The sequence below is a fragment of the Macrosteles quadrilineatus genome, unplaced genomic scaffold (genome assembly GCF_028750875.1).
Source record: "Macrosteles quadrilineatus isolate MER2022 unplaced genomic scaffold, UCM_ALF_1.0 Scaffold_5__1_contigs__length_97177068, whole genome shotgun sequence".
Lineage (NCBI taxonomy): Eukaryota > Metazoa > Arthropoda > Insecta > Hemiptera > Cicadellidae > Macrosteles > Macrosteles quadrilineatus.
Window position 1 is genome coordinate 34,945,710 of NW_026542598.1, and position 576,716 is coordinate 35,522,425.

At 32.9% G+C, this 576,716-nt stretch overlaps 6 protein-coding genes across 6 annotated transcripts; 3 read left to right on the plus strand and 3 right to left on the minus strand.

The window, feature by feature from the left end:
- Positions 1-41,639: 41,639 nt before the first annotated feature.
- LOC128995864 (uncharacterized) lies at positions 41,640-277,845 on the plus strand. The gene is made up of 13 exons (XM_054420889.1): positions 41,640-41,871; positions 107,007-107,098; positions 265,545-265,686; positions 266,128-266,195; positions 266,780-266,939; positions 267,587-267,681; positions 268,021-268,254; positions 269,354-269,594; positions 271,328-271,395; positions 273,113-273,193; positions 274,604-274,798; positions 275,556-275,789; positions 276,804-277,845. Exons 2-13 carry the CDS (start codon positions 107,020-107,022, stop codon positions 276,902-276,904), a joined length of 1,698 nt encoding a protein of 565 aa, XP_054276864.1. The 5' UTR covers positions 41,640-41,871; positions 107,007-107,019; the 3' UTR covers positions 276,905-277,845.
- A 21,763-nt stretch (positions 277,846-299,608) lies between these two features.
- Positions 299,609-323,952, minus strand: LOC128995174 (leukocyte elastase inhibitor-like). Its single transcript, XM_054420097.1, has 9 exons — positions 323,871-323,952; positions 322,425-322,513; positions 322,100-322,182; positions 320,984-321,166; positions 319,977-320,145; positions 319,158-319,366; positions 318,266-318,460; positions 317,392-317,530; positions 299,609-299,899 (listed from the first exon to the last, which is right to left on the minus strand). The coding sequence occupies exons 2-9, from the start codon at positions 322,450-322,452 to the stop codon at positions 299,667-299,669; spliced, it is 1,239 nt and encodes a 412-aa protein (XP_054276072.1). The 5' UTR covers positions 322,453-322,513; positions 323,871-323,952; the 3' UTR covers positions 299,609-299,666.
- Positions 300,815-301,886, plus strand: LOC128995175 (uncharacterized). Its single transcript, XM_054420098.1, has 2 exons — positions 300,815-300,969; positions 301,494-301,886. Exons 1-2 carry the CDS (start codon positions 300,841-300,843, stop codon positions 301,680-301,682), a joined length of 318 nt encoding a protein of 105 aa, XP_054276073.1. The 5' UTR covers positions 300,815-300,840; the 3' UTR covers positions 301,683-301,886.
- Positions 323,953-512,645: 188,693 nt separating the features above from the next.
- Positions 512,646-513,968, minus strand: LOC128995516 (uncharacterized protein F54H12.2-like). Its single transcript, XM_054420534.1, has one exon. The coding sequence runs from the start codon at positions 513,966-513,968 to the stop codon at positions 512,646-512,648; it is 1,323 nt and encodes a 440-aa protein (XP_054276509.1).
- A 1,788-nt stretch (positions 513,969-515,756) lies between these two features.
- On the minus strand, positions 515,757-516,893 carry LOC128995517 (uncharacterized). The gene has a single exon (XM_054420536.1). It carries the CDS (start codon positions 516,891-516,893, stop codon positions 515,757-515,759), a length of 1,137 nt encoding a protein of 378 aa, XP_054276511.1.
- A 71-nt stretch (positions 516,894-516,964) lies between these two features.
- On the plus strand, positions 516,965-520,244 carry LOC128995518 (uncharacterized protein F54H12.2-like). Its single transcript, XM_054420537.1, has 2 exons — positions 516,965-517,114; positions 518,997-520,244. The coding sequence occupies exons 1-2, from the start codon at positions 516,965-516,967 to the stop codon at positions 520,242-520,244; spliced, it is 1,398 nt and encodes a 465-aa protein (XP_054276512.1).
- The last annotated feature ends 56,472 nt before the right edge of the window (positions 520,245-576,716 follow it).

Consider the following 576,716-nt stretch of genomic DNA (forward strand, 5'->3'; position numbering starts at 1 on the left):
ACCTTGTATAATATATGGCCAAACAGACCAATAGGTAATTGATTCAATACATTATAATATAGAACATTTTCAAATAACCTTATTTCATGTAAATATATAATAACCTATAACTTTTTGTAACAAAGTTGCTTCAATTTCAATATAATTTTACTTAAATAACTTGTCAAAATTCAAATTTAGCTCTATGGCAAATGAAAATCGTTATAATATATGTGTGAACAGTGGCCTACAATTTTCCGTGATAAAGTCAGCATTGACATATGTGAATGCAACAATGCATCAAACCTTCCTCACTTCTAAGAGTGCTGAGCTAGTATGAAGATATAAATTGTAAACTGCATATTTGAATATAATTTTTTTTTTTTAAGTGCATATATTTGGAATAAATTAGTGAAATTTGATTAAAGAGGATCCGTCCTTGTTACAAACATTAATAACTACACAACATCAAGAAATTTAACTGTGAAGAAGACATCAATTTTGGTGAGATCACTCCAGTAGACATTTTCTTTCCTTGGATCGAAGCCATTACAACACTTTTAAGCCTAACTTTTGAACTTTTGTTTAAGAATTTAAAAGTCAAGAAACTAATAGAAGCTTATATAGAACATAAATTAATTAACCTTTCAGAAAATAATTCGAACATAATTTATATTTCAAAACAAAATGTAATTAGGCTATATATAATCACAAGATTAAATTCAAACGCCGCTCGATCACCCCACCTGAGATAAAGATCCATGAAATATAACCCCTCAACCTAATTTAGAACTATTGTAATAGGCCTAGCCTAAAGCTTAATTTAGTAAATTCATTTGCCACCCTTTGTAAACTTTTATTGTGAACCCTTAGTTTCTTTTCTTTTACCATCAATTTTGTATTGTAATGAAATAAATTTAAGTTTAGATACTGTACATGGAGTTTCCATTGTATTCCTAGCTTGTATTTGTAGCCTTGTTACACTGCATAATTTAAGAGTAAAAGCTCTTTCTAAAAATGTATAGTTAAATGTAGTTGAAATCGAAATTTCCTGAGTAATTTACGTCAGAATGTGAAATGTTAACATTTTTTTACGAAAACATAATTTTATGACCTTTTCAAAACTACATAAAATTTTTATAACCAACCTCAGATTCGGAGATGTATAAATTGTAGGGAATTTATTGCAGTTTCAGATGGTGATGGAAACGATCCACCACCAAAATATATTTTGAACTCTCTTCTTTTACAAACTATATTTCCCGCTACATAATGGTCGCTCAATACTATTTTATATATATATGAAAATGAATCCTCAGAATCTCCATCTTTCTAAAAGTATAATATAAGTCTCAGCTTGAACTGTATTCCCCATTAAAAGTTACGGCAGCAGGAACAATGACTGCGACGCGTTTTGCGCCTTTGTTTGTGTTATGTTTATTGGATCTGAGGATTGTATAGCTGTTAAGTTATGTACCGCAATAGTTTCATTATACAGAAGTACTATTTACCTATTGTGTACTACTCTCAAAAGTTGTCAATTAAAAAATTAGTGGTTCTAAACAACAACAAAAACCATTATATTCCTGATTATTCTTATCGTAAATTTAAAAAATATAATTTTTAGTAACTTCTTGTCAATTTCCGTGAAACTACTACATAATCCATTTGTAGAATGCATTTTTCTGCACAGTTTGACATGTCTAACGTATTCATATGACTTTTGGTTCTCGAGATATAAGCTATTTTGTGCGCGGCGGCCCCCCGGGCGGCCCCCCAACTTCACCCCCTCCCCCCATGTTATTAACCACCTAGAAATGCGACAACATCAATTTTCTTCATCTACTAGGTACCCATAGCAACAATCAAAAGTCAAATTTCGTTACACTTTTATGCATGCTCAAACCCCCTCAGCGCCTGGACTACGTGGTCTTCTTTTAATTTTTTTCAACTTTAGATTGTTTTTTATAAGACCCATAGAAGAGCAAATTTTTACAAAAAACTACCGAAATAGTTTTGATTAAATGGGTGTTATTAAAGTTCTGTAAACTCAAACAAAATAGTACAACATACTAAGGTAAATGCACCAGTAGCTGACAGTGCTCCAGAAGCTGACAGTTTGAGTTTCTTAACATTGTAATGTGGTCTCTTAAAAATATTTACACATGATTGCATTGTTAGAAGAACATATGTTTATCCTTGATTTGTTTACAAAAAAATCAGTGAAATTTAGCCCATACTCGCGGAATGGTGGTGGTTTGAAAGCGACCCTGTCTGTACACATCACATTTAGTCGATTCCCTTAATGAAATTGTTAAGAAAGTAAGTTTGGTTTTTTGTCATTTCGCTAAATTTCTTAAATAGTATTAATGATTAGGCTCATTATTTTTATCAATTATACCTTTGTTGACAATTTCATGAAAAATTGGGGTGTTAGGGGTTTCGGATTTAAAATTATATCAATGTCAGGCTTTGGTACACAAAAGCCATACAAGTTCCACTAGCTGACAGGGGATATTTGCTACTTGCACAATATTAAATTGGTTTTACCCATCGACATTTGCATGTTATTTATAATTTATGTGATCTCACATTTTTATAAAATGATTTTACTTTTTTAATTTATAAGCCAAATTATCTTAAAAAATGTATATTTTTTTAAATATATATAAAATATATAGGTATATATTTTTTAATGTAAATATTTTTTATTTTAAAATATGTAAAATAAATTTTTTTAATAACGTTTTACATTATTTTATAATTTAATTATTAAGTTAGATTGTATTCGTCTTATAAATTATAATACCCTTAGGTTTAGCAGCTAGTACATTTATAGTGCCAGTGTCAGCTACTGGGACAATTGACAGTCAGCTACTGGTACAAGCACTTTTTTCACTGTCAGCCACTGGAACACGTACAAAGGTTGAATTAAGTTTAAAAATTTTATAAAATATATTTAAAAACCCCTTTTTGTATGACAAATTTGAAAACTACACTAAATTTAGAATCACATGAAATCCGTAATATCTCTTTAGTTCATATTTATTCAAAACCACGGATTATTAAGTGCTAATAGTTTCTTATACTGTCAGCTACTGGTGCGTTTACCTTATGCTGTGGAAATTAGGATTCAAAAACAATAGACCTTTTTTACTTTTCCCCATTAAATATTACAAATTTTACTTTTGTTAAATTACTAATGTTACTCCAACTGATTACCCTTAATTGTTTCTGACAGGATAAATGTGCTGTTTCAGCTGCTATGTGACAATTGATCTTTGTGATTTGCCACTGATTCTTACCGGATGTAATTCGAGTACAAGCCTCAACGATCGGAGGTTGGAGGGATGTGTTGCCAAGCGGATATTGTGAACCTGTTCATCTTCGAAATACAGCAAGTAGACTGTTGTTCTGCTAGAATAAGCAAAATACGAGTGACTTTAGAATACGAGTACAAGTAACTTTTTACTTAAGATTTCATATTAATATACATTTTTTCAGAAATTTGTTCCAACAGCATCCTTAATTGTACATCAAAGTCTTTTTGTGAGTAAGATTAAGTGTGTTGGAGATCATATTGTTAAATATTTGCAAAAGCTTAGGAGGGCTATAAATAAAATTAAAGATTTGTTTACACTCATTACCCCCTACTACGTTTTTGAAAAAGTATATGTTCATGTTTATTATTGTAGTTATTATTATTGACTAACAAATCTTTTTTACCCATATTACAATTATCTTTGAAGATCAATAGTTCGTATGCAATGAACTATAATTATTAAATAAAAAATTACAATTCATTTCGAAATTTTGCATAACAAATATTTATTCCCCATCTCTAAACACCAAAGAAGAAGTACATTTTGTCCTGTAAGTAAAACTTTATAAGACATTCCTATATCAAAAATGAAACTTAACTGCAGATATCAAACAAAGCAACAGTGTGTTAGGGCATATTCAAACAATCAATAAAAAAATATGTTTTAATTCCGAAGTCAAAATGCTCACATTTTGTGATATGTATTTACATACATGTTAAAGCTACACTTACGTATACTCTGCAAACAGATTTTCCATTAAATATTTGTTATTTGTTTATTTATTATTTATTCAATATTTTTTTTAGCTAATAATAACATCTCAGGCATATAGCATATATAATATTGTATAACCAGAAGGCTATAATGCATTACAAATTATAACATACCTTTGCTGCAAGCATGTAAGTAAATATTATTTCCTAAAACCGTCAAAGTAACCCCCCCCCCCCCCCCCCGGGGATGCAGGTTTTTACCCCTCTGATCCGGTAGTAAAGCTGTCCACAGATACACCAGATTGTATTCAAACTGTCCAAGCGTGGTCAGACTTCCGTAAAAACCACTGAAACGGAACTGATACGGAGTTTGGGTGAAAATATCCGTGGGAAATTTCTTTGATCCAAACGCGGAGGTATCATAACATCTGTTATTTTTAATTTTATATGATTTCGTCATTATCATTTGTGTAATATCTAAACTATGACATATTACACGTGGTTCCTTATGTTTAGGATACATAAATGCCGAAACGACGTAATTCTACCATTTTCCCCTTAATGGGCTCAAGAGGTGTAAGACTGATGTAAGATTTTTATTAGGTAATCATTTTCACGGGGTTTTGTATTATTAATTTGTAATATTTTTTGTGTGCAGTTTAAAGTTTTTTCTCATTCCCACAACATTTTTCCATAGTAAACTATCTACAAATATTTAGTTTTTTTTTGGATTATCACCAACGATTTATTTAAAAAAACAAAATCGTAACAGAATAAATGCTAATAATGTTATTTATTCTAAATCATGTACTGTAAATAGTTTGATTTACGTTACAAGCAATTACCATCCAGTCAAGCCCTATGCTATAAATCACTGTTCAATTACGGGTTACAACTTACAACTGAGGGTTTCTGATTGAATTAGCCAAGGTCACAGAGCCCCTATGGCTTCTGATGTAAATCAACGCTGGAGGAGATGACTTTAATGTGACGAAAAACAAATTGTGTTAAAAACATGTAGACGTTCGTGTGATTCTAATCAGCATAGTATGGTTGTAAATTTGTATATAGATGTTGTATTGCTTTTTGAGCCTTGTATTTCCTACTTACAGTTATTTAGTATAAGTGTTTATAAATGTATTTTGTTTCACTGTTTTTTAATATTTTTATTTCAGTTGCTCCTATTTTATTTTTACCTAATTTTCGTAAAGTATGTTTCTGGTTATTTGTTTAGTAAGCCTAGGATGATAATGTTTTCACTAGGTAACTAGTGTTACTAGTCTAAATTTTACTTATAGGTTTTCTTCCTATTTTTGCGCTTTAGTATTGACACCCTAAATTATTATTAGATTACCTAAGCTAATTTATTTAGAGATTTGTATATTGCAAATTGACGCTTCAAGATTTTCATTGTTTTGTATTGCGGAATGTGTTTATTTACATATTCTGGCAAAACATATAAATTTATAGTTCCCAAACTATAAATATATTGCTATGAAACGATAAAAAATAAAACGAAAAAAATAACGATAAAAAAGCTTCAAAATAGAAAACTAAATCAACACTTTTTATCTATATTAACATTCCCTTTTGCTATATAAACAGTGTAAATTAATGTACTGTGTAAACACATATTTTGAAACACTTTTGAATCTCATGATCATGATAAGAAAGCCAACTTATTATGTCCAATGTTAACAGATTCAGTCCCATCCGTCACACTCCTCTGTATGTAAGGTCTATCCCCACACGGAAGTGAGTGTGTTTAAAAAAAAATTAAAAAAATACATATAATAAGCATACGTTCTTAAATCATCAATTTACCATGGTTAAATAAATTTGTGTAAAAATAGCATGATATAAGTAAAAGATATTTACGTTTTTATCTAACTAAACATCTAATGAGGCACACGTTTGGCAACTATTGGTTAGAATAATCCCACAATCACTTTAAATTCGTAAGCCAGCAACGCACGTTTATATTTTCGGTAAAAATACGAATAACTTCAATCAAAATATTAATAAATAATAATTATTTAAGACAAAATAATCAGCTAATCTTATCACACACAAAAAATAAATATTTCGTTCATTTTACGACCACTTTTTTAATTAGAGCAAGCTGTTTAATATAGTGTTAAATAATCTACTTGTGCCTGTGAATCTCTGTGAGCACAAGGATGTTTTAATGTTTACTGAGATGAATAAAACAACAGCTGTGAGACGCCCAGGCGGGAATTGGTAACTCTACCTTGTAGTCAAAGGGTACACCAGTCTGTGTGTAGGGCTAACGTTCTTAGTGTTTTGTGCATATGTTTGAATCTGGAAACACTAGCCAATATACATTGATACATTGGAAATACATTTATTCTAAAACTTTAAAGGTTAAATTTATATTAACTTTTTGATATTAAGTTGAAACTTTCTAAAAACAATCGATTAAATTAAAGGAGGGACAGAGAGATGAAAGAGGATGGAAAGAGGGAAAGAGGGATGGAGGGAGGGAGTTAAAAGGGGATAAAGGGAGGGAGAAAGGGATGGAAAGGGGGGAAAGTTATGGAAGGAGGGAAAAAAGAGAAGGAATGGGAAGGTAAAAGGGAAAAAAGGTATAGAGAGGGAAATGTTGTGAAGTGTGAAGTGTGAAGTGTGAAGTGTGAAAGTGTGAAAGTGTGAAAGTGTAACAGTGTAAAAGTATCAAAGTGTATGTGAGGTGTAAATGTGTAAAGGTGTAACGATGTAAAGGTGTAAAGGTGTAAAGATGTAAAGGTGTAAAGGTGTAAAGGTGTAAAGGTGTAAAGGTGTAAAGGTGAGAAAAGTGTAAAGGTGTAAAGTTGAGAAAAGTGTAAAGGTGAGAAAGGTGTAGAGGTGTAAATGTGTAAAGGGGTAATGCGTAAGGGTGTAAAGGCGTAAAGGCGTAAAGGCGTAAAGGCGTAAAGGCGTTATGGCGTAAAGGGGAAAAGGTGAAAAGGTGTTAAGTTGTAAAGGTGTAAAGGTGTAAAAGTGCAAAAGTGCAAAAGTGCAAAAGTGTAAAGGTGTCAAAGTGTAAAAGTGCAAAAGTGTAAAGGTATAAAAGTGTAAAAGTGCAAAAGTGTAAAGGTGTAAAAGTGTAAAAGTGCAAAAGTTTAAAGTGCAAAAATGTTAACGTGTCAACGTGTAAAAGCGTAAAAGCGTAAGGGTAAAAGTGGAAAGTGGAAGGGAGGCAGTGGTAAACGAAGACGAAAATGAAAATCTTTTTTTTAGAATGTATTTTTTCATGTGATTTGAATAAAGCAATTTCCAAATACCAAAAAACTTTTTGTTTAGTCTTTTTAGCGAATTTTCCATACAAGGAATGAGCTATTAGCATAGGTCTCATGGTAAGATCTGCTACCAGGACCGATTTACTTTTTCATTTTGAGGTCCCCAGAGGCCATTAAATTTGGTAATTTCTTTTCCAACCATTTTGCAGAGCTCAAAAAATGAAATAATTAGTATATTGAAGCATTGTTTATAATAGTTACGGATAAAATTAAAGAAAGTATAAATTTAAAATTCTCATGTTATTCTTATGGAGAAAATGAAAAGTGTTGTAGAGTACCTGTTTATGGATGGCAAATTTATGTTGATAAAATATGGCAAATTTATTTATATAATCCTATACTATTGACAATGGTTCAAAACACCTTTTACCTTCCCCGTAGCAGCAAACCTAAGCACTTGTTAAATCTAATGTTACAGTATTAAAATTGGGAATACATATGTCTTATTTATGGAAATATTTTAATAAAAATGTAATCAGACAAGTTGAAATTCGCTTAGTCTGCAGTTTTGCTGCGGCGGGGGTGTTTTTAAATGTCTATTAGGATCCTTAGTCACGTTCAAGTGCTATGTGTTCCTTTTACTCTTAGGTATTTTTTATAGTCAGTCCAATATACCTTACTTAAATGGTTTGCTACTTTTAATCGTCTAAATTATTGTATCGTCTAAATAAAGTACTCTACAGGATGAGTGTTTTAACCGTTTCCTTACGAAACTGTAAAAGTGACAAAGTAGTCAAATAATAACAACAAATCAGAAACAATGAGACGAAATATGTTTTTACTCAATAAAATCATAAAAACTAGTATGAAATCTTAGATTTTGTAAAAAAAAACGTTGCTCCGTTTCCCTATTGATGTCCCAAGTCGACATTAAATTACATAAAAGCACGAAGTGTGTTTTTTAGTTTAGAAATGCAGCGGGATGAAGACTGAAGACATCATACATTATTCTGTTTCGCAGCACTTCCTCACTAGAGGATGCGAGTGTTAATAGTTTATTTTAGTGAATAAAACAGTCAAGAGTCTTGGAAACCACTCTCGGCTCAAGACTAGCTTTAATAACAATTAGGTAACGTGATAAACTTTTGAAGAACAATAAGAGTTTTTATCTCCCACCTTCACATCCTAGGATGGTAGAGATGGTATCCTACCTATGGTGTTTGGTATGATTTGAACCCGAGGCCTCGGACTCCGAATCCCTGTGCTCTACTAAGAGACCAGCTCGCTCCCCGGAGAACAATATGAGTAGAGGAACTAAATTTTGTAGTCAATACCATACTGACCAATTTAATCATAATTAATTGTCTTCTGGCAAAGGTTCTCTGTTTAGATTTAGTTAATCGAGTTGCAGGGTTGATTCAAAACAAAAATTTTTTTCTGATAGTTTAATGTAAGAGACTGGTTGGATTGGCTAGAAAATTAATGGGTGAGATTATTCTATCGCTTGTCTGGATAAGATGAAAAATATATTGATTTTTAATCGTGATTAATCTATAGGTTATTGACTTGATTAAGACCTGTATAAAAATGTTTAGTAAAAAAATACTAATCCATTTCATCCCATTATTATACCACCAAAGCTTGTGCTTATCGTTCCTCTCCTTAACTTAAATTTGGCTTTGTGATCCTCACATATTTAAATAAATGTACATTAATATTTTGCAAATGGAATGCAAGGGTGGAGGACTTCGGTCCTCAAGGTCCCAGAGTCGAATCCCACCAATCACCATGAACTTTATCTAAGTGCTAATTTGTTAACCCTCAAGCCTGGGGATTGGGTAGAACGGTTCTGGGGTAGAGCTTACTCCTAGAATGCTAAGGTAGGGTATACAAAATAAATTATCTACAAAAATAGTATTAGACAATTAATGTTTGACATTTTCAGGATCTTGACGCCACATAAATACTTGTTAGTGGTCCCTGAGAAGATTTTATAAGTCACCAAGAATATGTCAGAATAATTTTTGACTATAATAATGGTACAATACCTCGTCAAGTAGTCCAAATGATGATTGAGGTTAGCAGCCTACATGTTTCGCCGTAAATACGGCATCGTCAGGGTTACAAAAACGAAGACATCGATGTCACACGCACACAATAAATACACGGATACGAACATTTAATTACGGAAATACAAAGTAAACATTTAATTGACGTTGATAGGCCTATCACACGCACACGACACGGACGGTCCCGGCGCAGGTAGTAGGCTGCAGTGTCAGACTCCTTCCTCGTTGTTGTCCATGTTAACAGTAGGTCAAAGGTCAGGTATGTTTATTTGTGGCCGGTTATTTGTGTGAATTAGCACATTGAAAATAGACATGGACAACAACGAGGAAGGAGTCTGACACTGCAGTCTACTACCTGCGCCGGGACCGTCCGTGTCGTGTGCGTGTGATAGGCCTATCAATGTCAATTAAATGTTTACTTTGTATTTCCGTAATTAAATGTTCGTATCCGTGTATTTATTGTGTGCGTGTGACATCGATGTCTTCGTTTTTGTAACCCTGACGATGCCGTATTTACGGCGAAACATGTAGGTTGCTAACCTCAATCATCATTTGGACTACTTGACGAGGTATTGTACCATTATTATAGTCATATAAAGTAATCCAGGGGCCATAACATGGAATTTAATAATTTTTGGTCTCAGGTAAGTTTCATTTAGGCTTTGTATTTTGTTGCTACAATTTAACTATACTACAAACTTCACACCTTTTTATGCCTTTAAAGAAACTTCAACTTTTATGTCATATTTTATTTATTTTGGGTAAACAAAGATAACTGATCTCCCACAATTTAGTTTGTTTGTAAATCTTCAATAGTTTAACCGGAATCAACACATTCACTATTAAAATCCTGAGTAATACAACAGCTAACACTGCACGGCTCACACTTGGCTGTTGTATTATTTATCTCAGTAAACATTTACCATTTCTCTGTCACACGTGATTTTAAAAGAAACGCTGAATAATGCTAAACTCGTTCCGTGTCTTCTTTGTGGAACTCTGTAGAACTAGTCAAACCAATCTTGTGATTTATCAAATATTTCGCTCCCATCTTGACTTTCCATGCCCGTTTTCTCTGTGATATGGTAATAAAGAGATTTTATTATAAAGTTGCTTTAGTTTAGAGTGTATTATTCATTGGTGTCGGTGATCCGATCTTTTGAGCTGTTTTATATACGTAATAGAACATCCCAAACACAGGTCTTCGACTTAGGGATGAATTGTTTCATCGTTGAATAGTTCACCTGTGTAAGTTAGGTAATGAAAGTTAGTCTTAGTTTACTCTGTGTGTAAGCTTTGTAGATCAATATATGAAAATATAAAGACTTTCTGATTTCTGATTTAAACATTATCTTTTTATGACCATAAGGTGCTTGTTGCGTTTATGCAGGTGTTTGTTGCTTTATGCGTTGTTATCCGTTGCTCCAAATTGAATCTTATAACATATACCATAACTTGTAATAGCATCTTACGGTTTTGTATTTTAACCCCAAAACAGCCCCTTCACCACATTTGACGAATACCGAAGTGAAACAAATTTTATGTTCATGTTTGTGGACGATCAAAGAAATTTCGCACGGATATTTTCACCCAAACTCCGTATCAGTTCCGTTTCAGTGGTTTTTACGGAAGTCTGACCACGCTTGGACAGTTTGAATACAATCTGGTGTATCTGTGGACAGCTTTACTACCGGATCAGAGGGGTAAAAACCTGCATCCCAGGGGGGGGGGAGAGGTGGTGTTACTTTTGTGGCTAAAGGAAATGGGTTGGTTTGGCTATACGCTTCTTGAGCATTTATCTCCACACATTAGTGAACCAATGTTCAAACGTGGATATCTATTGGTACACTCAATATGTTTCACAAAATAATAATATCTTAAACTTCCTGCAAACAATTGAGAAGTATAATAGCCAGTTTACCACAGCAAAATAGGTATCCATTCAATAGTCTTTATCCTGGGCAAAGGGTATATTTACGAAATGTTAAATCCTCAATTAAATACCGGTAATGAAAAGTACAGACTAATCTTTCTGAAGCTAACTGACATATTTATTGATATTTACGTTGCCCTTAAAATGGCAGTAAGATATTTCTACAATTTTCAGGTACGTGTAAAAAATACTCAATGGTAAAAGATAAATAGGAACTCTAGTAACCAGAAAATCCGCTCATTAAGCACTAAGAAAATCACTAGTTTGTACACCAGCTATATACAAACTTCAAAATTATTTAACAAGTTTGATTTCATAAGAGGTCAAATTTCGTTCAAATTTGTTCATAACGCTCCCGTGTCTTTTTGTTTTCCCAATTTCTGTAATTAGGGGTTTTTACATCAAATTACACACCGTGGCTGAATATTATGACACCTTAGCTCATCGTTGTTATAATCTGATTTGTGCTGGGAGGTTTTTAGAAACAAATGTTTAGGAACTTGAAATGCGTTATAAAATAAATCGCATACAGATTTTTAATGCGCGTTAAAATGGTTGGTGGTATATTTTAATCGGTGGTTTTTGCAGTAAAATCAGTCCTTAGGTCTTTCCCTGAAACCTTTGAACCAACACATCTATAATACAATATACAATACATGTTTACAGTCATATTTTCATTTTTTTTAATTTATAAGGTGAAGATATTACCTAAAGACTGTATGATGAAAAAAACTGTCGATCAATAGTTATACCTTATGGCTTTACAATGAAACCTAGAATGATACAAAACTTTATGATACTACGAATAAAGATAATACTCTTTGAGCAGCTTTGTTTGATATACGTGGGTTCTCCATTATCATAATTGATTTAACGTTCTGGGGCTGAGCGGGGTAACACATTTAGAGCAGGATGTTTATGACAAGGATTTGCCTTGGGCCACACGGATAGTACGGGGGTTCTATTTTTAATCATAAATAATGAATGCATAAAAATATAATACTCAAACTAAGGTTTAAACAATGTTAACACTACTATGCAGGTGATATGTATGTGATGAAAATATACCTTATAAAAATTAAACTGTGACAATTTGATTTTGTTCTTTAAAAACAAAATCCTTGTATTTTACATAAAATAACAATTTAGATATTTTACAGATATTTTACGGTAGGGTAGATTTGAGTTTATCTAGCACATAAGGTATTTTAATTGCGCTAAATAACACATTTTTTCATGTCAAACCCATGTTTTTTAGGATCGAAAAACCTGAAACCTTTAATATCTTATCTGGATACCATATAGTTTGTAAGATGGAACTTGTCTCTTTGTCCTCCGTCTAAATGGAGGGGACTGGCCCATTTTTTTTTAGGATCGGACCTCTTCCAGGTAGAAGGATGTGACGGTACGTTTTCCTCTTGGAAAACCTACTGTCACTTTGGGTGACGTAGCTCAGGAATGAAACTCAGCACTCGCTTACAAAACCCAACTTTATTAATTACTCAAAACAACCCTCCTATTACAAGGACAAAAAAAACATTATAATTGAATCAAAAGCTTACCACACACACTTATTACTTCAATTATTTTTTTCTAACTTTCAATCAAAACAAACGTTGTTAAAAGTAATTTTATTATAATCGAAACACGATTGAAAATTAGTTAAGTTAATCAAAATACAGTTTACCTAACGTAAATTAGCAAAATGAGTCCGCTAAAAAAATCAACGTATTTAATCCCTTCTCCACAGAAAAAGGCTAAAGTTTGTTAATTCCAAATCCCGGCTTGGTGCCTCGAGGTATCATTTCGATCCTGGGAGCTTTCTTATAAAGTTCATTAGCCTGAATAAAAGAAAAGTAATAACTGGCATTTGGTTAAAATAGGTGTTCTCATCAAGACACGGATAGAATAACTCACTATCATTGTGTGTATTAATAGTTCGATGTTTTTGTAAATCTAACAGTAATCTATTCTTAGGTTTAGGCAATTAAAAATTGGGTCACTTTCCATCATAAACGACATTTCTATCAAAACATTATTGGTAATTGTTCCAAATTTAAGAGGCTATGTGAGAGAATTATTAAAACAGAAGCAAAGACTTATATTTTTTCAAATTGTCCCAGGTCACATAACAATCTTGGTACTTTCTCGTAGAATTTACTTTTCACTAACAGAAATGACCAATTGAGTCAAATGTCTGTTAAATACGGCAAAACTACTAAGGAATGTAACATTAATAAAACTTTCCTAATTTGCTTGATTATATTGAGCCTTGGAAAATCACATTTCTTTTGTTTTTGAGTGTTTTGAGCTAAGCCAATAACTAAACTGTGTCTCAATTGGTAGTTTACGCATTAAATGTTCTGTACACATTTTAGAGGTAAACACGTAAGAGGTTAACTTAACAGCAACGTTAAAACTATTAGATCTGCTAAAACCAGCATTGTAATGTACTACTGTAACGTATGTAGGGCCTACTATAATGTACTAGCGCTACTTAAACCAAACTTTTGAAGGTTTGTATATTGACTATGTTCTTGTTTTAGTGTAAATTATATTTTTTTTTCTGTAAAATACCATTTTTTTATCTTTAAGAAAGAGACTGACGAAATATTTGAATCCCAATGATGTAATGGGCTGAAACTGATACTTGCAGGTCTCTTCAGTTCTTTTGTAATTGGAAATGAAAACGAAGATTATAAAAAAAAGTTCGAACGACTACACAAGATTCTTGTAATAGAACCCCGTCAATCACCAATGAATTTTGATTTATGATATATAGCGTTATTAGGATCATTAAATTCTATAAAATAAAACCAAGCAAGTCTACATCTGGAGGATAACAGTCTATATTTAGTACTAAAAGTATTTTCTCTGGTAAAATCCAATTTATTGTTTTCTCCAAAGACATTCCTAAGGACATAAAGTAGCTTTAATTAGTCAAAGTCGTCCGTGCGTTTACTGTGTACGTGCCGCCGAGATTGCTAACAAAAATCGAAAACTTGGGTTCTTTGTGTTGTTTATGGCCCCATGTTTATGTACCCAATCTAATAGGTTAAATTAACAGTAAATCTAACCAACCAGGGTTTTAGTACCAATAAATATATAGAGGATAAGGTTAGAATGGAATTTAATTTATAAAACACTTATTTGTATATGCTCACAGACATACAATTTGAATTATATCTCAAATAAATCTTGGTTGAATATAATATAGATTTCAATTTGTTTGTTCGGTAAAACTCTTGATTAAGCAAACCGTAATTCATGAGCAGGTGCCTGTAATGGTGTATTAGTTGTTATCTCTAATAGCTAGAGTAAATTTATGACTTTCTTGTTCATTTTTGTTACTTAATGGGACTATGACTGCCTATTTTATATAATGTCAACTATATGCTACACATATCTAGAGAACTATTTGAGGTAAAGCTTAAACTTTTTTTATTTTAAAGATGAAATGTTTATTTAGTTCCTGATGTGAGATAAAACAAATGTATTTACTCTAAGTGACATTTTTGAAGTTTTAAAAAATGTACCATTTTTTCCATAGAAAATTTTTATTTAAATTTGTTTCATAAAAAATTGTTGGTTGAATAAATCTAAATCTTTTAGGTAGGAACTAGTATGTTATGTATAAAATATGTGTTAACACTTAAACACTCTTAGTCTAAAGATAGGTGCGAAAAGTAACATCAAAGTTATGAAATACTAACGTTTGTAGCGAATGATTTAAAGAAGCAGACGAACTGCTAACCCACAAGTAGTTCGTTGAATCAGACCTCCTCTACAGAAATCTTAAATAACACCACCGAAAGGTGAGCTCCGGCCAGACTGTTTGGTGGCAATAAGTCCCATTTTGGAGGCAATTCCAACAGTGTTACCCAATTAAGCAGCACATCTTGCTTCCTCTGACAGATATTAGTGGCTTTCTACACGTGGGGCTGTCAACGCCTAGTTAGGGTGGTGTCTATTAGACGGTTTTTGTTCCACCAAACCCGTTGTGACTACCACACCACTTAGAATAAATCATCAAACTCATTTGGTTTCTTTACAAACCTCAATATATTAGGACTTTTTTAACTTTTTACCTGGTAACGTAGCCATACATTTTTTTCATTTTAGTGAGTAAAAGAAAGTTTTATGTATTTTTATTGCATATACATTTTTTTGCATTATCTCAAAAATAATATATGATAACAATGTTAAAAGGTAGTTTTAACTTTTTTACATTTTAAAATTGGTTAGATGGAGAATGGTTGTAGGTATAAAAAATATTCTCAGTTATTCTTTGTCCAAACTAAGGGTTAAGCGTTATAAAATATCGTCGGAATCTGCATACAATATACAAAGTTTTATATTTATTGCAGCTCTTTGTCAAAACTAATGGTTTTTTTTTTAATTGCGTATCAAATATTTAACACAACCTCCTTTTGAAAAACGGTTAAGGAATTTTGATTCATATGTAGCACAAATATAGCAACTAAAAAGATAAAAAAATTATAGAATTTCAACGCTGTAGCTAACTTCTCTGATGAGTTATGTATGATTTTGTAAAAAACACTCATACTGACAGACAGACGCTAAATGGAACGAGAAAGGACATATGTTTATTACATATAGAAAGGTTACATAGTTGTTAGGTACATATAGACAATTAAAAAACGAACAACTAACAGCTAGAGATCGAATCTGTGCTGAAATTTCCTTTGTCATTGGGCTGCCAGCTAACGGTGTATTTCAACTGGTTGATTTGGATGGTTACTAGACCATAGTTAGGACTGTTTCTTAAATAACTCTAAAATGTCAATGGATTTAAATCGGTAGAACCCTGCAACGTTAAATAGGATTACAATTTTATAGAATTAAGTAAATTCTTCCTACTTTCGATATTTAATGGAATTTAAATAAAACTGATAGAATTACTAAGGAATTCCGGGATATATTTTAGTTTTTTTTTAATATATAAATATCAATAATTTTAATTGGCATCAAATTAAAAATTTCCGTCGAACTGTATGTTTCTGCTAATTATTAATCCGTTAAGTATTCCAAAAAGGGTGTACCTAGTCAAATTAGGAAAATCCCTTTCTGTAAGTTGGAAATTACAAACATTTAGGTTTGCTGCCACAAATACCACAACTGCACTAAGTAGAAACTGTGCGGTGTCTGTTTATAGTCATTACTAAAATAGCTCTGCGTTAACATCAGTGGATGGAGAGGTTTTAACTCTAGAAAGGTTCGATCCGGGAGCTGAATGATTAGTACAATCAACTTCTAGTAATATATGTATATTTAGAGGATAATATCATGCGGTAAAGGATAGAGTTTATCCTGTATTTTCTGAATAAATACAGTCTTACGTATATTCAAAATAAATTTTACTTGAAAATAATACAATTTGCAATTTGTTTGTTCGGTTAAACTGTTGATTAAGCAACCCATAATTCACGAGCAGAGAATTGTGTATTAATTGTTAGCACTAGGAGCTGGAGTGGATTTATGACTTTCTTGTGCATTATTGCTACTAATCCACGAAACCTAAGCTGTTGGTTTTATCGTGAATTTCTAACCACGTTTTTCTAAGTTTTGCATAGCAAAGCGAGTCCTCTAAAAATCTTTTTCTAATGCAGTAATACATTAAAAACCTAATTTTTTAGTATATCATTTCTTCATTTCTCTTTTCCATTGCTATAAAATTTCAAATTGGTATCGATGCAAGTACTTACGCTGTGCAGCATATTTTTTTCCTAAGATATAAAGGCAGAAGTAATCAAATAAATTTATTCATTTCAAACCAAGTTTTGTTAGCATATAGCTATCTTTAAAAAGCTCCGGTGAAATTTAATATTACTTATAATTAATATTTATGATAATTTTAGCTTTTAAGCTCTTTCTATTGAACAACTCCCAGTCACAAGATTTTAACCTTAGACTCATTGGTGAATATATGTATGTATATTAATTTAAACATATTAAAGTGATTTAAACATATGCTTAAACCTGGTGAAAGAAACTAGATTGTTGGGACGTATAATTGAATTAACATTTCCGTTTGTTAACCTAAAAGTTAAAATGGCCCCAATTTAAATTCTGTGTATTATAAACCAATGTAGCTAAGATTTTGAATAAAATTTCAATCACTAGTTTACTTTCTCTATACAATTTGTTAGAAAATGTAACATCAGACAAGTTGTATAGCAAAATGTATGTTACGTGTTCATTAACCACCTATGTTTTTTTCTTATGTTTGAAATCTTTAAACACCAAGCAAACACATAAAATGTACAATATAAACGCACACAAACACATTACAGTTATATGCTTACTTAATTCGGTACTTTCCTGTTAATGGGAACATTCATTATTATCGATCTGATTTCTTTCGGTATATCGATATTTTTGTTTTCCTTTACGGTCCATGCCTTCCGTTTTAATATTTTCAAACACATTTAAATTAAAAATAGACAACTGATCTAGTTTAGGCAAAACATAACCTAACATAACCAACCAAACTTGCTGGGTTTGCTGTATCATTTCAAAATTTCGTTTGATAACAGAAAAGGCATGTGAGTATATGAAACAGGATTTGGAAATTTTACAGCAAGTTTGATTGGTTAGGTAAGGTTAGCTTAGAACATTTTCATTTCAATAAATAATATTTGATAATCTTTTTAAATTGTTTGTTGATACTGAACAATATTTACTTATCGTAGTTGTCAGCTGACATCTTGTTCATTATCGGATCAAAAATAGAATATCGATGTATCGGAAAGAAATCATCGATAATAATGAATGTTCCCTTTAGCAGGAAAGTAACCAAACAAACATTATACATACACACGATTTCGAAACAACCTATACAAACATGCAACTGCGATGTTAGAAGACCATGTCATTAAGGATGAGAACAATGTTTTGTTTTGGGCTAACAAGTCCATAGTAATGGTTAATTAGATTATAAATAATAAAACGGTATGAAGGCCTAAGCCATTTTGGGTAGGGAGAAAGCCAGTAGCTAATAGTTCAAGAATGCTTTAGCAGCTGGGAAGGTTTAGTGTTGAACAGAATGACGGATTAATATGCATTTTGAACGATGCTCCATCCTTAAGCCTCTTATGTGCCAAAGTAGCCACTATTGGAAACTTTAAATTTAAAAACGGCAACGTATTGGAGCAAGGTATTACTGTAAATGGTATTTCATAATGAAAATTAGTAAAATTAGTTTTGTTAGTACTAAATTGTGTGTCAAATTGATTACTGGTAACTTTGTTATAAGTTTGATAAGAATTACATTCTTAAATTCTTGTAGTTGATCAAAAGATCAAACTGTATCTGCAGAACTACACGAATAAAAATAAACTGTATCAACAATCTGACATATACTTCCTCCCATTAGCTTGTCAACAACTTTTATAATGGGTAAGCGATGGGAGGGTACCTATGATATTTAATAGGTATAATCACAAAAGTTGCATTATATTTTGAACCCTAATTTTTACAGGAATAGTTTTCTTTTTTCAAAAATTCTACTTTCTCTAATTTTTTTTATTATTTTTTTGTAAACGGAAAAATAACATAAGTTACAGGAATGGGAGTTCTACTATTTCCTTCAAGATGTTAAGGGCTACAACATACTAAAATTTTATTAAAATCGTTCAGAGTCATTTTTGAGAAAATTCGATTTTTCGTTATTTTATCCGGGTTTTAAGGGGAAATCGCCATTAAAAACAAAATTTCAAACAAATTTAAAAACACCTGGAGAAACCATGGATTAGTACCTACATAACAAATTTAATCAAAATCGGACTACAGGTGTGGTCTGTAGCTCTGTACACATCTACACACACATACACACACACAGACATCACTTCAAAAACCACTTTTTTGGGTTTAGGGGAACCAAAATCGGATATATCCACTCAAAATTCAAACTGAAAATGTTGACAAAATCAATACGTTCTCTATATACTATGTATAGGGGGCCTAAAGTAATAAGAGGTTGAAAAGAAAAAAAAACAGATCTTTATTTAAAAAATTTTACACTTTTCGTATAATACTTAAACAAAAATACACAAACAATGGTTGAAAAGTGATCAAGGGACCTGGGTTAATATGGAGTGCCTCGAGATAAATAAAGTGATCCTAAGCAAAAACCTAGAAACAAGTTTGTCAATATTTACTCTGCATCCACCTCTAATGTCTTTGGTCATTGAGTTATTTACTAACTGTTCTGACTAATTGGTCAGCTGGTGTTTGTCGGTAAACTGCTACACTTGGCGCTGTTCAGTTTCTCCTTAACTCACTTAGTAAATCACTGACGTTTAAAAAATAATTACTGAAAATTCGTATGAAAAGGTTATATAAAATTGAATCTATGACACGAATATTTGAATGTGCTGGTCTTAGCCAAATTGATTAGTAGCAAACCCAGGTACACTAGCAACAGACAGTACTAGCAAGCTACACCACTCTGCCTACTTTTCCTTGAAGATATAACTGATGGAAGAAATGTGTTTTATTTTCCTGATTTTCCAGGAGACATTATCTTTACAGAGAAATGTATTCTTGACAAGTGGAAATGACACTTACAATTTAATAAATTGATCAGCGATTTGCTTTTAGCGAATTTCCCTATAGGGAATTAGCTATTTTACCATGTGATTATGTTTACGATATATCATAATAGATTTTACTAAGTACATTAATTAACAAAGTCCTATTGCCAAAAAACTTACTAACAAGAGTTATCATAAATATACAAAAATCTATTTTCCCAAGAAAGTTCAATTAATTTTTTTTAAACATGCTACGTGATACTTAAAAAAAACACTTTAAATACCCTTTTTGCACTAAAGTTCTTAAAAACTCTATAAACTTGTCATGCTCTTAAACAATTTAAATTCCCAACTAACGATGTCAACGAATATAACTAGAGTGTCAATTTATGCTTCACGCGTGAATTACATAAAGAGATATGAGTTAATAATTACAAAGTTTCAACTCTCCTTGGAGACCAAGTAAGACTGAGTCTTAACCAAACCTAACTCCGCTTACTTTGCCGTAAGCTGCAATCTCTGTGGACCAAACTTTCGACCTCACCCTTCTGAGAGTGATTTTGTCTTATTTATTTTAATAATTCTATTCTATTTGTTTTCATCCGATTTTATTCTTTTCTTTCTTTTATTTGTAAAAAAATACTCTCATAAAACAGAATCAATGCCAAAACAGGAACACATCTGCTGGTGTAAAGATAGACCGATATATATTAAATTCTTTGTGTTTTTGTAACCGATTTTATGTGAGTGTTTATCAACAAAACGTTGCGCAATGGTTATTAAGAAGTTAATAAGTGTGTCCATGTATAGGAATATTTATATGGCTTCAAATTCAAAATATTCAGCTCTCTCGGACAAATCAGGGTAGACTTCCGTATCTGTTGGTACAAACAACGGAATGAAAATATTGATAATTCGATTGTTTCACTCGATATATCGTTTGGTTAGTTAGGTTAGGTTAATGTTACCTAACTAACCAAACGGTATATCGATCGATCTTTTCATTCGGTTGTTTGTGCCAACAGATACGGAAGTCTACCCCAAATCGAGTATGATTATGTTATGAGCAGCATATCTTCTGGTTATATAGTAGAAAACCGTTGTTCCTAGTAAAATAAAAGCTTAAGTTATAAGTGATCGCATAATATGTTCAAATAAAACCCTCTGCAGAACGGGGTGCATTGCCCGACAAACTAATGTAACATATGGCATAGCTATATATAAGGAAAACAAGAAGAAGTATAATGTACTGAATGTAGGACAAGAAAACAGGCAACAAGAACTGTCTATACTCTTTTATGGGACAGGGGTTAAGATATTGTTCTAAGACGTTTATCAAAGAAAGAAATCTTATTTATGGAATTGTGCTTATTTTTTATACTATCAATTTATTTCCACAAAATTGTTATAACAATATAAAATTGTAACAAGAAACAATAAATCAATATTTTAGAATGCATAACAAACGAACGTTTATTTTTACATAAGGTAAAACCCTTTTTAAGCTAGTCGCCATATTGGAAATTGGTGGTAATTTTTTAAATAGTTAAATTCACATTTTTATGCCATAAAACAAGTTGAAGTTCTATTTTAACATGTTATATAAATTTAATAGTTTCTAAGGTACGAATGGTGGTCCAGTTTTAATTTGTTAGTTGTTTGTATAAAAATAAGTTAATATTTTTCATTATCTGTGTACTTTCATCGTGTTGAAAAATAATTATTGGTAGAGCCCCATAGAGTTTAAACCTAGTTCTTTCAATGCTCATGTAACTTTTTACTTTACTCCTCAGTCAGACGAATTGCAAATACATCTTATGTTAAATTAATTAAATCAAAAGAGTTGGGGGAACCCATAATTAATGTGCAATGTTGTTTTCTAAATCACTCAACAAATTTCCTACTAGTAGCAGATTAATTGGGGTCAAACACAAAAATATCTGATTTGATCAAACGGAGTGCAAATTGAATAACAAAGAAAACATCGTGAAAAGTACTCAGTTTATTGTCGTAGATTTCTAATTGTTTTCCATATTGGACAAGTCTGATAAATCTTCCATCTATAGAATTTTATTCCATTTAATTGATAATAATCAGTATTTTTAGTAATAATTTTCCCAAACCACCTATTATAGCCTACTACAAACCAATTAGCGTACTGCTGTCTACAAAGTCTACAGAAAGCGATCAATTAGATGTATACACACTTTGTATTTAGTGATGTGAGTTAAATAATTCCTATCGCAGTGAAATAACCTGCTGGTGAAAACATCTTAATGTTAGTACTGTATGAGGTATTTACTTAAGGTTCCATATTGATTAAAAGGGTAGAACTTTTTAATAATTGGCATAGTGGCGGCAGAAATACTTACTGATTTGTTGCACCCTCTTATGGCTGACTCGATAACATCCGCAATTTGTATAATGATCTGCTAACTATATCATTATTCCTGAATTTCAAGAACCTTCATAATCACTTCAAAGTCAGTTTATCCGTAAAACATCCGGAATTTATGTCATCAGGATTGGCCAACGTTGGAATCAGTTTGTGCTTTAGCAGTTTACTCAATCTTCTTCTATGCAATACTACTTCCGGAGTAGTTCTACTTCCTAATTGCCCAACCCTCGCCTACAGACAGTCTGATGGAGAGATCAATCACCTGCGCCTACCCCCCCCCCCCCCCGCTGTCACCACTCCCCCTAGCACCTGGCGGGAGATATCTGCTTAGTATCTCCTAGAAATAGCACCTTTATATGAAATATGCATTGGAAGACCCGTCGAGTCAATGTCTTGAGGAATAATTCCTACAGATATTTTTGATGCAATGAACTCCAATCAACAAATTGGCCGTACCTATAAAACACATATTTTGTGAAACCTTTGGTAGGAACACTTTTTGTCACACTTCTTGAGTAATAATTTCTAAAAGTACTCGTCTATGGAAATTTCCCGTATGTGATCTATGTTATGTGATGTGTGTATTATGTGTGTGTGTGTGTGTTATGTTGTGGTAGTGCAGTTTTTGTAATTTTTGTTATCATGGAATAAATTATGTTTGATTTGATTGATTTGATTTGAGCTGGAAAGGTTATTCAAGGTACACGGGAGAACTTTCATACTTAAGATAAACCCATATTTTAGCTTGTCCAGAATATTGGTTCTAATCCCTCCAATAACATTGGTTTTAGCTCCAATATTTATACACACTTATCTTATGAATAATCTTTTAGGCAGGGAAAAATCTACTAAAACTCAAACAATAAATATAACTGTCAGTCAAACTTATAGCGTCTAGGACGATTCATTTGGGAGGTTTAAAATACTTCGATTAAAATATAGTTTTTAAACAATAAGGCTGAATAAAAACCCGAAAAACTAGATACAAAATTGCAATAACAATAGAATCTAATGAAAGTGAATCCTACTAACCTATTAAGACCGGTGTTTATTTACAGCTTCAAGACCATTTAACACAAAAAGGTGATGCAAAATATCATGTTTGTCTTAAACTAGTAATTTTGGCTTGCTATCTTAACAATTTAAGTGTTTATATCCAAATTGAAATTTTGCTAGTTCAAACGTAAATATAATCACTTTTTCGCTATATCTCCACTAAAAGAAATTTATTAATGATTGTTAATTATTCAAATTTCCCAGGGGGATTATTTTGTTATTGTTGTAATTGAACTGTGATCAATCAACAATTGATTAATCAACGTCAACATGAATTATATTCCCCATTAAAGAAAGCTTTATTTTTTATTTTATCTGGATTAAAATACAAACGTTGACCAATGAAATAAATTTATAAATACCTTAAGTTGATGTGTTGACGATTCAAGTTTGCACTTTCCGGATTGGACTCATAACAGTAAGTATGAAATATAAAAATATGTAATCAGGGCTCATAATCTACGGTTGGCTGTTATTAAAATAACATAGGTATGTACTTATGATATTTTATTAGTTTACTAATGTAATTTAATTGTTTATAAACACCCACTGCGGTTTCAAATAACAAACACGAGTTGAAGATATGTATGTGTAGAACAAAGTGTGATAATGGGTACTTTAATTTGTTTGTAAAATATACCATAGATAATTGTTGAATGGATATAAAATATGACATGTATGATTAAAAAGATTCAGTGTTTTAAAAAGGGTATATTTTGTATCTATGTAATACACCCGTTTCTTTTAGGTTATTAATACAAGCCAAGATAAAAATAATACATAAATATACTAAATTTTTAATGTAATGACCTAAATATGTAATGTACAGCCTTCTCTATTTTCACCCCACACTGTGAATAACACATGTGATTGGAGTTTCTTTCAATTGTTTTGATTTTCTGTTAATATTTCGTTGCTATTTTGTCACCAGCATGGCAACCCATAAGATGCATGTTAATTATTCAGAATTTTAAATTTATTTTTTGTGTTTATTTTTGTGCCTATTTTAATTTATAAAGGGATTCTGCACTTTTACAGGAAAATATCTTTCCAACAGTATGCATAGATTTTCCCTGCGATGCACACGAGCTGAGAAAAAAGGTTTTTAAGAAACTTGCTTGCCTATTAATATATATTATAAATATAAAATAGAATACACAATTTAACACATTATTTACACAAAATCAATACTTTTTTGATAAAACGAAAACAAAATGCTGCTTTTTAAAACGCAATCAAAATATTTATGATGTATGGGTACGGTAAAAGTGAACAATATAATATAATAAACCTAATCGAGCCGAATCAAAGAACTAATCTATTCCATAACTCAATCACTCACGTGACCTTTAACCTTACCACATGCTGCATGACACAGCAGCTCTCCTTCACAATACGGTTAGTTATGACAGGGAATTGCCCAAGATTAATGGAGAGCGACTCATTGGAGCGGAGTGACTCGTGGGAAGTGTTTACGGGATAATGCCAAACCTCGGTATTTTTATAGAGCCAACGACTATTTATCATTGGTAGTTAGAACAGCTGCAGGGGGTTGGTAGTGAGAGGGGGTGCCGCTTTCAGTCCTATGGCTTTATAAACTGCTGATGTGACAGCTAGTCACTATATGGGCTCCGGTGAAAAATACCCGCTAATTTTTCATAGGGGTTGTTAATTTCTAAAGGGTTGACAGTTGGGAATGGTTTAGGGAAAAGTACAAAAATCTTGTTTGTAAAGGTTTTACGCTATGTACAATCTTTGTGGAAATATCGATTTAAATGTCAATATTTAAATTATTTTTTTTATATATTTATTATGATATATAAAACAAAATAGACCCGAAATAAAATGTTTGTAAGGTTTACAGGAGAAAAGCGAAATTAAACGTTTATTTCAATTTATGTAAAACGAAATACAATTAAAATTGTTGAGGTGAAGACAAAATGTTTTTATGTAACTTATTTTTAGTTTTTTTATGTGGGGGGGGGGGGGTAGAATTTAGTAGGGAATATGTTATTACACTTAGTTTACCAATAATATGATACAAGCAGATACCTAAAATATCAAAATAACCTAAATTACTATTCCAATTACGTAATGTTTGTATGTCTCATATGTAACAGAACGTCAATACATTAGTTTTCACAAATAATTAATAATCATCACAAACATAAACTTAAGTGAGATTTATTCCTAAAATTTCTTCAAATTTGAGATAATGGCAAGTGTCTATCAACCTATTTGGTAAAATTTAAATTTGATTCTTAACAGCTTAGAAACCAAAAGTAAAGTTTGAGGAAATGTTTAACCAACCACTAAAGGATCTTTGATGAAAAGAATAGGAAATATTAGTTACAGCTAATTCAATAAGCCTCACACACATAGATTCATCACAACCTCAAGACAACAAATAACAGAATCTTTTGAGGGAAGATAATTCGGTTTAAAATCACAACACGAGATAAGAAATTAACAGGTGGCTCACAAAAGGCCTCTGTGAGACGTGTAAAGTAGGCAAGTTTGGACTCCTTGCGGTATACTTGAGCTAAGTGTCTCAGGTACCCCCCCCCCCTCCAACCCTCCCCCCACTCTGACAACCACTCATCTCAACCCCTTCAACCACTCAGATGCTCATGTCGTCATCCACATCACTTACCTTGCTGCAGGCTAAACGGTGAAAACTTTGTGAATTTAGTGTAGTCTTAAGAAAACATGTTATTCTTTATGAGTTTTTTTAATAAGAATCTTTTTCAACTATGTTCTAGCCACTAGACTAATTTATGAATTTGGGACCGATCAAGAAAATGAAAATGAGACTGAAAAATTGGAAAAGACTTTAACTAAAAGTATTAAATAGATATAATAAATATAGAGAAATAGAGTATGTGTAACTAGTGGGTGAAGCAGCAAATTTGTAACTAGAGAGAAATGTTTACGCACGAGCTGTAGAACGAGTGTGGAAAGTTTCTCGAGTGCAGCAAAGACAGTTTGTACTCATGTTACACATTATATTTGTCCTTCAGTTACTATAAAGAATATAAATAATTAGTCTTTCAAACACCGTACAACACGTTTTTAGGTAAGGTTAATCCAAACATTGAACGAAATGGGAAACGCTGCACCAGCATCTTAAGGTGTTGCCAGCTTATTTTCAAGCGTACACAGATTACATGCATAATAAAATCACGCTGTTTTGTGTTGTTTTGTTGGGTCACTGGTGAACCATGCCCTCGCGCCTGCACCCAGACTAACGAAAAGGAAGCGTGATCCATGCGCAGGCCCGAGGAGCGGCTCACAAAACTTTACATAAAATGAGAACCATGGATGGAGGCTCAAGAACAACACGCCATTTGAGAGAAACGAGCTGTAATTAACCATTTAAAAAAATAACACAACAATAACATCAACAACAATAATTAACAATAATACATGAATTAAATACTCTCAATTAAACTTTAAAAATTTTGATACCCGTTTACCCTACTAACTTACAATTATTTCATTAATCATTTTCAAATAGGCTAAATTTCAAAAATAAATCTTACTAGCTTTTACCTTTCAAAAAACTTTAAATTAACAAATTACAACATGATATATATAATGACTCTTTTAATAAATTCATTTCATCTGGTAACTATAGAAACTTTAGGGGCCCCAAATTAGAATACAATAGAATATTTAATAAAATTATAAAATTTAAAAAAGATCAACAAGTAGCCTAGGCTAAAGAATTTAAAATTTAAAAAGAAAAACAATTAATAAATCTCTGTGCACAAATTAACAAATAGGTAACGAAATCTCCAAGTCCAGGACGGTGGTTAGCAATAATTAATTAGGCCTAAAACTTGCGGAATTTGCGGTACTAGTTCATGTTTCTGGGCGAGCAGCACCGGAGGGGAAGCAGGCATGACGGAAGAGGGGGGCCAAGATCCAGGGGTGGCCAAGAGTTGTAATTCCCACTCCGCCAAGGCTGATGCAGACTACCGGTACTCCATGTTCCTCCTCACGGGCCCCATCAAGCGCGCTGGGCGCTCTTAATTTACTGCATAGTAGAGAATATCTTCACACAAGTAAGGAAAAGGCAAAAATACAACGCAAACATACTACAAAATTAAGATGAAAGACGATGCAAAATTTATGCCGATGCAGCGCTAACGAAAGTCTCGGAGCCTCTGAATCGTCGGCGGTGGGAGTAATAAGAACAAAACCCACAGCCTTGTTCGGGGTCGTGGAGTGAGAAACACTGAACTAGCCTACTATAAAAAAAAACACTTGAACCATTGATCATGAGTCGTGACATTCGCCCGGTGGAATTAGTCACGGCTCAACCTCCCTCCCCAAAAGAGGACACTCCTCTCCAAAAGGGACAAACAAACAAGCCTCTCCCCTACTTCCTGAAAAGAGATTGACCTGAAAGACAACTCAAGTGTCTGTGGTGGGGAACGCCAAGGGACTTCCAAACTGAGGGGAAAACTCACCCCCAGGGTTTGCTCTGGCCAGAGCTGGCAAATTTTGTGAGGGAAATTCCTTCGCAGAACACAGGGGACAGGAGAAGTGATCAGGTTCTCTGGCCCAGTGCACTTCCCACCCAGACACAAGAGGAAAGAAAATTGCCTACGGAAGAGTTCCGCGGAAGGGCTTGAGATGAGAAATGTGCGCCCTCCGGAAAACTTTTCCAGTCCGCGGATCTCCAAGCTCCGCCGTGACAGGCGTCAAAAACCTCAGGATGCGGTGGGGACCTGACCACCGATGACACAACTTTGCAGCTCTCTTGTCCACAGCCGAACTGGCTGGATGAGCTTTACAAAACACCAAATCCCCCACCTGGAAAGGGTTGTCTACTCTACCACGATTGTGCTTCCTCCGGACCAATTCCCTAGCTCTGATCAAGTTTCTCCTGGCCGCTTGCCAAGTTGCCTTGACATCAGCCGCACCAGGAGGTGGCAGAAGGTCGCCAATTCCCCACACATTCGCTAACGGGTTGTTAGGCGGATAGCCTAGAAACAGCTCGAAAGGGACCGCCTTGTGACTCTCATGGTGAGCAGTATTGAAAGCAAACTGAAGCCAAGGGAGTTCCTGATCCCAGGTGGTCTGCTTGTCAGCATGGAAAGCTATGAGAGCGGAGCGAAGATTGCGATTGAACCTTTCAGCATGAGAAGGCTGTGGATAGTAAGGGGAAGTAGTCACATGGCGGATTCCGTGCCCAAAGCACATTCTTTTGAACAGATGGGAAACAAACTGTGTTCCGTTGTCGGAAACAATGGTGGCGGGTATTCCAAAATGTTGGAAAAGGTGAGTTCGAAGTACCTGCACGGTGAGCTGTGCAGTGGCATTCCTTAAGGGGAAAAGCCAACAAAACTTGGAGAAGGCATCCACACAAACAAGTAGGAACTTATTTCCTGACTTGCTACGCGGGAGAGGCCCTACATAGTCAATGAAAACCTTCTCCAAAGGTCTTTCCGCCACCTCAGATGACAACAAACCAAACTTAGAGTTTTGAGCGGGCTTGCTCAGTGAGCACGTTTGACAAGAACGCACCCTAGCAGCAAGATCCCGATCCATACCCTTCCAGATGAACATTTCCCTAACCTTCGCAATGGTCTTGTGGATACCTAGATGCCCACCCACAGGAGACGAATGAAAATACTCAAAGACCATAGGGATTAGAAGACTAGGCAGCACAACTTTAGGTTTACCTCGCTGCCGAGCGCGACAGCAAAGGGCACCCTGGGACAGAAAATATGGGGGGTGGGCTCCCCCATTTTGAAGCTCACCAATGATCTTTGCCAGCTCAGGATCCTTCAGCTGATGGGGAATGAAATCAGAAAAGGCGAGTGGAAACTCCAAGAGCACGGCACAACCCGGTTGCTCTTGGTCAGAAGGAGGATCGTCGGGTGAATGGTACATCCTAGATAGTGTGTCCGCAATCACATTCTGAGTGCCTCGAACGTGTTGCACTTGGAACTTAAGGGACGATATTTGGACAACCCAACGACCAATTTTCCCAAGCTGGCGTGGATGTGCAAGAAGCCACGAGAGTGCCTGGTTGTCGGTTTCCAATAAAAACTCCTTGTGCTCCAAAAAGCGTCTGAATTTATTGACTCCAAACACGACAGCCAAACACTCGAGTTCATACACCGAAGAGCTTTTCTTTTCGCAGGGACTCAAAGTGCGTGAGGCGTACGCAATTGGCTGCCTAACACCATCCACCTCTTGTGACAACACAGCCGCAATTGCGACGGAGGAAGCATCTGTTTGCAAGACAAAGTTTTGATTGAAATCCGGCATCGCCAAAACAGGGGGCTGCATGATAGCCTCCTTGAGAAGATCAAAAGACGTCTGCTGCGCTTCACCCCAGACAAACTTGGCGCCCTTCTTCCGAAGCTCATTGAGAGGAGCCGCCAATTCAGCAACATTGGGTATGAAGCGTCGGTAAAAACCTACCATGCCGATGAACCTAGCAATACCCTTGACATCTCTGGGAGGAGGAAACTCCCTGATAGCCTGGGTTCTAGCGGGGTCGATGCAGACGCCTCTATGAGAGATAAGATGACCAAGGAACGAAATTTCCGGCTTTGCAAAACTAACCTTGTCAGGATTCACGGTAAGGCCAGCCCTATTCAATCTACTCATGACTTCTTCAAGATGAATCAGGTGATCTTCGAAGCTCTCACTGTACACCAAGAGATCGTCGAGGTAATTGAACACAAACTTGAACTTGACATCATGAAAGATGGAATCAAGGAGTCTGGTGAGAGTCTGGGCCCCCACAGCAAGACCCATCGGAACTCTTGTGAACTGATACAAATTCCACGGAACGCAGAAAGCAGTGAGAGGTCGAGACTCAGGTTTCAAAGGAATCTGATGATAGGCCTGATTCAGATCAAAAACAGAAAAATACTTGGCCTTACCGAACCAATCAAACGCAGAATGCAAATCGGGGAGAGGCACAGAGTCGATTTCAATTTGCGCATTCAATTTGCGATAGTCCAAAACCATTCGGGACTTGCCATTGGGTTTTGGGACGAGAAAGGCTGGACTAGCGTAGCTCGAACGGGAAGGTTCAATGACACCATTTTCCAGAAGTTCGTCAATGATTTTTCTGAGAGTTTCCATTTTGGGTGGAGCTAATTTGTATGGGTGAGAGCGAACGGGACGGGTATCTGTTAGACGAATCTCGTACTCCAACAGGTTAGTGACTCCAAGCTTTGGCGTCAGCACATCTGGGAAACGAGAACACAAGGTTCTGATGGCTTCAGCCTCGCAAGTAGTCAGATGCCCTAACGGATCAATTGTTGGCTTGCTGGGTATCTCAGGCTCGACTACCGCAGCACCACCACCAATTTCATCAGCAAAAGATATTAATACCCGCCTCGCAAATCGGAAAAAACACTGACCTCTGCCTAAATCCAAAATTAGGCCAGTGTGCTTGATAAAATCCGCTCCTAAAATGACAGGGAAACAAAGGTCCTTAGCCACCCAAAAACTCCAAACCCAAGAAAAATGTTCAATTTTGAACTTGAAACGGGCTTCATAGATGATGGGAAGGGGTGAATTTGACGCAGTCCAGCAGATAGGGGTTTTTCGCTCAACTTGCTTGATAAGCCCAGACGATTCAAGGTTTTCAAAAAGGGACAAGGAAATGAGGCAACGGGCTGACCCAGAATCCACTAGGGCCTTCTGCACCGTGGAACCTATGAAGATGTTGAGACGTGGGCAAGTTGAGCGCGCCGCTTTCACGCCCATGGTAGCAAGGCCCGCAATCCCCCGCAGCAGAGGCTCGGTCACAGGCACAACACTCCCAGAAGGGGAGGCAACAGAAACATTAACTGACTTTAACTTAGACTTTGACTTACTTGAAAAAACATTCAAATTATTGCCCTTTACATTATCACCAACAACCTCACAGGAAGGATTGGGCAATTTTTCCTCCTGTGAGCAAACTAGTTTTTTGGACCACGTCCAAAATTTCCACCTTGACGGCAATGCCGCCGAATGTGACCTGGTTGCTCACAACCAAAACAAACAACAGGTTGCCTCTGCCACTGCGGCGGTTCAGGACCCAACACTCCCACGGGTGCTACGACAGCATGATGACCAGCTAGGGGAAGATGCCCCGCCGCTTGGTCTCTCTGAAAATCAGCGTCCTGGACAGATCTCGAAAGGATGGAAAGTCTGTCCAGATCCGCAAAAGAAGAAGGCCGTGGTGCAAAAACCAGACGGGAGCGTTCCTCAGGCTTCAACCCCTGAAGCACAATGTCAATGAGCTCAAGCTCACTGATCCCCAAACGCAAGACCCTTTCCACCGTGCGAATGTCCCCCACGTACTGGCTGAGAGACTCGGCTGGCTGCTGAGGACGAAAAACTCTCTCAACTTTCAGCTTCTCCATGACCCGACGGGGCATGAAAAGCTCCAAAACTTCTTTATGGAAAACATCAAAGGTGACGCCTCTGCGCAAACAATCAAGCAATCTGTCCCCCAACGGTTTCAGACAGTATGGAGCAATGAGTTCCATCAAAGTTGCGTCTGACATGCCAGGGTATTCACGCATGCGCAAAACACTCTCCAGAAAAAAACAAAGACCATTCACATCTAACCCGTCCACCGGCCGGAAACCACTCAGGACAGAGGCAAGGGGATGGGGAAGTTTGCCAAAGGAGTTAGAGATGGAAGGGGAACTATGAACTTGAGAAGGAAAGGGAGATGGGGACTGGACATTCAGTGTAGCCGCAGCCAAGGTGGACGTGTGAGAGGGGGACGGTGTGACATTTGCATTTGACATTTGAACATTTGCAGGCAACCGGAGCAGTGTACTTGGCGTAGGCGGAGCCTGGGGGGTACCCACTGGAGCCACAACTTCAACAACAGACTTTGGCACTTCGTTTGAAGTTTCCGAAGAACGGTTGTCTTCAAAAATTTCAACTTTCTCCTTGACAGACTTTCCTGCCTTAATACTCTCCAAAATTCCTTCCAGCTCAAGAATTCTGGCTTCCACCCAGCTCTTGTCCTCATCTTGGATTTCAGGTTGCCCTGAAACCAAGAGCAGACGCTTACGCCAGTGCGTCAGCTGTGTGATAGCCGAACTCTTAGCTGAGCCCATAGGCAAACTACTCCAACTATCAATTTCCCCACTTAGCTCTTCCATCCTCTCTTTACATGCCTCCAGTTCCTCATCCAAACTGAGCGACTCAACCCAAGCTTGAGGCATGCTAGCAATTTGTCTGAACTGTGTACGCAAAGTGCGTACATCAGTTCCAGGAGTTTCCCCCCGGGACCGCACCTCGTACACCAGCTCCGGCTTCCTCAAATATTCCGGCACAATTGACGCCATACCGAGTCTCAACCAGCACTTGACTCAAAATAACAGCCAACAAAATTTTTTCACAAAACAAACACAGAAATTTAATTCCTAAGGCTTCTGGACGTTGATGCCTACGCACCTGATGGGGCCCAAAAGAAGAACCTGCCCATTCATACCGCAAGTACCGCAAGAAAAAACAACAACAAATGACCCACGAACGTACACACACACAAACATACACCGATACATACACTAGACAACACCTAACACTTGTGTGATGGGGGGTACACACAAACCTTTTTTTTTTTTTTTTTTTTTTTTTTTTTTACACATGACCATGCTTTTGACACTCTTGCTCCCGAAGGATGCAAGTCATTACCACCGATTCCACCCGGTGCCTCGGCCAAAGGGCGAGCTCCTAATAAAAATGTGTTTACGCCCCACCACAACAACAACAAGACCTTTTTCCAAAACTGCCAGGCCAGAACATTTCCAAGAAACCAATCCATCCACGGCTCTTCAAAACAAAACAAAAAACAGAACGCGGACAGTGATCGCATCTCTAAGTATCCGAGTCGTGAAACCAAGTTTCACGACAAGGCACCCAGGACGCAACCCACTAACCACGCTCTGCTACCAGATGAACCATGCCCTCGCGCCTGCACCCAGACTAACGAAAAGGAAGCGTGATCCATGCGCAGGCCCGAGGAGCGGCTCACAAAACTTTACATAAAATGAGAACCATGGATGGAGGCTCAAGAACAACACGCCATTTGAGAGAAACGAGCTGTAATTAACCATTTAAAAAAATAACACAACAATAACATCAACAACAATAATTAACAATAATACATGAATTAAATACTCTCAATTAAACTTTAAAAATTTTGATACCCGTTTACCCTACTAACTTACAATTATTTCATTAATCATTTTCAAATAGGCTAAATTTCAAAAATAAATCTTACTAGCTTTTACCTTTCAAAAAACTTTAAATTAACAAATTACAACATGATATATATAATGACTCTTTTAATAAATTCATTTCATCTGGTAACTATAGAAACTTTAGGGGCCCCAAATTAGAATACAATAGAATATTTAATAAAATTATAAAATTTAAAAAAGATCAACAAGTAGCCTAGGCTAAAGAATTTAAAATTTAAAAAGAAAAACAATTAATAAATCTCTGTGCACAAATTAACAAATAGGTAACGAAATCTCCAAGTCCAGGACGGTGGTTAGCAATAATTAATTAGGCCTAAAACTTGCGGAATTTGCGGTACTAGTTCATGTTTCTGGGCGAGCAGCACCGGAGGGGAAGCAGGCATGACGGAAGAGGGGGGCCAAGATCCAGGGGTGGCCAAGAGTTGTAATTCCCACTCCGCCAAGGCTGATGCAGACTACCGGTACTCCATGTTCCTCCTCACGGGCCCCATCAAGCGCGCTGGGCGCTCTTAATTTACTGCATAGTAGAGAATATCTTCACACAAGTAAGGAAAAGGCAAAAATACAACGCAAACATACTACAAAATTAAGATGAAAGACGATGCAAAATTTATGCCGATGCAGCGCTAACGAAAGTCTCGGAGCCTCTGAATCGTCGGCGGTGGGAGTAATAAGAACAAAACCCACAGCCTTGTTCGGGGTCGTGGAGTGAGAAACACTGAACTAGCCTACTATAAAAAAAACACTTGAACCATTGATCATGAGTCGTGACATTCGCCCGGTGGAATTAGTCACGGCTCAACCTCCCTCCCCAAAAGAGGACACTCCTCTCCAAAAGGGACAAACAAACAAGCCTCTCCCCTACTTCCTGAAAAGAGATTGACCTGAAAGACAACTCAAGTGTCTGTGGTGGGGAACGCCAAGGGACTTCCAAACTGAGGGGAAAACTCACCCCCAGGGTTTGCTCTGGCCAGAGCTGGCAAATTTTGTGAGGGAAATTCCTTCGCAGAACACAGGGGACAGGAGAAGTGATCAGGTTCTCTGGCCCAGTGCACTTCCCACCCAGACACAAGAGGAAAGAAAATTGCCTACGGAAGAGTTCCGCGGAAGGGCTTGAGATGAGAAATGTGCGCCCTCCGGAAAACTTTTCCAGTCCGCGGATCTCCAAGCTCCGCCGTGACAGGCGTCAAAAACCTCAGGATGCGGTGGGGACCTGACCACCGATGACACAACTTTGCAGCTCTCTTGTCCACAGCCGAACTGGCTGGATGAGCTTTACAAAACACCAAATCCCCCACCTGGAAAGGGTTGTCTACTCTACCACGATTGTGCTTCCTCCGGACCAATTCCCTAGCTCTGATCAAGTTTCTCCTGGCCGCTTGCCAAGTTGCCTTGACATCAGCCGCACCAGGAGGTGGCAGAAGGTCGCCAATTCCCCACACATTCGCTAACGGGTTGTTAGGCGGATAGCCTAGAAACAGCTCGAAAGGGACCGCCTTGTGACTCTCATGGTGAGCAGTATTGAAAGCAAACTGAAGCCAAGGGAGTTCCTGATCCCAGGTGGTCTGCTTGTCAGCATGGAAAGCTATGAGAGCGGAGCGAAGATTGCGATTGAACCTTTCAGCATGAGAAGGCTGTGGATAGTAAGGGGAAGTAGTCACATGGCGGATTCCGTGCCCAAAGCACATTCTTTTGAACAGATGGGAAACAAACTGTGTTCCGTTGTCGGAAACAATGGTGGCGGGTATTCCAAAATGTTGGAAAAGGTGAGTTCGAAGTACCTGCACGGTGAGCTGTGCAGTGGCATTCCTTAAGGGGAAAAGCCAACAAAACTTGGAGAAGGCATCCACACAAACAAGTAGGAACTTATTTCCTGACTTGCTACGCGGGAGAGGCCCTACATAGTCAATGAAAACCTTCTCCAAAGGTCTTTCCGCCACCTCAGATGACAACAAACCAAACTTAGAGTTTTGAGCGGGCTTGCTCAGTGAGCACATTTGACAAGAACGCACCCTAGCAGCAAGATCCCGATCCATACCCTTCCAGATGAACATTTCCCTAACCTTCGCAATGGTCTTGTGGATACCTAGATGCCCACCCACAGGAGACGAATGAAAATACTCAAAGACCATAGGGATTAGAAGACTAGGCAGCACAACTTTAGGTTTACCTCGCTGCCGAGCGCGACAGCAAAGGGCACCCTGGGACAGAAAATATGGGGGGTGGGCTCCCCCATTTTGAAGCTCACCAATGATCTTTGCCAGCTCAGGATCCTTCAGCTGATGGGGAATGAAATCAGAAAAGGCGAGTGGAAACTCCAAGAGCACGGCACAACCCGGTTGCTCTTGGTCAGAAGGAGGATCGTCGGGTGAATGGTACATCCTAGATAGTGTGTCCGCAATCACATTCTGAGTGCCTCGAACGTGTTGCACTTGGAACTTAAGGGACGATATTTGGACAACCCAACGACCAATTTTCCCAAGCTGGCGTGGATGTGCAAGAAGCCACGAGAGTGCCTGGTTGTCGGTTTCCAATAAAAACTCCTTGTGCTCCAAAAAGCGTCTGAATTTATTGACTCCAAACACGACAGCCAAACACTCGAGTTCATACACCGAAGAGCTTTTCTTTTCGCAGGGACTCAAAGTGCGTGAGGCGTACGCAATTGGCTGCCTAACACCATCCACCTCTTGTGACAACACAGCCGCAATTGCGACGGAGGAAGCATCTGTTTGCAAGACAAAGTTTTGATTGAAATCCGGCATCGCCAAAACAGGGGGCTGCATGATAGCCTCCTTGAGAAGATCAAAAGACGTCTGCTGCGCTTCACCCCAGACAAACTTGGCGCCCTTCTTCCGAAGCTCATTGAGAGGAGCCGCCAATTCAGCAACATTGGGTATGAAGCGTCGGTAAAAACCTACCATGCCGATGAACCTAGCAATACCCTTGACATCTCTGGGAGGAGGAAACTCCCTGATAGCCTGGGTTCTAGCGGGGTCGATGCAGACGCCTCTATGAGAGATAAGATGACCAAGGAACGAAATTTCCGGCTTTGCAAAACTAACCTTGTCAGGATTCACGGTAAGGCCAGCCCTATTCAATCTACTCATGACTTCTTCAAGATGAATCAGGTGATCTTCGAAGCTCTCACTGTACACCAAGAGATCGTCGAGGTAATTGAACACAAACTTGAACTTGACATCATGAAAGATGGAATCAAGGAGTCTGGTGAGAGTCTGGGCCCCCACAGCAAGACCCATCGGAACTCTTGTGAACTGATACAAATTCCACGGAACGCAGAAAGCAGTGAGAGGTCGAGACTCAGGTTTCAAAGGAATCTGATGATAGGCCTGATTCAGATCAAAAACAGAAAAATACTTGGCCTTACCGAACCAATCAAACGCAGAATGCAAATCGGGGAGAGGCACAGAGTCGATTTCAATTTGCGCATTCAATTTGCGATAGTCCAAAACCATTCGGGACTTGCCATTGGGTTTTGGGACGAGAAAGGCTGGACTAGCGTAGCTCGAACGGGAAGGTTCAATGACACCATTTTCCAGAAGTTCGTCAATGATTTTTCTGAGAGTTTCCATTTTGGGTGGAGCTAATTTGTATGGGTGAGAGCGAACGGGACGGGTATCTGTTAGACGAATCTCGTACTCCAACAGGTTAGTGACTCCAAGCTTTGGCGTCAGCACATCTGGGAAACGAGAACACAAGGTTCTGATGGCTTCAGCCTCGCAAGTAGTCAGATGCCCTAACGGATCAATTGTTGGCTTGCTGGGTATCTCAGGCTCGACTACCGCAGCACCACCACCAATTTCATCAGCAAAAGATATTAATACCCGCCTCGCAAATCGGAAAAAACACTGACCTCTGCCTAAATCCAAAATTAGGCCAGTGTGCTTGATAAAATCCGCTCCTAAAATGACAGGGAAACAAAGGTCCTTAGCCACCCAAAAACTCCAAACCCAAGAAAAATGTTCAATTTTGAACTTGAAACGGGCTTCATAGATGATGGGAAGGGGTGAATTTGACGCAGTCCAGCAGATAGGGGTTTTTCGCTCAACTTGCTTGATAAGCCCAGACGATTCAAGGTTTTCAAAAAGGGACAAGGAAATGAGGCAACGGGCTGACCCAGAATCCACTAGGGCCTTCTGCACCGTGGAACCTATGAAGATGTTGAGACGTGGGCAAGTTGAGCGCGCCGCTTTCACGCCCATGGTAGCAAGGCCCGCAATCCCCCGCAGCAGAGGCTCGGTCACAGGCACAACACTCCCAGAAGGGGAGGCAACAGAAACATTAACTGACTTTAACTTAGACTTTGACTTACTTGAAAAAACATTCAAATTATTGCCCTTTACATTATCACCAACAACCTCACAGGAAGGATTGGGCAATTTTTCCTCCTGTGAGCAAACTAGTTTTTTGGACCACGTCCAAAATTTCCACCTTGACGGCAATGCCGCCGAATGTGACCTGGTTGCTCACAACCAAAACAAACAACAGGTTGCCTCTGCCACTGCGGCGGTTCAGGACCCAACACTCCCACGGGTGCTACGACAGCATGATGACCAGCTAGGGGAAGATGCCCCGCCGCTTGGTCTCTCTGAAAATCAGCGTCCTGGACAGATCTCGAAAGGATGGAAAGTCTGTCCAGATCCGCAAAAGAAGAAGGCCGTGGTGCAAAAACCAGACGGGAGCGTTCCTCAGGCTTCAACCCCTGAAGCACAATGTCAATGAGCTCAAGCTCACTGATCCCCAAACGCAAGACCCTTTCCACCGTGCGAATGTCCCCCACGTACTGGCTGAGAGACTCGGCTGGCTGCTGAGGACGAAAAACTCTCTCAACTTTCAGCTTCTCCATGACCCGACGGGGCATGAAAAGCTCCAAAACTTCTTTATGGAAAACATCAAAGGTGACGCCTCTGCGCAAACAATCAAGCAATCTGTCCCCCAACGGTTTCAGACAGTATGGAGCAATGAGTTCCATCAAAGTTGCGTCTGACATGCCAGGGTATTCACGCATGCGCAAAACACTCTCCAGAAAAAAACAAAGACCATTCACATCTAACCCGTCCACCGGCCGGAAACCACTCAGGACAGAGGCAAGGGGATGGGGAAGTTTGCCAAAGGAGTTAGAGATGGAAGGGGAACTATGAACTTGAGAAGGAAAGGGAGATGGGGACTGGACATTCAGTGTAGCCGCAGCCAAGGTGGACGTGTGAGAGGGGGACGGTGTGACATTTGCATTTGACATTTGAACATTTGCAGGCAACCGGAGCAGTGTACTTGGCGTAGGCGGAGCCTGGGGGGTACCCACTGGAGCCACAACTTCAACAACAGACTTTGGCACTTCGTTTGAAGTTTCCGAAGAACGGTTGTCTTCAAAAATTTCAACTTTCTCCTTGACAGACTTTCCTGCCTTAATACTCTCCAAAATTCCTTCCAGCTCAAGAATTCTGGCTTCCACCCAGCTCTTGTCCTCATCTTGGATTTCAGGTTGCCCTGAAACCAAGAGCAGACGCTTACGCCAGTGCGTCAGCTGTGTGATAGCCGAACTCTTAGCTGAGCCCATAGGCAAACTACTCCAACTATCAATTTCCCCACTTAGCTCTTCCATCCTCTCTTTACATGCCTCCAGTTCCTCATCCAAACTGAGCGACTCAACCCAAGCTTGAGGCATGCTAGCAATTTGTCTGAACTGTGTACGCAAAGTGCGTACATCAGTTCCAGGAGTTTCCCCCCGGGACCGCACCTCGTACACCAGCTCCGGCTTCCTCAAATATTCCGGCACAATTGACGCCATACCGAGTCTCAACCAGCACTTGACTCAAAATAACAGCCAACAAAATTTTTTCACAAAACAAACACAGAAATTTAATTCCTAAGGCTTCTGGACGTTGATGCCTACGCACCTGATGGGGCCCAAAAGAAGAACCTGCCCATTCATACCGCAAGTACCGCAAGAAAAAACAACAACAAATGACCCACGAACGTACACACACACAAACATACACCGATACATACACTAGACAACACCTAACACTTGTGTGATGGGGGGTACACACAAACCTTTTTTTTTTTTTTTTTTTTTTTTTTTTTTTTTTTTTTTTTTTTACACATGACCATGCTTTTGACACTCTTGCTCCCGAAGGATGCAAGTCATTACCACCGATTCCACCCGGTGCCTCGGCCAAAGGGCGAGCTCCTAATAAAAATGTGTTTACGCCCCACCACAACAACAACAAGACCTTTTTCCAAAACTGCCAGGCCAGAACATTTCCAAGAAACCAATCCATCCACGGCTCTTCAAAACAAAACAAAAAACAGAACGCGGACAGTGATCGCATCTCTAAGTATCCGAGTCGTGAAACCAAGTTTCACGACAAGGCACCCAGGACGCAACCCACTAACCACGCTCTGCTACCAGATGAACCATGCCCTCGCGCCTGCACCCAGACTAACGAAAAGGAAGCGTGATCCATGCGCAGGCCCGAGGAGCGGCTCACAAAACTTTACATAAAATGAGAACCATGGATGGAGGCTCAAGAACAACACGCCATTTGAGAGAAACGAGCTGTAATTAACCATTTAAAAAAATAACACAACAATAACATCAACAACAATAATTAACAATAATACATGAATTAAATACTCTCAATTAAACTTTAAAAATTTTGATACCCGTTTACCCTACTAACTTACAATTATTTCATTAATCATTTTCAAATAGGCTAAATTTCAAAAATAAATCTTACTAGCTTTTACCTTTCAAAAAACTTTAAATTAACAAATTACAACATGATATATATAATGACTCTTTTAATAAATTCATTTCATCTGGTAACTATAGAAACTTTAGGGGCCCCAAATTAGAATACAATAGAATATTTAATAAAATTATAAAATTTAAAAAAGATCAACAAGTAGCCTAGGCTAAAGAATTTAAAATTTAAAAAGAAAAACAATTAATAAATCTCTGTGCACAAATTAACAAATAGGTAACGAAATCTCCAAGTCCAGGACGGTGGTTAGCAATAATTAATTAGGCCTAAAACTTGCGGAATTTGCGGTACTAGTTCATGTTTCTGGGCGAGCAGCACCGGAGGGGAAGCAGGCATGACGGAAGAGGGGGGCCAAGATCCAGGGGTGGCCAAGAGTTGTAATTCCCACTCCGCCAAGGCTGATGCAGACTACCGGTACTCCATGTTCCTCCTCACGGGCCCCATCAAGCGCGCTGGGCGCTCTTAATTTACTGCATAGTAGAGAATATCTTCACACAAGTAAGGAAAAGGCAAAAATACAACGCAAACATACTACAAAATTAAGATGAAAGACGATGCAAAATTTATGCCGATGCAGCGCTAACGAAAGTCTCGGAGCCTCTGAATCGTCGGCGGTGGGAGTAATAAGAACAAAACCCACAGCCTTGTTCGGGGTCGTGGAGTGAGAAACACTGAACTAGCCTACTATAAAAAAAACACTTGAACCATTGATCATGAGTCGTGACATTCGCCCGGTGGAATTAGTCACGGCTCACTGGTGTGCGCCAAAGTAAAAATTGCACTCCAAAGTAAAAACAGGGCGCCAAAGTAAGGCTTTCTGTACCATAAGCTGTGCAAGGAAGCCCACTTTGTCGGGTGACTGTAGGAAAATATATATATTTTTTTTAATGGAATTTTATTTTTAATAAAATTCCCAGAATTAACTACTTATATTTGCAAAATACAAAAGAAATTATCACAAATGTCAGTATACTAATTCTGATTTCCCAACCCCAAAACATATTACTATCGTGATCCTGCAACAGATTTTAAACACACCCATTGTACCCACCACAAAACATGTTGATAAAACGATAAAAACTACAAAAACAAAACAGTTTCCAGCACATTTATTAACACCTGATCCCAGATAACCCCCGTTAATACCGCAATAAAACAAGCAACCGTCTAATTGAATAGTTAAATCGCCATGTTGTTTATCGTCGGTGAAACCCATTGTAGACTGTGACGGTGTTTTTACGTTATTAGTTTTTTTTCGCAGGGTATTTTCGCGTCGGGGGGTGGCAGCAGTGGAGCTCCCACCGCCCACTATATCACTGTCGTTGTCAGTTGAGTCGGGAAGTGTGCGGAGTGAGGGTTTCGTTCTCCCCTCGCCGTTTCATCGACCGGTGTATTTCCCCGCTTTGGCGTTGCCTGTTGTATCCTCTATAGTGAGTGCGAACCTATTGAAGTGATAAACGTTATCACTCAGTGTAGGTCAGTGTCGTTAACAATGAAACTACAGTGTTAGTGCTGAACAAGTGTATAAAGACTGGAACTTTTTAATTAGATGGATATTCTATCTACCCCTGGAGGTAAGATTTTAAATGTTTATCGTTAGGGTAATGCTTTAAAAAGCTGAAATATATTCTCGGAAGATTTAATGGGCTTGTTATTGCGATTTTGATCGTCTCTGCCGTATTTTCGTTCATCTCGTTACGACGTTGTTAAATCTTTTGCTTTGGGAAGATGTTTCTTTATTAGGAAAAAGGATTTGTATTGTGAGAGTCGGGTATTTATGATTGGATTAGAAAAGAAATACATCGTGGGGTTGGTCTGCATTGCATTTACTTTTCCTAACGATGATTGTAAATAAAAATAAAAAAAATTAAGTAACTTCATGAAGCAGTATCAACATTCAATGGCTTGAACAAATTTAGAAAAATATTTTCATTTATTTAATTATCACAGTACTTTATGTTTATCTCTGAGAATCTACATCTACAGTGAATAGAAATCTATAAAATTAGATTTTGCTGCTTTTCGAAAACTTACAATCTACCAGTACTTAGATTTTAACAATCATAATCTAATTCCATACAACATAATCAAACAAAAGTCAGCTGAGTTAAAATAATCCTATTTTTTACAACATAAATTTAGTACCTAACATTATTACTTTGTGGCAATGCATTTAAGTCCATTTATTCTTATATAACAAAACTAAGATGTATTTTTCAAACATGTGTAGGCTACATTTTCTTATATTCGTAAAAGATTATTTTTACTGATTCCTCGTAAAGTATAACGTCAAATCATAATTACGATACTTTTTTTGTCGTAGGACGATAGGCACGAGCCTGGGATTGTTTTTCACATTACTTCAGGCTAGACCTAGGGGTTGCGGCATTATCACTTGGTAATCCATTTGTAATTTGGCGGGATTTCACCAATGGATTTTATCTGATAATGCCGCAACCCTTAAGTCTAGCAAGAAGTAATGTGAAAAAACAATCCCGAGCTCGAAACAACAAAACTAAAACGAAACCGTGATGATAAGTGGGTTAGGGTAAATCAATTAGGTTAGTTGACGAAACTAGTCCAAACTCCAAATAGTTGCTGGACCATTAGTCTTCATTTTATAATCATTAGGGCAATAAGTGCCATGAAGAAACATCTCCCATAGTGTGACGTCGGCTCATAATCAAGTGAAATATTATGAACTAACTAGTTGAGGTGTTGAGTGTTTCTAATAAATTAAAATTTCTAATTAAAGAAAATTCTGCTCCAACACTTACAGATAATGATAGACTTTGAGAACACTATATTTTTCAGGTACCGGTATTTATATATTTTTAATTTCACTATAAAATATGGTGTTGGGTGTTGTAGATACCTCAGGTTAAACCTTTAAACTAAAATGCTTTTGTAACAAACTATCTGAAAACTTGGGCGAGGGGGTATGTAACCAACACATCTAGTTTTGGGGTGTTTACAAAAATAACAGAAAAACTTCCCTCTATTTATTTCGCCGGGAGACTAAAAATGTATTACAGTAACCTAAGCCTTTGCAACTTTGAAAACCCGTTTTCTCCAACGCAATCATATAGTGAATAAACTAATCCAAGTAGAGTATTAGCTTTGACTTATAATACAAATAGACATTCCATCCCCATGTTTAATTTGTAGACAGATTTTCTTATCAAAATCGTCGTAGTTGATGTGAGCCGCCGATTGCGCTGACCTAAATTACTAATTTCTGTCGAATACACAAACTTTTTTACCAAGTAAAACTTAGGGAATGACTTATGGTGAGCTATAGCAACTGTTATGAACCATCAACTTGGTCAGCAACCAATAATAAGGTATAAAATATAAATTGAAACACTAATACATTCTCTGACTGGCTCACACAACTACGCCGCTCTTTTTTTAATAAAAAAGCATTTTGTGACAGCTGGTCTATATAGATGGGATGTCTACCTCAGTATCCAATAGTCAATGGTAATAGGTTGGACGTAACAAATGGATGGTTATAAAACTATCGATAATGTTATTTCTAACTATTCTCATGTGAACTAATCAATAAAAAATTCTAATAAGACTACTCGTATTGCAAGGTAAACCTTACTTCTATCCTTTAAAGCTCTGGGGAAATCTTTAAGGTATTTTATGATTGGGTATGATACACAGACATTTGTGGGCATAAGCAGCATTACTTTCTAATAGTCTACTTCGACTTCTAAGTATTATTATTATCTATTGAGATGAGGACGCCCTCGAAGTGCACACTTTATCCCAAAAATGAGCGAAGGATGTGTATAGAATGGAATGAGATGCCTTGTGTAAGATCAGCTGTTTCATCAGTCAGGATCATTTATTTAAAGCCCAATGATCAGGAACAGCTGAATCCACTTTGAACAATCAAAAACCTACTGATTTTTCTAAGAATTCAACCGGCAACCTTTTGATTGTTAGGCGAGCACTATAACCAATCAGCTACCCAACCTGTTTTTAAATAAACAAAAAAAATATGTTTTGGCTGGAACTTTTTTATAAAAGTTTATAAATGTGGAGTAAAGGAGGGATTTTCCACTTGATATTGGAGGGAAACATGTAAAACGGGCCATCAACAACCCCCTACGCGGCTAGCCTCCGGAGAGAGGGACCCTAATTTAACACTGCCTCGTCCTTTATAGGATTGTCTTATTGTTAACGGCTGGGGGAGTTTTACTGGTGTTCTCTGTTTTAAATTCAATACGGCTCTTCTTTCCGGTCCTTTTTCTTTCATTCAATTTCGTACGTAAAGGCAGTACAGCCTGTTGAATTGTGTTTCGAGTGTTTTAAAGCGCGCTGGAGCAGTAAAAGGGGTTATAGCTTTAGGGGTTGGATAAAAATTAAAATTGGTATTAAAAAAAGTGTTGAGTTCGCAATGTTATATATTTTAATTTAGCTTACAAGTTTTGTCGATTTGTTATCGTTCTACCTCAAATCCTAGGACGCATGGCTCTTACCTAGAACATTATTATAGTTTACTTCAGGTTAAGCCTTGGTATCATCACACCCATATAACTGTATGACTGTATTTGAACCCGGTATCCCGGTAACCCAGTATAAACCTCTCACTCTACCACTAAAATAGCTTTGTTCCTCGTTTGTGCGGTATTTTAATCCAAGATTCAATGATCCATCGGGTGCCCAAAAAACATTGGTACAATTTCATCAATTTGAGCGATACTGGTACTTGTATTCTAGCGATACTGTACTGGATTATTTTATTGGCCTCGTGCTAAAGTTTAGTTTTATCATAATTGAATTGTTGAAACTTAAGCTCATCTTCATCCCATTGTGACCAACAATCGAAAAGGTAGAGACTAGTAAATACAATCGATGACTTCGGCCATGCTAGTTCTCACGCCATCGCTTCGTATGATTACTTCTTATAGGATAAATAAAGTACATTGTCTACCGAAAAAAATCAAGAGACAATATGTTAGTAGCCTTTCTCCAGGATTTAAGATATCAAAAATCTGAGTTTAGACCCGGAAACGTAATGAAAACTTTATATTTTACTATTTATGAAAAACAATTCCTGTACTCATCTGTTAATTAACTCTTAAGATTTTCGTCCTGGTTTATTTGCACTTAGTCTTTAGGATAATAAGGATCTATACACAGTAATACAAAATTCGTCTTATATGGTTTCAATATACTATTCAATATAGTATAAATGACGTGTAAAATTTAACTATTTTAATTTCATGATTCATACTTTTACTTTATTAAATTTTCTTACTGAGAATAGTTACGCAACAGTTTTAGTTTATGTTTGGGCTTTCCCAGAAATACTACGCTTAAGTTATTTTGAATTCAATTTTATTTTCAGAAAATAAGATTTATTTATAATAAGGTACTAACAGTTTCTGGTAGCCTGAATTCAATATTTTTTCAATAAGGTAGAATGATTACTCAACGAAGAATTTCCTCAATCTTTCCATTACATCACGGTAAGGAGTCAAAAGCACCAAATCCTAGAGTATCCTAATGCATTTCCCCAGCTCTATGTATATTTAAAGAGAAATAAGCTCCTTCAAAGTTCCGCCTAAACCTCTAGCGGATATCCGACCGGTCTAATCCGTTGGCTTAATTTCCAAGCTTAAATAGGCTTGCAGCGGTGTTCCTAATGAATGGCCGTAAACCACAGCTAAAAATATTCGTTTGTGTAAAATGGACTTTGTACCTTTAATTTAATTGTTTATTTTCCTTATTATATTTTTTCTATTTATTCTATTATTATTGTAATTGAATATTATGCAATTACTGCTATATCGCATTTGAAGAATATATATAAGAATCCTTGTCTCCCAAAAAGTGTTTAAAACTGTATGGTAAAGAATGGCATATTTACCCGTTTTAAAATAAATTGTTATCATGAATGTTGTATACTGCCATATACTACAGTTAAAATGGTAGGCCTATAATATGTTTCACATTAACATCCTAGGGCGCTAGTTGTATACATTACTACTGGCTGGGCGTTTGGATTGAACCTGGAACTTCGGGGACTTAAGTCCTGCGCTTTTTAAGAGAACTGCTCGTTTTTACATGGTATATACCACATATTCTTATATTCTACCTAATCTTATGTCATTATTATGTTGAAAAATATTTTGATCATCGTCTATATCAGTTTATGGAATACAGACGTAAATGTTTTGGGCTTTGACATAACTTTGTAAGACTAGATTACTTACGTCAATAGCTCATTGAATTTCATTTCATGTTTCAGTACATGTTTCGACACATTGTCATCCTCAGCTGAGTACTAGTGAAGTTTTTATTCACCATATGGTTTCGTCAATGTTCAATTAAATAAACACATTGAACATTGACGAAACCATATGGTGAATAAAAACTTCACTAGTACTCAGCTGAGGATGACAATGTGTCGAAACATGTACTGAAACATGAAATGAAATTCAATGAGCTATTGACGTAAGTAATCTAGTCTTACAATAATATCTACAGCTCAGGGGCTTAACAATGAATTTAAATTTGACATAACGTCCGAATCCATAACAGCCGAAGTTGGGCTGAGTGTTTCCCAGTTAATTTCATCTTTTACCTAAACCATTTAATATTAAATGGATGAACTTCTAAATAATTTATCAAAAAATCGTCAGAATCATTAACCGTTTTTCGGATGGTATATTTGTATTGTATGCTTTTGTAAAGTACAGGTAGTATTTATAAGCTAAAGGGGAGTAAGCTGGTCTAGTTGAGGGGTGCAGAGCGTTGTTCTCTGAGACGCTAGGTTCAGATTCCATTAAACTCAAATTCCTATAAGATATTAGTGTGGCCCTCTAGGTATAGTCCGGAGAAATGTTAGCATCCTAGAATGTGAAGGTCGTACAAAAATATACGGAAAGTAAATAAAGATACGTCTTATAACATTTAAAACATATATTTACGCTTATACTGTTACTCACAAGACGGTAAATATACAAAAGATGGTAAGTGGACCACCATGGTAAGATGGTAAGATGGTGGCGTAAATATATGTTTTAAGTGTTATAAGACGTATCTTTATTTACTTGCCGTAAATTTAATAACACGTACAATGCTGATCAAGAAGTTATTTACAAAAATATTTTACAAAAACTCTAAACACATAGGATTGTGAAACCTAACTTACATGATTATTTTGTTTAAATACCTCAAACAAAATTAACTTTAATTAAATATTTATATCTCTTCTAAATAGATGAAACTGAGAGGTTATAGTGCTGCCTGACAATCAAAAGGTTTCCGCATCGATACTGAGAGAAATCTGTAGCTTTTCGATGGTTCGAACCTGGACCCAGCTGTCCCTGATCATTGGGCTTTAAATAAATGATTCTGACTAACGAAACAGCTGATCTTAGTAACAAAACTACACAGATAGTCTAACTCCGTTTTAAATTTATCCTTACTCATTATTTGAGTTAAAATACACACCTAGGTGGCGTGCTCATCCCAATTGATGAAAATAATAAATGTACCCACATTATATAAGCTATGGTATGAGGTTAGTTAATATTTCACTTGAGGCATGTCCTCTTAAGGCGTCTGTTGATTGGTAAATTACTCTTAACAATGTCAACAATGCTGGTCTAACTATACATGACATGTGATGACAATCTTCCGTATGTGCTAACTACGTTGTGTAATAAAACAACCATATCGACAATACATTTTCTTTATATCGAAACGTCATCAAACGTATACAAATGTCTGCAATTATAATTTGTTATGTTGACCATAAAAAACTAAACAAAAATATAAATAACTACAGTATTATATTTATTTAATAGTATATACAGTTTGAGTATTTTATCTTACTAAAAGTCTAGAACACATATTATTTAAAGTTGTTTAATGTTTTTAATAATTTTACTTTTACTAGTTTTAGTTTCCTCATTATATTATTCGTTTGTAAACCACCCTACTGAAAAATAATTATTTGCTGTAATATTTTTGTAAACTTCATTATTCGTCTGGTTAATAAGTCACCTGGTAAGAATATTAGCAACAATAAATATAAATATTAAAATTAATATTTTAGTAACAAACAAATTTGCTTTCTAGAGCAACCAGCAATATTGTTTTTACTCTTAAATAAATGTTACAAAAATCTTATACATTTTGATTATGAATACTTATATCAATAAAATAATTATATAATAAGGTGAAACATAAAAACATTATTGCCATCCAAGCTAAAATTCTTGGAATTTAGAATGATTAAACATCTATAAACAGAACCGAGTCGCAAACTTTACTATGAATCACCTTCTTGCAACACGTCCATTGAAGATAAGGTTATCAGTTGAATTACAAGATTTGAGACGTGATTCAAGATGTAGTTTTGTGCAAGTTAATTATTCGCTAAAGATAACTTAGCGATTAAGAGACTAAGTAGGTCAAACTGGTACAGTACATGGAAAAGTTACATGTAATAGCTACACACATGTAACAAGTACACATGTAACACATGTTACATATAATAAGTTATGTAGGCCTAGGTAATTTATACATTAAAATACAACATAAAGCGGTCTTGGTTCTAATTTGAAATGTATTATTTGTTTCAAATAAATGCATCGTTTTCTTATCCATAACTTGCATGGCCCATTCTAAATACATGAAACTTTATAAGACTGTAGTTATATTTTCATACACAAATTTACCGACACATCTGATGATATTGCTATAGATTATTTGCAGTTTAGTGTTACCCTAATGGAATTCCATACTGCTACTATAGTCTATCCCGTTATTTTATACAAGCCTAGGATTTCAGCCATTGTGTGAATGTCGGTTACTTCAGTTTGTATAAAAGAGCTTCTTCTCTATCGTTTAGCCCATAATCCCGGGATCTTCGTGGTATTTAACATAAACGCTACGATAATGGCGAAACCGGATTATTTCGGGCGGAACGAGGGGGATTTCCTTTTATTTCTACCCATAACTTTGTAATATTGCCTACTTTATTTTTATGTTGTTTAAATATCGCTGAATATTTGCTTAAGAAGTCAATAAAAACAATAATAGTTTAATATTGTATTGTGAGTTGTAGTGTGATTATGGATTACTTTGGAGATGAAGGAATTATGGGTTTTTTATGTATTTTTTTACCTTGGATATTTAAAATGCAGTTTTTTATGTCCCACCTTCACATCCTAGGACGCTAGGTTCCAGCCCGGAAATACTGTACTTTGGGCTAGTCCTAGAGAGTTGCGGCATCATCACATAGATAAAATATATTGGTGATTGGCGGGATTTGAACCTGGGACCTCGGGCTGCAAAGCCCCTTTTTCTACCATTAGTCTAGCTCGCTCGCAATGACACAGTAAGCCTAAAAGTTGAATGGTCAACAACAACTTAATCATCTATCATTATTATTGTGTTTTATTATATTGTTACAGCATTGTTAACATGAAAATATGTGTGTCAAATTACAAACTGGTTTGATAAACTGGACACTCGCATCAAAACGATAAATTTGAAAGGTATGGACATTTTCTTTTGACGCCATTTAACTATCATCATTCAAAATGTCTCTGTCGATTTCATAAGAATACCCTAAAAACAATTCTTGATCCGTAGTTGTTACACTATTGATAAATTACCGTTTACAGACTATACTCTATGGTATTACACCCGATTACCAACCACACCTAATAACTTTAACCTAACCTAAGGGTGGACTATGTTCAGGTTAGGTTAGGAAGATTTTGTCATTTAAACTAAATTGCAATCTTATTTGGAAGTCAATTTATCGGTGTGGTTGGTATAATAGCCTACTACCAATTTAATTAAATAGAAGGTCTATTACGTCAACCTATTTAATATGCGGAGTTGACGTACCCTAAAACACGTATAACCAAATAAAATTGCAATTAATACCAACTCTTTGTATCTCAATTAAACATACTCAAACTTCCTCAAGTAAAACCAACATCAAAGGCGCCACAATGAAACGTAAAGCAGTTTCCAATAGAAAATGTAAGTTCTAACCACAGCAGAACTGTGTTTAACATAACAAGAACAATCAGGATTTTGTAAGCTTTGAGAGATTAATTATAATGGAGTTTGAAACACTTTGTAAACCTCAGCCTTTCAGAACCATTCAGGCGTTTAGAGTTGTTAAACACAGAGTCACTCGCATTGAAACTGCGCTCAACTTCGCTCTTCCACTTTTTGCCACCTCTCATCATGAAACCATCAACAGTGTCAGGGACAATGGTTGATGTTTGTAAGCATTCCGGTCGTTATGCAATGCTTACTTTTACTTTGTTTTCTATGGTTAAGGTTAAATGAACTGGATGAATATTGGGTATATTTATGTTAACACTGTGTATAGTTTGATGAATATGGAGGAATAAAATGACTATGCCTGTGGTGGGGTATAACAGCATACTAACCAACCCACCCACCTCTCACTAGACTCCTGATTCAATTGTTAAATTTTTCAGTTCATTTTCGTGTCTAGTTCAAGTTTGTGACACTGAGCGCTAGTGTCGAAAAATATTGTTTAAAATAATTTAGGGTTAATTTCATGATTTATGCTTAACTGTTTAGTTATATTATTAGGGGATGAGTTATTGTTTGTGATTAGATTCTTTTATTTGGTTAAGAGTTTTAAATAACTAAAATAAAAAGAACAAGTTGTAAATAAAAAATACTATCCTCGTGGTATCAATAAAATTGTAGCTGATCCATAGGGATGGCAAATCTACTAAGGGAAGGTTGATCTATGTAAATAGGTTGGAGGATACAGTTTACAGGTTTTTCCTTAGTCTCAAGCCCGGGATCGTTTTTCATATTAATTTAGGCTAGGAGAATGGGGTGAGATTTTATGCCTTAGATACAATCTTTGACTTTTATACAATTCATTGCTGATTTGGCAGGACACACTTTTTCCGCTGTCCATGTTGGGAAGTCCCCACCTGAGGCTCAATACAACATAGGACTGCTGTCGGTGGACACGGTCATACCGATGATGACGGAGGGTGAGGACGATTGGACCTGTGTGTCACATTTCGTCCAGGGTATTCTCCATGCGAAGAAGATTGACCTTGATCGAGATGCGGTCTAGGGTAAAAACTAACAGAATGCCAGAAACAGTGGGAGCCCTAGGTCACATGTTGGCCTGACTTGATGAAATGTGACAAACAATCCCAGGTCTGTGTCCAACAGAGTAGGGGGCTGTTTTAGTGAGGAGTATGATCTTCTCAGGAGTCTTATACTACGTTGGCCACCTGTGTGCGTAAATGCATTATCCCTCCTCTCCCTAAAAAAGGGCAATTGGCTGATCTGAAAAGAGTTAAGATAAATCTAACGCATTTTTTAAAATCCAATGGAACTCTAGTTTTGTGATAGTAATATATTTAATGGGCTCAAAATAAATCTAATCAGAACCAACTTTTCTAAGTCAATATTCAATGTGTAAATATACAATTTAGTCTCACTGACTTATTACGTGGCAATTGAGGAAGCAAGTTGGTCTCATGGTAGGGTTTGGAATTTCAGTCCCATAGGCTCGAGGTTTAACCCACTTTAATAACCAATAAACTTTTCCTAATGCACACCTGATTTAGACCTTCTACGGTAGATTTGACCTTCTACGCCTAGCCTGAAGTAATGTAAAACAGTTAGGCTTTCTGGAGTAGAAAAAATTACGAGAGTGTATTACATTGACAATATTGTTAGGAAATCGAGAGAACCATGTGCAGCCATCAGTGAGTACCACCTTGTATACAACATTTCCCGTCCACAATCCACGCGGGTGTGGTGAGGGGGGAGTTAAGAAGGGCGGATCAAAATCGGAATTACAAAAGCCTGTTTTCACCCTCAGCCCACCCAATGGTGCGATTGTCCCTAAGAATGTTTTTGTCCAGGACCAAACCAAAAATCGTCTTTGACAGGTGCTTACCTAATATTTTATGGGGCCTACATGTTAAACATATAGTTGGAAAAAAGTAGTGTGACTTGTATTTTATTTTAACTAAACAAATTCTGGATGAAAATGAAGAATAATGTTAGTTTCAGGGATATAATCTAAATTTTATTGTTTAGGTTAAGTAATTAATCTAAATCGAGTACACAGTGAATACGAAATATTTTAACTGATAAGGGTATAAGAAGAATGTAAAAAGAAACCATCATTTTTTTACTAAGTGTGCAGAATGTCATTGGCATCTGAATGTAAATAAAAAAATGGTTTTTGGGTAAAAAAAACATGTGTAACTTATAATAGCTATTAGGGCCGATAATTGATCAAGACTGTTGGATACCTAAATTAATAGGTCTTTGAACAATTATGTAACATTTATAAAGTATAATTAAAAAGAAATTCAGAAGAATTAACATTACATGTATATTAAAAATATTCCGAAATAAAACAACAATTCTGTGTTTTCTGAAGGGTTAAAATGTAATAATCTTTAAGATTTAAACATAATTCTTGTTTAAGCGAATTGATACAGCTCTTCTTGTTTTAATTTGTATGGGAAATAATATAGAATTCTATCTAATCGATACATAGTAGTTTCGATTACATAAGCTTTTCAAAAAACCTTTATGAAAGGATTGAATTTCTCTATATCCATTTCCCTCCGTAAATCCTCATCGGAGAAAAGATTTTAGTTGTTAAATTTATGACTGATTTAGACATGGTTTGAAGCTATATAAAAATACGGCATTACGTATTTTCCATTACATACATTCAGTGTATTACAACAAAAAATATAATAAATTGTTTTTAGACAATGTTTAGACAATATAATCTACTGTAATGGTTAATTTGAATGCAGGTTTTACACCAAAAGGTATCTTCTTCTAACTTGTATTATAAAAGTTATGACATTGTATTTGATTACTTATGACATTGTTTATGAATAAGTGTTGTACTCTACGTTTTCACATTAATGCGTGGCTAACAAGCAATACAACTGAAATACACTAGAGTAAATTATACATGGTAGGAAAATGAAAGCCTAATATTCAAGCAACAGTTTTAAAAAAATACAACAAAGATAATAATTAGGGTCGATATGGAAAAATGAGAACATAAAAAGGCATTCTTCATAACAAAAGTGATTTATTTAAATCGATTATGGAACACGGACTGATAACAGCATCGCTTTGTATATTTCTCCTTTAGGGCAACTTCTTTGTACGTTCTTCAACCATAATGGAAATGTAATATTAACAATCCGTTGCATACTGATCCTTTCGTATTCGTCAACCAATATATTTAAGTTAAATAGTATTCTACTTTCTTAAACAGTTTATATTGAACTACTCAGGTTTTACAACAAATACCGAGTAGTTTTCAGAACTATTACAAAGATGTCACAAAAGCTGTTAAAAGGAACTAACATAAATAATACAGTTTCAATTTGCAAAACCTTGTTCATCTTCGTCACTTATGCTTAGTTAGTAAATACTATCTGGAAAATAAATTACTTGAGGTAATAAGAAATGCAATTTTAACCTACTTTTGTTGTATAGCTTAATTGTGTTTAATGTTGAATCAAGTTCAAGGGAATAAGAATCAGTTGTACAATCTGGATGAAACCGGTAATTCACAGTTTTTTTTATTTACAACTAAACTGGATTCAATCATTTATTCAAATATTTTTTTAACTCTTGTTAAAGTGTTTTTCATTGAGATGTTGTTTATTAGAAACCATTCCTAAAATAAATGTTGGTAAAATGAGATTTAGCTTTCAATCACTAAATCTTTTACAAAAAAATTACGTTTACTAGTTCCAGTTATAAAAATTCATTGGCGGAGCGAGAGAATAATAATAGTACTAAATATCAATTAGGCAGTATATCATATTATATGTTTTATAAAAATTTTAGGCACTAACAAACCCTCGATAAAAATGAGTTTGGTTCGATTAATAAGACTTTAGGGTGATCCAGTTAAACAAATTTCTTTCCAGAATTAGGTTTGTCCGAAATAATAACTAAACTCGGGTAATAATTTACTCTGCGTTATGCAAACCTTTGATCAAGTTTTTTTTATTAATCCCACATTGCAAACGTTATTGTAAAATTATAAGTTTTATAAATAAAATATTCGTCACTTACTACCTAAAAATTTACTATATAACGATAATATAGCCTATTAATTATTGGGACATAAATGTTTAGCTAAAATATTAAAAAAATATATGTTTTTGTACATTCAGTGTATCTGAGCTTAACAGGGTTGAGTGCAACCTCCCCCTTACCCCTCATTATCCTACTTTCCCACCCCACATCCCCTGTTCATAAAGTATTTTCACGTTTATTCCCTCTCGTTTGTAAGGGTCATAGTAGTGGATAATCTGTATCATGTTATGTTGTAAATTCGCCGGAGCGTTAACGGGCTGTGTTATCTTTACAATGCAAATACCAAGCCCGATAAACTTTTAGCATTTGTGCCATCTTACTGGTAGAATGTCCCTGTATCATAAACTTTTACGTTAACCAAGTTTTAAAGGCCCACGAGTAGTATTTAAACGTATAATCGGCTAAAGCTATTTCTTGTACATGTTTGTATGCCTTTTATTAGCAGCTGTAAAAAAATTACATACATCTATCTATACTATTATAACATTTAGGTGGTCAGTCTGCCACGACTAAAATACAGAACCGATACAGCCCAAACTAAGCACAAAGATTATCCACATATCTAGGAATATCATGGAACTATTCACTTCACTGAGTTCCTCTCGGGCACCCTTGGATTTTCTAAGTTTTGAGGTGAGGTTTTCAAAAGTAAATATTAATGGAAGCATGAGAAAATTCACAATCTTTGTTTACCTTTGCGTTGACGTTTCAGACAGTCAGAATTGCTAAATGCTTACTTCACAATTTCAGACAGCTGATCCAAAGAAATAAATTAAAAATATTTTACACAACTATGTAGTAGCATAGACAGGCTTATTTATGACATCGATTATGGAAATATAGAAAGATTTTATAACCGTAAGTAATGAAAATTATGTTATTGATATATTTTAATGTAAACAGTAGGACAATTACAATGTAAGTCATTCTTATTTGTATAAATTGGGTGGTTCTTTGTTTATAAATTTGATCTACTTTACAAGTGTTTGGATTAGGCGGTATGGTACATCTTCCTGTTGTGAGACACGGGTACAGCAGCTAGTATTGTTTAATGCAAGGAGCAATATACCGATACAAAGTAAAAGATTTCTTTGAACAAAAATAATATAGCTTTGTTGAAGGATATTAAACATCAAACTTTTCCTGTGGAAAAACAATGCAATATTTTGTTGACCAGAGAAGGGGAAGCAAAATAGATGAAGAAATAGACGCATTAAGACTTCAATAAATTAAGGATAGTGTAAAAATGTTAAACGATAGTATCGTTTTTTAAAACAAACCCTATAGAGGACCTTATACAGTAGAACCACGGTGTTTTTCCTCCTCAGAATAATTTATTTTTGGTTACTCCACATTGTGATTTAGCTAAATATGATTTAGGTAAATGTGAAAAGTTTAAACAGAAAGTAACAGAGAGAAGTGACGTAAAACAGATATTTTAAACGTATTTGAAGATGCTATCAACTTGTGTCGGATCTGATACGACTTCAGTTACGTCAGTCCATCGGCATCAAATTTAACAACGTCACAAAACCATTCTATTTTAAGATTACCTTTTAATTTAAATACTATTTAAATTCCTCTTTTACTTCAGTTCCGCTGATACAACTACTCTCATCAATTCTATCCCATTGGTTCTAAAGAGTAAAGTGAGCTGGTGTAGTGGTTAGAGCGCAGGACTTCAGTCCCTGAGGTTCCGGGTTCAAATCCCGCCAACTCACCAATGGATTTTATCTAAGTGATAATGCCACAACCCAATGGTTGTATATGCATATAAGTGTATATAACATATACAAGTAATGTATAAATACTGTACAATATACACTTATAAGTACATTTGTTTTCAGAACTACTATCAAACAACATATTTAACAATAACAGTAAAATATATCCGAAAGCGTTCATCACAAAGTAACATTTGAGGCAAAAGGAGAACATAAAAGGACATTCTTCATCACAAAAAGTGATATATTGAAATCGATGATGAAATACCAAAGACCCGGGGGGCCAGTATTGTAATGTATTTCAACATTTGAGTCGCTTCTTCGGCCATACTTCTGCTACGATATTATGTTTTGTTCCACGTTTCTGAATGAAAACACAGTTGTTTCTCGATTAGTTTTTAACATATTTTTACTCATTATGACGTTGGTTGGATAATGTTTCCATATTTTCTTTTCAAAATGTTTTGTGTTATAACTGCACAACGTTTTATGGAGGTTGAGGGTATAGTGTAATAACAGAAATTCTTTTTTGATCAATTTTATACTTTTGAATTTAGTTAGAACTTTGTGTTTCATTACATACTTAATTTTTTACTGTTGTATTAATGTATCGTATGTTGTAAATAGTGGTTTCAATAAGTAGTTTAGTGTGTAGAATATCAATTTCGCTTAAAAAAGGATTGAGTTTATCCACCTCCAGAAAGAAACGTTGTGTTTTTTTTAAACACAAGAAACGTTGTAGAATTCACAAAAACAATAACTAGTAAAATATTTGTTTTATTTTATTCTAATAATAAAAATTATTGACCCTCCCATACATGTTTTTGGGATAAATGGTACAATGTTTTCATCATATGAATTCAGCTTTAACATTGCTACTTAAGTATACAAAAAGACCAATTCCAGGCATAATATTTTCTTTATTTGTATTTAAAGACTAAAATGGGTAATAGTAAATTATGATGAAACTGTTACACATTTAAATTACAGAAAATCTTTTAATGAGAAAATCTTTACGAAGGTGATAATGTTGTTTAGAAAAGTTTAAAGCTGGAACTAAAATGATTGTATGCACTTATTGTTGGCTAAAATATACTATCAATAAGGGAGGGTTCTTGAGTGTTGCAGAATACGTGAAAATACATAAATATTTTTATATAAATAAGTATCCACCTTCTAGAGGCAATAACAAACCAAACCATACAACATTCCCTTCTATTCTTTGAAACCACTTTGATGACCCTAAGAAAGAAAGTTCTAGATATATATAATTTTGACCCAAACGCTTCTACGTAAAAACACAAAGAGAAACAACAGAACAACGTAACATTGGAGTAAATAGTATTTCCCGCATATACACGCAATGTTTAATTAAATCACAACAAAGACATGATAGAGAGGTGCATTTCGAGACTAACTGAGAGGCACTGAACTATTAATCAAATTATGTTCTATTGTAGTTCTCTCAGCTGTGGGAGCCATTAATTCTAAAGTTTCTGAACAAACGTTTGTTTTGCTACTTGTTTCACTTTGCTGTGTTCGAACTCTGTCATCGCTGTGTATCAATTACCCTGGAAACTGTTCAACATAATTTCTTAGAAATATGTTTTCAGTGCTTATATCCACTACATTTTGAGCTGTACAATCATACGATCTTTAAGTTAGTTTTTATGTAGTTTGTATGTATGTATAGTACGTATCTTCAGTAGAGATGTATGTATTTAGTTTCTAAAGCGTTTTTCTAACGATAAGATATTTGTTAAGTAATTTAATACTTTCCGTTATGCGTCATTTCAAATAGCCGATGACTTTTGAGAGAGAATATTTTTTCCTAACTCAGCAAAATGTGAAAATATGTTAAAAATTACAGATACAACCAAATGTGTCTTAATACTTTAATACTTTGATTGAAATGGTGACCATACGAATGTAGGTATTTTAAGCCAAGTATGAATGGAGATGAGTGTAGGATGAGTGGCGCGATCTTGTAGCCTAGTCTTATCTTGTTAGTGACTAAGGCCAAAGACAAAAAGATTTTTCGTCTATGCTAAGGCCGACAGAATTGTGGATATTTATCGGCATGCACTGTGGATGCGATACTCCCTTGTGTGGATTAACGTCCGCACGGGTGAGTACTACGACTATCCGCAGTACTATCCTGATAATTAGACCAATTCGTAATTACCAAGGCAAAAATGTGGTTCGGATTCCACTATAAACTGTAGGTCCCTTAGTTGCCATTAGCTGTATGGGCTATTAATTAACAGCTGTGTCTAAGGAATGTCGGCCTTAGTCACTAACAAGACTACAAGATCGCGCCACTCATCCTACACTCATCTCCATTCATACTTGGCTTAAAATACCTACTTTGTATGGTCGCCATTTCATAGAACAGTATTAACAGTATTAACAGACATATTCCTTAGACACAGCTGTTAATTAATAGCCCATGCAGCCAATTGTCATATTTTGGGGCTATTTCAAGGAAGGCGTTTGAACATATCTTATTTTCAGTTTTCCTTCAGAAAAAAAATTGTGATTCCGTAATTTAACAGGCTACAAAAAGAAATACCAATCTGGTTTAACCATTTAGGGCCATTAAAACCTTAGATCCAATAATATAAGCATATAACTTGCATATCCTTTTGAAGATTTTGGATTTGTTCTACAGATTTTGACCTGATGGCGTTTGGGGTAAATCTTGGACATTTATATGGGGTTAGGTCCCAGTTTTTGTACTGTTGGAATAAAACCCAAAGGGTTTGTCGCGGTGAACAACTATTTTATTTTCTTGTTAGTTATACTCCATAGTCCATAGAAAACACCCTGTATGAAGGTATATTATCATTAAAATGATAGAATTGGATTTGTGTTAATATTACTGATTATTTTGTAAAGTATTTTGTACGTATACATTATTTTGCATGTAAGTCTTGTCTGACCACCTGGCTCTAAAAATAAATTATAGTACAACCCTCGAAAAAATTAATACTCAATGTATCCAATATACTTACAGAACTTTTCAAAAAATTGCTCCAATAAATAATCTATTCAAGCAATATGAACATTTGACTATTTTAGTAAGTGCCTTTAGATTCTAGCAAAGCGTACGGAAAACAATTAGTTTTCCTTTATGTACATTAAAAACTGTCAAAATGACCGGAAAAACAAAAAATTCAGCGAAAAAAGAAACATTGCATAACTGGAAAGAATGATAGACTTAAATGACAACTCGACTATGGTATTCATTGTTAAATCAATATCATATTAAAACAGAGAACATTAGTTTGCGTCAGTTTCACTACCAAACTCTAAAATGGTTAGACCAACAAAACTCTTTGGGGAGGGGGGGGGGTTAAGTGGAGCAGCTGGTATTCAATATTTGCTGAACAGATCGATGTAAATATGATTTCTCTTCCCTCACTTGGAATAATCTTCTCAGATTAAATTGGTTGGATAACTCAATGTCTGTTCACTGTGGCAATGTACGGTCTGTTGTGAATTGAGTGTGTCCTGTAACTAAGGTTTTGACAATTCGATGTTTTAAGTTCACCAAGGCGTTTCAGTTTTTTATTTAATCGGTTTTTTAACTGATTAATGGTAGATAGAAACTGTACAAGTAAACATTCATATTTTTGTTGTTGCTGTAACATAGATCTAACTATCTAATAACAAAAATTACTATTTGAAATGTATATTAGATCTGTTTTTTTAGAACTGTAGGTCAAAAGACTGTGAGGTACACAACAAGTTACACTTTTGAATCCTGGAGATTTAGTACTGTATTCAATTGATACATTTATGTAATTTATTTTAACTTTTCGTGCAACGTAAATTACATATTACACGTGTAATTTTATCTTAAACGGTTACTCGTCGAGTAAATTTAACAGAAACATTGAATGTTTTAAGCTCTAAGCGTTAATATTTGTCTCACAAGATTCATTTTCATACTCCCAGATGATAAAAATATTTTAAACTAGTGCAACAAATAACTAATCAAGAACTAAATCTTGCTCGTACAAATGGTATTATTTAATATTTATATATAACAGTTTATATGTAATATTCACAATTGAATGCCTAATTCCTTTTAATATAAATGTAAAAAGGGTATTCTAATTATTTTGGATTGGAATTTTTGTATTATATAAGTATCTCTGCAAAGAAACAGAATCAAAATGCAAGACTAATAAAATATAATTTATATTCTTTGTATTTTATAGGCTTTGCATTTATAATATAAATAAGATAGCAGCCTAGCCCAGCCCAGCTGGTTGTACTGTATTGTCTAAGTAGCTGTGGATCCCTTCTCTAAGTAGCCTATTGTTCTATTGTTCCATCCAAAGAAACCGGCCTGGTCAGGTGAAAGGACCCTAGTTTTTTGCAGTATACTTTATAAACATATTTTTTTACTTACTAAAAATACAGGATTGTCATATGATAAATTCCAGTGCAATCTTCTGCTTGTATGTTTAGCATTTTCTTTTTCATGTTTGTCAATTTCTAGTTGATCCAGAGAAAATTCAATGTTAACTGTAGTTGTGGGTGATGCTAAGATGTGATACCCTGTCATAATGAAAATATTTACCACTTTGCACTTTGTATAGGCCTCCTTTAAATGTTTTTTTTTTTTCATTATAGAGTATTATATATTAGTTACTTCTAAATTCAAATTATAAAAATTAAAGGGAGTTCCTAAATAAACAACGGATTGTTTACTTATTAGGTATAATAAATGTTCGATATTGCGTAACAATATTGAAAATCTTTTATTATTTTTAGGTAAAAAGGGGGAGAAATTGAAGTGTAAATGTGCAAAGAGTTGTTGGAAAACAAGTGAACTCGAAGAGTATGAATATCTAAGTAAGTGACTTAGCTTTACTTTGTTACAGGAAATTTCAGTAAAACTAAATTTCCTGGTTATAACATAACTTAAAAATATTTACAAGAATATTAGATAAACAGTATGGAATAAAGCTTTTTAATATGATGTCTGTAATGGACATGTAAGTAAAAGCTCATATTAATGCTCTTGACTATTTTTTTTTATAAGTTATAAGGGCGTAGTTGTTTAATGTGGGTATTCTAAATAATACACATACATATATAAGTACAAAAAGAGTCCAGTATTAATGTAAATATAATAAGAATAATTGAAATGGGGCATATAGTTCCACAATAATTAATTGTTCTCAGCTATAATAGATTATCCCTTTTTCTTGTATAATAGAGTTTGGTATTATGTACTTAAATTTCTGCATACTTCACACCTATAAATACAGTAAACACCCACCCAACGCAGATAACTGTGACCCAAATAATCTTCATGTGGCACTAAATGTGTTTTGGCAATGCCTATTTTTGGATGGCGGACTGCTGAAAAAATATTCACATCTTAGAGAAAATCGTTTAACACCCACAAAAATCAATAATTGAAATAATGTGTCCAAACATATTATTTAGTATCCAAAACCCCTGAGCGTCTTTCTATCCCCCATGGTAACGTACTTTATAAGAAAAGTAATAATGAAAAGGACAGCTGTGATATTTACAACGTTAAGAAAAGCTGTAAAAAGAGTCATAAAAGCTAGCCTGATCTGACGTGACTTTTATCTCCTCCTGGGGGAATTGAGCCGGCGACGTTGTATACAAAGGCCACCGCTACTCTTCTCAGAAATATCACGAGTAGAATATAATGTAAATAAACCTGAAAGTATATACATGCAGTTTTGTTATAATGTGAACTTTTTGTATAACAAATAATATTTTCTTTGACGGAGGCTCAAAGATATGTTTCATCATCGATTAACATTTAATAGAAACCACACGTAAATTATATCAGAAAATACTTTCGGCATATACAGTGTGTTTCGAAACTCTCTTCTGAAACATCAATAAAATAAGTTCTTAAGTTAAAACTACAAATTTGGGCAAATTTAATAAATTATGTATTACTTGTGTAACAAATTATTTTCTCCATTATTTGTGTTATGACGTTATAACAGTTTTTCATTTCTCTAAAATAAGTTAATTTGCATCTTTTTTTGTCATTTGTAGATTTTTTTAATCCTATGGTTTTTGAGTTATTAAGCTTTGAAAAATAAAATTGGTTAAAAAAATACAAAACCCAAACTTGCTCTGCGGAAAAAATTGTTTTTATTAGGCATTAAGTTTGAAGTTGGTACCTTTAAGTGGTTCCAAAGTTGTAGGAAGTTATGTAAGAAATACATATAAACTGACAGACGGAAAACGAAGCGAGATAGGGCATATGTTTATACCATATTTTTTGTTTGAATTGACGTAAGGATAATGCCCACGGAGTTTCGGGAGAGAGTTTTGAAACACCCTGTATAAGAGCATATATTAGAAAAATTTCATAAACTAAATACTACTTATTTACTTACCAATTAATTTATTGCTTAATTATCGAAGAAGGTTGTATTATCATTATATTTCAAGAAATTTATTCAGTTGGGAAGTAACTTAAAATAAGTTAATAAATTATAACTTTTTTATGTAGTCTTAATATAATCGTTTATTAAATAATAAAAATTTTCGTGAGTAGTTAACCATGGTATATAGTTATAGTGAGATATAGTACAGATATAGTAAATCTACTGTATATGGTATTGCAGTTTTTATGGGTAACGGATCTAATCTATAGTATTTACATAGTCGATGAAAGGTTTTCAAATATACAACTATACACTCGCACTATCTATAGAAATGGGAGAAAAGCAGATTCAGGCCTAACTTAGGTATTATTTCTTTGATTTATTAAAAAATAATAACGTATAGCTATGGAAACACATGTTTTTACATAACAAATAATAATACAATACTATAATGTGTAGGCTGTCAGATAAATATTCCGTAATTTACATAACATTGTTTTCTGCATGAGAAAAAAAAAACTATATGTTTACATTTTATATAATTTGCTTCAATATTAAACCACTAATAAGTTAAGTCTCCACAAAAACATAATGCTACATTTAAGGTTATATTTCATAAATAATAAAAATAAAATAAAAATGTAGTTGAAGTTATTTAATATACACTCTCAATTCCCAAAGATTAGTTGCAAGAATGTTTATCGTAAATGTTTTTAGTATTGATATTAGTATTTAATTTGAAGAAGAAATACACACAAGAGATGGGCAGTAACGCAGTGGAATCGATCTTGTCGCAACACGCAATGGGACTAGCGCACACTTTCCTGGGATTAATATTGAATAATTTAAATGTTCTGTGAATCCTGAAAACCAACAAACTTGTGCGGAATCGTTTTAAATGTTTTTATCGAAATGAAACATATTTCAAATGGTATGTAGTACATTCAGAGACTCTATCAAACTTTAGTTATCAAGAGAATTTTTAAACTAAATGTAATATTGTTTTTATATACTGCTCCTATATTATTTATTACACGATTTTTTTTAGAACACGTGATTTCTTTTGTCATAAGGATTGTAAAATAATAAACTAGTACGCATAAATACTGCTGTGTATGTATAGAAAACAATAATGAATGAACTATTTACTAACTCATCTAAAATTACAAGTATTTAATTTGTTATAGTGGTTTTGATAATAAATCCACCATTTTAGAGCAATTTAACCGATTTCAAAATTTAATTTGCTTACAAAACACAATTCAATTTTGGAGAAAGAACTTAAAAAATAATATTTTGGAAATGTTTTCGCTGAAGGTAGCATGTGGCCTGTGCAAATCCAGAGTACAATGTAGTGTATGGTATCAAAATAACAGTATATTTATTGTTATGACTAGATTCTAAATGAAAAGATTGAAATTAAAAGTTTGGAATCAAATAATTAGTAATTTTTTAATTGGACTAAAATGGCTTTTTATTTGTTAAACAATACCCCCTTGACATTCAACAACTCTTGGTGAAATAATATTTTAGATGAAATTCATTATTTCCCCTATTATATTGACGGAATGTATATTAAAATGTCTTATAACACTTGAAACGTACATTTACGCCCATTGTTAGCCCACAAGACGGTATATACATTATAAAAGATGGTAAGTGGTGATCGATTTCGACTGAACACTACAATCATCGTCAGATCCAACAAGCGTGTGCGAGTGTTATAAGTCGTATTTCTTTACTTTCTATCAATTTAATACCACTCACAATGCTGATCAAGAAGGTACTTATATTGACTAAAGGTTACAAGTACTGTAATCTAATTATCTTGATATTTGCTGTTCAAGAGATCACAAAATTTCTAACCAACCCTATATTATTTCTATTATTATTATGTAGCAAGACATGATGTATAAATAGACATGTTGCATTAAATTTACATAAAGCAATTTTACGATATAAGCAGTACATTTTTTACGATGGAATCATCAAAATCATTATTTACATTACGAATAAAGTACCTTTTGTTATATTGTGTAACATCCATGGAACATATAAGTCATTACCTCACAACAACAATATTCATATGCTATTATTCGCCACTAAATTGAGCTCGAATATGTTCCGGCGTTTTGCAGTACCACTTCGTTCTCAATGATAGTCATATTCATCATAATGCGGCAAACGGAATGCTGTACTGCCGTCTTTATAGCTAAGCATAAACTACAAGGAATAAAACTGTTTACCATAAAAGACTTGCAAAACAGTTTTATTATTTGAATACAAATTTTATTTTAAGATTCTAAACGTTTGATTTTTAAAAGGAGATAATATCGAGTCTTAGCTATTAAATACTAAACTAAACTGAAACTAATACTTGGACTATCCTTTTTTAGTATATCGTAGTGGACAATGACAGGACTAAAAGTATTTTTTCTGCAATCCTAGAACGGTTGTAGTCTGGCTAAACTAGAAGGTAAAATTTACAGCCAGGAGGGAGGTATGCTATAGGATTCTTAGGACACCACCCGTCACTTTTGCCTTTTACAATGGCCTACGGTGGTCTAGTGGTTAGTCTAGGAATTCTTTCTTTGGGACATGAGTTAAAAACCCACCAATAACAAATAGTGTGTAGCTAAGAGAGAACGGTGTTACCTAGTACAGTAGTACAAATATCACAGTCTATTTATTAAGTATTCGATTCATTAGGTACTGGAATAACACATGGAAACTTAATTTAAAACATTTCTTGGCATAAAACCAATAATTTACCTTTAAAGTATTCACTGATAAGCTTGGGGAAACACCATGTTGTGTCTTAATTACAATAATTTCCCAATTACACTAAACCGCATACATAATTGAACAACAGTTGTATATATCAGTTACTATATCAGTTACTATCAAGTAGTTATATATCAGTTGCTGATTGGCAATGAAAAAAAAACAGGGATACCAACATAAGCTTTTTCTGTCATTAAAATATTTCTGACCGTACTTTAATTTAGTTTTGGTAAAAAAAGCACTCTGTTAACCATTAAAACTTGTACTATATTACTGTCTTTATTTAAGATTCCAAATCCTTCTTTCCCAAATACTAGCCTGGGGTTAATTTTATTACGATTTTACTGGGCAAGTTTTAACACGAAAGTTTAACACCATAGCGTGAACGTTGGCTCCATTATCTGACCTTGTAAACCTGGCGAATCACCGATAAAAGTCACTTTAGGTTATGTTGTTGCTTTTATAATCCACTTTTACAGCCTTAATGTAATCATAAACAGTGGCTGCACTTATCTTCATTAATGGTGAGTACACAATAAAACAATCTTCCAAGTTTAACTTCAAAATGCGCCAATGTAATAAAATAAGTGTTCACTGCTTTGGTTGATTATATCTCTTTTACTATCTTCAAAAGTGAGTCATCTACAGATGAACGCTAAGATTTATTTTATTTCATGAATTGAAATGATCTTTAAAATTATATCTTAGCTAAAATGGAGAACTTACCAATTAGCCTATCTATTTATATAAAGAAATTTAAATTCAAAGGGTAATCTTGTCAAGTATGTGTCTCAAACCACAGTTGTTATCAACAATTTAGCTGGTCCTAATAAATTGACCACTTATTTAGCCTAGTATACACATCAAGCATTTATACTCAGTGGTTGTATTAATAAATTACTATTATTGTTTACATTATTACCTATCTAATTATATGATACTGTACAATAAATGTCTTATCAAATATTTTCATAGATTTCTCACAAAAAATTTCACCGTGCTATTTTACTTTTAAACTAAAAAAGTGCAAGTCACCCGCACACAAAACGCTCATACAGCATGAGTATTCATGGAAAATATATTTTGCCTTTAGTCTGTCTCCAAGATATAATATGATTTGACATTTAAATATTTTTGCCTTAAGACTGGCTCAAACACATTGTTTGGTTTTTTAGAATATTGACATGTGATTTTAATTGGTGGTTTGTTTATGTGTTTTAGTGTTCATTTTTAAAATGTATAATTGTTGTACCAAATCAATTTGCTCTTAGTTATTTTAGCATTTTTTCTCTTTCAAAATATTCAACATAGTTTTTCTTTCTTTTCTCTCTAATTATTCTTAATAACTCTACATTTCAAACCTCAAGACCCCCAAGATTAATTTAAAGAAGAAATTGATCAGCACTTTATTTAAATAATATTTAAAAGGTAAAACCTCTTTTTAAACACTAAACACATATCATTTTGTTGTTGTTCGAGCCAAATGCTGAATTATATTCCCAAAAACTCTTATTATTTCCCCAATAACCATTTCACAGCAATGGCCACAATTATCGAAACATAAACACGTAATAAGGTAAAAACCATTCTTAAAAAAAATTGCCAACATTGTTATCAAAATAAACTATATTTGAACGCAGCATCACATTTTGGTATCAATTTTCATTTCCAAGCACTGTGAAAAATGTTGTCTACATGCAATAGTATATTTTTGACATAGCCCAATGAAAGTTGAATAGTCAGGCAATAAAGGTTATCTTATTACTTGAAGCAGATCAATAAACACTAGTAAAGCCTCAGTGGTTGTAAAATTGTAGTGAGATAGTACTATAAACTTACCTCATGCAACACGCGAAATGGTAAGGGATGTTTTATTTTTGTACCTAATGTGACGGAGGTTTTTTCAGACTTACAGTTAGTAATATCTTAATTTATTTTTTTTAGAGAAAAGATTAAACATTCTTCTTCTTATTATATGTGCTCAAATTGTAGAAAATATATTGACTTAGCCAATGCATTAATTTAAATCTGGCCAAATAAATGACTTATGACTTATGACTTATCAGTTTAAAAATCCTATGACAAATGGGACCTGTTATCAGGAACAAATCGGCACTTTTTTGGATCGAACCAGCAAACCGAGCATTTATGTTTTGCTCTTTCCACTTAAATACAGCAATATAAAACACTAAATAAAAAAAATTAAATAAAAACACACAAACTCATCATTAGTTTCTGCGGTTTATTTTTTGGGATTGCGTTGGGGGAAACACAGTTAAACCATGGTTTAAGATTTACTTCTATTTATTTCTACTAGTGTTTAATGATGTATGGAAAATATGACTAAATAATTAAGTTCTTTAATGTAAATAGTGTACTATATAAAGTATTTCTTAACAATAACATTAATACAGGATGGTCGCAGCCATTTAATCAACAAACACAATATAAACAACAATGATGACGGCTTTAGGGAATTTAGTTTAAATTATCCCTTAGCAGACCTAAGTGAAAATAAATATATATTTAGTATTGCGTTATTAGATTTATTTAACTAACTGACAAAATAATTTACAAAGTGATTTATATTTAAAAATAAGCAAGGTACAGCGTTTCGCAAAAAGCATAATATCGGGAATTTTCTATTTTATAGGAAAGGCAACATAAATTAAACACAAATAAAGCTTTTGTGGAAAGCGGTCCAAAGAACCCATGTGTTGTAGATGTGCCGGGAATTGAACCCACCCTTTCCTCAGAGATGATAGCAACTAGACTAACAACACACCCCTTTTCTCTATTACTATAAAAATAAAAATTAATCTTAAATATAAATTAATTAAATTATTACTTAAATACTTGTATCCTTAGAGATGTGCATTCAAATGTTTAATCTTTAAATCAAACTGCAAAGAAGCACCTGACAATTTGTTATTTTATAGAGAAAATCCTAAAAGTAAGGGGACTTTGATAAAAGGCTATGACATCATTTTAGTTTATGACACTCTAGAAATCTGACCCTGCAAAGTTACTCTGTTGTCGATAAAAGTCATTTTAGATTACGTTCTTCCTTTTATAGTCAACTTTTATAACTTTGCAAGTAGTCATAAAACGTAGAGGGTAGTCTATATTATTAGAAGTCCGTTTTGAGCAATAAAAATGTACTTGAAGTTAAAGTATAATTAATGATGAAACTAAGTAGTATTCTTTACTTTTCGAAGAATTATTGATGAGTCACTGTTGCAAAAAAATATCGTAAAAATGGTTTTGACGTGGATTTATCCTTTTTTGTTTCATCGTACATTTTATTGGTGCACTCTTTGTACCAAGCAACGAATAAAAATAACAAAAATACATGTACCTATAAAGAAGTGGTCCTTTTGTGAAATTCTTCGTTTAAATATTGAGTTTGTATTATTTTTCAGTTTTATGGTAAAACAATAGTGTTGTCAATACGAATTGAAACACCATTGTAGTTTTTTAATAGCAGTGTTCAATGGCCGCTCTAAAAATAGACGAAATGTGTTTCCTTTGGCACTGTTATAACCATTGTTCTATCAAAAATATGAAAAAAGGATGAAATACAAATCTGCATCGGGGATTTAAAAAAAATTAACAAAAGATATAAATTGTATAAATATGAATTAATTTTTGAACGTTTTAATAAATAACGAAAGGGTTTTCAGATATTATAAAGTCAACTTTATTTTGTTACTACGACACTCATTATTTATTGCCATAAAAAACTAGGGTTTCCGGTTTAACTGATTACACTGTTAACACTGTTTGTACAATATGTTTCGAAATATTTACACTGCAGCATATTTCGTATTTATACATGTTCATAATGATGTGTTTGTTTTTTTCAGGTAAGTCCTTCTTACAGGATTAGGACGATAGTGGTAAGATTCGAACAGTTTTAAGTTGTAAACTTGTTTAACTCTAAAAACAATATTAAAGGCATGTGTTAAAAAAATCCACATTTTGTTACAATAAAAGATATTATAGTTTTTACCTATTCTAGCAGATCGAGCTTACAATTCAATACACTATACACTGAACACGTAATAAATCTTAAAATTGAACATTTGTTTTTCTTAAATTTAATCATTCACTAATTATGGAAATAAAGTGTCCTTGAATTAGTAAATGTTTTTAAAATCAAAATTTAATCCCTTTGTAATTTATTTGGATAACACTGGCGATAGACTCCACCATATTGTTTTCCAATGAAAGTAATTTTCTGGATTTAAATGCTTAAAACGAAAAGTTTATTTAATGAAATTTAGGGTAAAAAAGCTACAGTTCGAGGAAAATGAGACAATGCAGGTAATAAAAGGTCACATGACATTTCGTGCTCACCAAGCAAATGAACATGAATGATGACTCTCAATTGCCACACTGCACACTCTCGCACCTACGTACAAAACTATCTTAATTTGTTATTTCTTCCATGCGAAACGTGTATACTGAATATTGTGTTATCACACTGTTATTCCATTTATTGGTTCAGTTGGATTCCTGAAAATGTTTTGCTTTAGCTGTATTCAAAATGTATCATCACTATTGATGTACGTTTTTCATATGGCGTATTATCCATGATGCTTGTTATTATTGTGGTGTTAGCTGGAAAATTTTAGAAATTTCCCAATGCAAGCCGTAAATGTAAGGTATTACTGCATTTGAAACGCATGTTATTTAAGCGCATAATGCTTTTTCTTAAACAAATATTTGTAAGAAGAGGATTTTTGGAAATTTTTGGAAAGATGGGGGTATCGGTGTTTATTGATGGACAAAAAGAAAATGAAATACCGCAACTAATCTAATATTGAATAAAACCATTTTATAAACTTAAAATTTAAATTACATATAGGCTATTACTTTATTTTCGGAAAAATTACAGTGATTTTTTCAAAGTAACCATGATTGTTTTGGCTGTTTAAAAATTTTTTTAATTTATATGTGACTTTAGTTTTATGTATTAATAAATTAAATCTCTTGAATCTTGAACCCTTTATGACGTAAAAAATCAAGAGGACTGTACAAATAAGGTGGTCGTGATTGTGGCTAAAACTAGGACCTTAAGAACTAGTGTATTAAAATCTTCATTTTCATTAAACATTTTTTAGTAGATCGCTTCTATCAGTATGTGTCATTGATTGTAAAAATGATCAATATATGTAGTCTACGATTTACCAGTAACATGTAGTCCCTTGTGCAACTGACATTAGGGCTACATGCCCAGAGGCGAGCCTATTGAGGTTTTACTCTCGCCTGAAGCAGAACGAACAGCTGATCCTAATCCATTGTTGGTAGTGGGGGGGAGGGGGGGTGTAGTCATGATTCACGGAGATTCTCGATTTTAAGAATTCTATCAACCAAAACATGAAAGAGTTACTTATAAATCCTATTATATAATATGAGCAATGTCTGTTTGTCTGTTCTTCTGTAATATGCATCTCGAAATCAAGCAGAAGGATTTTGACTAAATTTTGGATTTAGGGACTTCCAGCCCTAAAAACGTGATTGGTGGCATCCATTGCCTCAGGAAAACTCGTATTTCGCTCATTTGAACTCATTTAAAAGAAAAAAAAAACATGACCTTATGGGTTGCTAAGTAACTATGTTGGTTGAACAAAATTACAAGGAAAAAGTAAACAAGAGACTTGGCTTATGTGTTTATAACAAGCATCCACAGTATATTAGCAAATTACAACATACAGTATAAAGGGAAACAAATCATTTGTAACTTTTGAGCAAAGATTACACTGGGGATTATTTGATCGATATAGGGGAAAATAGTAAATAGGGGAAAATAGTAATGATCAAATACTTATTATTTTACTTAGCCCTCTCCCATTAAAATCTAATCCCTGAAGTACTGAGGTATTGCAAGTAAACTAATTTCATCTGGGGGTTTTAATTGGAATAAAACTATTACCTAAATCCCATTGAAAAAAAATAGTCAGAATATAAATTTCTTTAGAAGTAGTAGCGAAAAGGAGAAAAATCTTTGTCACCAACCATTTTTACATAATTTTGTTCATATCAAAGTTTTATCTGATGTCATTTGTGAGCGTAAAAGTCGAAAAACTGGTTTCAATGACTAGAGGGGAGAAAAATTCTGTGCGAGTAGCTCAAACCATAAAAGTGTATTTTTTTACTTGCTTCATATTATACATTACAGAGTTGTTATTATTTCAGCGGTGTTTAAGTTTAAGGTTTGTAATAATTTTTTTTCATAAATGATAAAATGTTTGTTTACGATATTGTTTTAACTATTAAACCCAATTAATCACAACCGAGCGAGGCTCGGCCCCCGGTACTAATTATGTTATCACAGCTATAAAAAATCCCCAAAAATAAGTAGGTATTTGTTTATATCGTTATTATATAGATATGAAACGACGTTATTTCCAAACAAAACTACATATGATATTCATACAATATTACATGGCCAATAAATTGAGCTCAAGCGTGTGCTGTTTTGCGGCACCACTTCGTTCTCCATATAGTCATATTCATCATAATGCGGCAAACGGAATGCTTTCTTACCGACCTTATTGCAATGCATAAACCGCACTACAAGCATAAAACGGTTTACTCCAGGACTTAATCTGACAGAAAAATTTACTGTTATAAACATTTTCTTACATAAACCAGTAGAATTGTGTACCAGTAGAAGATCGATGATGTAATCCTTAAAAGGATGATATTTATGGTTATATTTGGCGGAAGCACGATAGTCAAATCTTAAAACAAAAAGACTAAGATACTTTGAATTGTTGAATATTTCATATGGTAATTAGTCACGTAGTTTTTCTTCAATACGTTATTGCAAGTTGAATCTAGGTAAAAATATTTGTGAACATTTTGTAAAATTTACCGTTGGAATACCCTAATTTTAATTGCAGTTAATGTTGTAATTGTTCCATACATTGCTCGTATTACTTCAGTATTATACTAGGGTCATATAATATGAAGAAAATAAACTTTTAATTAACTTAACAATTCGTTTACTGACATGACCGATGTTTTGCAAAGTCTTGAAAATTGCAAAAAAATATTTTACGCACCTACGACTACTCAAATTATCCTACCTTGTTGTTTTTCAAATGCACTTGGCCTTAAAGCCTGTTCGAAAGCATTTTTTAAGGGAGTGTCTAAAGCAAGATGTTTTGTTTCAAACCATGAGTTAACAAACCCCCCTCCCTCCAAATTTTGAATGACATCTTTTGTGATGACTTTGTGGCTTAGCACATGATTTAGTTGTATATTTACCTAAGTATAAACATTGGTGTTACTTATAGCATATTTAATTACCATGAAAGAGACGAGAATTGTTGAACAGGTTGTGTGTATTTTAACTTGTTCATGAATATTCGAATCAGCCATCTTAAGGCTGTCACGTTAGCCAAATCCCCTGACATCGAGGGGAGATCCCAAAGTGACACGTATAAGTGATTCGTCATCCTTATTACAGACCTCCGTTTGTCAATATACCACTTTGCAAGCTACGATCTCAGCTTTCGTTATTGGCGAACTGATGTAAAAGTCGTGGTGGTATTTCGATATTTTAAGGAAAATGTTGAGATCATGTTTTTTACTTATTACAAAAAAGTGCTTAACAAAACTTTTTTTATCTGAATTATTGTTAAGCTTTGAACGTTGTTCACAGAAATTTTAATTTGTAAAAGTTGTAGGATAAAATTTCATTAAATGCGTTATGATAACAAAATTGACGTTTAAAAATGGAAACGGTATTTTACAGTAGCACGATTATTTTAAAGAGGTTCTGCTAATCTTCAATTTATATTAACTGGAAAATGCGTGGTAATTTGCCTAACGTTTAGGTTAGGCATAAATATTTTAACACAAGACATTCCTAAAAAGCTTTCAACACATCAATTTATGAAGATCAGCTACAAATAAATTACCATTAAACATTTCTCTAGGAAAAATACAAAGAGCAACCTCGTATTTTGAAACCTGTGAAAATATAGTAAGGAGTGTCGCAATATTAACAACCGTCGAAAAAGTAGTAATAAGGCATTATCTAGCGTGATTTTATCCCTCGAAGAAGAAGTTTCCGGATCAGGTATTAGGGTTATGAGCTAAGCTTAGTACCTTTCCGCCTTTACATTTGCATAGTATCTTCAAATAACTGAATTAACCAACATTAAAACATTTAAATATTAAGATTGTTTTTTTAATAAGCTAGTTTACGTAGTGCAATGTTATTATTGCTTTACATAAAAATAAACACTCTTCCTGTATAAAAATGTATTACATAAATCTATTGACATTTTTGACACGAAATATGTACAAGTTCTCTTTGAGGCCTGTAGGTGATTAGAACTGACCGTCTATTAGGATGCTTACTTTTTTAAGTATCCTCCTTTTTTGGATAATATGATAAAAAAGTAAACATATAGGTACAGAACTAGTATATGTAAAGAAACGTTTTTCAATTAAAACAGGCTCTAGGAGATAAAATGCTAGTACGTGACAAGTATACTGTTGCCACAGCCGTTAGCGTAGCCTACTTTGATACGTGGCCGCGGCGTTGGTGTGTGGCAACGTCGCAACGGCCGGCCTATTTTGCATTAGGGAAACTGCTGTTTCAGTAGGCCGGAGCTGCGGCGTTGCCACGTCTCCCCATGGCGTTCGACTTGAGGAGGCCATATTGATCATCATCTCTCAATAGACTCTAGCTATCGTCCGTCGCCTCAAACACTATCAAACTTGATTGACACAAGTGAGGTATAATTTAGAGGAAAAGATAAATAAAATGTACTTCAGACACATTTTATAAATTTAAAACATAAATGCTACTGGAAAAGTTTTCTTGCTTTTATCAGTCGTACATTAATTAAATGTAAGATGTAATAGTATAAGTTTGACGTAATACTATTAATTAAATTCAAAAAAGCTAGCTAACGTAAACTTATATCCGTAGTGTAAGAGAGCAAGTATAATGCTGATTTATGTTAATTAGTCTAATAGGATTATTACAGTCCGTACAAATAGTGCTCTAATCCGCGAATGTGCATTCATTAGGTAAAATGTTTAATGTTGGAAATACAGAAGCATTATATTAATTAATGCTAACAGATATGAACACTGTGCAGCGACTTTGTTGAAATACGTAATTAACGATACAATGTTATATTCTGTAAAGTCGTAATGGTTATGTAAACCTAGTCCATAGCTTAAAATTCAACATAAATTCTAAGATTTGTATACCTCGAAGTTGGTCCTTGATAAGTTAGCTAAATCTGGACTTGAAGTGATTTATTTTCTTTTTGATTCATTTTCTAAGGTACTGTATATGCATTTATGGGCTTAGAGGGATAACCTTATATTTTTCTGTACCTTGGGATGTAATTGTTCTAACTATTTCATTCTTTTTGTCTATGCTATTAGGTAGTATTCGTGGTAAATATCCGGGTTAAAATCCTATGACAATTAGCTTTTAGCATTTCGATAATGCCATAACCTGGTGGTTTCCAAGCCAATTTAATACAGTCAGTTCACCTACCCAGAAAAAATAAGGAAATATCTCTTTGTGATAGAGAAATTTCCCTGTATTTGAGTACTACACCCTCATATTTTTTTAATTATAATCCCTTCCACAAGTATTTTATATTTAATTTCAGCTGATGATTTTCAAACCAACATGGTAAACAAATCTTCAATATCGTTCTTCATTTTAATGGCCTAACTGAAATATTGTTTAATTATAGATAAATTACATTGTTATGTTTATAAAACCTTTTACACTTTTGAAAACGTATTAGATAGGTTACCCGATGCTTACTTACAAAAACAAATAAATATTCTATAGTAATTTACTAGATAAAACAAAAACAGTTTTGTTAAAATTATCTTGTGTACCATAATACATTTTTTAAATACAACTATAATGAATTTTCCAAATATGAAACATTAAAAATATGTAAAAGAGTTACTCTCTAAAATTATGACAAAGATAAGTCCCAGCAATACATGCAGATCTGTGGCGGGCGCTCGCGTCATATCCGACTGAAATCCTCGCCAGTCACGGAATGTGTCATGACAAACTTTCCAGCCAAGTTTTGTGGGGAAGTTACCCGTCCTTGGTTTTATTGCTTGAAAATGTAAAACCGATTATTATATTGTTTAAGTTTCTAGAAAAGTCAAGTTGGACAAGCAATTTAATAATCATTATAATGTCCGTATTGATAGTCTGTTGGGTTGTTGGGTTGAAAATGCTTAGAAAATATGTTGTGAAAACTTTTGGTTGTTCTGAAACTAAAAGATACATATATGATATGGCAACTATGAAGCTAAAACTGAATGTTTTTTTGTAGGACCTAAAATTTGAACTTAATTAAAGGTCGGTTCTTGTCTGTTTCCAAAAAGAGCCAAATCAGAAATAGTGAGGACACATATTTTTGCCTGTTGTAGGTCCTACACTAAATATTTTTAGTTTAATTAAATACCAATACAAAACAGGAGGATTGTACAAATTCTACCTTATTAATATTTATACTTACACGTACTAAACACTAAGCACGATAGTTTAAGAGATAATAAAGTTATCAGAAAACGATGTAAAAATATTAGAAACATTTAAAAGAGTACTAGTGATCAATTACCTTTACAGGCTCATTTAAAAGGTTATCAGAGGATTTCTAAGTGTTAATGCGGTGCTCTTAGATCAATGTTGACTTTGAAAGCATTGAATGGTGTGAAGTACATCCAGGCTACACTGATTTCTTCTTTTTATCAGTTTGATTTGATCAACTGAAAATTCTATCAAAGTTAAAATAAAACCTTAACCAATAGTATATGAACTTTTATTTCCATGATGGCTTTTGCCAGCTATGCCATCCATCATCAGACATGACGAAAACCGAAGGAAATGTTTCTTAATAAAGATGAGGATTTTATTATTAACACTTCATCCATTACATGTCAAGTATGCACGCACAATGTCATGAATATCAACAATCCGTAAGAAATATACACGTTGTATGTTGAAATTGTCAAGATCAACGGCGTTTTGTCTGAAATACTGGTATGCAAGATTGAAAGCAAGTCAGAGGAACATTCATATTTTGAAAAATTGAATGTCAGCGCAATGGACCTTTTAAATCCATCGTGTTGAAACCTGGGTTTTGTTCTATGTTTATTTATGGGGCGTTAAATAGGCTCTTCATATTTTGTTCAACGTCATAAAGGAAAAATCTGTCTGAGATACCCCCTTCGTGGCAAACTTGCAGACTACTTTTACTTAAGTATTTCCACGAAGAAGACATATTATGACATTCCCCATTTAAATAATAGTTTATCGTGTGCTTAGGTTGGCTGCTACAGGTAGGATAAACAGTGTTATGAACATACATCCATAAACAAGTAGATTATAGCAGTTTTCTTTTTTCAATAAAAATAACATAACAATTAAGATGTAGAGATTTTTAAATTAATTTTCTCCGTTACTTGTAATTGTAATAAATCTTCATCATTTGAATAAGCAGATGACAGACAGTTTTCGACTAAGGCAATGTGTAGAAAGTCTAAAAACAGTGTAGTGTTGCGAAAAGTTGTTTAAGGAGGACTGAAGAAAAAAGGGTAGTTTCAGCGAAAACACCTATTTAGATAGACAGTAGCTGGATTAATATAAAGCTGAAATCTATCAATGGAATAATCGTTGTAACACGACACATGCAGCATTGAGCTGCTGACATCAGGATTAGACCACAGGCTATATGACGTCATCGAGGGGTCGGTGACGTAGTTTCCAGCCTGATTTGTATGTCACGATTTATTATATAAGGTATTTAACACATAAAACCATGCATACGCTTTGCAAAGGATTCACGGTAAATTATTCATAAAATTTATCTATATATTTATGAGCAAAAGGAACTGGGCGATTTGAAAATGAATACATTGCGTCAAAGAGTCCAAATTATTTAACGTAACTATCTACAGTCTTAATTCAAATGTTTTGTATTTAAAAATGTTCACAATTATAAATTGCTTTAAAAAAGTTTGTTCTTAAAAATTTAAGCGGCTTGATGGAAGGTCCCACCGATATTTTCTTAATGTATATAATGTAGCTGATTGGTGTTTTGGTAAATATAAGGGGTTAATCTATTTTTTAAAGGTAGGAATCAAGTGGAGGGGATAGCTTTCTTCCTCTAAACCCAATCCGTTCTTCCTGTGAACGGAATAGTTTTTTGTCCTAGAACGCTAAGCACAACCCGGGATTGTTTTTCACATTACTTCAGGCTAGACCTAAAAAAGGTTGCGGCATTATCACTTAGATAAAATCCATTGGTGATTTGGCGGGATTTGAACCCGAGACCTCAGGGACAGAAGTCCCGCGCTCTAACCACTTGCCCAGCTTGTTCCCCAAACGAAGTATGGTAGATCAATGTATATAATTAATCTAGTTGAACAATATACTATTTATGCACATAAGCCTAAAATACAGATTAAAACAAAATTACACAAAGTTTGTTTTCAAACCCAAACCTAACATTGTTTGACGGTTATTTTATAATTTCAGGAAGTAAATTCTCAATAAAACCCGTCGGTGTTGCAGCCATGGTTCGGTTGGCGGCTTAAACAATAAAATAAGCCCCGACCACGCTTGGAATGTCGCGAACAATCTACATTGTTTTGTTTTCGCTTTATTGTCTTTGTTTCCATTCACTCTGCAGTCGCTTTTCATATTTTATATTAACTGTTTGAGTGAATTGTCGAAGTGATAAACTTTATAAAGTTACTCAGTCCCAGTTTTTGAAACAACAGTTTTCGTTTACCTGACAATTGGAGCATATAAACCCACAATATAACCACCAGAGATTTTATCTAAGCTTTTACCTGATATTTAGTTAATGAATGCATTTCATTTTAAAATATTGTTTTTCATACTTTTGTACTTTTGTATGATTTTATAAATGGTTGACATTACAATTTAATGATAAAAGATAGTGGTTCAGAAATGGTCTACTCATAAAATCGCAGATCGTCTGTCCATAGCCCAGGCTCAAAAATAGCTCAGGTTCAATCCCTCAAACCACCGACGTTTTATGTACGATATTCATGATTCGGTTTTTACGATCTTAAAATTATTTAAGACCACAATGTCAACCACGAATACTAGAACAGACCCGGTATGGATCATAAACATAAACAAATGATGTTACAGGCACGAATGTAATAAGTCTAAACCATATGATAAAGTTATTAGTATAGGATTTGGGCCAGTTACGTCGTGTATTTATGTTTATGATCCATACCAGTCGGTTATTGTATTTGTGATATTCGAGAATCTAGTATTTGTGATTTTTGGCGAAAATCTATGATGCATCAAATAATATAGTAATATTTGTCCATTTTATTTTATTTTATTGAATCATTTTGTCGCCTAAACATTTTATTTTGAAAATGCATTTTTGAACATATTGCTAAACAGATCATTTATCTTTGGCAAACTTGAAGGTAAAGAATTTTCAAAAGTTAAAATTATTTATAAGAAGTCGAATAAAAAAAAAAATTATCAATGTGGCGTCCTCTATTCGTTACTCATTTATACAAAATTTCACAGAAAATCTCTAGCATCACTGAAGTACTTTATGATCAATAATCATTTAGCTACATACAAAAGCTCTATAGACTACCTACAAACCGAAATACGTGGTTAATTTTACATATTTTGTGTGAAGATTAATCTTAAATCCCAAGATAAGCTGTTAGAAAAAATAAAACTTTAGAATTTTTTATTCGGATAAAGATTTTTTCACATCATTAGGCAATTTTATCGTAAACGAATTTCCGTATATATACAGAACAGCTCCACGGTACCAAGCCTGTAGAGATGTTTGTAGATGTTATATCCAACTTCCTCTCAACCATTAAACTGGTTAGTGAAATTCCATCTGGTATGGGAAATGTTAACTGCACTTTGTATACAATATATGTAATGTTAGGAAGAGAAATAGTCAAAACCAGAAGACATATTCCACCGAAAGACGTTGAAAGCGTAGTAAAGTGCATGTTGAAGGAAAGTGGAAATATCACGTGATATCAAAGGCCTTCTCTTCTCTTGTCGACATTTCATTTGTTTTATCAAAAGTGAATTTATTTCCTTTCACATTATTGTTTGCAATTTAGGTAAAATCAGCTAGAAAAATATGTATTGACAAACTATCTACTGTACATTTAAAAAATGCTTAAAATTCTCAAATGTAATTTCGTTATTTTTTAACAAGACAAAAGTTTTTCCTAGAGTACAATAACTAAGAGTATTGTAGATCTAACTAAGGCGTTAATTGCTAACATTTTATTTTACATAAAATGTATCTTTTTGGCTAACGAGTAGAATAATAATATCAACATTCTCTACTCAATTTATTAAGGTACGAATAATTAGTTGTTCTTTAAGATGATACAAACGGCTTCCATTGTTTGATTTGCTTTGAGTGTAAAAAAATATTGTATTTTGGAGCATCTAGTGAAAAGAAAAAACAGTAAGATATTTCCTTTATTTTAAAAAGAAGAAGGTAAAAATGAGGTTTAGGTATTGATGTACTCAAATTGATATAACACTTTCTCTTCAAGTTTAAAGTGTTGATTAACATGTCTTAAGTCTATAAAGTACTAATTTTAAAGTTACAAAAAATTATAAAAATAAACGAATTCACGGTTTGAATGGTTGTTTCCTTAATTTAATTTACATTTCCATAAAACAAAGCCAATCACACTAACTGCTTTACAGAAGTCAGATCAATCCAGGTATTAGGACATTTAAATAATATCCTATCAAGGCCAGCATTTGTAAAAAAATGTTAAATAATATGAACTCCACTGGATACAAGTTGTGAATGTATATTATATTGTTGTAAGCAAAGCTACTTAAACTAAGCCTAAAAATAGTAAATATTACAAATTAAGTTTTCGGATAAAACATGGCGATAATAAAAAGTTTGGTAAAACACAACAGCTGTTATTCAAGCTTAGAGAATTACATGTATATTATGATATCAGGTGTCTAGAAGTGTTTTATATTCTATGTAAAAAAAGAAGTAAAACAAACCAGTACACGATCTGCCTCTGGAATAACGATTGTCACGGTAAACCTAGCGGAATAATCTAATAAGGATCCGTTGTTATTTATGTGTTACACATTCTGTTGTATTTTGTGGAATTTCAAACATGCTTTGTATCTCAACTGTTTTATTTATAATTTTTGTTACAAGTTTTTTCACTGTCCTAAAATTGTTTTCTAGTGCTACTTTGTTTTCATTTTTGGGATCCTTATTTCCCTGGTACATTGTTTATGACTTCAGCATAACGAACATGAGTTGTGCTACTCCAACAATTGTCAGTAAATTATGGTTAACTTTATGAAAACATCCGTAGCTTTTAGTTTGGATAAATGTTCTGTGTGTATTAATATGGATGGATTTTAATGAAAAAATCAAACGTTTTTGTTGTTTAACATTTTGTTAGAAATTATTTTGACGTTACCTTATGAAATATTGTGTCTTAAATGTTCAGGTATTACAATTGATTACAAATTCAATTTTTCTTTTTATTTGAGCAACTCTTTCAATACTAGCCCTCCTTTTTGTTTCTTGTTTCAAAATAAACAGTTTTAGGAACGTGTCTAACAAATTTAACCTTTACCCTCATGATTTCGGAAACTCACGTTTGGAGCTGAAAAAAACCTGAGAACTGAATATTATCACTTGTTTGATTTTTTCTGAATTTTTCAACTTCACTAACGTATTCCCTCCATTGAGTTTAGCTTACACTTTTTTATGCTTCCTAACCTAAAGTTAAACCTTTTCTACAGCTTTTATATATAATGTTATGAAACTGAGGATACCCATAAAGGTTTTATCGTACGGAATCAATTTGAAGGTATGAGACGCTCCGGCTTCACGGCACCATAACCCTTAGGCTTGGCCCATTGGATGTTACGAGAAGGGTACCATTTTGTCTTATTGTTTTACTCCAAGCTCTGCTTAATGCCAACGGTGTGACGAGGCTTGAAATCGTTATAGTTGCTTGATTATTATTACTTATTATATTTATTTGAGACGGTTATTTAGTTTTTATGTATGTATTTTAAGTGCTTAAAAATTAATTTATATTGCTATTTTGCACAACAAACTTGAACTTTCAAGAAAATTGGATAACGATATTTTAAAATTTAATAAAAAATAATGTTTAATGTATTTTAAACTTCATTTCTTATTATAAACAAATATTTTTAATAGTATACTGTGTAACAGGGGTTTTCAACAACTAAAATATATTGTTGTGTATCGATAATTTTAAGCTTTAAATGTTAAGCTCACAATATAGAAAGTGAAATGTTAAAATATTTTAATAGATAAGCATGCCTTCATAACACCGGATTTTACACAGAATACGTTTGTTTGCATCTACAAAACACACACATACTGTGAAATTATTCTAAATCAAATTACTAAAAATCGTATTTATATTCCCTTTAATCGTTAACCACGAACTCTGTCAAACATGATCTTACTGTTATCTAATATGATTTTAATTCGCACAAGATTTGAAATATTTAAATTCTAGCAAAAACCACCATAACGGGTTAAAAGTCTACATACATTTTAAGAATCACACATTACTTATGAAACGTTTAAAATGCAGTTTAATGCATACAATGTCACTCTTTCACCGTACAGCTCAATTTCAGCTGATGTACCGGTGAGTTTGGATGATTCACGCGGCCGTCATCCGATCCCCACGTATCTTGTGACATAGGTCCAACCACGACCGACATCCGGAACAAAAACTCCCCCTACGAGATGATACGGATACGAGCACAGGATCGTGGTCTAACGTAGGTAAACATATGAGACAAGCTTGTATACTGGATTGAGAATTTAGAGTGTGAAAAGAACATGTACTTATACTCACTTTATGTATACACCTAAAATAGCTCCTGGACAAACCACTTCTTAGAACGTTTAGGTTTAAGCTTCGTTACGATTAAAGGTACGATTAGGTTAATATCAGACAACAAACTAGTGTTTGTGATTTTCAATAACAATCCCATTAATCCATGCAATCGATCGAATTTTGTTCATTATTTTAGAAGACAATTTGATTTAAAACTCATATACGTCATAGGAGTCTACTATAGTCGTTCTACTAGGTTTTGTTAAGGTCTCATTTTTAATCGATCAATTAAGTTTGTGGGGAATATTGTTTATAACTTTATGCTATAAAGTTTTAAATACTTTATCTTATACCATTGACCTAAAACCCAGTATTTGTAAAAATAAATAGTATATTTCATCACTAGAGCCTAAAGAGACTCTTTTTGACCTGAGATTAAGTTTTGAGATCGATGCGAAGAAAAGGTCAGAAAATGAGCGAGTCGATAAGACACATTTTGCTCGAGTGATGAACTATATTTTTCGTAAAATTGCGCCATTATTAGAATAAACTGTGTTACTGAACTAAAGTAGTTTTTATTTGAAGGTAACCTTTAAAAACTACTTCGAACTTGTTTTCTATCATGATTGCAGAAGCTGTAATGAATTACGGTGTGAAGAATCGTTCAATAACGGGTTGCAGTTCCATTATCATAAAAACAAATTCAACCTTGTGAGTGCAAATTTAGGTTTTTAAACACACCTTTATCGATTAACTCAATAACATTAAGCGATTTCTACATAATGTAAATAATTGCATAAACATTCTCATTCAACTCATTAACCACAGTAAGCCAAATCTACAAGTAAACACTATAAATCAACCAAATTCGATTTGAAATATAAAAACTTCACAATGATCTTGTAAGTCTACGGATCACATCGGCTTACGATGAATCAGTTCTAGGCATTGCAGTGTTGACGAGATTATGTGATACAAAACTAGTTAGTCGCATCCCCGGAGTTAGGCGGGCTTTGCAGTTCATCCCCAGCCAGATTAAGCTGCGACACGTACACGTTCATGTCGACAGTGAAATGTCAATGCGATCTAGAAACAGATCTGAATACAAGGGTGTGTCGCAGTGGTGACGCACTTTTATACCCCTGTCACGGGAGACCTGCTTACTAAGTAATATTTATTGTTGGGCGGTTCCAGTAGGTGAAAGACTGACTTACGAACTGAATGTTCTAGGTAGAAGTGATGGTGTTTAATCACTACTCCCGATTTACTTAAAATTTAGACCAATGATAGCTAAAATCTTTTTCATGATCGGCCTGGCTTGAAATAGTAGGCGTAATATTTTAAGACAAGAACAGGAAACACAATTAGTAGGGAAAAACGAATTGCGCTTAGCACTTTTGAGGTCGTAATTATCAGAATGACAAAAACACGTAATGTTAAAAAATTGGTTGTTTAACTGATGGATGTTGAATGTTTAATTTGTTGTTTAAAATAGCTAAATAATAGTTCAAACACTTTTGAACGATGTTTACAATAGCAAACGTAACATTGAGGGTAACAAATCCGGAAATTGAAATGTGAGGTTTAATTAATGAAAAGTACAATAGTCACAAAAATGTTTCGCAAATGTTTAGGACCAAAGCTTAACGTACAAACCAAGTTTCACCTTTAAACAATTAAGTTTATTTACTTCGTTTTCTATTCATATATCTTAGTTTCCATTTTTTAAAGCAGTTATTAAACAGCGCATGGTGATTACTATTTGGCGATGAGTGGTTATAAACAAAAAGATAACCTCTCTTAGAGGTTATGACTAGAATCATATCAATCAACTCAATATATAGTAGTAAATTAACTGTTAAAGTATTGTTCGTACAATACTCGGAGAAAGAGAAACTGATTCTAACCGCTTCCCGTGCTATATCGGCATGTCTCAGTGGCTGTAGACATGTGAAATGTCGTGTTCAAGGAAAATAAAAGCACAGACATGTCATCAAAGAATATGTTGCCGTTTATATCTACCGACTTGTGTAGTCGGCACATGCCGGTTTCATGATTTGTTCTTTGCAGATATTATGCTGACCTAAATTTAAGTTTGTTTATCTGCAAATCGGCTTTGTCTGGAGGTTTAAAAAAATTAAATTCTACTGAGAAATGATTAGTTTTATATTTTAATTTAATACTAGTTTTGAGAAACAATTAAACTATGTAATATTGTGAACTTTATAAAAACAACTAACACAACTTGCTTACATGAACAACTAATAACATTAAGAGTTTGTAATATTTAACTCTTTAGGTAATATTCGATGGTATTCATTTACGTGTTTATAGCATATATGACTCTATGATACATATATGAAAATAATGAGAGAAAATTAACTTAATGAATGTATTTGCATTGATGGACGATAACACGTTCATAAAAAAATGTTGTAATGATTACAAAAGGTGTGCCATTCTATTTACTATTCGTAAAAATGCCAGTTTGTGTAAGTTTAAATTAAAACCCGAAATTGTCTACGTTAATTCTGTAAAAAAACATTTCTATACTATGTATTTCCTCGTCGTCTTTCTATCTTCATTATCATCAGTATATGGGCTACCATTAATTTAAATTTTAGTCCAATGACATTTAGAAAGGGCTATTTCAACCGATAATAGGGCATTCTTAATATTATGATCCATCCTTGTTCACTCTTTATCGAGAAATTTTAAGAAAGGTGTTTAAATACTTGAATATTTAATGTTATAAAAAGGATTACGTCACCATCGAAGCACAGTAGTTATATTTATAAGAATTTCACATGTGATTAATTAAACCCATGATCGTTTCAACCTAACTACATCCACCAATTGGAATCGTCCATTTTGTTTTACCAAATTACAGACTTGTCTTATTCTGAGACGAAAGACAAGACTTATCTTTGACCTTATATTACCGATGTAGCCCATTACAATGGCCCATAGAACGTTAGTCAAGTGGGTATTGTTTTAGTGATCTCGATGTTCCGGTGACGATACAATGCCCGACTGTATAACAAGGGTTTCCCGGGCTTTCAACCCTCGCCCATGACCCTTATCTTGTTCCCGCCAATACGTCAGTCACGGGTGCTAAATGGCGGGAGATATTTTTTGACGAGATCCAGCTTAGTTTAAGAAGAGAAAAATTGGCATTAACTTCGCCTCTAAATAAAACAATTTTGATTTCAATATAGTTTAATTTAAATACAGCCACCTCGAAAACAAAAAAGTTTAATTTAAATTCGATGTACTATTAAGTTTGTTTCAAGTCTTCCAATTTGAATTTTGGTCCAATTTACCAAACCAAAATCGTCCTGGAATTTCTAACGTTATTTAGAAGGAAGATGAATTCAAAAAGTTACAATTGCAAGCGAAGACTTTTTAATTTGCTTGTAAATTTGATCGTATAAAGGAATCTATCAAAGTATAAGATTTAGAATTCATACTTAGTGTTCCTATTTGCCTAAAGAGTATACTATCAACCTATGCATCTATTTAAGATTTTCTTCCAACTCCTTATGGTCCGTCCTCCTGAAGTGGTAACGGCTCAATGAAAAATGTTGTAGTAAAATAGTTTTTTATGCCCAGTAACCGTGTACCAACTTGTATAGCTCCATCGGTAACGGTAAAAAAAATATTAAGCCGTCCCGGGACTTTTCCCCGACCCTGTATGTATAATGCATAAATACCTTTACACGTTTATTAATAATGATAATACCATTTGCCAGCCATAATTAGTTTAATTGGAACCTACTTAGTTAAGTTAGTATTAAATGTACTTGAAACGTAAATACCGTTCATAACTTTGATCTCATTATGTTTGCAAACTTTTTAATAAGTATAATTAAATTCATGCACCATGTCCAACAAATATATGAATTAAAATGCACAACAAAGCATAGGATAAGAGTATTCGCATCGAAATTATTCAAGTTAAGTTTAATACGATTCTTTTATCTTCTGAAGGTTCATTTTTAAACGTATCACCAGTTTGAAATCACCACGTGCTCTTTGCCTGCTTGAAGCTCCCTTCGGTAACTCTACACCCAATTCAGTCAAGTGTGATGGACGAAGCAGAGGCTTCCTCATTGGATGAGAGTTATAGTGTTACCTTCTCTTGTACTTAGTTATATTGAAAAAGTACATGTAACGAAGAAAGTACTGTTGTAGTTGACGGTAAAAATATTTTGGTGCCGAGGAGAACTTTGTTTGTGATGTTTGAAGATAACTATTTTGACGTGCTGGTAAAACTAAGACAGAATTAATTCTGGTTTGTTATTATATCTTTGCAGGCACTCAACTACAATACGTACGCGATTATTTTAAATTTCAATATAAATTTATTTATAAATTACGTATTAAAAATTTAAAATGCTCCATAAGTAGCTTTTACGATTTTTATCGGATTTTGCAAATTCAGTTATTTAATTAAATACATGTTAGTACTCCTGTATATCTTTTAAGTTGCAATTTTTCAAATAATTACATTTTGCAAAACAACCAAAAGGTTTTTGATATAAGGCGGTTGTTAAATAATCATTTTGTTGCTTTGACTAATAAATAACAGGTATTTTATATTACGTTGTTTGGCAAAAGCACAATAATATATTTGGTCAATTTAAGAAAATGTTTTTAAAATCAGATTAAAGAGAAAAATCTAACTATTTGTAGTATTTTGTAAGTGTGATTTAGTTTGATAATGCGAAATATATGTGGATTAGTTTAGATGCATGGTGTTTTCGGCGGATTTAACATATCGGGAATAAGCTATTACCGTAGGTATTATTTTAAGACTTATACCCGGGATCGAATACATTTTTATTTTGAGGTGCCCAGTACCCAAATGCCATAACACCGTTAGTTCAAATTCATTATTTATGTTCGTTTAAAAGTAACTCGAGTGAAACTGATCCAATGTTTATTAAATTTAGTATAAACGTTTATGTGAACGAGTTTGCCAACTAGCATGATTGGACAATGAGAATGGGGTTTTATGGGGGGTTGAGGGGGCTAAAATGGGTTTTTATTTATTTTATTTTGATACTGTAAACTAAAAATATGTTTCGGAAAGAAATTAAACATAGTTTTTGGTTCGTTCAAAAACAAATAGTTTTATGCATTGAAGTGGTTTTGTATGCTTAATACTCAATTTTTTTACTTAGTACAGAGAAAAAAATACAAAAAAACTGTAAATGTAAAACTCTTATGTTATTCTTATAGAGAATAAGTAAATTTTTTTTTGTTTAAACGTTTTTGGCTCCATTTTAAACAAACTTGCAAAATGTATCAATTTCGTACCAAGCTATTACATTTCACAAAAAGGCTACAACTTAACTTACCAAACTGACCTTTCCTGTAGCAGCAACCCTAGAGACCTAAAAAATAGGGAATAAAATGTTACACGATTATTGTACGAGTAATATTCTAGTGAAAACTCAATCAATTGGAAATCCACTTAGTCCACAGGTTTGCCCTAGCGGGGGTATTACTGTATATGTTAAATGCAATAAAATTGCATTACAAACTAACCTGATGCATGTTCATTGAATTTTGCAAGTTGACAACAGCATTATTTAACAACAAATATTAGGTGCCAACTACAAAATACGATTAAAGGAATTGATGATGATTGTATTTGCAATTTCAAAGATAATTTTAATCTAATATCATCACAAAAGACTACCCTTAATATCTTTAGGCAGTAAAAGTAGCAATTAAGGAAATTTAATGTGGACCTTATAAACGACGCAATAAAAGGTAATAAAGTTGTTTATGGGCTCTAACATGGACTAATGCGATCAGAGCGATATCAACTCCGAAGAACGCTGGGTATTTAAGATATTTCACCCATCTAGCTATTTAATTGTTTATTGGTTACGGCAGTAAAAATAGTAATAAAAAATGTGTGGAGCTAAATTATATCATAATAATGGTCTAATTGGTAGACTTTATACTAAGCACGTTGTACTTATATCAAGCACGTAGTTTGTGTAAAGGACTTTTAATTATATTAAGGCAAACTATTGAGCTGTGGTAAATTTTCTACTTCTGTTAAAAAAATATTACGAAGCCTCTTCTGAAACTTTCCATACCACTATTGAACCCTCCCTTCAACCTACTTTCATAAAGAAAAGGATCCTTTCCTTCTTAATATAAAATATTTCACATTTATGTGTAAAGGTTAAACAAATCATCTTGGAAGTTTACAAAAGACAAGCATTCCAGGGAGATAATATTTCGAGCATATTAGGTCTCAGCAAACATATATCGAAGGTGACAGCCACTTAGGCATTCCAGACGATATTGTCTGCATCACCCTTTCATCACCTAACACCAGAGGATCAATAACACCACCTTGTAGACACTTGTCACATTCACATTCACAACATGTTCTCTATTTTACTTTCAAACATGTTCCGCCACAGTTATGGTAATAGCCGGTGTAGTATGCGTTGCACGCAAAGTGTATACGGTAAGTGCATTGAGGATATTCGATACCGATCTAACATGTTTGGCCATTTATCGTTGTTATATAGTCTTTAACGAAAATTTTTTTCTATGTTCATAATTTGTTTGCGGAATCACAAGGAAACTCTAAGAAACTCTTAGAAATCTAATTATTGGTCGTGGTATTTAGATGGTACCGTAACCTGTAGTTCTACCATATAGAAACCCAGGCTGCAACTTTTATTATATAAAAAAGCCTTTACTGTGATGCTCATAAGAGTTTTAAGGGTTCGTTGCCATGTAGATTAAAAGTAAAGGCGTCGTTGAACTTAGAGACCTACCAAACTTAAATGTTTTTTTTTTTATTAACAGTACTTGGGCATATTTTCATGATAAGTATCAAGATAATATGCCCAAGTACTGCCAATTTCAAAATAATTAAGTGAACAAGAACAGATCATAAACAATAAAGTTGATTGGTCATGATTATATTGTTGCATGTATAAGAATTATATAGTTTGCATGTCTTTATCTATACATAATGGTATTTACAAACTTAAGCCTATAGTGTGATTGACTTCAGGGGACATCAAAATTAAATGTAAATCAGTCCCGGGCCTATTTAATGCAGTGCCACCTACGGTAAAAGCTTCTTCCCTATAGGGAAATTCATTAAAGCAGCACTTAAAAACTCTACAGTAACTAAAACACTAAAGGTGTTGTCAAATATATAAAAATATAATAATTGTATAAAATCATTATGCGAATCGATTTAATCTCTAAGGATGATCTTACAAACATATACAGATGTTCAATAACAATATATATATACCATATATATATCATATATATATATCATATATATATCATATATATATATCATATATATATCATATATATATCATATATATATATATATACTTTATCTTTAACTGTGACTGTTGAGTTTAATGTAGAAGAAACGGGAGACACAGACTTATCAAATGACGTAGCCATAGTCTGGGGGGAAGAGATCATTTTGGCGCCTGCCGTTACTGAGTTGATGGCGTTGTTTCTATAAACAGCTTCTGTCGTTCAGTCAAAGCCCATAACGTGGCAGCTGTGACTTTCATAACCAGATAAGTTGATATTCAGATTAAGATGGCTGAGCTAGTTTTATGAGTTTTTTCCACATCACTTATTGGTTGTTTGGTAGTCTTTCTTGTTGGTTAGTAGTTAGCGTAATCGGTTTTCTCCCGGAGTACCTTTTGGAGGGAACTTTTTGGAATTATTTTGGGAATTTTTGGTGGAAATTTTTCTAAGTTATATGGCTTTAAATTAACTGCTCCGACTATGGAATTTGTTGGTTTTGGTTACATAATTATTTAATTCGTTTAACAACCTTATTTACCCATCTTTAATTCGAAGAATGTGCTATCTGGTCTAGTCATAGAGCGCGGGACTTCGGTACTAAGGTCCTGAATTTGAATCCCGCCGAAAATAAATTTTTGCGAAGTAATAATGTCGCAACTCTTAGTCGTAACAAAAACCTTGAAATATGTTGCCTTTGTATGGTTGGCGTTAAATCTTTCATTGAATCGTAAGTTGTTTTGGATTTGAAATGAGTTAACTAGAATATATATAATTTTGAGTACAGCATGACTTTACTCGGTTCATCTTTGAAATTGATCTCGAATATTATCTTTTTAAGAAGCATATTTTTGATTGTTGGAAAAGATTATTGTGATTTCAGTTAAGATTTTCTTCAAGTGGCGTAGGTAAACTGATTTATTTGTTTGACTTAGCCCATATGTTTTAAATGCGTAAAAATACAATTTTGTTATATTTATTTTTAAAAAAGGTTAGATATTTTCTAATATCGATTGAATTTTACTTGTTTAAAACAAAAAGAAATAACAGGCAAGTGAGCTGGGAAAGATTTTAATATACACACATTCTTTGCACCTTGTAATAAAATAAACAACATCAGTGAACTGACACACACATTTTCCCATTAGCTTGTCTACTTATTATTATTATTATGTGCTCGCTGGTCTACTCCTAATAATGGGTAAACGGTGGGGTTAGCTACGGCTATTTATATTTAAAATCATAAAACTTTAAAAAAACTTTTGACGCGTAATATTTACAGCTTGGGTGGGTTTACCATCATTTTAGTTTTAAAGTACCCTTACATACTAATTTTTTTAATCGTTTAAACCATTTTAGTAAAAATTTGAATTTCTTTTACTATAAGGGTTTTATGAGAAAATCACTAACAAGACAAACATTTTCAAAAAATAAAAAAAAACACACCTGGATATACCATGGATTTGTACCCGAATAATAAATTTTGTCAAAATTGAACCACAGGTTTAACCTGTAGCTTTGTACACGTACACGTCCAGCACATGCAGGCACACCGACATCACATCGAAATCCACTTTTGTCAGTTCAGGGGGGGCTCAAAACGGATATTTCCACACAAAACTCAAAATATTTCGAAGATGAAACTACCCGAACTTAGTCTGAAATTACTTCACAACAAAAACTTACCAACTCACAACCCTAAGATAGCTATCGTATACGTCTCGAAGTCAAATAGAACCATTATTAGAACCACATTAGTTTAGCATTGCACGGTCTATGTACAAACCAATAAACACTATGCAGGGTAGAGTAGAGATCGAGGACCAGAATCAACAGTGTGCAGTATTGATCCAGCACAATGTAGCGTACCTCTCCCCACTACGCTACGCCACTACTACGCCACTGGGGCGTATATTTGGCTTTTTACCCGATTAAACGTCAAGACTGTCACAACGTCAAGGGCAAGGGGAAGTCGCTATTTTATTAATACTTCTCAGTTACTCCCTTCGTCTCACTTTCGTAATTGTTCAACTGCAAACCCGAACAATAGGGATTCGGCGGAATCAATAGGAATTAGGTTTCTAGGGATTAGGGATTTTAATTTGTTAGGAGTAGATCTCTTTTGGAGAGTGTGATTTAATGGGTTAATGTGATATGGGTAAGAAGACAGGTATATATTAATACTTCTTAGTTACTCCCTTTTTCTCACTTTCGTAATTGTTCAATTGTAAACCCGAACAATAGGCATTCGGTGGAATTAGGTTTCTACTTTGGGATTAGGGGTTTCACTTTTTTGGGAGAAAAGAGGTCTTTTGGGTGATTAATTGGTTATTGTGACATGGGTAGACAGGTATATATATTTTTTAAATCGATGTATTTGGAGAGGAAACGTTGGTTAATAACATTTTGTAGATTAAAACTTGCGAATCAGCTTATTGACTGACCTATTTTTTACATTCATCACGAGAAAATTCAAAATGTAATGACTCACAAAAAAGCACCTTATGCAGGCCTATATTGTGTTAAAAATTGTTTTTTTTCTAGTATGCCGGTCCACATGAGCCACTAAGACCTGTGCGGGGAACGTATCCAGCAAAAGCAAGGGGTGAGCCAGTACAGTACAAGGGTGAACTGTACTGATTTAATTAGTCACTAATTATTTAATTAGGGTCACTGCATTGTCCCTAAGTCCGTGGCGTTACCAACTGAGTCGGCGACTTATAAACATAAACATATTCCGAAAATAAGTTTAAAAAATATACACTCCTACGTTGTCTCAATATATTTGCGTTTTTAACGATATAACAAATATAGACTTAGTTGTCCCAACCTCCTACCTTTATTTCTCATTCATAGTAAGGTTTTGGTCATTGTTACTAACTATCGAAACCTGCAAGACACGATAAAACAAGTTAATATATGCTTTGACGATTCGAGATAATTTTAATCCGTACTTTGAGTACTTAAGTTTTAGTTTTACTTAACAGTAGTAAAATTTGAGTTATTAGATTCTTTAGTTGAGGTCTAAAAGCAAATATTTATCAAAAAACGATGACATAGATATTTTTATGTAACTACCGGTCATAACATAAATTTTCTAAAAGATTGGTGTATAAAATGAAATTCCAGTTTAACAAGTTTAAGACTAGGAGATCAAAAGTTAATGTAAATAAACACAAGCATTCTGAAGACTAAAAATACGTTTACATTACAAGTGAGCAATCAATATGTCTAAATACTATACATAGCTGAAAAATAACACAAAAGAACGGTTTTAAATGATAACGTTTACACACACAATAACAGTCAGTAACATGACGTTTAAACAAAATTTACAAAAAATAATCTTACAAATAATCGCAAACAAATTTAATTATCAATTACCAAACTACCTTTATTTACAGTTACTGCTAAAACATCAACAATTCGAATTTACTTTTTTCGATAGCAAGAACATTACATTCACAAAAATTTTTTTTGGAATATTGTTTAAACATTTTTAAAACCCTCCGGGGATGATTGAAGGATTAAATAAATATCAACATGATTGATGAATATGTACGTTGCTTGGTCAGCAGAGATTGTATCCGATCCATATTGACCTGTGTGATTAACTTTCAATTAACAAAACATCGCCAGAGAACCAACACTAAGTTCAGCTCAGCGGTCAAATATATCGTATAGTTTGATTAGTGTTGTTTACGTATGAATTCCTAGTTGATTTATCGCTCAATCTCACATAGTGCAACTTGCAAAACAACTTGTTGAAGGTAATTCAATATTTAATTTGGGATAAAAAAGTATCTATAGGAGTTTTTCCTTAACTTTCATAAAATAACAGAACAAAATAGTGCAGCATAAAGTGCTCGAACTATTTTATTAGTATTTGTAAAAAATAGTATGGTATGGTTCTTTTTAATTCTTAACAAAATAATACAACCCAATGCTGTAACCCCTTTTTACAAGTTATTGCAACTTTTGTGATTTCCCCGTTAAATATCATAGTTAATTACCCTCATTAGCCGTTTAAAGTGTTGTTAACAAACTAATGGAAGAAAGTACGTGTCGGTTTGCTGATACCGTTTATTTCTAATGCAACAACGGTTACAGAATGCAAAAAGGCAAAAAAGGTAAAAAGAAATTATGAAAATAATATAATACAGGGTAAATCACGTAAGGTTTTCACTATTGATTACAGATAAACCGATGGTCTGTGAATTATTAAATTAAAGGGTCTTCCACTAAACCCTAAAAATAACTTGAACACATTTTAAAATTATTTTCAAATACAGGGTGTACCAAACCCCGTGGATCAGTTCAAACCTCACTATTGTCAAAAACAAAAATATGTCATTTTATACTGAAAATTTATCGTTGACAAATTTAATGACTAATTTTCATTATGAAGAAAAATAGGCATAGTCTATTTATTCAGATGTTTATAACTTAGTTGTGCTTACAGCTTATACAACAATTTTTATTTACTTTAAAACTATTTTCATTTCCTGGCATTGTTGATCAATATTGAAATACCAAGCATTTGTATCCGCATGTAGGTCAGTTGGTAGCGTTACGGACTTCGTGCCCAAGGCAGCGATGTCGTGGTTTCGGATCCTGGTCACTGCCGCAAACATGTTATCACTACGGATCGCCTTTGTACTGTACCAGCTCACACCTTGCTTTGCTGCAAACGATACATGCACGGGCAGTTAGTCTTATGCGGACGGGCAAATGCAAGGTTAAAAGAGGCCACCAACCTCTTAAACAAATAAATATGACATTCTATAAGGTGATAAAAATAAAATCCGCCCTCTTGAAAATGAGACACAAATGTGAGAGGGAACGTAAGGACCAACAATCAACTCCGTGTATCCATCAATATCGTTTTTTCCGGCTGTTTGCTGAATACGGTCCCCATGTGACTGAGTCACAGTTTTTGTCACCTTTCTTCGACATTTTGCGGCAAAAATACAATTCAAAATGGCAAAGCACTTTATTATATTGGTAGACCGTAAGAAAACTTGATTTAAATACTTTTGTTGTGATTTGTTATATCTGTTTTACGAAAATAACCTTCTTTGGTTAACAAAGGTGTTCTGGTTTAGTATTTAATCAATCCTTACATCTATACTTATTTAATACGCAAGCAGGTTTTTTGTGACAATTACTCCTCCGAAACTACTGAACCGATTGACATGTTTTTGGTGTCATTGGAAGAGCGTAACGTGAAGTTGTACAGGGAAATAATTAGAGAGTGAGGCCCTGGGGCCCTTTAAAGTTCCGTATATCTCTATAAGATTATTATGGGAAACAAAAATTGTTATGAAACCCCAGCTGTTGACAGAAATTACAAGTAAGAATGATAACATATGTTAATTGTAAACAGTTTAGTTTGCTACAAACATTTACAGGCTTGATTGAAATAAAATTTTTACTATTTGAATTTGGGTTAGCGTAAATATTACAATGGAAAAAAGCGAGAGAGCCTGGATAATTTTATATACTAAAAGAAAAACTGAATTAACACTGTGCTGCATTTCATAGTAATAATTTAAAGAGCCGATTTGCAAACTATGGAAACATAGGCAAGTCATAGAACAGCTAGTAGTAGCTAGTAATTACATTATGTGTTTTTGTAATAATATCTGTTCACAGCACATGTCTAAAAAAATCTGTAAACGATAAAATTTGCCCGCTTTATGAGTTGTATGTGTTTCATTCAAAGACCGGATAGTGGATGTTAAATCTTAAAATGAACCTACTTGGGATCAGTTTCCATTGTTTTTTGTTATTTAACTAACGATTGTTTGTCAACAAATGGCAATGTAATAATATGTAGGTTTTGAACAATTCATAAAAAATATATTTTAAGAAGCTAATAGTGCAAGTAGACATATAATTAAAATAACTTTAATAAAATTGGGTTCAAGTATAGTTAAATCTTTTAGTTTCTAAAGAAATCATTCACAGGCAGATAAACCATAAACATTATTTTCTACTATTATATTTTAAATTTGTATGGAAGGAAACTCTGTGGTTTTTTTTTCAATTTAAAATATGACACAATACTATCAAAATTATTGAAAATTAGATAACCTAATCCCACTCTAAACGCCCTTCTTTCCAAAAAAGCATTACTTTTAAAAATACGTTCTTTTATTTCAAGCCCATAATAAATGCACAATGAACTAACCAATTCCCTAAAATCGTTTGAATTTACTTGTTGAATCCCTTTTAATTATTCAAATAAATAATGTTACGATAAATGTAAACTGTTAAATAAAAACATTAATGTATTACAGAATATTTAAGAATCGTTCCACTACAAGCTAAACCACTTTTGAAAGTACCACTTGAGAAATGCGCCTCCGGGAGGAAACACATCCCTTCCCCTGATATTTCCCCTTCATCAGAACACTTGAGCCGAGGGCAATTGTGGGTTGAATGGTGATTTCGAACCGTGTTATCTACATCTATCCGCCTTTATGATGCAACGATGCATCGCGTTAATGCATCTGAATGGGCGCACCAATAGAAGGGTTGCTGCAATGGATCTACTTGTGTATACATTGATGACATGTAGGATAAACCTATATTCATGTGTTCAGAAGGTATTGTTATTTTGGTCCCTCGAGCCGGATTTATTTCACATTTCATAACTGTTGGGTAAACAATAAAATTGAAGCATTGTTTATTTTATACGATTGGAAAAATAATAATTCCCTTGAAAGTGCACATGTCGAGGTATTACACAAAAACATTTCTGTATTTGTTATTTAATATTGCTGTTTTCATTGCAGACGCTGTTAAAATCGTTTATTGACCGTTTTTATATTTTGGGTTTAAGTTGTTAAGCGATATCAATGATAAAAATAGTTTTTAGGAAAAGATCTTTGAAAACAAATGATGGATAGGAAATGTTTATTAATTATTTAATATGGATAGCAATTGTTAAGTTTCTTGTTTACACTAAAGGTTGAATAAAATTTGTATCGCTCAAAGTCCTCTTTATCAGAGTGCATGCAAATTTTGTCAATAATAAAAAGCTCTAGTCCTACACAACTGTAATAAATCCGTGCTTAAGAACTATGCTTGTTGATGAAAAAAGCAACTCGTTAAGCTACTTCACTCGTGTAAAAGTATAAAGCAGTTTACAATTACTGGTTGTACACAGCACGTAGGCAGGCACAACTGTGCTCGACCTGGCAGGCTTTGTGTACCTGACATGTAGCCTACACGTCCCCGGGCGTCGTCTGCTAAACAGAAACTTTCCTACCAGCTTTGGATGACGAGTACCTTATAATTGAATAACAAATTTAATCAGAATTTGGATTTTTATCTATTTTGTGATGCAAAAAATGAAATAGTGATATCAGTAAATCAGACTAAAATATAAGGCGTCCAGTTATTGGGGTGAAATTTAGGTGGTGCTCTGTTAGAGATACATTAAAAAAGGGGGAAAAATTTTGTTATAGTTAACCCCATTTTTGTCGAGATTTGAAACGTATGACTAAAGAACCAAGTAGCTTTGCTATTGTGAAATTAGAGACAAGCATGATACTAGATGCATTACTGGTTTACCTACTAATGAAACAGAGAAGCTTAGTCTAAAGAAAAGAGAAGATAATGATTCAATTACAATATTTAACCACATGACTCGTAATTCTATCAATTATAGTGGGATTTTAAGCAGCCAGAATGAAGTGTGGGGTAGGAAACGAGTAAGGGGAGGGTAGTGGGGGAGGCCGTTTGTTATTAGCGTCTGTCATTACCAACTTGATGGGCTAGCCATTGTCTGTATGGAACTGGCACCTTTATTTGTTCTCTTCAATAGCACTAGACGTATAAATCTAGAGTTATATTTAAAGTCTGTGATTTCGTTCATTTTTTAACCAAGCTATCATACATTTTTTATACTTAAAAATAAATTAAAGCTGCATGATGAATATATGTTGAGATTGTTCAAATAGTTATTCCTAAGGTCAATATAATAGTTTATTTCGTACTTAGGGTCAAAAATGAGAACTTAAAATGATCAAGAGCTGCATTTCTGTCCGTGGTACGAACGCTATCTTTCATCACACTATACCCTATTACCCTATACCCTATTCATATAACAATAATGCACACTGATTGTCAACACAACTACAACTTTAAGGTTATGTGAAGAAATAATTTGAGGAATCAGTGAAAATAATAATAAATAGTTGCCTGGCAGCGGTGACAAGAAAACAATTCTATTGTATTTTTAATATGCATTCGAGTATTAAGAAAGTAAGCGGGCAGGTGATTTTTCGGCCCTAGGGTTGTAAAAACCCACTCGGGCCCCAAATGACGATGACAGCTGGCATGGCCAGCAAAACGTAATTCTAAGCCACCAATTAAGGCATATAAACAGCTAAAAACATCATAATGTGGTGAACAACATTTTATAACCTCAAAGGCTTATTTTATGTGGGATTGTTTGTTTCTGTTCGGGTCAATGGCAATCAGTTTATCATTATATTGAAACGTGTTCAAAAAGGTACAGATTATTCAAAACAAGTTGACGTTAGGTAAGGAAAGTAAGAAGTATTGACTAGTTTTCTAGAATTCAAAAGAAGGATTCTGTCGATTGGGCTTAACCCCAATAAGTACATGAAACTACTGGTTGGATTAATTCTTGTAATAGACCGGATTCTTAAGTTAATTTCCACATGGGTCACATAGGTGGCAAAAAAAGTTTTCTTGGTTGATAACAACGAGATAACTGCAAAGTAGCCGTTTTTAAAATTGGTTTATTTTTAATTAACCGACACGGTAAACGTGTAAAAAAACATAATCACGTCCAAAATTACTTACCATAGATGAAGGAAATGTCTTTAACTTGGTCTACCGAACAATTACTAAAATCAATTTGGACCTTAAAAGCCAATTGGGAAGTAATTCAGTGAAAGTTTTGTAGCATGAAGTGTGCCTAGCATGTTGAAATACGATAAAGACTGCCATAATTGCTGGTGGTTTGCCATTAACCACACAACTGAAGGTCTTTGTGTAATTGACACTAGGCTTACGTATTGGTAGGAGTGAAGTACGAAAACTTACTCAACTATTTATTAATAAAATACCACCGCCTCAGGAAGCCTACAAACCGAGCTAATTTTTTGTTTGCTGGTTGGATTTTGGCTAAATTATTTCCTAATAAAGTGTCACATTTAATTTCCCTATGCAAATAAAGAATTAGGGTTAATCAGAACTTAGGTTGAAGGGACGGCCTAAAAGAAGGAAATAAAATGTATTTTCAGTGAAATGTTAATGGCTCACTATGATTTAAATAAACTAGCCAAAGTTGATTAAACAATTTCCATAATCAAGCAAACTACACCAGTCAGTGTAAAATGAGATTAACATGGTGTTCCGCTTCTAGGAAAACAGTAACATTAAATTGCCTAAGACAAGTGGAGTCCGCTCTCCGCGTTCCTCTCTCCGCTCGCCGATTCCGCGCCTAGGAAAACCCGGCTTAAGAATAACACGGGTATTTACAATTTAAAGTAAAAAAAAATATTTTTGGTAATCATTAAGAGTTATTCCGCTCAACAATAGTTTTTGAAAAGAAATTGAGATTAAAAATGTTTTGGTTTTAGGGTCAACAACATAAAAAAAATAAATGTCTACCACATAAAACTCCGTTCTTGTAGTCCGATCATGCTAGTTCATGAACTCGTTCAAATAACCGTTGATATAAGTTTGTATCCAATTTAAAAAAATCTTAACATTGATTACATTTTAACTAATATTGAGTCTTTCCCCCCTCTTAACTAAACCAACGACAAAAGTTTACACGTACAAAAACACTCAGATTTTATGTCAACGAACATTCCATTTAGTTCATGTATATAGTGTCCTTGAGAAAGAAAGATAAAATGTAAAATAGTTCATGAATAAGTAATACCTAGTTGTTGGAATGTCTCATTTTAACTGTGCTTCAATGCTAAGTGCCCTCAGCGAGTCCAGGGTTACATTGTGATGAGCCGGGATACTTTCCGACGATTTTGCGTTCTCCAGACGTTTTTGCTCAGATTACTTTCACAGAACTCAATTTTGACTTTGCCAGTTCGTAATGAAAATTCCAAATTTCATAAGCTTTTTATTTGTTTTAGTTTAAGTTACCACTTAACTATATATTAGTGATGTAGTATAACACTTATTGATTTATCGGATCTTTTCATTCATCGCCACAAAAGCAATTTTTGTAATGTCATAAGATTTTTCCTACTTCCATAATTAACTTGTTAGATGTACCCATATCAAAAGTAATTTAGGTTATGTTAGGCTTTTTAAAGTTATGTTATTTACTTACCGGTTGTCAACTAACGTATCGGATCCGTGGTGGTGGCAGGTGTAGAAATACCAACTGTAAAATCAGCTGATTAGGGAGCGGGAATGATACATTCCCGCTCTAGAGTTGTAGTGAGCTATTTTGCGTACTGTTTGCATGTATGGCAATGTGATCATTTCCATTCAGTTATAGGAAATATATGTTTTATGCACCGTATGTAACACTGCAGAATCTTAGTTTTAGGCTAATCCTTAGTTCTATCCTGACCCACCCGTTTACAGTACTGGAAGATACTTATGGCGTTTTAACTTGAAAAAATATGGGGGTAGAGAATTACCAAAAATAAATTTATCATGGGTATGTTGAAGTATGCCTAAATCAAGACGACGATTCAGTTTTTATTTAGCTTCCAAGTCCATCACTTCCTAGATAATTTCGTTGTGCTGTAATACCTAGTCATGCAACAACAATGACAAACCTCATAGAGCAAGTGAGTGGTGGATCAACATATAAACATTGAACATGAACAATGTGTGTTCAAGTGAAGTAGACGTGGAGCGTAGTCTGATCAATACTGCACCCTGTTGATCTAGAATATCTCCACTCTGATATTCCATTACTACTGTTCTGTTTGCCTTCAGTGGTCCACAAATATATTTTAGTTATTGTTATCAGACGTGGTCTAATACACCACAACACATGCTTCTCCTCTTTCCCTTAACAGCTTTTATATTGTCAAAAGTCAGAATGTCAGAAAATATCATCTTGGTTACCATAATACATATATTAAAGTGCAAACCAATAAAATGACTTTTGGAAACAATTTTTTATTCAAGTTGAGTTGTATGCAATGTGAAAAGAAGCACCTTCTTTTTCGCATATATTTTTGCATGATCATAATTTAAACGAGTTGTTACTGCCTGCTATTTTTCAACGTAAAACACATTTCTCTGCCAGTAATACTTAAAAAGCTTACAAAATATCTTTGTAAATTATTTGTTATCATTTACGCCGTAAACTCGCTCATTCCATTAGAGCGGATGGTTCACAAGGCACTTTGCTTAACATTAAAAGTTACGATTACTGACTCGCTGTTTCCAGATAAGCCTCTTTTACTTAATCCCTTGTCTTCGTAAATTGTAAATATAAATCTTAAAACCGGATTTTTTTCATTACAATTATATGAAAAGTATATTCACGTGACTTTTAGGTACTTATACATCAAATATAATAATATTTTTTAAAATGTTCCAAGTAATTAGATATCGACGTAGAGGTACTAATGTTATTAGACCGGGGAATGTTTTTACATTTTGATGTACACATAGGCCAAAATCATCGTCATCCGTAAAAAAACCATATATACATATATGATGACAATAGTGCACGCCATAACTTGAGTATTACTTACACTAAAATATTTCCAGAAACATGTCCAATATCTTTCCTATTTAAATCACATAAGGTTTATCGAGTATTTAGGTTTGCTGCAACAGGGGAGGTAATAAAGTCCGTTTTTTGTAATACTTTAGAAAGTTGGGATATAAATGAGGTAGACAAATTTATCAAAATAATATATCCTATAACAAGCAACCTACAATTTTACTTATCTATCTATACTATTATAAAATTGAGGTGGTGTCTGTTTGTCCGGCTGCAACGACTAAAATACTAAACCGACACAGCCCAAACATAGCACAAAGATTGTCCACATACCTAAGAATATCATAGACCTATTGACTTCCCTGAGATCATCTTGGGCCAAAGTCTTCAGGTGAGGTTTTCAAAAGTAAATATAAATTGGACTCCATGGAAACATGAGAAATTTCCCAATGTTTACCTTTGCATTGGCATTTAAATGTAAACAACCAGAACTGCCAAATGCTCATATTTCAAAATTTCAGACAGCTGATCCAAAGAAATTAATAGTAGTTTACGCAACGATTGCGTTAAGTGAGTCTTTACGACACGAGTAGAAAATTTAAGGCACGAGCCTTGGCGAGTGCCTTAAAAACTTCTACGAGTGTTGTAAAGACTATTAACGCGAGTTGCGTACACTACTTTACCTACGACCGTTTTTTAATTACTATCAATCTGGATTTAATTACTAACAATCACTACTGATAACTTTTTAGAGAGGTTATGTTTTCGTGTATTGTCATTGCCACTGAAAGTGATGCAACGACTTGTTGTATAATCAGCTGATTTCCTGTAATTACGTGTTTGTTAAACTTCGTTAAATATTACATTGCTAGCAGCATTCTTACCATAAATAATATTGTATCAGGTACAATTCGGCAAATATTTCATTTATTTTTGGACTTCCACCAACTTAATTAAGAATACGCGAGTATCAACATGAACAAGTCGGATCAACAATTAAATTGGTCAACTGATCAGCTGATCAGCTGATTAGTTGACGTTCGAAGCATTACAATTTTAATTCTTTTCTCTCAATACTTGAACCTCATTGGTCCGTTACCTGTGTGGATATGAGAAAACTATGCGGATATGAAATGAAACTATGCGGATATGAAAGTAAACAGCTGGAAAGTGAATCTTTTCAATTCTAAGAACTGGACTGAAATGGCTACTTTAAAAAACGGTCGTAGGTAAATATATTTTACATAACTATGTCGTAGGATTATTCATTCTTAAATTTAATGAAAGCAACCTACAATCATTACTTATTCTCTATAAGAATAACACTGTAGTGATTTAAATTGAAATGTTTTGGAATTTTCTCCCCGAACATTAATTAAGCTTACAGCAACGCCTCATTACGCCAAATTATCCATTGTTTTAACCTACAAAATGTTTCAAATGTAGTTTCAATATCGGGATATTAAAAAAAAATCTATACAATATTTCTGTTATATTAATGGCATATTTTATAGGAGTTACTTATTATCACAACCAAAATCTAGAAACTTTATACAAAATCAATGTTGAAACATATTTACATCTTGAAAATATAAGATGTTTTACTTTATAACAAATTAAACACTATTTAGTGGGAAAATGAGCTGGTTAATTGGTCATTTGAAAATATTGCACATTGATTGGAATGCCATTCATTGTGTTGAAACAATTTGAAAATAAATTCTCTCCCAAATTGTTTCGCAATAAAACTGTTGCATCTGATTGCACGGCCAACATTCTCTCAGAGGGTATTGAACGTTACGATTAATTTTCAATTAACAAAACTCGGCCTGTAAATTGAATGCAGTAACTGTTTAATTTTCTCGTTAATAAAAAGTATATTGCCTATCAATTTGATTGAAATGTTTTATTTTAAAACTAATTAAACTATGTATATCCTATTTTGGTGGTTTGCTAACCACATAAACTTAAAAATATAGTTTTTGTATTAATGATTATGTGTGTGAGGCTTAACAGAGTAATTACATCCAAATAGGACATTTAACGCCTAAAACGGGTGATTAGTAAGTAATACTTTAAGGAAGTCCTGTTATTTTAAATTCAAACAAGAATTGACAATTTTTAAATAGCTAAGCAGAATTTTAGTTACCAACCGTAGAAAAAGATATTAATGGAGTGTGCAAGTACTATATTTCAATTTATATTTCCACTTTTGTTTCAAATCAAATACTAAACGTGGCTCGTGTACATTAATTTTAAATATATTCATGTTATATAAAAGTATGGTTGGTACTTTTTCGCAAGTTCTGAATCCAGATTAATATTTATATTAAAACATATGTGCTGTGTCAAGTTTCTTTTTTAAAAGCGGTAGTAGGATCATGGCTGTAGAATAACAATATTGTATATGCTTTTATTGTTTTTACTTCGGCTAACCATATTATTACATTATTATAAAAACGGTAATACAACAGGTAATCTTTTTACTGGCTTGTGTACAGTCCTTTTAACTACTTATTTGGCTAGTTACAAAACAATTTTAGATTGATTACTACAGTATTAAAAACCCTAAAATAGTTTTAATGATTAAAAGTAATAATACTACGTGGGTTTCGGTGGGCACTCATCTAAATGTAGGCATACTTGAATAAATTAAAAAAAAGAATAACTGTGTCCTTCTTTTAAAATTGGAACACATGTCAAACATACGAATTCTGTTTTGCTCCATCAAATCATATAACCCATCTGTAACCATTGTAAAATAATGTTTACTTTTTTCATACTCTACAAAAACCATTATTTCATTCACAAATAACATTTCAACAAATTCTAAGCCCATACTCTTTGGCTTATCCTACAAAGTATTACATTAGAACCAGGAGATCGAGCTTTGCTCGGATTTGATTAAGTATTAAATTTATTCAATAAGTTATTTAGCTAAATAACTATTTATTATTTCCAGTAATCAATGCAGAAAAATTGTGGATGATACAAAAGAAACTTTTTAAGACACCTTTGTAAATTCATAGATTGCAATAAAAATTACCTGTATCAGCTGTTTAAAAAATGTATTGACGATAGCATGGACACTTGGGGCTGTAGGGTGAAAGCGGGATTTTTCCCAGCCTTGTGACCAAACCCAATCGATTTCTCGTGGCCAAATATCTCAGTCTAAACAAAATATTAAACATCCTTGAACGAAAATAAAAGTTTGTCTGTATACGCGCTTGTTTTAGACTATAGGATTTATTATAAGAAAATTTGTGATACAATATATTTTTAAGTAGCTCACTCTATGAAAGGTTAACGTAGTTAAGTTTTGTTTAATTTAAAAAATCCATCCATCTGTACATTATAATAAAAGTCAGTTTTCAAAATCACATATACACGTTGTGCTCTCACTCTGGAACTTAACGTTTTACAACTTGCAGTCAATATATTTTAGCACAACACATTAATCTTAATACATCACCATTTCACCAATTGAACTGTAACATTCTTTTTACCTATGGCCACTTATTTTCAAAAAAAATTTCCTGAACCTAAGTATTATTAAGTAACAATACTTTTAAGACAATTTTCGGCATTATGCCTTCCATATAGTGCGAACACGCTCATTTCCATGGCAGTAAAGCTTCTATCTCATACTATTGTGGTCAATGCACACGTATAAACGGACGGGTCGACAAAGCCAGGCTTCCGCTGCTATATTGGCCAGTGTGATTAACTTTCAATTAACAAAACAAGACCACTTCCCCCCCCCCCCTTCAATAGGGTTATTTACTCTCCTATAGATTTCGTTACATGCAGCCAACTCAGTTAGATAACGTGGACGTCATTAGTGCGTAAATAATTGATATCGTATTGTATTTTGGATTGTGTAGTTTAAAATTGGTAATTGATATTAAGCTACGTTAATATCAATTACCAAACACATTTCATAGGATAAGTGGCAAAGTGTCGTTGTCTGTTTTTGAATAGTGAAACGAAAATAACTCCTAACTCAACCTAACCTAGACTGAATCCAATCTTCAATTAAGTTTGCCCACCTTCTTCTTGACCTAACCTAACCCAACCTAACCTAGACTGAATCCAATCTTCAATTAAGTTTTCCTACCTTCTTCTGGATTAAGGGGTGAGTAAGCGAGGACAGCCGCCGATGAGTTTTTTTACCATTTCAAAATATTTTAACACCAGAGTAATCTATAATCTATTATATTATTTAAGTGATACAATCAAATTTTATGTAAATTGTTAAAGGCCATTTACCAAAAAGAAATATAGGCATATTGCATATCAAAATGAAGGTGAGAGTGTGTAGATTTGCCGAAAAGTATTGATATAGACGAACTCCCTAAGGACTCTGCCCCACAGGCTGATTTCCAAAGGGCTTTGCCTTGCATGTTTTGGAAGTTAAAGTTATTTGATTAATTTAGTGAACGCCAGCTGGCAAATGCAATTAACAATAGTTTGTTTATTTACATTTTTTTTACTTATTTTAGTATTTACTTTTATGTTCTTAAAAGAGGTGCGGTGAATGAACAGTGATATTTCTAGCTGTTTGATACAAGTGAGTGATTAAAGGTGTTCGAAACACGATGAATATGACATTAACAAACCATGTATGTTGTTCGTTCCAAGAGGTTGTCACGATCTTTAACAGGTCGTTATATCATTGAAAAGTATTTAAGTAAAGTATTAACGTGTTAAAGACGTTGTGAAAGAGAGCGGCGAGTTCAGGTACAACCGTACCCAACTCAGCCAAAAGGTTCCACTGCTTTTAACATCCTTTCAGATGACAATTTCTCGTACTTGACCGCTTTAAATGAAGTATAAAGTAAAAGTTGATTAAATTAATTTAATCTTGGCTTATGTACACCCGTGAATTCGCAGGTCGATCCTCTTGTTGTTATTTAAATAGCTAGTAAACTGTAGGGTTAAAAATTGTCTTTGTAGTTTTTTAATTGTTATACACCCCTGGTGACCTATTTTTGGTTGGAAACTATTATTGACATATTTCAAAACTAAAACCTTTATAGAATTTTGGAACTTTACTGGTTTTGTCATTTCTACATCATCTTGTTCAACCGTAAAATCACTTTCTTCATGTATTTTTTTTACTTAAATGATTGTGAGCGCATAATTACCTCCATAGCTCGTCGCCATTGTTGTGCACTCCAGCTGATAAACCTTTGTGACCAACGCAGCTGCACTCAACCTTCACAAAATGGAGCTTTTATTCAAATGTCTCTTTTTTAAATTCGGCATAATTTAAACGCTTTTGGTTAATTATGCACCCACATCATTCAGAATTAATGCGTTTGGTACGAAACGGTTTGGCTGAAACTGTATATTTCTTGTATTTTCGTGATTCCTAAAAAACTTACTCTCCTAATATATCTGAAAATTACCTTAATTTTTTTATATTTTGATTGGCGTGTATAGTTATTCAGTATGAACATCAAGGGATTTTTTCTAGCTGTCCCTGATCATTGGGACATACAAATCCTGGCCAATTCAATAGCTGATCTTAGACAGTAACAAAGCTACACAAAATATCTTCTCACACCATTCTGCACTCATCTTTCAATTTGGGTGGAAATACGCAACTAGGTGGCGTCCCCATCTCAATTAATTATATTTGATTGAATTAATGATTGTGGATGCAGTAAGATTAAACAAGTAAAAATATGTTTCAGGTTTCGCTGAAAGATGAACGGAATGGCGACTTCTATCACCGCATGTGTCGTCTGGCTTCTCATACAGTGCCTTGGATCAAGAGTAGCTAAAGGTAATATAAATATTTATGATGATAGTAGAAATAATAAACAATAATAAACTAGTACCTACCTATTATGGTCGTTATTTTCCGCAGTCGTGCGAAGCGAAAATGTGATGTATTATTTATATTTCACAATAATGATCCTTAAACTTATTTATATTTTGCTATTTACAATTGAGAAATCCTATAGAATTTTTGTTATTTTAAGCAGAAAATCTTGTTTAGCATGCCACTTTTTAAATTTGATGTTTAATTATTATAACGCTATTGTAAAAAAACGATAACACGAATTAGCTAGTGAGTCAGTGGCTCAGTCGGTAGCGACACTAACTTCGAGGACAATGCAGCGATGTCGTTGGTTCGAATCCTGGTTCCTGCCGTCAATACAGTTCACCTTCGTACTGTACCGACTCACCCCTTGCTTTGCTGGATACGTTCCACGCACAGATCTGTAGTTTATCTGGACGGACAAAGGAAAGACTAAACGTTATTGGTTTATTTTAAACTTTTTTTACATAAAAAAAACTGCGCTTACTGCTGCAAGATCCCCGTATATTAAACTCATTGTAATTAGTTTTCCATCTTTAAAAGCTTCCAAGAGACTAGTTGTTTCCATCTACCTAAAGATTACTTTTAAATAATATAATTAACTGTGATATTACTCCGTTGCTGTATATAAAAATAGTTATTTTCTGTGCCAAGGACAACGGGGGAAGTTTATGATTGGGATTTGCATGTCGCTTTGCAATTAATCTATAAATAAATACGTCTTTAAAGTTAGGCTACAAGGTTCTTATTAGAATGGCGTGAGAAATAAAACACGTTCTTTATGATTAAAATAAAATGCATAAGTAGGTATAAAGTAAAAAGTAAATATTGAATTTGGTATAATCTTTTTTCCGAGTAAATTAGTACCTATATCTAAAAATGGTATGTTTATGTGTTAGGATGTGCATTGATCAAAGAAAGTGTGTTCAATAAATCCTGATTGACTTGAAGACACGACCTAACCTTAGCTACCTAACCTTAACCTAATCTAACCTAACCTTATCTAACCTAACTCTTAGGAACACTTTGTGATTTGGTAAAAAACAATGTTAATGATATTTAACCTAACCTAAACTAACCTAACCTAAACTAAACTAACCTTACCTAACCTAACCAAGCTAATTATAATTTTTAACCAATATGTGAAATGGGTTTAAAGATATATTAATAAACCAACACTATAGTAAGATAATAATAAAAAAAACTGCGGAGAGAGAGCTGCATGTTGGTTTCGTTATACAGCATTTTGAGTGTTTTCATGAATAAACCGCATACTAACAATAATCGTTAAACTATAAATTCAAAATTATTCATGCATTTCATGCGGGAAAACGTTTGGACTAACTAAGAATTTTCAGATATTCCTGAACGAAAAAATAATACTTTAAGCTTTTTAAATGCAAACTTATTATAGTGACTAGACATTATAAAAATCTGTTTTTTGTTGCAGTGACAAAAAATACAAAATATTTTCTATTCCAAACACTCTTTTATTCATTCGTGTCCAAACGACAACTGCAGTTATTGATATTTGATTTCACTGCTTTGTTTGAAATATAAAAAGTCTGAACACAAATCAAAAATTGGTTCGATGATTTTCAATGCTCCGTTCCAAGAGTGGTATGTCAAAAACTGTGTTGTTTATTCAATTGTGCGACTCACGAGAGAATGGCGTTGTCAAAACAATATCGAGCATTCTCTAAAGCAAACCTCATTTTTGCTGTTTTAAATAAAACTCAAGTATTCAAAGTAAGTTTAGATTTTATTGTTACCTAAACATTTAAGAAATACTTCAATTTTAAAGTTGTTCATGTACTGGTGTTTTTATAACTATAATTTTAAATTGAATTTTTAAGTGTTTGTTAAAGTTATCATTTTTGCAGCTCTGATTTTTCCTAGAGAATTCTGTAATCTGTAGCACTAGACGTTTGTAGTTTGAACTTAAAAGTATGAAAATAGGAAAATAAGAGTTATGTGTACTTTAGTATGAAGGTAAAATGTATAACAATAAATGTTACATATGTTGTAATAAATAGGAAAAACCATTAGCTGACAAAAGATTGGTTGAAACTAAAAATTTATGTGTAATGTTTTTATTAGTATATTATATGATAATTTATCTAATTATCTTAAATATTGGTTGAAAAGTAAAAATAAATTTCGAAAACCTGTCGTAATCGAGCAAAATTTTTGAAACATCCTCATGAGAAGGTATGTTAATGTCCCTTTTGACATCATTACAATCGAAACATTGTCATAAGTTTGATCAATAAAATCAACAAACTTACAAGCAGTTGTTGAACCAAATAACACGCCATATTTAATGGTAGTATTTTGTTTGAAGGTACAAAGTTCTTGGCAATAATGTTCCGGTTTAAACTTATCTAGGCCAAGGATATTTCGTTGAAGTTCTTATCTGCCAATTGCATGCCTTCTTGCAATTATGAAATAAAATATTGTACCTTGGAACGGTATTTTATGCAACTAGTATATAAAGAACGGTAATCAGTAATATTTCTTTGCTGACGACATTTTGTATGAAGGATATTTATTTTTTATGGGAGGAAGGAAAAACATCGACAAATAATAAAGTATTCTTATTTTGATAATTATTTATTTTAACCTAATTAGTAAACAATTATTTTAAATATTTTTATTCACTTGCAATAAGTTTAACTTATACGTCTTGATCAAAACAGCCCTGTTGTATTTTGACAGTTTTCAAAATATACAGAAGCAAAAGTGTAATACGTGACGTGATTATAGGGATTATTGCTAATTTGTTACATAACAATAAAAAAGGTGATAGAAATTGTCTAAAATAATCTATTACGCAGATAAAGCGTAAGCAAAAGTAAACTTCAAATAAATTTATTGCTAATTAAAATTTTGAAAACTATATATTTTGGTGAGTCGGTGCTGACACGGACTTCAAATCCAAGGCTGTCGTGGGATCGAATCCCGTCACTGCCGTAAACATTATATCAGTAGGCTATAGTTCACCTCCGTGCTGTACTGGCTCATCCTTTGCCTTGCTGGATACTTTCCACTTACGTGCAATTAAAAACACGGGCAGTTAGTGTATGTGGACGGGCGAATGCAAGGTTAAAAGAAGCCACCATAGCATGAATTCTACAAGTACTTAAAGTATATTTTGACAAATTAAACATTTATTTAAAAAAACTGTTGACGATAGATATTAGTGAGGTGACCATTAAATATGTTAAACAAATACAACACACCAAACAACTATAACATTTTTTTCCTGCAAACGATGTTCAAATGTGTAAGGTTGAACATTATACACGGAACGAGCTGGTCTAGTGGTAGAACGCGGGCCTTCGGCACCTGAGGTCCAGGGTTCACATCCCGCCACCAATTGAGTTTTTAATGTGATAAAGCCACAACCATCTATAGTCAAGATGGTAAACCATTTAGTATAGTAAACCATTTAGTAGATAGTAAACCAAGTAATGTGTAAACCATTTCCGGGCTAGAACTAGCATCCTAGGATGTGAAGGTGGGACAAAAAAAATTATAAAAATATTGTTGGGATAAAGAAGATTATTTCCAACTAGATTCACCCGATTAGGTAAATGCAGTTTATATTATACCGAGGGAGATAAGGTTGAACATAGGTTTGCAACGTTGTGGTGTTTGGTCGACAAAAAGTAATGTATGCAAACTCAAGCTCACACGTAATCTCGGGTCGTTATAGCAGCCTGTCCGCCATAACCAAATATACCCCGTGTTAAATCTGATTCTTTAGGGTTCTCTAAGCTTCCTTGCTATATTTTTGCTGATAAATTATTCGAAGACTGAGATATTTCAAGTTTCAAATTAGCTATCGGCACCTGGATTTGTTTTACATAGTCTTGAATTTATTCCGATAAAAAAACAATAAGATTTTAATATAAAGAATAGTAAAAAAAGTTTTAAGTAAACAGAAATGTGTAAAATTTTAAGTATGAAAATGATAGTTTAGTAAACATGGTCAATTCGCGTATAATTCAATTATTTTCGTTCAATTTATTTACTAAAGGCTTTTTTAATTGATATTAATAGACATTATGATGAAATGAAAAAAGTATGAACAATGGTTAATGCAAATTACTTTTTATGAACTATTGATTGTATTGATTGTAAAATACAAATTTTTGAAATATTTGCTAGAAGCTCCTATGCGAGATGCAATATTTCAATATCATAAGATAAATTTTGCAAATCAGCTGTAGGTATTGTGTTAGGTTACTCATGGAAAGTCTGTTAGATCTCTCATCCTCTTTCATTTCTATTTATTTAAGTATTTCATCTAGTGACTCGAGTAATGACCGTAAAAAGATACAGTCATACTGTATGTCTCTCACATCCTTTGAAATTGTATTGTTGTATGCATATTCAATACTCTTGAATGTTTATTCGTGTACAAATGACTAGTTCGACAAGAGACGAGATTAAACCTTCTATGAGTCTATGAATCTAAATAGATAAAATTAGGTCAAGCCAGGACTGAAAGCTTCTGTCACCTAGGTTGTTTGTCGTTTCAAAGTCAATGTATGCAAACTTTGTTTCATCCAACAGTGCTAACCTACATACACAGCTTGTATGCAGCATAGCTATTTGTTTATCACTCTATTAATATACTCTAGCTTGGAAATAAAATTTCCGGACTTTAATTATTGTATATTAGATTAATAATTTTCAAATACTTGTTGAAAATTAATGTTTACAATAGTATATGACTTATTTTCAATAATTGTGTTAATAATTTATCGTTAAACATAAAACATATTATCTTTGCCAATACTATAGCAAATAATACATTATAGGGGAAACCCATATTCATAGTGTAGTAACTTTACTCAGTATGTTGTTGCTACAGTCTATTACATTAAACGATATTATACCATTGACTATGGTATACTCAATTAGACATCTACAGTATATGGACTAGCTGTTGCCAATTTTTATTAAAAACTTAGTTTTGTGAGCCAGTAACAGAATGCACTAGTGTCTAAAATTATATGTTCTACACCTTGTTTCGCGTCGCTGACAAAGTTGATGGGTCTTAACAGTTTCTAAGGCTCACAATTACTCATTCTGTCAGTTTGATTGGTAAAAATGTGTGTCGATTTGACAGAAATTAGTAATATAGGTCAGCCTAAACTATCGATCAACACACGAACTATGAAGACTTTTATTGAAAACATGCCGACAACTTAAACATGGGGATGGAATGTCTATTTGTATCAATAGACAAATATTATACGCCATAAATCGTTTTAAACATAGCATTAGTTTCATAGTATAAAAAATTTCTTACAATTATGCGTATGTTAAAAGTGGCCGCCTCAAAAATTAAATACATATAGTCGCACACTACATACATACAGCATAAATACATATAGTAGTAGTGGGTAGTCGCGTATGGTATATGCGTTATATTTAATTCCATTATTTCTTAAGGTATTAATGATATTGTTTGAATATGATCAGTTTTTCAAATTTTAATGGAACGTAAATAAACATCCCAGTATTTTACTGTTGAAAGCCAGTGCTTAGCTGTCGAAAGCAGAGTTATGGCAGTAGTTGGTCGCATAGAACACACAGGCCCTGCGATATATTAGTGTTCGGGTCAGTATGACTCATATATCTGGACACAGACAGCCCCATCTACCATAGCTTTTTAGTAAAGGATTAATATTGAAGGTTTACAAACTGCTTTACGAATAGCTTACTTTTTACGTTAACAGTTATACTGTGTCATTACAGGTATTTTTTTAAACGTTACTTAATTTTAGTGTATTTTTATTAGAATATTAGTGTAATTGAAGTTGTTTACGACTTATTTACAACTATACAATTACTTATACAACTTATATAATTATTTCAATACAAAAACTTAAATTCTACAGGAATGGTTTAGGTGTCCAAGGTTCCTTTATTATTGCATTTTAGTATTTTTTTTATTGTAGTATTTACGAAGTTTTAGGTCCAAAGTTTATCCGTTCAAAATATAAAACGTGATAAATTATATTAATTTTTTTTAATGGTTGTAGTGATAGAATTTCATATTAAATAGGAATAGGAAAGCCCAAATACACACTTGTGCTTCTAAAAGCATTCCTATCTAGAAAATAAAACGAGCCCAACTTAACAACAATGCATTACAAATTATACTGGAGAAAATGTTTTAGAAGAGAGAAATACTTTTACAAAACCCAAACAGATTTAGAGGAGGAATTAAATTGGGTCAAGCGTAAACTAAAAGCTTCTACATAGGGTTGTTTATCTTTCCTCAGCTAATGTATGCAAACTTTGCCGGACTTGATAACAGGACCCTGAATCCCATCCTGATTTAATAACTTATGCTATTATGAAAGCTTTCCCCTCATGCACATTCACATTTAGAAGTATGTAAAGGTATGACACAACGGTTACTTAATGATGTGTAATTCATAAAAACAAAGAAAGGTTTTCTGTACTTCGATACTTTTTCAGGTACCATAATTTATTACATTCATCGACCGATAATGAATGTTAATATAAATAGTGGTATTTACAGTAGTCCCCAATGCTAAAATAGATTTTTTTAAAGTTTGGAAACCTCTTTACAAAAGCTACTTTAATATTTCCCCGTCCACATGGTCCTTGGGCCTTTGTGTTGAATTCATAAGGCAAACTATAATTGACCCAGCACAACACAAGAGTGAATTGTAAATGATAAAATTTAGCAGTGAACACCATGATTGAACCCAAGACATCGCTGCCACAGATTCTCTAAGAAACCGGCTTCTATACTCTAGAATCTATCACTTAGTTTTATTTCATAAGTGTTTAAAAGCTTACGATGGAAGAAATAGCATTTCTAAATGTTTGAAGATACGTTTTTAAACAAGTAATCTACAAAGTTAGGTTATTATCTCTGACAAATATTAGACAAAATTATGTGTTGTAATTTCAAATTGATATCTCGGTAGGTTATTTATAATGTGATAATAGGTTGAAAACTATAACAACTAGAACAAATCCTTAAACATTATAAGAAGTAATTCTAACTATCATTTCGTAATAAAATTCAATACCTACTACTTTAAAAATAGCTCTTACACATCCTAATTACGGGATACTTAACGCCTTTATCAAATGGTTGGAGTAATTGCTTACAACGACTAATTAGATGAGTTATTAAAATTTTGAAATTGCTTTTACCATATACGTGTATGCATTACTGATGAGTATCGAGAACGGAAATGAATCGAGACATGCTATAAAATTAATACTTACCAGACAGTCCTTACAATAATACTTGCTACATAAAACTACTACACTTGACTTATGAATGTAGGAGGAAACTCTAAATAAAAACCGAAAAAAACCTCTAAATAAATTGTGAAACAAATACTTCAACAATATTTTGTATCTTGTATTTTATAAAACATATGAATTCAAATTAGTTACAAAAATAGTGAGGTAATGATTTTAAAATTTATTTAAACCAATATTAACAATACAATGAACGAAAAACCTTTAAATATTTTTAAGTAAGGAATCCCAGATCATATTTTACATCGTCAAACATGTCAATCCACTTTATATCAAAATCAAATACAAAAGCATTGACTGTAAACAGTAAATCTCTCTCAGTAATTACGGAGTTTAGTTGTTCAAATATAGAGATCAAATAACAGATATCGGGGGAGTTTTCAGCTCAATGGCATTGTGTACAGACCTGATCTGGTACCCTTAAGGCGTTTATCAGGAACAAAAAGAAAATATGGAGCAGATTCAAAACTTTCAACGTTAGAAAAATAAAGATCAATAAATGTGTAATCGTTTACAGTTTTTAAAATAATTTTTAAAAATAATAAAACACATTTTTATAATTCTCATTATAACAGGTCCTTTGTATCGATATTCTAAAAAAATAAACCGATTTCAGTTTGTAATTGTTTTGTATGCTCATTGTAGAACGGTTTTGTTTACGGTTTATTGCTTGAACCTATTTTTTCATGAATCAATGTACTTGTATGTTGAATTATAACTTGTAGAATTTTGGCTTAAAATTTAGTATTGTTTTGTACAATGAAAGATTTCCCCAGTTGTAAATTTCAAAGTCATCGAAGGAATAATAATAATACATTACATATATTAATAATATATTATAATATATTAATAATAATACATTACAAATTATACCGGAGAAAATGTTTTATAAGAGAGAAATACTTTTACAAAACCCAAACAGATTTAGAGGAGGAATTAAATTGGGTCAAGCGTAAACTAAAAGCTTCTACATAGGGTTGTTTATCCCTCCTCAGCTAATGTATGCAAACTTTGCCGGACTTGATAACAGGACCCTGAATCCCATCCTGATTTAATAACTTATGCTATTATGAAAGCTTTACCCTCATGCACATATTATACCATGTGTTTTGTCTAATACATTTAGAAGTATGTAAAGGTATGACACAACGGTTACTTAATTATAATTAAATCACAAAAACAAAAAAAGGTTTTCTGTACTTCGATACTTTTGCAGGTACTATAATTTTTTATTTACTCCGACAGATAATGAATGTTAATTTAAATAGTGGTTTTAAAAGTAGTTCCCACTGCTAATAATTTATTTTTGTAAAAAAATACAACCGACTTCAAACGCTCTAAAAAGAATGAAATAATTTCAATAAAGTAAACTTTTGTATTAGGAAAGCTCACGTATTTTAAGTCGGCGCGGCTCTATGATGATTTTTGATACAAAATTGAAAGAGGGTGTCCATATTGCAGGTGACTATCTATAACTAAAATTGTTAATCTGCATGTCTTTTTCATAGTTATGCGTTAAGTGTCATTTTATTACCGTAATCAGAGATCGGCATTATAGTGGTATTAACGAGCATCTTTAAAAAGATTATAACGCATTTAAATGATTCTAACATGGAAAAGTAACGTTTTAATACCAAACTAGCTTCTTTTCCCTATCATAATATCAAACTAAATTATTTTCCTATTCATATAGAACATTTGTGTGTGTTATTTTCATAATGCATTTATTCTGAAGTTAACATAAAATACAAGAAAATATTTCCTTTAATATATAAACAAAACAGTTCAGTATGTTTTATATATGTTTATGTTATCCAGCTGCAATTTATTGATTTTCAAAATACACACACAATATTTAATTTCAATCATATTTGCAGTTTGAGCCGCGCCGACTTGAAATACGTGATCTTGCCTAATACATAAGTTTACTTTATTGAAATTATTTCATTCTTTTTAGAGCGTTTGAAGTCGGTTGTATTTTTTTACAAAAATAAATTATTTCATGATTTTTAGTGACTGTATAATTTTTTATATATTAATTATTTGAGGTTTTTTGACAAGCAAAACTATTTGAAACAATCAAAAGTTCCACAGAACAATCTTTATTTTAAAACTGCTTGAGTCACCTGTTCAGGTTACAATCAATGGGTATGAAAATGAACATTTTTAGATATTCCTTAAGAAAGAAAGTGTTGTCCATTACATTAGGCCTAATGAAAAACTAATTGTCTTTTCTTGATACATTGAAATGTCAGACATCATCAATTCCTGAAATCGGTGTGCTTCTACATTATAAAAATAAATACAGTAACGTCTCAAGCGTTTTGAAACAATATGAAAGATATTCCTCAGCTACCAGCACTAAAAAATCTCTCAAAAGTGGAAAATTGGTTGATAACACGTATAGTACCTTTGGAAAATATTATATGAAAGATTGGTTCAGCTAAAAGTGGTGTAAGTCATGTAGGGGGTTTTGTTTGCTCAAGATATAGCCTAGTCGAAATTGCAAATCATCTTCCTCTAGGACTTTCCGAAGCAGGCATAATATTATTGATATGTTATAGTAACTGGGTAGAGAATATATTACTAATATTATCAGAAAAACATAAATATATAAATATAAATATATAAATAAATAAATAAAAATATAAATAATATTATCAGATCAAACGTTAAAATACATTTTTTATAGTAACCAAAACAAAATGCATGGCAAGAAATAGTTTATTGATCAATATGAAGAAACTGTTTCATGAAGAAATGTCTCTAGCTTCATTTAAATGGTTTCAACTAACAGCTGTAGGAATGTTATCATTATTTATTGCCTTCTCTTCACAAATGTAAACAATATGCACAAATGTAAACAAAATAAATGTTGAATATTTAAGGTTTTCAGAATTTTTCACCGAAACAAATATTATACTTAAACATAATATATAAGGTACCAAATAGAAATTCTCCTGGTTGTTTTGGTGGTGGAACCACACTGATCGGTAAAAGAATCACAGAGAAATTGGTGAACATACATAGAAAAAAAAAACATCGCCACAAACAAATTGAGAACCTCCTCCTTTTGTTGGTAGTGGGGAAGTCGGTTAAAAAAAGAGAAACGTCTTTATAAGTTCGGTGGTAACCTCTTTACAAAGGCTACTTTAATATTTTCCCGTCAACTTAGGCCTTGGGACTTTGTGTTGAATTCATAAGGCAAACAAGAAGTGGCCCAGTACAACACAAGAGTGAATTGTAAATGATAAAATTTAGCAGTGAACACCATGATTGAACCCAAGACATCGCTGCTACGTATTCTCTGAGAAACCGACTTCTGTAGTGTAGTGTTTCACTTAGTTTTATTTTATAAGTGTTAAAAAGCTTACGATGGAAGAAATAACATTTCTAAATGTTTGAAGATACGTTTTTTTAACAAGCAATGTACAAAGTTAAGTTATTATCTTAGAGAAATATTATGAGAACAAATGTTTTGTTTAGAGTCTTAAATTTATATCTTGATAGGTTATTTATAACGTGATAATAGGGAATTATAACGTAATTATGCAACTATCAATTTATATTATAATAAACTGTGGAATTAAAAAACAACAACCAGAACAAATCCTTAAACATTATAAGAAGTAAAGCTAGGTATTATTTTGTAATAAACTTCAATAACTACTACTTAAAAAATATCCCTGAAACATTCTACCTAGCTTACTTTACGCCTATCAAATGGTTGGAATAATTACTTACAACAATTAATTAGATGATTTTTTTAATTTTGCAATTGCTTTTACCACATAAAATAACATGTTCTACATTTCCTTATGAGCATTGAAAATGGAAATGAATCGAGAATTGCTATAAGATTAATACTTACCAGACAGTCCTTTCAATAATACTTGCTACATAAAACTACTAAACTTGACTTATGAATGTGGGACGTAACTCAAGATTTGTGTGTATTAAGGCCCCGTAAAATCTGAATAAAAACCTTTAAATAAATTGGTAAACAAATGCTTCACCAATATTGTGTAATTATAATTTTATAAAACACGAAAATGCAAATAAATTACAAAAATAGTGAGGTAATGATTTTAAAATTTATTTACACCAACATTAGCAATTTAATGAATGAAAAACCTTTAAGTATTTTAAAGTAAAGAATCCTAGATAATATTTTACATCAAACATGTCAATTCAGTTTATATCAAAATCAAACACAAAAGCATTGACTGTAAACAGTAAAAGTCTCTCAGTAATTACGGAGTTTAGTTGTTCAAATATAGAGATCAAATAACAGATATCGGGGGAGTTTTCAGCTCAATGGCATTGTGTACAGACCTGATCTGGTACCCTTAAGGCGTTTATCAGGAACAAAAAGGAAATCTGGAGCAGATTCAAAACATTCAACGTTATAAAAAATAAAGATTAATAAATATTCAATCGTTTATCGTTTTTTTAAAACAATAAAACATATTTTCAAAATTCTTATTATAACAGGTCCTTTGTATCGATAGAGTTTAAATGGAAAAAAACCATATCTCATTTGTAAAGTATATATATATATATCTTTTTCTAAAAAAAATAAACTAATTTCAGTTTGTAATTGTTTTGTATGTCCATTGTAAAATGGTCTTGTTTACGGTTTATTGCTTGAACCAATTTTTTTTTTTATCAATGTACTTTTATGTTGAATTATAACTTGCAGAACTTTGGCTTACAATTTAATACTTTTTTAATAAATGAAAGATTGTCACAGTTGTTCTTTGTGTAAGTCATCTAAGGACGCCTACTAAGCCATAAGGATGATTGGACTATATAGTTTTTTGTCCTAGGCACGAGCCTAGGATTGGTTTTCACATCACTTCAGGCTAGACATAGGGGTTGTGGCATTATCATATTATATCATTAGAAATTAATTATGTATATGTAGTCCCATAATGTCAGTAGATTCATTTAAAACCCGAATAAAGTTTACAGGTTATGAGAGGGTTTTCACATTTTATTGCTATGGCTGAAATACCAACTCTTTTGTGGAAACTGTTAAGTATTGACATTTGAAGTTCTTCAGCAGGAAAATTTGATATTCACAGCAATCGGGGACAATTTCAAAGTATTGCCCTTAACAATTGAGACCATTACAAAATCAACATAAAAATGCATTATAATTACTTTTAATATTGCGGTTTACCTTCGAATATACAATTCTAGATAAAACATACTCCCTTAGTAGATCTCATCCTAATGGACAGCTGATGCCAATGGTATTGTTGGTTCTGTTCGGTGCACTGTAGAGGTCGTGTTTTGTTTTACAATTTGTTTCTTGTCATTTCAGTAGTATAAAACCTCGTTTAACCAAATAACACGATCTAATCATAAACCATAATCCTAATTATATAGCCAAAGAGTAAATAAAAAATCATTAAATTAACCCTAAAATAATAGAAAAAAAACTTTGTCAAAACTAGCGATCAGTGTCACCGGACATGAACTAAACAAGTAAACGAGCTTCTCAGTGTGCAATGGGATGGGAAGTCTACTTGTGTTTACTAGGTTATGATACAACGAATACCTATTACAATTAAACTAAACGGAGTTTCAAACAATGAATATTCGTCACAATGATATTTTTCGGGTTTAAACAACATTGTGTATGTCGTCGCATGCTGGAAAATCCATACACTAACTCCACCAAATATAATTCAAGGAGAACATAATACTTTTAACTGAATTGTTTGTGTCACCCCCTTAGTAAATCTAATAACAACTCCAAAGCGCTTTTCGTTCAAACAAACAACAATGCTGAACAAACAATGCATACAAATTTGTTTTCTGACTTTCTCTTTAAAGTTTTCATATGCATCGGGACATAGGAATTAGTTTATCAAGTGAAGTGTAAGTATAAAGGTTAAAGAGGATTTCTAAAATTGTAAATATGTAATTTTTAAAATTTTTAAATGAAGACAATTTTAAAATTTTAAAGGTGACGTGGTGGATTTTTATACCTAAGGGGGTTTTAAGTATAATTTTTCCCGTTTGGCATAGTTATTCAATTATAATATTTGTGATTGGATCAGATCCAAGAACTACCTTGATTTAGAGTAACTTTAAACACAAGATGACAATTTATTATTGTTAAGAAATATTAATTTTACCCCAATCGTGCATACAGTAACATTATAAGTAACTCGATAAATATTGTATTTGTGATTGTTAATAGTAATTTAGTCATCTTTTGTGTCCATAAAGTGTGTACGGTTAGTAAATCTGCCTAAGGAACCGCTTGGTTCCTATATTTTACAAAAAAGGAATTTCCTCTTAGAAACCACGTAATAGAAGGATTCGAAGAGAAAAATTATATGACGATAAAGTAACTTTTGTCGTAATTGGAAGTTTTGCTATATTGGTATATAACTCTTTTTGACAGATTGTTATACAATTTATTAATCATTGTTCTGTAATAATTTGTCAATATTTTTCCCGTTGAGGTAAAGTGAGTCATGCCCTCCTAAGATATCGATTGACATTTTACTTAATAACATAACCTACAGACCCAAGCTCAAGCAGGGTTCTAAACCCATGATTCTTCGCGGTCATGGATTTTTTAGTTTGGATGAAAGGCGTCGAAATGGTCTATTGATGGAGCACGGGGGTTCGCCCCCAACGACACGGGTTCAAATTCTGGAAATCATCAATCGGACTAGGCATGAAATAATTATGTAACACCCTACGCTTAGCGTACAGTAGCGTTTTGAATGAATTCGGATTAAAAATATTTGGATTACAAAAAAAATCACTAATCAGATCTCTTAGTTTTAAGAAAGTGGAACCATAGCTAAATAGAATATAGACCGACACCAGTGCTGCGGTTAGCATTAGTTCTGGCGTCCAACGCTTGGAGAGTCGTGTAGTTACGGCGCACGCGCTACTTAACTACACGGCACTCTAAGCTGGTGGATGCCTTAACTTAAGCTATCCACAGCACTGCTGTCGGTCAATATTTAATTATATATGTCTATTTCGGAACTCAACCGAGCTATATGACGAATGGCCTGACCACCCAACCATTAAATAAGCTGTCATCATATGCATAACTTAACACACAGAGAGTGTTAGTTGAGACCGAGAGGGTGCTAAGAGGGTCTTATAGACAACAAGACAAGGAGAGTCTCCTTTTCACATTTGCAAGTATAGGGAACGCAGAAAAACTATTTTATCAAAACCAAAATCACAACGTTGCATTTCTCGCACCCACCATTTACTTATCTTTCACCTCTTAACAAGTTCTGTAACTAGTTCCACCTAAGCGACCAAAACGGATCTAACTGCGAATGATACCTATTACAAATCATAAACAGAGAAGGCAGTGTATTTGCTGAGTTCCAACACCGACCATTGTCCATTCTCACAACAACAGGGCAATTAAGAGCTAATTACCGTTGAGTGGTCTTTGTTTGCTCAGCTTTTCAGGTTACACATTAGCTCTAACCTTTCAGGCCTGCTTCAATTATACACAATATTGTTTTTCCAACATACTCCTTATTCGAAAAAAATACACAGTATATTTTTAATTTTGCTAAATCTTTGGGTTGTTATACTACAGGACATGAAAAAGCATTTACAAGCTATCCAGTCACAAAAAGATCAAACTTATGCCTTCTAGCAGTTTAAGTGATTTTCTTAAGGACTTAAACTTATTTTTGTAATTTTTATGTTTAATGTTTTTGATTTATGCAGTCCATAGAACACGAATTTAATATTTAAGGACATCTGCAGTATTGATATGATAAAACTGTCTGCTAATAGTTTAAAAAAATTGAAGCTTTGTTTATTTACCCAATGTAAAATTATATATAACGATTTCAGCCCAACATTTAGTTGGAGAAATACACGAGACCTACGGGATTTTTATATACGTATTAAACGTTTTCATCTCATACATAATGCTATGTTTGATGCCATAAACAACTATTAAACGTAGTAGAAAAAGTAGATTTTATTGCATAACGGTTAAAACCAAAAGTCATAAAAATATTTTTGGGATCTTTGTAATTACTGAAAATACAGTTTTTTGAAGTTACATTTTGTGTGGCTATATTTAATCTGTTTTATTTTATTCATACATGCACCAACGTATAACTTTTTACCAATATATTTCCATGATTACATTACTGCCTCATAAAATAAAGGTTTATTTGCAATCACATATTTTCCAACCATTGAACTAAACTTACAACATACAAAATTGGCATGTATCTATTCAAATATGCTAAATACATCTAATGTTGCAATATTATTAAGCAGGGTTAACATTATGTTAACAATGGCTTTTTTAGAACAATGGTTCCAAATTCTTACCTACTATACCAGCCTCTTATTTTCTACAAGAAATAAGTAATTGCTAAGCTAAAATAAATATTCCTTTAGCCACAATCATGCATTATCTACAACCGATTCAGCAAATCCTGCTGAAGCCTCAATAATCTGTTAAGTCTATGATCCAACCACGAAACTTCCGATAGCTAAACCTGTCACTACATAACCAATAAATCTCAATAAAATATAATTGTGAGTGGTGAGTCGGTGGCTCAGTCGGTAGCGTCGCGGACTTCGGGCCCAAGGCAGCAGTGTCGTGGGTTCGGATCCTGGTCACTGCCACTAACTTTTTCAGTACAGTTCACCTTTGTACTGTACCAGCTCACCCCTTGCTTTGCTGGATACGTTCCACGCACAGATCTGTAGTCTATGTGGACGGGCAAATGCAAGGTTAAAAGAGGCCGCCAACCTCTTAAAAAAAAAAAAAAAAAATACAACAAAATATTTTTTACAACTTGTTTTGCATTTTGGGACAGTTCTTACGGATCTTAAACTCCTTTATTTTATATTTCCGTACACAATATTTGAATTTAATACCTAAATTTTAAAACAGTTACATATTTGTTTTTCCACACACAAATCTTTCAAAAGTGGATGTTAAAAGTTATAAGTATGTTATTAAATAATTTAAAGTCAGTTTGAGTTGAATTAAGTTTTCCTTCTAACATATATGAAGTATATTATAAATTAATAATAAATTCTCTCTTGTTATTGGCCTAATACCTATTTCGTTTCACCACTTAGGTGTTTTAATTGATGTCATTCATACAACATATAGTGACGTTGGTTTTTTAAAGAGTTTGTTTGAAACTTGTTCAAATAACTTTAAGGCAAGTGACAATTTAACATTCTAAGTATTTATACAGGGTGAATAAAAAGTCAAGACCCCTCCTCTAATATTTTTCCAAGTAAATATACAGAGATATCCTTTTGGTGGTCGAGCAATCTTAGCAGGAAGTTCATTTTATCATTTTAAAATTGTTGAGTGTCCCCCCAAAAGGGGGGATTTGGGGGGCAACTCAAATATTTTAAATGTAAACCCCCTTCAAGTGACACCTCATTTTGAAGTGTTTACAAAAACTTAAAGAATGGTGAAAACTACAGGTCACTATCTCTTCTCTATCCAAAATGGTAGCCCGTCAAATGTTGTGGAAAATAAATGGTAAAATTGTTAATATTGGCTGCCATTTTGGATAGAGAAGAGATAGCGAGCTCTGGTTTTCACCATTCTTTAAGTTTTTTTTTTTTTAAACTTCAAAATGAGGTGTCACTTGATAGGGGTTTCTATTGAAACAGTTTTAGTTGTCCCCCGAATCCCCCCTTTTGGGGGACACTCAAACATTTTTAAAGTAAACCCCTTCAAGTGACACATCATTTTGAACTGTTTACAAAAAATTAAAGAATGGTGAAAACCAGAGCTCGCTATCTCTTCTCTTTCCAAAATTAACAATTTTACCGTTGATTTTCCACAACATTTGACGGGCTACCATTTTGGATAGAGAAGAGATAGCGACCTGTAGTTTTCACCATTCTTTAAGTTTTCGTAAACACTTCAAAATGAGGTGTCACTTGAAGGGTCTTTACATTTACAATATTTGAGTTGCCCCCCAAATCCCCCCTTTTTGGGGGACACTCAAAAATTTCAAAATGATAAAATGAAACTTTTTGCTAAGATTGCTCAACCACCAAAAGGATATCTATGTATATTTTCTTGGAAAAATAATAGAGGGGGGGTCTTGACTTTTTATTCACCCTGTATATTAAGAGCATTGCCACTTTAATTAGACTAATTATTTTAAAGTCAAACATGAATTATGTTTGTTCATCTATGTTTAAACTTTAGTAAACAATATACAGTATGTACTTAACTGAAAGAAACTGAAAGAAATAGATCTGTACCCTAATACACTGAAAGAAATATATTATAAAGCGAATAATTTGTTAGGGTAAATAGTTGTAAAGTTGAAATTAACATATATCAATAGAAAACATTATTATATGGTATGTTTATCGTAAAGGAAAATTAAGACTGTGATGAAATATATAAACTTATCTAATTTTGAAGGAATTGATGACGTTATGAATAAAATAGCTACAGAACAAATATTTAAAGATTTTGTATGAATGTGGTTACATTTTTAAAATTCTTTTAAACAACATCACTAATACTTTTGAATAGCACTTGTACCTGTCTTGTATTATTTTAAAATAATAACATTTAAAATGATATTGTTAGCTTTATAGATACTTATTTCAAGTGATTTACACTCTAACTATAAATAATCTACGTGTAACACTTGTAAATGGGGCCAATGTAGTACAAAGGGAATAAAGGTGATAAATTGGTCGTCCATTCTGGCGTTGAACCCATGTAACGGCTTCGGTCATTGAATTTTGTTATTACCACAAGACTTTAGCACGTCACAAAACCTGATATGGAACCAGTTATAACGAAATGCGATTAAACTTTATGTATTTTCACAATGGCATTTGATGGGAAAGGCTAGAGCAGCTACGACTATTTTGTCGGGCTTTCCTTTGTTTGAAATAAATATAAAAGGTGTCTTGCAACCACATGAACAAACTTTGTCACGTTATTCAGCATGTCAAAAGAAACAAAAAATGTAATTTATGTGTCCTATCGCATTCCGTATACATGTATGGTTTCGTGAGAAGAAACATTTTGATTGGTAAATTTGTATTTATTTATTTTATTTTTTTTTTTTAGGTTGGCGGCCCCTTTTAACCTTGCATTTGCCCGTCCACATGGACTAACCACCCGTGCGTGGATCGTATACAGTAAGAAGTGAGCCAGTACAGTACAAATAAAAGGTTGTCTGTACTGATCAAATATTTTCGGCAGTGACCAGGATCCGAACCCACGACATCGCTGCCTTGGGCCCGAAGTCCGTGACGCTACCGACTAACTTGCTGACTCAATGTTTTCAATTTAGTGTGAATAATTCCTCATCATTCCAAACTTGTCTTTACTCAAAGCTTAGAATGCTTAGCTACACTAAATCGAAAAACTACCATTGTTCTATACGGTATTGGTGGATTATAAGCTAGCTTAGGTGCATAATATAGTCATGAAAAGTTTAATTTGATCGATAAGTGACTTTATGACTAAATAAATCCAGACTGTACTGTAATAGTTAAGCTACTTACACAGAGTTTAATGCAACAACAGAAGATGCTTAACTGAGATTCACTATAAGACATGTTGAAGGGATTTGCCAAGGCGCTTACACCTCTCAAAGTCTTCAACTAGGCTTAACCATCGACCTGATCGTTGGGGCATTTGAGTTGTAAACGGCAAGATTGTGGTATTTATAATTTTTATAAAAGCTTGTTTAACAATCACCATTCAAAAATCTTGTTTTGTATTAATCAAATTATGCAATAAATCTCATTTATAAACTGATGAGTTGTTATGGAGTTTTAAGATTTAAGATAAGCAACCATTCCACTACAAAAGTTGAGCTAGACATAGTAGTTGGAGTTAGACAAGGTGGTGTTTTTATTACCATTATAGTTTCGAGATTGACCAATTTTATTTCAGATATATAATTGTCCTAATTAGGATTGGAAACTACCAATTTAACAGTTGGAAATTATTTCTTAACGCAAACAGTAATTTAGGCTATGTTTCAATTTAACCCTAATTGAAAACTTACCCATTTATTGAAACAGATAAAGTAATTGACAGGTACTTGATGGGTAGTTAATTTTAATTTAACTTCTCTGATGTAATGGTAAGATTTGTAAAGATAAGATTAAAATATAACAGGCTGTTACAAGTAATAAAATTTTAAATAGTTACTTACTTACGTAGTTTACTTACTTTTACGATTACATACAAAATATTCGTTTTACTATTTTAAAACTACAATAAACATAGTAAATCGTTTATTACAATCATACTCTCAAGTTACAAGACGCAGTGAGCAACTTTCCAACTTGGAAGTGACGTATTTAACGACAAGTATTACAACTGCCTCTGCAATCTTCAAAGGCGTTTCTTTCCTGAAGGAACAAAAGATTGGTACGCGAGAATGACCCGCTTTAGCTTGAAACTGTTCTTTTGTCTCATTCCATTCCGACGCAAGAACAGACTAAAAGCTAAGATATTAGGCATCATTGAACTTAACGATATCCTGTGATTACAGAATTAATTGTTTTTACGTACATAACTACATTTAAGGCGAACCTACTTCATAAGTCTATAACTAGATTTAAAACGAAGATTTGTCTTCTATATTATTTATTGGTTAAAATAAGTCCAAATTTGCTTTAAAACCTTGCTTTAAAACTTTAAAAGATTGCGTACACTAAATTAGGAACTTTTTTAACATTAAAATCAAACCAAAGATAGTGCGAAGTATTATTTTTCCTCATTGCTTATCAAATTTACTTGAAGTGAGCCTGGATAAATAGTAGGTGTTACATAGTAAAATGCCCCCGGAAGTGCCACAGAAAACCTGCAGACTAAGTGAATTTGCATTTTCGTGATTGGTTTTTACATAAATATTAACCTAGACCTGTCAAATGTATTTCGTATTCATATAGAATTTTTGTATGAGTTCTTAGATTTGCTGCTACAGGGAGGGCAAATAGTGTGTTTTTGTCAAACATCCTGAACCTACACGTTAGTAAGTTTTAGTAGGTTTCTTCTTAACTGCATATAATATTTACATTAACCATAAATATAAAGAGAAAATAAAAACCGAATGAAGCAAACAACAAGCTATGTATTATTTATTTATTTTTAAGGACAACGGTATTCGTAAAAGAATGTGTAAGGAAAAACAGGAAAGAAAAATATACTTGGAACGTTGTGAGAAACATTTTTGTTTACTTGAGAGACGGGCTGTGTCATTTCCATGATTATATTAAAATGAAATGTTCAGTTGTATTTTTCAAGCCGTACATAAATGAATTCTTAAGTAGCCAAAGCAAATTTCATCCGAGCCATTTTTCAATTTTTAATTTGGGATGGTAGTGATGTTCAAGGAATCTGTTTTGTTTTTTTGTGTGCAGAACTGATAAACACCTGCCGGTAGTTAATGGACACAAACAACTTTCAGTAAAATTAATTTAATTGCAATATATTAGTATTGCTCATTCTTTCATTAAGTCGTGTGGAAACTCGGATTTGATGTACGATTGTTTTTGTGGCTTTGTATAGGATTTAGTGAGTCATTGTGTATTTATTGTTCTATAGTGGATGTTAATTTTTATGAATTTTTTTGTTTATTATTCATTTTTGTGTTAATACGTCAGGCTCTAACACAGGATATTTTTTCACATTCTTTTGGCTAGATTTAGGGTTCTTAGCATTATCACTTAGATAAAATCCATCGGTGTTTTGGTGGGATTTAAACCCGGGACCTAAGGGACCGAAATCCCGCGCTCTTCCCCTAGACCATTTCTCTCCCAAATTGTTGAACCATTGGAAGTAAAAAAAGTAAGAAAAAACCTTCTACATTAGATGTTTATAATAAACAAATAAAATGTAACATTTACAAAAAAATTTTTATCTGCACGTTTTTAAAATTTAAAACACACCGAAATGTAAGTGATGATTGCATTAATTTTTAGTCTTCAAACACACTTCGCTTTTTCATAAAAGTATTTTTTTCTCTATTACAAGTATTTATTTCTGTAACGATGAGTCTAATGGCTGGGAGGGCGGGTCTTGATAGCATCATATCATATTACAACCGGACATAGAGACTGGGACAGTAGTTGTTATCATACACGATAACGTTCATGTAATGATAGTTGCCATAGTAACTAAATGCTAGTTCAAATTTATTAGCCTTAGAATTTAAAGTTGAAAATGTACTAGATATATATTTTAACTGTTTAGTACAGTACTGAATTTATTTACAGTACTATAATATTTTATATGTATGGTTTAGTTGAATGAAACACGGTTTTGGTTAAATTCCTGCACCCTAAGGTGTGTGCAAATGTATTGGGCTTAATATTTCAACTTTAAAATGACAATTAGTAGACTTTAGATTCGATTAGTAGACTTTCACCGCCCCACCTCTACATCTTTGGACGTTAGGCTTTTTAGGTTTATAATCGTTTTTCACATTCCTTCAGGCTAGGAATAGAGAATCGCGACATTATACTTGGATAAAACCAATTGATGATTGGTGGGATTAGTACCCGGGACCTCAAGGATAAAAGTCCTGCGCTTTACTTCTAGATCAGATCGCTCCCCCATTGGACTTAAGATTAAAAAAAGTTACTAATATAACTCTAAGAAAGAATGTTTGTGTTAAATTTACGACACTTAAGGTTTGTTATAAAAATCAATTTAGTCTAGAAAGTGCAATGATTCAATAAATATTAAATAGGATTTCAGTCAGCTTTTTATTAGCTACGTGAGAAAAATTTAAACACTAGAATATTATAGAAGTGAGTTATCAAATTTACTCATGGAAACTGAAAATATAAATGCAATTCAGTACTTAATAGTCCTGGCCATCCTTATTTATGTTTTAGCTTTTGTAATATTCTGCCAGAATAAATTACGATTTTTTTTTCTCCGATAAAACTAAAAATTAAGAATTCTATAAAATTTCAATATTGCAAAAAAATAAAAATGTTATTAGTGAATATTTTGAGAACCCATTATATAAATATATTTTTATGTTTTTTTCCTGAATTTATTAAATAACTTCTTGATCAACATTGTACATGTTTAAACTTACGCAAAGTAAATAAAATAAACGTCTTATAACACTTAAAACATACTTTTACAGTTACTTACAAGACGGTAAATATACATAAAATATGGTAAGTGGTGATCGTTTTCGATTCATCAACTTGAATCATCATCAGACCCAATAGGAGAATAGAACCACTCTACTAATAGACTAGCTCCCTTCCCAAATATTTTGGACCATGATGTAGTTGTCTATAGCTCTTAAACTATGAAAATATTAAAGGTTTATTGAAATAAAAAAACATAAATTTTCTAGTGGATAATCAATTAATAGTGCCTATATTTGTATTCCATTATAATGATAAAAGGCTAGTGCTGGGATTAAATTCAAGCCACTAGTTGTAAGGGGTTGTTTGGGGAACCCACCACAAGTGTTTTACAAACATGCAACTCCAAATTAGAGGGTCAATGTTGGGTCCTTCAACTCAATGTCTCCCAGTGTGAACAATTTTGTGTAAGTATTTCTGTAAACGTTGTGTGTTGTAATGTTTGCTGGATTTATTTTTAATTTGCTGGAAATTAGTCAACGTTATTTTTTTTATATTTGTATTATTAAAGTAAGTGAAAATGCATTAAGAACTATTATTTTCTTTAGTTAATTTTTCGACTAAATATATTGTTGTGCATACATTTTTGTGACTTTCCCTTAAACCGGATAGTAATTTTCAAATGAAATCAATTTAAATGATGCTTTATTGCCATAAAATGGTGTAATACAGTGTGGTATTTAAGGGCATAGAATTATTTTTCAGTTATCATAAACCACAAATAATAACGAACATGCACGATTTAAATAATATAGCTGTGCAGGAAAATTTTATCTTTAATACAAATATCAACTAATACACCTATTTTACAATGTAGTTTCTGTATTTATTTTATTTCGTTAAGCCATCAGAACATTGCATATACTTTTGGTTTACTTAATACATAACGATATACATTTTACCTCGACCGATAGTTTAACTGAAGCTATTCAACTTTCAAAATAGTATTATCAAAGCTCATGTATATTTTAAACTGAAAAGCAAGCTGAACTACAATAAATCATTCAGTTCTGTTTGTTGTATTTTCCACTTAAATCGATTTGCGTCTTTTATTCAATAAAACTTCGCGTCAGGGAGTGAAAGGGATGATTCTGTTAAAACGATCAAAGGAATCGAATCAAACCCTGCATTCGAGGGATTATAGTTTCACGTTTTACACGATAACTTTGAGAATCAAGTACAAAGGAGTTTATTCCTATCCTTAAGTGTTTTATGTATTCAGGTTCAATTTAATGGTACAGTTTAAATACGTTTACTTAGTCTATCCCTCATCATCTTTCACATACGTTGTTTAGTTGTGGGTTCGAGATAATTCCTTACACAACGATGAAGTAAGTTTACTTTGAATTTTTTTTATGAATGTTAGGCCTACTATCGAATTTCCCTGTCAGACTAGTAGGTAGCAAACTAGGTTGACCCGGGGCAGATTTAGCTTTTTAGTGTCCCATTGACCAAAAACAATGTTCTTTCACATTTACAAATTTATGTGTGTCCGTAAACACGATAACTCGAGTATTTTTAGTCTAGTATTGATGAATTTCAGCATATATGTTCAAAGCGTGTTTGTCTTTATTGTGTTCTCGAACCAACAAGATCGGGATGTGGAAACTGGTTGGTATGGAGATTAGATTTTTTCGAATTTCTTTTTTGATGATTATTTCTAAAACATAGAAATTCCTAATTTCAAGTACATCCATCATGTAGCCACAACCCTTAAGGTCTATCCTGAAGTATTTTGTAAGAACTGTTACGGGTGTCTAGCAGAAAACCCTCAATACCGCAACCGAAACCCCTAAATACAGTATCCTTTTTAGGCAAGCAAGACAGTTTATATCGTCGAAGTAAAATCTGTAGTTGTTAAAAATTTCTATGGCTATCTAATGGGTTCTACGATACTTAAAAGGTAAGTAAAGTTATCGCAAATAAATCCAACATAACAGCAATTATATAAGTTATATAAAATCCATAAATAATACTATCGTTCCTAATCCTGTTGAAAAACCTAGTAATTTACCCATTAAAAATGAATATTCGAAACAGTAATTTATGTATTAGTTAATTATCGCATATCAGTAACTCCGGTACCCTAGTACCATTACATAAACGTTATCATGCATGTACAGCCAGCGCCCCAGTTTCCGCTGTGTCCGGTTGTAATTTCATATAATGGCAACAAGCCCCACCCTTCCGCCCATTACACTCATTGTTTTGAAAAGATACTGTTTACAAATCAACTAAAAATATTTCGAGTGGTTTATTCAAAAATGGTAAACATTAAAGTAGCAACAGGATTGGGAATATAGGTGTGAATAGGAGAATATAGTTCGTTAATAGCGTCTCGGACTTCAGTACGGGCTCAACCATAGCTACCTCTAATACACATATGTGTACGTATTGTGTACGTTTGTGAACTTATGCGTACTTGAGAAGGCTGTGGTCCAATTCTGGTCACATCCAACACTCATGGGTTCTTAAGAAAGCTTTTAAGTACTACCTCCTGTAAAAATTCCTAAATTCGAATTTAAAAATTCGAATTATGTGTAAAAAAATGTATTTTGCAATCCAAACAAGTTCAAACAACTCAATTACAAATCTTATTGTAACTTGAACAGACAATTCTTTACGTGTATTATTTGATGTTAGGGCATAAGGAAATTTAAATTTAGGTACAGTATGTACTTTTTAACAAATGTCCCTATAGGGAAGTAGCTATTTTTCACTAAACTCAATAATTAGTAACGAGATAACTAAAATAAATACAATTTAAAATGTACAAGCTAGAGTAAATCTAGAAAGTTCTGACCTAAATTGTTAAAAGATGGTTCTAGATTCATTAAATCGTTCAGGGACGGTTAAACTATATTAGGCAGTGCCCCCTGCCAACAGCTGATCAATTATATACGGTAAGTGGTGAAATATATTTTAAAGTTTGAATCAGCAAATTTTAAGCAGCCTGCTTATGTGGTTTCAAGATCGAGATTTCACTTAGAGTTTATAAAGCCTCAAAATTATAGACCAATATGCGTTCTTTGATAAATAAATATATATAGGCTACATTTGATTTGATGACAGCTTATTTGTTATCTTCTTAATTAATTATGATTTTGCTTTAAATGTTTTGGTTCTATTTGGATGTTAAATGAGAAGAATTTAACAATTCTTACTATTGGCTCTGAGCAACAATTACATTAGAAGTTTCATTTATTTTGAATTATTTATTTTACCTAACTATGATTACTGAGATACAGCAACCACCTATTTTTTAAAAATAGTATAGATAAAGACGTTACGATATACTTATTTCAAGCCTTGTTCATTCCACCTTTCATTATGTGAAAGAAATTACTTTAGTAAATATTTAGTTTCAATAATCTCTGACAGCATGTTTATTAATAAGCAGCACTTTACACTATCTAAACTGTTAGTAGAATCTAAGATATTCTGTAAGTGTAATAACAACATTCAATGACCTAGGCCGTTAAAAGGGCCAATGGATTCTGTTCCCACAGTGTACGTCCAATTTGTCACGTTTTATTGTGTCTTGGTACATTGGTTTTACTTGTAAAGGCTTTTTATAACAAAAAATATTTTTGTAAGTTTTTTAAGGCAATTCATTATGTAAATAGCACAAAAAATTAAGAGTGCTCTTATTCTTCGAAACTTTTTTGGGGGAGCAGGTAAAAATGCATTTACGCACACTGAGATGCTCAATGGCCTTTCAGTGCCCGTACTCCCACGGGCTCAATGCTCAAAAAAAAAACCCTCATCTCGTAGGACACCAGCCCGGAACTGTTTAGCACATTACTTCAGGCTAGGACTTTTAAACTATGCTACTAGGGTTTTCCTTCTTTTTCGGACAATAAGAGCAACAAGCATAAAACAAAACAAAATTTACATTACAGAATTAATCGTATTTTTTAAAATTGTAGATAATGGATTGTTATAAATAACATATATATGCATGCCCTTGTAAAATCCCAAGAAGTAAATATTGTAAACATATTTTCAACTGACATGTACATATACAGGTGAAATTGAAAATGGTCGCACGATTAATATAAGCACGGATTCATTAACAAAAGAAATAACGAGAACTATTTCTAAAACATAATTTAAAAACTAAACTATACAAATTAACTAAGCTATAAAAATTAACTAAACCACATAAAATAGATGATTAGTAACTGCAAAACTTAAATGAATTACTCCACAAACTTATTTCCAGACTATGTTCCTAACATATGTAATATGAAGAAGTTTACTCCGTCTCTCAGGCCATTTGGCAGCTTTTGATCGCTGTACTTCGTCAGCTGGTGAACTCCCGCCAAAACTCCCGCCTCTAACCAGAGTTTGTGGGAATAGTATATTACTTGAATAAATTTATCATTGATTTCTTAGTTTAAATTGATTGTTTATATTGTGTTTTATGCACGAAAATTTATTATATTTAATATTTCCAAGCTATACAACACAAGTTCTATCGTTGATTAAATAGAATTAAGATACTTATAGCCATTGGTTAGGGAATTAATTATTACTCTGTAGTGCATTCATAAACACCTTCTGTACTTATCGATGCTAATGGGTTGGTAAACATAGACCACTCAGTTATAAATTACATTTACAGATAAATAAGTGAATACAATTTATTGATTTGATATAACTTTATACTATAAATCTTCATATACAGTGTTTATAAATGATTCATCAGGTTTTAAAAATGTGTATTGGCCTTAATACTGAACAAATAAATATTGATGAAAATTACATAAATAGAAAGAAAGTTTCACGTTTCTTAGATACCCTTACAAGTGCTCGATGTGACATCCATTACCCATCGAACAAGTTTCCAATCGATGTCTTTAATTGACACATACACCGGCTAATATTGAGGCTGGTTGAATCTATAGCGATACACATGCCTTCACGTAGCTTTTAAGATTTTGGGACATCGGTGGTACACTTTGTTCTTATTTTAGCCCCAGAGAAAAAACACCTGCGTGACACAGGCTGCAGATGTATCAATGATAAACTAGAGCCATAATTAAAAATACACAAAGCAAACCCAAGAAAATGGCAAGAATTAGTATTAAACAGCTGATTATAAACCTGTAAACATGCACTTTAATCATATGTTAAAATTATCAACGTGGGATAAGAAATGAGTGAGATACATGACATCAAAACCTAAAGAATCATTAGTGACCTTGTACTTTGTATCTATATTAAGAAATATAAGAAACTGTAAACAATTTCGTGTGAAGATGTTCAAAGATGTGTAAACCTTCTATGATACCGAAATATCATCAGGAATGCACCCCTAATACCACTAGAGTGGGGTAGGGGTGTTTTGAGTTTAGGAAGCAAGGGGTGGCCAGTCTCTGAGGATATTTGGGGTCTCTCACCCCTGGACACAAAAGAGTGGCCCAACGCCAAAATACAAGGCCTAAACGTCGTTTCCGCTATTTCATAACACCAATGGAACCTTATAAATATGTAAGGCCATATTAGGGCAAAATTCACTCTTTTGTGGAATTTCTTTGAATATTAATACATTTTTAAAACGACATTACTTTTTCAAGGGTAAATTGTTTTTTTATGCAATTTTTATATGTTGGTATGGTATATATTTTTCAAGTATTTTTGAATTCTTACATTGATTAATAAGATAAATTTGTTTAATCAGCACTTGCTTTAGAATCCATTATTAATAAATATTTTAACGTTATTATTGAACTAAATTTCCATGCTTAATTACATTATATTGAATCACCCAAGCGTTAAACAGAATTGCTTAAATAAAACTAATAATACACATGGGAAGTAGTGGTGAGTTTATTCAGTCATATAATTTAATCGTCCCAATTAGTTAAAATTAAACCATACCTAATATGGCTAGAGAAGAAGTGTTCTGAAATACCGAGAAAATGCTTTTCAGTTGTGGTTTCTATATTTACTTTATATGTGGACTCTAGCTAATCACATTATAATCTGGCAACTCTTGAATGGTAAGATTATAACCCAGGTTTACAGTACAGAAATCATGCACTATATAGTCTAGCTTACCTATTGTCACAGAAAATATACTACAGTCCAACCTCAGTATAACGAATCTGAAGGGACCGAACTGAATATTCGTTATATCAAGGATTTCGTTTAAACGAGGTTCGTTATATAGAGGTTATGTTTGCAGGAATTTCGTTAAGTGGAGGTTCAGAACCAGCGTCGGTCAATATAGGTCGGGGGATTAGACAAAACACAATTAAAGTAGCATATGCTACAATACTTTACAGCACAGTGTTTACATTGTACAGTAAACCCTAAATTATCCGGCATAAAAAAGGGGAGGGATCTTGAATATTGCGCAATCATGATAATGGCCCCTCTCAAATTGACCTTGGTACAGGTTAAAAACTGTAAGTTTAAAATCACAGCTTGTTCTAACCCTCTTAACACCTAGCCAAACACTGTATTCCGTAGTCATAAACCATGTAAAGAACAAAACAAAACAGTAGTAGAAAGTTTTGTAAGCTACTGCTCCGTGATAGGCCGGTAGGCTACTTACAGTACAGTACTGATTTATCACATCAGAGGAATCTCACTAATAATCATTAAATATAGCATTGGTGTTGCTAGTTGAAACAAATCGTATTGAAAACAATAAATTATTAGGTAAGTCATTATAAAAGTGTATAAGCATTACCAACTTAAAAATAATAAAAACACTCGAAAAAGGAATGTTATAATAACGATGTTGCTATTCTTTCTCTTTGTTTTGTTTTTATATTCTATCTTAGGTTTCTCTTTATCCAAAAATTGTACAATTCACCATAGTTACTTATCGCCCAATCACAGCTTACTAAACATTACGTCGTCATCAGTCCTCAGTGAATGAAATCAGTTCTCAGTTGCAGCATAGCGCGCGCAGCGACAGCAGACAGAGAGATGTGTAAAACGGAGCAGACGAATGTTAGCGCAAGCGATGACGTCACCTTTCATTTCATTTGATAAAGAAACAGATTTTTCAAAAACAATAATGGGTCGGGGTATTTGTTATATCGAGGGAAAGACGTAGACAATTCGTTATGCAGAGGTTAAATTCGCAATGTAGAGGTTCTGACAATGATAAATTCGCTATATTGAGGTGTCTTATTTTAGCCGAAATCACGAAAAATTCGTTAAATCAAGGTCGTTGTTATGGTTTGTTCGTTATGTAGAGGTAAAATATACATTGTGTCTTATGGAGAGTTCTAGGGGATTTAAAAAAAATCGTTATATCAAGGAATTCGTTGTATCGAGGTTCGTTATATCAAGGTTAGACTGTACTGGTAATAGTAGTATATTTTCTGTGCTATTTTCGAAAACTGGCTGTAACAAATGTTGTAATTGGCCTTAACATAAGTTAAAATTCCTAAAGTAGTATAAATATTATTAATTTTAGTATAAGAAGAAGTATTAATGGTACTTCAAACATAAAATCGTGTGCAATTGTTTGGACAAACAGATAGAGATTATAATACGTTATTGTCTCAAGAAGGCTTATCCTTCATCTGATTTGGGGTAAACGTTAATGTACTGTGTACGTTCTGGCATTAGAGGACAAACGTGGAAGATACCCCCCACAACAACAAACCTGCAATTGTTAATGCAAACTATTGTTATGCAAATTTTCATTTTTTTAATTGGATTTTTACTCAAATATTCGTATAAACAAGACAAATTTGTTCTACATAGCATTAGATATAACTAGTAGCCTACCTAGGTTTGCTGCTAAGGGGGAAGTAAAATGTGTTTTTGACCAAATGTTAATAGTATAGTTAAAGAAATACATTTTCCAAGTTTGATTATTGGCTTAAGTAATAAAATAAACCTACATACAAAAACAAGCAAACTACAGAAGTTGTATTTCTCCATACCATAATATAACATGTCAATCTTAGATATAAAGTGTTTTTCTCCGTAATTTTAGATTGTACAACAAAGATTCAATATACAAAATTATTTATTTTTAACCTCTACACCATTGCTGTAATTAAAATCCCTATCTTTCGTGTTTTAGGGGTAACCATTAAAGAAAATTAAATTTTTAAACTTCATAAAAAAAACTCATAACACCCCTTTCCTATCACCCGATCTTGATGTTTGCAAACTCATTCAAGTTCATCCCACCATACACCTTCAAGCCAAATTTGATCAAAATTGGACCAAAATTACTATATATATACACAAATTTGAACGAATATTGTCTTTGGCCTCTTTGGACATGAAAATGAAAAAGTAAATCCGTCCCGGGTCCCCTTACCGTGCCCCTTACCATACATCCCAATAGGGAAATTCCCTAAAACTAACAGCAAAAATTAATTAAATATATTTAGATTAATTGTTGTTCTGTGAAATAATTTGAGGATAATAATTCGACTGTAACTAATTGTAATAATTAATGATAATTTATTATATTGTTACTTTTATATAGCGGTGCTGTTTGGTTTAAAATTCATCAACAGCATTCTCCGAATTCCAAATGTATTATGAATGATGACCACTGACATAGGAATGCTCATTTACTCCAAAAGCCGCATAACGGCATTTTAATACCAAAATAATTACTTGCTAGGGCAGTTGTAACTCTTTATTTTTATTACCTTTATAAATTTTACGTTTAAACCAATAATTTTATTTATGAAAATGTGTTTAAAATGAATATGTTATAATGTTTTCATGCAGATAAAAAAGGTCAGAGACATTAAAAGACAATCAGGATAAACTAATTTGTGCTTAACCACTACGTGATTACAACAGATGTTGTGGCTAGGGAATGTCACACACACACAAAGTAACTACATACACACAAACTTCTACTAAAACACCCCGTACAGCAAACCTGCTGACTAAGCAAAGATCGTATTTCCACTGAAGTATACCCTTGATCATGTTATTCCCTATTTAAAATTTTAGACGATTTGCTGATATATTTCCGTTTCATTTTACAAGAAAGTCACTTATATTTTTGTTTTGTGGGAACCCATTCATAAATGTATGAGCCATTGAAAGGAGTACGACGTTTTCAAACTCTATAAGTATTATATTTATTTAACCGTGACGAAATAACAAGTCTTGCTTGCCTAAAAAGGCTACTATTAAAATACATGATTTGATTGCAGTTTCAAGGTTTCTCAACCTAGCGGGTTACTATATTATCACATGGATTGCATCCTTTGGTGATTGGCGGGATTTGAACCCGTAACCTGGGGAACAAACGTGTTTTACCACTAGGGTGACAGGAACGTTGAATCTTAGTCCCTCAAACCTTAAACAAAACGAGGCTTTACCATTATTCAATTGAAGCAGAAAATTGCAATCAAAAGATTTATATAAAATAAAATGTCAATGTAGAAATGAAATAATTAAATTTACAAAGATCAAAAGTACACATTAAACGGTTATACAACTTACATTTTCAGACAAACCTTTTCGTAAATATCTTATTTTAAAGATAAATGTTTCGATTGAAAAAATACGTTTATACATAGAAAATAAACTTGGTCGAGTCATTCAAAACAACAATCAGAAATGCTACAAAGTTCGAGATTGAGTCTGATTTATGTTTAACCTCATCGGAAATACAAAAGGACGATTACTTTAAGTAATCACCGAGATAAAACTGTTTCCTCTCTTTAGGAAACAAATATTTCCTTTTGGCTTATCCCTCGGCAGTCTTAAATAATTTTTCCGTACGATTCTTTTTGAGTATTGTAACGCTTTTGCATACTCAACAATAGGTTTTCTTACATATATGGGGTTTTTATAATAGCGTTTAACTGTTAAATTGGAAGGTAATGTAAAAGAAATTCCGAAAATAGTTTGAAAAATATTAGTTATAAAATTGGGTTAATTATTAAATATAGACAAGTTTTACAGGCCTATAGGCCTAGTATCGTTGTAAAACAGTTTCTTATGTATTTCAAACTTATGCAACATATCTTTGTGACACTATTTACTTTTTTTGTTAATCAATTGCTTTTAACCAAAATTCAATTAGCTTGTTTATTATCTCACGTATTTTCAGTATTTCAAGAAATTTGGGGTTTTAGGTAAAAAAAAATGTGAAACCATTGTTTGCAGTTTTATTCATTGTACTTGCACAAGCAAAGGTTATGAATTTGCATTTCAACCACAAAAAATATAATTTGTTTGGCAAATACACTAACAGATTTGTAAAATAATGCTATCGAAATAGGAGGTAAAAAGTTGATCCTTGATTTTAAATTTAGTGAAAATGTGTTATTGCAAATGTTCATTTTAAACGTTCCTAAATGTATTTGGAACCATAAACAGGTTTTTCATTTGCTGCTTGTAAACAAAGTTTTTATTTTTGTACTGTTGTTTGCTCAAAGTACTTACGTAGAGTGTTTACAAGGTTTTTTCTCTGAAAGTACAAAAACCTTAGTTATAAAAAACTGCATAACCCAATAAATTTGAGCTAAAATAAAAAATATATCATATCGAAAGATAAAAAATATATCGTTTCTAATGGCCATCAAAAAATTTGATAAAACACAATATGGTATACTTTCCTTTGATACTTACATACATAGAATGCCTTAAACTAAGGACGAGGCATGTACAATTTCAAGGATTTTCTAAAGCTATCCGGTACAATATAACAAAAATTACAACACTAGGAATACCTTTTTGCGTAACTTGTTTCAAATAAAATGTATGAATCAACCATAGTTCCTTAAATAGTCCTTTTAAATAAAAAATATCCATTGCTGTAAAGGTTTATTCATTAGAATACAATATATCTTCGAGCCAAATCTTAAATAATATTAATTACAATTGAAGATTTCCCTTTCATGATTGCATGATTAATTAATATATCGGTATTCTAAGAATTAATCCTGTATCGAGTGTGATTACAGCAGCTCAACAGATTCAAGTTTTATTCCGATAACGTGAACGATTCCATAAAAAGTGTTTTGTGATGTTCTTGTCAAACACAATGAAATTATTTCTATTAATGTGTTATCTATATATTAATAGGCAAGCATGTTTCTTTAAAACCTTTTTTCTCAGGTCGTGTGCATCGCAGAGAAAATCTACGCATACTGTTGGAAAGATATTTTCCTGTAGATGTGCAGAATGCCTCTAAAAATTAAAATAGGCTAACAAATAAGCACAAAAAATTAATTTGAAAACTTCAAAAAATTAACATGGAGCATATGGGTTGCCATGATGGTGACGAAATAACAACAAAATGTAAACAGAAAATCAAAACAAATGGAAGAAATTCAAATCACATGTGTTATTTACAGTGTGGGGAGAAAATAGAGAAGTCTGTACATTAATTATTTTTGGTCGAGTTTCGACCACAGGACGACCACTAGTCTTATTAAAATAGCAACTTATTCCCTTGTCATTTATAACATAATCATTATTTGTTTCAGGTAAAGAATAACTACATCCAAATAAGACAGTAAGTTTAAATTTAATGTAAGGTTTAATATTTTTCTCATAGAACCATATTTAAAGACCATTTAATTTTAGATAACAGTTTCATAAGAAAATAAAAAAAACCTAAATTAAAGTTATTTATTATATCTATTTAATTTGAAGTAGTTTTAATTTTTAATAATTAAACAGATCTATTATTTATTTTAAAATGCCTACACACTTTTTCTATAAAATTTTTTACCAAGGTAACTCACAACACTTTTTTGTAAATATGTTAAATGGAAATAACCTAATATTTTCAACACTGCTTTTTATTTAAAATTATTGTTCTCTTGTATTCATAAAACCAATTTATTACGAAGGCAACAATGCAATCGCAGCTTTACCTGTTTTACCTCTTTTGCATCTTTTACCTCTTTTACCCTTTTACCTCTTTTACCTCGTTTACCTCTTTTACCTATTTTACCTCTTTTACTTTTTTTACCTCTTTTACCTATTTTACCTATTTTACTTATTTTACCTATTTTACCTATTTTACCTCTTTTTACCTCTTTTTCCCCCTTTGTCTATCCATCCAGTATTATTAGTTTTAAGGTAATTCTAACATTATTTCACCTAAATTCATAACTTTGCGTGTCGTTGATGGGTTTGAGACAGTAGAACGTACGTGTAATATTGCGTTTTTAAGTAAGTGAGTGTGTGTATATGAATGTGTAGGATTGTCTGTGTGTGTGATAGTCCCTAACCACAACAGCTGTTGTAATCTAGTTGCGGCTAAGTGCAAATTAGTTCACACTGATTATCTTTCAATGTTTGTTACAATTTGTTTCTCTTCATTACAAACTCTTCATGAGTGTCTCATAAACATATCTCATAAAATCACAAGATTTCATGAAAATTTTAAACATAATGATATCTGTCTCAAACGGGTTGTTTCTTTGTATGAATATCACACAATGAAGATCTCACAAACATATCTCATACAATCACATGATCTCATGAATTTTTTTACATAATTATCCCTAACGGATTTGCACAAAATTATACCCCTACAGTTGTACCTTGACTCCTAATTTAAAATGTCATAATACTAAATGTTGCATGAATAAAAAAAATACTAATTAAGGTAAAAAAAAATTTAACCACGTGAAATATTTGTGGTAAAGGGTATATTATGTGGTTTTGAAAGTAAATGATCACTTCGATGTATGTAGTTATCATTCCCAATTTGTTTTTGGTATTTGTTGAATGTAGTTGATGGATTTTAACATCTCTTTTGGTATGAACTACTGTTTAAATAATGTAGTATTGAAACAATAATCGGTAAAAGATTAATTTTGTTTTTTGCATCAGGCTCGTAACGAAAGGGGTTTCAGGAAGTTTTATTGGAACCGATTCCTCAAATGCAGCAATGTCTCAGCACATATCAACGTTTATCCCCAAATCAGATGAGGATAAGCCTTCTGGAGACGGGCACGATTGAACTGTCATCTCTGGTCCTTTCTAACACTTCTGGATCATCTGTAGGAAAACAATATTATTGTACTCGTATTTGGTAGTATTTTACTTTCAAAAATAGTATCCTTTTGATTTATCTACATTTACGTTGCAGATGTGTATCGAAATTGACCCAATATTTAAAGTCGGTCTGCTTTGGCAATGTGGTGAATATGAGGTTCCTAAAGAAGCTTTGATATAAAGCTATTGATTAAATATTTTATCCACTTATTTTCTTATAGAAACTATTACTTAAAAAAAGTTGCAAGTTAAAATGTCAGTCGTCCAGCTTTGTAAAGTTTGTTGTCATTAAAACATCAAACAAATGAAGTGATTACAGATACAATTTGTATACACTTTGAGATATACTCAAAATATCCTAAAATACAATTGAACAAAACAGCTTTACGTCTTGAACTAGGAATTTAACTTTAAGAATTAAAAAAAGGTTTTTCCTGGTATACCAGGAAAAAAATGTAAAGCAAATGAAGAAACAAAAATAAAAACAAGAAACCAAAAAAACCAAACACCAAAAATATGATTATTCGTATTGAGAAATGCCCCTTATTTCCGTGGCCCAACCACCCTCTCCACAAAGCCTAAGAGTGGAGTATGTTTAAAAAAAGTCCTCAAACACTTCAACTCCGTTCGTCTTACGATGGAAACATCCCTATCAGCATGCAAGGTTCTATAACCATATTTCGGTATTTTGCAAACAAGAAAAGTTTATTAATTAAGGTATAACTTAGTAATAACCAGATCTTCTGCATTTTATCAAATTTTCATGTTTTAAATTTACTAGAAATCTGTACTATTTAGACTGCTTAACGTTCACGGGTTGAATATGATGAGCTTTCCAATGTTAATACGTAATAAAAAAGATCCTAGTTATAAAATAATGGTCATCATAGCAATTTCAAAACTAAAGTTTGACCCTCGACATACTAGAAAGCAAAAACCTTTGATTCCGCAAAAAATGGGAATACCACTTTAATAATTTTATCCAGGAATCGCCTTTCATTTTTTCACACAAATCTAATTGACTTACTCTTAAATTAATACTTGTAACATATCCAGTGTGTGTAAGTGTTTTATGTACTAGTTGTGTACAACTGTCTTTGAGTGTGTAAGTACAGTCCCAACCACAGCAGCTGTTAAGATCTCGTGCGGCAAGGCATACATTCACACTAATTCATGTATCTGGCTAATTATTTATTTGCTACATATTCTATACATATGGTATATGCTAGATCTATTATACGTTAACTGCAGTTTGAAATATGCCACTATCAAGTATAAATTAAAAATATTATTTTTAATACATTGGATGTAAGATTGACTGTTTAAACTGGTGGTCGTGTAACAATACAAGCAAAATACTTGGGCGATTTTATCAAACTAATGCAATGCAACCTTTGAAATGAAATGAACATTCCCATTCCAGAGGTCATTATTCAAAATACATTTGTTATTCGTGGAATGCTGTTGACTCATTTCATTCCAAATAACCACAAAAATATTCTAGCTTTAATTAATTATCGTAAATCTGTCGATTTATACTGATTGAAATCTTGTTAATTTTAATATTTCCGTACGAAAAAACTTTTAAGAGTTGAAGAATGTACTTTGGGTAGTTTTGTTCGGATAAACTCTTCAAGCAAATATCAAGCAATATCTCAGGAGATATCGAGTTTATCCCCAAATCAGGTGAAGATGAGCCTTCTGGAGACAATGGCGTTTATATTGTCATCTCTGGCCTCTGATGGTAAATCCTCTTGATGGCTGTCTTTCTCAAAGCTCGCAAAAGTAGTGGTGAACTACCGGTATGACCCCACTTTAGGCACGTTTTTCCCATGTTATTCTTATGGGGATCATTTTTTAGCCACCAAATCCAAAAATCCTGATCTTCGCCTGTACACCCCAATATAAATGTTCAATACCATTGTATAACTTCATTACTATTTCAAATCCACATATATTCACAAGTATATTCTCAAAATCATCAACTTGACAGTGCGAGGTTTGTACGTAAACCATTGATATATAACTACTGCGTAAACTCGGGCATGCTGCTGGCCTTGAGTGCGACCGGTCTTCTCACTTTCAACAGCGACACTAACAACACATCAAGGCTACTTCGGGTACCTCCGCCAAGGTTCGGTGATCCTGAATGCGCAAGTGTTGAGACCACTGCAATTAATTATGCAGACAGCCCAGTCTCAGACATTCTATTCGTTGCCGAGACAGGTGCGCCGTGCCAGACGTCTAGACAGGTGCGTGGTGCCAGATGTCTAGACAGGCGCGCGGCGTCGGACGTATTGACAGTGATTGATGTGATGACAGGTGACAGGTGTTAAATTAAATTTGTACTTTCATATTTTAATTTTCTCCAGAAATTGTTAAAATAAATTTTACAAATACACTGCAATTGTTAAAAATTATTTTATGAATTAACTCGCTGGGAATTATATAAAAAGGCGGGGAAAACCGGTTCCTTCAGTAAGTCCCCTTCCGTCGCAGCCAGCGCAGCCATCTTGATCTCTCTCCTCTGGTAAGTTTTTTTCACATGCGGGGCTGGGCTAGTGGAAGGCGTCGGCACTGTGGACCTGTCTAGACATCCTACGCTGCCACGCCCCTGTCTCGGTAGCGAATAGAATGTCTGAGACTGGTCTGTCTGTATAATTAATTGCAGTTGTATGGACACTTCCTTGCTTGCTCGTGCGGAAATGACTTAGTTAGGTGACTGCCTGTCTGTGTATTTATTATTTGAAACTTAGAGAGAGTATTTTTCAAAAGACTTGTGACAGTGAAACTTAAACATTAAAGTCCTAATTTTTGAACTTAGAAAAATTGTACAGGATTTTTCTTTAACACTTATTATTTTATTATTATTATTTTATTATTTTTATTATTATTTTTAAAACATCATTTTTCTCTAATGACACTTTGTCATTTTTGTATAACTTCCACTATGTTAAAATATAACAAGCCCTGATTTTTATACAATTAGCTGAATTTCACTCATTAAGGTAACACAGGTAACATAGGTAGTTTTCTCTATAGCACACGATGTATAAATGTAGACTCAGCATTCTGAATTGCTAAAAAGTATTTTTATTTAACAAATTTAATTTTTGATTTAGTTTTGATTTTGAAAATTGCAATTATAAAATCTTATTGTATAAAATTGTTTTGAATATTAACATTTAAAATTCTGATTTAAATTATTATTTCTTACAAATTGAAATTGTTAAAATGTAATTTCAACTATATAGAAGATGCCAACCTAGTTTTTAGTTACATATATAAAATGAAGACTACATGAACACTGCTCTGTGTCGCTCCACTCAGCATTCTGAATTGCTAAAAAGTATTCTTTTATTTAACAAATTTAACCTTTAAGATTTAGTTTTTATTTTGAAAATTGCAATTGTCAAATCTTATTGTATAAAATTGTTTTGAATATTGAAATTTAGAATTCTGATTTAAACTATTATTTCTCATTAATTGAAATTGTCAAAATGTAATTTATACTAAAGAGTATTTCTCAACAGTTACTATGGCAGTGAAACTTAAACATTAAAATCCTTATTTTTGAACTTAGAAAAAATTTTACAGGATTTTTCTTTAAAACTTATATTATTTTTCTCTCATGACACTTTGTCATTTTTGTATAACTTCCACTATGTTAAAATATAACAAGTCCTGATTTTTATACAATTAGCTGAATTTCACTCATTAAGGTAACACAGGTAACATAGGTAGTTTTCTCTATAGCACACACTGTATAAATGTAGACTCAACATTCTGAATTGCTAAAAAGTATTTTTTATTTAACAAATTTAATTTTTGATCTAGTTTTGATTTTGAAAATTGCAATTATAAAATCTTATTGTATAAAATTGTTTTGAATATTAACATTTAAAATTCTGATTTAAATTATTATTTCTCACTAATTGAAATTGTTAAAATGTAATTTCAACTATATAGAAGATGCCAACCTAGTTTTTTGTTACATATATAAAATGAAGGCTACATGTCAACACTGCTCTGTGTCATTCTCCACCAAAAGTAACCTGATTCGCCACTACAATTTGATACATCAAATCAAGGTAAAACTGTGTAAAGTTTGTAATTTAATCTGTGATAGTAACATAGCTCTAAAATCTCATATATTAATAACTCACAAGACTTGTAGTTTCTGTAAAAGAAATGTTGTTGGTCATTTTAAAAGACATGTACATTCTTGCAACAAATGTCCATATACAATGATTAAATTTGTTGGTGAATCGATTAAAACTAAACTTAAAAATACTCTTCACTCTTGTCCTCTGCCGATAAAATGGACTTTAGTAAGGAGAATCAAATTTATAAAATATTCTATGGATCAAAATGGAAAATTACTTAATGAGAAAGAATGTATTGCAGATTTTAGAAGCATTACCACCTTAACTATTGAGAAGAGAGATTTAAAGCCTCAAATTGACAATGCTCTTTTAAAGATTGATGCATCTATACACAAATATCAAGCCCAAGGCAGTGGATGGATTTATGACCATACTGAATATTGGCAGTTACATGTTTACAAGTATAAGCCCTTAACTCCAAAATCATACATTCCCACACCAGAGAGTATTAAATTGACAAAAGCAGTTTTAAATATAAAAAATTTGGATAATAAATGCTTTCTTTGGTCAATTTTAGCAGCTTTATATCCAAGGAATGCTAATGATCATGCTGAAAGGGTCTCTAACTATGTACCCTACGTAAGTCAGTTAAATATGACAAATATAAAATATCCCGTAAAAATATCTGATATAGATAAATTCGAAAGACAGAATAATATAAGTGTTAATGTATTTGGAGTTGAAGACCAGAAATGTATATATCCATTAAGAACAACCAAACTAAATAGAAATACTCACATAGATTTATTATTATTACAAGAAGGTCGTAAATCACATTACTGTTTAATTCGTGATTTTAATATGTTAATGTTCCACTCTACAAAAGATGACCATAAGAAGCATTTTTGCAAATTTTGTTTACAACATTTTTACACTAATGATATATTGGAACGTCATGCAACATATTGTAAAAACTTTGATGCCCAACGAGTGGAAATGTCTAAACAAGATACATTACAATTTAAAAATTATAAATATCAACTTAAAGCCCTATTTGTGATTTATGCAGATTTTGAATGCTTTATAAACTCTAACAACCATACTCCATCTGGATTTGCATTTGTTGTAGTAAGAGATTCTAAGATAATATCTGAAGAGTTGTATAGTGGTGCAAATGTTATGGATGTGTTTTTCAAAAGGTTGTTTGAGACTTATGACTTCATTAAAAGTCAAATGTCGATATATATTCCCCTTGTAATAACTCCAGAGCAAGAGGCATCTTTCCAAAACTCAACACATTGTCACATTTGTGAAAAACCCCTATATTTTGATAGGGTGAGAGATCATTGCCATTCCTCTGGGCAATACCGTGGAGCTGCCCACAATGATTGTAATTTAAACTATAAAGTAACAAAGAAAATCCCAGTATTCTTCCATAACTTAAAAAATTACGATGGTCATTTAATAATGCAACACTTAGGAAAATTTAATAATTGTAAATTAAATTGCATAGCCAAAGATATGGAAAAATATATATCATTCTCAGTTGATGATTTAGTATTTTTAGATTCCTATAACTTTCTGTCCCTTCCATTATATAAATTGGCTTCCAATTTAAACACATTTAGATTCATACAAAATCCACTACTACAACGCAAAGGTGTATTTCCCTATGAATATATGACGGGACCAGATAAGTTTGCAGAGTATCTCCCTCCTATAGAAGCATTTTACAGTACTCTAACTAAAGAACATATCTCTCCCAATGAATATGAACATGTTAAAAATGTCTGGACACATTTTAATATAAATAATTTACAAGAATATCATGATTTATATCTTAAAACAGATGTGTTGCTACTGGCTGATGTCTTTGAGACTTTTAGAGACCTGTGCTTAAAAGATTACAAACTTGACCCCGTACATATGTATTCACTTCCTGGACTTACGTGGGAGGCCTGTCTTAGAATGACTGGTATAAAATTACAACTATTTCAAGATATTGACATGCATTTGTTTATAGAAAGTGCGATTAGAGGAGGAGTCAGTATGATTTCTACACGTTACGCTAAAGCCAATAATAGATATATGGGCGAACACTATGACCCCAATCAAGAGAGTGTGTATTTAATATATTTAGATTGTAACTCGCTATACTCCACAGCTATGTGTGAGCCACTACCTGTGGATGGATTTCGTTGGACTAATGAGATAGACTACAAAATATACAAAAATAATCAAAATGATGAGTTTGGATACATTTTAGAAGTTGATTTAAAATATGATAAAAGCTTACATGATTTACATAATGACTATCCATTAGCACCAGAGAAAATAAATGGCAAATTAATACCTAATTTAAATGACAAAACTAAATATATTTTACATTACAAAGCATTACAAAAATATGAGGAATTGGGTTTGATTGTTACAAAATACCACAAAATTTTAAAATTTAGACAATCAAAATGGCTTGCGCCCTATATTAATTTTAATATTGAAAAACGAAAATGGGCTAAAAATGATTTTGAAAAAGACTTTTACAAATTATTAAATAATAGTCTCTTTGGTCGAACAATTATGAATCAACGAAAGTTTCGTGACATACATCTCAAGGATGAGTCACTATTAACAAAATATGTCACTAATCCAAGGTTTGACTGTAGCAAAAAGTTTGATAACAATTTACATGCTATACATTTAAATAAATTAGTTGTAAAGTTTAATAAACCAATATATTTGGGAATGACCATTTTGGATATTAGTAAAGTAATAATGTATGATTTCCACTATAATTATATGTCAAAATTTAAGAATAAAAGATTTCTAATGACAGATACAGATTCTTTAATGTATGCTATAGTTACAGAGGACTTTTACAAGGAAATAGAATGTGACTTACACTATTTTGATACCTCTGGATATAGTAAAGACCATTTCTTATACTCTGATAAAAATAAAAAAGTTAGTGGAAAGTTTAAAGACGAATTAGATGGTCATATTATGTATGAATATTGTGGTTTAAGACCAAAGTTATACTCTTACATTCCTCTAAAATGGTTATATGAAGAAGACAAGCAAGCTTTAGAGGTCAAAAAAGCTAAAGGAGCTGATAGTGCTACAGTTAAACATCTCCTTAGACATCAACATTATTTAAACTGTCTTGCAACTGGGCAAGATTACTATGAGAATGTGACAAGAATTAAATCTACAAATCATCATCTTCAAACCTTGACCATGAACAAGAAAGTACTATCCTTTGACGATGACAAGAGGTTTATTCTAGAAGATGGCATCAACACCCTTGCTCTTGGTCATTATAAAATTGATCAAACATAAATCTATATTTGCCATTATTCTTTGACCTTTCTTTGTCTATTACAAAAAAGCCATATTTAGTTTTATCCCAACATTGGTGGCAGAGATTTCTAAATTGGTTAAATGAAAAGTCATTACCAACATGATTGTTATATACATGTTTTAAATTTAAATCATCTTGTTTGAATAATATTAGGAAATTTACATTATCACGTAAATGTTTGTGTACTTTGCTGTAAGATTGACACAAGTAAAAACAGTTAATATTTTTATGTCGACCCATTGAGAAAAATTGTGTAATATTTTGACTATTTATGTCATCAAATACAACAACTGACTGTGATTTTACATCATTTGGTGTGATTTCACAGTCAGTAAACGTGTGTAATTTCACTTCATCACACAAACTAAATATTTCAATTATTTTTTTATATTTTTCTTGTTCTAAAGATTTAGATATTAAATATAAGTTAGTAAATTTTAATCCTTCCTTTCTTACAATTAAATTGTAAATTACAACCGTCTTCCCACTTCCACTTGGACCACAAATAACACATCGAATATTGGTAGGAAATAGACCCAACTTCTTTGGTATATACTCCTTAGTATGTGATATTTTAAATTTATGTTTTTGTTGAATAAAAGACATTTTTTATATAATAAAAATGGTAAAAAATGATAATAAGAAAACATGTAAAAAGGGCAAAGGTTTATTCCTAAAGCCTTACAGGGGTCGAGGGTTATTGAATACTCTTATAAATAACCTTCCATTTCCACTTCACATACCATCATATCAATACTGTGGACCTGGGACGAATGTACGTGAGAATTTAGCTAAAAATGTACCTCCAAAAAATAAACTAGACTCTTATTGTAAAGAGCATGACATATTCTACATGAATAATCCTGATACCGCTGCTCGGAACAAAGCAGACATGAGATTAGCAGACTTAGCTTGGACTAGAGTAACGGCCAAGGACGCAAATCTTGCTGAAAGAGCAGCTGCTTATGCCGTGACAAATTTGATGAAGGCAAAAGCAAAAATGGGAATGGGATTAAAATTTAATAAAAAAGATGGACAACTACCAGCTGTTAGAGGCCGCAAAAGACGTGCCTCACTTCCGGGGAGTGTACCTAAAAAGCGAGCTAAAAAATCTAACACCAAGAGTAAAAGAGTGCGGAATAGTTAATTTAGATAGCTCATCTGGCACACATTGGACAGCATATCGTAAAAATAAAGATATTGTAATTTATTTTGACCCATTTGGAATCCAACCTCCAAAAGAAGTAATTAAATATTTTGAGGGACATAAAATTTTCTATACAACTGATCAAATACAAGATTTAAATAGTTCTATTTGTGGAATTTTATGTTTATCATTCATAAAAAATTTTTGTTTATAAAAATGGATTCATTTACAATAACATTTTCGGGTACAGAGCCAGAGCTAAAGTCAGTGTTCTTTCCTCCAATTGAATTAAATGATGATTATGTAATTGGATTAGTAGATTTTCAAAGTTATAATTCTATATTTAATGTTAAAAAACCTCTAAATACTTTAACATATTACAAAGTAGAGAAAATGACATTACCAAAAGGAGAGATCTCTGTCGATGATTTAAACCAGTTATTAAATGGTAAACTTAAAGTTATAATAGATAAAAATGGAGAAGCATTAATTAATACTAAATCCAAACTTTTATTTAAAGGGCTTATTCCAAAATTAAATCAACTTAAGGGCAACAAATTAACCATTAGTGAAGGTGATGATGTTTTCTATTATGACCACAATGCTCCAGTTACAATAGAAATTTCTGAAGGAACATATGAGGTGGTTGAGCTTGCAAAGGAAATTCAAAAGCAAATCCCAGACTTTTTCCTTACAGCTAATAATAAAACTATGAAAGCTACACTACTTTCTAGCCACGTGTTTGATTTTACAAAACCGTGTTTAGGGTCTGTTTTATTGGGATTTAAAGGTGTTTCTACTCCTGGTGTTCAGTTTGAATCTACAAATAAAATAAACATTAATAATGTAAATGTGATTAGAGTAAAATGTAATATTGCAAATGGGTCCTATTTAAATGGCAACAAATCACACACCATACATAGCTTTTATCCAGAAGCTCCTCCTGGCTACAAAATTATTGAAGTTCCAAGAAATATTATATATTTTCCTGTAAATAAGAGAAGTTTAGATGTTGTCAGTATTACATTTGCCGATCAGCACGACAAGGCAATTGACTTTAACGGAGAAGAAACTACAATTACTTGTCATATAAAAAAGATATGAGAATTTATAAGAATTTATCTATAAGTGTACAAAATGCTAGGTTCCTAAAGTCAATAGGACTAAAGTTAAAATTTTCTATTAATAAAAATGGAAGATTTTCTAGATGTTACAGGGAAATCCCAATTCGACGATAGTGTGGTTAAAATTACAAATCACTCCTATGTTCCCCACAACACTTTGGCAATAAATAATTCTGATGAAATTCGAATATGTATTAATAATCAAGATTTGCTAACTCTCCCATGTAGGAGTTATCTGTATATTAAGGGAGAAATTGAAAATCATGATAAAGGTCATTTTATAAATAATGCATTTGCGTTCTTATTTGATGAAATTAGATACGAAGTTGCAGGTAAAGAAATAGACATTGTAAGAAACCCAGGAATTTCTAGTCTTATGAAAATATTGAGCTCTTACAATAAAACTACTAAATTGTCAAATGTGGCATTTGATTCTGACACAAATTTAAAAGAGTTCCATAAAGGTGGTAAGTTTAGTACATGTTTGCCATTAGAGCTGTTAATGGGTGTATTTGAGGATTTTAATAAGGTATTAGTAAATGTCAAACAAGAATTGGTGTTGAAAAGATCCAAAAATGATTTGAATTGTATATTAACAACCGCTAGTGCTCCAGCCAGTGGCACTGCTGATATGATTCCCAAAATTACACTTAACTCAATTCAATGGGTGATGCCACATGTGACACCATCAGATGGGGAGAAGTTACAATTACAAAAGATGTTATTGCAAAATAAAAATTTGCAAATTGCATTTAGAAGTTTAGAGTTGCATGAACTTCCATCATATCCCAATACTACAAGACATACATGGTCAGTAAAGACATCTTCAAGTTTGGAGAAGCCTAGGTATATTATATTTGGTTTTCAAACAGCTAGGGATAATAGTGCACGAAAAAGAACTGATGAATTTGATCACTGTAAGTTAAAAAATCTCAAAGTATTTCTAAACTCTGAATATTATCCTTATAGTGATTTAAATCTCGATTTTGAAAATGGAGATGTCTCTAAAGCTTATGAGATGTTTATGAGGTTTAGAGAGACTTACTACAATACTATCCCAGATCCTATGATTAGTAGGGCTGAGTTTATGAAGAAATATCCACTAATTGTAATAGATTGTTCTAGGCAGAACGAAACAGTGAAGGAAGGAATTGTTGATATTAAATTAGAGATTGAAACTGCAGAAAATGTACCAGCAAATACATCTGCATATTGTTTGATAATACATGATAAAGTGTTTGAGTACAATCCTTTGTCAAATGAGATAAATAAAATTTAAATAAAAGATGAAAAACATTCAACAAGAATTGGTTGACTCTGCAAATCAAATACGAGAGAAATATAGAGCTTTAAAACGTGGCAAGTTTCTAGAGGCTGAAGAGAGGTTCCAAACATTCCAACCTTTAATAGAGCCATTACAAGAATTAAAAAAAATCGCCAAAACAGAGAGGCCTCGAATGGAGATACTCCCAATGACTCCATCTAGAATATCAATGATACCAAGATTACAACAATCCACCCCACAGAAATTAGATTTTGGTCTTTTAGCATCAGACTATTTAGGAAATTACCTCAGTAAAAGTAGTATGACAGACACTACATATGGTATTAGACGAGAAGCAAATAAATTTTTTATTGGAAATAAGGAAGTTGATATTGCCAATGATGATGTTACAGTTGCAAATAAAACTTACAAGGGGACAAAAGGCTTGTGGCAATTGTTAACTTTAAAAGAACCTGAGGATTATACTCCGGCTGATTTGCAAAATTATAAAGAAATTTTGGAAGCTACAAATGGGCATTTAAAGAGTTACAAAGATGGTGCACCAATTTCAAGTAATAGACATACTAAATATCTTAATATAATTAAACCTCTATTTAAATCTGTTGGTGAAGGTTTGAGACAAGTGACTGGTAATAAAATAGACTATATTTATTGGGATGATCCTAATGAGCTTGTAGATAGGTTAAGACTTCTTTGGCTAAGTCGCCAAGCCGGTAACTCAGGAGTGGATAATGAAATAGATTCCATTATTGAGGAATTGAGAGAAAGTGGTATTATTTATTAAATAAAAATATGTTTATAGATAAATTTTATCGTTTATATAATCCATATAATAAGCCTGCAGAACCCAGGGCTAGTCATGAACCTACTTTAAATTTAAAAGACGATAGTTGGAATTGTTTAAACCGTAAAATTGGTAATGTTAAAGATGGAGAGATTGTAGATGATGTATCAACTTTGGGACAGACATTAACTAGAAAAGGTGATGTCTTTTTACAAGGTAAAACTAAATATGAGTTTTTAGAATCTAAGAATAAAAATTGGAATGCTAAAAAACAGAAAATTACTAATGTGAAAAAGGGTGAAAGTTTAGATGATGTGCCCACTTTACAACAGACTTTAATACGTAAAGACGGTGGTACATTTGTACAAGACAATAATAATTATGAATTTTTAGAATCAGAGAATGGTGTTTGGAATGCTAAGAAACGGAAAATTACTAATGTGGAAAAGGGTGAAAGTTTAAATGATGTGCCCACTTTACAACAGACTTTAATACGAAAAGAAGATGGTAAATTTATACAAGATGATAATAATTATGAATTTTTAGAATCTGAGAATGGTGTTTGGAATGCTAAGAAACAGAAACTTAGCAATTTGATGGAAGGTACAGATAGTAAAGATGCTGTGAATGTTTCACAAGTTCCAAAAATGGAAGCAGGCTATTGGGATTTTAATAATAAAAGGTTAGTACGTGTAAAACCCGCCGTTGATGACACTGACTGTGTTACAAAAGAACAGACTATAACTTTTGATAAAAAAGAAAAATGTTGGGATGCCAAAAAACAATTTATAAGGAATCTGCCAAAGGGGGAATATTTAGATGATATTTGTTTAATGTCACAAGCTATGTATTATGATGGATCAAAATTTGTATATGCAGGAAGAAAATTTAATTTGATGGAATACAATCCTGATTTATTAGTTGCCGACCCTACATCTTTGAGTGGATTTAAGTATATAGATAATAGACCTTATATACCAGAAAACTATGTATTTAAAAGAATGGAAGATAATCTATTGATTGGGGCTAATGGTAATATATTTACAGTACAAGGAAAGAGTGATGTTATAAAAAATGAATGAAATTGCATACGAACTTCATAAGCCTGCAAGAAAGAATTTCACTAGAAGATCTTTTAAAGTATTAGGTATAAACGAAACCTTACAAATAGATTTAATTGATATGCAAAACTATGCTAGAGAAAATTCTGGCAATAAATATATTTTAACTTTAATAGATACATTTTCTAAAAAAGCTTATGCTGCTCCGCTAAAGAATAAGACAGGGTTGGTGGTTACAGAAGCCATTAAAACAGGGGTGCCCACAAGGGGGGGGCCGTGACGCAGACTGCGTCATTGAAATTCTTGGGGGGGGCTCAAAAATTCAAATGGGGGGGGGGCTTAAGTTAATTGCAACAGTGTTCAACGTGACGACAATCCAAAATACATTACGAAATTGCCAGATAGAAAGTGGATAATTAATGACAATAGTTATATTATTGAATTAAATTAGTTAAAATAGGACTTTAGGATTGTTTAGGATTCGTGTAGAAAGTTATTATTTAAGATTAGCAAGACGTGAGATCTAAGAGAGGGAGCGCACGGGATGGCTCAATTGCTGTGATAGATAAAAGATAACGCGTGGTACAGACACGTCCAGCTACAAGACCGCGACTTAAGCACAGCAAAACGCTTTGTTGACATAAAGCTCGTTAAAATACAATCAAGTAGCAAGTAGCATAGGCTACAATACTTAACACTATTGTGTATACTCGATTACCTGAGTTAATATGGAGAGGGGGGGATACAAAATACGGTTAATCCAATATAGTATAAAAACAGATGAAAAACTCATTAAAACGCTGTAAACATCCATTAAGTCACGATTTACATTTTTATAAACGAAATTCAATATTGCACAATCATTATTATTGTAAATTTCAAATCATTTATCTTGGTTCATTTGTACAAACGGCAACGTTTAAAATTGTAGCTAACTCAAACTCAACTAATCACTAGCCATAAACATTACATTGCTATAAATAACGTAAATATTAAAGGAACCTTTAGAAAGTGTTATAAGGTACTGCTCATGATAGACAGATAGGCTACCGATAGGTGCTGTATCACAGCATAGGAATTTATAGATAAGTAATAAAAAAGTGTAAAATTATATTTAGAGATAGTTAAAACACTCTTAAAAAAGAATGTAACGAGAACAATCTTGTTATTCTATTTCTTTGTTCTTCTGTTCATTTAATAGGTTTCTCTTCAATTCATACACAAATTCAACAAGTCGCCATATTTAGACCTACTCATTGGCCAATCACAGCCTTACTAAAGTTACCATGGTTATCACTCAATCACAGTGTACTAAGCATTATCGTCATCATTCCCCAGCTGTTGTATCTGAAATCTGTTGTAACATAGCGCACAGCAGACAGAAGTGTATAACGGAGCAGACGATTGTTGGCGCAAGCGTTGTTTCCATTTCATTTTCATCAAAGGAGCTGTGATGTTTCTAAAGGGAGGGAGAGGGGATCGTTATATCGAGAAAGACGCTGACAGTTCGTTATGGATATTCTGGCAATAAAAAATTCCTTAAACTGAGGTGACTTATAAAACTCTAATTTTATTTATATAGAAAGATAATTTTTCCAGTCCTGTACAACACTGATTCACGTTCTTTTCCCTATAATCAAAATTCAAGTACAACTTGATACACACAGAATCTCCGGTTCCCGACCTGGATGATGGCTAGTTATTTAATTTAATTTACAGTTACATATTAGTACTCGTGATAAATCAAACCCGTTATGTAACCCAAAGCCACACGGTTATTAATCTCACTTCGTTTTGGATTTGCTTACAAACGTGATCGGAAATGGTTATAGGGCCTACACAGTATTATTAAAGAACATTTATGTAAACATATCAGTGACAGCTAGGAAAAGGAATCTTTATCAAAACAGCTGTTCGTAATTTCATATATGACGTGTTCTCTTAACAGATTATTAGTATTTCATAAAAAATGACGTATGTAGTAAACATGGAGAAAATAAACTATAAAAATCACACAAAATTGTATTTTTGATCGTCCGTTATTTTATTTCCAAAATAGTGAGGCCATATTTTAATGGCTCTAAGGACTCTCTCGCCAATCCTGTGGATACAATTAAACCATTAGAATCATAATCGGTACTCTAGTTTTCTTCAGAGTAGGCCATGAGTAGGCTGCATAAAACCTTCTGGGCCGTGACAGACGGACATAAATGGATATAAGACATGTTTCAGCTTCTTCAATGTATAAAACATAAATAACCCAAAATATGTATAATTCTGAACAATGTACAGACAAAACTATAACTTTATTGACATATATTAACTGGGTTTGAATTTTAAATATCTAAAAAAAATTATAAAACTTCTTTTATAGTTTTACAAATAGTGCTGGGCGGGGGAATAATGTTTCTCATTGGTTGTGTACATCATTTAAGGGGGGGGGCTGTTGCTCAATTGGGGGGGGGGTGCGTCATGAGTCTAGGGGGGGATGGGCACCCCTGATTAAAACCATTCTACCAAAGGGGGTTAAAAACATTCAATCTGACAATGGAAAAGAATTTTTTAATCAATATTTTAGCAAACTAATGAAAAACTTAAATATTAATCACTATCACACATTTTCTACAACTAAGGCTGCAATTGTGGAGAGGTTTCAGAGAACTTTAAAGAATTGGTTATATAGGGAATTTAGTGCTCAGGGGAGTTATAAATGGTTGGATTTACTTCCAAAGTTAATTCGAAAATATAATAATAAGGTGCATAGATCTATAGGAATGAAGCCTAACCAAGTGAATATTAAGAATAGTAAATATGTGCATGAGAGGTTGACTTCTAAAGTAGTGCAAGTTAAGAAGCCAAGATATAAGGTGGGTGATAGAGTGAGAATTTCCAAGTATAAACATGTTTTTAGTAAAGGTTATACCCCAAATTGGACAGGTGAGCTATTTACAATAGCAGAAGTTAAGAATACAAAGCCTGTGACTTATATCTTGAAAGATGAAAATGGCAATATAATCAGGGGAGGCTTCTATACAGAGGAGTTGTTAAAGACCAAATATAAAGACATGTATTTAATAGAAAAGGTAATTAGAAGGAAGGGTGATTTATTGTATGTCAAATGGCTTGGGTTCCCAAGTAGTCAGAATTCATGGATTTCCACTAAGGATGTCCAAGGGAGCGCGCCGTGAGCTGGGAGCACGTGCAAACCTCGCACTGTCAAGTTGATGATTTTGAGAATATACTTGTGAATGGATGTGGATTTGAAATAGTAATGAAGTTATACAATGGTATTGAACATTTATATTGGGGTGTACAGGCGAAGATCAGGATTTTTGGATTTGGTGACTAAAAAATGATCCCCATAAGAATAACATGGGAAAAACGTGCCTAAAGTGGGGTCATACCGGTAGTTCACCACTACTCGCAAATCAACGAAGATTTGTCTTTAAACAAAATATCTGTATGGATAAGTAAAAGATTTTGTACACTAATCTAAATACAATTATAATTTTTTTTTCAGAAACAATTTCATTGCAAAGTATTAGTAGATTGTCTTTCTGTAATGTATTAAAATCGATTAATCTTTAATTAATTTTATTTTACGAACCGCTCCGATAAAAGGGCCTTTGCCGTCAATTCGTCACCACTAGTGGAATGTGGTTAGGTTGAGGTTTTCTATTTCTATACTGACCTAACCTAACATAACAAAATTTTAATTCAGTACCACTTCTATTACTAATAATCTATTGCTCTAAAGACTAGTGGTAGTGAATTAACGAAAAAGGTCCCAATAAGCTCATAAGTAAGGATTTTAAAAGTCACAAATCTATTTACATTGTCTTAAATCTTTCTAAGTCTTATTAAAAAAATAATAAATTAAGTATACATTTTCTTTACAATAAAAAGTTTTGCCATTAATTTGAGAGAGTTGCAAAAAAGCAACCACTATAAAGATATGTTACATGAGTTATATTACATCCATGGGGTAAATATCTTTTGCAAGATGGCGGAAATAACGTTTAGGCTTTATATTTTGGCGGCTAGCCACCCTTTGTTGACAGGGAGGGAGTCAAAATATCCTTGGAGACTGACCTACCATTACGTTCTACACTGGGAATATCCCCTTCTTTTCCTATAAAATATCTCCTGTAATGTGGGAGTGTCTACAATCTTTTACAAGTTCAACTTACTTTGGTGATTTTGATGCTCACTACTAAATGAGACATATCAGCTAAATTTATCGAGGTACATCTTAATAGTAGTTTACGCAACGATTGCGTTAAGTGAATCTTTACGACACGAGTAAAAAATTTAAGGCACGAGCCTTGGCGAGTGTCGTAAAGACTATTAACGCGAGTTGCGTACACTACTTTACCTACGACCGTTTTTTAATTACTATCAATCTGGATTTAATTACTAACAATCACTACTGATAACTTTTTAGAGAGGTTATGTTTTCGTGTATTGTCATTGCCACTGAAAGTGATGCAACGACTTGTTGTATAATCAGCTGATTTCCTGTAATTACGTGTTTGTTAAACTTCGTTAAATATTACATTGCTAGCAGCATTCTTACCATAAATAATATTGTATCAGATACAATTCGGCAAATATTTCATTTATTTTTGGACTTCCACCAACTTAATTAAGAATACGCGAGTGTACATAAACAAGTCGGATCAACAATTAAATTGGTCAACTGATCAGCTGATTAGTTGACGTTCGAAGCATTACAATTTTAATTATTTTCTCTCAATACTTGAACCTCATTGGTCTGTTACCTGTGTGGGTATGAGAAAACTATGCTGATATGAAATGAAACTATGCTGATATGAAAGTAAACAGCTGTAAAGTGAAACTGTTCAATTCTAAGAACTGGACTGAAATGGCTACTTTAAAAAACGGTCGTAGGTAAAAGTTATTATAACCACATAAAATGTTATTAACGACCTATAATTGTCTTTAACAAAATCAGTGATGGTAAATAACCACTAAATCTCCCATAACTTTACAGATGTATATTTTTTAAATCTAATACGTTTAAAATAGTTTTGACAAATGCAATGATGAGAAATAACAGCTAATATTTATAATATTCAGATCTACCATAAACATGTTTTCAAACAAACACACGTATTTATTTGTTTTTACATGTATTAAAAAAATATTCGTTCTAGCAATTCTTTTAGTTTTTCCCTCTAGACTAGTTAAATTCTCGGAATATCTAGTGTATTTAACCTCTTTTACTTACAAGCATTTATATCACTTAAATAAAAAAAACGTGGTAAATTTTGCTAACTGAACTGTCCCTGCGAAACCCTCTCTAAGTTGTGAATTGAATAGAATTTCATTGATAAAACATGTAATTAGCCAGCTTAATAATCCTCATTGAAAAAGACAAAACTAAATTTTAATGGAATTTGGTTTAGTAAAACATGTTAAATTCATGTAAGTTTTGCATGGAATACTGGCGTTTATACTTTATCATAAATATTTAGAAAATATTGTATTAATAATTGGAAACATTAATTTAACCTTAAAAGGTTAACAATTTATAGCTGTATAAATGGTATTGTTATGCATTTGTTTAATCATATAAAAAGTATTTAAATAAAAAAAACTATTTATTTCAAATTTATGATATTTTTACAAAGAGATTTGTCCAGTTAAGATTGGTTAAGTCGAAAACTTACAAATCAAAAACTAAAATAATACGAACAAAGCAATCTCAAATCAATATTCATGATTTAATTATTACTCTGTATGTAACAGAGGACGAACTTTATCAGAAACACAGATAATTTCCATGTTTGCCAACCCATTAGAGTCATTAGTTAAAGAGAGTGTTTGTTTATGACTGTGTAAATACCACTAAACGTATTCAACTAATTATTCAACCAATTATGATATTTTAACCTAAATTTATGGTTTTTAAACCTATTTTTATGCAGTTTGTGTACAGTTGATTAAGGTAGAACGAAGAATATACTTTTAAAAATTGCAGTCATTATGTTTTATCAAGAAACGTACAATCTAAAATTATAGAAATAAATTATATGAATTCTTATTATTTTTTAATAATATCAAAAAATCCAATAAATCAACAATAGTTGTTAATTATTTAGATTTACGATCAAATACAATAATTCGTTTATTTTAATATCTATTTATTGCAACCCTGGATCGCTACTAAAAAAGAAAGCACTATGTACCCTTGGCAAAACCATTAAAATAATAAGTGTTTGATTTATATATATTTATGTTTATCCGTATGTTTTTTTCTCCCTAGTTGATTTATCAAAATATTTAACAATCTATTATACACTATTTACACAAATTAATCACTTTTCAGGAAACGGGCTGTATACAAATTAATATCACATGTACAAAAGTAGATCTGTACAAAACAAGTCTTGTAAGGTGTAATCCTATTTTAAACTGTTAAAGAACTCAGCGTAAATAACATTTAGGTCGTGTAATTTTGGCTAAAAGCCACCCCCCCTGATGCTATCCCAAGGGTTGGAAGGGGGGTTGTCAAATTTTCCCTGAAATTGACCTTCCCTTCTTCCTCCAGATTCATCAACGTAGTCACCCACACCGAGAAGCCCAAAAAAGAATACAATAATTAGTAGTTTTGATGTTTTAGTCAACGAGATTTTGAAATGTGGTAAAAATAATCTTATATGAAATGGATTTAAAATCGTCCAAAAGTATTCAAGGCAAATTTCGCCAACTGGTGAAATTGGTTAAAAATACCGTATATCATAATGTATTTTTAATTTGGACATAGCCAACTGTCACCTTGGGAGTATCCCTAAACATAACCAGTTATTTACTAGGAGTTTATTAAAAAGTGAGTGCTTCATTAATGTAATACACTTGATACAGTGATTTATTATTACAAAGGTAACTCTAGGTTCATTTCAACGTGTAGTTTCATTCGATAGTAGACAAAGATTGATTTTAAGGACTAGCTATTAACTTTTAACCATTTCAAGGGGAAGATATTTTTTTATAACAATATTTTTAATTCTTAACGTAGTAAAATAAAAGTGTGGATCTTTTGTTTAGGATTTGTTACAGAGAAATATTGGTCATTTTAATGTTTTATATTTATTTTTGGTATATTTTGCTTTGACAGGAAAAACCTATTTGGGGTATTAAATATAATAATGATAATCGTAAAAGTTATTGGTTGTGTAAATAATGTATAACTATTACTTAAACGTGATGGATTTGGGGTTATGTGCATTAGATGCACAAAAGGACGTTTGCTTAATATCATCAAAGATAACGGAATTTCCTCTCTCTTCGGAAACAAATATTCCCTTTGAATTTATTTCTCCAAGAACCCTTTACACATTTTCCATATATGAAATTTATTTTATATTATTATTTTCAAAGCCTATATTGCAATCTTGCATTTCAAATAAATTATCATTTAGTAAAAAAACAAATGTATTAAAATATTTACAATATATAACATAATACTTTTGACATATGAAGCAAATATTTTCTGATATCTGATATTAATATTTTATTTGAGTAATAAACTATAAGTATTTTACATTTATAGAAAACAATAGCATTTACGATGTGCTCCACACTGCCTTCTTAAGAACCGTTACCCTGTACAATATACACCACTTTCTAATTTAAAAATAAAGGTTACTTTTTTTTAAATTCTTATTTTTTTTCATTTTATTCATTTAATTATAACCTCTTGGAACATCAAATCCACAGTTACACTTAAAAAGTAGTTATTTTAGAAATATGTGTAGTCTGAATTAAAGGATTCCCTTTTCAAAAATAGAAATCACAATAAAATTATTCCATAACTGTAATCAGCAATATGATTAGGCGTTCAAATTCATTCAATACAATTACAATTCTGTCTACATGAAATTACCATAATGTTTAAATAAAATCCTACACGGAGCGTTCAAATATTCTGATACTAATAAAGAATAACAATATACCAATTCATTATGTATATTATTAAATTTAAAGTTAGAGATTGGGGTGGTAGATTTAAATTTGAACTACTAGAGATTAGTGATTGTTAGGGGAACCCACCACAAGTGTTTTACAAACATTCAACTCCAAATTAGAGGGTCAATGTTGGGCCCTCAACTCAAAATCTCTCAGTGTGAACAAGTTAGTGTAAATATTTGCTGGGAACTTTGGTGACAGTGTTTGAAAACTTGGAAAATTGGGCATTATTTTCATAAAATGTAACAAATATATGGTTATTTTACCATTAATTTCACTTTTAAGTGAGGTAGGTAACAATATAAAAATACTTTAATTTATGAGTGATTCTAAAATATTAGATAATATTATGAAGTTTATGTTAAACTTTATCGTTCAATTATGATTTAAAAACAAAATGTATATGCATCAAAAGCCTTTTGTGCCATTTCCGTCTTATAGCATACAATATTTGTATGTGAACTCAAAAAAGTCATGTACAGTAGATTTTTCATGGTTAGTCAACGAGTTGGAAACCTAGTTTGGTGTTTTTTAAGTGCTTTTGATGGTAAATTTTATGGACAAACTTTAGTTTTTATTTCATCAAATAAATACTGTTAATATTGATCTAAATGAGCCAAATTACAAAAAATATAGTTTATTGTAGGATTATTAGATATATATATTTATATTGTATATTGTATTAAATAAATATTTGAAATGGTCATGCTATTTTATTTGTTTGTTTGATTTAAATGTTACAATTATATTAATTTTTAAATAAACTGACACTAATAGTGTTAACATTAATTGGTTCTGGTTATTGTTTTTCATTGATATGGCTCCAAGCCTTTTACACAATAAACGATCTGAGAATGTTTGATAACAACAGGATCAGGTATTCAAAGAGATCATTCTGTTAAAATGATGAAAGGCTGAATCAAATCATTCTCTGCTTTTGGGACTCTAGTTTCATGTGTGAACTAAGTGTTTAAACGGAGAGATCAACTACAAAAATCGTAGTACAAACTATGGCAACAAAAGTTAAGTTAGTGAGTTTTTTTTAATTTGCTTCTAAAACATTTATGATCGACGTATGTTAGGTGGTTTTACTCGTTGTACTCACCAATAAAAATATACAATAATTGAAAAACTTTCGCGCCGGTTCTAACAGTAAATAAGAATAGTCTGTGTAAATTATTTCTTGGATTGCAATTTGACATTTAAATGCTCCCGCCGCAGCAAACCTGCAGACTAAGCGAATTTCCATTTGCCTAATTGGATTTACACTAAAATGTCTCCTCAAAAATATCACATTTATTCCCTATTTAAATCAAATCAGTTTAACACATACTTAGGTTTGCTGCAACAGGGAGGGTTAAAGTGTTTTTTTTATGTAAAATGTTAATATATATATATATATATATATATGAATTTGGACGGATGCTATTTTTGGCCTCTAGGGACCTCAAAACGAAAAAAAAATCGGTCCCGGGTCCAGGTCTTACCATGAGTACTACGGTAATAGCTTATTCCCTATATGGAAAATTCGCTAAAAGTAAAAAGAATTATGGCCAGCTTTTCAAGACAAAACCTCAGAACTAAAATGTATTTATGGTAGTAATACCTTAGTATTTGATTTTAATCAACAAAATTAAAAGGGCTTGTTAAAATTAAATTCCTAAAATGTAAGAAATTTAACTATGATGACTACAATAGGTTCAAATCACAACGGATCACAATTAATGGAAAATCTTGACCAATGACCTTTCGATCATTATTTTATCGATTTTTATAAACCTAGTTTTTCTTAACCAAAGTAGTAAAATACTATGTAGGTATTAAAACAATAAAAATACAGAATGAGAAAATTAATTATAATTTAGAATAAAATTAATATTTAAGTACAATAAATTAAAAACGATCCAGTCTTATAATGAATCTAATGATAGCCTTGATTCTAAATTAAAACATAGCCAAAATTTCAAATTTTCTACCACCCACATTTAGTGATGGGTAAGCCACTGGATTGAAAATTGCAATGTTGCCTTACTTTAAATGAATTAACAACTTCTCATTGGTCACGGTTACCTATTTTTTATTTGTCATCACTCCGACAGCTTTAGTTTTATTTGCTATTTCCACAACTAATTATTTTCAGATTATACTCCTTTTACAAACTAAAATTCAATTTGAAAATTTATAATTACCTATAAACAATTATTTACTGTAAAGAACAGTCTCTAAATCACAGTTTACACATTCATGTTAATTATTGATGTTTATATGTCTGTTACATTTATGCAACTTGTATGAGTGTGTTTGTGTGGTTGTGTCTGTGTGTGTGAGACAGTCCCTAACCACAACAGCTGTTGTAATCTCGTTGCGGTTAACAATTTAGTTCACACTGATTGCCATTCAATTTCTCTGACGATGTCTAAGAAAATATAAATAAACGAAACAAACATTTTCCATAAAATTTAAACGTTCTTGCAGCATACCCTGTTGAACATATGAAATTTTTATTGTTGGAATTAAACCTACCTGTGGATTATTATCAATAACACTCCAATAAATTTCTAGTCTTTATGTGCGTTAAGTATAAGTGATAACAGATAAAAGAAATATGAATAATGTATACAAATTCATCTATGATTTATCCTTTGGACTGAGATATTTTAGGAAATATATTAAAATGCCATTTTGTCACATCGGAAGTAAACGAGCATTCCTATAACGGTGGTCATCATTTACATTGCATTTCGCATTCATGGAATGTTGTTGATGAGTTTTATTTACTAAATAATGGTGTAAATACCTGCATTCATGTGATCAATTTGTTGCTAAATTGCAACCGGTTTCGACTCACAAAGGAGTCATCGTCGGGCTAGTACAGATGTCTTCTCGCTTCATTTGAAGGTCGTCAATTCATGATAAATAAATACATTTAACACGCACACGTACACGAACATAAAAACAAACATTTAGGCCTAAAAACGAAAGATGATACAATACGGTAACGGGACACCGTATTGTATCATCTTTCGTTTTTAGGCCTAAATGTTTGTTTTTATGTTCGTGTACGTGTGCGTGTTAAATGTATTTATTTATCATGAATTGACGACCTTCAAATGAAGCGAGAAGACATCTGTACTGGCCCGACGATGACTCCTTTGTGAGTCGAAACCGGTTGCAATTTAGCAACAAATTGATCACATGAATGCAGGTATTTACACCATTATTTAGTATTTAACTGTGATCAGGAGGCTAAAATTCAATATAATGAAGTTTTATTTAAATTATTTCAAGTTTAAATTATTTCAGTAGAGGGTATTAAACTCCATATTATTAACATTTTATTGAATTTTTGAGAACATTTAAAGTTATTTTTGCTTATGTATTGATTTTTAAACTGTAAAAGTTATTTGAGATGAGCTAAGGGTTGTCGATAGAGTTAATTTGTCTATGGCTTCATTTGAATCAATTCCTCCAACGCCAATATCTCAGCACATATAAAGGTTTATCCTTGAATCAGATGAGGATGGAGACGAGAACGATTGAACTGTCATCTCTGGTCCCTTGATCCAAATACTGCTAGTTGATTCTATTTTTTATGGCTGTCATTTTGATATTTCAGTTTGTACCAAAATATTTTTTCTAACGTGCCACATACATACCAAGTTTTACAATGATGAATTGGAAAAATACGATGAAAGAAAATGTATGTAAAAATACCAAAATATATGTGGTTGACGAAGAGATTTTGGGAAGTGTTTCTTGATTTTCTTTCCATTTTGCCCCATAGAACTATTTCCCGGAGTTTGTCCTAGTTAAGCTGTAGGCCTACACAATGTATTTATCTTTCCCTATAACATAGAATATTTTAAACATAAATGAATTTTATATTATAATATGTTGTTTTAAAATTAAAGTTCCAGAAAAAAATGAAGATGAAAATTTAACTGAATATATTTAATCCATGCGAATATGTCTGCCTCTACTTTCAAAGTTCAAATTGATCGTGAATCAATGTTGAATAATGAATAGTATTCAGTTAATAATCTGTAAATGTAACAAAGAGCGAACTTTATCAGAGCAGATAATTTCCATGTTTGCCAACCCATTAGCATCATTAGTTAAAGAGAGTGTTTATGGCTGTGTAAATAACACTAAACGTATCAACTGATTCTTTTACCAATTGGAAATCATTATCATCTTCATTTCGTATGTTTGGGTATGTTTTCATTAAAATGATTTTGTGGATTTTCTAGCTTCATGTTAGAATAATAAATTATTTTGATATGTTATCGACGGGAATGATTGTTCTATAAAAATATTCTTAATCATATTAAGTTTCGTTGAATTTAAGAATTAGTGAGAATACTTTTACGATACTTTTCATTGAAATGGCGACCATACGAATGTAGGTATTTTAAGCCAAGTATGAATGAGATGAGTGTAGGAGGAGTTGCGCGATCTTGTAGTCTTGTTAGTGACTAAGGCCGACATATTCCTTAGACACAGCTATTAATTAATAGCCCATACAGCTAATGGCAACTAAGGAGTTTGAAGTGGAATCCCAACCACATTTTGCCTTGGTACTAACGAATAGGTCTATAAACAGGATAGTACTGCGGATAGTCGTAGTACTCACTCGTGCGGATGTTAATCCACACCAGGGAGTGTCGCATTAACAGTGCATGCCCATAAATATCCACAATTCGTGACCTCCTAGTAGCTGGATTACAGGAAGACGCCACCGTCCCAGTCTATTAATTAATTCAATTAATTAATTAATTAATTAATTCCCAGTAAATTTGTAAGTAAACCGTGGCAAGTCTTAGTTCAACCTGAAATTCTAACCAAACTATTTGCAATCCAAAAATTGTTCGTGTAAGTAAAAAAAAGGTACTTTGCTCAAATATTTCGTGCCTAATCATATTTTATTATAATATGTATTCAAGTAGACGCTTGATATTATTTTTAGATTATATCTACGCTGTTTTAGAATACCTTTAAAGTTTTGGATGAGTTTAAATTAAAATTTTTGCAATTGAAATAATATTATTGTTGTTATTTATTATTTGTTTTTTTATGTCATCAGAGAGGGCGTTTCGTAGCCACTTTATAAGATAGGATCCGTTTGTCGTGTTAAATCATAATAAATTACGGAATAAGGAAAAGCTTATTTACTTTAACAAGTCCTTCCTTCCAAAATGGTCACTTAGAATATTAAATTCCTTATTTATCAAATTCCTTATTTCAACTTCTCGTAAGTTATTAAATGCATCATTGTATTTCGCGTACATATATTCTCTTAATAAACACAGAAACACGGAAGAATAGGAGTTTTGATAATTATGCAACACTAGTTTTGTAAAGTTTTATTTAGACGTATCAAATATGTTTTTTTTTGCTGAGTTAATTATGTTTCTTGACTTAAGATTTCGTTTTCTGGACGGTTTAAATAAAATATCATACAGATTTTTGATCCCAAACATGCTCAAATTCTTCTCGTACAAGCACAACATAATAGAAAAAAATTCAGTTATGTTAAATAAGTTGCGAATTAACGGGCAGTTATATTTATATTTTTTATGAAGAAAAATGAGAGATTTCATACAAATTGGATTCAGTGGATTTTCTTTACGTCTATTCTGTGTTAAAGAATGCTATTAAAAGCAAATTTTGACACAAGCCACCTTTTGAATGTTGGCCTGATTGCAAGAACGTGAATTTTAGGAAAAGTAGGATATCCAAAAATTGAGACATAACTAAAATACCATTTGTATACATGTTATATATACATGTTACATATACATTTATATACATTTGTATATATTTCAATAGTAAAAAAATCTGTTGGTAAATCTTGAACCATTTTGGGATTATCATTCTTTTATTTCTTTAAAGGTGTAACTAAGTTTATAGCAAGTAAGGTTTTTTCCTAGGACGCTAGGCACGAGCCCATAATTTGTTTTCACATTACATCAGGCTAGATCTAAGGGTTGCGGCATTATAACTTAAATAAAATCAATTGGTGATTTGGTGGGATTTGAACCCAGAACCTCAGGAATCGCAGTCCCGCGCTCTAACCACTACACCAGCTTGCTCCCCCGGCAAGGTTTAGGTGACAGTTTTGAGTTTTTAATTGTAAACTGCGCTATAACGCCTGTAGAAATTACTGGCATTTAATTTGTCTAACAGGCCCTAATAAGCGGGCTAAAACCGATGAACCATGAAACAATAAAACGTGACAAATTGGTCGTACATTCTAGCAACAGAATCCCTTGGCTCTTTTAACGGCCGAGGTCATTGAATGTTGTTATTACACGTAAAGATTCACTTACATTCTACCACTAACGCTTTTAAATTGTTGTTGAGTATTTTTGTTTAACTTGAGGCAATAATGTAGAACTATTCTTTGTTCAGGCAACATTATTTAGATCTCATAACAAAAATAGATTTTTGATGATCGGCATACTGTAATATGAATTGTATAATAATTAATAGTTTTTGTAATTTATACCATTTACTTTGGAACATAACACTAAAAATAATATAGTTATGTCCAGATGGAATTTAGTTGAGGGGTGCTTATCCATGATAGATGTGACTAGCCAAATCCCATCCACTACAAAGGACGAATCAGAGGTGATATGGGTAGTATGGTATGGTATTTGTAGTTTTTTGATAGTTCAAAACTGGACCCAGCTGTCCTTCAATGGGTTTTAATAATGGTCCTGACTAATGAAACAGCTGATCTTAGTCAGTAGCAAGAATACACGAGGCATCACACTCCATTTTACACTCATCCTTCACTCATATTTTGGTTAAAATTCGCACATAGGTGGTTTCCCATCTCAAATGAATATAAATATAACAAATAAATAGTGATAAAATTCTAAATTTCAATAGGTAAATAGTAAGCAGCAGGTAGTATTTAAAAATATATCTATTAAGTAACCAAATCGTTCATCAAACCCTTACAAAATAATACTCAAACTCGATAAGTTGAAATCACTGAAGGTTCTGTTTGATGTACGAATTAACTCACTTACTAGCGAGGCCTGATCCAGCAGTTGATGGAAATCATTTAATACACTCAATTACACAGGAATACTTCCGTTTTATCCAGTTATATTGATCAAAATCAAATCACGCTTGATTTAAGTGATGGTTTAAAAGCGTTCAAATCATGTTTATCAGTGTAATGGAAGTAATTTAGGTATGTAAATTATTTAAAATGTTATAAATATTTTATTTAGTTATTGCAAATTTAACCATTGTTGAGTTGGTCAGATTCTAGTCTATAAAACATTTTGTGTGGCCATATAATGATTTGAGTGAGATTTGAAAAACACAGTTCATCTCACCTCAAATACAGGGTGTGTTTTAAACACAACCCAAATAATTACACCTACCAACGAAACCAACGAAATAAGTTTTACCAACGAAACCAGGTGGTTATGTTGGTATCACTTTTTTCTTTCCTTCATTGTTAATCAGCTGATATGCTTTGTTCAAGTTATCTGTAACGGTTAATGTTATTGATAATTAATCGTAAATAAGACGTAATATGGGGGTTTTTCTTGCTCAAATATAACTTGCGAAAACGCCAAGTTTCTCAATTTCTTCACAATATATTCCCACTCATATAACTCATAGATAACTATACGACAATGCATATCAGCTGATTGCCAATGAAATAAATAATACAAGGATACCAAAATGTGAGCTTTTTTCGTTAAACAGGGTCTCATTGTACTTTTAATTTCGGAACCACAGAGTCCCAGCCCCTAAAAACTTAATAAGTCAAATGTATTAGCAATCGCAGGGATTTAAGCAATTATACTAGATCCACCAGTTTTGAATATACCCCTTATAGTTTGACTATTATTATTTGTTTATTAATCTTTAAAAATCATATGCTAGATTTTAAATTGAATTACATTTTTAAAAAATGGCTTATGGATTTCTCTGGTCTTATCAAGGTTTTCTTCACCAAATTGAGCCTATGATTACTACAGGAATCCCACTTTATTTATTGTTTCACCTACTTTATAAGTGCTATTAACCAAAGAAATCATCACAATTCCCTTTAAAACCCAAGTGGTTTTGAACGGCAATAGCACTGTTGCTACTAAAATATTCCTAAATAACACTTATTATTGTTCAACCCTAAAATGCTACGTAGTGTAGTCGTTATTCCTCTTTTATGTTGGTTATTGTTTGTACTGAAATTTAAAGGATTTGTAGACTACAATTAAAACGTATTTGTGCACCCACGTGCGTGTGTGTGCGCGCGCAAGTCCCTAACCACAACAGCTGATGTAATCTCGTTGTGGTTTAGCCATCGGTTTAGCACAGATTAGTTCACTTCGCTCGTTTCTCTACACGTCTTTAATCTGACATTTCCTTTACAACTAGGCAAACAATGCATTCCTAGATATAGTTTATGTCTTCCTATGAATAAAAAAACTATGTACCACGATGTTATATAAACTAAATTACTTGAGCAAATTTCTTGTGTAAGTTTTCTATTTGCTTGTCCTGTTTGAGGTGTAAAGTTTTAAATGTATGAATTCGGACAAATAATAATTAAAGCGATTATTTGGGTCAGTAGTACAAATTGATATGTCACCTGAAAACATTTTAAAGTCTGACAATTATTCTTGTTAAATAAAAATCTACATCAATCGCTGAAATAGTAAAATTATAAATTTCCCCGGTTAATTTATATATATGTTGGTAGTGATTTTGAATTTTATAAAGTCAAAAGCTGATTTATGCACATTTATTTAATGAAAATAATTAATTTATCTCCAAAAGTACAGTTTGTTTGCTTGCGTATGACCTGTTAAAATGTATCTTTAAATTAACTTGTATCATAATTTTATGTGTAACAGGCAAAGTCATTTAACATGATATTATTTAGCATTTTAAGGATACTCTAAAGCTTAAAATGTGTTATTTCTTATTAAGAAATAAAATAAAAAAATAAAACATCCTAATAAATGATTTTACAAATCATTAAGTTTGAGTTCAATTTGTTGACACACTTTCGAAGCCGTAGAATTCCTGTCACTATTACATTTCATTTATTTTTATTTAAACTTAGTTATGCCACCTAATATTTTTTCACGTAGTCATTCATTTCACAATTTTAATTTTTTTTTTCTTGTAACTTCATCACATCATTTTTTTCACCTCATCATTTCTCCTGTCATTTATTTATTTATTGCATTTGATACATAATGTATGTTTGGAAGCAACTGCAGTCGACGCACAGGCTCGCTGCCCATGTCGGCTCATTCCATATTAACATGTACGCTTTTTTTTACCATAGAAAAAATGTAAAGGTTTATTTAATTTTATTCTTTTAAATTCACTCATGTTTTTGTTCTTCCTTTAAATATCTGTGTACATATTTTGTAAATACCGTAATTTGTTGGAATAAAGAAATAATTCATTCATTCATTCATTCATTCATTCATTCATTCATTCATTCATTCATTCATTCATTCATTCATTCATTGTTATAAAAATCAATTCTCGTAAACGTCTTCTTTCCAAGTAATCTTCAGAACAAAGCATGTTTAACAATCCTTAGATAAGTAAATGAAACTAGTTTAATGAACCTTATAATTAACATCGTTCTGTGGCTGTATCTTGGCTTGTTTGTTAAGACAAATATTTCACGGGATTCGTTACTAAGTTTTTTTTACATGTTTATTCCAATGACATGTTCACTTTAGGGTATTTTTTGACTTTATTGTTGATAATTTTAACCTCGAAATCAAATGTATGGAAGAAATGAATGGAATAATTCAAGGGTTGTCTTTTAGCATAAAAACATGCTTTAAAAGATAGTTATCAAAATTCCATATCTGTTTAACTTGGTAATATTCCTTAAAATGAGTTGTATTTATCATAAAAAATAAATTATGTGTATAACAAAATAATTAAATTGCCATGAGGAACAAACCAGATTAACTTAGAGTTGTTGCCTTTGTAGAATTGGTTTTCCCATATACTTATACAACTTCTCTTGTAAATAATGATTGGTTTCCTTATTGGTCATTTGTGATTTGTAACTGTAAAAAAAGTGTAAGAACTGGATAAGAAATGTATAAAAAAGAGCGGGAAAATAGCGTTTTGGGTCCTGGACGTTGGCAAAAGGCCATCAGCTGATGTAGGAATGGACGCTGAGAGTGCCAAATATCCTTAAAGTGACCCTTCCTTTCCTCCACCCAAACTTACTTTTACACATACAAGGAAGTAATAATGAGCTCAGTGGGGAATTTATACAAAATCGTTTCTTTGCAAAGGAATATTTTGCTAAAATGTATTTTTAATCATATATTGGTAAGCAAAATTTATATTGTTTTAAACAAAAATATGTTTGTGTTCAAAAAGACACCGTATATCTAATTAGAAAAAAAGAATGAACATATTTTTCTCTTACAAAACGTACTCTCAATACAACGTAAAATATAACTAAGACACATGATTACATGCAAAAGCAAGTATTAGATTAGTATTGATTGTTAAATCAATATCATAGTTTGGTTTGTAAAGCGAATAAATCGCATTCAGTTAATAAACAGGAAATGTTACAGAGAATAAACTTGATCAGAACCGCAGTTAATTTTCATGTTTGCCGAAACATTGGCATCATTAGCTAAAGAGAGAGTTAATGCCCGTGTAAATACCGACATGTGTATTTAAAAGGAATGTTTTAATTCATTACTTCTTTTACGTAGATTTCTCTCTGTTATTTAAAACAAATTAAAATTTTAAATGTTTTTTTCACTGGAAATAATTTCACCCTTCGGCTTTCTTTGCTTGTATTGGCCGTGATTTCTTGTAAACGTCTGCTTTCCAAGTAATTATTAGAACAAAGAATGTTTAAAAAGCCTTAAGTAAATGAAATAAGTAATACAACTTATTTATTTACTTAGTAAAATAAGAAATGAAACTAGTTAAAGGACTTAATAATTAACATCATTTTGTGCTTATGTCTTGAGAAGCCTTGTTCTTTTTTTAAAAAAAGGTTGGCTGCCTCTTTTAAACTTGCATTTGCCCGTCCACATAGAATATGCGCCCTTGCGTGGAATGCACCTATACAGCAAAGCAAGGGCTGAGCCTGTACAGTACAAGGGTGAACTGTACTCATAATGTTTGTCGCAATGACCAGGATCCGAACCCACGACATCTCTGCCTTGGGCCCGAAGTCCGTGACGCTATGAGCCACCGACTCACCTTAATCTATCGTGCGATTCGTGATTTGTTATATACAATTAGCCTACATATACTCTTAATATTATTAACACAATAGCTATTTATAAAGAGCGCAAAGTACGCAATTTCTGCTTAAGAACTGTAGGTAGGCGGAAGAAGCTTTGGCTGAGTGAAATGATCACATTACCACGCCTTTTTAAAATACGCAAAATAGCACATTTCCAATTTATTCAATCTCTCTCCCTGACTTTTCACTAAATCAACTAATATCACTGATAGCGTTTCTATAAAACACTACCATCCGGTAAGCAAACGACGTAACCAAAATGAAATGTTTATATAACTAAAAATGTATCTGTGTTACCATAAGTTAGTTATGGTGGTAGGAAAAATCGTGTGTGTATTACGAGCAAAAACAGTCATTGCCGCTCTCGAAAATCTTCTTGCGGACATCTCTGGTTCTCGAGCGGCAATGACGTACTTTGCGCTCTTAATAGACAATTTGCTATTTATTTAATCTTTTGGTTATGCCTTACATACTACATTAGATTTAAGACACTTACAATTTAGACGAAGCATCAATGAAAAAATACATGTATGCAATGCAATAATACATTCTCTAGATATTTCTCCGTATGCCTTATTTCCTATGACGTTATACAGTACATATTAACTGAAATCGATAAACAGATAAATAAAGGCGTTACAAAATATTTTTAGAAATTCTCAGTTTTATCCTTCAAGCAATTGAGTAATTTTATTTTGATTGATGCACACAAATAGTTTCAAAAAATATATTACACTTGTTAAAAATAAAAATAAACATCTTCGACTAACTTGGTTCACTCAAGAAATATTCAGACATTGTGCAATATAAGTCAGCGAACCATGTGATACTGCTTTGTTTGGTGTGTTACACTTAGCTAATTGGCAATTTGTATTTATGGCAACATTAAGGCTAACTACGTATTTTCCCCCTGGCTGCAAATGTGCTCTTTGTTACCAAGACAAGTTCTAAACCTGCAATTGTTCGTTGTCTGCTAAAATATTATTTCCTAAGCACTTGTGTTTGTATCAAAATTGCAGTTATATTGTTCATATATTTTTTACCTCCTAAAAAGCTTATTAGTAGACAGAAATAAATATATTTACCCAATATACACCGTACTCCGTCGAAACAGGCCTGTCTTAATATAGACTGCCAAAATGTATAACAATTAAATACAGATAAAGTACAAAGAACAATTTTTACAAGTAACTCTACAGTAAGTCCATTGCTACTGTTTGCATTTTTTTTTAATTTATAACAGGATTTTGTCATGAAATTTTTTTATTAAGAACCGTGCATCTTAATTTCATCCGGACGACTTATACACCAATCAAGGATTAGATGGGATTTTACTGTTGGTGTTTTTAAATGAACTAGAGGTCGTCCAGTGGTCAAAAAATTGGCCAAAAATATGTAATGTATAAGCTTCTCTATTTTTACCCACGCTGCAAATAAAACCTGTAATTGTAATTTCTTTCCTTTTTTATTTTCTGTTATATTTTGTCACTAGCATGGCATAAGGTCCATCTTAGTTTTATAAAATTTCAAATTTATTTTTGAGCTTATTTTTGAGCCAATTTTAATTTATGAGAGAATTCTGCACATCTACAGGAAAATATATATCTTAAAGTATGCGCCTGCGATGCACACGAGCTGAGAAAAAGGTTTAAAAGAAATATGCTTGCCTATTAGTATACAAATAACTTCTTATCATATCTGCCTATTGGTTCTGATAATGATTGAGTGTCCAATCTAAACCGATCACTATTACCATATTTTATATATATTTATAATCTTGTTAAGACAGTGGGTATGTTTCAAGTGTTAGACGTATTTTTATTTATTACTCTCTGAATTTAAAATGGAAAAACTGTATGAACAATTGTAAAGCTACAGGTTTTCACGCATGAATAATCAAGTGTTAAACCAACGTTCTAAAATGACTGAAAATGGCTATAAAAATTATCTTGTAAGGTTAGTTTATCCAACTAGAAAATTATATTTCGTTATACACAACTTTTATTAAAACATCTCTTTTTGGATTTCCCTGTGTTCAACGTTTAGTGATGAAAATATTTAAGTAAATCCACGTAAAGTTTAATCCTACGTGCTATATATTTTTTTGAAATCCTATTACTGCAAACGCGTACAACTTTACTCGAAACATTGTTAAAACATAACTCTGATTCCTGGAATATAAATATTTTGGTTATCAGTTCATGTTAATCCATTATCCAATAAGTCCGGATGAAAACGCATTACCGATTCGCGATGTGCTAAAACCAGACCAGCGTCCATAATCCCATCACCACGCGTGCGGGATTACTGAAAACTGGGAATCATTGATTATACTTGGCCCTGGAATAGTCTTGCCTGTAGGGATCAATGATGACTCAGGAGGATGTTGATGTAGTACCAAGGTAATTTTATTAAGTTTTTTGCAAAGTGATAAAGCGCAGGTCTTACGTTCTGTGTGTTACCATAAAATATATTAGTGGGTGTGTTGCACTAGTGTGGTCATTGTTTCGAACTTCGTAACATGTGGAACGATTTGAACTCCGTCATATTATCTTTAAAGATTTTACAGGTTTGAACAGGTTTTCTGAAAAATTTGCATGGACTTCTTCGTCTAAAATGCCACCCACTGTCATTAATTTGGTGCTATATTCTGTATTATTATTATTATTATTATTATTATTATTATTTCTTTGTCATGAGAGCCGAAGCCCCCTGACTACGTACCCGGTACCTATCGTGAGACATACCCGGGCCCCATGATGTAGGCCGAAGCTTACGCATCAACCTTTAGCACATCATGGGCGGATGACTTAAGGTCATCAGGCTCGCCGGCTGCCGAAGCAGACCCTTCGGAAAGAGGGTTGCCCCTCAATCCTAACCAGGGATTCCGGCTGGTTGTTTAAGCGTCACTCCACCTGGGCTCCACCAGGTACAAAGCCCTAGAGGACCATAATGGAGCGCCCTGACGCATTTAGTGCAAGCAACACTCGGGACCTATCTAATCCCTGACAGGCAGAACCCGCCATCATAGCCAGAAGGAAGGGGACCGTCAGCACGCTGACGGGGGAACCCCAACCTCCCATTTACACCACTACCCGATCGAGGCCTTACCCAGTTGCTGGGAAACCAGAGATAACCAGAGCGATAGATCCCCAGATACCCCTGGCGGGCTCGGACCCAGCACCCGATCTACTTCGTTTGCCTGTCAGACCCAACATCACTGCCAGGCCATCAGGGTTTCCCAAAAGGAGGCAGGTATAGAAGTGGGACCCACCCGGATGAACCTATCCACCAGAGGTGGCGACACCCTTGACTCAATTGAGGTTCCGGGAAGAACCCCCCACACTCAAGATAACCATACCGTCCGTGCTCAGAGACAGGGATTGGTTTGCATAAGTGCCTACAAACCGTTACCCTCACACTGCGGAAAGTTACGTTTCCCTTGAGTGTCCCCGTGAGCTACGGGTACTTGCCCGTTTTCACCTCCAGGAAAGGCTACTTCCAAAGTCGAGGATTTGCCACACTGAATGCTGGTCGCACACAAACAAGCAGGCCGAAGCCCAAAGAACCACAGACACAGGTAGGTTAGAGAATATGATGCACTTCCATCTCTCCTAGAGCTAAACACCCCTCCATCGTGGATAAAGGAATGTCACTGGGACCCAATGCCCAGTCGTCCATGTCTGTGGCCTACTTGAAAATGCCGATACCAACACCGAGCAGTTACCTCCCCTTTGGGGGCTAGGTTTTTCACCTCCCAGGACGAGGCTACTTCCAAAGTCGAGGATATGCCTCACAAAATGTCAGTCGAACACAACAGGTAGGACGAGCCCGAAGAACTCAAGTCACAACTATATTCTGTATTCTGTACAGCTATATTCTATATTCTGTATAAGCTATATTCTGTATGATGGAACATGTCTCCTAGCCCTTCTTGGGACCACCCAATGATTTAAGGTCCAAATCCCATTTCCTTCCCAAGGTCCAAATTTAAGGCCAATCACAGGTAGAGGAATGATCGATAAGAAGACATATTTTACAGACTATAAAGTTCCTATTGTGTTGGGAAATAACTCATAAATTACACGAAGGTGTTACGGTATTGAGTTGTTCAAAATTTTACCTACTCAAAGGTTAAGTGCTAGTGTTATGTTTATGTTTTAACTTAATTTACGTAACAATATATAAATCTTTAAACGTGTTCTAGATTCTGCCTACACAATTGCGCCTCCATAAACATTACAAAATCGTTTTACCTACGGTTACCTGACAAAGTGGGCTTCCTCACACTGATATAGCACGCAAAGTAGCTCATTGCTGCATTTACTTACATTTGCCGCACTCATATTTTTTGCCGCACTCCAGTATTCTAGCTAAGAGACACAAAACATTATACTTTTATGAGGCACGTAATACGTGTTCACTTGAAAATAAATTTTTCAACACTAAAATACTAAAACTACGATCAGCTGGTGCAACGTTTCCCATTTTGCACACTAACACAAATAACTATTTACGCATACAACTAGGCAATGATTTCTTAGCCATCCAATCTGTGTCTCCAGCTACAATACAATAAGTGCTAGTGTCTCGTTTTGTATTGAAACAAAATAGATGGTTTCCAAATGTGCGTGTTATGGTTCCATTTGCCTCCATCACAATAACACCGCACTAGTCTCGCGTATTGATAAACAAACATTGAAACAGTGAGTCTAAATTATTCATCTCCCCTGTGGTTTTATTGTCGTCATAACGGACGATTGCGTTCCCTGCTTTTAATACGGCCCTTAGAGGATCTAAAGACACACGTCGCTGTTTTTACGATCAATAGTTAGAACTGCCAGGGTTTAAGTCTGTAGAGATATCATTATGCGTCTCGGGTTTTACAGCTTAGTCTGTTATTTAGTTTAGATATTTAATTCGGTCTTTATTTCCTAGCAAGATACATTATTGTGGGCTTAGGTCTGTATAAATACATAATATCTTATGTGTATTCAAATAAATTTAATCATCGTTTCTCATACATTACTCTTATCTAAATGATTTTTCCAGGTGAGTGATATCCAAATGACTTCACGTAAGTACTTTTTGTACCACAGTGTACGTATTAATTTTTTTGTAGATTGAAAACTGTATTTTGTATATAGAGTAATACTGGCATGCAATCAACTTATACACTCGCAACGAAAAATAACTCAAATAAAAAGTTTAAGTTTAAAGCTCAGGCTGTTATAACCTTAACAAGTTAATTTTTTTTTATTTTAGAAACTTTAAAAATGTCCCTCTTATATAAATATTGTTGCTAGGTAGCTAAGTGGCTATTGTATTCACCTAGCAATAAAAAAGGTTGACAGACTACTATAAAAAAGCTTGGAGCTTTTGGGTCGAAATTAAACCCGGCTGTCTTGATCATTAAGCTTTTAAAAAATGGTCCTGGCTAATGAAACAGCTGATCTTAGTAAGTTAAGCTACATAAGTGTCTCACACTATTCTACATTTGTACTTCATTCATATTTGGGTTAAAACACGTAGCAAGGATGTGTTCCCATTTTAGTCGATGATAATAATAATATTTTGTTCTACTGTAGAATAAAACCTATTTAGCCTGTTATTAAAGTTAAAGACATTTTACCTATTATAAGGGACTGTTCATTCACCAACCTCTAATATTAAGAATTGGATAGTAGCCTAATATCTTACTTTGAAATATTGTTTGTACATACAGGTTTACTCTATTTACAGATATCAAACCTTAAACAATTTAACTATATGACATAGAACAATTAAACAAACACAACCTACTTATTTACATAGCTTACTTTCTGACGGTATATTTAGTCGAAAAGTACTAGGACCCTCTCAACCCTAAAATGGCCACTCGCCTTCAAAAACTGTTAGTAAATGTTTAGAACTTCCGTCTTTTCGACCCTTCTGCCATTCTTACTGCTAATGCATCCCTCTATCAAAGGCTTTTCACCCCCCCCCCACTCTCCCCTCCCCTTTTCACTATGTTCGACTGTTAGAGACCACCTGTGCCGAGCCAATGCATTATCCACACATGTTATTGTATTATCAGAACCACTCTCTGCCCAACGCTAACTCGATTTTAAACAAAAGGCTCGCTAAATTATACTCAAATTGAGTTTTGTGTTTGCAATCGTACATTGCCTCCGGGTTTTTAATAGGGATTTCCTTGTTTACCTTTATTTTTTTCACCGTTGGATGTTGTTAGAAAACAAAAGTATAGCTATTTCGCTATTTGTGTGTATTAAGAGCGCAATTACTGGTTGCGTTTGTAATACACACAAGATTTATTTTTAGATGCATCAAAAATGTCACTTATGTTTTCTTTTTAGGTTATGTTATTGGCTTACCAGGGTTGTTAAGTAACGTACCGACAACCGTGTAATCAGCTGATTTAGCGAGTGGGAATGACCCATTCCCGCTCTAGAGCGTAAACGAGCTATTTTGCGTACTGTTTACAGGTATGGCAATGTGACCATTTCCATGCAGTGGACAAAAGATTTGTGCAAATTCGATTGATCACATCTACCAAGCATAAATATATTCACATAAACATCCATAGGGTATTCAATCATTTAATGATGCTTAAATCCAAAGGATGTTAAATTTCAAACCAAGGATTACGTTTTTTTTTCATTTTGCATTCAATTACGTATTTCAGTATTTACAAAATAAAACTACAATAATCAGTATTCACGCCATACATTGTTTGAACGTCTCTGTATATAAGCCATTATGAAGCTTACATAAAATATGAAGTTAGGATGTACAATTCAAAGCTTTAAGTTATGATGATACTCGTATATACACAATGTTATGAGATTTATCTTTCACTTGACAATTTGGAAAAAATGAAAATTGCATCATAAAACAGAAATAGATCGAGAAGTTCCTTTTACACAGAAATAGAAATAAAGCCTTTTCCAAATAAGAGTTATACCAAAGCTGTTTGGATGTTTTGGTACTGCTTTGACCAAGGGGGCGATCTATATTGCTTTCTACTGAGGTTTGGTTACTGACATAACTAGATCGAGTGGTTCTCCGAATGGAAACCACATAAGTAATAGGTAGTATTAAACGTCACATGATCAATGGGGTAGTATTATAGCACATGCACAACATTTTATCCCTCGGTATATTGTTTGCTACGATACAAAACTTGAGATGTGTTATTATATTCGTAAAGTTAAGATTGTCTTACGTTTCTACAAAAAAATACATGTAATTATTTCATCCTTTTGTGCGAATACTATTACCAGAAAGTACTAGTGCTTCAAACGCATAATCAACAACTCACCTACCAATGAACAACCAACTAATGCCTTAACATTAAATAAAAGAAGGTGCATACTTACTACTGATTATAGAACTAATTCTCGACTAGGCCTATAGGGCCTATATCGTTTCGTTTGGGTACACATCCCAGTTGGATTATATCAGCTTTCTTGGGGAATAAAATTGTAATTTCATCAATAGTTTAACAAAGTAAACTAAAAAGGAGGTTATTTTATCTTAGCTGTTACTTTCGTTAACACATAAACCAAATTATAAAAGTTTTTCCCTATATTTAGGCCAGGTTTAATATCTACCTTTAGAAAAACTTCGGTCCAGTATGTATATTAGTCAATATTGGACACATGAAAGCGTAGCGAACGAATAAACCTGTATTAGAATAGGTTAATATATGTAAATTGTATTTATTATCATGTATCTAGGTTTGATTATAATGTGTATAAGTACATACAGTAGTGTGAAATAAAAGGGACAAACTATTGAAGTAGTATGTAATTTGTAAAACCTAATTGGCAAACCTATCTTAAAAACAGCAAGAATATTATGATGAGTTTGTTTATATGCCATAACTTGTATAACCGTAAATATTATGTATAATTCATGAAATGAAAAACTAATTGATTTAATTTTAAAATGGTATAGAAATGAATCATGTCACATATGTAAACAGCTATATCAAAACAACAAACAAATATTTTAAGAAGAAACATTTAAAAACATCCAAAGTAGTATGGGGTAGTAAAAATAGAATGTGTAGTAAAATAGAATGTTCCATTCTACGGAATATCCTGGGCAAGATTATTGCGAAAGTTCACTGATAAACTGCAGACGAAACGTAATATTCAGAGATAGTTCATGTCTTTCCGAACCGGAAGTATTATTGTTTTCAAACTTCCTTTCCTATTCGTGTCGTCTACGTTGTGTGTTAGCGTCATGATGTTAGCTATTGTTATTTGAAAAGTTTTTTTTTATTATTTGTTAGAAACTGGATGGAGGATTCAGTTGTTTCATATTTATTTTATATGCAAAGGGTCTCAAAGTTACATTCACCATACTAGGTTATAATTAAAAATAAACAGGTGAGAATGAGTATTTTAAAAGCTACTTTTTAATCATCTATCTGCTACTTTTACATGAATCTTGTAAAATTACAAGAATTAGCTAACTTGACAGTATATCTATTAGATTCATTTTTATCTATTTTTGAGAATTGTATAGAGGTTTCTATAACCAAACATAAATTTTAAATATTTTTCTAACAGGTGTTTTTAATGGTAGAAAGAGAAACATTCTTTATTAAAATACAGTGCATAGTTATTTTAACTAAATAATAGTAAGTCATGAATATATTTGAACCTAAAGCCCAACGTACAAAACGTTTTTAATTGGGCTAAAATTCTAAAACAGCTAATTTGAAGTAAATATTTATTTGCTTACATGTGTTACATGTGGTTGTTGTTTACTCAAAAATCTTAAACATCTAAATGGATTGAGTATTACTTTAAGAAAAGATTCCTTTTGGTTTGTGTATTAGTTAGAGTGAAACTTAAACCACTTGAACACTAGTGACAAGTGCAAGCTTTTGGGTGTAAAGTTCACCCGCAATCGGGAGTATATCTCAAGGATGTATTGAAAATATCCAATACATCTTTACACTACATTTCTCCCGATCTGCTCTTTATGTCACCGACTCCACATTTCCTATGTTCAAGATATAAAAGTTATAGAATATTTGTGAGCGAATTTTTAAAACATAATTGTATGGAACGTGGACCGTATATTATTAAGTTAAAAATCTTTTTTTAGAAATGACATAGAAAATATATATACAATAGTTTAGTCAAATTTTGCTTCAATTTATATGTTTTTGACGTTATTTAAATATATTTTCAACTTGAATTCATAAGCCCAAAGACATTTGTTATATTTTTAGCCATTTTTTGCAAGTCATGTGAATTGAAATAAATAAATAACCACTTCTTTAATCCCTTCCTAACGTTTCCTACCACTCACTTTAAGCCAATATTCTTGAGCCCGAATCCTTCCACAGTCTTCAGCAAAAATGTCCTGGCACCCAAGTAATACTTTATCACTTTAATATACAAATCTCTCTCTCTCTCTCTCTCTCTCTCTCTCTCTCTCTCTCTCTCTCTCTCTCTCTCTCTCTCTCTCTCTCTCCCTCTCTCTCTCTCTCTCTCCCTCTCTCTCTCTCTCCTCTCTCTCTCTCTCTCTCTCTCTCTCTCTCTATCCAGTATTTGGCTTTTCTTATTGAACTAAAATTCTTCAAGTCTCAATCGGGGTAAGAAGGAGCAAGGGTCAGATCTTCAAATACACCTTCCCTCCTTTTTTACTCCCCTTTTTCCTCCCATACACCTGATATTCGATACTGCTTATATGAAAAACTTCCATACCATCTCTACAAAAAAATTAAATAACTTCTTGATCAGCATCGTACTTGTTATTAAATTACCTTACAAAAATTAGTCAAAAAATAACACTTGTAATAAATATATTTAGACTCATATTGTTAACTAAGATGGTAAATACACATAAAAGAAGGTAAGTGGTGACCGATTTTGATTGGACACCGAAAAGGTGAATGACACACATTATACGCGTAAATATATTTATTACAAGTATTGTGAAGTTTTTTTGCACTTTCAGGGAAACGAAATTGAAGAGATCGATAAAAAACGCTACTGTATAGGCATATTTGATAACGATCATGTTTCGTAATGTTTATTCAAAAATTTAATCCAGCTAGTAAATATGTCAATAGACAATTTTTGCAAACTCTGGATTAAAACCCACAAATTGCAAATGGCTGATAACTAAATTAAGTGACCCTGTTATTTGGAGCCAACCATTTTACTATTAGCCCACTTATAAACATCAAACAAATACAGATTTTTATTTCAGCGAAGGTGATTTTTATCTTTAGAACATTTCAACCACTAAATTTGATTGGGCTAATGTAACATTTTTACATTATTTTATTAGCAAGAAAACCAGTTAACATGTACATATAATTTGAATACTATAAATTTTGAAAATTTAAGGATAAAAACTACTTATATTTTATAGTTATTAAACTAATTAGGTTCTGGGTAGGTTTTCTTTGTAAAAACATTATGAATATAATTACTTTTAATCAAAAGTAACCCATGACAGTGATTTAATTGATTATCACCCATTTTTTTATATACGTACGATTTCAACCAGAATATCAGAGTGTTACGATATAACAAGGGTGTTAATGTATTTTCAATGGAAAAACGAAACCGCTGACTCTATTAGTGGGAAATTGATTGTGTTGTCAACAAAATGTAGCTTTCATTGAAACGAAACAATTCTTTTGTTATTTTAAATCGAAATAGCATGAGATAGGAAACCCATAGTTGCATCCTTAGATAACAAGGAATATATTCTTAAATTATTAAACCATACGGAAAGCAGCAATTTTTAGTTCTCTAAATCGTCAGCAAAATCATCGTTTTCTTCAAATAGGTACGGTAACAGAAAAAAACATATGGTAAACTTTCGGCTCGCTACCCTTAAAATGTTTTCAGTGCATTATGAAAACGCTACTTATCACACTATATTTGAAGTTATGTTAGTAAACAACAGTAATGTAAACTTTGATGACGACTTCAAGTTATGTGGTCTAATTTTGTAACGGTTAGAAGGTTTTTCCACAGTACGATGAAAATAGTTATTCATCACATAGAGCAAAGATTATTGTTGCTACTTAAAAGTATTTCCAAGCTCGGGTGTCAAAAAGAGACACCTTCGCTCCTAGTGATGAAAACTACTTTTTCAACATTTGTTCACAATTACTTTATTGACTTAATTAACAAATCGAATTTAAATTATTTTTCATTATCTTAACAACGTATAATGTAGCGTCTGTTCATATTTTACCTAAGTAAACGTTCCATAATAAATAATGTTCCTTGCTAAGAGGGCGTTGAGTAGCTTTCAAGCCTTTTAAGCTATTTGGCTGCCTTGGCTGGAGTGCTATTTATGGACCTTTTAAATGCCTTACAAATGTTCTTCCATGATGGTAATATTCAAAGTTTATGCAACAAATCAAGATGTTAATAATTTACATTCTTAAAGTACATGGTTTTGATAAAGAATGAAATAGATTAATTGGTGAAATTCTATACTTTAAATGTTTTGCTATAAGGAGCTGGGAGTTTGAAATTCAGTTTAAGTTTGAATTTTTTTTACTAAAAATCCTAAGTTTTTAAATTATTGTGATAATACTATGATAAAAACGTAATAAGTTTTTCAACATTAGGCCTATGTGAAAATGTTATGAGCTGTTTCTAATAAACAGCTATGTGGCCTTGGTGTTTTATAAGTATATCATTGATATTACATCATAGTTATATGCATTCGGACATTGCCAAAGAAATTCTTTGACCAATGCGATCATCTTAAAAATCTAGACCTTGATTTTACGAATGAAGTAGGCCTAGTTTGAATTTTTACGATTATTGGTTTTCATTTGTTGTATGCATGTAGCCTAGAAGGAAGTACTACAAGTCAGTTATTAGGTGCATTGATTGTTCTGTAATCTAATCCTAAGTAAATATGTTAACAGTACATTTGTTAACCGAACTCATAAAATAAACTATTTTCTTCAATGAGCAATCTTCATGCTAAAGCACTACGCTCTAAGCTTAATCCATCATTATCTTATCTTACCTTATAAATGTAAAAATAATTCAACACAATAATATCAAAAAATTTAATATAAATGTGGTTCGGTGAGCTACTGAAATTGAAACATATAAGATTAGGTAAGAGGTTTTGTTTGCCTCCAAAAATTGTGTAACCAATTATTAAATATGCTTTTCTTCAACAACAAAAAATTGAATATGTTTTAATACGTGTTTTAAAATACACAGTCGTTGCAAAAACATAAACCACAATTTACATTCTATGCTTTCCCAGCTTTGCAATTTTTGTACTTGGAGGGAGGTAAGATGGTCGTTTTCGACAAGACCAGGTGTGGCAAGTATGATGATGCGTGTTTTGGTCCATACATACTCCCCCCTCCCCCCCTATAACCACCACCCGAGGTCTCGCCTACTCACCCTTAACCGATATCCAATACTGTCGATATTAAAAACATCCCCGACCCTTCAGATGAAAGGGTCAAACTCACCATTTTAGATACCTTACGTGCTGAATATTTGAGATTCTTTTCACGGAACTTAGATAAATTATATCGGTTGTAAGGTTTTATTGAATGTTTATGATTGTTTTGTATCTTGTATACCCAAATATGCTATTTTATATTCATTTTGTTACGTAAAATGTTAAGTTGTTTTATTCCTCGAAAAAAATCTAAAAGCCAAGTTTTGGCACCAGTTAAATCATTCAAAATCCTCCCCTTTTTCGGCTTCAAGTCATATTTTTTAATGAAAAAAGATATAATAAAAAGTAGGTACATTAATGATGAATCGTATTATTTCCGCACACAGTTTTAAAAGTATGTGAAACGTTACAAATTATAGTAATACAACTTAAGGGGGGCCGAGCTAGAGGGAGTGAACTGGTCGAATGGTAGAGTACGGATCCCGAGGTCCCGGGTTCAAATCCTGCCAATTGCTGATTAATTTTATTAAGTAATAATTCTATGACCTATTAGTACTGACCTAAAGTAATGTACAAAAAAGTTCCACGCTAGGACCTAGCGTCATAGGACGTCAAGGTGGGACAACAAATGCATCTCAACCTCAAAACCCCATCGTTTACTATAAAATATGATATAAAATCAAACATTGAACATTCGTCATACATTAAAGACTATGCACATATACGGGTCCTCAGTTAATATAAACAAAGCTTATATTGGTGAATATCACTCAAAAAGGGTGACCGTGATTGTAAAAACGTGTTGTGGTTTGAACGTGTTTAGAATTTATCTGCGATCAGCTTAAATTATGCAGCACGGAATGTGGGAAATGCCCATTGTGAGGCGAGACAGGTGTTCAGATAACAGACAGGGCGAAACAGCTGGAAGTGCTCAGAAGGGGATGAACCATCACAACAAAGGCGAGGGGAACTCAATGAGGAGGGGGAGAGGGGGTGTGGACAGTAAATGCCATTCACGTTCTGTAATTGTACTTAGCCACGGTTATGATTCCCCATTTGGAGGGAACAAAGAAAATTAAGTTGTGGAACAAAGATGACTGTCAACAGTATTTGGGCAGTTTTTAAACATAATTTACGTGCTTGCGTTTTAACCATCCTGAATATTGTGCTTTATACCATTTTATCCCAAGAGGTTAACTTTGAAACACCAGTTTTTGTTTTTACTAAGTTTTTAGCCACGAAGAAGCTCTACTTTGAGTAAAGCTTATTTTGTACATCCATTTTTTCGTTAGGGTTTTAGCTCAAATGCCAATATTGGTCAGTAAAACAATTGCATATTTTCCGGCCAATTATATTTTTATTGTAGCATATTTGTATTTATATATGCTATAGTCAATGTTCTGGTTTGTTTTGTAAGAAATAGTGTTATTAATATCTACTATGAAATGTTATTAGAAAAAAAAATATTTTAACTATCATCGATTGATAGTCCAATAGCAAGTGGTATCTAGGTCAAGGATATTCTGCACTTGGAATCGAACCAGTGCCCTTAAGATTAGAAGGAAATTGCAATAACCTTTTTTCTACACGGATATACATTCATTTCCAAATAATGTAACTGGTGGTAGAACATTGCAGAGAAGTATCAGGTTAATCGAGATCCAAAATAAGTTTCACCAAAAATATATATAACTAAAACAATACTTTAACGTTTCAAAACAATATCATTACATACATTATACTAAAAACAGCACAATAACTGTGACAATTCAACCGCAGCAAGAGGGATATCGGAAGCATTAGTTATGGCTGCGATAAAACGCCGGGAAGGATGAATAATTAAAGCCAACCGCGTTTCGATGTTTGTTTATCAATACGCGAGACTAGCGCTGTGTCATTGTGGTGGCAGCCACTGGAACCATAACTCGAGCACTTCAATAACGCCATTGTGTCATCGCTGAGTTATGGCTGCACAGCACGACGGTTCTTATTGCGATAAGTGATGTATTATTTCGCGATGATTGCGTGCTATAGGAAAATAATTGTCGAGAGGAATATGATTCTCCTTTGTTGAATATCGGGTGAATAATGCAGTTGTGGAAATTGAATGTGGCAGATCGATTGGTATTAGAAGTACCTGGGCCACAAAAGTACTATAATTGTAATAACATTGTATGTGAAGTTTTAAGTTGACAATACAGTAAGTGTAGAGCTGTAAAGTAAATTATTGTTGTGAATAACGTTTCTGTAACCTTACTGACGTTTAATATTTTATATAAACTTCTTTAGAAATATCTTCTTCATTAATAACGCCCCTGATTATTGATAATTAATAAAAAAATACATCACAAGAGAATTTTACAAATGTAGAAACTAAATATGTTTACTCTTGTTCCTACGGTATATAGCCTATACACTCTAACCTCCTGTTTCATACAATATTTTGTTCGATACTTCTAACTACACTGAGTGAGACATGGCTATCACATTGGCTAATAAATCGGATATATGTATGAAAGAGGGAGCGAGGTGGTCTAGTGGTAAGAACGTGGGACTTCGGTTCCAGAGGTCCCGGGTTCAAATCCTACCAAATTACCAATAGATTTTGGCTATGTGATAATGCCGCAACCCCTCCAGCCTGAAGTAATGTGAACAACAATTCCGGGCTCGTGCCTATCGCCCTAGGAAAAAATATGGTTGAAACAGTTTTTGATCACGTTTAGTAGACAAACATAGAATTACAAACAAAATAATTTCCTAATTAGAACCTTTTGTTTGACTTAAACATGGAAAAAGGGCTAAAAATAAAAGGTGCAAGGAATATTGAACAGTTGAATATCTAGCTACTGATTATAGTTATATAGTTGTAAATTAAAAAGTATTAACTATTCAGTTGTACGAAAAAACATCCCAATGACTCTTGATTGGCTGATGACTAAGACCAAGTCCAGCCAAATCAATATTTACAATCTATCTCCCCTAGTTGCCGATAACATCACACCATTATGCCATTAATAATTCACAGTGCACATTATACGAGGTAGGTGCTGTTGAAAATTAAATACTAACATGTAACTTTTCCTTAGAATAAGCCTCAGTAAATAGACAGTTCAAAAACAATTTGAAAACATATGCTTATGTAGTTAAATCAAAAGCTTACGTATATCCTGATCCAAGCCTTCTGATCACACTATTGGAACGGGGGATTTTGGGGGTTTTCATGGGGTAAAAATTGGTTTTCTTTCTAAAGCAATTTATAGCGCTTAATAAAATAAAATAAAAACACAAATAATTTAGAATATTGAAGAGTTATATTATGCGCCTAATGGTTACGGAGAAAATTACAAAACTTAAAATTTCCATGTTATTCTTATGGAGAACTAGCTGAGTACCCGTCCTTCGTACGGGGTTGGTATACAATGCTTATTGTAGTTAAATACTCGTGCTTTGCATTTGCAATGAGAGAGGAAATTACTACAATTTACCATAATCTACGGTATACCGACATACTATAGTATAGAATATCTACCATAGCCATAATGTTCTATCACTTCACCTAAACAATAGAGAGAAGTAAAGTTCACACACTCAGGTTTTTGTTGCTGCTTGGTAAATGTATAAAGAACTAATGGTGCTGCACCCTGTTGGTAAACCGTATAGCCTTTTAATGCTATTGAATACCATAGAAACAAATTGTGTAGTTGAAACAGCTGTCAAAATTATTTAATTCCTTTTAAATATGAATACTCATAAGGTTAACATGGGAAACTCTAGAGGCGCTGGGGCGGAGCCCGAAAGGATTTTTGAGGTGAGAATATGTCTATATGTTAATCGGGAATGTGGGCTATCATCATACCAAATTTCAACACAATCCGACCAGTAGTTAATGCGTGATTGAAACAAACAAACAAACACACAAACTTTCACATTTATAATATTAGTATGATAAGTAAACTGTTGCAGTTTGCTTCTTTATGAAAATATTTTGATAAAATTTGGAAAATGCATTCATATCTTACTAAACTATTAATATTTGAAAAAAAAAACTTTTTTACTCTTCCTGTTGCAAGTATTCGTAAAACTATATTATATATTTATATTTTATTTATATATTATATATTTATATATTTTATGTCAAAATAGGATTGTTTACAGTTATGTTTATGTTTTTAATGTCATGAATTAGCCTATTTGTGATCTTTTACCAATTTATAATAATTTATTTTTCCTTATTGTTTAGGTGAAGTGGTAGAACATTATGGCTATGGAACATGTGTAATACCATAGTATACTATCAATTTAAAGAAGCAAATTTGATCAAACTCTGCCCTCCCCCATCGCAAACGCAAAGCTTTGCGTATACCTGCAATAAGCATTTGAAACTTATATGCCAACCCCGTACGAAGGACGAGTACTCTGCTAGTAAGGAATAAATGTGTTATTTTTAAGGAGACATTTTAGTGTAAATCCAATCAGGCAAACGGAAATTCGCTTAGTCTGCAGGTTTGCTGCGGCGGGAATATTTACTAAATCTCCTGGTAAAAACATTTACTACTAAAACAAACACAAATGTCTATACAGATATTTACCACGGAGTTTGAATGTTTCCTATACTCAAGCGTGTGGTCCAAGACCTACGTTATGGCGAAAAAATCGATACTCGCCTGTTGCCGGTATCGATATATCGATGGTTGCCGGTAATCCATCTAGCGTTGTGATCGGATTACGTCCGTCGGCCTGGTTTTAGCACATCTCACGTCCGTAATGCGTTTTGATCCGGACTTTGTGGTTAATGGAGATATATTTTATCATCGCTCTGATTGAAATCAGGCCAACGGAGAAGCATTTGTAAGGTTTTAATCGATAATGCATTAGTGAGTTTATGAAAGTGTGTATTTCGTTCACTTTTTTGAAGTCAGGGAATTATTAGTTGTATTATTCTACAAAATAGTATATTTCGTACCTAGGGCCGAAAATGAGGTTTTGCCGGCTCGAGATAGTTTTTAAATCGATCGAGAGCTGCAAAACCATTTCGGTCCGTGGTACGAACGCTATTTTTCACCACACTATACCCTATTACCACTTTTCACCACTATAATAATGCACACTGATAGTCAACACAACTACAACTTTAAGGTTATGTGAAGAAATAATTTGAGGAATCAGAAAAAATAAAAATAAATAGTTGCTAGGCAACGGTGACAATAACACAATTCTATTGCAATGCTATGGATTTTGATTGTGTATTCATGTTTTAAGTAAGTAAGCGGACAGCTGATTTTGCGGCCCCGGCCTGTAAAAACCTGCTCGGTCCCCAAATTACGATGACAGCAGGCATGACCAGCAAAACGTAACTTTCAGCCACCAATTAACTTATATAATACAGCCTAAAACATCATGGTGTGGTGAAAAGATATTTTCATCACACAATAAAGCTAGTTTAACATATGTTAATTGGTGGCTGAAAGTAACGCTTTGCTGGCCATGCCATCTTTCATCGTCATTTGGGGACCGAGCAGGTTTTTACATCACTAGAGCCGCAAAATCAGCTAACCACTTACTTACTTAAAACATGAATACATATTGTACAGTGTGTAAATTAAGTATGGAAACAAATCTGTATTTTTAAAACCGAAATAGATAGAAATATTCTATTTGTGGCAATAATAGTTAACAAAGATTCCGCAATTTTTCACATGAAAAATATTTTTTTACCCCCCTAACAGGGTAGGTGGTAGGGGGTGACTTATTTTTTTCAAATAGCAACCCCTATGGAGTGACCCCTAATTTTGAAGGGTTTGTCAAAAGAAACACAATGACGCAAATCCGAGGTGAATATCTCACTCCTAGCTAACATGGCGGATATTCCAAAATGGGCTTTTTTTACAAAAATTAAATTTTTCATTACCCACCATTTAGGCTAGGGGTGAAATATCTACCTCGGGTTTGCGTCATTCTTTTTCTTTTAACAAACCCTTCAAAATGAGGGGTCACTCAATAGGGGTTGTTGTTGAAAAAAATAAGTCACTCCCACCCCCTACCCTGTTAAAGGGGTTGAAAAAATATTGTTGATTAAAAAAATTGCGGAACCTATGTCAACAATCAATTCCACAAACAGAATATTTCTATCTATTTTGGTTTTAAAAATACAGATTTCTTTCCATTATTTGTGAAATTGGTGCTTTTCACGTACAATAAATCAAATTTTGGAATATCCGCCATTTGGGCTAGGAGTGAGATATTCACCTCGGATTTGCGTCATTGTGTTTCTTTTGACAAACTCTTCAAAATGAGGGGTCACTCAATAGGGGTTGCTATTTGAAAAAAATAAGTCACCCCCTACTACCTACCCTGTTAGGGGGGTAAAAAAATATTTTTCATGTGAAAAATTGCGGAATCTTTGTTAACTATTATTGCTACAAATAGAATATTTCTATCTATTTCGGTTTTAAAAATACAGATTTGTTTCCATACTTAATTTACACACTGTATAGACAGTCGTCAGTATCCATAGCATTGCAATAGAATTGTTTTATTGTCAATGCTGCCTAGCAACTATTTATTATTATTTTTGCTGATTCCTCAAATTATTTCTTCACAATCTTAAAGTTGTAGTTGTGTTGACTATATGTGTGCATTATTATTGTGGTGAATAATGGTAATAGGGTATAGTGTGGTGGAAAATAGCGTTCTTACCACGGACCGAAATGGTTTTGAAGCTCTTATTTTCGGCCCTAGCTACGAAATATACTATTTCGAATGAGGCAAAATTACTCCGAAAGTGAAGGATATGCAATGTAAGGGTTTAATAGATAGAAATATATTCTCCATGACTAAAATAAAACCAAGCATTAGTTTTCCGTAGTTTTCTTGATTGTCTGGATATATTACTGATTATTGTACCTTCAAATGTAGAGGTTGAGGGTTCGATGCTATGAAATTTAGATTATTCCTAAATTACTTGTATCACAGAAATATCAATTACTAATTAATTAATTTAGACATTTTGTTGATATTTATGATTAAAGAATGTTTTACAAACATAACGCCAAATACACATTTTACATTTTGTGTTTGGTTTCAGGTAAATCATTGCAATTTAAAATTCAATTAGAACCTCCTACTTGCTAGAAAAACGTATCGAATAAATAGAAGCTATTACAAAACTACTTGCAGGAACGAAGATAATGTAATATTTATAAGGCCATTTCGCGCCCTGAATGGCGTTTATAATTAAAAACAAATCTCTCCCATTAAAGGGACGAAATGGTGTTCTAAGTGAAGTGTCTTTCCCTCCAATAACTCAATTTCAGTTATATAAAATAACAAGTGCATCTGTTTATGATCGAGTTTATATGCAAATTATCTCCTTCTAACATTATTATAACTGCTGGAGTAAGATTAAAAATCCTATTTTGTAATAAATAATTTGATTTGTTGTGTAATGTCATAGGTTTCTGGTTATGTCAAGATATCAGTCTAAATACTATTTAGTTTCATTTTTTTATGAGGCTTAGGAAAATTTGTGTTTTTAATCAATTATGCTACCGAGAGTAAGGGTCGTTTGTTCAAAAGAATAATTACATATGAAAAATTACAAGAACAATTACACATGTATATTCGAACAAATATACAATTCAGTTTTTGGATAGTTAATTTTTCAAAAATATTTTTTTATTTAATATATAGTTCATTGTTTTTTTAAGCTGCACTAAGATAAAATTTTTGAGATTTTTCATAAATAATTTGCCTAATATTACTAACCCATTTACTAATATTCACCACTATAATTTTTGTTTTTAATATTTAACACTCTAATTATATGAAATGCATATGTTTATTTAACAATACAGACTACATCAGGACTACGTTTGGTTAATACATGTTAATCAATATGAGCGTATTGTTTTACTACAAATACTTACAATAATTAATTTTATATTGAATAGTCTAACTTACAGCTTTATGACGCTGAATATGTTTTACTTGAATCAGACGTGGGTATGTAATAAGGAAACACATTTGTTTGCATTTAATTCAAGAAGCTACACCCAACATGGACTATAACAAAACCATTATTCAAACCATGCATAATGCAAATTGTAGTGTGTTATAAATAATGGACCAGGATTATGCGCCAAGATAATGTTAATATCAACCCAAGCTTCTGGACGAGATTTCCATTATTCCTTAGCCAGCAATTTAGGCAAAGCTGCATTAGCAAGTCACAGGGCTTAATCCAGAAAATTAAGTGGTCGACATGAAAAGGTAGATTAATATCAAACTTTCAAGATGGATACCGGTATTAGAAATTTCGAACACTTTAAAAGGAGAATCAGTAGTAGGTACACGTAAATATTAAACATTATATATATATATATATTAACAATTTATATTATTGAAGTTAGTTTGTATATACTTGTATATATGTAAAGATGTTTCTTTCTATTATAGCTGGTTTACAATACCAACTAATCCCTAAGGTTGTATAAATTATTTTGCAATTGACCTAGTACCCTATGACTTTTTTACTTATAAATATGGCTGTTTTATTTTCATTCTAATTTAATAGAAAGCTCCTCACCACCCCAATATACTAAAATATAAGATATAGATCAGATAATATTTAAATGATTATTTAATTTAGTTTCGCAGTAAAATCGGCTCATTCCAACAGCTTTTTTTCTTCACGTAAAAAAACAGTATACATTTTTTCTTCTCTTTTTTTCTTATCCGTAAATTAAGAATAATTATTGTCATTTTTTGTCCATGAAAATATGTTGTAAAACTATTTATAACAATTTAAATTCCACAATTTTAGTTTCACAGTGTTTTTTTTATTGTATTGTGTTTGTAGTTTGATGTAGGCTACCTAAATTTATTATTTTGCTTTATTTTTAATGATTATTATACCAACCAATTTCAAAGTAATTTATCAGTCAAGTTTTACAAAAGAATACGTTCCTAGTCTTTAAATAAAGTTCAGCCTGGGATAAAAATCCTTTTAGCACAACGTAAATAGACCTACTTATAGTTTAAGTTTTAAATCATTTGAATAAAGAATAAAACCCTTAAGTAAACTTTTTCCAATTAAAGTTCAAAAAACTTTGACTCACAAAAATGTATGAAGATTTAGCGCTATTTTATGAATATAAAAGGATAAAACTAGGTGTTTAACATTACCTGGTATTGTTTGAGTAAATAGAAAACACAATTCAATTACAAACTCGTTCGACGACGCCTCAGTGTTCTAAAAAGTTGTTCTCTTGGGTATAGAAGTTTGCCTTTAGTTAGGTAGTTCGTGCTCTTTGCGGTCTCTCGTTTCCACGTGCTAGATCGTTTAGTGTCTATAATCAATAGTATATAATCTATAATCTATTATCTATACAATCTATTGTGTCTGTTATATACATGCAAACAGTTATTCAAACTAGTTTAATAGTTTTACAATGTAAAATGAGTTTTCACGGTTTTTATAATTTTCTTCTACCGATTTATTGGAATGTTTATACCTAAAGAAGGAACGATTAGGTACGTATAAAAATAATTTAAGTTATTTAACATAAATACCTTTTAACGATGTTTACACCTTTTAAATTAATTTAAATTATTTTAAATAGTATGCAACCGCTTTTTCTACTGTTTTATCTAGTAATACAGCTTCAGGAAATTTTTGTATTATTTTATTTTTGAATTGTTATGTTGAATTTTAGATTTTTTTTTTGCGAAAACACTAGAAGTTCAACTAGTGGTTTGTAATGGTAAAGTTTTAAAATTTATCAACAAAAGATTCTAGAAAATAAAGTAACCGTTTTTAGCAAATATTCGTCATACATGTAATAAACAGTGTTTGCTATTTTGAGTTTGTTTTAAACTGTGTAACATCTTTTGTAGTCTTTAAAATAAAACATTGTGCGTGTTGTTCAACAACAAAGTTTTTAACGCAATAGTACGAGTTACTGTAGTAGTGCCACTTTTTGACGACCCATTTTATTTTGTGTTTCTCAGTATCTACAGCCTTCAAGCATGGATATGTCGGGTTTTGCATAGTACTAATTAATTTTGACACTAAACTAATTACCTTGTATGTCACATAAGAATAAACTGGTGTGCACAGATGCGCCTATGTACAAACAGGACATTAGCCTAAACAGCTGTTCACCCGACATGGGAATTACCCAGCATTACAGAGGGTGTCTCATTAGTAGCTGTGGGCTCCTAATTATATTTAGGTTCCATTGCATTCCCTTTATTCATAATCCCAAAATCATGGGTAAAGCTGTAGCCAGGGTTGTAATTCAATTTAATTTAATAAGTGACCAACTGTGAGTAATAAACAGTTTTTATAATGATTAACCGTAGGGTAACTATGATATTTTGGGAAAAATTGCAATGCATTTATAACCGTAATTTTACAGCATTAGAGGTTGATATCGTATTGGGTTTTTTTTTTAAGTGAACAGGGCCATGACATAATAAACTTTAATTAAAATGCTAAGTGCAGTTTATATTGAAATCTAGGTTTTCAACTAATTTTTCTAGAATTGCCATTATCAGTGGTGGTTTTAGGAGGTTTACAAAGAAAATTGGGTATTCAGGGGCCCTCCCCTGGAACATTTTGTATTTAGCACCCATTTGGTGAAGCTATTTTAATGTATACTGTAGAACTGTTTCCAAAAAACTTCCGTAACGTTTCTAGCAAGAACTGTATGTTTAAATTTATTTTTCTAGGGGCCAATGCTAGGAAAGGCTTATATTTTAGGGTGGCCCCCTCCCATTGGAACTATCAAATGACTATTTTAAACAACTATCTTGGCTTTGCCTCGCTCCTAAAACCCGTCTTCTCCAGGAGTAGTTAATTTTCGAGGGTTTTTATTGGTATTGGTATAAAAACATACCAATACTGGCATTGTACTTGACATAGGCAGGATGGAACATAATTAAATCATATATAGACCAATTTTGAACTATGTAGGGTTTTAAGAATCAAAATAAAAAATAGTCGATTTCTACATAATTTTTTCAGCATACATTAAAGAAATTTCAGTACATCTAAAACGAATTTCACATTTAAATCCCAATGAATTGTTGTTTCCATAACAAAGTCATGTATTTCATGCTCAAAGGGAGAGGGCCGCGCTTCATCGCACAAATATAGAAGACGTCATTTGGTATTACTAAACTAGCGACAGAGTTGAGGGGCATAATGCAATATTTATAAGGCCATCACGCGCCCTGAATGGCGTTTCTAATTAAAAGCAAATCCACCCCATTAAAGAGCTGTCAGGGGAGATACGGTCGTACTGTCGCAACCACCCTTCTCTAGCTATTTCAAACAAATTCCATCAGTCAAAATAAATCCTTAAAAAATGAAAAAAATTAAAGATGGTTTGGGGATGTATTTAAAATACTGTTAGGGGTTGGTATTTCCATGTTGGGGAGTAATGAGTTGTTTCTAATTATTGAGTAATGTCTTTGATTGTTTTTATTTATTCAATTTGGCTTTATAAAGTTTCTACGATTGATTATCATATACTTTTGGGTACTTTGGGTATAAATTAGCATCCCCTGTTAATATTTCTAAGTGTTTACTTATTTTAGTGTAAATAAAGTCATTCCATTGACCAAACTTAACCCATAGATTTTTATCTAATCAACATAAAAAAAACTACAAATAGTGTAAGTTTACGCGGTGGTATTCATCTTAAAGGGGCGATTGACTTTACACATTCTATCGAACAAAATATACCTAAATAATACTAAATGTGAAAATGTTTACCTAAATAGAACAATTGACAAGCCTATTCCAAACATGGCGACAAGTTTTTAATTGGAGGTCGACCAAAGTTTGACACAAAGTGGCAAGTTTGATACAGCCTGATATCTACTCCGTTGTAGTTTAGTTGTTGTGCGAAGCCGAGAGACTAATGATTAAGCCATGGAGTAGGGACTAACTGAGGCTTCTATTTCATAATCACCAAAGTTATGTTGTATAATAAGTATCATATGATATAACAAGTGTACGATATTTTCGTATTCGGAGGCTATCAATCTGAGGAAATTTACGTTTTGACGAACATTTATTTTGAAGTGTTGATACTTCATTTGTTTTTTTAGGAATAAGCAACAACACGTGTGCTATGCAATAATGATTCAACATTCATTTTAACCCTTTAAGGCCAACATTGTTGTTGATAAAAATACTAAAACGAAAACACTTTACTCAATACACAAACAATATGGTGAATAAAAATAAAATGTCATGTTTTCTGTCTAAAGACACATGTATCGATTGGCCACATCCTACTTTGATAATGAAAATAGCGTTCCGGTTTTAATACATTGACTCAGAAGCCACTCCTTAGGTCGCCGGAAATATCATAACCACATTTCGATAAGTATGATTCGAAATTAAAAATTAAATCTTTAAAGGCATATGGATAGAAGAATTGTATTTTATCCATCTTATAGTTCGTTTTAAACAAATAATTCAACCCAACAATACGTACAAGTCCTTTTTAATCGAAGATATTAACTGTTTATTTAATGTTTCCCACTGTAAAACAAAGTGTTTATTTATTATATAGCTTGTACAATAAATTATTACTACGATAACTTCGAAAGACAATATGGAGATTATTTTTTTTAATGAGTTTAAAACTGATTTCTCTGCAAATCCTTATGAGCTTTTGACTAGTAACAATAAGACACTGAAACAAGCTACGTATATTTTATAATAATTACACAGAGTCACAAAAGATTATACAGGGTTAGGCAAAAGTATGGATACACCCTCTTAACGTTTCAATCAGGTACATGAGAAAAACTAAAATCTGCACACCCTTACGTGACATAAAATTATACTGTTTGGTTGATACTTTGCCTAGTCTCTACAATAGGGTATTTTGGGGCAGTTAAATATGTTTCAATGTAAAGCACCAACAAGCAATGCATCATTTTACAGTCAGTTACAAGGAGAATATCAGTGCAAAGTACACATATCTATCTCTGCTACGTACGACATAGAGGTAGTTTGAAAATTCATTGAAAATACATTTGTGTGAGTTCAGGCTAAAAAAAACTACATAAAATTACCACCCTGTTTGTACTGCGTTGAGATAATGACTTCAAGGTTTCGCTGATGTTCTTCTTTATTTAAGACCTTTCTGAATAAAGTGAAACCTGACGGATCTTTACATCAAACATTTTAGCCAACCCAAAATACCATATTTTTAAGTCCTGTGGCACAATTTCAATTCTGACTAAAATGTGCACTTTCATTTCAAATAAAGATTTAATGGAGTTTTTTCCTGTAGTAGCTCATTTAATGGAAGAATATTTTTAAATTTCTTCAACTTTAATTACCCACTTGAATATATTTTCGAAACATTTTGAAATCATCTTTACATCGGGTCAAAATAGACACCTCTAGTTCGCTGATATCCTTTTATATAGAACTTAAAAGTTACGTGCCACTGGATGAGGAATCGGGTCTAAAACTGTTAAGCCACCCCTGTAATACCCCATTGGAGTTTAGTGAAACGCAAAAAAAGCATGTCCATACTTTTGATTTATCCTGCAATATAGTACATCTTTGAGAGCATTTAAGAAACTGCGATTTCTCCCTGAATATAATACCTTTCATATCTGAGACTTCGGTGTTTCTACTTTGTATGCCAACAGGGTATCAACCCCTCAGATATTTGGGAGCTTGGGGCTGGAGCACCATTTAGACACCACATTAAGGACGAGACGCAAACTGAGTACAAATATCACAAACATCTGAGAACGCAGTCCAAATCTACTCAGGGAAAATAATCAAGTTAATTTAAGATTATGTGATACGTTTGAAAAAGTTTTGAAATATAAAAAGATTTCTCATCCCTCTTTATATTTTCTCAATAGAGTGCTCCAAGCCTCTAATGTGTTAGTTCCAGTCTAAAATCTCTTGGTGTATGTCAAGATTTGAATTCCTGCCATGGTTGTGTACGTAAGCTGTGAATATATGAATAAATCAGACTTTATATTGAAATCCCCGTTTATAAATATTTTTTCATAACATGTGCATGTTAATTAATGTATGTCAAACATGTTTACCAAATTACGTTTTAAATTTCTGTTATAGGCCTATTGTTATTCTGATCATAATAAGTTGTTAAAATATTTACGTTTAATTAAATATAGTTGTTAATTGTTTGGTGCGTATGCAATTTATTTATTTTAATAAGCATAGTAGAAAAAAGGGAAATGATATAAATGACAATTATATAAATCATACAAAAAGCTAAATGTGAACCATACTACACAAACTATTAGTGATTTGTAATTATCTATAGTTAAATTCACGAGCAAAAAAAATGAATTTTAGCAATCTTATTAAGATCTTGTATACAACCATATAATAACCATACAATAATACAACCAACAAGCAATTTAATCAGGTATATCATTAAAAATCGTCTTTTCATCACAAAAATAATATGATTAATGATCCGGTATACAAACAGGTCATGTACATTATTCACGACCTAATCTTTGACAGGCATTCTCCAGCTCATTAAATGTGTAAACAAAACCCGCTTTGGATCTGATGTAACATGACCCTTTTCTTGGAGGGGAAGTTGCTAATTAAAAACAAATCCCGCATTATAAGAAAATTAATGGATGTCTTGAGCAAAAGAGAGCATAAATTACCAAACCTTCTGTTTAAGCACTCTCCCAGCCTGTACAATAATGATGTTTCCACGGAAATTTCGCGAAATACCTTATTTAAAATACCTATCTAAGGAGAAAAATATTTTTAAATATTCTTCATCCGGATTTTTACTTGTTTTGTTGAATATTTTAAAATTAAAATTGTATGTAAAGTTAATGAGGGGAAGGCTTCTTCAACCATGTATTTTTTTATTAGATAACAAAATTAAAATAACTAGCCTACTTATCATTTTACTACAATTTTGTCTTCCATCCTATTAGGTTTTCCGCCATACAAAATTGATAAATAACAATGTTTTCAATCTTCTATTGAATAAATATTCACCATAAACTTATTAGGTGTGTGTTTATCGTTTGGTACACAAATAAAAAACATGTAAATGTGTAGTTAGCATAATATAAGTAAATCAAATGTATAATTTACATCATAAAAATGTGAAGTTTTGACCTAACATATTAAAAAGATAAACAGAGACAAAATTAAAAACCCCTTGATCTGTTTTATTGTTTTAGTCAGCACGTGTAGTTTATTTATATCAACAAAATGCAATCTTTTGTGATTGCAAATCAATTACATGTGCAATATGTTACCTCCTTCATTCAAAAGGTTTTTACAGAAAAGAGAAAAAATGAAACTATCACCTTTAAACTTAATGTAACATTTGGATATGTTTTGGATTTCAAATTGCAGTTTGGTAAATGAATTTGAAACCATTATAAAGAACTACTTTTCCTGTAATTCCCACATTCAACATCAGTAGTCGCGGAGTGATAAGTTGTTCTCAGGAGAAACCAAGTTTTCTGTTAGTTAAGCAGTTCTAATCTCCAAGGGTGAGTTTTCTGCTACGTGTTAGGTTCTCGAGAGTAAATAATTCTTGACGTCTTTTTTCTAGCTGTACCAAAGTGAACATTTTGAAAACTATAGATTTTAGAACTAGAAATTACTTAAACCTAGTGGGCTAAAAATATATCGTGGAATGATTTTTTTCAATCTGTTGGAATACAAAAATTCTTAAACAGCTGTTAGGCAATTGAAGTTTTAGTTTTTTTCTTAAATTGGTATTTTAATCGTAACATGGTATTAACTGGGAACTTTAAACTTAATTTTTTAGTAGTGGGTTTGAAATATGTTTGATCATTCTACAGGGTGTCCCGGAACTCTCTACCAATATTTTAGGGCATTGCTCCTGGGTAAGAAACGTACCGTACCTAAATATCATATTTAAATTGTTCGGAAGTCCTTAGTTACTCACGCAGCCGCCATTTTGTTTTTTTCATGTATTAATTTTTTTCTAAAGAATGGTTAAACATACGAAATGGAAACTTCACACACACATTTATGACAACTAGACAAAGCTACCAAAAAATTATCACGATTATTCAAATTCATAAAACAAAATGGCGGTGATTTAACATTTTTGTAAAATCAATGATTTTTGAGTTATTTCAGAAAGAAAATTTTAAATGGCGGCCATTTTGTTTTATGAATTTGAAAAATCTTCATAATTTTTTTGTAGCTTTGTCTAGTTGTCATAAATGTTCGTGCAAAGTTTCCATTTCGTATGTTTAACCGTTCTATAGAAAAAAATAATAACTAAAAAAAACAAAATGGCGGCTGTGTGAGTAACTAAGGACTTCCGGACAATTTAAATATGATATTTAGGTACGTTTCTTACCCAGGATCAATGCCCTAAAATATTGGTAGAGAGTTCCGGGACACCCTGTATGGATATAACTGTTTTACATTATACAGGGTGTCCATAAAAAACGTTTCAGGACTTTGGGAAACGGATCCCCATACTAAAAGGAAGAAAAAAGTTTATGGGAAGGTAAGTCCGAAAATGCATATTTACCCAGATATCCGCCATTTTGTTTTTTATACAAAAATATTTTTATCTGTGAAGTTTTTTATTTGATGATTATGAAATTTGGTAAACCTGTTACCATACACAAGACCTATTATAGAAAAAATAATAAATCTGTTCCGATTGTAAATTTCAAAATGGCGGCCATTTGAATTTTTCTAACTTAAATAACTCAAAAACGGCTAATTCTATGAAAAAATGTCAAGAATACTATTTTTAGCATTCTTAATTGCCTATCAATCAGTACCAAGATCAAAAAGATCGGACAAAAGATAACTGAAATATTACGTTTTTTCTGTAAAAATAAGGCAAAAATTAAGGGTTCCCCGACTAACTTTGCCTTATTTTTACAGAAAAAACTTAATATTTCAGTTATCTTTTTTCCGATCTTTTTGATCTTGGTATTGTTTGATAGGCAATAAAAAATGCTAAAAAAAAGTATTTCTGTCATTTCTTCATAGAATTAGCCGTATTTGAGTTATTTAAGTTAGAAAAATTCAAATGGCCGCCATTTTGAAATTTACAATCGGAACTGATTTATTATTTTTTCTATAATAGTTCTTGTGTATGGTAACAGGTTTACCAAATTTCATAATCATCGAATAAAAAACTTCACAGATAAAAATATTTTTGTATAAAAAGCATAATGGCGGATATCTGGGTAAATATGCATTTTCGGACATACCTTCCCAAAAACCTTTTTCTTCCTTTTAGTATCGGGATCCATTTCTCAAAGTCCTGAAACGTTTTTTATGGACACCCTATAGAATGCTTAGTTGGGTAAAATAATATACTTGATATATTTTACGCTTACGAAATTTTTGATCTAAGGAAATTGCAGGATCTAAAAGTCTTGCATGTAAAACACGTTTTAACGATTTACGATTACAGTAGATGTATTTTATGTATGCAAGTTTATTTATCAATTTTCGTTTTTTCAATTTCACATTATCGATGTTAAGATTCGAGGTGATCTTGATAAACTTTACGAATGCTTGAACAGCAGAATGCTTGAATCTTAATGATGGAAACCCTAACGGAACAAATTATGGAAAACTGTTGTATTAAAGTTCTTTTTGATCTCAAATTTTTTTCAAGTAACCTAAAATCCATGTATAAGCTTTGGAAATTAAACTTTTCCTCACGTAACAATATCACTTAGTTCATACTTTGTATCAATGTTAAACGATTCCGAATGGTTTTCAACGTTGCCATAAATTAACTCAAGTTGTTTACCGCCAACATTAATTGGAACGGACGGTGTGTAAAGGTGGTTCCAATCATGGGTTTGGGGTTTAGGGATTTTATGTTATAACTCTGTAGGGAGCTCGTTTTCCAGCTGCCAAGGTAAAGCCATTATCGAAACAGGTGACCTGATTACTAAACTGATGCTGAAATCCTAAAACCACCATTTATCAGGGGACTCTAATATCACGTTCAAAAACAGACAACGTATATCCATTATGATAATGTACCTATAGGTGTACACGTAATAGACGGTGTAGTTATTGTTTGTGTTTTTGAATTTTTATTTTTAAATACTGTACAAAATATTAAAATTTAAAATTGTAAATAATAACAGTTTTAAATTTTTAAACAACATATTTTATGTTTAATTTTAAAGTAATAAAGATTTTAAAGGGTCATAAACAACATCAGCTGTTGGAATATATATTGTAACACGACCGTGGCATATTTAGTATTTACTGATACTGAACTGTGATGAGTTATGAGTTTTCAAAAAATCTTATAAAAGTACTAGTTCAAAAAAGCTAACATAGTCTTTATTACAAAAAAACTATTGGCACATCTGGGAGTCTATAAAGACAAAGTGCGAAAATTAAAAATATTATTAATAAAGATGAGTTTAATATAAATAAAGATTTGATTATGGTTTACGAAATATCACATTTTCTGCAAATTAAGCAGTAAGTTGTACATCTTTTAGTAAAACCCATTATTTCAAGTATCGGCACTATTCTGTTACATTGCCACACCGATTGTATTGCAAGTTTTGTTGTATTAGAAAAGTTTAGGTTCATATAATTAATTAAATTAAACGTGTACTTTTCAATTATCTTTATGCTATAAGGCTACGTTAAAAGTACCTAACCAAACGAAACTTATAGCATAGCATCAGTGTGGTCAATATGACAGATAATAACCGTTTCATCCTGACCTAACCTAACCTAACATAAATAAACTTATAGAATAGCACCAGTGTGGTCGATATGACAGATAAATGCCGTTTCATCCTGACCTAACCTAACCTAACATAAATAAACTTATAGAATAGCACCAGTGTGGTCGATATGTCAGATAAATACCGTTTCATCCTGACTCAACCTAACCTAACATAAATAAACTTATAGAATAGCACCAGTGTGGTCGATATGTCAGATAATAACCGTTTCATCCTGACCTAACCTAACCTAACATAAATAAACTTATAGAATAGCACCAGTGTGGTCGATATGTCAGATAAATACCGTTTCATCCTGACCTAACCTAACCTAACATAAATAAACTTATAGAATAGCACCAGTGTGGTCGATATGTCAGATAAATACCGTTTCATCCTGACCTAACCTAACCTAACATAAATAAACTTATAGAATAGCACCAGTGTGGTCGATATGTCAGATAATAACCGTTTCATCCTGACCTAACCTAACCTAACATAAATAAACTTATAGAATAGCACCAGTGTGGTCGATATGACAGATAAATACCGTTTCATCCTGACCTAACATAACCTAACATAAATAAACTTATAGAATAGCACCAGTGTGGTCGATATGACAGATAAATACCGTTTCATCCTGACCTAACATAACCTAACATAAATAAACTTATAGAATAGCACCAGTGTGGTCGATATGACAGATAAATACCGTTTCATCCTGACCTAACATAACCTAACATAAATAAACTTATAGAATAGCACCAGTGTGGTCGATATGACAGATAAATACCGTTTCATCCTGACCTAACCTAACCTAACATAAATAAACTTATAGAATAGCATCAGTATGGTCTATATGACATATAAATACCGTTTCATCCTAACCTAACCAAAACTTATAGAATAGCATCAGTGTGTTCGATATATGACAAAATATGGCCGGTTAATCTTCGTTGATTTTTTTATCACACTGAACATTCATAAACATTAATTTAATTTTAGGTACAATTTATTTTATTATTGACAATGAATTAGGCCTACTCAATCAATACCCTATAATTTTTCAAGTCAAGAGTTCAAGTATATTAAAATATACTTATCCTCGAAATTTTTATATGTCCCTTGCATTTACATCTACCATTTCTTCAAGCTATTTAATTTTCTAAAGGCTGAAATTAATATGGCTGTTGCAAACCTGAAGTAATGAATATGCTGCGCCGTGTTTAATTTCCGGTTTCATCATAACTTTTGATTTCCCATGCGACGCTGTGTGAAATGAGCATCTATAAAGTTATTAGGTTTATTTATTCAAGTCCAGTACCCCGGTAATGTGCTAGACTTGGTTTATATTCCGATTTTGATTCCCAGGGATTTCAATTTGTCAGCTTTCTCATGGCATTTATGATTTGTATTTTCCCACCTGTATTGTCTGGTTTTCAATATGGCGTATACAGTTTTTTTTTATACGGATGTTTCCAAATTGCTGGAAATATTTTGTGGACTTGTTCCTCGGGCTAAGACAAACATAAAATGTAATATAATTATGGGTCTAAAGTGCCTAAATTTCTGTTGATCGGTCTGTTTGTGATTTTTAAGAATTGTTTTATATCTTGGGCATTTTTACAGATAGAAATTTCAAAATTGCTATAAATATGTGGTTTAGAAGGTAAAAAGAGCTTTTAAAATGTAGTTCTAATATCTCAAGCTGTTTTATTATGGCGGCTATTTAAAATCTTTAATGCCAAATTTCATGAAAACTATCAAAATTAAGAAAATAGTTTCTGGTATCAAAAAGATAAAGGAATTTAACTCCAAATCAAATGAGACCTTGTTTGTTAAAATGACAAACAACCGTGTTATCAGTTTTTTTTTTCTACTTTCGGTTACGCAATTTAATATACTACCATACTGTTTATTATTTGTTTCTACAGAGCAGTATGAAAACGATATTGGAACGAAATTCTTTAAGCTCTTTTTACCTCCTAAATTATCCATTGATACCAATTTAAAAAATATCTATATTGAAAAATGCCCATGAGTTAAAATAATTCTTAAATAATCATAAACAGACCGACAAACAGGCACCTAGGCATTTTAGACCCATACTTATACGGCATTTTATGTTTGCCTTAGCCAAAGGAACAAGTCCATAAAATATGTCCAGACAATTTGGAAACACCCTGAATAATATAGGTTTCAATCTCATTTGATGATAGTTATATATTTAAGTTATTATATTATTTTATGAACAAACTATGCTTGCACAACCGTAGTTTTGACGTATCTTGACGTTTTAGGAAAGAATTTGAAATATTTGATATATTTTTATTTTGGTTTTCAGGTAGCGTTGAGTTTAAAAAAATTGTTTTATTTGGCGTAACATAATTAATTGTTACGTGGTGTGCCGCAACTCGTTTCTTATGCACTTCCTTTTCTTTTTATTTTTTTTAATAATGATTTATTCGTGTGTGCAAACATAAAAAATTGTGTTTCTTTTTAAGAACTTTGGATAAGTACTGTAGAATTAATAATTTACGTATATTAGTAATGTATTATTTTCGATGTTTCTTCAAACCTTTTTTGTACGAGCTTTTCAAAGAACCGAAAAAATAGTTTTAATAGCAAAAAAAGGGTTTTGACCTTCACCTTATAGAAGTTTGATCAGAACGAATAAAAATTGCCCAAAAAATTGCCCAAAATATCCCCTGTCATGTTTAATTTCCGGTTTCATCACAACATTTAATTTCCCTCATGACTTTCCACCAATTGGGTGGCTCTGGAAAAACATATTCAAGTCTGATCCACAATATGGCCGAAACAAAAGGGTTGGTTTGGGTTATATTTTTCTTTAGATGATTATAAATCTTTTTTTTTACAATAATTCAGTTGTGACCGTCTCTCATCAAATCTATTATTCTCACAACACAAGATCAATAACGTATTGTTTCAGAATAGTTAGAAACCTTTACAGAATCAAAAGAAAATAAGAAATATCATGAAAATACCATTGATATAAAACATGTATTCGCGAATGTCTAAAGAGTATAAAAATTATGTTTTCATTTATAAGGCCTCTTAAAATCCTGTTTACCTTTATTTTCAATGTATATGGTAAATCTTTTTGGGTTTTTTATGAAACGAAACACATGACACTTTTTTGTTATTTAAAAGCTTCGCTTATAATTAATATAATTAACAGCCTAATGATTAATCGCAATTGAAAATCGATCGTACTTTAAATAGATGTTATTGTTATAGTATGCAAGGCTCTAGCCCTTGGTCGTTTTTCATGACATTTAGGGGATGCGACATTATCACTTAGAGAAAATTCATTAGTGATTTGGCGGGATTCGAACCCGTGCCCTCAGGGACCGAAACCCACGCTGTATCACATTACGAGTTCGCTCCTCCTCTTGATAAATTATGTCGGTTTTATTGATATCCAAGCACTTGGCTAAATATAGTAATCCAGTTAAATGTTAACTTGATATTCTTAGATATTTATATTACAGGTTTTCCTATGTTACTTAAAATATTCCTTAACTATTATTTCCTACTTTAATTATTTATCAGTTTTTAAACTTACTTCAAATTAATTCAAATTTATTAGGGTTTTCAAAAATAAAAAAATAACACAGTAAATCCCCGATTGAAACCTAACGTTAAATGTTTTCTGAGAAAATATCTCCTTTGGGGATTTCTTTAAGTGACTTTAAATATTTGTTGGTCATTCAACCTTGCAAGAAGTCTGACTCAAACGCCGGAAAACACTTTTCATTCGATAAAAATTATTATTCATTTTACCTCGTAATACAACTGAATTAACTAATATATAGTAAAAAAAATAAATTAATAACTTTACCAATTACTCAATGTAGATTTTGTCAGTCTTCACGGTATTTCATCATTATGTGAAATCTATAATGAGCGAATGAAAGCGTGTTCTATTTTATTAGGTACATATGTGTAGTTAACATTTAAGCAAATTGTATTTCTTTACGACCTATTTATCATCATAACCTTAACAAGAAATCAATGATTTTAAAATAAAGTCATTATATAATGGGTGCTCATTCCTAATTATTACTCATTCAATTCACGTGATTCTAAGTATGAAGCTTAACCTAGTAAACCGATAACCTTATTTTTGTCGTTATTTAGATTCGATATACCGCTTTTCTTCATGATTTAAATTAAAAAACCCCTTGAGAAAGAACTTTTCACCTCAGGGCTTTAGAAAATAAGGAGAATTATTTTTGTGGAAATTAGAAAGGAATATTATTGGTTTGAAACTATTTAAGTTTAAAGAACAAATAGCTAAAAGTGGGTGTTTGTTTTAGCAAACTAATCTTAATCTCAGTACGAAAAGTGCTTAAGATTACGCTTAGGGATGAAGAGATCGTTTCACAAAGGAATCAATTTTTACAGAGGCGAAGTAAAGTAAATATTTCTTTTCCACTATTAATAGGTAACAATTTTACCCTTTCTTAAGCTTCCTTATAAATTATATCTCAAATAAACCCCTAAGGTCATTGATATAAGTGCATTATCTCCTCAGTGCTTTCGTAAAAGAAATCATTGTAATTGTATAAAACATAAATAAGTACAATGTACTTCGATGACTTGTTTTGAATGCAGTAAATTGCTCTTTATTCTCTTTTATCTGAAATACTGTATATTAAGTGGATTTCAAAGAAACTACTAGTGTGGGATATCATGTTAGGAAATATTATGAGCTTATTATGTTATGAGCTTATAGTTCTCAACTTGTATGTATTTTTATCCAAGAAAGAACTTTAAGTAAACTTATAATTAGCTTGCAAAACCTAAAGTGAAATAATCTCAACTAAAAGTTAAAATGAAATAATAAAATGAAGAAACAGCCATCTATCTGGTTGTATATTCCAAAGAAACGATTTGTTATATAAAGTTTTTTTATTCTTTAAATTACTATGGCAGCACAAATCGTAATACAGTTTCCAATATTTAAAGAAATCGTTTCATAAGATTTTTCCATTACTATAAATGCTCGGACTAAGTGTCGCTTGGAAAGAAGGTGAGCTTTTATGCAAACGCTGGCTAAGAGCTTTGAATATTAAAATCACGAATATGGCTTCCACATCGCGTTTTCAATTAGCAGACTCAAAAAACTTTAACTATGATTTCAAAATAGTCTCAGGTCTTAACAAATCGTTTTTAAAAGAAAGCTTGATATGAATTACTAGGGAAAACAACAGACGAACAGGTGTGAAAACGCAAACTTTTGATTTATTGGTTTAATTAATCGTAAAAATGTAAACGGTCTTTTAGTTGCAGCTAATAAAATACCAACAAACTTGTCCATCCTCATGTAAAATTTGTTTAATACTTAAACCCTTCAAGTATATTCCCCATAATTAACATTGAAAGACTGTGTGCTAAAGAAACTGGACTGCGCAAACGGTATTAGAGATTTTGTAGCAGTATTTGTAACACTTTCTTATTTTATGCAATGAGGGTTGATAAAAAATAGAGTAATAAAACTTGTAAATAAAGTCCAAATGTATAAATCGGCATTGAATTGAATTGAATCATTTATGCGTAAAACGTATAAACAAAATTTGTATGTGACTCGTTGGACTATTGTTCTGTAGGTTGTTTCTAACAACTTTTCTTTTCATTAATTCAGTGTTGTATAATTTATCAAGTTTTGTAATATAAACAAGATACTTGCAGTGTCTATTTTCAACTACTAAACGTTTAAAATATAGTTTAAATAAGCGACCCTCCCCCCCCCAACTTTGTTTGGTAAGCATTCACAACTTTTAAAAAAGTTTTTAAAATTATTCCTTTATTACATTATTTAATTAGTAAACTAATTAGTTTAACAACTGTATAGGAATGAGAAAACAGTTGGAACATTGCTTAAGTTTCTTTCACAGAACATTTCGCAATTTATGTTAGATTGTCTAAGATAAGTGAACGATGCTCCTAAAGTAATGTTTGTCAAGTTTGGCTTATTTACTCAGTCAACAGAATTTCTCTGGCGTGTTTCCCTGCCAACTTCAATTTAATATATTTTTATAATTTGTAATTTTCACAGCACAACCATGAATTATACTTGTTACTCAGTACATTTAGGATATTTAACTTAACATTATGTTTATAATAACATTTTTCATTAATTAATGCTACACAATTGAAATGAAATAGGCAAAAAAATGTTATAAGCGATAAGGTAGGTTAAATTCGTTTTGTTTTGTGATCTAAATTTTTGTAAGAATACTTCATCCTAATATATTACGAAAATCATGAGATGTAACAAGAAAACTGAAATAGTTTTTACTCGTTTTAAGGATTGGCTGGGTTCAAAAAGACTTTTATCTACTTTTTTTATGTGTTCATACGAGTTTGTGAAGTTAGTTATTGCTTCCCGTACAAGATTTCTAGTTTGAAGTTGGTTTATATATATAAAACTTATCCCTCAAAGGTTCATGGTTTTACGGATCAGTTAAAGCCCTCCCCGCAAAATGTTATGTCCAGTTACACATCGATGCGTTATGGTAATACTTGTTGTCAAGCATTGAAACATGTTCTTAATTTAATTACATTATCATAATTGGACTGTATATTCTTCATATTGTGAAGAGTTTAATGCAATTCGGAATCCTACGAAGGGTTATAATGGGAATAGTTACTTAAGTTAAGCCAAAGTTAGGATTTTACATTTACTCTAAAAGGTTTCTCTTCAGTGACCAAACAACCTGACTTGAATAGAAGATGGCTCATTTTTTACGTAACAGGCATGCCTTGTGTTTAGTCTATTTGTGTTTTATGTATTTACTTTTGTATATTTCGAATATTTGATAGTTTCGTAGCTACTACTCTTGTAATTTAATATGCAATGTAATTTAATTTCAATATGCAACACAATTTTTGAAAGAAAATAGCAATGAATACATTGTTATCAAAAAGAACGTCGTAATGTAGATAAAAATCATACGTGAGTACTGTTTTCAAGAATATGGCTTTAGAAAGCTTGAAATAAACCGTAATAAGAAATAAGGAAAAATACAAAACGGTACAGGCAAAATAGTAGATAAAGGAAGTCATCGTTAAATTACTTTGAGCATAAGTTAAACCTTCATATAATTTTAATATATTTTATTTCCTTGCACACTTGAAGTTTCATTTGAAGGAAGACTCAAGAATTTGTTTCGAAATTTCCCTCCATTTAAGTACTATACTATAACGAAATGTGCTTACCTATTCTAATATTGTAGAAGTTTAACAAGTTTTTGTATGTTTTTCCAAAATAGTTAAGCAACGTAAATGGGTTTATCACCTAATGCATTATAGAATATCAACTATCAATTGATTGAATTGGGAACGCCATCTATGTGCGTATTTTAACCCAAATATGAGTGAATAATTAGTGTATAATGTTGTGAGATGATCTGTGTAGCTTTGTTACTGACTAAGATCAGCTGTTTCATCAATTAGGGTCATTTCCCCATCAGGGACGGCTGGGTCCATTTTCGAACCATCAATAGCTACTGACTTTTCAGGATTGAACCGGCGTCCTTTTGATTGTCAGGCGAGCACTTAAACCACTCAGCCAGTTGAATGAATACATTAATTAATAATTAATTATAAGAAAACCTGTATTTTAGACACATTTTATAATTAGAAAAAAGAAAGTGTGGCAATATAATACTGTGGTAAATGCACTCGTAGATAGAGTGACACCCACAGAGCTTGATAAATCACTTTGACTTTCCCGTACAGAACCTATCTTCTTTGGTATTTTATTAATCTGTTGGTAATCAGAAACAGTAAACATAATTAGTGATATTTTATCAATGTTTTCGTCCAACTTTATTACATTTTGCCAAAATTTGCGCAAGAAAACATGTTCATTAGAAAGACATATTTTTTAAAGTGTTATTTCATTTTCTTAGAAGAATTTACTTTAAATATTTTGCGATTTGATTATTCCCATAAGAAATCAAATTTACCTAAAAACTGAGAAGTCATTTGATACTAGTACAGTCTGACAAAACACATGTAGGTAACAACAAAACATACCGTACTGATGATGTAAGATCTGAAGAGAACATAAATTGTTGTGGAGAGGGGTTTTATCACGGACCGTAAATTTAGACGGTGTTTCAGCTTACGGAGTCTGTGGTGTGATCTTTGTTTGGATTGTAGTCGTAAACACAACATTTATGTTTTTCCAAAAATTTTGAAAACTTTCTGACTCGGAAAAATTTAAGTGGTAGTTTAATCATTTTAAACGGTACTTGTTTGGATTTAGGTGTGTATACGTCTAGAATAACTTTTTGATTAGAGACACCTGCTGTAAAATGCAATATTACATTCAAAAGGACCTAACACATCAAAATACGTACTTAACTTTCAGTAATTAGCCTTTAACCTTAAAAGACATTCTTCTAATCTTGATCATTATTTATTTATGAATTAAAAACATATGTACATCAATGTATGGAAAAGTAAATATACTAAGAGTGATTAACGAACTTGTAAATATGCAAATAGTATAATTCTCAGAAAGAAAAAAAAAACAGTTTAAAGGAATTTAAAAGTTATTTGATGTTATGGAGACATTTCTAAAATGTTTTCCTTGTTTGTTATTATTTGTAAGGCGTTAATCTTAGCTGTTCTCAAATGAAAAATAATTAATGAATGGTAATTAAATATTTGTTTATCGAAGATTTACTATGTAATTAGTACTAACGTATAGCATATGTCAACTAATAAAGATGGGAAATAATAGCCCATACTGTAATAGGAGGGTCAAATATTGTAAAGAGGAAGTGTTTGGCAATGTTTTGTGAGTAGGCTGGTAGTGTTGTTAAACAATAACTTGTTGTGCTGACCTACTGAAGGCTGTTGCTTTAAGTAGGCCAGTGCACTTGATCTAGGGGTCAGTTTTGGTGGGTAGTGTTTGTGTGGTGCACCAGAGGACAGGGTCCTGCTGGGGAGCTGGAGCCCGAGGCTCTTGGCCTTGGGTCCAGGTAAGAAAATGTTAAGGGTTTCCAAAATTGGGGTTTAGGGCCTTTTCCCAATTGGGGTTTCAGTTTCTAACTAAATTATTTATACAGTTCCAGTCTACTCTACCTTTTTGATTGTTAGTTAATCTGTGTTTTCTTTGTGTTGTTTTGAGTAATTAATAAAGTTGGGTTTTGTAAGCGAGTGCTGAGTTTCATTCCTGAGCTACGTCACCCAAAGTAACAGTAGGTAGTTCAAAGAGGAAATACGTACCGTTACAATACGTTGTCATAGGGAATTTTCAACGAGCACATAATGGATTTTTTTATAAAAAGGACTTATAATAGAATAGTAAAAACGATAGTAAAGAAGTAAAACTAAACTTAATTCCATATCGTTGTTGAGGGATCGTTATTGAACCAAGTTTATCTCAAGATAATATCTGGTTTTGTGTAATATTTTTTTTTTACATTTTCTACACCGCTATCAATTTAATATCAAATTATAATGAGCGTTAAGTATAAGTTTTTCTAAATATGCCTAAGCTCTATATATAGTATATTTGTTCATAAAACTTAAAACATCGCCTGCAAAATTTTTAAATTATAAATAAATTACAATTAATTCCTATCGGCTTTTAAACCACAATGAAATTAGGTGTTTTTGCACAGTATATAAAAGTTTACTTTATTTTAAACACAGATGGGGACCGATTCCAAAATAATGGAGCGAAGGTTTACGCTCATCACTAAAACGACCCTGCCCACCAAACATTTGGTAATGTGACTGGAAAATTATCATATGCCTGTTTTCAACATGAAATTTACAAATTAATTTTTGTATCATTTATTTAATTAACATTCTAGATTAAAATTAAACACAGTAAAATGAATATGTAATCCTATTGTGTCGCTCTATAGGCTACGCAATGCCAATTGGTGCATGTATTATTTTGCTAATAGCAAGAATAATAAAACATTCTGTATTTTTTTACATATGAGAAAGTATACAATTTACAGATATAGTCGTATCCATCAAAAGAATTCTTCAAAAAATATTTAAAAAGTAATTTTTGTGATGTTGTTATTTTCTTGACATTTTTAAGGGTTTGATACACATGGTAAGACGCATTTTTTGTTAAATAAATTATGTTGGTAACGTGGATTTGGCATAACTTTGGTTACTACTATAAATATCTTGTAACAATGGAATTAATAAAACAAGATCTAGCAAAGCTTGTAATGTTAATAGTTGCGTTACAAATATTACTTAAAACTGCCTTTAACTGCTTACTTTGTCGTTATTTAGTTTATGGATATAAATGTCATAATGTTATGAGCAATAACGTAAGTTTTATATGATAAAGTAATATATAATACATTAATGTTAAAATATAAATGATATACAAAACAAATTAGTTTAAAACTAAACTAAATAAAGATTACTATAAAACTAATATATGTTTGTGAAAATTGCGTAGCAGTGGATCCAATAAAAATACTATATAAACATATGTTAGATATGGATCAATAAGTTTCAAAATTAATTTAGAATATCCCGAATTAAAAAGTCAATTAAATACGCATTGAATAAATAACTAAAACTATGAATTTCTGTTATAAGCAAACTCAAGCTCATCTTAATCCTAATGCCTTGAGTTGTTAGGAAGATTACGCTTCTTAACCAAAAGGATGAAAGGATCGCTTCACAAAAGAGTTCATTTTTATGGAGGTGAAGGAAAGTAAATATTTCTTTTCCACCTTCCTAGGTAACAATTTTACCCTTTCTTAAGCTTTCCTTGCATTTATACCTTGAATAGAGATTTTCTGTCTTCATAGTTATTATTTAGTATTCGTTTTATATGGGAAAATGTTAGGCTATTGCGAGTAATCACTAACACTTGTGTAAGTACAAGTTAATACATAATCAATGGTAATAAAATGAATACATACGAGTACACGATTGGGAGAAGTGTTAGCTAAGGTTCTAAATCTGTTTATTCATTGATCCCAATTAATCATAATACAACAAATAATTACGTATATATTTTGTACACGTTTACTCATGTATTTTTCACTGAAATTGACTAATATCTTTTCTTGAAAGATAATCCAATTATACATTTTAAACTTGTTTTAGTGGGTTCTTGTTAGAAATTTAAATTGACTTTGGGTTCTGGGAACGAGATGGTCTGGTGGTCGAGCACGGTGCTTCTTAGCCCGAGGTCGGTCGTGGGTTCAAATCCCGCAAATCACTAATGGATTTTATCCATTTAAACATGTCACAATTTCCTAGTAGGAACTAGGACTAGGGTATCATATACACTAGATAAGACCTTTGAAAATTTAAAAGCTCAAAACTAGATTCTTAATCATTTTTTTTTAGAATCTCAAATAAGACCATAACTTCTACCTTTAAATTTTAAGGGCTAAAATATTTAAAAATTTAAATTTTGACTAACGTACATCAGTTTGCTAATACATCGATACATTTAGTGAACATATAATAAGATAGCAAGGAAGCAACTAATTTAATACATCAACATAGGCGTTACCAGTTGTGTATACATAACCCGATAGTCTGAATTTATTTTGCAAATCTATGTAGATTACAAACCTTCAATCGAGAACAACCTATTGTTAAGCAACAGAATGGCAGTAAGCAAAATGACAGAGTACCGATAATGTTTTCAAATCAAACCAATATATTAATTGTTTTTCTATTTTAATAAAGTAAGCAACTTTTAATACTTACTACTTTCAAGAGATATTGAGTGGGTTTTTGTAAGATAGGACATTCTTCAATAGCTTTTGATCAAATTGACACAATCCATTTTTAGACAATATTTTTAAAATAAATGTACGATAGATAGTTTGATAGTTTAATCTTACTTCAGTCATAGATTATTTAACTTATAAGGTCAGGTACTTATAAAACAAGGATAAAGTAAACGACCATACTGTATTTTCCCTGATAAGTGGCGACTGGTGAACGAGACTCTTGACGAAATGTTTAATGTTTGTCAAGAGTTAGTTGATTGACTCAGTAAACAGAATGCTTCTCGAGTTTTACCTTTTTCCAAGTGATTTAATTACATCATAATTAAGTCTTTCATTAACTTAACTTTAATGGAACTCTAAAGCACAATATAGTTTCGTTATTTATTTTCGTAGAGTAATATAACGCAAAATATAAAAATAAATCGTTAAACACATTGAAAAGTATTGTTTCTAGATTTGTACGTAAAATAATTATTTGTATAAAAATTACAGTAAATATTTTTCTCATATAGTTTTTAAGTATCTTAAATAAATTTTACAATAATAGTTTACTATCATGCAGAATTTTTTCAAACTCTTGAAGTGTCTATTAATAATACACCTTTTATCAGAGTCTTACGAAAGTACTAATGGAAAAATAGTTTAAAGAAGTAATAAAGGTGTGTTGTATTCATTTCTGTAGACTTATACTTCACGAAAATATCAACTAGGAAGCGTACTTAAAATTGTATTTAGAGAAGTGTTTTTATTAATTTAACACAAGTATGGAGTATTATATGGTATATTTAAAAAGAAAAAAAGTTAAGAAAAAATGTGGCCATTACGTTGCTAGGATATTTTAAGTATCTCAACTAATATATACACATTGTGTGTCATCAATTTAATCACCCTTAAAAGTATCTATATAAAGATTATACCCTTTTCTAAAGTCTAAGAAAGTTCTTAATGGAAACATAGTTACAGGAGTTTAGCTAAAGTTAAGATTTTTCACCTTAACTCTGAAAGGTTTCCCTTCAGTGGCCAAACATGCTGACTTGAATACAAAAAGGTTCATTTCCTTGTGTAAAAGCAGTGAACCGTTGTTTTTAAATAATTTTAAAATCGATAAAACTTTTTTAAATTAATTTAAATTATAAAATATTTAAAGCTATGCAAGACCTTATAATTAAAAGCGTAATACTATTAAATGATTGGTTGTTAAAACTATAAAAGCCTGTGATGGTAAAACGGAATGAAAATGTTTAAACGGCTCTAATCTTTGACATAAATATGACTATGATTAATTTGGAAAAAAGTCGATTTGACAATAAAATGGTATAATAAAGATCATAAGAAATTAGCTTAATTTTTAAGATAGCAATCCGGGAGCGTGGTGCTTCAGAAAATGATTTTTTTTGGTTAAAGTGCTGTCAATCAATAATTGATTTCATATTAAATGATGATGCAGCAACCTCCATTCCTAGCCTCAAGTAACGTGAAAAACTTTCCTGGGCTAAAAACCTAGCATCCTACAATAACTGGGACACCAAAGGTCAACTAAGAATAGATTTTTTAAGGTGTTTACTCTTGTGCCGAGGAAATGAGTGGTTAAAGAGGTCGTATAGCAACAAAGAGGTCGTCCGTTCAATCCTTAGAACATTCAGTGGCTTTTTTGAAGGTTGAAACTGGACCCAGCTGTCTCTGATCGTGGGGCCATAAATTATTTTGCTGAAACAGCTTATCTTAATTAGTAACAAAGCTACACAGATCATCACACAACATTCTACACTCATCCTTCACTCATATTTGGGTTAAAATACGCACCTAGGGGGCGTCTCCATCTCAATAGATAGTAATAGTAATAAAATTAATATACTTTCATGATCATAAGTGGTTTTATAGGTTGCTGTGGCAGATTGCCTACACTAGGATGTTCCCACTCTTTCTTGCACCGTTGTACATAGTGTTTAAGTAAAGAGAACGACGAGTACACTTGGCAAACGTTTGTTAGACAGATTTAATCTTTTACTACGGATCTAAGAGTCAATTCATCAATTCACCCTATATGGGGGTGGAAAGTCTTATGACTCAGTCCATTGTGTACAACTATCGTTCACTTCGCTGAGCTCAACACTTCAACATCAGGGGAAACCAATATGTCAGCCCTCGAGGGATTGGAAGGTCAACAATCATCCAATAAAAATATTGTTTGTAAAATTAATTATCTTTACCACATTATATACTTGCCCTGTACCTTGGTCAGCTAAACCTTTTTTACATTTGTATAAAATAATATTACACCATGGAGAAAAGGAAAACTACAAGGAATATAATTAGTACGTTAAAGTGCGGTCAATTTTGCAATAGTAGGCTAAAACAATTACAAAGCTTAGTTATCTTTGTAGTTTTAATCAATTGAATTGTTCAAGAGAACATTTATGGAAGCACAACATTATTAACAGAGTCAGATTTCCCAAAATATTTAAGACTCTACTGATTTCACTAATAGGAAGATTTAAGAAGCTACTTGGAAACGCTAATACTGTTCAGTAACGTATTCTTACGACCAAGGACCTTGTTATATAAAGATGATAACAAGCTTATCACGTTTCGTCAAAGTTATTGAAATAACTATAAAAATATAGCATTTTATTAAATTTTTTGGCAAAGTACTATGTTACTATAAATAATTAATAAAGTTACAGCATTTAAAATGATAGAGCTACTACTTAATTTTGGTGCATTTGTAAGATGTAAGTACTACAATAGTGTTGTCAAAAAACCAATGCACTAATTAAACTTTCTTTTCGAGAAACTAGTAAAATGCAATAGTTTTATGACCTGGTTTCCCGTTAAATGAAGAATAAATGGATGGGCCTTATACTGGACAACCACAATAAAACTATAGGAATTATATAAATGTGTTGAAATAAGAAGAGTATGTTTTAATACTTTCAACTGTCCATTTTGTGCCTTTGGGTATAGTGACACCCAAGTTGCACATGCCCTAATGGATTACTCCGTTCATAAAAATAGTGGACTATTATTTGATATATTAAAAAAATGAGAGATACATATTTGCTTATTTTGTACAAGATGGGACAACAACCCTAATGGAAATCATTGTTTGTTTAAGCAGTTTTAATTGGTATTTACAATGGACTAAACTTATAATTTAACAAATTTAATAGGTATGTGGAGGAGTTCGGTCATGTTTTGTTCTTGGGTATGTTCAATTTGATTGCATGTGGATGGTAATATTTGACGCTTTTTCCAACAACTGGGGCTTATTTGTTTCAATTAAAGGATAAAGTCACAGGTACTACTTAACGAATATATATTTTTACTAGCCACTAAATGATAAGAACTAAGGTGAATTTATTTTACCAAAAATTAACTGTAGCTACTTAAGAATATATTTTAGAACAAGGCTGAAAGATCAAACTCGACTTAACCTCGTAAGATTTTTTTTCATGGCAGATTTTGCTGTAATTATACGTTAGGTATACATAATAATCTAAGTAGAAACAAGAGCCATACTAATTAAGAGTTTGAAAAGCAATCATAAAGATTTTACAAAATAACACACTATAGAAAGTGTGATGCATTATTAATTAGTTAGACAAGTAAAAATAGAATACTCTAGTTCCTAAATTACAAAAAAACATTTTTTTTGCGACGCCACAAATCCAATACAGGTGACATAAAAATTACCAACCAGAACATGTAAAATCAAAAGTACACATAAATTATTGTTGCGAGGAGTTTTATACCTGTCGTAAATATTGAGATGTGACTACGCCGTGGATCTTTGTTCGCTTTATCACCGTGTATAATGTTTTTGTTTGTATTGAAATTCGACAGCCATATTGAAGATATTTTTAGTTATATATTTCCCAATTGTAAAGTTTGTATCTTGTTACAGGTATGTGAGAGTCAATACAGACATGAAAAGTCAGTAAGTACTGTAATTAAATATAAATACATAATTTAATATGAAAAATTTAGAGGAACCAATTTGTTTTACATTTCACAACTTTTGACATTGTGTTTTTTTATGTATGGCAATTTTTATGTTTAGTTATTTTGTTTATATCAGGAAATCCTTAATAGTTTTATATTGTAATTGTTTCCATGACCAATTGTGATTTTATGTATTCAATGCGAATTTTTAAGTATGATTTAACTATACACTACCTTAAAGGTAATTTTATATTTCAATTTTATGAATTCTGAAATTTAATTATTACATAAAATGATTATGTCTCGTATCAAACGTTCTTAGAATAATATAAATCAAAATAATTTTAATTTATTATTTAAATTAACTAAACAAAATAAACTTCCCTATTTTACTTAAAAATTCAGTTAATTTAAACGTGGCATTAAAACATAATAAATTACAATCGATTCATACTGGCTTTTAAACCACAATGAAGTTGAGTGCTTTTGTGCCGCAAATAAAAGTTTAATTTAGTTGGAACACAAAACCAATTCCGGACTAATAGAGTAAAAGGTTTAACCTCACCACTGAAACGACCGTCCCCACAAAATAGTCGGTGAATTGACTGAAAATTATAATACACAGTTGTATAATTTCTTTTAAACATCAAGTGTTATTATGAAGGGAGGTTTGTTTTTAATTAATAATATTTATATATTTACGTATTACGAGATTCAATTTTAACTACATTATAGTTGCATTTATATTTATTTCATTTTATTTACAACTTCAAAGTTTACAACAATATCTTCATTCTGATCCACCATTTGTATTTTGAAGACCTAATGAGTAAACGAGTAATTTTTACCTCTTCAACATTTAATTAGGTAGAAAAAATCCCTTGAATTAAAACATTTAATTTTCTTTATTTTGCTACGTAAGTTTTCTTAATTATTAAATTAAAGAGTTTTTTTTTCAATAATTTCACCCTATATCTACGCAACTAACTGCATTCAACGTACCGAATTATATACATATTCTCTCTAAGGGTTTTATATTTTGTTAGCCTACTTAGGTCCTAAGCTAGGACGATTTTCGTTTAAAATACGACATTTTCATTCCTTCGTCTGTGCATTTACTTGGTCCGTAGCTTTTTGATATATTTTAAGGATTTCAAATATATGCTATTGCTACTAACCAATTCAAATATTCTGACAAGAAGATACACAATTCAATTATGTTAATAACATTGGAGACATTAAGCTTACCATTTCAATATTTTCATATTTGCAATTAGCTCACAAGCATTGGGCGATTTTTATTTAACTAATTTCTTCTGACTTTGTCTTCGACAGTGCTTGGTAGATTTTTATTTATTTTGTTATCTAATAATCGTTAGTGTAAACCTTATAGACTTAGTATAACGTTAAATTGTAAAGACTTGTTAAAATGTGCTTTATCATTTAAAACTTATAATAATGAACGATGGATGAAAGATAAACTAGATTATTAATAGCACTTTTTAATATGCAGTTTAGTCGGCATATGTTATCATAGTTCAACACCACAAGTAAATAATTGTTACCAGTAAGTGGTGATAAATAATTTTAACACTTATAATTATTTAAAACTTAGGCTATTTAATACTTTTAAGACTGTTCAAATAATACGGTTCAGTTACTTTATTGGACAAATTCTGTAACATACGTAATGTGAAAGTTATTTAATAATCATATAGAAGATGAAATAGCGGAGTCGTCATAACTTACCTTACCATCATAAATAGATTTTAACAAGGCACTCGTTGTAACAAGATGAAGTTTACTACGCAAAGTGGTCAGTTAATTAAGAATGTTACTAAAAGCTGCCCACACTTGTTTGGATCATTCTATCATTGGATTTATAATTTTAGCCCTAAAGTGTTCATAAGTTGTACGAGTATTAAGTTATTTCTAGGTAATGCTTCATCAAGACTAATTGCTTTTCTTCTTAATATGTGAATGACCCTAGGGGGGATTCACCTATTGGGTCTGATGATGATTGGAGTGTCCAATCGAAATCAATCACCACTTACCATATTTTTTGTATATTTACCGTCTTGTGAGTGACAGTTGAAGCGTAAATATATGTTTAAGTGTTATAAGACGTTTCTTTTATTTACTTTCCGTAAATTTAATAACATGTACTATGCTGATCAAAAAGTTATTTGTGTAAGAACAAATCTAACTGCTTGCTTGTTTATCTCTCCTTCAGTGGTAAAAAGTGTAAATACATTGATTTATTTTACATATTTTGATAGACCATTTTCACTTAATCATTTACATCATTATTGGATTGAAATTCCTTTTTAGTAATCTTTTCAAATTATAAGCACTAAATTTATATTAAAAATGTAATTTAAGTTTATGTACGAATAAAATGAATACGATTTAATTAGTATAAACTTACTCTATTGCTCGAATGCTTCGTCCATGTGTGTGTGTTATGCCTACACATCTTGTATGTTGGTAAATAAATGATTATTTTTTCGACCACTATATTTAATATAATTCTATTGTATCTTCTATATAATGCGTGTAAAAAAATATTGAAGATTGCTATTTACCATCTATTTTCACATATTTATTTTATTTCACGTAAAAAATAAATAATATCAGTTAATATGCATAATTTGCATGTTTTCTAACTAAGATTTAGATGATAAAAAAAGGATACCTTATTTCGGAATTTTATACTTTTATTATTCGGAATAATATACTACAAAAATTTAAAACCTACGAAATCTCTTAATGAGAGTTGATTTTAACGTACATATTATAATTACTATAATAGGTAGTAGTATGTATATTTATTTATACGTATTAATATATAGATAATAAAGATTCCTATGCAAGTGTTTTTAAGTTTTTCTATATTATTGGTATGCAATTATTTTTAATCAACAACGTAGAGTAGACATTAAGTAAGAAGCTACCTTATAACTAATAACAGGTCTTGACGGTTAAAGTAAAGTAATTGATGATAATTTTTCTATAAACGAATACCCAATGATAATAAATCGGTTTAGCTCATCAAACATGAAACACTTATTAACCTAACGACCAAAACCATTGATTTCCCTCCAAGAAGTTAGCTTATCTTTATCCTAATACCAAAAGTTGTTAGGAAGATTACGCTTCATAACCAAAAGGATGAAAAGATCACTTCACAAAGGAGTCCATTTTTACAGAGGCGAAGGAAAGTAAATATTTCTTTTCCACGCTTCTAGGTAACAATTTTACCCTTTCTTAAGCTTTCCTTGCATTTATTTTACCAATAAACCTTTCTTTAGTAATATGTATTTTTGTTGATATTACAAATACCTATGATAATTTTAGTCTTATTGGTTTATTTAAAAATGTGTTCGTAATACATAATTTCGAACTTAAAACATCTTTAATTTAAATGCAATACACGTTACAATATCCAAATTAGAAATACCCTATTAAATCTGATCTATATAAACTGTTAACGTGGGTTCGATATATTTTAAAATAAAAATGTCATCAATATTTTACAAACTTTTATAAAAATTTTAAGTTTATAGCACACAACGGATCACAAAAATATGCAATAGCAAACGTTTTTTTTTTGTAACACAACCCAACTTAATGCATGGGAGTCATTATAAATAAACAAAAATGACAATCTAAAATAATAATAATGGTCCAAATCAAATGCAACATTACTAATTTCCAAATTTACAAATTAATAAGTTAAAAACCTACTATTGATTTTATTTTTATACGTATTATATTATTTAAATATGTATAATTATACCTAAACGTACTTGACATAATATTTTGTTCATATTTAACTACAAAAATGTTAGATTTGAAAATTTATTATTGTAAATACAATTTTCAGTTTTTGTTGGCCTGACGATGAGTCAGGCCAGTATCATTCATCGCTGCCATAATTCATCAAAAAATGTTAAGTCCAAAAATATTGGTGATTTTTATTATTTAAAATTTTATCTCTTTTGATGTAAAAGTCGATTAAAATAATAGCGGTACTTAACACTATAATGGATTATGAGTAAATCATTAAATCTTCAATAAAGGTATAACAAGTGCCTTAAATTAAACGTAGTGCTCCGGTGAGACTTTGATATTAATTTATATAAATATGTATCCCATGAGTTATATGATACAATCTTATAAAAGCTTTTAGCTTAAAATAAAACTCAAATCTTAAATACCCAGATTGATTTTAATGATTACAAATTCAGTCTGATGAAAATAATCAGTTATTTTCACATTTTATCCTTGAAATAATTTAATCTCAAGTAAATTTGTTAGACTTTATTATTTTTTATGTTCTATAGGACAAAGGGCAAGTTTCTCCAAAATATTTAATTGAGAATTAATAGTTTTTTTGATTTAAGTTATATGTTTGTTATCGCTGTTGTTGTTATCGAATAGTTTCCAATCCAAATTTTCGATATATTAAATCTTGTTATATCACATACAACAAACTCTGTTGAAACGTGTTTATTTATAAATATTATTGTAAATACAAATTTATCACTCATCAATTATCATTTATTCTTCCATTAACACTATTAATAATTGAACTTACAACTTTAAATATGTTGTTATTGATTACTTTATCATTTATATTAATTTTATTTGCCAATTTTTTTATTCTGAAACTTAATAATTTTCCATCAGTTTAAAAAGCTCTTTCTATTAGTAATTAACGGTCCTACGTGCCAGTTGTAGAGAAAGCTTTTATGCAGACTCTGGCTAAGAGCTTTGAATATTAAAAAGCCCAAATATGGCTTCCCCATCACGTTTTCAATTAGGAAACTTAAATAAAACTTGAGTTTTTACCCTGTAAATGTTTAAAGGCTTTACTGCTTTGCTTGATAACGTAGGGTTCAATCTATGGTACAAGGGTTTAAGAATTAATTCTTTATGATAAATATTGTAATGGAAAATGAAAATTCTTCAATATAAGTAAAAATTTATAAATCATTCAAACTCCACGGTACTACGTATAATGTGCAACCTAAATTTAGTGATAGATACGTTAAAACCAAAACATAACCTATATGATGCACATTGAGAAAAAAAAACATAAAACACTATTTCAATAATAGTACGAAATCAATGGTTTTATTTACCAAATGACATAATCGCTCTCAACCTAAAAGCTTAGTGGTGAAAATAAAGTACTTAAATCAACCAACATTAAACAATGGCGTCATAGCGTGCAAACCTTCGCTATCTAAGTCATGACTCACGTGGTAAGTCTTATCAGAAATTAAACAACAATTGTGTTTACTTCATAACGGTGTTTAAAACACTTTATTGGCCTATAAACAACCCCGAGAAATATATTTAACAAGTTTGTTATTTCGTTACACGCTCTCATATAACGCACAAGTGATAAGGTTCTTTATTTGCTCAAGTTTTATGTGTGTGTACTCATGTTACGTTTTCGGAGGTAGAATTTTTGGAAGTTAACACTTGGTTAGTAACTTTTAGGAATAAATGTGTTAAGGATCTAAGAGTATATTTGCTACAAATTATACTTCATGGATGGTAGGATAAACATAATAAATAGCTCCATAAATAATATTTCATTGTTCCGGTAACCAACCAGAATAGAGTTGGACCATTTACAAAAAAAAAATGTTTCTCTTTATTTGAGTTGGTCTGTCAGTAAAGTATACATTATTTTTTTAATCAAAATCCATACACGTATACTTTCACCTTTCCACATCCTATCACGCTAGATTTCTTGCCCGGAATTGTTTTACACATTACTTGAGGCTATTCCTAGAGGTCTGTTGTGTTATCATATGGATAGAATCCTTTGGTGATTGGTGGGATTTGATCCCAGGAACGCGGGCTCTGAAGCCCCGTGCTCTAACCTAGACCAGCTCGCCCCCCCCCACCCGTAATACAAATATATTAGCACTCCAGCAAGACAGCTTGGTCAATAAATTGTTCATGTAAACATTTGTTTTGATTTGAAACGTCCAGTTGTAGTTCCTTACAATTTCTTCCTTTTAAAATATGTGTATGTACTGTGCTTTTTTCATCATCACGATTTTATCAAAAGTGGATTTTTATCAACCGTAAATAACTAATGATGTAAAACCTCAACATTTGTTAAAAAGGTAGTTTTAGAGATTCCTATCAAGCTTTTAAACGAGCCTCAGTCGTTTAATTTTATAGTTTTTTTTTTCTAAAAGGGTAGTCACGAAAAATAAAAATAAAATATTCCATCAACGAATCCTGATAAATATTTATTTAATAAGTGTCTTAAAATTAATACAATTCCAAACATGTTACTTTTCCAAATTTTACGTTATTGTTCAAATAAATACATTTCTCTCTGGATATAAGGCGTTGGCGAACGCCAACTTTAAGCTCCCTCCCATTGAACCCAGAACAAATTTATCATTTGTCAGTAAAGGCGAAGGCGGACGCAGGACATAAGTTTGTTGGATCGCATTTATTCACCCTTCAAGTGGAGGAGGGAAAGTCTGAGTATGACTCAGCCTATTGTACAACTATCTTCCACTTCATTGATCTCAACACTTCACTGTTTAGGGGAACTGATAATGTAATATATCAGCTAAAAGGGGTTCACTGTCTCAATATCAACTGATAGCTACGTCACGTCGTTTACTAAAATAATTGATTTTACATATTCAATACGAAAGTCCCAAAGAAACCAAGATTACACTTTTTTTGTTTTTGGTGCAACACAAAATACAAATGTTTTATGTTTAAGTAAAAGAAAAAAACAAACTCATTTCTGTAATCAAAATGAAAAGGCTTGCCTAGTAATTGAAAGGTCGCTGGTTCGATCCTGAGATAGGTATGCATACTGAGGTATAAGGTATGATGGTTCGAAACTGGACCCAGCTGTCATGACTAATGAAACAGCTGATCTTAGTCAGTGACAAATCTACACAGATCATCACACACCATTCTACACTCATCCTTCCCTCATATTTAGGGTTTAAATTTGCACCTAGGTAGCGCCCCTATCTCAACTGGTTATGAAATATAAAATATATATTATTTTTGATTAGCATAGTACTAGCGACACTTAACGTCTACTGACAAAATTACATTAGTTTAATTTTCATCCCTCATTAGTCTGTTTAAAGTGTATTAATATTGTGTTATACATATTTATTATTAATTTTGCCTCTTATAAACATTTGATTGTGTGTAAACAATGTTTATAGGCATTTGTAACTTTTTATTTTAAAACAAACCTTTGTTTTTTTATTATTTTAATTTAACACAATTCGGGGTCAGGTTTATTTAGTTAAACAGTCATTTAAATTTGTAACTTAAGTACCTACAATGTTCAAGAGAGTAGAGGCTTAATATAATTAATTAGTAATACTCGGCTTCACAAAATGCTCAAGTATCGTCTTCCTTCACTTGAAGGAAGGCTTAAGAAGGTGCTTGAGAACGCTACTGCGTTTCCGTTATATATTATAACGAGCAGAGCCTGCCTATTAAGGTATTTTCAGGACGCTAACAATTATTTGTGAGCGTAACAGAGTTTTAAATTTGCAGATAACGTACAATTATAAGTTTCACTTTAGTAGCTATAACAAACAGTTTTTACCTTTTGGTTCATTCTATATACGTGCTTTATGTGCGACAGAAGTCGTTGTGATAATAATATTGATGTCAGCGCAATCTGTCGTCAATTCACTAAAACTAAGTTACTGTAGTTTTTTTTTCGTAATACTGGCAATGACTTCCTCATTGGAATTAAATGTCTAGTTATATCCATAGTCAAAAGTGGAGCTTTGTAAGCAAAGATTTTAGTGACTTTATCTGTTTATTTTTACGTGAAAGACATGTGAGGAAAACGTGAACCGCAAAGGGAGAAATACAATTGAGCCATAACTCAATTTCATTGAGTTTCGATCATTATACTACAAAATATCGATTACTTCCAAACAATGTTATCAAGTTTTTTTTTTAACTCAACAGTAATCTGACCTTCTAATTATGTCAGAAAATTTAACACAACGTCCTTTTAAAGCACCTGAACCAATGATACTGACTACCTATTTTTATCAATAGGAAAACTAAAGTTTAAAATTGTTTAGCCAGAATGTTAACAGAAACTTAAAGTGTAACATTGTTTTGCTAATGAAGCTAATTAAAACCATTCGAGGAACAACTTTTGTTATTGATTTTCCTTACATTTATCAATGATATAATTAAAAGCAGCAACGTATAATTCCTTAAGTTTTTTTATGAAACAGGCGAGCCTTTTAAATACTTTTAAATGACAATAAAAACAATTTATAAATAGTCTTATATATATTTCGTTTTTTTATTGTAGTTATTTGTTTAGTTATGCCTGTCAAATGTATGGTTTGTAGAAACACTCTTTTTTCCTTCATATTAATCTTAAAGATGTATTTTGTATTGAAGCAAATCCCTCAATTGAATAAACACCCCCGTCGCAGCAAACCTGCATACTAAGCGAATTTCCATTTACCCGAATTGATTTCTACTGAAATATTCCCTATAAATTTTAAGATTTATTTTCTATTTAAATAACATTAATTTTAGTGAGTAGTTAGGTTAGCTGCTACGGGGAAGATGTTGAGGCGTGTTTTTTCAATTGAAATATTGATAGCTTAGTATGAAATAAACCAAATTGCCAAATTTGATTAAAATATATCCATAAACAAGCAAACTAGAACAGTTTATTTATTCTCCATAAGAATAATATGGGAATTTTAAATTTGCAATTTTTTTAAATTTTCTCCGTGGTCAATGAACATTCAAAAACACTTCAATATACTAAATTGTTTGTTTTTTTAAGCTCTTCAAAATGGTCTAGAGAGAAATTTAGAAATTTAAAGTTTTTAGGGTAAAAAAACTAGAAAAACCCATTTTTACCCCATAAAACCCCCCATAAACCCCTGATCCCATGGTCCGATTATGCTGGTTCGCGAACTCGTTCGAATAAATGTAGGTTTACACGTTTGTACCAAATTTCATCAAAATCGGATCAATTTTGCTCGAGTTATCGCGCTAACGGACACCTATATAAATATATATATATATATATGAATTTGAACGGATGGTGTTTTTGGCCTCTGGGGACCTCAAAACGAAAAAGTAAATCGGTCCCGGGTCTAGGTCTTACCATGAGACCTACGGTAATAGCTTATTCCCTATATGGGAAATTCGCTAAAACAACCATAGTAAGCTATAAAGAGTTCCTATAGCATCAGTTTGCAAAATTTGTGTATGCAAAATGATGAACCCTACTACGATATAAGTAAATATAGAAATTCCAAAGTTGGTAGCCCTGATACCCCCACCGATGCCAGGCAACGCCGTCGAACGTCGAAGGCAGCGTCGTGCGGTGCGCCGCACAGTTAAAGGAGCCGAAAAGTATATATATATATATATATAAATTAATCTATTAAAACTTTTATATTAAAACCCCTTTCTAAAATCAATTATTATTTACACGTTTAATACGTAACGTCGTTTCCCCTATGCTCACACAATAAAGCAAATTGATACGCAAAAACTGTTTGAACTTTACAACCCAGCAAACATTAACTGCCTTCATATTCTAATTTAATTGTAGTCATCTGTGCAGCACGAATCCACTAAATATGTTTTGAAAGAATGAACGGATAACGGAAAATAAAAATAGGACAAAGTATCGTCTAGTCTTTCCAATCACACTTGATACTAGTTATTAGATTGGTTCAAGAAATTGGTACTTTAGTGAAGAGTCGAATAGCTTTTAATTAAGTTTTATTTCCGTCTAGTATCCGTTACATGACATTCTAGCAGTCTGTATTACAGAAATGTCTGTAGCCTAGAATTGCATTGTTCGATTAGTGTCTATTTCGAGTTTTTAATTTCAGGAATAATAATTCTGTTATGATTCTGTATTCCTTTTCGAATTACTTCTCCAATTATCTACAAGAGATCGCGTAAACTCTTCTGTCCCTGTAATCCACAATATGTGATTACTAGCGCGGAAAAGATTAACTTAACCGCTTATAGTTAATATACAGGGTAAATAAAAAGTCAAGTCCCCCCCCTCTCTAATATTTGTCTAAGTAAAAATACAGAGATATCCTTATGGTGGTCGTCCAATATTAGCAGGAAGTTTAATTTTATGATTTTAAAATTTTTGAGTGTCCCCAATAAGGGGGGATTTTGGGGATAACTTTGACTTTCTAGGTATAATAATTTATAAATATTTAATTGTGGGTAATACATTTCAATGAAGCGAGACTATACAGCTAGTATAACAGGGATAATTAACTATATTTATATGCTAAATTAAGTTCAAGAAGCAGCTAACAGACTAATCAAAAATACTGTACAATCGCAAAGTATAAAAAACCAGTATATTTTTTTATTAAGATGATTAGTAACAGTATTTTTATAAATAGGTAAAAGAACCAAACACATAAAGGTGGGACAAAACACATTATGCCATAGACGATGTAAACATAAAACCTTGTAGACAGAAGTTTTATCAGATACTATAAATTTACGGAGTGTTCTAGCTCACGGTGACCATGTTGTGATCTTTGTTTGTTGGTCACCAATTATACGTGCGTAGTGAAGCTAAAAAAATATCGTGATATTTCACCCGGACTGGGGCTGTTATGGCACGAGGTCCTCTTCAGCCTTGAAAAATATTTAGTGGATACGCCAGGATGCCAAAGCAGTTATTGCTAAAGACAAATGAAAATAACAAGTTGGAGTCATGAACAGCTGTATATTATTCTGCTTAAAATTTCACTATGCCAAAAATACGGGGTTAGTCAATCGTTGAAAATAAATAATAATAGTTGCCAATCGTTGCTCTAGTTTGGATTCATTTCTAAATCTGACCACATTTTTATATCTGCCAGAACTGTTATCGAACGCAAAAATGACAGACAAAAGAGTTAAATACATCAATAACTGCTGTTCATTTACATTAGAAAAGGATACCCATAATCAGTTTTAATTAAGTATATTAAATACTTATTTACTTGAGTTCAGTAAAGCATTGTTTAGTATGATGGAAATACACAAAATAGGACAGACTGTGTAGTGTATTCTTCTTTCAGTTGAACTTTATAATAATAATAATTGTGTTATGATATTGTATGTTGAATGGCAAACGTCAACTCCATTGATCTCCTCTCGAAGGACTTACTTTAGATCGTCGTGATAAAAGGTAGGCCTACAGTCCTATTATTTTTATTAATATTTTGTTTAATAATATGTTATTTCTAATCTCTGTTTCAGGTACACTTGCCGATCATGTAAATTTGAGTCTTTTCGTGAGTAAATTAAACTATTATAGTATTTAACAGTAGATTTTTGTAGTAGGCATTGACTTCCATAATTTACTTAGTACAAAAAATATGAAAAACACCTTAGTAAACAAGCAGCTGTATTTCTCTAAATTCATGAAAAGATTTTTTTTGAACATGCGCGAACAGGTTTTTTTGCATCTAGGTGAACCAGCAATTCATTATAATCTTAAATATACAAAAAAATGAATAATTGGACAATATTTTCGGTTTATAACTTATCACAACCACTTTGTGAAACACATTACTTCAAAGGTTTTGAATCTTTATGGTTTCCTAGGAAGCCAACAAATTTCGTTATAATTCACTAATTAATTTCCATGAATTAAGAAATGTAAGAATAATCAGTTCAATATTTCCTCGCTGAAACAAATAATATTTACAATCTTTTTTTATAAAAAAAATATTGTAAAATCGTAATTATAAACAGATAACAGTGAAGGTACACGAAATGTTTAGACAAACATAAAGTACACGTTTTAATAATATTTAATCTTTTATTGTAGAATGAATAGTCAATGTTAGAAACACCGTTGAAATAATGTTGATTTATGGAATCAGTATAAATTTCCTGGTAATGCTTTCAATTGTACAATATTAGACTCGTATGCAATGAATACATTTAGAAAGTTAATTATGAAATTATGACAAAATATCCACTTCTTATACGTACCAACTTCAACACATTAGTGTCACAACAGCACAATCTCGATTATAAGTAATTGCTGTCCTCAACAAGTATAACAATTTATTTAAATCTCAAATTAAATTGGTTGACTGCTTGTAGTAAACACAATCAACATTACATTTTAACGTTATTTTTTGGTAACAAACATTAACTAAAAAAGTGAGTTAAAACAGTAAGTAGACCTTAACCACCCATTTTTCCTACTTCACACGATCTCAGCAGCTATAATAATTCCTCAAATAGCTTTTTAACTACATATAACAAACTTTGTTAGGCTATAGTATATTTTTGGGCACAGTTTTACCCTACAAGTTAAATTAACGTTCGCACATGATTTCACATACAGGTTTAAGCTGTTAAAAATTCCGACTGAATATAGAATTACCCACAGGAATACCTGAGCTAATATGAGAGTGTTCATTAGGCAGAGAGGAATATGGAGTTTGCTTTATGCATATTAAACTGCTGCATTAACTGGAATAATAAATGTGTTGTCTGACACAGCCGAAAAGTTTTCAATTTCCCTCTAACACCTTAAACTAGCTGTTTATAATGCAGTATTGGGTGCTTAAATTAATTTAATTTATTGTACTATTCGGTAATATATTTTTTTATTCGTACAAATATATTTTACATTTAAAGCTAATTTTAACGGATACAACTTAATATAGATAACCCTGCAATCTGCATAAAAAATAAACAATATTATAAGGCGATATCTTAAAGAATCAATTAAATAAATAATTTTCCATGAAAATATACATTAATCTGCTGAAATTGCTGAAATTCTCTATTGCATTTATTCGTATGTGTTGTCAAACATTACATAACTATAGAATGTTTCAAATCAAAATCTAATGACCTCCTTTTCATGATTCGTTAAATTGACTTTTGTGAAGAATTGTCTAAAAAGTAGACAAAACAGGGAATCGTCTAAAGAAAGATTATTCAAAAGTTGTTATTGAATAAATTTATTTATTTGTTATTTTATTTTTTCTTATACTATGCGATCTATTCAATATACTCATATACCATATTTTCCTAGATTATCTTCCAATAATTGTTTCTAATCTAAGATTCCAGAGTTTGTGAACTTGTTAACATTTTTGGGCTAATGAAAGTTAGCACTTGGGATACGTTTTGAACATGCTTTTAGTGAATTAAACAAACATTAACGATAGAAATGATATTTGTGTAAAATACATTTTATTATTGTCGAGTGATTACGACTAATACAAAAAGTAAAAGCCAAAATGTGTTACTTTCAAATCAGTAGATTTTATTTAATAAATAGCTAATGCTCTCTCAGTCAGCTTTGCTTTATATTTTTGTTTGACATGTTAAGGACTACTGGTGATAACACTGATCTCAGTTTTGCTTTTATTAGTTTCTGGGTCCAAAATACACTGAGAACAGATTAAATATTTATTTTTCCGTTTAGTTTCTGGCACTCCAAACATTTCTCAAACAGTAGAGTAAACATCAAGTGTTTGAACTAGAATTGAATTAAAAAAATGTATCTATCTATAAATTTGTCATTAACATAGATATCATATCTTTTCTTTATAAAGAGTTGTGTATTTTTTATAAAGGGACGAGAGTGACAATGCTGCAACCTCTAGGCTTATCCTGACATAATTTTAAAACGGTCTTAGAATAAAATGTGAAAAACAAAATTAATTACCCGAACACCATCACCATATTTACTGCACAATATTCCTTGTTTACAAAAACCACATAGTACTCAGATTTTACCTTAAAACATCAGTCAGGTTGGACACTAAACACTTTTACAATATTTACGAAACACGATAAAAATGTGCTTCCTCCAACGTGATTTATACATTCTGTAAAACTGAAGAGAACACTTTTATGTATTACCTCAGTTTTATATTTTCCTTCGTTAATGTATTATTAACTTTTGGGGTTACTGTCAATACTATACATTTATGAATTGTCTATTCACGTTTTATTATCCATGTTAGTTTTTTTTATGTTAAATTTTGGACAAATATATTTTTAGTGATTTTTAGGACTTGTAAAGTCAATTTTTACCACCTTTTATTAAAATAATCATAGTTTATTAATACATTGAAAATTATACTATAATATTCGTGATAACAAGGATCGTTTTGACAGCAACCTGGTAATCTAAACCTACATTAGTTGATGTACAATGACATGTTCATAAACAAATTACATAAGAAAAATGTACACAAACGTTATATACAACATTACTTCCAATAATATACATGTAAGTAACCATGAATACTCTTTTTCTATAGTTAGTAGAACCGTTAAAACTTTAAATATTTAAAAAATAATTATAGTTTTCTTTTTTAATTTTTCTAATATTTAACACCTAAAACGTATTTTTAAATGACATACAATATACTTAAAAAATATTTGAAATTCTTTATAGAAATAATCTGTCCAATAAACGATTTTAAACCCTTCTATTATATATATATCTTCCGTTGAATACGGAACACCACACTATATTTGCCATGACATATATCTCGAATAATATTTTGCACCTCTCGTCAAAATATTGCAAAGCAAAAATATCCGAGTAATCGGGCAAACGTCACGTTTCCAATATCGACTGTGCCCATAAAGCAAGGGGAGATGAGATTAGTTATATAGCCTCGGGGCCAGCGTACAACCACGATAAAATGTACTGCACAAAGAACTTTGAGGGACAATCATTATATGATCTAGGTCTATATGAGGAGCTGTAGTGTTCACCTTGTAATAATAAAATAAAGGCTCAAATCCGATAAGGGTAGCTAAAATTATTTTCTGACTGGATTGGGTCATAGAATTAGGAATTAGAGTGGACCCACTCTAGGAATTAGATATTGAATAGTCTGACCTGAAAATATGCTTGTAATAGACAGGTCAAATATTGCTGCATAAGATATACCATTCCTACTTACTCGTAATAGGGGGATTTTTTAGTAATTTTGGGATTAAAATATCTCGAACATTCTCTTCCACGTCTTGGATTTAAACGTTATTGTATAAACAAACAGGTATTAAGTGGGTTTAACTCAAATGAAAAGGTTTAGTATGACTTTTAACTCATTGTAAACTGAAATTTTATGTAAGTAAATAAACAAGCAAAATGTAATGTACCTAAATTACAGTGTAATCCCTTTACTTTTGAAAAATCCAATTTATAATTCAGTACACTTTAAAAAGTAATAAAAAAACATAAAAAGATTTTAAAAGATTAACGTACAAAAATCTTCAATTAACTATTTTGACAGCCTGTCAATAAAGAATTAAAGATAATTTCAATACAACTAGTTTAGATAATAGAAATATTTTCAGTTCAAAGTTTTTGTATTTCTCATCAATATGCATGTTCCAATCTTGAACAATTCATGGGGTATACCCAATACAACAATTTGTATTCAGATCAATTATTCCGAGATTGAGCATGAATATTTATTTTTGAATACACATTTTCAAACATACTCTAGTGAACCGTGCTTTTTACATTCTTGCATCAAGGAACAAAAACATAATTTTACCCCTCATATAATAATATTAAGTTTCCAATGGTCTTTACCTTATCTATATTTTTTTCTCAGTTAACCTTTTTTATAGTTTCTGTGGGTTGAAAAGGCTTACTTCTCTACAGGTTGACGTGTTAATGGTTATTTTCAATTGGCCTAACGTGTTTCATATGAAAATAAATCGTAACGTTCAACTATTTCATATTTTAACTTTGCTCTTGCGATGCAATTTTTTAAGAGGCAGACGACCTCTTTTAACTTGCATTTGCCCGTCCACATAGGTCATATGTGTGCGTAGAACGTATCTAGCAAAGGAAGGGGTAAGCCTATACAATACAAGGGTGAACTGTAGTGATAAAAAATAGTGGCAGGTACCAGGATTTGAACCCACGACATTGCTGCATGTGGCTTGCGAGATCCATTTTAAACTAAATAGCAAGAGCTAATTGGATATAGATAAGTTTGCTATTAAACATCTGTCAACGTCTTAACTATGTATTTCTTTACGGCTGTCCTTTTAAAATAAAAACCGCCAATGACTAATACTACTTCTACAAATTACAAATTCCTGAACACTTTGAAAAATTTTAATAAATGGTTTTTAATTTAGTAGGAGTGGGAGTTAAAATAAGAATTTGTAAACAAAAGTTACTAAATAGAAAATGTTATTATATATTGAATTAAATGTTGGTCGAGTAATAAGTTTGTCCCAAAAGTTGTGCAGTTGATTATTAAAACTAAATAAGAGATACGTCCGTCAATCTTTTATGGAATATTAAAGCTTGCGCTAGAAATTATAGGTTAAAAATTATCTAATCCGATCTATTTATAGTTAGTTCTTTAAATTAAATTAAAAGTCAATTACACGTTAGATTTTTTTCCATAAAAACATCCTGTTTATATAGTTTGAAATTATTTTTAATAAATGGGCAAAATTACAAACATAATAGTTCTGCAGACATCTATTACGAATATTTAAACATCAATGAATTAGTCAAAGGTACAAATTTACCTTAGAAGAATGTAAAACACAAATCGAAGCTATTATAAGTTTGCTGAAAACAGACCAACCCTCCTACAGAACCAAGAATCAATACATGCAGACCCCTGAATATTTTATAAGCTTTCGTCAAGTGACATTCGAAGTAAATTATTTCCCTTTGAATGATTCTGAATTAGCCTTTCTTGGGATGCCAATCGAGGTTCTTAATCCAGGTGTTTGAGAGTCTTTCAATTTCCAATGACACGAAAAGCTTTTGAGAACAATCTTGTATATTTTATATTTATGAGCTCTTAGAGTAAAATCGTTTGGTGAACTTTTGTTCACAAATGACCACCGTGTTTAGAGATAATAAGAGTTATTAGTTACTAAATTTTATTGTCTGGGTAGCTGAGTAGTTATAGTCCTTGCCACCCTAACTTGAGGCAGCCCAAGGCTGGACGCCGTATATCTAGTGCGGCATTGGGCTGCCTCAAGTTACGGTGGCGAGGACTATAGTGCTCGCCTTCGACGGAAAGGTCACTAGTTCAATTACCAGCGATGTTTTTTTTCAAACCCTGATACCATTATGCAGTAGGCTATGAATTAATGATGGTGTCTAACAAAAAGGTTTATGTTAGTAACAAGACCTGTACTTCGACCGTTCCCTATTAAAACAAAAAATCCTTTGACGTGAAAAATATACAAAAAATTAAAAAAAGAGTTGAAGACTAAATATGAAATAGGTAAAAATCTTTATCTAAAAACAAAACAAATAATAGATTTAACATTTTCACTTCTGTGCATTATATACCACCGATTAGTACTACATAGGCTAGATCAATAAGTACACCACTAATTATCTTTAATTTTGTTTTAAACCTATACAGAACCATCCTTTTAACAGTTTCTAACTGTTTCGGCAATTTACTTTAAAAAGTTTTTATTTACATATCTAGTTTAACTATGTATTACAATTTTTATGAGTGTAGTATAAATGGTTTTTTAGAACAGTATACGTTAAATATTCGTTCATAAATGTTTTATCAGAGAGGGTTACCCATTAATCGTAAGCTATAAAACTATAAATATTTATTAATCTTATACAAGCATTAAGCTTTAAATCCGTATATGGTTTTCTAAAGATTTATTTTATCATAAATCTTAACTGATTCCTTACTTCATCAAACATCAACTTACCAACTCAAATATTAATGAAAATGCAAATTTATTATTCCCTAACAAGAAGGATACAGATCTATTGTATCCAACTCTGTATACTTCATTCAAGTTTAACACCTTTAGAGCTGATACTATTGACTTTTTCAAATATTTAAGGCGCGAAGTTTCACACCGTAAGATATATGTTGGGATCAGCAAACGGGTCGAGCTGAACTGTAACACTTCCGCACCAGATTTACGGTGAGCGATAAAAGTGAGCTTCAACAGAGCTGATCTACAAGACCTTAGATCTGGATGGATGTTTTCTTCTTTCTTCTCAAAACTATCTAGCACCATAGCAATGGGAATACAAATATAGTGGTCGAAGTAATTTGTGGGATAATAAAGTAACAAATTAATTCATTTAAGTTTTTCTTAGATATTTTATTCCTGATAAAGTTTAAAATATTGTGAATGAATATATTTCCTAAGCAGTGTACCAAATGATTCTCCTTTAAAAATATCTCATATTACGGTAATATTTTATTCCTAAGGGTAAGTTAGCTTAAGTTAAGAGTCTTTATTCTATTGACCCATATATATTTTATATTAATAGGCCCATATAATATTATTGGTATAGTTGTATTATATTAGGAGTATCATATGGATATTTTATATCTAATGGTTTAAAATATTATGATACGAACCTGTTGTAGCAATATTAGGCTATAATATATTTCAGGGACAAAAGTGACTTCTTTACAAGAGCTATGATCAAAGTGAAATCAAAATTTCAACCCATGTGATGAACTAAACTGTACTGCAATATTATTTAAGCCAAATAATCCACAAATGATACTATTGGAAGCTATGCATGTGAACAACAATATCTAAACTGAAACGCAAGACAGTTTACTCAAAATATTCAATAATTTTACTCAATGTTCAAAGTAATCCCGGGAACAGTGTTATTGCAAATCAGGGATACTTTGACTTGATCGCTATTCCCCAGGGAATAAGATTCAACACGTTGAACCCAGATTTAGGAAGGCAGATAAAACTCGCCTCGCACTTGGTGATTTATGGCCGCGTTAAAACTTGGTTAACCGAATTTGCCTTCCATGTACGAAATACATGATGGCTTCTCTTACAATCTTTTATCGCTTGGGGTTTTATAGCTCCTAAATACATAACTACAGATACATTATACGTTTAAAGAATCTTATACATTAATTTAGATAGTTGAGGTGTTTTGTTGATTTTTATTTTATTTTATAAACAGTGTTGACATTTAACACTTAATTTAATATTATAGGCATTGATCTAAAAATTAAAACTAGCTGAAGTAAATATATATATACGACAACCAGTCTCTGAACTCTACAGGGTGATCAACTCAAGGAGGCCACCATTGGGATATCGGAAACGGTAAGAATTAGAGAAAACTTTAAATGGGGGACATTCCTTTATTTTTTGTGGCAGTTAAAAATATGATTTTATTTTTTCGAAATTCAGCCGCCATTTTCCAAAATGGCGGCCAACTTTGAAATTTCTTATAGAACACCCTATATTTTATAATGTTTTCGGATAGAACAGGCAATTTAAAAACTTTTTTATTCTTGACATTTTTTCGATAAACCCACTCGTTTAGGAGTTACAGCCTATGGAAAAATGACTTCCGGTGTACATTTTACATCATGTAGCTCCTAAACAAGTAGGTTTATAGCGAAAATGCGAAAATTAAATGAGTCAAATAAGTCTTAAAATTGCATCCACATTCCAAAAAGACCAAAAAATTCGTTAAAACTATTAATTCTATTATTTCAAAAATGGCGGCCATTTTCCAAAATGGCGGCAAACTTTAAAAGTGGATAACTGTGTATTTTTTGGTCTTTTTGGAATGTGGATGCAATTTTAAGACTTATTTGACTCATTTACTTTTCGCATTTTCGCTATAAACCTACTTTTTTAGGAGCTACATGATGTAAAATGTACATCGGAAGTCATTTTTCCATAGGCTGTAACTCCTAAACGAGTGGGTTTATCGAAAAAATGTCAAGAATAAAAAAGTTTTTAAATTGCCTGTTCTATCCGAAAACATGATAAAATATAGGGTGTTCTATAAGAAATTTCAAAGTTGGCCGCCATTTTGGAAAATGGCGGCTGAATTTCGAAAAAATAAAATCATATTTTTAACTGCCACAAAAAATAAAGGAATGTCCCCCATTTAAAGTTTTCTCTAATTCTTACCGTTTCCGATATCCCAATGGTGGCCTCCTTGAGTTGATCACCCTGTATATTATGCTTTATTTTTCCACATCTGATAAATAAAGAAATATCGTGAAAACTTTGTTTGGAAAGAACAAAATATATTGGGAATTTAAAATAAATATCAAAATCGGTAAGACATAGAAATAGAAACATGTACAATCATTGTGTAGTAGGGCCTATTTATAACAGTTACATGGTGTTTTCAGAGATTATTCACACTTTAAAAGTCATTCCTAACACATTGTTGTTCTTTTAAATCCTTGTATAAGTTTAAAAAAAAAACGTTCACCATAAATATAACTCAATACATAATACTAGTGATTATTTTAATTCCTACATTCATTCAACTTTTGGTAAATTTTCTTAAAATATAAATGAAGTCACATGTAAACATCTTTGTAAAAATCACATGTAACAAATATCTTTGCATGGCTAAAGCTGACCTAATAGATCATATTTATTTTTTGTCTGGCACAATTTGATCACTAGAACATAGAGGTACCAAATCTACAGCCAGAAGTGTATTTGGACCGAGTAGTTTATATAGGTCTTGCTAATCCCACATATAGGTTTTGATAATCTAGTACAAACCACGGGTGACTCAGAATTGTCCAATTTCTGCGGTCTGATTTACTGGCCAGCTGGTGCTTTTATTAGTTTCCGATTTCCTTTACGGCCCTGGCCCAAATTAAATATTTATTTAGATCGCACTATTCTAAATTCTTATCCTGTATTGTGTCCGACTTTTATGGTGACCCAGTTTTTATATTATAAACCACGATGTTTTTTGTTCATGTGGTGTATTAAGACATTCACAATTTTCTAATTTATGAAATTATAAATAGTATTTCACTTGCAATATTGGTATAAGTTTGACTTGTAAGTCCCCAAAATGTTTTGATATTTAATAAAATTTTATAATTTAACCTATCACCTATACTTACCTATGAATACCAATATATACATATTGCTCAGTAGTTATATGTTTCTTGTTTGAGTAATTGGGCATTAAAAACCTTAAAAAACTCTGTGGAGTTCAAGTTTGTTCAAATAAATTGGGTGAGTATGTTTTGCAGCAACGAGTGCTTTTAGGTAATTTATGGTTAAATATTTATTCCCTTTTTTTAACACATCAGTTAAAAATGTGTCACAAAACACAAAGTAAAATCTAAAGATCCAAGAGCCAATACTCGCAGGCCCTTGAATATTTTATAAGCATTTGTAAAGTGACATTTTGGAGTGGATTATTTCCGTTTGAGTGAATCTAGATTAGGCTTTTCAAAGTGCTGTATTACACCTGTTTTTATAACTTAAAATATTTTTATATTAAAATTTTTTTATCGAACAAACAAATCCAGAAAATATTTTATCAATGATATATGATTTTACTGCCAAATATATACAAATCACATAAAACTGTATTAGAGCAAGCTCGTTAAGTGTATCTCATAAATAAAATAAAAAATGTTGGTAAATATAAACAAGATAAAATTTTCCTAAAATAAAGTTGGAAAAGGGATGTAACAAAAAGATCCTTATTGTAACGAGTATGTAGATAGATAGATAGATAGATAGGTAGATAGAAAGATAGATGGAGAGATGGATAGATGGATGGTTAGATATATGGATAGATGGATACATAGATAGATAGGTGGATAGATATAGATAGATGGATAGATAGATAGGTGGATAGATAGAAAGGTGGATAGATAGATGGATAGATGGATGGATGGATGGATAGATGGATAGATATATGGATATATGGATACATAGATAGATAGGTGGATAGATAGATAGATAGATGGATAGATGGGTAGATGGATAGATAGATGGATAGATGGATACACAGATAGATAGGTTGATAGATTGATAAATAGATAGGTTGATAGATGTATAGATGGATAGATAGATAGATAGATAGATAGATAGATGGATGGATAGATGGATAGATACATCGATCGATAAATAGATGGATAGAGACATGGATGGATGGATGGATAGATATATGGATAGATGGATACATAGATAGATAGGTGGATAGATAGATAGATAGATGGAAAGATAGATAGGTTGATAGATGTATAGATGGATAAATAGGTAGATGGATGGATGGATGGTTGGATGGATTGATGGATATATGGATAGATAAATGGATGGATGGGTGGATGCATGGATGGATGGATGTATGGATGAACAGGATAGATAGATAGGGGGATAAATGGATAGATTTATAGATAGGTAGATAGATAGATAGATGGATGGATATATAGATGGATAGATATATAGGGCGAACAAATTACTCATATTTACTGTTTAAAATAGATTTTTCTTCGTTTTGTCAAATCATTTCTCACAGGGTTTCCCAGGAGTTTATAAAAATATCCCTTTCCTACAGATCGATCAGGGGCAGACACAATACTATATCATCCGTCATACTACGCATCTTCAGCCTCGATATTTGGAGTTTCAACAAAAGTTAAATAAGAAATATCGGTTGCTAGATATCGGCGCTCTCAGTTACTGTAATAACAAGGATTGTGCAGATCAACAAATATCAAGTGTGATTGGATACGTGACTCTGGTCTCATTCCAGACGCGTTATTTCTGTATTTTCCCACACTCTTTACATTTTCAAGTCTTGTTAGAATAGAATTTCGAATTTTCGTTTGCTTTACTTGTTGATTAATTATATATAGTATGATCGTTATAAATTAAATACATTTTAATTTGAGGCAAAGAAAAAAAATATTTCTTATATAAAGTGCCTCGTAAGTAAACGGCCAAAGCTAAAGAAATGGTTATATGGGTCAAAATAAAGGGACGATTAAGAATGTTTGTAAATATAATATTTTTTATTTAATATCCACGATTTTGTATTTGGACATAAATATTTTTTTTGATTGTTCCAACCTCTTTAAATACACATTAATCCAAATAAGCTTTCTTCTTAAAATCTTGTCAATGTAAATTTTTCTTGATTCTCAGTTATTTGGCGAGCGTACCTTTATTTTGTTAATGTTCTAAGAACATTTATTTTTATGTACAAAATTCATTTGATAATTAATTAAAAATAAACTAAATTTTAATAAAATGGACCACATTTATTTGGACTATATTTTTTACAGCTGTTTTAAAAATTCCTGTAACATACATTTACCGCCGTACTTCAATTTAATTTCTTCGTTACTCAACAAAAGAGTTGAAATAAAATAACATTAATCCGAAGTGAGACTGGTTTTGTACTTACAACTATTGCCAAACTAGCACATTTGTTAATGTGGCTTTTAGTTGTAGCAATTTATTTTTCACACTCCATAAATTCTGTAAGAATAAAAACAACCCCAACTATCTGAATGGGAGCTTTACATTAGGAAAACAGCAAATTTGCCTTCTACGTTATGGCTTAAAAGCTTTTTTGACTATTGTAGTTATGATAGAAAATTATTTTGTGGATCATGTAAACTAATTTAATTTGTTTATGTTCATGTGAAAGGTGTTTGTATTATTATGTGTAAGTGTTCATTTTAAATGTTATTGTTAAATTTTGTGTATAGGTGCTTCTTTAAGGGGGTTTGTTTTTTTAATTGTATGATTAAAATTCTATAAGTTCATATAACAAAGTTCATACAACAAGTTCATATAAGTTCTTTAACTTGGTTTTGTAAAATTGTGTGCAAGAGTTCACCTAAAATTTACTGTTTGGTGTTGGTATGATAATCAGTTGTATTGCTTGTTGTTGATTGGTTTTTGGTGTTGTATTTGTAAAGCCTGCATGGTTTATTTAATAATAATATTAGTAACAATAATAATAGTAGTAGTAGTGTGTAATTGATTTCTATATTTGTAGAAGAGGGGGGGCCCAAGTATTGAAAGTTGTTTAAGATTGTTAATAATATAAGAACTTTTACCTACGACCGTTTTTCAAGTAGCCATTTCACTTCAGTTCTTATTGAAAAGTTTCACAAAACAGCATTGTTTACTTACATAACAGCATAGTTTTACTCAACAACACGGATAACGGACCAATGAGGTTCAAGGATTGAGAGAGAAGTCAAATTTAATGATTCGAACTTCAACTAATCAGCTGTTTAGACCAATTGAATTCTTGTGTGGTGCAATTATTGTTTGGTACAATGTTTCGTTGCATCACTGTAAGTGGCTATGAGAGATAACCTCTCTTAGAAGTGTTATGAGTTGTGATTTTTAGTAATTAAAACACTGTCGGTAAAGTAGTGTACGCAACTTGCGTAAACAGTCTTATGCGTAATCGTAATCGTTGTGTTAACTACTATAAGGGTACTAAAGTTATTATTTATTAACATATGTGTTAAAATAGTTATTACTAAGCAAGTGAGTTTACAGTTTATACATTTCTTCATTTACATCTTCCAAATGATTGTGAATCGAGTCAGCTGAGTCGGAAGAAGCACCGCGACAGTTATTCGAGATGTTAAGAGAGATGTTACAATATTCAAGACCTCTCCAGTATTGATCGTCGGCCACCTTGCCCGCTGAATCTTGCTGTTAATGCCATTCCTTCTGTCAAAACAGTTTCACTTATCAAAACAAACTACTTGATTTAGTTTTAACTTTGGCCAAACAATGAATCTATGTTACTAAGATAAAAGGAAATACTTATGACGGACGACGAAAAGTACAATTTAATCATTATGTTACTTATTTTTGGATTATAATGTTTGCATTTACATTAAAATTTTAAAATGACTTCACCTCTCCTTTGTGTGTTGATGGCTGATTTTTAACTTTATATGTGAAAAGTAACAATACCTACTCAAATAAATAAAATTAATACATGTATAACCTATAGTAAAGCTTAGGATTTTTTTAAATTTAAATAACGTATACCTGCTATTAGTCTATCCTTTAAATTGCAAACGCAACTAGTTTCAGCTCCTACATCAGTTGGTACAAAGTATTGTTTATATAACTGAAAAAATCTTCTAACGGATTGCCTTATTTAAACCTATCCAAGCGAATTTCCCCTATAGGGAATATGCCTAGCTATTACGGTAGGTTTCGTGGTAATACCTATTTTACTATTCATTTTCGTTTGGTTGTTTCCAGGAGCCCACCACCACCATCTGTTCAAATTCATTTGATAGTATATTTTTATGTATGTGTCCATCTGCGCTGTATCCCAAGTAAATATGTTCTGATTTCGATTAAATATGTTACAAATATGAAAAATTACCTTTTTTAACCAGTTTATAGAATTACCATAATTAGACTATGGGAACGTTGTCATATGGGGTTTTATTTGGGAAATGTTGAGGTTCCCATTTTTGACCCCCCAAGGCATAAATGCTTGCAATTTATTTCTAAATGATTTTATTAGAGCTTAAACAACTAAAAATATAGTACATTGAAGCGTTGTACTCCTGATGGTAATGGAGAAAATTCCAAACAGTTTTATTTTAAAATAAAAATATCTTATGTGTGGTGAACAAATAAACAGTTGCAATAAGGTTTGTTAATGGATATATTTTTATTAAATTTGCTTAATTTATTTATTTTATACTAAGCTATTATATTTTCTATAGAGTCACGCTTTATCATCATTCCTGTACAAAAGTACTACTACTACTTATTTAAGTTGATGTTATAGAAATCTTAATAATATTATAAATGTGAAAGTTTGTGTGTTTGTTTGTTTGTTTGAAGTTCAATCACGCTTTAATTACTGGATGGATTGGGCTCAAATTTTGCATGATGATAGCTCACATTCCCGATTAACATATAGGCATATTTTTATCTCAAAAATCCTTTCGAGCTCCGCCCCAGTGGCTCTAGAGTTTCCCATGTTAACCTTATGAGTACTCATATTTAAATGGAATTAAAGAATTTAGTCAGCTGTTTCAACTAAAAAGGTTGGTTCTGTGATATGCAAAGGCATTAAACGTTATAAGATTTACCAACAGGATGCAGCATTTATGAAAACAGCTAATTTGAACTAAGCAGCAACAAAAAACTATGATACACAATGAGAACTGTCTGTTTACAGTTACGTTTATGTTTTTAATTTCACGAATAATTTGTAATATTTTGTGAATCTTTAATAATTATTTTTTTCTATTGTTTGGGTGAAGTGGTAGAACATTATGGCTATGGTAGATGTGTAATACTTATAGTATACCGTAAATTTAAAGAAGCAAATTTTATCATACTTTGTCCTCCCTCATTGCAAACGCTAAGCTTGAGTATAACTGTACTAAGCATTTTATACTTATATGCCACTCCCGTACGAAGGACGGGTACTCTGCTAGTAGGAAATAAATCTGACAATTTTAATGTAATATTTTAGTGAAAATCCAACCAGAGAAATGTAAATTCACTTAGATGGCAGGTTTGCTTGTTGCTAAAATCTACAATGATTTTTGTATAATGGTACATGATTGTTTATGTTACACTACACACTGTTATATGAAATTCAAAGGTGTAAAAGAGCTTACGGGTTGGTTAATATTCATTTTCAACCTAAATAAACTCTTGATATCCGAAAATGTTTCTTAACCTTCTGAATGTTCAAGAATTTAAAATGAAAACCAAACAAATACTTCCGTTTCTCACATATTGCATATTTTACTACCAAAAATGATCAAATCCGCATGTATTAAACCGAAGGTTTATCTTAGAAACGTCACGATCACAAATCATCTCTCCGGGAATTTTCAAAGCTAAATTCGCATCATAAATAATGAAATGATCGTCATTTTAAACGTCTCAACGGACGAAGACAGGCATCTCTTAAATGTCACTAGAAGTTTTAAATATTCATGGCTTGCTCAGAATCGATAGAATGAGGACTTCGGTGCCAGTCTCTACCTCCCGATTTCTTTTTATTTTCCTTTTAAATATTTCACATTTTTTAATAGTATATTTAAAAACATTTCCAAAAATTGACACTAATCTGGTTTTAAACAGATGGGGTTTTTTAACATGTAGATGCGTTTTCATTTATGGCAGCAATGATATATTAGTAAATATCAGATATAATTAAAAATTAAGTATGCCAAACTAATTTTATAAATGACAATTTGACCTTTTTAGCGTGATACCATTTTATAGTTTTTTTTTTTTTTTTTTTTTTTTTTTTAACAAGCGGGTTTAACTTAAACTTGTCTAACAAGCCTTTTGATCAAAAATGTTAAGAACGCATACTTTAAAATCTGTTTGTATATATGTTCATAATATATACTGTATACTGTCATATACTGTTTAGTAAATCTATTGTTTATTTGCATTCATTTAGTTTTGGTGACGTGAGTTCTCTAAACGCTTTTGCACTGAGAAGTGCTCGAGAATGAAGCAGTATAATTCGATTTGATTCAATTTTCCGTAGACATTTAGATATGATCGTTTCATATTACTTCAAAAACCATACACTATAAAGGTTATTGGTAGGATTAACAATTTTTTTTTTCCTACAGTTACTGTAGAAAGAAAATACAAAAAAAGGAAAATACAGAAAATTAAAAGAAAATACAATGTACATGTTCTCTTACTGATTTTAGACAGCAAAGTGGCCAATTCGCTCACCAGCGAGACAATGATAGCATTATCTCACTCTAATTACTTTGTCTCACTCCAGATTTGCAACGTGAAGGCACGAAATAGTGAGCGCGTAACATGCAGACGAGGTCGTATGCGCGCAAAATACGTTGGCAGCACTGGCTGTAAATCAGCTGGTCAGCTGTTGTACTGTTGTATCATTAAATGTCATATTAAAAGTTCACTTCTGTGTAAAAATATGTTACATTTCTTTACCAATTTATTTGTTTTACGGTAACTGTAGGAAAAATATAATGTGCAACTCGAGTGCAAAGTGCAATTGCCTCACTCGAGAAACCATTCCTCACTCGCCTACGGTTCACTTTGCTCACTAGTTACACAAATAACTATTATGTCACATTTGTTGTCAGTGCATGGAATTCGTCTACTCACCCGTTAAATCGCAAATCAATTCCTAAAACCCACAAGGTTTGTGAAAGGTTTGCCCACAAAGGTTTCTAGAAAGGAGTTCCGCTTTTCGACCAATATACTGAACGTTCATTGTCCAGTTTAGCAGATTTTATTTTCCTACTTCTTTTTTAACTAAGTTTCTCAGCTAGTACGATAATGAATTGTAAGTTGAAAAAGAAATATTTCATAAGCAAGAATAATAATGTGACTATTGGAAATTGTTAAATATTCTACAGGTAACCAGATTCTTTCTGGTTTAAATCTATCTATATTAATCTAAACAAATAATAATCGAAATGATTCGCATATATAAATTAATTTGACATACTTGTTTTTCCGAAATGTACCACTGTTATTCGACAATTTAATAAGCTAATACCATTTAAAACTGTATCTAATATGCATATTCGGAATATATTAAAAAGCTCCTCTTTTAATATAATTAAAAAACAATGATATATGTTTAAAGATATATTTCCTTCTCAACTCAGGTACAAAAGTATTTTTTACACATTTCGTGAAAAATCACGTCTTTAATAAAAATATAAGCAACGATAGACTATGATAAATTAAAGTTAAACTTAGGAGACGAAACATTCTATTTTGAGGGAACAGAGCCTGAATTAGCAGCCATATCACGAACGTAATCAGAGTCGAGTTTTGATTGGCTGTGAGAGAAGACGTGATAATAAGGCGCCATTCAAATGAATTTGAAGTTATTCCTCGCAGGTCCCATTATGAACTTTACTTGTTTAATATAAAGAATCTTATATGAAAAAGTTATAATAATATCACATAGGTTACTTCTCTGTGATATCATCTAAATTAATTTACCTTTGTGATATTACTTGTAAACTAATACTTTTGTGAGGAATGTGAGGAATGTCGTATGTGATATGATTCTGAGGTGATTTGTAAAACTTCGGAGGCTAGTTTTAATAAAACATACACATGACGTATAGCCAGTTGCACGACGTCCAATTGTTCAGCGCTGTCGCACGACTTCCAGAGCTTCGGAGCTAGGTTGGGAACTATTTAGGTTATCTAACTAGATTGGGTTAGTATGCACTACAGTCGGTAAAACAGTATTCACAGTGTACAGGCGCTCTGGACGTTGTGGAACAGCGCTGAGATATTGGACGTCGTGCAACTGGCAGCGGCTTTGGACGTGGTGCAATTGCTACATTTTAAGAGTGTAAATTGCGCTTTTTTACTACGACCAATCTCATGACCTCTAGAGCTTGAGACAGACTATAGTTATTGCAGTACCTGTACTTTTGGACATAATGAGATTTGGACGTCGTGCAACAGTCAAATATTAAAATATTGGGCGTCTTGAGACAGCTCAAGAATTATATTTTGGACGTCTATACACTGACTTATATCATTGGACGTTGTGAAATTAATGCATACTATAAATTTTCCTAAAACCTATACCTAAGGGAAGGGACATCGTTATACAATTACAAATTTATAGCATACTTCGCCAAAAACTGTTATGAACAAATTGTCATGAAAAAAAGAACGTTGATGTTTGCAAAGAATTTCTAGCCAATCTACATACATGTTGTGCCATAGCATCATAAACCAGAACTTTTGGCTGCAATAATTTCCTCTTGGAGTTGGTTTCAAAGTCTTAAACATTTGACTTAAAATTGTATAAATGAAAATTAACTAGTGGCCTGTAGGGGCCATAGCCCCTAATTTAGACTACAATAAAAAAAAAAAAACATATATAAAAAGACAGATATTCGAAATATGTTTTTAAAATTATCAATTTTAATTTTATGTTACTTAAAATTAACAGTGTTTCTTGTTTTATATCTTGGGTTTCCTTCCGTTGGAGTCGTATATTAGTTGCTTCTGATGTGTCACTGAAATACAATTGTAAAATAATGATTACATCAATAACACAACATAGGCTACTGTATTAACAAATGGAAACGTGCACACGGTTTGGCCTGAGCCCGGAGAACGACGAATCAGAGCTGAAATCATACAGCCAAACATTGCACATCTTTTTTAGTTTGAAATTGAAAATTTGTTTTGTAATCTTACGAATTATGTTATAGTTTCCATTTTGAGAATCAAATGTAAAGGTTAAAATTATTATTAGTTATTATGAAGGCAATTCCCCATTTCGCGGTAGTAAGTCAAAAATATATCTATATTTGTCCTTCAATTTTAAGACAGTAAGGCCCATTTCCCGGAATCTCTTTTTGTGTAGCGCAAAGCGACACAAAAGCCATCTTACTGTTGTATTGCCGTATGTTTTTTTATGAATTTCGAATCATGTAAAAACAGTTAGGTATTTTAGTTCGTCATTTACTTGTGGTTGTGGCATGTCCATTGTGGCAACATGCGTTGAAATGTCCATTTTGTGCCTCCTCTGCGAAGTGACATGCGCCACAATGCATGCAAGTGCTTTAAGACACAGAAAACATTGTGTTTAAGAGGACCTAGATTGCGAGAAACAACACTCAACTCATTTTCCAGCGTTCTTCTTATGACAGGTTGTAAAACAGCTTCTGGATTTCTTTCGCAGTTATAATAGGCCCTACATGACGTTCTCTTTGGCATTTCTTAAGTCTGTTGAATTCCTGGGCACTCTTCCACGTCTTGCAAGTCTTCCCCTACCCTGTCTAGCTACTTCATTCATTATAAAACAGAAAACCAAAAAATTAAACACAACTAATTTAAAACATTATTTACCAACATTGACTTTCGGAATAAATGTAAACATTGCAAAAAAATAAGTAACAGCTGATAGAATGCAGACGTTTTTCAGTCCCCATGCATTTCTTATGGTGGATATTTTACGTTATATCTCGTTTTCTGGTAACTTTATGGGAATTCTGCTATTTTTCCCGAGTCCCTTGGGTCAAGACCTTTAATTTAAGACCTTTCCCACTTTTCTGCGACTTACCAGACGTCTACAATTTTCTGGTAAAAATTTTGTCTTATAATTATATATGAATGAATTATATATATAGATTGTTAATATGATTCACAACCAAACGTATTTTGTTTTGTAGGAAATTAGTATAGGGTTATAACCTAAGTTTATAAAAGTTTCCCGCAATATACTTCACTATAATAATTAATCACAAAATATGGTTTTCGTTGTAAATTTATTTAATTTACAAATTAATATTTAACACTGAAATGTAAATTAAATCTTGTGTACGCTCTCTTTAGCATGAAATCCATTACTGTACCTGGAAATTGTTATTGTAGAGTCCCGTTTAAACCTTGAGTCTTAACATATTAGCTAGTGCAGCTTAATTATTTATTTACAGCTAATAAAGCTGTATATCACAATATTAATCATAACCAACTATAAGAACCTTTTAAACAATTCATTAAACGCTGAGTCAGTACTACACCAGGTTAAAACCATTAAAACTTTGCTACATTTCATCTACGAAAAACATTTAATTTGGGTCAACACAGTAGTATTGGAAACTAATAAAAACCCCGGATGTTTTCAGCACATTCCCTCTTCACTAGGATTTTGTTCCTTCTGTCTATTTATATGCAAATTTAGCAAAGAAAATGCTTATCATCAAATCTAAGGATACATTTAAGAGACAAATATATTTCAAAGTATATTTTTTTGGAATACAATTTTATTGGAGTTTAGTAGTTGTAACTTAATTCTTTCACATTGTTTGATTATTACTTATTACAATAAAATTTCAAACTTTCCAGATCCCAAAACAATACTTTAAAGTTCCCGAAGTTCTTGGTCATATCAACGGTCTTGATTAATTGATACGTTTGCTACACCATACAGACTGTTTTATTAGCTTACTTCTTGTGTTGATGATCCACACAAAAAATAAGAAGAAATCTTATAAGAAAAAGATGAAAAGCCAATTTAAACCCAATTAGGTAGGCTACTATAATATATATATACCTATATATATATATATATAAAAATGTTTGAAAATAGAGAGAAGATGTTTATTCAAACATCTTTTTTATAACAAGAGAGAAAAGGGTTAAATTAACACACTTAACTATAATGATTGTAGCCAAAATTAAACAATTACATGCCTTTTGTCGTGTTAAGTGATAGCATGGTACGCCAATCTTCATTGTATTATTATGTCTTCAACTCATCCACAAAGCATTAGTCTCAGGAAAGGCGACAAGCTATGTTAAACCATGGGGAATCACCTTCTAGAAATTAATTAAAAGTTTCTTAGCTGTCCTAAGTTTTCCGCTAAAGTTTCTTTGCCTGAGGTTATTACAAAAAACCTAAAGGAAAAAGGGATCTAGAAATTGTTAAATGGTTATCTTATACGTAAGGATGAAATCCGTTTATAAAATGTGATTATAAATTAGGTACATCTTAATTAGTTTCTCCTTTGGGATGGGTTATATAGTATATTACTGTTTAAAGTTTCATTTATACTGTTTAGAATAACACACATGTGCAATTACAAACGTTTTCTTTATTTGTGTTTGAACTTCAATCCCATAGCTGTAAGTAAGATTACACCATCGACACTTAAGCTGCAAATACAGGGAGTATCGAAAGTGAACAGCCAAACTCCGAGAAATGGTTGTAGGGATCAAAACAAAGTGAACATTCAAGAATACATTTTTTCTCCCTAAAACGCTTTTTTAACCAGATATCCGCGGTTTTTTAAATACAAATTTTTATCTTTGAATTACACCAACTGATCCGTATGAAAATTGCAATTTATTGTAAGTTAGAAGAAACCTGTCCTAGAAAAAACGTTGCTTGATAGGAAATTCTAAATGCTAAGTAAAAGTTCCACGTATAAATTTCAAATTGGACTAACAATTTTGTTCTAACATAATTTCCACCTTACAATACATACTGATTTTCATAAAGATCGGTTAGAAAATTTTTAAGATAAAAATGTTGATGTAAAATACAAAATGGCGGATTAACGAAGCTTTTTCGGAAAACGTTTAATTTATTTTCCTTTATTTTGTCGTATACAACTGTTTCCTGGAGTTTATTTAAATATGGGAACCCCAGTTTGTATCAAATAGGCCTAATGTCAACTACTTTAGCCAAAATATATCGAGACAGTTAAAACATACGGAATAAAACAAGGAAAAAATATCTGTATCCCTTAAAAGTCTTAAAATGGTGTAGAACACAACTTATAGTATTATTAAATAATAAATAATAACACAAGTAAAAACCAGATGGTTTAAAGTAGAATCCAACTCACGTCCAACATCTCTTCTGCCTCACACAAGCAACAACGCTGACCTACATGTAACTTTATATGATTACACGCTACAGAAAAAGTGGGAAATAACATTACTTTAGCTAGAAATAAAAATTACTTAACCTAGTCACGACGTTTTAGAAAAACTTATCATTCACATTGTTCTGTTAAAGCATGAGTTATATAGATTTTAAAACTGTCATGCCATGTACCATTTATATGCAGTATTTGGTTTTGTTTATTCCTAAAATATCGTTTTTCCTAAGACAATTAAAAAAAAAAAACTATCCTTTGCAATTCAGTTCTTGGAACACTAATTCTAATGGCTCATGATTATGTAAAGGAATTTGTCTGAAATGCAATATTGTCTAAATGTATACATAGGACACTTAAAATATAACTAGAAAGATAACTCTAGTTATATAAAAAAAAAATATAACTATAAATGAACACTAATTACGATAAATTATACTGTAATATTCCCGCTGGATCCTAAGTAACTATTATTTGTGTAAAATACTTATTTTCGACCTACTAAGCCCTGGAGTAAAAAATTACACTTATATTGCACAGAAGCTTAAATTAAAACCTGGAACTGCCCTGTGTTATGAGTGAATAAAAAAACTTGTCACGTATTTTATGCATAAGTTTGCCGACCGGACACTCAGGACTACCGGGCCATTAAGCTTCCGGACAGTAATAAACATACAAAGTAACGATTGCTTCCAACTTGAGTGCTCTGTTGGGGACTTCGAAGCTTTCTAGAAATGAAAATACACACTTTTCCTCAAGTATGTTTATTTTATGCTTATCTACGACGTTGGCGTTTTTACATTGTTTGTAAAGTATCTTTCCCAAACCCGGTCGTTTTACTATTTTACGTCAACGTTGATTGAAAATCATTAGTAATTGATTGTCTAACGACAAATGTCATCTGGGGAAAAAATGATCTTACTTAGAGTTGAACCAGTGACATTAAGATTTAAATAAGAGCCCCTAAATTACTCTAAATAGACAATAGTAAAAAAAATATTCTAAGGATGACTAGTTTGGGGCCAAAACAACATCAAATAGGTTAAGACGTATGAATCCGACTTCCATGAATCCAACGTCCATAAATCTGACGTCCATGAATCCGACGTCCATGAATCCGACGTCCATTAATCCGACGTCCATGAATCCGACATCCATGAACCCGACGTCCATGAATCCAAAGTCAATGAATCCGAAAATAGGTCTTTGACCCCGAACTAGTCGTCCTTAAATATATTTAAAGGCTATATTTAAAGACTGAAGACGGACAAAAGGTGTTTGTGGCAAAATGTTAATAAATTATTACTTTTATTTTATTATGTGTGGATTTATGATATTACACCTTAAGTCTCGATATAAGGAAAGTGAGGGCGAGAAAACATGAAACCTACATTATATTATACATAATGTTACTGTTTCAAAATAATGAGCTTAGGAACAGATTTAGAGACTAAACTATTGTTTTATTTTCCAAAAATCGAGTACAAAAGATTGCAATGGGACAACAAAATGTTTTTCATCAACCCTATTTAAAATAAATCCACACTTAAATCTCCGCGATTTTAATTTGTACGAAAAAATTTTAATCAATTGCTAAAATTTAGGTCAACTCTGTATCATAACTTTACTAAGCTCAATTTTGAGCTACATTTCAAAGCTTAAAATGCATCTAAATACTATCTTGGCCACAGCGAAGAAAACTCTTTCTATACATCCGTATCGTATGTTTTGTTTGGAATATCAGCTATAAGAATGGAGGAATTCAGAAGGAACACAAAAGTTCCACTCCCGCTCACCGCATCGGGCCGGCCGCCGCTTTTATTAGTTTCCAATCCCCTTTATGTGTCGGGGCCAAATTAAATATTTATTCCTACCATTTCCCCTATCCTTCCCTCTCTTAATGCCTCCGGCAAACGCTAGCCTTAGTGGTTTGACATTAAGAGACCATATTATTTCCCTTTGTTTTAAGATCAGCTTAGTAAGCGGTATACATTTTAGTTGCTGTTGCGTTGCAAAACTAATTATTGCTGGATACGATTGGCTTTAAGTAAAATTAATTATATGGTTAAATACCAATTTAATGCGAAATTGTTGATTTTAGACAGTATTTAGTTGTATACTTCACATACGAAGAAGACAATAGCCATAAACACATTACCGTGAAATCACAATGTCATTTGGGACACATCTATTTTGGGATCAATAGTTTGAATTTTGACGATATAGTGTATAAGGTTAATCCTACTCTGAAAACCTAACTGTTATCTTTTATTGCATAGTTATTTAATAGGCCTTAAAGGTGAATAGACTCTAGAAAAGGGCTACGTTTCTGTATTAATAAGTTCGTAGATTTTTCATTTATCCAAGCGGTTCGATATAAACCTTGCATTGGCCCATCCACATGAGCCACAGAGACATGTGTGTGGAAGGTATCCAGCAAAGCAAGGGGTGATCCGATCCTGTACAGGGGTGAACTGTATTGATAAAAAGTAGTGACAGGTATCATGAGCTGAACCCACGACATCGCTGACTTGAGCCCAAAATCCGCGCAGCTGCTGACTGAGTCACCATCTCACATAATTTGAAGATCCTTTGATACTCAAATTATAACCACGATTCAACAGTCAAAAAGCTCCAACTGTTATAAATATCATCTAAACAATCCCAAATCACTCAATAGTTCCGATGTGCCTACCAACATTCAGATTTACAGTGGTGTTAAATTACTTGGACTTAAAATTACACGTTCAAAAATCACTACCTTATATATTAAAATTGTATATTTTAACACTGCAACAATTAATGTTTCGTTGTCCACATATTTTTATGAATAAAATTACGTAAACGCATTGAAATTTAATTTAAGGTTTGGACCAATCAACAGATTAAGTATTTTCTGTTTACATCAAGCCTTAATTAACTGAACAACATACACAAAAACAACTTTACTACCCTCAATGAATAGATTGTAAATGTTTCCTTACATAAAAAGCAAACTTTTCCAATCTACTGCCTATCTGTTGGTATTAAAGGTATTTAAGGTGAACACCAAAGGAATTATTTGTTTCCTCACAAAGAAGCAAATTCAAGGGTTGTTGCGGTATACACGCGGGTTCTGCCCTTCCACCCTCGCTCAAAGGCCAATCTAAATCCCACCCACCCCAACAACATACCCCTGACGAAACCGTTTCAGGTTCAGCAACCACAATTACTGCAGAATTGGTAGCACTGACTAAATTAAAAACAAATCAGTTTTATTAAAAACAGATTTTATGTACAATGTTAAGAATGCGAAAAGACAGTCCCAAATATGCTATGTAGGATGTATCACCGAACAGGTTCTATTTACAAACATAATAAATTAGTTTTACATTAAACGTAATTGATCAAAATTGATAAGGTAGGCCTAAATACTGAGCTAAGTGAAAGACTTATGGCTCAAATTTTGAAATTGAGTTATGCCCGTACATTAAATAATGTCCAATGAGTTAGTGAAGTATTTGTTAAAAGTATTGTTTATGTTTACTGAATTGGTAAGTGCCCAGAATGATCTAGGCCAATTTTCAACAGCAAAAGCGTATCGTACGTTTGTACACTCCCTAGTAATTAGTGGTTTATCTATCTATCTATATATTAATAGGCAAGCATGTTTCTTTAAAACCTTTTTTCTCAGCTCGTGTGAATCGTAGGGAAAATCTACGCATACCGTTGGAAAGCTATTTTCCTGTAGGTGTGCAGAATCCCTTTATAAATTTAAATAGGCTCAAAGATAAGCACAAAAAATGAGTTTAAAAATTTGAAAAAATTAACATGGATCTTATGCGTTGCTATGCTGGTTACGAAATAACAACGAAATATAAACAGAAAATCAAAACAAATGGAGGAAACTCCAATCACATGTTTTATTTACAGTGTGGGGTGAAAATAGATAAGTGAGTACATTACATATTTTTGGTCGAGTTTCGACCACTGGACGACCTCTCGTAATAATTATTGTAAAAACTACACACTTGTATACATATTAAATTAGTAGGTAGATATAAAGTTGTTCCCAACCACAGTAGGTTAAAAGAGTTCGACTATTGACTTTTTGATACTGAAAGAGATCTTATCCGTAATGGATCGGTTGTATAAAATCTTCTTTAAAATAATGTATAATATTATTGAATACCATTGAATATTATTTAATAATGAAGTGTGCTGCAATAATATGTTTTACCTACCCTTTCTTAAAGTAGCCGTTTCAGTTCACTTCTTAGAATTGAAAAGTTTCACATAACAGCATTGTTTACTTTCATAACAGCATAGCTTTACTCATAACAACACAACGGACCAATGACGTTCAAGGATTGAGAGAGAAGAAGTAAATTTTAATGATTCGAACTTCAACTTATCAGCTGTTCAAGCCAATTTAATTGCTGTGTGTTGCAATTAGTGTTTGGTACAATGTATCATTGCATCACTGTCAGTAGCAATGAGAGGTTATACATGAAAACATAATCTCTCTTAGAAGTTATGAGTAGTGATTTTAGGGATTAAAACACTGTCGTAGGTAAAGTAGTGTACGCAAAAACTACTATTTGATCCCCCTCAGTTTTTGTTACTGTGTTAATGTAACAAAACGGATGCTACATCTTGGCATTAGCTTATAGTTATCTTTTTAGTTTAGCTTGGTTGAAAAGTTGAATTTTTAACAGAAATAAGCTACTTATATCAGGACAGTTGTATATTCATTACTATATATATGTATATTTAACTACTTTTGATATCACCCTAAATTGAGATATTTCTCAATTCATGCTTATTCAAAAGTTTAACACAGTTGATTTGTCATTTTCTAACATATCCTATAAAACCTTTGTTTGAAAATATCTTAATTGTTTGTAGTAGGCCTACTATGTTCAAGGTATTAATGAGCCAAGTAACATGTAAAATTTATTTTTTGATTAAAAAGAATAAGATATGATCTTGTTAACATTCTGTTTTTATTTTATAAATCATAAATATTTTTTTTATGTTTACAAGGCTAATCCAATGGACACCATAGTATAAAATTACAAAAAGAGAATTTACTTCCCATCGCGTAACATCAAGTAAGCCAATCACATTTAGTGAATATTTCTACAGTAATTTTAAGACTGATAAGAATTCAAAGAATGTTTTTAAAACCTCCCCTTCAGTCGCGTGGCAACAAAGTACTTCTGTTTGTCTACGACTCATTCAACTTAGCAAAGTTCCCTAATAGCCCGAGGAGCACGCGCTAACGTCCTATGAAATATTAACTAACTAATGCTTCTCTGATCGCAGTACAATTCTAAACGGCATTAGACTTGAATCGATGTATGTTTACTTCTTCTACAGTGTTTTCTGATCTGTATCATTGGAAGCAGAATGTTTCACTTTAGACTGAAAAGATGTGAACTGTTTTATTTTGTGTGTTTTCTAAGCCAACGGTTTTTTTATGATTTTAAAAGGGAACACTAGAAACCCTGGTGTTAGGATCTTAAGTCGATCTATAAGTAGTCTCCTCGTAGTAGCTATTTCGTAGGTCTCATGATAAGACCTTGACCCGGGACTGATATACTTTTTTCATTTTGATATACCCAGAGGTCAAAAACAATATTCGTTAAGATGTGTACTGATGTATTAAGGTTGGCTACGAATTGGGATTTGTTAGATAGCATGATTGTTTTCATATCTCAATGATAAATGACATCTGGGTCTGAAAAAGATCTAGCTTGGAATCGAACCAGTGGCCTTCACATTTGAAGGCTAGTACTTCAACCATACTCGGATCTTTATTTATAACCTTAGTATCGCTAATCGTTTTCTTAATGCTGTGTGTAGTATCCATGCCTGCATTCTTATCATCATGAATAAAAAGTTTTAATAGTATTAGTGTATTACTAATATTATTGTGTTATAAATATTAAAAGTAGAAATACAATCTTAAAATTAATTATGGCATTTGAAGTGTACATGAAACCTTCCTTAAAAAAATACAAAGTCCCAAAAACCTAAGTAAATCTAAAAATATGATGATATTTATTTGGATTGTTATCGTATTTCTTAAGAGCTTTTGACAACATTCAAATCACATCAATGTAGGAAAAAACAGGTTTTAACTAACTTAGTAATGATAGACTTAGAAATTATAACCATGAGTATAAATATTAATTATGATTGTTTGCATTTTAAATTACATTATGAAAGAAGGAAGGTTGTACGAAAATGTTAATGGTTTGACATACATAATAATTCTAATACATAAAATAAGCCAAGAGATTTTTTTTTAGGTAATAATAATAAATGTTCTCTATTCATGATGAGAAGAAATGTCTGTTTTTGCAAAATAAAAATAAATAATATGACAGAGCTATTTAATGTACTATGAATATACACACCTTACATCAGAGGAGCTGCATGATAACAGATGTATTTTAGAAATAACAAGGAAACACAGCATTTCTAACAACGGTATACCTGATCGCTCAGTAAACATGTCGATATATTGCTATAGTGATGACAGGTCCCTCATGAGTAGAACACGCATTCAATGTGGATCGATCAATTGCACTTTACCATGATTACTGACTCTAAAATACATGCAATCGAGAATCTTAATAGCTCAAATACATGTGGTAGGATTATTGAAATTATGTAACATAGATTTGGAAACAATTCTAATTTTATATAAAAGTAAAAAAATGCATTTTTTAAACGTTATGAATTTTTTTTATAAAGCTACTGCTACTTGCCCTGTAGATCAATGTTGTCCTTTAACTATATATTTCTTTTTTATAAAGCTATTAGTATGAATGATTTGTCAATCTTAAAAAAACAATCACCATTAAAAAGGATGATTTATATTTTATTTTAAGACTGGAAACCAAACATACATTTTTGACATTCACAACTTTTAATCACATTTAATTATAAGCTAATTTAATATATTAAAATTTGGAGCTCGAATATTTCATTTTTGAATATACTGTAGTTAAAAATATATTATAAAATAAAATTATCCAGTTCAAAAATGTTATTAAATTGTTTGGCTTGTTTTGAGCCGTTGTTCTTGCAGAATTCTGTTTTCTACTGTGTATTTTTCACCGTAGTGTGTGGAACTTTTAAGGGGGAATTGTATGTAACATATTGGGGAAAAAACTAAATTGCAACAATAAAGGCTTAAAAACCAGGTAAATATTCAATTTTCTAGTTCTTGTCACAAAAAATATATAAATAAAAACCAACAGTTAGAATAGCAATCAACAGCCGAAAAAATATATCTGTGACAAATTCAGCAAAGTGAAATTTTATTCTAACTCTAGATTCAACGTTAACACAGAAATATTTTAATTTTCACCATATTTAATGCATAAGCAATCCTAAACCACTGTAGTACAGTTTCAGCACCCCTCTTTACGTTTTTATATCCATATCATATAATATTAATGCTCGGGCATACCCGGTGAGCACGCTATATCACAATTATAAACCTTTTTATATCTCGTTTACTCCCTACCTCGCGTGCTGCCGAAGAGTAGGCTATCTGTTTATTCTTGAGCTCATTCAAGTTGAATGAGGACAATTACATCGGAAGATCCATAATTGCCAGAAACTCACGCATCGGTGAAATGTTTACTGAACTGCTTCTTCCAACTGCTCTTGCCGAATTGAAATGTTTCATTGACATGTTACAAATAAAGCTGGATTTAATGAAATTAAAAAAAAATGTTTTTATTTAAGAGGTGACTTGCAAGTCCTCTCTACCACTTAACCTCTAAATTTAAATTTAAATATAATGTTGACATTTTTCCAATGTTTATTTATCTGACACATACTTTCTCCTATTTAATTTTCAACAACCTTTGTCATTAAGTGATAGGAGTAACTCTGATATTTTTAGGGAAAATCTAAAAATTGCAATAGCTTTTGAGCTGAAATTTTTACAGCCATGTACTATTTTGTCAAGAGTTATAAGGACTATTATATCCTTACATATTATATCCTATTACTACTAATTACATCCTATTATATCCTTGATCAATTGCAATTACAATTACAATCATTATCAATTACTTGGGACTATTATATCCTTATATAATTACAGACGAAATTCAATCAAAACAAGTTTGTTAAAAATCCATTTTCCGTTATTTTATGGAAAAATCACCAATAAAAATCTGAATTTTTAGAACTAGTATCATAATCTTTTTGTACTAAGAAAACGACATACTTTCTTTGACATTTGTTATTCTTATGGCCCTCGCCGAAAGGTTTCGTAAACTTGGTTAGGCCATGCACGTAAATAAATATATTTGAGTAAAAAAAAAAAAATTAAGAAAAATTAACTTGGAGATACCATGGATTAGTACCATCCGACATAAAAAATCATTAAAATCGGACGACATGTGTGGCCTGTAGCTCTGTACACATCTACACACACACACACAAACACACACACACGGACAGACATAATTTTGAAAACAACTTTTTTGGGTTCAGGAGGACCCAAAACGAATATATATTTAATCTATTTTTTCTAAACTCAAACTCGAAAATTTTGACGAAAACAATACTTTTTTCATATACTAATGTGGGGAGAAAGTAAAGATTATGTTTTCCACACTAGGCAATGCAATCTTTTGATTAATATCCTAAAGGAGGGTTTGTAAAATCACCAATCAAACTAATTATGTCATATAAAACTGAAAGTATAGACAGCCTAAACACTTTCCCTAGAAACAAGTGTTTTTGAAGAGAAACCTAAAACAATTAGACTTTCTTGCCCCAGTACAAGTTAGTTTAACTACTAAAGTTCTAAGTGGTGGATTTCTCAACAAACTTGCTATATCTACCAACAGCACTTCTAAACTGTTCATTGTAACCTACTTCACTTTTACTTTGGTCGTCGGTTATGGCTAGAGTTTCGTTTCCAAGAAATATAAATGACTCGTCTAGGCTATTACTTATGCATTAGTTGAAAGTAGGTAACTTAAAATTGTTGTAAGAAGTAAAACATATATTTTATGTTGTTCTTCTGTTTATACTCTTACAAGACTCATGTTTGCATTTACTGTTCGTTAAATTTACATTTAAATTGGCACAAAAAATAACGTCTCCCTTTGTAAACAACGACAATACATTTTAATACTTTATTACTTTTTCATTGAAATGGCGACCATACAAAGTAGGTATTTTAAGTTAAGTATGAATGGAGATAAGTGTAGGATGAGTGGCGCGATCTTGTAGTCTTGTAAGTGACTAAGGCCGACATATTCTTTAGACACAGCTGTTAATAGCCTATACAGCCAATGGCCCTATGGTATATAGTGGAATAGATTCTATACTCTACTTTACCTACGAACTAAATTTGATAACTAACAATCACTACTCACAACTTCTAAGAGAGGGTTTTTCGTTTATCTCACTACCACTGATTGTAGTGATTCATACTTACTCATTGTACTTACTCATTGTGGTGTAAGTCCCAACCACAATGTGTAATAAATTTAATTGGATTTAACAGCTGATAAGTTTTGAGGTATTACAATTTTACTTCTTTTCTCTCAATCCTAGAACCTCATTGGTCCAAACTTGTACTGTTAAGTGACAAAACAATGCTCTTAAGTAAACAATGCTGTTAAGTGTTTTCAATTCTGAGAACTGAATTGAAAAGGCTATTTTAACAACGGTCATAAAGTTATTAAATAAGTCATATGACAGCATGCGCGTAGTGATAAAAGAACGATCCTAAATCACACGTTATTCCCTATAAAATGTAGAATTTTCTGCACTGATATAAGTAATTGCCACATACATAAAGATGACAATAGCGTGGTCTTAACATCTTTTACAGCAGAAATCATGAAGGCCGTAACTCCGTGCAATCCGCTTCAGGCGTAATCTTCTCTCAGAAATGCTTCTACGTGATGTGATATTATATTAACAACAACCATTTGCTTTTATACCTGACATAACTCTTACTCGATGAAGAAGAATGGAATATAACGTCTACATCTGTGCGTTAGGGTATAGAAGGTTGTAAATCCACTTTCAAAGCGTATCAAAATAACATTTAAAATATCTTTTCAAATAAGTAACACCTTTCTTTGATAGGGTGAACAATTATGTTGAATAAATAAACACTTGCAACGAATTCTGTCAAAAGACTTTCTTGCCATCAAGACAGATAATTCAAATATAAGATTACGTGCTTTAGAAATACTTAAAAAGGAACATAATCTATCATATATCCATACTATAATTAAGAATCTAGACTAGCTAAAAACTATATCATATATTTCCAGACTCTCTCTGATCATAAAAAGAAAATCAGGTTCTCAATAAGAATAACTAAGATAGTCTTCGTATACCTCTGCATAGTATCCTGATTTATTTGCAAGGATTCAAGGTTAGCAAATGTGTGGATCCGATGAAGGCAGCGTATTAAGTTTTTACAGAAAACCTAGGAAAGCTAACCAATAAATATTATTGTTTTAAAATGTTTGTTATTGAGATGTTTGACCGAAGATATGTTGTGTAATTCGAATGTGTCTAGCAAATGCTCTGATGTGATTGGCAAATCAATTTTCTAATTCCTGCTCTGGGCCTACAGTTCGTCACTTAATATTCAATTATCCGTTTTAGCAACTTATATTTTCTATTCCCACAGGAGCATGCGAGTTCCCACCCTCCTGGTCCGGACGTTGGTTCCAGAGTGGTGTCCAGCATCACCTCATAGTCAACTCCACGTCTATAGAGACCAAAGGCAACTGTGTCTACCACGAAGGGGACAAATTCCTTGTAGAAGATAAGTAAGTGTTAAGTATGAAGATAAGTAAAAAGACATAGAAGATATAAGTAGAAAGTAAGAAGATCAGTTATGTGTAAGCCAAATCACTTTCTACTAGTAAAATAACTAAAGTTAAAAACCTACCGAAAAGTTGTAGACACTTGCACAGGTTAATCTTTTCATCAGTGCGTAGCTTTATGTAATACAAAAAAAAATATATTTAATTATTTTGCGAAGAGAAAGGTGGAATTGTAAATTTGAGAAATTGAAATAAATAGGAAAAACCTAAAGTGGAGTAGTATTTGAATATGTTACGTAGTTAATTTTAAACCAAATATTATGTGGTCTCCTTACTTTAAGAATTCTTATTCTACTCACACCTATGTGAATAGTTATTGTGTTTTGTAAATTATCTTTTCTAAATGTCCAACTGTAAGTCTAATTTCATTTTTGTTATTTTCAGGTTAGATAGGTGTTATAGGTGTGTCGTTATTCACGAAAAACACCCGAACGTTCTACAATACAAAGAAAGTAAGTCTCACTTCTATTTGTTTACGTTTACGTTATTGGATTGACAAAAAAATATTTATGTACACAATGCGTACAAGTAGTTAAGTCAACCATAGTTCACAAAACGTATGAAACATATTATAATGTTGAAAGGTCTTTTCAGTTGATAATATTTTCCAGACCTCTCTTTATTCATTAAATTATTCGTCAGAAATGTAGTGCACACTAAAAGGGAGATGTAGTAGGACTAAAAGACATGTATCTTCAGCCATAAACGAATTTTGAAATAACTGATAAACTAACAACCGCCCCAGTTTCACACAGTCTTACTTCAATCATCGTTTCAAATTACTTATTCATTTAAATATATGTAGTTCAATCCACAATGAACTTTTTATAATCTTTAATTTAATAGATTCACAAAAAGGACAAAACTTAATTTCGATAGGTTTAGACAAAAATTCTTGCACTATGCCAAATGTATTGGTACACTCTAAAACAAATAAGTAGGTAAAATTACTAAGGTAATTAAGTTTAGAAGACCTAGTGTTAGAATTTGATTATTCCAAACATAGCATCAAAACACTATTCTATGCTTGTTTCAGCGTTCTGTGTTAACAAACATGGCGGCTTGGATGACTTGTGCATGCAAATCACCGGAGATGCTCCTCTCTACTCCATGTTCCGATATGATGCTACCCCCACCCCGTGCCCCTTTAGGCCCCCCTTTACTTTCACCTACAACAGGGGGTCTGGCGACTGCAAGTAAGTTATTCTGACACATTTCTCGCTCAGCGTGTTTAGAAAATATTTTGGACTCTACACTTATTCCTTGCGTTTGCTAGATCAAAGAGGATAAACAATTCAGACTTCTGTACTAAATAACTCGCAAATTATATACAATATGCTACGCTTTCCGGAATCAAATGATGTTGTTCTATTGTCTACAACTGTGAAAAAATGAGAAAGTAAGATCTACCTCAAGCAACAATGTTTTAAATATGTTTTTTTTTTCTTTTATATTTTCAAACCATGCTAGGACATATTGGGTTAAAGTATAAGATTCTAAAAGAAAACTTTAATTGTAAATACTAAGAGGTAGGTACTTAACATTGGTGGTTTGGTGGTGGATTTATAATGGACTTAATTAAAATATTAAAATGGCTGTATACGTAATTCAAAGATATTCCAAGAAAATTTATCAACTTTCACCCAATTTTTCCCGCATGCTTAAAGCCTAAATAATGATCTGAAGTTCCAAAAATATGCACTAGCATTCAATTTCGTTAATGAAAATCATATCTGGGTCAATAGTTTAAACTATTTCAAACATTATTAAACAGTTTGGAATGCAGATGCTGACTCATAAAAAATTTTACTTTACTTTATCTGACGGACTTGTTTGTCAACAGTTCACCAGTGTCAAGGGCCGACGCTTGCACGGAAGACTCAAGACTCTTATTGAGGTACCAGGCTTGTGCGGACGTCCACAACTCTGAAAGTACAGGTCAGTAGTTGCAGATATGAACTTGGGTAGGCTATCACTATCTTGACTTGAAATTTTTTTCATAAAAGGTCTTCAGAGTATATTTTACTCAATAAAAACGAAAACGTTAGCTCAAAATACTAGTGATAACCATGACACGCTTTACCCTTAAGATCAAAATGTGAACGACATAAGGACGTTAGGATACTAGTATTTCGGCAGGTTCTGCTGGCTATAAAAGGATCACAGGGGTCGCTGCTCTTAGTTAAACTATGCACTTTAATTCATTTCCAAACTAGGGTTTTTGTATTTTACTCAATTACTACTGGAAAATCGAGAACTTAAAACGTTCTTCCACAGTGGAGGAGCTGGTGTGTCTCGCCTACTGGAAGGACGGCTCTACGCGGTATCTGGTTGGCCAGCTGCAGCACAAGATGGCCACCACTGACGAGGACAGGTACCGCTGCTTCGTGTGGGAGAGACGAGCCTACAGCAAGACCAAGGTGGCATTCGACGTGGCGCAGTCTGGAGATGCTACGTGTAATGGACTACTGTCGCCAACTGAGGGGTCCAGGACCATGAGGCTGACCAAGGGTGAGTGTAAACCCTTACATCTGGGGTTATAGGCCAGGAATCTCATGTAGTCGGTTGGGATCATAAGCTCTCTTTTTTCCCACCTTCCATCCTAGGGCGTTAGGTTCCAGCCCGGAACTGTGTTTTCCTTTATTTCAGGCGAGTACTTGAGGCTTGCAGCATTATCACAAGCTGTAGATAAAACCCATTAATGATTGGCAGGATTTGAACCTGTGACATTGGGTTCCAAAGCCTTTAGCTCTACCGCTAGACCAGATCGCTCTGGAACATACTTTCTCATCATTTAAATTATTAATGACGTTTAACATAGAAGAGCTGTGACTCGATGTTTCAAAGTATACCTTAAGTGGTTCACAATCTAAAAGACAAAAAAAGACAACCCTTTTAGTCTACAGTATGTTTTCTACATTTAAGAACTATGTCTACAAAAAACCATGCCATGAGTCAATTAGGAAGATATTTCTGGGTAAACATAACGTAAAAATATAACTATAACCAAATTTAAACTAAATTAAAATATGTTTCAATCTAAAGTTGTATGACTGTAAAAAGTAAATTAAATCATAATCGAAAAATTTTCATATTTTAAACGGTCTCGTGTCTATATTTAATTTTAAACTCGAGGAACTGTCTATTATAGTCAGCAATGCAGTAAGAACAATACTTTCAATAATTGTAAATGTTTTTCAGAAGTATTCATTATAATAACTAAATCTTTGAACAATTCCTCTGAAAACATTGTACAGGTAATTAGAGGTAATATTAACAACTGGTGTTTACATAAATCTTGAAAATAGACTCATAGTATTTTTGTGACATCTATGTCAAATTCGTCGAAGCACGTCTATACTTATAATTAGTTCATAACTGTACAGAAGCCAAGTCTCTCTAAATGTACTTTAAATCAAACCCATAAAATTGGTGAGTTATTTGATTTTGACCCTGTTGCACCCAAAGACCGTGAATCTCCAATATGTTAACATGAAAGTCAATTCACGACTCTTCATGAGAATGAAATTACAGAAGGGACTTGGACTAAATGTTGGATTGCTTAGTACCTGTAATGTACTATAGTATTCATAATTACGTTTTCTTCCAGTCGAGTCACACCACCACGGAGCAGAGTCTAAGTCATGCAGGTTTCCACGATGGCTCACGGAGCATCACCAGTGGCACACCCTCGACCACAAGAAGACCTTCCACTTCTCTCCGAGGAACGCCACTCTGAAGGAGAGCGACAGTGGAAGCAGTTCCAAGGTGCAGATGAGAGCAGTCTGTCATGCTTACGAAACAGATTCGGATACACAGGCCAAGATAATAGCTCACGTCACTACAGGCTGGTAAGTAGAACGTCATGGTACATTTTGTGACGAATTTTAAGTATATTAGTCCACAAATATTAGCTTAGGAACTGGATATAGAAAGGGGTTTGTCATATAAGGCTGTGCTAATGAAATAGGGGTTAAGATCATGTTTTTTTTTAGTTACAACTAGTTACCAAGTCTTAAACGATTGTAGGGTTTATAACGAAACACGAAAGATCAACTCTAAGAATTGGAACTCTTAATTTATAGTTACTGGAAATTATAAGAGCTGCAATCCTACGAGACTAGCTTAATGCCACAGTTAGTGACATATGTCACAAAATTGATATATCATAATCAAACTATACCACATGATTTACGATCTGTGTTTGTTGGGGATTTAAGGCTTATTACCACAATAGAATGCCTCAGAACCAAAGTACAGCAGTAGCCTATTCCACCTGAGCATAGTAAGTCTAAAGTTACAGGAACGTTTATGATTAGAAGCATAAAACATCTCAGGGTAAAAGATCAAAACAGAGTCGAGTCTTTAAGTTGACTTTTTGTAATGGTTATCTAGCTCTGAAGGTCTAAACTACAACCTATTATTTGTATAACAAGTTATTACCCAGTATTTGCACATCTACAAATTTGGTTCTACAACATAATACAGTGTAATAATTCTTCTTTGGAACGTAATTGTTCATTGAATTTAAGGTTGTTGGGATAGCTCAGCATATGCGAACACTTAACTATTGTTAAAGGGGTGTCTTCAAGGACTGAATGTGTTACTTCAAACTACAAACTTTTACTGATATAAGGTATTATTTATTATTATCTTAGTCACGTCAAGAAAGAGATTAGGTTGTGTTCTTAATGTAATTTTACAGTGGGATATACAGGGTGATTGATATAAGTGTGCCAGCCGTTTTATTCGCAAACTATAAGAGATATCAAAAAAAGTTAAATAGTAAGTGCCTTGGATTTTTTATTTAAAAAATTGTAGTCAAGTCAAAAAAATTATTTTAGCCGCCATTTTTCCAATATGGCCGCCAACTTTGATTTTTCTTATGGAACATCCTGTATTTTATGATGTATTCTGGTAGAAAATGTGATTTTAAGACGATTTTATTCTTGTAATTTTTTTCATAAACCTAACCGTTTCAAAGATAATAATGGTTAAAGTTTTGAAATTTTTGCATGAGAAAGAGTTTCGATACAGGCCTAAGCAAGCATGCCAGCTGTTTTATTCGAAAACCATTCAAAATTTCACAACTTAAACCATTATTATCTTAAAAAAAAAATAACAAGACCATTTTTATCTTAAAAAATAACAAGAATAAAATCGTCTTAAAATCACATTTTCTACCAGAATACATCATAAAATACAGGGTGTTCCATAAGAAAAATCAAAGTTGGCGGCCATATTGGAAAAATGGCGACTAAAAAAATTTTTTCGACTTTACTACAATTTTTTAAATAAAAAGTCCAAGGCACTTACCATTTAACTTTTTTTGATATCTCTTATGGTTTTCGAATAAAACGGCTGGCACACTTATATTAATCACCCTGTATAAAGATATTGGCTAATGCACTACTTCATGTCACTACGTGCCTGGACAATACCACTAGAGCACACAATTCACAGGAGATTTACCAAGCCTGCTCACGTGTATGGATAAATGTCAGTAGAAGATACAGTTAGATAATGTTTGTCTTCAATTGTTAAAATATTAGTGACATAAAAATAACTATTAGTTATTTTACAGCCACAGCGGATACTCTTGTTTCCTATTTTACAAGAGGGACGGACACGTCATTGAGCTCCAGCAATCATGTAAGACAATGTATTTACAAGCCTAAATACTAATGCACTTTCTAGCAGTAAAGCACAATGATAAGTTGCATAAACCAAATATTATCATAATTTAAAGCAGAATCAAGTTATACAGATTGTTTAGTAAATTATATGAATATGTATATGCAAATAGAACGACTAGTGAAAGGAATCATAACATAACCAAAACCAATTACGTTACTGGCCCTAACGTAATTTTTTGCATATCGAAACAGAACTAACGGAGAGGCTGCGATTGTTTACTTCATACCAGTGACGTCATTTGTTTATGTTTATGGTCATCTCTTGTTATCCCCTTGATTACGAGTATTAATTGTTTAGATAACTTATGCCTGCACTTAAAGTCTGATCAGTTGTTATTTTAACAGCTGGTATTTTTTTGTTTAGTGAATTCTAAATCCAATTACCACATAATAACCATATTAACCACCATATTAACCATGGACCATATTAACCACATTGATATTAAATATAGTATAGGTAAATTACTTACTCCAAAGGGAATTTTTACATTCAATATTTTAATTCAATATCATGGAAACTGTGTTTATTAAACCAAAATTCAAAGACCAGTACATACGAGGAATGCTATAAAATACAGAACATCGATACTCAATACTTTATATGGGAAGAGACTTGCAGAGTATTTAGTACCATACCTATTTAATAGGCTACCAACAAGGATAGAAGGTATTGAGAATTATAAGGCCTACAAAATAGCAGTCTATGAATGGCTTACAAGCAGTGAGACAGACTTACCTTAAATCCCCCAGCCTAAAAATACGATTCTAGGCCAAAGTGGCATTTAACTACATATAACACAACATACACAAACATAGACACTCTACATACACAAAACTTTGCTTCTTACACTAGCCTAGAACATAAACCACATAATCAACTACATACAACTTTGTTAGCTGGCACTATTACTACACTCCAAAACATAAACCAATCCCACAAGATTAAGGCCACAATACACAAAAATACATTTTCAGGGTAGAATACTGAAAAGAAAGCTTTAATCTAATAAAATTTGTATTTTTTTCTGCTTATGAACAAATGTGCATTTTTAGTGTAAGGTTATGTTCAACCAACAAACGAACAAACAAGACTCAAGCTTGTCACGCAACTCTTTTTTTCTCTCGACACTCACTCGCTCCACTACCACCACCACACGACACAAACTCACAAATCCAAAGACAACAAAAGATTGCAATCTAGGTGAATGCCGTTACATGAGCTTTCACTCCTACCTTTTATTTATTGTTTATTCGTTACACTACTTTTTAACGCTTTTAGAATTAAGTTTAGCTGCCAAAACACTCTTGCTATTAATAAGTGCCTGCCACGAACCGCCTTAGAACTAGTTTTCATAATTCTTTGTACTTAGGAAACAAAACAAAAGAAAAATAGAAAAACCTGTAAACTTTGTTTTGTTATTTTTTTGAATCTATTGGTCCTCGCCGACTAGTTTTGTAAACTTGGCGAGGCCATGCTTGTAATATCCTAAATAAATATATTTGAATTTGAATTGATCTTAGCTACAAACCTGTATGATTTTAGTTGTAAAATTTAATATCTTCGTACTAATTCCTTTTTGAATCCTATTTCGTAGTTTTTTTTTTTATTAAATGGCAGTTGCATGTTATATTGAGATGTTATTTGCATAATTTATCAATCTATTTTTTTTCAGCCAACAGGACGTTTCTGCCAGAGGATGCATGCAGTCCATCCAACTTTAACCCTCAAATTTTACCGTTTACAACTCTAATAAGTAAGTTTTTGTACATAATTATTTTTATACAGAAACATATTAACATAGATTTGTAAGGCTTTAACATCAATAGGACAGGCTGGTTATTATTACCAATTCATGGATATAGTTATATTATTATTATTATGAAGTTTTTCTTTAGATTTTGGTTTAAGTAACTTGTTTTATTATTATTTGATAAAACACATTTAATGTAACGATACAAGAAAGTTCAAACAGTTAAATAAACAATTTTGTTTTTTTATATCAACAATACCTAACTATAAATATATTTTAGAATTTTTTAGTTTAATTTATTATCATACTTATAAAGTCACAAGACTTCGTAATATTACTAGTTGATCCCATTTCCAGTTCAACGGGTAATCTAGAATGAAACTTGAAATGGGTTAGTCAAACTATGTTCATTGCAAACAAAATTCACATCTTAAAATGTAATAGCGTATATAATAAAATCATCTGTAGACTAGCAATTAATTATCAGTTGAAATTTAAAATTTGTCCCTTTCCGAAAAAAAAATCTTTTTCAGCAGTCTACAGAGTATCTCAAACTGTTGGATTTCAAAAATGTAAACGATGTTATAGGTTTCAACAACAAATAGGTGACAAAGACCATTTATTGTTATTTTCGTTGCTTAGCAACTATTACTAAACAATATACATTTCAAGCTAAAAGAATTAAATAATAGTAGAAAAAATATATACATGACAGCGTATAAAAGGGATTTTAGCGTTGATTTTTAAGGACTCCTCAGTCATAACAACGAGTTAAAAGTGCAAATCGAACGTTATGTCATTAAGATTTTTATTATTTAAATGTTTAATGCATGGATGTTCTTTTTGTATTGTAACGTGCTGTAAAATAAAATTAGGGCGAATTTTTTTGTATAATTGTTTTCATTAGTAAACCTCAACTTAACATTTAGCTTTTATTTTATCTTGCTTGGTATTATATTTTTGAAGTTTACATTTTTTGGATCAATAATACATCTATAAAATAAAAGTGATTTAATATTTTAGACGAAAGACAGTGCTTTTACTTTGTATGCGTTTTATGTTCCCTCAACTTCGTGTAGAGTTTGGAACCTGATCCTGAGTTTCCAAACTCATTTTTAGCCCTGTAGTTTCAAAATTACAAAACATTTCCCATTAATTCACTAGAACTACGTTATTTCTACATTGAACAACTATCATAGTTTAAACGAGTCCTTTAATCTATGCTTCAGTAACAATTTACAAATCCTATTTGGTGTTAAATGTTGGATGGATTTCTCAAGACTTAACTAAAACCTTTAATTGCATATTGTTACATAACAATTGCATAGAGATAGTGCAACAGACAATTTTATAATATTATACTAATAATAGTAGGATTTTGAGCTTCCTCCTCATTTGTATTTCCTTGTTCAGCGGCAACACCTGAAGTGCGCCAATGTCCCTTCATGGGACGTTACCTAGTCACAGAGGGCAACGCTCCCAGCGCCTCCAAACAGCTGTTGGAAGAGAAGATCACCTGCGACCAACAGTACCAGGGGGCCATGTTGGGCTGTGGCCCTGGTCACACCATGAAGTTCTACTCCCAATGCAGCTCCGAGGCAGTCTCAGGTAGGTACAACTCTCAAAGATGAGCAAAATGTGACTTCACTCTATACTAATTCAGTTTTAATTCGAAACGTTTAGTATCCTCATGTCGACAGTGTTTGTATAAACCATTTTCCAGGTACACTTGAATTAAAATACTTGTTTATTATGTCTAATTCGTTACAAAATGGAAGCCCGTTAGAGTTTGTGAACATGATTAGTTTCCACATTTTATAGGGAGTCCAAATGAGCTAAATCAATAAGTAATTCTAATAATGTTAATGAAAACTGTCAGTTTTGTACCAATAACTTAACCAACGTATTATTTGCTTACATTTCATTTACATTATTCTGACTAAAATCTTAAAAGAAGGTGTGTGAATAATATGGTTTTCGCAGTGGTAGTTTATTTATGAAGATACAGAATTTATAGAATAGTCAGACAACTTGATAAACCTCAATATATATTTAGGAATCATCCAAAGGGTCTCCTTAGTTGCTACTTTAGTGCTTAGAAACGTAAGAAACAAAATACTTTTGAAAGCATTGATTACGAATCATTAGGTGTTAATCATTCTGTTGCTTAGCCTGCCCCAAAGTAAAATTAATTTAGGAGTACAACAGGAAGTTACACAAAGTTTGGAATACACCAATCCGATAGATAAAAGTTTATCAAATTTATTTATTTATCAATCAGTATCCAAATGTCGTTTCCATATAAAGTACAGATAACATTTAAAAAATACTCAATTGTATTTTAACTCTTTGAATTTTTCTGCAGCCTTCTCCTGCCACGCAGTCTGGTCGGATACCAACGCGACCACAAGATACCTGATAGCTTCACCACAGAGTCGCAAGTCCGGCGGCGCGCACAGGATCTGCTTCGTCATGTACAACTCCGCCGAGAGTGGACAAACTGCGCTACTACAAGTTGCCACAGTCACTGAGAGCTGTCATAGGCATGTGTTTTCAGGTGCAGCTGGCCAGTACTGGTCCTTCAACATGACAGAGTTCGGTGAGTTTAGTCGATTGTTTTGGTGAATTTTTTTTCAGAAATGTTGCCTAGAAAGTTGTGTTAGCAAATGATTTTACAAAAGTGTGCATTTCAGTATGAGTTGAACTCATACTGAATCCTACTATGTTTGTCCTCCTATGTGTGTCCCCTACGGTTAATTCAAAAGTAAGGTGCATGTACACATAATTACCATTCTAATTAAACATTAACTGTATTAGAGGCAAGACATTCTCCAAGATAGATACTCTCCACCGCATTATATTTAGCATAATGAGTAGATAGTTTTAGAAAATTGGATACTGAAGTTAACATCTCATTTATATGTACCAGCTGTCACTATTTTTTTCACAAGAAGTTTTGGGAGACAGTTACAGAATAATAGTGTATAAAATTATATTTTCTTGCCGATGAAGTTTATGGGTCATAAAAATTGCTATAGCTCGCAATAATTCCATCACTTCCATCGTTTACTTGGTAAATCAGTTTTTGTATTCTACAGAAATCAGTAATTTGGATCAGCACAATCTGTCGGCGGCTCACATAAACTAGGACGAGTTTTATTAAAACATCGGCGACACTCGTTTAACATGGGGGATGATAGGGGAGTACTTTTAAAACGTAATAATAAATTTTGTGACCACTTTAACAAGGGGATGGAATTTCTAAAATATATTATTCCACAGGGGAGTACTGGGGAGCGAGTTGGTCTAGTGGTTAGAGCGCGGGACTTCAGTCCCTGAGGTCTCGGGTTCAAATCCCGTCCAATCACCAATGGATGTTATCCAAGTGATATTGCCGCAACCCCTAGGTCTAGCCTGGATTAATGTGAAAAGCAATCCCAGGCTCGTGCCTAGGACAAAAAAAAGGGGAGTAATTTTAAAACGTAATAAAAAAAATTAGTGGCAACTTTAAAGAGAGATGTAATATCTAAAAGGTATTACCATTGACTATTGGTTTGGCTATACAGATAGTCAAAGGTATTACTAATTTAAAACACAATGTTAACTGTTACAGGCAAATGTGACTCCGGAGGGGGTAAGCTGTGGCCGTTACCACCCCTACTGTACCTAGCCGTCACATTATCACTACTCAGCCCTCTGTTATCAGCGAGGTGATGCTAGTTCCTCCACCCTCTCAACATAGTCCAACTGATCTATGCTTACTTAGGAGGCTTCGACGGCACTTAACAACACGTCCTTCTACAGGTCCACAGGTCGTCCTTATACTAACGCCGACATTGTAACAAATCCAGGAAGAAATGGAACAGCCGAATTAGTTTAGTGTTCGTCAGAGGGAGACTTTCAAAACAATGGAAACGTGATGGTGCTAAAGTGTAAAATAAGAAGCTAGAATGTTTTCCTGGACTTTGACGTTTTGTACTCATTTGGTGTACGACCGCTTTCGTATTTATTTGGTGTAAGATGTAAGGGAGAGTGTATAGTTGTCCCCTTTTGGGCAAATTCGTGGGGAACAGGGGGAACATTGTAAAGCTTGTTTTGTATCTGAAATATCGAAAGTATTTTGAGGAAATAGTGGTAAATGACTGATATATTTGTTACAAGACATTCCTGACAGCAGTTCCTTTTCGCCGTTAGATGTTTCTTTAGTGTTTCGTTTCCGCTTCAATGTTTTCTGTGGGACGGGATTGTAATTTTTATACAACGAAAGAATATTTTTCACGTTGCTTTCGTGGTTTTGTACAGAGGTGTATGAAAGTCGGTGATATTTATAACTAAGAGTAAACCTAGACCGCTCTGAATACTCGTTACCAAGCTTTCAATAGTTGTTACATACGAGTTATTTCCTTAGTATTATTTATTTTCGATCTTCGTTTGTACTTAGCTATTCGGTGATCGTCGCCATATTTGTGTAACTATGTATATTTCTCTTGATTGTATGTTTCGTTGTTTCCGTATCGCTTTGGGGTTAAAGACATTACCAAGTGACCAAGGTCCGAGGGACTACGTGCATTGTATAGTTGTTAATAATATTACTATTGATTATTCTCATAATTTGTTCTAAAGCTAATGAAAACGAAATATATATTTTACAACAATTCTGTGTGTTATTTACCTTATAATAGTTTAGATTTTAGACTATATTGTAATTGAGTACAGACACAGAAACAAGATACAAATACAAAATTTAATTCATAGTTTGAAATTTTTCCCTGTAAAAACTTTAATCATTACAGTGTGCACTGCAAGATCGATAATTGAAATACATAAATTGTAAGAATTCGACACCTCTTGTCATTGATATTTCTTAAAACATCCTTCTAATGAAACTACCCTTGAGTTGAATTTGAATCGAATTACCAACAAAGCACAATACGAGCTGATTCTTAGTTTGAATTATAAAATATTCATAAGTACTGTAGGGTATATGTGTCTCCTAACCCGAGATCCAGGACCTGCATTCACGTATAGCTTGCATATAGTTATAAAATAACGAGGTTGGGTGAAGGATAAATTAAATAATTGATTGAAGAATATATTAATCCAAGCTAACAATTGATTTGATTTTACTTGTGTTAGGAAAACGAAAATAGGCAAATTTGTTAAGATGTTTCTATTAGTTGTTGGTTTTAATTTACTGTACATCTACACTTGTGGTCTTATGTGTATATTTGGTAGGTAGCCCCAAAAGTTAGAATTTGTTGATAGGATTTAAAGTGGAGGATATTTTTGTATTATATTGTAAACTACAACAGCAGTTGATTAAAATACGGTAAGATGAACAAGTGCTAAAAGCAGACAAAGTAATCAAATGCACAGTATATGTTATGTTTCGATTAAAATGTGCGTTTGAGAGTAGAAAAATGGGGCTCGTGCATAGTTTTAGCTTTAAGTTAGCTCATTACGCAAGTCAGGATTTCTTACGAAATGAGGAATTTATTTTACAGATTTTTCCACACAAATGTAGTAGGAAGTATAAAATGAGAACACAAAGGATGAATCCCCCAAAATAATGACTTCAAGTTATAAGCAACAAAGTAACTTTTACATCTGTCGGAAGACTCAAAGACATTTTCACCCATCTACAATTAATTTCCTACCGTGTTTTTCTTTTATAGAATTTAGAAGTGAATGGCCAAAACAGTGTTTAAAATCCAAGAGAGTAGTTTTACTTCTATGAAAATTAAAGAAAAAGGTCTACTAAACGGAATTTTTCAAGCTATGTTTTTATATAAGAAACCTCAGAAATAATGCATGAAATAGTTATTTGTGCAACTAGTGAGAAAAGTGAGCAATTGACTTACTCGAGAGAAATCCTTACTCACGAGCCGTAGGCGAGTGAGGAATGGTTTCTCGAGTGAGGCAATTGTACTTTGAACTCGAGTTGCACATTATACTTTTTGTGAAGTGACAAATACAACAGTACAACAGCTGACCAGCTGATTTACAGCCAGTGCTGCCAACGTGTTCCGCGCGCATACGACGTTGCCTGCATGTTACGCGCTCACTATTTCGTGCCTTCACGTTGCAAAACTGGAGTGAGTCAAAGTAATTAGATTGAGACAATGTTAACATTGTCTCACTGATGAGCAAATTGGCCACTTTGCTTTCTCAAATCAGTGAGAGAACATGTACATTGATAGGTAAGTGTAGGAAAAATACCTTTACTCCCTTTACCATTTTACCTGAGCTTACGATTCATAAATATAAGTTTTTTTTATAAATTTATTTTAATACTGTGTTAACACAATATTAACAACAATAAATATGATTATAGATCTAATCTAATAACATTGACACATTCGGTAACACAGTATAGGTAAATACAAAGTTACATGTATGGAAAGTGAGACCGGTAATACTGCTAATACTGCTGCAGTACTATAATAACGTAGCTAAACATTATAATTATTTCCTGCGTATAAATAATAATTTTAAGAACATAATCCACTATTTTTTTAGAATACAGTATACAAATGCTGGCTTGTGTTTAAACCAAAGGCCATTTTATCCTTACGCGGATAACAGCTGATGAGTCCTTTACTCGCATGACGAGTTGATTTCGTATTGGCTCATTGTTGTCTTGTTCGCGTCGTTGAACGGTTCGACGTCCTTCTTGTTACTACATGCAGTGTTCGTAGCACGATTACTAGAAAAAATACCGGTATGGATCATAAACATAAACAAATGACGTTGTTGGCCCGAATCCCATACTAATAGCATTGAACATATGTTTTGGCAGTTCCATTTAAGCAATGTTAAATCATGTTTATTTTCGGGCCAAAAACGTCATTTTTTATGTTTATGATTCATACCGGTATTTTTCTAGTATTCGTGGTTCGTAGGGTTCCATTGCCTACTTGTTTAGGTTCAGGCCGTTTAGTGTTTGTGATTAGTGTATGCGTGTGTCAAGTGATATAAATATGGTGGTAAAGGCAAGATCGATGATGGTGCAATACTTGGAAAAAGGTACATATTTTTTCCAATCATATTTTTGTGGTTTTAAATACCATACAGAGCTCCCACCCCCATTCTATATGTTTTGTAATATTTTAATATGTACATTTTTAGTCAATGATTTGTATTAACTCTTTTACATGTATCTGTGTAGTATTACATACATTATCTATATCTGGACTTTTCATACGAAAATAATTGGGTTTTAAATTCCAATGATTACTTCATAGTTCGTTTATAGTTAGGCCTATTTTTAACTCATATATTTCAATAATTTTGTATATTCCTAAACGTGTAAGTGTTTTGTAAACCTGGCAGGTAAAACTAACCAGTTCATTGTCAAATCCACTCTTTCTAATTATTTAATTGTAAAATAAAACATTAAAACTGCTATACAATTTTAACAAATTGATATTATCCTCTCAAACAAACCAATAAAGTTGCTTATTCTAGATTCAATAAGATTAACTTAAAAAAGGCCTTAAACACTTTTGGATTTTCGTCAAATTATTATGTTTTCTATGCTGTAAATACTTGATTAAATGATAAATAAATAAAAGTTATTTTTGAGCAAGCGTTTTTCAGATACATTAATGATTCTGCTTTTCAAAATAACTTTTGTCCTTAATATGAATAAACTATCCATTAAAACAAACTATAAAACAATATCTATACACAATCTATGAAAACAATGTGAAACAATCCATACCAACAGGCCATCAAAACAATCTTTAAAATATCTATAACTTAGATTACCAAACCAGAATTTTCAATACTACGATGGACCAAATAACTTAAATGGCTTACACGCTTAACTTAGGCCTATTTTACAAAGGAAAACTTTGAAACTACCAGAGCTGATACAACTAGAGTATTTACGGTGACAATAAACACTTTAAAAGTATTATGTCTTACTAAATTTAGGTTATAAAAACCATTTATAAATATGTGTCACAGCTGGTTTGTTGTTAGGTCCATAAGTAATTTCAAATTTTTTATCAATTTATTCAAGTTTCAAACTTACTTGTATATGTATAAATAAGTACGTTACATGTATATGTGAAGGTGAGACTGGGAGGTGGTAGGTATATGAGACGTTATGTAGTCAGTCTTCTGAATGGTGTCTCGATTTAAATGGCATTTCCATGACATTAACTTGCAACCACCGTATTCAAATTTTGATTGGCAGAGCAGAGTGTGTAATGGCCTCCATTTAGCTACATTGACACAGTGAAATTGACGAAACCAAATAATTTCTATACTGAGTTTTTGTTCAAGAGTTTAATTTATTTCCCTTTAGTTACGTATAAACTAGTATAGAAATGTATTTACTGTTAATCTATATAGTATTAATCTATATTAGTGCTATTAATCTAATCATTTTACGAAAACGTAGGTATTGTGTTGCTTGTCTCACATTTTTACATTAACATATCACTACAATATATTTAATTTTCTTACACTTCCCGATGACTCGGCATCGTTAAACACTCACACACACACACTTTACCGATTAATAATGTCAGTAAAGCAGATCACACAAGTGGTAATGTAGTACATCTATTTGGTTCTCGCTCTTATTATTGCTCCCTGATTTGACTACACCGACGTATGTTCATTTACATCCTCATTACACTTTGACGTATTTGATTCACTTGATACAACAATGATATCCTTATGCGACTTTTTACGATTCCTTCTTCATTTCTTGATCAACATGATATTAGTATTCTTGTTGGACGGCATTTCACAGGATACTCAGCACCTAGTCTTCGGTGTCTTAGTATTTTTCTTGAAGACTATGGCAGTCATCATGATCGGCCTTGCTTTCCAAGATGTTATTCCAGGAGCTTTCGACGGCTATCTGCAGTCCGGATAATATGATTGTCTAGTACAATTTCCTAGAGACTTTTCCTAGAGATTATGAAGATTAAAAAAAGGTAATCACTCGACCATTTTGGCTTAGCTTAACTTTATTGTATCGTACAAAATACTAAAATACCAAACATATTCAGCTATCATCAAATAAGAATTTTGCATCAGTCTATAGTAATAGTCACTCCCAGTATTATAATATGTGTTATTTGGAATAAAATGTAGCTCACTGGGTCTTCTAACTAAACAAGAAGAAAATACCCCCACTGCAGCCGACTTAGCGGATTTTCATCTACCTAAATTTATTTTCAATTAAATCTATTAAAATAACATTAGGTTTAACCTAGATTTGCTGCTACAGGGAAATCAAAAATGTGTGTTTTTTTGTAAAATATTAGTAGTATTTTCCAAGTTTGATCAAAATATATCCATAAACAAGCAAACCACAACATTTAACAATATTCTCCTTAAGAATAACATGGAATTTTAAATTTGCAATCTTTTGAATTGTCTCTGTTACTTAAATATATAAAATTATTTGTCTTTAAGCTCTTTAAAAAAAGTCTAGAAATAAATTGGGAAATTTTGTGTTTTGAGGATCAAAAATTATAAAACCACCGTTCCACCTTTGGCTCTATAGGGAAAATCGCAAAAAAAAAACACTTACTTAACTTTTTACATAATTGATTTTTTAGTTTCTTTTAGTTTTGCAGTTTCACAACAGTCAAACTTATTTATACATTTAAGCACAAAAGAATTTTCTAAAAGCTTCCAAAACAACTGTGTAAAATACAGTAAAGTTAAAATTCTGTAAACTCTTCTTATTTAAGTTTTAAAACGGCGCAAACATTTCCCCTCGGGATATTTAGAAGAAAGTTAATTAGGTAATGGTAATTACTCAGACACCCCAAGAAAACTCTGAGACTGACAGCTTGTGTACACCTCGAATAATTTCTTCTTGCAACATTTCTCAAACTTTAATTAGTTACAGAAATTTTGGATTATAATCAACAAGTTAGTTCCCTCGTGCTTTTTGTTAGAGTGCCAGAAAAACCCCCAAGTTGAAAAAGTTTCTAGAATAACAGTTCTGTAAACGAATCCATCCTAGGTTGTAATGGAGTTTTTCAAAGGACACATTAAAATTGTTTGGGTGCATAATTGGTCACGTTTACAACTGATAAAATCGATATACATTGTATATTTTGCCATAGCTGAACTAAGCATAACAAAATATCATAGATTTCTTATTCAACCTGAGAGTGTTTATGGGCTCTTAGCATATTATGGTTTATGGGCTCTTAGCATATTATGTGTAGCCAGCTTTATACTGTACAATCAAATTCAAATGTTTATTCCGAATTCATAGACATTACTTTTTGTGTTCCTCGGTACTGTATATACAAAGCAATTATTCAGCCTTATTTACAAAGAATCAAACTTGCTAAACATTTTACTTAAAATGCAGAATTTTATCTGATTAAATTTACTATCAAATGAAATGGAAATGTGCTTTATTGTACAATTTAAAACATTCATTCATACTTTTTTCGTAAACACACATTACTCATTGGGCAATATGTGCCGCATGTTTTGCTGGCACTATGATTGTTTAAATTAATGAAAATTAAAATAGTATAAAAAGAACTAATAAAAAAGTCTAAACAAAAACAAAATGCTCTTAACTTATCCATAGACGAGTTTTATATGGCAGTGCAATGGATTTAAAAATATACTTTGGAAATATATTTAAATCACGACTATTAAAAAACATTGAATCTTGATTCTATCTCCCACCCAGCCTATACTTCTAAGTGCTTTCCAGATAACTAGCTAAAGCTTGCCAATTCATTCCATTTATAAATTGGTGATACCGATAAAATTTACTAAAGGCTTGACTGGATTAAGTAGAAAATATGATGACCGTAGCACTGCCAACCAAACACCAAAGTACAATGTATTTAGAAGCAACAATGTGATAACAATAATACTTGGGTATAGTTACTACTTTGCCAATTTTATGAACTCAAAACGGTGGTTTATAATTGAAGTTTGAGTATCAGGTTTTCTTATAGAAATAATATTGACATGAATAATTATTGTAATTATAATAATTATAAATAAGTCAAAACTTATTTTACTTGAGCAACTGTAACTTGAAGAGAGATAGTGATAGCCATTGAAACATATAGTGATCATAAATAAAACCTAATTAGCTATTTTATTACAATTCCAAACTAACATTTAGTTATATATCGTTCCATCGTTTGCGTATGTGAGGTTGCTTCTTGTATTTTTAAGTATGGTATTAATAATACCATATTATTTTACGAACACAGCTACGTCAGTAAGAAGGAAGGTAAGATAATTTTATTACTTGTAAAGAAAGCATTATTCCCAGGCAGTGAACGGTGAAATGTTTTGTACAGCGTTTAGCACAACTCTAAGAGAATACCCGTGGCAAGCGGGTTTTTGTATGTTATAGACCCTCGGGGAAATCCGCCTAAGTACGACGAGAAAAGCGAAGGATAAAAACAGAAATGGGGTTTGTTTGTGCGAATGAAACCTACGTTTACCGTGTCACTTTTAATCTAAACGTGTCTTGTTTCTTGTTGAATAAAACATTGTTATGTTTTCATATTTGTCATGAAAACATAGGTCAAAAAAGGAGTTTGTTTTGTTAGAGTACAAAAAGATTTGAGGAAATTTAATTATTTTAGTGTATATAAATTACACATTAAATAATAATATGAAATTGTAAGATAATAGTTTTGGTAAAAAAATATGTTCGTCAATAACCGTAAATATTTCAATTTGCTTAAGCGCTGCTCTTTTTTCGATTGTAGATTATTCATAGTACGTATTAGAAAACTCATTGAATGTTTTTCACTCGGTAATTAACAAACTCGGGATTAATTTAGTTAAAATACTTGGACATTCAGTATATGAGTAATTCATTGAATAAGATTATTTATTTTCCTCTGAACATAATAATTTATTCGGAATCATGAGTTAAGTTACACCTCTGCGACAACTATTACCGACCTCTACAAATAGCTTTCAACAGTTTATTAAATAAATAGTATGTACATATATGTTCAAAATACCACTAATGCAATTCAAGCTAAAACATGAAGGGTCTGTCTAGACATGTTAAGCAAAACTTTATCAAAAGGCAAAACCCAAAGGTCAAAAATAGGTACTTACAAATTCTGCTTGTATATTAAAAAAAGTCATTCAATAAATACAGTGTTGGCCAATAAAAGGTTTCCGGTGTTGATTTAAAATGTTTCGGGATAAGGGCTTCATATGGGAGTCTGTCAAAAAATCCTTAAGTTGTGTAGAACTTGACTTTTTTAAACCTAACATATGACACACCAATATGATTTATATGATTCTTATTTCTAACTCAATATGACAATTCTCTCTCAAACATTTCCTAGTTTATTTTTCAAGTTTAAAAGGCAAAAAACCCTATGATACTATGTTTAACCGTGATAACTCCTTTAATCATATACTTGGTCTATCGATTTTAAACCTTTACGGTAAATCTTGGTAATTGGGATTTTGGAGGCTACCCATATTGAAAAATGTAATATAATTGTATTATATGACTCTTTTACATGTACTTAAAAGAAATTGCGATTCTTGAGAGTAAAATTCTACACTTTAACATGTATCTCACTGATGCAAAAGGTATACAAATTATTCTCAATATAATCCCGGAGAAAGTAATTTTGTACCCAGATCCCCCAAAGTACACAGCAGGGGTTGGTAATGATGATGTTATTGTAAGACACAGAGTCCTGATAACATAACCTCTGATGATGTGATTCATTCAACCCCAGATTCTCAAGGGACGAGGGTGGTTGGAGTATCAACCCTTATCTGATCATTATCTTCAAGTCTTAGTCTACCGAGTAGTAAACTCATCGTATAGCAAATATGTATTTGTGAAATACTTATGTATGTGCTGCCTATAGTTATTTTTAAAGGAATCGTGTAGCGGTTTTTTAATATTCTTACTCTTCGCTACCCTGTATTATATTAGTAGTTGGCTTAGAAATGCATTTAATATCGTTGTCCAGCCTTAATTATTGTGTATAATATTTTATCTCATAGATTTCGTTCTGCTATTCTTGACAAATGCAATAAATAAAAGGGCAGAGGTGTAGACAAAATTTTGAATTTGTCTTATCTAAAACACTATTTAACAATATGTTTCTAATCATTTCAGATATTTAGGAGGAACCAACCTTGGAAGTTAAAATTATTCCTTTATGTAAATAATATGAAGCAACATCTGGCTCCCTAAAATTGGTTGAAAATTAAAAGCTTCACATATAGAATTATTTTTTTTTGTTCATAAAATCTTATGCTTATTGATATTTTCAACAAGTTTAAAAATTATTCTGTATTTTTAGAATGTTGAGAAATAATTTTAGACGACGTTAATTAGAACCTTCAAGAAAACTCTGAGACTGACGGATTGTGTTTACCACGAATACTTTATTCTCGTAGCATTTAGTTATTCTCGTAAAAGTTTAATTAGTTACGGACATTTTTTGTTAAAATATGGTTTCTTACTACCACTTTTTTTGTTTTAAAATGTTATCGGAAAATATATAATAAGACAAGAGGGCGTAGTAGTGTTTGGCTTACGAATCATGTAAACTTATATAAACCAATCAAAAATATTGTCCACACCGCCATCGTTTCAGACATTAAGACAGTTTAACCTACTAAATAAATGTTCTATATATTATATAATTTTGTATTTATTATTTGGTTGCTTTAAAAATATTAAAATAAGATCAATTCAATTTTAAACCTAACAACAAAATTGCATATTACTTACTATTTAGTAAATAACATTAATTATATTTTAATCTGTGTAAAACCAATAGTAGGCTGTATGCTTACATTAAGGTTAATATTGAATAGTCAAATGAAAATATGGATATAACTAATGACGTCTTAAATTCAAAGATAAATTTTATTCTTACAAATGAATTTAAATTTTTTTATTGAGCATCCTGAACTAAAGAAATCAGTATTAGTTTATTTTGATGGTATTGGGGAAACAGATGAGCAGGTTTATTAGTTGAACAAAAATCATTATTCATAATACAAATTAAAAAAATAAATAACATTTCGATAGGTATACGAAAATAGAAATGAATACAGGGTAAGTTTCTCACCCGTAAATTATTTTACGACTAAGTAAGGTAATAATTTCCAGTTTAACTCATATTGTTTATAGTTATACATTTTTATGTGTAATAAAAACAATTTTTAACATCGTTACCAATAGTAACAAACCCGGTTTAACTTAGGTGTTAATATTGTCAAAAGCCAAACAAACGAATGTTACAAAACTTGACATTCAAGTTAGGAAAGTCAAAATTAGGAAGACAGCTTAAGATGAAGAATTATTTTATGTTTTTGAAAATAAAAACCCCTTTTAACTGCTATAGATTTTTTCAATTTTTCGATTTGTAAATATATTATGTTGATTAGTGTTTTATTACTATTAAAATTATTTTACACCTAAGTACAGTACGGTAATAATTTCCAGTTTAACTCATATTGTTTATAGTTATACATTTTTATGTGTAATAAAAACAGTTGTTAACATCGTTACCAATAGTAACAAACCCGGTTTAACTTAGGTATTAATATTGTCAAAAGCCAAACAAACGAATGTTACAAAACCTGACATTCAAGTCAGGTTTGCGTGGAAATTGATCATTTCTCTGAACAGACGAGTTAACCGTCGCCGTTAGAATACTAAAACATAACACTTGGGGAATAATCTCATAATCTAAAAGTTTCATGCTTCTGCTAAACCCCGGTGAATGGGTTGGTTAGATTTTCATAAAAATTTTTCTTATGATAATCAAATTGTATTTAACACATATAAAGTTTACTCTTGGATAATTTAAAACAATGTGCAACAGTTTATTTCCAATATTGAAAGAAGATTTGATTTTGACAACATTGTAGTTAATTACTTTTTGACAATTATGTTATGGTTCTTAATATTAATAATTGGTTAAGGTTAATCTCCCTGTGCTGATATCACTATTCATTTATTTATATTTGACAGATATAATTGCTAGGCACGTTTGTATTTGCAAAACTGTATTTTATCAGACATCTTATAAATATATGTGGGTTGAATAACGTCAGTCCTTGAAGTATTCAAATTTAATATTCAGGAATATCTCGATTTCTATCACCATATAGTTTATAACCAAACGATTTTGACGGTTCATTGTTTGCACCGTTTAAATATTGATTCCATTTATTTATTTAATTTTTTCTGTTATGAAATCAAGTCATCTACATACTCTAAAATGATAACTTTGTTCAAATTGAGCCATTTTAGGATGATTATCATTATATAACGTTTTAATTAATCAGCTTGTCAATCAGCTTATCTGCAAAAATAATTTCATTTTGCAATATGCATGCATGAATATTAACCATAAGTAATTATTAAAAATGTATAGCTTTATTAAGTGTAATGACATTTCCTTTGTCTTTTCCGACAGACAGTAATAAAATGACAGGCGTCTCAAATATTCTAAGCACTTAAGTTTCTTGTTATTCCCTCTGTTCAACGACTTTGGCCTTAAGACGCTATCTTTATGGCTACACATTCAAACAGATCTATTATTTCCAAAACTTGGTAAATGATACTCAACATTATCACAAATGTTGACTAATTATTAAAATACATTTTGCTTCTTTGTTTACGCTGAATTTTAGTTGAGGAACCACAAATCCTTAAGATAAAATATTAATGCATGTACTCATATAAGTTAAAATTTTTAGCATGTTAGGGCGTCAAACCAATTCCTATTTTGCAGAAGTCCAATAAGCTATCAAATAGCCTAGCGAAAAATCTTTGATTCGTCAATATGTAAATTATATATTATTTGTATTGATGGACATATATGTATTACATTCCGAATCTTAGTTAGTTGTTCCTTAGGTGTAATTGCCTACCTTTAGAGTTGGCCAACAAGTTTACATCAAAGAATAAAAAAATTTATGTATATAATTATAGGGTCGATTTTTTGTGACAAAATCTTCCTCTTCTTATAATATAAACAGTAACGCAACAAATTTAAATTAAATACTTATCAAGAAGTGAGTGCACAACAATAAGTAACACAGTTTAAGTTAATCATACTAGTCCAGTCAAGGAATGAGGTGTAGAGTGCGTGAGCAGGTAACTAAGCGATTCCTTCAGAAACTTGTTCAGGGGGCTTAGGGTGTTAACATACCAAAAGTCCTGACTCCTAGGTGGTGAGCCAGGGGGTGGTGGGGGGGGGAAAGGGGGGGAGAAAGGTACGCATTTTGGGTTTTTTAATTATATCTCGAAAACTATCAACTTTTTGTATACTATAGTAAATTATAAAATTGAAGAAGATTAAATTTTCTACAAGAAAAGTATATAATGTGTTTATTTTGGTTCATCAGATTACGAGTTATAACTTATTTAATTGATATCTTATTAAAATACTCCTTCCATAAGAAATACATGTAAATTAGTATGCGAAATGGGGCGAATCATATCCGCCCAAAAGAAATATAAATGATATTCAGGAAATCTTGACAAAATTTCCAGTAATTTGACACTTTAATCATTAAAATTGATCCAATATTAAGGCGAGGGCGAGGTAACAAAATGTGAAGTTTTGGTGTTTTTTTATTGGAAATATAAAAAAAACCTTAAATCATCCCATTTTTAAACGCTCACCCTCGCTTTAATTTTTGACAAAATTTCATGATTTAAGTGTCAAATTACTTGAAATTTGGTCAAGATTTCCAGAATATCAGTTATATTTCCTTTGGGCGGATAGGATTCGCCCCATTTCGCATACTAATTTACATGTATTTCTTATGGAAGGAGTATTTTAATAAGATATCAATTAAATAAGTTATAACTCGTAATCTGTTGAACCAAAATAAACACATTATATACTTTTCTTGTAGAAAATTTAATCGTCTTCAATTTTATAATTTACTATAGTATACAAAAAGTTGATAGTTTTCGAGATATAATCAAAAAACCCAAAATGCGTACCTTTTTCCCCCCCTTTTCCCCCCTCCACCCCCTGGCTCACCACCTAGGAGTCAGGACTTTTGGTATGTTAACACCCTAAGCCCCCTGAACAAGTTTCTGAAGGAATCGCTTAGTTACCTGCTCACGCACTCTACACCTACTTTTGGATCATTCATTGACTGGACTATACAGTTTAAGCAGTTAAATTAATTTCAGAGGTAGAATCAGCTGGTACAACAATGCACGCAGTCAGCTGTTTCAAGAGGCTGCTTTGCTGAAGTAAGCGGCTTGCAGTGGGATTTTGGTTTGTTTACATCTTTATGTGTAGGCCCAAATTTACTACGATTTTCTTAACTATTCAATCATAATAGTGACGGCTGTATTCGAGATTAGAATATTGTTTAGACAATTTAGATTACATTGATTTACAACTTTATAATACACATTATTGGTGAAAGTATTTTACTGTTTTTGTCTAGAACCCAAAATACTGGCTAGAATTCTGTCGAGAAGGGTTGAGTTAGATTCCACCAATAACAATAGGTTTAAAATATGTCATAATGGTCAGTTAGTTAGTCTGTTGGTGATGTTAACTCCCTTTTTTGGAGTTAAACTATCCAAAAAAACATCTATCTATACGATAACGATAACTTTGTGTGGTTAAAAGCCTACTTGAAATGGTTAAACTACAACTCCAAATAGCTACTACTCCATTTTATTATTGTGTCTACGCCGGTGGCATTTATATAAAGTTATGTATAAGGGAACGGTCCATACCCTGGTCTCGTTTCTATCTAACCTCGAGCTGTTGGGAAAACATAATTAATCGATAGCACAATGACAAATGGCATCTGAGTATTGTATCGACCTTGCTTGGAATCGAACCAGTGGCCTTGTTCTTAAAACATTCTTTATACAGTTAAAGAGGATTTGTACACTTTAAAGTCTCATAAAATCTTAGATACCAAGGCCAATAAAGATGAAATATCAAGTAAGGTATATATTCTAGATACTATCTACTACTGCATACTACATACTACCACTGAAACTACATACTTCATACTACCTCTAGATACACTAGATATTCTACCCCTTAAACTGTAGTCTTTACAAAATGAGCACGAAATAAACTTAAATGTGTATAATCGAAACAAAAAATGTATTTACAGTGTTCTATTTATGTTCAACCTGTGCATTTCAGGTACGTTTAAAATAAAGTGTATGTATTACTGATCATTTAGTAATACATAGGTTTAGAGAATATTCAGAGGATATGAATAAAACATTGAGGGCAGTAGATTGAAGTCAACCAGAAAAGTAATCATAGGTCTGTCGGTGACATGGGATTGACGTCATAATGAATGTTTTATTTTTGTGCGTTGAATCATATAATGTATTCGTTATACAAGGGAAAGAAAATGTAATAATGTTTCGTAAAATAACAGAATCGACACTGTTTGACGACTTTGTTTCATTTTTATAATTTAGGATGACTAGATATGTTTCTTTCATGGCACGAACGTTGCTCAATGAAACATTTGTTCTCACTGAAATTATGACATACGTGCAAGGTTTTACCTAAATAGTATACTCTACTTGTATATGTTCAAGAACTAAGTTTTGTGATGAACTAACAAAATATTTAAAATAATATTTAAATATTCTTCATAATTTGTTTGTAATGTAAGTGAAAAATAAATTCATTAATTATGTACTAGAAAAATTATTCGATCATTGAATAAATATATCTTATGAATACTCTTTGAATTGAAAAAGATAAAAATTTATATTCAGTTTTGTAAAAAAAAAAACCTAGATTACATTAAAATACTATATCACATAATAAGCTGTATCAGCAACCTAACTTAAAATATTTTTCAATGAGCTTTTGGCCAATCAAAAGTCAAAAGTTGCAATAGATTTTGAGCCATAACTTTTGATAAAGTACTATTTTGCCATTTTTTTGGAGTTAAAAAGATAAGCTCACTGTTGTGATAAAACCAAAGATTGTTTATGAGATATAATTACAGTTTTTTTACCTAAGGAAATTAAAAATTGATAAAAAGCTCACGACTTTTTCGAAGTGGAAAACAAAACAATAAGAGAGGGATTATCCAAGAAATGATCCACATCATACATCACTGTCGACCGACGTGAGTTGCAGTTCTTTTGTCTCAACATTGGTGATTTCACAGCAGAATAGTTCTTTTTGTGTAAAAAAAACTAGTTCGTCTACTCAGACCATCAAAGGCTTATAGAAAGTGCTTACTTCTTATCAAAACCAACAGGTTTTTTGTCCTGAGACATTAGGTACTAACCTGGGATCATTTATCACATCACTTTAAGAAAACATTTTATAAACAAATTGAGCTTCATAAGTGTACTTTAAAGCTTGTTGACACGTAAGGCGCGCAGAATTCTTCGATTTTATTTTCAAAGTAAATCAAATATACTTTTATAAATTAATGTTCTTATTTATGTATTATTACTTTGCTGTCAATCTAATTAAAGTTGGCCATAGTAATTGTATATTTTCCGCGAATCTTCTTAATATATTAATTTTTCCTATATCAAAAGCAGTTAAAACTTAAATTAAAGCTTCCTTATATACTAAAGTACTTTAATCCTGTTAATCGAATGCTGGCGAGAGCACTCACCTTACTCACTAATCATAACTGTATTAAATGTAAAATTATTCATTCAAGCTTTATCAAATCGCTTAACATTATTGTAAAATATTCTCGCATAAGTAATTATAGTATATGCTATGATAGGGATATAAGTATTTCAAAAATACCTTATTAGCATGAAATATAAACGAATTGTCCTCAAGATTATTCCAGACAAATCTGTATCCAGATCCCCAAAAGTACACAGCAGGGGTTGGCAATGATGATGTTATTGTAAGACACAGTGTCCTGATAACATAACCTCTGATGATGTGATTCATTCAACCCCCAGATTCTCAAGAGATGAGGGTGGTTGGAGTATCAACATCTGATCATTATTTTGGAGAAGTCAAGTCTTACAGGTACGCAATCGGCGCTAAAACTGTAATTAGTTACGGTAATTTTAGCTTAAAAAAGGTTTTATTGTTTAAAGGTAATTAGTTACCGAATCAACCATTTAGAAAAAATGTCGTCGATTATATTTACGCCTCTGCACTAGGAGCTTGCCTATTTAAGTGAGCTATTGTATTAATAAACCGATCAAATAGCCGATACCAAACAAAAGATATCTTAATTGGATGCAGCCTAATTTTGCATTCAACGAAAATGATTGTTGAATAGGTTTCAACCGTACCTGATAACTCCAAATAATCCGTCGTGTCATGGACATTGGTTGCAGCAACTTCATTACGGATGCTGTTCTTAAGATCTGCAATAGTTTGGGGTTTCGTGGCGAAAACCTTGCTCTTCAACTCCACAACCAGAAATCACGAGGCCTTAGGTCTGGAGACCAGGCAGCTACAACCGGGTATTAGCGAGTTTCCAAAAAAGATTGGAAACATGCTGGGATGTGGGTGAACATCATATGAGGGATGTCATATTCCATGAGTAAAAATGGTTTAGCTATGTGAATATTTTAAATATGCTATTTTTTGAGTTTTGATAAACTGTAATTGTAATTTTACCCATCGTTGTTTTGTTTATTACTTTACACCCTGAAAACAAACATTGCATAAATTTCACCCATAATACATTTTTTATGCCACCTACAATAGACAAGTTTAATAGTTTGAACAACTTATAATTACAATAAATTCTAATAATTAAGGAACCATTAAACACAAAAATCATCTCTCAAACCCATAAATTAGCTGAGCTGTCAAAAAATAAAATGTTAGTGGTTGTTACGGACCACCCTGTATTTATCGTGTCTTCCTGTCCAGAAAGTAATGAAAGGGCAGCGGTGTCAGTTATGCAGGGTGCTTGGGTTTCGTTTTATTTCTTCTGCTGAACGACTTGTGTGGAAGCTCAAACTCATTGCTAGTGTTGCTTAGCTACCGATTAAAACAGTTTGAATTATATCCCTTATACATAATTATATTACTTATAATTGTGAGTATCGTTCAGTTATTTTTTAACTAGTGTAGAGTGTAACAGAGTTTTGACTATACTAATTAGATCTAGTTATTTTTATTATTAATTTTTTTTTTGGTTAGCGGCCTCTTTTAACTTGCATTTGCCCGTCCACATAGACTACAGATCTGTGCGTGGAACATATACAGCAAAGCCGTTAAAGTACGAAGGTGAACTTTACTGATAAAATGTTTGCGGCAGTGACCAGGATCCGAACCCACGACATCGCTGCCTTGGACTGGAAGTCCGTGACTCTACCAACTGCGCCAACGACTCACCAATACTACTATAACACTAAAATACACTTTTATACAATCCAAATCATTACTATTCTTGTCACAATTAATTGCTAATTGTATTTAATCGTGCAGTTAATTTAAATTACGATATTGTTATATCATTCCAACTGAAATTTTACTTGAGTATGTTGGAAGTATTAATAAAATCTATCAGTTACCAAACGATTTGTCAAATAATAAAATCATTACATAAGGTAAATCAACAACAACGAGCCACTCAAATTTCGTTAGTAATACGGTTTATGCTGAGACGGTGGTTGGTACAACAATGCAGTCAGCTGTTTAAAGAGGCTGCTTTGTTGAAGTAAGCGGCTTGTAGCTAGATTTCCGTCTGTTTATATGTTTGCATTACCTTAATTTATGATGCTATATTTTTTTATTTTTTTATTCATGTTTGTAACAAGACATTTCTACAGGTGTATTTAATAAGCTACATTTTTTAAAGACTGGAAGAGTTGTTATCCTAAAACATGGCTACTTTAACACTGCATATTTAAAGATTAAACGATGGATAAAACAATAAATTGGTTCAGTTGAGTTGAGTTCAGTTGCATTTGGATAATCATAGCTGTAAGTTAAGACTTTTTAAAATAAACTGATTCACCAAAAGGTAAAACAGTTTGTAAAAAACCTATTTCAAAAAATATATGTTTCTTTGACTTTCGTTTCTATTTTATATTCTTCCATTTCATTACATGTTCAATAGTGAGCCTGGTCTTCATTTTCTTTGTTCGAATTTAAGATCATTGCATGATTTTTCTTTTTTTTATGTTGTGGGTTCACGGTAAAACTGATGTTACATACTTGACTTTTTTCATCATTTGAAAATCAATCAGAGTAAATTTGACATCCGGGAGTGAGTGTGTTAACAGGTTCAGTACTGGCCTTTACAGTCCTCTGTATGTAGCGTCTCGAGACACCCGGGAGTGAGTGTGTTAACAGGTTCAGTACTGGCCGTTACAGTCCTCTGTATGTAGTGTCTCGAGACACCCGGGAGTGAGTGTGTTAACACTTTCAGTACTGGCCGTTACAGTCCTCTGTATGTAGCGTCTCGAGACACCCGGGAGTGAGTGTGTTAACAGGTTCAGTACTGGCCGTTACAGTCCTCTGTATGTAGTGTCTCGAGACACCCGGGAGTGAGTGTGTTAACAGGTTCAGTACTGGCCGTTACAGTCCTCTGTATGTAGTGTCTCGAGACACCCGGGAGTGAGTGTGTTAACAGGTTCAGTACTGGCCGTTACAGTCCTCTGTATGTAGCGTCTCGAGACACCCGGGAGTGAGTGTGTTAACAGGTTCAGTACTGGCCGTTACAGTCCTCTGTATGTAGCGTCTCGAGACACCCGGGAGTGAGTGTGTTAACAGGTTCAGTACTGGCCGTTACAGTCCTCTGTATGTAGCGTCTCGAGACACCCGGGAGTGAGTGTGTTAACAGGTTCAGTACTGGCCGTTACAGTCCTCTGTATGTAGTGTCTCGAGACACCCGGGAGTGAGTGTGTTAACAGGTTCAGTACTGGCCGTTACAGTCCTCTGTATGTAGCGTCTCGAGACACCCGGGAGTGAGTGTGTTAACAGGTTCAGTACTGGCCGTTACAGTCCTCTGTATGTAGTGTCTCGAGACACCCGGGAGTGAGTGTGTTAACAGGTTCAGTACTGGCCGTTACAGTCCTCTGTATGTAGCGTCTCGAGACACCCGGGAGTGAGTGTGTTAACAGGTTCAGTACTGGCCGTTACAGTCCTCTGTATGTAGCGTCTCGAGACACCCGGGAGTGAGTGTGTTAACAGGTTCAGTACTGGCCGTTACAGTCCTCTGTATGTAGCGTCTCGAGACACCCGGGAGTGAGTGTGTTAACAGGTTCAGTACTGGCCGTTACAGTCCTCTGTATGTAGCGTCTCGAGACACCCGGGAGTGAGTGTGTTAACAGGTTCAGTACTGGCCGTTACAGTCCTCTGTATGTAGTGTCTCGAGACACCCGGGAGTGAGTGTGTTAACAGGTTCAGTACTGGCCGTTACAGTCCTCTGTATGTAGCGTCTCGAGACACCCGGGAGTGAGTGTGTTAACAGGTTCAGTACTGGCCGTTACAGTCCTCTGTATGTAGTGTCTCGAGACACCCGGGAGTGAGTGTGTTAACAGGTTCAGTACTGGCCGTTACAGTCCTCTGTATGTAGCGTCTCGAGACACCCGGGAGTGAGTGTGTTAACAGGTTCAGTACTGGCCGTTACAGTCCTCTGTATGTAGCGTCTCGAGACACCCGGGAGTGAGTGTGTTAAACAGCACAAGTATGTAAAACTTTGTGAAAGCTATCGTTTGTATGGTATTAAATAATATTAACAACTTTCCATGCATTTAATTGACTGTACAAATGTGTGATTTTGCCAAATGAATAAATATTTGAGTTAATCTTTTTATATTCCAATTGTTTTATCCATCAGCTATTGACTTATGTTCGGAAAACACCAATAGCTAAAATTACTGTATTGCCAAAATTTACAATCTAATATATTAAAGCTTTTACAATATCTGACGTATTTTTTGCAGTGTATTTGCAAAATTTACGTACAGATGACAAATTAAAGATGCATAACATAATCAAGATTATTTTTATGGTAATCTACAAAAGCGAGAGGACATTCAGAGACTATGAATAAAACAGTGAGGACGTAGATTGGAGTCAACCACAGAAGTAATCAAACCTGTTGGTGACATGGGATTGACGTTGGAATACATTTTTATTTTGATATGCATTGAATTTTATTAATCAATCACAAATGTAATGCCAACCTTATGAAAAAGGTTGTATGAATTATTATTATGGGAAAACAGTTAAATAGAATGAATTTACTCCTTTATGTACCATTGGTTAGCTGTATATTTTTTGTGAACTAAACCATTTGACGATTTTAAAATTAAATTGTTCTCTTTGGTGTAATTTTTTTCCTGAAGCAATACAGATATATTATTTAAATAAGTCATCGCATTTTTTTATACACTTATTGTAAAATAAAATTATTTTAAACTATATACACTGCTTTAAAACAGCGCATTCAGGGAACGTACCTTGGGATTTTGTGTTTTTTGAAGAACAGACAAATATATATTCTCAATATTGTTATGATTGAGCATCTAATAGAATGATTGATTTTGAAAGAAATGTAGGCTTGATAATTTGGCTTTAAAAAAAAAAGATCATTACTTACCATGTAACATAAAATACTGTATTAGATATTGGTTTACGATTTAATTTGTGGACGTTTTACACTAGTATTTCAATACTTGTAAATGAAAATTTGTATGAAAATGTGTTAGTAAGAAAACTTATATGAATGCTTGAATATGAGTTTACAATATGTTTCCTCAGTTTAAGCCTTTTTAACATGTGCAACAAAAGAAAAATAAGATCATTGACAACGTTACAGATTGTAACGGTCGAGACATTAGTGGTGTGTCAGCCATTAGGTAAATTACTAATTGAGCAAATCGTGGTAATTACAGTGTTAGTTTGGTTTGAATTGGCAAACATTTAGATCAAACACCTATAATGTTGTAATCATAGAAATTCATAGCAATCAATATTTTTAATTGATACAAACACATTTGAACATTTATTTTAATGTTAATAATTTCAAACATAAACAAACAAGATTTTGCTCTAAAGTAATAATTACATCAAAATTGTTATCAAGTTAGAAAGCTTTAAAATAGCTTATAGATAAAAATGCAAAATGAAATAAATTTATTAGCGTAATCGTGATATATATTGAGGTAAACATAGTAACTGGGCCATTTCCAAGTGAAATAACACTAATTGTGATCATTTTTAAATAATTTGTTATGTAGAGCTTTAAAATTAATTAATTTGTCAACATTTTTCTTAATTTTCAATTCCTTATGAGTCATATTTTTTCTTGATTCAGGTCCCTGGAGATTTGAGGCCAGAATAATAACGGCTCGATTTACAAGGGCAAGCCAAAGCTCAACCAGTAGCCAGTGTAAACCAGTAACCTGCTTAATCTATTGTCATATTTTATCGTCACGGATCGAATATAGCAGAAAACTTGCTGCAAAGGTATGTTTTTATTTGTCAAAGATTTATTGAGATATTTGAACCAGGCCTTTTACGATACTTAATTATTATAAACTGGGTGAACTTCTTATTTTAAACTACTAAAAATGTTAAAGTCTGAAACAAATCTAATATACAACGGTCGCTTTGGTAAACACAGAGAATTATACTGTAACAAAACCACCTCTGTTGAGACAAAAGAACTGCAACTCATGAAAGTTGACAGTGATGTATGATGGTGTATCATTTCTCAGATAATCCCTCTCTTATCGTTTTATCTTCATCCCCAAGAAGTCATATTGTGTTATATGATTTTATAGATACATACAAAGATTGATCTAATATTACTGTGTTAAATACGACTATTTTACTTCAATGTTCACTATATTCACTTCATACTTTGTAAAAGACATTCTGTTGTAAAAATGTGAAAAAAGAATTTAAAAATGTAGCAGAGGCACTTGAATGTAGATTAATTTTTAAGTAATAAAAAATATGGATTAGTTTTTTTTTTATTTTAAAAGTTGATTTCCACTAAAATATTCATCTGCAATACAACTCCACAGTAATATTATTAATCGCTAAAAATAATTGCAACTCGCATTGCGTTATTTTAATATTTGTTATAACTTCACTGCATGATCACTTTTTAAAATTTCAAATATGCATTAAATGTTTTATTGTGCTCTATTTAAAGCATGAAGTAGTTAAACACATAAACTATGCTTCTGGCTTAGTCGGTTATATGTTCTTGGATATTAAATTGATGAGAATAAAAATTATGAATTTACTGTAAATTATTTTCCTAATTAATTTCAAATTTGTGGTACAAGATCTATGATATGACATATTTAAAAAATATTATTGTCTTAAAAAGCGTTTGCAAATCTAAGGGGAAAATAAATTAATCGAAAAGATTGGTAAGATTTGTAATTTATTGTACAAAATACACTTTTTTACATTACGAGTATACATATGAAAATACTAACATACATTCATCTTTATATTATGTTTATTTACGCTAATAAATTTCACCCTACATTGTGCGTCATTCTAAGTCGTTTACTATCTCATTCCTTATGACTTACAGGGTTTACAATCTTTCCATTGTACAAAAACACATTTCCAGGACCAACGATGTAAAACAAAAACGGATGATCTGCCTTAAAACTTGGATTTGATTGAGGTAAACCATCGACTTCCGGGTTTGCTGATGTATGATTTGTTGGCTTAGGTTTAGTTGGATTGGTTTGATGGTTTTTGGTCTTATATATTATTTCGTCGCCACCTCCAGCCAAAAAGTCTGAAAACATCAATAATAAAACCATTTATAATTTTTTCGCATTAGAATTAATAAATATTTTGAGTAGGGTAAAAATGAGAGAGCTAGCACCACCGTGTTATTAAACGGCTGAGAGAACTGGCACGGGGAGAACGTACATGGGTGAGAGAGCTGGCACGGTGAGAGAGCTGGCACACGGTGTCGAAAGTTTCCGTCGGCGTGTCGGGGTGGACGGTTGAGAGAGCTGGCACCGCGGAGGCTGGCACACGGGAAAGGTGTCGGAGGTGTGTCGGTTTGGAAGGGTGTTTGTTACCTGATGTCGGGCGTACGACAAGATGTATTATAAATATTTTTATTTAAAACTCGATTTTTAAGGTGGTAACGTTTGACTGACAAACGCTTCTCGCTTCTGCCATTTAGTGTTGAGTGTAGATAGTTTTCCAAATGTGTGGAGTAAATAGAATGTTAAATTGTTAGCCTTATGTAAGAAATAATGGATAAATAATAATATCTTAATAAATTAATTTAAAAACACTTATGGTGGACTTAAAAGCGCTTTTATGGCATGTCATTTAACGATGACGTTGTTTACCATGAAAACAATTTGTTTAATAAGGATATTTGTACATTTATATCTGAAATTCATTTATATCATAAAACTACTGTTTGTATATTTAAATAAATATTTAGCGCTGAGCTGATAATTATCCTTGATGATGCAAGGCTTATCGTGGCGTGCAAAAACTCTTGATAGGGATTATCATGGATGCAGCATTAGTTTATCAAAATATCAAAACATAATAATTTGCGTAACCATTACAAAGTGCAGCGTTGCAGCGTGTGTGTTTAATGACTTCCGACTGATAACGTAAATACCACGTGTGGAGGTTAAGGTCAAAGACGTCATATCTTATCAGTATATATATAGATATATAATTCGCGCACACAAAATCATTATCATCATGTCTTCCTCCAACGCGCTGACCACACCCTCCACCTGGGACGTTTCCATCGTCGAGGGATCAGGCCTGGAGAGTCTTGAAGACCTCTACATTATCTTGAAGGCAGTGTTCCCTCAACCTAATGTTCAGGTAGGAAAAAAATAAAAATATTATTGATAAAAAACTTTAGATTTATAAACGTTATACTTTATATCTTTAAAATGTTTTCAACCAAATTCACCTAAGATTCAATAGTGATGATATGTTATATCACTATCTGATAAATACACTGTATATTAAACTTATTTGCAAGTAATAATACCCTAAATTAAATAATCATACTTATGAATTAAATTATCAATGTCAATTTCTATTTTTATATCTACATTTTGAATTATGATTATTTCAAAAATGATTGCCCAAAAAACTAAATTGTCATTGTATGGAACAAGAAGGCTTTAATTTATCGTTTCATGTTCATCATTATTTTCTTTGTTAATTAATGTTTAGGTTGATTAATTATTTTTTTACCTATAAATTAAACTTATGACTAAACCTATAACTAAACTTTGATATATTTCTAGATAAGGTACAGAAGATAACAGCACTTAATTTATTTTAACACACGTTTAAAAAATATTATAAATTAATTTTATTTTACATGTTTGTTTAAGTTTGAACGGAGGGATGACCAAACATACAGAGTACGGCTGCCGTATTGTGTGAAGCTCACATCGCTCCAGGCCAGGTTTGGGGAGTATGCTGGGGCAGTGACAATAATCTCCGCTGCGGCAGACCTCACGTTGGCTCAAACCAGACGCCTGGCTGAGCTGCGCTCGAAGATCATCAATAGTAAGAGATAGTGAAAAACCATCAATTACTATAGTACAATTCATCGTAGGGACTAGCCAATTATAGAAAAATACATTTTATAATTTGAATAAGAAATACTCCATATCATTGTCAAATATAAATTACTATTCTATTGTAATCTGTTAACGATGCAAAACTATCTTGCAACGATTAAACTCAAATTTTGTAAACCATGTAATACGTGGTACAGAGAATCTGACAATCACCCTGCAAGTAACACTCATTTAAAAAATACATTGGGCTATTTGCCAATTATTGAGACCGAGTCTGCTGCAAAATGTAGGCTTAAAACCTATTACTTAACAAATGGTGAAGGATACATCGATATAGGTAATTTTTTAAAATATCACACGAAACCTTTGATTATTTCAAAAATTCAAGAACACCTTCTTAAGTCGAAAACTCTGAAATGTAATATTATTTTAAAATGTATCTATGCAAGAACTGAAGGAGAAGAAGATGAAATCAAAGAACTGTCATTTAAGACTGCAAACGAGCCCATACTACTAGGTACAGATCTAAACACGTATTGTAAAAACGCTTTTGATAAACTTTTAACAGAACAATCAGAACACCAAGGTAAAGGTTCAGGATGGAGTCTAAAGAGTATTATAGGGCTGGAACTAAGAATTAATAAATACTATCCATTAAGAGGATGTAAACATATATCCTTACCAGCTTTCATTGCAAACAAGAAAGCTGTTGTAAATGTAAAGAATCAGGATGATTATTGCTTCAAGTATAGTATATGGGCGAAAAATGTACCTCGTAATCCACAAAGAGTCCGCAATTATATTGATAATGCAGAAATGAATGCAGCGTATGACTGGGACTGTATTAACTATCCTGTAAAACTTAAGTCAATACCTAAATTTGAACAGATAAACAATATGTCTATAAATATATTTGGAATAGAAAAGAAACACAATAGTGAGGAATATATTGTATATCCTATTAAAGTAACAAAACAAGAAAAAGATGATCACCGTGATTTATTACTATTGAAAAATGAAACAACATCTCACTATGTGTGGATTAAAAACTTTGATAAATTAGTAAGCGCGCAAACCTCTAACCACAACGGAAGAAAATTTGTTTGTAAATCATGTTTAATCCATTTTAATGATAAACCTACCTTCGATGTACATAAACAGCTATGTAACAATCATGAACCTGTTGCTGTAGAAATGCCTAATGAAGATAATTGTAAACTTAAATTTAAAAATTTCAAACACCAACAACAAGTCCCGTACATTGTATATGCTGATTTTGAAAGTATATTAATACAAAAAAGTCCATGTAATAATTGCAATTCTTTTACCTGTAAAAATCCCAATGAATGTTGTATTAACTGTTTCCGAGTCAACTGTAAAAATTTGAATCAATGCTGTTTGAACTGTAAAAGACCGAATTGTAAGAACTCCCACACCTGCAAAACTAAACATGCTACGCAAAATCAATCTACCTCTTCAACTGTTGACTATCAAAAGCACTACCCATCAAGTTTTTGTTATTATGTTGTTTCAAGTAATGGTGAAAAATCAGAACCAGTCCTTTTTCGCGGAGAAAATGCTGTGAAGGTATTTTGCCAAAAGATCAGAGATGAAGCTCTTAAAGTGTACGAGACGTACAAAAATAAGTTGCCTATGGAGTTAACGGATGAAGAAGTGGACATGTTTGAACGTTCATCTTGCTGTCACATATGTGAAGAACAGTTTACTGCTGATAATTTAAGGGTTAGAGATCACGACCCTAATACAGGGAAATTTAGAGGTGCAAGTCATTCAAATTGTAACTTGTCATATCAAAATCCACACTTTTTGCCCGTAGTCTTGCACAATATGTCAAATTATGACCTCCATTTTATTATTAAAAGTCTCGATTATGATGAAATGGAAATAAAGGTAATCCCTAATACAGAAGAACGGTATATCTCTTTATCAAAGAAAGTTGCTGCTAGATTTGAAATTCGTTTTCTTGATTCGTACAAATTTATGTCTAGAAGTCTTGATGAACTAGTCAAAAATCTTGACAAAAATCAATTCAATGAAACACTTTCTTATTTCGGTTATGATAAACTTAATATTGTTACAAAAAAAGGCTGTTTTCCCTACGAATACATAGATGGCTGGGAAAAATTTAATGAGACTAGCTTGCCTTCTATTGATCAGTTTTACAGCTCTCTAAATAAGTCAGAAGTTGCTGTAGAAGATTATAATAGGGCTGTTGAGGTTTGGAACAAATTTAACTGTCAAACCTTAGGAGAATTTTCTGATATCTACCTTAAGACTGATGTGTTACTATTAAGCGATGTATTTGAAAATTTCCGAAAAGTTTGTAAATCCAATTATGGTTTGGACCCAGGTTGGTATTTCACAGCTCCTGGCCTTTCGTTCGACGCGTGTCTTAAATTGACTAAAGTTGAAATCGATTTGTTAACAAGCTATGAACAGTACATGTTCATAGAAGCTGGTATTCGTGGTGGTATTTCTATGTGCACTAAACGTTACTGCGAGGCATCAAATAAGTATTTAGTTTCAGAAACAAATCTTGACTCGGAATCACAACCTGGTGTCAAACCTATGGATCAGGGACTCTGGACAGTTGATAATTCAAACTTTATATTATTCCTAGATATAAATAACCTTTATGGGGCTGCAATGGGAGAAAGTTTACCGTTAAAGGACTTTAAATGGTTAACCCCTGTTGAAATTGATGAAGTAAAAAATAAAATTAATGATATTGGTGAAAATGATGAAGTAGGGTTTATACTTGAGGTAGATCTAGATTATCCGGCACATCTACATGAACAACACAACGACTTACCATTTTGCGCCCAAAGAAAAGTACCACCAGGTAGTAAACATTCAAAATTGTTAACAACTTTAGAACCTAAACGTAATTACATAATTCACAGCCAAGCGTTAAAACAGGCCGTAGAGCATGGATTGGTTTTGGTTAAAATCCATAGAGGTATGAAATTTGTTCAGTCTAAGTGGTTGTATGGATACATCGAAAAAAACACAACATTTAGAAAAAATGCGCAAAATGAGTTTGAAAAGGAGTTTTTCAAACTCATGAACAATTCGGTTTATGGCAAATGTATGGAAAACGTAAGAAACAGAATGAATATGGAAATAGTTTGTAGCACTAAAAGGCTCGATAAGCTTATTGCTAAGCCTAATTTTCGTGATAGAACTATATTTACAGAAAAACTGATAGCAGTTCATCTAAATAAAACTAAAGTAAATTTTAACAAACCCATTGCAGTAGGTATGGCTATTCTTGAACTAAGCAAAATCGTAATGTATAGATATTTTTATGATATTTTTCCTCGTGTATTTGGTCAAGGAAATGTAGAACTATTATATACAGATACGGATAGTTACCTTATAAATGTAAACTCAGTTGACGTATATGAGCAAATCAAGGAGAATATACATTACTTTGACACTAGTGAGTACCCAATAACACACGCTTGTTTCTCTCTCGATAATAAGAAAAGACTTGGTGTTATGAAAGATGAAACTTTATCAGTTCCCCTAAAGAAATTCATTGGTCTTAGGACAAAGCTATATACTACTCTTAGTAAGAATTATGATTGTAAGAAACGTGCTAAGGGTGTAAAGAAAAGTGTTGTTAAAAATGAAATAACTTTTCAGGACTACGAGAGAGCTTTGTTTTGTAATCAAAACCAGTACAAAGAAATGAATATAATTAGGAGTAGGAAACATGATGTATACACAACGAAAGTACGAAAACTAGCGTTATCGTCTCATGATGATAAAAGATTTGTATTAAATGATAATATCCATACCATGGCATATGGCCATTACAAACTAATTGAGAATAAAAAAAGGAAAATTGATTTACACAAAGAACTGATTGCAAAAAAAGCTAAAATGACCAATGATTCTTGTTAAGCTCAAATTATTTGTTAGATTTGTATGTAAGTTAATTTAGTTTTTTACTTTTCAGATAATGTTTTTTTGGAAACTGTACCGGTCAGGTACGAACAACTTTCTGTTGACGAGGGCTTCCTTAATATGCCTGAATACGAGAACATGGTCGGGTTGCTATACCTCTGCACGCATTTTTCCCTTCCTGTATTTACACTATAACCTTAAATCCTGGAGAAAGAAAAACCATATCTGCGGGTATAAAAATTAGAATACCTGAAGGTTATGAAGGACAAATTCGACCGGTAGCATGGCAAGCGGAAACTTTCGGGGTGACAGTTTTAGACTCTCCAGCGTCTATTGACTCCAACCATACAGACGTAGTCAGGGTTAACCTAATAAATCATGGAAACGAGCCGTTCAGCATTAATTACTGTAGTCACATCGCAGATCTTGTCCTAATAAAGGTTGCTAGGGTGTGTTGGGTCTTAAACGGTGGTTCCGAAGATCACGATGATCCGGACTGTAAATTAGAGGAAATAATTGTTGACAATCATGTGTCTGTCATTGTAAGAAGGGACATTATCTAGTTACAAATAAATCAAGTAATTTGAGCTTTACAGTAAATTTATGTAAATAGTGGAATAATAGAAAGTATTATGACTGTAATGAAAAAAACTGTAAACTTAACTTATCTATTTAGTTTGATTGTTTATGTTTTTAATTACTGTAACCATTGAATCTTCAAATTAATACATAGATTTTTTTTCATAATTTTGTAAGTGTAACAATTATATTTGACATTTGTTATGTATATTTGTAATTTTGATATGTTTGTAAATAAATATAAATTATTTTGACATACAATCTGTGTTCAGTGTTATTTATTACCTACCTTGTTTCAGATTAATTTATCTCCCTTTCATTTATCTGATATAAATATATATTTATACACAATTAAATATTACGTCATGAATAAAAACATAGTTATATCAATCAAAATAAGAGAATAGCATCATTTGATGTTTGACTTTCAAGACGATGAAACCAAGTATCGACAAGTTTGGAGGTTATATAGGTTTTACTTCCAAAGAAAACGTTGTAGTAGGACCTTCAGGAATAGGTTTCAAGCTAACTGATAAACAAAATTTTAATATTGAAAACAAAAGGTTAACAAACGTAGGGGAAGCTGTCGATTCTAGTGATGCCGTTACTTTAAATTATATTTCATCAAAATGTCTATTGTTAGAGGATAAACAAGTTAATTTAAGAAAGAGAAAAATTGTTAATGTCAATGATCCTGAATCAGACATGGATGTTGTTAATAAGAGGTACTTTCAAAATAGTATGGACAAAGAACTACGAGATACTATTAAGTTTGATAGAAAGAAATTTATTATTGATTGCGAAAATCATAATATTAAAAATATATCAAACCCTGTAGATGGAAAAGATGCAATATCTCTCGATTATTTCAAAAGCAATACTTTAATGTATGAAAATGGCAATTTTAATGCTAAAAGAATGAGAAATAACAATATTGGAGATCCTACCGAGTTAACGGATGTAGTTTCTAAACAATACATCGAAAATTATGTTAATTCACAGATTAATTTAAAATGTGTGACTTTTGGTATCAATGATGAAATTAATATGAAGAATAAACGATTGAGCTTTTTTAAAATTGAAAAAGATCCAACCGATGACTCTGATGCAATAAATAAACTTTATCTAGATAAAGAATTAGTTAGGGTAAATCAAATAATTAGCAAGACGGTGGAATCCTTCATTAAACCAGAAAAAGGAGAATTAAACTTTAAAAAGTTTATAATTAATATAAATGAAGCCATAAATAATTATTCTCCCATTACTTTAGGTCAGGCAAGAACACTCATGCAGAAGTATTTATACATTGATGACAAAAGTGAAGTAAATATCAATAATTCAATAATAACAAATGTCAAAAAGCCAATTGAAAGACATGATGTTGCAAACAAAGAATATGTAGATGAAACAGTACGAAGCAACAATACAACTTTAGTTGAAGTGGTACTGAGGGAAATGATAAAGGATTATATTAAACCTGATATGAATGGTGTCATAGATTTAAAAAAGTATAATATTCAATTGGTTGTCAAAGCGAGCGAGAATGAAAATTCACCTGTGACTCGTAAACAATTAGATGCTTTCAAAAACAGGATAAACTCTGATATGTCACGTATTGATGAAAAGCTTAAGGTTTTTTATCCAGCTTCTTCGTTGACTGCAAGGTCCCGAAATAGAGAAGGTAAGCCCATATCAGATGTCATGAGTGCAATGATAAATGACTTAGCTTATCTTAGGTCTGAAATAAAAACCTTGAAAGAAAGTAAATCAACAGAAGATGATGATAAAGACGACTTTTGGGATAGGGTAGGTAAGTTGAATAGCAAGTAGGACTGGTCATCAGTATGGTTCTGAGCTTCAAACGAGGTGGAGGTCTAATTAATAAGCTTATTGATAACCTACCTTTTGAGGCACATCTGTTGGGTGGATACCAATTTTGTGGGGCTGGTACTAAATTGGAGAAACGTCTGGCAAGGGGCGACAAAGGGATCAATCCACTTGATAGTTACTGCAAGGAACACGATATAGCATACGCTCAGAACAAGGATTTAACGAGTAGACACAAAGCTGACAGGCTGCTGGCCGATAGGGCGTGGACGAGAGTATCGGCTCCGGACGCTAAACTCGGTGAAAAGGTAAACGCTTTTTTAGTAACGAACGCTATGAAAGCAAAACTTAAACTCGGTGCTGGTATGAAGAAATCGAAGTCAGAAAGTGTTACAAAGAAAAGGCAGAAAAGGAGTCCGAAACATGACAGTAAGAATGGAAATACACAGAAGAAACACCTCAAGGATGCTATACTGGCGGCTAAAAACGAACTTAAAAAGAGTAAAAGCAAAGAACTTAAGGTATTGGTTCCTGCAGCGTTGAAAGCTGCAAGAAATGCGATGAGGGGTGGTAAAAAGGATCAAATAAAAAAACCTAGAATCATACCCATACCCAAATCTGGAGGAGCGTTACCGTTCCTGTTGCCATTATTTGCCGGACTGTCTGCCATCGGAAGTCTGGCCGGCGGAGCTACCTCAGTGTATAAAGCCATAAACGAAGTTAACAGAGCAAGAAAGGAAAATGTAAGTGACGTTAAGATTAAAACAGGAAAAGGATTGTATTTGAGACCATACAAACAAGGGATGGGTATTTTTTTAGATCAAACGCACTAACCAATCTGGATTTGGAAAGGTATTCTAAACGATTGAAAATACCTTACTTTAGAGGAGTATTCTCTAAGGATAAACTGCCTTTGCATCCATGGAATAAAGAAGCGATAATCATAAACTTAGACGATGATGATGGGCCCGGGACTCATTGGGTCGCTTTACGTAAAGATGGATCACATGCAAAGTATTACGACAGTTTTGGGAACCTCAAACCACCAATGGAAGTTATACATGATTTAAAAAACTGTATTATTTTGTATAACTATGTTAGGGATCAAAATTTTAACACTGAAATATGTGGACAGTTGTGTTTGAAATTTCTGTCTGATTGTAATTAAAATATTCTCCAATAACTATCTCAGTCATTATTTGACCATCGTACAAGCAACATGTCTCACCTATTTGTAATTTCGGGAAATAGTTCACTCTTAAGCTGTGAAATATTCCCCAAAATTGAACTAGAAAATGATCGAGATTACGTGTTAGGGTTCATCAATTTTGAAACATTTAATTCAATTCCAAATGTTGAGGAAGGGTGTAATATGTTTTATTATCTTACCGATAAAAATGAAGAGGTGGGTATAGAAATACCTACTGGATCATATGAAGTTAAAGATTTGCAAAAGTATTTACGAAAGGTTCTTGGAGATAAGAGAGGTGAAACAGAAACTGACATCGATACTAGCTTATCATACAAAAATGCGTATCCCATTAATCATGATGTACTGATAACAATTCAACCAAACAATAATACGTTAAAAAGTGAGATAAAGTGTTCCAAAGACATCGACTTCACTCCTTCAGACTCAATAGGTCCTTTATTAGGTTTCAAAAATAGAAAATTAAACAAGTTTTTCACTCATGTGTCGGATGGAACGGTAAACGTCTTAAAAGTCAATACTATAAACGTGGAGTGTAATATAATTACGTCTTCGTTTGTAAATAGTAATCCAAGTCATGTGATACATACATTCTTTCCCACTGTTCCACCAGGATTTAAAATAGTTGAAACTCCCGCCAATATAATCTATCTTCCAATCAACACAAGGACGATTGATAACATATCCCTTAAAATAACTGATCAAAATGGTAAACCTATCAATTTCCGTGAAGAAACCATCACAGTAACATTACATCTTAAACGTTTGTAATCATGCCTATGATCTTCACCCCAGTTAAGAACATACCGTATTTGAAAACCGTGAACATTTCTACACCGGACACCGTGAAGAGAGGTTCTCTTTCTAAGAGTAATAGAGACTTTTTAGTATCATTAGGCTTAAAAATTAAACATGGCTGGTAGTATATTACAAGTAAGAGAGCAAATTTACTTTGACGAATCGATAAATAAAATAGAAGTACACGCACATCAACCATATGCTAATTCTTCATTCAACAATAATGATGAAATTAGAATACCAATCCAACATCAAGATATCTATACGTATCCCTGCAACAGTACTCTCTACATCGAGGGGGTGGTTAAATCAACAAATACAAAATTCATTAATAACGGATATGCTTATTTATTTGATGAAATACGATACGAAATCGGTGGAGTTGAAATAGATAGGGTGAAAAACGTTGGAATTACAAGTACAATGAAAGGTTATCTGTCTTTTAATGATAGTGACATTAAAATGTTAACTAATGCAGGCTGGACGAGTGAAAAAGGTAGTTTATTGACTCTCAAAGAAGACAGTACAAATAAAGGTACTTTCTATTTTAATGTCTGCATTCCTCTTAAGATTTTAATTGGGTTCGCTGAGGATTATAATAAAATTATATTAAACGTTAAACAGGAACTTATACTTATAAGATCAAGAACTGACCTAAATGCTATGCTTGGTGAGGTTAAGACTGAAACAGGAGCTGCAGGTACAAGTACAAGTATCGAGCCAACGATGGACATTAACATCAAGAAAATTCAATGGAGAGTTCCCTACGTATTCCCATCAGATCAAGAAAAACTATCTTTACTCAAAGTTATTGAAAAAAATCAATCAATTTTCATCAATTTTAGAACATGGGAGCTTTATGAATATCCTTTATTACCACAATCAAATAGACAGACATGGAATGTAAAAACATCAACTCAGTTGGAAAAACCACGATATGTTGTATTAGCATTTCAAACGGACAGATCAAACAATATCAAAAAAAATGTCAGCGAATTTGATATATGTGACGTTTCAAATGTAAAACTTTATTTGAATTCAGAGTGTTACCCGTATGACGATATGAACCTTGATCAGTCCAAGAATCAGCTAGCGATTCTTTATGAAATGTATGTAAAATTTCAAGAAAACTACTATTTTAAAAAGGGCGAACCCCTATTCACATATAGTGAATTTGTAACACATGCTCCGTTAATTGTAATCGATTGTTCCAGACAAAACGAATCCATAAAATCAGGACCAGTGGATATAAGATTAGAGTTTGAATCGAAAAGTACAATCGCAGCTAAAACTACAGCATATTGTTTAATATTACACGATCGTGTCGTTGAATACAACCCGATGACAAGTTTGGTAAAAAAGTTAGTATGAGGTGAAAAAAGGAAAACAAAAGGTCAGGAACAAGGTCAAGGGTTAGTAGGTTGAGATTAAACAAGTTGTAACGTGATAATTCACAATTTTTATTCCAGTTGCTAACAAGATGTCGAACAGAACAGTCGTATGTGATATCCAAGGGTTCCGTGGACTAAAAAATGAGTTCATCGTGAAGGAAGCAGCTTTTCTCACAACTTCAGGTAGTAAAGTGCAATCGATTATTTTCAAACCACCTTTTCCATATACAGCGTTACCTGAAACACAACAAAAGGTTGCAACATGGGTTAAGCAATTCTGTCATGGAATTGACTGGAATGACGGTTACACTCCATATTTCGAAATGAAGAATATTTTTAACAGGATATTAGGATCTTACGATGTTGTATTAGTCAAAGGTATGGAAAAAAAGATTTTTATTGAAAATACTTTATCGAATAAAACTGTGTCCGTGCGGGATATGGATGAAATTTGTTGTCCAAGAATCAACGATCTGAGAAAACAGATGAGCTTTAGAAAGTGTTTTTACCATTCTCGAACGACTGATCAATGTGCAAGTGAAAATGTTAGACTGTTGTTACACTGGTATATAAACAAGGTTGAAAAGAAATCCACATTATTGGAGATCGAAGACAAAACAGTTGACAAGATTGGAGAAATTATTGATAAATTCAATACGCTTGATAAATACGGTAACAGAACTTTAGCCAATTTAAAAATACAAGAAATATCTTACCTACCGAAAGAGTATTTTGTACATCACGTGTCCCCGAGTGACCTATGGCACGTGTGGGACCTTCTCCCAGATCACAAAAAAGATAAGCTAAAGGATATAATTTACTGCTATGAACATTACAACTCCTCAGGTGCGGGTACAGATCACATCGACGGAAAACCTCAGAGAAAAGAAAATTGTGCAAGATGTACGCAATCGAATTAGAGCTTTTTATTCAAAGTAATCCACAAATCGTTCAACATTTTAACGGAATATTTCACGCTGAAGGTAGAATACCTTCATACATCAACTATCCCTCATCATATATATTCAATACTGGAGACCGATGGGTAGCCGTTTACATTGACGAATTTCATCGGGGTGAATATTTTGATAGTTTCGGTTTACCTCCACCTTACAAAATATTTCTCTTCATTCAAAATGCTACTGAAAAATGGAGTTACAATCGACATCGAATACAGAGTGAATCATCAGACTACAGTGGATACTACACTTTGATGTATCTGATCCATCGATCTTCTGGGCAAGACATTGAGGGGTTTACATCATTATTTTCAGACTGCACAGACGAGGAGAAAGATAAGCGTATCGGTGATCTGTTTTCAAAAAGCTTTAATAGTTCAAAAATTAAGTCAGTAAAACTTGCTGTAGAAAAAATGAAATCTTTATATCATAGGATGGAAAATAGAACCATGTGGAAATAAAATAGTTTTCATTTATATTTTTTCGTTTATTATTTATATTCCCTTGTGTACTACTTATAAGATTACATAAGAATTTAAGAATGCCGATCAATCTCATTTCTGCATAGAACGTGGTAAGAGAAGGTTATCTCATAATAATGAAGGTGATTAATCAAAAACAAAAATTAAACATTGAAAGTTTTGATTTAAAACCGGTTGATAATAGACGAAGACATAGTGGGCTCCTTCCAAATCAAATCAGATGTTTAATTACAGGACCATCATCTTGTGGGAAAACTGCTGTGATGTTAAGCCTAATTACAGATCCTAATGGATTAAAATTTGAAAACATATATGTTTACTCAAAGTCCTTATATCAACCAAAATACCAGTTTTTGGAAAACGTTTTAAAAAATGTAAAAGGAATTGGTTATTATAAATTCTCTGAAAATGAAGAAGTAATTCAACCTTCTGAGGCTAAGAAACACTCGGTGTTTGTGTTTGATGATATAATATGTGATACGCAAAACAACGTAAGTGCATTTTTTAGTATGGGTCGACACAAAGACGTGGATTGTTTTTATCTTTGTCAATCTTATTCCAGAATTCCGAAGCAGTTAATTAGAGATAATGCTAATATGATAATTGTTTTTAAACAGGATAATAATAATCTTAAACATGTTTATAACAATCATATTAATCCCGACTTAACATTTACGGAATTTGTAGATATGTGTCAAATTTGTTGGAATAAAAAATTTGGATTTTTCGTAATCGATAAAGAAAGTGATCTGAACAATGGTAGATATCGCAATGGGTTCGATAAATTTTTTATAAGGTAATATTGTATGTGATACCACACAGTCTTCATCCAACTTCGAAAGGAAATGGATGTTAAAAAGGAGTTAATCAAAACAAGTAATACGGTAAGAAAAAAATATTTAGCACTGAAACGAGGTATTGTGGATGAAGAAGAAATATTCAAAAAGAAATTTAAACCTATCGTCGATCCTATTAGTGAAATAGTAAAAAATATTGAAGAGAAAAAGAAAAAAAAGAGTGACAAGAATTCATCAATTCTTGATAGTGAACAAACTCCGTCGTCATCACTTAAAGTTATGAATGAAAGCAAACCTTCACAAATTCAAACCAATGAATCATTATCAGAAGAATCGGATTCCAATAGTGAACATGATGAAAACGAAGAAAATTTTAACGATTATATCAATAAATCTATTAACGATAGTAAAAATGAAATGGATCATACGTATGGTGTATATTTAGGTGATAATGATGAATGGATGATTGGAAATAGTAAAATTAACTACGATCCATCTGATAGTTTCATTAAAATAAAAGGTCAAAAATTTAAACCAACAATTGGTTTGTTGGAACTTATGTTTAAGAAGAAACCAAATAAGACACTTATCACTAAAGATGATCTGAATTCTTTTAAAGATATATTACTGCTTACAAATGCTCATTTAGTGAGACATTCTGATGGAGAGAAGGTTCAAGCTACAAATACATTTAAATACAGAAACTATATAAAAAATATTTTTAAGAAAGGGAGTGGGTTAAAAACTCCCTATTTAAAATTGGATACTTATCCATGTGCTCCAGACTATGTGCATTATGATAATATAAATGAAATTGTGGACAGGCTGCGATTATTGAAATTATCAGAGATTTCAGGTAATACTAGTCACAATAACGAAGTTATAAATATAATATCAGAGCTCAGAGATAAAGGAGTTATAGAGTAACTAATATTATGGGTATAAAAGAAGATATTGCTAACGAGTTACATAAGTCGGTAAGAAAGAATTTTCCTCGACGAAAGGTAGTTGTGAAAGGGTTTGACGACCTTTGGCAGTGTGATTTAATTGATATGACAAAATATTACAAGGTCAATAAGGGATTCAAGTATATAATCACAGTAATTGACGTTTTTTCAAAATATGCTTGGTCAAGACCTCTCAAAACTAAAACCAGTAAAGAGGTTACTTTTGCAATGGAAAACATATTAAAACAGGGAAGGGTTCCAAAAAATTTACAATCCGATTTAGGAACAGAATTCTACAATTCCGAGTTTAAAAAGTTGATGGGTGATTATAAAATTAACCACTATTCTACCTACAGCATTTTAAAGTCGAGCGTGGCAGAAAGATTTAATCGCACGTTAAAAAATTTTATGTGGAAAAAATTTACAATTAATGGTACTTACAATTGGATCGACATACTAGACCAACTAATGGACTTCTACAATACAAAGAAACATTCGACTATAAAAATGAAGCCGTGTGACGTATCAAAGAAGAATGAAATGGAATTACTAAAGACCATTTATTCATATAAACAACCCAAACTACGAATGATACCTAAGTTTGAAATTAACGACTACGTCCGCATTAGCAAATATAAAGGGGAATTCGCCAAGGGATATACTCCGAATTATTCCACAGAAATATTTCGCATCACGCAAGTAGTTCCGACAGAACCCGTCACTTACAAGTTGGTAGATGCCGAGAACCAACCCATTGCCGGAGGATTCTATCAAGAAGAGCTAACTAAGGTTAAACATAAAGACGTTTACTTAGTCGAAAAGATTCTCAAGAAGAAGGATGATAAAGTGTTTGTAAAATGGCTTGGTTTTCCTTCGTCCAAAAACTCCTGGATTCAAAAAGATAATATTGTTTAACATGATATATAATAGACATTTTTTATACTGTAGTACTACTGCTTATTGTGAATAAATATATACTAAACTCAAAAACATTTCTTTTATTACATATATAAATTACAATTAAATATAGTAAAAATAAATTATCCTAATATACTTACCTTCGTCAGTCCCGAACCCGGTCCCGTGGCGTCGAAGCCCGAGACGATAACCGCTCGTCAACCTGAAACATGACCTACACAACCTACCTCGTATCGATATCAGTATAAAGACTTGCTTCAGATTGTAAACAAATAATTGGTATATAAATTAGACATCTTATCTGTTGTTTGACTCAAATGAATTGATGATGCACTCGCAGTTATCACTATCGCATGTTTTCTGCAACGTCACGATAAGCCACGATGCAAATCCATTAAGCGCTTATCTAAATACTATACAATCTGTAAATTGTTTAACTTATTTTAAAATACAACATATGTCAGTCCTAAGATTTTTTAAACAGATGAAACTAATATTTTATATATATATTTTTTTAATCACATGGTAGTTTTTAAAATATAAGTTTCGAACACAAATTCCCAAACAAAATATGTCACATATTTGTGGAAACAACCTCAACGTTAAATGATATACGAGCGCATGCCATAAAATCGCTTGCGATTCCACCATAATCGTTTTTAAATTAGTCTATATAAACATATTATTTATCCATTATTCCTTACATCAGGCTAACAATTAAACACTCTATTTACTCCACGCATTTGGAAAACTATCTACACTCAACACTAATTGACAAAAGCGACAAGCGTTTGCGAGTTAATCATCACCACCTTAAAAATCAAAATGTTAATTTAAATATTTATAATACATCTTGTCACACCTGTACCCTCCACGGTGTCAGCTCTCTCGTCCGTCCACCACGACACACCACCGACACCTTTCCCGTGTGCCAGCCTCCGCGGTGCCAGCTCTCTCAACCGTCCACCCCGACACGCCGACGGAAACTTTCGACACCGTGTGCCAGCTCTCTCACCGTGCCAGCTCTCTCACCCATGTACGTTCTCCTCGTGCCAGTTCTCTCAGCCGTTTAATAACACGGTGGTGCTAGCTCTCTCATTTTTACCCTACTATTTTGGCGTTCCTAAAAATACCAATTAAAAATACATTAATGAAAATCAGTTGTAATAACTTTTACCACCCTCATTTTTGAAAGTCAATTCTTATAAAGCACTATTAACAATCGGTTTACAGGCCTTGCACATTGAAAACCCATACGTAAATCAAGTGGGAACGGTTCAAAATAATTAATAAATAATATTTTATTTTATTAATTAAATTTGTGATATATCTTGTTGCTAAAAAATCATTTCGCGTAAATAATTGAATTCCCTGACTCTCAGATGTGACTATTCTCTCAACTAAAATACCTGGAGAAAAAAATTAGTCATTAACAGACAACAGACCTAATTACAATTAACTTATGACCAACAATTGACCTTATGAGTCAATTAAGTGAAATCCCTGGATCCATCATCCTATTTCCAAACGACTTAAAACATGACTAGTCCTTTTATTTACATTAAATTTTAATATACCTTATTTCAGAAGCATCTTTACTATTTTACAGCTAATATAACTGTTTATCGTCAAAAACTGATTTACTAATTTATATGAGTAAAAATGTATGTACAAAATAAACATTCATAAACATGATATACAAAAGTTCCGTAGGGAATAAAGGGAATATACTTTAACCATATAATTTTTTACTAATGATGGGTTATGTAAACTAGATCTTTGTAAATTGACTAGTACCATGAAGTAAATTGTAATATACTACTTACATAAAATATTACCTCACCTATGCTAGTAATTTAACTCACCTGCGCCTGACCCTGCCAATGTCCCGGTTTCGTTCACAGCTATGAAAGCTTCAATTAATACATGGGAGAGATGCATTTTGCTCCCAATCGACACATCACTAAAATCTGCCTCGTTGGTGAAAAGAGCCTTAGCTCCCATCTAAAACACAAACACATGTTACATGTTGCTTTTAAAAAACACAGCACATAACAAATTTTCAAATACTTGAAACCATAAGCTTTCTAAAGCATTTACACAGTTGGGTGCGAATTTAAAACTGACATATAGTTTGTACTTGACATATAGTAAGGTGGATTCGTAGAGGAAAAAATCTGTGCAGCGTTGTTATTGCATAAAATAAAGACATTTTTTCTTTAGCTTAAACATTGGTTAAAATATAAAGGTCAGCCGAGTATATTTTTGGACCATGAAAAAGGAACTGATTTGTTTATCAATCTAACTTCTAAAGTTATGACATGGACTAAGCCATGAAGATATCAGTTATAGTTATAGTCATTTATGCTTTTCAATGTTTTTCAGATTTACTATGATTATTTGTGACCAATATTTAAACACATTTTAACGTGTTCCCTTTCCTCCTTTTCAAACTTTAACAAACTCTTCTTCCATCAGGTTGGTGCTAGTAAACGTTTAAAAATAATATTTAATAAGAAAAGGTTGACGCATACCCTTCCCGTTGACAATTTACCGGCACACATATCATTATTATTTAAAATTTAAAGAGTTATCTTAATGCAAGAATATTGATCTGGATTATTTTATCATATTTTTATAAGATCATAAATAAGGTTTTGTAAGAAATTCTTCTATAAATTTAAGAATATATAGTCCTTTTAACTATTACGAATCTAAAATTTAAAAAAGCTACGCTACCTTGTCAAGGAACTTTAAATCTCTGTGAAAATTAAAAGCATTTGCGTTAAATTTTGGAATGGAAACCTCCATTTTCATTTCATTCAAATATTTTAAGAGGTTTTCAAGAGGCCACTCAGAGATTTTGTCCTGGAGAATAGTTAATCCTTTCTTGTAGTTGTTGGGTAGAACCATCACCATACTCCAACCTTCCTCCTGAAAATATATTTCATGTTTGTTTATGATCATTGATTGATACAATATTTATCATATAAATCAAAGAAAAAGTCCTAAAGTGTTTGTCTGTCCGGTAACGTTTAAGATCGTTGAGCCTTTTAATTGGATGGATATAATTTGTTTAGAGTCAACTATACCACATAGCTCCCCTACTGTATGATACGGAAGTTAAAAATCAAGTTGCAGAATTTAAAGATTCTTCCTAAGATTATACTGTGTGTATTCTTCCTGCATAGTGTATATTAATCCAGCACATAATCATGCATGAGTGACACCAAAAGTAACCTTAGATTTGTCAACAGGACAAAAGTTATACTTGTAGTATCAAACGTCAATAGTATTAACATTCATAACAACATTTTTTGGTGTAAATATTTATGGGATTGGGACTGTGATAGCTTTTGATTCATTCAATATTAGTAACTGTCGACGTCAGTTAATATACAAGTATGAGTTAAACTAACATACAGTGTCGTAATTATATAGTTCTGCTTCAAACACTTATTTAAAAAACTAATTGGCCTTTTAAGTCGGCCTAAAAAAAAGGAAAAATTCTTAGGAATCTTTCGTATGATCTAAGTAAAGAACTATTACAAGAATAAAAATAAAACATTTTGAAAATATAAAAAGTTCAAACTCAATTAGAAATATTCAAACGTGACATTTAGGACCTTACCTTGTAATCAATTTTTACCACTTTCGCATCAAGATTTTTATCTTCTTTATAAGCAAAGTATCCTTTCGTGTGCATCATCTTGACCTTAACCTTTTCTCCAGAAGTTAGTAAAAACTCCTCTTCTTCAGCAGGTAAAAAGCTTTTCTTCCAGGACGAATTAAATCCAGCTTTACTGAATAATTGAAGTTTAGTTGTCTTTGGCCTGGAACCTGCACATTTCAAATCACTTTATGAGTCCCTGAAGTTATTAGGGCCATATAATTATAAAAATGCTTCAGGATATATTATTGTTGAAAATAGGTTGACTAAGTTGATTAAATCCCATCGCTACAAGAACATTTGGAAACTGAACGAATTTCCCAGTTTATATTTAAACTAGTTTAGGGTAAAAGGAATAGAAAACATGGATAAAAGTCATAAACTCGTTGAGTAGGACTACTTAGATTTAGTACTATGGATAACATAGAAAGTTGAAAGTGTTGAAACAGAATTTGTAAAATTAGATAACTTGGAACAGTAAACAAAAGTGATCCTGGGTTTTAAATTGTCTTTTGGCCATTTGATGTCTACGTTAGTTATTTGTTTGTATTTGATTGTCTGCTCGTCATCAAAATTTACCAAAACCTCAAGTATAAATATCACTTGGGTTTGAAGTTTTTTTTTTTGCAAAATGTGCTGCAACATTATTTTCACAGATACTCTTGGAGAACTGAACATAACTAGTTCTTGAAAATACATATTGGTTATTTTTTATGTTGGTTAACGTGTACTATTTATTTTGTTCATAAAAATATTGAAATATAATTAAATCATACATACCAATATTATTGCAGTACTTTAGTGTAACGTCATCATCAGCACTACCAATCAGCTGCGAGGTGCCTGCAGATCCGGCTTTGAAGAATTTGTACGATGTCTCAACAAATCTTGGCGAGAGATTGAAGTTTTCTCCAGGAATCATGCATGTCCAGGTTTTGAAAGCCTCTCCCTGTGGTGGAAGAATTATAAAGTCATCGTGAGTAAATCGAGTAAGATTTAGAATTGTGGTTTGGTTTAGCAGGTAAAACCATTCACGATTGCTGGAGAGAATGTTAAACTGTTATAGGTGGAGTATAACTATATAATAACGCCTCTTAGTTAATTATCCTTCAATTTTTGTCTTGTTAGTTTATTTAAATTTCATGAATTTAATTGCTTAATCAATTTCAGCTTTTTAGCCACAGCTTGGAATTCACCAAGTGAAAAAAATAGGATAAGTGTTAACAATAAGTACGAATCATAAATATACGTATCAGTTTTTAATGCTTAATTAATCAAAGCAAGCGCATATTGAGAACTAAATAAGAAAACTATTCAATATGAAACATCTAATGAAAAATGTATTTAAACGCTACTCTGTAATAGCAATAACCCAAAAAGACAAACTTTTAGGCTTATTACTTTATAATGCCAACATTCATGTTTCTGGCCCTGAATTTTTTTCTTAAGACAATATAATAGGATTTACGCAATGTCAAATTGTCAAGATTGCTAAATTGTATCGTTCTTGTTTTAATTGTGTTTTTTACTAGTTACAAGCTTTGAGAATGTTGTCTTTGTAACGAAACATGTACTACTAAGCAACCTTGAATCGTTGAATATTTCTACGTAAAATCTATCATTGTTTTGTACATTTGTTTCGCTTACTGATTAGACTGCTAAATATTTAGCTTTTCTGGTAATACTTTTTTTGCATATGTACAAAAACTATTGTCCTCAAAGCTAACAATCGGGTTTAGCTCCGATTTCAAAACTCCTTAAATTTTTATAATCTTTAAGATACTCACAGTCAGCTGGTCCAAAAGAGATTTGTAAGATGCTGCAATTTCCTGCTTTTCTCCCTCGAGCCCTAACAAGGAGGACATATCCTTAGCTGTTTCATCCTTCGCTCCTTGGTGAAGTATTGATAATCCTAGGTGCAGGTTGAATGGGCACAGCACTGAGCTGAGCTCATTGTGGTGGGTCAATATCTTTAACAGAAGATTATGTTAATAGTTTGTACTGTCATGATAACAATATTTAAGTTTATGAAATTGTTATTTTATTCGCCACACTATTTTTAGAGAATTGATCAAGTAGAGTCAAGCTGTCAATGTAATGCTTCGAAATTAAACTTATCAGCTGTTTACCAATTTAATTGTTAATGATCAGTGGGATTAGTAGTAGTTGTCGCATCACTGTCAGTGGCAATGATGGGTTATAAAAGAAAACATAACCTATCTTAGAAGTTTTAAGTAGTGTGTGTACGCAACTAAACGACACTCGTAGTAGTTCGCAGAATTTTCTAGTCGTGTCATTAACACTATTTCTACGCCATTATTGCGTAAACTTCTATACATGTATTTCTTTTTATTTGTACTATTTGATCGGACCTAACCGTTTATATGTCAAACCGATACACCTAAGGACTAATGGCGTATACGAGAAAGAATTGTAGGTATCTTAGGCGAGTCTATTTGCATTTGTATTCGATAATTTTGTTTCCTTTTTTTCCAGTGACAAGAATAAGAAAATTGAATTATTTTAGCTACAGTGCCTTGTTTTGTAGCCTTAGTACTCGCAGTATTTCTCCGATATATTACGCCATAACGTGTGGCATCTTCAAGGATATTGTAGAAGATGCCATACATGATGAAATATTTTGGGGGAAAAAATTAATTTCTCCATGAACAAAATCTCCGAACGAAACAATGATACTAGTAAGCATTTTAAATTACTTTCAAAATAACATTTTTATCTTCGTGGCAAGATTTCTAGGTTTAGTAAACCATAATATTGTGACGAACCTAAATCGAATCATCATCTACCCCGACTAATTAGTGAATTAGTGAATTATTAGTTGGAAACTATAAGTACTAGGCTTTAGCACCTTGCAATTAAGTAAAAAAGAAAAGGTTTCTCACCTTATCGATTCTTGTTACAAACGAATTGATTGATGTGTTGACGAATTGCGAGGCGGATGCTTGAAGTGTTATAAGAAGAAGGACTGAAACAAAAAATACATTATCATATACTAGAAATCGTTATTGTTGGTTTCCCACAATTTTATAGTAGCAGAAAAACATGTTCAGCCAACTAGATTTTTTATTAAATGTTTCTTGTGTAATTATATAACTAATTTTTCCTTTACGAATTTGTGAAAACCATTTATGGACAAAAGCAGTGACATACAGAATTTATCAACGAGAGAATCATTATGTTTAAAAGCTGTTTAGTGTTCAAACTCACCTAAACAAGTGATCCCGAAACTCCTCATGATGTTTGATGGGTAAAACGATTACCAGTTCTTGACAACAATTGTCCACACAAAAATTGTTCTGCAACAGATCATTGACACTACAAATAAATATATTTTATACAAAACATAAATCTATATAATACTTAGAGGGAACTGCAATAACATTGCTATTGTTGTTTTTGTGCCATAACAGTTTATACATCTCAAATGATTGCTGATATGATTATTGTATATTTTATTTAGTCATTCACTAGTAGTTATTAACAATTTTTTTTTATTTCTTTTGCTAATTATTACACCAGAACAAATAAACACTTACTTCTTACGGATATTTATCCTAATATTTATTTGACATACCATTGTGTGTTAATAATGGCATATTTTTACGATGATCTATATGAATTATTATAAGAAACTCCTAACATCTTTATAGTTAGATTCAACCCTATTGCACCTAAACCTACTATGATATTAGTTTTTTTTTGTTTTATAAACAAAATGTCAGTTTTTCTGGGATTGTAAAATTGGATACCAACAGCAAACAACAGATTTTAGTAATTAGTAACGTCGTCTATCGTAGTTTTCTCCTATTTCGGCCTCTTTGTATCCAAAACGAACATCTGGTAAAATAACTGTTTTACATCCATTGTTTTGGTCATAAACAGAAAACCTCGTTTAATAAGCAAAGTTTTTATGCTAAGATTTCTACGAAGTTTTTATGTGGCCGTAAAACATACAAAAATATATGAAACATTATATTACTTTTCCTCCGACCATTTCTTGCTTCAGTTAGCGTTTTACATTTATTCTTGTTCAGTTATTATTAGTGTTTATATTCCGGAACTCTGAACGTTTAAAGACCTACAATTAAAAACTCCTCACTAATTATGTTTTTGAAAGTATATATTTTTATTTTGTATCTTATACTAACTATAAAGCTAAATAACGATTGAAACCAAACAAATTTGTTAGCAAAAAGTATGTTAGTTTTACCCTAAGAACTTATTATTTAACCTTATATTATCCAAACTATATCTTAAAAAATAACAAAGAATTTCATCTCAATACTTAAAACGACCACTGTGAATGGATAAGTGCTTGCAAATACAACCAAAAATCATGTTTTTTTTTAAATAACATTACAATAAATTCATAAACAATGTTAAGCCATCTTATATGTAGTTAAAATCATAATTTTGAATACGAAATACCTGTAAAGATTAAAAGACTATGTGGCAGACTTTGGATTTACTCTTAAGACATAAAATGTTTCAGTATCAATTATAATCTGTACGGGATGATAAAAACCCCTTTTAAACTTTCACAACTATAAAAAAGTTGGTTTGGTTAAAAAGAATAGATGACAGTATCCAAACAATTAAATAAAATGGTTTAGCTATTTCCAAAAACTGCAGAACGCATGTTATGGTACATACCAATCTATACGAAATGCGCAGCACACTGTGTGAGTATGACAGGAACACTGCGTTGTCAACAATATAATTAGTCAGGCCTGCGTGTGTAGCCGCGACTAATAGCGTGTTGACTAACCGTGGCCAATGGGAATAGCCGAATGAGGACACGGCACAATGACCACGTGTAGGACGTAGGTGTAGTCGTTGTAACTCTTTGATCAGTTACCGCTTCCTAGAACTAGATTATGGTCTGTATCATGGAACTTGTATATGAACTTTCGTCTAACTTGGACAGAACCGGACCTTGAACCATTGTCTAGTTCACCAGGAGGATCAGGAGACAGGTTCCATCATACATACCGTAGAGATGATTTAACAATGGCATAGCCAATATTCCTAGTTACAGCGAAGAATTAAGTTGTATTGGCAAAAGTCTTTTGTTTGTTATCGTTTACTAGAACTAAAGAAAGTTGTTGAGCATTTCCCAATAGTACACCCTACATCCCTACTTAGAGTGTATGATGTCTTGCCATTTTTTTGTATGATATCTTAAGACTAAATATCTTGCTTTTAAATTGTAGAGCTAGCAGTTATCGTTGTCACAGTACTAGCAGAGCATCCCATTTTAGTAGAAATAGATATCATTTGTAAAATGTAATTTATTTCAACAGTTGACTTACGCTTACTACGATCGTAGAATTCTACCACAACTTTCTTTCTTTTTTACTTTCTAGGTTTCTAGACCGGAATTGTACTTCAGGCTAGGTCTAAGTAATATTACTTAGTTGGTGATTTGTGGGAATTGAACCTGGTACCTAAGAGACCAAAGTCTCGCCATCTCTTCTACCACTAGACCAGCTCGCTCCCCGACTAACTATGACTATAGTGCTATTATTTTAGCTAATGATTAAATCATTTCCCAACTTTCCATCCGAAAGACTTTTCAAAGTAAAAAATAATACTTCATACCGAGGTTTTTATCAAGCTCAATCCCTGAATGCAACTGATTATAGGGCTCCCCTTCATATTTAGAGGCTGCTGGTTCAGACCCAACAGGGTTGATGATAAACTTGGATTTAATTTTCTCTGAGTTTGGGATATAATCTAGTGATGGTTATAATCAAAAGTTCAGCGTTAGGTAGTAACAAGCTGGGATATGGACCGTTCCCTCAAAAAAATCGTAAAAAATCTAAAATTTGTAAAATACACATAATACAAATGAAAATAATTTTAAATGCTTAAATCTTTTATTCGTCGGGGTAAAAGTCATATTTCCTAAATTTTCAGAAATATTTTCAATAAATAATTTTATTTTTTCCAAAATTTATTTACTAATTTGGTCGTGTTTTTTTTACTATACTATTAATAAATAATGATATTCTGTAACAGATTAATGTTAAAAATACAATCCAATTTCATCATAGAATTTACGAACAATGTCAAAAAGATGTTTTTTGAAGTTAAATAGCTTTTGTAGGCCTACCGTTATTCTGAGTATTAACACAAGAAGAAAGTACGTTGTAATATAAGCTATAGTCGTCAGGCACAAGAAACATATATAGGGTAATTTTCATCATAGACTTATCCGACAAACCTGTATCTAAAGACCTGATAAAAGAAGCTACTTCGTATTCCGACGACGCAGTTCAACCCGTCTGTTCAGGGAAACGATCAATTTCCGCAAAAAACTGTCGAGAATAGCAAAGTCTTTAAGTAATTTTAAACTAGGTACAGGAGTTAAAAATAAGTTTGTATACATTAGTTTATAAGAATGTAAAATCATTTAGTTTTGGGAATTAGGGACCTTATACATACATATTTTATGAATAAGAACTACAATGTGGCTGGTTGTAGCCCCCATAAACATTGTTTTTCTTCTAAACCACTTAAAACGCATGAGAAAATACCATTGTGACCATTTTGTTTTAATGTATACCATGGTAGATTATCTATTTTCGTTAATTAAAACGCATATTTTGCCAGTTAAATTGACATTTATTGTGTAAAAGAGTGAAAACCTTGGGAACCCTAGTCTTTCTTTGCTCACGCACAGAAATAAATGTCAACCTACATTTTAAAATCACTTATCGATTTACTCACACTTTGCTGTTTATTTACAGATTTATTCACTTAAGTAATGCTAACCCATTGAAGATATTTCCAAACAATTTATGATATAATTGTCTAGCATATTTATAGTTATGGGGGATTTTCTATCGTTCAAAACCATTTTGTGGTTTATTCTAAATATTTATCGTAAATATCACAAGGAGGATTTCTGCAGGGCCAAAGTAATAATTTAAAGAGAAAAATGGAGTCACGACCGCTGATTTGTCAGTTTCTGCCGTGCCAGGTGCTGTGACAACTACAAACAGTAGTTGTTTGTTTTGACCAATCTATCAACATAAAATATCCGTTTTAGTCTAGTACTGTGGGTGTTTACAATATAGCTAGATGGGAGAAAGAGAGTGAAAATCTTTTACATCCAAGCAATCATTATTTTAATTATACTTTATTAGAATTGATCTTGTGATACTTACAAAATGCTATTTAGGAAACGATTTTAATAAATCTGGGCATACTATTTGGAGTAAAAATAAATCATTGTTGTCTACAATCACAATAGAGAGTCACGAAGGCAAACTAAGCAGTATTGAAGATCCGAAAATAGAAATAAAAATCCCCTATCCATTTCTATTGAAAACCCAGAATATTAAAACATAGTGAAGTGGAAATTTCTGATTACATTGAAAGTACCCAGACTACTTATTCTTGGAAGGAACATATTGCTTAAGTTACGCTTTTAATATGTTTGCATAATATTACATTTTTTTATGCTTGTTAATCTTCTTTTGTATAACACAAATAGCTGGCGGCGTTATTTAGAAGCAACACGTATTACTCCACCTACAAAATATTAATTAAAATACGTTATATATGTCTAATTAACTGTCGATGAATATATAATATTCTGCAGTAGTTATTAGTTAGCTGTAATTATATTAATAAGTAAGCTGTAATTAGTTTTACCGAAGTGAAAATACAATGTGAAACTAATATAAACCCATCCAAATTTTTATAACGATGCAAAAATATATTTTTCACCACACTATGTTGTTTTTAGCTGTTGTTGTTGTACATACGTTTTACATACGGTGGCTGAAAGTTACGTTTTGCTGGCCATGCCAGCTGTCATTGTCATTTTGGGACCGGGCAGGTTTTTACATCCCTAGGGCCGCAAAATCAGCTGCCCGCTAATCGGTATCCATAACATTGCAATACAATTATTTTATCGTCACCACTATCTAGCAACAATTTATTATTATTTTTGCTGATTCCTCAAATTATTTCTTCACATATACATAAATTTGTAGTTGTGTTGACTATCAGTGTGCATTATTATTGTGGCGAATAGTGGTAATAGGGTATAGTGTGGTGAAAAAAGCGTTCGTACCACGGACCGAAATGGTTTTGCCGGCTCGAGATATTTTAAGTTGGAGACGAAGTCGAGAACTTAAAAACGATCAAGAGCTGTTTCAGTGTTTCAGTATCCATAACATTGCAATACAATTATTTTATCGTCACCACTGCCTAGAAACTATTTATTATTATTTTTGTGATTCCTCAAATTATTTCTTCACATAACCATAAATTTGTAGTTGTGATGACTATCAGTGTGCATTATTATTGTGGTGAATATTTATAATATTGTATAGTGTGGTGAAAAATAGCGTTCGTACCGCGGACAGAAATGCTTTTGCAGCTCTCGATAGTTTTTATAGTTTTTATATAAAACTATAAATCTCGACTTCGTCTCGAACTTAAAAATATCTCGAGCCGGCAAAACATAATTTTCAGCCTTAGGTACGAAATATACTATTAGAGTGCACTAACCTCATTTTCGTGTCCATAAAGCTTGGGTAAATGTTGTGAAATAAAGATTTTCCTCACAATACTCTGTTTCCATTAAACAAATATTGTTTATAACTTGTAAACATACAAATTATTATCGATGCTAAACATTTACACCAATTTCAATTCCGTAATACAAATCACAACAAGTTAATTGTATACTAAATAGTATAATATTTTAATGGCAGTGAGTGGTTATAAACAAAAACCTTATCTGTCAGAGAAAATTTGAGTAAGTGATTGTCAAGTCCTATGTTAGTGAAATTATAGAACGCATTTTTACCGTTTTTATTGTTAGGTTGGGTTATATTGAAAAATATCTCACTAGTACAAAATGCGTTTTTATACATCGTATAGCGATCTCATCATTTGTGTAGGTAATGGTGCACTATGACGTAATATTGTTAAAATGGGCAAAAGCGTATTTTCGACCCTTGGTTGTTAAAATTAAAATCGAGTTTAAAAATCACTCAATGCACTTTAATCACTTGAAGGTGAAATGTACCAACAGTCCGTTTTATAATTGATGAGGTTTAATAATCATTTTTGACAACTATATAGTTAACTCTTGAAGAATCAACGAGGATATACAGTATGATACTTCCTATACCACCAACTAACTTAAGGTAGCAGAGAAGTGGCAGAGGATAAGGTATTTAAATGCTCAACATGCGGGAAATTAACAATCTCGTTGTACCGAGCTGCAGAAATTAAGGGTCTTCATCACTATCGAAGGTTAATTTCATCAGCAGAATATTACCCTGCTGTTCTTTTAACAGCATCCTTTACTTAGATTCCTGTATATTAAAGAGTAAAAGATATTACAACAAATAAAAGACTATTATGTCGTTAAATGCCCGTTTGACTAATTTAATTAATGGTCACTAGTGTTACTTATGATGTTGTAAATTATATTTTGTTATTTAGTTATACAATCCTTAAGCATTCGATATAATAAAAGAGAATTCATACATTATTTATATAATAATCTATTCTTTACCAATACCAAGGTTTGTGGTAGAATAAAACTTCGGATGATAATATACATCAGCTGTTTTCTCGATGTTCTACATGGTTGTTCTACAAAATGTTGTTCTACATGGTTATAAGACTGGGGTTTTGAATTATGAGTTGATTATCGTCAGGCACAATCTATATCTGCTACGTAATCCCAAGCTGGCGTTCTATTTCAAGTAGGCCAGTTTCTCATATACCTAAGGATTGGAAAAAGCTTTTTGCTTACAAAACAAATCCTTCATTATTTTTAAATTTCTTAAAGTCCGTTTCAAAATGTCGTCCGTTAAACCACAGCTTTATTCCTCTAGGTTCTAGACTAGTTCTAGAGGGTCTAGCTTAGTTCTAGAGGCTCTAGCCTAGTTCTAGAGGCTCTAAGCTCGTTCTAGTGGCTCTAGGCCAGTTTTAGAGACTCTAGCCTACTTCTAGAGGCTCTAGCCTAGTTCTAGAAGCTCTAACTTAGTTCTAGAGACTCTAGCCTAGTTCTAGAGGCTCTAGCCTATTTTTAAAGGCTCTTGCCTATTTCTAGAGGCTATAGCCTAGTTCTAGTGGCGTTAGGCTAGTTCTAGAGGCTCTAGTCTAGTTCTAGTTGCTCTGGGATTGTTCTAGTTTTTTTTTTTTTTTTTTTTTTGTTTTTTTTTTGACGCTAGGCACGAGCCTGGGATTGTTTTTCACATTACTTCAGGCTAGACCTAGGAGTTGCGGCATTATCACTTAGATAAAATCCATTGGTGACTTGGAGGGGATCGAACACGGGACCTCAGGGACTGAAGTCCCGCGCTCTAACCACTACGCCAGCTCGCTCCCCGGGATTGTTCTAGTGGCTCAAGCATAGTTCTAGAGGTTCTAGGCTAGTTCTAGAGGCTCTAGTCTAGTTCTAGTTGCTCTGGGATTGTTCTAGTGGCTCAAGCATAGTTCTAGAGGTTCTAGGCTAGTTCTAGAGGCTCTAGTCTAGTTGTAGTTGCTCTGGGATTGTTCTAGTGGCTCAAACATAGTTCTAGAGGTTCTAGGCTAGTTCTAGAGGCTCTAGTCTAGTTGTAGTTGCTCTGGGATTGTTCTAGTGGCTCAAGCATAGTTCTAGAAGTTCTAGGCTAGTTCTAGAGGCTCTAGTCTAGTTCTAGTTGCTCTGGGATTGTTCTAGTGGCTCAAACATAGTTCTAGAGGTTCTAGGCTAGTTCTAGAGGCTCTAGTCTAGTTCTAGTTGCTCTGGGATTGTTCTAGTGGCTCAAACATAGTTCTAGAGGTTCTAGGCTAGTTCTAGAGGCTCTAGTCTAGTTCTAGTTGCTCTGGGATTGTTCTAGTGGCTCAAACATAGTTCTAGAGGTTCTAGGCTAGTTCTAGAGGCTCTAGTCTAGTTCTAGTTGCTCTGGGATTGTTCTAGTGGCTCAAGCATAGTTCTAGAGGTTCTAGGCTAGTTCTAGAGGCTCTAGTCTAGTTCTAGTTGCTCTGGGATTGTTCTAGTGGCTCAAACATAGTTCTAGAGGTTCTAGGCTAGTTCTAGAGGCTCTAGTCTAGTTCTAGTTGCTCTGGGATTGTTCTAGTGGCTCAAACATAGTTCTAGAGGTTCTAGGCTAGTTCTAGAGGCTCTAGTCTAGTTCTAGTTGCTCTGGGATTGTTCTAGTGGCTCAAGCATAGTTCTAGAGGTTCTAGGCTAGTTCTAGAGGCTCTAGTCTAGTTCTAGTTGCTCTGGGATTGTTCTAGTGGCTCAAGCATAGTTCTAGAGGTTCTAGGCTAGTTCTAGAGGCTCTAGTCTAGTTGTAGTTGCTCTGGGATTGTTCTAGTGGCTCAAACATAGTTCTAGAGGTTCTAGGCTAGTTCTAGAGGCTCTAGTCTAGTTGTAGTTGCTCTGGGATTGTTCTAGTGGCTCAAGCATAGTTCTAGAGGTTCTAGGCTAGTTCTAGAGGCTCTAGTCTAGTTCTAGTTGCTCTGGGATTGTTCTAGTGGCTCAAACATAGTTCTAGAGGTTCTAGGCTAGTTCTAGAGGCTCTAGTCTAGTTCTAGTTGCTCTGGGATTGTTCTAGTGGCTCAAACATAGTTCTAGAGGTTCTAGGCTAGTTCTAGAGGCTCTAGTCTAGTTGTAGTTGCTCTGGGATTGTTCTAGTGGCTCAAACATAGTTCTAGAGGTTCTAGGCTAGTTCTAGAGGCTCTAGTCTAGTTCTAGTTGCTCTGGGATTGTTCTAGTGGCTCAAACATAGTTCTAGAGGTTCTAGGCTAGTTCTAGAGGCTCTAGTCTAGTTCTAGTTGCTCTGGGATTGTTCTAGTGGCTCAAACATAGTTCTAGAGGTTCTAGGCTAGTTCTAGAGGCTCTAGTCTAGTTCTAGTTGCTCTGGGATTGTTCTAGTGGCTCAAGCATAGTTCTAGAGGTTCTAGGCTAGTTCTAGAGGCTCTAGTCTAGTTCTAGTTGCTCTGGGATTGTTCTAGTGGCTCAAGCATAGTTCTAGAGGTTCTAGGCTAGTTCTAGAGGCTCTAGTCTAGTTCTAGTTGCTCTGGGATTGTTCTAGTGGCTCAAACATAGTTCTAGAGGTTCTAGGCTAGTTCTAGAGGCTCTAGTCTAGTTCTAGTTGCTCTGGGATTGTTCTAGTGGCTCAAACATAGTTCTAGAGGTTCTAGGCTAGTTCTAGAGGCTCTAGTCTAGTTATGGAGGCTCTAGTCTAGTTCTAGTTGCTCTCGCATAGTTCTAGTGGCTCAAGCGTAGTTCTAGAGAATCTAGGCTAGTTCTAGAGGGGGTCACGGCATTGTCACTCATATGGAAATCCATTGGTAATTGGTGGGATTTGAACCTTTGTGGTCTGAAGTCCTACGCTTCTCCAATAGACCAATAGACCAACTTGCTCCCCATAAAACACGATTTACACTGTTCGTTTATTATAATGTAGTTGTATTTTTCCTTAAAGCTATTTTTATTACCTTACCAAATAAGTAGAAGTAAACAATATTTGTTTATTCCTAATAGACCCGTGAAATAACCTTTTATTACATTTAACTATGTCAATCGTTCCTTGCTACCATCATATTTCAAAGGACTTAAACACGTCTAAAGGTGTTCTTTCATAGTTTACAACGGTTCTATCACACTCTTACCAAAAAAGAAATAACTTTTTAATTCATCATAATACGTGTTTACGAAAAGAAATAAAAATACATCTAATAACACTTGAACCTACGATATTTTAACAATATCTTGTTAAAATAATAGATAAAATGTAAAAAAAAACATAAAAGTACGCCATCTAAATTCTTGGTATTCACCCATTGGGTCTGGATTTGATTGGGGTATCCAATCGAAATCGCTCAACACTAATAATGTTTTATATGTATTTATCGTCTTGTTAAAAACAATATAAGCCTGAATTGAAATTTTAAGTGTTACAAGATGTATTTGACTTTTCATAATAAGGAAGACACATTTCAATGGTTAATATACTTACGTTTTTATATCTCGAACTTAACATTAATTAGTAAATTAAATCTAGAATCATTTTAGATGCAGCGAGTCAAGTTGTATATTTCCTAATATTTTTTACAATTGACGGAAAATGTACAGGAAAAGAAGGTGTTATGGAAGACCCTTAGCTTGGAAACAGATACTCAATAGGAGTGCCTTACTACAAGCCTCCTCTTACTTTTGTTGTCGTCACTGCCTGCTTTTGAACTTTGATCGAAGGTGCTTCAACCAACCTCAAGTAAAGAGGGTCTAAACGACAAACCTATAAAAATGAAGACCCGCGATTTTAACGAACGATACCTATTGTGTTATCATATGTTAGCTTGAATATTATATTATTGGTTAGCATGTTAGTTTTAAATGAAAATATGTAAAATCCCTACAAAATATTCACAGATTCATTTACAATTTATGTATAGTATTTTCACTGCATGCAGCACTGGATATATCCCATGATGACTCAGGTTTTATGTGTATTTCCTTTTAGTTTATATACGTTGATATATTACCATTAAAATCATAATTTAATTGTTACAAAAATTTTAATCACCCTTTGGGTGGGTTAAAATAATCTGTCTTCTTAATACAGCGTTTATTTAACATAGATCTTCTATTTAACCACTTATTATAGAAGGTTTGTTTCTCAAGGTTCCACTGATAATAGTTTACTAAGCTAACATGTCAAATTCACTATGCGCATTGGAAATCTACATTAGGCTACTAAGATAATAAATCCACACTTCTAGTGTATCCACTACAGTATACACGATTATTTGAAATATTATATCAATTTCCTACCTAGTATGTAGATTTTAAAGATAGTTCAATTATATAAGTGACTAAAAATGTTCAGTGATCTTAAGCAAACCGTTTGTTTGAGTTACGTGCAAGATGTCAAACTAGCTAAATTGTTACACATTATCTGAGGTCTTCAGCCCTTCTATGGGGTTGATCCCCTCATCTGTCAATGTCTGTGAAGAGGAAAAACTATAAAAGAAAAATACCCCCGCCGCAGCAAACCTGCAGACTAAGCGAATTTCCATTTGCCTGATTTGATTTTCAATTAAATCTATTCAAATAACATTAGGTTTAACGAGTACCTAGGTTTGCTGCCTACAGGGTAATAAAGTGTGTTTTGTAGTAAAATATTAATAGCTTAGTATAAAATAAATAGATTGGCCAAGTTTGATACAAATATATGCATAAACAAGCAAACTAAAAAAGTTTACTTATTCTCCATAAGAATAACATGGGAATTTTTAATTTATAATTTTCTCCGTAACCAATAACCATACAAAAACACTTCAATAAACTGAATTATTTGTTTTTTTAAGCTCTTCAAAATGGTATAGAATAAATTTGGGAAATTTTATGTTTTGAGGGTCAAAAATGAGAAAAACAAATTTTTACCCCATAAATCCCCCCATAAAACCCCGTTCCCATGATCCGATCATGCTGGTTCGCGAACTCGTTCAAATAAACGTATTTTTACACGTTTGTACCAAATTTCATAGAAATCGGATGATTTTTGCTCGAGTTATCGTGCTGACGGACACACATATATAAATGCATTTGAACGGATGGTGTTTTTGACTTCTGGGGACATCAAAATGAAAAAGTAAATCGGTTCCGGGACTAAGTCTTACCATGAGACCTACGGTAATAGCTTATTCCCTATAGGGAAATTCGCTAAAACAGAGCTTCATAGGTTAGGATGAGGGGGGAAATCGGTGCCGCTAAGGAAAGTCAAAATTTAATTGATGCACACCCAAAAACTAAGACATATTAAAATAAAAAAACATATTTTCTGTTGCTCGTTTTTTTATGAGTTTAAGGAGCTATGAACATGGTAAAGACCAGCATTTTCAAATACTGGGATAGACTGTCGTTGTTTGCTAGAAGGAAATAGAAATGGTAATGTTTTCATTATACTTTTAAAATATTACATCAAGCAGTTCTCGTCACCAAGGCTGGTTTTGACGTAAATCAACCTTTAGTCTGGTAACAGCATTATGGCAGTAAAACTTCTAGGAATAAATATTTAATTGAAACCCTTAACAACGTCATAAGGAAATAAAATGATCATAAATACAGTGTGATTGAAATGTCCCGGAACGGTGTAATATATTTTTTAACCATTACAGATAAGGTAATGAGACTTTATATATCAATAACAACCATAAACTCCTACTCGGTTGAGCTATTATAATCTTTTTCATACCTTAAAGGGGAGGCCCACGAGGGGTCGGTCAACATTCTTATTTATGATTTTGGTTACATATTAAATTCCACAATTAAAATATGCAGTTTTCTTTTATAAATAATAAAGAGTAACCTCACATATTTAGCTTAGTACTTTGAAATATGTTCTATTTCATGTCGTTCGAAGCTATAAGTAGTTTTCAACCTCATAATAAAATAAAACATCACACACTGGTCTCAAATAAATACATAAGTTGAAATAAAAGCGATTTAACCACAACACATCTAAATATCTTCCCTATTCGTAATATATAAAGCATGCATACAAGTGCAAGAAGCAGGAACATGAGGCAAAGTAGTTCCTACGGCGATATTAAAACTCACCGGACCGCAAGTTGTGCATTCAGGTGTAAATCTTGGAATTAGGCATTCATGTCTGGGGAACTTCAATCTGTACACATCACTACTCTGGTCAATCGAGACTGGAGTAGAAAGTATTTTAAAAATTACTAGAACACCATTCGTCTAGATTCACGGATCTGATACTAACAAAATCTCACATATTTTAGTATCACATATAGTATCACACAGGTTTGGTGAAACTAGTAGCTTAACCTTCAGGGATCACAACTCAGACTCAAGCAACTCTAAATCAAGCCAATTGATGTGTAAACATTCTTTTCATTTTGACTAAAAGTACTTAAACTACGATAAAAAATATGTCATAGACACCTCTTAAAAAAACTACCTTCTTATTTTAACAATTTTTAGATATATCTAAATTGTACTATATTTTATTATCAGATTCATTAGCTGGTTCATAATTAGTTTTTATAAAGGAACATTTTTGAACTTAGCTTCAGTTGTACAACAGAGTTTTGCTGATTTGAATAAACTAACATTTTAAGAGAATTTTTGTTCCCACTGATTTATAACTGAACTTAGCTCATAACATAAGTTGCATAATAGTTATGGTCCAATGGGAAATCAACATGTTGCAAATCACTGAACTAAACTTGTTATAGCAGTGTGCCGCTGTCCTACTATTGCTCTTGAATGAGGATTAGATTTCAAAATTAAGGTACACAAAAATATCTTGAAACATAGCCCTGAAAGCTTTCTAACTGCATAAACGCACTACATTATGTGATAAATTTCATTATTTCGATGGGGACTATCCATAAACTTATATTTACTGTGAAATATATATGCCCTATCAAGTACATTTTGTTAATACATATACCTTAAATCAGTATAAAACTGTTATTTTTAACATTTTTAACTAACACTAACTTTTTTCAGTGCTGGGGGACCCAATATTGGTGGTGTTTAATGTGTGTGTGACGTGTTCCAATCCGATACAGTTTTGTGCTTCACCTACAGAAAATGTAATTTGCATTTGAAATCAATTAATCCCTACGATGCACCTACTGATATTATTCATTGGAATGTTGAAAACTACATATTAACAATTAGACTATTTTAAGATGGGGTTCTATGCATGGTTCATAAATGTTCAAAAGTCAAATTCAAGGGCTTACGAGACGAAAAATTGCATGGACTAGATTTCATGCTCTATATATGGTATAATTCAAAAGAGTGTCCAAAGTTTAGTTTTCATGCCTAACTATATTTACAATGAGGCAAAATATTTTTCAACTAGGCCCTACCTCAAAATCTATTTACTAACACACATACAAATTAAAAGTATCATATGCCCAATGGTATTATTTCTACAGGCATTTTCTTTTGATCTATATTTAGTAGCTTGGTGTACTATTGATAGTTTTTTTTAAGCAAATTTTCATTTATACAACCCAGAATGACAATGTTAAAAATATTAAAAATACATATGAAGTTTCTAACGAAACAAGCATTTTCCTAAAACAGAGTAGTTGGGGACAGAATTATGATATTTTACTTTTAATGCCTTTCTCAAGGAAATTCTGTTTTAAATATGACATTTGAATAACGTGTTTAAAGAAGTTACCAGATACGACATGCTTTGATATTTACTTCTTCAAACACAACGTGTGTGGTTTTGTTTTGTGCAGATCTTCTCACAAACAATTTTATTTATAGTATAATGTTTATCTGTCTTTCTTTACTAAATTGACTTTGTCTACAATATACTACTGTATGTTTCAGTTACTTCGTCAAGTTATATTTTATTCAGTTTCATTACTATAGTTTCACACTTAAAAGTCCATCATCAGGTAAAACAAAAACAACGATGAAGTCATCTAATCGAAAAAGGATCACTTGACAAAGCCAGGAAACATAAAAATTATGTTTAAATTTAGTGATCCAGAACCTCACCATGTATGTATAACGATATCTATAACATTAGAATATTTAATAACACAAATCTTTGATATAAATTTAAAAACGACTGAATGTACAAACACTATTTTAATGTATAATGGATTTATTTTTAAATTATACTTACAACTGTAATAGAACTTTAAAATATTTTATACTTATATTTTATATTACGTATTATGATAAAAGTATCTTAGTTATCAAGTTTACATAAACTACTTAAAAAGTATTCATCCAAAGATTATACTTATTATTATTTTCTTGCTGTAGAAGTCATTTATGGTCTTAAAGTTACTCAAAAAATCTAATTAATCTGGTTAAGCCGCTGATTAACCCCATGGGACCCACGTTATAGGATAATCAGTGCAAAGTTACAGAAGATATTTCCATATCAGTTTGTTTATCAGTTCTTATTATAGTTAAAGAGCTAACTATTTACCACTAAATATTATTCTATTAAGTAAACATATAAACCAGTCCTTTATAATAATATATTTTGTATCAAGGACAAGGAATAGCGTATGCTACATATATATATTTATTATTTTGAGATGCTACTATTAATTTGTGTAGACCTGCATGTATACGATCTATACAGTTCCAACTCAAATGGGAGTCATCCACAGGCCAGTCTAGATGTCTTGTCTTCAGTATTATCTTTCGTTTTAACCGTCCTAAATGTTCAGATTTAAATGTGTGAATGTGTGTGTCTATTTATCATTATTTAATCAACTGACAACCTACAATATATACTAGACTAGCAGAGTACCCGTCCTTCGTACGGGGTTGGCATATAAGTATCAAATGCTTATAGCAGTTATGAGTGAGGACATGGTTTAAGAAATTTCGGTTCTTTTTGAAGTTCGTTCGCTACGCTCACTCACCTTTAGGTTGGAGCTCGTTCGCTGCGCTCACTTTCCTTCAGGTTAGCTCGTTCGCTACGCTCACTTGCCTTCAGGTTAGCTCGTTCGCTACGCTCACTCCCTCCAGGTTGAAGTTCGTTCGCTACGCTCACTCACCTTTTGGTTGCAAATTAGCTGTTGTCATAAATGTAAAAGAAATAATGCTAGTGCTGCACCCTGTTGGTAATCCTTGTAACTTTAATGCTATTGAAAGTCATAGAACAGAACCAACTTGTTTAATTGAAACAGCTGTTAAGATTCATTAATTCCATTTCTCATAAGGTTAACATGGGAACCTTTGCTCCAGAGCCACTGGGGCGGAGCCCGGAAGGATTTTTGGGATAAAAATGTGCCTATATGTTAATCGGGAATATGAGCTATCATCATGCCGAATTTCAGCCCGATCCGACCAGTAGTTTTCGCGTTTACTTTTCCCATACACACAGACACCACCTCTTTTTTATAATAGTACTAGCTGACCCGGCGAACTTCGTATCGCGTAAGTTATAGGTTTCCCCTAAGACAGACCGATGGAAAGAAAGTACCGTTACGTTTAATTTCCAAGATGATCTCGTTCGCATCGCTCAATCACGTCCTGGTTGAAGTTCGTTCGCTACGCTCACTCACCTTTGGGTTGGAGCTCGTTCGCTACGCTCACTCACCTTTAGGTTGGAGCTCGTTCGCTGCGCTCACTTGCCTTCAGGTTAGCTCGTTCGCTACTTCGCATCGCTCAATCACGTCCTGGTTGAAGTTCGTTCGCTACGCTCAATCACCTTTGGGTTGGAGCTCGTTCGCTACGCTCACTCACCTTTAGGTTGGAGTTCGTTCGCTGCGCTCACTTGCCTTCAGGTTAGCTCGTTCGCTACGCTAACTCGCCTCCAGGTTGAAGTTCGTTCGCTACGCTCACTCACCTTTTGGTTACAAATTAGCTGTTGTCATAAATGTAAAAGAAATAATAGTGCTGCACCCTGTTGGTAATCCTTGTAACTTTAATGCTATTGAACATCATAGAACAGAACCAACTTGTTTAATTGAAACAGCTGTTAAGATTCATTAATTCCATTTCTCATAAGGTTAACATGGGAAACTCCAGAGCCACTGGGGCGGAGCCCTTTTAAGAATTTCGAAACGGGAAATAGTTTACGTCCGATTCGCATACCTACAGAATTTACACACCAAATTTCATAACGATCGGTGAAGTCGTTCCGGAGGAGTTTGCAGACAAACACTGTGACACGAGAATTTTATATATTAGATAGATAGATAGATATCTTGATTGGACTGAGGATGACTCCAATGTGAGTTGAAACCGGTTGCCATACAGCAACACGCTTGATCGTACAAATGCAGGTGTTCTATACCAATTAATAGTATTTAAATGATACTAGAAGACTAAAATTCAACATAAGGAAATATGAGATGCTAGTATAACTTGGGAATGTATAAACAATATAAAGAATTTGTTTATTGTCTAAACCTAACAAAAACTTTTTTTTATTTCTACAAAATTTTATGTAGTAAAATATTTACCCAAACTACTTTATACCCTGTATAGCATACAGTGTGATCCAACAACAACTGCACTGTATGCAGGTGTTACTCAGTTCACAGCTGTAAACCTGCAATTTGTGTGATTGCTCGGTCAACCAATACACTTAGACCACTTCCTCAGTAACAGCTCTAAGCTTTCAACACAACAACATAATATTAGCTAACGCAAAGATCTAGCAATGTGTAAGAAAGGAGTGTTTAGTAGTTTATTTAAGCTGTGAACTAAATATTACGATTGCCTTAGTGATTCAAAGTTATAGTAGAAACATTTTCAAAGTTTGGTGGGTTCTAGCCAATGAATAGAATAGAATAGAAAAAAGATGCTTTATTGATTACATACTATGTACAGTACATGAAATAGATACGGTAGTTTTGTTACATGCACATACAACAATGGTCATTCGACCGTCTGCTGGGTTAGCATAATGTCTATTCAATATTAATTGCCCCGCATAATGAACATATGAAGCACTAAAGCTGATGTATTTATCAGTACAGTTCACCTTCGTATTGTACCGGCTCCCCCTTGCTTTGCTGGATACGTTCCACGCACAGATCTGTAGTCTGTGTGGACGGTCAAATGCAAGGTTAAAAGAGGCCGCCAACCTCTTAAAAAAATCACACTTCTTTAGGCAACACTTATACATACATATATAAACATACGCATGTATGCGTACGTGCACATATATGTATACTTTAAACACACATAAACATATTTTAATTATATCGTCTATTACATATAAAAATCATTCAAAATAGTTTTCAAAAAGCACATATTTAAAACTGAAAAAATTTAATTCCCTGACTAACACCTATCTACGTTTTCATGCATTTAAAAAAAACATCCAAGGCCCCGCCAATCCCTCCCATTCAAATAAGACTCAAACTCATCATATTATATTTTTTATTTCCCAAAACACAAGAGTCGCAAGTCATTGAACACAGACAATGACAGATCAGACTGTAAAGTTATATAATTTGTAAATAGCAATGGATTTAAAGGTTATAATTTTAAAATAACTTAAGTATTTTTGTAGCTTTTTCATATTAAAATTTTAAAAGAATTTAAAACTGTATTAGACTTGTAAAATAGATAAAGAATTAATATTTGTAATATTTGTATTTCTCTTCGAATGATTTTAAATAAATTTTTCAATAAACGCTCGAACGTTGTACTATTAACACAATGAATTGATTTAATTTTATTCATGTTTGTCTGTAAGTTATACATGTCAAGAAAAGTTATGTTTTAGTAAATCAATGAAGTTAATTACTATGCTTATGACCACAGTTTTAATTCTCTAAAAAAGGCTTTTAAATATGTTGGTAAGATAATATTCGTCTGCTAAGTATAAAAAATGAGTTTGGAACCATAAAAAATTGGACTGTAATTGTTATTTCAAAACAATACTTCACAGTTAATTAAACACTTTATAATGTTTGATAAAATTTAGAACTCCGCAGTTTGAGACCTGTTACAAAATACCTATTGGTAAACTGACGAAACAAAATTAGGTTAAAGGTGAAGGTTTAGTGTCCAATACATTTACTATATCAGTCACCTCTACAATTTACTGCTGGTTTTACGGTGTTTGGAGTGATAGGCTCACTACAATAAACTTACCAGTATCTGCTGTGTTCTCCTTATAACATCCAAAATAAAAATTAATCATCAGCCTTGTTTGTATTGTTTTGTTAAATACCCAAAACAATTGTATGCAACATAATTGTTGGCTGAATCTATTCTACTGGAGTAAATATATGATCGTGAATTTTCAACAAGACGTTTTGTTTAGCTGTTTATGTGAAAACAGGAATTGGTTATATTTAAAGCCTATACAATGCAATATGTGTTCGTAGGATTACAAGTTATTTTTTTCAAACTAGCTCGTGCAGCAAGGATTGCTTCGACTACAACAACTTGGGATAGGGGAAACCACAAGAATCGTTTCATGGAAAAGAAAAAATATGAAATTGATGATGTATCGTCAAGCACAAATGTAAAATTCTACGAATTTACAAAACCATTTTAGTTTTAGAACATAATAAGTAGTAAAATAATGCCCTCATAACGTCTGAAAACCGATAGTATTATTTAAGGCATATTAAATGTGAAATATTGTATAATATTTCGGATGGTTATAATATTCTTAGGAGAACCTTTACAACTTGAAGCTTTCCTGTTTACAGACACTTTAGTATTTTATTTACTATTTTTTTAATTATTTATGGTAGTATGAAAATAAATTCTTCATAAATAAGGACAACTTGTATAAAAATAAAACAAAGTTTTGTAAATCTAAAGTATTTGGGAATAATTTTAACTTAAGACTCAATATTACAGCGTAATGATGTGTAGACTAACAGATTGAAGTTCCCCAGACATGAATGCCTGATTCCAAGGGTTACACCTGAATGCACAACTTGCGGTCCGGTGAGTTTTAATATCGCCGTAGGAACTACTTTGCCTCATGTCCCTGCTCCTTGCACTTGTATGCATGCTTTAAATATTGTATCAGTAGGAAAATATTTACTAGCCAAAGTTTGAAATAAGGAGGGAGACCCATGAGAGAATCGCTCAATTTAAAAGGCTTGAAAACTTTTTTACGAGCCAAAATCCAGTGTAATACCCGTTTCCCTTTTCAAGATTCTACTAGTTTAGAATAGTTATTAGGTGAATACAACTATTAATTTAAAATAAATGTCTTGTTTCAAGATACACTATAAAAAGTGATTTACTTAACTCAGTCAGGTCCCGGTTGTCAAAAAAGTACCCTATTCAAAATAAATTTCCCTACAGTTACCTGACAAAATGGGCTTCCTTGTACTGATAATAACACGCCGAGTAGCTAATTGGTGCATTTATACACTTTTGCCGGACTAATATTTTTTGTCACATTCATTTTTTGCCGCACTCTTTACTATAATATATATACTATGATGTATACTATATATATATACCTAATACGTAAGTAATTTAGTATTACATTATGTCCAACAGCTCAGGGGCTACACTCATGGATTTTAATTTTGATTCAAGTCAACCTAACCTTAAAACGTGATGTTTAGTGGTTGAAAGAATAATTATTTGAAAACTTTATAGACATTTTAGGAAAAAATATAATGTGTAACGCGAGTGAAAAGTGCCTTTGCTGCACTCTAGAAACTTTCCACACTCGCCTGCAGTTCGTGCGTCAACATTTCTTTAATGTGCAGCAAAGTGCTACTGTGCACAATAGTTACACAAATAAATATTTCATTAAATGTTAATCTATTGTTTACAATCTGGCTGTGGTTAAAAATGTAACCAAGAGAGAGCTGTTAAATTGCTGTTCATATTTAAACCATTATAAAGAAAGTCGGTCTCAGATTTTATTTGTCGTTGGACTCTCTAATAATGCTATTTAACAAAAATCTACACTATAACAAGATCAGGGGTTTGGCCTCCTAACAAAACAACACAAGTTCCAATTCTTTTGAGACACACATCTAGTAAAATCATACACAAATATTACCCATGGATAAGGTCCTGGAACTATAACTCAATGGGAATGTTACTTGCAGTTGAGTTGCAACGACACCATCGACACACTCCGGGGAAATCATCCCTATGTCTCCTCCTGTTACAACCACAGGGAGGTCACTCAAAACTGGCCTGTGTACTGTGTAGTAGTGTGGACTCAATATTTTGATATCGGGTTCAAAATAATAATTGAGCTATATTTCCAGGTTGGACTTCAACACTTTTGAGGTTCCCATATTGTTACTAAAGAAATTCACGATTATGCTTGAAAAACGTAACATGTTTTAGATCAAAACTAACAGTGGAGGTACTTTTAAAACTTATTCAATGAGGAGTAGTATTAGTTTTATGACGGGGTTAATAACGAATTATATAGTTTACTTTTATAAATTAAATCTATACTATACCAATTTGCCTATAAAATTATAGTGTTTAGTCATTTATAAATTATTTAGAGGTTGTGTTTGTAACTGCATTGTCCAAAGTATACAATGCCATGAACAGATGACAAACACAGTAATGTCCACATTGTTGAATATGACAGGTTATTGACGTGTGTTTAGCTCACAACACTTTGTCAATGTTGTCTATTTCAACTACGGTGTGAAAATAATAACAGTACATGTGAAGTATTTGAGTGAGAAAGTAATGAATACTATTCGAATTTAGAACCTTAAGACGATAAAATAAAACAAGCATTAGTTTTTGTATACCTTGGACAAAGTTTGTGTTTTTTTTTTTTTTTAATTTCATGATGAAAGTAAACTTACCCTCCAAACAGGATTGAATATTTGTATTAAACATTGGTAGGGAAAGAATTTCCTGCCACAAAAAAAAACTAAAAACAGAAAACTGTTTAACAAGTATTCCGTAGCAATTGTTTATTACTTTTATTGAAACGTTTAATACTTCTAATACTTTTGATATGTTTGCAGTCAGTAAATATAGGATTGAAATGTACAGCTTTAAAATTAAAGGAAACTTATTTGAATTGTAAACCGTTGGTTTCAGATTTTTTACTTGGGTTTAAAATTAGTTAAAGAAGACACCTTAAACGAGAAGAACCAAAAGTATAAAATGCACGATTACTAGAAAAAAGGCGACCTCATAAGGATACGACTTGCAAGTACAACACTGTAAACTTAACTTTGTACAAGCAAACTTTCTGTAAGACCTACTCGAGATTGGCAGAGACAGATATTATTTTCATAAACACATTAACTCTATATGCAGAAACCACATTTATTGAAAAACACAAATGCAAATTCTCATACTTTCTCGCCTAGCTTTATAAAAAAAAAATATTTCTGGTATTTTATATTTTAAATTTTTTTTCAGGGAATGAACCTGTTCCAGGCCTACCTGTGAAAGATCCGACTCACGCACGCACATTCTCAGTGGTTCCTTCTACTTGTGTCTGTGTGTGTGAGGCCTACATGTTTGTATGAGCACGGCCAACCCTTCCACAAACAGGGTATAGTTTGGTAGAATGCATTTAGTTTCCACAATCTAACTGCGAAGGCTGGTCTAGAATCCTTCATTCTATTACAATAGCACACGTTGGATTTAAATCTAATTTAATTCAATTAGGGAACTTGCTTCAATAAAACAACATAGCAATCTCCTAAAACATAGCAATTAAATACCTTCCTCTACCTGATTGCTAATGCTCTTAAGCTACTATACCGATTCGCATGTTGCTATCATACCTGAGGAAAGTGATCTATACAGGATTCAACTAGGATGAAACAAGTCTAGTAATCAGAATTCTGGACTTATAGAATAGAGGGCTGGGATAGAATCCAGCCAATATTTTTTTTCTGTTGTGTGATGAAATTGCGCTTTTATTTTTCCAAGCACAGTTTATGCTGTTAGTTCACCTATTGAAGAATTAAGTAATTAAAGATTCACTGGATCATTAAAAAAAATAAACAACTAAAACTGGTTTTGTTTTAATATGAAGATAATAATAGGAAAGTAAAAATTTTATGTGGTTGTTTAAAGCCTAAAGCTTGTGAAACAGTTACAACATTTTCAGCATCAACATTAAACTTCGTTTTTATAAACACACGGTAATGGAAACAAATGAGCTTATAATTCTAACTATCCAAAATACTTTCTATTATTGCCGATGGGTTCCCGCACTGAAAACATAAACTAATGGTCTACACTTGTTAAAATTATGTTTGGATCATCTCTAAGATTTAGTTTAAAGTGTTATAAAGTCTGAAACTTTGCTATTCTTGACAGCTATCTGCGGAAATTGATCGTTTCCCTGAACAGACGGGTTAAACAACGTCGTAGGAATACGAAGTAGCTTTTCTCCTGAGCTCTTTAGATGCAGGTTTGTTGGATAATTCTACAATAATAATTACCCTATATACTGTATGTAGGTTAGCTGCAAATGAATATAATACAGCTATGATGGACGATTTCAACAAACAAAGAGTAATAAGTTATCACAACACAATTTGAATAGTACAACGAAATAATACTGTTCTTTTTAACTATGATACTCTAGTCTTCATTATTGTAGCTATAAACGTAGCTTTGTAAATTTTTTAGGTTGCACTACGCGAAAATGCATCATTGGACAAAACATCTTTCATTGAATTATACATCTCATTGAATGAGTTTGAAATATAAGTTACTGGTACTGTGCTATATATTTTAGTTCAATATTACTCAGTCCCTAATGTTTAGCGATAAGAGACTCTTTTTGAAGTATCTTAATCATCCCATTGCTTAGTACTACCATACACAAAAATAATTAAATATAGACTGTCAACCGTGCTGCGGTTACCATGGTTACAATAGGTTCTGGCGCACACCACTTGGAGCGCCATGTAGTTAACGTAGCGCGTACGCCGTAACTACATGGCGCTCCCAGCGACCTAAGGTAACCGCAGCACAGCTGATGGTCTATACACCCCAAGAGTGTTATAGTATAATCAATGCCTATAAGAATGAAATTTTTATTCTGTACTGCATTTAGTCATTTGTTACTGTAGCTCTCGTTAAACTGTCATCACTATTTCACAATACATTAGAACGGTGTTAGAATTGCATTAAAACTTTTTAACGAAAAACGAATTTTCACTGAACAAAACATTGATATTGTTTTTATCCTAAAACTAAGATATTTTTAACAATTTAAAGTAAATCTTTGGAGCCGTGTAAACACGGCAAAAATCATAGTGCGCAACCGTTACTCGTACAGTATCAGACTGTAGAAGTGGTATAAAAAGGGGACTTTAAAATTACGAACCTACTTTGATAATGTTTTGATGCACGATACTATGCAAAAATTATACAATTTGTTAGTTTTATGTAGAACACGTGCTCTATGTATGAATGTGATATGAAAAAATTACTTAAGTGTTTTTTTTTTATTGCTAAATTCTATTTTTAATCATTATACATGCTAAAGTCTCTGGTGGCAGATAAATATATTCCTTTGACGGAACAAGACAATTAACTGTATAAGGAATCAGACGTATTTTCACTATCTAGGAACACGTATGTATGCTTTGACTCATTCCTGAGTCGAATATTGTTTTACAAAATCATAACTTATTGTGACCCAGAGCAAAAGCTACATACAGTGCCTTATCAAAAGTGATAGGCCTATTTTAATTATTTATATTCATGAGATTATGTAACTTTTTGTGAAAACGTTTTTTGATTCCTGGCAACTGAAATTAACCTGTGTATATATTCTTATATGGCAGTTTAGTCATTATATTAAAATAATTTTGTTGTGGATGTTAATTTTTATTTTATATAGGTACATGAAATGTTATTTAGTTTATAAATGGTGAATATATACTTTATTTGTGTCGGATAGGGTATGTTAATACCGTATGTGTATGCAAAATGTTATTATTTTTTATGTAGCCGTTAATCAGTGTTAAATACGAGTCCATTTTTGTCCAGAAAAATAAAGAAAAAAGTGTATTCTGCTAATAAATCAATGAAGTTTATATGTGTATTGCCTAAGTCGAATAGATCTTTATTTTTCGTAACTAATAAATGTTATGGTTTTTTTCATTCAAAGGGTATTGTGACATTTTTTCACTTTAGTAATAGGCGTGACTACAGGACTAAGGAAAGCACAAACACTGACTGATAAAAGGGATAAGATTTTTTGAATTTATGTTCCTAATTTGCGTGTGGTGCATGATAGAAGCTTTATTAGGATTTTCCACATTAATTGCCAAAGGCTTTTGTAACAATGTATTTTTTAATTTGTATTTATAATCATTTTAATTGTTTTTTGTTTATTGAACAATTAAATAAATAACTAACTTTTCACAAAGGTTTTGTAGTTAAAACTGATTTATTTGATAATATTTATGTTTTAATAATATTAATGATATATTTGCATACTAAACCAAAAGTAATATTTTCCATCTCTTTTGCAACAAAATTGTATTGTAAAACAGTTCATTTTAGGTTAGGTCACTATAAGAAAATATAAAAATTTTACCATTACATTTGAATTTTGTAAAAGGTTTATTTTCCGTTTGATAAATGCAAACTCGATAAGCCATTACCTGACAAACGATCAATCAATGTAAGTGAAATGAAGCGGAAGGAAGACAACATGCTTTGGAGAAATCGGCTTAGCCTTCCTGTTAAGTGATTGGATATAAACTTTAACTGTATTCGACACCATAAATTTGTATGTTGTTAAGGGAAATAAATGTTCAGTTGTTTGAAAAGTATTTAAGGCTGTTTTAATTATAATGTCATATCATAGTTACAGTTGTAATTACAATTGCAAAGCTAAGCAACTCAAAGATTATTTATTCAGAAATAAATATTTATCTGAGAAATATTTTTATCTGGTTTTGAAATTAGCAACAAAACGTTATATGTATGAAAAGTTTAGCCTGTTATACCACTCAGGTGGTTTTCAAAGCAGTCACAACAATCAAGTTGAGCATTTGTAACCCCAAGTCAGTCAGCTCGGTTATAAGCGAGAAGTTAGTTTATAACTATCATAACAGACAGAACTGAGAGCTAGACAGGTAATTATAAACTTCCCTTTGTACTACAATCAATTTCTATTCTCTTAGAGTTGTGATTAATAATTGTATACAACCGATTTTGTAACAGTATCTTTGGTTTTTTTAAAATGACTCAATCTTCTATATGGTAAGATACATATGTAAGAATTATGAGCAGCTAAAATATCATCCAGATTTATTTCTCTAATCTTGCTACAGTAATTGCCTTTTGACTTAGAATAAAATAATACTTTTTAAACATATATATTTCTTTGACTCAAAAATAGATTTTATTATACGATAAAATTGTTTTGTATTGATCAAAACATCTATACAAAAAACATAGGTGGCTTATATTTCAACTTTTTTAACACATGTAATTTGTTTATAGATGCTGTTAAATATTATTTATGCGATAAGCAGCTCAGTAAAATACACTCACATTTATTTATAATTATAATTACATTACATTACATTACGATACTGATGATTACTAAACACAATTTTACTATGATCTTGTAAACTAGTCTTGTAAATTTATATTTACTTTGCACAAACAACAAGCTAAATAGAAAGTACATCTGTGTCACTTTGGGTTGTATTAATACAATTGAGATGTATTTGTCTCTAGGGACAAACTTTGAACTGAGTGACAACAAACATTCACCAATCATGTAGGAACTGAACATTTACCTTGGAGCAGATAACACTCTCAATTAGAATGTAGTACAATGTCCCTTGTAGTTGTAACACTAACAGTTGGATGTATTGGTCCCTAGGGACCACTGACTATAAACTTGAAACTGAGTGACAACAAACATTCGCCAATCATGTAAAAGCTAAACATATACCTTGGAGTAGATAACTCTCAATACAAAATGTAGTGAAATGTCCCTTGTAGTTGTTTTACCAACATTGAGATGTATTGGTCCCTATGGATCACTGAGTATAAACTTTAAACTGAGTGACAACAAACATTCACATATCATGTAGAAGCTGAGCATTTACCTTTAGCAGATAACTCTCAATACAAAATGTAGAACAACACCCCATGTAGTTGTACAACAACATTGAGATGTATTAGTCCCTAGGGATCACTAACTATAAACTTTAAACTGAGTGACAACAAACATTCACCAATCAGTTAGAAGCTAAACATTTACCTTGGAGCAGATAACACTTTCAATACAGAATGTAGAACAATGTCCCTTGTAGTTGTAACACTAACAGTTGGATGTATTGTAGTTGTATTATTTTTATTTTTTTGTCCTAGGACGCTAGGCACGAGTCTGTAATTGTTTTTCACATTACTTCCGGCTAGACCTAGGGGTTGCGACATTATCATTCAGATAAAATCCATTGGTGACTTGGCGGGGATCGAACCCGGGACCTCAGGGACTGAAGTCCCGTGCTCTGACCACTACGCCAGCTCGCTCTCCCAGTAATTGTACTATTAACATTGAGATGTATTGGTCCCTATTGACCTCTGACTTTAAACCGTAAACTAAAGGAACAACAAACATTTACTAATCGTGTAGGAACTGAGGCTTTAGCGGATAACAGGCCCAATACAGATAAATTAAGAAGAATAAAGATGATTATTATGGAAGAGATTTTCGGCAATGTCCCTCCCTTATAGTTGTGTTAACAATAGTCAATTAGATCATGTTCTACCTGAATATAACTATAATAGATTCTCCCATTATTTATTTATTTCGTTCTAACAGTCATAGAAACCAATTTACGGTTGTAATATATTCATAATTCATAATTCAAGATTACTACACATAATACTGGACTTTTCATAGGTCCCGTAGTCTTAATTAATTATAATTCACAAGGAATAAATTACCAATTATAGCTAAATTCTGTATAACATTAGCAATAGATTAATCTGCAGTTTTACATTACATCCATTTGTAGTTACATTATATTTTACATGGCATGTTGCGAATGAAGTGTCGTGTTAACGTTTTAAGGAGCACAGTTAAAAGTATACAAGTACATTGCTTTAGGAGGTTTCAGCAAATAACACAGTACTGTATTAGTTTTGGCCTGTGGGAAGAAGTAATGAAAAAATAACAGCCATTTCTTATTGCTAAAATGGGTTTTTTACCTCAGCACTTCCTCATAATATATTTTATAAATTAGTAAAACCTTATTAGCCGAAAATATTAATAAATATTTTGTTTTGCAGAATTTAGCTATGATATTGAGTGATTACTGAAGTGACCAAATTTCAGCACGAACATTGGTGTACAAGCTTAAACCTATTACTTTAGTAGCACATTTTTTTGGGACTATACTTCTGGTAATATTTTTAAATTGGATGGTGATTACTAACAAATTTCTCTTGCAATATGTCATACAAAGACATATTTTAAATCGATATGTTTGACCTAAAGATTATATTTTTAGAAACAAGGGTAAAAGAGTTATGCCAAAGTGACGAATTGTCTTGCCATGGTTTTTAATGCTTATTAAACCTTTTGACACTGTTTCCTTATACTAACTAATCTCAATGACTATTCCAATGACAATTTGGTTGTAGATCATCCTGTTTAAATTTGTATTATTAATAATTTTACAGAAGTATTTCTTGGTGTTTTCATATGTGATGCAATCTATTTCAGATCCTGATGTATGAAGATTTGTAATTTAAAGTAAGTGTTTTAAGGTTTTTATTGTAACAAAGATAAATTTACTCAACAAATCATTTACGAGCAAACAAAGAAATCAGTAACAGTCTACTTTTGTCCGTAAATATGATGCTATTGTCGAAGTGATGAATGACTATTGAGTAGTTTTCACCTAAAGAAAGTCTCAGAGACAACCGATTTATTTTGTCGAAAGACTCACTTCATTTGTCAAAGCATATTATGAACCTTAATCTCAGCCTAATGGTTAGTAATGTAGTTAAAATCTAAGGCTTACTTTACGATCCAATTTATTTTACAGTGGAGACCTAGTTCTACGTCGAAACGTTATCGTCAAATGAAAACAATTTATTCATGTATTTATTTTGTTTACTTTTCTTAGGAATAGTTATAAAAACAAAGCAACCCAAAGTATTATCGAGATTTAGTTGTAAGTAACTAGAATTAGTTTATTTAAAAATATAAGATTATTTTAACGCACAGTTGCTTAAGAAGTATTGAAAAACTTAGTCTAACCAACAGAATGGTCTGTGACCTCGTCTCAAAACATTTTATGTTAAGCTCTATAATGTTCCACTTCTGTAATTAATTGTCGTGAAAGTTGAAAATTGTTCAGTACGATCTCGATCCTTTTAAGTTCAATGAAATATCTTAATTTTGGCAAATCCATTTTAACCATTTTCAGTATATTTTTTACATAAATATCTATAAGGCTTAAGAGACCACTTACTAGAATGTGCATTTTCTGAAATATAAAAATATTATATTTTATGTTATGTCCTAAATAATTTTTTTTATGAGTTTAAAATGTACTAATTTTTCTGTGTAGTATGATGTAAAGTATCGTACGTTACTCGCCCGGTAAGCTTTATCATACTCGCACGGTAAAACACCACTTACCGGGTTGTAACGTAATACAGTATACTATAACGCGATGGTTGTGTAAACTACTATTATAAACTTAAAGTTGCTTGTGGATACTAAAATGCAATTTATACAACGTCTTTGGACGATAGGAACTGATGTGTTTATATTTATTTGCAAACAAACTTCGTCCCCCAAACCTTGGGACAAACACCTCCACCCTGTAACAGTGGGGGTTGTGATTCCACAGAATGGCGTCTAGGCACGGACTACAGTGGACACAAACTGTATGGCCAAAGCTTTGTAACTTGAGTCGGTTGTTATTCTGACTGTAATAAAACATACAATATCTAATTGTTTGCATTGTGAGTACGAGTGAGGACTCTCATATCGATACTTTTTTAGTAATAATTTTACCTACGACCGTTTTTTTAAGTATCCATTTCAGTTCAGTTCTTAGAACTGAAAAGTTTCTCATAACATCATTGTTTACTTTTAATAACAGCATAGTTTTACTCATAGCAGCACGGGTAACGGACCAATGAAGTTCAAGGATAGAGAGAAGAAGTAAAATTGTAATGATTCCAACTTCAACTAATCAGCTGTTCATGCCAATTTAATTGTTGAGTGGTGCAATTAGTGCTTGGTACAATTTTTCGTTGAAAAGTGTCAGTGGCAATGATAGGTTATAAAAGAAAACATAACATCTCTTAAAAGTTATTGATTTTTAGCAAGTAAAACACTGTCATAGGTAAAGTGTACGCAACTCGCGTAAAATAGTGTTAACGACACCCGTAGAAGTTTTTAAGGCGCTCACCTTAAATTTTAAACTCGTGTCGTTAACACCATCTTTACGCAATTGTTGCGTAAACTACTATAATAAGCTATTATTACTAAGTTGACTCTATGGTTATCCGTAGTATTTAAAAAGCTTATACTTTGGTTTTAAGCATGGTTTGAAACAAAATGCTTTTATTTAGAAGTGGAAGTAACTACTCAAGAATTATTCAAGTTATTATTTAATGCTATACCAGTCTCAAGAACCTGAATTATTATAATTGCCAATTTTGTTGCCTTCGTTCTTAGGTTTCAATTCAGCATGTGTACATTTCCCCAGCATTTGTAGAATCTTCGGGGTGTCTTTGTTTTTATATATTCAATAAATATTTAACACTTATTTTTTATTATCCATTTACACGAAATATTTACTCTTGTCAATCCTTTCGTGGGCAGGTTAAAAGTTCAAGTATCATCGAACTAGTAATTTCAATACTCATTTTTGTTAGCTATTGCACTCTGTCCGTTAAGTAAATCTCTACCTACAATACGTCTTTAAGCGTTTCAAGCTTTGGCAATATTCCTTGCTATGAATTGGGTTACAGGTTAAACGTATGAAACACTATTATTTTACAATGCATTCTAGTCCTTAAAAATATTAGATAAAAACATAATTAAGCAGAATTGTTATTTACTACCCTTAGATAAAATTGAGAGGATATGTAGACAATGGTAGTCCTGATTACCATTCTTCATATATTCTTAAATCTATCAGTTTAACTAATAAAATATATTATTCTACGAGTTGAGAAAATAGCTAAGGGTATTTTTTCAATGACAACATTTCTAACTTATAGTTTAAACACATTTTTGGTCCTAGGAAAACAAGGTTCTAGCTTTGGGTAGTTTTTCACTTTACTTCAGGTTAGAAGTAAGAGCTTTGGCATAATCACTTAAATAAAATTCACTGGTGATTATGTGGTATTTGAACCCGAGACTCAAGCGAAGTACCGCGCTCTACCGCTGGACCAGCTCGCTTCCCATTGTTAAAACATATTACTACCACATATACGCAATGCGAATGTCTTGTATGTATCTTATAAAACATTCATATCACATAAGTCTTTCATTGCTACGTCTCATGTAATTATAAAAAGAAAAACCCGGAGTTTAACGCATTGTTGAAACTGCAACAGGTTGGACAAAAAATAAATAAATGGCCAAAATAATCTCATAATGGATGGAAGATAAAACAATAAGAGAGGGATTATCCAAAGGATGATACATCATCTTCATACATCACTGTCTACTTCCACCAACTTACATGAGTTATTTTTCTTTTGACTAACTTTCTTTAGTGTTTCGTTTTTCTTTTATCATTGAAATACTTCCTTTATCGTTTAGAATAAAATTATAGTTAACTACTGAAGACTCAGTTTTATATCACATTTAATTAAATTTAATTTTAATTTTATTTATACTTGTAGTATAGTATTCATAAAAGGTATAAAATACTTTAAATTAAAATGGTTAATTAATTTATAAATGTGTGTGATGCTTAAGTTTATAAGTATTGAAAACCTAATTTTGTACATACTTCGTATATAGAAAACAATGTACACTAATAAAGGATTATTATTACTGTTTAACTTTATAATTCTAGTTCTTATGCTTTCACTATTGCTCTACGTAAGGCATTAAAAAGAAGCCGGATTTTTGTACAGTTAAATAATTCAAGTATTTTATTTATTTCTGAGTTTAGATTGGTTAAAAGTTAGCAGACGTAGGGTTTAGCAAGTCATGCAAATTTTGTTTGCATGGCAAGTTTTTTTTGTGATTAGCATACACTCTTAGCATACTGTTATAGTTTTTATTAGTTATAGACTTTTATATCAAAGATTTAGTGTTTCCATAAACAATTAATAATTCAATGGTACTCAAAAGTACTTTGAACTTATCGAAATATTTACACCTTTCATGTTTTGTTTGCTAAAAATACTTAAAACTATGATAGTGGTTTAAATACCTTATTCATGCAATCCAATTCCATGATTGGATTGCATGAATAAGGTATTTAAACCACTATCATAGTTATTATTCGCAATCCGGAGGCTACCCACACCATAATGAACTTAAAACTACTTAGAGTCCTTGGAGGATAGCGGCCATCTTGGATAATTTCAATCAGCTGCAGTTATTTACCGTCCAAAAATATTTTTCAAACGCCAATGTGATCATAATTTAAATATCTGGTATAATGTGGGATTAGAAATGTTCTTTGTAGTTCTTTAATTGTTTTACGAGTTATAATGTCTTGGCTCCAAGGCCTCTCAAAGCCCTTAAAAGTACTTACAGCATGCCAATAGTAATTTTATGAACTAAAATAAGGAAATTATAAGATAACAGATTATAATTGACTTCACTTAATGTATGTTTGAAATAGAAGCATGTTGTAACTTTCGGAATAGTATATTGTTCATTTTGGTTTTAATATTTATCTAATACTTTTAACTTCAGTCTCGATTAACTTAAGTAGTGATGTGTAGTCTAACAGATAGAAGTTCCCCAGACATGAATGCCTGATTCCAAGAGTTACACCTGAATGCACAACTTGCGGTCCGGTGAGTTTTAATATCACCGTAGGAACTACTTTGCCTCATGTTCCTGCTAATTGCACTTGTATACATGCTTTATATATTTCCCCTTTATATATTTTATCAATGGAAAAAATGTATTGGTAGGATATTACAACCAAAACACTCCAGCTAGTAAAATTAAATAAAATTCCATATCTCGTATGTTTCATGATAGTTGTTTTTGTATTTTAGTAGTGTTGCCTACTATTAGTGGTATATTATGTAAGTAAATATAGTGTACTGATTGAATTAGTTTAATACGTTGACATCACACCAAACTACGTAGAATTAAGGTAAAAATAAGAAAAAGTATATGTGTTGAATAGGTAAGATGACAGTTTTATAGACTAATAATACTAATATCAGCTACTTCTCAGCTATTACATTTTTTAAAACCCAATGATCAAGGACAGCTGGGTTCACCTTCTGTTTTTTTTTCATGATTGACCAAACAATATCGATCAGACAAAAAAACGAAATAAAGCACGAAACATATTTTATGAAACATAAATTGTTATATTGTAACGTTTTTGACATAGTTGAGATGAACCTTGTCTATTTTAGTAAAGGGACGCTTTAATAACGATATAATACACAATATTTCGTAAAATGTCACATATGGAACAACACCTTTTGCCAACAATAAAGCGAAAACGGTTAGGGCTGGTGGACAATTAGGTAAGTGTACAGTTCTGTATCCCTAGGGTATGTTAGAGCCTCGCTCCCTGATATTGCGTGGTGTTTTGGAGAGGGGCACCGAAATCGTAAAACGTTTCGTAAACAAATATTACCTGGGGAAAAAAATATTGACAGAACGTTTTTATGAAACCTGTTTATTAAAAACGATAACTTTATAAATTAGGACTATCTAATTTACGCACATAAGTATTTTTCAAGTATTCGTGGATACGAATTTTGTTTAGTTCTAATCCAATATGGAGTGGTAAACCATCTGATTTGTAAAACTAAGGCTCACTATCATACTCGTGCAATCTCTTTCTATTTATTGGGGGGGGGGGGGTTTAAGAGATTAAAAATATTGTCTAAACTAGTAACAAAAATTATAATCTATTTTGACAAGGCTACCTCCTTGGTTAATTGGGTGGTGTAATAGATGAAATAAAAGAAATTTTATTTAGTTCATCCATTGTACACTCAAACTTAATTAATTGTGCAAATTTTAACATTGGTCATAGCAAAATACTCATATTTGCTGTACAAAAATAAATGTGCGTTTTATTGATTATTCTAGTATATAACAATCGAGTCTGCTTCGTTCTTATTACTGCCAACTTTAGTTTGAAATATAATAACAATGACTGTCTTCATGTTAGATTATAAAAAAACTAAAGCTTGTCAATTTGTGGTCAAACCATTACAAAACGTACCCGTAAGAATATATCTTCATGAACCCAATATAAACTCCTAACGGCTTTAGGTATTTATGTAAAAGGCCTTTAAAAGAGACAAGGTTCAAAACAGTGGGTAATACTGTAATTTAACATTGTTTTTGGGCAAAATTTTAATAAAGAGAGGCCTTAGGGGATATTTTTTTTATTTATTGCTTTATAGCCAGTTGGTTTTAGGAGATAAATAGTTTTTCCACGAATATAAAGTTTATCAGTATTTTTAAAGCCACGTCGCAACAATGGACCGGTTGATAGACCGCTATCTCGGCTTTTCACGCAGCTTACACATCGTGTTAGCCAGTATTTCAAACCGTCAACGGGCTAATCGACGCAAGATAAATAGTTGACAGCACAAAATAATTTATTGAGGGAAGATTCTTCTCAAAATATAAAAATAAGATTATTTTTGCATTTTAAACATGATTGTCTTCATTAATAAGTTGCAATAAAAAACTGTCAGTGTGCTGTTAACTGTTTATTTTTTTACACCTACTCAACTATTTATTTTCTATTTACCTACTTAAGGATTTATTATATGTTATAATAACATTATGTGGTTATTGGGGGGGAAGATTTTTTTTGGGGGGGGGGGGGTTTGGATGAAATAATAAAGCTAAGAAAACTTCAAGAGCCTATAAAAATAAGAATTGTTATCAAAAGTAGGAATTATAGTATCTAAAACACAAATTCCAATTAATTAATTTCTATCACGCGAATTTTTTTTACACTGCAGCGCCTTATATCTTTCTAGCTTCAAGCTATATGAGAGGAAACCCTAATTCCCTTACATGCATATAATATTCACAAATACGTAATATTAATACACTTGGTTTTTGGTTTTCAAATATAATATTTCGTAAACATTTTGAAGAAAAAAATGTTATATGAGTGTTTAATACAGTGTATTATGGAAGTTGTTTACATTAATCGTAATACACAATTTTTATAAACACAATTGTAATAAACGTTCTCAAGGGTTTTGAATGCACTATTTCTTGATTTAATTGCAAAAAAGGTAGAACTAAATTGTCCAATAAATAATAATTCCTAATTTTTTTTATCAAAAGGTTTAATTGTTTTGCTTAACAATTATGAGCCCAACTATTTTGTAAACTTTTTCATTGTGAATACTGCATAAACATCAATTTGAGTCAAATCAGTCAAACAAACCAGTTCAACAGGTTACCCAAGAGCAATCTCATTAATTGTGGAACAATGGTAAGTTTATAATTACCTGTCTAGATCTCAGTTCTATCTGTTATGATAGTTATAAACTAACTTCTCGCTCATAACAGTCCTGACTGACTTTGGGTTACAAATGCTCAACTTGATTGTTAAGACAGCTTTGAAAACCAATCAAGTTGTAGCTTTTGTCAAAGTTTAGTTCGAGCACGTGATATTATCGTGATTTGAAATATTCCTATAGTAAAAAATATTATTGAAAAACTGATCTTAAAGCAATTATAAGAGTATGACCTTGCGATAATTATAAAGGGATAGTAATATTTTTGAATGTTGGTTAAATATAAATTTTGGTACTCTAGAACGTTGCACATATCTCCTTTTGATGCCATGAATGGAAATCATACGATATATAAAATATATTATTTTATAATTGGCACCTAAAAGGTCTATCGTTATTACTATATTCTGTAAATGGTTATGGGAAACCGGCATTTTATATTTTATTTTTATAAAAGTTACTTACTAAGTAGATAACAGTTAACTTTTTCTTAAAACGTTATTTTTTGAAAAATGTTTTATCTAGAACAAAATATATTAATTTAGAATTATGTTTTAAAATATCTTGAAATAGCTATCAGCAACTTCAATTTAAAAATTACAATTAATAGTACAATTACAATAACATCACAATACTATTTAACATCTATATTTGTTCCATACTTTGTTTATCAGTTAAAGCTCTAAAAAGGAATATATCCACAATCTTGCAAAATACAATAAGAATCCATCTGATTCCCTTGACACACGCGGCGTGTTTAAGGTGGTCAGAAATATCCACAGAACTGATCTTGCTTTATATTCATTGGTTCTGAGCCTTTGTAGCCTCTAGTATAGAGAGATGTTTCTAAGAGGATCACATTTCTTAAAATTATAATTTTTTTTTGCATCGTTCTTGCTGCAACTCAGCAGAAAAAAAAACTTGTAAAAATCTAATTTGTTTATCTTAATGTTTTTAAGCAGCCTAAACACTTTAATTTAAATTTAAATTTATTTATTTTAATTTATACTCATAATTATTTTTTTACAATTTACTGTTTTTATGTAATTGGCTGTTCACTGTAGCAGTATATTTGAGCAGAAACCTAATTTAACAATTAATTAGTTGAGTGTCATTTCCATTTTACCTGTTATCTGCTTTTGTCTGATGAACTACAAAACCAATAATTGTGTTTCTAGAGTTTCTACTGGTAAAGGAATCTATGTTCACTAAAATATATTATTAGATAAATTAAATTACACCGTAGAGAATAAACCATATATTTAATATACAGTATGTATTTTATATCTGTTTACTGACTACTATTGATTATTGCATACTGAAAAAACTACAAAAATCAGGACCTAAGACCTATTTTATGGTGATATTATCGTGTATATTTTTCTTGGTTGGTGAAAATACAGTTTTCAGTGGGCTTCAGCCTCATATAATTAAAAAAACATCAGGGATTAACAGGTTTCAAGCCTAAGACTTCATAACAGAAGCCCCTCTCACAAAAAACTAATCCACACACACACACATAGATATGAAGATGGTTTTTGTGGTGCAAATTACGCCATAAATGTACAATATTATTGGTAATGTTTTTTTAAGTGTACATAGACAACTTATTTGTTATAACGTCTAATAACAGTGTATGTTTTCAAGGATAGCTAGCCAGGGGCTTAATATCTGTTCAAATGCAAGACGGAAGGTTAAACTAAAACATCATACCATTACCAACTTTTATCAAAAGCTTTACAAAAAGTAAGCAGATGATCTTAAAGTTTAGCAGCCTGAAGCAGTTGGAGAGCTTTTAGTCCATGAAAGGTGGTTTGAAGCTAGATTTTTGTTGTTGTTAAATTAACAAAACTTGTATTTATTAAAAAATTGTTTCAGTTGTGATTGTTTATCGTAAATTATAAAATCTAATTATAACTTACTCAGGAATGAGGGGAAAATATTGTTTTATTCAATACTTGGTTAGAATTACATTTTTTTCATTTCTACGTGCTCTAACTGTAGACTGTTACAGTCTAAGACAACACCACAGTAGTGTCGTCTTTGATTTTCCAACAACTTGATTAAGGAACATATTTCATGTAATTTATGAGATATACCGAAAGATAAGATAGGATATACCTTTGTAAATAATATCTAATTGAATATAGGCTAAAATTTATAAAATGGGACAAGGCTATGAACCAATAACATCTTAAAAAGTGGAATACTTTGTAATAATTTGTTTTGCTTGGGTTTACACTTATTTCCACTGTGGAATATACGTCAAATATCTTTTATGGCAGGAAACTCTTATATGTATTTGTTATCTCATAAGCAATGCCTCTGATATACTATTAATATTTTAATTGTTTTACTTGTACTTACAGTATAATTTAATGTTTCCTTTTCTCTTAAGAATTAATAATTTTGCATTTAAACCCACCTTTATTATTATGCTAATTCCTCACTGCAAGATGTTAATTTACAGACACTTTTCTGTTGAAAGAAAGTAGCCACTTTGTCAGGATGAAAATAGCGTAAATCTCATTGCTATTCATAGCACAATTTGTTAGACTTTCTGCCCATGTTGAGTTTCAGTTGGTTTATGTTCTCACAGTATTATTTCTCATTAAATATTATAAAGCTATTTTTATTTTTAAATTGTAACAGACTTAAATATATTTAAGGAAATTTACTACACTCAAAGATATTACTCTCTTCCCATATACGTTGTAGATGCAGACAGTAATGTTTAACAAAGATTTTCTATGATGAGTTTTGGGTGGAAATTGCGCTCTGATACTAAATAGCTTTGGGAAGGTTACAAACAATAATGTAAAATAGAAGTATTCTGTGGATATAGAGACGCAGAAAACTCACACACGTTGAATTATACCAGACATTTAGGAACACTGACAAATTGAGCTATGAATAACAATGAGATTTGAAACCGACCTGGGTATGCCATATTCTCTCTAAAAACATCCAAACTAATTCAAAGTAAAATAAACCACGAATTGAATATGAATATTGGCATTATAAACTTGTATACATAAAAGTCACCTATCATGTATACACGTATATGATTTATCGGTTTTAGGATAAATTTTATTATAATATAAACTATAATACCGTTTAAGTTAAACAAAATGGATAATTTGGTATGTAGTTCTGGTTTATTCTGTTTTGTTTTCTTAAAAAACTATGGGCTTAAAAAATAACTGATTTCATTTGATTTTTAAGGCCGTACAGATTTTCAGACTGTATTTATAATATGAAAGAACCACTCTTATTAACAAGTGACAAACATTTTGGTAGTAAACATCTTAAGCTGTTTCTAGTGTTAAATTAATATTCAAACGATTATACGCTAAAATTGCTAAATACCCTGCAATATTGAAAAATGTAGCCAACATGATGAATGAGACAATCTTCACAGACAAAGCATCAAAGAGTCTTTCCCAGGACAATGGACGAGATGAACAAAGGAATCCGACAAAAGTGACAGAATTCACCGGAGGACAATAACTGGATGTAAATCACGTAAAAGGCATTTTATATTTCTAAACAGTTAAATGCTTAAGATATTGATAGATGCTACTAATGGGTGAAGCAGTTAAGGGGGTGATAAATAATTAATCCATTTTTATGAACTCAAAGAGACATATTCATGTACGAAAATATGTTAATGTACAAACTTCACTTACAGTCATCAATATAACTTTTTTCTTTATCTTTAAAATATTTAATTAATATTATTTACGATAGTATTACTAAAATAATCATTTAACTGTTCAAATGCAATAAACAGTTTTAAAATACATTGAGCATTTTATAGACCTAATAAACGGTATCACTACATGCAATGCTAACGCCAATTAATGTATAAAATATTTTCGTTTACGTTTTCTTCATGCTCTTGTATTATTTTGTCAAACTCATTGTTATTCTAGTCAGTAGCTGTGAAACCCTCTCTGACCAACAAAATTCTCATTAAAGCCTCTTTCACACTATCGCCTCTTTCACACGAAGCGGCGCGCGCCGTACGGCGTCCGCCGCGCGGCGCTGCGCCGGACAAGCGTGTGTCTTCACACTAGTACGGTTTCGTGCGGCGCGCGCCGTATGGCACTCCTAAATATTTATTATTTTCTGTTCAGTTGTGGCTTTTAAATGAATACTCCACTTAAAAGTTCAAATAAAATGAATAGGATAATTTTAAATATAATAAACTAGTGCACCTGTTGCTTGAATTTGAGCAATTGCAAAATATTAAAGGAGTTTTTTTTTTACGAATAACTTTCACTATTTCCGTTGACGTGTGAGAGTCAACTCAAAGATAATGTAACCAATCACTCCACTCCAGTTATCGAAACTGGAAACGAACTCACTCTGAAAACGAACGCTCACTCCACTCCATCTATCGAAACTGAAAACGAAAACTCTTGTGTGTATCATGTGTGTACTATGAACAGCTGTAATTAATACAAATTATTCGTCCGTTTAACTAAACAAAATCTTGTCTTCATAAGATATACATTGGGATTTTGATGGCCTGAGGGGCAAAGCCCGAGGACTTTTACTACAGGAATTGGTGAAAGGGGGCGTGTACACAACAAATACTTAATTTTGACACATCGTTTGTAAAAATCGGTTCATTATTAACGGAGGAGTAGTATTTCGTAGAAATCACCTTCACGTATTATATATAAGTATTCGTCATATCTGAAAATATTGTATTCTAGAAGTTAAAAAAATGTTACATTACGTATAAATTACTAAATTATTAATTTAATACTAAATATTCTCCTCTAGTTATTAAAGGAAAATTTTTGTTTTAATACTTTAAGTTGGTCGATTTGCATGGGATTAACATAAAATTGTATCTTTTGTAATAAATTTAAATATATTATTTTCCGATACAACGATATATAATTTCTTAATTAACTGTTGCACCCTCATAGTCAGGTAGTTTGCCTAAAATGAGGCAGCGTAGGGGTTGGGCCGTGCGGCGCGCGCCGCACCGTGTGAAAGCTCCCATAAGAACCAATGCACCTTCACCGAGTTGTCCGGCGTAGACGCCGCGCGGCGCTGTCGTCCGGCTCAAGGTGCATCCGGCGGTAACGCCTCTTTCACACGACGCGGCGCGCGCCGTGCGGCGCCCGCCGGATCCGGCGTAGGGCTATGGGAGTATATGAGTCCCTTCACACTATGTCCGGCGCGCGCCGCGCGGCGAATTCGCCGCACGGCGCGCGAGTTACCGCCGGATGCACCTTGAGCCGGACGACAGCGCCGCGCGGCGTCCACGCCGGACCACTTGGTGAAGGTGCATTGGTTCTTACGCCTCTTTCACACGACGCGGCGCGCGCCGTGCGGCGCCCGCCGGATCCGGCGTAGGGCTATGGGAGTATATGAGTCCCTTCACACTATGTCCGGCGCGCGCCGCGCGGCGAATTCGCCGCACGGCGCGCGAGTTACCGCCGGATGCACCTTGAGCCGGACGACAGCGCCGCGCGGCGTCCACGCCGGACCACTTGGTGAAGGTGCATTGGTTCTTATGGGAGCTTTCACACGGTGCGGCGCGCGCCGCACGGCCCAACCCCTACGCTGTCTCAATTTAGGCAAACAACCTGACCAAGAAGGTGCAACAGTTAATTAAGAAATTATATATCGTTGTATCGGAAAATAATATATTTAAAGCTATTACAAAACATATATTTTTATGTTCATCCCATGAAAATCGGTCAAGTTAAAGTATTAAAACAAATTTTTTTCTTTAATAACTAGAGGAGAATATTTAGTATTAAGTTAATAATTTAGTAATTTATACGTAATGTAACATTTTTTTAACTTCTGGAATACAATATTTTCAGATATGACGAATACTTATATATAATACGTGAAGGCGATTTCTATAAAATACTACTCCTCTGTTAATAATGGACGGATTTTTACAAACGATGTGTCAAAATTAAGTATTTGTTGTGTACCCTTTCACCAATTCCTGTAGTAAAAGTCCTCGGGCTTTGCCCTCCGGCCATGAAAATCCCAATGTATATCTTATGAAGACAAGATTTTGTTTAGTTAAACCATAGACTAACCAACACAAGTAGACTTCTCATCCCATTGTTAATTTTGAAGCTCGTTTTTCATGTCTAGTTCATGTACGCCATACTGGGCGCTAGTGTCGACGAAATTTTGTTTCTATTATTTTAGGGGGAGTATTTTTTTATCTATGGTTAAACAGACGAATAATTAGTATTAATTACAACTGTTCATAGTACACACATGATACACAGAGAGTTTTCGTTTTCAGTTTCGATAGATGGAGTGGAGTGAGCGTTCGTTTTCAGAGTGAGTTCGTTTCCAGTTTCGATAACTGGAGTGGAGTGATTGGTTACATTATCTATGAGTTGACTCTTTTAAGTCGACGGAAATTGTGACAATTATTCGTAAAAAAACTACTTTAATATTTTGCAATTGCTCGAATTCGAGCAACAGGTGCACTAGTTTTTATATTTTAAATTAGCCTACAGTATTAATTTTATTTGAACTTTTAAGTGGAGTATTCATTTAAAAGCCACAACTGAACGGAAATTAAATTAGCCTACAGTATTCATTTTATTTGAACTTTTAAGTGGAGTATTAATTTAAAAGCCACAACTGAACAGAAAATAATAAATATTTAGGAGGGCCGTACGGCGCGCGCCGCACGAAACCATACTAGTGTGAAGACACACGCTTGTCCGGCGTAGCGCCGCACGGCGGACGCCGCACGGCGCGCGCCGCTTCGTGTGAAAGAGGCGTTATGGGAGCTTTCACACGGTGCGGCGCGCGCCGCACGGCCCAACCCCTACGCTGTCTCAATTTAGGCAAACAACCTGACCAAGAAGGTGCAACAGTTAATTAAGAAATTATATATCGTTGTATCGGAAAATAATATATTTAAAGCTATTACAAAACATATATTTTTATGTTCATCCCATGAAAATCGGTCAAGTTAAAGTATTAAAACAAATTTTTTTCTTTAATAACTAGAGGAGAATATTTAGTATTAAGTTAATAATTTAGTAATTTATACGTAATGTAACATTTTTTTAACTTCTGGAATACAATATTTTCAGATATGACGAATACTTATATATAATACGTGAAGGCGATTTCTATAAAATACTACTCCTCTGTTAATAATGGACGGATTTTTACAAACGATGTGTCAAAATTAAGTATTTGTTGTGTACCCTTTCACCAATTCCTGTAGTAAAAGTCCTCGGGCTTTGCCCTCCGGCCATGAAAATCCCAATGTATATCTTATGAAGACAAGATTTTGTTTAGTTAAACCATAGACTAACCAACACAAGTAGACTTCTCATCCCATTGTTAATTTTGAAGCTCGTTTTTCATGTCTAGTTCATGTACGCCATACTGGGCGCTAGTGTCGACGAAATTTTGTTTCTATTATTTTAGGGGGAGTATTTTTTTATCTATGGTTAAACAGACGAATAATTAGTATTAATTACAACTGTTCATAGTACACACATGATACACAGAGAGTTTTCGTTTTCAGTTTCGATAGATGGAGTGGAGTGAGCGTTCGTTTTCAGAGTGAGTTCGTTTCCAGTTTCGATAACTGGAGTGGAGTGATTGGTTACATTATCTATGAGTTGACTCTTTTAAGTCGACGGAAATTGTGACAATTATTCGTAAAAAAACTACTTTAATATTTTGCAATTGCTCGAATTCGAGCAACAGGTGCACTAGTTTTTATATTTTAAATTAGCCTACAGTATTAATTTTATTTGAACTTTTAAGTGGAGTATTCATTTAAAAGCCACAACTGAACGGAAATTAAATTAGCCTACAGTATTCATTTTATTTGAACTTTTAAGTGGAGTATTAATTTAAAAGCCACAACTGAACAGAAAATAATAAATATTTAGGAGGGCCGTACGGCGCGCGCCGCACGAAACCATACTAGTGTGAAGACACACGCTTGTCCGGCGTAGCGCCGCACGGCGGACGCCGCACGGCGCGCGCCGCTTCGTGTGAAAGAGGCGTAACTCGCGCGCCGTGCGGCGCGCGCCGGACTAACGCCTCTTTCACACGACGCGGCGCGCGCCGTGCGGCGCCCGCCGGATCCGGCGTAGGGCTATGGGAGTATATGAGTCCTTTCACACTATGTCCGGCGCGCGCCGCGCGGCGAATTCGCCGCACGGCGCGCGAGTTACCGCCGGATGCACCTTGAGCCGGACGACAGCGCCGCGCGGCGTCCACGCCGGACAACTCGGTGAAGGTGCATTGGTTCTTATGGGAGCCTTCACACGGTGCGGCGCGCGCCGCACGGCCCAACCCCTACGCTGTCTCATTTTAGGCAAACTACCTGACTAAGAGGGTGCAACAGTTAATTAAGAAATTATATATCGTTGTGTCAGAAAATAATAAAGTTATTACAAAAAATATATTTTTATGTTGATCCCATGCAAATCGACCAACTTAAAGTATTAAAACAAAAATTTTCCTTTAATAACTAGAGGATATATTTAGTATTAAATTAATAATTTAGTAATTTATACGTAATGAAACATTTTTTTTTAACTTTAGAATACAATATTTTCAGATATGACGAATGCTTATATATAATACGTGAAGGTGATTTCTACGAAATACTACTCCTCCGTTAATAATGAACCGATTTTTACAAACGATGTGTCAAAATTAAGTATTTGTTGTGTACACGCCCCCTTTCACCAATTCCTGTAGTAAAAGTCCTCGGGCTTTGCCCCTCAGGCCATCAAAATCCTAATGTATATCTTATGAAGACAAGATTTTGTTTAGTTAAACGGACGAATAATTTGTATTAATTACAGCTGTTCATACAGTACACACATGATACACACAAGAGTTTTCGTTTTCAGTTTCGAAAGATGGAGTGGAGTGAGCGTTCGTTTTCAGAGTGAGTTCGTTTCCAGTTTCGATAACTGGAGTGGAGTGATTGGTTACATTATCTTTGAGTTGACCCTCACACGTCAACGGAAATAGTGACAGTTATTCGTAAAAAAAAACTCCTTTAATATTTTGCAATTGCTCAAATTCGAGCAACACGTGCACTAGTTTATTATATTTAAAATTATCCTATTAATTTAATTTGAACTTTTAAGTGGGGCATTCATTTAAAAGCCACAACTGAACAGAAAATAATAAATATTTAGGAGTGCCGTACGGCGCGCGCCGCACGAAACCGTACTAGTGTGAAGACACACGCTTGTCCGGCGCAGCGCCGCGCGGCGGACGCCGTACGGCGCGCGCCGCTTCGTGTGAAAGAGGCGATAGTGTGAAAGGACTCATATACTCCCATAGCCCTACGCCGGATCCGGCGGGCGCCGCGTCGTGTGAAAGAGGCGTAATACAATTGTTTTTAGTTTCATCCCGAAAATTTCAATTTTTAGTCTGCTTCACAAGGACATCCTTGCTTAAACGAATTACGTCTGCAAAGTTTCTTTGGAAACAACTTGGTTTATTATTATATTTTTAATATTAAAAAGATGTATCACCTACTCACTCGTCATTACAAACACTCAATTTAACATTGATTCAATTAGAGATTACGAAATCTTTTGAAACCATGAGTTATAGCCTATACTTAAACCGAACCCAATTTACCTCAAGTCTTTAAACACATAAACATATTTTGCAAGTTTTAACCAATTTTAAAGCGTTTAACATATGTTTTGTAGTTTCTGGTAGGTTCCACTACAGTTATTTCTTTCTATGTGGACATTCCACTCATTTTTTCAAGGTTTGATATATTTTGCCAAATGTAATATCGCCTTAGTTTTTTTCTTGTTAAGTGTCTATATTTTATGTAAATGAAACCAATGTAATGGTAAACAGATTGCTATAGTTGCCTCATAGAAAAGTGTAAGTGTTTAAATATATCTATAAGTACTTTTAACTAGAGCAAAAGTAGACAAACTTGAAAAAAGTATATCTTTTTTCAAGTTTGTCTACATTTGCTCCAGTTTATATACCATTATAAGCAGGTTATATACCTGCTTATAAATTTGAATGACAATCAAGTCAAGATTTATTTAAAATTTTAACAGGTACAAATATATAACAGAAATATGTGAATTCAATTCTGAAGTTGAGTAAAATGGGAACAAAAATATTTATAAGCACTATTACTGTAAATTACGATCAAAATATGTTGTTCAATCTCAAAAACTGTCTCACGCTATTAGAGGGACGATTATCACCAAACCACTTGGAAACTTACTTGGTTAAGATGATTGCTTACAGTTTATATGAATGAAATCTATGTTATGGTTAACAAGTGGTTAAATCATAGAAACATACGGACAAACATTGATTAGATATATTTACGGATCAGTTAAAGGTAAATTTAAGGTATTTAGGATGTTAATAAATATCAAGTGCATTTTTATGGCAGGCCTACCCTTTTGTTTTTGGTTATTTCGTCAAAAATGAGGATTATTTTATCCAAAATTTTTTTATTTATGATAAGCCTTCACCACAAAGAAGGGCAAACTGAAAAGCTTATTCTACATAAGAGAAATCTACTTAGTTGACATAAGCTAGTTTGTTAACAATTGGGCCTAATTTGTATAGCAAGTATTCAAAACATTAGATATCATCGATACAACCTTGAATCAATACTTAATAAAACTGTTTTTATACATAAACACGTTACAAGGTAGTAACTTCAAACTTAAGTAATTATACTTAATCTTCGTGTTCCGTGTAAGAATGGAATAATTTATTATAAAATATTCACAAAAACCAACAAAAGTGGACAGTTATGGAAAGGAGGAAAGTAAATAAAGAGAATCTAGCTGCTGACAAATAACCGGCTACAAGCCTGCCTTTGTGTTGGGAGATTTCTCTTCATTCGTTGTCACAATAAACTCGGCCACTCTTAAACTTTATAACTTCATGTTCAAAACCACAAACGAACCGGGTCCAAGAAGACCCACTTATTTCACGAACGTGTTACTTTAGGTGTTACAGTCTTAAAAAAAATGTCCAGGTTCTTAAGAAACGCATTTTAATAAATTTCAGTTGAGTAATAAACTTATTATTTAATCACTGGTAATTCATATTAGTTATACCGTTTATTAAGAATATCAACTTTTCCATGAAAGAGGAGCTAGGTGTAAAATTTGAGGATAAAAAACTCAATAATCAATAAAAATGCATAAAATAACCACGGAGAACAATAACGTCAATAGTTTACAAAACATCATGAATGATGCTTGAGCCAAGACTTAAAATTAGTCAACTTTATCAAGTATAAATCGCATACAACACTACATTGGCAGTGTAACCTTATGCAACAAGAAATTGTTTTGCTTAAGACAAACTTTACTTTGGATATCAATGAGTTTGTGGACATGTAGAATTATTTTTTCAACAATATAACGGGATATTATTTCCTCAAGCACTATTAAATAGTTATTTTGTGTAACTAGTTTGCGAAGTGGTACTTTGCACTCACGAACGAAGCGTTGCACGAAATTGGAATCGCTGCACCGGCTGATCGTAGTCATAGTATCTGAAAGTGTTGCCAAATCATTTCTAAGCCCACTCGTATAACGTGCCTAACAAAATCAGACTGTTTTGTGTTGGGTGGTTGAAATACTGGAGTGTGGCAAAAGAATTGGTGCGGCAAAAGAATTGGTGTGGCAAAAGAAAATGAATGTGGCAAAAGTGAATAAATGCAGCAATGCTTTACGTGTTATACTTTGCGTGTTATAACCAGTGCAAGGAAGCCCACTTTGTCACGTAACTGTAGGAAAAACGTATACTTTGTATCGACACTTTTACGTAGGCTACTTGATTAAAAAGAACGTTTATGGAACCACTTTAATCCATCTCAGAAACCGCAGATGCGTCAAACAATTTGATGACAAGTGTAAGGTGGTAAGTGACTGATCGACAAAATTTCCAATGGCAAAACTTTCTTCACACGTTTGGATAACCAAAGTTTGGAGTGATATTAGAAAACTTTGGTAAACAATATATGGGAACTGCCATCGGCCATTAGACAACGATAAGGAAATTTATCGAAAATGGCATCTGATGGGTAATTTACTATTTACCATATGGATTGTCCTTGTTGTTGGTGATGACAAAACATTTTCTTAAACAAAAACGGGATTTTAATTACATTAATTTATGTAGTTCAAGTGTGCATTATTGGTGTACTAGGAGTGAAATCATTTATTCCTGAGTATAACATGGATCTGATTTTTTTTAAATTTGTATAAATATTTTAAATGGGCAATAAAACAAAACCCAAAGAATAAGGTTTTAATTTTTTTTTTTATGTGAAACAATTTTCATATTTGAATTATGATATTTTGTTAACTTAAAAATAAAAAATAAACATATTGTTTTTTGGCCAAAATTAGGATTAGTTTCAACCTAGTTAAGTTAAGAGTTTATGAAGTCTTCACATTATTTAGTTCAATAAGACACTAAACTTAAACCTTGGTCGAAGATACGCCTCTGTGGCTGTTAAATGCCGGATGTATAATATAATTGTTTTGTGATCTAAATTTACCTGTACAAAGACGTTGCAGTTATACACTATCCAGTTGGTGACCTAAAATCTAAACTAATTAAAAAAGTCCACTACGTCTTGATGAGATAGATATATTTTAAGTGACGATGAGAATAATTTTTATTATTTCAACCGTAAAACTTTTTATGCGTGTAAGATATTTTTGTGGGGTGAAGAGTTTTCTGAAAATGTGTATCATCAGAAAAACATGACAACAATTTTGAATAGAACCCATAAAATAGGCCTTTATTGTATATTTTATGCTCAAGCTATTGCAAGACATTCTAAAACTAATTAACGATAACTAACTGTTAAATATTTCTCTATTTTTTGGACTTCAAAGACTTTATAAATGTATAATGAATTTGTGTGGAATTCAAAAACAATTATAAGAAACCACAAGGCCAACGTAGTGTTCACCAAACACAGAAAAGCTGGTGAAACTTGGAGCATCTGTTCTAGAGTTTAATCCATCTATCCTTTGACTCCACATAATTGCTTACAACTTCCGTCTTTATGTACAAAAAGCTTCAAAATCAAATTGAATATTAGTCTAAACATTCAAGTGTTTGATCCAAAAGCCAAAACTGATGTGTGACAAAGTTCTCATCATCTTTCTTCAGTTGGTGAAACTATGAATACTAAAATATTACAAATTACTCAAGCAATTAATATGACATAAAATAGATTAAGTAAGGCTGGTCGTCAATGACTTTATATTGTTCAGCACGGGGAAGTTAAAATCTCCAAAATTCGTATATATATACGTATATATATATATATATATATTCGTAACAATATCTATTCATTGTATAATGAATTACTACAGCTCTCTACCTTTAAATAATTGTTTGCTGTTTAAGATAAACCCAATGTGTAGTATGAACGGAGAATATATTATTTTGTGGAGTTCATCGTTTAAACGAAACAATTTTTAGTTATTCCCTCATAAAAGAGTGAACTCTAAAAATTTTACATTATGAGGTTGGTACGATATTTACTATTAAAAATGTAAGACATGTTTTAGACAAAAGCAGCAGAACACAATACTTGTCTCTGACAAATTACACTCTCTTGGTGAAAAATTGCCTTGTTTGGGTTTCTTTGTGTGTGAGATTAACTGTCGACTCACAATTGAGACTTTTAGGTAATTCATTGAAAATACAATTGTGGTTATAAAATATTTTCAAACTCATATAAAGATAAGTAATAAATACAATTGTTGCAAATGTTAAATTGTGTATTACAAAGGATATATTAATTCTGTATCCAAAAGAGATCCTCTTATGATACCTGTGATTGGAAAGTTTGATTATATTATAGATTAAAGGAACCCTTTATTGTATTATCTTTGTGTTTAAAGTTTTTACAAAGGATTTGTGAAACCCTTATAGTAATGTAAAGTTTTACAATTAAGTAGTAAAAACTAAAATGTTTTAAAATATCAATCATAATGATGTTGATCCCCCATAAACCATCTCAAGCCCATAAATTGTAACCCATTCAAATAAAGACATCACAAGACAAAATACGAATACAAGAATCTGATCAATTTTTAAAAACTGGGCTAAAAGAAATGAATTCACTAACACAACAGTATTTAAATTAAAAATCAAAACCATTTTAACAATTAATTCATGATTTTTTTATGTTCTACAAAGTAACAGTATTGAATTATTTTAAAGAAGTAAACCTAAATTCACTTAAAACACGTAAAAAATAACCAGTGTATTAAAAGTTCAACAAAGACAACCTTTCAGAGTTATTTTTTTCGTCTAATAGAATTATATTATTTTCTTTCTATAACACCTTATTTGGTTAGAATTTTGTGATGAAAAGCGTGTCCACGGTTTAAAAAAGTATTTTAAAAAAAACTGGCTGAAAAGATATATTTTAGAAGGGAAATAAATTAAAATCTGAAACTTTGTTCTTTGTAAAACCAAGTAAAAATATTTAATATTTCCCTTTCATGTAATTATATAATTCTTGATCAGCATTGTACGTGTTATTAAATTTACGAAAAGTAAATAAAAGAAGCGTCTTATAACACTTAAAACATATATTTACGCTTATACTGTTACTCACAAGACGGTAAATATATAAAAAAAAAAGATGGTAAGTGGTGATCGATTTCAATTGGACACTCCAATCATCATCAGACCCAATAAGCGAATGACTGGGAACATTCGCCTATTGGGTCTGATGATGATTGGAGTGTCCAATCGAAATCGATCACCACTTACCATCTTTTTTTTGTATATTTACCGTCTTGTGAGTAACAGTATAAGCGTAAATATATGTTTTAAGTGTTATAAGACGTTTCTTTTATTTAATTTCCGTAATTATATAATGGACAATTTTCTATAGTTTTCACGCTATCAATTACAACAAACAGCGTTAAATGGTTCGTAGTATTGGTAAAATGATAATTTAACATTCTATCATGCTTATATCCTGCAATATTGAGAAATATATTCAACGTGGTGAATGAGACAATCTTTACAAAGAAAGCATCAAAGAGTCTTTCCCAGGACAATGGACGAGATGAACAAAGAAATTTGACAAAAGTGACAGAATTCACCGGAGGACAATAACTGGATGTAAATCATGTAAACTTCATTATCTGATGTTTTCAAGTTTTTCAACACATAAGCTATTGCTTCTAAATGAATATATATAACCACATTATGAAATCTACACCCTTACTTTAGACCTATGTGAAAAAGTGTTAAATATGTTAGTGGTAAAATAATAATGGTAAGAAGCTTTTATCAAATATGTTATTTTTTTAGTTTAACTGAATTTATAAAGGATATGGAACATTTTTAGTTCGTTATTCAGCTTCTTTTACAGCATTGCACTTGTTGGTAAACCTGTTCTAGTCAATAAGCTGCACATAAGTTCGCAACATTTGGAGACTCAATATAAGTATCCAAATATATTTTATAATGATGATTTATTGTCATAGGCTATTAGTTTCAAATTAATAATGCTGTTTTACCACAAACCAATTCTAAAAATAGGGTTACTGGCGTTACAAAAATAAATTTAACATGATATAGACTTCATAGGACATGGGTGATACATTTTACCAAGTCAAGTATATCCTAATATTTAAATATTCTAGCTTGACATTATAAGTACATATAAAGTTTACGTACAAAAATTATATCTCCTAGGTTGACTTTAAAAGTAGTTCGTGTCACTTTTGAACTCAACTTGTACTCAAGCTAATTCAATATGGAAAAGCCTTACATCTCAAGACTGTTTCAGTTTGTGGTAGTGACATTTAAATAATTCAGTTTAAGGAAGTCCTCAAGTAACAACTAAGTTTGTGGCATTCAAATATAATGAAAGCGTAGAAAGTTAGCATATGTCACTAACAGAAAACCGCAGGTATCAAATATATTATATACTTTCGCAAAGAAATTATACGTTTTAAACATTGCTTTTCACAAATCGGCTTTATTTGAGCATGTTAATTGGTGGCAGGTCACTTAATTAGATTGTGTTCAAGTTTGCAAAAAATAAAAAAGGGGAAAAAAATTTTATATCTTAGCAAAATCAACTAAATCACAAAGGAGTTAATCAAATACAATAAAATTGTGACAACATTTAACACGGGTATTTCTAAATATTTTGATTACCATTACACTAGAATCACAAAATGTTTAATTTACTTTATATGTTGCTTAGCTCGATTCTTGACACGTCATTAAGAGACAAATAAATTAAGCGAACCAAGTTTAACAAGCTAAACTGTGAACGATCTCATTGATTGGAACAAAGGGAAGTTTATAATTACCTGTCTAGCTCTCAGTTCTGTCTGCTATGATAGTTATAAACTAACTTCTCGCTTATAACCGAGCCGACTGACTTGGGGTTTCAAATGCTCAACTTGATTGTTGTGACTGCTTCGAAAACCATCTAGCAAAAATACGGCATCTATTGCGGCTAAAGGGTAATGTGGATAAGTGGATATACGTACTTTAACCGAATAAACAGAGGTTGTCTATCCAGTACCTTCTGATTTTACGCCATCTACATGTAAACTGGGGTTTAGAGTTATGAAAATACTTATATAAAATATTAAGTGATTGCAATAAAAAGTATTGTAGGAACTCGCAATATTTTGCCAAACATTTAAAACTACACAAACAGTAGCTACTGTAACCGATGGGAATTTACATTCTTTCTCAGTACAAACTAATATTTAGTTCAGTGTAGTGTAAATTTCTTAGTGGATCTATTCCTGTTTCGATTAAACCCTTTGACTTCTTACATTGTTCGTTCCTAATGATTGGAGTTCTAAATAATACTCTTGATATAAAAAAATTAATAAAATAAAAATGCATGCCATCTCCGTAGTGCAGGAATTAAGTGGTGTTATAGTCGCCACTCCACTTAAATCTTTGAGTTTAAGTTTTTCACTAGTAGTGATAGTATTTGAAAATTATTACCAAGAGAGTAGGTTTATCACGTATATCTAATTCACTACTAGTTATTCTAAAGATTTATTCACGACATTCAAAGTAAATACCTTTAAGAAATAAATCTATTCACTGTCCAAGGAAATGTAAAAAACCTCCTCCCTCATCCCCTGGGACACGCGGCGTGTTTAAGGTGGTCAGAAATATCCACAGAGCTGATCTTGCTTTATATTCATTGCTTCTGAGCCTTTGTAGCCTCTCTTCTGTGAAAGGTTTCAGAAAGGTTCGAAATTCTTTAAGAAATACGATTTCCAACTATTTATACAATTAAATTTGTTACAGTTATATCACATTAGACTAAAATAATAGATTGGATACTAGTAAAATTAAACTGTTTTCAATGAATATTTTTGAAAATTAAACTCTAGTTAATTTCTTCACATTCTCAATCAAATAACCTTGCCTGCTACTGTAATTAGCTCTCAAATATATCTGTGAATAATTGAACAGAAACCTAATTTAACAATTAATTAACATCAGCGTTGATTACACTCGGCCTGTTATATGCAAGCGCGCGATATATACGGTATTTTGGAATACTTAATTACTATGTGAATGCCGTGTTAAAATACGCACATAGGTTGGCTCCCCGATCTCAATTGATAATAATAATGACAATGTAGTTTACTTGAAACTTACCTAAATGTTTCTGATTTGTGGAAAAGAAAAATATTATAGATTATTCTGGAATATTAATCTTATACGACTTCTTATACGAGAATGTTTTAGAATTGAGCATGTTTTATCGATTTCAGATCCAGATTTTATTACTGTGTTTGCAAAATATAGCTGTGTTCAGTAATACGTTCAGATTTTGCCCTTCAGTCTAGGATTTTATTTGTGAGATATTTACATAACAGTATAAGTTCACAAAACACAAATGACACACAATAATTATAAATTTAAGTTTTGTAATATTCCAAAAAAACAAACGATGTTAGCTTAAAATAGTGCTATAAAAACTTGTAACTATGTAACTAAATAACTGCTAGGTAACTTTACGAAATTCATTTGCAATTTTAAATGTATAATTTTAAATATTTAATATCTATACATTTCGGTGGGATTGATTTCAGGGGGAAGATTTCTTCCCTTCTTAATCTGTCGGGAATGGGTAGATAGGACTATAAGGTCTTCCAGGTGTGTCCGATGAAGTGGAAAGCTTATCTATGTAGTAAGACCAATTAATTTGCAGCTTACTAGTAATTTGTTTGCAGTGTGACGCTATTTCTAGAAAAGATTACGCATATTGGGCACAGTAGTGCAGATTTAGAAATAGTACTGCACATGCGCAGTTTATGACAGCGAGATTTTAGTTTAAGAACATAAAATTATGGGATTTAACAACCTCATTCTATTTCTGTTACCTTTTTTTTGTTGGAAAGATCTTTAACTTGTTAAAAAGAATAGGAATAGAATTTTCTGTTAAAGCCAGAGAAAATTGACTGTTTTAACATAATGCATAAATATTTACCGGAAAATAACTCAAATATGGAGTTTTACTCAAAACTGCAACTGCTATGTTTGTTGGTCGTAATATATTTGCCATTAAATTGATATAAAGCTAAACAAAGTTCTCATCCGTCCCGTAAATGACAACAAATCTAGTCCAACTGCTAAGAGTGATTTTATGTTGCGCTTTTGCTGTTGACCATTATTTTATGTTCTCTAAAAAATTTATTTTGTATTCCATTGTTGGTATGAATCAACTTATCACTATAAAAAATCCTTTTGCTCTTTGGTGAAATTGCTACAGTTTCGTGAAGAGATAAAATTACAGATTAGTATTGTACATGTTATTAAAATTACAAAAGTAAATCAAAATACTTCAAATAACACTTGGAACACGTGCCAATACTGTTGACTCACAAGACGGTAAATACGTATAAACTGAACATTCCTACCATAAGACCCAATACGAAGGACATATTTAATATAATGTCACTTCTACGAGAAAATATGAGCCTAACCATGGTCGAATCTGAATATTTACTGGTGTACTGTTTAGTTAAAGCAGAAAGTGTAATATTTTACGAACAAATTTAACAACAAATCATCCCCAGATCCTTAAAATATAGCATCATATTTTAACAAAAACATGCGATTTAAATTAACCTTTTTAACTATTTAACTCTTAATAATGCTACATCAATATTTTTCAGAGCTACAACTGATTACCAAGACTTATGAAGCTATGAGTATCCCTCCTGGGACTCTGCACTGATTACCCTTCAACACAAGTCTCATGAGATCTCTCCGTGGTTTAATCTGATAATGATGAGATCAGTGGAAGACATTAAAAATACAATGTGGGCATATTTAGCACATTAACACCACATTAACATAAAATTACGGAATAATGTTACAAAAATATGTAATATACTAGTTTAATATTTTTGTAAAATGAAATTCAATTTCATCCATTGCATGTTACAATTATCTGCTCGTATATAAATTAATATTTTGTATGGCTTCAACTTTATAACTTAAAATAAAGTAAAATACCTTTAAGACTTTACCCTTACCTGTCATCCTTGGACATTGAAAACTTAGAAGGGTTTTCACCTCACCAACAGTATGTCCCGGTTCAGTGCCTTTGCTAATGTTCCCATCTTCGGCAGATCTTTCTGAACCAAGCCATATCATTTTTATCCTTCCTAGTGGTCTTTTCCCCTCTGGCTGTCCCACACACTGCTTTAATTGTTGTTTCTGCTACAAAAGTTAAAACTACAAAATCTTGTATAGAGTAATAGGTAGCATAATTGGTTACCTTACATGTAGTTGAACGTAATTGGTATATTTATTTACGTAGCTTTATTCTGCACGTGATACGGGGAGGCAATACTAAACAATATTGAAGGAAGCCAAATGAATACAAGTCTTTCCCTCCGCAATATCCTGTGTTGTAGGAAGTGGAATTTATCGAGGGATTTGTGGTAGACAAAGCTGTAGGTCATGACCTCTAAGATTATATGTGACGTTCTTAAAAAAGGAATTTCCAATGATATGTTATATTTTTTTATTATTAGGAGTATTCTCAAATATATTTGTGTAACACTATTAGTCGTTGGATTGCACTGTTTCACACGTAATACATAAAAGTATCAAACTAGTGAAAAAATAATATGAAAATATATTTCACTGTTATTGGGTTAATTATAACCTCGGCCATTCTATACATTTTCCAGCAGCAGACAACAGCTGTTACAACAATGCAGTCAGCTGTTAAGATGTTTTGTGGATGTAAGCGGGTTGGCACACAGATTTTGGTTTATTGTGTAATGTGTATTCGGATCTACAACTTACTGAAGTAGGTAAGAAAGTAAAATCTTTAAATGAATTTCAATTCAAACGTTTCTCAATATAGAAATATAAGGTTAGGCCATCTCACCTTTCCTCTGTATGTGATCGCTTTTGTAAATTTTTACCCTGAGTAAAGCTCGGCCACCAGAGATTAACATGATAGACCACCTAGACTAATAAGCAGTGGATTGATCGAACATGTACATGTTTGTATAACCGTTACGTGACAACTATCCCTTGATTAAATATGTTGATGTCAGGAGACAGAGCAATGTACACTACTCGGGCATGCATTGTATTGCATCAACATGATTATACATGTATTTGTACTAAGCAAATATTGAAACTTGTATGTCAGCTTGAAACCATTTAGAGAATAGGAATTGTTTTTAAGTTAAAATATCAATTTTGTTAATTTGGCTGTTTTGGAAAATAATGAACAATTTCGGTTAAAAGTGTAAGATGAAAAATGTAAAAGTTTGAATCGTAGGTTTTAAGCTAAGTCAAATAACAATAATGATGATTAAAGGCCCTGTTGTATCACAGAATTCATGTAATACTGTATATTTATTTACTTTTAGTTTTCTATTTTGTTTTTTCAATTTTTTACCAAGACAGATTAATAATTAATAAATACAGTAAATATATTAAATTAACACTAAAATGAAACGCTTTTTACTTTTTTTAAATTTGAGATAAGTTACTAATGTTATTAGGTATTGGTTAATATAAATGACACCTAATTATATACTTGACAAGTTTTCTCTTCAACAGCCAGAGAAGCTATTCATCACTGAAGTGTCGCGAGTTATTACAAGACAACTTGACAAACGAACTTTGTCGTTAACTCGTTATTTATTGTCCTCTGAGGAGTTATATTTCTCCACAAGTATATTACTTGTCACTCTCAGTCCAAAGTCCTAACCTAAGCTGAACAAGTTCCATTTTAAGTTCCATCCATACACTTTGGTGTAAAGGTGTTTTACAATCGCCAATACAAATTGAAAAATCGTTACCCGGTAAACCTTTTTTCGGAATGATCCAGGGTTGAAGTAAATAATTTAATTATCCTAATATGAAAATATATAGGAGGGAGTTTTCTTGGTTACAACGAAACACCTTAGCAGTGAAAACTGATTAGTGTTTCTTGCGTTTAAAAATACTAACTGTAATCATTATATATGTATAGTGGCTTCCACCCAAAGATCTATAGAATTTTTATAAACTGCTGTCAAATGGCTGCCGGGATAAGGTGAAGTACGTGATAAAAACGTAATCTTTCTTAGTAAGGTTCTACTGACTGAGAAAATAAATCGATGAATGGAAAGTCAAGATCTTTAGTTTAGGCATTTTACAGCTAAACATTATTAAAAATTATATTGATCAAACAGCTTGGTTATTAAAACTTGTGATTTTAACCTATATAGTTTTATCAAACACTAAATAAAGTCTACATCAATTGTCCAATTATTAAACATTAAATCTACACAATTTGGTAAAATGTTAGATCTGTGTTAGGTTCTAAACATAAGTATGTTTCATCTAAGTCTAATAAATAATTGCAGTAAAAATATGTCATCATACCGGCTTACTTAAAACTAATGTATCTTGCAAGATGACAGTCTTCGTTCAGTAAACAGTCTGACAGGTTCGGTTTCACGGCTCAATATACATTTCAAATTTACAAACAAGACTGGACATTGGACTTGCACATAAACTTGCCTTGGAGCTGACCCTCGTGTACACCAGTCAATAAAGGCTATAGGGGTGGCTTGTATAGTGTTTAGAGAGTGACACTTCTGCCATGGACATTGGTTCAAATATCACTAATCACCAATGGACTTTACCAATGTGCATTAGTAGAGTGGTTTGGAGTTAATTTTTAGGTCCTTACATATAAAGGCATAAAATATTAAGTCTCTCAAGAGAAATGTTCTCTTTATTTTGGAAACCTCTCGAAATTTTTAATTTCTGTTTCATTAATCATCATTACGAAATTTCTAGTCTCTACTACATACAAGAAGTGTAGTACATCCAAAGGGGGTTAAACAGTCCATCTAACATCTGTCATTAAAACAAAGATCAGAAATAATAAGAAATAAAATTAGTGTTAGTAAAATCAAACTGTTAAACAGTACATAGTAAAAAACAAATGCAGTATTAAACATCAAAGTAGTTATGCATTAGTTAATCCATTTCACTAAGCTAAATCACAGAACCCGGTGCTAAAACTTTAAACATGAATTAAAAAAAAAACATATTTTATAGAATATTATTATTTACTATCTTTCGAATTAACATTAGATAATCTACAACCATACAGACTCAGTAATGTTTCAAAAACTAAGTGCATGCTTATGTTATGTCATTTTAGTGTGTTTTAAGTAAAATAAGTGAAGTACTTTATTCTGTTTTGTAGCAATGAATTAATAAATGAAAAGGTTTTGAAATGCAATATACTAAATATGGAGGGCATTTAAACTTTATCGTATTACTATCGACTCGAATATATTGGTCCAGTATTTGCAGTACGTTCCAGTGAACACATACAAACACACACAACAAGCTGTGTGCTCACTATAAGATATGTCCAGTCATGTCAGACTGTTTTGTGTGATCAACGTGAGTTATGATGGAATATGTTTTGTTTGTTACGTTAGACATGGTTAAGCTAAAAAGAACAAACATCTACAGTAATACCAAAATATTAAAACTATTCCTAAAAAAAAATACCATGCGAAAAATATTTTTATATATAGAAAATACTACTTAACATTAAGGTTTTTTAGACCAAAATCCCAACCACGGAGAACGTTTCACTTCTAATGTTGGGTTAAGGTAGTTTTTTTTGGTACCTTTATAATATATGAAAGTTTTAGTAATTTGTATTATTGTCATAAAGTAATGGGAAAGTAAGGAAGCAAAAGCAAAGACAACGACAAAGCGAAATCAAAAGCGAAGAAAATGCGAAAGCGGAAATGAAAGCGAACGCGAAAACAAAGTAAAACAGTTAAGAATAAAATTGTTTTATTGGAATTCTAAGTAAGTATGGATTTTACAATGTATATTTCTCTAAAAAAATATTTACGTCTATAAAACTAGTAATAATATATTTACACGTTTACTGTTTACTCACAATACATATAAAGTTTGCTCTTCATCGGACTTTTTTATCAAGGTAACAGAAAATTTGATATTACAGTCATAGCATCTATTTGATGAGATATTGAAAATATCTTACAGAGATAAATGAAAAGAGAACCTTTACTTTCAGTGATACACAATGAACTTATATTTTTACAGACATTGTGTAAAAGCATATGTTATTTAGTTTTCTTAGAACAAATATACTTATTGAGAGTCGATAATCATTTAGATAAAGCCATTGTTATTGGATGTTGAATATAAGTTTACAAATTATATGAAGCTATTGTTCTATATAAAGAAGGAAGTTGTAAACAATTAGCCAGAGTCAAAGCAGAGATAGATTAAACTTAAGAACAGATTGCCGCAAGTTTCATCAGCTTTTCTGTGTTTTGTGATCACTGTGATATTACCCAGGGCTTCTTAGGCTTTTATGACTGTTTTTTGGAAAATAAATGTAATTGCATGTAAAATGCCAATACAGTTAATCTATAATACTTGCAAGCTAGGCTTATATAGGTTACACAAAATGTGTTTATTATTTTTGCATAATATTACTGCACAGTGGGACTTTAAGTACTTAAACCTGAATGTATTGAATGGTTCATACAAAAATCTGCATAAAACTGCAAATGACATAATAACTGGTCCGAACTCCTTTAACTACAAAGATAATAATACAACTTATATTCGTAATTAACATCATGTTAAAATTGTGTAAGAAAATTGGATTACCGGAGATAACGTGTGTTTGAAAGTAAAGATAAGGAGAATGGCAGTAAAACGTTTTGCATAATTGAGATGGTTGTCATTTTATTACTGTCTGGAAGGAAAGATGACAAAATGTAATTAAACACAACTGAGTTATTCCGTGTTGAGTCTATCTTTAGTGTGAATTCTCCTTCCAAAATATCCTGTATGATAGCACTCTTATTTTGGCTATTGCAATGAGAGTAGTTTTATTTTTGTAATAACATTTAACACAATAATTAATTTAATTTGCTAATTTAACTATTGCAAGATCAGTCGTTCGTCTGTCTTTTAGTTAGTTATTACTATGATATTGTTTGTACTCAACACACCTAATGGACGTAAGGTTGACAGATCCAATCATGATGTGTTTAACCACAAGTGTAATCAAATTCTACCGCTGTATGCCAGATTAGCAATACATAGTTACTGGGTCGATGGAATATTACTTGGCTACAAGGCGTGTAGTTAAAATATTACCAAATATAGCAGTAGTGTAGTACACGGGGTATGGGACCGAAGGTAAGGCCATACCTTGTGTTATTGTTTACAATCCTTGACCCCTGACCTCCAGTAATCAGCCGATAGCGCCAATCAAACGTTTAACCCCAATTGACCTCAATTAAAAAACAATTAGATAAAAGATATCGCATTCCGGCGTTATCCGTTATCGGGTATTCCCCGACCCGCGGGTCGCCGCGTCTGTTTACATCGTCCGCCATTGTTGTTTACACTTCTTTATCTCCTTTTGCGCGCGTGATCAAGTCTGTCGATGTGTGCTAACAGCTATTCGCGCTCTATCTATTGGTAAAACAGTGAACTAGATGAAATACTAGATTTTCATAATTAGTGTTTTAAAAGTGTGGCAAAAAGAAGTCATGCCGCCTCAATGGGATTTTTTTAGTTTCCCTAACACTCACTATTTACAAAGCTAAGACGTTACCACTGAGCCAGCATGACTTCTACAGACTGCCTTGTATTTTATGTCATATAGCCAACCTAATGAATTCAGTCTTAGTGTGTCCATCGATCTAGTACAATGTCTGGACCTAATCAAGAACGGTCAAATTCATCTCTTGGCTCTTCAAATGCCAACAGAGCCAACCTTACTTTGGATTTTTCCAGACCACATCAACGCAATTATGAACGCATGGCTGGAGATAGGAATCGTGAACAGAGTGGGTTCGTGTCATCATCTACTTGGACGACTGGAGATGACAGGTGGTACAAAGCTCAATCTAGCGATGTTAGCCCAAACGTCGTTAATCGTCCAATCCAAGTTTCAAAAGTGACTAACAGCCAGAGTGATATAGTTGAAAACCAATTGAGGATTTTGTTTGGCTAGACAGAATTCTTGGTATAAAAGCCATGTTTCAAGTTTGTATGGTTTCAGTATACTTTGATATCCGACTGTGTGGAAATGTCTATAGCAGTAAATATGGAATTTCACGAAGAATTTATTATAACAAATGATATGAAAATTCAATTCAAAAATGACCAATTGGAAACAAAAATAATCATTAGTGTATACACACCAAATGGGAGAGAAAGCGTTTCGCTAGATGTTGACAAGTGGACAGAATTTAAAAAATCAATCAGTGATGTGGATCAAGAGTTTTACAGAAGATTTAATCACCAGCCATCTTTGTAAATTGTGATAAATTGACAAAAAAATTGTTGATATAATCATTAGTTGTCATTAGTAACCCTACTGAATTTTACTCATTCATCATCTAGTCAGCGACGAGTGCACTCTTTTGCGGAGATGGATTATTTACTTGATATTCAGGGATATAAGGGTGATGGAGAAGAGTTCATTGTAAAGGAGCTAGCTCTTATTTCCACTGATTGTCAGATTTATGAACTGCATTCATTCAAACCACCTTGTAATTTTGTTACTTTACCAAACCATGTGCAAAAACAAGTGATGTGGCTTGAAAAACGACACCATGGACTTTTTTGGGGTTCGGGATTTCGGGAGTATGACCAACTTAAGGATGTGTTAGCAAGTGTTCAAATACAGGGTAATGTATATGTGAAAGGAAAAGAAAAACAAAAAGTAGTTACTAAACTTTTACCAAGTGATGGTGTAAATGTGGTCAACCTTGAAGATCTAGGATGTCCAAACCTACAGGATCTTAAGTCGAACTTTTATCACTCTCAAATGATAAAACCATGCAATTTTATTCACAATCCATTAAAGTGTGCTTATATAAATGTTTATGTTCTACTTCAGTGGTGGAAAATGGAAAAACTTATTAATGAAAGGCTCAAAATGGTCAATATGGCTATTGTGGAGTGTTACAGAAAAGGGTACAATGGCTTGAGCTCAGAACTAGTTAAATACCTCCCTAAAGAGTTCTTAATATCACACTATGAAGATATTGAAACTATTTTTGACAGACTTCCAGGAATGTTAAAGAATGATGTCAGCATATTATTAAACATGAGATGCACAGATCACTACAACGGTACATCGAATGGTGATATGTTTGATGGACCCAATCCAAAAAGAAAACACTGTCCTCATTGTGTAATTACATTTTATCAAAAGTCTAAAGTCTAATGTGGATTGATAAGCTAATATTATTGTGTTATCCAACTCTCCTTCATTTGTCATAGTGAGGCTGTTTGGATAACATCAATGGACTCGTCTTCATTTACATCTATTACACTGTCATCACCCTCCTCGTCAACTTCATCTGTTTCACTTCCATCGCCTTGGGAATCTTCCTTCAATACTGACTTTGGTTCAAATATTTTTAATGCACGAGAAGAAGATCTTGTAAAATCGGGTTTTTATAGAACAAAATGCTATGAACAAGTAATATGCTGTGGTTGTGGTTGGCAGTCGGATAGTGAAAAATTATCACTTAGACACTTGAACTTTCTTCATAAAGTATCGAACCCTAACTGTAAAATGAGTGAATATATTGAAGGAGACTATACTAATTACTTAAATTATAAAAATCTATTGAAAATACTGAAAGCATGATGAGAGAAACTTTTATTATATGGCCAAAGCTATATCCAAATATTGAAGATATGGTAAAAACTGGATTCTACTACACAGGAGTGGAAGATTCTGTTTCATGTATCAACTGTGGTGTCGTCTTAGATCATTGGAATCTCGATGATATACCTGCGGCGGAACACAAGAAGGCTTCACCTCATTGTAAATTTGTACACTGATTTAAGTATGATAATAAATTGTATAAAACCAATTCTACTGTCTTTTTTATCATCACTCTGACCTAGTCTTTAAGATGGCAGCATCAATTAGATCTTGTATAGCAAAAGAGTTGCATAAACAGGCACGTAAAAATGATCCAAGACGTAATGTTGTATTAAAAGGTATGCATGATTTGTATCAAGCGGACTTAGTGGACATGTTGAAATTTTCAAAATACAATAAAGGATTTAAGTATATTTTAACAGTTATCAACTGTTTCACAAAATTTGCTTTTGCAATCCCACTGTAAACCAAGAGTGGACCTGAAATGGTTAAAGCTCTTATGCCAATACTAGACTCTAATCCAATGAAAAATTTCCAAACTGATCAAGGAACTGAGTTTTTCAATTCAAATGTTAAATCTTTAATGAAAAAGTATAATATCAATCATTATTACACATTTTCTGATAAAAAAGCATCAATTGTTGAAAGGTTCAATCGAACACTAAAGAGTAAAATGTGGATTATGTTTAGTGAGCAAGGGACTTACCATTGGCTTAGTAATCTCTCAAAGTTGGTTTTAAAGTATAACAATACAGTTCATCGCACTATAGGAGTTAAACCAATTGATGTTAACAGTCAAAATGAAAGTTATGTAATGGAAAACATAATTAAGAGCCGTAAAAAATATCATTTGAAACAAACATTCAGGGTTGGTGATCGAGTGAGGATAAGCAGAAAGCAGAACGAATTTTCAAAGGGTTACTGGCCGCGTTGGAGTAATGAGATTTTCACCGTATATAAAGTTCAGTTTACCGAGCCAGTAACATATATTTTAAAAGACGATAGAGGTGAAGTTGTCAAAGGTGGATTTTATGAGCAAGAGTTGAGAACGACTAAGTGCGGTGACACATATTTAATAGAAAAAGTAGTTAGATCAAGTAAAGACAAGGTTTTAGTTCGTTGGTTGGGGTTTGATAAAACATATGATAGTTGGATTAATAAAAGTGATTTGGTAAAATGAGATTCATCAAACAAAAGAAAAGTTTGCCAATTGTCAATTTGGATATAATGTTATATAAAACTAGTAAGAATCTTAAACGTCGTCATGGACAGTTGTTACCTAATGCAATAAGATGTATTGTTTGTGGACCATCAAACTGTGGTAAAACAAACTTAGTTTTAAACCTTATATTTTCCCCTCAAGGGTTACTATTTGAAAATGTGTATGTGTATTCAAAATCTTTATATCAACCTAAATATGAGTTTTTGTCATGTATCTTAAGTAAAATTCCTGAAATTGAATACAAATCATATTCTGATAACGATGATGTGCCACATCCAAGTGATGTCAAACCAAACTCCATCATGATATTTGATGATATTGCCTGTGGTAAACAAGAAAACATTAAAAATTATTTTTCTATGGGCAGACACAAGTATATTGATACATTTTATATATGTCAAACTTACAGTTATATCCCGAAACAGTTAGTTCGCGATAATGCAAATTTAATAGTAGCTTTTAAACAAGATGATCGCAACTTACGACATATTTTTAATGACCACGTGATACCAGATATGACCTTTGAACATTTTAAAGAATTGTGCAATAAAATTTGGCAGATAGGCATTAATAGTTTTATCGCAATAGATAAGGAAGCAGAATTAAACATGGGACGTTACCGATCAGGATTTGATACATTTGTAAAACTGTGACGAGTCATTCTAGTGTGAAACGTTGAGCCGTTAAGATGGAAGATAGTGTAAGTGATAAACAATCTTCAAACAAGACAAAAGAAGATACTGTCAAAGAAATAACGGAATTAAGAAAAAATATTAAACATAAACATAGATTGTTCAAAAGAGACATATTAGAGAGTGATGAAATGTGGGAAAATAGACTCAAACCGATCACGGAACCACTCAAGTTACTGGTGGAGGAAAGTGAACAAATTCAGCAGAAACAACAGCTACAGGATATTGCTCAATACCAAATGAAACGGGAACGAAAACGCAGAGTAGAAGACTATTCTGAGACGACTCCGACAAAAATATTTATTCCAAACCCTGTTCAAGGTGTAAAGAGAAAGAAAATAGTTAACCATCCGCTGCAACCAGAATATGAGAGTGATTATGAGTACGGTGAGGATGATGAACAGCAACCTGTTCCAAAGCGATTGGCTAGCCATCATTCAAATATGGAGACAACAGAAATAGAAGGTGTTGAAAGTGGTAGTGAGATGATAACAGAACCCATACAACCTCAAACATCCTTAACAAGAACCCCCTTAACACCCTCAAGGGAAGAAGTATTCGAAACTCCCATTTCTGGAGAGGATCTAATAAAAACCCCACAAGGAAAGAAACTTGCAAAAGAATTTATTGAGACAAACTTCAAAGGAAAAATAGCCAGAAAATATTTTTTGAAATTAATTAACGGTGGTAAAACCATAGACTACAATTATGGTGTTCGAATTGAAGAAAATTCTTGGATGATTGGTAGCAAACCGATAGATATCGATGATGATGACATAATAATTGATGGAGTAAGATATCGTGGAACACCCGGTCTTTATGAGTTAATATTCATGAATATACCGAACGATTTTATATACAGTCAAGAAGATTTGCATGTATATGCACAGATTTTAGCAGTAACAAATGCACACAGAATAAACTATTCTAGCCAGGGAAGGGTTAAGTCAAATAGAGGAATTAAATACAAAACTATTATATCCAAATTACATGCCAATAACATCGAAGAACGACAAGATATGATGACTTATCCAGACATACTGACTCAAGCTGCAAGTGGAAGTGGCATCCCTCTTACAAATGATAAACCAAAATATATTTATTTTGATGATCCAAATGAACTTGTGGACAGACTACAGATTTTATTAGCATCTGAAAAATCGAGGAACACAGCACATACAGAAGAGATTAATTCAATAATGGAAGAGTTATATGAGTTGAAACCTGTTCTATCTAAACAGCTTGATGATTTGAATAGTTAATAAAGACGTTTATATTACAAATTGTTTGTATTTTTCATTTAGTCCGATCATAAACCTCATAGTGTTAACATAAGAACCTAAAGTTTACTGAAATTAGTATGAGTGTGGATAAGTTTGGGCGTCATACGAATGATGGAAAATGTTTAAGAGGACCAAGAGGTGAAGGTTTTGACTTAACTGTAAATGGAGATTTTAATATTAACAATAAAAAACTGTGCAATGTTGGGAATGCTACAGATTTAAATGATTGTGTTAATCTAAAAACTTTACAAAACTCTATAGAGAGTTGTCATAGATCATTTAATGACGTTTTAAAACCAATAAATACCGTTGTAGATCAATTAAAAGAGAACAGCATCAATCCAGAAATATTACAAAACTCTATTGCTAGTTGCCGTGAATCAATTAAAGAGACTGTGAAATCCACAAACACAGCAATTGAAATTATTGATCAATTAAAAGCAGGCTCATTATTAAAAAATGATAAAGGAGAATTTAATGCTAATGGGTCTATTATTATCAATTTATCCAAACCAAAACACTGGTTTGATGCTATTCACTTTACATATTTTATGGAAACAATATCAGATATAACATATGCAATTTACACTCAATTAAATAAAAAGAGAAAGAAAAAGTCAAAAAAAGAATGGAAAGATTTGGTTGTCAGGATCCATCCTCCTGATTGGAATGAGCTATTTAATTTTAGAGATGATCCCAAGAATGTCTCAGTTGAAGATAAACCGCCGACATAAATACTTGGCAATGAATTCGCGTAGAGTCAGTTCTGTTCGTGGTGGTGGAGTGTTAGGTTCAATAGGCAACGCCGTAGGCACTGTTATAAATCGTGCTATTGATATTTTACCTGTAGAACTTCACATACCCGGCTATCAGTACTGTGGACCTGGGACGCATTTAAGGAAGAGATTAGCAAGAGGTGATCCCGGCATAAATAAATTGGATGCTGCATGCAAAAACCACGATATAGCATACTCAAGATCAAAGGATAGTAAAATTAGATCAGTTGCTGACAGCTTATTAGCTGAAAAAGCTTGGGAGAGGGTAAAAGCTTCGGACTCTAGTATTGGTGAGAGAGCCGCCGCCTGGGCAGTTACTAACATAATGAAAACTAAAGCAAAATTTGGTGGGGGAAAAGGACAGACTTCGAAAATTAAAAAAACAAATAAGAAAGAAAAAACCTGTTGGGAAAAAGAAAAAAAATCCTAAATGCTCCTGCAAAAGGAAAAATAAAAGTGGTAAGGGGCTGTATTTGAGACCATATACTGAAATACGGAAATAATTGAAAGACTCCCGGAAAAACCATTAAGTAGTTTGGATATAATAAAACTTGCTGTTGATTTAAAGTTGCCTCATTTTAGAGGAGTTTTTATGAGGGACAGTTTACCATTAAGAGTTCATGAAAATGAATCAGCAGTTATTAACCTAGATAGTATAAAAGGAAATGGTACTCATTGGGTGTGTTATTATAAGAGAGGTTTTCATATTGAATACTTCGATAGTTTTGGCAACTTAAAACCACCAATTGAGCTGCAACAGTATTTCAACTCAGGATTCCATCCCATATTTGTTAAATATAACTATTTCCCAAAACAAAAATTCAACTCTGTCAACTGTGGTCATTTGTGTTTGGATTTTCTCGCTAAAAGAAGATGATTTGTATTACTGGAAATTCGTCTAATTTAAATTGCTCACTGTTCCCTCCAATGGACTTATCATCAGCAAATGAATGGGAGCTGGGATTCCTGGATTTAATGACATATAACTCAATACCAAATGTGGAGGAAGGCATAAATAACATTTTACATGTTGGAAACGATATACAGATATCCTTACCAACAGGATCTTATGAAATCAGTGACATCAACACGTGTATAAATAAACAGATTAAAGAGAGGCATCCTTCTGTTACATTTGAGTTGGTTGCTAATAATAACACTTTGAAAAGTGAAATAAAGTGTTCGGAAGCTTTAGATTTTAGCAGACCTTCAAATATAGGTTTGTTACTGGGATTTAGTGAAAAAGTCATTCTTGAAGCTAATAAATGGCATGTATCTCCAACTCAAGTCACCATTAATAAAGTCGATGTCATACGAATAACATGCAATATTGTGTGTGGATCATACAGAGACGGCATTGAAGGACATGTGTTACATGAGTTTTATCCTTTAGTTGGACCTGGTTTTAAAATAGTTGAAAAACCAAAATCAATCATTTACCTACCTATTTTCAATAGAAAAAGTCTGTCAGAGTTTAACATTAAATTAGAGGATCAAGAAGGTAGGCTTGTTAATTTTAGAGGTGAGAACATCAATCTACGTTTACACATAAGAGAGAAATCACAACATCCATGATGGGATTCATTTTTGATAACCAAAAATCAGTAGGAAAACAGCAAAAAACATATAAGCCAATAAACCCCAATCACACAATCAGTAATAATCGAGAGGTTAAACAGTTAACACTGAAGAACCGTTTATTCTTAAAATCACTGGGGTTTTACAAAAAATAAGATGAATGACATCCTGAAAATTAGTGAAAGTGTGAACTATGACGATACTATATGCGATATAGAATATCACAGCCACACACCATACTCTTCCAATTCACTAAAGAACAGTGATGAAATACGAATCCCAGTTCATCAACAAGATGTCTATACACTGCCTAGTAAGAGTTTTCTACTAATCGAGGGGAAAATTGTAAAGGCTGCCGATAAGAAAGATGATACTACGACTGAATTGATTACCAATGCCATGTCTTTTTTGTTTGATAAAATTAGATATGAGTTATGCGGAACAGAAATTGATAGAGTAAAAAATGTTGGAATTACAACTACAATGAAGAACATATTAACTTCCCGCCCTTCTGATCAAAATTGGATGGAAAATGCCGGATGGAAAGTTAGCACAGTAGGAGTGCTAGATGAAAAAACTAATTTTTCATTTTGCATACCACTGAAATTACTCTTAGGTTTTGCGGAAGACTATAATCACATTTTGTTAAATGTTAAACAAGAGTTGATTCTTTTAAGGTCTTCAACAGATAAAAATGCAATTTTTCAAGCTGCTGCAGCTCTTCACGATGTCAATATAATCCTAGATAAGGTTGTATGGAAAATACCCTATGTCCGAGTTGAAGACAATACAAGACTTTCTCTCTTAAAAATAACTGATAGGGATCAACCTATATCTATGCCTTTTAGAAGATGGCAGCTGTATGAATACCCAACTCTCCCAGTATCAAAACTACATTCTTGGACGGTCAAAACAAGCTCAATGATGGAAAAACCGCGATATGTAATTTTAGGTTTTCAAACTGATAGAAAAGATAAATCAAATAAAAATACAACTCATTTTGATATGTGTAAGCTAGAAAATGTCAAACTATATTTAAATGCAAAATACTATCCTTATGATAATGTTAACGGAAACAAATCTCTAATGTTTAACTTTTACTCATCATTCCAGTCTTCTTATTATAATGGAATTGATGATCAACCATGTCTTAATAAGGAAACCTTTATTAAAAAGGTTCCACTGTTTGTAATAGATTGTTCAAAGCAGACTGAAACAATTAAAACCGGATCTTTAGATATCAGAATTGATTTTCAAACTTCGGATGACATGCCTGCTAACACATCAGCTTACTGTCTTATTATACATGATGCTTTGGTTCAATATTTACCACTGTCTGGTTCTGTACGAAAAATCATGTAATGTATGATCAATAAAATAACTTTTTATTACATTATTATTTTCATTATTGCATCTTTACCAACCATTATGATAATCTTAATTGTAATACATTTGGGTATATAAAGAATATACACAAGTCTGGTTGAGTTTACAAACATATTTTATTTACATTTTACTCTTGGCAGTGTACACAAGTAGCGTTATATCCATATGGCATGGTATGTATTCCATCATTACAAATGATTACTTTATTATCATTAGCACTCAACGCAATTTTGTTGACTACTACAGTTTGAACAATATGTTTTTTAGATCTAAACATCCTATTTCTTCTCTTTTGAGCAATTGAATTTTCTAAACAATCTCTAAAATCCTTAAATGTTATATGATTCTTTACTACCGTTTTCTTTACACCTTTGGCTTTTTTAAATAACATGTTTTTACTCTTTTTTAAAAACTCATCATCCATAGTGGAAAATGTATACAGCTTTGGTCTAAGGCCAATGTATTCTAATATAGGGATGCCATTCGTTTCATCTTTAAATTTACCTAACACCTTTTTATTTACATTACTGAAACATGGGTGAACTTTTGGATAATCTGACATATCAAAATAAATTTTCAACTCAGGCTGATTTATGTCACTGTAAAAATCTTTAGTATATACCTGATAAAAAAAAGAATCAGTATCTAGGTATAAGAGCTTAATCCTATTACCATAACGTTTTTTCATTATATCATAATGAAAAAGTACATCAGTTCTTTGCTTAGTTCTAGCACAGTGAACCCAATGAAAATTGGTTTATCAAATTTAACAGACACTTTTTGTGATTCTATAGCACACAACTCATTATTGTAAACTATGGACCTAATAAAATTAGGTTCAGCAATAAGTTTATTGGCTTTCCTTTCTGAACTAACTAGTTTCAAATTCATTCGTTTCCTTATGTTTTCAATTGATTTGCCAAACATGGAATTATTTAATAATTTGTAAAAATCTTTTTCAAAATCATTAGTGGCTTCCTTTCTTTTTTGTGTGTTAAAATCAATATAACTTTTGAGCCAAGTGCTTTGGTTAAACTCTAAAATTCTATGTATCTTTTTTATTACAAGACCATGTTGGACTGCTTGTTTTAAATTCAAATAGTGACAAACATAGTTTGTCTTGGTATTAAAATGTGTTAACAATTTCTTTTGTTTCGTGTTGGGTACACAACTGTTTTCTGGTAAAAAAGGAAAATCTCTATGATCCTCATGAAGATATGATGGATATGCAATATCAACTTCAAGAATGAAGCCTTTTGGCGAATCTTCTGGTATGGTAATCACATCAAACAAATTTAAATTACCCCGTACCCACTTAAATCCATCCTTTGGCATAGGTCGCGACATTGCATATCCATATAAGTTATTTGCATCTATATATGCGAGGTAGTTCACATCTTCATGATCATTGAAATTTTCCCCCAGTAAAGGGTTATTCGCTTTAGCATGACGAGTAATACAGCTTGTAATACCGCCACGAATACCTTTTTCAACAAACATGTATTTATCATATTCACTAAACAGTTCTAAATGCACATTAGTAAACTTTAGCATAGCATCAAACGTGAGTGATGGTATTGATAAATAGTAAACTGGATCTAACTCATAATTCTCCATGCAAATAAGTCTGAAATTTTCAAATATATCACTTAAAATTAAAACATCAGTTCGCAAATACAAATCAGAGTACCTAAAGTATGACAGTTAAACTTGGTCCACATTTCCTGAGCAAAGCTATAATTCTCTTCAGATATGCCTTGTTCCGTCATACTATTAAAAAATTCATTTTTACATGGCAATCTAGTTTCTTCTAATTTATCCCATGAGGATACGTATTCATAAGGGAAAAACCCCTTTTTTGTGACAAAATATAACTCATCATCACTGTAAAATCGTTTTGTTATACAAAATTTCTCTTTCGGCAAATTAGAAGCTAATGTATCAAGACTTGCACTTAAAAATCTATAAGAATCAATAAAACGCAGAGTTATACCGTTAGCTGTTTTTTTACTAAATGATATGTATTTTTCACTACTATTAGGAATAACATGAATATCCTTTACATCACATCCTAATTGACGGATGATGAAATGAGAGTCATATGAAGAACTATTGTGTATAATGATGGGTAGAAACTTTTGATTTTGCCGATGTAAATTACATTGGTTACAGAGTACTGACCTAAAGTATCCAGAGAGATGACAATGATCTCTCACCTTTGAACACAATGCTGTAAATTCCTCCCCACAGTTTTCACACTGAGTAGCATTATCAAATCTTTGCTGTTCAATATCTGTCAATGGATGCATGGCGATGTGTGTTTTCAGTAACTCACCAATTAGATTAGCTAAAGTGATCAAATACCTCATGAACACGGATGTGGCGTTTTCCCCTCTATAAAGATAGGGAAGACTAGGTAGTTTTGAAGAGATTTCTTCTGGAATACAATCATCAATTTCTAAATGACTACAAAAGCTCATGGGTTCATGAGTGTTAGTTATAACAGTGTTGTTAACGGTAGTGTTTTCCTTTTTCAAGATTGTTTCAAAATCGGCATAAAGCACTAAAGGCAATCTAGATTTGTAATGGTGATTCTTGAATTTTAAAACAGGAGGTGTTCCATCTTCACTCTTTTGAGGCATGATAACTTTAACAGGACTGTTACCTGAGCAGTTTCTTTTGTGATCATTCAGTTTGGCTTGATGTTTTTTACCAAATGGAGTAAAGCAACGTTTGCAATACAGCATTTTTTCTTTTGAACGAACACGTTGACCAGTTATAAGACGTGAAAAATTCTTTATATAACAAAAGTGAGATGAGCCTGATTGGTTTTTGACTAACAATAAGTCAAAATGCTGTTCTTCTTCTTTTTCACAGACCCTTAAGGGATATACATCATCGTTTTTGTCCAAGCCATAGACATTCACACTAACACCGGGATTTATCTTTTCAAATTTCTTAATTTGTTTTAATGTCATCGGAAAATCAAGTTTATCAAAATTGAATTTATTTTGTAAACTAAAATGTCTCATGTTGATTCTCTCTGGATGTGGACCTTCAACAAATCTGGTTAAAATTGACCATTTAAAGCAAAGATTATCATGCAAGTTGCGAGGGTTTATTACACTTTTTCTGTTCAAAATCTTTTTGGGTAACGGTATATAAGAACTTCCTCCGAACGGTCTATAACGGTTTATCCGCACTAAAATACCATCCACGCTTGAAAGACTGAATCCGCTTACTTTACCTTCATAACAAGATTTTTCATTACATATTTTACCAATCATTTTATTAAGTATAGCACTAATGTCCCCCCCTTCAAAACAAATTGTGTTTTTTGTTTTAAAGGCTCTTGGCTGAGTCTCATTTGTTCTAGGTCTGATGAAAGTAGTTTCTAAAACAATATTAAATTTCAAAGCACCGTATTCACTTAGCAAACTGTTTATCAAACGACTCATCTTAAGCTTGTTCAACATTAAAATTAAACAAATGTCTTTAATACTGTCATCACTATTTTTGAAATAATACGTTTTAATATTACCCCTGAACGCATTTTCAATTTCAACAAAATCTTCACTTTGTATTCTTATCCGATTTTCTTTTTTCCTCAAGTCCAACGTTTCTACAATCTCCCCATCCGAACTTGAATCACTATCAGTCACATTTACTTGAACTGAATTAAAGTTGTTTATCCCCGAGGTTGAAGGTTGTGGATCATTTAATAATGCCAAAGAGTTTTGAGAAATTGGTTGAACTTGGTGATGAGGAATGGATAGGCTATCATCATCATCCTCATCATCAACTTCCATTCTCTCAAATTCTTGAAAACGAAGTCTTCTTTTATTAAACGGAATTTTAGACTCATCAGTCATCTGAAAAAGTAACAGCGAGATTAATTTAGCAATTTAGCAACTCATGAATAATCTATGTGCTTTATTTTAATCCAGAAGATCCAAATCCAGATGAACCCCTTTCTGTATCATCAAGCCGATCTGTTTCACAAAGTAAGGGGTAACAAATTTTTTCACATATCAACTGACAAATCCTATCACCACGGTTGATCACAAAATCGATATCAGAATGATTGTAGAGAATTGCTGAAACACCTCCTGTATAATCCCGATCAATAACCCCTGCACCAACGTCAATGAAATGATGCAAAGCAAGCCCAGATCTGGGTGCAAGTCTACCATAACAGTTTTCAGGAAACACAAATGACAAATCTGTATGGACTAAGCTCCTGTTTCGTCTGGGTACTATTGTATTATATGCACTCCTAAGATCAAAACCAGCTGCAAGTTGTGAAGATTTGTGAGGAGGAAATGCATTTTCAGTCAATCTTTTGAATTTCAGCTTCGGAACTGTGAATTAAAAAGAAAAAAATGAGTTTAAAGTTCATAACAAATATATATGACAAAAAAGGATATGTTCATATTGTATTTCAGTTTTTCTTAGCATAAGAGCCCAACTTAAACTTATCTTTCTTTAAATTTGGAATAGTCTCTTTAACTCTTTTACATGCTTCAACAAGAATTGAATCCAATTGTGAAAGAATAGCCTTGTCCTCATCATTTTTGTTATTCAATAGAAAATATCCTTTTTTGTGAACTTTTTGCCAATATTTATCACTCTGACATTTCTTCAGATCCCGAGTATCTGTTATTTCAATTTTTATCAAGTGGCTCCCTTGTTCACCCGGTGTGACGATTCGTTGTTTTAGATCTTTACCAGTTACAAATATAAACTGTTGTGAGACGTATGGGATTTTATTTTTAGATTTATCTTTAAATAACTTTCCAAATTCCTCTTCTGAATCAGAAGAAGATGAGGATGAACCAGAACTTGATGAATCCGAAGAAGAAGAAGACGATGAATGCTTTTTTGAAACATGTTTTTTAGATTTTTTCGCACTTTTTTTCACTTTCTTTGCCTTCCGTTTTTTTTGGCTCACAACAGTCTCATCCGGTTGCAACGCATTTCTAATAAGTATCATGAGCTTATTCACAACATTGTGAGAAAAAAGTTTTTCCTTAAACGATTTCTTTTTCAACAGGGGATTCAAAATTGATAATAGTTCTTTTAGGCTTTTTTCCTCTTCCATTAATAATGGCAATTTATACTGGCTTGGATCACAATTTTCATGAATGAAGCTTCCAAAGGCCGCTGATAGCTGTTTTAGGATCATATATATTTGTAGCAGAAGTGGATCAGTTTGAACTTCGAAAGACTTCCCGAAGTTCGTAAGAACCCTCTCCCACATCAAATAACTAGTCATGCCAATCGAAAAAAGCATTTCCACAATCTCGCTTGGTTTAAAATCGGTTTTACCCGTCACTGGATGGGCGTGAGCGGCCTCTTCAATCTCCGATCGGCCTGCGTCTGACTTGGATTCGCAGTCAGATTGGAGATGTTGGTGATTGGATTGATCTTCCATTTCTAAAGCACATAAATTATTCACAATTACTTAACTTATAGATATGTAATTTTATACTTCAATGTGTGTTTAGTAAAGTACATATATTCATAAGATTTTACTGACCTCTAAACATTGTCTCAATATTTAACTGTTTGTATGTTTTTATTTTTATTTCACTATAACGATAACTTCTTATTGTGCTTTCATAATATGATCTCATTTTACTTTGACTATACTGCTTTAACTCTTCTTTATTTACTATTGGTTTCATTATACTGAAATAAAAATAATTGTAAATATTAGAATCCCTTTATGTATGATTGTATTCATTTGTATAACAAAAATATATCATAGCTGTTGTTTGATGTTTTTACAAAAGTAACTTGGACTAATTTAATTAAAACAAAAAACATAAAGTTAGTTTAGCTAGAAATATTATTATTACTTTTAAAATTATAAGTTAACCCTTTTAGTGCTACAGCGTCGCTGCTAGCGACGTTGTGTTTTTACACTAAAGTGCGAGCATCGCTCACAGCGACTATTTGTATTTCGCTCTTTTACTGTCGCTAGCGGTTGGCTGTTTACATTTCAATTCTTTGTTTCTTTGTGTGCAGTAACGCAGTTGACTAAATTATAAAAATGAAATTTCAGCAGAAAAATTAGCAGTAAAACCAGATCACTATATGCGTGTTACCTAACTACGAGGTAACATCATATGTTTAAATGTGGAATAATATAACCCTTACACATCTCACCTTAATGCGTTGTAAGACAAGGATGAATGTAGTATATAGTTGATCAATTTAAGGCAAAACCTAAAACATAATAATAAAGTTGTAAATATTCACTAATACAAAGGATCAAAATATTAAATTATTTTTTGGCTTATTGACAGCTATAAAGTTATTCATAATGAAACATAACCCCTACCATAGATTTGATTCAGTAATTAATATAAAAATTTAAGATTTCATTTATGAATCAAACTAGAAACTGTCACTGTCATACAAGTCCAAAACCCAAAAGTTCAAATAATAAAGGAGAAATTAAATCAGGCAAAAGTCAATAGTTAAGTACAGTTCAAAACATGTCTCAGAAAAATGTAAGCATTATGTATAGAAAACCTTCTCCATACTTTTTTCATAAAGATTTCTATTATATTTGCTCTAGCTCTTAACGTTTCTGAGATATTCTTTTTGAGAATTTAATATTAAATTAGGTGGGACATTTAGTCAACACTGTATGGTTTCTATCATTTTAAATTAGTTAAAGCTCTAATATTAGGTTAAAATTTAAAAAAGTTAAAGTCTTAAAAAATATAAAAAGTTAAAGTTTAAAAAATGCAAAAAAGTTAAAGTTTCAAAAAGTAAAAATTTCAAAAATTATTCTAATACCAAAATGTTAAAGTTTCGAAAATGATTCTAAGACTTTAAAATATAGTTGTTTTTTACTCACCCAAGTTTGTAGAAGGAGGTGTTTACTGAAGATGATTCAAAACCACAACTTGGTTGAATAGAAACATCTCACAGTATTTATACTGAATTTATCACGTTTACAATTGACGCAAATGAGTGATTATCACTACCATGTTGCAAAGGACACACGTGGTACTTAGGTTTGCAGTCCACGGTACAATAAAACTTTCCACTAAAGTCAACAAAATGTTATATCAAGTTTTCAATTGACGTAAATGAGTGATTATCACGGACATGGCGTGAAGGAAGCACGTGGTACCTAAGCAGTTCACTGCGTGTGAAAAGTTTCCACAAAATTTTGTAAAATTTCAAAAACAGTACCCCAAAAAAATCAATTCCAAACAAAATAGATTTGAAAGAAAATTCGAACGAGTATCAGGAGCGCTGAAGATACTAGGAAACAAAATCAACGGATTCAAAAGCGCGCGCCAAAAAAATCTACTCCAAACAAAATAGATTTGAAAGAAAATTCAAACGAGTATCAGGAGAGCTGAAGATACTAGGAAACTGAATTGGCGGAGTCAAAAGCGCGCGCAAATAGAGATAAAGAAGTGTAAACAACAATGGCGGACGATGTAAACAGACGCGGCGACCCGCGGGTCGGGGAATACCCGATAACGGATAACGCCGGAATGCGATATCTTTTATCTAATTGTTTTTTTAATTGGGGTCAATTGGGGTTAAATGTTTGATTGGCGCTATCGGCTGATTACTGGAGGTCAGGGGTCAAGGATTGTAAACAATAACACAAGGTATGGCCTTACCTTCGGTCCCAGACCCCGTGTACTACACTACTTATAGCTATATATTGTTTAATATACTACAGTTTTGTTGTTAAGAATCACTTAATAATTTAAAACTATTTTTTTAAGTTACGGGTGGTATATAACCGCTATGTTTTGTGTCAGTTAGCTAATTCATGGGTTGGAGGGATGATTTTTGCTTTAACTGGTTTCTTAATAATAGAATCTTAAGTTATAAGTTGTTCAAGCTATTCAACTTTTCTAATAGTGGCATAAATAAAAAATAACTAATGTGTTAAATCCATACAATGTTTTTTTTAGATATGAAGTAATAAATAAAACAACGCAGTGAAAAATAACAATTACAGTGAATTAAAACTCAAAGTAATATTTACAAAATGTTTCTAAAATTTTTCAAAATTTATTTTTCTTCGAGTCATAAGGAACTTTATCATTGCGATGTATGTGGAAGTTATTGGGAACTAACCGTTGGATAGTGATCATGGCCTCGTTATAAAAAAAGCTTCAACAATGAAGCCCGGTGTTGAACAGTCCACTGCCCCATTTCAACTAAAATGCTATCAGCTGGGCTTTAATTTGTTGCAAAAATTAACTTATATTAACTAAAGTAACAGCTGAGAAATAACTGTTTAAAATGTTAGCGGTTATTATGGACCATCAGTTACAACCCCAAGTTTTAAGTCAACTTTGTAAACCCTTCCCTTGCCACCAAGTTTATGACAGGTAGATCACCCTTTAAGCACGTGTCAAATATCCTAAATTATCCAAAACTAAGACGGTTTGTGTGCTAGACGATATATTTGCATGGATACAAAGCAGTAAGCTCCAGTTTTGAATTATACAAGTATAACCATAGATAAAAGGTTTTAATGTATGGTATAACTATATGTTTGGAATACATATAAGCATAATCCATGCAAATCCTTTAAGTAAATATTTCATATTCTTTTTGCACAACCTGCGTTATAAACATTGAGTTTAGGACCTACAGTTTAATTTGAGGATCCCACGATAAATTCCTTTTCCGGCATTTCTACGAGACAGGATATTGTGGCAGGAGTTGTGTATTCATTAGTTCTCCTTCAATAGAAGCTGGTCGGCTATTGCTGGACAATACTCCTACAGAGCAGCACTATTAGGATGATGTTAAATAATGTATTTATCAAATCATTGCCAAAAATAAATATGTTTGTAAATTATTTTTTTAAACGATTATAATCGTAACGTCAAAAATCAGGACTGAAGAATATACTAAAGGAACAAAGAAGAATACTGAAACAGTTTGCAATTATTATATAATTTATTAAACATAAGCAGTTTGAAAATAAACAAATATTTTTCACACGACTGCCTATCACAATTAGGTTAAAAAATACAATTTGGCTACTCGTCAAATACTCCCTAACCCTATCTTTACCAGTGTTAACACATAATTATCATATACATACTAAATATATTTTATTGATTGTGAGTTCGGTATCTAACGGACGCAAACAAATTTTCCCGCAACTAGACTATTTTCCTCAAATGGACTTTAGTTTCCACTTGGGCTGGCGTATATGGCCAGCTTTGATAAAACTATCTCCCCACAACCAGCTGCACGTTTGTTGAAGACATGGAACTGATTTGGCAGAAAAATTGCTTATTTAGTTTTACGATAGAAAACTTAATTAGCTGCCCACGTACAGAAAACATAGTATCTCTGCTATTTTTTTCAATTAGGAACAGTATATTTACGTTATTATAATGGGACCAAAAACAATAATTGAGGATTTTTGACAGTAAGTAATTACATTCTTTCAAATGTTGGGTGTACCATCCAATTTAAATCTGGAATGGAGCAAAGTATAATGATTAAAAGAAAACCCAGGTAAAAAACAACTTGAGGAATGGTAAATCGTTGTTATTTTTTCATTACTTCTCCTCGCAGGCCGACACTATTGCTCTGGGTTATTCTCAAAATGTTTTCCAAAGTATTATTAGGCTCTCAGTAAATGTTAGTTTTTATTTTTTTTTTTTGAGACATTATTTAAATGTTGGACCTAGTGATAACACTAAGTATCAAAGGTTTTTGGTTAAAATTTATAATTTTTTTACTAAAAAATAATTGGGGTTTCGATATAATTCATAGTCAAACATACAGCAACTCTATATTACTGTGAATGAAAACTATTTCATGCATTTTATAGACTTTTACTTAAATACTTTTTTTTATAATAGTATCTTATTTATATAACAAGTTGAAATAATTAACGTAATGGTCAATCCATGGTATGGTAAAAAAGACTAATGATATGTTTTGGACGATACTTAATTTATAAAATCTATTCTCTCACAAGAGGCTACAAAGGCTCAGAACCAATGAATATACAGCAAGATCAGCTCTGTGGATATTTCTGACCACCTTAAACACGCCGCGTGTCTCAGGGGATGAGGGACGAGGTTTTTTTAGAGTTGTCTTGGATTTCCAATATTCTTATGGAATTTTCTGCACTAAAATGTGTTGAATAGCTAGTGAATCAGATACTATTTTCGGTGCCAAATCAAATTTACAGAATATATTTACAAATATATAATATATTTACAGAACATATTTTTTCAGATAGTTTTTTTTACAGATGACATTGTCTAAAAGAGAAAATTCTAATTGCTCCAACACATTAGGTTGTTTTTGTATCACTCGTAATATCGGCTTAGCAAAGTAAATCCCTTTAGTTCTCACTACATAGAGGGACGTGGAGTAAATTGATGTAGAGACTGAACATTATTACGGTCCATCACTGAGCAAATAGTCAATTTGTCTGTCTTTCATCTCTCGTGTAACTGGGTTGGGCCTTGCTGTGTGTTTATGACTATTATATTGGTCACTGAATACAGGGACGTGGAGTAAATTGATGTAGATACTGAACATTATTACGGTCCATCACTGAGAAAATAGTCAATTTGTCTGTCATTCATCTCTCGTGTACCTGGCTTGGGCCTTGCTGTGTGTTAATGACTATTACATTGGTCACTACGTACAGGGACGTGGAGTAAATTGATGTACAGAGACTGAACATTATTACGGTCCATCACTGAGCAAATAGTCAATTTGTCTGTCTTTCATCTCTCGTGTAACTGGGTTGGGCCTTGCTGTGTGTTAATGACTATTACATTGGTCACTACGTACAGGGACCTGGAGTAAATTGATGTACAGAGACTGAACATTATTACGGTCCATCACTGAGCAAATAGTCAATTTGTCTGTCTTTCATCTATCGTGTAACTGGGTTGGGCCTTGCTGTGTGTTAATGACTATTACATTGGTCACTACGTACAGGGACGTGGAGTAAATTGATGTAGAGACTGAACATTATTACGGTCCATCTCTGAGCAAATAGTCAATTTGTCTGTCTTTCATCTCTCGTGTAACTGGGTTGGGCCTTGCTGTGTGTTAATGACTATTACATTGGTCACTACGTACAGGGACGTGGAGTAAATTGATGTACAGAGACTGAACATTATTACGGTCCATCACTGAGCAAATAGTCAATTTGTCTGTCTTTCATCTCTAGTGTAACTGGGTTGGACCTTGTTGTGTGTTAATGACTATTACATTGGTCACTACGTACAGGGACGTGGAGTAAATTGATGTACAGAGACTGAACATTGTTACGGTCCATCACTGAGCAAATAGTCAATTTGTCTGTCTTTCATCTCTAGTGTAACTGGGTTGGACCTTGTTGTGTGTTAATGACTATTACATTGGTCACTACGTACAGGGACCTGGAGTAAATTGATGTACAGAGACTGAACATTATTACGGTCCATCACTGAGTAAATAGTCAATTTGTCTGTCTTTCATCTCTCGTGTACCTGGCTTGGGCCTTGCTGTGTGTTAATGACTATTACATTGGTCACTACGTGCAGGGACGTGGAGTAAATTGATGTAAGAGGCTGAACATTATTACGGTCCATCACTGAGTAAATAGTCAATTTGTCTGTCTTTCATCTCTAGTGTAACTGGGTTGGACCTTGTTGTGTGTTAATGACTATTACATTGGTCACTACGTACAGGGACGTGGAGTAAATTGATGTACAGAGACTGAACATTATTACGGTCCATCACTGAACAAATAGTCAATTTGTCTGTCTTTCATCTCTAGTGTAACTGGGTTGGACCTTGTTGTGTGTTAATGACTATTACATTGGTCACTACGTACAGGGACGTGGAGTAAATTGATGTAGAGACTAAGCATTATTACGGTCCATCACTGAGCAAATAGTCAATTTGTCTGTCTTTCATCTCTAGTGTAACTGGGTTGGACCTTGTTGTGTGTTAATGACTATTACATTGGTCACTACGTACAGGGACGTGGAGTAAATTGATGTAGAGACTGAACATTATTACGGTCCATCACTGAGTAAATAGTCAATTTGTCTGTCTTTCATCTCTCGTGTAACTGGGTTGGGCCTTGCTGTGTGTTAATGACTATTACATTGGTCACTACGTGCAGGGACGTGGAGTAAATTGATGTAAGAGGCTGAATATTATTACGGTCCATCACTGAGTAAATAGTCAATTTGTCTGTCTTTCATCTCTCGTGTACCTGGCTTGGGCCTTGCTGTGTGTTAATGACTATTACATTGGTCACTACGTGCAGGGACGTGGAGTAAATTGATGTACAGAGACTGAACATTATTACGGTCCATCACTGAGCAAATAGTCAATTTGTCTGTCTTTCATCTCTCGTGTAACTGGGTTGGGCCTTGCTGTGTGTTAATGACTTTTACATCGGTCACTACATACAGTGACGTGGAGTAAATTGATGTACAGAGACTGAACATTATTACGGTCCATCACTGAGCAAATAGTCAATTTGTCTGTCTTTCATCTCTAGTGTAACTGGGTTGGACCTTGTTGTGTGTTAATGACTATTACATTGGTCACTACGTACAGGGTCGTGGAGTAAATTGATGTAGAGACTGAACATTATTACGGTCCATCACTGAACAAATAGTCAATTTGTCTGTCTTTCATCTCTCGTGTAACTGGGTTGGACCTCGTTGTGTGTTAATGACTATTATATTGGTCACTACATACAGGGATGTGGAGTAAATTGATGTACAGAGACTGAACATTATTACGGTCCATCACTGAGCAAATAGTCAATTTGTCTGTCTTTCATCTCTAGTGTAACTGGGTTGGACCTTGTTGTGTGTTAATGACTATTACATTGGTCACTACGTACAGGGACGTGGAGTAAATTGATGTAGAGACTGAACATTATTACGGTCCATCACTGAACAAATAGTCAATTTGTCTGTCTTTCATCTCTCGTGTAACTGGGTTGGACCTCGTTGTGTGTTAATGACTATTACATTGGTCACTACGTGCAGGGACGTGGAGTAAATTGATGTAAGAGGCTGAACATTATTACGGTCCATCACTGAGTAAATAGTCAATTTGTCTGTCTTTCATCTCTAGTGTAACTGGGTTGGACCTTGTTGTGTGTTAATGACTATTACATTGGTCACTACGTACAGGGACGTGGAGTAAATTGATGTACAGAGACTGAACATTATTACGGTCCATCACTGAGCAAATAGTCAATTTGTCTGTCTTTCATCTCTAGTGTAACTGGGTTGGACCTTGTTGTGTGTTAATGACTATTACATTGGTCACTACGTACAGGGACGTGGAGTAAATTGATGTAGAGACTAAGCATTATTACGGTCCATCACTGAGCAAATAGTCAATTTGTCTGTCTTTCATCTCTAGTGTAACTGGGTTGGACCTTGTTGTGTGTTAATGACTATTACATTGGTCACTACGTACAGGGACGTGGAGTAAATTGATGTAGAGACTGAACATTATTACGGTCCATCACTGAGTAAATAGTCAATTTGTCTGTCTTTCATCTCTCGTGTAACTGGGTTGGGCCTTGCTGTGTGTTAATGACTATTACATTGGTCACTACGTGCAGGGACGTGGAGTAAATTGATGTAAGAGGCTGAATATTATTACGGTCCATCACTGAGTAAATAGTCAATTTGTCTGTCTTTCATCTCTCGTGTACCTGGCTTGGGCCTTGCTGTGTGTTAATGACTATTACATTGGTCACTACGTGCAGGGACGTGGAGTAAATTGATGTACAGAGACTGAACATTATTACGGTCCATCACTGAGCAAATAGTCAATTTGTCTGTCTTTCATCTCTCGTGTAACTGGGTTGGGCCTTGCTGTGTGTTAATGACTTTTACATCGGTCACTACATACAGTGACGTGGAGTAAATTGATGTACAGAGACTGAACATTATTACGGTCCATCACTGAGCAAATAGTCAATTTGTCTGTCTTTCATCTCTAGTGTAACTGGGTTGGACCTTGTTGTGTGTTAATGACTATTACATTGGTCACTACGTACAGGGTCGTGGAGTAAATTGATGTAGAGACTGAACATTATTACGGTCCATCACTGAACAAATAGTCAATTTGTCTGTCTTTCATCTCTCGTGTAACTGGGTTGGACCTCGTTGTGTGTTAATGACTATTATATTGGTCACTACATACAGGGATGTGGAGTAAATTGATGTACAGAGACTGAACATTATTACGGTCCATCACTGAGCAAATAGTCAATTTGTCTGTCTTTCATCTCTAGTGTAACTGGGTTGGACCTTGTTGTGTGTTAATGACTATTACATTGGTCACTACGTACAGGGACGTGGAGTAAATTGACGTAGAGACTGAACATTATTACGGTCCATCACTGAACAAATAGTCAATTTGTCTGTCTTTCATCTCTCGTGTAACTGGGTTGGACCTCGTTGTGTGTTAATGACTATTATATTGGTCACTACATACAGGGATGTGGAGTATATTGATGTAGAGACTGAACATCATACGGTCTATCATCAATTTGTCAATTTGTCTGTGTTTCATCTCTCGTGTAACTGGGTTGGGCCTTGCTCTGTGTTAATGACTTTTACAATTGGCACTATTGGACACTACAATGGTACAACGTACATTGATACCTCGTATCACAAACAAAAGACAAACAAAAGCATGTACCACAAAACATCGGACTCAAATTTTTTATGAATTCACACTGAAACTACGTAAATTTCAAAAGCTTGAAAGCTTTTTTGATTCTATGAGTTGTTTCGTAATAACACTTTCTAGGGTAATTTTTGCAAATTTATAAGTGTTCGTATCTATCAACGCAAATTCGTTAATGAGATAATATAATAACAATAATGACATAGTGTACAGTACGTCGGCATCGTACTGTACGTTTGGGGTCAGGGATGGGGTGTTGTAACAAATACACTTGTTACATTTTAAATAACACTCAGAGGGCCACAAAGGGTATATGATGTTGACGGGTCTAAGACATGGTGTGGACTAGCGTGAGGAGAGGGGATTTAGGCTTGTTCGGAAAGGTGGTGTGATGGTTGCGTGATATGACGTCACGGGAAATAGCCATGAGCTGCTTTATTAGAAATATCGCCTGATTTTGCATATTGCCAACCTAAACAGAAATTGTGGTTACATGATGGTATGAGTGTCAAACTATGGTAACATTATGGTACAAATTATCAGAATATGGTACACATAGTTATTATAAAGTTTCTTAATAAATAAATAATAAAAATAATACGTTTTTATTACATTTTCAATAGTATTTTCCAGTAAAAAATTAAAAACATAATATAAACATATATCATATGTATTCACCAATATACTAACTATTTCCTAAGTGAAATGTGCCAAATGTCAATAAACAATTTTGTTTGTCTTCGAAGATTAACAAAGTTAAGCTATCAGTCATTTTACGTTGGAAGTCGCCGTTTTGTAAACCAATCCATCATATAACCCCGAACATGTATCTTGTATGATGAAAATAATATTACTTTTATATATTTACGGGTTCAAAATATTATATACTATTTCATAAACTGTTTCTGCTATTACCTGCAACAATACACATCATACATCAGGAAATGCATAATATAATGATATGATGCATATCGATTATCTACAAATCATTTTGCTAATTCTATCTATCGACGAAGAAGGGAAATACATGCATCTAAATGAGACAATCGCTGTTTATTCTAAGTTCCCCTCTTCTCAAATTGTGCAATTTCAATCTTCCACCTATTTTACTAAGGCAGTGGTTTGATGTAAATATTGGACCTGCACAGAAGGACAACCGTGGTTAGTGTAATGAATACAAACATTACCTTTGGCCACAATATCCGGCGCCCTGTGGCATGTTAGGGCAGGAATCCGACGTTAAATTGTTGTTTGGGACAGATTGAATTGGCTTTGTTTATTTTGGAATATAAACTGTGCATGTATGACTTTTACAGAGTTTATTTATTTACCATTTTTGGAAAAAAGTATAATTATGTCAACAAATTAGTCGTTTTTTATATTTAATTTATTTCGGATTTAATTGGTTTTAAAGAATCCTTAATTGGGGAAAAAAGATCATTTGCACCCAACAAACATATAAAGATTTAAAGTGTAACTTAATTACATAAATTGTTGATAGAAAACCAACGTTATCTTTTAAACTCTGGTTTTAAGGTAAAAAATTAAATATATTATTGTCATGTGTAAAATATACCAATAACATAGGTTAAACAACCAAATGTATACACAACTCATTATAACATCGGAGGGTAGCAAGAATAACAACCCTTCAAGTACTAAAACAATCTTTTCCGTCCTAATTTCAGATAAAATCCTCTTTATTAATACACCACGATTGATGAATTTAATTTTGTTTAAGTCAAAGTATTCATCTTTGTGAAAGAATCTATTTACAATGATCAAAAGATACCATCTACGTCCCTTGAGACACGCGGCGTGTTTAACGTGGTCAGACATATTCTAAGAACTGATCTTGCTTTATATTCATTGGTTCTTAGCCTTTGTAGCCTTCCGTCTGTGAAGGGTGTCAGGACGAATCTGATTTCTTGAAACAATCTAATAGTTTCCACAAATTAATCTTGTAGCAAACTTTTCCCCAATGTAGCAAGAATGTAAAACCTACAACTAAAAGTGACATTTGGACTTTCTTTTTACACATGACTTGTATTATAATATCTTAAAACCACCTGAAATGCTTTACTGTAATTGCATTTCAACTGTAGCTGTTGGTTGTGAACTAAATAGAAGCCCAATTTACTAATTAATTAATGTTACTTTTCAATTCTATTTGACCTGTTATCTACGGTGGTCTGACGAACTTAAAAAGTATGTATATAATGAATAAGACTTTTTAACTTTGTTTTACATTTTAAACGCTATTTTGTTAACACTTCAAGCAGTAAATATCACAGCGAGGTGGAGTTTTCATCTGTCAAGTAATGATTACTGGGAAAGTGACTGCAAATCCACTTTCTACAGCTTGGGGTGATATATGATGTCTTATGGTCACCACTTCGCGCTCTCTGAAACTAAGTTTTCTTCCATCTATATTCTTCGTAAGTAGTGGCGAACTACCGGTTTAAAGTCACTTGGGGCACGTTTTCCCATAAGAAATAACATGGGATCATTTTTTGGCCACTAAAACCAAAAACCCTGATCTTTGCTTAAATATCCCTATATAATTGTCAAACCTTATTTCTTACTTATTCCCCATAAATATATTCGATATTAAGCTAAAAAAGCTATTTCTTACATTTATTGACCCTTACAAGTGTAAATGTAGAGTAGAGGCAATATGATGGTTTAACGCCACTTTAGGCACGTTTTCCCCATAAGAATAACATGGTGAGCTTTTTTTGACCACTTTTTTAAAAATCCAGCTCTCGGCCTATACAAGCCTATATAAATGTTCAATACCATTGTATAACACTATTACTATTTCAAATCCATATCTATTCACATGTATATTCTCAAAATCATCAACTTGACAGTGCGAGGTTTGTACGCGAACTCGGGCGCGCTCCCGGCTCATGTCGCGCTCCCTTGGACATCCTTAGTGGAAATCCATGAATTCTGGCTACTTGGGAACCCAAGCCATTTGACATATAATAAATCACCTTTTCTCCTAATAACCTTTTCTATCAAATACATGTCTTTATATTTGGTCTTTAACAATTCCTCTGTATAGAAGCCTCCCCTGATTATATTACCATTTTCATCTTTCAAGATATAAGTCACAGGCTTTGTATTCTTTACTTCTGCTATTGTAAATAGCTCCCCTGTCCAATTCGGGGTATATCTTTTACTAAAAACATGTTTATACTTGGAAATTCTCACACTATCACCTACCTTATATCTTGGCTTTTTAACTTGCACTACTTTAGAAGTCAACCTCTCATGCACATATTTACTGTTCTTAATATTCACTTGGTTAGGCTTTATTCCTATAGATCTATGCACCTTATTATTATATTTTCGAATTAACTTTGGAAGTAAATCCAACCATTTATAACTCCCCTGAGCACTAAATTCCCTATATAACCAATTCTTTAAAGTTCTCTGAAACCTCTCCACAATTGCAGCCTTAGTTGTAGAAAATGTGTGATAGTGATTAATATTTAATTGTTTCATTAGTTTGCTAAAATATTGATTAAAAAATTCTTTTCCATTGTCAGATTGAATGTTTTTAACCCCCTTTGGTAGAATGGTTTTAATGGCTTCTGTAACCACCAAACCCGTCTTATTCTTTAGCGGAGCAGCATAAGCTTTTTTAGAAAATGTATCTATTAAAGTTAAAATATATTTATTGCCAGAATTCTCTCTAGCATAGTTTTGCATATCAATTAAATCTATTTGTACAGTTTCGTTTATACCTAAAACTTTAAAAGACCTTCTAATGAAATTCTTTCTCGCAGGCTTATGAAGTTCGTATGCAATTTCATTCATTTTTTATAACATCACTCTTTCCTTGTACTGTAAATATATTACCATTAGCCCCAATCAATAGATTATCTTCCATTCTTTTAAATACATAGTTTTCTGGTATATATGGTCTATTATCTATATACTTAAATCCACTCAAAGATGTGGGGTCGGCAACTAATAAATCAGGATTGTATTCCATCAAATTAAATTTTCTTCCTCCATATACAAATTTTGATCCATCATAATACATAGCTTGTGACATTAAACAAATATCATCTAAATATTCCCCCATTGGCAGATTTCTTATACATTGTTTTTTGGCATCCCAACATTTTTCTTTTTTATCAAAAGTTATAGTCTGTTCTTTTGTAACACAGTCAGTGTCATCAACGGCAGGTTTAACACGTACTAACCTTTTATTATTAAAATCCCAATAGCCTGCTTCCATTTTTGGAACTTGTGAAACATTCACAGCATCCTTACTATCTGTACCTTCTATCAAATTGCTAAGTTTCTGTTTCTTAGCATTCCAAACACCATTCTCTGATTCTAAAAATTCATAATTATTATCGTCTTGTACAAATTTACCATCTTCTTTTCGTATTAAAGTCTGTTGTAAAGTGGGCACATCATTTAAACTTTCACCCTTTTCTACATTAGTAATTTTCCGTTTCTTAGCATTCCAAACACTATTCTCTGATTCTAAAAATTCATAATTTTTATTGTCTTGTACAAATGTACCACCATCTGTTCGTATTAAAGTCTGTTGTAAAGTGGGCACATCATCTAAACTTTCACCCTTTTCCACATTAGTAATTTTCTGTTTTTTAGCATTCCAATTTTTATTCTTAGATTCTAAAAACTCATATTTAGTTTTACCTTGTAAAAATACATCACCTTTTCTAGTTAATGTCTGACCCAAAGTTGATACATCATCTACAAACTCCCCATCTTTAACATTACCAATTTTACGGTTTAAACAATTCCAACTATTGTCTTGTAAATTTAAAGTAGGTTCATTACTAGCCCTGGGTTCTGTAGGCTTATTATATGGATTATATAAACGATAAAATTTATCTATAAACATATTTTTATTTAATAAATAATTCCACTTTCTCTTAATTCCTCAATAATGGAATCTATTTCATTATCCACTCCTGAGTTACCGGCTTGGCGACTTAGCCAAAGAAGTCTTAACCTATCTACAAGCTCATTAGGATCATCCCAATAAATATAGTCTATTTTATTACCAGTCACTTGTCTCAAACCTTCACCAACAGATTTAAAAAGAGGTTTAATTATATTAAGATATTTAGTATGTCTATTACTTGAAATTGGTGCACCATCTTTGTAACTCTTTAAATGTCCATTTGTGGCTTCCAAAATCTCTTTATAATTTTGCAAATCAACCTAAGTATAATCCTCAGGTTCTTTTAAAGTTAACAACTGCCACAAGCCTTTTGTCCCCTTGTAGGTTTTATTTGCAACTGTGACATCATCATTGGCAATATCAACTTCCTTATTTCCAATAAAAAATTTATTTGCTTCTCGTCTAATACCATATGTAGTGTCTGTCATACTACTTTTACTGAGGTAATTTCCTAAATAGTCTGATGCTAAAAGACCAAAATCTAATTTCTGTGGAGTGGATTGCTGTAATGGTTGTAATGGTTGTAATCTTGGTATCATTGATATTCTAGATGGAGTCATTGGGAGTATCTCCATTTGAGGCCTCTCTGTTTTGCCAATAGCTGTGATTTTTTTTAATTCTTGTAATGGCTCTATTAAAGGTTGGAATGTTTGGAACCTCTCTTCAGCCTCTAGAAACTTGCCACGTTTTAAAGCTCTATATTTCTCTCGTATTTGATTTGCAGAGTCAACCAATTCTTGTTGAATGTTTTTCATCTTTTATTTACATTTTATTTATCTCATTTGACAAAGGATTGTACTCAAACACTTTATCATGTATTATCAAACAATATGCAGATGTATTTGCTGGCACATTGTCTGCAGTTTCAATCTCTAATTTAATATCAACAATTCCTTCCTTCACTGTTTCATTCTGTCTAGAACAGTCTATTATAATTAGTGGATATTTCTTCATAAACTCAGCCCTACTAATCATAGGAACTGGGATAGTATTATAGTAAGTCTCTCTAAACCTCATAAACATCTCATTAGCTTTAGAGGCATCTCCATTTTCAAAGTCAAGATTTAAATCACTATACGGATAATATTCAGAGTTTAGAAATACTTTGAGATTTTTTAATTTACAGTGATCAAATTCGTCAGTTCTTTTTCGTGCACTATTATCCCTAGCTGTTTGGAAACCAAATATAATATACCTAGGCTTCTCCAAACTGGAAGACGTCTTTACTGACCATGTATGTCTTGTAGTATTGGGATATGATGGAAGTTCATGCAACTCTAAACTTCTAAATGCAATTTGCAAATTTTTATTTTGCAATAACATCTTTTGTAATTGTAACTTCTCCCCATCTGATGGTATCACATGTGGCATGACCCATTGAATAGAGTTAAGTGTAATTTTGGGAATTGTATCAGCAGTGCCACTGGCTGGAGCACTCGTGGTTGTTAATATACAATTCAAATCATTTTTGGATCTTTTCAACACAATTCTTGTTTGACATTTACTAAAACCTTATTAAAATCCTCGAATACACCCATTAACAACTCTAATGGCAAACAAGTACTGAACTTGCCACCTTTATGGAACTCTTTTAAATTCGTGTCAGAATCAAATGCTACATTTGACAATTTAGTAGTTTTATTGTAAGAGCTCAATATTTTCATAAGACTAGAAATTCCTGGGTTTCTTACAATGTCTATTTCTTTACCTGCAACTTCGTATCTAATTTCATCAAATAAGAACGCAAATGCATTATTTATAAAATGACCTTTATCATGATTTTCAATTTCTCCCTTAATATACAGATAGCTCCTACATGGGAGAGTTAGCAAATCTTGATTATTAATACATATTCGAATTTCATCAGAATTATTTATTGCCAAAGTGTTGTGGGGAACATAGGAGTGATTTGTAATTTTAACCACACTATCGTCGAATTGGGATTTCCCTGTAACGTCTAGAAAATCTTCCATTTTTATTAATAGAAAATTTTAACTTTAGTCCTATTGACTTTAGGAACCTAGCATTTTGTACACTTATAGATAAATTCTTATAAATTCTCATATCTTTTTTATATGACAAGTAATTGTAGTTTCTTCTCCGTTAAAGTCAATGGCCTTGTCGTGTTGATCGGCAAATGTAATACTGACAACATCTAAACTTCTCTTATTTACAGGAAAATATATAATATTTCTTGGAACTTCAATAATTTTGTAGCCAGGAGGAGCTTCTGGATAAAAGCTATGTATGGTGTGTGATTTGTTGCCATTTAAATAGGACCCGTTTGCAATATTACATTTTACTCTAATCACATTTACATTATTAATGTTTATTTTATTTGTAGATTCAAACTGAACACCAGGAGTAGAAACACCTTTAAATCCCAATAAGACAGACCCTAAACATGGTTTTGTAAAATCAAACACATGGCTAGAAAGTAATGTCGCTTTCATAGTTTTATTATTAGCTGTAAGGAAAAAGTCTGGGATTTGCTTTTGAATTTCCTTTGCAAGCTCAACCACCTCATATGTTCCTTCAGAAATTTCTATTGTAACTGGAGCATTGTGATCATAATAGAAAACATCATCACCTTCTCCAATGGTTAATTTGTTGCCTTTAAGTTGATTTAATTTTGGAATAAGCCCTTTGAATAAAAGTTTGGATTTAGTATTAATTAATGCGTCTCCATTTTTATCTATTATAACTTTAAGTTTACCATCTAATAACTGGTTTAAATCATCAACTGAGATATCTCCTTTTGGTAATGTTTTTTTCTCTACTTTATAATATGTTAAAGTATTTAGAGGTTTTTTAACATTAAATATAGAATTATAACTTTGAAAATCTACTAATCCAATTACATAATCATCATTTAATTCTATGGGAGGAAAGAACACTGACTTAAGCTCTGGCTCTGTACCCGAAAATGTTATAGTAAATGAATCCATTTTTATAAACAAAAATTTTTTATGAATGATAAACATAAAATTCCACAAATAGAACTATTTAAATCTTGTATTTGATCGGTTGTATAGAAGATTTTATATCCCTCAAAATATTTAATTACTTCTTTTGGAGGTTGGATTCCAAATGGGTCAAAATAAATTACAATATCTTTATTTTTACGATATGCTGTCCAATGTGTGCCAGATGAGCTATCCAAATTAACTATTCCGCATTCTTTTACTCTTGGTTTTAGATTTTTTAGCTCGTTTTTTAGGTACACCCCCCTGAAGTGAGGCACGTCTTTTGCGGCCTCTAACAGCTGGTAGTTGTCCATCTTTTTTATTAAATTTTAATCCCATTCCTATTTTTGCTTTTGCCTTCATCAAATTTGTCACGGCATAAGCAGCAGCTTTTTCAGCAAGACTTGCGTCCTTGGCCGTAACTCTAGTCCAAGCTAAGTCTGCTAATCTCATGTCTGCTTTGTTCCGAGCAGCGGTATCGGGATTATTCATGTAGAATATGTCATGCTCTTTACAATAAGAGTCTAGTTTATTTTTTGGAGGTACATTTTTGGCTAGATTCCCACGTATATTCGTTCCAGGTCCACAGTACTGATATGATGGTATGTGAAGTGGGAATGGAAGGTTATTTATAAGAGTATTCAATAACCCTCGACCCCTATAAGGCTTTAGGAATAAACCTTTGCCCTTTTTACATGTTTTCTTATTATCATTGTTTACCATTTTTATTATATAAAAAATGTCTTTTATTCAACAAAAACATAAATTTAAAATAGTACATACTAAGGAAAATATACCAAAGAAGTTGGGTCTATTTCCTACCAATATTCGATGTGTTATTTGTGGTACAAGTGGAAGTGGGAAGACGGTTGTAATTTACAATTTAATTGTAAGAAAGGAAGGATTAAAATTTACAAACTTATATTTAATATCTAAATCTTTAGAACAAGAAAAATATAAAAAAATAATTGAAATATTTAGTTTGTGTGACGAAGTGAAATTACACACGTTTACTGACTGTGAAATCACACCAAATGATGTAAAATCACAGTCAGTTGTTGTATTTGATGACATAAATAGTCCAAATATTACACAATTTTTCTCAATGGGTCGACACAAAAATATTAACTGTTTTTACTTGTGTCAATCTTACAGCAAAGTACACAAACATTTACGTGATAATGTAAATTTCCTAATATTATTCAAACAAGATGATTTAAATTTAAAACATGTATATCACAATCATGTTGGTAATGACTTTTCATTTGACCAATTTAAAAATCTCTGTCATCAATGTTGGGATAAAACTAAATATGGCTTTTTCGTAATAGACAAAGAAAGGTCAAAGAATAATGGCAAATATAGATTTATGTTTGACCAATTCTATCAAGAGGATGGTAAGGGTAAATAAATAAAAGACTGGAGTTTTTTAACATTTACATTTATTTTATATCTACACATACAATTTATGTTTGATCAATTTTATAATGACCAAGCGCAAGAGTATTGATACCATCTTCCAGAATAAACCTCTTGTCATCGTCAAAGGATAGTACTTTCTTATTCATGGTCAAGGTTTGAAGATGATGATTTGTAGATTTAATTCTTGTCACATTCTCATAGTAATCTTGCCCAGTTGCAAGGCAGTTCAAATAATGTTGATGTCTAAGGAGATGTTTAACAGTGGCACCATCAGCTCCTTTAGCTTTCTTCACCTCTAAAGCTTGCTTGTCTTCTTCATATAACCATTTTAGAGGAATGTAAGAATATAACTTTGGTCTTAAACCACAATATTCATACATAATATGACCATCTAATTCGTCTTTAAACTTGCCAGTGACTTTTTTATTTTTATCAGAGTATAAGAAATGGTCTTTACTATATCCAGAGGTATCAAAATAGTGCAAGTCACATTCTATTTCCTTGTAAAAGTCCTGAGTAACTATAGAATACATTAAAGAATCTGTATCTGTCATTAGAAATCTTTTATTCTTAAATTTGACATATAATTATAGTGGAAATCATACATTATTACTTTACTAATATCCAAAATTGTCATTCCTAAATATATTGGTTTATTAAACTTTACAACTAATTTATTTAAATGTATAGCATGTAAATTGTTATCGAACTTTTTGCTACAGTCAAACCTTGGATTAGTGACATATTTTGTTAATAGTGACTCATCCTTGAGATAAATGTCACGGAACTTTCGTTGATTCATAATTGTTCGACCAAAGAGACTATTATTTAACAATTTGTAAAAGTCTTTTTCAAAATCATTTTTAGCCCATTTTCGTTTTTCAATATTAAAATTAATATAGGGTGCAAGCCATTTTGATTGTCTAAATTTTAAAATTCTATGGTATTTTGTAACAACCAACCCCAATTCCTCATATTTTTGTAATGCTTTATAATGTAAAATATATTTAGTTTTGTCATTTAAATTTGGTATTAATTTCCCATTCATTTTCTCTGGTGCCAATGGATAGTCATTATGTAAATCATGTAAGCTTTTATCATATTTTAAATCAACTTCTAAAATGTAACCAAACTCATAATTTTGATTGTATTTGTAGTCTATCTCATTAGTCCAATGGAATTCATCCACAGGCAGTGGCTCGCACATTGCTGTAGAGTATAGCGAGTTACAATCTAAATATATTAAATACACACTCTCTTGATTGGGATCATAGTGTTCACCCATATATCTATTATTGGCTTTAGCATAACGTGTGGAAATCATACTGACTCCTCCTCTGATTGCACTTTCTATGAACAAATGCATGTCAATATCTTGAAATAATTGTAATTTTATACCAGTCATTCTAAGTCAGGCCTACCATGTTAATCCAGGAAGTGAATACATATGTACGGGGTCAAGTTTATAATCCTTTAAACACAGGTCTCTAAAAGTCTCAAAGACATCAGCCAGTAGCAATACATCTGTTTTAAGATATAAATCATGATATTCTTGTAAATTATTTATATTAAAATGGGTCCAGACATTTTTAGCATGTTCATATTCAATGGGAGAGATATGTTCTTTAGTTAGAGTACTGTAAAATGCTTCAATTGGGGGTAGAGACTCTGCAAACTTATCTGGTCCCGTCATATATTCATAGGGATATACACCTTTACGTTGTAGTAGTGGATTTTGTATGAATCTAAATTTATTTAAATTGGAAGCCAATTTATACAATGGAAGGGACAGAAAGTTGTATGAATCTAAAAATACTAAATCGTCTACAGAGAATGATATATATTTTTCCATATCTTTAGCTATACAATTTAATTTACGATTATATTTTCCCAAGTGTTGCATTATTAAATGTCCATCGTAATTTTTCAAGTTATGGAAGAATATTGGGATTTTCTTTGTTACTTTATAGTTTAAATTACAATCATTGTGGGCAGCTCCACGGTATTGACCAGATGAATGACAATGATCTCGCACCCTATCAAGATATAGGGGCTTTTCACAAATGTGACAATGCGTTGAGTTTTGGAAAGATACCTCTTGCTCAGGAGTCATTACTAGGGGAATATATATTGCCATTTGACGTTTAATGAAGTCATAAGTCTCAAATAACCTTTTGAAAAACACATCCATAACATTTGCACCACTATATAACTCTTCAGAAATAATCTTAGAATCTCTCACTAAGACAAATGCAAATCCAGATGGAGTATGATTGTTAGAGTTTATAAAGCATTCAAAATCTGCATAAATCACAAATGGAGCTTTAAGTTGATATTTATAATTTTTAAATTGTAATGTATCTTGTTTAGACATTTCCACTCGTTGAGCATCAAAATTTTTACAATATGTTATGTGACGTTCTAATATATCATTAGTGTAAAAATGTTGTAAACACAACTTACAAAAATGCTTCTTATTCATATGTTTTGTAGAGTGGAACATTAACTTATCAAAATCACGAATTAAACAGTAATGTGATTTACGACCATCTTGTAATAACAATAGATCTACATGAGTATCACTATTTGGCTTGGTTGTTCTTAATGGATATATGAATTTCTGGTCTTCAACCCCAAATACATTAACACTTATATTATTTTGTCTTTCAAATTGATCTATATCAGATATTTTTACGGGATACTTTATGTTTGTCATATTTAACTGACTTTCATGGGGTAGATAATGAGAGACCCTTTCAGCATTTTCATTGATACAATTCCTTGGATGTAAAGCTGCTAAAATTGACCAAAGGAAGCATTTATTATCAGCATTTTTTATATTTAAAACTGCATGTTTCGATTGAATAGTTTTTGGTGTGGGAATATATGACTTTGGAGTTAAGGGCTTATACTTGTAAACGTGCAACTGCCAATACTTTGTATAGTCATATATCCATCCACTACCTTGGGCTTGGTATTTGTGTATAGAAGCATCAATCTTTAAAAGTGCATTTTCAATTTGAGACTTTAAATCTCTCTTCTCAATAGTTAAGGTAGTAAGGCTTCTAAAATCTGCAATACATTCTTTTTCATTAACTAATTTTCCATTTTGATCCATTGAATATTTTATAAATTTGATTCTCCTAACTAAAGTCCATTTTATTGGCAGAGGACAAGACTTCAGAGTACTTTCAAGGTCAGCTCTAATCGATTCACCAACAAATGTTATCATTGTGTATGGACATTTCATGCAAGAATTGGCGTGTCTTTTAAAATGTCCAACAACATTTCTTTTACAAAAATTACAACTCTTGTGTCTTTGTAATATATGCGACTTTAGAGCCACATTATTATCACAGATTAAATTGCAAACCTTGCACAGTTTCACCTTCATTTGATGAATTACCTTGTAGTGGCGAATCAGGTTACTTTTGGTGGAGAGCGACACGGAGCAGTGTTGACAGGTGGGCCTCATGGTCCAGAATGAAATATCACCCGAATGTCACTTCTATTTATAGACTTTTTGAAAATTTCAAAAATTTTTAACCAGAAATTGTGAAATTTTCAAAATTTTTAGCTAGAAATTAAAAAACTTTTAAACAATTTAACTAGAAATTATTTCAACGGGAGGTCACCCACCCAAGGCTTAATCAAGAGCTACCACTAGAGACGAGAAAACCGACCATGAGTCGGGAGCGAGAAGCCTGACCATAAGTCGGGAGCACGCATACATCATGAGCCGGGAGCGCGCCCGAGTTCGCGTACAAACCTCGCACTGTCAAGTTGATGATTTTGAGAATATACATGTGAATAGATATGGATTTGAAATAGTAATAGTGTTATACAATGGTATTGAACATTTATATAGGCTTGTATAGGCCGAGAGCTGGATTTTTAAAAAAGTGGTCAAAAAAAGCTCACCATGTTATTCTTATGGGGAAAACGTGCCTAAAGTGGCGTTAAACCATCATATTGCCTCTACTCTACATTTACACTTGTAAGGGTCAATAAATGTAAGAAATAGCTTTTTTAGCTTAATATCAAATATATTTATGGGGAATAAGTAAGAAATAAGGTTTGACAATTATATAGGGATATTTAGGCAAAGATCAGGATTTTTGGTTTTAGTGGCCAAAAAATGATCCCATGTTATTTCTTATGGGAAAACATGCCCCAAGTGACTTTAAACCGGTAGTTCGCCACTACTTTCGTATGAAGTAATTTTCGTTGTTTATGGACAAAGTATGTAACATCATCCATGTAACGTGATAAAAAAAAACACTATACCGTGTTAAGTACGAGAATTTGAAAAGTACTTATATTGTTTGATCCAAGTATGTCATGAATCCAAGTCCAACAAATTGTATGTTGTTAATTATTATCCCAGAATCTACATAGAAGTTTTTTTTATATATATAAAATAATAGAAAAGCACATAATATCTACAATTAGTATTCTGAAATTTTAGCTGCTTACTTCAAGCAAATGTGTAAGTTTTTTTTATTATATACTTGGTGTGTATATTAACTAGGTGGCGTTTGCAGAGGCATCCACAAAATTGAGCGGAGTCATCAAGAGTTTATATTATATTGTTTTGGTCATACTACAGCAATACCAGTCGTTTTTAAAGCATGCGTTGCGGGTCTAAAGTAGCATTTTTACTCTTTAGGAAGTAAAAATAGTTTGTATCCTCTATGGAATCAGCTGTTGTCAACTCAGTTGTAAATTTCTATGTTGTAAACGATTGCATGTATCGATTCGTGCTTCGTAATTATTTTAACCTACAGTCTATAGTCTCTTCCCATAGCCTTTTAGCATTGCAGATACATTAATCCATTCCCACACTCAACACACTCACCTTTACTACTTCCTTCACCACCCCCAACGTCGTGGACCTGTTTCCCTCTCTTCCCATAGCATTTTAGGGTTGCAGATACATTAATGTAATTGCCAAAGATAGTTCCCACACTCTGCACTGCAAGCCTTACACTGCAATATACTTCCATCACCATTTCCTACGTCAGAGACTGGTTTCCTTCCCTTCTCATAGAATCTTTGGATTAAAGATACATCAATCTAACTACCACAGACGGTTTCCACACTATGCTCATACTTTACTACTTTCTAAGCCATTTCCTACATCGTGGACCTGTTTTCACCACTTTCCATAGCAATTTAGTATTTTAGATACGTTAATCTAATTGCCACAAACATTCCCCACACTCCGCACTGCTAGCCTTTACTACTTCTTTCACCATTTTCTATGTCTTGGGGATGCTTCCATCCCTTCTCATAGCATTTCAGCATTGCAGATACGTTAATCTAACTGCTACAAACGGTTTCCAGTTCCCACACTCCACGCACTGTTCACCTTACCACTTCCTTCACCTCTTCCTACGTCGCGGACCTGTTTCCCTCTCTTCCCATAGCATTTTAAGATTGTAGATACCTTAATCTAATCGTCATATACAGTTCCCACACTCCGGACTGTTCGCCTTTACTAATTCCTTCACCACTTCTTACGTCACGGACCTGTTTCCCTCTTTTCCCATAGCAAATTAGGATTGCAGATACCTTAATCTATCGTCATAAAAAGTTCTCACACTCCGCACTGCTCACCTTACAACTTCCTTCACCTCTTCTTACGTCGCGGACCTGTTTCCCTCTCTTCCCATCGAATTTTAAGATTGTAGATACCTTAATCTAATCGACATAAACAGTTCCCACACTCCGGATTGCTCATATTTACTACTTCCTTCACCACTTCCTACGTAGCGGACCTGTATCCCTCCCTTCCCATAGCATCATAGGATTGCAAATGCCTTAATCTAATGGTCATAAACAGTTCCCACACTCCCGACTCCTCGCCTTTACTACTTCCTTCGCCACTTTTAACGCCACGGACCTGTTTCCCTCACTTTCCATAGCATCATAGGATTGAAAATACCTTAATATAATGGTCATAAGCAGTTTCCACACTCCGGACAGGTCGCCTTGACTACTTCCTTCATCACTTCCTACGTCGCGGACCCGTTTTCCTCCCTTCCCATAGCATTTTATGATTGCAGATACCTTAATCTAATCGTCATAAACAGTTCCCACACTCCGGACTGCTCGCCTTTACTACTTCCTTCACCACTTCCTACACCGTGGACCTGTTTTCCTCCCTTTTCATGGCATTTTATGATTGCAGATATCTCAATCTAATCGTCATAAACAGTTCCCACACTCCGGACAGCTCGCCTTGACTACTTCCTTCATCACTTCCTACGTCGCGGACCCGTTTTTCCTCCCTTCCAATAGCATTTTATGATTGCAGATACCTTAATCTGATCGTCATAACCAGTTCCCACACTCCGGACTGCTCGCACTTACTACTTCCTTCACCACTTCCGACGTCGCGGACCTGTTTCCCTCCCTACCCATAGCACCATAGGATTGTAAATACCTTAATCTAATGGTCATAAACAGTTCCCACTCTCCATACTACTCGTATTTACTACTTCCTTCACCACTTCCTACGTAGCGAACCTGTTTCCCTCCCTTCACATAGCATCAGAGGATTGCAAATGCCTTAATCTAATGGTCATAAACAGTTCCCACACTCCGGATTGCTCATATTTACTACTTCCTTCACCACTTCCTACGTAGCGGACCTGTATCCCTCCCTTCCCATAGCATCATAGGATTGCAAATGACATAATCTAATGGTCATAAACAGTTCCCACACTCCCGACTGCTCGCCTTTACTACTTCCTTCGCCACTTTTAACGCCACGGATCTGTTTCCCTCACTTTTCATAGCATCATAGGATTGAAAATACCTTAATATAATGGTCATAAGCAGTTTCCACACCCCGGACAGGTCGCCTGGACCACTTCCTTCATCACTTCCTACGTCGCGGACCCGTTTTCCTCACTTCCCATAGTATTTTAGGTTTGTAGATACCTTAATCTAATCGTCATAAACAGTTTCCACACTCCAGACTGCTCACCTTTAGTACTTCCTTTAGCACTTCCTACGTCACGGACCTCAAGCTAGTGTCGTCATTTGATTATATTTATGATTCATACCGTTTTTGTTCTAATATCTGTGGAATAATGCTATCAGCTATTTCTTCATCTGCTGCATTCAAAAGTCAACAGCTGATCATATGTCTTTGTTTATGTGTCAAATACTGCTTCCATAAGGATTACATTGAAACTTTGAGACCCAGTGGGGCGGATTCCTGAGAGTTATTTTTAACGCCATATAGATGTTGGCACTCCCCGATATGGTATTTATCACCATCCAAAATTTGAAAACGATTGATTTAGCCGTCTAGGAGGAGTTTGCGTATTACGAAATGCATAAAAGTCGACGTATAAGAGCTTCGCTCGCTCCGCTCAATAAATTGTTCATTATTGAATAATTTAGTTACAAGCCATACCCAAAATATAGGGAATATATTCTTCACGTAACAGTATTTATCACAACCTCAACTGTTTACCAAGACTGATGAAGATATAAGAATCTCTCCTGGGACTCTGCACTGATTACCCTTCAACGGCTGTTTCAACACACGTCTCATGAGATCTCTCCGTGGTTTAATCTGATAATGATGAGATCAATGGTAAATGTGTGTACTATAACAAGATCAAACTTCTTAAAGGTCTTAATATACCATAAATGAAACATAGATTTTCGTATTGAAAAAGTATTTGGTACATAGGTCCTTTTTTAATTAAGGTTTTAGTTATATAAAAGTAAAATTGTTATTTAAAAACATAGGATTTTAAAAATATTGTTTGAATCCTAGATAACATCAAGTGTGTTACTTTATTAACATCTTAAAACATATCTCATATTTTATATAACTAACAGAATAAATTATCGTATTAAAAAAAATATATATATAGTAAATGAACAAAATTCGTCATGGGTTGTTTACATATTTATCTGCAATGGGGAGACGATACTCCACCACTAAATTCTCTTGAAGAAAATTTAATGAATAAGAAAGTCTTTCCCTCCACAATATCCTGTGTTGTAGGAAGTGGAATTTATTGAGGGATTTGTGGTAGACAAAGTTTGTAGGTCCTGACCTCCAAGATTATCTGTGACGTTCTTTAAAGATCTTGTAAATATTTCTTGGAACTTTTTTTAGATACTCAGTATTATGTGTTATTATATGTGGACTTTTGCAAAATGGTGTTTTTGCTCAGAGCAATGCGCATTTAAGGAAGAGAAGATTGAACAAGAGGAAAAAACGTGCGAAAACATGATCGATACGATCAAAAGATATTTGTTGATTTCATAAAACTCACACTGTGACCTAGACTGCAGTCGAACCCAATGAGAACTTTTCGTAAGGTGTTGTACGATTTATGTATCTTTATCTTGCAATCAATTAGTATTTTATACTATATTCACACATACGATATTACTGTTTACCCAGATTATACTTAAATAAGATTCAATTGTTTATTTGGGGTACAAGTTCATAAATATTTATTTTTTTGTTTAAAATATGTGTAAATTTAATTTAAAAATTAAAATCACATAGAGGTGCATTTACATTATACCTTGAGAAAATCTTGGCTACTATTTACACTATTTATAATCATACAAACCACCTAGACTAACAAGTGATGGATTGGTTGACATGTTTGTATAACTGTTACATGACAACTATCCCTTGATTATATATGTTGATGTCATGAGACATGGCCATGTACACTACTCGGACATGCATTGTATTGCATCAACATGATTATACGTGTATTTGTCCCAAGCAAATATTGAACTTACTTAGCTTGAAATGGTTCAAGGGAATAGTGATTGTATCTTTGTTGAGTTAATATTGTGATTCTGATCTGTTGAAAAAATATATACGAAATGATTAATAGTTTTGGCCTATATGTTACTAAAAGAGAGTGTAAGGTATGTACGGGTATCATAACAAAGGTAAATATGGTTAAACCTTTCCGTTTTAAGAAACCTACATGGATAGGGATTGGTTTACAAGTTACTTGTTTAACATTATGTTCTCATAAATATGTTCCAATAACATTATATTGTAAACACCAATGACACCTAATTTTATCTTGACAAGTTTTCTCTTCAACAGCCAGAGAAGCCATTCATCACTGAAGTGTCGCGAGTTATTACAAGACAACTTGACAAACGAACTTTGTTGTTAACTCGTTATTTATTGTCCTCAGAGGAGTTATATTTCTCCACAAGTATATCACTTGTCACTCATAGTCTAAAGTCTTAACCTAAGTTGAACAAGTTCCATTTTAAGTTCCATCCATACACTTTGGTGTAAAGGTGTTTTACAATCACCAATACAAATTGAAAAATTGTTACTTGTTAAACTTTTTTGTTCAGACTGATCCAGGGTTGAAGTAAATCATTTAATTATCCTAATATGACAATATATAAGAGGGAGTTTTCTTGGTTACAATGAAACACCTTAGCAGTGAAAACTGATTAGTGTTTCTTGCGTTTAAAAATACTAACTGTAATCATTATATATGTATAGTGGTTTCCACCCACCCACAGATCTATAGAATTTTTATAAACTGCTGTCAAATGGCTGCCGGGATAAGGTGAAGTACGTGATAAAAACGTAATCTTTCTTAATTAGGTTCTACTGACTGAGAAAATAAATCGATGAATGGCAAGTCAAGATCTTAATTTTAGGCATTTTAGAGCTAAACATTATTAAAAATTATATTGATTAAACAGCTTAGTGATTAAAACTTGTGATTTAACCTATATAGTTTTATCGAACACTAAATAAAGTCTACATCAATTGTCCAATTAGTAAACATTAAATCTACACAATTTGGTAAAATGTTAGATCTGCATTAAGTTCTAAACATAAGTATGTTTCATCTAAGTATAATAACTAATTTCAGTAGAAATATGTCATCATACCGGCTTACTTAAAACTAATGTATCTTGAGAGATGACTGTCTTCGTTCAGTAAACAGTCTGACAGGTTGGTTTCTCCGCTCAATATACATTTCAAATTTATGAACAAGACTGGACGTTGGACTTGCACATAAACTTGTCTTGGAGCTGAACAGTACTGTGTACCAGGGCTACAGATATACAAGGGCTGGCTCACTCCTTTGATGTTAGCGGTCGCCGCTTGATCCTACTTCCACTCCCCCGCCCCTCATCAGTGACGTAGCGGAGATACATCAGCGCGAGGCGCGACGGTAGCCTAGCACGGCAGTGCATAATATGTCATATGTCGCCCGGCATCTACGCGCATATTAATAATTGTGTTTATAATAATGTAGTTTTATAGTGTGATTTTTAAAGCGGGTTTCGTTAACCCTCCAACTTGCAATGTGCGAACTCTGTAGTGGCAATTTTCGAAAATTTATATAAACTAAACCAACAAATCAAACCTATGAACCGTATTTATTATTTCCAACTTGAAGTGTTTGTAATGAAATGAAGAATTTGAAAATGGCAACAAAATAAATATTAAAAATATTGTAGAAAATATTGTCAGTAGGTAGAAAAATTGCTGCATGAACCAAAAATGTTTCATAAGGTATACAAATTGTTTGGAATTTATTTCCCTACATGGAAAGGTAAAATATTCCAATTACCATTTATACAAAGTTATGGCCCAAAAACAATAAAATAACCCCACAAACCAACTATATAAAATGAAAGTAAACTTATTCCCCTACATGAATATACATAGTTATAAAGGCAAATGTACAAATATAAATATGTTATAGTTTTTTCTATAAAATGCTGCTGCACCTTTTTCATTTGGCGATTAAATCTTTTGTTAATTATGACGAAATGTTTCAAAAATGGGCTAAATGTAATGTCCCAGACCTTAAATTAAGAAAGTATATCCACATAAAATAGTTTATAAACTAAATAAGTAAAATTTGTAAAACTAATAAATACGATTAAAGTGATAAAGTCAAACCCGCGATATTCGTTGTTGGTAAACAGTCAATGAAGTTCACAAAACTGACTAAAAAATAGTGTCTCAAGTTTCTAAAAGTAATGTCACATTACAGTCTAGGCACAATAAATAATATCGTAACGAAACATTTACAACTTATAATCACGATGTAAACTGATAAAGTAAAATCACACCAAAACTCGACTTGTTAGTTATTGGTCAACAGAGATTGAGATTAGTTAGTCAGGCAACTTAATGTATTTTTGCAACTATATGTTATTTTAATGTATTGTAATATGTAGGGCCTATAATAAAATGTAATTGATTAATTGAAATTCTTTTCCTTCCTGTAAAAGTTTCAAAATACTAAGTATAGGTAATGTATTTTTATACAACCTCAATGCATTTTATATAACCTCAATAAATCCTAAAAGGTATGAATAAGTAATAAATAAATACAATTAATAATCCATACATTAAGATACATTCGAGCAATGTATATCTCTAGCCCTGACTGTGTACACCAGTCAATAAAGGCTATAGGGGTGGCTTGTATAGTGTTAAGAGAGTGACACTTCTGCCATGGACATTGGTTCAAATATCACTAGCCACCAATGGATTATACCAATGTACCTTAGTCTAGTGGTATAGAGTTCATCTTTAGGTCCTTACATATAAAGATATAAGATATTGATTCTCTCTAGAGAAATTTTCTCTTTATTTTGGAAACCTCTCAAAATGTTTAATTTCTGTATCATTAATCATCATCACGAAATTTCTAGTCTCTACTACGTACTATGTAGTATCTACTGCATACAAGAAGTGTACAGGTGTCTAGTACATCCGAAGGGAGTTAAACAGCCCATCTTAACATCTGTCATTAAAGTAAGGATCAGAAATAATCATAAATAAATTAAGTATTAACGTATTAGTAAAATCAAACTGTTAAACAGTACATAGTAAACAAACAAATTAACAATTAAATATCAAAGTAGTTATGCAAGCATGCATCCTTTGTACTGTACTATGTTAAATCACAGAACCCGGTGCTAAAACTTTAAACATGAATTTAAAAAAACATATTTTATAGAATATTATTATTTACTATGTTTCGAATTAACATAGATATTCTACAACCATACAGACTCAGTAATGTTTCAAAAACTAAGTGCATGCTTGTATTATGTTATCTTAGTGTGTTTTAAGTAAAATAAGTGAAGTACTTTATTCTGTTTTGTAGCAATGTATTAATAAATAAAAAGGTTTTGAAATGCAATATACTAAATATGGAGGGCATTTAAACTTTATTGTATTACTATCGACTCGAATATATTGGTCCAGTATTTGCAGTACGTTCCAGTGAACACATACAAACACACACAACAAGCTGTGTGCTCACTACAAGATATGTTCAGTCATGTCAGACTGTTTTGTGTGATCAACGTGAGTTATGATGGAATATGCTTTGTTTGTTACGTTAGACATGGTTAAGCGAAAAAGAACAAACATCTACAGTAATACCAAAATATTAATTAAGGTTTTTTAGACCAAAATCCCAACCTCGGAAAATGTTTCACTTCTAATATTGGGTTAAGGTAGTTTTTTGAGTACCGTTATAATATATGAAAGTTTTAGTAATTGTTATTATTGTCATAAAGTAATAGGAAAGTAAGGGAGCTAAAGCAAAGTCAACGACAAAGGCGAAATCAAAAGCGAAGAAAATGCGAAAGCGGAAATGAAAGCGAACGCGAAAACAAAGTAAAACAGTTAAGAATAAAATTGTTTTATTGGAGTTCTAAGTAAATATGGATTTTACAATGTATATTTTTTTTTAAAATATGTACGTCTATAAAACTAGTAAAAATATATTTACACTTATACTTGTTACTCACAAGACGGTAAATACATATAAAGTTTGCTCTTAATGGGACTTTTTTTTATCAAGGTAACAGAAAATGAGATATTACAGTCATAGCATCTATTTGATGAGATAGTGAAAATATCTTACAGAGAGAAATGAAAAGAGAATCTTTACTTTCAGTGATACACAATGAACTTATGTGTTTACATACATTGTATAAACGCATATGTTATTTACTATTTAGTTTTCTTAGAACAAATATACTTATTGAGAGTCGATTATCATTTAGATAAAGCCATTGTTATTGGATGATGAATATAAGTTTGTAAATGATAAGAAGCTATTGTTGTACATAAAGACGGAAGTTGTAAACAATTAGCCAGAGTCAAAGCAGAGATAGATTAAACTTTAGAACAGATTGCCGCAAGTTTCATCAGCTTTTCTGTGTTTTGTGATCACTGTGATATTACCCAGGGCTTCTTAGGCTTTTATGACTGTTTTTTGGAAAATAAATGTAATTGCATGTAAAATGCCAATACTAATCTATAATACTTGCAAGCTACGCTTATATAGGTTACACAAAATGTGTTTGTTATTTTTGCATAATATTTAAATATTATGCAAATATTTAAATATTAATATATGCACAGTGGGACTCTAAGAACTTAAACCTGAATGTATTGAATGGTTCATACAAAAATCAGCATAAAACTGCAAATGACATAATAACTGGTCTGAACTCCTTTAACTACAAAGATTGTAATACAAATTTTATTCGTAATGAGCATCCTGTTAAAGTTTGTAAGAAAATTGAATTACTACAGAAGATAATGCGTGCTTGAAAGTAAAGATAAGGAGAGTGGCAGTAAAACGTTTTGCATAATTAAGATGGTTGTCATTTTATTACTGTCCGGAAGGATAGATGACAAAATGTAATTAAACACAACTGAGTTATGCCGTGTTGAGTCTATTTTTAGTGCGCATTCTCCTTCCAAGATGACCTGTATGATAGCACTCTTATTTTGGCCATTGCAATGAGAGTAGTTTTAATTTTGTAATAACATTGTACAAAATAATTTAATTTAATTAGCTAATTTAACTATTCCAGGATTAGTTATTCGTCTGTCTTTTAGTTAGTTATTACTATGATATTGTTTGTACACAACACACCTAATGCACGTAAGGTAGACAGATCCAATCATGATGTGTTTAACCACAAGTGTAATCACGTTCTACCACTATATGCCAGATTAGCAATATATAGTTACTGGGTCAATGGAATATTACTAAGCTACAAGCTGTGTAGTTAAAATATGACCAAATATTGTTTAATATACCATACTACAGTGTTTTGTTAATAAGAACCCCTGAATATTTAAATTTGTTTGTTAGTAACGGGTGGTATATAACCGCTATGTTTTGTGACAGTTCAGCTAATTCATGGGTTAGAGAGATGCTTTTTGCTTTAAGTGGTTCTTGATAATAGAATCTTAAGTTATAAGTTGTTCAAGCAATTCATCTTTTCCAATAGTATTGGCATAAAAAACTTATAAATGTGTTAAATCCATACAATGTTTTTTTTTTGCAGATGTAAAGTAATAAATAAAACAACTTTGTGTAAAATGACAATTACAGCTTATTAAAATTCAAGTTTACCCACTTTAAAATGGTCACGTCATGATGAACTGTATCATTGCGAGTAAGTGGAAGTTATTGCAAAGTAACCGTTGCGTGTTATCATGGACTCGTTATAAAAAATCTTCAACAGTAGCCCGGTGTTGAACAGTCCACTGCTCCATTTCAACTAAAATGTTATCAGCTGGGCATTTAATTGTTGCAAAAACCAACTGTCTAAGTGAAGTTACAGCTTATAAATAACTGTTTCAAATATCAGCTGTTAATATGGTTAATATTTTATTCGATATATTGACATGCTGTAAAAATAGTTTCACGTCTACCAACTGGTATAAAAACAAACTAAACCGTGCCACATAATAAAGGTTTATGTCTTTAATTCAGGGTGGTAGAAATAGTTTTAACCGAAAAACTGCAATGTTGTTTATTAATTAGGTTACATTGGATTTTTCTAATGATTACGATATGCCTTGTAATATTTATAATGGCATATTTTTTATCTTACTATACCTACTACATGACAATTTGTTTTATTTTTGTACTAGCAACAGAGCCCGTTGTAGTTAAATACAACGGTCCCTAGAAAGTACAGTAGTACATAATATATGCCCTTGTAAGTACCTGAACTTTTTTTAAAGAATGAAATTATTTAGAAAATAAACTTATTTTCTAAAAGAGTAAAATAATGAAAAACAATTAAAATTTTACAAAAATATTTTATTTACAGTATTTCTTTGTAAACAACATTCTTTGTAAAGACTTCATCTGATTGTTTTAATAATCTTCCTTGTTCTTTGCCAGGGATAATTTTAATTTTTATGTCTTCAAACCTTTTAACCCTTGATATTGCAACATACAATTGTCCATGGCTGAATACTGGTGCTGGAAGGTATATCCCAACTTTATCCAATGTCTGGCCTTGCGCTATGTTTATTGTAATAGCAAACGCTAATTTTAAAGGAAATTGCCGTCTTTTTAAAACAAATGGTAAATCTGTGTCCGTCTGTGCTAAGTCAATCCTTGGAATGAATACAATTTCACGTGCTGCTGATCCAGTTAAAACCTCTGCAATTATTAAATTGGGCTTCTATTAACTGTTAAAATTGGGAACTATTAAAAGTTCTTTAACAATTAATTGTGTGCCATTACATAACCCCCGATTTCTGGTAAGATTTCGTAGCAACATTATTACAGCTCCAATTTTTAAATTTAATTTGTGTATTGGCATTCCCAATACACAAATTAAGGAGGTTGAGGAAGTTGCATCATCTCTGAGTGAAGTGTTGGTCAGACTATCTTGTTCTGTTTCTTTTTCATTTTCTGGGTCTCCATCCTGATTGCTTGATAAACACTCTTTTACCCCTTGTAGTAAATCTTTATCTATACTATAATTTGGTTTCTTCAATTTATTTTTATGAGCTGTTGATTCACGTCTGCCAGAACATGTTTTACTTTTTCTATTTTTTGATGCACGGCCACGTTTTGATTTAGGTAAGATTATATCCTCTTGATTCTCAGGCATACTATTGTTCTATCAAAACATCGTAATGCCCAGCATCCACATTTCCTGAGAATCCTAGTTTATAGATCGTTGTGCCTTCACCAACCGTTACAAAATAATCCAATTTCTCAGCATATATTTTAAATTGGCAGTCAAAAACTCTTGCTGCAGCTTCGATTTTGACATTACCGGCGTATTCCCCATCTTTGGTCATCAAATTTCTGTATTCCGTCGCGTTTTTTACTTCTAGTCTATATGTCTTATCCCCTACGATCAAAGGACAATAGTAGTCCCAGTTATTGACGACTTCATCAACTACCGTGGATCGTATATCACTGTATCTGGATTGAGATTTATGGCATAAAAATGAGACACTTCTAAAGAAACAGTTTCCATCACCAACCATGTAGTGAAGAGTAAAGTTATTCATTTTTCAACTAATGTAAAATATTTAGTTTATAATTAACAGTTCAAAATAACGAATATTAAATACTATTTTAAACTGTGAATTATAAATTAAATTTGAATAATTTATAATTGACAGTTTAAAATTATTATTTTTGGTTATGAAATCCATACATCACTTAACTTACCAATACTTATTAATGGTACAGATTAAAAACATCACTTTAGAAACACACTTTACGGACCCCAACCACCAATTCAAATAGTAAACAACTAAATGTAAACAAAGAAAGATCAAGGAAATAACAATAAAACAATCAGCTGTTAAACTATAGGTTAATACATGTGTTCCATATGATCAGATGATGCATACTGGCTAACCCATTATTACTACCATAAAGATTTTTAGATTATTCATACCGACAAACGTATTACTACCATAAATAAATAAAACTCAAACTTTACTAATTATTTGGAAATCTACACAGATTTTATTGACCTATTAATTAATAAAATCGGTCCAGTAGAACTGTAGATTTAGTTGTAGAAAGTTAACAAAAATCTCTCCAATTCAATATTTTCTCACCACAATAAATTAGGAGGTTGCTAAGCTTTTTTGCAAATAACTCTTAAATGGTGAGGAAACCGACCAAAGTGGAAGGTGATATTCTGAAAGAGAATAAAATTTGCTACAAAGTACTCTTAGGCGTTTTTTGAAAATATTCAAAAAAGGCAACCTAAAGTTAACTATAAAATGAAATTTTAAAATATTAACTATAAAAAAAAACAGTTTTTAATGTATTTTTGCTTTTTATTCTTTATTCACTACAAATTTTTAATAAAATCTAACTTTCATAATTATTTGCAAATCTACACAAATTAGGCTTTCAAACAGTACATTAGTTAACAAAATCGGTCCAGTAGAAGTCTAGATTTAGTTGTACAAAGTTTAACAAAAATATCCCTAATTCAGTATTTTTAACAACTAAAAATTTGGAGGTCACTTATCTAATTTGACAATAACTTTTAAATGGTGAGTAAATCGTAGAAAATGCACGTGATATTCTGAAAGAAGATAAAATTTCCTACAAATACCTTCTGTGTATTTCTTGAAATTATTTAATAAAGGCAGCCAAAAGCTGGCTACAAAAATAAACTTGAAAATAAAAACCTGAAAAACAGTTTTTAATGTATTTTTGTTGTTTTTATTTTTCCACCACAAATATTAAATAAAATCAACTTTTCATAATTATTTGCAAATTTACATGAGTAAGGCTTTCCAATGACTCATTAATTAACAAAATCGGTCCGGTAGAAGTCTAGATTTAGTTGTACAAAGTTTAACAAAAATATCCCAAACTCAATATTTTCTCATTATTATAAATTCGGAGGTTGCTTAGCTTTTTTGCAAATAACTTTTAAATGGTGAGGAAATCGACCAAAGTGGAAGGTGATATTCTGAAAGAGAATACAATTTCCTACAAATTGATACCATACACTTCTTGGAAACACTAAAAAAGGCAGCTAAAAGTCGCACCCAAATAAAAAGTGTGAAAAACACCGTTTTCAATGTATTTCTTATGGAAAACATGTTTTTTTGAAAATTTTCACCATAGATCATAATAAAAACAAACTTTCATAATTATTTGCAAATCTACACGACCTAAGCTTTCCAACGACCCATTAATTAATAAAATCGGTCCAGTAGAACTCTAGATTTAGTTGTACAAAGATTTTTAAAACTGAATTAGATGGTTGTTAAAATGACGCAGTAAGTTTTATTGTATTACTCGTAATATCATTTTGGTAACATAACTTCCTATTTTGATCACTACATACAGGGACGTGAAGTAAATTGATGTACAGAGACTGAACATTATTACGGTCCATCACTGAGCAAATAGTCAATTTGTCTGTCTTTCATCTCTCGTGTAACTGGGTTGGGCCTTGCTGTGTGTTAATGACTATTACATTGGTCACTACATACAGGTACGTGGAGTAAATTGATATACAGAGACTGACCAATATTACGGTCCATCACTGAGCAAATAGTCAATTTGTCTGTCTTTCATCTCTCGTGTACCTGGGCTGAGCCTTGCTGTGTGTTAATGACTATTACATTGGTCACTACATACAGGTACGTGGAGTGAATTGATGTACAGAGGCTGAACATTATTACGGTCCATCACTGAGCAAACAGTCAATTTTCTGTCTTTCATCTCTCGTGTAACTGGGTTGGGCCTTGCTGTGTGTTAATGACTATTACATTGGTCACTACATACAGTGACGTGGAGTAAATTGATATACAGAGACTGACCATTATTACGGTCCATCACTGAGCAAATAGTCAATTTGTCTGTCTTTCATCTCTCGTGTACCTGGGCTGGGCCTTGCTGTGTGTTAATGACTTTTACATTGGTCACTACATACATGGACGTGGAGTAAATTGATATACAGAGACTGACCATTATTACTGTCTATCACTGAACAACTAGTCAATTTGTCTGTCTTTCATCTCCCGTGTACCTGGGTTGGGCCTTGCTGAGTGTTAATGACTTTTACATTGGTCACTACATACAGGTACGTGGAGTGAATTGATGTACAGAGGCTGAACATTATTACGGTCCATCACTGAGCAAACAGTCAATTTGTCTGTCTTTCATCTCTTGTGTAACTGGGCTAGGCCTTGCTGTGTGTAATGAATTTTACATTGGTCACTACATACAGAGACGTGGAGTGAATTGATGTACAGAGACTGAACATTATGACGGTCCATCATTGAGCAAATAGTCAATTTGTTAGTCTTTCATCTCTCGTGTACCTAGGTTGGGCCTTGTCTGTTGTGACTTTTACAATGGACACTATACACTACAATGGTACATGGGTACCTCAAATTTGACAAACCAAAACATGAACCACAAAACTTCGGGCTCAAATAATGTTTGTGAATTCACACTGAAACTAATAATTTTCAATAGCTAGAAAACGTATTTGATTCTATGATTTTTTTCGTAATAACACTTTGGAGGGTAATTTTTGAAAATGTATAAGTGATCGTATAAATTTGTTAATGAGATAACATAATAACAATAAGGACATAGTTAATATAAAATTTCTTAATAAATAAATAAAAAAATAATGAGTTTTTATTACATTTTCAATAATATTTTGCAGTAAAAATTAAAAACATGAACAGATATCATCTGTACTCAACAACATAACAACTATTTCGCGAGTGAAATTTGCCAAATATCAATGCGCACTTTGTTTGTCTTCGAAAAGTTACCGAAGTTAAGCTATCAGTCATTTTGCGACGGAAGTCACCGTTTTGTAAGCCAAGCAATCCATCATATAACCCCGATCTTGCATCTTTTAAGAATTCGTTTAACAATTTGCAAATACATTTACATTTATACATTTACGGGTTCAAAATATTATTGACTATTTCATGATATGAAAACAAACTTTTTCTGCTATTTCCTGCAACAATAAACATCATACTTCAGGAAATGCATAATATAACGATATGTTGCATATCGATTATCTACTAGCCATTTGCTAATTTTAAAACATATCCACCGACCAAGAAGAGAAATACATGCGTCCAAAGGAGTCAATCTCTGTTTATTCTAAGTTCCCCTCTTTTTAAGTTGTGTAATTTCAATCTTCCACTTATTTTACTAAGGCAGTGGTTTGATGTAAATATTGGACCTGCACATAAGGACAACCGTGGTTAGTGTAATGAATACAAACATTACCTTTGGCCTCAATATCCGGCACCCTGTGGCATGTTAGGGCAGGAATCCGACGTTAAATTGTTGTTTGGGACAGATTGAATTGGTTTTGTATATTTTGGAATATAAACTGTGCATGTATGACTTTACAGAGTTGACTTATTTATTTCTTATTTTTGGAAAAAGTATAATTATGTCAACAAATTAGTAGTTTTTTTTTATATTTCATTTAGTTTGGATTTTGTTTAAAGAATCCTTAAGTGGGGAAAATAGATTTATTTGCACACAATAAAGATATACAGATTTAAGGTGTAACTTAATTACATAAATTGTTGATAGAAAACCAATGTTCTCTTTCAAACTCTAGTTTTAAGGTAACAAATTAAATCTATTATTGTCATGTGTAAAGTATACCAAAACCATAGTTTCCAATGTTTTTTCATCAACAATTGTTCTACACAATTAATTAAAACATCGGAGGGTAGCAAGAATAACAACCCTTCAAGTATTCAAATAATATTTTCCATCCCAATTTAAGATAATATCCCCATACCTATTAATACACCACGATTGATAAATATAATTTTGTTTAAGTCAAAGTATTCATCTTTGTGAAAGAATCTATTTACAATGATCAAAAGATACCATCTACGTCCCTTGAGACACGCGGCGTGTTTAAGGTGGTCAGACATATTCTAAGAACTGATCTTGCTTTATATTCATTGGTTCTTAGCCTTTGTAGCCTCCCGTCTGTGAAGGGTTTCAGGACGAAACTGATTTCAGATAGTCCATAGTTTTTGGTCTTCTTCAGTGTTGGTAGCACTGGCTACTCTCTACAACACGGTAAATCTGTGATCTCTCTAATTTTTAAGTTTTTGACTGAGTTGGACTCATTGTGCAGTGTCTTGGATATGAAGAACAGTTTATTTAGAACACTAGCTGTCGTTACTAGTGACTTGTTCTGTTGAACGTAAACTGTAAGTAGCTTTATGTGATGTCTTCATGTATGTGCTAACCTCATTATGGAAATGGACTTGTATGTGGTTTAACGTCTGGTCAGACTAGCCGTGTCGCCAGTCATCTACAGGTTGCCACTTTGTGTTGCGGACACTAATTTTCCCCGTCTGATTTGTGGTCGAGACTTGCTGCATCACATCTGAAGGCGCTCGTCAGTGACACAGGGGGAGGCGCATTACTGCCGCCGGAACTTTTGCCTGCAAGTTAGCAAACGCTACCAGCGTTGCATGGTCAAACTCCAACAGCATCGCAGAAACGGAAGGCACTTAAGAAATTCATCTATTCGAGGAACTGCAGGGGAGTCTACTCTACACCACGGATTTTACCTCTGCATTTTAAGTTGACAGCGTTTGAAAATTCGATGGCCTTTTATATTTTATTTATTTGACTAACATTTTTTGTTTTTTAATTATTGTTGCTGCCTTGTTTATTACTTTGTAAATAAATTGCCTTTTATTAGTTATCTGTTTTTTCCATTATGGTAATGACAAGAAGTCAGTATCAATCCAGGGATGTACTTGATGACAATATGGAAAATGTAATAATAAGTCTTACCTCTAAATTAAATTCTCTAACAGCTAACCACCCTGATTTAGACTTAAGTGACCTTGTTTCTAGTATTGAGTTGCTAATGCAGAAAACTGAGACTCTTAGCTTAGATTTTGATGTGCAGCATGAAAGCTTGGAATCTGCACAGGCTGAAGTTCATTTGTTAAAGTCTAAACTTGTTGTGGAACAAGAACTGAGAGCGAAGGAGATGAACAACTCGTTTAAAATTCAGGACGAAGTTGACGAAGAAGTTAAACTTCTTAAAAATAAAATAAGTAATTTAGAAAGCAAGTTACATGATCTAGTACTCCAATGTAGGGCTGCGGAGTTAGCCACAAACTCTGCTATAAGTGAGCTAAAAGCTGAAAAAGAAACCAGTATTAAACTATCTGAGCTTAACAATAGTTTAAATGATGCAATTTCTCATGCAAAAAGTAAGATTAGTGTACTTAGTGACAAGGTGCTATCTCTGGAAAGTAAAGCCGAACCATCTTGGAATAAAAATTTATGGGCTGATGATAACACACTTAACTCTTATTTTGAAGCGATGTCAACAGCTATTAATAACAGAGATGAAATTGTTCTTTTTGGGCCCTCACAAACTCACTTGTTAAAATTGTGTAGTCAGAGTAACGTCTCGTCTGTCTTTGAACAACTTGTTTCTAATAAGTTGAAGTTTGCTCTGTTTTGCCTGAATAACTCTGATAGCCCAGATGAGGACTCTGGTTCTCACTGGAGTCTATTGTTTTGTGACATGCAAAAATGTAAAGCCTACCATTTTGACTCTTTGGGTGGATTAAATGCTCATTCTAGCAAACTGTTAGCACACAAATTGAAAATAGATAATGTTATGGAAATGCCTTGTTACCAGCAAGACAATTCATTTGAGTGTGGGCTAAATGTTTTGGTTAATGCCAAACACATTTTACAGTTCTATTGTATCAACAAATCACACCTGTGTACATTTGAAGAGTGGTGGGGAGTAAGCAGATACACTCACCTGTTCTGCGGTGAATCACTCGCTGCTGTTCCTTCTGAGCTAGCATCGCAAAGTGATTCAGATACATGTGAAGATGTTGCAAAAGTAAATTCAAACACGTCAGGAAAAGATGAGTGGGCCACAGTGGGTCCCAAAAAACGCAGAAAAAGGCGAGTGTGTCTGAATACCCCTGATGTAGTATGTGAAAACAAGTTTGATGTGCTCACTGTAAACAATCCTGTTATTTTATGCGACCAGGTTAATATCCAGTCTGATTTGAGTAGTGACTCTGAGAGTGAGTCCAGTGGTAATTTAAGTAGGCATAGGCCTAAAGCAAAGAAAAGAGTGTCACATTTGAAAGCTGGGACCACGCCGTCATGCTGTCCCTCGGAGGTTCGTAAAAGCATGGATGATGAAATGAGTCAGATGAATAAACAATCCGATTGTTCAGAATCCAATATAAAGTCTAGTTTCAGTAATGTTTTAGTTATAGGTGATTCTATGATCCGTCACGTAGGGCCTGATTTGTTAAATAAAGGAACCATTGTAGAATGTTGTCCAGGTGCTCGCATACAGAGTTTAAAAAAAGTTCTGTTGAAATATGCTAACCACAAAGACCTAGATGTAATTCATATCCATGTTGGCACGAACAATCTGAGGAGGGGCTACAGGGGAGGCCCAGGGTACAATGGGGGCCAGGGCAAGCGCGAGGCTCTCCATGACATGGCTGACCTGCTGTTTACTGTAAGAACCAAATTTCCAAATTCAAAAGTTTATGTAAACAGCATAATAATTCGATCCGACCTTGGGTATAAAGCACTTCATGATTTTAACACACAACTTGATATTATGTGTAACAATTTCGGAGTCATGTATGTGGAGGCCAACTGCTGGGTCGCGCGTGGCCATCTTGCCCGTGATGGAAGGCATCTCAATCGAAGGGGTGTGTTGCGTCTTGCTTCCTTGTTTGATGTGGTGATCTCTGGGGCACTGCGTATGATAGGGAGGACTTCACAATGCATTCCCCAGCCGGATCCCGTGGCTCTCGGGGCGGATCCGGTGCCGAGCTCTCAACCTTCCCAGGAGGAGAGATCAAGGCCGGCCGTCCCTGGGGTTTCGGGAAACGAGCTGGCAGGGGCCTGTGCGTTGCGCATTTGAACATGCGCTCGCTCAACACAGGTTTTGAAGAGATGTCTGCACTGACAACTGATTTTGACTTTGATGTACTTGGCGTCACTGAGACTTGGCTTGGGTCAACTACCCCTTCCGATCACTATGAGATACCTGGCTATACACTCCTTAGAGCCGATCGCACGGTTGGAACTGGTGGTGGTGTCGCTGCCTATATCAAATGTGGTATAGTCTTTGAACAGGTCCCTTTGGCGAGTGTTGATCCAGGCATTGAATCTATCTCATTGATCCTCAGGGGGAGGGGTGTCAAGCTCTGTGTAGCCTTTGTGTACAGACCCCCGCATGTGAGCTACACCTGTCTTGGCTCCTTGCTTCGGGCATTGTTTGTGGATGTAGCAGTTCAGGTGGACTATGTGGTATGTTTGGGAGACTTTAATATAGATTTATTATCTAATTTCTGCCCTGAAGCTAAATTTCTACGACGTCACCTAAGCTTCCATAACAGTATACAGCACATCACTGAACCGACTAGGGTCACTGACATCTCAAGTACTTTAATTGATCATGTTATTACAAATAAATCATTGCAGTTAAAGAGATGTGGCGTTATTGATACTTCAGCTATACTTGACTATAGAAATAAGAAAATCACTGACCATAAACTTGTTTATTGTGAATTAGAAGTAAAAAAAGATAAATCTATGGTTAAGTTCGTAACATACAGAGATTTTTCTAATTTTAACATAGAAGACGCAATTTCAATGTTACAGAATATCGAATGGGAATTAGTAATGGACATGACCAACGCTAGTCAAATAAATTCTTTCATTTGCTCTGCTATAAAAAATATTTATGATAAACATGCGCCGCTAGTAACAAAGAGAGTGACAAAGAAAAAAGCACCTTGGAGAAATAATGAAATCATTGTGTTAACAAAAATGAAAAATAAATTAAGGAGGAAATTTTCAAGCTCGGGACTAAATGTCGACTGGATAGATTATAAAAAAGTTAGAAACAAACTGAATGGGGCTGTATGGAAAGCAAAAAGAAATTTTTTCTCAGAAAAACTGGCAGATTGTAAAGATACGAGAGCTTTTTGGAAACGCCTTAAACAGAGTGATATAGTAGCAGGAAAGGGCAGAAATAATTTACCAAATGATTTTAGGGTCAGTGAAATGAATGAATTTTTTGTAAAAATGGGATCATTTTTTGAAGCAGATGCAGATTTGATTAGATTATATCATAAAGATACACGTAATGTAAATAAATTCCAGTTTAGAAAAATATCAGTATCAGAAGTGAGGGAAGCTATTAATGAAATTACCTCTAGACCTGTCGGTGTTGATGACATAAGTATTGCAATGATAAAAGCCGTCAGCCCTTATGCCATTGATGCAATAACTCACCTTATGAATATGTCTCTTGTAAACAGTGAATTTCCACACGCGTGGAAGAAAAGTATGGTACATCCATTGCCCAAAAAACAGATTCCTTCAAACTTTAATGATTTAAGGCCAATATCGGTCTTGCCTGCTATGTCCAAAGTGCTGGAAAAATTAGTAATACGCCAAATAACAGAATTTTTAGATGCAGAGAATCTGCTTCCCAAACTGCAATCAGGGTTCAGAAAGAACCATAGCACCTGTACTGCATTGATGGCAGGTGTAGCTCTGTAGTCATGCTTGATTTTTCACAGGCCTTTGATTCCATAAGCCATGGTTTGCTCCTAGCAAAATTGAAACATTTTGGTTTTCATTGCAATGCGGTTGCTTGGTTTAGATCTTACCTGGAAAACAGACTGCAAGTTACCAGGGTGGGTACCGATATCTCACCTCCTCTAGAGAAATCAAGGGGAGTGCCTCAGGGGAGCTGTCTGGGGCCCATTTTGTTTACCCTGTACACTGCAGATCTGTCCAGATGTGTGGGTCACTGCAATGTGCATTCATATGCCGATGACTGCCAATTGCATTTCTCCTATGAGATTCAGGCTGCTGATCAAGCTTTTGCAGGAGTGAACGCTGATCTGGTGAGAATAAGTGAGTGGTCTCGCAAACATGGTTTGAAATTGAACTCTGAAAAATGCATGATTCTTCATATTGCTACACCCACTACTCTTCACAGAGTTGCAAATGGAGACATGCACGTTCAAATCACAGGAAAACCTCTGATGGTGAGGGATACCGTCAAGACCTTGGGTGTGGTACTTGACAGTGGCCTCACTTTCTCGGACCACATCACTTATGTTTCCCAGGTGGCTTTGGGAAGGCTGCGTGGTCTGTACCGGTACAAAAACATCCTGCCAGAGACAGCCAAGCTGCAGCTGGTACAGTCACTAGTGTTGTCAGTGCTCCATTACTGTTTTCCTGCATACGGCAACAGCATCTCAAGGGAAGAGATGTCCCGATTGCAAAAAGTGCAGAACTCCGCCATTCGTTTCGTTTACGGTATCCGTAAGCGTGAACGCGTATATCCTTTTCGGGATGCTGCGGGGTTGCTGTCAATGGGTGCCGTGTGCAGGGCGCAGACTTGTAGCCTCATCCACCGGGTCTTGGTTCAGCAAGAGCCTAAGTACTTGGTGGAGAGGCTTGTGGCACGTGGGGAGGTGACTCAACGTGTGACCCGGCAGAACGCCTTGCTCCACATTCCAAAAGTAAGACTAGAAGTGGGTAGAAAAGGGTTTTCTTACTTTGGCCCAAAAATTTATAATGATCTCCCCTTGGACCTAAAACAGCTGGGGGTCTTGGCTTTCAAAAGAAAAGTAAAGAAGATGTAAAGTATTGTATATAGCTTATAATTTTGTTTTGTTTTGTTTTGTCATACACATTGTATTTGTATCATAATTTTTGTATATTTTTAAGTTAGTTATATTGACATGAGTTACTTTGTAAAACAGTTTCTTGTACTGAAAGACGCTCGCAAATAAAGGCATTTTTATTTATTTATTTATTTATTTCTTAGAACAATCTAATAGTTTCCATAAATTTATCTTGTAGTCAACTTTTCCCAAATGTAGCAAGCTTGTAAAACCTACAAACATTATAGCTTTTTTTACACATGTATTATCATATATTAAAACCACCTGGTATGCTTTACTGTAATTGCATGTCAACTGTAGCTGTTGGTTGTTAACTAAATAGAAGCCCAATTTACTAATTAATTAACCATACTTTCAATTCCATTTGACCTGTTATCTACGGTGGTCTGATGAACTTAAACAATAAAAATACTAAAGCCACATTTCATCTGAAGAATAATATACTAAAATATACATTTAACATTTTTTTATAGTAAATAGATACTTCAGGAAACCCCTTACTATTTTGAATGTAGTTTAAAGGAAATCGTTAAAATAGCTATTTTAAATGGCTATTTTAATACATACAGGAATGTCGAAACATATTGTTTAATTTGTCTAACAATAGTACAGCAATAAACTATAAAACTTTGTATCAGCAAAATTGAGCCGTCCAGTAAATTACTAATTATAACTCAGTAACTCATTTATTTAGCCGGATTGACAACATACATGCTTAGCCAAGTCAACTTTACTAAGACTAACTAAACTACCATGTTAAATCAAATTCATGAGGTATGTCCGTCAGCGAGGAATGCGCGCCCGCTGTAGTAGCTTGCCTGCGAGAAAAGACTTAAGCACCTTTTGAAGCATTCTGAATCTGATGTGGACTTGATTTGAAGAGAGAGAAGATTGAACACTTTAATGGCATTATATATATTTTTTTATAAGGTAGTTGAATTGGTAAATGGGATGATACTAATGATTAAATCTATGCACACACAATTTTAGTCGTGAGAAATTCAGAGTATGAAGGAGTGTGGTTCCTCTAATATAATAAATGAGACTTTTTGAACTTTGTTTTACAAATTGTAACGCTATTTTGTTAACACTTCAAGCAGTAAATATCACAGTGAGTTGGAGTTTCCATCCATCAAGTAATGATTACTGGAAAAGTGACTGCAAATCCACTTTCTACAGCTTTGGGTGATATATGATGTCTTATGGTCACCCTTACTTCATGCTCTCTGAAACTAAGATTTCTTTAATCTATATTCTTCGTATGAAATAATTTTTGTTGTTAATTGTTATCTCAGAACCTACACAGAAGTTGATATTTTTTATATAAAATAATAGCAAAAGCACAAAATAGTTACAAATATTATTCTGAAATTTTATTAGTATAAATTTTGTTTATTTGTGCTGCTTAATCTAAATTAATGTTATGTTTTTTTTATTATATACTTGGTGTGTATAGGAATAAATTGTTCATTATTGAATAATTTAGTTATAAGCCAACCCCAAAATATAGGGATTATATTATTCACGTAACAGTATTTTTCACAGCCTCAACTGATTACCAAGACTGATGAAGATTTTAGAATCTCTCCTGGGACTTTGCACTGATTACCCTTCAACGGCTGTTTCAACACATGTCTCATGAGATCTCTCCGTGGTTTAATCCGATAATGATGAGATCATTGGAAAATATGTTGTTCATAACATGGTAAAATTTCTTAAAGATCTGAAATACCATAAATAAAATATAGATTTTCTTATTGCAAAAATATTTTTGGTGGATTTCTTTTTCAATTTAAGTTTTAGTTATGTAAAAGTAATTAAAAAAAAAAACATAAGATTAAAAAAATATTGTTTAGATCCTACATAACATCAAGTGTATTACTTGATTAACATTTTAAAACATATCTTATAGGTTATATAAACTAACAGAATAAATGATCTTACTAAGTTATAGTAAAATAACAAGATTCATCTAGGGTTGTTTATCTTTATCTGCAATGGGGAGACGATACTCCACTAAATTCTCTTGAAGGAAATTTAATGATTAAGAAAGTCTTTCGCTCCACAATATCCTGTGTTGTAGAAAGTGGAATTTACCGAGGGATTTGTAGTAGACAAAGCTGTAGGTCGTGACCTCCAAGATTATCTGTGACGTTCTTTAAATATCTTGTAATTATTTCTTGGAACTTTTTTTTAGATACTCAGTAATATGTGTTATAATATGTGGACTTTTGCAAAATGGTGTTTTTTGCTCAGAGCAATGCGCATTTAAAGAAGAGAAGATTGAACAAGAGGAAAAAACGTGCGAAAACATGATCGATACGATCAAAAGATATTTGTTGATTTCATAAAACTCACACTGTGACCTAGACAGCAGTCGGACTCAATTAGAACTTTTCGTAAGGTGTTGTACGATGTATCTTTATCTTACAATCTATTACAGAAGTATTTTATACTATATTCACACATACGATATTACTGTTTACCCATATCATACTTAAGTAAATTAAATAAAATTCAATTGTTTATTTGTGGTACAAGTTAATAAATATTTTTTTGGTTTTAAATATGTGTAAATTTAATTTGAAAAATTAAAATCACATAGAGGTGTATTTATATTATACCTTGAGAAAATCTTGGCTACTATTTACACTATTTATAATCATACAAACCACCTAGACTAACAAGTGATGGATTGGTTGACATGTTTGTATAACTGTTACATGACAACTATCCCTTGATTATACATGTTGATGTCAGGAGACATGGCCATGTACACTACTCGGGCATGCATTGTATTGCATCAACATGATTATACATGTATTTGTACTAAGCAAATATTGAAACTTACTTAGCTTGAAAATGGATCAAGAGAATAGTGATTGTATCTTTGTTGAGTTAATATTGTGATTTTGATCTGTTGAAAACATATACGAAATGAATTATAGTTTTGGCCTATATGTTACTTAAAGAAAGTGTAAGATATGTACGGGTATCATAACAAAGGTAAATATGGTTAAACCTTTCCGTTTTAAGAAACCTACAAGGATAGGGATTGGTTTACAAGTTACTTGTTTAACATTATGTTCTCATAAATATGTTCAAATAGCATTATATAGTAAATATAAATGACACCTAATTATTTACTTGACAAGTTTTCTCTACAACAGCCAGAGAAGCCATTCATCACTGAAGTGTCGCGAGTTATTACAAGACAACTTGACAAACGAACTTTGTCGTTAACTCGTTATTTATTGTCCTCAGAGGAGTTATATTTATCCACCGAGTAATAACCAAAGTTTATACATACATAATACATAATGACTAGTGAGTAGCTGAGTGGTTATAGTGCTCACCTAACAATCTAAAGGTCACCAGTTCGATTCTGAGAAAATTCGGTAGGTGTTTGAAGGTTCGAAACTGGCCGCAGCTGTTTCTGATCATTTGGTTTAAAAAAAAAATGATCCTGACTGATGAAACAGCTGATCTTAGTCAGTAACGAAGCTACACAGATCAACTCACACTATTCTACACTCATCATTTACTCATTTTGGGGTAAAAATACACACCTAGGTGGCGTCCCCATCTCATATCGATAATGAAATAATAATTCTATTTTTAATCAATTCAATTCGTTTATTATCTTGCATGCAAAAGTCTGTTGTACACTGCAACATCTTGTAGGCTATACCTCTCTAGCTGCAAGCTATTTGAGAGGAAAACTGGTATCCATTACATAAATGTAATGTATTTTACAAAAACACGTATAAATTTTATAATTTTTTAATTATATAATACATTTATAAAAAACTATTTCAATAAAAACATTCTTTTCTCTTTTGATTTGTTTAGATTTTTTTAAATTAGATATAATTATGAGCTAGTATGTTTTTATATTTATGTGTGTATAATAAGAGTAACATGGGAGTAGTTAGTTATAATAACAATAACAATAATAAATAATAATAATATATTGCATACTAATGAGATAATCTTTTTCTATATTTTTCACAATGACACTAAAGACCTACTCGTCATGGCATTTTTACCTTTCAAGGACTTTGTATTCATTGAGTTTGTATTCAAGTTTGAACTGACATGTTTGCACAGTTAACAATTAAATTGCACAGGTGAATTATGCTAATAAACCTTCAAGTTCATCCATGTGTTTAAAAATGCATCAACTGATTTTTTAACTTAGCTGATCAGGTGTTTAGTTGACTGGTCTTTTGTTCTAGGGCCGGGTTTAGGTTTTTGTAACCACTAAAATATTTTTTCCCTGTTATTATAGTGTGGTTCTGGTGATTGGGGCCAGGCTAAAGCTTAAAGTCAAAAATAAAGATTTCTCTACTGAGGAGTTTCCTTAATTTAGGGAAGTCCTAAAATCATCCATCTGGCATTGTTTATTGATATCATTGTTTTTATTTGTTATTATTACCATACATTTTTTTTAACAATACTACGCTCAATAATTTACAGTTTGTCTAAAAGGGTAACATTATTCAAAATATTTACTCAGTTAACTAATAGAAACTGAAAAAACTAAAAAGTCGAAAGGTGATAGTAAGTATGTCAATTAAATGGTAATTTGTTGTAGGTATTATTGGTAATTAAATGATATGTGGATTAAATTGCATTTGCAGCTTATACCCCTACCATGTAGCCAATTAAGTAGTATACTTTAATTTAGGATGAATCTAATTTAATCTGGTAGTAGAAGTGAGATGAATTATAAGACAAAGTAGGCCAAAGACAAATATATTTTATAGATCTCAAATTTCACAAAATACACTTTCCTAATAAAACTCAGTTACGCTCTTATTACTTCCAAATTTTGTACTAAATAATAAAAACTGGAAATGTCTTACTTTAATCAGAGACACTGGGTTTAATGGTCAGAACTGGCACTAGCAGTTACCATGCAACTAGAAGTGGTACAAAGAAGGTACTGGACCAAGAAGTGGTTGATATCTGTCTGAAAACATCACACAAAGCCGATAAAAACTATTCTCTACAAATTCCAATAATTAAAAGTAGACTTTAGATCCTTTTTATCCTTAGTGAAAATATGCTTCTCAAGAACAAAACTCTACAGGTCTGTATGAACTTTACTTGTTTTCTTTTCTTGTTAAAATGCATTTAAAAGTTATTTGAAAACTATACTTTACTTTACATATTTATCTAAAAATAATTTCTACAATTGCTATATACAATAAAATCTTATTATTAAACAATATTAAAATCTACTTGCAATCTCTACAGCAACCACTTTCAATCGACCATCTTTTCCAGTAAACTTAACTGACAGAAACTTGAATTGCTTATCTAGAACCATTACCAACCTACAAAGTTTAATCTTTAAAATCTAGGACACTATTTCTTAAGCTTACTCTTGCCAATGATTAAATAATTTAATTTTGTTTTAGTCATTTCAATTTAACCTGATTATTTATTTTACCTCGGTACAAGCTATTAGTTCATCTTATGTTTTTAATCAGGAATTCATATATTTATATCAGAATAATATTACCTATGACATTGTTAAATAAGTGTTTGGCAAATTAGTATTTAAAGTGTGTCTACTGGGTTCACTTCCAGTGTGTGTATTTTCCACTAGAATACGTCCAGTATTAGCAGGTTGCCTCAGTATACACATACAAACACATACAACAAGCTGTGACATGCTCACTACAAGACATGTTCGGTTGTATCAGACTGTTTTGTGTGATCAGCGTGCATTATGACGGAAGATGTTTTGTTAAACATTGTCAACCTGAAAAGGGAACGGTAATCATCGATCTGTAAACTCATCAGACCATACTTCTAATATTTACATATATAATGGCAAATATATCATAAAATATTACGAAAATAGCCGATATCCCTAAACAGGGTTTGGAATGCACTATTTCATCATTCAAAATGTATTGTTTTGTTTCCATTTTTTTACACTCACATTTGCTTACAAAGTCACAAGACGTGTTTTCTCAAAGCACTGCTATTGAACGTTGTAGTCTGATCTGTCAATCCCCTTTGTTTAGGCAATAACACCTGAACGTGCCACGCAAGTACGAGCGTGTAAGAAATCTTGTTTATGAAACCAAAATACCAAACCAGAGATTTGGGTGGATAAAAGAAATCATTGGTCAATAATATTGGTTAAAGTGGGATCAATGGTGGCATAAATAAAGTGTAATACTTTGTGTTCGGGTTGGATTGAACACTAGTGGGACTTAGGGTTGGATTGATTGTGGTAGCTATTTAGTTGGCTAGATAATATTAATCTGGTTATAAAACAATAAAAAGGTGTTGTGCATGATGATGTATCAAATATATTAGCTGACAAAATGTAATGTACTTAATATATTAAATATTACTAGCTCAGCTCACAGATTCACAGATTGAGAGGAATTGATCGCTTTAAAAATAAAAAGTTGAGCGTCAACGTTAGAATGCTAAGCAGGATCATCAATACCGGATTATTCCTAACACAAAACGTTGCATGTAACATCCCATTCGATCTGATCTTTTTACTTGACAGTAATGCACAATGCCAAGTTTGAAGTTTGAATATAATATATTAGAATACTAGACGGTTGTCAGAATAAAGATAATAATAGGTGAATATTTTTATCAGTTTAAGTTACGACGAATATTTATTTGTATTTTTTTCAGTTTACTTATAAAACATGTGCAGTAACAAAGTTGACTCTTCGAGGAAAAAGAAGATTAATTACTCCTCGTGTATTTGTATTCTACTTTCAGATCGGTGTAAATAATTTTCGTCGTTTACTTTTTTCATCATTTCTTTATCTTATCCAATAGTCAATGCTTATCCTATAGCTATCTTTTAATTTTCGTTTATTAAATGTTATCAACCAGCTGTTTAATTTTATTTTTATGATAGTTATGTATTACCGCCGGTCAATTCTGTAAAATGTAGAAATAATACCCACAGGACCTTAAAAACTGCTCACTTGATGATTCTAAGCAATTAATCAGAATTTAAATTATATACTATTTACATATAGCCACTAATGCCATTAAAGATAGTGAACATGTTTTTTTGTTGTAAATTAACATACAAGCAAATTATAAAATTGTAATACTCTCAGTGGTATACTAGATTATGCTAGATAAGATTTAAAAAAATACATATAAATGCATATTTAATAAATAAACCTTAGATCCTAAAGTGAATTTATATTTTTAAAGAAAATTTGTTATGCTTTTAAAAAATTACATGTTTGAATCGTATTTTATTATTGTATACTAAATAAAAGTTTAAAATGTTACTTTTATATAAATAAAACTATGGTAGGCCTAGATAAATCTAATCAATACATCATGGAAAGTTTATGGTCATAAACTACCGGTATGGGAGCTTAAAAAATATACCATGAATTAGTATTTTATATTTTATATAATATGGTTATTTTATTTTATGCATGAGATTCAATGGATTATGAAAGCTTTTAATAGTAACCAAAGGCACTATATTTGTTTACACAGTTGTATGACGTAAGCGAACCATTTCATATATATGATAATGTATTATCGATTTGCAGAGTGAAACAAAGAGCTTCAAAGTGACGATAAATTAAACGACTTTGATTACGATTTAACATATGCGAACCAGTGTTAATTGGATGTTAGTTATATTTTAAACGTTATCACACAAGTTTAACTCTCATATATAGTATTTTCTTTTTATGAAAATAAATAATATATTATTATATAATATATTATACAAAAACAATTACATAAAAATCCAAATTTACTGTTGGTGGTTTGCCCGAATTTAGTCGTAAGCATAATTATTATTATTCAAATCAGAATTAATTCCATTAAATAATACTTTTTAAACTAGGTGGCGTTCGCAGAGGCATCCACAAAATTGAGCGGAGTCATCAAGGGTTCATATTATATTGTTTTTGTCATACTGCAGTAAAAACAGTATTTTTTCATGCATGCGCTGCGGGTCTAAAGTAGCATTTTTAATATTTAGGGAGTAAAAATCGTGTTTAGCCTCTATGGAGTAAAAATCAGCTGTTGTCAACTCAGTTGTAAATTTCGATTGTAAACGATTGCATGTATCGAAAATATGTATCGATTTGTGCTTCGTAATCATTTTAACATATTACAGTCTACAGTCTCTTCCCGTAGCATTTTAGCATTGCAGATACATTAATCCATTCCCAAACTCAACACTGCTCACCTTTACTACTTCCTTCACCACACCCTACGTCGTGGACCTGTTTCCCTCTCTTCCCATAGCATTTTAAGATTGCAGATACCTGAATCTAATCGTCATAAACAGATCCCACACTCCGAACAGCTCGCCTTTACTACTTCCTTCGCCACTTCCCACATCGCGGACCTGTTTCCCTCCCTTTCCGTAGCATTTTAGGAATATAGAGACCTTAATCTAATCGTCATAAACAGTTTCCATACTCCAGACTGTTCAACTTTACTACTTCCTTAACCTCTTCATACGTTACGAACCTCAAGCTAGTGTCGTCATTTGATTATAGTACCTGGGGACCGAGCTTTGCTCGGGGAAAATCATTAGTTCACTCTGAAAGCACCGTAGTATTGGAGATACATAAATCCACACATCTACATCCTACACAATTTCCTACGTCATGGATCTGTTTCCCTCCATTCCATTGCATTTAAAGATTGCAGATACCTTTATTCTAATCGTCATAAACAGTTCCCACACTCCGGACTACTCGCCTTGACTACTTCCTTCACCACTTCCTACGTCGCGGACCTGTTTCCCTCCCTTCTCATAGCATTTTAGGATTGCAAATACCTTAATCTAATCGTCATAAACAGTTCCCACACTCCGGACAGCTCACCTTGACTACTTCCTTCATCACTTCCTACGTTGCGGACCTGTTTTCCTCCCTTCCCGTAGCATTTTAGGTTTGCTGATACCATAATCTAATTGTCATAAACATTTCAAACAATCCGGACAACTCGCCTAGACTACTTCCTTCACCACTTCCTACGTCGCGGACCTATTTTCCTCCCTTTCCATAGCATTTTAGAATTGCAAATACCTTAATCTAATCGTCATAAACAGTCCCCACACTCCGGACAGCTCACCTTGACTACTTCCTTCATCACTTCCTACGTCGCGGACCTATTTTCCTCCCTTTCCATAGCATTTTAGGATTGCAAATACCTTAATCTAATCATCATAAACAGTTCCCACGCTCCAGACAGCTCGCCTTGACTACTTCCTTCACCACTTCTTACGTCACGGACCTGTTTCCCTCCCTTCCCATAGCATTTTAGGATTGCCCATACCCTTATCTAATCGCCATAAACAGTTCCCTCACTCCTGACAGATTTTCTCCGTCTCTTCCCATAGCATTTTAGGATTGCCCATACCCTTATCTTATCGTCATAAACAGTTCCAACACTCCGGACAGCTCGCTTTGACTACTTCCTTCACCACTTCCTACGTCACGGGCCTGTTTCCCTCCCTTTCCCATAGCATTTTTGATTGCCCATACCCTTATCTACTCGTCATAATAGTTCCAACACTCCGGACAGCTCGCCTTGACTACTTCCTTCACCACTTCCTACGTTGCGGACCTGTTTTCCTCCCTTCCCATAGCATTTTAGGATTGCAGATACCCTAATCTTATCGTCATAAACAGTCCCCACACTCCGGACTGCTCGCATTTACTACTTCCTTCATCACTTCCTACGTCACGGACCTGTTTCCCTCTATTCCCATAGCATTTTATGATTGCCTATACTACTTCCTACGTCACGGACCTGTTTCCTTCCCTTCCCATAGCATTTTAGGATTGCAGATATCTTAATGTATTCGTCATAAACAGATCCTAGACTTCGCACTGCTACCCTTGACTACAATGTATCGAGTAATCTTAAGTATAATCTTTGCTCAATATTAACAAGTGATGTTTTTCCTTTTGTACTGTATTTGTAATTTCCTAGTATACTGTGGGTAGTTGGCTTATTATGAGCACATGCTAAAACTTCAAATCTTTTGTTTACTTTTTACTTGTTATTTAATTCAGCCAACATGGTTACCTAGCAACCCATAAGACTAATGTTAAAAAAATGTGATTTTCAGTTTCATTTTTCTACGGATTCCTGAGAGACTTTTTTAACGCCATATAGATGTTGGCACTCACCGATATGGTCTTTATCACCATGCAAAATTTGAAAACGATTGATTCAGCCGTCTAGGAGGAGTTTGCGTATTACGAAATGCATAAAAGTCGACGTATAAGAGCTTCGCTCGCTTCGCTCGCTCCGCTCAATTATAGACAAGATTTTAAAATCCTAGGTTTCCTAATTGTTGAAGTGACGTTGGTTAAAATATTATTAGTAAATAAATAGATTTAAAAATAGGTGTGCATTATATACTAAAATGTGATCTAGTTGTGTGTTTTTCCAACATCTGTGATAAACGGTTATTTAATCGTTAAGTTAGGTTTATTTTATTTGTATAGGCAAATAATGTAAGGCACTTTAAAATTTATACCTAATTATCAAATTAAAACCAATAGTCAATGCATTGAGTTTTAAATAACATTAATTTATTACTTAATTCATTGGTGACTATTTCTATAAAATGTATTCATACAAGTATATGATTCTTAGTGACAATAATTAAAAAAATGTTTGTCATTTATACACATTGTTTTAAAACTAGCTTTACTAGTTTCATTTTTAAGTAAAAAATGATACACATTTTAATTATAACCCTTCAGGGCCACACTTCACATGCCATAAATAACTATTCATACCCATTCAGGAAATCTTGAATTATTTTCAATATTACAATTCAAAATAAGTTTTGTATTGAACAAGGCTTATTTGAATTATACAACTATGTTTGCATTTTTTTATTTGTATGACAGGATAAATATTTAAACAATATACATCAAAGCTGGAATAAAGGTATTTAAACGCATGGAGATATTCAGGAAAATTTATCAGATTTTATCGAATATAAATAAAATATGACCTGTGATAAGATTCACAATCGTTTGGTGGTTTTAAATCAATACGGTGATCATTTTTGTGATCAGATATCAAACGGATCTTTTTTCATAAAGAAAGTTAAAGAGCTTGGTCGAACCGTCTCTTTGAGTTGTAACATGTCCTAAAGACGCAAAGTCTGGTTTTACTTTACATCATTAGTAAACAGGATTTCTGTTTATATCCTTTGAATAAGACTTTTATATTTCTTCAAACAGGACAGTCACCTTGAAATTCCTTCTTGGTTTTCTTACTTGGCTTCATCAAAAGGGTTTATGTTACCATTTCATTATTCAAATAAAGTTGATAGATAATACAATAACATGTAAGTGAAACAAATATGATATCTAAAGTAGTAAAACCGTTCTGTGAGATTTCATTAATTTACTATGGTGTCTTTTTTATGTTTCCATCCTCCTTGTGGCTTTTAATTTTTTTTATGTCCCGCCTTTACATCCTAGCACGCTAGTTCGAACCCGGAACTGTTTTACTCATTATGCCTACTTCAGGCTAGTCCTAGAGTGACGCGGTATTATCACATGAATAAATCTATTCGTGATTGGCGGGATTTGAACCCAGTACCTCGAGCTCCAAAGGCCTGAGCTCTACCACAAGAGAAGGCTCGTCCCCAATATTAGTGTGATAAGAAGTAGTAAGTTTGTAAAGGGTTCAAACCCCAGATAATTCACAAAAATGCAAAGGTGTTTGTTCCAACATATTTTTAATTAAAAGCATGTTATTATTAGGTTTTATGTTCCTATTGGATTACTTGAAAATAGCTATGTATACGTTGTAGTTTAAAATACGAAGTACTCAACGTCCCAATAAATTCCGTATGCAATACCATTGGAAAATTTGCGAAATAACAATTGTATAACTATAATAAGGAAAAAATTACATAAAACGGACAGTTTGGGTCCAGAGCTAACAAAAGCACACCCCACGACTTATTTGATTTTTTTAAATATATCTTTGAAACAAACGTATGCTAAAAACGGAAACTTGCAACCTCTTTAGAAGCGAACAATTGATAAAATTAAATAACAGGTAATAATTAATGAGTGGTAAAAAAAGTGGTATTGACAATCTACCACTTGACTAGTTCCGTTGCTATTTAGCGGAACTTTTACAATTCGTTAATATTAATGACAATGGCAGTAATATTACAAAATAATGATTACGGTATCGTTCAAGGTTGTAATTTGGGTCCAATTCTCTTTTTAACATATATTTACATTGCTTACATACGGTGGATTTATAAATGAAATCCTAACTGGTAATAATACCACAGTAGTAATCAACCTACCACAGGGTCCAACTACTGGACTTAAATATTTAAGGTACAATCGACTGTCTGTGGCTTTGCTCTGTGTTGCGGCTTATTATATATTCAAAATAATTATTGCAAACGAGAATATTAAATATATAATCGATCAGTGTTTTTTATAGAAAATTAAACTCAGTATTTTTATGAAACAGAATGGTATTATTTGTTGTTGTTGTTGTTTGTGTTGTTAGAGCATCTATATCACTCATTGGGCATAAATGGGTTGTTCAAACTTTTTTTAATTTAAAATTAAAATTATTTTCTACTGAAAACAAAATGAGTTAAACATTGGCCGAATGATGCATTTCCGTGCGTAGCTTCATTGCTTTGTACGTCTGGGCATTCAAAAATCCTTTAGAGCTGAAGTCGTATTTGTATTTTAATTTAAACTTACATTTCAACCAACAATTAGGGATACACTCTTTAGATTTTTTGGGACTCGAGTAAAAGTTCAAATGTGTTTCGATTAGGTTATAAAACTTGTATGTTACTCATCTTTTTGATCATCATGTACTGAGTTAATATTATACGCATTCTAAACTAACACCTAACCTTGTATGTACTTTTTTATGAACAGATCAACGTACAGCATATTAAGTAATATGTTATCGTCAAGAAAATTATCCTCCCACTTGCCTTGTAGAAAAAATACTTTTTAGGTGAACAATTTTCAGTCATGTAGTTTAAATATCACCGCGTTTGGAATTTGACAACAATATACAGTCCTGCTAAACACAACTATTAATATAAAGTATATTGCACAAAGCTTACTGCAAAATAAACCCCATATGCAGTTATGTGACCCATTTATTTGTTCACCCGTGAAACATAGCAACTGTATTGTTTTGTCAGGAAATATAAATAAAGTACTTAAAGAGTATGCTTACTGGACATGTGTTATTATATGTTTATAAGGAATTTTCCACAGCAAATATACCGTACGTATTACGATCACTAATTAAATAAGAGAGGTTGTTAACTCATAGTTTTCTTGTTTTAAGATTTTATTTACTATTATACAGTATACATAGCTTATTAAGATTGTATTCAGCATCGATTTTGTATTATTACTTGTAACCCACGAATATAAGAACAGAAACGGTGGTATAAATCATAAACATAAACATGTGACGTCCCTGTCTTGAAAGTAACAGCTTTTGAATTATTAATTAGTTATTAATTTTGAATTATTATTCAAACGGAATGTAAAAACCTTCAAAACCAGCCAAACACAATCATAAATAGTAAAAAACTAGTAGTATAACAAACAAATCGTTAGCTGGACTATAGCATATTTAATTGACCTTTAGGATGGAAACGTTCAATTCACGTATCAAAACAGACTGATGAATTAAGAACAAAGATTGAATTCGTTAAATTCGATTTTTATTTTTGTTTCACCTTTATTTCGCTTAGTATTCCTCAAGAGTGTCGCTATAAGGGTTGCCTTTTGGTATTCCGTTTTAGTAAAAACGATTTCCTCTTTTCTCAATTTCGGATCGGATGCCACTCATCTTACGTTTTCAATAAGATGCGTGTTATTGAATGTGAAAAAACTATTAGCGTGACTATAATCTATAGTCAATGCTATAATGAACGAAGATTACGTAGTACAGTTAATATACTCGTGTATTAATTGTTGGATCTTGTCTTGGATGTAATTTTACATTTATTGATTATGTTTGTCAAGAAAGTAACATTCAAACTTCCATATATTTTATTTTAAGCTGCAAAATAATTGAATACAAAATGTTATATAATTTAAGTTTATCTTAACCTAGTGTAATTATCAAATGTCTAAAAAAATTTAAACATTACCGAGAAAGTAATTTAGACCGTGAAGGTCACTAAACAATTTTTTTCTATATTATAATACTTTTTAAGTTACCAATTCGAAGTTTTCCTCGTCGCAAGATGGCACTTTCAAAGTCTTTTACGCTATCAATACATATATTAGTACGTATTTCGCAAATCACTCTACATGCGAGAAAATGTATTAAACTTTCGCGTACATTGGATTTATACTGTGTTTTCCGATCAGTCTTCTTGGGGATATCTCAATTATTTGGTTTTTAATTTTATTCTATACAACACCGATATATTTTAGAGTTCAAACCTAATGATTTTTAATTGCACTGCAGCAGGGACAAAATCTGGTGCATTAGGTCACCCATATTCCACTTGACACGTAAAATATACACAACCGAAACACATATTGCAACAAGGGTTCAGCATATGTAGACTTACATTGGTATTTACACTTCACAATTTACACTTCACACTTTATTCTTCACGCTTCACGCATTAAGCTTCACTCTTTACACTTCAGACTTCACGCTTTACACTTTACACTTCACACTTAACGCTTTAGACTTTACACTTTACTCTTTACACTTAAATTAAAGCACTAAAATTATTAACACGCTACTCCGTTTCCCAGTCAATATTTTTGGGGAAAACAAACTTGATACTTTTTATGACAAAATTAGGAAAAATTATGCACTTAAAAATAAAATAACCCTATTATTATTGTATTGGTACTGTGTGAATACGCTCAATACCACAACAATTTAGTATTTGACAGTTCTCATTGTGGATCACAGTTTGTTGTTGCTGTTTTAATTTTTATGACCTATTATCATGAATTCAAACAAAAAGTTGATAGTGATGCACCCTGTTGGTAAACCTTGTAACTTTAAAATGCTATTGAACGTCATAGAACCACCTTGTTTAATTGAAATAACTGTTAAGATTAATTAATTTCTTTTAAATATGAAAAATCATAAGGTTAACATGGGAAACTCTAGAGCATCTGGGGTGGAGCCTGAAAGTCAGATTAGAATAAAAACTACTTAGTTTTCCTATTTATTTTCTAAAGAACCAGTACCAAATTTCAGTCTTCTAGTTAAATGGATAGGAGAATTAGTAGGAGAATTAGTGATGAGTGTGTCAGTCAGTCAGTGAGGGCTTTGCATTTTATAGGTATAGGTAAATTCATAAATAAATTGAATGTATTACTATAATGTCAATTGATATTAAGTCTGACTATTATAAAGCCCTAATACTGGTGCCGAAATGAGAATTTATATTTATATGTATTATTAAATTAATATACATATTTATTGATGACTCACAATATTTTTTTAACTTAAAATTCCTCTCTATCGATTACAAAATATTGTACCATATTATTTTGTTCGTCTGTATAATTTTCCAATATTTTATTATACTACCACGAATGACCATGTTACAAATATTAAGGAAACCTATAGGGACAAGTTAAGGAGTGATGAGTCAGTTTTTAACATAATAATTCAAAAATGTAAAGTGGTGGGGGTTTACAAAAATGTAAAACCTTCCACTGTTGAGACAGAGAGGCCCGTTCTCATAGCTATGGCGGCTCCCTGTTTAACCAGTCAACAAAACTCTTCCCTTCACATGAAGGTACTGTAATATTCTTATTAAATTAGAATACTATATGGAAATGATATTAATGTTCTTATTTGGTTTGCAGGTTCTGTTTAGAGTAATAGAATAGTAAAAGATCAATTTTATTTGGCATTCAGCGGTACAATTTCATAAAAAAATAAATTTAAATGTAATTATACAGCAAAGACTGTGTTTTGTTATTAGGGCTGATGTCTCCAAGTGGAATGAAGAAAGACAATACCTTTTTAATGTCCTATCCTTAATTTCCAAGTATTTAATGGGGTTAGAAATTGTTTAATATTTTCTTCAATTGTAAAGGGTATAATGAAGTGGAAAGTCTTGTTCTGAAGGATGTTTAGTTTTAGTTTTGATTCTCTAATAAATTAATTTTTCACTTGGGATGTCATTTAATTTAATTTCCCAAGTCTAAATTTGTACCAGTAGGGTGAAAAAAAAGATAAATAAAAAATTACGGTACAATATGAACAATACTTCACGTTTGTTTCATACATGTACAAAAATAATTACATAAACAAAAATTGATTTTTGAATTATAGGTGGTGGAGTAGTAATTTAGTTTGTTGTTTTATCCATTTAAATGTAGATGACAGTGTAAAGTAGTGAGATAGTTGAACCTACTTCAGTAGTTGTAGATCCGATTATACAAGCCACAATCTAGTTCCAACCCGCTTACATCCACAAAACATCTTGAAACAGCTGACTGCATTGTTGTACCAGCTGATGTCTGCTAGGATCTTGTCATTAACATTAACAATCTTGTAAATCATTTACAAACGTTTTATTACATAGATAAGTTTTATAAAATTGTATAGCACATAAAGTGTATTGATTATTTTTATTTTTAGCTTATAACGCTGATAAAGATGCTATATAACAGGACCGGCTTATTAAAACGGTTATTTTAAACATAGCGTAAGAAATACTCTAAATAATTATTTTAACCTTTAAATTTGTATAGGCGTTAGGGCAATAAAAAATGGCAACAAATATTAGGAACCAGCTACCTTGGTTTTATTTGTGTAAGATAAAATACTGCTAGCCTAACGTTAACTTAGATGATTTGGATGTAACTAGTAAATATCTTTTGTATACTGAAAAATAAGCCGGTCCTGTTATATAGCATTCTTTAGCAGCGTTATAAGCTAAAAATAAAAATAATCAATACACTTTATGTGCTATATACAATTTTATAAAACTTATCTATGTAATAAAATGTTTGTAAATGTTGTACAAGATTGTTAATGTTGATGACAAGATCCTATCAGACATCAGCTGGTACAACAATGCAGTCAGCTGTTTCAAGATGTTTTGTGGATGTAAGCGGGTAGGCACCAGATTGTGGCTTGTATAATCGGATCTACAACTACTGAAGTAGGTTCAACTATCTCACTACTTTACACTGTCATCTACATTTAAATGGATAAAACAACAAACTAAATTACTACTCCACCACCTATAATTTAAAAATCGATTTTGTTTATGTAATTATTTTTGTACATGTATGAAACAAACGTGAAGTATTGTTCATATTTAATCGATAGAGAGGAATGTTAAGTTAAAAAAAATATTGTGAGTCATCAATAAATATGTATATTAATTTAATAATACATATAAATATAAATTCTCATTTCAGCACTAGTATTAGGGCTTTATAATAGTCAGGCTTAATATCAATTGACATTATAGTAATACATTCGATTTATTTATGAATTTACATATACCTATAAAATGCAAAGAACTCACTGACTGACTGACACACTCATCACTAATTCCCCTACTAATTCTCCTACCCATTTAACAAGAAGACTGAAATTTTGTACACTGGTTCTATAGACAATAAATAGGAAAACTAAGTAGTTTTTAGTCTAATCTGACTTTCAGGCTCCACCCCAGATGCTCTAGATTTTCCCATGTTAACCTTATGATTTTTCATATTTAAAAGAAATTAATTAATCTGAACAGTTATTTCAATTAAACAAGGTGGTTCTATGACGTTAAATAGCATTTTAAAGTTACAAGATTTACCAACAGGGTGCATCACTATTATCTTTTTGTTTGAATTTATGATAACAGGTTATAAAAATTAAAACAGCAACAACAAACTGTGATCCACAATGAGAACTGGTATTGTGGTATCACACAGTACCAATACAATAAAACTGTAATAGGGTTATTTTATTTTTAAGTGCATATTTCATCAGTTTATTGACTTAATTTTTCCTAATTTTGTCATAAAAAGTATCGAGTTTGTTTTCCCCAAAAATATTGACTGGGAAACGGAGTAGCGTGTTAATAATTTTAGTGATTTACTGATCAAGTCAATGATTTGAATGTGTAAAGTGTGTAAGTGTAAAGTGTAAAGTGTGAAGCTTAATGCGTGAAGCGTGAAGAATAAAGTGTGAAGTGTAAATTGTGAAGTGTAAATACCAATGTTAGCCCACATATGCTTAACCCTTGTTGCAATATGTGTTTCGGTTGTGTATATTTTACGTGTCAAGTGGAATATGGGTGACCCAATGCACCAAATTTGGTCACTGCTGCGGTGAAATTATAAACTATTAGGTTTGAACTCTAAAATAGATCGATGTTGTATGGAATAAAATTAAAAACATAAAGAACATAGTTTTGAGGTCCAATTGTCAACAATTCAAGGGTATTGTTCTAAACTTAACAAACCAAAACAGGAAAAATATTTGTGATTTTAAAATATGTCAGTGGAAAACAAAATGATGGAGATACCCAAAGAAGACTGATCGGAAAACACAGTACAAATCCAATGTACGCGAAAGTTTAATACATTTTCTCGCATGTTGAGTGAATTGCGAAATACGTACTAATATGTGTATTGATGTCGTAAAAGACTTTGAAAGTGCCATCTTCCGAGGAACACTTCGAATTGGTAACTTAAATAGTTATTTGTGTAACTAGTGGTGAAAGTAGCACTTTGCTGCACACGAGAGCAATGTTTACGCACGAGCCGCAGGCGAGTGCGGAATGATCTCGAGTGCAGCAAAGGCCTTTTTCACTCGTGTTACACATTATATTTTTCCTACAGTCACTATAAGCATATAAGTAATTAGTCTTTCAAACACTATACAACACGTTTTTAGGTTCAGCTGGCAACACAAATGGTGCCCTAGAGAAAGTAGTACCCGCGGTCCGTATCACTCCGCTATTTTTCCTCAGCAAGAAATGTGCTCCGCGTTTTGAGAATATAGTTCCGTATGTTTTTGTAATTTGAAGTGGTTTCCGCGCCAAAAAAAAAAATGCTTTAAAGGTATTTTCTTGTTTATTAAGATCGTAGGAATGATTTAAAAACGTTTAAAAGAAAAGTCCAGAAAGTTCAGAAATACCGAAACTATAAACACGAAATGTCAGGTTAAATCGTAGTTATAATAGTCAATCAGCTGCTCATAGTATTATTATCTTTAAGTGTTGCCAACCTATTTCCAAGCGTACACGGATTACGTGCATAATAGAACCACGCTGTTTTGTGTTGTTTCGTTGGAATCCTGATGTGCGGCAAAGTATAAACCGTACGGCAAAGTATAAACCGTACGGCAAAGTATAAATATGCAGCAATTAGCAGCTTTCTGTACTATAAACAGTACAAGGAAGCCAACTTTGTCGGGTGACTGTAGGAAAAAGTATTATAATATAAAAATACCCCCGCCGCAGCAAACCTGCCGTCTAAGCGAATTTCCATTTGGCTGAATTGATTTTCAATTGATCTATTTAAATAACATTAGGTTTAACGAGTACCTAGGTTTGCTGCTACAAGGAAACTAATAAAGTGTGTGTTTTAAGTAAAATAATTATTGTTTAGTATAAAATGAATATATTTGCCAAGTTTGATCAAAAGATATCCATAAACAAGCAAACTACAACATTTTACAATATTCTCCATAAGAATAACATGGGAATTTTAAATTTAAGTTTTTTTTAGTTTTCTCCGTAACCAATAACCGTACAAAAACACTTTGATATACTGAATTGTTTTTTTTTTAAGCTCTTTAAGAAGGTTTAGAGAAAAATTGGAAAATTTTGTGTTTTGAGGGTCAAAAGTGAGAAAAACCAATTTTTACCCCATAAAACCCCCCATAAAATCCTGTTCCCATGGTCCGATCATGCTGGATCGCGAACTCATTCAAGTTTATCACGCCTTACACCTTCAAACCAAATTTCATCAAAATCGGATAAAAATTACTCAAGTTATCGTGTTCACGGACACATATATATATAAATCTATATATATATATATATATATATATATATATATATATATATATATATATATATATATATATATATATATACATATATAAAAATTTGAACGAATGGTGTTTTTGGCCTCTGGGGACATCAAAATGAAAAAGTAAATCGGTCCCGGGCCTAAGTCTTACCATGAGACCTACGGTAATAGCTACTTCCCTATAGGGAAATTCGCTAAAAAGTGTTTAGTGACCTTCACGGTCTAAATTACTTTTTTGGTAATGTTTAAACATTTTTTAGACATTAATTACACTAGGTAACTAGGATAAACTAAAATTATAACAAATGTGTGCAGCTCAAAATAACATATATGGAATTTTGTATGTTTCTTTCTTGACAAACATAATATAATACAATGCTCAGGTTTAACCCTGCCATATTTCGCTATGTTAATGGTATCCAATAAACTATGTTGGTTCATTTCAGACATTTAACTCAATAAAAACGTAACCTTTTCGATAAAACCATTGTTATTCTGTTACATTTTATTATCTTCTCATAATTCAACAAGAAAGTAATATGTAAGTGATACGACAACTCATTAAGGGTATAAATGAAAAATAAATATTGCTTAGGGAGATTTCAGCAAACAATTCAGAGCAATAATGTAGAGCTGGATGAAGAACTAATGAAAAAATAACAACGCTTTACCAAGCTTCAAGTGGTTCTACCTTAGTACTTCTCTTGGATAACATTCATAATTGAATAACAAGTCAACACTGAATTTCTTGAAACAGATTGTACGAGTATTTGCATTGAATAAATTATTCCGTAAAATATAATACAAATATTAAAGAAAACTTATGAAATTTTCGTGTTTGGGGTCATATTTTAATACGTTTACTGAAAGACATAAATTTACGAAAGAAAAAGACGAAACTGACATGATCTAGCTTCCTAGCCTTAAACCTAATAAGGTACTTCACACGAATCGATTTCGCACCTCATACAGACGTGCGGCTGGTTGTGGGGAGATAGTTTTATCAAAGCTAAACAGATATGGCCGACCGAGTGAAAATTTTTAGTCCATTGGGCAAAATTATTTCTATGAGAGATGCTTATAAATATGAAGGTTACAAGAGGATAGGGTGGCCAACACATGACTTATACGCATACCTAAAAGTGAATTTCTAAGGTCATAAATTAATGAAGCAATAGAGTGGCTTAGATTTGAGTTTGGGCTTTGATTCACAGAACTGACCACGAAAGTTTCGTTCGATAAGCTCGGTGCGGTGTTAAAGCAAAGCTCAAACTGAACTTCTCGCCATTAAACTCATTAGAATTTCAAATACCTAAGCCTTCCAAAGTTAGGTTCACATGAGACTAGTGGTTGTACGTTTATGCTTTCTAAATACGACACGACTATTTGAATCATTTATATTTAATGAGTTATTACAAAATTTACTACCATTAAAAATAAAGATAAATTAGAACAGCCTTGTACAAAAAAGAAAAAAAATACTCGTGAAAAGCTATGAGTTCATATGTTGTTTAGTCAATAAACTATGCTTCAGTCAAATATATTTCTACACAAGCTATCTCAATCAAAGTTTACTTATATTTGGGTTCAACAACTGTCAGTGCACCAATACAAGTAATTATACTGACGCAGTTAACAATGTATTGTTGATCTGGAGTTCAGAGGTGGGCTTGACTACACTTGAGATGACCTCAGGCTATCATGATTGGATCTGTCTACTATCAATGCATATTACATTATACATAAATCATGTTTGAAACTCAATAATGGTTGGTGAAGAGTGATAATTTATAGCATTGTGATTGGTAGAAAATACTAATATATTTACAATAAAAATACTCTTATAAGTTTGATAGTAAAATTACAACAATCAAATTGAAATAATGCTTTGCTATTTATACTGGCTAGATATCTTAGAAGGAGGATGCACACTAAAGATAGACTCAACACGGATTAACTCAGTTGTGTTTAATTGCATTTTCCCATCTTTCCTTCCAGACAGTAATATAATTTCCAGACAGTAATATAATGACAACCATCTCAATTATGCAAAACGTTTTACTGCCACTCTCCTTATCTTTACTTTCAAGCACGCATGATCTTCTGTAGTAATTGAATTTTCATATAGCTTAGCATGCTCATAAAAATGCGCGAAGTTTATTTATTAAAATTGATTCTGTTATTATTATTATTATTATTAGTTTTTTATTAGATCAATTTATTGTATGATTTGTTTTTAATTTTCAATATAAAAATCCCTGTGTAATTTAATACGTTTTTTTAAATATTCGGTATGAACAAGTATTTTCACACGGATAAGAGTAATATGAGAATTGTTATTGAATAAGAGTTCTTTTACCCATAGTCAGCATATTTGTCGCTAACTTAGTAAAATATATTCTGTGTTGACAACATTTAGTAATTCAGGAAAGCTATTTATAAGACTTTTAAGTAAACCTCCAAAATATATTTCTAAAGAAAATAACCTAATACAGCAGTGCGCAAACAGTAGTATATACATCTATGTCCTACTGGGGGATCCAATAAGGCGTCTTATGGGAATGGATCCCCAAGGGGGGGGAAGGCAAACCCCCGAATAAACATAAGTATCGTATCCTCGCGATACCATCTTTGATGATGGTGGGGGGATCTCAGATGGTAGAGTGGTGGGGGGACGGATCCCGAATGTTTGGGGATCCATTCCCATAAGACGCCTTATTGGATCCCCCAGTAGGACATAGATGTATATACTACTCTTGGTCAACAATTTATGAAACATAAAAAAGATTTCTAACAAAACTTTTAATAAATAAGTTTTTGGTTTATACAGTTTTACAATGTTTGAAAATATTAATTCGAAAATATCAATTGAAAATCCAAGATATTTCCTGTTCATTCCCTACTTTTATGTACCCCAAAACCTCGTCCCTCATCCCCTGAGACACGCGGCGTGTTTAAGGTGGTCAGAAATATCCACAGAGCTGATCTTGCTTTATATTCATTGGTTCCGAGCCTTTGTAGCATCTTGTGAGGGAATACATTTAATGCTTTACTTTATGAAAACAATGTTTATTTCATCTACTTTACCATGCTATTAGTTATGTTTTAGATATTTTTTTATTTATTTAAGTTTAATTTTTATGTATTCAAAATCCACCAACCTGTTCATGTTTATACACGATTGGTCAAAGTTATATAAATAGCATTAAAAAGTTAACAAATTTTTATTTAAATTTTAAATTAAATTAAAATACAACGCTCAGCTCTAACCCTAACCATATCTCCCTATATTAATGGCATTCAATCCAACATGTTGGTTCATTTCAGATATTTAACCCAATAAATACGTAACCTTTTCGATAAAACCACGGGTTGTCATTTTGTCTTAATTTTTTTCGTTTCATAATTCAACAAGAAAGTAATATGTAAGTGATACGACAACTCATTAAGGGTATAAATGAAAAATAAATATTGCTTAGGGAGATTTCAGCAAACAATTCAGAGCAATAATGTAGAGCTGGATGAAGAACTAATGAAAAAATAACAACGCTTTACCAAGCTTCAAGTGGTTCTACCTTAGTACTTCTCTTGGATAACATTCATAATTGAATAACAAGTCAACACTGAATTTCTTGAAACAGATTGTTTATTTGTAATAAACAAATTCTTTATCTTAAAATAAAATAAGATTATAAAAGAAAACTTATGAAGTTTTTCGTGTTTGGGGTCATATTTTCATATGTTTACATAAATATATACATTTACAAAAGAAAAAGAAGAAACTGACATGATCTTGCTTGCTAGCCTTAAACCCAATAAGGTACTTCACACGAATCGATTTCGCGTCTTATACAGACGTGCGGCTGGTTGTGGGGAGATAGTTTTATCAAAGCTAAACAGATATGGCCGACCGAGTGGAAATTTGTAGTCCATTGGGCAAAATTACCTCTATGTGGGGAGCTTGTAAATATGAAGGTTACAAGAGGATAGGGTGGCCAACACATGACTTGTACGCATACCTGAAAGTGAATTTCCAAAATCATAAATTAGCGAAGCAATAGAGTGGCTTAGATTTGAGTTTGGGCTTTGATTCACAGAACTGACCACGAAAGTTTCGTTCGATAAGCTCGGTGCGGTGTTAAAGCAAAGCTCAAACTGAACTTCTCGCCATTAAACTCATTAGAATTTCAAATACCTAAGCCGTCCAAAGTTAGGCTCGCATGAGACTAGTGGTTGTACGTTTATGATTTCTAAATACGACATAACCATTTGAATCATTTATATTTAATGAGTTATTACCAAATTTACTACCATTAAAAATAAAGATAAATTAGATAAACCTTGTATTAAAAAAGAGACGATAATAAAATGTAAGACGGAATGACAATGGTTTTATCGAAAAGGTTACGTTTTTATTGAGTTAAATGTCTTAAATGAACCAACATAGTTGATTGGCTACCATTAACATAGCGAAATATGGCAGGGTTAAAGCTGAGCATTGTATTATAACTTAATTCAAAATTTAAATAAAAATTTGTTAACTTTTTGATGCTTTTTATATAACTTTGACTAATCGTGTATAAACATGAACAGGTTGGTGGATTTTGGATACATAAAAATTAAACTTAAATAAATAAAAAAATATCTACAACATAACTTATAGCACGGTAAAGTAGATAAAATAAACATTGTTTTCATAAAGTAAAGCATTAAATGTATTCACTCACAAGATGCTACAAAGGCTCAGAACCAATGAATATAAAGCAAGATCAGCTCTGTGGATATTTCTGACCACCTTAAACACGCCGCGTGTCTCAGGGGATGAGGGACGAGGTTTTGGGGTACAAAAAAGTGGGGAATGAACAGGAAATATCTTGGATTTTCAATTGATATTTTCGAATTAATGTTTTCAAACATTGTAAAACTGTATAAACCAAAAACTGATTTATTAAAAAGTTTTGTTAAAAATCTATTTTATGTTTCATAAATTGTTGACCGAGTATAGCAATACATATTAGCAAAACAGACCTTATACACATTGTATACATTTTTAAACGTAATTATATTATTATAATTTTCATTCTCAGCTGTTGGATATTTTTACATTCTTTACATTTTCTTCCCCTGATGGCATAGAGTAATAGATTTTGACAAACTCTCAAGTTTGGGACTTTGAGTAATGATTCAATTTTTTTACGATGGTAGAATCGTAGAAAAAAAAACACAAAGCAAGGCTGAACAGTTGAACACCGTCCCTAATTGATAGGTGATTAGCAATCACATCCACTAATTGGCTGATTAGCATCTAACACTGGGGGAATGTGACATGGAAGTGTTATTGGTGGAATAGTTAAACACCGAAACTTGACAAGATCAGTGTACCTGAAATCGGCTACTAATGAAAAAAGTGACAAAGTGTAACTTACTCAAATGTATTCTTGGAGATAAGTAAATATTTATTATCTATGTTTTGTTTTGTTGTGTATGGTTACACGTTTATCTATTTCTTTAGCAGCCTTTTCCTTTCAGTTAAACCAAAACTCTATAATTTCTCTAATCTTTTGTAGTCATACTGTGCACGGATTTAGTAAAATATATAATTTTTATTGGTTTTGTGATTAAATTGGATTAGCTGCTTTTATGATTAGTAGTGAAAACTTTCTCGTTTTAGTACGAACCATACCTAAATAAATTTGAAATCCCACTTTATTTTTAACACTGTCATTTTCTTTTGCAGTAATAATTGGATCAAGATGGTTATTTTCTAAAAAAGTATTACAAAAAGATTAAAAGAATATTCTTATTGCGACATTGCCAAATATACATTCAAAAGTGGTAATATGAATGAACAACGTTAACCTCACATCCATACTTTGGCCTAAAGTAGATGAAAGTGTTGAACAACTATTTTATGTCTTGTATACAAAATCAATATGCTCTTGAACGAAAAACATAAAACAAGATTAAGTTTAAGGAAAATCTTGCACGTTTGTGATTGGTTACCTGATACAGTTTGCCTGCAATAAATTATTCTAATTTCTGAACAGAGCCTCTTTTAAAACACATCATAACAGACAGTTTACCATATAAGTGGCATAATAATATTTGTTCTAATATGATTTTTTTCAATCAACTCCCTGAAAAAAAATAAAAATGAAATGTAAATGCTTCTTTATTGAAACGAACTTAAGAAGAGCAGCTTGAAAAAAATTTAAGCAAATTAACTTATTTTACAAGATACAATAGAATGTAGGCAGATTAAATAAAGCTATAAGTAAATAGTTGCACTATGTATCAAGATTATTTTGTAATTCACATTTTGTAGCCATGATAAATAGTTTAATCTGTAAAATAATACATTTCCCTATTATACATATACAATATTGTGTGTATTAAAATTTAGTAAAAAATATTAAGACGTTGGCGACTTCTGTCAATTAAACTACTAAGTTGTGTATAAGCAAGTTAAAGCGAATTTAAATCATCGCATCACAACAAATTAGTCCGGTGAATAAGTTTAACACACTTATCTGAGAACAATCTCATTGATTGTAGAACAAAGGGAAGTTTATAATTACCTGTCTAGCTCTCAGTTCTGTCTGTTATGATAGTTATAAACTAACTTCTCGCTTATAACCGAGCTGACTGACTTGGGGTTACTAATGCTCAACTTGATTGTTGTGACTGCTTTGAAAACCACCTGGGTTTAGTGTGGATGTCAAACTACCGAATGTGCCTAGTTTGTGAAGCCTTATAAAATATTATTCTGCTGAAAGGAAAATGTTTAGTTCTTATCTCTTAAAGATTTAAAATCAATCTAGATATCCTTACCTGATTTGCAATTTTTTATTCCATACACTTATTCATTTAAAATACTGTACAGTACCTTTAATAGTCAATAAATTAAGATTAAGGATGTTTAAGAGAACAGCTTTAAAGGATATTATTTTCAATTCGCTTTCATTTCACTTACATTGAATAATTATTTACCGTGATGGTTTATTGAGTTGTATTTTTAAAGGTAAAAGTTTCAAGGTAAATTAGTTGTAAAAGCATACTTTGTTACGATATTAAAATTAAAAAAATACAATAGTTTTTAAACAAAATTTTGACCAGTTGGGTAAAAAAATTATATTATTCTCTTAAGGGATAACCATTAATCGGAAATAATTGAGGTGAGAAAAAAATAGTCTGAGCTTCCAAAATTTGCGAATAACTATAACGCAAGATCAGTAGTATATACAAAAATCCAATCATAACAACTATTTATCGAACAAAAACATGATAATCATTTTGATATAATTGTAATTAACATGAAAAGCTCACATTGGGCTTATCAGGTTTTATTATGTTTGAAAATACAATAATAGTTCTTCAGGATGATATAATGCACATGAAATTGTATCGAACTTTACAATTAGAGATATTATGGCACAAAGCAGGGTTATCTTGGTGTATCAAAGGCGTTTCTTTAGATTGAATGCAAGTTGTATTAGCGAACTTTGAAACTAAGTATAGATCTTGTAGTTCTCGATCCTATTTATGTATGTATAGTATTAACTTTATCTGTTATTACTTCAATATACTACAAGTACTAATCATATCATAGTTGCACTTAGTTTTTAATGGAGATACTCGTAATAACAAGCACTCGTACTAGCAAAGATACTAATGTTTTTATGTTTTATTTAATTTATTTTAGTGTTTATACTCCTCAAGGATATTATTGATTTAAAATATATTACTTATACACAACATGTAATATATTACATGAGGGGCTTATAGGTAAGAAGTGGATGAGTCCATTTTGGAAAGATTTTACAATCGAGCGTCTTTACGGTCTGGGCTGAACTTGTTCTTTTCCCTTTGGTGTTTTTTGTTATTTTTTCCTCAGGAATGAGTTGGTTATTTCCCAAACTAACGCATGCTACACATTCCCTTACAGGATTATCAACATAAAAGTAAATAAAATCAAAATAAAAAAAATGGACTTAGCCACTTCTTACCTATTAGCCCTTCACAGGTTTTGACTGAAGAAATGTAAGCTTAACACAGAGATGCATTATCGTTTGAATGTGGGTAAATAATAATTTAACAGCTAAATTTAGCTTTGTAAGTGAACCTATCATAATTAGAGAATTTGCATCTCAATCTGTTAGGCTTTTGTGTACCTTTTAAAGAATGTACCAGAATCAGACACATAAAAAACTGTTTTTATTTATATTTATTTTATAAAGAGAAATGTTAAAAATTTCCTGTGTTACGGACATTGTTAAATTAAAGAGAAGTGTGTATTCAACTTGGTTTAACTGTTGAATGACTCTTTAAAAAGATGAATATAAAGATTTAGTCAAAGTACCAAAACCTCAAAGACAACCTCAATAAATGTATTGATGGTGTTGTCCCCTCCCGAATTACGTTACTTTGGTCATAGATTAATTTTCATCTCTTACATTATTCCTTTTGATGCTATTGTTTTAAGTTATTCTTAATCATCATCAGAGCAATATTATTTAGTATCATCTGTGAGTTATTTGGTAATTAATGTATATATAAAATAACGTCTCTTGATTTAAATGTTTACATAATTTGTTTTGGATTTATATTTTGAAATTTATTGGCTTATGATGACTTTCAATAGGGATTGATTAGTATGGATGTTTAGGAATTATTTATTTAATTTCACGCATTTTGTAAGAACAAAGGTGCCTCCATTACTATAATTGATTTGTTGTGTAATAAAACTAAGCTGTTACATATTTGGTTGAAAGTGATGGAAAAATTGCGTGATTGAAGACATAACCAACACAAAGGATATAGTGATGATTATAGTGATGATTATTATAGGATATAGTGTTGCTTTGTTTGTCCGGATGGACATTGTTGGAGAAAAATATATATGTCGTATGTTTTAAGACAACCACGTAGTTTTATATTAAAGCTATTTATGCTCCACTAAAAGTCGTATTCCAAATTAAAATATTGTAAGATATACAAGTTGTACCGCTATGCTTGAGAAAATGTTATTTATCATTAAGCAATGCCCATAATGCATGGACCTTCTAAATGGAACAGCTATAACGGTGTTTTGGTTTAAGATTAAGTTGATCTTGTTGAACAAACCTTTTTTGTATTCCTTGTTGATTATTCGTAAACTGTAGTTCTTAGTAGTAAAAGAAATGTGAACTATTTAATGAATTAGTCTTTTAGTTTTAATCAAACAATAAATGTATGAGAAATATTGGTTATTTTAAAACACTCTCTGACTGTGGCTTAATTTCATTTTCAAATTATTTGTCGTACGAATCCCCCCCCCCCCCCTTTAAAAAGGTATGTTTTTTTCAACTTTCATTGATGGGTTTTATTTTATTTAGGTAGTAATGTAGTGAAAATATAATTATTCGTTATTGTTTTCTTGTTATAAGAATAAGCAAGGCATCCAAACATCAGTGAGTTTAGAAAACTTGTCATTCTAGACAGGTTTGTGAGGAAATTGATCATTTCCCTGAACAGAGGAGTTAAACAGCGTTGTCGGAATACGAAAGCGTTCTGCTTTGCTCAGCGATCAGCATGAACCCAATGTAGCGAACATTACAACTTAGGTACTTATGTAAAAATACAATTATGTTTCTACTTTGAGGTTTCGCGACGGTGAAAACTGGTTAGTTAGCACTTTATTAATTTTGTAGTCAACTATTCACTACACGAGTTAAGAGCTATTTAATAAATTTTAATTCTCTGCTAATGATTGCGATAACGTAACAATAGTAAGGATCTGTATCCATGTATTATAATCACACTAGAGTAGGCATAATAATTGTTTGTGTCCTCTACATCCTAGGATCACACTAGAGTAGGCATAATAATTGTTTATGTCCTCTACATCCTAGGACGCTAGGTTCAAGCCCAGAACTGTATTACACATTACTTCAGGCTAGTCCTAAAAGGTCACGGCATAATCACATGGATAAAATCCATTTTAGATTGGCGGGATTTGAACTCGGGACCGCGGGTTTCGAAGCTTAGGGCTCTGCTCCCCTATATATTGACCATCGACTAACTTTGATGTAGATATCAAAATTTCAAGTTATTGTTCAAGTTATTGGAGAAAAAATATTGTTTAACTAATTTTTAAGTGAATTACTGTGCCGTTTGGTTTTGTACATTACATTAGTTTTGAATTCAAAATAAAAATTATGCATGCGTTTGGATAGAATCTTTAAAAAATAACTCAATTGAGTATAATTGCATTTCTCTTGTCTTTCCGTACAGACAGTAATAAAATGACAACGTCTCAATTATGCAAAGCACTCAAGTTTCGTTTTATTCCTTCGCTCAACGACTTAGGCTTTAAGAACCAATGTGTATTTCGTAGTTATAACTGTTCTTGGTATAATCCTGCAGTCTGCAGCAGTATTGACTAGTATTATTACCAAGAATGTTATTAGAAAGGGTTTATATTTAGCATTTAAGATCTGTTATGAGTAGTTATTATAGAGTTCAGTTGTGTAGCACTTCAAATATAATTGCAAGGCAAGTTTAAATTAGCATAACTTCATTTTGAGTCGATATAAAAACATATACGACACACCCAACAATACAGCCTATATATTATTTTCTTAGGTAATGTTGATATGGTATGTCAACAATTATTTATATTTACCAAGAATGAGGTTTATAGGAAAGAATGCAAATCGCCTAGGATTCTTCACAGAGAAGGATTGATAACGTCATGACCTCTGATTTGTCAGACTTTGCTTTGCCTGGCACGGTGACTTTACTAACACAATTCTCGATTTTACACACACTAATGTTATAGATTACAATATACAATATAATACAATATAGCACAATATCGTATGCTTTTCTTACGAGGGGTTCATACAGTGAATGATGATGAATATATTTGAAAAGAATGTGTACCAAGTTTGGTTATTATTTTGATTTTAGCGGATTGACAACATACCTGTCCACCCAGTAAAGACTGTGTAAAGAGGTTTGCACTGTTTGTTTACTCATACGAGACTCAAGATTCTGGATTTATCTTCTAATCTTTCATAGAAACGGAGCTTTAATTATTGAAATTTATTTACAGTACCATCAATAACATTATAATACATGGCGTTCATAAAAATTGGACTCATAAGATTATATAACAAATTACCAAGAAACTTAGAAACATGGGAATTGTTTCATTGAATAGAAAATTTTTAATAGTTTTGTACAGTTACTGCAAATTATTAATTATATAAGTATTGGCAATTATAACAAGTGGTTATAAAAAATGTGCAAATATCACCCAAACAGTGAGTGTAAGTTATGTTTTTTTCTCAATGACTTATGTTGTGGCATAGTCACTAGTCAGCATGGATAACATGGCATAGTTAACATGGTAAAACCAACAATGGACCTATCTACACCAGCTGTGTTTGACATTTGGTGAATTAAACTTTAAACTGCCTTAAGTAACACAATTACTATGTGCAATAATAAGTCTTTGGTTTCATGAAAGCAAATCGGTAATAACTGTTTGAAGAAGGCTTCGTTTAGAGTATGGCCGTAAATCTCCATGTAACAATTCTATAAAACGGTGGTACAGACGGTTTGAACGACGGTGAAGTGTCCAACATATAGTCTAAAGGGTCCTCACCTCAAAGAGTATAACTTACAATAACAGTTTAGGTGATTTTTACAGTCTTTTTATAACTACTTTTCATTATTGCTGAGATTTTATAATAATTTTCCATTTACTGTATAAAACCGTTTTAAATTTGCTATTTAATGAAATGATTCCCATGTTTCTATGTTACTTGGTTGTTTATGTTATATTTTTTATTTTATGTACAATAATTCATAGCCAATATTATTGATATGTTATTATTTTTTAATATTAAAAACATTTATTTATTCAAATATTATGAAATTTTTAAAATATTTTGTAATATTTTAGTAAATAGTATGTTAATAATATATTATATTAATGTTATTAATATTATTGCTAACGAAACAAAACTATCAATACCTATTACAATCCTTAAGCCAATATCTATGTAAAACATATTTCCTTGAAACATCATCTTTTTAAGAATGAACCATTACATAATATATACTTTAAATTTCTAAATTCTAAATTTATCCAATTGACTATGATAGTTTTAACTGTGTTGACAATATTGTGAACATAAAGGTGAATTTAAAAGTCGCCGTTGAGTGCAGCCTAAGAAAAACAGGGTTTCGTTTTACGTTCAATGATGTATCACCACAAATAGACAGTGTATTTGAGTTACGTGCTTAAAGGCGTCAAAGTGGCCAAAGTATAACACATTATCTGGAGTCTAAAGCCCTTCTGGGGAGTTGTTTTGCCCTCATTCATCAATGTCTGCACATCCGAGGAGGATGGGTGTTAGAAAATGAAAAGAAGGTGCATTGAAACACGTATAAAATCATTTTAACACTTCATTTACACATGAAAACAAAGACTAGTGTTTGGTTTTATTAACATCTCTTTAAGCTTATATAACGAATGTTTTTCCATCAAAGTATGTTGTAAGTTCAAGGTTTTGAATTTATGAAAACAAGCTTAATCGTTTAGCCCACTATTAAACATGTGGCTACATAAATATCTGTTTACATCCATATCCAATAGTAAAAAAGTTTAGTAATTAAAGGGCATTTAAGGCTTAGTTGCTGAACAAATCTTTTTTCCAAAAATCCATCGAACTTTTTACTGAGGTACCATTTTAAGATGCTTCCTCACGACTATTTAGAAATAATCGTCGACGAATGCTAAAAGTACCAGCAGGGGTCCATTTCATAATAAACTACAAACTAATATTATTAGTAAACCAGCTGATCGCCCAATGCAAATCTAGTGGAAATTATAAGTTACAAGTTGTAACTTGTAACTTGTAGTTTATTATGAAATTGGCCCCAGATGTTAAAACAAACCAAAAATAAGGAACAGTCTTTTCTTATAGTATGGAAGTTCACCTTTATTGTCCTTGAAAGGTAGGAACGAGCCCGGGATTGTGTTTCACATTACAGTTCTTCTTGCTAGACCTAGGAGTTGCGGCATTATCACTTTAAAATCCATTGGTGACATGGTGACAGGACTGAAGTCCCACGCTCTAACCACTACACCAGCTCGCTCCCCAATGGGTTCACCTTCATTACCATTATTAATGTGCGTTTATTACCTTATCCAACATTATAGAAAACTCGCTATACTGCGCTTTATCTATTCAGAAATTTTTATGTTATTAACAATGTAACGCGTTCAAAACATTTTCTTAGAGAAACCTATGTTAAAATATGTCCTTCAATATGGCACATAACCTAATGTTCATAAAACAATACGGTAGCTTGGAAACCTGACAAAAAACTTTAAAACTGGCACAGACCGTGCTAATACCTACCTATTTATTCATTACAATTTACTATTTGACTGGAAAGTTTTACGAAAATGGTTTGATCTTCCCTAGGATATTCAGAGGTTAATTGTATAATTAAGGTTTATACATAACTATTCCCCCAGTCACAATGCGTACTATTCTGTAAGCAGAGAAAAACTGTCGCAAGACACCAAAGATCGTAAAACACGGCAGTAAATTGGCGAAATATTGGGAACTAAACCTTCACCTTCCGAGCTACACTTTGAGTCAAGATTACCTGTGATGTGGTTTGATTCTAATGTCTTATAGGGATGTGTCTATTAAATTAATAATTTCTTAAAGGCACGATTAAAGAACTTTTTAGGTAAAAAAATGTAAAAACAAATACTTACGCCATAAAACACTGTTCTTGTTCCGATCACGCTGGTTTACAAACTCATTTGAATAAACGTTAGTTCAAACGTGTGTACCAAATTTCATAAAAATCTGATTACTTAAAAAAACGTTATCGTGCTAACGGACATACAGATGAATATGAATTTGCACGGGGTTTTGGCATCTAGGGATACCAAAACGAAAAAGAAAAATTGGTCCCGGGACCACGTCTCACAATGAGTATGCTGCGCTTACATAACATAAGAACTTATTCTCTGTATGGTAAATTTGCTAAAAACATTTAAAATGTTGTATAGTTTCATGGATATACATTTCAAAGACAAAGGTTGCCCTACCAAAATTACCTATGATTTTTTTCTTCTTAAGTGGCAGGCCAGTATATGTGGGATAACAATCTCTCGGGCATTGTCAAAAGTGCTAATTGGGGAATAGCAAGATTTGAACCTGGATTTTAGGAATCATTTCCCACACCTTCCACATTATAAGAAGTGTCCCTGAAAGAATCACGAGCTTGTATGTTATGATTACTTCTAAGAAAATCGTTATTGGTAAGAAGGGAAGAGAAACGGTTAAGTTCTCATTATACTTTTAAAATACATCAGTATGTTCATGTCCTCAACAACATGGAGCTGGGTCTGACGTGAAAGCATCTTAAAACTCAGTCTAAAGAGGAAAGTTGAAAAAAATACCTATCATTTTGTACACATGCAAAATGTATGTTTTGCGAGTAGGCTACATATATATGGTATTTAGTAGACAATCAAAGCATTACCAAACATAGCTTTATTTAACAATTATCTATGCAATTTAAAATTATACTGGGTCTTTTTTTGTTCCTTAAGATATTTTTTAATGTGTTTAGACTTAAGTAGTAATTTAGGGGAATTTTTCTTATGTTAAACAAACCATTGTATTTTTTTACTAAGGGTTGGTATGAAGGAGCTTCGTTTTTATATGAACAAGAATATACAGAACATGGTTTTAAAATTATAACCAATTATCTCTAATAAGTTTGCATGTCGTGGCGTATCTTTCATACACAAATTTTAGAAGTAAATAGTATTCTTGTTCTAAAACTGCCAGTTTTAACTAATTATTTTAATAATATTTTACTGAACTCCGTTATAAACTTTAAATATTGTCATAGTAAATACAAAGTTTTTTTCTATACTTAAGCTACGTCTACAAATATAGTTGTTCTAAAAAATCGGATATTTGTATTCTGGTGCAAACAAACCTTTCCTCTTCTCTCAATCTTTATTTCTTGGTCAAGCGTTGATGATATTGTCTCAATCCAGCAACGTTGGTATTTCTTTTAAAATGTTAAATGGGTCAGATGTATAATGTAATTATTTTTATGGAAGCATTTATATAGGATATAGAAATATTTTAAAATGGCATGGTAAAAAGAAGTAAGACTTTTTTGTTATACACAATGGGTTATTAATCTACGATAACTTGGAATATTTCAACAGCATACAATCATTAAAGTCGCCTATTTACTCTAGAAAACACATTTTATGTATTGCTCTAAAATATCTACTACATGTAGAGCAGAAATCATTTTCATGGGAATAGATTCTGCACCTTCTTCCTCAGTGATCATTTTGGTCGTTAAAAATAACACAAATGTATTTTTTTTAAGCCAGAATAAAATCTAGGTCTATTTTATAAATATAATATGTCCATACCCATGAAAAGAAATTCTGATGTTTAATCAAAGTAGGAAAAAATAGGTCTTTTAAACGTGTGCACTGGCCAATGACAAACCTTCAATTGGACCAGTAAATGCTGACGTATATGAGAATCTATAAATTATTATTATATTAACAATTTTTATCCGAAAAGAAAAATTTATTTTCTTTGCTTTGAATTTATTATTGTTGGTGGTACCGGTCGAACATTGGTTTTTACTTAGTCTACTGAATTTATTGAGTTGATAATGTTTGTGTACTGTATTCTATATAAAGAAAAAAACAATAAATGGTTTGATATTTTTTTATTTCGTTTTGTGAATAAATACAATCAACAAAAGATTGTTTACAAGATTTGAATATTTTCTAAAAGTGAGGGCTAATGTTTAACGTTTGTTCTGAAGTTTGAATACAATTTGTAGTAGTGATTTATCAAAAACCCATCACTACGGATCATACTTTGTGATTCCCACAGTAAATTTAACTATTTAACAATAATATTTCTTGTTGCCAGCGTAACAAAGTCAGGCTAGTAAGGTGAAGGTTTAGTGTCCAATACTTGGGGTCAGTCGCCTCTACAATTTACTGCTGGTTTTACGGTGTTTGGAGATGTAGACTCAATACACTAACTTTACCTGTATATGCGGGTTCTAAATCAACAATGTATCACACATAACTAGGACACTTAAAACACCAAACCGTGTGCATGCGTTTAAATACTCTGGAATTTAAAAAAAAACAGCAATAACATTCTGTTTATAATTCAATTTGTGTTTTTATTTTTAACTGGTCTGTGATTCCCGCTTGTATGATTAAATACCTAAGAACCGATTATCTTTAAATATAAACTAGCTGTAACCCGCGGGCTTTGCCCCGTTTAACTTCTTAATTATCAAGATGATCTCGTTCGCATGGCTCAATCACGTCCTGGTTATCGTTCGTTCGCTACGCTCACTCACCTTTAGGTTGGAGCTCGTTCGCTACGCTCACTCACCTTTAGGTTGGAGCTCGTTCGCTGCGCTCACTTGCCTTCAGGTTAGCTCGTTCGCTACGCTCACTTGCCTTCAGGTTAGCTCGTTCACTACGCTAACTCACCTCCAGGTTGAAGTTCGTTCGCTATGCTCACTCGCCTTTTGGTTGCAAATTAGCTGTTGTCATAAATGTAAAAGAAATAATAGTGCTGCACCCTGTTGGTAATCCTTGTAACTTTAATGCTATTGAACATCATAGAACAGAACCAACTTGTTTAATTTAAACAGCTGTTAAGATTCATTAACTCCATTTCTCATAAGGTTAACATGGGAACTCCAGAGCCACTGGGGTGGAGCCAATTGGACGGATCACGAAATTTATGGTGTATAAACCAATTCCATGAAATTCTACACGTATGTACCAAGTTTCGTGGCAATCGGTTCAGCGGTGTCTGAGTTTATCACTGCCTAATATATATACATATATTAAATAATACATATATATTAAAGATGAAACATACTCTTTCATCTTTAAATATAAATGCGCAGTAAAAAAAAAACCAGAAATACTTATATATTATATTTCTCTGCTAGGCTAGAAAATGACCCATTACTTACCTTCAAATGATTGTTTCACCAATTTCTCCTGTAAAATATCAAATAGAAGAATACATTTGTATTCCGATTCAACAAAGACTGTTTCTCCACTCAATCTCTGTTCGGATCTCACGTTTTGTTGTTATTGTCTCAATCCAGAATCTTACGTGTTTCTTAGAAGTGCGTTTTAAAGTACGCGTCAAAAAACTTAAAATCCTTCTCATGGGTTTTTTTAGCGAATATCTATAGGGAAGTATCTACTACCGTAGGTGGCACGGTAAGATCTAGGTCTGGCACCGATTTACTTTTTAACACCATTCGCTAAAATTTTTATAAATATATAGAGTTATGTATGTGTCCGTGAACACGATAACTTGAGTATTGTTTGTCCGGTTTTAATGAAATTTGGTGTAAAGGTGTAAGGCGGGATAAACTTGAATGAGTTCGTGAACCAGCATGATCGGACCATAGGAACGGGGTTTTATTGGGTAAAAATTGGTTTTTCTCATTTTTGACCCTCAAAACACAAAACTTCCCAATTTCTCTATAGATCTTTTTAAAGAGATAAAAGAACAAATAGTTTAGTATATCATGTTGTTTTTGTATAGTTATTGGTAACGGAGAAAATTTTAAAATAGTTAATTTAAAACTTCCATGATATTCTTATAGAGAACATTGTCAAATTTGTAGTTTGCTTGTTTATGGATATATTTTTATCAAACTTGGTAAATTTATTTCTCTTATACTAAACTATTAATATTTTATTATAAACCACACTTTATTAGTTTCCTTGTAGCAGCAAACCTAAATGCTTAAACCCAATGTTATTTAAATTTAATTGAAAATTGATTCAGCTAAATGGAAATTCGCTTAGTCGGCAGGTTTGCTGTGGTGGGGTTATTTTACTCGAAATTGTCTCCAACTTTTTGTAATATTTAAGTAAATGGTCGATTATTTTTAGTGATTAGATGCCTATCACAATTTGAGGCAAAGACCCATATTGAACTCAAAAAAATAACCAAATAACCATATTGAAAAAATAACCATATTGAATTTAAAAACTTTTAATGTGCGCAAAATTAAGCATCCAAACATTTTATGTTGGAGAATATACACGTAAACATTTTTACTTGAGGAACAATTTCGGACATTTCCTATAACGATTAGTTCTAAAGGGTTTTAACCAAGTTTCGGAATCGAGAATTTGAACCTGTCTTTAGATAAGAAATAACATAAGGAAAAGGGAAACGTTTAATCCATCTCAGGGGTTTAAGTAAATCTTAATTAAATTAGTAATGAAACGTTGTCGCATTAACCACTCAAATTTAACTATCAAAATAAAAAAAACAATCTTCAAATAAACACATAGTGGTAAACATTAAGTATTTCATTGTTCGTAATCACTATTGTTGTTTCATAATACCAAATACATGACGTTCGATGTTGTTCTCCAGGTAATATTTGTTTACGATACTTTTTACGACCCCCTCTCCCTGCCCCAACGCAATATCAGGGAGCGAGGCTCTAACATGCCCTAGGGATACAGAACTGTACACTTACCTAATTGTCCACCAGCCCCAACCGCTGTCCCTTTATTGTTGGCAAAAGGTGTTCACTTTGCAACGCTTTTTAAAATATTGTGGCTTTTGTCGATCGTGCATACAAGGAAAATAATAAATAAAATAGAAAGGTTTACAGTACCAGTGATAGATTGTTTATGAATGTCTTTAAATGAAATTAATTTGCAGCTAAGCTTATTACAAAATCTACTCGTTGTCATGTAAAGTACCAAATGTAAATCAAGAAACGAAGAAAGTGGTTAATAAAATGGACACACACGTTGAGTATTTGAAAAGGTTTATTCGACATAAATCAATAACTATTATAGAAAATTCATTACGGTCATATGTAATTAATATGACGCTGAAATATATATGATAGTTCAAATCTTTTACTTAGCAAGTATGATGTCGCCAACCTTATTTCCAAACCGAATCCTGGCAAGCAAGATTTTATAAGTAATAATAAATATGTTTCGATAGTAGGTAGAAGATTAGAACCATTTTCACTTCAATATTTATATTCAGTTTCACTATCTGGAAACATGTTGGAGGGAACGTCCTTCCAATAAACATTTGTCCGCTAATACATTATGTAAAGCATGCATACAAGTGCAAGAAGCAGGAACATAAGGCAAAGTAGTTCCTATGGCGATATTAAAACTCACCGGACCGCAAGTTGTGCATTCAGGTGTAACTCTTGAAATCGGGCATTCATGTCTGGGGAACTTCTATCTGTTATATTCACTTAGGCCTACTCTGTGTAAGCTGGGGCTGAAGGAAATATTTATTGTAACTTTAGAAACATATGTGTAGTCTGGATGTGTAAACAATATGAATAAAAAATATGTAGGCCTATTGGTAAAAATCTATATTAATCCTAAATTTTTAAATGACCAGAAGAATGTGGATAGAAAGTTAGTGTTTAAAGAGAAATTTAATAGATTCCAATAACTAACAAATAATTAAACAATATCGTAATCACAGTAATACTACAACTTTACACAGAAAAACTCCCATTAATAAAGCATACTACTCAACCCATGCCTTTAACGCGAAAAATTAAATCCACCCATTATAATACTTAAAAAAGAGTTACTAGTTAGACAGGAATATTATATTTCTACAGTCACCTGACAAATCGGGGTCCACACACTGATTATAATACAACAAGTTGCTGATTGCTGCATTTACTTACTTTTACGGCAATCTCTTTTTTTGCCGCTCACCAGTTTTCCAACCAAACGACACAAAACAGTGTGCTTTTATTATGCACGTAATCCGTGTAAAGATAATACGACTACGATCAGCTGTTGTAGTGTTTCCCATTTCGTTCAACCCTGGGAGGGAAGAATTATCTTCCAAAACTGAAAACTGATGCGTCTAGGTTAAAAACACAACACAAGTATGGTCTTTTTCATGGTCTAAAGACACACCGTACTCTCTTCACCATTCTTTCACAAAACTGTAAAAATGGTAATATTGATATTTTATTACTTTATATTTTATACTTCGTACTAAATAGTAATATTTTGACGTTACATTGAATGACGAGTGAATAAGTCTTCTGTACAATTCTCAGATCAAGTTGTATTAATTTGATTTACTTTCTTATCATATTGTGTAGGTTAACATCGTTTTATTATTTAGCATAGTAAACATAATTCAATAAAATAAAAAAATAAAAATAATTAATTTATTAAATAAATTAAATTAATTGCATCTTAGATAACACATTCACAAAAGAAACTTGACTTATGAGAAACACAAAAGTTATTCCACACAAAGAAAGACAAGTTGTAGAAACTAATCTAATTTCACCTTTGAATCATACAAATTCTGTTTTGGACATGACATTACAATGATGCGACCAAAGAAGTTACTAGATGCGACAAGCTTTGATATTTACTCCTTAAAACATGTGTGTGTCTATGTCGTGTGCAGATCATCTCACAAATTGCGTTGTCTAACAAATAAAGTTTAAAGGAACATTTTACCTGTCTTCCTTTGCAAGGTATATTACTTTTACAAACGCGTTTAGTGTTGTATTCGTATAAATGTACGTGTATTTTAAAATTACTTATAACTTTTGCACACCCCTTTGGTAGTTAGTTGATTTATGAGGTATTTATTGACTCTTCAAAATATGCATACCGATCCAAAAAGTTGAGAAACACCCCAAACCTAAACTCCTGGATACATGAATCTTATACAAATTCAACAGCTTTTCAGCTAATTGTGGAAGATGGAAGAAAGAGTATTTTCATGGGAAAAAGTTTACTCTAGTCAACTAGAATACTGTATGCTATAAAGCAGAGCTTTTTCTGTTAAAATGTCTCAATAGATGTTCTTGTGGTTTACACTATACTCGAACAAAAATTATCGTACGATTAATCTGGTTAAACCACGGAGAGATAAATAATAAATGTTATCAGCAATCTGACACATACTTTCTCCCATTAGTTTGTCAACAACCTTGATCATGGGTAAGCGGTGAGAGTAAATAACTAACTATGATATTTAATGGGTAAAATGACAAAAGTTTCAATTCATTAGCTTTTGAACCGTAATTTTTACAGGAATAGAGTTGCACTATTTGTGTTTAGAATAATAAGGTCCATAACAGACTCCAATTTTTTTTCTTTTTTCCGTTTTTTAGGGTTTTTTATGGGAAGACAACATAAGCTACAATAACTTTTGAACCACAATTTTTACAGCAGTTGGGGGTTGCGCTATTTTGTTAAGAATTATAACGATTATCACATACAGTACTAATTTGAACCAAACCCGGCCTATTAAAAAAAATACGATTTTCTCTTATTTCATGGGTTTTTATGTGATAATAGGCCTAACATAATTTAAGCTAAATGAACAGCAATTTTGACAGAAATGGGAGTTGGGCCATTTTGTTCAGAATTTAAAGGGATATATCATAATTTTAAATGTTGATTTTCCCATAAAATAGTGGAAAAATCATTTTCTCAAAAATGGCCCGAACGATTTTGAGAAAAATTTAGTATGTTAAATATCAAAATTTCAAAAAAATTAAAAAAGCCTGAAAATATCGTTGATTAGTACATACCAAATTGTATCATAATCGGACCACAGGTGTAGCCTGTAGCTCTGTATACATCCAGACTCAAAGAAATCACTTCGAAAACCACTTTTTTCCAAGGGGACCCAAAACGGATATATCCACTCAAAACTCAAACTCGGAAATGTTTACGAAAACAATACTTTCTCCATATACTATGGTATGGGGGGAGAAAGTAATAAATAATAAAAAAATCGTAAACTCGTCATTTGGTAATCAGGGCAGAGTCCCAGGGGAGATTTTCATTCTATTATCTATTTTGGTAACATCTCAAGAGCCTGTTTATCTGTAATCGCAAACTATATTAAACTGGACAAGTATAACTATTTATTGCACGTTCTTCGGACCGAAAGTATTGGATTTCTAGTAGTAATTTTGTGTTGTATACAGTGTTGGAATTTTAAAAGTGTCAATACAAAGAGTGAAGTTTAATATTAGTAATTTACGCAATTTAGTTGTTAGTAAAACCAATTAAACTATTATCAACTGAATTATAAGTTTTAGTATTTCTTATTGTCGTGTAGTTAAAAATTGTGTGTTTACTTATCATTTCATAATTATAAAAGATATAGAGTAAATATTTTTAGTGCTAAACTTTTCTAAGATAAATACTTTTAAAATACAAAATTGAAACAGTTAGTGGCAAGCTAAATGTTAAGTAAAATATGCTTGAATGAATGTCGAAAACAAAAGCATGCCACTCACTCTGGGTGGGATTTGTGGTTGGTTGCTAGTTAATTAATTGGTTAATTGGCTGTCTGGTTAATTAGCAATTACCACAACAACGGGTCAATATTGTATGAGACAGGTAAGTATGGGATTTGTTGCACTCAATTTATTTCGTCGGAAGAATTACAATAACCCTAACAGGTAGCAACTTTTTTGATCATTTTTTAAACTGTGCCACTAAAGTTTCTCAGAAAAAATAATAAAAAACCATGTTTTAGCTTTGGTACCTATTAAAAAAAATTAACCTCCCACTGCTAAATGAAAATACTAATTTTTATTTGTGCCAGTTATAGTGTATATTATCATTAAAAAAGTTTAAGCTATTTGAAGAAAACTACGAATAAGAATTGCTCAAAAATTGCAAAAGTTGAGCAAACCTTTATTAATACCGCATTTTCATCTTAAATTGAGAAAATACATTTTTTACGAATACTGTATATTTATATAAAATAACGTACAAAACTACACCTTTGGAGTAGGATAACCATTGTTATTTTTAAATATCAACTATTAAAAGTCAGTATGCTACCTGCAATGGAGCTGAGATATTTTATTTAAAAATTTTAAACTTAATATTGGTATAAACACAAAAGCTTTCAGTAAAAGAAAACATTTCAATAATTTAGTTTAGTGGGGCATTTTATTTAAGGTTCGGTGAAGCTAAAAACGATGGTACTGAAAGTTAAAATTACACTAATATGGGTAAAATTACACTTTAACAGAAAGGAGGCTAAGCTCTGAGTACAGATCTTACTGCTACTAAAACACATTTTCAGAGTTGAAATTCCTTTATTTGCCGTACACTTATAAATAGTTACAGTTAAAACTCCCCAAAAGGCTTCAAGAGGATCATTATATAAAATATAAATATTAAACTATATTTAAGATTAATATAATATTAAATACCCCCACTGCAGCAAAACTAAGCAAATTTCCATTTGTCTTAATTGATTTTCAATTAAATCTATTTCAATAAAAGTAGGTTCAAAAAGTACCTAGGTTTGCTGCTACAAGGAAACTTATAAAATGTGTTTTTTTGTAAAATATTAATGGCTTAGTATAAAATAAATAAACTTGCCAAGTTTGATCAAAATATATCCATAAGCAAGCAAACTACAACATTTTACAATGTTCTCCATAAATAACATGGGAATTTTAAATTTACAATTTTTTAATTTTTTCCATTATCAAAACCGTACAAAAAATACTTTTATATACTGAATTATTTGTTTTAAAAACTCTTTAAAAAGGTCTAGAGAGAAGTTGGGAAATCTTGTGTTCTGAGGGTCAAAAATGAGCGACCCCAAATTTACCCCACAAGGCCCCCGGTAAACCCTGTTCCCATGGTCCGATCATGCTGGTTCGCGAACTAATTCAAGTCTCTTTAAACCAAATTTCATCAAAATCTGACGAACATTACTCAAGTTATCGCGTTCACGGGCGTATATATATGGTGTTTTTGGCCTGTGGGGACATCAAAAGTAAATCGGTAATAGCTATTTCCCTATAGGGAAATTCTCTAAAAGGTGAAGTACTGTTCCCGATATAGCTAATCAATATTTTGATCGGCAGTTTGTGATTAGTTTTTACTAGTTGATTACTATTTGAGAAATAATTTAAATTGCATTTTTTTAGGGTTCAAATAAAAATTTCTAATTATTAAAACATGTTTTCGTACAAGACCGTCAAGAGTTTTTCTGTATTTTATGGCAAAATTTACATATTTAAAGTTAGAATTGAACCTAATCTATGTAAGCATAAGGTAAGGCCCAACAACTGTAGTGTATCCAGGTGTTACTTAGTTCACAGCTGTAAACCTGCAATTTGTGTGATTGCTTGGTCAACCAATACACTTAGTCCACTTCCTCAGTAACAGCTCTAAGCTTTCAACACAACAACATAATATTAAGCCACAGGATCTAAATGGTTAATAGAATTATTTCAAATGGTTTATACAAATTTATTTCATATAAATTACTTCTAGAAGTACAAACTTCGCGTTTCTGCCTAAGCTTGAAATTGGTTTTATTCATGTGTACCTAATTTATTTGAACAAGCAATTGTATAATGCAATAATACACATAGATAACTTGCATGTATTCGAATTAGATAATGTTGTAAAAATAAATTAGGTACAAATTAACTATACCATAAGAACTGTTAGAAACAATCTCGAATAATTAAGAGGTTAGTTTAGCTTAGTTTTTGTTAAAGTATCTAAAAATGTAAACGAATAACTGTTAGTTTTATAGTTGTGCCATTTTTACAACCGAATATGAGTGTTTTTAAATGGGTGGAATTGGCGAGCTTTAGCCAAGTATTTAAGTAAGGCATGGAAATATAAGTGGGACATAATTAATTAATTCAATTTATAGCTAAAATTTCTTTCTTTCTTTATTTCTCTTCAATTATAATTAAAAATCATGAGACTCGCTTGGAACCACATTTTTAAACGAATTAATGTTGCTTTTATTTGTTTTTTTTTACGAGCTGTATTACATAGATTTAAAAATAATTATAAATGTAGTTTTTTATATAAGTATACCTAGTTAAATAGTTACATGTTACAGTTTTAAAATATGTTATTTTACAGCAGGGTGCCAACCAAACAGACGGTTTTAATAAACCATTGTTTTGTGTGTTTTGTTTTTTATTGTATAATATGAAAATAAGTTGTGAAGAATAAAGCACTTTTTTCTTTCTTTCTTTCATTTTTACAACCAATGACGCTAGCCTTTGGCCTAGGTTTTTTTTTACATTAATTCAGGCTAGACTTAGAGCCTTACTTAGATTAAATCTATTGGTGATTGGTGGGATTTGAACCCAGGACCTCAGAGACCGATGTCCCACGTCTGACGACTTGACCAGCTCACTCCTGATGATGTTAGATGATAATACTGAATTATTTTTTATAAAGCGTTGGCTATTGTTGAAATTATGGAGTCTGGACTTTTAAAAGTTGGCTAGTTAAACAACTCACGAAACTTTAATTTGTTCAAAATAGTTTTAAGTTTCTGAAGCAGATGCTGAACAGTGTAAGACTGCAACAGGTTGGATAAAGAATGAAAGGAAGAACCAGAATCATTTCATAAGGATGGAAGATAAAACAATAAGAGAGGGATTATCTAAAGGATGATACATCATCTCCATGCATCAATGTCTGCTTCTACCAACAAAGGAGTTATTTTCTTCAGACTAACTTTCTTTTATAATTTGTTTGACATATAAAACCGGTTTGACGTTTGCACCTGTTCATGGAGTACCGTATTCAGAATTGAATAAGAAAATATTGTTTTAGAGTAAATTAAACTGTTATAATTAATCATAAAAGTGGATGTTTGAGAAACTAAACGTAATATTTTTATTTTCCATAAAATGTTTGTTGTTGGTTTTAGTTCGAGTATATACATGCCTATATATTGTCCCATTATCTAATTACAGAAGTACTATTAGGTGCAATCGTGTTATGAGATAGATTTGAGACTTGTAAGATAATATTTCGCATTTTACAGTTCTAAAACTTATTTAAGCTTTCCTTTCAGCGAATAAATTGTACTATTTCTTTTAATGCTAAATAAAAACATATTTCGATGAACTAATGTAAGTATTATCTGTTTGCTGTTAAAACGATCCTTGATCTTATTTTAGACATTCTTGACCTGAAGATGTGCTACTTTAAAAGCCTGAAACAGCTTTAGTCGTCATACTACCATCCAGGATCGTTTTTAAAGAACAGATGTAATCAAATCTATATTAGTTCATTCAGAAAGTCCAGAGGCCATTCGTGAATTTCGATGGATTTCTCGATATTTTTATTGGTTCTTGTGAATAAACATATTAAGGGTGGATTTCATTCTCGCCAAATTGCAACCTAGTACTACCGGCAAAAACACTTTTCTTCTAGAAAATGTAATTTAAACCTAAGGAAAACACATAACTTAAAATATTTCTTCCTCAAATTTCTACTTTTGTCTCATATTACACGCAGTAAGGCATATATATCACATTGAAGCTCCCCAGACATGAATGCCTGATTCCAAGAATTACACCTGAATGCACAACTTGCGGTCCGGTGAGTTTTAATATCGCCGTAGGAACTACTTTGCCTAATGTCCCTGCTCCTTGCACTTGTATGCATCCTTTATACTTTTTGAAATACTTTTCATTGAAATGGCGATCATACATAGTAGGTATTTTAAGCCGAGTATGAATGGAGATGAGTGTAGGATGAGTGGCACGATCTTGTAGTCTTGTAAGTGACTAAGTCCGACCTATTCCTTAGACATAGCTGTTAATTAAATAGCCCATACAGCTAATGACAACTAAGGGACCTACAGTTTATAGTGGAATCCGAACCCCCTTTTTGCCTTGGTATTAATGAATTGGTCTAATTATCAGGACAGTACTGCAAATAGTCGTACTCACTAGTGCGGACAATCCACACCAGGTAGCATCACATCCACAGTGCATGCCTATAAATATCCACAATTCATGACCTCCTAGTAGCTGGACTACAGGACGACGCCACCAACACAGTCTACATTATTTACATGATGAATTAGTGGACAAATGTATATGGTAAGACTTTCTTCGAAAAAATTTTCAGTGGGACTAAAGAAAATGTGTGTACCAAAATTTACAGGAAATTAAAATTTGAGAGATATTAATATTATTTTTATTGGTTCCGAACTGAAAGTATCAGTCAGTATTCATACAATTAAATACAGATTATTCACACTGAAATGTATCTACAGTATCTTTATCTGATAGGCAGAAAAGATCAGTCAGTAATCGTAACCAACGAGGTTATTTATGACCAAACCTCACGCAAAACTGTCATCAGCTCAAAACTATTCTTTGTGGATAAAGATTATTGTGCCTTACTATCTACAACTAATGGATTCAACTTTAAAATAAAGAATGATAATACATCCCTATGATACACGACAATATAGTAAACAAAATCTTCAACAATTAATGTCCTTTGAATCAAGAGGCACATTTTTATGATTTGATATGTACACAATACTTTCAAAGTAACCCCATGCATATTTTACTGTAGGATACAGAAAAATACCTTGACTCAAAGCAAGGACAAAATGTGCCTTGGTAGGTGAAGGTTTAGCGTCCAACACCTCGCCTATTTACTGCCGTGTTTTACGATCTTTGGTGTCTTAGAGCAAAGAATTGTTTGTCTCAGACCCGGTGTAATATGTTTAACTGGAAAAGCAGGACAAGGAGTAATTTTGCAAATACTTTTAGTATACTATTTTGTTTATAGAGTAGCAAAATTATCGTACACAGGCGTAATCCTGAATCTTCGAAAATACTATTGATGCTGCAATTAAATTAATACTAAGATGTTTATGTTTTGTTTTTCCTACCGATTGAATTTCTAATGTTTGTTTTAAAGTCATGGTCGAACCAAGGTCGTTTTACTATCACAAAACCCAAATTACAAATTTTATATCAATAAGATTAATCTATAGCCCAATGATACATAATGGCTACAATTGATGCTGTTATTGATCTGATATAAGCTTTTGTGCTACTATGTTTATCTTCAAGGTTCTAATCTTTCCTGAGGGATCGAAATATTCAGTAGATGGCACAAATGTAAGTAACCTAAACAATAAACTGGATGATAAAACGCTATTACCACTTTACACTCTGTTTGGTATGCGTACACTATAATAAATTAGTGTCAAATAGTAATTGTCAAACTGACCAAAAAATTGCTTTATCGCCCGAATGTACAACTTAGGACATAAAAATACAAAACATTCATTATACTAAATTGGAAGGTATACTGAAATGTTTTATGCGTTTATTTTAATTAATCTCATTTTACACCCAAAATACATAATGTTTTTGAGCATAAAATAGTTTTAACACAACACAATTTCAATATAACAAATAATCTATCCGTGTAATTTAAATAACACCTTGAAAACTGCTTGTATAAAATTGTTTGAAGTCGTAAATTAATATTAACTTAATAAACATTACGTAGTAATAAAATTTCACCGTCACCAAATGCAGCTGGCATACTATTTCTTAACATGTCCTTACCATGTATTTTACACGTAAAAATGCAAAACAATATAAAAAATTTTAAAAAATGTATTGGTTCTTAATTCCTGCCATCAATAGTATTTGTTAATTTGGTATATGTTATATTTTTTTCAACCATTACTATTTGATCTACTTGATCTATTTGATTACTATTTGATTAGATAACTAGTACTAACCTATATTACACTGTCGTGGTTTATAATACCCCCGCCGCAGCAAACCTGCCGACTAAGCGAATTTCCATTTGTCTGAATTGATTTTCAGTTAAATATATTTTAATAACATTAGGTTTAACGAGTACCTAGGTTTGCTGCTACAAGGAAACTAATAAAGTGGGTTTTTTAGTAAAATATTGATAGCTTAGTACAAAATAAATAAATTTGCCAAGTTTGATCAAAATATATCCATAAACAAGCAAACTACAACATTTGACGATATTCTCCATAAGAATAACATGGGAATTTTAAATTTACATTATTTTAAATTTTCTCCGTTACTTATAACCGAACAAAAATACTTTAATATACTAAATTATTTGTTTTTTTAAGCTCTTTAAAAAGGTCTAAAGAGAAATTGGGAAATTTTGTGTTTTGAGGGTCAAAAGTGAGAAAAACCTATTTTTACCCCATAAAACCCCCCGTAAAGCCCCGTTCCCATGGTCCGATCATGCTGGTTCGCGAACTCATTCAAGTTTATCCCGCTTTACACCTTTAAACCAAATTACATCAAAATCGGACCAAAATTACTCAAGTTATCGCGTTCACGGACGTATATATATACATATTTAAAAATTTTAACGAATGGTGTTTTTGGCCTCTAGGGACATCAAAATGAAAAAGTAAATCAGTCCCGGGTCTAGGTCTTACCGTGCCACCTACGGTAATAGCTACTTCCCTATAGGGAAATTCGCTAAAATGGAGTTGTGTTTTCTCTTGTTCGTCTTTTTCCTCTATTTTTCCCTCCTTCCCTCCGCAGACGTACGACATTGATGAATGAGGGCAAAACAACTCCCCAGAAGGGCTTTAGACTCCAGATAATGTGTTACACTTTGGCCACTTTGACGTCTTTAAGCACGTAACTCAAACAAACTGTCTATTTGTGGTGATACCATTGAGCTAAAACAATAGTAGGGTTTTTAGCCAATTCGTAAACATACAAAATAATATTTATAATATTTATTCATTTATATCGTGAAAAACACACCAACTGATTCCAGTCAGCATTGAATTAAATGGTCTACGTGTTTATTAAATAACAAACCCTTTCATACATCACATTATTTTTACAGTTTTTTTTTTTTTTTAGAAATGCCGACAGTGTCTAGGTGATTGATATTTGTAAAATTAGTAAAAAAAATAAAACTAAATGAGGTTAGTATTTTTAGTACTACTGTATGCCAAATACCAAAAATGTATAACCAGCCATAATGGGTTGATAACCATTATAAACACATTATTGAATATCTAAAATCAATAAAAATATGCATTTTTGCTCTATACCATAAATTCTTTAATTAATTACCGTTGAATTTAAAAACTTTCATTTTGTTATGTTAGCTTACAAAATAAGAAAACAAAACATATTATTAAGTAGGTTTTTCTGACATTAAATCTGCAAATAACCAAATATTTAGTTTTTTATTGATTTTTAACGTCAATGCATAAAAAGCACCACCACTTACCCATTGAGTGTTTGAAGGTTATTAGTACAACATTGAAGATTTAAACTGTTGAAACACTGAATTTTATTTCAGCTATTTTCAACCTCTGTAGTATGAAAAAAGTCACAACTATACATTTTGTCAAATCATTTTGAAAATTATTAATCCGGAAAAATATAAAAGGATTATATTTGTTGAAAAGTCGCCATTTTCCCTTCACAAATTTGTTGAAAAAAATATTGTAGAAGGCAGATTTTATTTTTTAAATGTTTACAGTCCAATGTTTACAGAGCCTAGAAAGGCAATTCAAACCTGTCATAAAACTTAAATCGGAAAAAGAGAACTTAAAATACCTATCTAATAGGAACTGGTCATGCATTTTTATACTTTTATGTGTTGGGGATGTTGGCGTTCTTTCTTGGGCTTGGTTGAAGCACCTTCGATCAAAGATCAAAAGGAAGCAGTGACGACAACAAAAGTAAGAGGACGCTTGATCTGAAGTACTTGTATTAAGTACCCCTTTCTAAGGGAAGAATCTACCATAACACCTGCTGTTTTTTTCCTGACGTTGTTACCTTGTTACCTATTGATGGCAATCAGGGCTTTGTCATACTCTATCTTTACTCATGATCTAAGTACTCAAAATGTATGGACTTTCGTCTGTGCCTGGGGATTTCCTTTACAAATGCAAACAAATCTTTTACAAATTGAGATTGGAATAGGTGCGTAAATTAACCCGAATATGAGTGAAGGATGAGTTCATGATGGTGTGAGATGATATATGTTGCTTTGTTACTGACTAATCAGCTGTTTCACCAGCCAGAATCATTTACATAAAGCCCAATGATCTGAAACAGCTGGGTCCAGATTCGAACCATCAAAAAGCTACTGACTTTTCTCATGATCGAACCGACTACATTTGTCCAGAGTGGTCCAAGCCTCTCAAATCTCTGTTGTTGTACCGTGCATTGAACCTGTCCCACTTATTCCGAAATCTAACAATTTCACCCCACCATAATACTTCTTCATTTTAATACATTTTATACAGTACTAGAATATAACTCTCACGTCAATCGAATTACAATAACCTTGTGTAGTTTTAGTTAATCTCATAATAAACTTATTAAACATGAGCTATACAATACATTGTGACGTTGTTCAAACGCCTTCGACAGATGACAAACCGAATAATGTTAACCCGCTGAATGTGACAGGTTATTGACACGTGTTGAGCATAACACAATGTTGCTATGGACAAACTGTTGCAAATAGTATATGACATTAATTGAATACCTGCTTGATGGTACGTGTTATTGTATTTACTAAGAATACACACAAATACGTTTAATAACACTTGTAATATACATTTACACTTATACTGCTCTATCACAGGATGGTAAATACATATGGTAAGGGGTGATCGATTACGATTGTAAACTCCAACCATCAGACTCTTTAGGAATGCCATTAGCCTATCACCATTTACCGCGAGATCCGCTGTTAAGTAACCGTTGTCGTCAAAATTCGGGTAGACTTCCGTATCTGTTGGCAGAAACAACCGAATGAAAATATCGATCGATATATCGAATGAAACAATCGAATAATTGATATTTTCATTCGGTTGTTTGTGCTACCTCTAAATTCAAGTACATGTTGCTTTATGATATACTGTCTGAATTTCATAAATATCTAAGCATAGAATTACTAAGTATCTACTTGATCTTACCTATAGAGAAATTTTCTAAAAACTTATAATAGCAGAGTAGGAAACAGTTCCACATTTTATTAAACGTATATCTCCCTGCAGTAGCCATATTGTATTGGAAATCACAGCTGCGGCAATCTATATCTTCTGTCGCTATATCTTTGGTTTTCACAAACTAATTGAAAAAGAAAACCACAAATTTTATTATTTTGTAAAGCAACAACTCAAAAGTTGATCACTATAAAATACAAAGCGTTGTAAAAACGGAAATATTACCTAAACAAAATTATACATTATATAGCCTAATTGTGAAACACCAACATTCACAATGTTATAATTATTAAGAATTAAATTAACTACTTCAACTTAACTAAGAGAGGTTCCGCAAAACAAAACTGAGTAATCCAAAACAAACTAATGAGGCTAATTTTCAATAACGACGTAGACGATTAATTTCTGGAGCTCGGTTCGACAAGATTGTTAATTTCCCGCATGTTGAGCATTTAAATACCTTATCCGACCTCTAACCTAATTACATTGCTCTCTTAAGCCAATAGGATTATTCTGATTTTCCTGTTTACGAACTATCAAGCTTTTCATTATCTTTATAGCCTATGCAATCTGTAGATATATATAAAAGATACAAGTTTTCATCGTTGATTAGAGAGGAATTCGACCATAAAAATCTTTCATCAAACTTTTTAAAACCACAAAACATCCAATAAATACAATAATCCCCTAAGAATCGTAATCTAACAATTGCAGGATGTGTTAAAAGGGGTGTTGGCCATTGGATTTGTAAGATCATCTATTTTGCACAATATAATTCTGTTCAATTCAATGTAGTTTTTAATTTTACCATAGTAACATTATATAACGTATTTTTTTAATTTTTAATCCAAGTGCAAATAACACGGAGAGTAAATCGGAACAGTCTTGTATCACTTGAAACATATGTCTACACGTATACTATTTACTAACAAGACGGTTATCTATTCTATATACTCGTATAATTCAGTTTTAAAAATCTTTGTAGAACTAAATCTAGAGTTCTACTGGACGGATTTTATTAATTAATGGGAAAGGTTAAGTCGTGTAGATTTGCAAATAATTATGAAAGTTTGTTTTTGTTATGATTTATGGTGAAAAGTTTAAAAAAAAAAACATGTTTTCCATAAGAAATACATTGAAAACGGAGTTTTTCACACTTTTTGTTTGCGTGCGACTTTTAGCTGCCATTTTTTAATATTTCCAAGAAGTGCATGGCACCAATTTGTAGGAAATTGTATTCTCATTCAGAATATCACCTTCCACTTTGGTCGATTTCCTTACCATTTAAAAGTTATTTGCAGAATACCTAAGCAACCTCCGAATTTATAGTAATGAGAAAATTTTGAGTTTGGGATATTTTTATTGAACTTTGTCCAACTAAATCTAGACTTCTACTGGACTGATTTTGTTAATTAATGGGTCATTAGAAAGCCTAACTCATTTAGATTTGCAAATAATTATAAAATTGTGATTTTATTAAATATTTGTGGTGAAAAAGTAAAAATGACAAATTATACATTAAAAACTGCTTCTTTCAAGTTTCTGTTTTCAAGATTCTGTTTTCAAGATTCTATTTGTTGCTAGCTTTTGGCTGCCTTTATTAAGTATTTTCAAGAAATGCATAGTAGATATTTGTAGTAAATTTTATTTTCTTTCAGAATATCACATTCAGTTTGGTTGATTTCCCCTCCATTTAATAGATATTGGCAATAAACTCCAAATTCTCCAAATTTATAGTGGTGAGAAAATACTGAATTAGATATATTTTTGTTAAACTTTGTACAACTAAATCTAGACTTCTACCGGACCGATTTTGTTACTTAATGGGTCGTTGGAAAGCCTAATTTGTGTAAATTTGCAAACAATTATGAAAGTTTTATTTAATTAGGTATTTGAGGCGAAAAAAATAAAAATAAAAAATAATACATTTAAAACTCCTTTTTTTCAAAGTTTATATTTTCATTTTTATATTTGTAGCCAACATTAGGCTGCCTTTATTGAGTATTTTGAAGAAGTACATAATAGTAATTTGTAGGAAATTGTATTCTCTTTCAGAATATCACCTTCCACTTTGGTCGAGTTCCTCACCATTTCAAAGTTATTTGCAAAAACGTTAAGCAACCTCCAAATTCATAGTAGTGAGAAAATACTGAATTAAAGATGTTGTTGTTAAGCTTTGAAGAATAATAAAAAGAAGAATAAAAATAACTGAAATATTAACACTTTTAGTTGTAAATTGAGGAAAACCTGACTAGCTTAGCCTCATTCTGCCTCTATTTTCAACTAAAAATCGTGATGTATCAGTCATTTCTCTTGCGATTTTTTTGGACTTGGTATCGTTTGGTTGGGAATTTTAAATGCTAAATATAAGTGTCCTTGTCACTTTTTCATAAAATCTGTATTCTTTCAATAATTTTGTATTTAAAAATTAAAAGAACACCATTTTAAATTTTTGAATCGGGCCAAGGCATTTTTTTTACCTAAAATTGGCATCTTCTACCTTTACAAACATAGGTACCATGATTCATAAATTTCAGTCAAAATAATCAAAGGATAAAAATTTTAATAAAAAAGACCAAACGGTAGTTATCTAGTTAACGAAACGATTTTGTATAAAAATTTTATTCTTTACGTTCTTCTTATTTTGGTACAAGGGATCAATTCGTAAATTTTGTCCATACCCTTTTTGAACACGCTGTCTGTATATGTGTGTGTCAGTTAGGAAATTAATAATTGGTAAAGTTTTATTGAAGCACCATTGTTTATTGATTATTTTAATTTTAGTTCTAAGCTATCAATTGACATGACCAATGCAAATTTTGTATTTGTTATTTTGGTTTAGTAAATGAGTTATGAGTTATGAACAACTATCCAATTTTGATGAAATTTGGTACAAACGTGTAAACCTACGTTTCTTCGAACAAGGGAACGGGGTTTTAGGCGGGATTTAAGGGGTAAAAATTTGTGTTTCTTTTGTTTAACCCTCAAAACATGAAACTATCCAATTTATCTCTAAACAATTGTGAAGATCTTATACAAAAAAATTTAGTATATTGAAGTGTCTTTGTACGGCTATAAGTTATGGAAAAAAAACAAAAAAAATGTATATTATTCCCATGTTATTCTTACGGAGAATACATAAACTGTTGTAGTTGGCTTGTTTATGAATATATTTTAATGAAACTTGGCAAATGTATTTATTTTAAACTATTTTATTATTATATAAATAAAAAAACTCGCTTTATTGATCTCCCTGTAGCAGCAAACCCAGGTACTCATGAAGACTAATGTTATTGACATATATTTAATTAAAAATCAATTTAGGAAAATAGAAACTCGCTTAGAATGCAGGTTTGCAGTGGTGGGGGTATTTGCCAATTCCATAAAATTTAGAGACGGCATCACAACCTGTTATTGCAAGGAAAATTAATAGGTTGATGCAGATCTCTGGAGGGAGTTGAGAACACAAAAACTGAAACATTTTTATTAATTTAATTATTAACGACCACCATTTTAAAACTACTTGATAAAACTCGACTATTGAAAACCTGAGCTGTATTCAAGCACTTGTATTCCAAATTTCATTAAAATCGGTTCACGCAATTGGGTGCTATGACCAATTCATGGCGACCCAGCATCCTTTTACAGCCGCCATCTTGATGACGTCATTACGGACGACCAAGGTCCTAAAAAATTGGTCCTTAAAAATTGGGGTCTGGGCAGTTTTACGTTTAGGGACCTCTATACTATAACCACCTGAAGTTGCATGTTCCCCGCCAGAACTGAACTATTCTGCCACTTTATACAACCATACAATCACACTATAAACATTTTGGTCCCACAGGTGCGTTACGTGAGAGTGTACTTTGACACTCGCCGTTTACGCCAATATTGCTCAAAAGTTGTTATATTATATATGGAAATGAAGTGGAATTTAACGCCCTACATGTTTGTTAATAGGTAAAATCTGCATTTCCTAAATAATAATGGCGAAAACCCCGAAAAAATAAGAATATGCATAACTTTTTTTACATATTTTAAAATTTAATTTGTTTGTTCACTATTAAAATCATATAACTATCATACAATATGGTATTTTCTTGTAGGTAATATTATGGTGAAGACTTTAAGACTAACTACACTTTTCTAGATGGAATGGTTAGGGAACAATAAGTTTTTCAGTGGAACCTTGCAGTTTTCTATAGATTGTCCGCCATTTTCCAAGATGGCGGATTTTGCTACAGTGGGAAAAGTTGGGAATTTTCACAAAAATGTTAAGGGATTGATGCCTAACACATTCTAATTGGTTTTCCTTTGTTATTAATTTTGCCCAGGTAAAAGTCTAAAAGGCCTAGCCTTATGTGGCTTGCAGTATATATTGCATAAAAGAAGTTTAGTACATCCGAAGGGGGGTAAACAGTCCGTCTAACATCTGTCAATAAAGCAAAGATCAGAAATAGTAATAAATAAAATTAGTGTTAGTAAAATCAAACTGTTAAACAGTACATAGTAAAAAACAAATGCAATATTAAACATCAAAGTAGTTATGCATTAGTTAATCCATTTCACTAAGTTAAATCACAGAACCCGGTGCTAAAGCTTTAAACATGAATTTTTTAAAATAAAAATAATATTTTAGATAATATTATGTTTTACTATGTTTCGAATTAACATAGACACTCAGTAATGTTAAAAAGCTAAGTGCATGCTTGTATTATGTTATCTTAGTGTGTTTTAAGTAAAATAAGTGAAGTACTTTATTCTGTTTTGTAGCAATGAATTAATAAATCATAATGTTCAGCGAAGGAATATAATATACTAAACGTGGAGGGCAGTTAAACTTGATTCTATCATTATCCACTGGAATATATTAGTCTAAGCAGTATTCGCAGGTTGCCTCAGTAAACACATACAACAAGCTGTGACATGCTCACTACAAGACATGTTCGGTTGTATCAGACTGTTTTGTGTGATCAGTATTGCATTATGATGGAAGATGTTTTGTTTGTTACTTTAAACATTGTTAAGCTAAAAAGAGCAAATATTTACAGTAATACCCATACATCAAAACTATTTATAAAAAACAACATAAAATAACAAGCAAAAAATAGTTTTATACAGAAAATACTACTTAACAGTAAGGTTCTTTCAGACCAAAATCTCAAACTTGGAGAAAGTTTCACTTCTAATGTTGGAGTTAGGCCGTTTTTTTATTAGCTTAACTGACGAAACTTTTAGTAATCGTTATTATTGTCATAAAGTAATGGAAAAGAAGCAAAGGAAAAGCAAATACAACGGCAAAAGGGAAATCAAAAGCGAAAAACTGAAAAACTAAAAGCAAAATCAAATGCGGAAGTGAAAGCGAACGCGAACGCAATAACAAATTGAAACACGGTTAAGTATAAAACTGTTTAAATGGGATTCTAAATAAATATGGATTTTTACAGTATATATACCTCGGATAGATATATATGTACGCCTAATAGCACTTGAAATAATATATTCACACTTATACTGTTTACTCACAAAATGGTAAATACATATAAAAAATAGTAGTGATCGATTTCGATTGGACACTCCAATTATCATCAGACCCAATAGGCAAATGACATTGCATTGGAAGTGTAAATATGTTACTTCAAGTGTTATTAGACGTACTTATGCGAGGTATACGATAGTAATACAGTATATGTGGTATATTATGGTTAACCAAAATTTAATCAAAAGTAAAATAAAAAAAAATTACTATTTTTATTTATTTTCTTCTGGGAATTTAGCATGGAGTGTGTTCATTATAGGACTTTTACTATCAAGGTAACATAAAATGAGATATTATAGTCATCGCATCTATTTGATGAGATAGTGAAAATATAATACAGAACTAAATGAATAGAGAACCTTTACTTTCAATGATAAACAATCAACTTACATGTTTACAAACATTGTATAAAAACATATACTATTTAGTTTTCTTATAACGGATTTACTTATTGAGAGTCGAGTATCATTTAGATAAAGCCATTGTTATTGGATGTTGAATATAAGTTTACAAATGATAAGAAGCTATTGTTGGATATAAAGACGGAAGTTGTATACAATTAGCCAGAGTCAAAGCAGAGATAGATTAAATTTTAGAACAGATTGCCGCAAGTTTCATCAGCTTTTCTGTGTTTGGTGATCACTGTGATATTACCCAGGGCTTCTTAGGCTTTTATGACTGTTTTTTGGAAAATAAATTAATTGCAAAAATGCCAATACAGTTAATCTATATTACTTGCTAAGCTACACTCATATAGGTTACACAAAATGTGTTTGTTATTTTTTCATAATATTACTGCACAGTGGGTCCCGTGCACTTAAACCTGAATGTAGCCTACTTGAATGGTGTATACAAAAATCTACATCAAACTGCAAGTGGCATAATAACTGGTCTGAACTCCTTTAACTACAAAGATTGTAATACACATTTTATTCGTAATGAGCATCCTGTTAAAGTTTGTAAGAAAATTGAATTACTACAGAAGATAATGCGTGCTTGAAAGTAAAGATAAGGAGAGTGGCAGTAAAACGTTTTGCATAATTGAGATGGTTGTCATTTTATTACTGTCTGGAAGGAAAGATGACAAAATGTAATTAAACACAACTGAGTTATGCCGTGTTGAGTCTATCTTTAGTGCGCATTCTCCTTCCAAGATGTCCTGTATGATAGCACTCTTATTTTGGCCATTGCAATGAGAGTAGTTTTAATTTTGTAATAACATTGAACACAATAATTTAATTTAATTTGCTAAATTAACTGTTCTAGGATCAGTTGTTCGTCTGATTAGCAATACATAGTTACTGGGTCAATGGAATATTACTAGGCTACAAGCTGTGTAGTTAAAATATAACCAAATATAGCTATACATATACATGTATATTGTTTAATATGCTACACTACTGTTTTGTTGTTAAGAATCACTAAATAATTTAACACTATTTTTTAAAGTTACGGGTGGTATATAACCGCTATGTTTTGTGACATTTAGCTAATTCATGGGTTGGAGAGATGATTTTTGCTTTAACTTTTTCCTTAATAATATCATCTCCTGTAGTTATAAGTTGTATAAGCTATTCAACTTTTCTAATAGTGGCATAAAATTTACTAATGTGTTAAATCCATAATTTATTTTCAGATGTGAAGTAATAAATAACAGAACGCTGTGTAAAATGACAATTACAATTTATTAAAATTCAAAGAAATATTTAAAATTTCTACAATTTTTCACAAAAAAGATTTTTTTCGCGTCATGAGGAACTTTATCATTGCGATGTAACTGGAAGTTATTGCAAAGTAACCGTTGCGTAGTTATCATGGACTCGTTTAAAAAATCTTCAACAGTAGCCCGGTGTTGAACAGTCCACTGCTCCATTTCAACTAAAATGCTATCAGCTGGGCATTTAATTGTTGCAAAAATCAACTGTCTAAGTGAAGTAACAGCTTATAAATAACTGTTTGAAATGTCAGCTGTTAATATGGTCCACCCGTATATCCCTAAGGTTTCAGTCAACTTTGTAAGCCCTTCCCTTGCCACCAAATTTTACGACAGGTAGATCTCCCTTTGTAGTGTTTAAGCACATGTCAAATACCCTAAACTATCCAAAACTAAGACGGTTTGTGTGCTAGACGATATATTTGCATGGATACAAAGCAGTAAGCTCCAGTTTTGAATTGTTACAAGTATAACTATATGTTTGGAATACATATAAGAATAATCCATGAAATCCTTTAAGTAAATATTTCATATTCTTTTTGCACAACCTTCGTTATAAACATTGAGTTTAGGACCTACAGTTTAATTTGAGGATCCCACGATAAATTCCATTTCCGACATTCCTACAAGACAGGATATTGTGGCAGGACTTGTGTATTCATTAGTTCGCCTTCAATAGAAGCTATTGCTGTACACTACGCTTACAGAGCGGCATTATTAGGAGTTGTTTAATAATGTATTTATCAAATGATTACATAAAATAAATAGGTTTGAAATTTTTTAATAAACTGTTAGAATTGTTAAGTCGGAAAAGAGGACTAAAGAATATACTAAAGGAACAAAGAAGAATACTGAAACAGTTTGCAATTATATGATTTATTAAACAAAAGTCGTTTGAAAATGAACAAATATTTTTCACACGACTGCCTATAACAGTTAGGTTAAAAATTCTTTTTGGCTACTTGTAAAATACTCCGTTATCCCATCTTTACCAGTGTTAAGACATAGTTATCAAATACATACTAAATATATTTTGTAAGTACAGTTTTATTGATTGTGAGTTCGGTATTTAACGGATGCAAACGAATTTTTCCCGCAACTAGACTATTTTCCTCAAATGGACTTCAGTTTCCACTTGGGCTGGCGTATCTGGCCGGCTTTGATAAAACTATCTCCCCACAACCAGCCGCACGTTTGTAGGAGACATGGAACTGATTTGGCAGAAAAATTGCTTATTTAGTTTTACAATAGAAAACTTAATAAGCTGCCCACGTACAGAAAACTTAGATATCTCAGCTATTTGTTTCAAGTTCGCAAAATTAGTAACAGTATATTTACGAAATTTTAATGAGACCAAAAACTAATTGAGGATCTATGAGAGTAAGTAATTACGTTCTTTCAATTGTTGGGTAATCCATCCAATTCAAATCAAGAAAGTAGCAAAGTATAATGATTAAAAAACAAGGTAAAACATCACTTGAGGAATGGTAAAGCGTTGTTATTTTTTCATTACTTCTCACAGACACTATTGCTCTGGGTTATTCTCAAAAACCTTCCAAAGCAATATTATTTAAGGTTTTTGCCCGTATTAGGCTCTCAGTAAATGTTAATTTTTTTTTTTTTTTTTTTTTTAACAATATTTCAATGTTGGACCTAGTGATAACACGTAGCGTATCAAAGGTTTTTGGCTAAAATTTATAATTTTTTTACTAAACAATAATTAGGGTTTGGATATAATTCATAGTTTAACATACCGCAACTCTATATTACTGTGAGTGAAAACTATTTCATGCATTTTATAGACTTTTACTTGAATACATTTTTTTATAATAGTATCTTATTTATAAAACAAGTTGAAATAATTAACGTAATGGTCAATCCAGGGTATGGTTAAAAATACTAATAATATGTTTTGGACTATACTTAATTTATAAAATCTATTCTCTCACAAGATGCTACAAAGGCTCTGAACAAAATGAATATAAAGCAAGATCAGCTCTGTGGATATTTCTGACCACCTTAAACACGCCGCGTGTCTCAGGGGATGAGGGACGAGGTTTTTTAGAGTTGTCTTGGATTTCCAATATTCTTATGGAATTTGCTGCACTAAAATGTGTTGAATAGCTAGTGAATCAGAAACTATTTTCGGTGCCAAATCAAATAATATATTTACAGAACATAATTTTTCAGATGGTTTTTTACAGATGGCATTGTCTGAAAGAGAAAACCCTAGTTGCTCCAACACATTACGTTGTTTTTTTATTACTCGTAATGTTGGATTGGCAAAGTAAATCCCTTTAGTTCTCACTACATACAGGGACGTGGAGTAAATTAATGTACAGACTGAACATTATATTACGGTTTATCACTGAGCAAACAGTCAATTTGTCTGTCTTTCATCTCTCGTGTAACTGGGTTGGGCCTTTCTGTGTGTTATTGACTATTACATTGGTCACTACATACAGGAACGTGGAGTAAATTGATGTAGGGACTGAACATTATTACGGTCCATCGCTGAGCAAATAGTGAATTTTTCTGTCTTTCATCTCTCGTGTAACTGGGTTGGGCCTCGCTGTGTGTTAATGACTTTTAAATTGGTCACTACATACAGGGACGTGGAGTAAATATTGATGTAGAGACTGAACATTATTACGATCCATCGCTGAGCAAATAGTCAATTTGTCTGTCTTTCATCTCTCGTGTAACTTGGTTGGGCCTTGCTGTGTGTTAATGACTTTTACATTGGTCACTACATACAGGGACGTGGAGTAAATTAATGTAGAGACCGAACATTATTACGGTCCATCACTGAGCAAATAGTCAATTTGTCTGTCTTTCATCTCTCGTGTAACTTGGTTGGGCCTTGCTGTGTGTTAATGACTTTTACATTGGTCACTACATACAGGGACGTGGAGTAAATTAATGTAGAGACCGAACATTATTACGATCCATCACTGAGCAAATAGTCAATTTGTCTGTCTTTCATCTCTCGTGTAACTTGGTTGGGCCTTGCTGTGTGTTAATGACTTTTACATTGGTCACTACATACAGTGACGTGGAGTAAATTGATATACAGAGACTGACTATTATTACGGCCTATCACTGAGCAAATAGTCAATTTGTCAGTCTTTCATCTCCCGTGTAACTTGGTTGGGCCTTGCTGTGTGTTAATGACTTTTACATTGGTCACTACATACAGGGACGTGGAGTAAATTAATGTAGAGACCGAACATTATTACGGTCCATCACTGAGCAAATAGTCAATTTGTCTGTCTTTCATCTCTCGTGTAACTTGGTCGGGCCCAGCGACCACAGAATTAAAATAGACCGGGCATGCCGAACGGTAGAGTGAAGCCTGTCGCAACGCCTCGTACATATCCAACATGGCGGCCGCAGTGATGAGTCACCCAAGTACGGCGCGCGCGCGACTCCAGGTACCCAATGCGGCCGGTTACATTGCTAGATCATTGCGTTTAAAGTTAAAGTGTATTGAATGTACAAATTTACTTGTTTGTGAAAGACAACAATCTTATTAGTTGTAAAAACCGTGGTGGATTGATACAACCATCTTCGGGACTAACAATAAAGCGTTGCTTACTAAGCGAATCAGTCCTAAGCCTTTTTTCTATTCACTGACACATTGTTAAGAACCAATAATGTAGTAGACGTAATGGTATCAAAAGTTAAAAAAAATGTATTGGCCTTAACCTGTTTCCAAATATTCATTTCTTGGATCAGGATCCTATTGATAATAATTTTTTAATTGTTAACTAAGGTAATTTGTAAAAAATTCTTCACAGTCAGAATACATCACCACACAAAAATTCACAATGAAACACTTCACATACAGAGAATCAGATCAGAAACCACCTTACAAAATCAATTACTTTTATGGGACAGTAAATCGAAGTAAACGAGATATTTATTGAAGGTACCATTAAACACGAATTAATTATTAATAACTAAATGTACAATGTTTATTGACAGATGCAAAATTCTTAAGAGTACGCTAATTGATATTATTGTTTTTGATTATTATTTTTATGTTTGTATGAAGCTCTTTGTCGTTACAATGTTTTATGACGTTTGTTTTTGTAAATAAATAATTGTATTTGCCATTGTGGCATGACTATATATTCTATATTACGACCTTAATTTAGCACTATTCATTTTTGTTTGGCTACCAGCAATTTGATTTAGTATTTGATTTTATAGTTATACACAGATTTACTGATTTGACAAATGACTGTATTTGTATTTTAGTCTTATGGGTCTAACAACAAACAGTTTGTTATTATTTTTTATGCAAATTAATACATTTGTTAATATAAATATTGATATTATGTGGTTGGTAGACTAATAGTGTTACCAACAATTAACAAACATATAATACCTTCCTGGTTATATAATTCGGAGTCCCGAAGCTGGGCTAAACCACAGAAAACGTACTACTATAACCCAGAATGCCAACCGCATGGTAAAAAGCATTAAGCGGTTTGAGAGAGCTTTGCCTGTCAATCCGTAGGCAGCGCCACCAGCGTTGCCATGCAATAGCATAGCAACGCTGGTGGCGCTGCCTACGATTGACAGGCAAAGCTCTCTCAAACCGCTTAATGCTTTTTACCATGCGGTTGGCATTCTGGGTTATAGTAGTACGTTTTCTGTGGGCTAAACACAGCAGTCGACCCGGCAAGTAGAGGCCGGGCGTGCGTTCAGGTTGCCGCGAACCGCATGAGCGAAGCTTGTGTTATACTGGTTGTATTATCAAAACTACAGAAGCTATTTTTTTTTTCAAAAAATAAGTTTCAGAAAATATAGTATTCTGGCTACATTTCTCTCGCTTACATAACGCACCTGCCTTAAAAACAAAAAATTTCCTCGCAATGAAACTTTTTGATGTCACTAATTAAAATGTATAAACCAGTTTAAACTTTATTCAATTTTTATAATAGCAAACTATTTTAATTTTCCGATTATAAACATACCATTAGCACCCTACACTAATCTATAGCAAGTATGTAAAGTTTCAAAGCATTTTGAGCATGTTAAGGTAATAAAACAACAGTGTAAATGAAATGGGAGCACTGAACATTTTACACATCTCTAGGCCCGCTCGACGTTTCTATACATATCCAAGATGGCGGACATGGCTTCAATTCCAGCAATGTAAAGGCTTATGGCATAGCCAGTCTATTTTAATTCTGTGGTCGCTGGTTGGGCCTTGCTGTGTTAGTAGTAGGTATTGAAGAAGTTAAAGAGGGGAGCAGGGGAGCAACGCCACCGCCTCCACCTCCACCACCCGCCTCCTGCTCCCCCCACCCTTGCCCCCCCCTTGCACCTCCCCCCCCTTGCACCTCCCCCCTTGCACCTCCCCCTCCCCTTGCACCTCCCCCTCCCCTTGCACCTCCCCCCCTTGCACATCCCCCTCCCCTTGCACCTCCCCCTCCCCTTGCACCTCCCCCTCCCCTTGCACCTCCCCCCCATGGCACGTCCCCCCATTCGATGTTTCATTCGGTTGTTTCATTCGGTTGAGGGGAGCAGGGGAGCAACGCCACCGCCTCCGCCTCCACCACCCGCCTCCTGCGGCCGCACCTCCCCCCCCCCTGCACCTGCCCCCCCCGCTTGCACCTCCCCCCTTGCACCTCCCCCCCCTTGCACCTCCCCCCCCTTGCACCTCCCTCCCTTGCACCTCCCCCTCCCCTTGCATCTCCCCCCCCCTTTGCACCTCCCCCTCCCCTTGCATCTCCCCCCCCCTTGAACATCTCCCTGTCCCCCCCAACTTACCTATCCGACACCTCTTAGGATGTGCCAGACCACCCACGGAGCGAGGTGCTGGCGGCTGTCCCTTTGACCCTTCAATACAAAGGAAAACAATTAACGGTGGTGGCGCTCCCTTTGATCCTAGAATACAAAGGAAACCACTTACGAGTGAGTGACAGATCCATTATTTTAGTTTCTAAAAGCTTTTACGAGACTTGGTCTCTTTCTTTGAGGTTTATTATGCTAGGCGTCAGTGTGGCGGCGACAACGTTTGGCTCGGATTCTCAGAACTGCCAACTACGGATGATTAATAGTTCCATTAGTTGTGTACTAACAGCTTTTACAAGGCGCAATCTCTTTGTTTGAGGTATATTAGGCTAGGCGTCGTGTGGCGGTGGCAAAGTGTTTGCTGACAAAACAACAGCTTTATTATCGGCTTCCTAGAACCATCCAGGTCTCTATGGTGGATGCCAGACAGCGCTTATAAGTCTGTTACTAGCCTACAAACCGTCTACATCAGTAACTACTTCGCGATGGAGATCAGTGCTAGAGATATGATTAATCTATCGCTGAATAAAGCTTGTGTTGGCCGTAAACGTAAAGACATGCGACGTTTGCTATTGATTAACAGTGTGTTACAGAAAGCGAGAAAAGTGTTTTTAAATGAGACATTCTTCGGTGGTCATACTTCTAATAGCGAAGAAACATCATCCACGTAGCTAGGTGGTAATGTCAGCTTGTAATTACATCATCTTGTGATTACTAACATCAGAGTAGTTGTTGATTTATCCGCAGCAGCACGCTAGTGACGCTGTCAATATCACAATACATCCGACAATTCAGTTAGTTCTGCGCGTGCAGTGAGTACAGTCGTTACGTGCGCGGTTTGTGTTTATTAATATTATGTCTACGAGTATTGCCGATGCGGAAGAAACTATTCGTTTGATTATGGAAGAGATACATGCGATGGAAGATAACACAATTAGTACTTTGCCTATGAATCATGCAGAGGAGGAGCATCAGCTGCAACAAAATGAGAAAAAGAAAATTATCAAGAAACCTGTGAAGACGACTAGTGATGTGAAATATGTACAAATCGATAGTGGCAGCGAAACTAAAAAAAGAGAACCTGAACAAGACGCACAACATGCAGGATGGATATTCAAATCTACAAATGATTCGCCGGTTATAATGTGGATAGACGAAGATTTTCAATACACCGTACAGAATCCCGCTAATCGAGGTCGAGTTTTATTGAAATTACAATTATTTGACGAAGGAGTGCAAACACACAGTTCCGGCATATATTTGAATGAAAAGAAAGGAGATAAAATATACAACAGTGTGAATAATTTACTGACACAATTAGAAAATTTATGGGTTGATCGTTTGACGGGAGTTCCAAAAATACACGGTGTGATACAGTCGATGATGCCACTACCCGCATGGCGTAGACCAATCGATTGCGCAATCGAAAACGGTGGAAGAATTAAACAAAGGAAGAAACGTTCTGTGGCGCCAGTGACTATGATACAATCGAATGAGACAAAAAATAATGTTAACAATAGCGATGATTCCAAGAAGCCACGTGTTGACGCGCAGCTGCAGTCGAGGGGACGAAACAAAAAGAAACAACTACAAAAAACCGGTTTGTGCTAGAAACTTCTACAGGGGTGGATTCTGAGAAATATTGCGACACACCTGCATTTTTCTCTCCACCACTGCGCTGTCGCTGCTGCAACAATTCATTCCTCGTCCAACCACTGTGTGGATCGAACGAGTGTACAGTTTCGCTTGACTTTAACTTTTTTAATAACACATTTATTATGTCGAAATGCGAGACAGTCAGTGTCAACGGTAGTGGAGGTAGCAACAGTGGTGTGATGAACTTGAAAAATGAACTCAACACCGTGCAAGTAAACACGCCGTACACGAAGATCGTCGATCTCCGTGAAGAGTGCTCTTATCGTATTGTGAAATTCGAACGAGTGACCACGCCGTACGGAGAGACTGTCATGGCCGTGCTGGAGGGACTAGGCGGCGATGAACACTACATGCGTGTCTACCTACCACGACGCTACAACGAGGCGATCACAGATCAACGCATTGACCAGTACAACAGGGGATTCGAAGATAGACTTAACCTCGTCAGAAGAAGCGCTCCACCTGGCAGTAAATATACTCTGTTGGAGTTTGTTTGAAACAAATTTAAAATTAATTTTTACAAAAACTACATTCATGTACATCAACTTTTTTTTATTTTTATTAACCTCAAATCTAATGAAAATTGTAATTTTCTTAAAATGATATTGTAACTTTGATAGGTTTTGTAAGTCAATACGTATAGTCACGTTGAGAGCATAATCAATTCGTCTTTTATTTACACTCCTTATTCCCTATTGTTATAAATTAGTTTGTAGTGTTGTCAGTGTAGTCAGTAAGTCAGTAGGTGAGATGGACTTGAGGTGGAAGCATCCATTTTCGGCCTTAGTAGCCGGCCCTTCGGGGTCTGGAAAATCACAGTTTGTCATGCGTTTTATAGACCATGCTAATGAAATATGTGATACAGATTTTGCTAACATATATTGGCATCATCCTCACTCAAATGATAATGTGCAGCAGAACAGCAGTAACAGTGGCAGAGGCAGTATTGTCCAGTATAAAAACTCTCTGCCAGACATGAACGATTTCGATGGTAGTGTACCTAATTTGATCATAGTGGACGACATGATGCTTGAAACAAACGACAGTGTAGTGGATTTATTTACAAAAGGCTCACACCATAGGAACTTGAGTGTTTTCTTCATAACGCAGAATCTATTTCATCAGGGCCGAGGTCAGAGAGACATCTCATTGAATGCTCATTACATAGTGTGTTTTAAAAACCCCAGAGATCGGGCTCAGATAAAACATTTAGCCCGTCAAATTTATCCGGATAGTACAAAATTTATAGAGGAAGCATATGCGGACGCTACACGTGATCCGCATGCGTATCTATTGATAGACTTGAAACAGTCCACACCGGATGAGATGCGCATTCGTTCGACTATCTTTCCGGACGATCCGATTAATTCTGTGTACCTGCCGAAAAGAAGCAATGTCAGCGGCCACAATAAATAGAAAACGTCTATAGCGGATCAGTATCAGTCGTCATGTCGCAGTGTGTGAGGAAAGACGCAGCTCTACTGACGGTGTCGGCGACGATACACCACCTGTGAAACGAGCCAAGGGGGTGAATCGCGCCGTAGTGGCCAAAGGCCTGACTGTAGACGATTACAGACGATGTCTACAAGAACAGCGGGTCTTGTACACGGATAACGATCGATTTCAGACACGGCACCACATAATATACTCCGTTGTGGTGTCAAAACGATCGATGGCGCCGTACGATGACAAACGTTATATCGAAGAGGACGGCGTCAATACGTTACCGTGGGGCCACTATAGAATTCCAGCGCACCGGGCAATGCTATCGGCTCCAGAAGACTGCAACGGGAACGCCAGTAGATGCCACCGTCGGCGCAACATTGTATCGTCACCGTCAGCGACAATGGATGCGAGCGATAACGACGTTGACATCGAAGAAGTAGATTGAAGCAGTACAACAATAACATCAACATAGTGCTCGTATTTGCGGTGCATAAGCCTCAGATCGTCGTCGTGGTGGTGATGGCAAAGACAATTGACGGACAAATACTAGTAAAATGTATTTAAAAAAAATACCAAATATTTATCATTAATAAATAGTAATTTATTTAGGAATCAATTTTTAATAAGTCAATTTTTTTCAACTGTGATATTTGATAATTTTTTGAAACTGTGATATTTAATTTAGAATCAAATTATTTCAACTGTAACATTACTGTAATTGTAAAAATGAAAAAAAAAAGATTTTATCAATATACACTTATTTATATTATGATCATAATTGTGAATTGTACAGAAAATATTTTGAAAATATATTCACTCACTTGTTCTTGTTTTGATTTATATAGAGTCATGATGGAAAATAAAAAGACCAACATTGTTTTCAAAATACACTTGTGTTTTTATTTTTTCCCAATCATTACTTATTCTAATGTACATTAGATAACTATATTATTATTTTTATTGAAATTTAAATTAGCTTTTTATACAATCCAAATAGAAATAAAAGACAGGTAAGTAAAATCAGTGGTAAAACATGTCGAAGAGTCTTCGAACCAGAACATCGTTGTTAACAGCGTTGCTGGGTGTCACGAAGGAAGTGGCATCACCGTCAAACAGCTGTATGAAATCATTCATCGTTATGTCGTACATTATGCGACAGTACAGGTAAGTCAGACAGTAGTGACCGCACACGGAAGTGTCGTAGCGTTGGAGTTGGTATTTATTGGATATGTAACGACGTGAATTGCGTCTTAAAAACTGTTGGTATTCAGCCAGATACGGTTGACGGCCGAAACTGTCGAAATATTCTATATGCGTAGCGTCACTGTCCATGTAGAAGGTTACCCAATGTTCACCACTCTCCGTGTGTGGCATGGTGTTCACCACTATGGCCGTCGAAGGCTCGATACGTGTCGGTAGACGGTCTGATGCGTACACTCCGATGTGCGTGATTCTGTCTCTTGGTAATTGGTACAAATATCTTTTGATGTCAGTACTGTTCATTGTGTCACGTCTTCTTCTTCTTCTTCTTCGTCTTCTTCGGGAATAGTATTGAGACTGGCGTTGCTACTGATCGATGTAGTCGTCACTGTCATCGATGCTTGTGTTATAAGTGACAGTGGTGGCGATGGTGATGGCGACGGTCCTCCTGTCGTTGACGATATATCATCGTACAATGGGCAGCAGTGTGTCGTTTTCGCCTCTTCAGCGGTGAGTAGTAGCCAGCCACGTAACAGAGTACAGTTTGAGAGCGAGCAACGGTGTTGTACGGTTTTGTGTCGACCACATCGCAACACGTTGGCGGACAGTAGATTGCCAATCGAAGCAAGTGAACCACAGCCAATATCGCACAAATCCACCACAGTTGTAATATTGTCACTCCATCTATTGTACTTGTTGTTGTTCACGTCTGTGATTAGATTCTTGATAATGTATTCTTTCTTTTCCACTCCCTTAACATATACGATGCTGCGACACGAGAGGCAAGTGCGCAATTTATCGATCAACACGGAGTATGACACGTCACCGCGATTCCAGTCGAGTCCGTGACAATGTTTGGTCAACCAATAGGACTCTCTGAGTTTATCCGCAGTCAACGCGTCACGATCGAACGGCGCACGTGCGATGTGATGTAATAACAATGTGCCAGTCGACACGTCAACTACACTGGCTTCTTTCACTATGAAATCGTTGTTGTTGTCCTTGAAACACTGTAAGTCCAAAACCACAGCTGTGCAATCACTGTGCCTACATTGCTGCTGCTGCTGCTGTTTCTGTCGGTGCGACGGAGCTTGAAGGTAACAACGATCCATCACGATCAAAGGTCAGTGCGACACTGAGCTATGTGGTGGGGCAGCCGTGAATTTCTGTGTTGGTTCTTGTATTTAACCGCTGAAATCCACAGACACGTTGCGATGTCGGTCCACTTCGATTACATTGTCCATTTCGGCGTACACTATACAGTTGATGGAGGAGGCCAACGCTTCTTTGAATTGCAGTTCGATGCGCAAATTGCCGTTTCGTACCAGATTCCAGTGACTCGATTCGCCGGCCGACATGTCCGGCGTCAGGTCGAACGCCATCAGACAGTAGCCGTTCGGATAAGCCGATCTGCCGATCTCGTTGCCCTTGTCGGCGAACTGTATACCGGTGCCGGTGAACAGCGTGTGATAGGCGAGTGCGTAGAGTTTCGAGTCTCCCGTGAAGGCCGGTGTCAACGCCTTGCATGGCACTTGTTCACCGTCGATGTACAGAGCGAAATAGTTCAAATTGAAGTGTTGAAAATTAAATGGGTTTTTCTTGAAATCACCGTTGAACGCCACATTGTCCACCAATCCCACGATTATGCGTTTCGGCAACTGACCGAGAAACACACTGTCCAATGTCTTGCCCAGAATACCACTCGGTAGCGTGATGGATTTCACGTCCACACGTGTAATTGGATACTTGGCCGTACCACTTTCCAGCGTCTTGCTGTGCGCCACCAACACGCCGGGATTGATCTTACAACGACGCACAAACAGATTGGCCTCTCGAATGTGCACCTTGTAGTTCGTTGCTGTTTTCGACATTATGGCAAATGAGTTTCTCGACCTGACGAGACGCAATCGCATTTCCACACCATTCAACATAAACTTGGCTTGATTGCACAAATCTAGATGTAAATTTCCCACCATATCGATGTACGTACTTTTCTTTACGAAGTCGCGACGTTTCACTAGTCCTGCGTTGTTTGCCTCGCAATCGTCCATTTTGTCGGCTATGTCTTCGTAGAACATTGTGCTGGTGAGATGTGACTTTTTTGCGCTACCGCCGTAGTTCAGTAGATTTTCCAAATAGGCACGATAAGCGTAAGTGTTGTTTTGTGGTGACACCAGTTTGTGATTGATGTACAGATCCACTTGACTAAACAGCGAGTGAAGCCAATTGTTAACCGGTCCCATCTCTTCGACTAACGCCTCTTCCACTTTTGTGCCATCATCTTTCACTATTGTCGCTTCGATGTGCAACAGAGATTGCGTCAAGTCCGTGTATTCTTCTCCGTTAGCCGGTATGACAAACTCTATCGGCGAATCGTCTGTCAAAGACGAGATCGGCTTGTACTGAATCCACTTGCCGTTCTCTATACTAGTCTGAGTAGGTGGTAACGAGAATAAATCCAATTCGGTTTTCACACATTCACACGATTTCTGATGAATGAATGACATTTTTTGTTCTTCTTGTTGTTGTAGGAAAATATCGTCTAATTAAATATATCGTCTATCGACGGTATTCCTCTTGCTACTCTTCTTTTAGTAGATCTATTCCTCCTGTTTCTACTCTTCTTATTGACGCTTTTAACTTTGCTGCTGCTGGCGCCGGAACGTCGAGGTAGTCTTTTTGTTGTAGTTTTACGCTTTTTCTGTCCCTTATTGATAACAGGTCTTTTCATACTCTTCCTCCTCCTCCTTCTCTGTTTTGTTGTGGCAGCGGTGGACGTCCGTACTCTGAGAAGTGTCGCTAACGACTGCGGTGTGACGCGATGGGCACGTCTTTTCTTATATGTGACGGCACGACCACCTCCACTCAATACGCGTTCCAGTTTGTCATCGGCTCTGCGTTTCAATGAGCCGGTGAATTCTTTGAGGCGTGTGACGGCCGCGTACCTCGGATGTTGTGTACCACCGGCGGACACTATGTCGCCGAGGAAACCAACACCTGAACGCAAAGCCTCTTTGCACATGGCGGTTGCACCAGACTTTAGTAACGGCACTACAGACCGCATGAGTCCACTGAGGAAACTGCCGATGCCATGACCGCGCTGGTACGGTGCACCTCTGTACACGGACGATACACCGTTACCCGACTGTTGTAACTGTCGCCGATAGTAGGCCAAATACGGATCGTTCGTATTCATCGTGGTTGTTGCTGCTGCTGCTGCTGTTGCTACTACTGTTGCTGCCACTGATGTTTATGCTGTTGCTGTCGTCTTCGTTGATGTTGTCGCCGTCGTATTCGCCGTCGTATTCGCCGTCGTATTCACCGTCGTAATCGCCGTCGTATTCGCCGTCGAATTCGCCGTCGTATTCGCTGTCGTATGCGCTGTCGTATTCGCTGTCGTCGTCGTTTTAGTTGTCGTCGTCGTTTTCGCCGTCGACGCCGTTTACGTTGCTGCTGCTCGTATATTTATGCCAGGGTGAGCGATCTGCGCAGGTGTAGTTTCATGCACGTAGTCCCAAAGTGGAATGGCAGATGATCGCCTGTGCTGCCCCTTAAGTCAATTTCCACGTTCTCAAATGTGCTCTTGATGACGGGCACGTAATGCGGATCGGTGAAATGCACGGTCTTGTGCGCGCCGTACATGTAGTTTGTCGTATCGATGTTGACTATCTTTAATAACGGTGCCACCGTGTCACCCACCAACTGAGGCTCCACCAAATCACAATACACATACATGTCACCCGGCAGTCCGGCTTGTATGTTGGCCGGCAGTTTGGCTTTCTTGTTGGTCTTCATGTCTGTCTCGACAGGATCGAACCCTAACTGCAGCGCGAGACCGGTGCTCAATTCCATTTGTACTACGTGACTGCGAATCGCTATTTCCACCACTTTGGTGTTTTCATCGTACATGAAAGTGGCGTAAAACCTCAAGCGTTCCATGGCGTTCAACACTTGTATCAACTCGGTGATATCGCTATAGTTGCCAGGCTCCACTTTGAGAATGTCCACTTTGACTTTATTGGTTTTGTCAGCACCGCCAGTGGCTATAGCGCTGCGATCTTCATGGTAGATAAATATCTTCGCATCATCGCTCACCGTCAGAAATGAAGAGGGGTAATGCGCTTCAACTAGAGCCACTTCCCATTCACCATCCGTCAGATGGATAGACGTAGGTAGTTGAGTTATATAATCAGCCACTGTGTTGTTCGGATAGTAATTCATCGAACTGTTACTGGGCAAGGTCAAATAGAACTGATTATATTTACTCATTGTCACTGATACGCGGTTGTTGTCCTTTATAATTGTTTCACTTCTGACGCCGGTATCCAAGAGTTGAACTCGTCGCCGTAACCTTTCCACTTGACGAGATAACGCTTACTGCGGCCACTGCCTTTAGTGTCCAATATTTTATCGATATCGTACAGTTGGTCTGGCGGCACGGTGACTTTTTGCAATTCTTCTTCGTAGAAAAGACCAATCAACGGTGACCCGTTCAAATCGTGCAACACGTACAACGGTAACGGATGATGACCGTACTCGCGGTCCACCACGAACACTTCTTTACTCCAATTCGTCTCGTATCCTTTGGCAAAAATATTTTTTTCTTTTGCAATACGTACCGTATCGCCCGCCACAAATTTTGCCTTTTTACGCTTAGGTAATTTAGTCTTGATGCCGCTGCCACTACTGTACATGTGTCGCCACACTCGATATACGAGTTTCTTATCTTCTTTTTTCACATCAATTGGACGTACAGCTCTGCCGTCAGCAGTAGTACCCAGACTGCTGTGCGCACTGTGATTGTAGGCGTTCACCAGTTGTTGTAGCACATCGATGTAACGGTACGTGTTTTTATACGTAAGATAACGCCACATGCGTGATTTCAAAGTGCGGTTCACACGTTCCACGACCGCCGCTTTCACGTCAGGGTTCTGTGTTGTAACATATCTAACGTCGTATTTTCTGAACAACTGTTTTACCTTGACGCCGGTGAACTCAGTTCCCTTGTCCGTCTGTAGACAGCGCGGTACCGTGACAGAGGGTTTTTTAAATATTTTCTCGAATGCGTCGGCCACTTCTTTGCCGCTTTTTGTTTTCAACGCTATCACGTAAAGTCGTTTACTGAACACATCTATCACTGTCAGCAGATAGTTGACTCCATCGTTGAACGAGCTCAGACCGCGCATATCATTCAAATCCGCTTGCCACAGTTCGTCGGGACCGAACACCACGTAACGGTTGCGGGTGAATCGTTTACGCACCGGTCTGTGCAACGTGTAAGTTTCTTGTGTCCGTAACCAGTCCAGCACTGTTTGCCGTTTTGTCCTCTTCTTCTTCTTAACTTTTCCCTCCTTCTCGCGTATCGCATGTAATAGACGTGTGACACCACCGTATGATGCAGGATCTTCGGGATTGTAGTACACTCGTTTCATGATTTATCCGCACTACGGCGAAAACGGTTCCCACCTGTCCAACGGCGATTGTAATTGATCTCTATCAAGCCATGGGCAAAGAGGCTTTGCGTTCAGGTGTTGGTTTCCTCGGCGACATAGTGTCCGCCGGTGGTACACAACATCCGAGGTACGCGGCCGTCACACGCCTCAAAGAATTCACCGGCTCATTGAAACGCAGAGCCGATGACAAACTGGAACGCGTATTGAGTGGAGGTGGTCGTTTATTATTATTATTATTATTATTATTATTATTATTTGTTGTCATGAGAGCCGAAGCCCCCTGACTGCTTACCCGGTACCTATCCTACAGGACATACCCGGGCCCCATGATGTAGGCCGAAGCTTACGCATCAACCTTTAGCACATCATGGGCGGATGACTTAAGGTCATCAGGCTCGCCGGCTGCCGAAGCAGACCCTTCGGAAAGAGGGTTGCCCCTCAATCCTAACCAGGGATTCCGGCTGCTTGTTTAAGCGTCACTCCACCTGGGTTCCACTAGGTCGGAACCTAGAGGTCCATAGTAGAGCGCCCCGACGCATTTAGTGCAAGCAACACTCGGGACCTATCTCATCCCTGACAGGCAGAACCCGCCATCAATAGCCAGGAGGAAGGGGACCATCAGCACGCTGACGGGGGGAACCCCAACCTCCCATTTACACCGCTGCCCGATCGAGGCCTGACCCATTGCTGGGAACCAGAGATATCCAGAGCGATAGATCCCCAGATACCCCTGGCGGGCTCGGACCCAGCACCCGATCTACTTCGTTTGCCCGTCAGACCCAACATCACTGCCAGGCCATCAGGGTTTCCCAAAAGGAGGCAGGTATAGAAGTGGGACCCACCCGGATGAACCTATCCACCAGAGGTGGCGACACCCTTGACTCAATTGAGGTTCCGGGAAGAACCCCCCACACTCAAGATAACCATACCGTCCGTGCTCAGAGACAGGGATAGGTTTGCATAAGTACCTACAAACCGTTGCCCTCACACTGCGGAAAGTTACGTTGCCCTTGAGTGTCCCCGTGAGCTGCGGGTACTTGCCCGTTTTCACCTCCAGGAAAGGTTACTTCCAAAGTCGAGGATTTGCCCACTGAATGCTGGTCGCACACCACAAGCAGGCCGAAGCCCAAAGTACCACAGACACAGGTAGGTTAGAGATTATGATGTACTTCCATCTCTCCTAGAGCTAAACACCCCTCCATCCTGGATAAAGGAATGTCACTGGGACCCGATGCCCAGTCGACCATGTCTGTGGCCAACTTGAAATGCCGATACCAACACGGAGCATTTACCTCCCCTCTGGGGGCTAGGTATTTCACCTCCCAGGACGAGGCTACTTCCAAAGTCGAGGATATGCCTCACAAAATGTCAGTCGAACACAACAGGTAGGACTCAGTCACAACCACAGTTACAGGTAGTTGAGGAGAGGCGGAATTAACGGCGTCACTGAGAGCTAAACACCCCCCCCCCACCCTGAATGGAGGGAATGTCACTGGAGGCTCCCCCTAAGGGGCTGGCGCTTACCAGTCGTCCATAACTGTGGTCTACCTGAAGTGCCGGGTCTGACACCGGGCAGTTACCTCCCCTCTGGGAGAGCTAGGGTCCGCGTGGTCGCCCAGGCCACGAACCCACGCAAGCGTGAGCCCCCTGCGGAGGTGGTCGTGCCGTCACATATAAGAAAAGACGTGCCCATCGCGTCACACCGCAGTCGTTAGCGACACTTCTCAGAGTACGGACGTCCACCGCTGCCACAACAAAACAGAGAAGGAGGAGGAGGAAGAGTATGAAAAGACCTGTTATCAATAAGGGACAGAAAAAGCGTAAAACTACAACAAAAAGACTACCTCGACGTTCCGGCGCCAGCAGCAGCAAAGTTAAAAGCGTCAATAAGAAGAGTAGAAACAGGAGGAATAGATCTACTAAAAGAAGAGTAGCAAGAGGAATACCGTCGATAGACGATATATTTAATTAGACGATATTTTCCTACAACAACAAGAAGAACAAAAAATGTCATTCATTCATCAGAAATCGTGTGAATGTGTGAAAACCGAATTGGATTTATTCTCGTTACCACCTACTCAGACTAGTATAGAGAACGGCAAGTGGATTCAGTACAAGCCGATCTCGTCTTTGACAGACGATTCGCCGATAGAGTTTGTCATACCGGCTAACGGAGAAGAATACACGGACTTGACGCAATCTCTGTTGCACATCGAAGCGACAATAGTGAAAGATGATGGCACAAAAGTGGAAGAGGCGTTAGTCGAAGAGATGGGACCGGTTAACAATTGGCTTCACTCGCTGTTTAGTCAAGTGGATCTGTACATCAATCACAAACTGGTGTCACCACAAAACAACACTTACGCTTATCGTGCCTATTTGGAAAATCTACTGAACTACGGCGGTAGCGCAAAAAAGTCACATCTCACCAGCACAATGTTCTACGAAGACATAGCCGACAAAATGGACGATTGCGAGGCAAACAACGCAGGACTAGTGAAACGTCGCGACTTCGTAAAGAAAAGTACGTACATCGATATGGTGGGAAATTTACATCTAGATTTGTGCAATCAAGCCAAGTTTATGTTGAATGGTGTGGAAATGCGATTGCGTCTCGTCAGGTCGAGAAACTCATTTGCCATAATGTCGAAAACAGCAACGAACTACAAGGTGCACATTCGAGAGGCCAATCTGTTTGTGCGTCGTTGTAAGATCAATCCCGGCGTGTTGGTGGCGCACAGCAAGACGCTGGAAAGTGGTACGGCCAAGTATCCAATCACACGTGTGGACGTGAAATCCATCACGCTACCGAGTGGTATTCTGGGCAAGACATTGGACAGTGTGTTTCTCGGTCAGTTGCCGAAACGCATAATCGTGGGATTGGTGGACAATGTGGCGTTCAACGGTGATTTCAAGAAAAACCCATTTAATTTTCAACACTTCAATTTGAACTATTTCGCTCTGTACATCGACGGTGAACAAGTGCCATGCAAGGCGTTGACACCGGCCTTCACGGGAGACTCGAAACTCTACGCACTCGCCTATCACACGCTGTTCACCGGCACCGGTATACAGTTCGCCGACAAGGGCAACGAGATCGGCAGATCGGCTTATCCGAACGGCTACTGTCTGATGGCGTTCGACCTGACGCCGGACATGTCGGCCGGCGAATCGAGTCACTGGAATCTGGTACGAAACGGCAATTTGCGCATCGAACTGCAATTCAAAGAAGCGTTGGCCTCCTCCATCAACTGTATAGTGTACGCCGAAATGGACAATGTAATCGAAGTGGACCGACATCGCAACGTGTCTGTGGATTTCAGCGGTTAAATACAAGAACCAACACAGAAATTCACGGCTGCCCCACCACATAGCTCAGTGTCGCACTGACCTTTGATCGTGATGGATCGTTGTTACCTTCAAGCTCCGTCGCACCGACAGAAACAGCAGCAGCAGCAGCAATGTAGGCACAGTGATTGCACAGCTGTGGTTTTGGACTTACAGTGTTTCAAGGACAACAACAACGATTTCATAGTGAAAGAAGCCAGTGTAGTTGACGTGTCGACTGGCACATTGTTATTACATCACATCGCACGTGCGCCGTTCGATCGTGACGCGTTGACTGCGGATAAACTCAGAGAGTCCTATTGGTTGACCAAACATTGTCACGGACTCGACTGGAATCGCGGTGACGTGTCATACTCCGTGTTGATCGATAAATTGCGCACTTGCCTCTCGCGTCGCAGCATCGTATATGTTAAGGGAGTGGAAAAGAAAGAATACATTATCAAGAATCTAATGACAGACGTGAACAACAACAAGTACAATAGATGGAGTGACAATATTACAACTGTGGTGGATTTGTGCGATATTGGCTGTGGTTCACTTGCTTCGATTGGCAATCTACTGTCCGCCAACGTGTTGCGATGTGGTCGACACAAAACCGTACAACACCGTTGCTCGCTCTCAAACTGTACTCTGTTACGTGGCTGGCTACTACTCACCGCTGAAGAGGCGAAAACGACACACTGCTGCCCATTGTACGATGATATATCGTCAACGACAGGAGGACCGTCGCCATCACCATCGCCACCACTGTCACTTATAACACAAGCATCGATGACAGTGACGACTACATCGATCAGTAGCAACGCCAGTCTCAATACTATTCCCGAAGAAGACGAAGAAGAAGAAGAAGAAGACGTGACACAATGAACAGTACTGACATCAAAAGATATTTGTACCAATTACCAAGAGACAGAATCACGCACATCGGAGTGTACGCATCAGACCGTCTACCGACACGTATCGAGCCTTCGACGGCCATAGTGGTGAACACCATGCCACACACGGAGAGTGGTGAACATTGGGTAACCTTCTACATGGACAGTGACGCTACGCATATAGAATATTTCGACAGTTTCGGCCGTCAACCGTATCTGGCTGAATACCAACAGTTTTTAAGACGCAATTCACGTCGTTACATATCCAATAAATACCAACTCCAACGCTACGACACTTCCGTGTGCGGTCACTACTGTCTGACTTACCTGTACTGTCGCATAATGTACGACATAACGATGAATGATTTCATACAGCTGTTTGACGGTGATGCCACTTCCTTCGTGACACCCAGCAACGCTGTTAACAACGATGTTCTGGTTCGAAGACTCTTCGACATGTTTTACCACTGATTTTACTTACCTGTCTTTTATTTCTATTTGGATTGTATAAAAAGCTAATTTAAATTTCAATAAAAATAATAATATAGTTATCTAATGTACATTAGAATAAGTAATGATTGGGAAAAAATAAAAACACAAGTGTATTTTGAAAACAATGTTGGTCTTTTTATTTTCCATCATGACTCTATATAAATCAAAACAAGAACAAGTGAGTGAATATATTTTCAAAATATTTTCTGTACAATTCACAATTATGATCATAATATAAATAAGTGTATATTGATAAAATCTTTTTTTTTCATTTTTACAATTACAGTAATGTTACAGTTGAAATAATTTGATTCTAAATTAAATATCACAGTTTCAAAAAATTATCAAATATCACAGTTGAAAAAAATTGACTTATTAAAAATTGATTCCTAAATAAATTACTATTTATTAATGATAAATATTTGGTATTTTTTTTAAATACATTTTACTAGTATTTGTCCGTCAATTGTCTTTGCCATCACCACCACGACGACGATCTGAGGCTTATGCACCGCAAATACGAGCACTATGTTGATGTTATTGTTGTACTGCTTCAATCTACTTCTTCGATGTCAACGTCGTTATCGCTCGCATCCATTGTCGCTGACGGTGACGATACAATGTTGCGCCGACGGTGGCATCTACTGGCGTTCCCGTTGCAGTCTTCTGGAGCCGATAGCATTGCCCGGTGCGCTGGAATTCTATAGTGGCCCCACGGTAACGTATTGACGCCGTCCTCTTCGATATAACGTTTGTCATCGTACGGCGCCATCGATCGTTTTGACACCACAACGGAGTATATTATGTGGTGCCGTGTCTGAAATCGATCGTTATCCGTGTACAAGACCCGCTGTTCTTGTAGACATCGTCTGTAATCGTCTACAGTCAGGCCTTTGGCCACTACGGCGCGATTCACCCCCTTGGCTCGTTTCACAGGTGGTGTATCGTCGCCGACACCGTCAGTAGAGCTGCGTCTTTCCTCACACACTGCGACATGACGACTGATACTGATCCGCTATAGACGTTTTCTATTTATTGTGGCCGCTGACATTGCTTCTTTTCGGCAGGTACACAGAATTAATCGGATCGTCCGGAAAGATAGTCGAACGAATGCGCATCTCATCCGGTGTGGACTGTTTCAAGTCTATCAATAGATACGCATGCGGATCACGTGTAGCGTCCGCATATGCTTCCTCTATAAAATTTTGTACTATCCGGATAAATTTGACGGGCTAAATGTTTTATCTGAGCCCGATCTCTGGGGTTTTTAAAACACACTATGTAATGAGCATTCAATGAGATGTCTCTCTGACCTCGGCCCTGATGAAATAGATTCTGCGTTATGAAGAAAACACTCAAGTTCCTATGGTGTGAGCCTTTTGTAAATAAATCCACTACACTGTCGTTTGTTTCAAGCATCATGTCGTCCACTATGATCAAATTAGGTACACTACCATCGAAATCGTTCATGTCTGGCAGAGAGTTTTTATACTGGACAATACTGCCTCTGCCACTGTTACTGCTGTTCTGCTGCACATTATCATTTGAGTGAGGATGATGCCAATATATGTTAGCAAAATCTGTATCACATATTTCATTAGCATGGTCTATAAAACGCATGACAAACTGTGATTTTCCAGACCCCGAAGGGCCGGCTACTAAGGCCGAAAATGGATGCTTCCACCTCAAGTCCATCTCACCTACTGACTTACTGACTACACTGACAACACTACAAACTAATTTATAACAATAGGGAATAAGGAGTGTAAATAAAAGACGAATTGATTATGCTCTCAACGTGACTATACGTATTGACTTACAAAACCTATCAAAGTTACAATATCATTTTAAGAAAATTACAATTTTCATTAGATTTGAGGTTAATAAAAATAAAAAAAGTTGATGTACATGAATGTAGTTTTTGTAAAAATTAATTTTAAATTTGTTTCAAACAAACTCCAACAGAGTATATTTACTGCCAGGTGGAGCGCTTCTTCTGACGAGGTTAAGTCTATCTTCGAATCCCCTGTTGTACTGGTCAATGCGTTGATCTGTGATCGCCTCGTTGTAGCGTCGTGGTAGGTAGACACGCATGTAGTGTTCATCGCCGCCTAGTCCCTCCAGCACGGCCATGACAGTCTCTCCGTACGGCGTGGTCACTCGTTCGAATTTCACAATACGATAAGAGCACTCTTCACGGAGATCGACGATCTTCGTGTACGGCGTGTTTACTTGCACGGTGTTGAGTTCATTTTTCAAGTTCATCACACCACTGTTGCTACCTCCACTACCGTTGACACTGACTGTCTCGCATTTCGACATAATAAATGTGTTATTAAAAAAGTTAAAGTCAAGCGAAACTGTACACTCGTTCGATCCACACAGTGGTTGGACGAGGAATGAATTGTTGCAGCAGCGACAGCGCAGTGGTGGAGAGAAAAATGCAGGTGTGTCGCAATATTTCTCAGAATCCACCCCTGTAGAAGTTTCTAGCACAAACCGGTTTTTTGTAGTTGTTTCTTTTTGTTTCGTCCCCTCGACTGCAGCTGCGCGTCAACACGTGGCTTCTTGGAATCATCGCTATTGTTAACATTATTTTTTGTCTCATTCGATTGTATCATAGTCACTGGCGCCACAGAACGTTTCTTCCTTTGTTTAATTCTTCCACCGTTTTCGATTGCGCAATCGATTGGTCTACGCCATGCGGGTAGTGGCATCATCGACTGTATCACACCGTGTATTTTTGGAACTCCCGTCAAACGATCAACCCATAAATTTTCTAATTGTGTCAGTAAATTATTCACACTGTTGTATATTTTATCTCCTTTCTTTTCATTCAAATATATGCCGGAACTGTGTGTTTGCACTCCTTCGTCAAATAATTGTAATTTCAATAAAACTCGACCTCGATTAGCGGGATTCTGTACGGTGTATTGAAAATCTTCGTCTATCCACATTATAACCGGCGAATCATTTGTAGATTTGAATATCCATCCTGCATGTTGTGCGTCTTGTTCAGGTTCTCTTTTTTTAGTTTCGCTGCCACTATCGATTTGTACATATTTCACATCACTAGTCGTCTTCACAGGTTTCTTGATAATTTTCTTTTTCTCATTTTGTTGCAGCTGATGCTCCTCCTCTGCATGATTCATAGGCAAAGTACTAATTGTGTTATCTTCCATCGCATGTATCTCTTCCATAATCAAACGAATAGTTTCTTCCGCATCGGCAATACTCGTAGACATAATATTAATAAACACAAACCGCGCACGTAACGACTGTACTCACTGCACGCGCAGAACTAACTGAATTGTCGGATGTATTGTGATATTGACAGCGTCACTAGCGTGCTGCTGCGGATAAATCAACAACTACTCTGATGTTAGTAATCACAAGATGATGTAATTACAAGCTGACATTACCACCTAGCTACGTGGATGATGTTTCTTCGCTATTAAAAGTATGACCACCGAAGAATGTCTCATTTAAAAACACTTTTCTCGCTTTCTGTAACACACTGTTAATCAATAGCAAACGTCGCATGTCTTTACGTTTACGGCCAACACAAGCTTTATTCAGCGATAGATTAATCATATCTCTAGCACTGATCTCCATCGCGAAGTAGTTACTGATGTAGACGGTTTGTAGGCTAGTAACAGACTTATAAGCGCTGTCTGGCATCCACCATAGAGACCTGGATGGTTCTAGGAAGCCGATAATAAAGCTGTTGTTTTGTCAGCAAACACTTTGCCACCGCCACACGACGCCTAGCCTAATATACCTCAAACAAAGAGATTGCGCCTTGTAAAAGCTGTTAGTACACAACTAATGGAACTATTAATCATCCGTAGTTGGCAGTTCTGAGAATCCGAGCCAAACGTTGTCGCCGCCACACTGACGCCTAGCATAATAAACCTCAAAGAAAGAGACCAAGTCTCGTAAAAGCTTTTAGAAACTAAAATAATGGATCTGTCACTCACTCGTAAGTGGTTTCCTTTGTATTCTAGGATCAAAGGGAGCGCCACCACCGTTAATTGTTTTCCTTTGTATTGAAGGGTCAAAGGGACAGCCGCCAGCACCTCGCTCCGTGGGTGGTCTGGCACATCCTAAGAGGTGTCGGATAGGTAAGTTGGGGGGGACAGGGAGATGTTCAAGGGGGGGGGAGATGCAAGGGGAGGGGGAGGTGCAAAGGGGGGGGGAGATGCAAGGGGAGGGGGAGGTGCAAGGGAGGGAGGTGCAAGGGGGGGAGGTGCAAGGGGGGGGAGGTGCAAGGGGGGAGGTGCAAGCGGGGGGGGGAGGTGCAGGGGGGGGGAGGTGCAGGGGGGGGAGGTGCGGCCGCAGGAGGCGGGTGGTGGAGGTGGAGGCGGTGGCGTTGCTCCCCTGCTCCCCTCAACCGAATGAAACAACCGAATGAAACATCGAATGGGCGGAAGTGCCATGGGGGGGAGGTGCAAGGGGAGGGGGAGGTGCAAGGGGAGGGGGAGGTGCAAGGGGAGGTTGATGTGCAAGGGGGGGGAGGTGCAAGGGGAGGGGGAGGTGCAAGGGGAGGGGGAGGTGCAAGGGGGGGAGGTGCAAGGGGGGGGAGGTGCAAGGGGGGGAGGTGCAAGGGGGGGGAGGTGCAAGGGGGGGGGCAAGGGTGGGGGGAGCAGGAGGCGGGTGGTGGAGGTGGAGGCGGTGGCGTTGCTCCCCTGCTCCCCTCTTTAACTTCTTCAATACCTACTACTTGTGTTAATGACTTTTACATTGGTCACTACATACAGGGACGTAAAGTAAATTAATGTAGAGACCGAACATTATTACGGTCCATCGCTGAGCAAATAGTGAATTTGTCAGTCTTTCATCTCCCGTGCAACTGGGTTGGACCTTGTCTGTTGTGACTTTTACAATGGACACTATACACTACAATGGTACATTGGTACCTCGAATTTGACAAACCAAAATATGAACCACAAAACTTCGGGCTCAAATAATGTTTATAAATTCACACCGAAACTAATCATTTTCAATAGCTAGAAAACTTATTTGATTCTATGTTTTTTTTCATAATAACACTTTTGAGGGGAATTTTTGAAAATGTATAAGTGATCGTATAAATTCGTTAATGAGATAATATAATAACAATAAGGACATAGTTAATATAAAATTTCTTAATAAATAAATAATAAAAATAATGAGTTTTTATTACATTTTCAATAATATTTTCCAGTAAAAATTAAAAACATGAACAGATATCATCTGTACTCAACAACATAACAACTATTTCGTGAGTGAAATGTGCCAAATATCAATGCGTATTTTGTTTGTCTTCGAAAAGCTACCAAAGTTAAGCTATCAGTCATTTTGCGTCGGAAGTCACCGTTTTGTAAGCCAAGCAATCCATCATATAACCCCGAACTTGTATCTTTTAAGAATTCGTTTAACAATTTGCAAATACATTTACATTTATACATTTACGGGCTCAAAATATTATCGACTATTTCACGATATGAAAACAAACTATTTCTGCTATTTCCTGCAACAATAAACATCATACATCAGGAAATGCATGCATAATATAATGATATGTTGCATATCGATTATCTACTAGCCATTTGCTAATTTTAAAACATATCCACCGACCAAGAAGGGAAATACATGCATCTAAAGGAGACAATCTCTGTTTATTCAAAGTTTACCTCTTTTTAAGTTGTGCCATTTCAATCTTCCACTTATTTTACTGAGGCAGTGGTTTGATGTAAATATTGGACCTGCACAGAAGGACAACCGTGGTTAGTGTAATGAATACAAACATTACCTTTGGCCACAATATCCGGCGCCCTGTGGCATGTTAGGGCAGGAATCCGACGTTAAATTGTTGTTTGGGACAGATTGAATTGGCTTTGTTTATTTTGGAATATAAACTGTGCATGTATTACTTTTACAGAGTAGACTTATTTATTTCCAATTTTTGGAAGTTGGATAATACAGTAATGTCAAGAAGTTGATTGTTTGGTTTTTATTTCATTTAGTTTGTATTTCGTTTAAAGAATCCTTATTGGGGAAAATAGATAATTTGCACACGACAAAGATATAAAGATTTAAAGTGTAACTTAATTACATAAATTGTTGATAGAAAACCAATGTTTTCTTTCAAACTCTAGTTTTAAGGTAAAAAATTAAATCTATTATTGTCATGTGCAAAATATACCAATACCATAGGTTCCAGTGTTTTTGTACCACCTAAATGATCATGAATCAACAATTGTTCTACACAATTAATTAAAACATCGGAGGGTAGCAAGAATAACAACCCTTCTAGTATTCAAATAATATTTTCCATCCCAATTTAAGATAATATCCCCTACCTATTAATACACCATGATTGATAAATATAATTTTGTTTAAGTCAAAGTATTCATCTTTGTGAAAGAATCTATTTACAATGATCAAAAGAAACCATCTACGTCCCTTGAGACACGCGGCGTGTTTAAGGTGGTCAGACATATTCTAAGAACTGATCTTGCTTTATATTCATTGGGCTTTAGCCTTTGTAGCCTCCCGTCTGTGAAGGGTTTCAGGACGAAACTGATTTCTTGAAACAATCTAATAGTTTCCACAAATTTATCTTGTAGTAATTTTTTCCCCAATGTAGCAAGAATGTAAAACCTACAACTAAAAGTGACATTAGGACTTTCTTTTTATACATGACTTGTATTATCATATCTTAAAACTACCTGGTATGCTTTACTGTAATTGCATGTCAACTGTTGCTGTTGGTTGTTAACTAAATAGAAGCCCAATTTACTAATCAATTAACGTTACTGTCAATTCCATTTGACCTGTTATCTACGGTGGTCTGATGAACTTAAACAGTATGTATATAATGAATAAGACTTTTTAACTTTGTTTTAGTGCTATTTTGTTAACACTTCAAGCAGTAAATATCACAGCGAAGTGGAGTTTCCATCTGTCAAGTAATGATTACTGGGAAAGTGACTACAAATCAACTTTCTACAGCTTTGGGTGATATATGACTTACTATGGTCGACCTTACTTCGTGCTCTCTGAAACTAAGTTTTCTTTTATCTATATTCTTGGCATGAAGTAATTTAGGTTGTTTATGGACAAAGTATGTAACACCATCTATGTAACGTGAAAAAACACAATCGTTAAGTATGAGAATTTGTAAAAGTACTTAAATTGTTTGATCTATAAGTATGTCATGATCACGTGTTCTAAAAACTTTATGTTTTAATTACTATCCCAGAACCTACATAGAAGTTCATTTTTATATATATATAATAATAGTAAAAGGACAGAATAGTTACAATTAGTATTCTGAAATTTTATTAGTATAAATTGTGTTTATTTGTGCTGCTTAATTTATTAATGCTTAAGTTTTTAGCGAATTTCCCTACAGGGAAGTAGCTATTACCGTAGGTGGCACGGTAAGACCTAGACCCGGGACCAATTTACTTTTTCATTTTGATGTCCCCAGAGGCCAAAAACACTATTCGTTCAAATTTTTATATATGTATATATATATATATATATATATGTATATATATATATATATAGACTTATATATATATACGTCCGTGAACGCGATAACTTGAGTAATTTTTGTCCGATTTTGATGAAATTTGGTTTAAAGGTGTAAAGCGTGATAAACTTGAATGAGTTCGCGAACCAGCACGATCGGACCATGGGAACGGGGCTTTACGGGGGGTTTTATGGGGTAAAAATTGGTTTTTCTCACTTTTGACCCTTAAAACACAAAATTTCCCAATTTTTCTTTAGACCTTTTTAAAGAGCTTAAAAAAACAAATAATTTAGTATATAAAAGTATTTTTGTTCGATTATTAGTAACCGAGAAAATTCAAAAAATTGTAAATTTAAAATTCCCATGTTATTCTTATGGAGAATATTGTTAAATGTTGTAGTTTGCTTGTTTATGAATATATTTTGATCAAACTTGGCAAATTTATTTATTTTGTACTAAGCTATCAATATTTTACTCAAAAACACACTTTATTAGTTTCCTTGTAGCAGCAAACCTAGGTACTCGTTAAACCTAATGTTATTAAAATATATTAATCTGAAAATCAATTCAGACAAATGGAAATTCGCTTAGTCGGCAGGTTTGCTGCGGCGGGGGTATTTTATTATATACTTGGTGTGTATAGTAATAAATTGTTCATTATTGAATAATTTAGTTATAAGCCATCCCCAAAATATAGGGAATATATTCTTAACGTAACAGTATTTATCACAACCTCAACTGATTACCAAGACTGATGAAGATATAAGAATCTCTCCTGGGACTCTGGACTGATTACCCTTCAACACATGTCTCATGAGATCTCTCCGTGGTTTAATCTGATAATGATGAGATCAGTGGAAAATGTGTGTACTATAACAAGATCAAACTTCTTAAAGGTCTTAATATACCATAAATGAAACATAGATTTTCGTATTGAAAAAGTATTTGGTATATAGGTCCTTTTTCTATTAAGGTTTTAGTTATGTAAAAGTAAAATTGTTATTTAAAAACATAGGATTTTAAAAATATTGTTTGAATCCTAGATAACATCGAGTGCATTACTTTATTAACATCTTAAAACATATCGCATATTTTATATAACTAACAAAATAAATTATCTTATTTTAAAAAATATATAGTAAAGGAACAAAATTTGTCATGGGTTGTTTACATATATTTATCTGCAATGGGGAGATGATACTCCACCACTAAATTCGCTTAAAGAAAATTTAATGAATAAGAAAGTCTTTCGCTTCACAATATCCTGTGTTGTAGGAAGTGGAATTTATTGAGGGATTTGTAGTAGACAAAGTGTGGGTCGTGACCTCCAAGATTATATGTGGCGTTCTTTAAAGAAGATCTTGTAATTACGCCTTTGAAACTTATTTGAAATGCTTAGTGTTCATAATATGTGGACTTTTTCAAAATTGTGATTTTTGGTCCCAGAAGATTGAACAAGAGGGAAAAATGTGCGAAAACATGATCGATACGATAAAAAGATATTTGTTGATTTCATAAAACTCACACTGTGACCTAGACAGAAGTCGGACCCAATTAGAACTTTTCGTAAGGTGTTGTAAGATTTATGTATCTTTATCTTGCAATCAATTACAGAAGTATTTTATACTATATTCACACATACGATATTACTGTTTACCCAGATTATACTTAAGTAAATTAATAACATTTAATTGTTTATTTGTGGTTCAAGTTCATAAATATTTTTTGGTTTAAAATATGTTAAATTTAATTTGAAAAATTAAAATCACATTGAGGTGTATTTATATTATACCTTGAGAAAATCTTGGCTACTATTTACACTATTTATAATCATATAAACCACCTAGACTAACAAGTGATGGATTGGTTGACAAGTTTGTATAACTGTTACATGACAACTATCCCTTGATTATACATGTTGATGTCAGGAGACATGGCCATGTACACTACTCGGGCATGCATTGTATTGCATCAACATGATTATACATGTATTTGTCCCAAGCAAATATTGAAACTTACTTAGCTTGAAAATGGTTCAAGGTAATAGTGATTGTATCATTGTTGAGTTAATATTGTGATTATAAGTAAACTGATTTGTTTATTAGTTGCTTGTTTAATATCTTACATTATTTTCTCATAAATATGTTCAAATAACATTATACAGTAAATATCAATGACACGTAATTATTTACTTGACAAGTTTTCTCTTCAACAGCGAGAGAAGTCATTCATCACTGAAGTGTCGCGAGTTATTACAAGACAACTTGGCAAACGAACTTTGCCTTTAACTCGTTATTTATTGTCCTCAGAGGAGTTATATTTCTCCACAAGTATATCACTTGTCACTCATAATAGTCTAAAGTCCTGGTGATAACCCAAGTTGATACATATTACTTAATAACTAGTGGGTAGCCGATTGGTTATAGTGCTCATCTTACAAGCAAAAGGTCGCCGGTTCGATCCTGAGAAGAAAAGTCAGTCGCTTTTTGGATGTTCGAAACCGTACACAGCTGTTCCTCACCTTAAAATAAATAATCCTGACTGATGAAACAACTGCTGATCTTAGTCAGTAACAAAGCTACACAGATCAACTCACACCATTCTACACTCATCATTCACTCATTTTGGGGTAAAAATACACACCTAGGTGGCGTCCCAATCTCATATTGATAATTATAATAATAATTCTATTTTTAATCAATTAAATTCGTTTATTATCTTGCATGCAAAAATCTGTTGTACACTGCAACATCTTGTAGGCTATACCTCTCTAGCTGCAAGCTATTTGAGAGGAAAACTGGTATCCATTACATTAATGTAATGTATTTTACAAATACTTTTATAATTTTTTTATTATATAATACATTTATAAAAAACTATTTCAATAAAAAAATTCTTTTCTCTTTTGATTTGGTAGATTTTTTTACAATTAGATATGATTATGAGCTAGTATGTTTTTATATTTATGTGTGTATAATAAGAGTAACATGGGAGTAGTTAGTTATAATAACAATAACCATAATAAATAATAATAATATATTGCATACTAATGAGATAATCTTTTTCTATATTTTTCACAATGACACTAAAGACCTACTCTTCGTGGCATTTTTACCTTTCAAGGACTTTGTATTCATTGAGTTTGTATTCAAGTTTGGCCTGAAATGTTTGCACAGTTAACAATTAAATTTCACAGGTGAATTATGCTAATAAACCTTCAAGTTCATCCATGTGTTTAAAAATGCATCAACGGAATTTTGAACTTAGCTGGTCAGGTGTTTAGTTGACTGGTCTTCTGTTCTAGGACCGGGTTTAGGTCTTTGTAACCACTAAAATATTTTTCCCTGTTATTATAGTGTGGTTCTGGTGATTTGGGGCCAGGCTAAAGCTTAAAGTCACAAATCTAGACCAAGATTTCTCTACTGAGGAATTTCCTTAATTTAGAAAAGTCCTCCAATCATCCATCCGGCAATATTTATTGATATCATTGTTTTTATTTGTTATTATTACCATAATTTTTTTTTAAACAATACTACGCTCAATAATTTACAGTTTGTCTAAAAGGGTAACATTATTCAAAATATTTACTCAATTAACTAATAGAAACTGAAAAAACAAAAAAGTCGAAAGGTGATAGTAAGTATGTCAATTAAATGATAATTTGTTGTAGGTATTATTGGTAATTAAATGATATGTAGATTAAATTGCATTTGCAGCTTATACCCCTACCATGTAGCCAATTAGGTAGTATACTTTAATTTGGGATGAATCTAATTTAAGCTGGTAGTAGAAGTGAGATGAATTATAAGACAAAGTAGGCCAAAGACATATATATTTTATAGATCTCAAATTTCACAAAATACACTTTCCTAATAAAACTCAGTTACGCTCTTATTACTTCCAAATATTGTACTTAATAATAAAAACTGGAAAGGTCTTACTTTAATCAGAGACACAGGGTTTAATGGTCAGAACTGGCACTAGCAGTTACCATGCAACTAGAAGTAGTACTAAGAAGGTACTGGACCAAGAAGTGGTTGATATCTGTCTGAAAACATCACACAAAGCCGATAAAAACTATTCTCTTCAATTTCCAATAATTAAAAGTGGATTTAAGATCCTTACAACACTTTGTGAAATGTGCTTCTCAAGAACAAAGCTCTACAGGTCTGTATGAACTTTACTTGTTTTCTTTTCTTGTTAAAATGCATTTAAAAGTGATTTGAAAACTATTCTTTACTTTACATATTTATCTAAAAATGATTTCTACAAATGCTATATACAATAAATCTCTGAAATCTTATTATTAAACAATATTAAATTCTACTTACAATTTCTACAGCAACCACTTTCAATAGACCATCTTTTCCAGTGAACTTAACTGACAAAAACTTGAATTGCTTATCTAGATTCATTACCAACCTACAAAGTTAAATCTTTAAAATCTAGGACACTATTTCTTAAGCTTACTCTTGCCAATGATTAAATAATTTAATTTTGTTTTAGTCATTTCAATTTAACCTGATTATTTATTTTACCTCGGTACAAGCTATTAGTTCATCTTATGGTTTTAATCAGAAATTCATATATTTATATCAGAATAATATTACCTATGACATTGTTAAATAAGTGTTTAACAAATTAGTATTTACAGTGTGTCTACTGGGTTCACTTCTAGTGTGTATTTTCCACTAGAATACATTGGTCCAGTATTCGCAGGTTGCCTCAGTAAACACATACAAACACATACAACAAGCTGTGACATGCTCACTACAAGACATGTTCGGTTGTATCAGACTGTTTTGTGTGATCAGCGTGCATTATGACGGAAGATGTTTTGTTAAACATTGTCAACCTGAAAATAGGGAACGGTAATCATCGATCTGTAAACTCATCAGACCATACTTCTAATATTTACTTATTTAATGGCAAATATATCATAAAATATTACAAAAATAGCCTATATCCCTAAACAGGGTTTGGAATGCACTATTTCATCATTCAAAATGTATTGTTTTGTTTCCATGCTTTACACTCACATTTGCTTACAAAGTCACAAGACATGATTTCTCAAAGCACAGCTATTGAACGTTGTAGTCTGATCTGTCAATCCCCTTATGTTTAGGCAATAACACCTGAACGTGCCACGCAAGTATGAGCGTGTAAGAAATCTTGTTTGCATAACCAAAATACCAAAACAGAGATTTGGGTGGATAAAAGAAATTATTGGTCAATAATAATGGCTAAAGTGGGATCAATGGTGGCATACATAAAGTGTAATATTTTGTGTTCGGGTTGGATTGAACACCAGTGGGACTTAGGGTTGGATTGATTGTGATATCTATTTAGTTGGCTAGATAATATTAATCTGGTTATAAAACCATAAAAAGGTGTTGTGCATGATGATGTATCAAATATATCAGCTGACAAAATGTAATGTACGTAATATATTAAATATTACCAGCTCAGTTCACAGATTAGCAGATTGAGAGGAATTGATCGCTTTAAAAATAAAAAGTTGAGCGTCAACATTAGAATGCTAAGCAGGATCATCAGAATCAATACAGGATTATTCCTAACACAAAATTGTTCATGTAACATCCCTTTAATCTTTTTACTTGACAGTAATGCACAATGCCAAGTTTGAAGTTTGAATATAATATATTAGAATACTAGACGGTTGTCAGAATAAAGATAATAATAGGTGAATATTTTTATCAGTTTAAGTCACGGCAAATATTTATTTGTATTTTTTGTTCAGTTTACTTATACTGTAAAACATGTGCAGTAACAAAATTGACTCTTCGGGGAAAAAGAAGATTAATTACTCCTCGTGTATTTGTATTCTACTTTCAGATCGGTGTAAATAATTTTCGACGTTTACTTTTTTAATCATTTCTTTATTTTATCCAATAGTCAATGCTTATCCCGTAGCTATCTTTTAATTTTCGTTTATTAAATGCTATCAACCAGCTGTTTAATTTTATTTTTATGATAGTTATGTATTGCCGCAGGCCAATTCTGTAAAATGTAGAAATAATACCCACAGAAACTTAAAAACTGCTCACTTGATGATTTAAATTAGATACTGTTTAAATATAGCCATTACCATACCACTAATGCCATTAAAGATGGTGAACATGTTTTTTTGTTGTAAATAAACATACAAGCAAATTATAAAATTGTAATACTCTCAGTGGTATACTAGATTATGCTAGATAAGATTTAAAAAATACATATAAATGCATATTTAATAAATAAACCTTAGATCTTATAGTGAATTTATATTTTTAAAGGAAATTTGTTATGCTTTGAAAAAATTACATGTTTGAATCGTATTTTATTATTGTATACTAAAAAAAAGTTTAAAATGTTACTTTTAAATAAATAAAACTATGGTAGGCCTAGATAAATGTAATCAATACATCATGGAAGGTTACCGGTATGGGAGCTTATAAAATATACCACGAATTAGTATTTTATATTTTATATATAATATGGTTATTTTATTTTATGCATGAGATTCAATGGATTATGAAAGCTTTTAATAGTAACCAAAGGCACTATGTTTGTTTACACAGTTGTATGACGTAAGCGAACCATTTCATATATATGATAATGTATTATCGGTTTGCAGAGTGAAACAAAGAGCTTCAAAGTGACGATAAATTAAACGACTTTGATTACGATTTAACATATGCGAACCAGTGTTAATTGGATGTTAGTTATTTTTTAAACGTTGTCACACAAGTTTAAATCGCATATACAGTATTTTCTTTTTATGAAAATAAATAATATATTATTATATAATATATTATACTAAAACATTACAAAAAAATCCAAATTTACTGTTGGTGGTTTGCCCGAATTTAGTCGTAAGCATAATTATTATTATTCAAATCAGAATTAATACCATTAAATAACACTATTTAAATAATAGACAAGATTTTAAAATCCTAGGTTTCCTAATTGTTAAAGTGATGTTGGTTAAAATATTATTAGTAAATAGATTTAAGAGTAGGTGTGCATTATATTCTAAAATGTGATCTAGTTGTGTGTTTTTCCAACATCTGTGATAAACGGTTATTTAATCGTTTAGTTAGGCCATTTATTTTATTTAATAGGCAAATAATGTAAGGCACTTTAAAATGTATACCTAATTATCAAATTGAAACCAATAGTCAATGCATGGAGTTTTAAATAACATTATTTTTTTATTTAATTCATTGGTGACTATTTCTATAAAATGTATTCATACAAGTACATGATTCTTAGTGACAATAATTTAAAAAATGTTTGTAATTTTTACACATTGTTTTAAAACTAGCTTTACTAGTTTCTTTTTTAAGTAAAAAATTATACAAATTTTAATTATAATCCTTCAGGGCCACACTTCACATGCCATAAATAACTATGCATACCCATTCAGGAAATCTTGAATTATTTTCAATATTACAATTCAAAATAAGTTTTGTATTGAACAAGGCTTATTTGAATTACACAACTATGTTTGAATTTTTTTATTTGTATGACAGGATAAAGATTTAAACAATATATATCAAAGCTGGAATAAAGGTATTTCAACTCACGGAGATATTCGGGAAAGTTTATCAGTTTTGATCAAATATAAATAAAATATGACCTGTGATAAGATTCACAATCGTTTGGTTGTTTTGAATCAATACGGTGATCATTTTTGTGATCAGATATCAAACGGATCTTTTTCATAAAGAAAGTTAAAGAGCTTGGTAGAACCGTCTCTTTGAGTTGTAACATGTTCTAAAGACGTAAAGTCTGGTTTTACTTTACATCATTAGTAAACAGGATTTGTGTTTATATCCTTTGAATAAGACTTTTATATTTCTTCAAACAGGACAGTCACCTTGAAATTCCCTTTGGGTTTTCTTACTTGACTTCATCAAAAGAGTTAATGTTACCATTTCATTATTCAAATAAAGTTGATGGATAATACAATAGCATGTAAGTGAAACAAATATGATTTCTAAAATAGTGAAACCTTTCTGTGAGATTTCATTAATGTACTATAGTGTCTTTTTCATGTTTCCATCCTCCGTGTGGCTTTTTATTTTTTTATGTCTTGCTTTTACATCCTAGCACGCTAGTTCGAACCCGGAACTGTTTTACTAATTAGTCCTACTTCAAGCTAGTCCTAGAGTGACGCGCTATCATCACTTGGATAACATCCATTAGTGATTGGCAGGATTTGAACCCGGTAACTCAAGCTCCAAAGGCTCGAGCACTACCACAAGAGCAGGTCCGTCCTCACAAATTAGTGTGATGAGAAGTTATAAGTGTGTGGGTTCGAACCCCGGATAATTCACAAAAATTCAAAATCGTTTGTTTCAACATATTTTGATTACAAGCGTGGTATTATGTTTTGTGTTCCTATTGGATTACTTGAAATTAGTTTTGTGTACGTAGTAGTTTAAAACACGAAGTACTCAAAGTTCCAATAAATTCCGTAAGCAATACCATTGGAAAATTTGCGAAATAAAAATTGTATAACTATAATAAGTAAAAAATTACATAAAACGGACAGTTTGGGTCCAGAGCTAACAAAAGCACAACCCACGACTTATTTGATTTTTTTTAATATATCTTTGAAACAAACGTATGCTAAATGGAACCTTGAAACCTCTTTAGAAGCGACCAATTAAGTAAATTAAATAATAGGTAATAATTAGTTAGAAACTTAAAAAAAATACATTTACAATCCATTGTTTGAGTGGTTCCGTAGCTATTTAGTGGAACTTTTACAATTCGTTAATATTAATGACAATGGCAGTAATATTACAAAATAATGATTACGGTATCGTTAAGGTTGTAATTTGGGTCCAATTCTCTTTTAACATATATTTACATTGCTTACATACGGTGGATTTATAAATGAAATCCTAACTGGTAATAATACCACAGTAGTAATCAACGTACCACAGGGTCCAACCACTGGACTTAAATATTTAAGGTACAATCGACTGTCTGTGGCTTTGCTCTGTGCTGCGGCTTATTATATATTCAAAATAATTATTTCAAACGAGAATATTAAACATACAATCAATCAGTGCTTTTTATAGAAAATTAAACTCAGTATTTTTATGAAACAGAATGGTATTATTTGTTGTTGTTGTTGTTGTTTGTGTTGTTAGAGCATCTATATGACTCATTGGGCATAAATGGGTTGTTCAAACCCTTTTTTATTTTAAATTAAAATTATTTTCTACTGAAAACAAAATGAGTTCAACATTGACCGAATGATGCATTTCCGTGCGTAACTTCATGTTTTGTACGTCTGGGCATTCAAAAATCCTTTAGAGCTCAAGTCGTATTTGTATCCTAATTTAAACTTACATTTCAACCAACAATAGGGATACACTCTTTAGATTTTTTGGGACTCGAGTGAAAGTTCAAATGTGTTTCGATTAGGTTATAAAACTTGTATGTTACTTATCTTTTTGATCATCATGTACTGAATTAATATTATACGCATTCAAAACTAACACCTAAACTTGTATGTACTTTTTTTATAAACAGATCAACGTACAGCATTTTAAGTAATACGTTATCGTCAAGAAAATTATCCTCCCACTTTCCTTGTAGAAAAACTACGTTTTAGGTGAAATATTTTTCAGACATGTAGTTTAAATATCACCGCGTTTGAAATTTGACAACAATATACAGTCCTGCTAAATACAACTATTAGTATATAATATTGCACAAAGCTTACTGCAAAATAAACCCCATATGCAGTTATGTGACCCATTTATTTGTTCGCCCGTGAAACATAGCAACTGTATTGTTTTGTCAGGAAATGTAAATAATGTCTTTAAAGAGTATGCTTACTGGACATGCGTTATTATATGTTTATAAGGAATTTTCTACAGCAAATATACCGTACGTATTACGATTACGGGCAAATTAAATAAGAGATATGGTTACATAAGTTTTTTTTTTTTTCTATTATATATTCATAGTTTATTTAGATTGTATTCAGCATTGATTTTGTATTATTACTTGTAACCCACGGATATAAGAACAGAAACGGTGGTATAAATCATAAACATAAACATGTGACGTCCCTGTCTTGAAAGTAAAAGCTTTTGAATTATTAATTAGTTTTTAATTTTGAATTATTATTTAAACGGAATGTAAAAACCTTCAAAACCAGCTGTTATGCTAAACACAATCATAAATAGTAAAAAACTAGTAGTATTTCAAACAAATCGTTAGCTGGACCATAGCATATTTAATTGACCTTTAGGACGGAAACGATCAAATCACGTATCAAAACAGACTGATGAATTAAGAACGAAGATTAAATTCGTTAAATTTGATTTTTATTTTAGTTTCACCTTTATTTCACTTAGTATTCCTCAAGAGTCTCGCTGTAAGGGTTGCCTTTTGGTATTCCGTTTTAGTAAAAACTATTTCCTCTTTTCTCAATTTCGGATCGGATGCCACGCATCTTACGTTTTCAATAACATGCGTATTATTGAATGTGAAAAAACTATTAGCGTGACTATAATCTATAGTCAGTACTATAATGAACGAAGATTACGTAGTACAGTTTATGTCCTCGTATTTTAATTGTTGGATCTTGTCTTGGATGTAATTTTACATTTATTGATTATGTTTGTCAAGAAAGTAACATTCAAAATTCCATATATCTTATTTTGAGCTGCAAATAAATTCACTAATATTTTTTTTTATTTTATGTCTGTTTGTCTTAACCTAGTGTATTGTATTCATCCAATGTCTAAATACTTTTAAACACCACCAAGGAATTGCAGACCGTGAAGGTAATTTAAAAATAGGTTTTCTATTTTATAATACTTTTTAAGTTACTAAATCGAAGTTTTCCTCGTCGCAAGATGGCACTTTCAAAGTCTTTTACGCTATCAATACACATATCGTACGTATTTCGCAATTCACTCAACATGCGAGAAAATGTATTAAACTTTCGCGTACATTGGATTTATACAGTGTTTTCCGATCAGTCTTCTTGGGGATATCTCAATTATTTTGTTTTCCACTGACCTATTTTACAATCAAAAATATTTTTCCGGTTTCGGTTTGTTAATTTTAGAACAATACCCTTGAATTCTTGACAATTGGATCTCAAAAAAATGTTCTTTATGTTTTTAATTTTATTACATACAACACCGATATATTTTAGAGTTCAAACCTAATAGTTTATTATTGCACCGCAGCAGGGACAGAATCTGGTGCATTGGGTCACCCATATTCCACTTGATTCGTAAAATATACACAACCGAAACACATATTGCAACAAGGGTTGAGCATATGTAGACTTACATTGGTATTTACACTTCACAATTTACACTTCACACTTTATTCTTCACGCTTCACGCATTAAGCTTCACACTTTACACTTCAGACTTCACGCTTTACACTTCACACTTTCCACTATTTCTTCACGCTTTACACTTTACAATTAACGCTTTACACTTTACACTTTACACTTAGTAGTTTTATCGTTATGGACAGACTCCAAACATTTATATATGTAATATTAGTTCCTTTCATCCAAATCATTGACTTGATCAGTAAAGCAAAAAAATTATTAACACGCTACTCCGTTTCCCAGTCAATATTTTTGGGAAAACAAACTCGATACTTTTTATGACAAAATTAGGAAAAATTAAGTCAATAAGTTGATGAAATATGCACTTTAAAAAATAACCCTATTATTATTGTATTGGTATTGTGTGAATACGCACAATACCACAACAATTTAGTATTTGACAGTTCTCATTGTGGATCACAGTTTGTTGTTGCTGTTTTAATTGTTATGACCTGTTATCATAAATTCAAACAAAAAGATAATAGTGATGCACCCTGTTGGTAAACCTTGTAACTTTAAAAATGCTATTGAACATCATAGAACCACTTTTTTTAATTGAAATAACTGTTAAGATTAATAAATTTCTTTTAAATATGAAAAATCATAAGGTTAACATGGGAAACTCTAGAGGATCTGGGGTGAAGCCTGAGAGTCAGATTAGAATAAAAACTACTTAGTTTTCCTATTTATTGTCTAAAGAACCAGTGTACCAAATTCCAGTCTTCTAGTTAAATGGGTAGGAGAATTAGTAGGAGAATTAGTAGGAGAATTAGTGATGAGTGTGTCAGTCAGTCAGTGAGGGCTTTGCATTTTATAGGTATAGGTAAATTCATAAATAAATTGAATGTATTACTATAATGTCAATTGATATTAAGTCTGGCTATTATAAAGTCCTAATACTCGTGCCGAAATGAGAATTTATATATATATATATATATATATATATATATTATTAAATTAACATACATATTTATTGATGACTCACAATGTTTTTTTTACATTCCTCTCTATCGATTATATATGAACAATACTTCACGTTTGTTCCATAAATGTACATAAGTAATTGAATAAACTAAAATCAATCTTTAAACTATAGGTGGTTGAGTAGTAATTTAGTTTGTTGTTTTATCCATTTAAAGGTAGTTGACAGTGTAAAGTAGTAAGATAGTTGAACCTACTTCAGTAGTTGTAGATCCGATTATACAAGCCACAATCTGGTGTCAACCCGCTTACATCCACAAAACATCTTGAAACAGCTGACTGCATTGTTGTACCGGTTGTACCAGCTGATGTCTGTTAGGATCTTGTCATCAACATTAACAATATTGTAAAACATTTACAAACGTTTTATTACATAGATAAGTTTTATCAAATTCTATAGCACATACAGTTTATTGAATATTTTCATTTTTAGCTTATAACGCTGATAAAGAAGGCTATGTAACATGGCCGGCTTATTTTTCAGTATACAAAAGATATTTACTAGTTACATCCAAATCACCAAAGTTAACGTTAGGCTAGCAGTATTTGGTCTTACACAACTAAAACCAAGGTAGCTGGTTCCTATGGTTGTTGCCCTTTTTTATTTGGCAAACCTTTGCACCTTTGCAAATTTAAAGGTCCGAATAATGGTTTATAATAATGTTTACGCTCTGCTGTATTGGGTTACTTTCTTTAAAGATATAATTTGGAGGGTTACCAAGAAGTCTTATAAAATACCTTTCCTGAATTAATAAATGTTGTGAACACAAAACATTTTACAAAGTTAGCAAAAAAATGTCTGACCATAGGCGAAAGAATTCTTATTCAATAACAATTCTCATATTACTTTTATTCATGTAAAAATACTTTTCATACCAAATGTTTAAAACAACCGAATTTACACAGAGAGTTTTATAGTGTAAATTAAAAACCAATCATATATAAATTCATCTAATAAAAACTTAATAATAATTATAATAATAATAATAAAACCTTTTAATACAAAAACTGCGTGAATTTTTATGACCATGCTTTAAGCTATATGAAAATTAAATTACTACAGAAGATCATGCGTGCTTGAAAGTAAATATAAGGAGAGTGGCAGTAAAACGTTTTGCATAATTGAGATGGTTGTCATTTTATTACTGTCTGGAAGGAAAGATGAGAAAATGCAATTAAACACAACTAAGTTATTCCATGTTGAGTCTATCTTTAGCGCGCATTCCCCTTCTAAGATATCTAGCCCGTATAAATAGCAAAGCCTTATTTCAATTTGATTATTTTAATTTTATTATCAAAGCTATAAGAGCATGTTTTATTGTAAATATATTAGTATTTTCTACTAATCACAATGCTATAAATTATTACTCTTCACCAACCATTATTGAGTTTCAAACATGAATTATGTATAATGTAATATGCATTGATAGTAGACAGATCCAATCATGATAGCCTGAGGTCATCTCAAGTGTAGTCAAGCCCACCTCTGAACTCCAGATCAACAATACATTGTTAACTGGGTCAGTATAATTACTTGTATTGGTGCACTGACAGTTGTTTAACCCAAATATAAGTACACTTTGATTGAGATAGCTTGTGTAGAAATATATTTGACTGAAGCATAGCTTATTGACTAAACAACATATAAACCCATAGCTTTGCACGAGTAGTTTTTATTATTTTTTTTATGCAAGGATTATCTAATTTATCTTTATTTTTAATGGTAGTAAATTTGGTAATAACTCATTAAATATAAATTATTCAAATAGTTATGTCGTATTTAGAAAGCATAAACGTACAACCACTAGTCTCATGTGAGCGTAACTTTGGAAGGCTTAGGTATTTGAAATTCTAATGAGTTTAATGGCGAGAAGTTCAGTTTGAGCTTGGTTTAACACCGCACCGAGCTTATCGATCGAAACTTTCGTGGTCAGTTCTGTGAATCAAAGCCCGAACTCAAATCTAAGCCACTCTATTGCTTCGTTAATTGATGACCTTAGAAATTCACTTTTAGGTATGCGTATAAGTCATGTGTTGGCCACCCTATCCTCCTGTAACCTTCATATTTACAAGCATCTCACATCGAAATAATTTTGCCCAATGGACTAAAAATTTCCACTCGGTCGGCCATATCTGTTTAGCTTTGATAAAACTATCTCCCCACAACCAGCCACACTTCTGTATGAGACGCGAAATCGATTTGTGTGAAGTACCTTATTAGGTTTAAGGCTAGCAAGCTAGATCATGTCAGTTCCTTCTTTTTCTTTTGTAAATGTATATATTTATGTAAACATATTAAAATTTGACCCTAAACACTAAAGTTTCATAAGTTTTCTTTAATATTTTTATTATATTTTACGAAATATAATAATAGGTTTAATATGTTTAATAGGTTAATGTTAATATGTAAATATAGTATATATAATATAATATATGTAATATAATATATGTAAATTAATATGTTAATATGTTTAATAATGTTAATAATAGGTTTAAGGCTAGCAAGCTTGATTCTGTCAGTTTCGTCTTTTTCGTAAATTGTCTTCGAGTCTTTGAGTAAACATATGAAAATATGATCCCAACACACGAAAATTTCATAAGTTTCCTTTATTATTCTTATTATATTTTACGAAAGAATTTATTTAATACAAATACTCGTACAATCTGTTTCAAGAAATTCAGTGTTGACTTGTTATTCAATTATAATTTTTATCTCAGAGAAGTACTAAGGTAGAACCACTTGAAGCTTGGTAAAGCGTTGTTATTTTTTCATTAGTTCTTCTCCCAGCTCTACATTATTGCTCTGAATTGTTTGCTGAAATCTCCCTAAGCAATATTTATTTTTCATTTATACCCTTAATGAGTTGTCGTATCACTTACACATTTCTTTATTGTTAAATTATGAGACGAAAACAAAATTTAGGACAAAATGACAATAGTTTTATCGAAAAGGTCACGTTTTTATTAAATTAAATGTCTGAAATGAACCAACATATTGTATTCAATACCATTTATATAAGGAGATATGGTAAGGGATAAAGCTGAGCGTTGTATTTTAATTTAATTTAAAATTTTAATAAAAAATGTTAAGCTGTTTGATAATATTTATATAACTTGGACTAATCGTGTATAAGCATGAACAGGTTGGTGGATTTTAAATACATAAACACTAAACTTAAATAACTAAAAAATATCTAAAACATAACTAATAGCATGGTAAAGTAGATAAAATAAAGATTGTTTTCATAAAGTAAAGTATTAAATGTATTCCCTCACAAGATGCTACAAAGGCTCAGAACCAATGAATATAAAGCAAGATCAGCTCTGTGGATATTTCTGACCACCTTAAACACGCCGCGTGTCTCAGGGGATGAGGGACGAGGTTTTGGTGTACAAAAAAATGGGGAATGAACAGGAAATATCTTGGATTTTCAATTGATATTTTCGAATTAATGTTTTCAAACATTGTAAAACTGTATAAACCAAAAACTGATTTATTAAAAAGTTTTGTTATAAATCTATTTTATGTTTCATAAATTGTTGACCGAGTATAGTAATACATATTAGCAAAACAGACCTTATACACATTGTATACATTTTTAAACGTTATTATATTGTTATAATTTCCATTCTCAGCTGTTGGATATTTTTAAATTCTTTACATTTTCTTCCCCTGATGGCATAGAGTAATACATTTTGCCAAACTCTCAAGTTTGGGACTTACAGTAATGATTAAATTTTTTTTACGAAGGTAGAATCGTAGAAAAAAAACACAAAGCAATGCTGAACAGTTGAACACCGTCCCTAATTGATAGGTGATTAGCAATCACATCCACTAATTGGCTGATTAGCATCTAACACTGGGGGAATGTAACATGGAATTGTTATTGGTGGAATAGTTAAACACCGAAACTTGACAAGATCAGTGTACCTGAAATCGGCTACTAATGAAAAAAGTGACAAAGTGTAACTTACTCAAATGTATTCTTGGAGATAAGTAAATATTTATTATCTATGTTTTGTTTTGTTGTGTATGGTTACACGTATATCTATTTCTTTAACAGCCTTTTCTTTTCAGTTTAACCAAAACTCTATAATTTCTCTAATCTTTTGTAGTCATACTGTGCACGGATTTAGTAAAATATATAATTTTTATTGGTTTTGTGATTAAATCAGATTTGCTGCTTTTATGATTAGTGGTGAAAACTTTCTCGTTTTAGTACGAACCATACCTAAATAAATTTGAAATCCCACTTTATTTTTAACACTGTCATTTTCTTTTGCAGTGATAATTGGATCAAGATGGTTATTTTCTAAAAAAGTATTACAAAAAGATTAAAAGAATATTCTTATTGTGACATTGCCAAATATACATTCAAAAGTGGTAATATGAATGAACAACGTTAACCTCACATCCATACTTTGGCCTAAAGTAGATGAAATTGTTGAACAACTATTTTATGTCTTGTATAAAAAATCAATATGCTCTTGAACGAAAAACATAAAACAAGATTTTAAGGAAAATCTCGCACGTTTGTGATTGGTTACCTGATACAGTTTGCCTGCAATAAATTATTCTAATTTCTGAACAGAGCCTCTTTTAAAAGACAACTCAAAATGACAAACAGTTTACCTGACATAATAATATTTGTTCTAATATGAGTTGTTTTTTTTTTCAATCAACTCCTTTTGACCTGGTACTTTTTTAATCGGTAGGTTAAGAGTTGAAATGAAATGAAAATGCTTCTTTATTAAGGCAAACTTAAGAAGTGCAAGGTTCTTACTTGTACAAAAAAATTAAAGCAAATTAATTATTTTACAAGTTACAATAGAATGTAGGCAGATTAAAGAAAGCTATAAGTAAATAGTTGCACGATTCATTAAGATTATTTTGTAATTCACATTTCGTAGCCACAATAAAGAGTTTAATCTGTAAAATAATATATTTCCCTATTATACATATACAATATTGTGTGTATTACAATTTAGTAAAAAAATCTTAAGACGTTGGCGACTTCTGTCAATTAAACTACTAAGTTGTGTATAAGCAAGTTTAAGCGAATTTAAATCATCGCATCACAACAAATTAGTTCGGTGAATATGTTTAACACACTTATCTGAGAACAATCTCATTGATTGTAGAACAAAGGGAAGTTTATAATTACCTGTCTAGCTCTCAGTTCTGTCTGTTATGATAGTTATAAACTAACTTCTCGCTTATAACCGAGCTGACTGACTTGGAATTACAAATGCTCAACTTGACTGTCGTGACTGCTTTGAAAACCACCTGGGTTTAGTGAGGCATGTCAAACTACCGAATGTACCTAGTTTGTGAAGCCTTATAAAATATTATTCTGCTGAAAGGAAAATTTTTAGTTCTTATCTCTTCAAGATTTAAAACCAATCTAGATATCCTTACCTGTTTGATTTGCAATTTTTCCTTCTATACACTCATTCATTTATAATGCTGTACAGTACCTTTAATAGTCAATAAATTAAGATTAAGGATGTTTAAGAGAACAGCTTTAAAGGATATTATTTTCAATTCGCTTTCATTTCACTTACATTGAATAATTATTTACCGTGATGGTTTATTGAGTGTGTATTTATAAAGGTAAAAGTTTCAAGGTAAATAAGTTGTAAAAGCATAATTTGTTACGATATTTAAATTTAAAATAACGATTGTTTTTAAACAAAGTTTTGACAAGTTGGGTAAAAAAATTATGTTATTCTCTTAAGGGTTAACCATTTATCGGAAATAATTGAGGTGATAAAAAAATTGTCTGAGCTTCCAAAATTTGCAAATAACTATAACGCAGGATCGGTAGTATATAAAAAAATCCAATCATAACAACTATTTATCGAACAAAAACATGATAATCATATTGACATGTTTGTAATTAACATTAAAAGCTCACATTGGGCTTATCAGCTTTTATTATGTTTGAAAATACAATAATAGTTCTTCAGGATGATATAATGCACATGAAATTGTATCGAACTTTACAATTAGAGATATTATGGCACAAAGCAGGGTTATCTTGGTGTATCAAAGGCGTTTCTTTAAATGGAATGCAAGTTGTATTAGCGAACTTTGAAACTAAGTATAGATCTTGTAGTTCTCAATCCTATTTATGTTTGTATAGTATTAACTTTATCTGTTATTACTTCAATATACTACAAGTACTAATCATATCATAGTTGCACTTAGTTTTTAACGGAAATACTCGTAATAACTAGCACTCGTACTAGCAAAGATACTAATGTTTGTTATGTTTTATTTAATTTATTTTAGTGTTAATACTCCTCAAGGATATTATTGATTTAAATATATAAAATATATAAATATATAAATAAATAAAATATATAAGAAACCTACAAGGAGATTGATTTGTTTACTAGTTACTCGTTCAATATCTTGTATTATTTTTTCATAAATATGTTCAAGTTCAAATAACATTATATAGTAAATATCAATGACACCTAATTATTTACTTGACAAGTTTTCTCTTCAACAGAGAGAAGCCATTCATCACTGAAGTGTCGCGAGTTATTACAAGACAACTTGACAAACGAACTTTGTCGTTAACTCGTTATTTATTGTCCTCAGAGGAGTTATATTTCTCCACAAGTATATCACTTGTCGCTCATAGTCCAAGGCCGAGTAATAACCAAAGTTTATACATACATAATACATAATGACTAGTAGGTAGCTGAGTGGTTATAGTGCTCACCTAACTATCAAAAGGTCGCCGGTTCGATTCTGAGAAAATTCAGTAGCTATTTGAAGGTTTAAAACTAGACTCAGCTGTTTCTGATCATTGGGATTTAAAGAAATGATCCTGACTGATGAAACAGCTGATCTTAGTCAGTAACAAAGCCACACAGATCATCACGCAACACTCTACACTCTTCCTTAACTCGTATTTGGGTTAAAATACACAACCTAGGTGGCGTCTCCATCTCATATTGATAATGATAATAATAATTCTTTAATCAATTCAATTAAGAAATCTCGCATGCAAAATTTGCTGTACACTGCAACACCTTGTAGGCTATACCTCTCTAGCTGCAAGCTATTTAAGAGGAAAACTGGTATCCTTTACAAATACATATATAAATTCATTTTATAAATATTCTAATTATATATTACATTTATAAAAACTATTTGAATAAAAATATTTTTTATCTTTTGATTTGTTTGGATTTTTTTATTTATATATGATTATGAGCTAGTATGTTTTTATATTTAGGCGTGTATAATAAGAGTAACATAGGAGTAGTTAGTTATAATAACAATAACAATAATAAATAATAATAATATATTGCATACTAATGAGATAATCTTTTTCTATATTTTTCACAATGACACTAAAGACCCTGTCTTCATGGCATTTTTACCTTTCAAGGACCGTTTCAAGGCATTATTTATTGATATCATTGTTTTTATTTGTTATTATTACCATACATTTTTTTTACAATACTGCGCTCAATAATTTACAGTTTGTCTAAAAGGGTAACATTATTCAAAATATTTACTCAATTAACTAATAGAAACTGAAAAAAACAAAAAAGTCTAAAGGTGATAGTAAGTATGTCAATTAAATGGTAATTTGTTGTAGGTATTATTGGTAATTAAATGATATGTAGATTAAATTGCATTTGCAGCTTATACCCCTACTATGTAGCCAATTAGGTAGTATACTTTAATTTAGGATGAATCTAATTTAAGCTGGTAGTAGAAGTGAGATTAATTATAAGACAAAGTAGGCCAAAGACATATATATTTTATAGATCTCAAATTTCACAAAATACACTTTCCTAATAAAACTCAGTTACGCTCTTATTACTTCCAAATATTGTACTAAATAATAAAAACTGGAAATGTCTTACTTTAATCAGAGACACTGGGTTTAATGGTCAGAACTGACACTAGCAGTTACCATGCAACTAGAAGTGGTACAAAGAAGGTACTGGACCACTGATATCTTGTGGTTGATATCTGTCTGAAAACATTACACAAAGCCGATAAAAACTATTCTCTACAAATTCCAATAATTAAAAGTGGATTTAAGATCCTTACAACACTTTGTGAAAATGTGCTTCTCAAGAACAAAACTCTACAGGTCTGTATGAACTTTACTTGTTTTCTTTTCTTGTTAAAATGCATTTAAAAGTGATTTGAAAACTATTCTTTACTTTACATATTTATCTAAAAATGATTTCTACAAATGCTATATACAATAAATACATAAGGTTAACATGGGAAACTCCAGAGCCACTGGGGCGGAGCCCGAAAGGATTTTTGAAATAAGAATATGCCTATATGTTAATCGGGAATGTGAGCTATCATCATGCCAAATTTCAGCCCAATCCGACCAGTATTTTTCGAGTTTACTTTTCCCATACACACATACACACATACAGCAACCACCTCTTTTTTATAATAGTATAGATAGGTGATTTCTACAAATGCTATATACAATAAATCTCTGATATCTTATTATTATACAATATTAAAATCTACTTACAATTTCTACAGAAACCACTTTCAATAGACCATCTTTTCCAGTGAACTTAACTGACAAAAACTTGAATTGCTTATCTAGAACCATTACCAACCTACAAAGTTAAATCTTTAAAATCTAGGACACTATTTCTTAAGCTTACTCTTGCCAATGATTAAATAATTTAATTTTGTTTTAGTCATTTCAATTTAACTTGATTATTTTTTTTATCTCGGTACAAGCTATTAGTTCATCTTATGGTTTTAATCAGGAATTCATATATTTATATCAGAATAATAGTACCTATGACATTGTTAAATAAGTGTTTGGCAAATTAGTATTTAAAGTGTGTCTACTGGGTTCACTTCGAGTGTGTATTTTCCACTACAATACATTGGTCCAGTATTCGCAGGTTGCCTCAGTAAACACATACAACACATACAACAAGCTGTGACATGCTCACTACAAGATATGTTCTGTTGTATTAGACTGTTTTGTGGGATCAGCGTGCATTATGATGGAAGATATTTTGTTAAACATTGTCAACCTGAAAACAGGGACCAATAATCATCGATCTGTAAACTCATCAGACCATACTTCTAATATTTACATATATAATGGCAAATATATTATAAAATATTACAAAAATAGCCGATATCCCTAAACAGGGTTTGGAATGCACTATTTCATCATTCAAAATGTATTGTTTTGTTTCCATTTTTTTACACTCACATTTGCTTACAAAGTCACAAGACATGTTTTCTCAAAGCACTGCTATTGAACGTTGTAGTCTGATCCGTCAATCCCCTTATGTTTAGGCAATAACACCTGAACGTGCCACGCAAGTATGAGCGTGAAAGAAATCTTGTTTACGAAACCTAAATACCAAACCGGAGATTTTGGTGGATAAAAGAAAATATTGGTCAATAATAATGGTTAAAGTGGGATCAATGGTGGCATACATAAAGTTTAATATTATGTGTTTGGGTAGAAGGATTGAACACCAGTGGGACTTAGGGTTGGATTGATTGTGGTATCTATTTAGTTGGCTAGATAATATTAATCTGGTTATAAAACCATAAAAAGGTGTTGAGCATGATGATGTATCAAATATATTAGCTGACAAAATGTAAAGTACTTAATACAGGGTGACAAAAAGTCTGGAAACGGCATGATATCTTTTTAACTAAATTCGTTAGAAAATTCAAACCTTTCACATCAACTTATATGTATGAAAACTACTTTTTGCAAGTATTACCATTTTTTTACTTTCACCAGGGGACGGCCCATGAGGAGTAGGTACATAATCTTTAACGTAAGCATAGGTTGATATGCACATCATTTTAAAAGCCTGGTCAAGTGGAGTTCATTGCCGGAAACCGCGTCAAAAAAGGTTCATTCGTTACAAAATGGCGGCATTTAAAAGTTCTTGCGGAATATACCTGCACAGGTCTTTGGTAAATACTCATAGTTAAAATTAGCCGGGAAATCTTAAACCCGGTTAAATTTGTTTTGAAGATTGAATAATCTTAGTCTATGGGCTAGTTGACATTAAAATACAGTTTCAGCTCTCAAGATAATGTTTAATACGTGTATTTGCCAATATTAAGGCCTGTAAATGTATATTCCACAACAACTTTGAAATGCCGCCATTTTGTAACGAATGAACCTTTTTTGACGCGGTTTCCGGCAATGAACTCCACTTGACCAGACTTTTAAAATGATGTGCATATCAACCTATGCTTACGTTAAAGATTATGTACCTACTCCTCATGGGCCGTCCCCTGGTGAAGGTAAAAAAATGGTAATACTTGCAAAAAGTAGTTTTCATACATATAAGTTGATGTGAAGGGTTTGCATTTTCTAACGAATTTAGTTAAAAAGATATCAAGCCGTTTCCAGACTTTTTTGTCACCCTGTATATTAAATATTACCAGCTCAGTTCACAGACTCACAGATTGAGAGGAATTGATCGCTTTAACAATAAAAAGTTGAGCGTCAACATTAGACTGCTAAGCAGGACCATCAATACCGGATTATTCCTAACACAAAACTTGTCATGTAACATCCCATTCGATCTAATCTATTTACTTGACAGTAATGCACAATGCCAAGTTTGAAGTTTGACTATAATATATTAGAATACTAGACGGTTGTCAGAATAAAGATAATAATAGGTGAATATTTTTATAAGTTTAAGTTACGACGAATATTTATTTGTATTTTTTGTTCAGTTTACTTATACTGTAAAACATGTGCAGTAACAAAATTGACTCTTCGGGGAAAAAGAAGATTAATTACTCCTCGTGTATTTGTATTCTACTTTCAGATCGGTGTAAATAATTTTCATCGTTTACTTTTTTCATCATTTCTTTATCTTATCCAATAGGCAATGCTTATTCTATCTTTTAATTTTCGTTTGTTAAATGCTTTCAACCAGCTGTTTAGTTTTATGTTTATGATAGTTATGTATTACCGCAGGTCAATTCTGTAAAATGTAGAAATAATACCCACAGAACCTTAAAAACTGCTCACTTGATGATTCTAAGCAATTAATCAGAATTTAAATTAGATACTGTTTACATATAGCCACTAATGCCATTAAAGATGGTGAACATGTTCTTTTTCCTACAGTTACCTAACAATGTACATGTTCTCTCACTGATTTGAGGAAGCAAAGTGGCCAATTCGCTCATCAGTGAGACAATGTTAACATTGTCTCACTCTAATTACTTTGTCTCACTCCAGATTTGCAACGTGAAGGCACGAAATAGTGAGCGCGTAACATGCAGGCAACGTCGTATGCGCCCGAAATACGTTGGCAGCACTGGCTGTAAATCAGCTGGTCAGCTGTTGTACTGTTGTATTTGTCACTTCACATTAAATGTTATATTAAAAGTTCACTTCTGTGTAAAAATAGGTTATGTTTCTTCACCAATTTATTTGTTTTATGGTAACTGTAGGAAAAGTATAATGTGCAACTCGAGTTCAAAGTACAATTGCCTCACTCGAGAAACCATTAAGGATTTCTCTCGAGTGAGTCAATTTCTCACTTTTCTCACTAGTTGCACAAATAACTATTGTTGTAATTAAACATACAAGCAAATTATAAAATTGTAATACTCTCAGTGGTATACTAGGTTATGCTAGATAAGATTTAAAAAATACATATAAATGCATATTTAATAAATAAACCTTAGATCTTATAGTGAATTTATATTTTTAAAGGAAATTTGTTATGCTTTGAAAAAATTACATGTTTGAATCGTATTTTATTATTGTATACTAAATAAAAGTTTAAAATGTTACTTTTATATAAATAATACTATGGTAGGCCTAAATAAATCTAATCAATACATCATAGAAGGTTTATGGTCGTAAACTACCATTGGAGCTTATAAAATATACCACGAATTAGTATTTTATATTTTATATTTAATATAGTTGTTTTATTTTATGCATGAGATTCAATGGATTATGAAAGCTTTTAATAGTAACCAAAGGCACTATATTTGTTTACACAGTTGTATGACGTAAGCGAACCATTTCATATATATGATAATGTATTATCGATTTTCAGAGTAAAACAAAGAGCTTCAAAGTGACGATAAATTAAACGACTTTGATTACGATTTAACATATGCGAACCAGTGTTAATATGATGTTAGTTATTTTTTAAACGTTATCACACAAGTTTAACTCGCATATACAGTATTTTCTTTTTTATGAAAATGAATAATATATTATTATATAATATACTAAAACATTACAAAAAATCCAAATTTACTGTTGGTGGTTTGCCCGAATTTAGTCGTAAGCATAATTATTATTCTTCAAATCAAAATGACAACACCAGGTAAGTTCAAACATAGACTAAGGAAACAAAAGATTAATTTTTTCCTTAGTCTATAGATTAAATTACAGACAAGAGTTTTCAATCTTAGGTTTCCTAGTTGTTAAAGTAACGTTAGTTAAAATATTATTTGTAAATAGATTCACAAAAGATCAAGATTTGTGTAGATTGTAGGTAGATGTAGGAGTGCACTATAATAACAAACCGGAAAGATCAAATGCCGCACAACACCTGCTACAAAATGGAAACTCAATAGGAAAAATGGAGGATAATCTATGTATTTTATAAATTGTAAGAAATGATATGTAATAAATACTTGGAAAGAATTGTATATTTAGAAGGAAAAATGTAAAAATAGAAATAAGTTGATTAATGAACAAGTAAATTTCGATTTCAGTTGTACTTATAAAAATGTGTTGGCCGGTGCTTCCGGTAGCTAATAGAGTATAAGTAGGGACGCCGTTCAAGATTCTTGTCATTCGCCTTCTTGTCATTGGGTCTGATGATGATTGGAGTGTCCAATCGAAATCGATCACCACTTACCATCTTTTAGCGAATTTCCCATATAGGGAATAAGCTATTACCGTAGTACTCATGGTAAGACCTGGACGCGGGACCGATTTTTTTTCGTTTTGAGGTCCCTAGAGGCCAAAAAGACCATCCGTTCAAATTCATATATATATATATATATATATATATATGTGTGTGTGTGTGTGTGTGTGTCCGTTAGCACGATAACTCGAGCAAAAATGATCCGATTTTGATGAAATTTAGTACAAACGTGTAAACCTACGTTTATTCGAACGAGTTCGCAATCCAGCATGATCGGACCATGGGAACGGTGGTTTACGGGGGGTTTTATGGGGTAAAAATAGGGTTTTCCCATTTTTGACCCAAAAAACATAAAATTTTGCAATTTCTTTCCAAACCATGTTGTAGAGCTTAAAAAACAAATAATTTAGTATATTGAAGCGTTGTTATGCGCCTAATGGTTACGGAGAAAATTCCAAAAAATTGTAAATTTAAAATTCCCATGTTATTCTTATGAAGAATAAGTAAACTGTTGTAGTTTGCTTATTTATAAACATATTTTGATCAAATTTGGAAAATGTTTTTATTTCTCACTAACTATTAGCATTTTACAAAAAAAAACGTTTTACCCTCCCTGATGCAGCAAACCTAAGTACTTGTTAAACTAATTCTATTTAAATCTAGGATAAATGTTATATTTTTAAGTAGACATTTCAGTGTAAATCCATTCAGTCAAATGGAAATTCGCTTAGTCTGCAGGTTTGCTGCGGCGGGGGTATTTTGTATATTTACCGTCTTGTGAGTAACGGTATAAGCGTAAATATATGTTTTAATTTTTATAAGACGTATCTTTCATTTACTTTCCGTGCATTATATTCTAAAATTTAATCTATTTTTGTGTTTCCCAACATATGTGATAAACGGTTATTTAATCGTTTAGTTAGGCTATTTATTTTATTTTTTATAGACAAATAATGTAAGGCACTTTAAAATGTATACCTCATTATCAAATTTAAACCAATATCAAAAGCAGAGAGTTATAGCCTAAATAACATTAATTTATTATTTTAATAATTTATTATTTATATTTTAATAATTTATAATTTAACATTTTTTTAGACAAATAATGTAAGGCACTTTAAAATGTATACCTCATTATCAAATATAAACCAATAGTCAAAGCAGAGAGTTATAGCCTAAATAACATTAATTTATTATTTATTCATTGGTGACTATTTCTATAAAATGTATCCATACATTTTAAAAGGCTCGTACCCAAAATTAGTGTGATAAGAAGTAGTAAGTTTGTAAAGGGTTCGAACCCCAGATAATTCACAAAAATGCAAAGGTGTTTGATATGATTCTTGTTGACAATCATTTAAAACAATGTTTATCATTCTTACAATTTTTTAAAACTAGATTCATTACTTGGATACAAACTATTTAATACTTCAAAGCCTCACATCGTGAGATATTATAAATCACTATTCAACCCCATTCAGGTAAAAACTTGAAAAATGTTTTTAATTAACAATTAAAAATAACTTGTTTACTGAACAATGATTATTTGAATCATACATCTACATTTCTATTTTTATTATAAGTATGAAAGGAAACAGATTTAAACAATATACATCAAAGCTGGAATAAAGGTATTTCAACTCACGGAGATATTCGGGAAAGGTTATCAGTTTTGATCAAATATAAATAAAATATGACCTGTGATAAAATTCACAATCGTTTGGTGGTTTTAAATCAATACGGTGATCATTTCTGTGATCAGATATCAAACGGATCTTTTTCATAAAGAAAGTTAAAGAGCTTGGTCGAACCGTCTCTTTGAGCTGTAACATGTTCTAAAGACGTAAAGTCTGGTTTTACTTTACATCATTAGTAAACAGGATTTGTGTTTATATCCTTTGAATAAGACATTGACTTTTATATTTTCAAACAGGACAGTCACCTTGAATGATTCCCTCTTGGTTTTCTTACTTGGCTTCATCAAAAGAGTTTATGTTACCATTTCATTATTCAAATAAAGTTGATAGATAATACAATAACATGTAAGTGAAACAAATATGATTTCTAAAGTAGTAAAACCTTTCTGTGAGATTTCATTAATTTACTATAGTGTCTTTTTCATGTTTTCATCCTCGGTGTGGCTTTTTAATATTTTTATGTCCCGCCTTTACATCCTAGCACGCTAGTTCAAACCCGGAACTGTTTTACTAATTAGGCCTACGTCAGGCTAGTCCTAGAGTGACGCTCTATCATCACTTGGATCAAATCCATTAGTGATTGGCAGGATTTGAACCCGGTAACTCGAGCTCCAAAGGCCTGAGCTCTACCACAAGAGAAGGCTCGCCCCCAAAATTAGTGTGATAAGAAGTAGTAAGTTTGTAAAGGGTTCGAACCCCAAATAATTCACAAAAATGCAAAGGTGTTTGTTCCAACATATTTTTATTAAAAGCATGTTATTATCAGGTTTTGTGTTCCTATTGGATTACTTGAAAATAGTTATGTATACGTTGTAGTTTAAAATACGAAGTACTCAAAGTCCCAATAAATTCCGTATGCAATACCATTGGAAAATTTGCGAAATAACAATTGTATAACTATAATAAGTAAAAATTACATAAAACGGACAGTTTGGGTCCAGAGCTAACAAAAGCACAACCCACGACTTATTTTATTTTTTAAATATATCTTTGAAACAAACGTATGCTAAAAACGGAACCTTGCAACCTCTTTAGAAGCGAACAATTAATAAAATTAAATAATAGATTAATGAGTGGTAAAAAAGTGGTATTGAAAATCTACCACTTGATTGGTTCCGTTGCTATTTAGCGGAACTTTTATTATATTACAGGCAGTAATATTACAAAATAGTGATTACGGTATCGTTCAAGGTTGTAATTTGGGTCCAATTCTCTTTTTAACATATATTTACATTGCTTACATACGGTGGATTTATAAATGAAATCCTAACTGGTAATAATACCACAGTAGTAATCAACCTACCACAGGGTCCAACCACTGGACTTAAATATTTAAGGTACAATCGACTGTCTGTGGCTTTGCTCTGTGCTGCGGCTTATTATATTTTCAAAATAATTATTGCAAACGAGAATATTAAATATATAATCAATCAGGGCTTTTTATAGAAAATAAAACTCAGTAATCTTTATGAAACAGAATGATATTTACGAGTGCTTTTTTGTTATGTTACTAGAGCATCTATATCACTTATTGTGCATAAATGGGTTGTTAAAAACCCTTTTCTTACTTAAAATTAAGATTATTTTCTTCTGAAAACAAAATGAGTTCAACATTGGCCGAATGATGCATTTCCGTGCGCAGCATCATTGTTTTGTACGTCTGGGCATTCAAAAATCCTTTAGAGCTGAAGTCGGAAACCAACAATTAGGGATACACTGTTTAAATTTTTTAGGACTCGAGTTAAAGTTCAAATGTGTTTCAATTAGGTTATAAAACTTGAATGTTACTTATCTTTTTGATCATCATGTACTGAATTAATATTATACGCATTCAAAACTAACACCTAACCTTGTATGTACTTTTTTATGAACAGATCAACGTACAGCATTTTAAGTAATACGTAATCGTCAAGAAAATTATCCTCCCACTTTCCTTGTAGAAAAACTACTTTTTAGGTGAACAATTTTTCAGACCTTTTTCAGTAGTTTAAATATCACCACGTTTGGAATTTGACAACAATATACAGTCCTGCTAAATACAACTATTAGTATATAATATTGCACAAAGCTTACTGCAAAATGAATCCCATATGCAGTTATGTGACCCATTTATTTGTTCGCCCGTGAAACATAGCAACTGTATTGTTTTTTCAGGAAATGTAAATAATGTATTTAAAGAGTATGCTTACTGGACATGCGTTATTATATGTTTATAAGGAATTTTCTACAGCAAATATACCGTACGTATTACGATTACGGGCAAATTAAATAAGAGATATGGTTAACTCATAGTTTTCTCGTCATAAGTTTTTTTTCCATTATATATACATAGTTTATTTAGATTGTATTCAGCATCGATTTTGTATTATTACTTGTAACCCACGGATATAAGAACAGAAACGGTGGTATAAATCATAAACATAAACATGTGACGTTCCTGTCTTGAAAGTAAAAGCTTTTGAATTATTAATTTGTTTTTAATTTTGAATTATTATTTAAACGGAATGTAAAAACCTTCAAAACCAGCTGTTATACCAAACACAATCATAAATAGTAAAAAACTAGTAGTATAACAAACAAATCGTTAGCTGGACTATGCATATTTAATTGAACTTTAGGATGGAAACGTTCAATTCACGTATCAAAACAGACCGATGAATTAAGAAGAAAGATTGAATTCGATAAATTTGATTTTTATTTTAGTTTCACCTTTATTTCGCTTAGTATTCCTCAAGAGTCTCACTATAAGGGTTGCCTTTTGGTATTCCGTTTTAGTAAAAACGATTTCCTCTTTTCTCAATTTCGGATCGGATGCTACGCATCTTACGTTTTCAATAAGATGCGTGTTTTTAAATGTGAAAAAAACTATTAGCGTGACTATAATCTATAGTCAATGCTATAATGAACGAAGATTATGTAGTACAGTTTATATACTCGTATTTTAATTGTTGGATCTTGTCTTGGATGTAATTTTACATTTATTGATTATGTTTGTCAAGAAAGTAACATTCAAAATTCCATATATCTTATTTTGGGCTGCAAATAAATTCAATAATAATTTTTTTATTTTATTTTTGTTTGTCTTAACCTAGTGTATTCATCCAATGTCTAAATACTTTTAAACACCACCAAGGAAATAATACAGACCGTAAAGGTCATTTAAAAATAGGTTTTCTACTTTATAATACTTTTTAAGTTACTAAATCGATGTTTTCCTCGTCGCAAGATGGCACTTTCAAAGTCTTTTACTCCATCAATACATATATTAGTACGTATTTCGCTGTTCACTCAATATGCGAGAAAATGTATTAAACTCTCGCATACATTGGATTTATATAAAATCCTTTTCCGATCAGAGAGATATTCTTGGGGATATTTTAATTATTTTGTTTTCCACTGGCATATTTTACAATCAAAAATATTTTTCCGGTTTCGGTTTGTTAAGTTTAGAACAATACCGTTGAATTGTTGACAATTGGATCTCAAAACTATGTTCTTTATGTTTTTAATTTTATTCCATACATCACCGATATATTTTAGAGTTCAAACCTAATAGTTTATTATTAGCAGCAGGGACAGAATCTGGTGCATTGGGTCACCCATATTCCACTTGACATGTAAAATATACACAACCGAAACACATATTGCAACAACGGTTGAGCATATGTAGACTTACATTGGTATTTACACTTCACAGTTTACACTTTACACCTTATTCTTCACGCTTCACGCATTAAGCTTCACACTTCACTCATTAAGCTTCACACTTTACACTTCAGACTTCACGCTTTACACTTTACACTTCACACTTAACGCTTTAGACTTTACACTTTACACTTTTTACTTCACGCTTTACACTTTACACTTTACACTTAGTAGTTTTATCGTTATGGACAGACTCCAAACATTCATATATGTAATACTCGCCTTTGGCTCGCTGGCCTTTGGTGGGGGGGAAAAAGAAATGGGCCATGGCGCAAGATCTGCAATTGAGCCAAACTTCAGATCTTTAGCTGATCTAGAAGTGGGTAAAATTGATTTAGACCGATGGACCTGTAGGAATAACATTGGGGGGGATTCCATATTTCGTGGGGGAGGGAGTTATATTTATAAAATGTCACTTTTCGGAAAGGGCGCAAGATCTACAATCATTCAAAATTTCAGATATCCAGTTAATCTAGAAATGTGTAAACGTGATTTAGACTTATGCACCTGTAAGTATAACATTGGGGGGATTTAATATTGGGGGGGGGGGTTGTAAATACGATAGGGGGATAAAACCTTAAGTAAACCAGAGTAAATCTATAGCATGAACGGACCATGGGAACGGGGACTTATGGTGGTTTTTATGGGGTAAATGTTTTCTCCATACGAATAACATGGGGCTCGTAAAAACTTTCAAATGTTGACATTAAACCTAAGTTTTAAGGGTTTAAGGAGTAAAGTTACGAAAAAACACGTATCGTGTAAAATTTAAACTAAAGTAAGGAGAATACAAAGCAATAATAATATTTGCAAAAAGGAATGATTTAAGTATGAAAAAATAGCGAAAACCGGTAAAAAGTTGAAAGATATTTACCAAATTTTGAAAGTAGGGAGTTTATTTAACCCGAAAGAGTGCGATTTTCGGAAAACACTTACGAGGGTTTTGTAGAAAATGTAATTTCTGTTCCTGGATATACTTTCAAATCTTTTCTAGCTCTTACTGTTTTTGAGCTAAATCCGTTTGAAAAAAACGTGTTTTATCGTTTTCAGAGGTCCGCCATTTTCGATTTTTGGGGAGGTTAAAATTTGAAAATGGGACTTTTGAAAATTTCACCATTAGCTTATGATCCCTTACTACAATACTACCAAATTACAAGTCTCTAGCACATTTCTAAACGATTCATATGACCATACAAAAGTCATTATATTTCAATCTTATTCTCCATAAGAATAACATGGGGCTCGTAAAAGTGGCAAAAAACCTTCAAATTTCGACATTAAAATTAAGTTTTGGGTGTCAAGGAGAAAAGTTACGAAAAAACATGTAAGGAGTAAAATTTAAAGTTAAGTAAGGAGAATACAAAACAATAATAATATTTGCAAAAAGGAATTATTTAAGTATGAAAAAATAGCGAAAAACTGTAAAAATTTGAAAGAAATTTACCAAATTTTGAAAGTAAGGCGTTTTTTGAAGCTGAAGGAGTGTGATTTTCGGAAAACTTCTAAAAGGGTTTTGTAGAAAATTTAATTCCTGTTCCTGAATATACTTTCAAATCTTTTCTAGCTCTTACCGTTTTCGAGCTACATCCGGTTGAAAAAAAAGTGTTTTTTTCGTTTTCAGAGGTCCGCCATTTTGGATTTTTGAGGGGGTTAAAATTTGAAAATGGGACTTTTGCAAATTCCACCGGTAATATAAGATCTCATACTACAATACTACGCAAATTTGAAGTCTCTAGCACGTTTCTAAGCGGTTCATATGAGAGTACCAAATTCGGCATTTTTCAATGTTATTTCCCATAAGAATAACATGGGGGGGAATTCGAAATTTCGGGGGGTTAAATTTAGAAAATGCGACTTTTCGGATTTTTCCCGGGGGTTTGGGCACTAGACCTACAAAACACCGAAAATTTCAAGTCTCTAGCTCATCTAGAAGTGGTCTAGAATTTGTATCCCTTAGTTACATATGCGGCTGTATATTTAATTAGACTCGCCTTTGGCTCGCTGGGGGCTCCGCCCCCAGGCCCCCTTTTTTGGTTGGGGGTAAATAGAAATGAGCCATGGCACAAGACCTGCAATTGAGCCAAATTTCAGATCTTTAGCTAATCTAGAAGTGGGTAAAATTGATTTAGACCGATGCACCTGTAAGAATAACATTAGGGGGGGAGGATTTAAAATGGGGGGGGGGTGAAAATACGAGGCCCCTAGGCCCCCTTTTTTGGTTGGGGGTAAATACAAATGGGCCATGGCGCAAGACCTACGATTGAGCAAAATTTCAGATCTTTAGCTAATCTAGAAGTAGGTAAAATTGATTTAGACCGATGCACCTGTAGGAATAATATTGGGGGGGGCCCAAATTTTGACATTAAACCTAAGTTTTGGGGGTCAAGGAGTAAAGTTACGAAAAAACACGTAACGTGTAAAATTTAAAGTTAAGTAAGGAGAATACAAAGCAATATTAATTTGTGCAAAAACAAATCATTTAAGTATGAAAAATGGCGAAAACCGGTAAAAATTTAAAAAATTTACCAAATTTTGAAAGTAGGGCGTTTTTTAAAGGTTAAGGAGTGCGATTTTCGGAAAACGCCTAAGAGGGTTATGTATAAAATTTAATTCCCGTTCCTGGATATACTTTCAAATCTTTTCTATCTCTTACCGCTTTCGAGCTATAGGCGATTAAAAAAAAAAATGTGTGTTGTCGTTTTTAGAGGTCCGCCAGTTTGGATTTTTAGGGTGGTTAAAATTTGAAAATGGGACTTTTGCAAAATTCACCATAAACTTATGATCCCTTACTACAATAGTACCCAATTCCAAGTCTCTAGTACGTTTCTAAACGATTCATATGACCATACCAAAGTCATTATATTTCAATCTTATTCTCCATAAGAATAACATGGGGCTCGTAAAAGTGGTAAAAAACCTTCAAATTTTGACATTAAAAATAAGTTTTGGGGGTTAAGGAGTAAAGATAAGAAAAAACATTAAATGAGTAGAATTTAAAATAAACCAAGGAGAATACAAAGCAATAATAATATTCGTGAAAAGAAATTATTTAAGTATGAAAAAATAGCGAAAACCGGTAAAAATTAGAAAGAAATTTATCAAATTTTAAAAGTATGGCGTTTTATGAAGCTGAAGGAGTGCGATTTTTGGAAAACGCTTTACAGGGTTTTGTAGAAAATTTAATTTCCTTTCGCTAAGATTCTTTCAAATCTTTTCTATCTCTTACCGTTTCCGAGCTACATCCGGTTGAAAAAAACGTGTTTTTTCGTTTTCAGAGGTCCGCCATTTTGGATTTTTGGGGGGGTTAAAATTAGAAAATGGGACTTTTGGGAATTTCACCGGTAATGTAAGATCCCATACTACAATACTACCAAGTTTCAAGTCTCTAGCACGTTTCTAAGTGGTTCAGATGAGCATACTAAAGTCGGCATTTTTCAATGTTATTCTCCATAAGAATAACATGGGGCTTGTAAAAGTTGTAAAAAACCTTCCAATTTTGACATTAAACCTAAGTTTTGGGGGTTAAGGAGTAAAGATACGAAAAAACATTAAAGGAGTAGAATTTAAAGTAAACCAAGGAGAATACAAAGCAATAATAATATTCGCGAAAAGTAATTATTTAAGTAAAAAAAATGGCGAAAACCGGTAAAAATTTAATAAAAATTTACCAAATTTTGAAAGTAGGGCGTTTTTTGAAGCTGAAGGAGTCCGATTTTTGGAAACCGCCTAACAGGGTTTTGTAGAAAATTTAATTTCCTTTCGCTAAGATTCTTTCAAATCTTTTCTATCTCTTACCGTTTCCGAGCTACATCCGGTTGAAAAAAAAGTGTTTTTTCGTTTTCAGAGGTCCGCCATTTTGGATTTTTGGGTGGGTTAAAATTTGAAAATGGGACTTTTGCATATTCCACCGGTAACGTAAGATCTCTTACTACAATACTACGCAAATTTGAAGTCTCTAGCGCGTTTCTAAAATGTTCATATGGGCTTACCAAAGTCGGCAATTTTCAATGCTATTTCCCATAAGAATAACATGGGGGGGAAATTCGAGATTACGGGGGGGTTAAAATTTAAAAATGTCATTTTTTGGAATTTTCCCGGGGGTTTGGGCACTAGACCTACAACCACCGAAAATTTCAAGTCTCTAGCTCATCTAGAAGTGGTCTAGAATTAGTATCCCCCGTGAGTGAGTGAGTGAGTGAGTTACACATCGGGCTGTATAGTTATTTAGATTAGTTCCTTTCATCCAAATCATTGACTTGATCAGTAAAGCATTAAAATTATTAACACGCTACTCCGTTTCCCAGTCAATATTTTTGGGGAAAACAAACTCGATACTTTTTATGACAAAATTAGGAAAAATGAAGTCAATAAGTTGATGAAATATGCACTTCAAAATCAAATTACTCTATTATTATTGTATTGGTACTGTGTGAATACGCACAATACAACAACAATTTAGTATTTGACAGTTCTCATTGTGGATCACAGTTTGTTGTTGCTGTTTTAATTTGTATGACCTGTTATCATAAATTCAAACAAAAAGATAATAGTGATGCACCCTGTTGGTAAACCTTGTAACTTAAAAATGCTATTGAACGTCATAGAACCACCTTGTTTAATTGAAATAACTGTTAAGATTAATTAATTTCTTTTAAATATGAAAAATCATAAGGTTAACATGGGAAACTCTAGAGCATCTGGGGTGGAGCCTGGAAGTCAGATTAGAATAAAAACTACTTAGTTTTCCTATTTATTGTCTAAAGAACCAGTGTACAAAATTTCAGTCTTCTAGTTAAATGGGTAGGAGAATTAGTAGGAGAATTAGTAATGAGTGTGTCAGTCAGTCAGTGAGGGCTTTGCATTTTATAGGTATAGGTAAATTCATAAATAAATTGAATGTATTACTATAATGTCAATTGATATTAAGTCTGACTATTATAAAGCCCTAATACTAGTGCCGAAATGAGAATTTATATTTATATGTATTATTAAATTAATATACATATTTATTGATGACTCACAATATTTTTTTTTACTTAACATTCCTCTTTATCGATTACATATGAACAATATTTCACGTTTGTTTCATACATGTACAAAAATAATTACATAAACAAAAATCTATATTTAAATTATAGGTGGTTGAGTAGTAATTTAGTTTGTCGTTTTATCCATTTCAAGGTAGTTGACAGTGTAAAGTAGTGAGATAGTTGAACCTACTTCAGTAGTTGTAGATCCGATTACACAAGCCACAATCTGGTGCCAACCCGCTTACATCCACAAAACATCTTGAAACAGCTGACTGCATTGTTGTACCAGCTGATGTCTGCTAGGATCTTGTCATCAACATTAAAAATCTTGTAAACTATTTACCAACGTTGTATTACATGGATAAGCTTTATAAAATTGTATAGCACATAAAGTGTATTGATTATTTTTATTTTTAGCTTACAACGCTGATAAAGAATGCTATATAACAGGACCGGCTTATTTTTCAGTATACAAAAGATATTTACTAGTTACTTCCAAATCATCTAAGTTAACGTTAGGCTAGCAGTATTTTATCTTACACAAATAAAACCAAGGTAGCTGGTTCCTAATATTTGAAGCCATTTTTATTGCCCTAACGCCTATACAAATTTAAGGGTTAAAATAATGATTTATAGTATTTCTTACGCTATGTTTAAAATAACCGATAAAATTACACAGAGAGTTTTATAGTGTAAATTAAAAACCAATCATGTATAAATTCATCTAATAAAAACTTAATAATAATAATAATAATACCTTTCAATACAAAAACTGCGTGAATTTTTATGGCCATGCTTTAAGCTATATGGAAATTAAATTACTACAGAAGATCATGCGTGCTTGAAAGTAAAGATAAGGAGAGTGGCAGTAAAACGTTTTGCATAATTGAGATGGTTGTCATTTTATTACTGTCTGGAAGGAAAGATGAGAAAATGTAATTAAACCCAACTGAGTTAATCCGTGTTGAGTCTATCTTTGACGCGCATTCTTCTTCTAAGATATCTAGCCAGTATAAATAGCAAAGCATTATTTCAATTTAATTGTTGTAATTTTACTATCAAACTTATAAGAGTATTTTTATCGTAAATAAATTATTAGTATTTTCTACTACTAGTTTCAGGAGTCTCACACTACAGGCTGGCTACCTGTGTGCTTTTAGCGAATTTCCCTATAGGGAAGTAGCTATTACCGTAGGTGGCACGGTAAGACCTAGACCCGGGACCGATTTACTTTTTCATTTTGATGTCCCCAGAGGCCAAAAACACCATTCGTTCAAATTTTTATATATGTATATATATATATTTTATATAGACATATGTATATATATTTTCTTCTTTGATCCAAATTTGTTTTGCTGTTCTCAATGTTCTTTGAGCTGCATATATATATATACGTCTTTGTATATATATACGTCCGTCAACGCGATAACTTGAGTAATTTTTGTCCGATTTTGATGAAATTTGGTTTAAAGGTGTAAAGCGGGATAAACTTGAATGAGTTCACGAACCAGCACGATCGGACCATGGGAACGGGGCTTTACGGGGGGTTTTATGGGGTAAAAATTGGTTTTTCTCACTTTTGACCCTCAAAACACAAAATTTCCCGATTTATCTTTAAACCTTTTTAAAGAGCTTAAAAAAACAAATAATTTAGTATATAAAAGTATTTTTGTTCGATTATTAGTAACGGAGAAAATAAAAACAAATTGTAAATTTAAAATTCCTATGTTATTCTTATGGAGAATATTGTCAAATGTTGTAGTTTGCTTGTTTATGGATATATTTTGATCAAACTTGGCAAATTTATTTATTTTGTACTAAGCTATCAATATTTTACTCAAAAACACACTTTATTAGTTTCCTTGTAGCAGCAAACCTAGGTACTCGTTAAACCTAATGTTATTTAAATATATTTAACTGAAAATCAATTCAGACAAATGGAAATTCGCTTAGTCGGCAGGTTTGCTGTGGCGGGGGTATTATTGAGTTTCAAACATGAATTATGTATAATGTAATATGCATTGATAGTAGACAGATCCAATCATGATAGCCTGAGGTCATCTCAAGTGTAGTCAAGCCCACCTCTGAACTCCAGATCAACAATACATTGTTAACTGGGTAAGTATAATTACTTGTATTGGTGCACTGACAGTTGTTGAACCCAAATATAAGTAAACTTTGATTGAGATGGATGGGGTGTAGAAATAATATTTCTTATTTGTATTTCTAATATATTATATTTGACTGAAGCATAGCTTATTGACTAAACAACATAAAAAGTTTATATTATAAACTCATAGCTTTTCACGAGTATTTTTTTTCTTTTTGTGCAAGGATGTTCTAATTTATTTTAATTTTGTAATGGTAGTAAATTTGGTAATAACTCATTAAATATAAATGATTCAAATAGTTATGTCGTAGATAGAAAGCATAAACGTACAACCACTAGTCTCATGTGAGCCTAACTTTGGACGGCTTAGGTATTTGAAATTCTAATGAGTTTAATGGCGAGAAGTTCAGTTTGAGCTTTGCTTTAACACCGCACCGAGCTTATCGAACGAAACTTTCGTGGTCAGTTCTGTGAATCAAAGCCCAAACTCAAATCTAAGCCACTCTATTGCTTCACTAATTTATGATTTTGGAAATTCACTTTCAGGTATGCGTATAAGTGTTGGCCACCCTATCCTCCTGTAACCTTCATATTTACAAGCATCTCACATCAAGGTAATTTTGCCCAATGTACTACGAATTTCCACTCGGTCGGCCATATCTGTTTAGCTTTGATAAAACTATCTCCCCACAACCAGCCGCACGTCTGTATGAGAGGCAAAATCGATTTGTGTGAAGTACCTTATTAGGTTTAAGGCTAGCATGCTAGATTATGTCAGTTTCGTCTTTTTCTTTCGTAAATTTATATCTTTAGGTAAACATATTAAAATTTGACCCCAAACACTAAAGTTTCATAAGTTTTCTTTAATATTTTTATTATATTTTACGAAATAATTTATTTAATGCAAATACTCGTACAATCTGTTTCAAGAAATTCAGTGTTGACTTGTTATTCAATTATGAATGTTATCCAAGAGAAGTACTAAGGTAGAACCACTTGAAGCTTGGTAAAGCGTTGTTATTTTTTCATTAGTTCTTCATCCAGCTCTACATTATTGCTCTGAATTGTTTGCTGAAATCTCCCTAAGCAATATTTATTTTTCATTTATACCCCTAATGAGTTGTCGTATCACTTACATATTACTTTCTTGTTGAATTATGAGACGAAAACAAATTTTAAGACAAAATGACAATGGCTTTATCGAAAAGGTTACGTTTTTATTGAGTTACATGTCTGAAAAGAACCAACATATTGTATTGAATGCCATTAATATAAGGAGATATGGTAAGGGATAAAGCTGAGTGTTGTATTTTAATTTAATTTAAAATTTTAATAAAAAATGTTAAGCTGTTTGATAATATTTATATAAATTTGACTAATCGTGTAGAAGCATGAACAGGTTGGTGGATTTTAAATACATAAACACTAAACTTAAATAATTAAAAAATATCTAAAACATAACTAATAGCATGGTAAAGTAGATAAAATGAAGATTGTTTTCACAAAGTAAAGCATTAAATGTATTTGCTTACAAGATGCTACAAAGGCTCAGAAGCAATGAATATAAAGCAAGATCAGCTCTGTGGATATTTCTGACCACCTTAAACACGCCGCGTGTCTCGAGGGATGAGAGAGGAGGTTTTGGGGTACACAACAGTGGGGAATGAACAGGAAATATCTTGGATTTTCAATTGATATTTTCGAATTAATGTTTTCAAACATTGTAAAACTGTATAAACCAAAAACTGATTTATAAAAAAATTTTGTTAAAAATCTATTTTATGTTTCATAAATTGTTGACCGAGTATAGTAATAAATATTGGCAAAACAGACCTTATACACATTGTATACATTTTTAAACGTAATTATATTGTTATAATTTTAATTCTCAGCTGTTGGATATTTTTACATTCTTTACATTTTCTTCCCCTGATGGCATAGAGTAATACATTTTGCCAAACTCTCAAGTTTGGGACTTTGAGTAATGATTAAATTTTTTCACGATGGTAGAATAGTAGAAAAAACACAAAGCAAGGCTGAACAGTTGAACACCGTCCCTAATTGATAGGTGATTAGCAATCACATCTACTAATTGGCTGATTAGCATCTAACACTGGGGGAATGTAACGTGGAAGTGTTATTGGCGGAATAGTTAAACACCGAAACTTGACAAGATCAGTGTACCTGAAATCGGCTACTAATGAAAAAAGTGACAAAGTATAACTTACTCAAATGTATTCTTGGAGACAAGTAAATATTTATTATCTATGTTTTGTTTTGTTGTGTATGGTTACACGTCAAACGTTACGTGGTTACGTGTGGTAGTCTATTTCTTTAACAGCCTTTTCCTTTCAGTTAAACCAAAACTCTATAATTTCTCTAATCTTTTGTAGTCATACTGTGCACGGATTTAGAAAAATATATAATTTTTATTGGTTTTGTGATTAAGTTGGATTTGCTGCTTTTATGATTAGTAGTGAACACCTTCTCGTTTTAGTACGAACCATACCTAAATAAATTTGAAATCCCACTTTATTTATAACACTGTCAATTTCTTTTGCAGTGATAATTGGATCAAGATGGTTATTGTCTAAAAAAGTATTACAAAAAGATTAAAAGAATATTCTTATTGCGACATTGCCAAAAATACATTCAAAAGTGGTAATATGAATGAACAACGTTAACCTCACATCCATACTTTGGCCTAAAGTAGATGAAAGTGTTGAACAACTATTTTATGTCTTGTATAAAAAAAACAATATGCTCTTGAACGAAAAACATAAAACAAGATTAAGTTTAAGGAAAATCTCACACGTTTGTGATTGGTTACCTGATACAGTTTGCCTGCAATAAATTATTCAAATTTCTGAACAGAGCCTCTTTTAAAAGACAACTCAAAATGACAGACAGTTTACCTGGCATAATAATATTTGTTCTAATATGAGTTGTTTTTTTTTTTTTTTCAATCAACTCCTTTTGACCTGGTACTTTTTTAATCGGTAGGTTAAGAGTTGAAATGAAATGAAAATGCTTCTTTATTTAGGCAAACTTAAGAAGTGCAAGGTTCTTACTTGTACAAAAAAATTAAAGGAAATTAATTATTTCACAAGTTACAATAGAATGTAGGCAGATTAAAGAAAGCTATAAGTAAATAGTTGCACGATTCATTAAGATTATTTTGTAATTCACATTTCGTAGCCATGATAAGTAGTTTAATCTGTAAAATAATTCATTTCCCTATTATACATATACAATATTGTGTGTATTACAATTTAGTAAAAATATCTTAAGACGTTGGCGACTTCTGTCAATTAAACTACTAAGTTGTGTATAAGCAAGTTTAAGCGAATTTAAATCATCGCATCACAACAAATTAGTTCGGTGCTTAAGTTTAACACACTTATCTGAGAACAATCTCATTGATTGTAGAACAAAGGGAAGTTTATAATTACCTGTCTAGCTCTCAGTTCTGTCTGTTATGATAGTTATAAACTAACTTCTCGCTTATAACAGAGCCGACTGACTTGGAGTTACAAATGCTCAACTTGATTGTTGTGACTGATTTGAAAACCACCTGGGTTTAATGTGGCATGTCAAACTACCGAATGTGCCTAGTTTGTGAAGCCTTATAAAATATTATTCTGCTGAAAGGAAAATGTTTAGTTCTTATCTCTTAAAGATTTAAAACCAATCTAGATATCCTTACCTGTTTGATTTGCAATTTTTACTTCCATACACTCATTCATTTAAAATACTGTACAGTACCTTTAATAGTCAATAAATTAAGATTAAGGATGTTTAAGAGAACAGCTTTAAAGGATATTATTTTCAATTCGCTTTCATTTCACTTACATTGAATAATTATTTACCGTGATGGTTTATTACCATGAGTGGGGTTTATACATACGATTGTATAATATGCTTCAATATGGTTTATACATATTGAGTGTGTATTTTAAAAGGGAAAGTTTCAAGGTGAATTAGTTGTAAAAGCATACTTTGTTACGATATTAAAATTAAAAAATACAATAGTTTTTAAACAAAATTTTGACAAGTTGGGTAAAAAAATTATATTATTCTATTAAGGGATAACCATTTATCGGAAATAATTGAGGTATCGAATAACTATAACGCAGGATCAGTAGTATATAAAAAATCCAATCATAACAACTATTTATCGAACAAAAACATGATAATCATATTGACATGTTTGTAATTAACATTAAAGCTCACATTGGGCTTATCAGCTTTTATTATGTTTGGAAATACAATAATAATTCTTCAGGATGATATAATGCACATTAAATTGTATCGAACTTTACAATTAGAGATATTATGGCACAAAGCAGGGTTATCTTGGTGCATCAAAGGCGTTTCTTTAGATGGAATGCAAGTTGTATTAGCGAACTTTGAAACTAAGTATAGATCTTGTAGTTCTCGATCCTATTTATGTATGTATAGTATTAACTTTATCTGTTATTACTTCAATATACTACAAGTACTAATCATATCATAGTTGCACTTAGTGTTTAATGGAAATACTCGTAATAACTAGCACTCGTACTAGCAAAGATACTAATGTTTTTATGTTTTATTTAATTTATTTTAGTGTTTATACTCCTCAGGATATTATTGATTTAAAATATATTACTTATATACAACATGTAATATATTACATGAGGGGCTTATAGGTAAGAAGTGGCTAAGTCCATTTTGGAAAGATTTTACAATAGAGCGTCTTTACGGTCTGGGTTGAACTTGTTCTTTCCCCTTTGGTGTTTTTTGTTATTTTTCCTCAGGAATGAGTAGGTTATTTCCCAAACTAACACATGCTACACATTCTCCTACAGGATTATCAACATAAAAGTAAATAAAATCAAAATCGAAAAAAATTGACTTAGCCACTTCTTACCTATTAGCCCTTCACAGGTTTTGACTGAAGAAATGTAAGCACAGAGATGCATTATCGTTTGAATGTGGGTAAATAATAAGATAACAGCTAAATTTAGCTTTTTAATTGAACCTATCATAATTAGAGAATTTGCATTTCAATCTGTTAGGCTTTTGTTTACCTTTTAAAGAATGTCCCAGAATCAGACACATAAAAAACTGTTTTTATTTATATTTATTTTATAAAGAGAAATGATAACAATTTCCTGTGCTACGTACATTGTTAAATTAAAGAGAAGTGTGTATTTAACTTGGTTTAACTGTTGAATGACTCTTTAAAAAGATGAATATAAAGATTTAGTCAAAGTACCAAAACCTCAAAGCCAACCTCAGTAAATGTATTGATGGTGTTGTCCCCTCCCGAATTACGTTACTTTGGTCAGAGATTCATTTTCATCTCTTACATTATTCCTTTTGATGCTATTGTTTTCAGTTATTCTTAATCATGATGAGAGCAATATTATTTAGTATCATCTGTGAGTTATTTGGTAATTAATGTATATATAAAATAACATCTCTTGATTTAAATCTTTACATAACTTGTTTTGGATTTATATTTTGAAATTTATTTGCTTATGATGTCTTTCAATAGGGTTTGATTAGTATAAATGTTTAGGAATTATTTATTTAATTTCACGCATTTTGTAAGAACAAAGGTGCCTCCATTACTATAATTGGTTTGTTGTGTAATAAAACTAAGCTGCTACACATTTGGTTGAAATTGATGGAAAAATTGCGTGATTTCAGACATAACCAACACAGAGGATATAGTGCTTACCCGTGATGATTGTTGCTTTGTTTGTCCGGATGGACATTGTTGGAGAAAAATATATTTGTCATGTGTTTTAAGACAACCACATAGTTTTATATTAAAGCTATTTATGTCCCACTAAAAATCGTATTCCAAATTAAAATATTGTAAGATATACACGTTGTACCGCTATGCTTGAGAAAATGTTATTTATCATTAAACAATGTCCATAATGGAACAGCTATAACGGTGTTTTGGTTTAAGATTAAGTTGATCTTGTTGAACAAACTTTTTTTGTATTCCTTGTTGATTATTCGTAAACTGTAGTTCTTAGTGGTATAAGAAATGTGAACTATTTAATGAATTCGTCATTTAGTTTTTATCAAACAATAAATGTATGAGAAATAATGGTTATTTTAAAACACTCTCTGACTGTGGCTTAATTTAATTTTCATTTGAGAACAAAATTATTTGTCGTACGAACCCCCCCCCCCCCCCCTTAAAAAGGTATGTTTTTTAGTGAATTTCCCAAAAAAAATTTAAAATTCCCATGTTATTCTTATGGAGAATATTGTCAAATGTTGTAGTTTGCTTGTTTATGAATATATTTTGATCAAACTTGGCAAATTTATTTATTTTGTACTAAGCTATCAATATTTTACTCAAAAACACACTTTATTAGTTTCCTTGTAGCAGCAAACCTAGGTACTCGTTAAACCTAATGTTATTAAAATATATTTAACTGAAAATCAATTCATACAAATGGAAATTCGCTTAGTCGGCAGGTTTGCTGCGGCGGGGGTATTTTCAATTTTCATTGATGGGTTTTATTTTATTTAGGTAGTAATGTATTGAAAATATAATTATTCGTTATTGTTTTCTTGTTATAAGAATAAGCAAGGCATCCAAACATCAGTGAGTTTAGAAAACTTGTCATTCTAGACAGGTTTGTGAGGAAATTGATCATTTCCCTGAACAGAGGAGTTAACAGCGTCGTCGGAATACGAAAGCGTTCTGCTTTGCTCAGCGATCAGCATGAACCCAATGTAGCGAACGTTACAACTTAAGTACTTATGTAAAAATACAATTATGTTTCTACTTTGAGGTTTCGCGACGGAGAAAGCTGGTTAGTTAACACTTTATTAATTTTGTAATCAACTATTCACTACATGAGTTAAGAGCTATTTAATAAATTTTAGTTCTCTGTTGTAATGATTGCGATAACGTAATAATAGTAAGGATCTTTTTCCATTTATTATAACCACACTAGAGTATGCATAATAATTGTTTATGCCCTCTACATCCTAGGACGCTAGGTTCAAGCCTCGAATTGTATTACACATTACTTCAGGCTAGTCCTAAAAGGGTCACGGCATAATTACATGGATAAAATCCATTGGAGATTGGCGGGATTTGAACCCGGGACCGCGGGTTTCGAAGCTTAGGGCTCTGCTCCCCTATACATTGACCATCGACTAACTTTGATGTAGATATCAAAATTTTAAGTTATTGCCTGGATTAAAATGGAAGAAAAAATATTGTTTAACTAATGTTAAAGTTAATTACTGTGCCGTTTGGTTTTGTACATTATATTAGATATGTATTCAAAATAAAAATTATGCATGCGTTTAGATAGAATCTTTAAAAAATAACTCAATTGAGTATAATTGCATTTCTCTTGTCTTTCCGTACAGACAGTAATAAAATGACAACGTCTCAATTATGCAAAGCATTCAAGTTTCGTTTTATTCCTTCGCTCAACGACTTAGGCTTTAAGAACCAATGTGTATTGCGTAGTTATAACTGTTCTTGGTATAATCCTGCAGCCTGAAGCAGTATCGACCAGTATTATTACCAAGAATATCATAAGGGTTTATATTTAGCATTTAAGCTCTGTTATGAGTAGTTATTATAGAGTTCAGTTGTGTAGCACTTCAAATATAATTGCAAGTCAAGTTTAAATTAGCATAACTTCATTTTGAGTCGATATAAAAACATATACGACACACCCAACAATACAGCCTATATATTATTTTATTAGGTAATGTTGATATGGTATGTCAACAATTATTTATATTTACCGTTTAAGTTTATAGCAAAGAATGCAAAACGCCTAGTATTTTTCACAGAAAAATATTGATGACGTAATGACCTCTGATTTGTCAGATCTTGCTGTGCCTGGCACGGTGACTTTACTAACCCAATTCTCGGTTTTTACACACACTAATCTTATAGAATACAATATATAGGTGTATGCTTTTCCTACGCGGGCTTCATACAGTGAATGATGATGAATATATTTGAAAAGAATGTGTACCAAGTTTGGTTATTATTTTGATTTTAGCGGATTGACAACATACCTGTCCACCCAGTAAAGACTGTGCAAAGAGGTTTGCACTGTTTGTTTACTCATACGAGACTCAAGATTCAGGATTAATCTTCTTATCTTTCATAGAAACAGAGATTTAATTATTGAAATTTATTTACAGTACCATCAATAACATTATAATACAGGGCGTTCATAAAAATTTGACTCATTATTAGATTATATAACAAATGACCAAGAAACTTAGAAACATGGGAATTAGTTCATTGAATAGAAAATTTTAAATACTTTTGTACAGTAACTGCAAACTAATAATTATATAAATATCAGCAATTATAAAAAGTGTTTATAAAAAGTGTGCAAAAATCACTCAAACAGTGAGTGTAAGTTATGTTTTTTTCTCAATGACTTATGTTGTGGCATAGTCACTAGTCAGCATGGATAGCATGGTTAACATGGTAAAACCAACAATGGACCTATCTACACCAGCTGTGTTTGACATTTGGTGAATCAAACTTTAAACTGACTTAAGTAACACAATTACTATGTGCAATAAGAAGTCTTTGGTTTCATGAAAGCAAATCGGTAATAACTGTTTGAAGAAGGTTTCGTTCAGAGTATGGCCGTAAATCTCCATGTAACAATTCTATAAAATGGTGATACAGACGGTTTGAACGACTGGGAAGTGTCCAACATATAGTCTAAAGGGTCCTCACCTCAGAAGAATATAATTTACAATAACAGTTTAGGTGTGTTTTACAGTCTTTTTATGACTACTTTTCATTATTGCTGAGATTTTATAATAATTTTCCATTTACTGTATAAAACCGTTTTAAATTTGCTATTTAATGAAACGATTCCCATGTTTCTATGTTACTTGGTTGTTTATTTATTTTCATTTTTTTTATGTACAATAATTCATAACCAGTATTATTGAAATGTTATTATTTTTTTATATTAAAAATATTTATTTATTTAAATATTATGAAATATTTAAAATATTTATTAATATTTTAGTAAATAGTATGTTAATAATATATTATATTAATGATATTAATATTATTGCTAAGGAAACAAAACTATCATTACCTATTAAAACCCTTAAGCCAATCTCTATGTAAATCCTATTTCCTTGAAACATTACTATCTTTTTAAGAATGAACCATTACATAATTTATATTTTAAATTTCTAAATTCTAAATTTGTCCAACTATGATAGTTTTAACTGTGTTGACAATATTGTGAACATAAAGGTAAACTTAAAAGTCGCCGTTGAGCGCAGCCAAAGAAAAACAAGGTTTCGTTTTACGTTCAATGATGTATCACCACAAATAGACGCAGTGTTTGAGTTACGTGCTTCAAGGCGTCAAAGTGGCCAAAGTGTAACACATTATCTAGGGTCTAAAGCCCTTCTGGGGAGTTGTTTTGACCTCATTCATCAATGTCTGCACATCCGTGGAAGTTGGGTGTTAAAAAATGAAAAGAAGATGCATTGAAACACGTATAAAATCATTTTAACAGTTCATTTACACATGAAAACAAAGACTATCGTATGTTTGGTTTTATTAACATCTCTTTAAGCTTATATAACGAATATTTTTCCGTCAAAGTATATTGTAAGTTCAAGGTTTTGAATTCATGAAAACAAGCATAGGCTTAATCGTTTAGCCCACTATTAAACATGTGGCTACATAAATATCTGTTTACATCCGTATCCAAT

Coding starts and splice junctions, on each gene's coding strand:
- LOC128995174 (XM_054420097.1), bottom strand. CDS start 322,452: ATGAGGAGTTTCGGGATCACTTGTTTAG. Junction 322,183..322,424: donor TTTCGGGATCACTTGTTTAG/GTGAGTTTGAAC, acceptor TTTTTGTTTCAG/TCCTTCTTCTTATAACACTT. Junction 319,367..319,976: donor AAAGTACTGCAATAATATTG/GTATGTATGATT, acceptor TGAAATGTGCAG/GTTCCAGGCCAAAGACAACT.
- LOC128995864 (XM_054420889.1), top strand. CDS start 107,020: ATGAACGGAATGGCGACTTCTATCACCGCATGTGTCGTCTGGCTTCTC. Junction 269,595..271,327: donor GCTCACGTCACTACAGGCTG/GTAAGTAGAACG, acceptor GTTATTTTACAG/CCACAGCGGATACTCTTGTT. Junction 271,396..273,112: donor CATTGAGCTCCAGCAATCAT/GTAAGACAATGT, acceptor ATTTTTTTTCAG/CCAACAGGACGTTTCTGCCA.
- LOC128995516 (XM_054420534.1), bottom strand. CDS start 513,968: ATGTCATTCATTCATCAGAAATCGTGTGAATGTGTGAAAACCGAATTG.
- LOC128995175 (XM_054420098.1), top strand. CDS start 300,841: ATGTCTTCCTCCAACGCGCTGACCACACCCTCCACCTGGGACGTTTCC. Junction 300,970..301,493: donor TCCCTCAACCTAATGTTCAG/GTAGGAAAAAAA, acceptor TGTTTGTTTAAG/TTTGAACGGAGGGATGACCA.
- LOC128995517 (XM_054420536.1), bottom strand. CDS start 516,893: ATGAAACGAGTGTACTACAATCCCGAAGATCCTGCATCATACGGTGGT.
- LOC128995518 (XM_054420537.1), top strand. CDS start 516,965: ATGGGCAAAGAGGCTTTGCGTTCAGGTGTTGGTTTCCTCGGCGACATA. Junction 517,115..518,996: donor CCGATGACAAACTGGAACGC/GTATTGAGTGGA, acceptor CCACCTACTCAG/ACTAGTATAGAGAACGGCAA.